Raw genomic sequence first — 478,758 nt, 5'->3', positions numbered from 1 at the left:
TTCGTCTTCTTTTTTCTATACTTTACTTTTCTAACCTGGCCAATGTCAGAAATTAGTGGTAGCTCTAAAAAAACTAAAGAGTGGCTCGCAGTTGCAAGCCCCTTGGTGGGGTTGGGAGGGGGTTTAACATTAAATACAAGCGGGAGAAAATTTTATATGTCTGGCTTTAATGAGTTATAACATTCATAAAAGACATGAACGAATTATATTTGCATTATTTAGCTTATTACATCCAGATCTATTGTTTTTTGCGGATGCCTGCTTGTGAAATAAACACACTATGGTAGTAGCAGTGCAAGCTTCCTTCACAGAAAACAGACACCCACATCAGCAGCATCCACCTCCCCCATGCACAGAATGCGGCTGCCAAAGGACACCGGAGGGGGCAACTCAGGAGGGCGGCCCTGTAGTAGCATTGGGCTTCCCCCCCCTTTAACCTCCCCCCCCCACCTTCCACCAGGGGGGTTGGCCAAGGGAGGAGTCTCCTCTGGGGTTGTGGGCGTGCTGCGTCATGTCCGGTGCGCCAGGCAGGGTGAGGGGTACATAAGAGCCCCTCACCATGTGTTCTACCTCTTGATGCATCGGACGGGCCGCGGACGCCTTGGGGCTGGACACGCTGTCTGTCTGCCTCGCAGTTGTTGCTTGCCATCCTACTCGCCGCAGAGGCGCTCGCTGTTTGCTGGTGAGTGTGCCCTTCCCCAGCGGGATCACGCTCGCGGGGGTCCCTGCCCCGGGCTTAACTTTAGATAGGCTTATATGGTAGTTGCGGCCCGGGGTCGGGTGTGGTGTTGAGAGGGCGGGTAACCTTGCGAGCCTGCCTTCACCGGGCGGCCCGCTCCCGGTTACTCCTTGCGGGGGGGCAAACAGCTCCCGACGGCAGCAAGAGCATGCAGGCTTTAAGGGAGGCATTCAGGAGGGTCAGTGGCAGTGATCCTCCTGGATCTTAGTGCCGCCTTCGACACAGTTAACCACCATGTCCTTCTCCATCGGTTGGCGGTAGCAGGGCTCACAGGGGCGGCGATCAGGTGGATAGAGTCCTTTCTCACCGGACGCTCGTTCCAGGTATGGGATGGCAATCACCATTCGACCACCCTCCCCCTCATGAGCGGGGTCCCACAGGGGTCGTCTCTAAGCCCCACGCTTTTTAATGCTTATATGGCCCCTCTTGAGGATGTGGTGACCCCCTTCGGGATTAAAATAGTAAGTTATGCAGATGATACACAGCTAGTTGTCTCTCTATCCCAACTGGACGACCACCCGGACAATCTGGCAAACTGCCTCACGGAAATACACAGTTGGATGTGTGAATCATCACTTAAATTAAACGGGTCAAAGACCGAAGTCATGCTCATGGGAAAGCAATGGGCGACTATCCCCCCATCGGTCTGGCCAGACGTGTTTGGGGAAATTCCTACCCCGAAACAAGAAATTAAGACCTTAGGAGTCTGGCTGGAACCCGAGCTTACGATGAAAACGCAAGCCTCCAAAACAGCAGGTACCTGTTTCGGGCTTATGCGGACTACCCGGAGGATTCTTCCCCTACTCCCGCCCGCATCTAGAAAACTCCTAGTCCAAGGTTTAATATTGGCACGGTTGGACTACAGTAACATGGTATACCTGGGAGCTCCAGAGGCCACCTTGGCTAAACTTCAACGCACACAGAATGCGGCGGCCCGACTACTTATGAACCTTCCCTCCAGAGTATCAGCCAAACCTGCTATTAAGGCCCTGCATTGGCTGCCAGTGCGCCAAAGGGTGGAATTCAAAGCCATGTGCACTGCACACAAATTGATGAATGGAGTTGGTCCTACGATCCTTAATGACCTGGTGACTCCTTATAAGGCCCCCAGATCCCTTCGGTCTGAGAATGAGCGTCTGGCCAACATCCCCAAATACAGGAAGACACGGACGGGAGGCCGACGCTTCTCAGTGAAGGCATCTGCCGGATGGAACTCCCTCCCCCGTACCCTTAGACTGGAACCCAGTTATCTGATCTTCAGAAAAAAACTGAAAACGCTCTTGTTCCCAAAATAAAGTCCCTTCCTTCTTTTCTCCTCTCCTCTGGACAATACATTCAATATAGCGCGGGGATGCCTTCGGGTCACCAGGCGCTTTACAAATCGCTAAATAAATAAAAAATAAATACATTTGGTAGCGACACCCTCCCTAGCTTGGGGGCACCAGTTTTCAGTGAGAGGTGGTCGGGCCAGGCCAGTGCGCTACCCATGCATAGTGTCCCCAAGCCATAGGGGCAGGCGCCGCTTCAGTGAATGCGACCGGGTAGAGGGCTACCAAAATGCCCGTTGACACCGAATGAATGGTTTGGTGGGAAGGTCTCACCTCCGTAACCCAGCGCCATGTGGGTCGAGTCGTGCTCCGAACGCGGTGCAGTGCCCCCGCATGTCGCCTCATGGAGCTGCGGGGGCCAGTGTGCGGGGAGTCAGGGGCGAGGTGGGGTTCTAGTCAAGTTGCCAACGCCGGCTGGAAGGTCTCCAATGATGATCCTAGGGGTCGCGCGCCCTCCCATCCCCCTCTTGGGTGTGCCGCGTTGGTGCGGTGCCCACGCACGGGGGCAGTGTGCTGGTCCATCGGCATGTGGAGCTCCGGGGTTGTTTCACACTTGGAGGTGTGGGTTTTGCATGTGCACCCCCCTCCTCACGGTCAGATCTCGAGTGGTGGCCACGCAGAGCGGCCTGGTCATTCCTATTGTGTTGGTGGGGGGGGACGGCGTACAGCGTAACCCCAGCCCAACACCCCCTCCCCGGGGGTTACGATGGCAGCCGTGAGGTTGCACGTTTAAAGGGACAGCAGGCGGAGCTCGGAAGGGGGCTGTTGTCGCTGCGCGGTGCTCCTCTTGCCTTCTCCACTGCGCCGCCCCCCCCACCCTTTCTGGTTTCGGTACGCTGGAGTGGTGGTGGTGTCAGAACAGGGAGCGGGTTCCTAGGGGATAGACCGCACAAGGGGGTCGGCATCGGCTACATGCAGAGAGCCAGCGCAGTTTTGCCCTGGGGGTGTGGCCCTCTGCACTCAGTGAGGTGAGTAAGTGTCCCGGTGAGGCAGCGCAGTTCGACAGGTGTGTAAATTGTCACTTCGTTATCTGGAGCCTCTGGGTTTAGGCTTTCCCACCCCCAGGGGATCCTTCGGGCGCGGCGGGAAGGAGTATTGCAAATGCGGGGGTCTAGGTGCCGATGCTGCACTGGTTGTGGACTCCCGTCTTGCCAGGGCCTTACGGAGAGCCGCAGTAATAATAGGTGAAGGATTTGGATGACACTGGCTCGCTTTCAGCTATTGTTACATCATAGCTGACAAACCAGGAGTGCGGATTTGTTGTATGCACACAGTGAGAGGCAATGACAGAAACAGCAGGATAGAAGTCGGTCTGCACCATAGTTTGCATACCTGATTGCCATGTTATGCCCCCAACTCCTTTGAGCTTCTCTTGGCTTGTTCCGAGTGCACTGCGGGCTCGCTTGACCCAGGCACCGGGGCCCCGTCGCCTGGGGGCCCTGCAGTGGGGGGCCGCCCCTCTTCAGCCCCACGTTTGCGGACCTGATGCCATCCATGGCACAGGTGCCGAGGGAGAGGCTTTAATTGGTGGGTGTGGCCTTTGGGGGAGTGGGGGGACATTGGGCCCCTGATTCAGCCCAACTCTGTGTGCGGTGGACGGCTGCATGCGCCGGGAGGTGCTCCTGGGGCAACCGAGGTGGCACGGTGGCCTAGTGAGGAGGTCCTTGACCCTCATGTGGCATATTTAGCTCCCCTTCCTACAGTGCTTTTGATGGGTGTGCCCCGTGGGCTCTGTGTCGTCACAGCTTGCCCTGTCTCCACCAGTGCGTCGAGTGCATGGAGCCTCTGTGACAAGGAGTCTCCCCGCACGAAGGGGGCCGCGGCGTGCCTCCTCTCCCTTGGTTGCCATTTTTGGCGTATGGGCTAGGAGCTATGGACTTGGGCTAGGAGCTGTGGACTTGGCCTCGAGAAAGCCGGGATCAAATCTCATGTGTCTCAACAACCGGTGATCTTGGGCTAGTCAGCGGGTTGCGGCCTGCCACCCTGAGATGTATACATGCCCAGAGCTTGTGTCCAGTATTTCCTGTCAGTTATAAAGGGGTTGCCCTGTAAACTCAAGGACCTGGGACCTTAGAAAAGTACAAAAGGGAAAGTGGTCCGAGTTGACAATCTTATGTATACACAAGTATTTACTTTGTACCAAAAAACACCACATATAATTCAATGGAATATAACTGATGCAATATTCTTAGTCAAATTGCATTTATTATCCACAAGAATTCATTCATTGAAATCTCAAACAAGGAATTCATCATATTATAATTGATGATCAATCATTCAATGTAATTGTAGATTCATTACATTCGAATAGTGCTCTCAGTGAAATGGGGAAAGGAAGTGAAAAGGGTTTGTGAGGGACTGGGTAAAGGTGGTGTGACATTAAAACATCACAGTAAAATCAAATACGCCTTTACAATCAAGGTAGTATTAATGTTCCCAAATACATCACACATAGGTAAGAAAATATTCATTGCTTTAGATTCTATGGTGTGTCAGGTTGGCGAAGTCTACGTTTCGACCCCTTGTGTGCTGAAGGGTTAGTGTTTTAAGGTGGGCCAACTGCACCCTTGCGGCACCTTGGCTAGCATTTCAGGACATGCCAATTGCCTGCTGAGTTCAACCTCACTGATGTATTCGCGGGGCAATCATGATTGGCTGTACTGCAGTTCTGCAGATTAAGTGATGTATTTATAACACTAAAACAGTAGTCCCCTGCAAGGCAAGAACTAGGTACATGTCTTGTACACTATTGGTGCTCATGCAAGCACCCTGAATCCCATGTGGTGTTCATGCAACGCACCCAGATTCCCAGGTTGCTGGTCGAGCATGCTGGGCACCTTCAAGCTGGTGTCCTGCTAGGAAAACGAAATGCCAGTTAGATGATAGAACTAGTTACTAGGATGTGGATATGCTGGACTAATAATAATGTTGTAACGAGGCGATGCGGAGCGCTAACGAGGAGTGGTGGACTCCCGGCAATGACCCTGTTGTGCCTCCTTCTTTGCAGACGGACCCCTGGGAGACAGGACTTGAAGATCAAGAGGAAAGACCCGGCGCCTTTAAGTGGGCGTTCTCAGAGGAGGAGGAGACCACTCCCCCTACATACGTAGCAACCACCGGACTGGATAAACACCCGGAAGCAGGATACAGGGAGTGTGACATCACCCCGGAGGAGGAAGAACAGGCGAGGAGCGGAGTAGGAGAGCGTTTTGAAAGGAGTGGAGGAGGAGAGTACCGAGAACGGAAAGAAAACCCCGAAGAACATCCCGGAGGAGAAGACGAGAGATACGGAGTGCCGGGAGGCCAACGACCCCTCGAGCCGCCGTGCCACTCTGCCAGGGGAGGAGCGTGGCTGACCCAGGTACGGCAGCGTATGGCAGTGTGGGCGGGCCGGAAGAGTGTGTGAAAAGTGTACATAGACCCGCGTTTGTCTCCCGCGTCTTCCCCCCCTCCTTTTGTGTCCTTTACCCCGCGTTTAACCCTCACCTCGTGTCTACCCCTTCACCAAGTCACTGCAGGAAGCATATTGCACGTTAGATTCACGGGTGCAAACTCCCCTCCTCACCTCACACGGCCCCACAAGTGCAACCCCTCCCTGAGGTCATTGAACTAACGGCGTCCTTCTGTTGGCTTCCTTTGCATGGGCTCCGGAGCGGTGTGCTGCTTCCGTGATCATCCCTTCATTCCAAGTGAGGAAGACCCGAAGACCAGGGAGAAGACACCCGAGCTGCAAAGACGGATCCCAGCCAATTCGCCAGGGAGAGACTTACTTTTAGGACACGGAGAACATTAATACTGAATACCAAACGTGTCATACCAATAAAACCCTCATTACCCGCAAGACCTGGTGTCCTTCTCCTGCCTGGTTTGCAACCTGTCACTGTAGTAGGTCCTGATCCTCTTCCTCAATCCAGACCTGAGCAACCTGCCCAGTCTACAAATGTGATAGGGGATTGTGGGGTAAATGTAAAACTGTCGTTTCCCCAAGGCAAGTGGAATCACATATGTGGCACTCTGAGCGATGGAAACAGTGGCGGTGTTGAGCAAAGTGTAAGGGGGGGCCACAGAGTGCGGGCATCCGTCGACCCGGAACGATAAAAAGGGGTACAGCAAAAGCTGCCGTCCCCCGCACCGCCGTGAATAAGCGTGCTTGCTTTCGATTCTCACGCCATGCTGTCTGGGTTTTCAGCAAAGGAACATCGCCTCTCACGCACTTCTGTAAGCCTAATAGTGTTAAGCACAGATCTACCAAGTAGGAAACGTGATTGCAAGGTAACACACACAGGGCGCAGGGAGACAAGGTGGCCTACGGATTTGAGGTAGTAAAGGATGGTTAAGTCAGGCTTCTGAAGTGTTCCATGTAACTGGTTCACGTGGGGGGCTCACTTCTCTCCGGTTGGATGAGGTCCCACATGGACAGAGCCCGGGACCGCGAGTCTACACTGATGCGCTGCGTCCTGATTGATGGTCGTTGGGGCGTTCCAGCTGGGCGACCACATGGGTCCGACCTCACCAGCAGCGCCGTGGATAGGTCATGCCCACTCATCCCCAAGGAGCACGCACACCGGTAGTTTTCATACACATTCAGTGCGCAAATTTTACATGAGTTGAGGCAAGATCAGCAACGTGGCTGGGCACGTCGCCATTGAGGGATATTTGCACACGTTCGCAGGCCTCCCTTACCATGCCGTGCGGTCCAAACGGGTGTGGAGGGGGGCCAGGCGATAGCTTGCAGCGTTGAGCCTGGACCTTTGGCGACGGTGACACATGCCTCTGGTCACACTGCCCCTGGGACGCGTCGTATTCTTGCAACTGCAGGCCCCGCTGAAGCTAGGGGAAGTGGCTGGGTGAATCAGCCAACTGGATTGCAGGACTGCCCCCTCCTTAGTGCACTGAACTTCAAAGTGCAGTTTCAGCATACGATGGAGGGAGCCCATTTTGTTAATTACATAATAGGAAGGAAGCACCTTCCTTCGTGGTAGTCGTGTTTCTAAAGCTAGCAGTGCATACGAGTTAAGGTCTCTGACTCCTACTTTGATTGTCATGTGTTCAAACCCTAGTGCTTCAAGGCTGTCATTCTGAAGTGTAATTATCAATGATGTGAGCAAATGTCAGGCATGGTGCGAACCCTTCAACGCCCACAAAAGGCGCAAAGCGCCTTGGCGCGGAAGTGCGGTAATAACGAGATCATTTACTCAGAGGTGTGCTGCCCACTTTTCGCCGTCGGAGGGATAAAGCTCTAAGTTAGCCTCGCTGGCAATGTCGCAGCGTTTAATTTGGGCCGGCAGCAAAGGAGAGCGGTGCTTTACATGGGGACGCTGTTGCGTAACTTGTGATAAATTTATTATGGGTGTTGTCCAGTGTCAAGCGCGTACGCGCGGTCGCACGTTGCTGCCCGCTGTGGCCATCAGAGAGATGGTGGGGTCTGTGTTTGCCTCGCTGGTATTTTTCGCAGAGCTTGGGTTTGAGCTGGTGGTTTCTGGATCTGGGCATCGGACGCCGGCCTTGGTGGTCGCTGCTACATGGAGGCGCTATTTGTGTGTTTTGTTGTGTGGTTAAAGATGAGTACAGCAGTTGTTTGTTGTTCAATGTGCATTGGAGACAACTAGTCCCTGCTCCAGAATCGTTCTTCGCGTCTGGCGGTAGGCTCAAGCATCCTGATAAGCGGGGCAAATCACTTTTGGTATCTCGAGCAGTCTGAGTTGTCGCTCTCATAGGAGTAGCGCGGTTGATAGTTGTGTGGGTAACAAAGAAGCAGTGACTAAGCCAAGGGATGGGCTTGTCATAGGTGGAGTGCTAGAAAATGTCAGGCACAGTGTGGATGTCACTCACAGATGCACTGGAATTATGCTCCATGAAATAGACCCGGTTCTCCTTACGGACAAAGAGTAGGTATGAGCACATAAAGGTAATCAGTATTTCGGCCCATTTAGCTATTAGCTGCCCAGTTGTGTGAGCATATAACCCACAGGTAATTTTGGAGAGGGAGGCTGCTGAGTTGCTCAAGCATTGTCTGCCTTGTTTCAGGGCCAGTGTTTGTTACTTTTCAAGGTTGAGGCTCAATTTATTAGTTACGTTTGGGTGCTTGGATAGGTGGCCAATAGACATATAGCACGGCGATAAAACAGTAGTTTTGTACAATGGTGGAATGGGAGGTAATTTACGAGAAACGCATTATAGACCTGGGCGTCTTCGCTACAGGCTAACTGTGCAGGCACGGTGCTCTGGTTGTGTGCCGGGTTTCACCAGTTTGGGCCTTGGAGCACCAGGGTTGTTGACTGATGCATCGTGGGGCACGCAGTTTACAGGTACCGAGCTGCATGGTGCCGGTGAGAATTGCCAGGTTAAGAATAGATGCAGCTTCCTCCATGATTTTCCAGTTCATTGGAAGAAGGCAGTTCACTTAAAGCACCATGGTTAAATAAAATAGATTGCCCAGTGTGGGGCAGATGCCGGCACAAGCCATTTTTGTCTCCTATGCGAGGATTGTGCACCGCCACTCCATTTTTAAAACGGCTGCTGCTTTCTGGTTTTGGCACCTGGCAGGTGCGCGGGTGACCTGTCTGGCTGTTGTGGAAGTACGGAGGGCGTGGAGGGCCTCCGGTGGTCTCCACGACTCCCGGGTAAACTGCTTTTAGAGGTTTTGTTTGGCTACGGCTTGGTTTTACACACATTTAGCTGCTTCATGGGGCGGTACTAGGTTTCAGTTGATTTTGCGGTTCAACTTGCTTTCAAGTGAATTGAGCCATTTTATTTAATGGTCAGCACACTAAGAGTGTTCCGAAGCATTCTCAATACGCTATGCAACAAAGCTTAAATTAGGGCTTAAATTACCTTATACAACTAAACAAGCATTGTCTAAGCCAATGGTAGTGACGTATTGCAGGTATAGTGTGCTTGTGCAGCATATAGCTGGATGCAATGACAGAAGCTTCGATATACCAGCTGGCGGCACACTAAGCTCATACAAAAAATGCCAGGTATGGTGCCACTGAAGGTGTACTACAGCGAAACAGCCACACCCACCCCGCCCGCCATCTGGGAGTAAATCGTCCCGCCCAGAGTTGGCACAGGGCTGAGTCATGTGATGCAGTGGAGCTTTCCTGAATGAGGGTGATTAGTTCTTTGCACAAGTTCACAGGCCAAAAGGGCCTTTGGTTTTATCAGACACTAGCTGATCCAGGCTAACGTAAAGGACTATTGTGATATAGATGGGGCCCTTCTATCATCAGTAGGGATGGTTCACTTTCATCTAGAGTGGCAGGAGGCTCTAGACAGGAGAAGTCGCGGGTAAGACGATAGCTGTTTTGTTGGGGGGCTCTGGCAGCGACGGTGGCCGTCTCCAGAGCTGTGGCGGACTTACAGGGCGATCTGGATGCATATGGGTACAGAAGGGTACCTCTGCGTGGCACCATAGGGGGTGCCAGAGCCTAACCCCAGGAGCCTCCTGGGAGGTTCCTGGAACCTGTGTCAGCGCACCGTTAGTCCTTCGGGCGGTTGTGGGCCTGAGCAACCGGGGGCTTGCCTAGCTACGCTCCGCCCTGAAAGGGGCATGAGTATAAGGGATCTAATGGTCATGTGATCGAAGAAGGGGTTCACCAGAAGGGCAGTACACAGTTGGTTTGCCACAGTGCTGCTTGGCTCATCAGGGTGGCAGGTGGCGAGAATAAACCTGCAGCAGTTTTTCCCAAGTTAAAACTTGTGTGATGTGTATTTATTTGCAGGTTGCATGCTAAGAGAGGGGGTGGGGGCGTTGCCATGATGGTACTATAGGCACAGACAGAAGCACGTCTGTAACAACAGCATTAGAAACTTCAGAAAACATACAGGGCAGTCAGCAGTAGTACACGTTTCACTCACCCTGTGAGCTGAGTGCACGTTTCCCTTACTCACGAGTGCGAGCCTCACTCACACACAGAACATGCATAGGGCGGACTGAGGCAATGCAGGCTGTCGCTACGCAGCCTGGGTTATGCAAAAGGGAGGATTTCTATGCAGGCTCTCACCACATAGTGCAAATATCTGACTCAACAGAGCAGTAGAGATGCAAACCGTATTTACAGCCAGACCGAGGCCTCTTCACCCACAAAGCAGATAACTGAATTCTTCAACACAAACACACATATCTCTGTTTGCCCTTAGAACACATCAATGAACCGTGAAAATGCAAACAGCAGCAAAAGTCCAAAGGTGAAGAAATGTTTTAGTTTATGGTGGATTACAGTGCCCAGCAGACAACTCTTGCAAACAGTAGGTCATTCACCCTGCTCCCCCCGCCCAGAAAGACGTAGCTTGAAACCTCTCACCCAGGGCCTTCAGTGCGGCCACTGAAGACTGGAGGGAGACCTTCCAGAACTGTAGAACTGAGCTACAGCGGCAGCTTCTCGAGGACACTGACCTCATCTCCCCGGGGAGTGAGAGCAGGCCGCGAGGTCTGACGCATGCAATAGAAACCACCAGACCACACCCTCCTCCGACCACGGCCCGAGAAACAGAGAAAGGACACCTGCTGGGGTGTTGCATCCAGCGTGGGGGCGCCATTGACGAGTGGTGTCAGTTAAAAATGGGGCAGCCATTGAAGATGACCCATGGAAATATAGATTATTTTTGTATTTATTAACAAACCTCGGAGGACTGCTAGCTGTGAAAGAACACCAGTGAGGACTAGCAGCCCATAAGGGATGAAAGGAGTACACTGCTGACTGACGTCCTCATGTAGAGAAAGAGATTTTAGTGATTATTGATGCTAACGTTGGGTGTGGGAAAGCCATCTTGGGGGGGTCGCCCCCAAAAGAACTTCCCCAAGTAAGACAGACAGCATCTGAGTGGACTGACTGGGGATACCAGGCAAAGTAAACAAAAATAAAACAAGCATTTGCAATGCAATAGGTCTCGCATTACGAAAGTTTGAGCTATTGGTATTGTAAATGACAAAATTTTTATTTATGTGTTGGTTTTGAAAATTGCGAAATTAATAGCTTTTTCATTTACAATGCCAATAGTTTTAACTTTTGCAAACGTGATACCTATAGCATTTGTAATGCAATATGTGTTGTATTTACATGACTTAGATGTATTAACATTACAAATAACAATGGCTTTTATTTTTTTTAATAATCAGGCCTACCAAGTGTCACGCATCAGGCGTGATGCTAACACATTTCAGTGTGGTGGTCCCCCATCACTGCACTGAAATGCATTGTCACGCATTATGCCACTGATCGGCACTCTGCTGGCAGCGCTGAAACTGGCTGCCTACGGCCAGCCTGGAGATAGCGCGCATGCCTGTGCCTCTGACATCTGTGTGCCATGTGCCCAGGCCGTAGCAGACTTCACTTGCGGCTGCCAACAGGTTCAGAAACAGTTTAAGATCGTGGTGCACGCAGCTTGCTCTGCTACAATGTTACAATCTCTGCCCTGCTGCCACCCTGCAATGAAATTCCAGCCCGCTGTCACACACACTGAGTCACTGACTCTGACTGGACAATACTAGACCCCTGGGCGGGGCCTGCCGTCAGAGTCGTTGCCCCAATGCTGCGTTTCAGGCTGTGGCACTGTGGGGGAGTGTGACCTGCGGTCGCAGGTTCCTCTAAGTGAGTCTGAGAGAGTCAGAGTGCGCTACCGCCTGCGCAGCCAGAGGCAATAATTTATTATAGTATATAAATGAACCCGGCGTTGGTCTTGGACCGGCTCCGGCGGGACGGCACATCATCGACGACCACCTGCGGTGACTCTAATCTTTCACTCAACCTGGTCAGCATGAACATCATGGCCACGTCGCATCAACATAAGAGGCATCATGATCGGGCGCTCAATCGCCCGCCGGACCCCCCGCGCTCAGAGAGACAGTGCTTCCTGCAGACTGGACTGGCGCCGACTCACTCACACAACTTGCTGCCCACCGCTATCAGGTAAACTGAAATAATTACCCTTCCTTACATCAGCGAGCAGCTATCTACTTAAATCATCTAGACTATAGGTCACGATTTTTAGTTGAGGGGGACTTTTGCCCACAGGGTGGCGTTACTTAACCCGACTTGCTTCACTGCAGTGCTGCCTTGCCCCTTACCCATTGTATATTATCCTTATGCACCTGTCACAGCTAGCTGCAATTACTTTATAAACAGCTGTTCTGCGGGGTCACACACCATCCCGTCCAGCCGTAAGAAACACAAAAGGGGGGAGAAAAAGAAGTGACTGCCACTTGCAAAGCGAGCACAGCCCCAGTATACACTCATGACTACATTGCCACAGTGTCGGCCTTAAGCAGATATCTGTGTTGTATTCCTTTCTGGCATTTACTTGCCTTCTATTTGATCGGGTAGGTGGAGGCGCAAATGACAGCTCGAATGCCGCATGGAGTTGTAAAATAACGACTTAACTGCAAAACAAAAGCAACAGTTTGGTGGGACTCTGTACTGGTCGGTTAAGTCAGTTGAGCAGATCAATTTTGGGGGCCCTCTGTAGCACGAGCAACTCTGGTACTGCTTCTCTATTTACACATGCCTACTAAACTGTTAATTTGAACATTCTGGTACCTTTTCCGACAAACGAGGCCCCAGTAAGTGCTGCTGTCGCCCGCCCGGCGCTTGCTGAGTAAAATTGCAGCAAGACTGATGCCTGTCTTTGACCTCCTGACCTCGCCACACAAGTACATGTTACTTCCATTTGATTACTGGTGCTTTGCAGCAGTTTTAAAATCTTCTTTGGCCTTATCATTGCTCAAATTCGTGTAATTTCTGATATTTGTTATGTGTCCCTCGTCTTTATTGCTTGATTTTGATCGTGAGAAAGTGTCACTCATAGTTGTTGAAATGTCACTCCTAAATAGACCAAAATTATGAAAATGTCACACATGGATATCTGAAACCTTGGCCGCTATGAATAATTAATACTTAAATAAAAGTTATTGTAATTTATAATGGCAATAGCTTAAAGTTTTGTAAATAACTTTTGGGAAGATTATGTTCAGTGTATTTTATTGTGATGAAAATCCAAGAACAGAAGTGAAATATTAACATCTTTTTGTGACATTTGTAATAAAGCTTGAAACATTGAGAGAACATTTTAGAACCAGTTGTTGTTGAATGGTTGCACAGAGTGATGCTTTGGCGTTCAGTGGTGCTAAGTGGTGCTGTGGCGTTCAGTGGTGCTGAGTGATGCTGTGGCCATCAGTGGTGCTGAGTGATGCTGTGGCCTTCAGTGGTGCTGAGTGATGCTGTGGCCTTCAGTGGTGCTGAGTGATGCTGTGGCGTTGAGTGGCGCTGTGGCGTTGAGTGGTGCCGTGGCGTTGAGTGGTGCCGTGGCGTTGAGTGGTGCCGTGGCGTTGAGTGGTGCCGTGGCGTTGAGTGGTGCTGTGGCGTTGTGGTGCCGTGGCGTTGAGTGGTGCGTGGCGTTGAGTGGTGCCGTGGCGTTGAGTGGTGCCGTGGCGTTGAGTGGTGCCGTGGCGTTGAGTGGTGCCGTGGCGTTGAGTGGTGCCGTGGCATTGAGTGATGCCGTGGCGTTGAGTAATGCTGTGACGTTGAGTAATGCTGTGCCGTTGAGTGATGCCGTGGCATTGAGGGATGCCGTGCGCTGAGTGATGCTGTGGCGTTGAGGGATGCTGTGGCGTTGAGGGATGCTGTGGCGTTGAGTGGTGCTGTGGCGTTGAGTGGTGCTGTGGCGTTGAGTGGTGCTGTGGCGTTGAGGGGTGCTGTGGCGTTGAGGGGTGCTGTGGTGTTGAGGGGTGCTGTGGTGTTGAGGGGTGCTGTTGCATTCAGTGGTGCTGAGTGATTCTGTGGCGCTGAGTGATGCTGTAGCGTTACATGCTGTTGAATTTCTTGAATGGTTGCACAGAGTGATGCTGTGGCGTTCAGTGGTGCTAAGTGGTGCTGTGGCGTTCAGTGGTGCTGAGTGATGCTGTGGCCATCAGTGGTGCTGAGTGATGCTGTGGCCTTCAGTGGTGCTGAGTGATGCTGTGGCCTTCAGTGGTGCTGAGTGATGCTGTGGCCTTCAGTGGTGCTGAGTGATGCTGTGGCGTTGAGTGATGCTGTGGCGTTGAGTGGTGCTGTGGCGTTGAGTGGCGCTGTGGCGTTGAGTGGTGCTGTGGCGTTGAGTGGTGCCGTGGCGTTGAGTGGTGCCGTGGCGTTGAGTGGTGCCGTGGCGTTGAGTGGGGCTGTGGTGTTGTGGTGCCGTGGCGTTGAGTGGTGCCGTGGCGTTGAGTGGTGCCATGGCGTTGAGTGGTGCGTGGCGTTGAGTGGTGCCGTGGCGTTGAGTGGTGCCGTGGCGTTGAGTGGTGCCGTGGCATTGAGTGATGCCGTGGCGTTGAGTGATGCCGTGGCATTGAGGGATGCTGTGCGCTGAGTGATGCTGTGGCGTTGAGTGATGCTGTGGCGTTGAGGGATGCTGTGGCGTTGAGGGATGCTGTGGCGTTGAGTGGTGCTGTGGCGTTGAGTGGTGCTGTGGCGTTGAGTGGTGCTGTGGCGTTGAGGGGTGCTGTGGTGTTGAGGGGTGCTGTGGTGTTGAGGGGTGCTGTGGTGTTGAGGGGTGCTGTTGCATTCAGTGGTGCTGAGTGATTCTGTGGCGCTGAGTGATGCTGTAGCGTTACATGCTGTTGAATTTCTGGAACTATTTATCAGTTAACAAACATTACCAAAAATACAGCCTGAAGAGCGTCTTTGGAAAGAGTCGTTTAGATGTGCAGTGTTAAGAAAAAGCATTTCAGATCGGGAGAGCATTTCTCGCCCATTATGCGTCTGCTTGCAACATGTTTCTAAACAAGCAGCTGTAACTTTCGGTGCTGAGTAGGTGATGTAGTGACTGTGATGTGTGACCTCTGTTGTGTTCGGCAGCTGTAGAGAGATCAGCCAGGATGCCAGTCAGAGTGGGTGAATATGTTATACCTTTTAGAATAAAGAAATATCATTTTATACATCTGCAAGGAATAATTCATATTTGTAATGCGCGGAGATATCACCCCTTATGCTAAGGCGGTGGGGGCAGTCAGGAAAATTACATGAGCTATTGCCCAGAGTCACATGGTGCTGAGCTGCCGCTGGGGATCGGACCGTGCTCCAGAGTAAGCCAGCTGCTCTGGCCGCTACGCCACACCTCTCCTTAAGGAAGGCCACTTCCTCCACGCGTGCTTCGCATTGGTTCTGCTCTCTTAAATCTGTAGGACAGGTCCGCCTGTCCAGCGACCTTGCATCCAATAACACATTTGCTGGATGTCAGCTTCGGGTCACTGAAAACAGAGCTGTCCTTAGGGTCAGATGTCATTTAAAATCAATTAACTGTGTACGGCACGGACACGGCCAGTTTTCCCGGCCCGCACCCTCAACTGAATGCACACTTAGAAGACACCACAGGCAGGCACGTAACTCTGGATGAGGGGGGTGTACGCAGGGAGCGCGTGACAGCCGGCGGGACCAGAGGGTGGAGGGGCGATGCTGTCCCATGCGCTCCCGGCCTCTGCTCGCATCTCTGCCTGCCGCCTGCCGGGCTCGAAGACGAGGTCTCAGCCGTGATAGCGGAGCGTACGTGAGTTACTGTGCGGCACATCGCTAACAATAAGATTCACTTTTAGGAACTCGTATGCAATTCGCCCCCCAGGGGGTGTTATCTGAGTCCAGGGACGCAGCAGTGCTGGAAGGGGGAGCGGGGAGTTGTGTGCTTGTGTGTTGCCAGGCTGCTGCTGCGGGGGGGGGGTGGAGCGGGGATGTCGTGCTTTCAGCGGGTGGTAGAGTCCAGTAGGTGCAGGTGCCATTCAAGTTTGATGTACAACACTGTGAGTGCTCCCTTTGTCCCCGCATGCTCAGCGGCCCGGATTGCCCCGGCTCCAGATGCGTGCTCCCTTTGTCTGTCCTCAAGATGGGTGCTAACTTCCTTCGCTCGGAGGGTCTGTCCCTGGAGTTTGGACGGTGCTCTCCAGTGCCACAGCTGTTCTGACCCTGGGCGCTCCTCGGGGACGGTGAAGCTATTTCAGGGGAGGTACTCCCACACGTGTCTCACTCCGCAGCTCAAAGTTACTTCCAGCAACTTCCGTCAACACTCACAAAAGCCATCTGTCTGCGGGTGTCTCTGCTCCAGATACCAAGCACTGTGGGGGGGAGGTCGGCGGCAGTGAAGGTGCCTGCGAGAGGCTCATGTGGCGTCGCAAAAGTGAAAGCATGGGGGTGCATGTGTGTATGCAGTGTGTGTGTGCGTGTGTATGCAGTGTGTGTGTGCCTGTGTATGCGTGTGGCTGTGCGCATGCATGAGTGTGGATGTGTGAGTGTGTTTGCGCATGGGAATATGAGGCACGAGAGGGGCACGGCGCCGTGCGCGCCCACGAGGTGAAATCTGCGCTTGTGCCCCTCTCGTGTCTACATTCCCAAATACGGGCAACAATAGGTCTCTCGATGCTCGACCTAAAAACTATTGGCAGTATAACCACCCATAGAAGATAAGGGACGAAAAAGACAGAGAGATTCAGTGATAGGGGAAGGAGAAGAGGAGAGCAGAGATACAGATAGAATGAGGGTGATGCAAGGGGGGGGAGATGGAAGGGGGAATCTAGTGGGTGAGAAATTGACTGACAGCTACACAAAAGGAGAGATAATGACACATTCTGAAAGAGGATGCCACGAATCGGGAAGCAAAATGGAAAGCAAGAGCAGTAGAAACAGAAAGAGGTACCGGTAGGGCGAGGTTCGAACAATTGTCTGAAAACCGACATGGGTAGATAATATTTCTTTTAAATACAGTTGGGGAAATCTATTCCTTATGTAGTAAACACCTATCTTCTCTAAGGATGAGGTCTCATATTGGGATCCTTTTCTTTTTTCTAGCACTGTCTCTCTTTTCAACGTTTCTCCTTTCCTCTTAGTCTTTGTTTCTTTCTAAGCTGTGCATTTTTATACACTTTTGATCATGCCTACTTGTTATTTTCGTTTTCTTTTTCTCTGCAGCTTTCTCTCTCTCTCGGCCTTTTTCACTTTGTAACCTTGGTTTCTTGTTGTTTGCCCTTCTATTGTTGCATATTTTTTGTTCTCTTGCTTAAGTTGTGCTTATGTCCGCGCAGAACCCCATGTGAAATGATCATGTATATTGGCGCGCCAACAGACACTAGGTAAAGTTTAGCAAGTTTATATAAGAGATTAACTAGCAAAATACAAGAAATATGCAGTCATAAGGTTTAGTAACAAGGCATACATATCATTAATATAAAGCACTTAATAAAGATCTATAAGAGCTGTGGTAGAGATTCGCCTTCTAGAGGTTCAGGGGTACAGTGAGAAGCAAGTCCTTTTGGTGGACTTAAGACAATGGCTTTCATACAATTCCACACACTTCTCAGATTTTGCACAAATGAGGAACAAGCAAGAAGAAACATTTCACTACAGAACACACTCAAGGATTCTCTCACAGTAGTAGAACATTGAGTTTAGTCGGTCTCACAATTTATTCAAGCATGCAAATAAATACAATGTAAAACTTTTTTTGGGGGGGAGGGGGGAGTATTATATAGTGCAAACTTGACCCGAAGGTATCAGAGCACTTTACCTGAGTACCAGTTGCATTACAGATGGACACATTCATTTTGGTAGGCAGGGGGAGATTAAGTGATTTGCCCAGAATCACAGGATGATTTGTGTCCCGGACGAGACTCGAACCCAGCTTCGAGGTCAACAGCCCTAGCTGCTGGGCTACATCCTCTCACCCTGGGATAGCTAGGAAATCCTAGGTTAAGAATAGTGTGTGAGAGGGGGCGTGGCCAGCAACATGGCCGACTAGACGTGCCTGCATAGAGCTCCGGCCGAGCCTGCACATTATCCGGCGTATAATATCCCCCAAGACCCAGAAAAGCCATCCAACAGTACGGAACTGGACCCCGCCTACCTGATACGAGCTGCGGTGGTCCTGAAACGGAGTCTGCCTCGTCTGGCTCCGGTGTATAGAGCGGACTCCTCTGCCCCCCGGAGACCGAGATGGTGGCCTAGGCGCCTGGAGGGAGCGGCGTGCGCCGAGAGCCGGCGGTCCGGCGGACTCTTCTCGCGGGCTGCTGGAGGCTTGACGGGGTGGACACCAGCCGGGCGGAAGGTCACGCGCCGTCTCCGCCGGACAACGGGAGCGGGACAGAGGGGACAGCAGTCCACCTACCCAAGATGGCGGCCGCCAGGGCGATAATGTGCTGACTAAGGAGAGATCCCCGCATTGATCCCATCGCCGTGCAGCAGCTGAGACCGGGTGCGGAGACAAAGCGGCGGCGAGCCTGATACGGAGGTGAGAGATCCGCCTTCGCCTGGCACCAGACCCGGGGATCGACCACAGTAGCGGCGCCCGCCTTTACCAATATGGCGGCCGCGCGCTGAAAGACGAAGGCGGGACGGCTATCAAGCCGCGGAAGACCACTGAGGCCGGCCTGGAGGGAGAAGGCCTGCTTGTGCTGCCCCGGAGGCCCTGTGGCCCATCCCGGTTCGGGAATGTCTGGATGACACCGCGACCCCCTTGCTGCCAACACTGCACCTCTTGAGCCTTCAACACAGAGGTGGTGAGACTCCCGGGGGGGGCTGCACACGAGGCCCGAGCTGAGGAGTAACCCCCTGGCTTCCCATGACTAGAGAGTGGAGGCGGCGAGGCCCCCTTCGGTGTTCACCCCAGCCCCAGTGAGGAGAGACAGTGGGCCCCGCATCCCGGAGGTGAGCCTAGATTGGCCTGGCATCGGGGGAGAGGGTGTGCACCGGAGGTGCCGCACCAGCGTGGAGGCCGCACATTAAGCCACGCCGAAGGGACAGGCGATAGCGCCACACAGGAACTCGGGGGCCCACTGGGAGTGAGTGGATCGGGCACCGAAGTCCTGAAACCGGCACCCCCTGGGGGAAAATGACGCGGCTGACCGACCCCTCGGCCCACCCAACCACAGCGCCCTGCTGCCGGTGCCTAGGCCCTGAGACCTGGGCTAGGGGGAGAGAAGGCTCCTCCAGCGGCGCGATAAGGGGACCACTGCCCGGCTTCTGCACCCGGGACGGGATGTGTGCATGGTCACAGGGTCTCTAGGGAGGCTGCCCACGGAAACTGACCGGTTGGGGCGCCCTGTGGCTCTGCCTCTGCCTCAGACACACGTCCGACCACAGGGGTGGCACAGCGGAACGGGGACCTGGCCCAGCGGCGTCCGGCCCCCAGAAGACGCAGGTATGGGCAAGAGGGAGACAATACCCAAAACTGCGAGCAAGGGCCCGATGGACACTTTCGCAGCACCGCGACCTACGGTAGACCCACAACCCACTCACTCTGGCGCACGCACTGACACGAACATGCTATTGGAGGCCATACAGGCGTCGAGAACGGACATCCAAGCCTCACGAGCGGCCCTGGAAACCAAGATAGGGGAGGTAGGGTCCGAGGTGACACTGCTGCGCCAGGACTTTCGAAACTTGACGGACAGGGTCACGGTGGCTGAGTCGAGGTTGACGGACAATGAGAAGTCGGTCTCTGAACTTAAGAAGGACATGGCGGAGCTCCAGGCCTCCCACCGCCAACTCCTATGGAAGGTGGACGAAGCTGAAAATAGGTCAAGGCGGAACAACCTACGCTTTGTGGGCTTTAGAGAAGGGATTGAGGAAAGGAGCATGACCACCTTCCTCCTGGACTGGCTCAAAAAAACCTTCCCGACGGCACGATTCTCCTCGTGCTTTATCATAGAGAGGGCGCACAGGGCGCTACTGGCCAAGCCACCGGAGGGCGCGAGACCACGACCGGTCATAGCGCGATTCCTAAACTTTGCAGATCGGGATCTGATCTTACGAGAAGCCAGGGCTATGGGCGAGATCCGCTTCGAAAATACCACCATCATGATTTTCCCGGACTACAGCCAGGAGGTCTCGAAACAGCGCCGCTCCTTCGACACCGTGAAAGCAAAACTGAGATCCCTCAGCATTCAGTATATGCTCCTCTTCCCGGCCAAGCTCAAGGTCATCTATCAGGGCAAAGCCATCTTCTTCCCACACCCGGACGACGCGTGGCAGTGGCTTGAAGAGCGCCCTATCCTGACCAGTAGAGAGGCGGCGAGCCGGGCGGCGCTCGACCGGGAACTACGGGACCGACCGGTGTGGGAGAGGCCGAAGCCACAGCGTCGAAGACTGAGGAGGACCCAGAACAAGACGCAGGGGACCCCATACAGGACGAGGAACTTCCAGAACGGGAGACGGGGCAGATCGGCGTCACCAGCTACCGATTCAGTGGCGGGCTCGAGAATGGGTGGCCTGAGAAATGGAATCCGCTCAGAAGAAGAAGATGCGGAGGAATCGGAAGGCCGAGCATCCGGGGAGGAGGAGGAAGACACAAGGAGTGACTCGCTACACCCTCTGGCTAAGGAAATCCAGCAACTGGAACAAGACTCTACAGGCCGTGAGGGTCAAGTGGACACACAAGACTCACATTCGTGAACTGTGGTGTACTGGGAATGGGAAAAGATGGCGGCTCGGCGATGCGGAGCAAGCAAGTTGGCACACCCCCACTACTACTGTTCTCTGTGTTCTTAACACTGGTTACTGTTGATTGAGGGTGGGATTTGTGGGAGGGCGACAGGCCTTCTCCCACGGACAGTTGAGACCCGGATGGGGATGCAACTGGAAGGGGAGGGAGGTGGGGTGGGGGGTGCGGGAAGGGGTTTGGTTACAGTTTACCTCACGTTGGGGTGTTGGGACGTTGGGAAGGGAGGGAGACAGATATGCATGCAGCAGCAAGTTCAGGAAAGTGTACCCTTGCTACCATCCCGGCCCCGGGGCCCGGTACTAGATAGTCCTCAGGTGAAACAATGGCGAATACACTAGCTACACCACACTGTGAAGGCGCTGGGGTTAAGGCGCTAACCTGGAACGTGAACGGACTGGGTTCCAAAATTAAGAGGAGCCTGGTTACTGCATATATTAAGCGAGTGGCACCTGACATCATTTTCCTTCAGGAAACACATTTGAGGGGGAACCGATGTGCTTTTTTAGCGCGCGGGCAGTACATAGTTCTGGCACACGCGGGATACACCATGGACTCACGGGGCACGGCAATCCTAGTTAGGAAAACAGCACCTTTCACAGTCACACGTACATGGTTGGACCCACAGGGCTCGTTTACCGGGGTGCAGGGGACATGGAGGAGGCGCAGGTACACTCTGCTGTCGGTGTATGCTCCACCCAAATTACAAACACGAACAATGCAGGAGATCACGACCATTCTACTAGACACGGCGGACACGATACAGATTGTGGGGGGGGATTTCAATGACGTGATGTGCACGAAGCGCGATAGATCTGGGAACCCTCACACAGTGGCTGCGGAGACGGCTTTGGCGCGCAGAATGGACACGATCGGTCTCACCGACGTTTGGCGGTGGCTACATCCTACCCACGTAGCTTATTCTTTTTACTCTGGGGCCCATAAGGTCTTCTCTAGGCTGGATTACATCTTCACATCGAGACAGGAACTTTCGGCGGGAGACGAGGCAGACTATAGGGCGAGGGGTATTTCGGATCATTCCCCGCTGTTCGTACATATAGGTCGGGGAAGGGGAAGAGGTCAGGCACACTGGCATATGTCGCCATGGGATTTACAGACACCTGAAATTCTAGGGGGCATAAGAGCGGATATCAGAGTTTTTATGGCGGAAAACGAGGGATCGGTCCAGTCCGGGGTGACATTATGGGAAGCCATGAAAACGGTGTTGAGGGACCGCTTCCAATCCAGGGTGGGGGAGGCCAGAAGGAAACGCACGGAAGCCATAGCGAGGGAGGAGGCAAACATCTTGACCCGAGAGGCTGAATATCACAGAACGAAGGAGGAGGCAGACCTCAGGATACTGCTAGACACTCAAAGGCTCTATAGAGAGCTAAGCACAGACGAGGCACGTACACAGGCGCTGGCTACCCTACATCGCTTGTACGATGTCGGCGACAAATCTGGTAAACTCATGGCATGGCTGAGCAGGCGCGAGCGAGCTGCCAGGTGGGTGGATTGGGTTGAGCTCCCTAGTAAGGCGCGGGCATCCACTGACGGCACTATAGCAGAGGCCTTTGCGACCTATTTCGAAGACTTCTACAGGGCGAGGGACCTAGGGGACAGCGAGGTGGTGCAGTCGTTCCTGGACAGCGTGGAAGTTCCGCAGTTGACCCCTGAGGATAGTGAGGCTTTGGAAGCCGACCTGTCCCTAGGTGAAATTGCAGAGGCGATGGCTGCCCTGAAACCGGGGAAGGCTCCGGGACCAAATGGTTTCCCGGCAGAGTTCTTCAAACGAACGGGGGACCTCCTTTCGCGTCACGTGAAATCGCTATATGCGGGTGCGTTCGCCTCCGGAGACCTCCCGCCGGACCTGGCCCTAGCTACCATAATCCCGATTCACAAGGAAGGCAAGCCCCGTGGAGACTGTTCCTCCTATCGCCCAATCTCGCTGCTAAATACTGAGACTAAAATCCTGGCCACGATTCTTGCACGGCGCTTACGACAGGTAATATCGGGCCTGGTCCACCCAGACCAGTCCGGGTTCCTGCCGGACAGGGCCACCAAACTCAACCTGCGACGCACCCACAACTGGCTCCAAGAAGTCTGCGACAGGAGTGAGCCACATTGGTTCCTCTCCTTGGACGCAGAGAAAGCGTTCGATGCGGTCCACTGGCCTTTCCTAATGGGAACCCTTGAAAGGTTTGGGTTTGGGCCCAAGTTCCGGCGCTGGGTGAAACTTCTGTACTCGAAACCTAGGGCTAGAGTGCGAATAAATGGGCGAATGTCGAGAGAGTTCGCGATAGAGCGAGGGACGCGACAGGGGTGTCCGCTGTCCCCACTCCTTTTTACCCTCACGATTGAGATCCTTGCGATCCGTATCCGGCTAAACCGAGATGTGACTGGCTTCCACTGGGGGGAATCGGCCACTGACCAGGAGAAGATCTCCCTATACGCCGATGATGTGCTGCTGTACGTGACCGACCCGGCTAAGACGATACCGGCCTTATTCAGGGAACTAGGCGACTTTGGGGCGGTAGCCGGCCATGCTATAAACTGGTATAAGTCGGTCCTCTACGACCCACAAGGTGCCCCGCGAGGGGGGGAACTGCCTGCACAGCTCATCCACACCACGGCAGGCTTCCGGTACTTGGGGGTCTTTATCACCCGAGATAAGCAGCGCTCCTACACGGACAATGTCGACAGAGTTTTGGTGGCAGCAAAGGCGGAGATGGATAGGTGGAGGCCGCTCCCGCTCACCATTTTGGGCAGGGCTGCTCTGTACAAAATGATCCTACTCCCTAAGTTTTTATACGCCCTGCAAAATGAGTATTATCCCCTTCCGGCTCTGACATTGCAGAAAATCCATGCCGATCTCCGCTCTTTCCTGTGGCTGGGGAAGCAGTCCCGGGTGGCACTCACGACTTTGCAGCGCCACCAATATAGTGGGGGTCTCTCCTTGCCTAATTTGGAGGCCTATTACTGGGCGGAACACCTCACCCCGATCAACGATTGGATACACGCCCCGGCTGACCACCCCACCTATGCACTGGAGAGATCTAAATGGGGCAATAAGACGATGCTCCACTTCTTGTATGGGGGGAGGGGGGGCCGCCAGCTTCTCCCTGCGACTAAGATTACCCTGACGGCGTGGCGCAGAGCGTCGGTTAGAATGGGCTGGCATGAAAGGCTCACCCGCCAAACACCCCTATGGTCATGTAGGTGGCTGACTGAACTGAACAAGCTGCGTGGGTTTCAAAGGTGGGACGACATTGGCATCTCCACAGTTGGGGATGTCATAGCACAGGGGGAACTTAAAACCTTCCAGGCACTGCAGCAGGAATTTGGACTCCAGAAAACCCAATACTACAAATACATACAGCTGCGGCATGCATGGGGGGCTCAAAACATATCTCTCACCGACATTCCCCAGTTTGCACCACTTGAGGGCCGCCTACTGCAAGAACAGGTACAGAGGGGGGCGGTATCCATGACCTACAAAACACTGACAAATAACATGTTGGGTGATCTACAGGCCCTCAGGGAGAGATGGGAGGCAGATGTGGGCACGCTGGAGGACCTGGACTGGGAACTCATACTCATGCACCCCCGAGAAGTGGCCATAAAATCGAGGCTTCGCCTCATTCAGTTTAAGGTCCTTCATCGGGCATACTTTGACAGAGAGAGGCTTTTTCGGATGGGGAGGGTTCACAACACCACCTGTCTACGATGCCAGCACCAAACAGGCGACTTCTTCCACATCATCTGGGGTTGCACAGTGATACAGGAATATTGGGACGAGGTTTTCAATGAACTGAGTGCGGTACTGGAGGTAGAGATACCTAAGGACCCCAAACTGGCGCTCTTGGGAATGTCCACGGAGGTGGATATCACGCGATACTTACTCATTTTTCTGCTGCTGGCCCTGGTGGTCGCAAAAAGAGACATTGCAAGAATGTGGGGGGCGCCTGGGAAACCAAATCTCGAGGAATGGAGAAGAGGTCTGGATATGTATATGGCAGCTGAACGAGTTACATATAAAGCTAGAGGGTGCCCCCGAAAATTTAGAAAAATATGGGCCAAGTGGAGGCACTACCATGGATTGGAGTAGGAGGGTGGGACCGGTGGGGGGAGTGGGCGGGTGGTAGGATGAATCACAGGGATGGTGCGTATGTTGCTGATTCCAGTATTTGTACCCTTGGAGGTTACGGGCCATGGGGATGGCTTATACTCAATGCCACACAACTTAGAGGATCGAGAGAGCCATGAGGGTCGGGGGGGGGGGAGTGGTTGAGAAGGGTTCATGCTGCTGGGGGGGGGGGGGGGGAGGACGGGAAGGGGGGCTTCGAGGAGAGGTCTCTCAGTTACTGCCTTTACTTATAGTTGATGGGGGGGGGGAGTTCGGGGTGAAAATGAAGAATAAGTTCGTCAAGATGAATGCAATGTAACTGACTATTTCAAAAGTTGCGTAAGGGCGGGTAGAGCGGAATGTTGACGCTCCCCCGCGATGTCTTGTTCCTAGTACTTATGTTTCGCCTGATGCAACAATAAAAAGAATTTGTAAAAAAAAAAAAAAGAATAGTGTGTGAGAAGTCTCTGGTAATGCACTCAGTTTATTAGTGTGAAGCTCGAAATTCTTTAAATAGAGAAGGGAATCAACAATAATAATCTCACGTGGTGAATTACGTCAGTGGTTCAAGATGGAGGACAGTGTAAACACAGCCTTGTGTTAGCATGAGCTAGGTTTCTAATGGAGTTAAAGAAAATCAGGTCTCACAACCCCACCGGCAATGATTTCCGAATCATCGCTCTATCACTTTAATACATTATGGGGGCGTGGCTTGACTGCCGAGGGGAATGGCGGCGTGAGCTCGGAGCTCCACGCCCGGTCCCGCTCTTATCCTGTTTATAGAGCGGCAGCCCACACGAAACTAGGCTCGCAATAGTGCCATAAGGAACGGGACTGAGACGACACAATCGGACACTGCAGAAAATACTCCGTAACTCGCAGTGGCGACGGGGTGAGAACTGAAAGATCTTCGGCCGGAGGAACCCAAAATGGCGTCTGAGAGGTGATCGGGCCTCGGAGGAGGGGTCCTGTGCGGGCAAGTGGAGCTCCGTAGAGGCCTATGAGGAGGGGCGCTAATCGTCGCAAGCTGAGCAAGGACGAGCGGAGCCGGGGTGCGAGCGAATACAGCGTCCCACCCGGTGCCAAGCCTGAGGATATGCGAAGGTGCCGGCAGCTGGCGGCGGACGAGGGGCCGGAGTGAGAGGAGGCGAGGCCTGCGGAGGGCCGGGAATCGAAGCCCGACAATAGCTGGCAAGGACGGAGCAGTGCCCTGGGCGGGCAGACACAAGGTACCGATCGGTCTCAAGGGAGCGCGCTGCCGCAGGACCTGAATGCGGAGAAAGGGGCAGTGGCATAGCGCAGAGACTGCTAGCGCTGGATGGGGAGGAGCGCCGGCTGCGGAACAGAAAGGGCGCCACCGTTGCAGCCTGGAGAGTGCCTGACCTGGACCAGGACCTGACGAGATAGTAGGGTGCTCGGCGGTGCGGAGGACCGGGGCGCAGCCAGCTAAAGCTCCCCTATTGTATGGGGACCGGCTGAGATCTCGGTCACACAGCGCAACTTGGTGAGGGAATCCCGGGCCCCCTGAGACACATCTAGGCTCCTAGGGGACACGAAATACCCACGGCCGGAGCGCAGGAGGGCCGAGAAGGGCGTATTGGGGGACCCGGATCGGCAGGAGTGAGAGTGGAAAGGCTGGGCGCTCCCCCACTGTGCCATTCTTGTGTAATCTGATATGCAAGTGGGCTTCCCTGCACAGCGCCTGGCCATATCACCAAGAGCAGGGGAAGGGCACGGTTTGGTGGCCGACCCAACGCAACATTGCTAAGGCCCTCTGAACACAGGAAGGGGTTAAAACCGCTAGCCCACTGAGCCCAGGACAACAGTTAGATCCGAGAGGCTTGCAAGAGCCCGCAGCCCCGAGATACAACAAGCCACTGGGCCAGCACAGACGACGGACTTCTGAGACAACCGGAGAGTGGCTGTCGCGGACGATTGGACCGCCCCTCCCCCTCGACAGGCTCGGAATTGGGAATACGGGTGTGCCACAAGGGGTCCACGAGACTTGTGAGGCGGTCCGCAACATGGGGAAACTCAAGGGGAAGACGGAGGGCACCTCGACAGCGGAGACGCAAGATCCTGTTGTGGCGGGACCAGCGGACCTCCAGCAGTTGCAGGACCGTATCCTTGACGCCATAACAGCCACAAAAGATGCCCTGCAACAGGACATTGCGTAGGTGGCGTCCGGGCTTGGACTACTCCGAGCAGACCATGCCAAGTTGGCGGATAGAGTCAAACAGAACGAAGCAGCGCTGCAGGAACTGACCCCCGAACACTCAGTCCTGAAGGGGAAGATGGATGATGCCATTGCCCGGATACAAACGTTGGAGAAGAGGGCCGAGGACGCCGAAAACAGGAGTTGACGCAATAATATCCGCTTGATCAGCCTTCCAGAAAAAATTGAAGGGAGTGATATGATAGGCTACCTGGACTCCTGGCTCAAGACGACTGTGGCCCCAGAGGGCCTGTCCCCTTTCTTCACGCTTGAGCGAGCACACCGGGGTCCTGCCAGGCCTCCCAAACCGGGCCTGCCGCCTAGACCGGTCATAGCACGACTACTCCACTATAAAGACAGGGACTTGCTGCTGCAGAAAGCTCGAACGGATCGCCCATACCACATCGACAATAGTAGGGTCACCATATTCCCGGACTACAACTACGAAACACAGCGATTGAGGTCCTCCTTCCTGTCGGTGAAACGTGTGCTCAGAGATGAGGATATAAAGTACTCTCTGCTTTTCCCGGCCAGACTGCGAGTCGAATTAGATGGCAAGGCTCATTTCTTCCTTACCCCGGAGGACGCCTGGACGTGGATAGAAACTTATAAAGCAGGAAGCGACGGCACGCGTCAACAGGAAAAGGAGTTGATGAGAGCGACGCAGGTGCGGAAATCACAAAGACTCCGCGGGAAGGGACGGGGCACCCGAACACCGTCGGCCTCACAAACAGTGGAAGAACGAAAGGCAGCGCTGCAAGCAGTGGTAGAACTGTCGGGTGCCAGCCCGCCACTATCGAAGCGAGGCACGGACTCAGAGGGGAATAACACGGGGTCAGAGGCGGACATATCAGAGACACAGGGCGCCGAGGGCCCGAAGGTGACACCGAACTCAGCAGACGAAGTGCTGGATGCCTGACACGTGAGAATTCAAATCTACCCCATAACATTGATTGTCTAACTCTGGTGGGGGCAGTGTAAGGTGACCTGTGGTCGAGAACGCGATAACCGCATATCATTTCTCAGGGATCCTAGAGGGGCGGGTTACAGTTGGCGCAGCCGCCCGTTGGTCGAGAGCCTACCCCTAACAGCCCTTAAGGCTACTGCAGCGACGACTGTAGGATAGACTCACCCACGCACACAAAGCCCTACACAACCAAGGCCCAGGATACCTCAACAGCCGCCTCAACTTCTACGCTCCCAAACGCCAGCTTCGATCGACCGGCCACGCCCTCGCCGCCGTCCACTGCATCCGAAGAGCCACCACAGGGGGACGGTCCTTCTCCTACCTCGCCGCCAAGACATGGAACTCCCTACCGACCCACCTCCGCCTGACCCAGGACCACCTCGCCTTCAGGAAGCAACTCAAGACCTGGCTGTTCGAGCAGTAGCGGACCCCCCCTCCCCTAGCGCCTTGAGACCCTCTAGGTGAGTAGTGCGCTATATAAATGCTGTGATTGATTGATTGATAGACTGGAAATAAGTTGAATGGAGGGAGTTTGGACGGGGGCTGGTGGGTTGCTATTGGGTCCTGTTCTGGGGAGGAAAGGGAGGGTGACGTTTGGGGAGTTTCCTTTGAAATGGATGTTTAAGTTCGTTGTTGGGAGGGGGGGTGGGGCGGGGTACAAGGGGAATTGTTGGGGAGGTTACACCACTGAAGCTAGACCGACAGTCAGTCTGATTAGTACTGTGGAGGCATGGGATTATGGTTGACTTTGATAACTTGAAATGTGTGACCTGGAATGTGAGGGGGCTCCAAACGATGGTGAGAAGGCATAAAGTTCACTCTTATTTAATTCGTAGAGGGGTCCAAATTGCTTTTCTCCAGGAAAAACACTTAACGGCGGCAGAAGGGCTTGCTCTGCAACGCAGATGGCGAGGTCAAGTGTTTAGTACTGCTTATTCCGCATACGCTAGAGGGACGTTGATCTGGATCAGAGCCGGAGTTCCCTTCCAGATGACCAGACAAGTGATCGACCCTGAGGGTAGATTTGTGGCTGTGGCGGGCAGGCTACGGGGCCAGGACGTCACCCTATGCAGCATATATGCACCCAACACGGAACAGATGGTATTCTTGGGGAAACTTTCGGGGACACTGGCACATCTACTAGCGGGACCAATTGTGGTTGGTGGGGATTTTAATTCAGTAACGGATGTATCGTTAGACAGGTCCCACCCTCCGCTCAGTGACTCCCCGGTTCATAGGTTGGCTAAGGGCAGGTTGGAATGGCAGGCACAATGGAATCTGGTGGATGCATGGCGATCACGACACCCAGCTGACCGGGATTACTCATACTTCTCAAGAGTGCACGAGCTACATGTCCGATTGGACGCGGTGCTGTGTTCCCCTTTGATAATGCCATTAGTGGTGCGGACTGAATATCTTGCCAGGACAATTTCAGACCATAACCCCCTACTGATCACCCTAAACTGGATGCCCGAGATTCCGTGTGTTCCCACGTGGAAATTACGACCCGACACCATGGATGACCCGCTGTTTCAAGCGATGCTTGAAGACGGGATTAGGCAGTATTTCGAAATAAATGTTGGTACTGCCACGACTAGGGCAGCAGAATGGGACGCCTTCAAGGTTGTCACCAGGGGGCTCTGTATTGGGAAGCAGGTGGGGGTACGCAAAGTTCTCCTGGGGGATCTTGAGGCAGCGGAGGGAAACCTCCGAAAAATTGAAATAGCGAGGCCGGGACACCCTGAGCTCCAAGGGAAACTCACTGCAGCTCGCGAGGCAGTTGCAGTGGAGGTAGAGCGACTCCGCTGCTTTGACTTCAAGGCTTACTCGGACAGAACGCATGCGGAGGGGGACAAGGCGGGCACACTGCTGGCATGGCTGGCCAACCCCGAGAGACGACATTCACTTTTTTGGCTCTGGAGGATGATGAGGGAGCTATGATGTACACACAGACTGAAATATTACAGGGTTTCACAAGGTAATATGAAGAGCTCTACAAAAGTAAGATAGCGGAGGGAAACCCAGCATTGGATGCCTTCATGGCTGAGCTGGATCTACCGCAACTAGATCCCGACCACAAAGAAGGTCTAGGTAAGGATATAGACCTAGCGGAGATTCGAGGGGCTATAAAACACATCGCACGTAACAAAACTCCGGGACTGGACGGGTTGCCGGTGGAATTTTATAGTAAATATGTAGACCTATTAGCACCAAGGCTCCTGGGGGTATACAAAGAGGCCAAGGAGGTGGGCTGTTTACCCCAATGGATGAGGGAGGCACTGGTGATACCGCTCTTGAAACCAGGGAGAGTAGGTAGCGACAAGTCCTCCTATAGGCCATTGTCCATGCTAACCACGGACTATAAGATCCTTAGCAGCATATTAGCGGCCCGATTGCTACCGTACATGACCTCGTTGGTCCATGACGACCAGTCGGGGTTTATACCCAAGCGTAACACCACTTTGAATATTCGAAGACTCATACGCCTCATGACCGTCGACGACTCTGAGGCACAAGTACCCCTGATCCTCTCCGTAGACATAGAAAAGGCTTTTGATAGCCTGGAGTGGGATTACCTGTACAAGGTTTTGCGACGGTTCGGATTGGGTGAGGAATATATAAAATGGACGAGAGTCTTATATACCTCTGCGACGGCAAGGGTACGGGTGGGGAGGCTGATATCGCCTCAGTACCCGGTGATGCGTGGGACTAGACAGGGGTGCTCACTGTCCCCCCTCTTGTTTGCCCTTGCAATGGAACCCTTAGCTTGTGAGATCAGAACGGGAAGGCATTACAAAGGGTTAGTTGACAGGGAAGGGAGACACTTGATATCCTTATATGCAGATGACTTATTGTTGTTCCTGGAAAATGCGGAGGTGGCTCTGACCGGAGCAGAAAAATTGCTGCATAGATTCGGGGAGATCTCGGGCCTAAAAGTCAACTGGTCCAAAACGTGCATGTTTCCTGTCCGACGTGGAGAGCCCAGACCGGAAGGTCACCGGCTGATCAAATGGGAACCCACCTGCTTCAAATACCTCGGTGTACATATATATCATATTCCGGCAGACATGCTGGAAGGCAATGTGGGTCGATGTATGCGAGCATTGAGGGGCAACATGGCCTTTTGGGCGACTCTACCTCTATCATTGATGGGCCGTATTTCCCTGTTAAAAATGGTGGCCCTACCTAGACTTTTATATTATTTCCGCACGCTACCTGTGTGGATACCTTGCTCCATTTTTAAGGCGCTGAAATCGCAGGTCTCCTCCTTTCTCTGGGGGGCGGGGAGATGCAGGGTTGCCCAGAACACGCTCATTAGACCAAAAGACGTGGGAGGACTTGCAGTCCCGAATTTCGAACTTTACTATCTGGCAGCACAATTGCAGCAGTTTACTCAGGAGGTGGCGAGAGTTTTCAGAGGCCCAGAACTGGAGAGAGAGAGAGAGGTACACCGCGGCACATCTTGGCTTATATAACACTGCAGCAGAAGCTACACTTATGTGATCTAACCATTGAGGAGCGAACCTTCCGACTTTGCTGGAACAGATCTCAACGCCTAGCAGGAGTGCAACACCCGTATGCACCCGAAATTCCACTGGGCATGCTGACGGCGTTGCCGCACGGAGGGGACTGGTCCCGACTGCGGACGTGGGAGGAGGCGGGACTACAAGTTGTGGGAGATCTCTATGAGGACGGGACCCTGCTGCCCTACCAAGTGCTCCAGGAAAGATTTGATCTGCCTAGGGGGGACTTCTTGTTACATGCCGCGATTACCAGGGCGATACAAGCACACTGGCGGGAGGGACTGATGGAACCTACGACATCATTGGCCTGTCAGTATACCATGATGGCAGCGGGCACTCATAAGGCAGTCACATGCCTGTATGGCAGAATGCTGAGTGAAAACTTGCCCCCGTTGACTGTGTTGAAAACTAAGTGGGAAGAGGACATAGGTAAATAGATCCCGGAGACAGCCTGGGCACAGATAGTGAGACGTGCCCATAAGAGTACTAGAAACGCCCGCTTCCAGCTAGTGCAATTTTTCATATTGCATAGGGCGTACTTGACCCCGGGGCAAGTCCGGAAATATCTTGGAGTACAGGAAGCAGCGTGCCCACGATGTTTTAGGGAGGCAGTAGAATTAGATCACATGCTTTGGACTTGCCCGAGGCTGGGAGATTATTGGAGGGCAATAGGAGATGTTTTGAACGAGACGACAGGGAGACAAATACAATTTGATATGGCTGTCGGGGTTCTGCACTGGTTCCCACATGCCCCCAAGCACAGGAATACCAGTAAATTCATTGACATGGGCCTTATATTGGCCAAGCGAGAGATTACTCGACATTGGAAGGCAAGGGCTGGTCCATCGTATAAACGCTGGATGAGTGAATTCCTGAAATGGGCCACCTGTGAAAGCACCCTTAGATTTCAGATGGCATGCAGACGGCGAGATGACAGAGCATTAAACGCAGCGTCAGCATGGGAGGTAATGGTACAGGCCCTGAGGGATCTCGAAGTACAGGATGAGGAGGAGGAGCTAGACGATGACAGGGAGCCCGAACTGCAAGCCCAGGACACACTACACTCCATAACGTCTGCTGCTCCTGTTTCATAACACCAGACATAGAATGCGATATTCTGCGAAGTGGTGGGACTGTGGGTGGGGGGAGGGAGAATAGACCACACTAGGGATAATAGGAGACAGCGCTGAGCACACCGGGACCCCTAGTGAACACTGTAGGGTGCACCCCTAGTCCATAACACATAACACCATCAGACTACTGAGGGACTCCCTGGCATGACACAGTATAGTGTCACCTGACAGGGAGAGAGGTAGATATTGACAGGAGTGATTGTCAGATGAACGATCTGCAGGATTATGATCGGGGAGGAACTACAGGAGATATAAGTGTGCGTTGAGTAAATTCGATTGTTCCTTTTAGCTGCTTATTTGATTGGGATTTGTGGGGGGAGGAGGGCCTTGGGTTTGAGGGGTTGTTTTACGAAAAGAGGAAAAGAATAAAAAAGGAGAAAAGCAGACTCGAGGTGCTCCTACTAGATGGATGTTTTGATCTAATATTGAACAGCCTCTTCTTTGTTCCGATATACGCCGCCCGACCTCCGGGATGTGGGCAATAGGGCTGTGTAAAGATTGAAGCAGATGGCTAATGCAATACACACACTAGATAGGGGAGAGAGTAATGTTGTAACATTGGATATATATAATGCCTGCAATAAAAACACTTTAAAAAAAAAAAGAAAAAAATCACTTTAATACATTATATCGTTCCTCAACTTTGTGTTCTTCTTAGATTATCCCAGATCCATCAGTGCATCCTGGAGATCACTTTGCATCTCTTCAACTTTTATAACAAGTCTCTTTCCTTTTCTTCCTCTCGTTACTGACAGCTTCTTGAGCCTGTAGTCCATTTTAATGCTAGATGACATTGTTTGCAAAAAGTTAGGAAAATAAGTGCATGTACAATGCTAATTGCTACAACCAAAAGAGCAGCTAGACGCAGTTTTAAAGTGCCTCCACTAACCCTACCAAGCCATTCCCCTATATTAGCAACACCGCTCCCAACAGACTCCAACACGGAACCTATTCCTTCCCATGCCCCTGAATCTTCCAGCTCAGTTAGTTCATGCGTTATGTTTGTAATGTTAGTAATGTAGCTGTCAAGCTGCTTATCCATGCACGATTTGTAAGAGCAGCATTCCCAAGCATAAATGACTTTGCAAACTCCGCTCTTCTTTGCAAGGAGCAAGTCCAGTGCTAGGCAATGTCGGGCTTTTCGGTCAGCTCTGCCAGTAACAGCGCTCGTAATTCCGCCTTCGACCTCCAAGGAGAGCCCCGCTCGCCAACTAATGTCAGCTGGAGAAGGCAGCGTCGGAGTAGTATAAAGGGAGGAGTCCTCAAGGGAAACGTACTTCGCATCCCATGCCCCCACATGCCTTTGTACATTTTTGCGCTTCGGATCACTTACCTGCCATCTCCTTGATCCCTCATCGTGGTGATGAAACATTCCGGCTTTGGGAGGGAGGGCGAGGTGGGGGGGGTTAAAGCAGGCCAAAAAGCTTGAGTGTGAAAAAGGCCGCTTTATTAGGAACAGGTGCACATCACAAATAATAAACCTTGGCAGAGCCTTCCAAAACTAATCCTCACTAAATAAATAAATAAACCTAAACCCCGCCCCCCACCCCCTCCCCTAAAATTGTATGGCCCACCCCCCACCCATACAATACATCAATTAAAACATTACAACAACATTATAAAACATTACATCATCATATAAACATAACGTCATCATTATAAAACATGTCGTCATCATTATAAAATATACGTCATCATTATAAACTTACATCATCAACAAACCCAATAACATTATGAATACCAGGCCCACCATAAACCAATCACCTGCCTGACCCTTCACCCCTGTCAAACCCCCACAAAACGTCTAAACGGTCAACCAATGACCAACTCATTGTTCCCTGACGATAAACCAACCTGACCATTAATCACAAAAACTGACACAAACAGCCCTGAAACAACTAGACCTCGCACCGCACCTGTTCCAAGCGACAATTACAAAAAATTAAATCCCCTGCACACCTGCTCCAAAGAAAAAAGGCCAAACAGATAAAGAGAAAAAAGGGAAAAAGGAAGAATTGTATACAAAAGGAAGAGGGGGACAACGATATAAAGAGACGGCAAAAAAGAAAAAAAAATGTGCACTAAAGAAAAATTAATTGGGAGGGAGGGAGGGAGGGGGAAACACTTTTAACTATCTAACCTCCCAGCCACCAGGTCACCAAACCTAAAATGGTGGCTGGGAGGCGGAGTCAGGGACCTAAATAACCATGCTACCAAAGGCTACCAAAAAATAGCCCAAAACAATCTAGAATGTTCTGGGATTCAACCCCTCCCCCCCACGCAGCCCTCCCAAAACGCCCAGGGGCAGGGGGACCTACCTGCGGTCGGCAGCCCCCCCCAATCACCCCTTGGGAGGGAGGGCGAGGTGTGGGGGGGTTAAAGCAGACCAAAAAGCTTGAGTGTGAAAAAGGCCGCTTTATTAGGAACAGGTGCACATCACAAATAATAAACCTTGGCAAAGCCTTCCAAAACTAATCCTCACTAAATAAATAAATAAACCTAAACCCCGCCCCCCACCCCCTCCCCTAAAATTTTATGACCCCTCCCCCACCCATACAATACATCAATTAAAACATTACAACAACATTATAAAACATTACATCATCATATAAACATAACGTCATCATTATAAAACATGTCGTCATCATTATAAAACATACATCATCATTATAAACTTACGTCATCAACAAACCCAATAACATTATGAATACCAGGCCCACCATAAACCAATCACCTGCCTGACCCTTCACCCCTGTCAAACCCCCACAAAACGTCTAAACGGTCAACCACCATTCAACCAATCCTCAGGCCAATGTTCCGCACACCATTTACCATTCCAGTACAGTCCAAAACCCTCACTGCCTGCAGCATCAGAAAACATTTGCACATCCCATTGGAAATCAACCTCTCTCACCAAAGGCACACCATTAAAGGAAGTGAGAAAAAATTCCCACATACGCAAATCTTCTTTGACACCCGCTGACAATCGTACACGATGGTGAGGCAAATGCTGACCTGCCAAAGCCCTGCCTAATCTGCGACAAAAAGTCCTCCCTGCTCTTACCACTCTGCACGCAAAATTGAGGTGTCCCAGTAGCACTTGAATTTCTTTCACAAACACCTTCCGTTTTGTCAACATAACACCCAACAACTCCAACATCTTCACTTTTTTGTCATCTGGTAAGCGAGCTTCCATTGCTACTGAATCGATTTCAATCCCCAGAAATGACAAGGTAGTGGCAGGGCCCATTGTTTTCTCAGGAGCCAAGGGGACCCCCAAATCATCCATGAGCCCTTGAAAAGTGTCCAGAGCTGTCTGGCACTCCGTGGAGCCCGAAGATCCAACAAAGAAGAAATCATCTAAATAGTGCGTTACCAGTGAATGACCAGACTGGTGTGTAAAATGCCACTGTAAAAAAGTGTTAAACATTCAAAAAGGGCACAGGATATAGAGCAACCCATCGGCAATGCTTTGTCCACGTACCATTTCCCATCAAAATGGATACCCAGAAGACTCCAATCATCTGGATGGACTGGAAGCAGCCGGATAGCAGACTTAATGTCACACTTAGCCATCTCAGCAGCTGCGCCCGCGGTCACAACAAGTGACATGGCCACGTCAACTGAGGAATATGAAACCGAAGCAGCATCCGTATCAATAAAATCATTTACAGATGACTCCTCCGGCCATGACAAATGTTGAATAAGTCTGAATTGCCCCAGCTCTTTCTTGGGGACCACTCCAATAGGTGAAATAATCAAGTTACGGATCGGCCAGTCATGAAAAGGGCCTGCCATCCTTCCTTCATGTACCTCCTTATTCAATTTTTCTTGCACCACTGCACTATGTTCAGACGCTGACTTCAAATTGTCAGCCCAACGTCTCTGCCTTGGTCCCGAATAGCCCAAATGAAAACCAAATTGAAACCCTCCAGCAATGTCTGTTTGACACCTACATCCTCAAACTCCTGAAGGGCAAGCTGTAACTGCGCCAGCTTAACTGGCGTATGAGCCCTTGGGCCCAGTACCCTGTGCACCTCTACCACCCCGACCCCCTTGAAACTGTCGGGACGTCCCAGAACCTCCCGCACCTGACTGCTGCCCTTGCTGGCCACCTGCTGGCTTGTGATCCCAACATTTAACCAAGGGGTGTCGCTTACCACAGCCGGAACATTCATGCCTATATCTGCAATATTTTCTACTACACGTCACCTTATTAAATTCCCAGCAGGTGCCAGTACCAGACTGTGTATTGGACGTGCTCCCCACCCCACCACGGGTGGGCTTGCCTTGAAAGGGCCGATAAATCAAGGGTAGACCGCTGGCTGTAAAAATCGTCTTACCCCCTGAGGCAGCCCCCATCGTATGCTGCCCCAAATCTGTATCCAGCTCCCCCCATTTTGCCTCCGAATCCCATGCCATCCTAGCCCTAAACTCCTCATCATACTGGGTCCAAGCATATCCCCCTCCAGCTATTTGTGTCTTCCGAATGACATCCATGTATTTAAAAATAGATACGCTGCGCTCTGGAAACTTTTCACAGTAAACACTTGCATATATAAGAAATGCTGCAGTCCAGTTTTCAATAGTCAAAGGAACTCTTGGACGCTTTGCAAGCTCATATTCTTCCTCTTTAGAACCCTCTTTAGTTCGTACCTCACGATGAAGGAGTTTCAGTATTTCCATATACTCACCCTTCCAAATGCGCTCCTTTGTGGACAACATTAAATGAGCGCCCAAAGGTTTGGTAACACCCATGTAGGGCAATTTTTTAATCCTCAACTCATTACTGTCAAGGGGCTCCTTAACTCCTCCAGCAGCCTCAGTATTCGTACTACTTTCTACCTTTCCCCCTGCAGACCCAAGACCTTCATCCGTGCCCATAGCAGTGTCCCTCACATACCTCCCTTTAAACAACCTCCCTTCACCAACCCCAGGAACCCCCACCACCTCCGTCCCTACAGACACCATCGTAGGTTTGGCCTGTGTCACTGGATTCTCACCTGGTAACAAAGAAACATCTCGTACAGATTCCATTCGTGTTGCTGAAACATCAAGTGTATGTCGCCCTCGAGAAACCCTGAGTGGCGGGCCGCGCTCTCGACTCTCCTGAACTGGCCTGAAAAACACTACGAGATACATTAGAGGGCTCCCCCCCATCCACCTCACGCAATTCACCTTCTTCAGGAGTATCTTCATCATAATCCAAAACCACTGCCTCCATATCAGGAGGGAAAGCAACACTCCGGGTCTTACCCAACCCTTTATCAACAACATTACTCTTAAGGTGATGAGAAGATCCTCCAGGTGGTGGAGCAGACTGTACTCGCCTGTACCTCCCCGTGCGTTGACTCTGGAGCTCCATAGCCGATGGTAAGGTAGACCACCTAGACCTGCTATTCGGAGGGGCCAGCGAGATCGCGCTAGACCTACATGTGCTGACCGTGACGGGCTCCCTCGGTGGAACAGAAAGGGCCGCGCTAGGCGCTCTCCTCACTTCACCTCGGCGAAGCTGGGATGGGCCACGCCCTACCGAGTCTGGACCGCCATACCTATCCCTCTCCTGTAAAGAAAAAGTTTGGACTAGTGTGCTGGGTTCCCTAACAACAACACCTGCCCCAAGCTCTGGCCGCTGGAATACCACAGTACTCACTGACCTCCCCTGCAACCTATCAAGTGACAAACCCTTACCAAAATTTCTCAGTGGCACCTCCCTCACAGGAGAAGCACCTACCACATCCTCCTCATCACTCCAATCCAATCTAGTATCGGAAACTGCCGCAGAATCACCTCTATGCAATAAACCCTCCGGCATTGCCTGTTTCTCTACCTCCCTGTGTGCGCCAACATGGCCCGCAGGCCCATGACCAAAACTGTCGAAACCAGAGTGATGTGCTTCCAAATGCGGGCCACCTGTACCCTCCGACCAATGAGGAACAGCCCTAGAAGACCCATGTAATGAAAAACTAACTGCCTGCCCCAAACCCCTACCATATTGAGGAAGTGGACCAGGCATCACATCATCAAAAGCAACCTCATTCAAATTCTGCCAATCTCCCACAGATCTAGTAGTCACTGGCCCTCCCATCCCTACCCTACCCTCACCTTGAAGAGAAAAACATGACTTGCTGGCAGCCCTTGTATCCAAAAATTCACCATCCCCACCCCCACTAGTGTGCAATTCTAAATCTTGAAAACCACCAAACTGGCCCACAACGCTGCCATGAGAGGGAAAAACATCAGGAACCAATTGATGTGCACCACCATGAACACCCCGCAAAGTACTCTGGGTTGCTATTAATGACCCACCAGCCCCAAATGACGTGCCCTCAGTATCCAGAATAACTCCAGGAGTAAAACCCCCTTCACCCATTTGAGCCCACTCCCCTTCGCCCCTAGAACTCCCCACCACAGATAATGCAACTGCCTGGGAAGCAGGGGTAGAGAACAACAAAGGACTACCCACATTACCTTGCTCATCATAAAGCGCAATCCTGGCATCATTATCGAAATACACTTGACCTCCTTGAAAATCAAACTCTCCATGCCCCCCTGCCCCACCTGCCCCTTGAATGACAGTGCCGCTCGCTCCCATGAGCTGTGTTTCAGCTACCAATTGCCTCACAGGATTCAATAAAGGCTCAGCTGGCTGCAAAAACCCTCGACCTCCACCCTGTCCATCACCCAGCTGCAGAGAACCTCTCCGCGCACCACGGTTTATAACGCCTGAAACCGGCCTTCTTGCTCCCTCTCCGCCCCCCCTGTTTGGCCACAGGCTTCGACAGAAGCGCTTCCACATGCCTCGCCTGCGCGCGAGACGCTAACCCCGCCTGCTCCTCAACCGGCACTTCAGCCGGCCCCCCCACTGCCGCAGAAACACACAGAGGAACGCCGGGCAGCACCAAAGCCTCCCCACCCCCCGCGACAGCGCGCTCTGACTCAGGAGGGACCGGCTTCCTAGTGCGAGACCGGCCCCTCTCACTCACCTCACCCGCCCGACGTCTTTTCGGGGAAGAGCACGCTGCAACCACCGCCGCTACACCGGCAGAAGCCTGACGCTGGGGATGCGCCGGCCCCCCGCCGACCAACAAATCAAGTCGTCCAGCCTCCAATAACAGGCGCATTGCCTCGAGGACACGAAAGTCTTCCATAATAAAGCGAAGGATAAAACGCTAATCTGAAGACAAAATTACACTAAATGCCACAATATTAATACAAAGAAAAAACTTTTAACTATCTAACCTCCCAGCCACCAGGTCACCAAACCTAAAATGGTGGCTGGGAGGCGGAGTCAGGGACCTAAATAACCATGCTACCAAAGGCTACCAAAAAATAGCCCAAAACAATCTAGAATGTTCTGGGCTTCAACCCCTCCCCCCCCAGGCAGCCCTCCCAAAACGCCCAGGGGGGGGGACCTCCCTGCGGTCGGCAACCCCCCCCCCCCAAGCCCCCCTTCTTCTTCAGTCTCCTTCAGTTAGTTTCTAGTTCCGGGTGTTGGATACTCTTCCGGGGCTCCAAGTATTCTCGAAGCTCTTTTGCAGACTGGCAACATTGTTTCCTTTGGTGCTTTCTTCGCTGTGCCGCTTAACTTCTCGTTTCCCAACAGTCTGTTTCTGTAAAATAGGAGGAGAAAGACTTCTAAAGAATCGTTGTTTTGTCGCTTTGGGAATTTGCTTTTCTTTTTCCACTGCACTCTCCTACTTATCTAATGGCTCTGCTCCTTGTTTGTTGAGGAATTTCCAGTTCTCTCCTAGTTGCGTCAAGTCTCTTCTTGCTAAAAGAAATATAAAGAAAGAGACAGTATCAGAAACACCTCAAGTTCACATTATTTTCATAGTTTGACCCTGCACTTGCTGTATGTTTTTATCCTTACTTTTCTGCTCATAAGGGAAATTAGTTTTTTGGTTTTTCCCATGTTCAGGTGAAATAGATAAAGAAATCCTAAGGGTCTTTTGATCACCAACAGCGATTCCTGATTAGGTTGGTATGCTTCATATGTCATCCTTGTTTTAGTTAAACTCCAGCAGTCCATATATATATAATAAGCTTATATTTATTTTCTAGATACTTTGTATGTCCTACTTTCTATTTGCGAATGTTCTCTGCGAATAAATAGCACTGCATTCAGCAGGTATAATATCACGGTAGTTGATACATTTATACATACAGCAAGCTGCTAGTATAAAAGACGGTACTTACCTTTGTATCTTTTCCATTAGGCGCATTGGTGATACCCTACGGACGATACAGTGGATTCTACCCCTTCTTCCTTTCCTTGTTTTGTCTCCCCTTTTTTCACCACCTTCCCTCTTTTGCTTTGACTTTGTTGGGTGAAAGAGGTGGTTGAGGGAAGCTGGGACCTAGCATTGATTCCTTACATTTCTTTTTTTTTTGTCCTCGTATTGCGAAGTTTTATGTGTTCGGAGTTTCAGGTGTCTACCTCTAGTTTTTATTGTTCTTTTCCGTTTCTGCCCCTTGGTCTCTCTTGTCTGGGGAGTTTATCATCTTCCCGATTATTTTTTAGAGGAGTACCCTTAAACCGTCACATACTTTAAACTTCGGTTTCGAAACGGGGGGGGAGCTAGCCATTATGGCTACTCAACAAGTACCATACTTGTTCACCAGAAGTTGTTTCGCATTAATCATAGGACTGATGTTTCTACTCTGTGTTGGGATTTAGATGGTTTTCAAAGCTTTCCCAGTACTTAAATCTCTTACAGTTATTTCCCTTTCTATCTAATTTATTTGTTCTTACAGCCGAGTTCATCTACTCTCCATGTGTTGGTGGGGAGGATCCAACCCATTTAATGCAAATCTCCCTTCTTGCAAGTACAATTAGCACAAAGAGTAAGTTTTCTTGACATTTGTTTAAACCCCCTCCATCAACTGTACCTTCGATCCCAAAAAGAGTAAGAGTAGTACTTACAGTTATTTCTTTGTTCATGATTATGCTCAAGGTCTTACCAACTTCATTCCAAAATTCCTTTAGTATGGGGCAGTTTCTAAACATGTGGATATCGTCTGCCTTTTCTTCCCCACACTTTGGGCATTTCTTTGTTCCTGCATTTTTAAATTTGGACAGCTTTTTTGGCGTCCAATATGCTCGATGTATGGTATATAGATGATTTATTTTGGGTGCCGTAGATTTAAGAGTCAACCAACATTTCCCCACTGACTTTTCCCAAATTAAATCCAAGTCTGCTGTCAATAGGTCTTTCCCCCAGATTTGACCTTCGATATTTATGTTTCTATCTCCAGCAGTTATTAACGCCCAGTACCACTTTGCCACTTCTTTTAATATCGGTGTGACCCTTACCATTTCTTTTTCTAGTTTTTCATTTTCTTTGCTATATGTTGGTATCGTTTTAGACCAACTTAAGATTTGATAGTATTTAAATTTGGAAATTGAACTCTTAGTCATCTTTTGAAGTTCTGACCATGTTTTCAACGTTGAACCGTTCAGTAACTGTCCCCAGTAGTTGATGTTTGCAAGTTTTAAAGGAGTTGCCAGTGTGTCTTTTAGGCATTCTGGAGTACCTGGCGAAGACCAAATAGGGGCCATTTTGCTATAATACGGGATGTTTAAAATTCCTCTAATTTGTGTCCACATTTTTGCTGCCTCCCTTAAGATCTTCAATTTAATTTTTTTAAAGTACTTGGGGTGTCCAAATTTAAATAAGAAATGGTCAACTGACTCTGTTGTTACTTGTAGATGTCTTGGATAGTTTTGGTGACTTTTTAGTAGCACTCAGATGTTTTTGAAGTGAAACGCCCTATGATACTCCACCAGATCTGGGCTAGCAAGTCCTCCATCTTGCTTCCCCCTTCAAAGTTTTTTCAATGAGATCCTTGTGCCTGTCGAGGCCCAAATGAAACTTGTAATTTCACTTTGTGGTTTTTTTCAACAATGATTTTCCGAATTCCAGGGGATTGGCGTTAAACAGAAATGTGTATTTTGGTACAATTGACATCTTGATAATGTTGGATCTTCCTATCAAGCTTAGTGGTAAGGTGGACCATACCTTAAGCAGTTTTCTCACCTCTCCTGCTACCTTGTTTATGTTGCGTTGCGGGATTTTATTTAGATCATGATTCACTAAGATTCCTAGATATCTTATTTCTTTCTTAATGTTTGGGCTTTTAAACTGGGTGTTCCAGGTCATTATTTCCGTTTTTGTGTGGTTTACCAAATAGCCCGAGACCTTCCCAAACGCACTAATGGTTTCTTCAATCATGTCCTTAGCTTTGGGGTAATTGTCCGTGAAAATCATTAGATCGTCCGCATATAGTGCAATCTTCTTCTCCAATGTTTGATACTTAAATGGAGTGATTTCTTTAGCTTTCCTTAAATTATTTGCAAGCGGTTCAATGTATAAATTAAAGAGCAGAGGCGAAAGGGGGCACCCCTGCCTCGTTCCTCTGCCTATCTTCACATCATCCGTGAGGCTGCCGTTGATAAAAATTTTGGATCTTGGTGTCTTATATATTTGTTTTACAACATGCATGAAAGGCTGACCAATGTTGTTTATAATCATGACTTTCTCTAGAAAGGCCCAGTTCACTCTGTCGAATGCCTTTGCGGCATCGACAGTAAGTATGGTAAGAGGGGCTTTCTTTTGCGTGGCTATGTCTATTGCGGTCAGAAGCTCTTGTGTGACTTCATGCAATTGCCTCCCCTTGATGAAGCCTTTTTGATCCGAGTTTATAAGTTGCGGCAATATTTTTCCTAACCGTGCTGCCATGATTTTAGTGAAGATTTTATAGTCCGAATTTAACAGCGATATTGGACGATAGGATTCGCATCTGGCAGGGTCCTTTCCAGGTTTTAAAATTATGGTGATTATCGCGTCGTTCCAGGAATCTGGTATACTGCTTTCTTGCTTAAGAATCAGGTTTGCCAGGTCCGTGATGTGTGGGAGCAAGGTATCTCTTAGTTCCATATAAAACTCGTTTGGTAAAGCGTCAGGTCCTGCTGCCTTTCCTTTCTTCAGACTCTTAATGGCCTCCTCTACTTCACTTGTTAGAATCTCCTTATTTAATTCTCTCTTGTCTTCTTCCGTTAATGCTGAGGATGGAACATCTTCAAGATAGGAGTTAATCAGTGTTTCTTGCGGGTTAGTATCTTCCGTGTACAGTCCTTCAAAAAAATTTCTAAATTCTTGCTTAGTTGTGTCTTCGTCCGTACTTTGGACTATTTGGCCTTCCTGGTGTATACTCCTTACTTTATTTCTGGCTAGGTCTGTTTTAAGTTTCCACGCCAACCACTTTCCACATCCCTCCCCATATTCATGCTTTGCTAACTTGCTTGACTCCCATTTTTTCCGCACTCTTTATTCCAGGATGTCTTCTAGTTTTTCTCTCTTGTGCTGTCTTTCTTGCAGTAGTTCTTCTTTTCTACTCGTTTTTTGTTCCCTTAATATTAAAGTATCTAGAGTATTAATATTAGTTTCCTGGTCTGTAATTTCTCGCTTTAGTTTCTTGTTTTTATAGACCCCTAGACTCAGTAACTTCCCCCTTATCACGGCTTTATATGCGTCCCAAGGTATCTGTTTTGTGGTGCTCGTTTTGTTGAGTTCAAAAAAGTTTGATGTCTCTTTTTGTAATTCCTTTATCATTTGTTGATCTTGTAATATTGCCCTTTCCACTGTGAATCTTCTTATTGCTCCTGTTGTTTTGACCTGTAAGATTAGTTGCACAGCCGAGTGGTCTGATATATGAGCTGGAAGATGTGCTACACTTTTTACACTTTCAGATAATTCTCGATCGATAAGAAAATAATCGATCCTCGACCTATGTCCCAATTTTTTATTGTGTAGAGTGAAAGGTTGCTTGATTTCTCCTTTATCTCTCCAGATATCAATCAACTCAAGATCTCTTTTGTAGAAGCCAATCCACTCTCTCATTTTTGGCAGATTTGCCTGTCTTCCGGGCGGTGACCTATCTAATCTGGGATCCATTACTAAATTAAAATCGCCTCCCAGAATTATAGATGAGGTGGCTAATAATAGCTGTGAATAAAGTTTTCGTACGGGGTTTGCATCATCTAGATTTGGGCCGTAATATCCTGCAATCGTAAGCGGGTTATTTTCGATCTTTATTTTAACGATCGCCCATCTTCCCTTATTATCCACTTCTACTGAGTCTATGACAGCTTTTAAGGATTTTTTTTATGATTATTGCAATTCCTTTGATGTTGCATTGTTGTGTAGTACAGACATATGTATCTATCCAGCCTAGGGTCTTTGTTATTTGAGCCCATTCTTCTTTCAGGAGATGTTTCTTGCAGTATTATTATTTCGCTTTCTGATGTTTTAATGTATTCTAAGATTTTGTTCCTCCTACTCTTCGTCCTCAGTCCATTTACATTCCAAGAGAGTATTCTGATGTCTCTACTTATGCTCCCCATTTTTCCACTTCTGCCTGTAATTTATGTCATTGTTTGAGAAGTGTAACTCCGTTTTATTTCTTCTTCTGCTCCAGCGTATGAGGATTTATTTTTTTTCCCCTAGTTTGCGCCCCACCCTTTTTCTTTTTTGTGATGTTTTTGTATTTTATTTTTTCTATTTGTGTATTACCCTCCCCGGGGAAGCCTCCATCTTCTTTTCCTTCGGTTATCTTCATAACCCGTTGTGTCTCCCTACCCCGTGATTCTTGACTAGTGCATAAGAAACATTTTTTGTAGCCATACACCATTGTACTTTTCATTTTTAGCCAATATTATGCATTCAAAGGATTTTCAAAGGATTTCTCATTAGCTCAGTGGTTCTTCTGATCTTCTCTGATCTCGCATAGATTCAATGAATGTTCTAACCTCTTCTGGATCTTTCATGTTTCTCATTTTATTCCGCCACATTATCCTGAGAGATGGTGGAAATTTCATTTGTACCGTGGCACCTAGCTGTTGAAGCTCTGACATCAAGTTTCCTAGCTCCCATTGTCTGGTTTGGGAGGCCTTCGACATATCAGATCTTATTCTGAAGGTCCAGTTATCTTTATTAAAGTTGCCTTTTTTCAGAGCCTCTCCCAAAATTTTATCTTTTAGCAGATAAGTTTTGAAATTAACGAGTATCTTCCGCGGAGTTTTTCTCTCTTTGTTTTTCCCAAATGGGTCTCTGTGTGCTCTCTGTATATCTTCTTGTAGTAGTGCCTCGTCTGCCCAAGGGAAATATTCTGCCAGTAGTGCTACCACAAATTTCTTCAGGTCTGATCCCTCTTGATTTTCCGGAACATTCAAAATCCTGATATTGTTCTTTCTTGCTTGATTTTCCAGTGACTCCATCTTTTCATTCATTGTTTTACTTTCTTGTCGCAGGGAATTTATTTCTTTCCGATTCTTTTCCACCCTTTTGTCCAGGGCGGCCACTTCACTTTCTATCACCGTCACTCTGTCGCCCAAAGCGTTTAATTTATTGTCCAACTTTTCACAGGCTTCCTGAATTTTATCTTGTTTGGGCTCAGAGATAGAGAATTTTTCCTTCATTTCTGTCCATATTTTTTCTAGAAGCTCCTCTGTTTGATTTTTCTGAGATTCTTTTTGTCCCCCTTGTGATCTTTCCTCATGATCTGTGGTCTCCTGCGTTATTTCTACGGTGTTTTCTTTTTCTCCCCCCTCCGCCATAAGTACTTCTTGGGGCTTAATTACTTCTTCCAGCTTGGTTCTTTTGTTAACCTTCCAGATGTCCTCCAAACACTTTGTCTCGCCCTTGCTTTTGTTCTTACTTTTGTTCCCTTTTTTGTACTGTCTGGGGCCACTTTTTCAGATTCCAGCAATGTCTGTGGACTCTCCAAAAGAGATGGTGGTTTTACTGTTTTGGGGGAGAGACTATCTTCTTCCACACTCAAAAGTGAAAGGCCGTGTGTAAGAGGTTGAGCCTGCTTATAGGCCTGAGATCCCTGTTGCTGTTGTATTTTGAAGTAGGATCTTAGTGAAGGTGTCACTTTTATCTTAGTTTTGGTTTGAAACGAGGAAGCAATTTTCCCCTTGAGAGTGGACAACCCACCTTCAAGAGCTGTCTTGGTGTTCTCCCTTGCCTGTTTTCTGTGCTTCTTTTTTTTTTATCTCCCTTGGAGATATGCCTTTAGGGTACTGCTCTTGCTTCAGGAAATTTCTGTTTCGTAGGCTATAGGTGGATATGACCTGTGTCCCTTGTAATTTTAAGGACTGCCCTCCCTGGGCTTTTGCTCCTGCTAAATCTGATTGAGGGGGGGTTTCATCCGTTTCGCAGTAGTCCCTTTTACCACCCTCCTTTGTTATGCTTAACAGGTCACTCATAAGCTGTTTGTCCGTGCTATGTCTTAGTTTATTAATGTTTTGGGAGACGATTGTAGCCGTTAGGCATGTGGACACAAATAATGAATAGTTGTCTCTCTTTAATCTATATTTTTCAATGTCAGTATCTGCGGTCAACCACTCTTTGAATCCCGATGTAGAGACTAGGGCTTCTGTTTCATTACACAATTCTATCTCCTTATTGCTTTGACTGCTGCCGCTTTGTAGGATAGTCTCCCCCTCCTTTTCGTTTAATCTACCCTCAAGTCTTCCAGGCGTATTGCCTCGAGGTCACGAAAGTCTTCCATAATAAAGCGAAGGATAAAACGCTAAGCTGAAGACAAAATTACACTAAATGCCACAATATTAATACAAAGAAAAAACTTTTAACTATCTAACCTCCCAGCCACCAGGTCACCAAACCTAAAATGGTGGCTGGGAGGCGGAGTCAGGGACCTAAATAACCATGCTACCAAAGGCTACCAAAAAATAGCCAAAACAATCTAGAATGTTCTGGGCTTCAACCCCTCCCCCCCCCCAGGCAGCCCTCCCAAAACGCCCGGGGGGGGGACCTCCCTGCGGTCGGCATCCCCCCCCCAAGCCCCCCTTCTTCTTCAGTCTCCTTCAGTTACTTTCTAGTTCCGGGTTGTTGGATACTCTTCCGGGGCTCCAAGTATTCTCGAAGCTCTTTTGCAGACTGGCAACATTGTTTCCTTTGGTGCTTTCTTCGCTGTGCCGCTTAACTTCTCGTTTCCCAACAGTCTGTTTCTGTAAAATAGGAGGAGAAAGACTTCTAAAGAATTGTTGTTTTGTCGCTTTGGGAATTTGCTTTTCTTTTTCCACTGCACTCTCATACTTATCTAATGGCTCTGCTCCTTGTTTGTTGAGGAATTTCCAGTTCTCTCCTAGTTGCGTCAAGTCTCTTCTTGCTAAAAGAAATATAAAGAAAGAGACAGTATCAGAAACACCTCAAGTTCACATTATTTTCATAGTTTGACCCTGCACTTGCTGTATGTTTTTATCCTTACTTTTCTGCTCATAAGGGAAATGATTTTTTTGGTTTTTCCCATGTTCAGGTGAAATAGATAAAGAAATCCTAAGGGTCTTTTGATCACCAACAGCGATTCCTGATTAGGTTGGTATGCTTCATATGTCATCCTTGTTTTGGTTAAACTCCAGCAGTCCATATATATATAATAAGTTTATATTTATTTTCTAGATACTTTGTGTGTCCTACTTTCTATTTGCGAATGTTCTCTGCGAATAAATAGCACTGCATTCAGCAGGTATAATATCACGGTAGTTGATACATTTATACATACAGCAAGCTGCTAGTATAAAAGACGGTACTTACCTTTGTATCTTTTCCATTAGGCGCATTGGTGATACCCTACGGACGATACAGTGGATTCTACCCCTTCTTCCTTTCCTTGTTTTGTCTCCCCTTTTTTCACCACCTTCCCTCTTTTGCTTTGACTTTGTTGGGTGAAAGAGGTGGTTGAGGGAAGCTGGGACCTAGCATTGATTCCTTACATTTCACCCCTGCAGAAAATCCAGCTGAGCATCACAGGCAATTTTGCATAATCATAGCTCTCATAGCAAGCAACAATTTATTTATGACGAGTAAGGCTCCTTCTGTGTAAGTAGCAAGCGGATCTAGTAAGGTTGATAGCCTTCTAATCTTAACGTCATTAAATACAATTCCTATTGGAGGTACAAGTGATCCAAATATGTCACTAAGGATTTCCTTAAAACTACGCTTACTTCACTTAATATGGCGGTAAATCTAGTTCATTATTACGATAGATCCTAGGGCTGCATAACAACTACCTTCCCAGTTATGTGGTAACTGGAAATAAGCTGATTTACCACATACATAATAGATGCCTTTAATACCTCTAATTCGGAAAAGGTTCTGCCCGTAGCTAAATTATGCTCATATGTGCTCCATCCCACCTTCTAGAGCATCTCATTTCCATCTTACCTTCTAATTTTACTTAGGGATCCTTTCTTAGCAATCTCAATGCTCCATCTTGGGGGTGGTTTCTTCAAAGTCTCTTTGCCTTTCCAAGTGATGCATTCTGCACCTGTTTTCCTTTACCCTTTTTCTTTGTCCATTCTCATCCTGTCATTCAATTAATCTACAAATACCCTTTCATCTCTACTAATTCAACAGGCTACCTCATGCATGCTTTGGTTAGTAGTGCTCATGTTAGTTACAGGAGTAAAATATGTCATCATATACTCACTCTGATCCCTTGACTTAAAGGTCTTGCAAGATTGAATAACATGTTTAGTAGCCAACAAATACATTTTTGTGTCATTCACAATTCAGCATCTTCTAGTGGTTTTTCCTAATCAGAATAAAACAGTTTAATAGAATTTTGCTGGTAAGAGATTAGAAAAACGACATGAAAATGAGTAAGAATGGGTAAATTAAAATATGCGGCTTTAGGAGTTAGTGGATGTTGACTTCGCTTCTTCCTCTTCATATCTTACCCTTTTGGTCCGGGAATCATGTATCCAGTTCAGCAGGCTCCAACACTTGTCAGAATCACCTGATAAGGGCCTTTCCAGCGCTCCTCCAAACAGAACTCGTGAACGTGTTTCTTAATGGGAACCCAGTCTCTGGGATTAAAGCCATGTCCTGGGGAGTCTCAGATGCTGGAGTAGCAGCATCAACCTGATGGGCGATAGAATGCACCACATAAGCTTACCCTAGCAGTACTCAAGAACCAGGTCATCTGTGATATTCATGAGAGCAGCTGGAGGAACAGAAGGAATGTGCATGGCTCTCCCCATCAACACCTCATGAGGTGATAATTCTGTTTGCTTACAAGTGGTACTTCGAATACTCACCAGCACTAAGGGAAGTGTATCAGGTAATTTAAGTGACATGGAGGCACAGGCCTTGGCCAATTTAGCTTTGATTACCCTGTTCGATCTCTTCACAATGCCTAAAGCTTAGGGTCTCTAGCTACAATGGAATTTCTGGTCGATCCCTAGCACTATACACAAGAACTGCATCACCTCACTTCTAAAGTGAGTTCCGTGATCTGATTCAAGATGAACTTGAATCCCGAATTGCTGTATCAACTCCCACAGCATTAGTTTTGCTACTGTCACATCTCTGGGTGGGATATGCCTCTACCCATCGTGGGAACTAATATACATTGATGAAGATATTCCTCAATTGATCACATAGAGGCATCTCCACAAAATCAAGTTGGAGACAGTTGAAGGGACCATTATATTTTCCAATGTGGCTCATGGTCACTGCAACCCCATTGTCCACATTTTGTTTCTGACAATTAGCACACCGTTGACACAAACATTCGACTATTGATCAAAAGTGAAGATTATTACAATACTTCTTAAAAGTAGACACCATTCTGTCTCTACCCACATGCTTGGGGCCATGCATGCGCCATACATTAGAAGGTAATATAGATTCTGGGAGAACTGGGTCCCTATCAATGGACACCCAAATGTTCCTGCTTCTTCTACGCAAACAATCTCCTCCCATTTACTCTTCTCTACGTCGGTATGTTGCAATTCTCTTAGCTCATTGAAGGTATGTACATTATTCAGTAGCATTTTGGAAATCATCTCCCCCTCTCTATTACATGGCTTGTCTATGTGAAAGGTGCTGGACTCAACAGCACAATATTGGGCAATTTCATCTGCGTAAAGATTTCATCTGGTGGCCAAATCACTGCCACTCTTATGTGCGACACACTTCACTACTACAATTTCCTTTTTTTAAAAATATATATTTGTATTCATACCTGGTACAATTCAATACACAAATCAATACAATAGGAATTCATATGCTTAAACAATCAATTATGCACACATTTAAGCAATGTAAAATCAGCAAAAATACATATTATAAGAATAACTGGCTTTATGTACTTAAATCATGGGGATAATGCATATATATATACAATAGAGCAAGCTAGAGAGAAGACTCCCTCCAGTCCTTAAGGGAGGACCAGATGTTTAGTCCCAGCTTCCTCACCCTCCTACCTCTCCGAGTATACAGACAGAATTCGATGTTATGAATTCCCAGGAGTCTAGATAACCACAACTGGAAGGTAGGTGTCAGGCTATCCTTCCATCCTGCCGCAAGGAAAATACTTAGCTCATTGAAGGCATGTACAGTATTCAGTAGCATTTTGGAAATCATCTCTCCCTCTCTATTACATGGCTTGTCTATGTGAAAGGTGCTGGACTCAACAGCCCAATATCGGGCAATTTCATCTGCGTAAAGACTGCCTCTGGTGACAAAATCACTGCAACTCTTATGTGCGGCACACTTCACTGCTGCAATTTTCTTTGGCAACTGTAAAGGATCGATCAAATTGGAGACATACTTCTTATTTCAGATTGGAGAACCAGCAGAGGTAATTAAACCTCGCTGAAACCACAGCTGCCCAACATTGTGCACACTGGATTCATACTGGATGTCAGAGTAAATGTTAACTAGTGAACCTTCCAAGGTTCAAAAGGTTCTAGTAAGGGCAACTAATTCAGCTAGGTGTGCAGAAGTTACATGGCACTGTTAGGATGCTTCCACCACCCCACTTAGTGTGTGCCTTGCCTAGGCAATTCTAAAAATGTTGTGCCAGTCGCTCAAACAGGACCTATCAACAAAAAGGGACTGGTCAGATGCAGAAAAGGGTACATGCAGTGTGTTGGATCTCGGTTGTGTGCAAAACTGGGTGACACTCACACAGTCATGGTCAAAATAGCCCACTGGGGTTGGCAATAGAGAAGCAGGGTTTAGTGCATTACACCTTCTGATGCAATATTTTCGACTGCCAGTATGATTCTCTCATAGCAGTTTAAGCTGCTGTTTGTCAAATGTTGCATGTGGGTGATGAGAATCTCAATCAAGTGGGGAACCATAACAATCAATGAATACCCAGTCACTATCCCCAAAGTTTGCTGAATGCTAAGGCTCACCGCTGCAACCACTTTGAGACAACCAGGTAACGCAACTGCTACCAGATCAAGAGTAATTGAGACGTATTCGATGGGACGCCTAGTCTCCCCATGGGCTTATTTTAAAACAGACAATCAATACCCATCTCTTTCATGACAAAAGAGTACAAATTCTTTAGTGTAGTCTGGCATTTCCAGCGCGGGTGCGCTGCAAAGTAAATATTTGAGCTCCTGGATGGCTTACATGATTTCTTCATCCTCTGGCACAGGGTCACTGACATCAGTGTGCGTCTAACTCAGTAAAGGCTTTGCCACAAAAGAAAAGTTTAGGATCTACTGTCCACAGTAGCCAACCATGCCCAAGAACATTTGCCTTTCTTCTTGGGTGGTGGGACGTTTCATTTTAAGGACTGTCTCAATGAGTTCATAGGACATTCACATCACTCCCTTTTCTATCTGGTGCCCTATATACATGACTTCCTTCTGACAGTGCTGTAATTTCTTGGGTGAATCCTTATGACCATTCTCAACCAGGTGGTTGAGCAGAGAAATTGTGTCTCGTTTACAAGCTTCCTTGGCCATCATTGCAATCAAAAGATCATTGATGTATTGAATCAGGGTCGAACTGCATTGTTGCTGCAAAGATTCCAGGTTCTTTTTGAGTATCTGATTGATGTATGAGGGACTCTTAGTATACCCTTGGGGAGTGCAACAGCACACAAGAGTCTTCTGTTGGGAGAGAAACGCAAAGAGAAACTGTCTCTCTTCTGTAGTCTTGTGTGTGTTAGAGATAGCGGGACCCCTCTGGTTCCTGATGGACTCTGTAGATTAATAAAGTAACTGATTGAGTGTGGTTAAGACCCTTTATGATGTAGTACATACACTCTGAATAATAAAGATTTGTAATACCGAGCTCCGTGTGTGGCAGATTCATTTACATGTACTCGGGCTGGGACGACGCTACAACTTGCGACAAGATAGGGGATCACGTAACCCGAAGAACCGAGAGGGCTCTCCTGAGAGATTGCCATGGTCCACCAAACAGCTTATGTATTCCATTTGTGGCTCAGTCAAAGTAAAGAAGCAATGGTTGGCACACGATGAGTCAAAGAGCCACTCCAGCCAGTGCAAGGCCTGTAAAGAAAGTACAGGCCTTACAGAAAGTTTGTCATCGGCTAGAAATTTGGCGGTAAAGTCGAGAAAAGATACTGTACCACAGTCTAATAAAGAGCCGTCATTCACACAGTATGACAAAACCAAAGGCAGTGAGAACCAGGTACAGAGAAGCGCTAAAGGCAGTGATAGTCAAGTACAAGGAATTACTAAAAGCGGATACATTTCTGACACAAAGAAACGTTAATGGCAGTAGAAACCAGGTGCAATGCAAAGAGTTGAAAGTAGTGAAGATACAAAGCCACTACTCACCGCCAAAGGAGAAGACAGCACCTCACAACCAGAGAGCGGGCTCGATGACCTAAATGCTTTAAATTGTTAGTTCTTGACGATGGTACAGGTCCAAGTGGGCAGCAGACGCTGCAGGAGTGGGCTCCGCTTTTGACTGTGAAAAGTTCCACAGGTTATGATTCTGCAGCATTCCTAAAACCACCGTTCCCTTGGATACTGCCAAAAAAGATGAATATTGGTGACAGATCGATTGCCTGGATCGAATCCTTTGATTTTTATTTATTTATTTATTTTTGGAGTTTTATATAATGCTGGCAAAGCCACTACTCACCGCCAAAGGAGAAGACAGCACCTCACAACCAGAGAGCGGGCTCGATGACCTAAATGCTTTAAATTGTTAGTTCTTGACGATGGTACAGGTCCAAGTGGGCAGCAGACGCTGCAGGAGTGGGCTCCGCTTTTGACTGTGAAAAGTTCCACAGGTTATGATTCTGCAGCATTCCTAAAACCACCGTTCCCTTGGATACTGCCAAAAAAGATGAATATTGGTGACAGATCGATTGCCTGGATCGAATCCTTTGATTTTTATTTATTTATTTATTTTTGGAGTTTTATATAATGCTGGCAAACCCAAGGGTATCAGAGCGCTTTACAAAGGTACATGTTTATAACAGTGAACACATATAATGAATACAGCTGAATTGAAACAAGCAAAGTATGTGCACGTAAATACAGCAGAAATGACATATAACCAGTACAACTGAAATAAAGCAAGACAAAATGTGAGCACGAAGGAACAGTGGAAGGGAATAAGACTTGTGAGCAGTGGATGCCCTGCTAGTTGATAAGTTGCTTGATGAGGAGATCCTGTAGCTGCATCTTGAAGCTTAAGAAAGAGGGATTTGTCCTGAAATATACTGGAATGGAGTTCCAGAATTTAGGGGCAATGCTCAAAAACTAGCGGGTCAAAGTTTTTAGTTTGTGGGCTTTAGGTGGAATGAGTAGCAGGGTGTTTGAGCTTCTTAGTTTTTTTTGTCTGGCCTACCTTTTTGAGTTTGGAAGCAAGGTTAACTGGTTTCCCTAGTGTGGAGGGCTTTGTGAGTTAGACAAGCAGTTCTGAATCCACAGCGAGCTTCAATTGGTAGCCAGTGCAGATCTTTCAGGGCAGAGGAGATGTGGTCGTATTTTTTTGATTCCAGTGACCATCTGGCTGCCGTATTGAGAGTGGATCTAAGGAGTACAAGATGTGCTTTTGCCTTGCCTGTGAGGGTGATGTTCTTGTGGTCTATCTGTATAGCACCAGTGCTCGCGTGACCAATTTATGGTCATTCATCAGCAGGTAGGGTTTAATTTTGTTGAGAAGTTTCAGTTTGTAGAAGGCATGTTTCACACTGTTTCCTGATATGATCTTTCATAATCAGTTTGGGGTCCAGAGTGATTCCTAGCAATTTAATGGATTCAGCTAGGGTTATATTGCAGTTAAGAGGGTGTATGGAGTTTATCTATTCTTGAATCGGGAGGGTACTGCTCTGTCTTTGAAATGAGAAGAATTTCTGTCATGTCTTGGTTGAGTTCTAGGTTGTTTCGGGATAGGCATTGTTGTACTTCTTTGAGGGTGGTATTTAGCCAGCGTATGTTTTCTAATGAGGAGTGTCATCTGCGCATAGGTAGAAGGCGATATTTGCTTAGTTGAAAATGACAGTGAGGGGCTCCATGTAGGTATTAAACAGAGTAAGCAAGAGAACACAGCCTTGAAGGATAAGCCGGGTAATTGCAGTTGTCAGAATTCATATTGCTTATTTTTAGGTCAAGTCTAGGAAGCGCATGCGCTGTCAATTGATATGCTGTTTTCACAGCCCACCTCCAGCTTCTGACTAGCTTTTGTCAGTGTGATTCAACAGTTTTGCTTCCAATTGGTAAATGCTTCCTGCTTGTCCCGCCTTTTTTCTCAATTGTTGTCTGCCATGGACCGCCCCCAGGACTTGTCCTCTTCCACTTGTGCTATTTTACTTTAGGCTCAGGAACTTTTATTTGTATTTTAACTACGTATGAGAATGCTTGCTCCCTCTCCTCAGGCTGCAGGTGCCTCCTCACTCCTGCTTGTTTGGTTTGTCTTGGCTCGTTTATCAGCGCGGCGCCTGCTTCATAAATGCTGCGCTCATGTTTAGGGCGCCATTTACATTTTCCAAACAAAAGCGTGGGTTTGTGTGTAAACAAACTTTCTTTTGTTTTATCAGCATGCAGCGCTTTATGTTTTTCATGACATATTGGGATTCCAGCCAGATGGCGAAAGCGCTGTACCGGAACCTACTTGTGCGATACAGCTAAAGGCATTTTTTTATAGGAGCGGTCGCCCCCCACTGTCCTGCTCTCCACACAAGTTTGTGCCTGGAATTGTGTTTTGTATTGCTGTTGTGCCCAGCTGTAGCTGAGGTACTAGAGGGCTTGTGTTTCCCAAAGTCATGTGACTGGGAACAACACGAAACCTAATCTGAACTTGTGACAGACTTTGGAGTGCTTACTGAGAAAAATGGAAAAAGGCAGGCAGCAGAACTCCACATATCGGAAGGGGAAATGAAAGGGCACCAATATTTTCTATGCGGGAATCCCTGGCTAAGCCTTTAATTCACTTTCATGTTGCACCATGACTCCAAGGGGCATTTTCACAAGAACATGTGCTAAACATCACCAAAAAATGCTAACACAACTTTACACATCATAGCCTATCGCGGGAAAATAACCTGTGTCAACGTGAATTCACAACAAGGTGGTACCATGCGATGGTCTGCCGAAACCGCCGCCAATGAACGCGATACAACCACCTCGACTGAGATAAAAACACAAACCACAACACCAAAAAATGTGTGATGAGCCCATTTGCGATGAGGAAAGCAGGGATAAGCACCTCCAGGCCTGCGACACACACAGAAGTGAAAAGCACACTGCCGGAAAGGGAGAAGGGTGAGCCAATTCAGAACTGAAGGGACATCTCACACACAATGCAGCACACACACATAGGAAGCAGAGCACCCCAACATCGAACACAATGTGGTACAAACACCAACATTTGGTCAAAAAAACACACATGTGCACCCACCTGTGGCTGGTATACGGCCGTACGCATCTGGCAAAGAACGAAACAGAGACATGAGAATGCACAAGCACAAACCCACATTCCTGGTGGAGTAGCAATGCACGAATGGCAGGGAGCCAGAGAGTCCGTGACACACACATTGGCATACAAATCAAGAAACAACACAGTTGGAGACAAGTGAAAGTGCGGAAACTTTATCAACAAGTGCCTGTCCGTATGGCCAAGAGAAGTGCCACAATATGCAGAATAATGCAGCAGCATGCCTTAAAGAGGAACATAGGAAAGTGCCCATGTCCACCTCGGGGGAGTCCATCACCAACATAAGGTAGTAACAACCCGCGTTGGTTGTCCGTGCCAGGATCATGAGTCCAGGCCAATGCAGCCATGTCCACTGTCGTCTTGGGACATCTGACCAGATTCCCAACCTGCAACCAGGCGTCGGGACACATGCAATGGGTCACATCCAGTTGTGGCTGCAGGTACCTTGTCACTCGTCCAGGAATGCGAGTGCAGCAGCGTAGGCCAACAGCTTCAATGAGCGATCGTCGTCCAACACATCTGACATGTTGTCGACATAATCCATCAGCTGCCCCTTACAGATGTGCTGACTCCAACCACTCGACCCAATGTGCACCAAAGCCCAATCGGTAGTGGCTCAATGTGCTCACTGCATACGACGACTTGTGCAATTTCCCAGGCCCAGTTTCCAGCCTGCATGACAAACATCCATGCATGCCATAAACCGGCATCACAGTGACACTCCTGGTCGTGGGCCAACAGGGGGCGCATACACACGTCGAAATCCAGGTCATCTACCAGTACGTTGGAGAAGAAGACATCCATGGACCACTCGAATATGCACAAGCGACAATGCAACACGGGCTGAACGCAGGTGGCGTCTGCAAGACGGAAGCTCAGCCGGTAACTGATCCACAGCACTACCAATGGCAGTGCCTCCAGTACATGCAGCAGGCGTGCACGGTACAGGTCCACATAACTGGAGTCGAGCATGTGTCCGGGATGGTCTGCCTTTGCGTCAGTGGTTCTGCTTGAAGTGGCACTGGCTTGCCCTGCGCCAGACTTGTGGATGTAAGGGCCCAGCTTGGTGCAATAAGCAGTGTCTGTGTGCAAGGGGTGCAAGCCTGGGGTGGGAGTATGTGTGAAGGCCATTTCCCGCACGCAAACTATGACCAAGGACTTCTGCGTGTGGGATGTGTATACTTTGGTCTCACGTCGGGCAGTGTGTAGTGTGGGAGTCGCAAGCAAATGCTATCGTATCTGTCAGGGGGTGCTGGCCACATGCAAGTTCCTGCTCGGAGCTGAAGATGTGCTACCGCCTGATAGTTCAGACAAAAGACCTTTCATCCCTACAGTAACTTCACCATCTGCATGCAAACAGGAGATGTACAGAGACTTGTCGTGGGTGTGGTGGGACGTCTGCAACCCTGGGAATCATGGATGATATGGCCAGCACATGGCACATGAGCGACTTCACTGTGTTTTACATTGCCACACAGCTGCTTCTCCTTCTCACAAGCCCCCACACTTGTGTGCGCTGCGCTGTTGCATCACGTGCACTCCTAAGGCACACCATTGTAATGCCTGTCCACGCATGTCCAGCGGCATGCCAACAACACCGTGATGCTGGCCTTTGAAGGTGTGCGGCCACATGAGTGTAGGCCAATGGTCCGGAGAGGGCGGACACAGGTGTACAGCCCATGGCTGGCTGTGATTGCGTTGACAATGAGGCCAGGCGACTGACTCATGCATCTGCAGGAGTGATACACATGACACTTGGCATGCATGTGCCAAGACCCCTAGCGGTCTTGCGCTCCTACATGTCCCCGTACTTGCGTGCCTGCCCCCTGGTGCATGCTACATTTGAACATGCACTACTGTGGCCCTGGGGGCTACTACACCCCAACACAGAGACACACTTACCACACTTCCTGCCCAAGGCCAGGTCCGAGCCACGCCTTGCTCCCCTTGCCGAATCAGCACACCCCTGCCATGAACTGACGTACGCCGGACAGCACATGCCGCTTGTGCATGCAGGGGGTATATGCGCAGCTACATGTCCAGGGTCACTGCTAACGCTGAGGTGACATGGTAACGTCCACTGAAGACAGCACACCGTGATGTTGAAGGGCTCGTGCCCATCATGCTGACACAATGACCACACGGACACACTTGCTCAGATGGTGTGAATGGCTACGGGCACGTGCGCACTGCCACATTTATTAACAGGCACACATACTGAGTGACACCTGTGTTGGATGTGTGAGGGGTGTGTGCACACCAGCCGGCAAGGGCTGCCTGGTGCAGTCAGAACTCCACAACAGTGTACATCGTAAAGGACACAACAATTTAACCATAAAGGCCCCATGACTTGTGAGGCACAGAGTTAGTGGCCCTGGATGCACAGCATCCTGCACGGGCCCACCGCCACGGGTCGCTGACTTGCGGGGCACTGGGGAAGGGTCACGAGTGCAGAGCATGTTTCCGTAGATGACAAAGGGGATTGTCGAGGAGTGTCTCGGTGGACAGTGGAAGGTGTACCCCCAGGGCATGATGCGGAGTGCAGGACCATGCTGAAACAGTCACTATGGTGGAGATGAATGGAACACACACATGTCGGACACCAAGTCCGGACAAGCCAGAAGAAGATGCAGGAAACCACCAGGCCATGGACTCAGACCCCACCAAGGTCCAACCAGATAGTGCCCATGACTCATTGCGCACAGAGGTAGTGGCACCAGTGTGTTAGAAGATGCTGCCTGCGATAAGGACTGTCCAATCGTGTGGACGCCTCCACATCTTACCAAAGACACAGTTCCACATGTGTGACCTACTGTACCGCAGTGTAGGCCTGAGGCAGCGGCCAGCACGGGGCATTCACCGAGTGTTGTCGGCTTGGGTTGGAGGGCCCCAATGGTCTGAGTAGGTCAGGTTCAGTGGCACCATGGGACCCAGACTTGCGGTAAACAGGGTAGATGGCACCAGGTCAGTTGTTGATAGTGTTCGATCACCTCCGTGACTCTGATCAGGCTTTCGTCCGGACTGAGCCACATCTTCCTCTTACTCCTCTCCGTGCATTCACTGGTGTGGACTCTGCCATTCATGATTTGCGACTAAGTGCTGGATGTGGGACCTACTGGTCCACAGGGTAGGCCTGAGCTCTCATCCACGTGTCGCCGGATTGCGTTGAACAGGGTTAGTGGCACCATGTGTGGCCGGCTTGCGTTGAACAGGGTTAGAGGCACCACGTGTCGCAGGCCTGTCATATGGAATTATGCCTCACTGAAGGGAGTCTGGTGCTGTGGCCGCTGCCACGGATTTGGGGACACTGACATTCAGGACTCAGGACACAGTTCCACATGTGGGGCCTACTGGGCCGGAGAGGATGCCGGTGGAGTATTTCAATGAAAAGGAGTAATGTGGGCCAGCATCGTGGGGGGCTGTGAAGACTGCAGACTGCAGAGGTCACGGAACTGGTGCTTGGAGTTGCACCAGCACGTGGTGGGCCCTCTTGGACACACACTGGTTTAGGCAGGTGAGCGGAACCTCGTTGGTGCGCTGGGGCAGGCATGACAGGTCTGGGGACCAGCGGCGTAGGGTGCAGCAGGCCCCGCCGCGCTCGGCCCAGGACTCGTGGTGGGCTGAGAGGCGCCGCCCTGGCAGACGCATTGTCCATTCCGAATGAGAACCACGACCAGTGCGCAGGCTTTTTATTATTCACACCCCTGCGCAGGACTGGCGTACGCAAGTCCAACCCACTACGCACGTGCATGCAGGGGGAGACATAACATGCAATATTTCCGTGTTCTCCCCCTCAGCCTGTGGGGACATGGTAGCGTCCAGTGGCTACGACACTCCATGCATCAGCAGTTGATCACCACATGGCCATTTCCGTGAATTGCACTCTGTGGCCTGTCCGGCACCTCCACACCACACCTGGCATTGGGTAGGTTCACATTCCTTAGTCACTTGCCGCTCTCGCACATGCCTGCTCCATGCCTCTCCTCACATCCTACTATTGCATGGTCATTGTCTCTGTGGCATCTGTGGGTCTTCAGGTGTGCTCTTGGCTGGGCTCCCTTTTATGCTGCAGGTAGTCATCCTGCTTAACACAAGCAAAAGGCAGGTGTTAATTCCCTGGTGCTATCGCAGCTTATCGCATGTTTATGTGGTGCTTTGCAGATCTGGCAGTTGTTGTGAAAGTGGTGTTTTGGTTTCTTCGTGTGTTTTTGCAAGGGAATGCCTACTCTGCATCTCATTAGGGTTAGTTGGTGGTGTCTACCGTGGAGGTAAATTTTGGGGCAGTTATCGCGGGAATACAGGCGATGTCTGCAGTTTGCCCCAGCTTGTGAATGGGGTGTTAAACCTATCTCCACTTTTGATGCTTTAAGGTGGGGATAATTTGGAGATGAGCCCTTGTGAATATCCCCCCTAGTCCCATAAAAGACTCCAGTTGGGATACTCTTTTCATTCTATGCCACAATCAACACAAAGACAGCGTGAAACTGAGAATGTGAGAGGCATACGGTTTCAAGCACAAAAACACGAAGACATGACTTTTCGCTTGCAAAGCCTATATCGAAGCACCCTCCAGCGGCATTTAGTGCTGTTTGTTTACACGCAGTAAACCTTTACCTTGAGGCAACAAGTAAAGGAGATAAAAGAAGCAAGTTTGGTACATGTAGGTTATGCAAAAACCTTTCAACACAGCACAACATAATACCACACCAGGCTTAATAAAAAATACTGATACTGATAATAACTACAGGCGGGCGAACTGCCACGTATGTTGATGGCTGTACCCCTAGTCAATCTCTTTGTGCACACCAGAGCCTTGGCCCTGCTGGGCTTGGCTCTCACACCCCCTATTCACAGGTGCAGGTCGTTGCTGCAGTAGTGGTCTATGTCAGCAAGAGGGTCTTTTGTTCAGCATACAGATCAGTTTTTCAGACGTACATCTCCATTGCTTTTTTTTTTCATTGCTCGTAGATTACCTGGTAGGTTATTGTTTCTTAGGTTAAATCTCTGATGCCTGTACTTAAGCATACCACAATACCATAAACATATACCGAGCACCACAAGGGTATTTCTTTCTTTTAGTCCTAATTCGGAATCCCATGCTTTCACAGAACATTTTGAACTTAAAACACGTTTACAGTGAAAGGACGGTTACCCTGAATGGAATGCTTGCTGTATGAATTGATAATAATGTTTTGCGCAGGAAGAACACTATCCGCCTGATTCATCAAGCTAAATTGCACTCGCAAAGGGCAAGATTCTCAGAATCTTGCCTTTTGCGAGTGCAATTTTTGCATTTGGGATTCATCATCCCAAATGCAAAATTCGTTATTTAAGAATTCGCACATTTGCGAAGAATCGAATTTAAGGAATCTCTATTTGAGATTCCTTAAATGCAATTCATGAAGCATTTTAAAATTGCGAAATTGCAATTTTGGGCCGCTATTTACCGAGAGGTCAGACCTCTCGGTAAATAGCAAAAACTTAGAAAAATGCATTTAAATGCATTTTTCTAAGTTGCATGTTACACACACACATGTCCTTTGGACATGTGTGTGCGCAACACCAATGTAGATTACATTTCAGGGGTGCTACAGGGTGTCCTTTGGACACCCCTGCACCCTTGAAATCGCATCCTTATTTGCGATTATTTAATTGCTAATCGCAAATAAGGAATCACTCCCCATGCATTCCTATGGGCCCGTAGGCCCATAGGAATGCATGGGGAGTTATTCCTTATTAGCGATTAGCAATTAGCTAATCGCAAATAAGGAACATGTAGGAATCGCAATATTTATTGCAATTCCTACATGAATCCCGTTTTGCAAGTCCTTAATAGCGATTCGTTATGAATCGCTATTAGGGGCTCGCAAAACGGGAGAATGATGAATCAGGCTGTTAGTCCCCTGAAAGGAAGCCTAGGGCGGCAACAACTTGCATAATAACAAGTAATCAGATACAAAGAACATAAGCGATGAAACCGGCCCAGGGGTCATCTATTCTAGTTCTCAGTTTATCAAAAATGGGAGTTTGAAGCTTTGTGCACGGAAAATGTTAGCTTTTATTGAAAACAAGAACGTGGATGTTTTTGCCCACATTCCCAACCTCATCTCCCACAGGGTCTCTTATAGTGTATTTTCTCTGAGGTTGGACATTTCTAAGTCCTGATTGTCGTGGGTTCAGGAGATTGATGTTTTCTACGTGTCTATTGTGAGAGGACACATCTTTTGAGAGTGTTGCCTAGGAAGGGGAGACTGGAGACAGGTCTGAAGTTATTGAGGTTGTTTGGGTCTGCTCCTGTGTTTTTTAAGCTGTGACGTGGCTTGACCAAGCTTTAGACAGTCTAACATCACAGAGGGATCAGGGAGCTGTTTAGAATCTTAGTCCAGATGAGAGATAAGTTGTGATTGAGTTTTTTCGCCAAAGATGCTGAGAGGGGTCCACCAGGTGGAAGGGCAGTTTGGACGGGGCCAGCAGAGCTGAAATATAAACCTCTGAGATTGTGTTAAATATCTTCCAGTTTCTAGTAGTTTTGAGGGGCCCTTGGGTTCGAATACCCCAATTTTCATCCTATGGAGAGATTGTTGATAGGGAGGCAATGGAGAGAGAGAGGTGATTGTTATCTGTCTTTTTGGGAGGAAGGTTCTCATTGGCTGACTTGTTATAGTCCATATAGGTATCATAACATAGGCCCCGGTAATCTCATTACCAGCCACCTATATTCTCTCCCTACATTACACTTGTCACGGTTTACAGGGACTGACCTTTTACCTAGATATTACCCTGCAGTCAGAACGTGGGTTTTCCCTAGTTCGAAGTCTCATACATTATGCAGGACGATTCTTGGAAGCACAGCAGGACTACCAGCTCCTGTATAAAATCTATATACAAAGTTCGGGCTCAACGTCCTCCTTAGGCTGACACAGTAATACAGCAAGGTAGGACCCCTGGGGAGACCTATGGGTATATATACATCACATCTTCTTAAGACAGTTAGAGGAGACCGAAACTTCCCAGCCAACACACTGCCCAGAGACTAGCAGTGGTCTAACATCCCTCGCGGGGTGTCCAACCTGAGACCTGGACGGGGTCCCATAGTCTCTCACTTCAGGTAATGGGGTAATGGGGTTGACTAAATCCTAGAGGGATTCTTGGCATAACACCTACATACATGCTAGGTAGACTTACCTACCTCTAGTTAGGGAAGCATCGTAGGAGTACGCATCTTTTATCATGTGTTTTATATTCTTATTCATATGTATTCATGACTATAGTAAGATGGTAGAGCTATACCATCCATTTACCTTTATCGTACTACTAATCATTTATATCTTATACTGCCTAACGGTTGTTGCAGCTCCTCTATTCTACACCAGAATAACAACTGTTCAATAAATTCTTTTTCAAAACTCCCAGCCTGTTTATTCTGTGTATTCACTGAGACAGACTAAATAAGCACAAGTGACTGAGTGAAAAGTAGTATATTGTTTCCACGGTCCTGAGGGATCAGGTTTGTCATGTTCGATGGTTGCCAAGAACGATTCTCTCCTTGGTAAGAGGAGATTCTAGTGGCACTGTGAGCTAGTTGGTACAAGAAGGCCAACATACCCGGGGGAGGTGATCAGAGTTCTTCTGACACCAATCCTGCAGTGTATGTTGTCTAAATGTGCAGATCCTGTATATTTTCTATAGGAACTAGACAGACTGGTTGTGATCTTCACAGGAGCATTCAATCTTCATGATTTTATCATTGAAGAAGTTGACGAAATTGTCACAACGTTCTTTGGAGGGCTAAGGGTTTTTTTATGGTGGCTTGTAGGTTTATTGTTTGATAATATTGACGAGTTCTTTGGGGTGATTTTTGGCCTTGTCTATAGCGTTGCGGAAGAAGGTGGGTTTTTCTTTCGTGGTGTGTTTTTTGTAATTTTAGCATTCCATCCTGAGTTGATAAAGGTAAGCTAATGGATGGACTAGTTCTCCAGGAGTCTTTCAGCCACTCTGAGCTATATTCTTTAAGTGTTTAACTCTTTATTGAACGAGGAGTTCGAGTGTGTATTTCTCTCTCCTATCAATTTTAGAGTGGTTCTTTGGGTCCAGTTTAGAGGACATTGTTGAGTTGTAGTGGGTGGTGAGTTTGGTTGTTGAGAGGTTGTCTGATGAGGGGGAAAGAAGTGATCCAATTCTGACTTCTAGGTCCTCTAGGATAATTTGTCTTATGTTTCTCTCCTGTCAAAGAGTGTGTTGTGGTCTAATTGGGGGGTGAAAGACTTTGTTGATATGAAACAGAATGAGGTGATGGTCCGACCAGTTTATAGGGAGAATGTTGTCAATAGATTGTGTTTCTTCCTGAGCTATGATAGCATCCAGATTCGAGCCTTTGTTGTGGGTTTAACCTTTGCAGTGCTTGTGGAGGTCCTTACAGAGAAAGAGGTAAATCAAGGATTAGATTAGAGTATTGCTTTCCTCATTCCAGTGAAGTTTGAGGTCACCTAGGATGATGTTTTTGCCGCATGAAAATGAGCAGTGCATTATCAGATCTGCAAGATGTTCACCAAAGGAGAGTACATTACCCTGTGGGTGGTATAGTAGGTGACAGATCTTATTAGTCTTGTCTTTCATCCTTATTGTGGTACTGAGATATTCAAATGAGTTGTTGTTGAAGGTGTCTGTTACCCCTACATTAATGTTGTTCTTGTGAATAATGGTGATGCCTCCCCCGTTGCGGTCCTACCTGTCTTTGTTGATGATTGAAAAACCTGGTGGGACCAGTGTGTCCATGATTGACTGTGAGGATTCATTAAGCAATGTTTCTGTGATGAATGCAATGTCAATGTCATGGTTCAAGATGGCTTCTGCTAATTCTTATGCATGCTTGGTTGCAGACATGCAGTTAATGAGCATGCATTTGTTTGTATGCTGTTTTAGGAATTTAAGGGGCGGAAGTCAGGGGGATATTGTTGAGGCGGGCTTGAGGTCTGGTTGTGTCCGATTGTTTGTGATTTCTCTCTAGAACCATGATGAATCTTAGAGGAGGGGTTGATTTTGGCAAACTCCAAGTTGTAAGATTTGGATAGCTCCGCTGCTTTAATCCGAGACATCAAGGCTTCTTCCAGTGCATCATTGATATACCGTAAGAAGTAAATGACAACAAGATCATTAAATATCTAAATAATTTTGGCAGGTGAAGTAGTAAAAGAAGTGATAAAGAAAATACCACACAGCGAGGAATCATTGCATCGCCAAATCAAAGAGATGTTGAACACCAAGTTCAATCCAATGCCAAATGTCGACTATGAAAGGGACGTGTGCGGTCAAGAAAGACTGAAAGCTTTTGAAACAATGGATGAGTTTGTAGAAAGACTTGGTTCACTCATCGACATTGTTCCATGGACTAGGAAGACGTGAGACAATGAAAGTGCAACTTCACATAAATGATGAGTTCCGTCCTGTTGCTCAGTGATATCACCAAATTGCGTTTCAATTACATGAGACTGTTGAGAAAGAACTTGAGACACTATTAAAGCATAACATCATTGAGTGATCCACTGATCTGGTGCTATGGGTACCACCCATAGTGGTCTTGCCAAAGAAGGATAGTGGAGGAGCGGTACATATCTTCGTTGATATGTGCCAAGCTAACAAGGCAATTAAAAGGGAGCGACATCCAGGTCCACCAATTGCTTCCATGATAACGCAGCTGTATGGAGCCAAAAGGGTATCACCAACTCAAACTGGAAGAAAATTGCAGGTACATCACTACCTTTTCCACTCATGTTGGTTTATTTAGATATAAAAGACTTTGTTTCGGAGTGTCATTAGTTGCAGAACTCTTTCAGGATGTCATTTGTCGCATTGTCACAAATGCTTTCAATTACAGTAATGACATATTGAATTTTGGGGACACATGAAAGGAACATGATAAAGCTCTTACACAAGTTGGGGGACGTGGCTAGCCAGGCAGCGAAATGGCCGCTATCTAAGCGGGCTCCGCCGGCTTAGCCAATAATCCTATAATTATCCTGATCAAGCTGAGACTTCGAGACCACAACTTGGCGGATTTGTGCACCGGACCCCAGGCGGCGCCTGCGGACCGGGTTTGGTGTGTTGCGGGGCTGTCAGCGCTGCCCTGGCACAGTACGCGGCGATAGCCGGGGGCGACGCACTGCTGTGGCCGGGACTGATGCAACGATTCCTGGACGCCGCTCGAAATTGAGACCGAGGCTGCGGGGCACTGCTGTGGATGTGGTGAGGCTTCGTGGTGGTCGATACACGGACCATCCTCAGGTTGGCAGGACCCCAGCGGGGATGCGGCGGCCCTCCGGTGCTGAGATAACACGGGATACTCTCGAGGAGCCTGCTTGGGGCTGCGGTGAGTGGGAGGCCTCTGCTCGCCCACGGCGCCATTTTGTTGGCGGGTTATGGGGCGGCCGGTGCCGTGAGACCCTAGCGTGATCCTATTACTTGGAGCAGACTGTGATCACAGAGCGAGCGAACCCCGTTACTCCTGCTTAGCCGCTACCTCACCCCCACTGCCCTCCTTGCTGCTGCCGAGATTCTGCCGGACCATCTGCCATTTGCTGCCCTGTGTGCCCCGGGAGATAGTGGAGGTTTGTGGCCCACTGTGTGGATCTGCCAGTCGGGGCGAGAGGGGTGAGGGCCCCGGCGCCGGCTGCTGCGTGGAGGGAGTGCCGGCCAGAGGTGAGGGGTGCCTGAGGCTGCAGCCCTGTTGGCGGCTTGGGGAACCAGGATAAAGTGTGCCCTTGCGTGGCGCTGCGCCCCCTCCCGCTGTGGAACCTGGCACTGTTATTTGTCTTGCCAGATCCTGGTGCGAATGTGATTCATGCATGGCCCACATTGAAAGGAGAATCCTATTGAGGGTCCAACGCGGGGCTGCTGGAGGGCCCTGACGGGCGAGTGCCATTGCCCACGCTCTGCAGGGAGTGCTTTGTGCTGTCGACCTGGTCATTGGAAAGGGGTACATAAGATTCAAGACCTTGCATCCATTTACTGTAGTGAGCACCTGGGCCTGACTGCATTCAACTGCACACGAGCAGGGCCTGGTCCCGGGCGGTTGTGGGGGCTGGGTTCTGTGAGGCCCCTCCCGCGCCCCGCGGAGCCCTACATAATGTTGCAGCGGCTGCGACATCGGTATGGAGAAAGTACTGGCTGCTATATGTGCAAAGTCTGACGATTTAGAGGCGCGGTCCCGGCGTAGTAACATCCGAATTACAGGCGTTCCGGAGACGACAGCCATCACGAAGATGGAGGTGTTTGTAACAGAACTCCTGCATGAACTTTTCGATCCTCACCTGTCCTCAGTGTTTGTGGTGGAGCGAGCTCACCGTGCCCTGGGCCAAAAACCACCGGTGGGTGGCCCGCCTCGACCAATACTGGCTAAACTCCTAAATTACCAGGACAGTAAATGGTGTTAAAACTGGCAAGAGAAAAGGGCCGTATCTCGCACAAAGGTAATATCATCTCCTTTCACCCCGATTTTACACCGACGGTGAAGGCGGCACGGCGAGAGTTTCTACCGGCCAAGCGTCTCTTGCTGGAAGCTGAGATTCCATATGCACTATTATATCCTGCCAAACTGAAGGTCTCTCAAGATTGTACTGCGCATTTTTTCACAGACACAAAATCTGCCCTTAAATTTGCTAAGCACATATGTGGCCCTAAGGGAAAGAACAAGGGGGCGACAGCGAGCGAAGCTGAAGGCAACCTAAGTGACAATGATTGACCCCACTGTATATCATATGTGCTCTGATGCCTGTATGCTTTGGGTACTGTTTCCGAGTCTCTCAGTTGATGCTTGACAATTTGTACTACATGCTCTGGTGTTGCCACTAACCGAAGTGCTCTAAAAATTGGTCCATCACATGTTTTTCTGATATTATTCCTTTTCACTGTATTTTTGGTGTACTCTGGTTGCTATGTGGCTTTGATGTCGAGGTTTGCAATGGCCTCAGCCACCCTGTGCGAACGGGGGTGTATGCGTGTGCTCCCACGCCTCCGAGGGATTGTCCCCACTGTTCAGTTGTTCCCACTGTTTAAGTGGATCGGGGGGGGGGGGGATTTGTCACAACCTAATTGGCGGGGTTGAGGCGGGATGGGGGGAGGATCGGGTAGTTGGGACTATTTTTATGTTCGAGCTGGCAGGGATTCATATGACTACACAGGTATATGGAGGTGGTATCCATATTAAGGTGGTACGCTACCATGCTACAGCCTTGGCGCGCAGTTAGGGGCTGACTCTAATTTATGTAGGATCCTCACTTGGAACATGCATGGTATGAATGATTGCCGGAAGGTATGCCTGATTCATGCTTATTTGGCACGGCATCACATAGACGTATGTTTTTTACAAGAAACCCACTTAAATGCCACGCCATCATCACGCTTGAAACATACTAGATGGACAGGGGTTCATTCTGCAATATACTCTAATTACGCACGTGGGGTAGCCATACTCATCCGTAGAGGCCTTGACTGGAGGGAGTGTGGAACTGAACTAGACCCCGGAGGCAGATTTGTTATACTTCGGGGTTTGCTGGGTGGGAAACCTGTTATTATGGTAGCACTGTACGGTCCAAATGTAGACTCCCTGGATTTTTTCCGTGAGATTTGGGCTAAGATAGCTTCTATTGACTGCTCTACTGTTATTTGGGGTGGAGAATTCAACGTGGTACTACAAGACACGCTGGACAGGAGGGGGGCGCCTAGGCCATTGCATCCTGCTGCAACTCAGGCCCTTCATGACCTAATGAATGAAGGGCAGCTGCTGGACATATGGAGGATACGACACCCGGATTTACGGGGGGGGACGTGTATTTCCAGTTACCATGCTGCCTGGTCCAGGCTTGGCTTTTGGCTTGTATCCCCTGAAGTAGCTAGTTGGACTGTTGAGGTAAAACACCTTGCTCGCTCTCTCTCCGATCATGCCCCTAGTTTATTGACCCTTGCCCTCCCAGATACACCACCCAGGGCATTCAACTGGAGACTACCGCAACATGCCTTGTTAGACGAAACGTTCAAGGAAGGCATCCGTCTGATATCACAGATTATTTTGAATTAAACACTGGTTCGGTGACTACGATCGCATCTTTGTGGGAGGCCTTCAAGGTTGTGGTCAGGGGCAAATGTATATCAAGACAAGCTGGGGTGTTGAATGCGATTAGAAGCACCCTGACAGACATAGAGAGGCAAATTAGAGAACTTGAGCAGCAATTCTGCACAGATAGCAGCCCCCATGCGGCGGCAGAGTTGAAAACTAAACTCTTGGACTTTGCTGAGGAGGCACAACGTGAACTGAAGTTCTTGGGCAAATATGCTGAAGCCAGACTCTATGGTGAAGGGGATAGGCCAGGGCGCACACTAGCCACTATGGTCCGAAAGCTAAATTCCTCCCTATACATACACACAATCAATACCCCAGAGGGAGCACCAGTGGTCGGTCAGGTAAAGGTACTTGGTGCATTCCGCACATTCTATTCTAACCTTTACACTGCTACACATACAGAATGTACGGAGGGAATGCAGACCTTTCTTGACTCCGTTGCACTCGTATGGTTCAACGACTCACATTGTAAATACATGGGGCCTTATTTATGAAGGCCTTGCGCCACCGGTGCGTCATTTTTTCCCATGTTAAAAGTGGCGCACCGGCGGCGCAAGGCCTTCATAAATAAGGCCCATGGACCTCTCTTTCACAGTCGAGGACATCAAGGTAGTCATTAAAAGTCTTCTCCTCAATAAAGCCCCGGGACCTGATGGTCTCACGACAGCATTTTATAAGACTTACACTGACGAACTGGCTCCACATCTCCATGCGGTATACGAGGAGGCCCTCGAAACAGAAGTCCTCCCAGCATCTATGAGAGAGGCGCTGATTATGGCCTTGCTCAAACCAGGTAAAGACGAAGCTGAACTAGACTCGTATCGTCCTTTGTCACTCATTAACGTGGACGTTAAAATCTATGTGAAATTGCTGGCAAACCGCCTCAAGCCCCTCCTGCCAATGGTGGCGCTGCGTGACCAATCTGGGTTCATAACTGGTCGCTCGACGTCCCACAATCTCAGGACACTATTTTCAATCTTACATTATTTGCACCCCTCGGTAAAAGCTGCTGCGATTTTTCTGGATGCCACAAAGGCATTCGATTCCCTTGAATGGCCTTATTTTTTCCGCATTCTATTGCGGATGGGATTTAGTACCCTATTCATAATGTGCATAAAATTACTATACACTGCCCCACTGGCCAGAGTGCGGATTAACGGCTTGACTTCCGATGCATTTTATAACGCGCGGCACTAGGCAGGGGTGTCCTTTGTCACCTCTCCTGTTTGCTATTGCTATGGAGCCCCTTGCTGCCCGCGTTCGTCAGCACCACACCGCCAGAAGGATAGGATTTAGCTTGCGCAGTTTACTGATGTCAATGTACGCGGACGATGTAACGCTGTATATCGTAAATCCCTCTGAGAACCTTGATCCAGTGCTACGAGAATTTATTAAATTCGGGGGCCTCTCAGGCATCTCCATAAACTGGATGAAATCCGTTATTTTCCCACTTACAGATGGCACACCCGAGGTTCATTCGGAATTCCCACTACGGGGGGCAGCAGACGAAGTCAAATATTTAGGCGTTTGGGTGTATCGCAACCTGCAGGACATCTGGTCTATGAACTTTGGGAGGGCCATTAATGGCTTGAGGGAAAGGTAGCGATATGGTCCAAGCTCCCACTGTCCGTTGCTGGTAAGGTGGCGCTGTCGAAAATTATTATATTGCCAAAATTCTTATATCTTTTTGCGAACATACCGATCCCGCTTACACAACAATTTTTCAAATGTCTCAGGTCCCACTTGCTCTCTCTCATTTGGGCGGGCAGCCAGGCGCGCGTCTCATATGATCTCCTGACTTTGCCGCTGCGCCAGGGAGGACTGGGGGCCCCGGATATGCACCTATACGCGCTATGCGCCCAAGCCCAATTCTTGCATTTCTGGATATACCAAAACCCCTACCAACCACATGTTGCGGTGGAGATGGACGCTGTGGCTCCACTGCCATTATCAGTGGCACTTTTCAAAAAGGCGCCATGTCCAGGTGCGGATGTAGATACTACCCACACGCTGAGATGGGCCTGGAGAGCCCTGCAGCAACGAGCACACCTGCAGCTTTTGTACGCACCTGCAATCCAACTTTGTCACAATCCAATGTTACCATGCTTGGAGTTGGGAGGTAAAGTCCCTGAACATGATGGTACCCAATTACTGACATTTGCGGATTTGTACCCAGATGGTACGTTCCGGCCCCCCCCCACTGGGGCAGATGGGAATGAGGCCTCCTTTATGGAGAAATTTACTTACCACAAACTCCGTTCGGCGTGTCAGGCTTTTGGAGATGGCTTCCCTGAGGCCCCCCCAACACTCCAGGCCTCGCAGACGCTACTAGCGCGAGCGACACCGAAGAAGTTGGTGACTAGATTAAATATGACCATGCAGGACCAGGCCCCAATTGTAATGCCGAGATCCCTGGCACTGTGGAATGCTGAATTAGACCCCCCACTGGATGAGGAAAAATGGTCTTTTTGCTGCAAACAGCTCCTGGACCTCTCCCGAATTATAAACTTCGCCTCATTCATTTTAAATTTTTACACAGATATTACAGAAAGCCTGTTAGTCTGCACCGAATGGGACTGAGGGAAAATGCTAAATCCTGGAGGTGTGGGTTTGAGCAGGCTGGGTTCCTTCATATGGCTTGGGACTGTCCGGAGCTTGCCGAGTTCTGGTCGAACGTCTTCGATGCCATTAATCACATTATTGATAGACATGACGACACTATGCCGCACAGAGGACTGTTGGGGTTGGTTAAGGACACAGTGCCACGGAGAAGAAAACTCCATGCCCTTCTGCTTTTATATGCTCGCAGACAGGTTGCTGTTAAATGGGGCAGGCAGGCAGTGCACCCACCTTTAAGGCATGGCTTGAGGATGTGAGTTATGGACACACATAGTTGGGTACCTTCTGGGAGCTGATGCCTGTGGCTTCCATGCCTAGAGATATTTGGGAGCCCTTCCTGAAGTGGGCTAGGTTGAGAGCGCAATCTCCCCATCCCGAACCATAAGAGAAAAGTTCTAGAGACTCCCTGAACTATCTATGGGAGGTTAGGTGGACAGGGGATTCCCGGCTGGATGTTCTGAATTGTGGGAACATCCACTTGATACAGTTGGTATAGTAATGACGCCCCAATGTGATGATCCAGGGCTCCTGATTGTAGAGATGAATACATGGTCTCTGAACACTATATGTATCCTTTGTATAAGTTAGCGCCCTACCTAATGTTTTTACGCAATCTTCGTCAATCAATATGTTGCCACTCTCTAATAACCTGAGAACGGATAATCCGATGCTATTGTACTTTTTTTTCCCTGCCTTGCTCGCACTTTTGTGTGTTTTGAAAAGGTTGTCTGTAAAATGAACTGTGTTATTACTTGCTACATTGGATATTATATGTTTGATTGTATGACATGTCAATCCAAATGCCAATAAACAGATTTAAAAAAAAAAAAAAGCTCTTACACAAGTCAATCAATCAATCATGAATTTTGTAGAGCGCGCTACTCACCCGCTAGGGTCTCAAGGCGCTGGGGGGAGGGGGAGTTGCTACTGCTCGTACAGCCAGGTCTTGAGTTGTTTCCTGAAGGAGAGATGATCCTGGGTCAGCCGTAGGTGGGCGGGGAAGGAGTTCCATGTCTTGGCTGCCAGGTATGAGAAGGATCTTCCTCCGGCGGTGGATCTGCAAATACGTGGGACGGTGGCGAGGGCGAGGCTGACGGATCGGAGCTGGCGAGTGGGTGTGTAGAATGCGAGGCGGCTGTTGAGGTACTTGGGGCCCATGTCGTGGAGAGCCTTGTGTGCGTGGGTGAGGAGTCTGAACGTGATCCTCTTGTTGATGGGGAGCCAGTGCAGGTCTTTCAGATGGGCAGAGATGTGGCTGTGACGGGGGATATCCAGGATGAGTCGTGCAGAAGCGTTCTGTACGCGCTGGAGTCTTTTCTGGAGTTTGGCTGTGGTTCCGGCGTAGAGGGTGTTCCCGTAGTCCAGTCTGCTGGTGACGAGGGCCTGGGTGACCGTCTTCCTGGTTTCTGTGGGGATCCACTGGAAGATCTTACGGAGCATGCGCAGGGTGTTAAAGCAGGATGATGAGACGGCGTTGACTTGCTTGGACATCGTGAGGGAGGAGTCAAGGATGAAGCCCAGGTTGCGAGCATGGTCTGTTGGCTTGGGGGTGGTGCCCAGGGCAGGGGCCACCAGGAGTCATCCCAGGCAGAGGGAGAAGGTCCCAGGATGAGGACTTCCGTCTTGTCTGAGTTCAGTTTCAGACGGCTGAGCTTCATCCATTCCGCGAAGTCTTTCATTCCTTCCTGGAGGCTGGCTCTGGCGGTGGTGGGGTCGTTGGTGAGGGAGAGGATCATCTGGGTATCGTCAGCGTAGGAGATGATGTTTAGGTTGTGTTGACGTGCGATGGCTGCGAGGGGGCTCATGTAGACGTTGAAGAGGGTGGGGCTGAGCGAGGATCCTTGCGGAACGCCGCAGATGACTTCGGTGGCCGCGGAACGGAACGGGGGGATCTCTGGGTTCTTCCGGCGAGGAACGAGATGATCCACTCTAAGGCCGTTCCTTGGATTCCGGTGTTGCTGAGGCGTTGTATCAGGGTGCGGTGACATACGGTGTCGAAGGATGCTGAGAGGTCCAGGAGGATGAGTGCCGCTGTTTCCCCGTTGTCGAGCAGGGACCTGATGTCATCAGTAGCCGCGATGAGGGCGGTCTCGGTGCTGTGGTTTGCTCGGAAACCGGACTGCGAGGGGTCGAGGGATCCATTTGTCTCAAGGAAGGCGGAGAGTTGTTTGTTGACGGTCTTCTCGATTACTTTGGCAGGAAAAGGGAGGAGTGAGATGGGGCGGAAGTTCTTAAGGTCCGTGGGGTACGCGGTGGGTTTCTTCAAGAGGACGCTGAGCTCGGCATGTTTCCAGCTCTCCGTGAAGGTGGCAGATGTGAAGGAGCTGTTAATGATGTCCCAGAGTTGGGGTGTGATGATGGAGTCTGCTTTGTTGAAGATGTGGTGTGGACAGGGGTCGGTGGGGGAGCCGGAGTGGATGGTGTTCATCGTGTGTGTGGTGTCTTCGGTGCTGACCGGGGTCCAATTGCGGAGGGTGGTGGTGGGGGGTGCTGGTTCGGTGGTTGGGTGCATCATCTGTGCGCCGAAGCTGTTGTGTATGTCGGCGATCTTGCGGTGAAAGAACGAGGCGAGTGAGTCGCAGAGGTCTTGCGAGGGTGTGATGTCGTAGTTGCAGGCGCTGGGGTTGGAGAGCTCTTTGACGATGTTGAAGAGTTCCTTGCTGTTGTGAGTGTTGTGGTCCAGACGTTCTTTGAATGTTGTCCTTTTGGTGGTGCGGATCAGCTGGTGGTGTTTGCGGGTGGCGTTCTTGAGGGCTGTCATGTTCTCCGTTGTCTGGTCGTGGCGCCAGGCTTTCTCGAGGGTGCGGCAGGTTTTCTTGGAGTTTTTGAGGTCGTTGGTGAACCATGAGGTTTTCTTGCTGCCGGGTCTGCTGGGAGGGTTCTTCAGAGGCGCAAGGTCATCTGCGCAGTTAGTGAGCCACTGTGTGAGGTTGCGGGCTGCTTCGTTGGGGTCCCTCGTGTTGGTGGGAGGGTTCTAACTGAGGGAGGTGGTGAGTTGGTCGGCGGAGATCTTGCTCCAGCTTCTGCGGGGAACCTGTTGCGGGTGGTGGTGGGTCGTGGTTCTCCTGAAGTTGAAGTGGACGCAGCTGTGATCTGTCCAGTGTAGTCCGGTGCAGTGGCTGAAGGAGATGTGCTTGCTGGAGGAGAAGATGGGGTCTAGCATGTGACTGGCGTAGTGGGTGGGGGTGTTCACCAGCTGCTTGAGTCCGAGGTTGGCGAGGTTGTCCAGGAGGGCGACGGTGTTGCTGTCATTGTTGTTCTCCAGGTGGAAGTTGAGGTCTCCTAGGAGGATGTAGTCTAAGGAGGTAAGGACGTGCTGGCTGATGAAGTCTGCGATGGCTTCGCTGAATTGTGTGCGTGGTCCCGGGGGTCTGTAGACGAGAGTGCCTCTGAGGGTGGTCTTGGGGTCGGTGTGTATCTGAAAGTGGAGGTGCTCGGCGGCAGTGAGGGTGTCGTCAGAGTTGGTCGTGATTCGGGTGGTGTTTTTGTGGACGATGGCGATGCCTTCTCCGGTTTGGTTGATGCGGTCCCTCCGGGTGATCTTGTAGCTCTCCGGGATGGCTATGGCGATTTCGGGGGCTGAGGAGGCGTTCATCCAGGTTTCTGTGAGGAAGGCGACATCTGGTGATGTTGTGTCGAGGAGGTTCCAGAGTTCGACGGCGTGTCTGTGGACGGAGCGGGTTTTGAGCAGGATGCACTTGAGGTGATTGTTGCTGGTGCCTGGCCTTGTGGGTGCGGTGTAGGTCCGGAGGCAGGTGAATTTGCAAGCTTGGCAGGTGAAGGGCCTGTGGGTGCGTTTCGGGTAGGCACGGTAGCAGGCGGGGTTCCGGCCGGCGTTGACTGCGTTGAGGGTGGCGGCGGCGTAAGTTCGTCGCGAGGGCTGGCATCATCGGGGGCCAGGGGTCCTGGCACTGGGTGCGGTCCAGCGCGTGGTCTGCATAGGAGTGCTGACGGGAGGGAGGAGCAGCTGGGTGGTGGGAGCGGGGCAGCGAATGGGAATGCAGGGGAGTCCGGGGGGCGGGGCCGCAGGGAGCAGCGGCGGGAAAAAACGAGCGGCAGGAGGCAGCGGAGACGAGGGAGAGCAGGCAGCAGCTGCGTGGGGGCGACCTAACCTGAAGTCAGGGTCAGAGGTCGCTCCCTGCGCTGCTGCGAGGCCTCCTTAAGAGCGCTGACGGGAGGGAGGAGCAGCTGGGTGGCGGGAGCGGGGCGGCGAATGGGGATGCAGGGTGGTCCGGGGGCGGAGCCGCAGGGAGCAGCGGCGGGAAAAAATGAGCGGCAGGAGGCAGCGGAGACCAGGGAGAGCAGGTGGCATTGGCGTGGGGGCGACCTAACCTGAAGTCAAGTGTTTTGCATGCTTGCTGATGTAGGTCTCAGTTTAAATGCAGCAAAGTGTGAGTTTAATAAAACAAAACTCAAATTCTTTGGTCATATCTTTTCTGATGGCGGAATGACTCCAGATCCAAATAAAGTATAGGCTTTGCCATCTACTTCTCCACCACAAGATATAACTATACTGCAATCATTCCTCGGAACGGCCAGTTACTGTTCAAGATATAAGTGACTTTGCCACTAAAAGTGCCCAATTGAGAGACTTAATGAAACAAAATGTTCCATTTCAATGGTCACTTGAATGTGAAAAAAGCTTCAAGAATGAAATGAATGAAAATTAAACTTATATAGTGCGTAACTACCCTGAGGCCTCGCAGCGCTTTAACTAGAACCATTAAGGCGGCAGGGCAGGGCGCTAAGGTCTTGTAAACAAATGCGTTTTTAATAGCTTTCTAAAAGCTGTCAGGTTGTTATTTTCTCTCAAGACCAACGGAAGAGCGTTCCACAATCTTGCAGCATTGTGCGAAAAAGAGCGACCACCCCAGCGGGATTTTTTTACTTTTGTGGTGGTGGCCACTGGAGCGGAGAGCTCTAGAAGGGAAGTATGGAGTGACCAAAGGGAGCATGATGGATGGACCTGACTTACGAAGAGCCTTCTGAACCAGGCACATAGATTTAAATTGTATCCTGGACGCTACCGGGAGCCAATGCAACTTCTTCAGGGCAGGTTTGGCCGACTGCCAGCGAGGAAACTGAAAAAGTAGTCTGGCCGCACAATTTTGAGTAACCTGGAGTTTGGTAATTGTAGCAAGGGGTCTCCAAGGTAAAGTGCATTGCCGTAATCCAGGCGTGAGAGAATCAGGGCCTGGACCATGACTCTCCTCGCCTGGAACGGTAATAGAGGGAGAACCTTCCGGAGCATTCTCATAAGTCCGAAGCACGTGGCAGAAGTCTTAGAAGCCTGGACAGTGAAGTCAAGTGAACTGTCTAGCCAAACTCCCAGGCTCTTTATCTGGGGTTTGGGGGGAGGAGGGGGAACTAGACAGGAAGGCCAGATGGGGGTCAGGATGGTAGGTGAGGGATTACCCAGAAACATGACTTCCGTCTTTTCCCCGTTTAATCTGAGACAGGAAAGTTCCATCCATCTGGCGACAGCCTCAAGGCATGGGCTCAGAGTGCTAGACGACCCCTCAGCATTGCTCAAAGATACCACAAGCTGAGTGTCGTCTGCATAGGTGACAATACGGACGCCAAATGGATGGACAATCTGTGCAAGGGGCCTCATATAGACATTAAAAAGTGTGGGGCTCAGGGCAGAGCCCTGAGGCACCCCACAGCTGAGTGGCTGTTTGGCGGAGGTAGCTTCCCCTTCAAAAACTTGGAAGAAGCGTTCCTCTAGGAAGGAGGTGAGCCATAACAGTGCCGAGCCCGACGCTCCCATGCCACTAAGACGGTGTAATAAGATGGCATGGTTAACCGTGTCGAACGCGGCGCTGAGATCAAGTAATATGATGGCCGCTTTTCCTCCCTGGTCCAAAACTGTTCTGGCCTCCTCAGTCACTGCTAATAGAGCTGTCTCTGTCCCATGTTGAGGACGGAATCCAGTTTGAGAGGCACATAACAAATCATTGGATTTAAGATGTTCCACTAGGATGTTCTTAATGTGCTTCTCCAGCAGCTTACTCATCCATGGCAACAGAGAGATGGGACGAAAATTAGCTAAATTATTCTGATCTAAATGAGGTTTTTTTAGTAAGGCCCTAACCATTGCACATTTCCAGGACTTTGGGACGGTGCTTGAGATGATAGAGGAATTTAAAACGTCCAAAATGGCTGGGCGAATTAACTCAATAGCCGAGGTATGGACTTGTGGCCGTGCAGGGTCCTTGGGGGAGCCTGAGGTGACTTTAGAGATTATTTTGTCGAGCAAGACTGGGTCTATAAGGGGAAATTTTTCTAAAATACAGGAAGGGGGTGTATTGGGGCTTGCTACTATCTCGGCTTCAAGGGTGGTCAGATCAGAAATAAAAGAGGAGTAAATGGTCTGAATTTTTTGATAAAAGACGGTTGCTAGGTTATTGCAGCGAGCAAGTGCCCCATCTAGTGGTATTTGCTCCGGGGGGGAGGTGATCAAAGACTTCGCTATCCGAAAGATTTCCTTAGGGGCATTGGCGGCTAAAGTAATTTTTGATTCATAAAACTGGGCTTGAGTTGCTTTAATTTCAGTTTTATAGAGTCTGATGGCGGCTCTATAATCTGCCTTTTTTCCCTGTGTCCGATCTTGTCTCCAGATCCTTTCTAATTTGCGGCATGATAATTTCATATCCCTCAGTCGGGGGGTGTACCAGGGAGCTACTTTTTGCCTTTTTATACAGTGAAGAGCTTCCTTCGGAAGAGCTAAATCAAGAGAGTTGTCAATCCAATTATCAAACTTGGCACTAGCTATATCGGGGTTAGAGGACCTCGGAAACTCGCATGCCGCAAGCATGGATTCCCACTTAATGGAGGGAAGTTTTGACCACTTCCTACCCAGGTGTCTTTTAGGTTCTTGTACAGGGGGGGAGCTCCCAGTGACCCAGTTAATGGGTAACAAGTGGTGATCCGTCCAGGGTAGAGGAATAGGGGGTTCAGTTTTTAGGGCATCAAGATTACTGAACACGTGGTCCAAGAGGTGACCTTTAACGTGTGTCGAGAGGAACCCCTTTTGAATCAGGTCAATTGCTCGAAGGCTCAGCCGAAGGCTGTTGGCTGCGGAGTCAAGTTGATCATCTAAATGAAGGTTTAGGTCACCCAAGACGGTGAAGTTAGCCGATGTAATTGCTAAGTTAGCAGCTAGCTAAGTCTGCTAAGTTTGAGGTAAATTGACCTGACGATCCGGGTGGTCGGTAGATCAAAAGACCCGTGAAGGAATCTGAAGAACATCAAACATGCAAATAAAAATGCCATTAAAATGGCATAATTTGACCCAAAAGTACAAATGTAGATTGTTGGTGATGCCAGCCAAATGTGGTTAGGTGCCATACTTGTACAGCACAATGGACATCCTAATGCACAAAGATACATTGTGGCTTATGCTAAGAGGAATTTGTCACAGACGGAACGTGCTTATTCACAATCTAAAAAAAGAAGGCCTCGATGTGGTGTGGGCTTGTGAGCATTTTCATATGTTCCTGCATGGAAAGCACTTCACGGTTGTCACTGACCACAAAGCTTTATTCACCATCTTCGGCAATCCTAAAGCCAAAATGCCTTCTAGCATTCAGAGGTGGGGGTTGCAATTACTGGAGTATGATTATATGATTGTGCATTGTCCAGGAAAAGATAAAAACCCTGCTGACTACTTCTCACGCGTACCAATACCGTGCCATGGCACTACTACTAAAGTGGCTGATGCTTATGTTAACTTCATCATGAAATCCAGTACCTCTGCTGCCTAATCAGTGGAACAAATCATTGTTGCCATGAGCACCGATAGAGATTTGCTAATACTCAGTAATTTTTACACACCAATCACCACGAAAACATACTTGACCTCTTCATAATGACCTTGAATACCTGAAATTCAAAAATGTGCAGGAAGAACTTTCAGTTACCTCAGAAGGCATTATCTTACGAGGGTCGAGAATTGTCATACCTGAGAGTCTGAGACAACAAGTAATTGAACTGGCACATGATGGACATCATGGAGTTGTTGCTACTAAACGAGCACTACGGGGCTGGGTGTGGTTCCCTCATCTTGATGAAAGAGTTGAAAGCGAATTAAGGGCATGTCATTTGTGCAATCGTTTGTCATCCAAAACAAACTTGCAACTGTTAAGCATGTCTGGTCTTAAAAAGCATGCATGGGAGAAGATTGTAATTGATTTCTTTGGACTCCTTGACAATGAACATCACCTACTAGTAATTGTCAATGAATAATCCAGTTTTCCCGTTGTGGAAGATCTGTCATCAACTACTCATGAGAGTCATTGTAAGATTGGAAAGTATTTTACCAACATTGGGTATTCCTTCAATTTTGAAATCCAACAATAGCCCGCCATTTAATAGTCGAGAATTTAAAGATTTTCCCACTCTCCTAAATGTCACTCATCAGAAAAGCTCACCTGTCTAGCCCTCAGGCGAATGGCATTGTAGAGCGATTTATGAGCACACGCAAGAAGACCGTTCAGCATGCCGCACTGGAAAAGCGTGAAATCAAATCAGTTCTTCACTCTATTCTTACTGTATACAGGTCAACTCCCCATTCTACTACAGGGGAAAGCCCTGCAACCTTAATATTTGGGAGATCCATGGGAACCAAATTGCCACATTGGACCTCTGAAAGATCTTCTGACTTTAATAAACTTTGCACTACTGATTCCTCCCACAAACGGAAAATGAATACCTATGTGGATAGACGTCGCTCTGCTCGGAGTACTGTGTTCAAAAGAGGAGACCAAGTCTTTGTCATGCAGAAATGGAAACGCAAGTCAGATGCTCCTTTTGATGCTGACCCACTGAGGTTTGTCACTAATAAAGGACACCTGGTGACTGCTCATTGTCCTGGAAAACCGTCACAAAAGATTCTTCTTATTTCAAACACCTGCCTCGAGGTTCATTAACTATAGACATTCAGATGAGACCCTTCCATCTGGGGGCCAGGAGAGCCCAAAGACTGCACCTGTGTCTGTGTCATCCCTGCCTGCCACAGATGCCTCTCCTTTATTTCCTGAAGCAACGAGATCTGGAAGATTGATTCAAGAAGCTCGATGACTCATTCAAGAGTTATGAGGTATATGTGTATTGTCTTTGGTACTTTTTATTTAACAAGGGGGGAGATGTAGTGTTGTGTGTATTCGAGATAGCGGGACCACTCAGGTCCCTGATGGACTCTGTAGAATAGTGACGTAAGTGATTGGGTTAAGAAATTTCAGGACGTAGTACTTTCAGTTAATGGCTGCACTTTGAATGAAAAGACGCATAATAGTGAGCTCTGTGAGTGGCATGATCATTTACATGTACCCAGGCTGGGGAAGGCGCTACTTCTTCGTGTAATAGAACCATGAATAAGGCTTCACAGAGGACAATGACTGTAAACCACTCGGCCTCTGGGGAAATTTGGAAGAAGTTCACAGCAGGATTTAATACCGCAAGATACCATTGAATGACAATTTGGTTAATTTTTTAGAGACCCTGAACTATCCTTCACTCTTTGTTTGCCTTTTGTAAGGTCAGGATTGGGTTTAGGGAATTCTGTGGCATGGCAAACTTTGGGACCTACAAGGCTGATATAGGGGATCTATGTATTTAGGGAATCTCTTTCTGCACCGTAAGATTTGCATCTTGGGTATCAATAACAACGTGGTCGTAATTATATTGACATGCCTGCTTCCAGTGACCGACTCTGTTACAAATGTGGCAAGCAGTAACCTTCTTTAGTGCACTTATCATAGTTCCTAGTACATTACCTCAACCTCTCCCTACTCCCAGGGTATTCCCTTCATATGTCATGGAAACTCCTTGCATTGTCATCCTGCCATTGGGGTTCACTTCAGAACATTGAAGAGGAACTTTAAGTCCCTTTTGTCCCTCCACTCTGTGCTAACTAGCGGCTATCATGTACCTTTCTTTAAGCCCCTTTTGCTTGGCTCCCAGAATGTTACTACAATAATTTGTGTAAGCTGGTTCTCATGAATTGGTTTACTCTGCCAACATAAGACACCTTGGATAATCTGGTTACTGATTTTCAGTCCCTGCAGAAATGAGGCAAGAAACCTTCCCATGTTGCTCCAAGTGGATTGTTCATTTCGCTATGTTCCCTGTACACTTATATTAACCTCTCCAAATAAGCGTGCACAGACTCTTAAGGCACTTGAGAAGTTTGGAAAATCTTGTGCCAATTCATTTCTATCTGGGGAACATTTGTCTTTAAATGTTTTTATCATATTTAGTTTTGACTATGGGCATAAGTGAATTTGTCCCTGCCACTCTTGTGTTGGCCAATCAACTGCTCTCTTACATTCTGCTCACCACTCCTTTTGGACTGCCACCTCAAATAATACGTCCAAGTCTTCCCACAGGAACTTTGAAATGAGCACAATATGTTCCATCTGTTTATACCACTTAGCAGTTTTGTTTTCAAGTTAGGGAAGGGAGATTATGAACTGTCAAATATCTACACTTGACCACAGAAGATGTAAGTATGCTCCTCTCTGTACTTCTCTTAAGGAATACGCCTTCACAATCCCTCCCGTGGCTCCCTCCCCAACTTCCTTAGCAACCTTTTTTTTTTACCTTAACTCCTCTTTCCTCGACCCCAGCTCTCAGTCTTGCTCCATTCCTTAATGTTCTCAATAAATTCCCTTACGAGTCTTTAGTTCTCTTTTAGCTCATTCTCACCTACTGTCATCCTAACATTGTTCTCCAACTTCTTTCTCTGTATTATGTCAATTCCACGCTCGTCCATCAGCTTTTCTATTCTCATATGCACATCCTTCCACTCTTGCTGCTTCCTTGTTCATGTAGAGCAGCTCGCTCTCATAGTAATGTCCTAGGAAATCCATTCCCACATTTCCTTTAATGATTTCTGTGAATTCATTTTTTAGCTGGACAGCGTTAATTTGCTGTGGGGTCTGCCCTAAGCTTGGCAGATTTACTGGTAAGGCTGAAATGGTTGTCTGACCTTTTGCCACAGTACTTGTCAAAATCTCTCTTTGCAAGGGTCCTGGTGCCACTACTCCGGGTCTCATTGCAGGGTCCTGAGGTACAGTTGGGATAGGTTGACTTGAAAGAGCACTCGACTGGGGAAGCACTTTTTGTACCCGACAAAGACGGTGCACTTGTTGCTATAGACACGGGGATCCAGACAGGGGAAGAGACAGCGGTCTCTGTATAGCTTGGAGGTGCACGAGCTTTTGAGACTGTCCCAGAATCGGTTACTGTCAGGGCTTTGGCACTTGGTGCAGTGGGTGCTGCATCATATCTCATGCTGAGGAGCTTGTCTATGAAGGCATCCTCCTTCTTACTCTGCTTATGTCTTCTTTTTAGATTTCGCCTTTTCGGTCTCTTTGCTTTCTATCAAGGGGTAGACTTCCCCCCTCCATTTTACCTATATTTCCTCATCTTTCAGGCTTCTCTATGCCTGATCTCTATTGAGGATTTTTAATTCTCATGTTTTTCTTTTCTTCTCATTCACTATTTGCTATCAAAGATTTACGCTTTAAATTCTCTGGGTCTTGAAGGAGGTTTTAAGTCATACATTCTCCTCATCACATTTTCTATTCTATGAATATGGAAAATCCTGTTCAATGGGAATCATAATTCCCCATCTTTGGATGTGTATTCATGTTATTTGCTCAGCCATATGCACGTGTGTAACCCTTTCTTGGCCACCATTTTCCTAGCTGGTGTGCCTTCCGTAGGAAACGTCTGTTCTTTATTTACATCCGTCTCTTTTTTCGACAAGGGATTTCCCATTTTTGTGAATTCTCAAATCATTACCCATTGCAACCTTCCACACTCTCTACCCTGCTGGGTTCATGATCTGTCCACCAATACCAGCACGTCTCTGTCAAAGGTCAGCCTAACACAGTGCAGCTACGGCGTTTGCCAGCCAATTCCTGTGCCACACCCTGATGATGCAATGCTTGAATACGGTCAGGCTTCCTGAACCACTTCTTACCATAATTCTTTATTTGCCTGCTCCAACTAAGCAAACGTTTCTACCATAGAAATCAATCAATCAATCAGGGGTTTGTAGAGCGCTCTACTCACCTGTGAGGGTCTCAAAGTGCTGCAGGAGGGAGGTTTTGGACAGCTCCGAGGTCAACCGAAGAGCCAGGCCTTAAGGTATTTACTGAAGGTTTGCAGAGTAGGGCTCCATCTGATGCTGAGGGGGAGTTCGTTCCAGGTCTTGGCCGTGATGTAGGAGAAAGATCTGCCTCCCGTTCTGGCTCTGTGGATGTGGGGGATTTCAGCCAAGGCTAGGTCAGCAGTGGATGTTTCTCTTGGGGGCGTGGATAGAGATTCTTTGGTTGAGGTATTGGGGCCCGATGTTGTTGAGGGCTTTGTAGGCGTGTGTGAGCAGCCTGACGGTCACTCTTTTTTTGACATGGAGCCAGTTGCGGTCTTGGAGGTGCTGGGTTATGTGGTTGTGTTGTGGGATGCTGAGGACGTGTCTGGCTGCAGCTTTCTGGATGGTATGGAGTTTGTGAAGGAGAGATTTGTTGATTCTGGCATAGAGGGTGTTTCCGTAGTCCAGTCTGCTGTTGATGAACACATAGCTGACGGTCTTCCTGGATTCCGGCGGATCATTTAAAGGTTTTGTGGATTATGCAGAGGTGTTGAAACATGTGGTGGATGCGGCATTGATCTGTCGGTCCATGGTGAGAGAGGAATTGAGTATGATACCGAGGTTGCGAGCATGGTCCGTGGGGGTGGGAGAGTTTGCGAGGGCGGGGGGGCACCAGGTGTCATCCTGATAGGTTTCAGTTTTCGATGCCCCGCCCACTGTATATATTACGCTTATGAGTTAGCATGATGTGTCTAACCAATATGCAGTTACAGCTTAAAATTCATGTGCTGCAACCCACTGAGCTATTTTTGTGATATGCAAGCTTCAACTTCTAAAGAGAGAGAGGCTTGTCTATGGCAGACAGACTTCTGATGCTGACATTTGCTCTGCAGCTCCAATGTCTCTTGGTACAGTTTTCCCCCCTCCCTTATGAGCAGAAAATCCATGTTTCAACATTTCTTGCCTTGAGTTAGTTTTGCAGAAATGTTTCCATGCCCTGGAGAAGCAGAGCCTCGGCTCTGTGACCTTGAGGGGTGATAACAGTGTTGCCTTCGCAGGTGCAGATGCCGCATGTATGAGTTCATTGTTCACCATTTTTGCTAGTTCTGTAATTTTCCAGGCTGGGCGTGTCTTTACCCTGCCATGTTATGTTATAATGTATTGTCATGATAGGATGAGTCAGTCCTCTCGGTGCACTCCCTGGGGTGTAGACCTGACGGGGCCCATCTGCAGATGAATATTATGTCCTAATACATATATTTCTAATTCTTCTCCACTGCCTGGCTGGCTTATTATATGAGAATGATAGATGAGTGAGGTAAGTCGCTCAGGTGGATTTGAGCCACGCTTATCAATCCTACAGGGTCGGGGTGGATCTGAGGATGGGGACTTCCATTTTCTCTGAAATGAGCTTCAGTCAGCAGCTGCTCATCCAGGATGCAACGTCCTGCATTCCTTCCTGGCAATAGTGCGTGGTGATGTCTGGTTCCTTGGTGAGGGAGAGGATGAGCAGGGTGTCATCGGCGTAGGATACTATGCTGGGTCCATGCTTTCTGACGATGGGGCCATGTTGATATTGAAGAGCGTGGGGATGATGGAGGATCCTTGGGGTACTCTGCATCTCATCTCTGTGGGTTCGGCGAGGAAAGGTGGGATTCTTATTCTTTGAGTTCTTCCCTAGAGGAAGGAGCGGATCCAGTCCAAGGCAGTTCCCTAAATGCCGGCATCATAGAGTCTGACAGCCAGTGTCAGGTGGGAGACAGTGTCGAAGGCTTCTGAGAGGTTAGTAGGATGAGGGCTGAGGTGTGGCCTCAATCGAGGAATGCACGGATGTCATCTGTGGCGGCTAGGAGGGCAGTCTCGGTGCTGTTGGTTGCTGTGGAATCTGGATTGAAATGGGTCAAGGATGTTGTTGGATTCTATGAAGTGCAGAGAAAAAGAGAGACGGGCGTTTTCAATAAAAGGTGTTATTTATTGAGCAGTCTCTTTCCTCATACAAGAGAAATGAATTGCTACAATTGAAATACTTGTAGTAAAGTAAAGTGCATATAGTAAAAGCAGGATTATGAAATAATACTGTAAAAGCATGGATATGGTTTCTTAGCCATATGATACTTTAAAATGGATAAAATAGATACATACATATATACATTGACTAATCGTACTCAACTGGTGCTTCTAACTACGCCTACCCCGGTGTACCTGACCTAAGCCTAATACGTGGGAAGGAGTAAGTAAGTAGCAGTTTAAGTTAAGTTTGTTTTGCCAAGAATCTGACTCAAGAATTCTCTGTAAGGGTTTAGTCAGTTCAGTACCTGGGTATTAGAAGGCAGGAGGGCTGGTATCTCTCTCTTAGGACTCGGTATCCCAGTCACCCGCAAGGGTAAGCTGGAAACGCCGGAGGCTGGATTTCTCGGCAAGAGAAAAGACAGCGTCTTTCTCAACGCATCAAAAGGGAGGGGCAGCGTCCGTGGGCTCTCGCATCAGCTGGGCTCTTCAGAAGTGGATAGCTGCTCTGCTCCAGGATTAAAACTGTGTGTTTGCTTAAGGCAACGTTGGTATATTTATACCTGAGAGGTGCTGGGTTTGACGTAAGGATGGACATAAGACGTCAATAAAGATGTCACTAAGAACTGGTCGTTCTTGCAGTGCTTTACAGGAGTTCTCGGACGAAATCAAAACAATAGCAGCGGGGATTTCCCAGGTTGCTGGAGGCTTGGATTTGTTTAAGAACTCGGTGTGCTTTCTAGGGGGCTGGAGGAATAGCGCTTGCTTAATGTGACAGCATGCGCTATGACTGAATTATGAAAAGGGTTTCTATGCCGTTGTAGGGATATTATTGATTTATAACCGGACCAGGGCAAAGAATATGAATATTGATTCAGGTACCTAGACAAACACACTACACCCACTCCACGAATTCATGTCCATAATTACTAAACTAAGCAATAGTAAACATATCTAATAGTGCATGTGTATACCGATCCACCCCAAAATACATTTTTTGCATTTGAAATGGCATATGCGAAATACACGAAAAATGAGTATAGGTACAGTATTTCAAGCAGAGTAATCATTCATAAAATAGGATGCATATATCAGCGGAATGATTTTGCGAAATTACACATGAAATGGCTCTTAATACAGAAAAGAAGGTTCAAGACCACTTCATCACATATAAATACAGTTATTTGTAAATATGCTAGAGGCTGAGGTAATGTTTTTGTCTCTAGAGTTCCTAAAATTAGAAGCTCTGTTCTCTAAGAAGAGTTCTACTTTAAGCAGAGGATGAGTGCCAAAAAAAAATATATATTTTGGAATCGGAAAGAAAATAATTTCGTTTTTCAGGGGAAGAAAAAACAGTTCCAAATATTTCCAGTAGCTTTTGTTTTTCAAAGCTGAAGGCCAAATTCAGAGTTCAGGGAACGCTGAGTGCTCGTTTGCTTAAAAGTTATTCTTTTTGTTCGGGGGAAAACATCATTTCAGACAGACTTTCAAAAAAGCAGTTTACCGCCTCAGGTGAAAGTTCGACCAAGTTGGGGAATGTCGCTACCATGCAGTCTTGAGCATGATTGCTTTCAATGATGTTTTGATCAGCATTGCTTACAGAAGGTCGTACCTGGTTGATGCTGCTCTCATCTTGTACTTCACTACCCTTTAATCGCAGTGGTGAAGTTTCCACGAATGCCGTCATCAGGATAGGTAACCGCTGGGGACAACACGATGCATGAGCCGTTACTGGACCTAGCAAAGTATCTTTATCCAATGGTACTTCTGATTGTAGTGTGAGACAGATGTCTAACACGCATTCTTCTCTGCACAGCATACATCTTAACACAGGTAAGATACAATTCTGCCAGATGGGTCTGAATGAAAGAAACCAGGTCATATTTAGATCTCTTAGCTGGGCTAATCCAAGGACTTTAGTTATGCGGTCCCGATAGCGTATAGCTAGGATCGTTTCTTCCATTGTTGCAGGAGTCTTGTCTGTGACATTGCTTGCCATAGCGAAGCAGGAGTATCAAAAATAAAATGCCTGCTACGAGTCCCAACAGGAGTGGAAGGCCGCCAAAGATCGAATGGACAAAATTAGGAAAAATGCCCAGGACTGCTTTGAAGGGTGTCAACAGTCCCGAAAAAAGTGTCTTAAATACACTTGGGATACCATTCATATCAGAAATGTTTAAGATTTGGTTTAGCATTTCTGCGAAGTGTAGGGGGCAATTTGTTGATAATAATGCATGTATCTCTGTCGTTGTCCTTGCAACTTGGAGATCATACGTTTCTTTCGATGATGTCAAGGGCACAGGCGTCTGTAGAAGAAAAGACTTTATTCTTCTTAAAGTATCAATTTGAATAGAAGAAAGTAAAGTCCACATTTGTAAAGCGCACAATCACCCGTAAGGGTCTCTAGGCGCTGGGGGCCGTCGGGAAGATTAAGCGAGCTATTGCCCAGAGTCACATGGTGCTGGGCTAACCTGCCGCCGGAGCCGGGGATCGAACCGTGGTCCCCAGATTCCAGCGTCAGTCGCCCTGACCGCGGCGCCACACCTCTTCCTCAAGAAGAGATTTTCAAACTGGGCCAAATTCTTCCCTCCCTGTCTGGGGTGTCGTTCGGATACAATACTTGCATACAACAAGTGACCATAGACGAAACGCTTACGAGATAAGCTTTTCCTGGCACCAAGCCACAACATCTGTGGTCCACAATTAGAATGTAGCTCCTGTTAGAAAGCCGTCTAAAGAATAGCTCTATTCGAGTTGCAGGTGTGCCATGCTGGTGACATGAAAGGTTATTTGAAGACCCCTCACAGGCCCCATGCAAATTTATACCCTGACACAGAAGTATACCACTTAGTGATTTTTCACAATTATTACCACTAAGAAATACATTCTGTCCTTTTTCACTATAACATGTGTGTGTGTAAGGTAATTTCCATGATGACTTAATGTATCCTTTACCCAACCTTTCATACTGGCCTGCCTGTATATACTTTTGGTATTATCGAAATTGGAAAGTTGTTATCGGGATAGTTATGATTCCGTGTATTATCCATTCAATGACAGGTCGTTCTGACATTGTCAATGGTAATCTCTCAAGTTTTTCAATGCTCAGAATTGTATATCCTGCTCCTTTTTGTGCCAAGCTGATTTGTGTATCAGTAAGGTTAAAGATAGAGAATAATGACGTTGTGTTGATTAAACGCCAAGGCACGTAGCCTGAACGCAGATTTTGTAGCACCAGCCAAGCTGTACAATAGAACGCAATTGGGACTGACCATGTTGTAACATTAGTAAGTCCTGCTCTATTATATCGATTGCAGATGATACAATACTGTCCAGTGAATATATTCTGGAAGACAGAGTCACTAACCCGTTGTCCACAACAGAAAGTGATTTTTCCAAATGAATACGGTCAATTTCCCGTATTTTCTCTGCTGTTTCAGTTTGAGTTTCTTTCCAAGCTTCGTTATAAGCTGCATATATAGAGGCCGCTATGAAACGTTTTTGACGCTGTTTGCGCGGTCCCATTATGAAATCACACAAGTCAGCACCTTCTTTAAGTAAAGTCAAGTGTTGCTTAATTTCTGCCAGTGTGGATGTCTGTAGCCATTCGAGGTAGAGTTTTCCTACACTGTATGTTGTTACTATCCCTGGATGTTGTCTCTGGGAGTATCTAGGGTCTGGCTGGTCAATTTGAACCCCTGTATTTTGTTCAGGAATCTATTTTGACAGTTATTTGTGTCTGTGGGCCAGATCAACCATTTTTTCCAATCAGGATGTGTTCTGTTTTGGTTTAAAATATGGGATACGTCTATCTCAACATCTGTAGTGCTATTACTGTCAGGTGTTGGCTTCGGAATAGACGGTTTGTTTAAGTCTTTAATTTTGGCTAGGCCAAAACAGGATGTTTGTTGAATTGTGTCATTCAAAAATATAATTTGTTCTGGGATCATGCAGGCTCTGAATAATGATTCTATACCTTGGACCTGCCAATCTCTGGTACCCCAGATGGTTTTCGTTTCAATGTTTTTGTTCCAAAAATCAAAACCAAATGTATTCATTTTTTCAAAAAATTATTCTGAATAGATTAATTTTGTATTTGTCAGCATGGTTTTCATTCCTGTTTTATTTAACAGTTTGAAATAAAATGGTTCTGCTTCACTTGTGTTAAACCCTGAGAAGTATGGGAATTCCTCATAAAATGTTTTTGAACTACCTTTTGGTGGAGTTGCACAATGTTCCCAAAGATTATAATTTAAAACATTTCTAGGTTGAGCAGATTTATGCAAATAATGGTTAGCATAGTGGTTGTAGCAATACATCTGTTCATAATTTGATGAACCCTGTAAATAATCATGTTCTGTAAATTTTGCTGACATAACTAAGTCTGACATCATATCATTAATACTTTCAAAGTCCCAATCATCAGAGAATGTGCTCGGTTTTACAAAGTCACTTAATGAAACGTTAAATTGATGAGGATACTTCAAGAGCTCGGCCGGGCCATATATTTCGTAATCTGTTTTGTCCCATGCTACCCCACCGGGTATTGTATTGGCTGTGCAGTTTACTGAAGAAAGTTCTCTTTTCTCGATGTGTGAAGACTTGTGTGGCTTCAGGACCAAGTTGATATTCTGACTTGCTGTGTCCAATGTAATATATTTTCCCTCAATGAAATGTCCCAAGCATAGTACCATGATGAGCCAAAGCAGGAGAAAAAATACACCTAGCACCACCCAAAATTCAATCCATGGAGAAATCAGATAGGTTTCTTGTAGTTGATGAAAGAGTTCTTTAGCTTTGTCTTTAAAAGTTTTTGTTGTTGTTGGCTGTTCCTCAGGTTCGCTCGGATCCTCAGAAAAGTCATCGAAATTGATGAAGTAGCCTGATGCAGATCTGTCAATTGTTGGAATTGCTTCTGCATTTTTCTTTGTTTCATTAGCATAGTCTGTGGCTACATCGTTGTAGACAGGTGTTTCTTGACGAATTGTTGCAATTTGGGTTTTAAGAGGTGTAAGTTCCATGGCATTGTTACATAGTCCTTGTTGAATCACTGTAGGTTTATCAAATGTGATTAGTCTCTCAGTTTGAACCTCTTGATTTGTAGCAAACTTTGGTGTTCTGCTATTTCTTGGGAGTCCACTTGGCCTACTACTTATTATTGGCCACATGATTGTGGTTTAACCAGGTCGATGGATACAACTCGGTTCTCCTTTTTACCAGCAAGGGGCGGTAGTACAACTGATCTTGTTCCGTTGATAGCTAAGACAGGTACTGCTTTTCTGTAAGAAGGCCCAAATTCCTTCTTCACCGCAATTTTCTCTCTGACCAGATCCCCAATCTTTGGAATCCAGACAGGCCTTGCTGGGACAGGCGGTTTCTCTTCAGTGGCTGTTGGCTGTTGTTTCAACTTTATGTTGCTCAGGTCTTTTCTTGTTTCATTTAAGTCCTGTAAAATAGCCAAACGATCTTTGATATCAAAGCATTTTCCTTCTACCACTGAAGTTTGACTATCGAGATCCTGGATATGCATTCTCGTCCCGAACAATAGTTCGTACGGACTGAAACCTTTTAGAGAATTTCTTGGCAGATTGTTAAGACTACGTTGGACACTTATTAAATGTTTGACCCACCCAACCCCCGAACCTAATACCTTTGCCGTTATAGATTGCTTTATGTCTTGTTTTTTTCTTTCCACGATCCCGTTTCCCTCAGGATGGAAGGGACAAGAATACCGCAATGCAATGCCCATGCTGGTCATGGCCTCCTTATAAGCTCGAGAGCTAAAAGCAGGACCCTGGTCAGAGTGTAGCATGCCAATTGCGTATGTGCCGATAAAGACTCGCAAATCTTTTATAACAGTTCTGGCGTCAGCCGAGCGCTGGGGCCACATCCAAATGAATCTCGTGCAGGAGTCCACTGCGACCATGATATATTTATAGTTGCCATCCCTTTGTAAGGGACCGCAGTGGTCCAGGTAAACACACGCTAATGGTTTATCTGAGATTAGCAGGGGCGTCTGTGCTGGTCATTTCACTGTTGATACCTTCATTCTTTGGCATATTTCGCATTCTAGAACATAGTTCCTAGTTTGTCTTCTCATGTGTGGCCACCAGTATCTCTGTTTTAATAATGATACTGTGGCCGAAACACCAGCGTGTGCAGAAGCTAGCCCTTCGTGTGCCGCTATAATTAGTCCTAACCTATGTTCCATGTTTGGAATTGCCCTATCCCCCACTCCAGGGATTCGAGCAAATGGAACGTTATTCGCACCAGTTATGTATGAGTACTTTACTGGAAAGCCTTTCGGGAGTGTTTTTATCGCTGACAGCTTGCAATATCTCGCTGTCTATTTTTGTTTTTGACCGGGTGATGGCAGCTACTGAAGCCGTTTGCACAGCTGCCTTCGCGGCCTCATCAGCCAATGAATTCCCTGCAACGTGAACGCCATCACGTTGATGACTCAGTGTATGTATCACGTGAGTCTTTTGTAGTTCCTTTTGTAAAAGAACTACTTGTTCCCAAAGCGTTTTATGCTTGATTGTGCCACCCTTTGCATCTTTGAAACCATTTAGAACCCAATTCTGCAAGTATTCATTATAAGACTGAACGCAATAATATGAATCGCACACTATGAGTGTGGGGAATTCGCGATCAGTATTTTCAAGCGCCATCTTAAATGCTAGTAGTTCAGCTCGCTGAGCTGTACAATCTCCTAGAGATTGTGTTTTAGTGACCAGTGGTCTAAATTTTCCTTCGTGCCAACGACCTTTAACAATCGCGCACGCAGCACTGTAAGCTTGTTTACCCCCAACTGCGGGCTGTGCTGATCCGTCCGTATATATTATACAGCCGTAGTGTTCAAGAGGCAAGATTTCGGTCGGCAGAGGACATTCAAATTCATATTGGAGAAATTCTTGTGTTTTTAAATTAGGATCAAATTCGTAGACCACGTCTGTTGCAGCAAGAGAATTAACCCATTGTATCCATCTCGGATGTAGTGCTTTAGCATTTGGAATGCTTGCCTTTGTTACCGCTTCTAGAGCTGGTACTGGTGTAACGATGATTATTCGTTTACCTTGTGCTAGGGCTCTTTCCTTTGCTACCGCAGTCTGAACCGCGGTTAGAATTTTTTCAATTTAGCTAAATTTCATTTCAGCTTTTGTGTACAAATGTGATTTGTATGCTATTGGTACCGTTTCTCCCTCATTAGAGGTTAGGTATGGGAATCCGCATCTTCCTGGGATGACTCGGATCACAAGGTTGCGTGTGTTATCGCGTGTTTGCAATTTTGTTTTAGCTAACATGTCTGTTTGCAATGATCAAACAATTTCTGTGTGTTTTTGAGTCCAATTGATTATTTTAAAATCTGGTTTTATTAGTTCATAGAGAGGTTTAACCCTCTCTGCATAATTTAGAATGTAAGTTCTTCCGAAATTCAGGAAACCTAGAATTGATTGTAAGTTTTTCAGCGTTCTTGGTGCTTGGATTACAGCACATTTCTCTAAGAAATTGTCTGCCAGGCTTTTGCCTTCACTTGATAATTCATATCCTAAAAACAGGACAGTTAGATGGGCAATTCGTGACTTTTTAAAGTTGAATTTGTAACCCTCTGCTGCGAACCCAAGTATTATGGTGTTCACTCTTTTCAAGTGAGTATCCAAGTCATCATCTGTTAGATAGATGTCATCGACATAAAATAATGCCTCATCATCATACATTTGTAGTAACTCTGTCACTCTTGCTGAGAATAGTCCTGGGCTGTTCTTGAACCCCTGTGGGAGTCGACAGAATTTTTTCTGCGAGCCTATTATTGAGAAAGCGGTCAAATACCTGCTTTCAGGTGCTATGTTTTGATAAAAGAATCCATTAGAGATGTCTAATGTTGTTTTGTATTTTTTGCGCACGATGTTATTCATCAGTGCTGCACTGTGTGAGTTTTGTACTGCAAAAGTTTTGCAACATGAGTTTAGGTGTCTGTAGTCCAAAACTAGACGATATGACTCGTCTGGCTTGGAGACAGGAAACAAAGGATTGTTCATTTGTGAGGTGCAAGTTTCAATCACCCCCTGGTATTCAAATTGATCTAAGATCTCCCTGATCTGTTTTTTAGCTTCTTGCTTAATTGGGTACTGCCTCTGTGCAGTTGGTAGATTTTTTAACTGGATTTTGTGAGGAGGAGAGTCCTCATCCCACCCAACATGGTTTTTATATAATGCAGGAGCTTGGGCTACTGCCCACTTTCTTGCAAGTGTATATTTTTTATGAATTGGAATATGATTTGAGAAGGCAGGCATAATCATTTCTTCGCCATGAGGGCACTCCCTGACAAACTCCGGTGGCCAGTCTTTTTCAGCTAAAAGGATGTCATAGCCTTTGGAGAGGTTATCCCAAAATAGACCCCTTATTTTCCTAGTCTTATCTCCCTCTATACGTAATGTTATTTCATATATTTTATGAGGTTTGCTAACTCTGGTATCTGCAGTTTCCACATGAATGTATTCATTCGTGTCCACTGTCTCCAGATGATTAATCAGGATCTTGCGAGCTATGCTCACTTCTGCTGCGCTGTCTAGCATTGTCTGAGCCACTCTCCGTGTTTCAGCTGTGTCCTCAGGATCCTCGGCATGTTTGATTACTTTAATACTGGCTACCTTCTTTTTTGGAAATTGTAATTTTTTACTTTGATGAGCAGGTTCCTTGTCTTTGGACTTGGCGTGCTCTTCCCTGTGTTCTGACCGTCCTCTTCTTTCCGATTTCTGCGAGGAAGTCTGAAAAGATCGAGAGGGACGTGTATCAATATCTTGATATCTATCAGGTTTCTTTAGATTATCCCTATTTCTAAGGTTATATCTTTTCTCAGAGGGCTCCCTCTGGGGAGACTTGTGTCCTTGGTCCGGAGATCTTTCTCTCCGCTGAGGAGGCCTTCCTCTGGACTGGAATCTTTTTTCTTTGGGAGTGGATTGTTTATTTCCATCCCAGCTCTTTTTTGGAGTGTTTAGATTATTTTAATAAATATCTTTTCAGGATTTTCAGTTAGTTGGGGTTTTACTGGTTTCCCACCAAACTATCTCTTCCTAGTTCTTCATGGGATTTTTCTATGATTCTGGCAAGTTCAAATGGTTGTTCTGCTATATCTGTTTCTTTCAGTTTCTGGTGGATCGCCACAGATGCTGCTTCTCCTTTAATGTTAGATAATAATAAAGCTGAGACCTGCTTGAAGTCTTTCAGTAATTTCATACCCAGAGTTAAAGCATGTTCTGGACCGTATTCATTTTGAATTTGTCTTAGCTTATCGGGTATTACCGCCATGGACGGAACACCATGTGTTTTTGTGTAAATGGAAGCAAAGACTGTGCCCCAAGTGTCACAGTCCTCCACATGTGGTGCGATCCCCATTGGAAGACAGATAGTCAGAATTCTGTGTTTCTCAACAGGGGTAGTATCCGGAAATACTGCCTCTATCTGAGTGATTTTTTTGTGCTAACCAGAATGGAATTTGTTCCCGTTTTATGGGTACTTCACCCAGACATGACTGTATGTTCTGTGGTGTAATTTTATTTGTGTTCCCCTGATGAGAGGTCAGCTGTGGAATGTTAATAGCTGGTTGAACTGTTGAAGTCCGCATTACATATTGGACTAATTGTCTATGTATTTTAATCAGTTGTTTTAGCTGTGCTAAAAGTTCTGGTATTGACATTTTTTCGATGTCTGGATGTGGTGTGTAGCTGGCTAGAACCGGCCACGTTGCTCCTGGTCTACCTAGTGGACCGAGCCTGGTAATGTGATTATTATGTTTTAGGGCGCCTTTAAACCAGAGCAGGTGCTCTTGGTATTTTAATGGGATTTCCACCTCCTCGAAAGGAGTGTAGTCATCCGGAGGTTCCTCTATTTTGTAATAGTGGAACTCACGTGTGACAGCGTTTGCTGCTGGAAAGTTTATCCATGAATAGAATACCTCTGTCTGCCGATATTCATGTGCCTCAATTACGAATATGACTGTACCACCTCTCGATGTTATTCCATTTTCTATAAGTTTAAGAGATATAGTTTTTCTTATGTTGACCGGGATGAGTATTGCATCCGGGTCTGTCTGTAGGAGACTATTGTCATCCTCTAGGAGACGAGCTGCTATTCTAGCTGTCTTCCTTTCTTCTTCACTTTCTGTCATTTTACTGACAGGAAGGTTTTGTTTGCAGATCAAGTTTCAAGGAAACAAAGATTAGGTGCACAATATTTTGGAACACTGTATCCTTCAACGTTGAATAAACCAAAAACTATACATAGAAATCTCTTCCTACTAAGTTCCGGCGGATTTTTTAACCTTTGACCCACTCCAGACGTCTTTGGAGTATTTACGGGAGAAAGGGTCTGTGTGAAAAAGCACGACTGAGTTACTCTAATGTCTTGCGTTAGATTTATCACCTTACCAAACGTTTGGGCGCCATGTAGTGTAGTTCCTATAGTCCCAATAGGCTCTGCGCATTGGAATAATATCTTCAGTAGTGTAGACGTAGGACAGAGGTTAACTAGGTCTTCTACTGACTATATTAGACTTACGTTTTTTGCCAGCTAGCTCAGAGTTCACTAGAAACTTTCTCGAATAAGCGAGGAGGAGTTTAACCTCCCTGGATAGACAAGAAGGGATTTAGTTTCTGACAACCATAAAACATGACAACTTTGCTCTCCCTGAATAAGAGTATATCTCTAGAGTCGTGTGAAAACAAAAGGCAGTTATTTCACTAAGTCAATAAGTGCTTACTTAGTTTCACCAGATTGCAGAGAAAAAGAGAGACGGGCGTTTTCAATAAAAGGTGTTATTTATTGAGCAGTCTCTTTCCTCATACAAGAGAAATGAATTGCTACAATTGCAATACTTGTAGCAAAGTAAAGTGCATATAGTAAAAGCAGGATTATGAAATAATACTGTAAAAGCATGGATATGGTTTCTTAGCCATATGATACTTTAAAATTGATAAAATAGATACATACATATATACATTGACTAATCGTACTCAACTGGTGCTTCTAACTACGCCTACCCCGGTGTACCTGACCTAAGCCTAATACGTGGGAAGGAGTAAGTAAGTAGCAGTTTAAGTTAAGTTTGTTTTGCCAAGAATCTGCGCAGAAAGGAGTTTCCACCAAGACGCTGACTCTTAAACTTCGGGGTCTGCATCAACAGCTGAGCAGAAGAGTGCAGATGTCTCCCTGGTGTATAAAAGGCGAATCTCTTTTAAAAATAGATGGGACCTAGACCATAAAGAGCCCGGTGTCTTTGTCTTGGTTGACAAAGTTGTTTTAGAGTGTCATGATCTTGTGGCGGAAGAAGGAGCATTGTTTGTTGCAAAGGTCCTGGGAGGGAAGGATGTCGGAGGTTTCACTGTGGGTTCTGGTGAATTCTTGTATGATGGTGAAGTGTTCCTTGGAGTTGTGAGAGTTGGAGAGGATTCTGTCCTGAATAAAGTTTCCCTTCGTAGATCTGATGAGTTGGTGGTGTGCTGTCATGGCGGCCCAGTTGGCGGTGCGTGCTTCCGGGGTTTTGCTGTTCCTCCATGCTTTCTCCAGTCATCGGCACGACCGCTTGGATTCTTGGAGATCTGCAGTGAACCAGGTGGCTTTCGTGTTGTGTCATCTGTTAGAGTTCCGGAAGGGGGCGAGCGTGTTGGCGCAGTCGGCGATCCATTGGTGGAGGTCATTGGCTGCAGAGTTGGCATCAGTCCTGGTGGGAGGGGAGTGTGGCTGAGGAAGGAGGTGAGATGCGTGGGAGGCGTGGCGTTGGCCTGTGTGCTGTGGGTTTGGGGAAGGAGAAGTGGAAGCAGTGGTGGTTCGTACAGAGCGGATGTGTGGTGTGACTGAAGCAAATGTTGATTCATCCGGCGAAGATGGGGTCGAAGGTGTGTCCTGCCATGTGGGTGGGGGTAGTGATGAGTTGCTTCAGTCAGATGTTGGCGGGGTTTTCTAAGTGGGCGGTGGTGCTGGGGTCGCTGAGGTTGTCAAGGTGGAAATTCAGGTCTCTGTGCAGTACGTAGTCCGTGGAGGCGAGGGCAAGGGGCGCGATGTGGTCTTCGATGGTGTTAGTGAATGGGGAGAGGGGTCTGGCAGGTCTGTAGGCGAGAGTTCAATGTAGAGTTGTTCTGGGATAGGGCTGGATCCAGAAGTGGATGTGTTCCATGGGGGTCAGGCGTTGTTCAAGATGGAGGTAGTTAGTTTGAGGTAGCTTTTTTGGACGATGGCAAGGCCTCCTCCCTGGTGGTTGGGACTGTCTTTCCTCAGGATCTTGCACCCGTCAGGGATGGCGGTTGCAATGTCGAGAGCAGAGCTGGTGTTGGACCAGGTCTCTGTGAGGAAGGTGACGTCGGCGAGAGGGTGTTAAGTAGGTCCCAGATTTCTAATGCATGTCTGTGCACGGAGCATATGTTGAGGAGGATGCAACTCAGGGGTTTGGGTGCATTGTCATCTGGTGGGTTGGCGGTATCTGTCTGGGTCCGTAGGTGAGCGAAGATCCGGTTGCAGTGTTAGCAGGAGAACGCGCCTTGGGAGTTGCTTGGTGTCGAAAGCTGGCAGTTGTTGTTGCGCCCAGGGTTGAAAGCATGGACAGTGCTGTAGTCATAGCAGCGGAGGTCACAGGGTCCCTGGTGCTGGTCGAGGTCCGGTCGCGGACGGGCTTGTCTTTAGCATGCCAGCGGTGCGCTTGTTGCGCATGGCCGCGCAGCGAACTCCATTAAGTAGGAGTTAGGAAAGGGACATCAGCTGGGAGACAGAAGCGGGAACACAGGGAAGGGCCCACGGGGGCAGCAGCAGCGAGAAAAAAGGCAGAAACAGAGACAAACAGTGAAAAGAAAACAGAGGACAGCAGTAAAAAGCATATAAAAGGCAAAAAGCAGTGAAAAGAGTAAAAGAAAGGCAAAAAGATAGAAAAAGCAAATTAGGCAGAAGACACAGGCAGAAAAGTAGAAAAGAGAGCATACAGAGAAAAGGCTGGTAGAGCGGACCAGCAGGAGAGCAAGGCTCTCCCAATGGACCACCAGGGATGAGGTGCAGGTGGGAGCCTGGGGGCAGAGGCTCAACAACTGAGCTGCGCGAGGGGAGAGTAGTTTCCTTAACCAGGAGGTCAGAGGTCTTGCTCACCCTGTTGCGCAGCGGCTGCTATTAGGTAGGGGTCGGAGAGGGAGAGCAGGTGGGAGGGGTGGCGGGGGCGGCGGGGGCGGCGGGGGCAGCAGCAACAGTAAAAATGGCAGAAATGGAGGCAAACAGGGAAAGGAAAACAGAGGAAAGCAGTAAAAGGTGTAAAAAAGGCAAAAAGCAGTGAAAAGTGTAAAAATAGGCAAATAGATAGAAACAGCAAATTAGCCAGAAGACACAGAAAGAGAAGTAGAAAAGAGAGCAGACAGAGAAAAGGCTGACAGAAGGGACCAGCAGAAGAGCAAGGTTCTCGCACTGGACCACCAGGGATGAGGTGCAGGCAGGAGCTTGCAGTGAAGGAGGGCCTCGAGCACCTACCTGGAACCAGAAAGATGCTCTGGACAGAGGCTCAACGACTGAGCTGCGTGAGGGGAGAGCAGTTTCCCTGACCAGGAGTATTAATACTACCTTCTTTCACACCATGGTAGACTTTTGATCAGCGGAGGTCACCAGGCTCATTGAGCTCACTCCTATGCACCAAGGAATGAACAGCCACATAGTTCAATTAGTAAGTCTACATGATAGAAAAAGTTACATCCTGGTCTTGGTGTAAATTATAGTGCCTCACAGTACACTTCACCTAGAAGACACATTCAGCAATTCAAAACTGTAACTTGAGGTACCTCTCTTTAGCTCTTATATCAGTTCTATATCAACTCATACATTTGTCAACTTCAAAACCCAAAGAATATAATCAAAAACACAATGACAATCGCTCCCCTAAATCCAACAGCTAAAGCCACATAATTATTCTCAAAATGCATCCACTGCATTCCGCCACAATGCGCCCACTACAACTCCCACCACGCACTGCTTTGGGGTTAATTCATGTTTGCATGCAAATTCCTATTGTGACTCACATCGTCCTCCTTGTGCCATCTCATCTCCTGGAACCAGAATCGGGTTGCGACAATTGGGTCAATTGAATCTCAGGGAAAACCCGCTTGAACCATGAAGGTGCAGTAGTCTGTTCTATGACCAATTGGTTTTGTTAGCTACTGGTTGGATCAAATCAGAACCATCACCTCTGGCATCAGATCTGTCAGCACGTATCTGTGTGAAATGATCACGTATATTGGTGCGCCAGCGGTGTAGTCCTGAGAAAGACTTTGGTGCTCCCTGATTGGACCCGTCTCTAATACATTACAACCAAGTCAATATTGGACCATTTTCAATAAGAATGACTGACACTAGGTAGAGTTTAGTACGTTTATATAAGAAAAGATTGGAAATATGCAGGTAATATGCCATCATAAGGTTTAGCAGCAAGGTATACAAATCATTAATACAAATAATTTAATAAAGATCTGTATGAGGTCCAGCATAGATTCACCTTCTAAAGGTGGGGAATAAAGTTTCCGAGGTACAGTGAGAAGCACATCCTTTTATAGGACTTTAGACAATGGCTTTCATACAATTCTACACAACTGCACTGTTCTCAGCATTTGCACCAATGAGAAACAAGCAAGAAGAAACATTTTACTACAGAATGCACTCAAGGATTCTCTCACAGTAGTAGTACATTGAGTTTAGTCGTTCTCAAAGTTAATTCAAGCATGCAAATACAGGGGAGAACCTTGAACCCAAAGCAGCACTGGCAATTTCATCGGTCCAGCCACGACCCTGGGTAAATCGATACATTGTACAATATTAGCTGGGAAGTCCTTGGTCAAGAACAAAGTCTCTGGGAATGCTCTCAGTTTATTAGTGTGAAGCTCATACTTCTTTTTTTAGAGCAGGGAAACAATAATAGTAATTTTCACATTTTTTATTACGGCAGTTGTAGATGGAGGCATAGTGTAAACACAGTCTTATTTTAGCATAAGCTAGGTTTCTAAATATCCGTCCACAAACGCCAAAGTTATTAGACATAGAATTTTCAAAAATCCCATAGAGAAAAAATCCTAACTATATATACCTACTGGCGACCGCCAGTAGGTTATATATATATATATATATATATATATATATATAACACAGAGGGAACGATACACACACACACACACACACACACACACACACACACACACACACACACACACACACACACACACACACACACACACACACACACACACACACACACACACACACACACACACACACACACACACACACACACACACACACACACACACACACACACACACACACACACACACACACACACACACACACACACACACACACACACACACACACACACACACACACACACACACACACACACACACACACACACACACACACACACACACACACACACACACACACACACACACACACACACACACACACACACACACACACACACACACACACACACACACACACACACACACACACACACACACACACACACACATCTAGCTCTGTAACTAGAGACTAGTGGAAATCTGAAATTCCAGTGAAATTTTAAACTCACCAAGGAAACAATTGAAACGTTTTCCATACAAAGTCCTGTCATATTTACAGATATGAAGTCATATGTTTTTATGTCCTGAAGAAGGTGTCCAGTATCACTAAGCACCGAAACGCCGCGTCGACTGTTTTTAACTTTGACGGTTTAAAATATTCATTGCATCACCACCGATTGTGGTTGTTTTAATTTGTTTATTGATACTATCGATTTGATTTTAGATTGTAACCCAGTTGGGAGGTACAAATAAATTCAGAGATCTTTTTTATAAAATTTGGTTTGTTTGATACATTTACACACAGATCATTATTGAGTTTTTAGTTCAAGTGTCCACTTTGCCTTCAAAATGTTTCCATTTCAGTTTGGTAAATAAGTTTGACTTTATTGCAAGCCATACCTCTAGGTATGTAAAACCTTTACAACGCATTACACTGGGGAGCGTTCTAGGATAGGGAATAGTTTTAATTTACTATCCAACACCTTCCCTAGTGTCCACGGGGACTGGAGTTGGAATAGTAAATTGAACTATTCACTATCCAGCACCCCCAAGTGTAATGCGTTGTAAAGGTTTGCGTTGTAATACTTGCGTTGTAACAGCATGCGTGGTAAAAGCATGCGTTGTAACGTCATACATCCGTTCTCAGCTGACATGACTCCTGAAGTTGTCTTACATCAATATTTAATATCAGCAAAGCAAAACTGTTACAAACTAAAGTTCTTAAGTTTGGAACAGAAGTCAACAACACTGATGATGGCTTTGAAGATAGTGAAGTGGAAGACAATCCTATGAACCGACAAGCTTATGCTGTGCACAGGCACTGTCTTTTCCGAATCATGCTTTCAGAATTGCATCACAGCAAACAGAAAACTCAGCTACACATGATAACCCTAGTGAATCGAATCCACTAGTCACTAAACAGGGACCCAACACTTTTTTCCACTTATCTATGGTTTAGCCAGCACATGGGCCAAAGGGATTGATGTAAGAACAAGGTACCTAGTATGTCAGTCTCAAAGGGCAAACATGTTCATGTTTTTATCTGCAGCTAGTTTCTTCCCAGAGGAAGTTTTCAGCCATGTATCTGATCTAAACAGTGAGGTGAATGTATTTGCCGTGGATTTGTATGCCCCCCTGAACTGCATATGCGCATACATTTGAAAATATTAATGTACTAATCCCAGCAGCAACATAACCACCAGCTTTCAGTTAAGTTTGCACTCTTTGCAAAAGCAAATGAATGTTTAAAGCCACTCCTGAGTGTTGGCTACGGGTCCACACTCAGTGAGATTAGAGATATAATGGTCAACATTGATGAAACTGTATTGATTCATGGTAATGAAATTAATATTTTACTTGTGAGAATGTACAATGACAGAATTAATTTTTGTCAATCTAACAAAAAGAATGAGCTACTTAGGGTGTTCTCAGCAGGAACCACCCTTTACAACGAAACTTTTACCACGCAATGCTGTTACAACGCAAGTATTACAACGAAAACCTTTACAACGCATTACACTGGGGAGCGTTCTAGGATAGGGAATAGTTTTAATTTACTATCCAACACCTTCCCTAGTGTCCACGGGGACTGGAGTTGGAATAGTAAATTGAACTATTCACTATCCAGCACCCCCAAGTGTAATGCGTTGTAAAGGTTTGCGTTGTAATACTTGCGTTGTAACAGCATGCGTGGTAAAAGCATGCGTTGTAACGTCATACATCCGTTCTCAGCTGACATGACTCCTGAAGTTCTTGCTGCCAAAATAAGATCACAGGATGCAGTAAAATTAGCAGGAACCATTTGTAGAAATGTCCTGAAAGATTTAGATTTTGGACTTAATGACAGATATTGTGGTGCCCCAGACCTCCGCAAATCATGATAGTCAACAAGAATGCCTGACGTTGTCTTACATCAATATTTAATATCAGCAAAGCAAAACTGTTACAAACTAAAGTTCTTAAGTTTGGAACAGAAGTCAACAACACTGATGATGGCTTTGAAGATAGTGAAGTGGAAGACAATCCTATGAACCGACAAGCTTATGCTGTGCACAGGCACTGTCTTTTCCGAATCATGTTTTCAGAATTGCATCACAGCAAACAGAAAACTCAGCTACACATGATGACTGCCCACACAATCCATGACAAGTGCAAAAGTAGAGAGCTAATCACATCAAAGAATAGGATTGGTGTATCAACAAGTTATAATGACATAGTATGGAGCAGAAACTCGTTAGCAACTCATGCTGTAAAATCTTGTGAATCCGACAGCACACCACTTTCAAGTCACTTTACCAGGAATGGATTTAGAAATTGCAGCTCTTGATAATTTTGATTTTGAAGACACCTCTTCTTTGGACCATCCAGCTCACATAATACTGCTGTGGCGCTTTGTCAAGACTGCACCAATGAAGAGGCTGCTGGAAAACAAGCTATGTCAGCTGTAGGCATAAACAAACAAAGTTACAAACTTATAACCCAACTGCCTTGACAACATGTGCAAAATCACTACAATTGATTTTCAGTATTGAGTGGAACACATCATGTTAGTTCATTAACAAGGTATGCTCATCATATCTGAGGCTATAGAAACATTGCTCTGGAATGCTTTCAGGAACAAGAATGACAAATTTTGTTTTGCATACCTTATCTCAGAAGTGAACAAGACACAGGGCGCAGTTCAATCAAAAGACATAATGCAAAGCCAGGCAATGTTCAATAAACTGAGTTCAAAATCAGAAAACCTAACAACCAAGTTTGTAAAGTTTGTCAAAGAATGTGAAGAAAAATCTGAACTTTATAAGTACTGGTGAAATGTTTTTCACATGATAGCTCTAGTGAAAAACGTGGTACATGCTGATCAGGAAGGTGATTGGGAGCTGCACGTGAAGAATGTAGAGTCACTGATTACTGTGTTTTGCGAAGTTGATTGCATAAACTACCTGAGATATGGGTCCTGATATTTGGAAAGAGTGAAGCGGCTAGAGGTGGAAAAACCATACATTTAACCCCTTGGCTGCGGGGCAAATTCCCCTGCAGTGCCTGGGGGCGGGGGGCACGCACAGCGCCCCGGTGCTCATGACAAGGTCACCTCGTCATGTGCCACAGTGCTTGTGTGCTCATGACGAGCTGAGCTCGTCATGACCACACCCGTTTCCATGGAACGCTCAGCACAGCAGGGGAATTGGCCAGAGTGCGAGCGTTCCAACTGTCATGACAAGCTCAGCTCGTCATGAGCACCCAAGCACCGTGGCCCATGACGAGCTGACTTCATCATGAGCACTCAAGGGGTTAAACGAAATTCATCTAAAGACATTTTGTGGTGAAAGACAGAGAGGGAAGCTTCAATGCTGTGGCTTCAGTTAGAAAACTGGAACAGACGATCCAGAGATCACAAATAAGCTCCAAGGAAATACTTGGTCATACACGTCAAAGTGAATATGTTACTCAATGGAAGCTAGTATACCATGAAGTCCTTTCTATTTGCAATGTTTTCCAAAAGATGACAAATTCAAAATTAATGGGCCATCGTGAAAGAGTTATTCACCACGAACTTGTGGGAAAGAGAGGGGGTCATTTTAATAAACATGTTGACAGCCTTCTCATTTCACACAGCAGCAAAGAAATCCCTTTGAAATGACTGAGCCTGTGCGTCTACACAACTCTCTGACCTAACAATATGTGGATAACAATATAAAGACATGTCTATTAGATGTCCTGGAACATGGTTTGAAACTATAAGCAGAACTGAAGCAGGAGAGATTTGTATTGAAAGAGAAAAGGCTGTTTGACAAAATCACTAAAGCTAAACTTCCATGCTTCAATTGCCACAGTAAGAGTTTCGTCCACCCAGCTACTACAAAACAGGCTAAAAAAAAACAACTGTTGCAAGCACATAGACATAGAGAGATGGATGTACCAAAAGAAAGGGGTGAATTTATCAAGGACACTCTGTCACATGATCTTCTTCCAACAAACACATTATTTGATGGAGATGCTGCAACCAAACCAGTGAAGCACAAACTCGTACAATAGCTAATAAAATCTTTCACCACAAGAATTTCAATTGAAAAATGTGTCCTCATTGAAAACTGCTGTTGTTGTGGACTATATGTCACAATTGCGAATGGTCAAGATTTCATCCATGCAAAACTTCAGAGAGGTAGTTCAGACTGTTCTACAGATATCAAAGTCAATGTGCACCTTGTAAGAACTGCATATTGTCTTTGACAGTTATCTTGAACTATCTGCCAAAGAATGTGAGCGAGTCAGACGAATGTCCACAAGTGGTACAATTAACTTTATTTGGATCAAGAATTCAACACTCCTGGTCATCAACATAAAACAAGATGAACTTGGAGATGTTAACTCGCTAAAACATTGCTGATGCTTCAGTGAATACTGAATTTCCAATTATTGCAAGTGGAATGATTATCAATGAGGAGTTGGTGCTTACAGAGATATTCAAAAGATACAGACCATATTGTTCAAGAACTTAACAGCATAATGGAGGAAGCTGACATTCGTATTGTGCCACATGTTAAGTGGGCTGTTTGATACGGTTCCAATTGAGTTACTGTACTGTCAAATGACACAGATGTTATTGTTGTATACTTAGATTTCTTGCAATTATCATAAATCAAGGATTGTCAGAGTTATGGATACGTTATGAAACAGGCGAGAAAAGACACTTAATCCTGATTCATATTTTGTACAAGAAACTTCACTGAGAGGCCCAGTGTTCTTATCAAGGCACATGTTCTTATGGGTGATGAAACTATGAGAAAAATTGGAACAAAGCTTGGAGCTTTAACTGATGAATCTGGGAAGTGTCTAAAAGGACACTTCCCAGATCCTGTTCTATGTCGAGTGCTTCACGGCGCCTTCATTGGCTACCCGTTCCTAAGAGGATCGAATTCAAGGCACTCTGTCTGGCCTTCAAAATTCTAAAACTCTCATCTCCTGAGATTTTGTCCAATGTGTTGGTCCCCTATGTACCTGCATGCCAGCTATGCTCCTCTGAGCAATTTCTGGCTAAGGTCCCCCTGGTGAAACGCCTTAGAGCGTGGGGGCGGTCCTTTCGCTGTCTTGCTGCGAAATTGTGGAACTCTCTCCCAGTCCAGATTCGCCGCTTAGACTGCCTATTACCCTTCCGTAGGGCCATCAAAACTCTCCTGTTTCCTACGGTCTAGCCCCTTGCTCTCTACTGACACTGCTATTAGCGGTGGGACGCCCCTTCACTGGGGCAGCTGCACGCTATACAAGTTTACCTTACTGTACCATTTACTGAGACAGAAGAAGAATGTGGCTTTAAAGACATAGAAAAATAACTTGTACGTGTGTGGAAAACTAGTTCTGACTGTCACACATTTGACAATCTTCAATGAACTCAAAATATCAGTCCTGCTAAGTGACCTTCCACCGACATCATAATTTGTGTGTGGACACTTTAAAAGATTGTTCTACTTGATCAAAAGATGTGTAAATGTTTTGACTTATGCATATGTAGAGAAGGATCTGTGTGAATTTGGTTGAAAAGTTATTGATAGGGTGCTAAAACCTATGACATTTCTGAAGCCACTACCCACAGAACATACACGTTCTACAAAAAGATGTCCCTGTCCCAGTGAAAACAATACAGATGGACACAACACAGGTTTTATAAAAAAATAAGTATTTTTTATATAGACTTATATAGACTTAACGCAAGACCCAAACAACAAAAATCCACAATAAGTATTAAGAAAATGACTTTAAGATGGAAGAAATAACTCAGTTCACTTTAGATGGTAAATGCAACACGTTTCTCACAAAGTACCTTTGGATGCGCCTCCCAGAATAAACAAAAGGTTTGCAGGGAGAACGATGCATCGGTTCCTTGCTTCGGGGGAGGTGATGCGTCTGTTCCTCAGTGCTTGTGCAAAGTAGGCGATGCGTCTGTTCCTTACCGGAGAGGAGGTGATGCGACGATCTCGTGGTACATCTCGGTTGTGATGTGACAAGATGGCGCCTTGATGCGATGCGACGATGTGAAGACAATGCGTGCACGCCTGAAGGCGAACTCTGTAACTTTGGAGCCGCAACAGGCCCTGCGACATGCTTCTCCGGTGATGCAGCGGCGACCCTTGCCGTGGCGAGACGCTTCTCCGGGAATGCGACGACAAACAGCTGCGACGGAGACACGCTTCTCCCGTAATGCGACGGCTACCCTAGTGGTGGTGACGCGCTTCTCCGATGATGCGATGGCAACAGCTGCAGATGCAACACGCTTCTTCTCCTTGAGTCTCGGTTCCAGCTCCCAACAACATGCAGGCCTCTGCAGACAAAATTCCCAGCAAGGAAATTCAGGGAGAAGCTGGTGGTGAAGTCTTGTATCCCTGAAACTTCAGCAGGAGGCAAGCACAGTTCAAGCCCTTGAAGATTCTTCTTGATGAAAGTTGAAAATAAACGTCTTTCTCATTTCCTTGGCAATAAAAAACCCACTGCAGGCCAAACCAAGCAATTGCACACTGGCACAGGGGTAGTAAAAAACTCCTGCAGATTCTCTGCTACTTCTCCTTGGCAAAAGGTCTGTCTTGATGTCCAGAAGTGATCTAAAGTTCTGGGGTCTGGGTCCCCCTTTTTATACACACAAATCCTTTGTCTTTGAAGGCAGGGAGTGTCTGTACCTAGTCCAAACCAGTTCTGGGTGCATTCTGCCAGTGCACAACTTCATCCTTTTTCAGTGTGGGCCAGGGTCATCAGACGCACCACAGGAGGTGGAGCCAGCATTGTGGAAGGCAGGCACAGCCCTATTGAGGCCCTGGTGCTACTCCTCCCACCACTCCCAATGCAGATAGGTCTATTCAACCTTGTGCTGACTCACCCTGTCTCCTGGAGCCACCCCAGCCCCTGTCACTCATAAACCAGACATGGAATATACAACCTAGCAGAGGCAGGCTTGGATGGTTAGGCAAGAAAATACCTACTTTCTAAAAGTGGTATTTTCAAACACAGAATGTTAAACCCAACTTTACTAAAAGATGTATTTTATCATTCTGAGTTCAGGCATACTAAATTCGTTTTTCTACCATGTTCCCTGGGTCAGTTAAGATTATAAGATGTTATAATCAAACTGCCCATTCTGGCCTATGGGGACAGGTAGCCTTGCAATAGTGAAAAACTAAATTTGCTGTAATTCACTATCAGGACATGCTACACACATAAGAGCATGATCTACCTTTCACATACAATGCACCCTGTCCTGGGGCCTACCTCAGGGGTGGCTAACATGTAGAAAAAGAAAGGTTTAGGACTGGTGAGTGGGTGCACTTACCAAGTCGACATGGCAGTACTAGAATGCACACAGGCTCTGCAATGGCAGGCCTGAGACAAACTTTACAAGCTGCTTCTGTGTTTGGCACAATCAGTGCCGCAGGCCCTTTTGTATCGCTTTGTTAGCCCTAAGTGTGGCAGGGTATGCTCAGACGTGAGTCCCTTGTTCACTTGGCCACTGGATTCAAGATAGCCTGGCTGATTAGGATTATGAATCCGAAACCGGTCCCAGGATGCTTGTTTCCGGTCCAGGGAAGACATGGCTTGGCAGTTCGGGCTGGACTGTTCCCATAAGGCACAGGGTCAGACTGATTTGCATATAGCCATGTCTGAACTGGGGTGGCTGAGTGAACTAAAGAATGGTGATGGATTAAACCCAGATCAGTTGACTGGGGGTGAGTGTTTGATTTGTTCAAACGCTCCGTCCATCATCCCCTTTTGTATCGCTTTGTTCGCCCTAAGTGTGGCAGGGTATGCTCAGACGTGAGTCCCTTGTTCACTTGGCCACTGGATTCAAGATAGCCTGGCTGATGAGGATTATGGATCCGAAACCGGTTCCAGGATGCTTGTTTCCGGTCCAGGGAAGACATGGCTTGGCAGTTCGGTCTGGACTGTTCCCATAAGGCACAGGGTCAGACTGATTTGTATATAGCCATGTCTGAACTGGGGTGGCTGAGTGAACTAAAGAATGGTGATGGATTAAACCCAGATCAGTTGACTGGGGTGAGTGTTTGATTTGTTCAAACGCTCCGTCCATCATCCCCTTTTGTATCGCTTTGCAGGCCCATTAGCAGCATTTGATCTACAGGCCCTGGGCACACATGGTGCACTGTACTAGGGTATGACAAATAAAATCAAATGACCCAATCATAGAGTCACTAATATATTACAACAATTTATAATAGGGAGCACTTGCACTGTGGCACTGAATTGAAGTGGCACAGTGCCCAAAGCATCTAAAACCAGCAATTGGCGTCACAGATGTAGAAACTGTTTCTCTGCTCACATACAGCAACAAAGTCCTCATAAATAGTCCAAGAGCCCTCTGCCATGTATCAGGGAGGCTACAGTATTCTTTTGAACCCCAGAGAGTCCCTCTCTGTTTTTAAGGTCGAGCGACCTATCTCAATGCGCATGCGCATTGAGCGGGAGCGAGATATAAAGGGGCTTAAACAGAGGTTTAACTAGCTGGCGATTTTGTGCTGTGCCCGTGCGCTTTTAGGTCAATGCGCAAGCGCATTGACCTAAAATGTGCGTGCACAGCATCAAATCGCCAGCCATCTGCCATTTGTTCCCCAGCAGCTCCGCCCCACAAGCTTCCCCCAGCGTGCGCTCTGGCTCAGCCGAGCCGCACTCCTCCCACACCTCTCACACACAAGTGAAGCTTCACTTCAAAGGCCCCAGCATTTCTCCTCCCCCCTCCCCACAGCAATGCCGGCCGTACTTTCACTTTGACGGCCGCAGGCCGTCTCTCGTGTTTCTCCTCCCCCCTCCCAGTGTTTTTTTTTTTAAACTTGTTTCTTTTGCTTTCAGCACTCAGCTTCCTCGCAAACAGCATTTAACCCATACCTTTTAGTTAAAAAACTATTGTTACTGGTTTCCCTGGCCTCCTTAGTGCCGGTCCGCCAGCTCCCATGTCTGTCTCTGCTTCTACCTCATCCTGCGCTGCCCCGGAAGATTCTGCTTCACCTTCCGCGTCCGCGACCCGAGCCTGCTCCGCCTCCGTGGTTGCTCTCTCCCTCCTTATGCTGCTGCCCTCTCAAGCACTGCCCCTTGTGCGCTTTATGCTGCTTCCTCCTTTCCCCATATGACCTCTTTCTTGTCTGCTGCTTCTGCCCTCCAATATTCTCTCAGACACACTCCATGCTGCTCCTTCTTTCCCCGCACCACTATTTCCGTGACCCGAGCCTGCTCCACCTCCGTGGTCGCTCTCTCCCTCCTTATGCTCCTGCCCTCTCAAGCACTGCCTCTTGTGCGCTCTATGCTGCTTCCTCCTTTCCCCACATGATCTCTTTCTTGTCTGCTGCTTCTGCCCTCCAATATTCCCTCACACACACTCCATACTGCTCCTTCTTTCCCCGCACCACTATTTTTTTCTGCCCACACTGGCTTTTTTTTTTTAGATAATGGTTATTCCTCTGCCTTCAGCCTAGAGCTCACCTGTAACTCCGCCCGGCCCACTCCCTATTCCTCCCTGCCTCCAGTTCCCTCAACCTGCTCATCCACACCCCTCGCAGCTCTTTAAAAAAAAAAATGTCTTCTTCAATATTTTGGAGAGTCTCGCAGATGCTATTTGCTACCGGGTTGGTTCGCTTTAGAAAAGACAGGAATTGGTTCAAATATAAATGTATTTTTCTTATTTACCGCTCCATATAAGGCCAATAAGTCCTGCAGCGATTGCTCTCAGCACTCCTATCCCCTGCAGCACATGTTCTTGTTATTTTTTAAAAAGTTTGTTTCTACCCTCAAAGACAGCGCATTAGCTCAACTATGACAGGTTGATTGGGTTAGAAAACGAGGTTTGAACCGCAAGCGTTCTTTCATTGGCTAACACCTTTACAGCGATGGCATGACCACTGGCTCCTTTTCTGAGACGCAAACAGTATCGCTGGGCTAAAAATGTGATGTTTTTGGCAAGCCCAACGTGTACTAAAAAAAAAAGCGAAAACATTCAGAAGCTTTGTTAAAAAGAAACTCGAAACGGGCAAGGCATGCACAAAGATGACAGTGGGTTAAACAAGCATTGGCATAGCCAATAGGTCTCGCCTTTGGGACCTTATAGGTGTTTTATGAAAGCTATTGCATTTGCCAATGTTTTTAAGCTGTGTTGAAGAGCAGCATGGCTGCTGTGGAGCATGTTCAAAGTTATAATGAAAAAGTGTTATAAGCATTTTTCTTGCTCTACATATACCAAAAAGACATTATGGACAACTGAACGACCCTACTAAACAAGCATTGGCATAGCCAATATGTCTCGCCTTTAGGACCTTATAAGTATTTAGTTTCGCAGCACAATATCCTTGGTGCAACAACATCAGCTGTTGCATGGCTAAACCTTGTACCTTATAAGTGTTTAGCCATGCAACAGGTGATTTTGTTGCACCAAGGATTTTGTGCTGCATAGCTAAATACTTATAAGGTCCCAAAAGCGAGACCTATTGGCTATGCCAATGCTTGTCTGTAAAGCAGCTTATGCGTACACGCAAGGAGTGGCCCCTTTGACTTCGGTAGACAAGCTGCCTGTCATCACCCCCAGATTTCATGAGTTTAGACTTTAATATCAATGAAGACCAGGCAAGAAACGTAAATAAAATCAATTTCACTTCCTCGCAGGCCGGTTTCTTAAGCGCTCTGCGCTGTAAATTAAATAAGCTCAGCTGGTACAGTAAAAGTGGACAGCGCTGTCATTTAAATAAATATATTAGTAATAATATAAAAGTGAGCTGCATGCTGTGATGCCGTGGATGGAATAGGGGAAGATGATTAGAGAAAATAGTGCTTACAAGACTAAATGACACGTACCTTGTAAAGGGACCAGTAGCCATGAGAGGTTACAAATGAAGACAAGGCGGTACTAAGGCCGGACTAACAAGCCTATTAACCAATCAAAAGCCTGCATTTACAAAGGAAAACAGCACAAGTTAATGACAAATATGGGCGGAGAGTGGGAGGGGCTTCTCTTCCATACTGCACTACAGCAGCTTGCCAGAGCAGCTTGCCACAGCAGCGCATGTGCGCTGACTCAGGCTTGACCTAAAAATGAAAATATCTGGACGACAATTTTTTTACTGATGTATATTAGGGGGCGGGCATTATGGAGAATACGTCAATAAAAGTTCAGATGTTGCGGATTGCAGTCTGTTGTCTGCTGTTGATACTTGGGAGTAAGTTAGGAGATTACAGGAAGGAGTGCCAGAAGTAGAATAGTAAGAATGGGTCAGAGCAGGTTGTGACAAACAAAATGTGGATGATATTTGGGTTTAAACAGATGAAAGACCTGTATTTCCAGACAGCCTGTTGCCACCCATGGCCAGACAAGATTCTTCTTTTCATTGAAACTAACCTTAATTTTTTATATTTTTTGAAAGCCGTTTTATAATGGAGGAGCAGAAATGTGTCAGAGTGGAAAGAGACAACACTAATCAGAAAGGAAAAGAACAGTTAGGAAAAGTTACTACTTCCTCTAATTCAAATATTAGCCATGACATGCTGTCTCGTTCATACATCGCTTCAGTCTTCTGTTTTTTCCTTCCTTTCTAAGTCACTTTTTTATCAGTTAAAGAACAATGAATCGAAGGATCTATATAGTAGTTATTGAAAATGTCAGCATCAAAAATAAACAAAAACTTCACATTTATTAGACGTTTGAATTGTGAATTTATAGTTTTGTCTGAAAGCATGTGTTATTCAAACATAGAAAACTGTCTTGACAGTCTTGGTTGCTTATTTTGGTAGAAACATTTCAAACTGCTCACATGCAGAAGTTATCTTAATTTCACCTGCTGAAAAAAGAATTAAGCTGCACAATGTGTGAGAAAAGTGATGATGATCTTGTTAAATACTGTTAAACATATACAAAAATATGTCTGCACCTACTTTAGACACTGAAAATATTATTTGGCATCTTTTTACTTGCTCTTTTCATAATCCGCTGGGATTTTAATATCAAACATGAGTCCTCCATAAATATAATGTTTGACCATAGAGGCAACTGGAAACTACCATTTTCAATCTTCGAAACGTAAGTTCAGTTAACTACTGGTTCATTGTCTCCGACAACCAGACATCGCAGTGGACTCTAGTATATTGGTTGATTACACTGTAACAAATCTGCCTTACCTGGGCAAGGTGATCAAGAAGTGTGTGGCCATCCAACAAAAGAAGGTATTACATACCTACCTGGATTTAATAGGGCCTGCAGCATACACAGGGAGCAACTCTCAAAATGTTAGATGACATTCAATATTCGTTAGACAATGGTGCGCTTGCTTCCTCGTCTTTCTGGATTTGTTGGCGGGCTGCCACCTACATGATCATCATAGGCCCCCTCAGACTCTGGGAGTATGCAGGTGCATTAGGAGTGATGATCTGAAATGCTTCTCATCCTTCCTGAAGAATTGTAAGCAACTAGTAGGGCTAGCGGGCTTTAGCTAAGATCTTCCCCCGTCACGTGTTGTGTTTCCCAGGAGTGGGTGTTGGAACTTTTGTTGGTCATTTGTATATGGAGCCTCTTTGAATCGTGAAAGAGGATGCAGGCACGGGCATCCACCAATGTGCTGATGACAATCAGCTATTTAAAGATGAAATGTCTCCGGAGTACATGACATAATAACACTGGAAAATGTCTTTTGAACCTACACATTGGATGCCTTCTAATCTCCTCCACGTTAATCCAGGGAAAGCATAATTTATCTTGATGCAGTAACCCTAAAACACAAAATTCAAGAAAGACGAGGTTGAAGGGCTGAGTTACAATGGATTCACCCCTTCCCAAACAAAGTGAAATCACGAGGCATGTGCCTTGACTACAGGTCTGCTCACATAGATCATGTACCAATTAAAAAGAGGACTTTGTTGCAGGCTGTGAAGAAGCTCAGACCATTTCTTCCTCAAAATGGATTCTGGCTTGTTGTACAGAGTGAAATGTCAGCCAGTATTGACTCGGGGAATCCATTTTAGTGGGCTTCCAGAAGCCTCTCTAATCCCAATCAAAGCTGTCCTCGACGGATAGGAAAGGCTTCTCTCTGACATGAGAAAATATAAAAAATATTGTCCCTGTTGTAGTGGATCTCCACTGGCTCCACCTTGAAGCAAGAACATTTTCAAATTGGTCTGCAAGATCACTGAAGTAATTGGTCGAGAGCTACCCCCAGTATCCAAGATCCTCATTAACATTTTCTGGTTCCAACTAGAACTTAATGAGCATTAATAACCTGAGTTTGTGGAAAAAAATAAAAATCGTAAAACAGATTTTGAAACCTTTCCTGGAGCAGCACTTCTCTTATTGAACTCTCTCCCATGGACTGGAAATGTACAGACCTTTGCTCTATTGAGAAAAAAGCTAAAAACAGTGCTGTTCTAACTGAACTGCGACTGAACTTCATTCGCCAGTCAGCATAAGCTTCAAAGAAAAGGTTTGTTTCCTCTTAAATCTCTCTCCCAACCTCTCTCACTCCACTTTCTCTCTCATCTGACCTCTCCCTCCATGTTGCTGGACTATCCTCTTGCACTGTTTTCATTCTTCCTCATAAGCATTTTCTGCCTTACAACTAATGTACCCATACTATTGTCGGTCTGTATCCTCTGATGTCTACAGCTTTGCGGCTTTAACTTTTTTGTGAGGGGTTTACGTATCTATTTTTAGCAAATTGCTTCTCTGTTCTTTGTTAAAGGTCTCTAGTACATGAATTTGAGTCAACTAAGTCACCCCAACAAAATGTACTTCACCAGTGTTTCGAAACTCTCAATCATCTAGTTAGTACAATAGTTAACACGATTCACCCAGGCAACAGCTTTCCACCCAGGAAACCTGTATGAAAGTATATTTAAGAAATTATATAGCATAAACCTAGTTGTAGCATTGTGCAATGTAAAGAAAAGGTGCCTTATCTGAGATCAGATCGAGGAGTGGGTGAGGACTGGAAGGAAGGACGGGAAAGTTCACTTTAAACATTTGCCCTGTGGGTAACCTGAGTTATCTTAGCAATGGCTGTTTAAGTGATCTATGAAGGAACTGCTTTAAGGTCAGGAGTGAAAGGGCATGCCTACTCTGTGGCACGATGCCGCTTTACTCCAGTTGCTGGATGCATCATTTAAGAAGGCTGAGCATGGAAGATCTACTCACCTAAGCAATTATCGTCCTGTAGATGTTGACGCAGATCCTAACCTGGCAATGCATCGGAGTGAAAAGCACAGAGCACGAAATCACACAACCAATCAAAATATGGCGCCACATTACATGACCCAAACAAATGTTGCTCTTAGAAGTCAACTCATTCACCTACCGTTGACCAAGACGCCAGCTTGAAAACAAGTGTGTGTCCCTACCAGATATAACAATAAACCTATCCCATTAGAATGCACCTTTAGTCACCCCAGAAACTGACCAAACTGCAGTGTTTTTCACCTGCCCAACAGCCACCCTCACTGAGCCAGGTCATTGAACCTTTCAGGAGAAAGTCACAAAAGTAATGATGAGAATGCTTGCAAATATCTCAGCAATTGGCAGTCACTGGTGGCTGCGTTCCTGTCAACCGTTTTTCTCCCACCATGTCACACCAGGCAGAGGCCAACTATATGCAGAACAGCCTTGTTCCTGCTCAAATAAGAACAGTCAAGCAGGAACTGCCAAGCCAGGTCCCCTCAGAACAGTAACACCAACAACGCAAGACTGGTTTTGCCCTACTTAGGCCTTGGCAGTGAGGGGTAGCCTGAGTCCTGTGACTCGCTGAGTACAGGACCCACATCCGGGCGTATCCATCACATTTAGGGACTAATAGTGAGAAGAATTAAAAAGGTGATGAATGTAGTGCTTGCAAAAAGTGTCAGTCATTGGCAGTCACTGGGGGCTGCATTTCAGTCAATTGTTTATTCCAGATGGGCTGAGGTTAATTCAAGCATTCCTGCCCACCTTGTTTGTAGCATTAAATCGCATGCAACACCCTTTTGTCGGATTAACCTTAGATCCAGGATCATCTACCAACAACTTTCAAATCACACCCAAACGTGTAATTGGAGTCTTCTATTTGTGGTTAGCTCCAACTATGCTAAAACATCCCCTAAGCAAATTACACCCTACCCATAAACAGGGATGTGGGAGAAAAGAGTAGCAATGATCCAGTTGAATACTGATGCAAAGTGTTCCCATCTTAAACAGGAAATGAACCTGGTTGTGGAGAGCACTGTTCCTGGTGAATGATTGATTCTATATTAATACATACAAATAGAATGTGTGTTATCAATATAAAGACAAAATAAACAAAAACGTCAGATAATGTCTAATTCATTGATATGTGTATATTTCCAAGCATAAGACAATCAATTAAATGCTTATTGTTCATCATTAACAATACACAGTTATAATGCGAATAGCGGTTTTGAAACAACACAAACTTTTCAAGAACATGAATACATAATCCTTTTGAAGGTGATTGCGTATCTTCCCACTGATAACAAAATCTTGTATTAAGCCCTATGCATTTCGGGACTCTGGGGTCCCTTCCTCAGGGGCATCTGAAAAAGAACAGATACAAACAATGCTATTTATGTGAATATTGAAAGTAGGGATGTCACTCGCCAACAATGAAATTGTAACTATAATTTAGTAACCAAATCTGATGTGCAAACAAGCTCAGAACAGAAACTGGTGCACTAGATAAAGAGGTATAAAAGACCGCCAGATATAAAGCCCTGGTGTGAAGAAGTGCCCATGAGTCTCATAAAAACGACTGTGATATGTGCGTTGAAAAAGTGATGGAAAGAAAATGGCAGATAGACTGTACATTAAAGAGCTCACCTTGACCAAATAGGAAGATTTAATCAAAAAGAATCACGTGACTGTGCAGGATCGATAAGCTCTATGAGGAAAAGAAATGGCTTAAACAATAATGCTTATAAGAGCGTGAAGGTAATAACAATCGAGGATAAATGTGCTCACCGGGTCGCTCATGCGTGTATTAGGGAGTAGTTAAAGATGCGTTTTCCTCTAAGTGCTTCTGGAAACGGAATAGGAGAATTACGAATCTGAAGTTTAAAAATAGAAAAACGGGGGGGGGGCGTGGCTTGCAGCCGAGCAAGATGGCTGCTGCTTAGGGGAGCTCCGAGGGCACGGTAGACTCCCCCGTTAATCCGCCACATAATCCGGTCACAGATTGTACCCTAAAGACTAACACTGATGTCGGAGTGCAGGAGGAGTCTGGGGACCCAACTCTGGTGCTAATCCGTTGTGCGGTAGTGCAGGTACGGAGCGGAGACTGGAGCGGCCTGGCGGCTCTGCTGCAGCCGGGGAGTCGTTTTGAAGGTGAGCCCGCCGGTTGGACTGAGGCGCGAGATCATCGCGGGACACCACAGCAAGGGGGCAGAGGAGGCTGTGCCGCCGGCGGAGGCTTGTCCCTACTTTAGCCCGCTGGTGAGCCGGGGTAGTGTGCGCCGCCCCTCCTCCCCTTGGGGCCCGATCTCAGGGACCCCCGGAGCTGCGACACCACCTAACGCGCCCCGCAAAATGGGAAGGGAGGTCCTTGAAGTGCAAGATACAGGGGTGCTGCGTGGCAGACCCCCCTGGCCCTACATCACCAATTACAGACCTTATACCAGCATCCAGTGGCGCAGTGGGAAAACCGACAGGCCGCGAGGGGCAGGCGGTCTCGCGGCAGGCGGCGGCCAGATAGCGCTGAGTCATCCGTGCGAGTGTGAGGGGCAGGGGCCCATCCACGACCGCCCAGACCAAACTGGACAAATTCACCTACGGAAAGGACTTCCCTCCGCTACTTGAACGTAAGGGCCCTGCGGACAAGTACCCCGGAGAGGAATGTACACACAAGGTAACATTGATAGACATAATGGCCGCCCTCACCAGTGTACAATTGACGGTGGGATCGATACCAGCGGATGTCTCCTTCCTACGAGCGGACTTTCAAAAAATGATGCCCAGGGTCACGGAAGCAAGTGACGAAATCTCTGACGAAAGATAATACGGCTCTGATACAAACGGTAAATCGCCTGGAGGCAGAGAACAAACTCATGGCAGTAAAGCTGGACGACCAAGAAGGGCGTTCCCGGCGCAACAATGTCAGAATTACGGGAAATCCTGAAAGCGAAGGGAGCCAAGCCATGGACTTGTTTGTAGAGGACCTCATAAAGTCGAGACTCCAACCCAGGGGACTATCAACCTTTTTCTCAGTTAAGGGGGCCCACAGGGTGCCGGGGGGTAAGCCCAAACTTGGGGCCCCCCTAGACCTGTACTGGCTCGCATCTTCAATTTCAGGGATAGAGACGCTATATTGCAAACAGCAAGGGTGCCTCTGCCACTACATATCCAGAATTCAGTTGTGTAATTCTTCCCAGACTATACAGCGGCGGTCTCTAAGCGCTGCAGGAGTTTCATGGAGGTCAAGAAAGAATTGAGAGCCAGGGAACTGCCATACTTGATGTTATTCCCAGCGTGTCTGTGTGTGGTGGCAGAAGGGAAAACAAACGGTCGGAGAGAAACCAGCGACGAAGTGAGATGGACGGGGACCCCGGGGGACCGTAGCCAGGAGCAAGAGGAAGAACACCTGCACCAGAGTGAAACTGATTTGTGAGACTGAGCGAGAACGTTGGACTCTGCGACTGGATGATGTGCGGGGATGCAGAGATGGACTTACCTGCACAAAGATCTGAACCATAATCTATGCAAAAGCTGTCTTCGGGGTGGGGAAGGACTACGACCGTCCTTGGACCTCTCACCTCCCACATGCAAGTACTTTTTCGGGGTTTGGGACTGAGCACTCTGCAAAGTTGGGGAGGCAGGTAGTTTTGAGTCCGTCTGGCAGGGAGGTAGGGAGGGGGGTTGGTGGATGAGACAGTTTATATGGTGTTGTGCGTTATTGGTTTTTGTTCTTAGCGGCGATTTCAGGCTTATAGTATTCTCACACATTGGCCGATGTATATAGTGCGTCAATAACTCCGTATTTGCTCCCAGGCATTTTACTAGACATGGCAACACAAACCCCAGCTGATCCCGACTCGGAGTCATACCCCAAGACCCAAGTGACCCCCCTGTCCTTGCTCACGTGGAATGTGCACGGCCTGAGAAACAAAATAAAGAGGGGTTTGGTTCTACAAAGTTTGAAGCGCTGTGCCCCGACGGTAGCCCTGCTGCAAGAAACGCACCTCACTGGTACCGCATGTAAAGTGATGGACAGGTGGGGGTATAAAATGATAGTGTACTCAGAGTTCTCTTCGGGTTCCAGAGGAGTTGGCATCCTGGTGAAAAAACAATCCTTGTTAATAGTGCATAAAACATAAACAGGCGATCAAGGCAGATTTGCGGCCATACTGGGTCAGTGGGAGGGACGGTCTGTCAATATATTATCTGTATACATTCCTCTTGCACTACATGCGATAGCGCTCCCAGCCCTTAGCGAATTCTTACTTGACCTGCCGGAAGGGGAACTCCTGATAGGAGGGGACTTCAATGCGACTATAGATGGTAATCTGGACAGATACCCTGAGTTTTCTGGAGGCACTTGGGCTTACTGATGTGTGGAGACAGCACCACCCTATGACATGGCACTACACCTTCCACTCAGGGGTACATAACAGCCTATCTAGAATAGAACACTTCCTGGCCTCAGCGGATATTCTTAGGAACATTGATTGTATAGAAATCAGACCTAGGGGCATCTCCGACCACTCCCCGGTTCTATTGACTTATTCATATCACCACAAGACTCGGAGGTGTATTTACCCCATTTACCCCGGCTATTTGCAGGTCCCAAAGATCAAAAAAGCGGTTGTTATGGCAACAAAACACCACTTCAAAGAAAACAATATGTCGGTCAGCTCGCCTACTACCTTGTGGGAGGCCTATAAAGCTATCATTAGAGGGCAGGTCATAGTTTCTATAGCACTGCACAAGCGGAAGAAGCAGCGGGAACTACATGACATTGAGCTAGAATTGCACGAGGCTGAGACACACCACTCTACTAACCCCACACCACCTCCATCCCAGACGCTGGGCATTAGGCAGCAACAGTACAGAGAATACCTTTGAGAGGCGACCAAGTCGAGGCTCACGGCCACCAAACATAAAATATATGAAACCGGAGACAAGGCAGGAAAGCTTCTGGCATGGCTCGACAAGAGTGAGCGGGGTAATACGGGGATAGCACAGATTCAGACGGAGGAAGGATAGATGACGACGGAAAAACAGACTATAGTACGCACACTTGCACAGCATTTTCAGAGTATATACCTCATCATCCACGATGACAATGGAGGATGTGTTGACTTATATTAAAGACATAACAATGCCTAGGCTCACCCCAGAGGCGGACTTCGCGCTTGAGGCGGACCTTACGGTGGAAGAACTACAAGTCGCGATCCAGTCGTTGCAATCTGGCAAAGCGCTAGGTCCTAATGGTATGCCTATTGAGCTATACAAGAAGATGGCGGGAACTATTTTCCCACACCTACTGCGCATGTACTCTGACAGCCTGGAGGTAGGTGAACTACCGCTTGAACAGCGATTAGCTACCATAGTGGCGATTCCTAAACCGGAATAGCCTGCTGCAGAATGTACCTCGTATCGCCCGATATCGCTGATCAATGCGGAGGGAAAAATCCTCACTAAATTATTGGCGATTAGACTAACACCGCATCTTACGACCCTAATACACCCGGACCAGTCAGGGTTTATGCCGGGCAGACATACGGCACTGAACCTGAGAAGCCTACATGGGGTTATGGCGGGATAACACTCCCAAATATACAACTGTATTACTGGGCGGCGCAATTAAAAGTAATCAACTAGTGGATACATACCCTGCAGGCAGACCCTGCATACAGAACGGACAGGTTTCTATTGGGACCCAGAAATATACTCTCTGCACTTTACAATAAGGGACACACCTCTGCGCTAATAGGGCCCACAAAACACACTGTCACCATATGGCACGCGGCGCAGGCAAAAATGGGCTGGCGGGGGGTTCTAACCCAACTTACTCCTCTCTGGGACACTAAGCGGTTGGGACGACTCAGGAATAGCAAGGGATTTGAGCAATGGGACACCATAGGCATATCCACGGTGGGAGACAAGTGGTCTAGGGGGGAAGTATTCACATTCGAACATCTTCAGCAACAATACGAACTGGCTCCCTCTGAAATATTTCACTACATGCAGATCAAGCACGTACTGACCACGGCCATACCACACGGCACCGAGGTACCTGAGGCTACCCCCGTGAAGGACAGGATACTGACGGACTGCATGCAAAAGCGGGCTACATTATTCACTTACCAAAAGTTAGTTAATAACCTCCCGGACCCCACGGCACCACTCGGGGACAAATGGACCCGTGACTTGGGCGACCTTGATGACACAGAATGGCAGGAGTCGCTGGCCTCGCCTCGAGAGGTGAGCATACCCTCGCGACTCAGACTAGTGCAGCTTAAAATCCTACATTGCACCTACTTCACTAGACATACCCTATGCAAGATGGGAAAAACATCACATCCATATTGCCTCAGAAGTTGTGGGGAGGAAGGTACCTTTTACCATACCATATGGCACTGTCCGAAGATCGCCGACTACTGAAAGAAAATAATGAGAACAGTATCGCAGGCTGAAGGGGTGTCGTTGATACCAGAACCAAAGAGGTTCTTATTAATTATGTGGAAGCTGAATGACGTTTCTCATCCGGCGCAGAACTGGGCCACGCTGGGGATAATGGTTGCTAAACGCAATATAACGCAAAAGTGGGGGACCGCAAAGGTGCCATCTTTGGCTGCATGGTGCAGGGATATGGACATGGCTATGGTGACTGAGAAGACAGTGTTTATTAATCGGGGCTGCCCCCAGAAATGGAGCAAGGTGTGGGGAGCGTGGAATAAGTTCAGGGGAGACATTTGTGAACCACCGCCAGAACATAATGAGGACAGTTCGGAGGAAGAACATTAAAGATAGTAACATGTTCTATTTGAAGGGACTGATTGTAGACTCTGAAGATCTAAATGAGAATCTGAACATAGAGTTTGTACTACTGATATGGGAATATGTAATAATGTGGTATAATATGACTGTAATTCACCGGAAATTTTCGTTTACGCTGATAATGAAAATAATAAAAAAGAATTTAAAAAAAAATAGAAAACCGGAAGAGCGTGTGCAAGCTAACACTCACCTATTATTGTAACACCGATCCGCAACGCAGATCACCGACAGTTCCAGCTCGAGAATTCTGGTAACAGAAGGTTTATGTTAATAAACCGTGGAGAATTAAATAACAAGTAAAGTCTGCAGCCCCTGACAGAGTGAGCTGGGAAGTGAAAGAAAATTCTCATGATAAATATTCCTGAATTTGTCTAGGGGCATGCTCCATAAAGTAGCGCAGAGGGTTAATGTGCCTGTTGAAAAAAACGTGTTCCATGCATATAATGTGGATACCTCAGTGGATTACTGCTTTTGTCACAGAAATCCTTTTGTTACTTGGGGTTCAGCCCCACCTGGGGCTGAGCTGGGGTGGGGTGCTGTGCTTGGAACGTATGTGTTTAAAAGCACCTGCTGCTGAGTTACTTATGTGTCTGTCAGTTTTCAGGCAACAATAAAAATGTCACAGATAACTCTATTGATTAATGTGCCTACTGGAAAGAGACCAAATTTGTCCACTCTCAGTTTTGACTCCCCTTAAAGTAGTGCAAATGGTTAATAAGCCTGCTGCAAAGAAAGTGTACTAGCATATAACAGAACTGTATTTAATGTTTTTAATCACAGGGCACTAGGTTAGTGTCCTTCCATTTCAGCTGCTTTGCAACAGTTTCAAGATCTTCTTGAAGTTTTGCTCAAATTAGTGTAATTTTTTTTAGTGTATCTATTTCTATTGCCTTCATTGCTTGATCTTGCTCACGAGAAAGTGTCACATTAAGTGTCACACATTTGATCTTGAATATTGCTCATAAGTACACTCAAACCATGAAAATGTCACACGTAGCAATCTGAAACGTTGGCAGCTATGACTGACAGTTTAGTACAATGTCACTAGGAGGTAGGGGGAGGGGCGATCGTTTATTCGGGTAGAGTACACAACAAATTGATAATTATCTTGAATACTCAGTGGCACATGCTGATAACAATGCCATTAAAATACAGGGTTTGAAAGTAGGTTTAACACAACAACTATTGTGAATTATTCAGCATACTGACCGAAATATGTGCATTTATTTTAAAAATCGGCAAATAATAAATGTTTAATGTTATTATGTTCAAAACTCAAATCGAAAAGAAAAAAGAAAACTTAGAAATTACGGTTTATCGATTGGAGCTTACTTGGCGTTATAGTTCTGGAATTACACGTGCCGACGTTTTACGATGGCCGCATTGTTTTCAATTAGAGCGCTCGCTCACCCTCAGTGTTGTCCTCCTTCTGTTTCTTTTTCTCTTTTGACAGGTCCCCGCCTATTGGGTGGAGCGAGAGGAGCATGAGCTGCATCCCTGAGGGGGGGAGTACTGAACTTTGCTTCTATCCCGATCTGTGCTTGCCCTGCACCAGCTGATCTTATACTTTTTCTTCACCGAGCCCGTGTACGTCTAACGCAGCCATGGCTCTGGCAAGAGGCAAGAGGGTGTTTGTCGTGGGAGTTGGAATGACAAAGGTACCTTTTCATCCACGCATAGTTACCAGGTTTTCCCTTTGCTAACGTGTGACGTTTACATGTTTTCAGGGTACCAATGTTTGTCACTTAAATGCATAACGTGTGACGCATTGAGTGAGGATCTCAGGTAATGATATATATATCAGAAATTACCACCTTTATCCGGTTTTTAGGTGGCAATTTGGATACGATTGTAATGTTTCTTAAGTGTTTATTGCAGGTCATTAACTTACATTGTTTTTAACATGCTTTCCGCTTTTGGCAGTTTCGATACTAAAATGTACTTCCAGCTGTAAATTCTAGCACTGACCTAGTTAATGATTTTGGACCAGTAATGTGAATGACACATCCTGTCCAAAATAAACATGCACACCCTCAGCAAATGACTGCCCATCATGATGGGCCCTGACATTTGCAAATGTACAGCATTCCCCATGGAACTTTCAATTGCTCAGAGTACCTTAGGTTCCACATGTTTACAACAACAAGTTAAGGAAGTAAAGGAGCCTTGTTTTGTCTCTAGATGTGGGCAGGCCTAGGATTTGAATTAGAACTGAAAAAAACGACCTCTTTTGATTGAAGTGCCAAAACCGGAGGAGAGTGCATCATTGGCAGTGGCACACATCCTCACATACTATCCTTGGATGAAGAATTATCGACAGGTATCCCTTTCATCACCCCAGATTGAGCACCTCCACTAGGAACTGTAAGATTGCCCCCCAACCTCGGCTTCAAACAAGGTTCCAGATTGCAGGACCACAAGAGCGCTTGGACAACGTACCTAAGTGACCAATGTGACATCTCTGGGCTAGATAAGTCTCTGTAAAAATAAATTGACTAAATCGTATGTGTGGCCATACCAGCCCTCTTCCTGTACTTACAGACCCCATCTTTCCAGCTTTTCTTCATGCTTTATGTACTCATCTCCTCCTTTTGTTTCCCACTTTCCTTTCTTCAAACACTCTCTCTCCCTTTCTCCGTCATCCACTGCACTCACTACATGTTTTCACTTATCAGTCTTTTTCACTGTAGTGTTTTCCTCACATTTCTTTCCTTCCTTCCTTCATTTCTTTCTTTCTTTCCTTCCTTTATTTCTTTCCTTCCATTCTCCATCTCTCTGCTTCTTTAGATCTCTTCTTTTCCTCCCTCTTATATTTGCATCTCTCTCCTTCTTTTCTTCCCCACTTATCACATTGCGCCCTTCTCTGTCCTGATTATGTATTTCTTTTTCTTTCCCCTCACCATTTGTCTTTTTTCTCTTTTGTTCCTTCTTCATACTTCTAGCTCACCATACTCTCCCCCTTTATCTCTCCACCTCGATATTCTCTGGGTTGCTTTGTCTTTCCTCGAATTTTACTATTCTCCTTTCTGTCCCTTCCCCTTTTTCTTTCCATGGAATCTTTTATCCTCTCTCTCTCTCTCTCTTCTGTTTGTCTCTCCCTCGCTGCCATCTCCCACCTACTGTCCCCACATTGTCTCTTTCTCCCCAGCAATTCCGCTCTAGTTCGTAACTTTCTGTCTCGCTTTTCTTCTCTGTGGCTGCTCATATTACATGCAAGCGTAAACTCTTTTTAGGTCTCGCCTGGCGGTAGCAGCCCGCATGCGCTGACCTCGCCATGCAAGAGCCTTTTGGAATAAATTCGGATTCCATGTGCACACATAAGGGTGGACAAAATGTGCACACGCATGGACAAGAGATGTGCACGTGCGCACGCATGTTGTCCACACGTATGGACAAGAGATGTGTACGCGTGCGCGCATGGCGGCGTGCTTACACATCCCTTGCGGCTACCAATGCAGTCTCCACACAGCTAAATCATGCCTGCGTAACGCACTGACACCGCCTGCATACGGCACCCATTCCTAACAGCCTGCAGCAGGGTAACACGGTGGCTACCCCTCTACACGCAGCACCCGTCTGCAACTAGCACGCAGCGCACGCGCACACACTTTCAAGCCGGCACTCCATGCGCAGTACACCGTTGCAGCAGGCGCACATGCTGCAAGACTCGTAACCCCCTGACCCCAACCCCTCCCCTTAAACTGAGATCATGCAGTTTAACTCTGGGTGTAGTTTGCGGAGTAGCACTACGCGTAGCTGCACATAGTATACTTTGAACTACGCATAGCACACAAACTGCGTAGTGCGTAGATTATGGCACTGTGTACTTGTCTGCACTGTGCAATAATTACAAATGGAATCTTGCATGATGCCAGTTATGATAAAATAAGTATCTCTATCTTTAAATGCAAAAGCTTCATGAAAGGGTTTCAATGCTTTTGCATTTGACTCTTGAGGGACATCTAGTAACGACTAATGGAACTGCAGCTTGATGTAAGAATAATTTCAATGCTTTTGCATTTGACTCGTGAGGGACATCTAGTAACGACTAGTTGAACTGCAGCTCTTTGTAGAATTATTTTGAAATTGGATACTATAATATTCACTGCCCACCGCTAATCTCGTCACATAATGCTTTGCAGGGCCTTTGGTTGGGATTGTTTTTTTGCCAATAATTGTGCTTGGGGTGGTCCTAAGAGGATGGGACCACCACCAAATTGTTCAACAAGATGTGCTTTTTGTTTATGCACTTTGTGTTCAAGGCATCTGCTTGGTCCTCCCCCTAGGTTAGGGGGGACCCCAAAATCATCACCTCTCTCATTGCCTAATATTTTAATTCAAAAAGTTCACTATTGTGAATTGGTTATGTGATTTTTAGCATGTAAAATTGCTTTATCAAAGCATCTGTGGGTGTTGTTGATTTAGCTGCTACGCTGCGTGATTAAGCACAGTTTTTGTACTGTGCTACATGCAATTTGCGGAGTGCGAATTAGTACAAACTACGTGCGCTCTGTGCCCCCTTACCTCTGAGTCGGACGAGCTGTTCTGATTCACCTCAGACTCGGGACTTCGGCTGAGTCCTCGGAGGTTTTGTTTTTTATTTCTATGCTTTTTTAGTGCCCACTGACCCCAATCTCGGTAAAAAAAAAGTATCCTTAAGTAATTCCCTGAACGTTGTTATAGTCTGGAAATTTACTGGTTCATGCAGTAAATTTCTATAAAGACTGAATATTTTCAACCAGTGGAGAATATAACAAACACATACCTCCATTCTTGAAGCTTGCAGCTCAACCAGTCACAAAGGGGGCAATTGGATTTCTTGCATCACAAGCCGAACTGCACTATACTTCAGCATGCTCAACATTCGTAAAGCCAAACATAAAAATAGCAAGCAGAAGCGTGTTGTGTTTGTGCATCATCAGGACAGTTGACATTTGTGAATCACAGGAAACAAAACGTTTTATAAGCAAAACATTTCACTTGTTAGAAAGGAAACAAAATATATTCCTTCCTTAAACCTCATTCATTGCATGCTCACCACAGTTATGAGTGTGCTTTGTGGGAACGTGTCCTAGGATTCGACAGAGTAAGATGAGCAGCAGCAAATGTCAACAAGAGGGCCCATAAGGGGTTTATGTTTTCATTCAATCCCTGCCTGAGTAAATAGTTTCACCCAAGGGATTGATCATTTGAACAAATCAGTCTATTGAAGCACTGGAGGTACAGTAATCTGCTCAGGATCCCATATAGCTAAAAAGCAGTCCAAACATCCTCATGGACAGTACCACATAAATTAACCGCACCATTAATACGACCTTATCTTCATAAGTCTCTTTAGGTTCGCACGTACTGACATATACCTCATGTTTCTGTAAAAACTCCTTACAGGCACAGTAATATCTTTTGCAGTTCTCATGCAAACTCCACAAGATTCTTGCTAGCTCAGCCCATCCCCTCTGTGTCTCCTGTTGGAAGACTCTTCCTGACCCGAGAAGCTAAGATACACAGCACACTTGCGTGCCACACGCTTCAGTTGGTACAGAAAGGAGAGAAACTGAACATTCACTAAAATGTACACTCAAATCACCACCCACAAGTCCAGTTCCTCAACACACAACTTACAGTACCTCACAAAGTACCCTACACCACTCATCCCCCAACCAAAATCTTTTTCAAACATACCCATTATTTGATAAATCAGGACCCGCACATGTGACATTTCTTCTTTTAATTTTCACAAGCTCTTAGATATATTCTTGTAGTCTCAAATGCTTGGACCACATCTGGGGCCTCTTTCTAGTGCAGTCTGTCTAATGTGGAAAAGTAAATTTTGCCATGTTCTGTGTCCCTACGTGTCATCCATCATATGTTATGTGTGCATGATTAATATGCATATGTATTCCCTATGTTCGATTCAAGACGCAATTATAGTTGTGTCCACCTCTAGTATGTCAGTTTCCAGTCCTCGTGAATACTACGAATATCAGGCCTATGTAAAGCTACGTTGCCACGTCTCTCAGTGTGCACGTTATTCCATTATAAAGTCCCCGTTTCTAGGCCTCAAAAGGGCCTGGACACCAGATTCAGCTCCTGTCTCCTGAAGCCTCGCTGAGGAGCGATACAGCCCCCACCTGTATCCTCGACCCTTCACTTACTTCCTGCCTCGCAGTGCCCGGTTCAGCCTGGCTCTGCCTCTGAGTCTGCCAAGAGTATGTTATAGTTTCAGTTATCAGTTCAGTCCTCCTTCTCTGCATTCCTAAGCTACTGAACTGCATCAATAGTTTCCGTCATTGTCTAGCCTTTCCGGCTCCATGTAAGAGAAATACTGTATTTAATGGTCATTTCGTATTCTTCATCACGCACTACATGTAGAATAATGCATGGTCCAGTCTTAGAATCAAGTTAGCCTTTCCCCTCCTGACTTCTAGTTTATATCAACATGTTCTCTAAACATCAGATACTAGATACTGCTAAGGTACATGTCCCCCTGACCCTCTGCAGCCGTGACGGAACCATACCGTGCACGTGCAGATATTTCTGCTTCAAGTATCCCTCAGGCCCACGGAGGAGACGGAGGAGGCGGTCCAGCATCCAGACGAGGCGGTGGAGGAATGCGGCGAGTCCCGACCAGAGCCCAAGCCAAGAGTCCAAGGTCCGAGGTATCCGGAGGTCCACCCGTAACTTAAGTCCGAAGTTCGTTGTCCGTCGTCGAAGCAGTCCAGTCCAGTCCGGGGCCTTCCGTTCTTGCTGCCCGGTGAGTGCCATTACTGGGGTAGTATCTAGACAGGGTCAATCTAATTGACTCTGGTCCGTGGGTTGGTGGTACCCAGACACACAAACGAAGTGTCCACTTCGGTGGATACGGGTCCTGACGTGTCTCTTTATGAGACCGGTAAGTTTCGTACTGTTTCAGCAGTGCATCTAGTTTCTGTTCTAGTCAGTTCTGTTCTCGAGAAAATTCATATAAAGTCATATATTCTGTGTTCCGTATTCCAGGTAGTATTCTGTTCGAACTGTTATTCATAATGTTTTTCATGTATTTTAATGTCGTGGTATGAATGGGGAATAAGTATCGTGTTCATTGTGTATTGTATTGTGTCCAGATTATAGTTCAGTCATGCCGCTGTTTTCAAAGTTACGTCAGTTAAAAACTAGAAAGGGTTTGTTAGAGGAAGCAGTTCCTGTCCCGCCTAGGGACAGTCCAGGTCATTTTATGTATCAGAAGCATGGCATAAGCGCCATACTGTATCTAGATTTATGGGTAGAGTATACAAAACAGTTAGAAGAAAAGTATAGATGGCCCGTATCGGGTACATGGGATGCCGAGTGCATCATGCGAGTAGAAGAGGCATTATGGAAAAAGAAAGCCAGACAATCACAGAAAGATGCCATCGATCTATGGCGTAAAGAAGCTCATAAAAGAACCGAAAAAGAAATCAGAAAGTCAGAATTAAGTAGAGAATCCTCGGAACGAGCACAAGAAAAAGAACTAATCGAGATAGGTGAACATGTCAAAGCCGAACAGTCAGACAGACAGAGGAATGCCCTCATTAAGGGTATGTATCCTCTTCTTGCCGAGGGCTTGCCAAAAGCGACCCCGGAGGCATCCAGTAATTTTCCGCCACCACTAGTTCCGATCAAGTTACGTCACAAACAGACCGCAGCTGATATTTTCATCTCGTCCTATTTGGACGACACAGTCCCAGAATATGCAAATCCTGTTCCCGCTCCACCAGTCCCTGTAAATCAGGCACTTCCCGTTCCTCCAGACACCGGGGCACCCTTTGCAGCACCTGCTACGGTCCCCCCGGTCCAGCCCGCCATACAAGTCCAGCCCGTATTCCAATTTCCCACCCTGCCAGGACGAAAAGCATCAGTTGATGATTCTAGTCTAGGGGCCGCAGGAGGAGGTCCTCCTCAAACCCCGCCGCCACATAAGCGTTCAACGGCAGCCGAATTACATATGCAAGCGTCACAACGTACGCCCAGACTGTCTGTTGCAGAAATAAGAAAATCCCTTGCCGAATGCTGCTATGACCCAGTCCCAGGCGAAGATGATATGGTTTTATATTCATTACGCGTAAGAAATGTGGCCGAGTATCTAGTCACCCTACCAGATATGAAGGAAGATCTAGACAGAATATATCGTTTCATCCGTACAGGGGAAGATCCAGAAAGTATTAGTGATGTCATGTCCCAAAGGAAAGCTGAGACCCGGCTCATGATATTAAAGTTTCTGATTAATTGTCTAATAAGAGAACAAGATTACCCGTCCAAAAATCAGGCCGAAATGAAAGCCCTGATGAAGTGGAGTAATAGTATAGCCGAGGGTAAGCACAAGACTATCGGTGCTATGGAGAGTATGTACAAGAAAATCCGTAAAGGAATAATAAAGTTACACGAACAACGTAAAGCAGCACAAGTAAACGAGAAAGAAAGTAACTCTGATACTGAAGAGTTAGACGACGAGAATTCCGCCAGAATAGCGTATGTAGGACAACCTAGATTTCCAGATCGCCATTTACGCCTAGAACACAAGTCTACGTTCCATCATTCAGTACCAGACCAAGGTTCTCTAGAACAAGTATTTCAAGCTACCGATCACATTCTGAAATCACGAATCGGTTACAGTGAGTTAAGTACTATGCATGAACAAGAACTAGCCCGATCAGCAGTCCGATGGATTACTGATTCTACCACTTTTCCAGACGAAATAGTGGCACAAATGTTTCTGAAAATGCCCCCAGCCGAGCAACGACTGGTGGGTATGTATATGATTCAGCACCTCATTACTCTGTATGAGGGTCAACATTCTGATCCAGGTCCGTTACATGATATCCTGAACGAGTTACTCCAGTATAGATGGAGAGGTCTAGGTACCGATTTAATTAGTGTCATTCTAGAACAGCGCCACAAATATAGAACGTTTCTGAACCCGCATTTTGTTCATGTCTCACCCCCAGAAAGTAAACCATTTTACATAGACAGACAGAATCCGTTACGAGAAGTCCACCCAGTTAGAGGAACGGGTGGCGAAATGCAGCGAGTGTTTGTATACACTCCGATCACAAAGATGGAACTTCTGGAGATGAAGAAATTAATTCCCTGTCAGATAAAGATCCAGCAGGGTTCCATAGAGAATTAAAAGACATGCTCCGTATGGGAGAATACACGTATCCAGATATAATTAAAATGTTAAAGGTTCTGTTGCCCGCAGGGGTGTATGAAAAGCTCAAGGAAAAAGACTGGGAGGTGGGAGAGAAAAAGATCGATTGGGCAGTCCTAGAAGCTGAAGATAAGATACGAGTACCAGGTACCGGTCTCGGAGATAAATGTAAAGAATTACCTGAATTATTGATTCAAGTTTTACCCAGATTATTAACAACTAAAAAGGAAGACTGGGATGCAATCTCAGCCTGTAAACAGAAACAAGACGAAGATATTAGTGATTTTTATTCTAGATTCGAGAAATGTTTTAGCATCAACAGTGGCCTCAAGACAAGTAGTGAGTCATACCCTCACCTTTTTGTTACTAAATTAGTCGAGAATTCAAGCCCACAAATTAAAAATCGAGTTCTGAAAGTCGAAAGTACCTGGCAAGCTAATACCCCGTCCCAGATGTTGCAGATGCTCCAATACCACCAGAATAGAATCAGAGAAGAGCAAGAACATGAAAGAAAACGTATGAAAGACACGAAAATGAAAGTACTAGTTGCACAATCTGTTCCTCAAGACAGTCAGAAGAGGGGTCCGAATCAAGCCAGTCATCCTGCAGCTCCCGTTAAAGGGAATTGCAATTATTGTAAACAGCCAGGTCATTTTATAAACGAGTGTGCGGTTCTGAAACACAACATAGCTACTGGTAAGACTAAAGAAAGACCACGTCCGCCTAGACAAGAACAAGTTTCACAGACTCCTCAGTTACAGAATGCACCACAGACAGTTACAGCACCGCAGCCTATCGCTGCAACACAGCATGTCACACAGCAGATGTACCAGTATGCACAGTCTGAGTATCCAGAGTACCAACAGTATTCATGAAACAGCCTAGAGAGGGAGGTAGGCTTGCCTCTCATCGAGATACCTGTAGATCAAGAAGGTCCCTATGTTCATAGTCAAGTATTAGGGAAAGACAGAAAGTTTTTGATTGATACAGGGGCAAGTAGGACCACAATTAGTCACGCCGAAGTTCCAGGGGCTCCGCTCTCAGGCTCAAGAAATGTTTCCCTTGGATTTTCAGGAAAGCCTATCGTAAATGAGATCTCAAAGCCAGTTTCTCTAGAAGTAGGTCCATTGTCCCGCACTACTGATCTGTTGCTTACTAAGTCATGTCCAGAAAATCTATTAGGCATTAAGACACTGAAAGAGTTAGGTGCAGTTATATGCTGTTCCCCAGAGGGAATACGATTGTTCCTACGTGACTTTAAGGGTCACTATGTATTACGAGATTTTGATTCAAGACTGTCTAATGTTCCACAGCACTTATGGGCGCAAGGTCCAACTGATGTAGGTTACATGCAAATCACACCCTATCGTGTGACTCTCAAGCCAGGTGTAGTGTTACCACGAATCAGACAGTACAGATTGCCACCTGAGGCTGTAGCAGCCTTATCCAAAATTATTGACGAGCTCATTGCTCAAGGAGTGGTTGTGGAAACTGACTCCAATGTATGTAATTCTCCGATCATTCCAGTCATGAAACGTACTGATCCAAATGCACCCCCAGTATATCGATTAGTGATTGACCTACGAGAACTTAATAAGTGTATTATTCCTCAGTACCCAGTTGTCCCAGACATCTCTTCCCTATTAACAGCCATTGATTCCGAAGCCACGTTCTTTACTGTAATCGACCTCAAGAACGCGTTTTTTAGTGTTCCCATTCATCCAGACAGCCAGTTCCTTTTCGGATTTTGTTTAAATGGAAGGAGCTATAAATTCACACGAGCTCCTCAAGGTTTCACAGAAAGTCCTAGTATTTACAGTCAAGCACTCAAGAGACAACTAGACAACATTCACATGCCAACTGACACTGCCCTGCTCCAGTATGTCGATGATCTACTGATCACAGCCCGTTCTGAACGTGCTTGCGAGCAAGCATCCCTTACAGTCTTGTATTTCCTAGCCGAGATGGGGCACAAGGTGTCCCCTTCTAAGCTTCAATTCTGTGTCCAGCAAGTGGTATACTTAGGACACTTACTGTCCAAGAGGGGTAGGCAGTTGACACCAGACCGTATCCAGTTAATAGCGAGTCTTCCTCAGCCCAAGACCCAGAAGGAGGTACGTGCTTTTATTGGCCTTACTTCTTATTGCAGACAATGGATTCCTCAGTATGCATTTCTAGCCAAACCACTGATACAGTTAACGACACAGGAGGCAGCCGTATCGACTGTTCTCCCTTGGACATCTGAACATACACTTAGATTCAATGAGTTAAAGAAAGCTTTATGCCAAGCTCCAGTTCTAGCGACACCGAACTACAGTAAGCCTTTTACACTTTTCGTTACTGAACGCGAAGGTACAGCATTATCTGTTCTCACACAAGATCAAGCAGGACAATACAAGCCATGTGCTTATTTTTCGAGCACACTAGATCCTGTAGCCCAGGCTCTGCCTGTGTGCCTCAAGTCAGTTGCAGCCACAGCACTAGCTATCAGGCAAAGTGATTCCATAGTCTTAGGACATTTCCTGACAGTACAGGTTCCACACTCTGTGGAAGTTCTTTTGAACCGAACACAAACTCAGCACTTGACAATTGCACGTTTAACAGGTTATGAATTGACATTATTCCAGCCACACATAGAAATCAGACGCTGCAACATCCTTAATCCTGCTACACTGTTACCATCAGTTAATTCAAATCCAGCCACACATGACTGTGTGGAAGTAGTTAACATTACGACAAAGCCAAGACAAGATCTGACAGATACTCCGTTACCAGATCCCGACCTGACACTTTATGTGGATGGTTCATGCATGAGAACTAGTACAGGAGAACTAGTCGCCGCGTATGCAGTGACTACTGACACTGAAGTTATTGAAACACACCGTATTGACACCCTGTCCGCTCAAGCAGCAGAGCTAGTTGCTCTGACACAAGCCTGCATACACGCCAAGAACTTGAAAGTTAATGTCTACACGGATTCACGTTACGCATTTGGAGTCGTACACGACTTCGGAGTGCTCTGGCAGGAGAGAGGTTTCATGACTTCTCATGGAACCAAGATTCAGCATGGTCTCCTTATTCAAGCTCTGTTAGATGCCATACACTTACCGACATCTATCGCTATCATGAAATGCAAAGCACATACGAAAGTTACTGACATTATTTCCCAAGGTAATGATCTAGCAGATCGCACAGCCAAGCTTACAGCACAGACTCTAGACATTCCAGTTAATCAGACACATACTCCAGATCCGACTACATGTATGACAGTTAAGGACCCTACTCAAGATGTCATAGACATACAGTTACATGCTACTCCCGAAGAAATTAAGAAATGGTCCGAACAAGGAGGGGTCCAGACAGATCAAGGATGGTTAACGAAGGGTAGAGCCACATGGTTTCTCCCCGACTCTATGGTTCAAGTCATTATTAATACCGCACATAGTCCAGCACATTTAGGAGAAAAAGCTATGTTAGACAGTATCCAGAACATTTGGTTCAACAAGCATTTACGAGCTGCAGCCAAGCAGAAAGTCCGTACCTGTATGATATGTTGTCAGTTTAATCCAGGTAAAAGTGTCCCGGTGGAACAAGGTGGATTCCAGCCCCCTGACCACCCTTTGAAGTCCTCCAGATGGATTATATTCAGATGGAGCGATGTCGAGGTTTCAAGTATGTCCTTGTAGTTGTATGCGCTTTGTCCAGGTGGACAGAAGCATATCCAGTCCCAGATTACACAGCCGCGACCACTGCCAAGCAGTTGGTTCGTGAGTTCTTCCCCCGTTATGGACTCCCTAGAGTCGTATATTCTGATAACGGTCAGCCATTCTCATCTGAACTCATGAAGCACGTTTCCCTGTTGTTAGGGTACCAGTGGAAGTTTCATTGTGTACGCCATCCTGAAGCAGCCGGTCTCGTAGAGAGACATAATCAGACTCTGAAAATCCGTATCGCCAAAGTATGCAAAGAAAAAGGTGTGGACTGACTAGTAGCTCTGCCAGTCGCTTTATTTTATATGCGCATGGTCGCACATTCCAGATCAGGTCTGTCCCCGTATGAGGTCGTATTCGGCCGCCCCCCAAATATGTGGGGTACTCCTAGACCCCGAAGTATTACCGATGTTTCAAGTAATATGCTGACAGATTACCTAGCTTCCTTGATGTCTGCCCTCAACTCATGTCGTTCACAGGTTGCCGCCGCATTTCCAGACAATACCGAGGTGGCACCGCATGAAATCGTTCCAGGATCCATGGTGTTGGTGAGGAATTTTGACAGATCAAGTCCGCTGGAGCCTCGCTGGAAGGAGCCCCGACAGGTCCTCCTCACCACCCGTACAGACGTGAAGTTGGAAGGTCGCAAAGGCTGGGTGCACCTTTCTCATATAAAAAAGTTTTATGGACTGAAACCCGTCTTAAAGAACATTTCCCAGGATTTGAAGGATTGCCAAAGCACCATTTTTAAGGACTGTCCCGCAAAAGACAATGTTACTACACCCCCCCTGTTAGAGAAAACTCCGCAACAGGAGTATAAGTTAAAACTCCGGTCTAGTAAAATAAGTCAGTCAGTTTGATTGTCTAAGTCCTCCCCTAGGTGAAACGGTTAGACTGTTTCTGACATGTATAAAATAGACCCCCATAGTGAGAGAGTCAGTCAAAACTCAATCCGATGTATCGTTTTTCTAAGTTTCATATTATTTCTCAGCATTATGATTTCCTGCACCAGTTATGCATTTTACCTGTATCTTCCAGTTCCTCATGTAAATATGTCTTCTAATGCTACTGTAGAGCACATGTTTAGTGATCTACCTCCCCATGAACTCTCTTACCGCCTCGCTATGCGAAATAATTCCTTTATCCGCATGTTACATTACTCACACCAGACCAGCAATGCCACTAATTGTTGGGTGTGTGGTCGACTCCCCCCTTTCCAGACACCGAAGGGAGTTCTGCCACTTTTTCCTTATCCATTTTCACATAATGGTTCGTGTGGAGCATGGTCCACTTTAACGTCATCCTCAACAGATATGTCTTTTCTTAACAGTACATGTTTCCCAGACAAGCAAGGTCTCCCCCACAGAACAGGTTTAGATCTAGAAAATGAAGTGTATAATTTAGGTAACTATTCTTCGAATTTCATGGTCCTGAATGTTCAGTCTGCTACTACCCCAGACTTACCTGCTATTTCAGTATTACCAGTCAAAGGCGAATTATGTGTCCGAAATTATGGTTCTGTACATGTAGGACATAGTGATTGTACTACTATTGTCAAGTATAGTGACAGTGGGAAATCTATTTTCAAAGCTTCACGTCATTCTTATTTTATTTGTGGTCAAACTGCATATGTTCGTCTGCCCCTCGATTGGGAGGGAACCTGTTACATTGCCTTCCTACTGCCACCAGTTTTCCTAGCCCCATCTGATTATCACAGAAACACACATCTAGTACACATTAGACATAGAAGGGAGTCCCCAATTGTCGATTATACTGAAACTGCTCTAGAACAATATACAGATTTCAATAGAGGTTTCTTCTTCTTTATAGGACCTATCCAGAATAGTAAACTGATCCGTAGGTTAACAAGAACCCTCGAAGCTGTAGTAAATGAGACTGCCTCTGCTCTAGGTAACTTAACCGAAGAGCAATCTGCTATGAGATTTGTCGTTTTACAGAATCGTCTCGTCCTTGACGTCATACTGGCCGATAGGGGCGGGGCCTGTAGAGTCATCGGATCTAGTTGCTGCATTTTCATTCCAAATAACGCGCCGTCTGTTTATTCAGCTATAACCAGACTCCATAAAATTGCCCATCTGATACACCAAGATCCAGGCACCTGGATATGGTCCGGTTGGTTCTGGAATATAATTTCCGCATGGGGATGGAAAATATTGTCCTTCCTAGGTATTGCAGTAGCGATCATATTCAGCTGCTGTCTCTGTATACAATGTGGCCCTGCGATTTGCGGCATTTGTGCTACCTCTTGTATTCCTAATCCCAAGCCCCGTTCTAAATCCCGTTCCAGGATAATTCGAGACGAGCAAATGATACTGTATGAAATGATAGATGGTATCATGAATATTGATGTTTCCTGATGGAAACGTAGTGACAAGGAGGGAATGTGGAAAAGTAAATTTTGCCATGTTCTGTGTCCCTACGTGTCATCCATCATATGTTATGTGTGCATGATTAATATGCATATGTATTCCCTATGTTCGATTCAAGACGCAATTATAGTTGTGTCCACCTCTAGTATGTCAGTTTCCAGTCCTCGTGAATACTACGAATATCAGGCCTATGTAAAGCTACGTTGCCACGTCTCTCAGTGTGCACGTTATTCCATTATAAAGTCCCCGTTTCTAGGCCTCAAAAGGGCCTGGACACCAGATTCAGCTCCTGTCTCCTGAAGCCTCGCTGAGGAGCGATACAGCCCCCACCTGTATCCTCGACCCTTCACTTACTTCCTGCCTCGCAGTGCCCGGTTCAGCCTGGCTCTGCCTCTGAGTCTGCCAAGAGTATGTTATAGTTTCAGTTATCAGTTCAGTCCTCCTTCTCTGCATTCCTAAGCTACTGAACTGCATCAATAGTTTCCGTCATTGTCTAGCCTTTCCGGCTCCATGTAAGAGAAATACTGTATTTAATGGTCATTTCGTATTCTTCATCACGCACTACATGTAGAATAATGCATGGTCCAGTCTTAGAATCAAGTTAGCCTTTCCCCTCCTGACTTCTAGTTTATATCAACATGTTCTCTAAACATCAGATACTAGATACTGCTTAGGTACATGTCGCCCTGACTCTCCAGACTTCAGTCTCTGCTCCTAGCACAGAGTTCATAGCCCCCAGCTTCTCCTAGTGATACGTCATTGCCAGCTTGCGCGCACCACCAGGTTAGAGGTCCCGGCTCCTTAGGTAGCCCCCTCCATGTTTCCGCCCCATTCATGACATATTCTGTTACGTTTGCATCACATGTCTATGTATACGCCCTGTTACACCCACTTTCACCCTTATCTTTCGCGACTGCTACGCGTCACACCCTTTGCTCCACCCACTGCTCCGCCTATCATATGTACTGTAATGCAACTGTTTTACTATATATGCTTGTGTATTGTTATTAAATGCTAGCGCGCTCATCCCAGATCCAGCCCCGGCAGCTGCTGGGCCCTGCCATCCTATTCCTATGCAGGTTGTCCTGTTCCTGTCCTTTATGCTGTAATAAACCTGCGAAACTCCTACTACCTCGAATCTTGACTCTTATTTATTGAGCTATCTGTTATTCATTTATACATTCAAAAATAGGGTATTATTTATTTATTTACCACACTCCCACTAAACTGCCCACCTGTCTATCTGTGCAACACTCGCACTCATTGAAGGCTCTCCCATCATTCACGCTACCGCCCATCAGCAAAGCTTCTCCTACACTGCACTCCTAGCTTTCACAATGTTTCTCTGTCATAGGATTGCTGAAAGGTTTGTATAGTGGGTACATATGCAGCATCCCGAGAGAAAGGGGATATTTGTAACATTCTGGCGAAATAGTATCCAAACCACGATCAGGCCAATCAATCAACGAACTGAAGTCCATACAGTGCATTTATTTCTTGTTTCATTTGCTTTCAATCCAAGCTGTCTCAACCGCCAATTAGCAGCCCCTGCAGCAAAATCATCTGATTAGTTCCAGGCAGAGTTATTTCAGAGCATTCATTTGAGATGTTTCAGTGCGGGAGGGGCACACGATCTCGGCGTCATGGCTACATTCACTTTGCGTGGATTGCGGCATTGTCTTGCACTGGTTTTGATAAAATGTAAATTAAGACGTCTCTAAACGGTCCAGATTCTCACTCCCGATGCTCTTCATAGGCTTTGTAAATTGTGTGTCTGTATCACCAAACTCTGCATTGAGCACGAAAAGAACCAGTGTAATTCAAGGTTCTTTGTCTGATACTTCAAGCCTTTCTTGCGATTTCAGCTGTTTTTCTAGGGGGAACTAAAAGATTATATGTTCGAGTACGATCCTTTTTTGTTTGGAACATTGAAATATTTTAACCAATGCTTGTCCCCGGTTTTAAGTCAAAAGTGGCACTGTTGCGATCAAGAACACACTGCCTACCTCCTTGCGCAGCATTTGTAATATTCCCTTCTTTACAAAACGTGAAGAACCTGGTTGTTCTTTAATCTGTTCTTCCTTGAAGATTCTTTCACATGGTGATGAGCCCTCTGTTTTTCTTATAACCAAGAACCCATGTTTGAGTGAAAGTGCTCCATATAAGAATATCTTTGTTTACTCGTAAGATGTCAAGTGGGGTAGGAAGCTCCAGGAATTTTTGAGATCACAGCACTACTTAGGCTATAGTATTTTACTCGCAATCTTTACTTTTTGTATGCACCTTTGCCTTTGGTAGAGTATTATTTTCCATGGAACTCATTTAATTTCTGCCAGTTTGTTTGGCGTGCTATCTTGCCAGAAGTCTTCCTGTCAGAATGCAATTAGCAATTCTGGATTTTAAAAGTGCGCATTTGATGAACTGCCGTGTGTGCGCTCTCCGAGGCAACACGTGAAATGTAGGTCACATTTACTCCTTATTAAAACATGCATTAGGAAGAACTTGTTTAAATGAAATGCCTTGTGTGCAGTTCATGGTTTTGTAATCAAATCCGGAACCAAAAACTTGTGCTTCCTCCCCAGTTTCCAGTTGAAGTTGCCGTGGAGTAAAGCGAAGCCACATTATTCACGAGTGTGACTGGAAGGAACCCTACTTGCCTGCCCGTGAACACTGAGGCATTTCTGGCAAGGGTGTGCGCAATTTTGGAGGCTAGAAATCCCCCTCCCCCCTTCATGGTAGGGTGACCAAGTGCCCTCAATTTGATCCTAACTACAGTTTTTTCAACATCTGGTCTGTCATTTAAAAAAATGTTTTACATTTAGTAGAAAATACGTTTTTAGGTCGAAGCACGACCTGCATTCAATGCGTAAGCATTGATTGCAGTGTGCTTCGACAACTATTGCTACCCGTTTTTAGGAATGTGGACAGGAGAGGGTGCACGAGCGCAGATCTGCTCAGTTTTGACCTCGTGAGCGCGCTCGGCGCCGTGCCCCTCTCCTGCCTCATTCCCTTGCGCAAACACTCTACACTCACGCATGCGCACATACACAGCCATACACAGGCACACACACACTGCATACACACACGCAAACCCACGCGCACACACACACGCACAGACACATTCGAACAGACACACGCGCGTCCTACCCCCACCCCCCCCACCCCTCCACCTCCACCCCCACCACTTACCGGGCTCTTTCGGCGTGTTCAGTGTCTCATCTACGGCAGCGCTGGTACCAGGGGGCAGGACTTCACTTCCGGGGCTCCCTCCAGCACCTGGGAGCCCCGGGCTGCGGAGAGGCCATCCGTCGGCCGGCTCCACTTCTTCCTCGGCGGCGGCGGCGGGCGGGACTTCCTGCCGGATTGCAGGCCCCGCCCCCGTCTCAGGCAAAAGTGCCTGACTTCCGTTTTTTTTTGCTGTAATGAGTTTCCCCTTGAAAAGTAACACTTTCCACATTCAACATGTCAAAGCTCATCGACCATTATACCACCTTTGTAGTAAATACTTTTAAAATTGGTTAAGTTTGTGTAATAAATTTCATGAAACTTCCGGGTCACGTGACCAAAATAAACACGCATTTACGTAGGAGTCATCCCTACGGGACTTCGTTGCAGCACACGGCGTTTTGCAGAAATGCTTGCTCTTCCGAGGAGATTTAACTCCAAGTAAGTGCCTCTAAATCCAGTTCTCACTCGTGGATCTCGGTTTTTAATAAAATCGAGTGCGCTTATAACCCAGTGCCGTTCTTGGTCCCTCTGGCTTCTGTCAAAAGTTTTACGCTGACAGAGCAAATGCCCCGAGAATTCAGTCCTCATTCGTGGTCCATGTTTAAAATCAAGCGTGCCCATTTTCAGTCCTGACTTAGGGTCCGTTTCGTTCTTGTGTTAAATTGTTATGAAAGGTACAGTAAAGTCAATTTCACGTAAATGTAGGCAGTTTTGTGTAATTATCCAGAAATTTTCCAAATGTGTGCACACTTCTTCCCAAGGCCCTGGCATTCTTTAGAAGATACCTCAATGCTCCATGGGACCCATTGATGGGAAGCCTTTTCTCTGGGCCTTGACGGTGAGAGTGGTTACTGGGCAGTGTCCCTGATAATCACTCTTATTTACCACTTATTTAGAGTTGTGGCGCAGCGGCCAGGGTGCCTGACTCCGGACCACGCGGTTCACGGTTCAATCCCTGGCACTGGCGGCAGGTCAGCTCAACACCATGTGACTGGGTAATAGCTTTATCTTCCCGATGCCCCCCGGCGCCGGGACACCTCTCCGGAGGTAACTGTGCACTTTACAAATGCTGGTATTTCATTTCATTTCACCGGTGTTTATAGGCATCAGTTAACACTGCACGTCCAGAACAAAAGTTATGGCTTTTGTACACATGCTTGTACAGGGTTACTAGAGGGGTGAATCTGAGATTCTGTATGACACCAACCAAGGAAAGCCTTTGTGTACCTCTGGGTACCTGCCAGGCTAGAAAACAGGCGGAGAAGGGCTTTTTATTTGCCTTATGGGGGCAGAATGTTTCCAAGCAGAACCTGTGGTTCCTAACACACGTGCGCACCCGAACACATGTATCGGTTTTGTAATAAAAAGGTAAATTAAAGCACAAATCTTAATAAAAATGTAAATTAAAGCACAAATCTTAATCATTTTAAAATCATAACATGTGGGGATAAATGAACAATGGTGAATGGAACCTGTCATGGAAATCTTGGCACATTTTGCACAGACTGAAAAAACAAACAAATTGTGCAATGCAAAAAAATAACATCACAAACAACGCCCACTTCTGTTATTTCTGTATATTTGCAGTACATTTTTATCATGAAGGGTGCAAAGTGGCATAAGGTTGGATTTTGGGGAATTTTGAGTAACAAGTGTAGTGCAAAATGTATTAAATCACGTGAGTGACTACAGTGTCATTTAAATGTTGCTGCAAAATTTTGCATAGAAATAGGCATTCGCATAATTGTTTGCTTTTTTCAAATCAAGGTCACTTCTTTGTAAGGGATTACAGTAGCTAGGTTACGTTAGATGTATTTTATTTTCTTGTCTGTATTTATTTTTTTGGAAATTGGGTGCTTTTTGAGTGATTCTAAATACCCTTTGCATGACTGCCAGGTAAATAACTGTGTGGGTTGATAGGTAAGGCTAGTAAAAAAGAAAAGAATTTTAGTGAAGAGACTTAAAGAGCAGTAGATATACACAAGGCTGATACTGAAATGTGCATATTTTCATATAAGTGCATTGATTTATCTTCTGCAGGTGTTCATATCACTGAACACTGGCAGGCATTTAAGCATGACTGCATATTTATTTGTTAAATAAATGTAGAAATATACCAGTTTCAGCCCATAATAAATATGGATAAATATATCGATAAATATCGATAAAGTTGCCCAAAAATAAATATGGATAATACAGACAGAAATGTCCCAAAAATAAATAACATAAAACAGAGAGCCCTATTTATCATTCCATCATGCAGCCAGGTGGGCCATTTCCTTATTTGCACAAGGGCCCCTGACATGCTTGCTACACTATGGGGTGGTATCGTCGCCCTAAACAAGGTGGGCAAACGCCACTATGACCTGGTTGCCTGGAGGCTGACGACCATCAGCTGAGGGGTTTCTGATGCAGGGGCAGCTCAGTCTCTATCGTATGAACCCAGCAGTTTCACTACGTCTAAATTAAATGAGAGACCCTTAGATTGCTGCGAACTCCAAATGTTTGAAGAGTCTTGTTGGATTTCCTAAGAGCAATTCCAGTAGTTTATTTATAGATCTCTCGCTGTTGACAAATGGTGTGTTTTAATAAGTGAAAGATCGATGGGTTATGAAGTTAAATGGGTGTGTCCTGAGGTCTTGCCAAAAAACATGATGGTTCTGTAAAAATGATTTCTAATTTTAATAAATATTAAATTGGTCGAGAAGAGGACGCTAGTAATCATAGCTTCATAGGGCTTTTCCCCCGCCATGCCAAAGCTGCTTTCCTGTGACTTTAATCATAGGTACCTCTTATGCATAGTGATTCTCAAAAGAGGCCATGCCGAATTCTAGGCCTGCGTGCTGTATTTCGTGCCAGTGTGGTGCTGGGCCACAGCTGATGATAGGCATCCACTCACGTGACACATTGTTTGCTCTCGGGTTACTTGGCACCATGGCCTGTGGCATCACTGATTAATTTCTGTAGGGCCCTCTGTAAGGTAGGCCTTGGCTGCACATCAGGTGTGCATGGACACGGAGCCCTATGCATTCAATGAGCATTGCAGCCTTCCGATTTCAGTGCATATTCAATTATATGAGCCGTGCAGTGCTCTAGGTCTGTGAGGGTGTCTGTTAGCAACAGCTAACCACTCACAAACAATGTTTATATACCAATTGCAAATTTAAAAAAAATTAATGCAAAGCATTGTCATTTACAATGCCAGTAACTCAAACTTTAATGCTGCGAGACCTATTGCATTGCAAATGCTTGTTAGAGAAGGTCGACGGGACAAAGAGGGAGACACGTCCCAATGTGTTTTAGAGTAGAATTACGTAGCAGTCCCAAACAGACTTCAATTTACTTAACACAGATAATACTATGTTTCAACTTAGGATTTAATTTCCTTTAGTGCCACAATATCTGTGCTTTCAATATTGATCAATGCCATCAGTTAAGTCATTCTTCAATCCTGGGTCGTACAAATTGTAGTCCTACTTCTATGTTGTTGGAATGACTCATAGTTTCGGTCACCCTATCTCATGGCCACCTGGGTTTTTGCCTGTGGGCATTGGGCAGTTAGGAATATTACTTGGTAGCTCGGAGCACCACTTCTTTTGGTACCTCAAAAGTACCTGTCCTGGGCAGTTGAAAAAAATTCTTCCTGAAAAATAGTCGGCTGCTAAAATAGAACATTAGCCACCAATGTGCTCATTTTGAGCAGCGTGAGGGGATCCTTCTTAGTGACTGTGCTTAATTTGTGTGGCTAGGTTTTTGCAGAAGTTACACTGCTGCAGCTCACTGGCAGAAACTATTCCTAGCTAGGAACCTACTCTCTTTTGACATTGGTGAGGTTCAATGTTGGCCTAGCCAGGAGTTTTGTTGTGTTTAAAAGCACAACCCTTACTAGACAAAGCTCTGCTGTGGAGCCTGGAATGCACCCTTCATAGCCTGAATCACCCCCGCTTTGAGCCGTTCCTGCCTAGGCAGCGGAGTTCCTACTTGGCAAATTTTCAACATGCTGCATAGCTTACAGACATTGGCAAGGCCAATAACTCTGGCTATTCACTTATAAGGTCCCAAAGGCGAGACCTATTGTCTATGCCAATGCTTGTTGGACAGTGTTACTAATTTGAGCTGCTTATTTAGGCTCCTTTAGTCCAAAAACATAACTAATTTGGCACTATAATAAAACGAATTTGTAAATAAAGAATGGTTGTGAGATAGGAACATTTGCTAATTTTTTACTTCGATACCAAAACAAAAAAACACAACCAAAAACATTGCGTCGAGAAAGAACATAGCTGGTTCAGATCAAGAATAATGTTGGCCAAACCTGTCTTTTTATTTTTATGCAGATTTTTAGCAACAGTTGCTATTCAATCCACTATAGCTCTATAATCAAAGCAGTGCTGTATTGTGGTGCAGAACGCCTGAATGCGTCTTAATAATCTGCACTGTGAGGGTGAGGGTCTCTGGGATAGTTAGTCTCGAATGCTTTGTCTTCCTGGTGACAGTGACCATAATTTCCATAGTTTTTAGGTAGACTCAGAGAGCAAATACCCTCATGAGACTTTCCACGCATTTCTAGTGCATGGGTGCTGCCCTGCGGTTTCATGGGTTACAGTACATGTTGACATTCAGCCTGCTTGGAAGAAGATTTCTCTATCACTAGGCATGAAAGAGACGAAGAAGCCTGCTAAAAAGGCAGCCACACGAGCTCAACAAGTTATTGGTGTATTCATGGGAACTACACCTCTCATCGACGCTGGCTTTGTTTGCGCCAGTAATAAATATACACCGCCCTGAAATCCTCTAGCAGAAAAGGCATACTGAAGATTTGGTTGCATGACTAATGCATTTCAATAAATAGATGTGCGAAGAAGCACTAAAGTGCCTTCGTTTAACCCTTGATGCGTGGCAATTAGCAGGGCTGCCCTCGTGGAATATTATGAGAGTGCTTTCACTGGTTTACTGCTTAGCTGTTCTCATAGAGCGCTTTCATGTGTTATTTTGGAGCAAATGTAAAAGATGACAAGTAGCTCTTTTTCAAACTTAGATGTGCTTTTTTGATGCCCCTGTCTTTACAGCGGGGAAAACAAAATTTACTAGTGGTAAACAACAAGTGAGAAACATGGTTATGCTAATTATCTACTCTTCACGTGGGGCATTTTGTCATTGCTGAAATGTGAAGGTTTTCACGGCCATGTATCAACATCATTAGTGTATATAAGATGACATACACAGACATGCAGTATATCACTTACACATGTTTTACCTTTGACCAAAAAAGTAGGGAACATCTTTAAAAGAGAAAGGAAGATAGCCCCAGTAATGGTGTGCTCACTTCATGCAATGATGTTGCCTTCAGTCATAATTAAACTGTGGGAACCATAGGTTCGGGGACCTTAGCAAGAAATGAAAGACAGACACATTTGAAGGAGGCTCAACAGGACGTTGCTTGAATTGAATTGAAACAAATGAAAAGCCATTAGTCATGGACACCACTTGTAAATTGCACAAAGATATTTGCTGTAAGCACATCACAGAATAAAGCACTTAAACAAGTTCCTATTTACTCCACCCTCCTCTGTGGCAGGCACAGAATGCCTGCCACCCAGTCACCAGACACCCAGTCTTCAGGGAGCCACATGATGTACCATACCGGCCTGGGGCACCGTATCCTGAAAATAATAAAACCAAACACAACAACAGAGGTAGCACTTGTGTACTATATCTCCCTTGTTAACTCGTTTAGCCAAAGAATTGAAACTCGCACAGCACAGACCGGTTACTGCATACAATAGTGAATTGCTGAATGACATTTACTAAATTTGGTATAGCTGGTTTTGTATCGTACTAAATCTTTACACAAAGCTTTGCGCTCACTTTTTGCATTCTTGGCGATTTTTGTTTTAGTTTTAAAGTCGAAGTACAATCTCTTTGTCAAAATTACGCTTGATAGAAAGTTGACAAGTCACACTTACATTCCCCCCAACTTCTTGAAAGCATAAAGCACTGAATACAGTTAGCTCAGTCAGTCCCCCCTCAGCCATCCCTGTACCCATCTACTACTGTACAATGCAGAGAATAACATATTTAACAGGAAAAAGAAGCCTAGATTATCTTATTCCCACCGCTGTCAAAATATTAGGGAGCCTGGGTAGGTGGGTGTTGGTGCAGCCCAGCCACCGCCATCAGGCTACAAAGAGTTCACCGTTGAGGAAGTCCCCCAGGTCCGCCTTGATATTGAATCCTCTTGCTGGATGCTGGACAATGATGTCACGTGAACCCAGTCTCTCCCACACCACAAGAAAATGCAGGAAGAGAGATGGGCTGAAGTTGTCTCACTATATCGGATACAAAAATATCGTTTACAAAAATATTATCCTAATGAGTGCATGTTTTCTATTCTTAACCCCAATGTGGCAATATGTTTGTAAAGAATATTTGGGACAATATTTATGACAGATGATATTCTGGAGACAGTATTCTAGTACAAGACCTCCTCTTCATGATGAGTGACTAAAGGCGTCCCTTTGTTCACTGTGGGGTGCACCAGATCAAGAGGCCTATCAAGCATTGTTAGTCCTACTCATCCACCTATATTTGGCTTTTCAAGTTACTTGTCAAAAGGTTTCAAACAAATGCACCGCTAACAGAGGATGTAGCCTTGTGGCTAGAGCGGTCGACCTCGAAGTTGGGGAACCGGGTTTGAGTCTCGGCATCAACGCTCAACATCCTATGATTCGGGGCAAATCACTTAATCTCCCTGTGCCTAACAAAAATGAATGTGTCCATCTGTAACAAAATTTGTGCTCATTTAAAGCGCTCTGATACCCAATACCTTTGGGTCTAGTTCGCGCTATATAAAACTCTCTAAAAAAAAAAAAAAAACACAAGAAGTGTTATTAATATTTCAAGACCGTTGTGAAAATATGAGGTTTAGGAAGTTTTAGGATTAAATTCATTAGCTGTATTTTCAAAACTTGGGATTTCACTCATTTGTATATTTAAATATGATGTTATTTGTATTTGTAAAGTACCCATCTCACACGTGAGGGTACCCTGGCTCTAAAAAAGAGCAGGGTTTGGTGTCCAGACTGAAGCATTATCTTAAGATACACTTTTTCAGTTTAGTACTAGTAAGCAGTCCTAATGTGGCGGTGGGGTGAGGGGGGTTCGTTCCAGGGTTTAAGAGCCAGGTAAGAGAAGGCGCAGCTCTCTGTATAGTAGCGTGGGACTATTGCAAGCATGAGACTAGTAGAGCTGAGGTGTCTGGTGGGTGTGTGAAAGTTGATTCGATTGTTTAGGTAGTTGGGGCCTAAGTTGTCTAGTACCTTGAATGTGCGTGAGTAATTTGACCAGAGCGCACTTGTCGGTGGGAAGCCACTGGATGCCTCTGTGGTAAGAGGTGATATGGGTGCATGAAGGAAGTTGCATGGGACTGGCTGCCGTGTTCTGGATGATGTGGTGCCTCTTCGTGAGTTGGGTACAGATATTGATGTAAAGTACCTTGTCGTGATGTAGAATGCATTTCCATAGTCTAGCTTGCTGGTGAGGCGTGCATCTGTGAAATACACATAATATTTGGAACATGGGCAACATGCCTTTCTGTGTAGGTCTTAATAACAGACCGACAAGGCAAACAAGTGTTTACTGAGTACATCAGAAGTAATAGGACACCTGCTTTTGTACAATAGTGACCTCTGATCATAACTGCAATACAATTTTGACATTTTCCTATTTTGAGTTTCCAAAGCGACAAAAGAAAACCATATTGGTATCTGCATTCATTCATCTAGCAGATACCATATTTTTGTCCAGGTATGTATTCAGTAGAGTCCAACAATATAAGTCTGCATGTAGGAATATTCTGAAAATAAAAAATATTATTTCTTATAGAAATTAAAATTTTAAACAAACCATAATTTCTACATATACATAGTTTAAAAATTATACTATGTTCCATTTAAAAAGCACATTAGACCGATTGAAATCCCCTTACATATATCATACAATTTGAGACTATGTGTATAGGGTAACATAATTCATTAAACCACCTATCTTTTTTACACAAATCAATAATTGTAATGTTCTAAAATGGCCCGGAGTCAGTTGTTCAAAGCCAACAAAATTCTATGGTGTTACAAAAATAAAAATGCAGGAGATTATTAAAAGAACCTCTTTAGTAAAAAAAGAAAGTACCTCGAGATCGATCTGTCTAAACACTTCATTGAAAATAAAGTGACCTGTGCGTTGTTACGTGTTCTACTTACATACTTCCTCAAAATTGAACGGCAAATCCTTTTCTTCTCACTTAAAACAGAAAATCATCTAAAAGAAGACTTATTAAGGTATACTTAATGTTTAGATCACAAAAGCAGTAGCTGTTATTCTCCAGGATTCTTTTCTTAAAACCATGAATTCTCCAACTAGGATCGATTCCTATACGGAATTGGAGAATTGTATTCCAAAATCGTTTGTCTGCGACATGCTACAGATATGGAAAGCCCTCAGCCTTGCCCAAATGGCTAACAAAATTGTCAACCGAGCTCTTCCTTGTGAGGGACTACCTACCCCAGCCTTACCTCATCTCAAATGTCTCCTTTTGCCTTATTAAGGTATGTAGCCATAAATCTTGAAAAATATCTGTTCTCAGTTGGATATTTTTGGCTATGTCAACAATAAGTTGCAATAATTTGTCAGAGCATTAGATAATATCCTGCAGCATCAGAGAGGAGAGTTTTGTTTGGCGCTACATAAAAACCCGATTTGGCCAAAATCTAAGCCCAAATCGAGCCATATTGCATGAATCATTGAGTTCCTTGCCTGACAGATGAGAGCCTTTAACAAAGATTTTCCTGTGACTCCCAGTCTATACACTGGTCCTTTGCAACAAGCTCGGGTCTATTAACTTGCCTGTTGCAGCCTTTTTTAAGGGTTCAACAAAGAGACCCATTAAACGATAGTCAAATCATTTTAAAGGTGTTGGCTGAGGAGAGAGCATATGCACTTTACCAGTGATTAGCAGTGGTAAAAGTCCCAGAGTTTTAAAGCCAACAAAAAGAAGATCAGGACAACAGGCAGAGGAAGGCAACATGTTGGAGGATAACCCTGCAGAAAGGGCCAGGTCTAACACTATCCACACCTAACTTTTAGATTTTTGAATATTTGGAGTAAGTTGAGCAGATTGGCAACGAGCTACTGCCCACATGCCTGTGATTGAGTATATAAGCGTGAGACTTTTTCTAGCAAAAGGAAGATCTCTGTCCACAAAGACCTTCCTGGTGCTTCGTAAATGTGGAGCTGCAGGGTGCCCAGTTTCTCAAAGCTAGGACAAAGCCTGATGATCTACTGAAGCTGTCCTTGTATGCTCTGCTGCTGAGCTTGTTTGTGTAAAATCCCCTAGCCAGCTCACAGAGTTTCAGGTGTGTACACAGCACGAATACACTTTTTATACACCCACCACAGTCCAGCGACGGTCTATCCAAGATCCGTCAGATTGGGTAAATGAATGGAAAGGCATTTATTTTTATGTTAATTCTCTTAGCTGCTACCTGACTTGGTACAAACATAACATATTTTCTTCTGGCCCAATACATCAGTAGAGGCAGTTTGAGAGGCTAGCACAACAAAGGAGCCTGGGAAATGCCACAGAGGCTTCTCTGGATTATCAGTGTTCGTGAGACACATGTAAAGTGCACCTCTCTATGAAAAGACATCATTACATATTCGTCATTTAGATCAAGGAGAAAATATGTTTTTTAGAAGTCTGTCAGCAGTCTTGTTTTGAACAGTTTTTGTGGTTCAAAAACTACATTATCCTAATGATGAGGCAGTGCCACTAGTGCTTATTCTGGTTCAACCTTGGCACAAGTCCCCTGTGGAAAAGGTATGAGCCCTAGCCATTCATTTCCCGGAAGGCATAGTCTAGCTTGCTTTGCTTGTCTGCCTGTTTCCTGCCTACTCCTGGCACAGGCACCTAACGTGGTGTCAAGGTTTACTGTTACTTGCAGGCACTGTCCTCATCTTTCAGTATAAAAGTATGGTTTGAATATTGCTTGCACATTTCTTCTGCCATGCCTTCTGAGAGGCTCAAGAGACATCTACCACTCTTGCTATAACAATAGTTTCTAACGTGACTCCCGAGTCTCCCCTCTACTGCTCTGTGTTGAGCCACCTGTAATCTGTTATGAGTTTTTAATGTGACACATTGTTTGCAAATTGATAGGCCTTTTGACCTTTTAGGTTCTGGGGCTGTCTGCTCTCTTCAATTGTGACTTTACTACAAGGAAAGTCTCAGTGGAGTACTGGATGGGGATGGTTAGCTATCATCTTTGTAAATATGGGTGAAGTATTTATAGCTGCAAACCTAGGAGTCCTTGGTTTATTTAATAATTTTACCAGATCTACATTTCCTTGCTCAGAAGGCCATGTAACAAATTTGTAAGCACTCTACATTAGTTTTTTTGCTGCTCACCAAAAGAGGTGTAACCATTAAAGTCCTTGAATCCAGTATATAAAAATAGGTTTGATTTATTGAAGCTTAGTTCCAGGTTAAGTTAATAATAAAGAGATATGTAGATGTAATTGTAACCTCACCAGGAGCAGTTCTCCTGTCGCTCAGCCTGCCTGCCATCAACTGCCATTCCACACACAAGCCAGGCACCAAACATTCTATGATGTTGATGCAGAGCTCACCCAGAAATATCACCAACCCAGGGTCCAGGTCACTCCGGTGGGGCCCATAACACCGAAGTACAACACACCTAGTCTCACACACACACTTTACCCCAGACCCTTGCATATATATATATATACACAACATGGGTTGAGTGTATTCTTTCCTATGACAGGATACCTCTAAGCACAGATTTTTAACACCAACATTTGTTTTCATCAATAATCCTACTAAACTAATCTATGCATCAATGTACCCCACCAATTAGGTCGATGGACCAATTAGTTGAGCAAGTTGATGGTGATTGTCAAGACCAGCTTAACCTCACTACAGCAATACATTGATTTGCATAATTAATTGACTCTAAAGAATCACAAACACCTGAAATCATTTAAAAGATTTTATGTAATTTATTTGCATAAAAGAAAATTAGTATTTATTCTGTCATTATTAATTCTCAGTGAGCATTGCTATTTATTCAGGCAATAAATCAAATAAAACTGTTTAATAAAAATCATGGAGAGAAAATTCAGGTTCACATTAATTGCATTATTCTCTAAATAAAACATCAAACCTTGGTCAATGCAACTGAAAGTGAAATTCTGCATGAAAAGATCAGAGAAACCATACTTAAAACATGCATTTAATTCTAAAGATTTCTACACTAAAACCTGCCTACCCAGCATCTCTAAAACCCCAACTATACTTACTAACCCAAGCCTCCTCGGATGCAGTCTCTCACCCAGGCTTAGTGTCCCGCAACAAATCTCCAACCTACAGGGGTTTATCAGTGAGCAGTCTGGCATAGTTTCAGGCTCCCAGCATCTCTGCAAACAGCTGCAGTGCAAAGAACATCTCCCTCTGCAATCAGCTCCAATGACATTAAAACCCAATTTTGCTCTGATATTTATACTGTATTTGCTGGCCCTCTACCCTCAAATGTTTCAAGCCTTGTCGTTTTCCTTTCTCTGATTGGTCATGACATTGCAATTATTAGCTTTCGGGATGTTCGTTAATCGACAATGTATTTGTTAATTTTCAGGATGTCCATGAATAACTTGCTGATTAAAAAGCTGACAGATACAAATTCGACTGTCCATGCATTTCTTAACTCCCAGGATGTCCGTGTACATCTTTGTTTGCAAACTGGTAGATACACGTTCAACAGTTCCTGTTTTCCTCATCAGGCCTTTTTAAATGTTCTTTTTCAGTGAGTCGGCTGTTTCCATGTTGTCATTTTTGAAAGGCACTATGCTTTTGTCCTTGGCAGACATTCAACTGTTCTCGTGGTGATCACTTTGGCCCGCAGCCACTTCACCAGCATTCATATCAAGTGGCCTCGAATCATAGTTAGCTGAGGTTGCAAAATGTTTTCAGTGAAGACAGAGCATAGACGAGCTTTCTCTCAGCAAAATGATGTAAGCCTTTCTACTGCGCAGAACCGGGGAAAGCGAAGCCATTTTGGAATTGGCAACCCACCAAAACTACGATAAACAGAAAAAGAAAATGTAAATACACAGAATATATGAGTTTTCTGTCCCCACAACCACCAATGCTAATATTTACCCTTTAAAACTGTTACCTAGCAGAAAAGCATCACACTCACTGCAAGCCATTAAAAATAAAGCAGAAAAGCAACATGGAAATGCACAATGCACATTACAACACAGACATGCATTGTTACACCACTTAAATGCAGAAACTAGATTAAACATGCGTTTTACATCACCAATTAACCCCTTCAGTGCTGCGTGAATTTCGCTGCAGTGCTGAAGGGTTTAAAAGCGTATTGGCTCATGACGGAAATGTTCCGTCATCAGCACCGGAGCACCGACGCTGATGACGGAACCGTTCCGTCATGAGCATGGAAGGGGTTAATATGTTATTCAAACCTGTTAGTGCAAAGCATTTCCCACATGTAATGTGTGTTTTTATTAATACACAGCAATCAAAATTAATATATTACTTTGTTATGGGGGTGATTGATCTGAATGAGGTACACACAAAATCTTCTGTATCTCGCTCCATCAATGTCATCAGGCATTCTACCACTTACACTAGCTAAGCAACAGGGAAGTCTAAGCAAGGGAAATGAAAGACATAAGCCAGATGTAACTTATCCCCCTTCCTTAGAAAAACAACAAACTGAAGTTAATAAAATAAACATACACATCAATAATCACAATGCAATATGAAAGAAACACATTGCATTGCATTCTCAAATATACGACAAATGGATTCTCAATTATAACAATATAATGACAATTGCGATCTCAAATATAACAACAAATGCATTCTCCAATATAACGACCCCATCCCCCTCCCTGGGGAAAATTAAATTAAACCTTGCTGCCCCACATTGGCATATCACTACATGTTCCTATAATCCACAACCTGGACACACAGGTCCCTAAACTTCTTAAATTGAGTTGGAGAACACTGCTCCTATAACCTCTACATTCCTCTAATCAAGAACTGGGACACACAGGTCCAAAAAGAATTAGAGCACACAGCTCCCACAACTTCCACATCCAATAATAAATACAATATGAACTCCTCTAAAACATTAGAGCACTTGCGTGGTTCATATTAACAAAATTGAGCAACCTACGGCTCTTAACAACATTAAACTTGAAAAGAATGGAGCGCCTCAAAAATAAGCACCGAAGTGGCTCCCCCAAAAGTACACATCCAATATGGAGCGCCTCAAACATGAGTACCGATAAGTCCAAACACAGGAACAACTGATCTACAATTAAACCTCAAACACGCCTAGTAGTATTTAATACTACTGCAATTAATCATCAGAGTTAAATAAAGTTGAGCACCTCAACATAAGTTGAGCACGTGAGTAGCTCAATCCATTCAAAGTAAACTAACTCAACACATTGCTTAATTCCAAAACAGATTAAGATACCTAAATCATCAAGGAATAACAATACCATACATCAGTAACAAGTAGAAATACATAAAAGTAGCATACACATCCCCAAAATTGTGAATTATGTAATAAACAATAGGATGGAAAAGTTGGTCAATATAAATAGTAAAGCATATTACACAGTTTTAAAAATAAGAAATTAAAACAACAAAAGTAGTCCCTATCGTCTGAATGTTGAAATTCCAACAGTGCGATCTCTCACCCGAGCTCATCATCAAAGGCCATATCTGGCAAAGTCCTCACAGTCCTCCGAAAGCTTTTAACTATTCCCAATAATTTTCCAAACTCAGAAGAAGCGTGCGCGTCGCTGTAAAGTAAACTAGACAGGCTTTGAATCTAATATCCCTGGGTCATTGTGCACCCGATCTCTAACAAGGCTGCACGTAAGCAACACAACGCCGGAGGGGGGGGGGGGCTCCAGGAGCTCAACGTCGTTCCACAACCGCCTCTTCATAGAGAAGACGTCATAGCCTCTGGAGAAGCATCAATGTACCGATGACAATGACATAGGTGAGGCTGTACGCTCTCCGTGTGTGCGCGCAGCAGGCAGCTCGTGCAGAGTTTTAAAATGGAAAGCATCAGTTCAACGGCCAGCATGCGAGAAATTGTCAGAGGTGAGCAAATCTTTAGAAAGAAAAACGTGCCAATGTAAAACAAATAAAAACGCTCACCGCATAAGTACAGATTCATTTTGAATAATCCTTCCGCCCCCACACAGATGTTCATGCTATGTTTGTACAATGTAATAGCTTTAAATTTACAATTATTATGCTCACACCGGTTCCCTGCAGGTAAATAGATGATCGTGTGACTTTAAAAACTACGTGGTGCTTACAAAATAATATCCAGTAGGTGGCAGCAAACAACCAAATAATCTGATAGGTTTCCTCCTTTTGTTCCGTCTCTTTGACGTAGATCAGAAATATGGTAGGTATTTCTCCTTCGTGTTAGAATTTTCTTCCCTCGTTCCGTTTTTTAAAGCATATCCTCACATATCAAGTGTGCGCTACTTCTCCTAAATTGTAACAGGCTCAGTGAGTGAATAAATAACTTGGGCTGCATGCAGTAAATGACTTGGGCTGTATGTAGTTCTCCTTAAATCCTATTTTCACAGAAGTTAAATAAAAGGCTTCACAGCAGCTGTTTGTGCACTAGGACTCGACAACCAGCGTGAGAGCAGGCAATTAACTAAGTTTACTCTTTGTCAGAGACAGGGCACAGCTGTCATCATAATTGTAACCCCACCAGGAGCAGTTCTCCTGTCGCTCAGCCTGCCTGCCATCAACTGCCATTCCACACACAAGCCAGGCACCAAACATTCTATGATGTCATCAGGCATTCTACCACTGACACTAGCTAAGCAAAAGGGAAGTCTAAGCAAGGGAAATGAAAGACATAAGCCAGATGTAACATAAGGCCTAGTCCCTTTTGCTTAAAAGGTGTACACCCAATAATACTCATTTTAAGCTGGCTACCACTACCAGTAATAGACCATGACACAATTCTACTAATTTGAGTGTCTACTGGCTTTCCCACAAAATCTATGTAGTATGTCACGACTTGGTCTCCTAGTTCACCCATAATGTATATAGTGTGCATGACCGTGCATGGTTACATGAGGGGTAGGGTACTACTGAGTGGGGTTGACCCAGTTGAATGTAGCCACTAAATTATGATATATTCTAGAATGCTTGATCCGTGTCTGCTCTACTGATTCCCCCTCCCTCAATATTGTTTGTTAAACCAAGTACACCTGTCTGATTCGAATCGAGATCCAGGAGTAAGGAGCAAGAAGGATCTTTTGTTGCTCACTGCGCCTGGACTAGGCCAGTTCAGGCAGGTCATACTGAGGCCTAACAAGGGCTAACACTTGAACAATGAAGTGGCCAATGACATGGCCAAGGCTGCAACCTTACACAGAAAGATGGGCTACCGTCCCAACCCCACATCCTCTGTTAAATTCTTCTAAAGGGAGAGAACCCAGTGGAAGCACCTCATTATCTAGAGAGCTATCTGCAAGCCAATGCAAATTCTGAAAGTGGCGGTTCATCTGTGGCTCATAGCCGTGGAGATTTGATACACTTGCTCTTTATTAGGATTCCCCTGTAAGTTATGTGGCTAAGTTTAATTTGACCAGACTATGGGTTTGTGGTGCCTTTGCTATAATAGAATATATACTGAGCGTTTTGACTTCACCTTGATCAACTAACTTTTATCAAGGAGCTGTACACAACTGTGTAGAGTAAGACGAGGACCTAAGGCCGAATTCTTGAAAGTCTTCTTTTAAATGGTATGGAAAATACTAAATAGGAGAAGGAAATGGTTTGCCCTGTCTGTAATTGTGCTTGCGTGATCCTGCATGCCCAAGCCCAGTATTGCCAGTATTTTGGCGTGAGGACGTTGGTTGACCCCACATGCTGAGACCAGAGACCTGCAACAACACATATCCGCCGTAATTTTTAGATTGAGCACCCCGAGGAGCATGTGCTTCGCTCTGTATGTACTGTTGCTGTGGGACACTATCACAGGGGCACTTCTGCCAGTGTGAGGCTTGTGCACCTTCATTCTTCATTGGCATTGTATTTAGCACTTTTGTAGTGGTGAGGATGGCAGCATGAGGCCTCCGTGCTTGCATTCTGATTTGCCATTGTGGTAACTCTTTCTTCATCAATGTCTGTGTTCTGCATTTGCTGTTAATGAACCTTTTAATGAGCAGATTTTTTAGCTGAAAGTTCTGGAGTCGGCTGCATGCCTGTGCTATCCACTGACTTAACACTTCATCATTTGACATCCTCCCCCCCCCCCCCACTCCTTCTGGCAGCCTTGAACAGAGAGACCACTGCTGCCCTTGATTTTTAGGCAACGGGTCAGGCACAGGGCCCTTGCGGTCATTTGAAAGACGACTATCGAAAACTGAATCCCATGACAAACTCTGCCGACAAGCATAATAAAGCACAGTCTCGCCTTGGTTACATTTTTGGGATTACGCGCACAATTATATTCTCTACTAAGTACGCATGGGCATAAAACCTAGAAAAGTTGAAGAGTAACATAGACACACATTGAGAAGAATTGTTGATGCATACATCTTTATGCAACTAAAAGTCATATACAATTGGGACAGGGTAGGTATGGGTCTTGTGGCCAGGTACCTACCAAATACAAATGATGAAAGTGATTATTGTAATTGTTGGGGTGATGATGAATTAGTGGGTTTTGCTCTGGTACAAAAACCTACATGGATGAGTGTCAGAAGCTTCATTTTCGATATTGCTGTAGTGACAGTCTCACAATTTTTTGTTCCCTGTCATCTTGGAATTAACTCACCTCTTCTTACCATTCTTATTTTGTTTCCCTAATCCGTTTTCCTTTTGTTCATTCTTTGTCACCTGACCTGTTGTCATACTGTGTTGGTTTCTGTTTCCTATCTCCTGCCCCAGTGTGGTAAGTTTCCAGCTATGGTGGAAGGAAGACTATTTGGTCAGGATGTTGGGACCAAAGAGCCATTCACAATGATGAGAGTTGAGGGGAAGGTCGGCCTTCCCTTTATGTCATCACTTCATCCATCGGTAGTGTGGCCGGCTGAGCCACCAAAAAGACTTTGCCATTCAGTTGATGTAAATGTAAATGTAAATGTATTTGAGCTTGTAAAGCGCACTGCTACCCGTCCGTAGGTTTCCTGGCGCTGTATAACTCTGGGGAACCCGTCCTGGCTCTTCCTGTGGGATGGTCCCTGCTTGGAGTCCCCAAGGTGGAGCCAGGATGGTCCCTGCTTGGAGTCCCCAAGGTGGAGCCAGGCATCCCCGGAATTGATGGGGCCATTGTGGAGATTAGGCAAGCTAATGCCCAGAGTTGCCGAGTGGAACCCCTGATTAGAGTAAGCACCGAAGCGAGAATTATCGAGTCCGCTGACCCAAGTCCACGACCCTGCCGCGTCGGCAATTGAACCCTGGTCCCGGGCCGACTTCTGCTCCCGGGTCTGCCGCCTCTAACCAGTGAGCCACACTACTCCACTGCTTTAATTGATAGTAATTAATTACTTTTACTTGGCTTTTTTTTATAATACATTCATTAACACTTAACTTTGAAAGTGCACAAATATGCTAATGTTACATAAAAATGGACTTTCCCCTGTTACCCATTACAGACGTGTGTCCTCCTTACCTGTCCCCAGGTGAGAAAGAAATAACGCTGAACCCATATCATGAGGGCCGCCACCTGGGACAATGAGAATATTAAAGGTATCCTATTGGGAAACCTCATTATCTTTTTTAGGTCTGGGCTTTGACAGTGCAGTGGAAATCTGGCCTGTTGCATTCTTCGTCCAGTGTCATTTAGCCATTTGCTTGAGACTTTGGGCCATATGTATCATTCAAAATTGCGATCGCAAAAGCTGAAATTTGCAGAACTTGGTATGTATTAAAGAAAAACTGCTTCGCAAAATAAGGAATCGCAAAATTTGTGATTCGTTATTTTGCAAATGCATTTAAGGAATCACAAATTGCGATTCCTTAAATGGAATGTATGAGGCACCCAAGTTGTACGAATATGGCATAAGGAATCGCGAATTACCACCTACTACAGGTTGAATGTAATTAGCGATTTCTTTCAAAAATTCACATTTTTGCATTTTTCAAAGTGGCATGTGGCACACACACATGCCCTTAAGGCATGTATGTGCACCACATGTGCACCCATGCTCATTTCAGGGGTGCAACAGGGTGTCCTTTTGACACCCTGGCACCCTTGAAATTGCATTCTCAATTTGGGATTCTCTAATTGAGAATCGCAAATTGAGAATGTCTTCCCATTCATTCCTATGGGCTTCTAGGCCCATAGGAATGAATGGGGAGGTATTCCTTAATTGCGAATCGCAATTTGCAATTTGCATTTAGGGAATATGTAGGATTCACAAAATTATTTGCAAATCCTACATTCATAGCGTTTTACGATTCTCAAATAGCGATTCGCAAAAGATTGCTATTTGAGAAACGCAAAACCAAAGTTTCATACATATGGCCCTTTTGTTCTTCATGTATTTGCTCAACCTATCTCTCACATAATGCTATTTATTGGCAGTTTGAATGTATCCTTCCACCACCATGCCAAGTCATGTATTGATCTGTATGATGAACTGCTTTACAGCTATAGTCCTCTGTCTGCTCTGGCTGGCCTCACCCGTGGTCTCTTTCTGTTGCAGTAACTCTGTAAACATTCGCTCATTAAACTCAGACCTTTTAATTTTGCCAATACGTTTTCGAGATTTTACTTAGCCATACCTTTATTAGTACCCCAATTCCAAATATGTGATATAACCTTTAGCCTTTGGTATTTTTCCAATCCAACCATCCGATTTTTGGGTGACTCAACTCAAAAAAAAATTCAAAAATATCTTTATTCGGTTTTCAATATGAAAGCCACAAAAGTACAAATTTACACGGTAAAACACCATTAAAAATAAACAAGAGCATTAAAAATTCATGATATGTTAAAAATAAGGTCTCTTATTCTGTTCAGTACATTTGCTGGAGTCCGTATTAAGACAAGTTCTCAGATTACTCACAGATTCATACGGTGTTTAAGGCACATTCTAAGATAGTGTGCCACAGATTTTGAGACTAGGGGATTCTCCAAGAACTGCAGTGCCAGAAATGCTGGACGACATCTTCTGACCTTCATTACTTTTAAAATTGGTAATATCCATCTCTTACGGAATGGCGAATAAAAAGTACAAAAGAAAAGAACGTGGATTGTGGACTGAGGAGAGTTAAAGTCGCAAGGGCACGCTGTTTTATTATGTGTCCAGTTGTTCTGGGTGGGAAATGAAACCATGATATGGAAAAGATTGAACCTGAAACGGGTGAGCAATAACTTTTCAAATTGAGTCAGGTCTTGCTGCAGATATGGTTGTATAGATGGAACAGTTTGTATGATGAGGCAGTGTTGTACTGATGGTTTGCCTATTTCTGTCATCAGCCTTAGTTGGGTTAAGTGAGACAGACATATCTTTTTTAGCTCTTTTTTAGCTATGTCTGTTACTGACTGTGGGTCATTGAAGAACCTCAGGAGGCCAATATCTGCAAGGAAGGTTTTTACATAGTGTAACCACTTTATCTTTTCCATGTGCTCTAGGTTCATGCAGTCCTCAATGATTGCTCTAGTGAGTGTGCATTCGTCCGTAGCCCAAATTCTACGCCATAGCATTATGGGTTGGATCTTGATAAGGTCGGAGATATGTTCCACTCCAAGTTCTAGGTGGCATCCGAAGGTGGTCGTGCTCTTTGGAACTGCTAGTAGAAATTTGAGGAAGGTGTTTTCAATTCTTTGAATTTGTTCAGCATTTGCAATTCCCCAAACTCCTGCTCCGAATATGGCCGTGCTAATGCATTTTGCATTATAAATCTTTAACACTTCTACCAGGGGTTTTTTCCCTAGGCGCAGAGAGAAGGCTTTTAGAGCCCGCACTGTTCGTATAAGCGATAGCTTGCGGGAATTGATTGCGTCTTTCCATTTGAACTCCTCGTCGATGATGATACCAAGATATGGATAGGTTTTTGTTGTTTCAAGCGGTAAATTGTCCACAAAGATTGTTTTCACCCTTTTCCCCTTACTGCCAGCATGCATCACAAAGGTTTTCTTTATGTTAACTTTAAGGTTAAGATTAGTCATGAAAGAGCAATAGTTGTTTAAAGCTCTTTGTAGCTGAATCGGAGTTCGAGCGAGGATCACCGCATCATCGGCGTATAACAATGCCGGGATTGGTCGCCGGCCTGCTGTTGGAAAGTCTTTTGTTCCCTGTAACATTGCTGCCTCTAGACATTGGTGACTCAACTCATAAACTAGGGCAAAAGTCAGACATTTCCACTGACAATTTATCATTCTGTAGGGCACTGCTGCAAGACAATGAAAACAAAGCAAAGCGAAGTCCAATCTAGAATCCTTTTTATTAAATAACTGCTGGTTATTATATATTTCGTTCATTACTAGTGTTTTAGTGCATCAAATAAACGTACTTTATTTTAATTTATGTTTCAGGATGTAACAATGCTTCATATGTTAGTTTTGTTTAGAACATATTATAAGAAATGTCACATGTCTACCTTTGAATGACCAGTAAGGTGACACCTTATCAGTGGGACTGCTACAAAAAAATCTGTAAAATTCTACAAGAACATTAATGTATGAAGGGGAAGTTTCTCAACTATAAATGAAGTGTACCCTATGGCAGCAGCAGGGCCCCATGCAGAAGGCATCATTGTTGCACCTAGAATGCATACTGTCATAATATGTGTCACGCAGCTGCTTGGCAGAAGTACAATTGGGCTGCTGTTGGACTGTGCCTTAATTTTGATGGTAGAGTTTTTGTTTTGGAAACTTACCCGTACTGGGGAATGCTATGATGACTGAACTTTAATACTACTCTGCTTCCTCATCTGCAAATCATGGAACCCATTTAGAAAAGCCCTGGAGCTGTAACCTGCATCTGTTCGGGACCCCATTTACCATAAATGATCCTCTTCTCTATCCTGGAGGTACGGCAAACCCACTTTGCCTGTTTGCATCCTGGCCCGGTGACTCTAGATGCCATGAGTGCTGCAGTAGATTGCAACCTGAAGTGGGCCAGGACTCCAGAGAGTGGTCGCTTGAGGGGTTAATGTTTGTACCTGCATTGAGGTGAGATGGCATGGGGTCCCTGGCTGAACGGCTCGCTCTAGGTCACTTTGAGTGGTGGTGCCTGGAAGTGGGGGCTGAGAGGTGCGGGTGCCATGGTTGGCGCCTATGGAACACAACATAGACTATGAGTTTACATTTGGATGCTATGGACAATGACACATACAAGGATATTGCTCCCCTCATCCTCAAGCTTTCTTTGGGTGATGTTTGTGCCCTTCGCCTCTTGGGCAAGATCGCTATGGGCTACGAGAGGCCTTGGTGACGCATCGCTCCCCCTTCTCTCCCACTCTATCGTTTGCAGTGCCAGTTCCAATCTCTGCCTTCGCTGTATAAGGGGCCTGAGACAAGGTGCAGTCTAAGGAACATTCCACGGTCCGCCGCCTGAATAGGCAAGGTGGCCGCTGAATTGGCATGCCGGCAGACTAGGCAATGTTGGTACCACTATACTGGAAAGCAAAAGGAATAACTTAATCTGGACAACAACAATTTTTCATTTGGTGCATGCTGCTCTACAAAATCAGCACAAAAAATTTTAGCAAACCCTAGTCTATTCTGATAGTGCAAGCACTGATGTACAGGATATAGATTTGAAGGCATCCTGTTGGACATAAAAAAACAAGACAAATTGATGGCAAAAAAGACACTCTCACAACCAGGGTTGATAAAATGAAAGAACGGCTTGATAAGTTTACAGAATGCCTTGACATACCTGCGAGATACATTTTGGATATTGAATATGGCAGTCAGGAGATGGGGATGAAGGCAACAACAGGTGGAAAAGATTCTGGAAGTATTGTAAGCCAAGAATGAAGATTTAGAGGCAAGTTCAAGACTAAACAATCTTTGCATTTTGAGCGTTTCTGATTCCACCAACACAGGGCTAATTGACACAGTTTTTGAAAAGCTATTCAAAGACCTTTTTGTTGAGGGTGCATTCTCCCTGATATTTATTGTGGTGAGTGCCACTTGCTCTTTGGCGTCTTCCCCACCCTTGGAGGAGCTGGCCAAGCCCATCTTAGCAAGAATTCTGAATGATTGGGACTGAGATCTGGTGCTCTGATTGACTAGAGACTAGAAAGGCCTGGGCCTGAGGAATCCAGCTTTTAACTGTAGCCAGATTTTTCAATAGCTGTCCAGGAGATGCATAAGGCCTTTCTACTGGTGAAAATAAAACTGCTCCAAAGCATAACTTTAAAAATGCACTACTCTTTTTACCCCACCAAATTGGGAAAACAGTGACAAAAAGCTTCTTCTTCATTGACCCTCAACGTGCCTTGAAATATCTCAAATCGGAGACCTTGATGCCTTCTTCCCAGGGACTGATAACTAGGACTGGTGTTCCTTCCAATGCACTTGGATGAAAATCACTGATACTGTTATCCAGCTAAGACTAACTGTTTAAATACCTTTGAACCTTTGTTTGTTAGAGTTGCATTATGAAGGTTTGCAATTTTGCAGTAGAAGGCACTTGGAGAGTGGCTGGGTGGGGATTTCCTTTTTATTTTTCCTCCTTGGTGGAAGTACTACGAGGGTTGCTATGTGTAAATCGACAGACTTGCGGATTGAGGTGCTTAGTTAGGTCCATAAATAGCACTGACAAAGATATTTCTATTTTGCTATAGTATTCCACAATAATTGAACTTCTAGTAGCTGGAATGGTGGTTAGGCGAATGCTATTTCACCAATAGCAGCTTTTGAGCTCTGCAGGCATGATGTGCTTCTAGTTGCCTTTAAGTTTTTATCAACTGTTAAAGTTTGGTGGGAATGTATTCAGATGGTAAGCTTCACTGAAGAGGGATTTGGTGTGGGATGACGTTATTAAGGGGGGAATGTTTGCTTTCTGCTGACTGAACTGATACATTAATGAGATCCTTAAATTGCCCTTGTGTGCTCCAGTTTGATGCTGTAGGGGAAAGCATTGCAGGCTCTCGTCTGCAATGAAAGATTGTTAGTGATCTCCACAACCCTAGGATAAGTAGATACATCCTTGCATATCTTAGTCGGCAAGCCATAGATGTAGCCTACCTACAAGAAACTCTCCTTGCAAGCATATAAGATCAGTTGTTTGCCAGAAGTTGGGGTCCCCATAGATATTTCACTTTGTATAATTCCCACTCTAGAGGGATTGCAGGTATAAATAGGCATAGTGTGCCCTTCGGTTTTCTGCGATCCGATGTAGATATTATACTTCAGGGTTCCATAAATAAAGAGCATGTAGCGATGATTAACTCCTATGGGCCCAATACAAACTCTTCTACATTCTTTGACATAGTAATTTCCCACTATATTGTGGGGTGGAGATTTAAATGTAATTTTGGATGCACATCTGTACAGATCTACCAAATCTAACAAGCTCCCCCTTCACCCATGCTCGCTCTCCAGAATATTATAATGAATCATTATCACAATGCTTGTTGATGTCTGTCAGCTTAAATATCCAACAACTAAATATTACTCATTGTTTAGGATGACCTCGTTGTTTACTAGCTAGTAACAAAAGAAGCATGTGCCCCTGCAGTTGATATTTTGCCGTGACTGTCAGACCATTCCTCCGTGACATTAGTGTTGCTATTGATTTTGCAGACCGCCTTGGCTATTCCCCTCCAATATTCTATTAGATCCTATCTTTAAGGAAGAACCAAGGCAAGGCACTGAAGATTCCAGAAGCTCATCTTTGTGGGAGGCCTTCTGTATAAGGGGGATTTACAACTCTAAACAACCAGGTATATTAAAGTCACTTTATCTCAATTTGGGGCACTAGAGAGAACTTAAGGCTCGGGAAGGGGAATACACTAAAACTCGTGAGAGCACATTCATAAAACATTAGTAGAATTAAGGAGCTAAGTGGGATATGAAGTACATGGCAAGTATGCAACGGCAGAACAGTATGGGGAGGGAGAACTTCCCAGTCACAAATTGGCCAGGCTATTGCATTCTAACTGGGTTTTGAGGGATATTCTTTGAAATGGTTCATGCAGATGGAATTTCTGTTACAGCCACATCCAAGATTTGGATGTGTTTACTCATTATTATATTGGCCTTCACAAAGCCAAGGCCAATATATTGAAGAATGCTGTAGATGATTATAGCTCTAGAGATAATCAGGCGTGGTTTGTGGCTTATGAAAGAAGAGATTAAGAATAGTTGGAAAATCCATACCCAGTGGAAAAGCCACGGTGTGCATTGCTGAAGAAGTGTGCAGAAGCATTAGTCTCATAATAACAATCTGTATATGAAAAAGCCTGTGAAAACCTGTGAAAGTGGAGCTCTCCCTTTGACAACGTGCTATGCAAACAAATGATGGACAGAATGCTAAATAAATCATACATTCACCCCCCAGTCAAGAGATATGGGTTAAAGCCATCGTTCTTTTGCTCACCACCATTCCACCCTAGTTTAGACCCAGCCATATGCAAATCAGTCTTGACCCTGTGTTTCATGGGAACAGTGCAGACCGAACTGCTAAGCCAGGTCCTCCCTGGACCGGAAACAAGCATCCTGGGATCGGTTTCTGGATATTACCCTTCATCAGCCAGGCTAGCTTGAATCCAGTGGCACAATGTGCAAGGGACCCACATCTGGGCATACCTATCCCACTTAGGGTGAAAAGTGCTATGCAAACAAATGTTGGACGGAATGCTGAATAAATCCAACATTCACCCCAGTCAAGAGATCTGAGTTAAATCCATCATTCTTTTGCTCACCATGCCACCCTAGTTTTGACCCACCCATATGCAAATCAATCTTGACTCTGTGCCTCATGGGAACAGTGCAGACCGAACTGCCAAGCCAGGTCCTCCCTGGACCAGAAACCAGCATCCTGGGACCGGTTTCTGGGTATTACCCTTCATCAGCCAGACTAGCTTGAATCCAGAGGCACAGTGAGCAAGGGACCCACGCCTGGGCATACCCATCCCACTTAGGGTGAAAAGTGCTACGCAAACAAATGATTGACAACGGGCCTCGAGTAGGTCGCTTCGTTATTAAATGTTGACACCTAAATATTGGCCCAAATATTGCAACTTTTCTACAACCCTATATGTGATGCCTGGTGCTCCCTGTGCAATTGGGTTTCTTACCAGGGCACCCAACAACTGCAACATGTAAACCCTTAGATATCTTCCGGAGTCGTATTACTAAAACTACAGAAAGCATGGAGGAGGGGGCTGGTGGGGTGAATCGCTTTACTTTATGCTAATGTATCCAGCAGAAGAATAAACAGTGAAATGTTCTTGCCTTTCCAGTTAACTACGAAACCATATGCCCCATGTCTCCCCTCTTGTTTGCAATTGCGGTGGGACCCCTAGATAGTGTTTACTATACACATAGAGGGCTTTGGATTGACTACTCTAATTATTTGATACTATTGTGCGCAGATGACAAAATTACTTTCCATTAGGGTAGTGTGAGGAACCTGTATCTTGTTGATGGTACTTAGTACTAGTATCCAAAAAGGTAGAAAAGGTATTGCAGTGAAGGGCTCCCCTACTATCTCTGGCTGGCATGCTAGTGATTACAAAAATAGTTTTCTTACCAAGATTATTGCATCGGTTTGGAAATATAGCCATCATGCTACTAAAATCGTTTTTCAAATACATTTTCTCGATTCTTGTAGGATTTATATATGTATCAGGAAGCAACCCCACGCCACTGTTTGAATATAAGGGCACTTCCCTACTCTAGTGGTGGGTTCTCCGTCCCGAGCTTAGAAAACTACTACTGGATGTCACAGCCCAAGTATGTGTGTAACTGATTTCACTGATCCCCTCGCATAAAATTGAGAAGGACATTGTGGTACTGTTTTCTTGGTCTACAGTGTTGGCTAAGGTCCTCCTGTACTCATGTGCACAATTCAATATGGTGGCATGCATGATTTGTGCTTGGCATAAACAGGCTGCAGTGGTAGGTCAATGTGTGGTTTACCCCTCTGGAGTAACCCTTAGTTAACAATCAAATCCATGGCTGGAAGTTACATAAGAACGAAATGTGCAGAAGCCATTAACTTTATAAAAAATTATCAGTACTCTCCACAAAACGGGCGAGGTTATGACATTGGATCAATTTAAGGATCTGGGGGGAATGTCATCCCTGGATATAGTCTTATATTTCTGCCTTCCCTATTAACTGTGTGAGAGGTATCCAACATTCCCGTCACAATCGCTATCATTTGCAGCATTGACACAGCTTATTACTTGTAACGATTACTTGGGCATCATGTCCAAACGATATAGAATTGTGCTTTCAAATCTTTTTAGAACCACAGCCCAATTTTATAACAAACTTTTGTGACCCACCTAGCTTTGAAGGACATGAGGAGGAGCGTTTTCTGTTTTAATGTAATAACAGTAATTGTTTATAAAAGTCACGACGTTGACCACGCCCTTTGATATCTGACTGTGTCCAAGATGTTGATCTTCCCATAAAACTGGCAGATGATAAACAGAACGAGAACGTTTTTCAGAGAGAGGTGTTGGCCTGTGGCGTCCATTCACTAAAATCACTGGGCCTCTGAAAAATCTTAGTGTTGAAACCAGTGATTTTAGAAAATCTGATAGTAGCGCGGAGGTCACGAAGTGCCATGTTTAACATGGATTAGAACTCAAAGAGAAGGTCCTATGTTCACATGGTATAGTCTGCAAAGTCGTTAAGTCTGACTGAGATTATTTAAGTGTAGAGGTAACTTGCGAGCTTAAAGTTTTTTCCTCGGGTTATTTTCTTAGGGCACATAGATGACGAGGACAATGGAGTGGAGTGGGAGGGTTCAACTTTAGTTGGAAGGATGCATTATTGGTTCCTTTATTCCATGTGAGGCCTTGCAGCCAGAGTAAAACCTGGCACCGGCCTCACACAAAAGCCATATTATGTAATTATCTTTTATTTTTTGCTAATATTAAGTTCCAACGACCAGTAGAGGCTCCCTGGTAAGCTCCTAACCATCAATAGCAATGATTTATGTACTCCAATTTAAAAACAAGTAAAGGTGATTTAGAGTGGTGCAGTGATGAAGGTCACAACAGAACCCTCACCTACCAACCACCTGGAACATGAGCCACCTTTACCAACTCTATGACCAACTTTGTTGCTCTTCTCCCCATCAATTCCAAAGCCTACATTCTCCTCAGTAACCTAAACTTTTACCCGGAAGACCGAAACTATCTATGCTCCACAGCACTCCTTGAGCAACATTGGACTTACCCAGCTCATCTGAGAACCAAAACACACTGCAGGACACACACTGGACCACGTCTTCACCACAAGCAATAGCATCAAATACAACTCCACCATAATGCTCACATGGACTAAACACTCCCAAATCAGCACACCTCAAGTCAACACCCCACTAAGGTTCAGCATTCCAAGCCACATCCTAGGTAAAATCACAGAAGCAGATTTGCTCAGCTCACACAGCATGGATCAACCTCAACAAGGAGATCAACAACTGGATCAAGAACTGCGCAGACTTCCTCACACCCATTAAATCTAACAAGCATAGTAGTTCAAATAAGTAGGCCAGCTGGTACACAGAAGACGTTAGAGAAACCAAACAACACTGTAAACAGCTGGAAAAGAAATGGAGAGCCAGCCATGACACCCCCGACAGAACTACCTACAAGGCTCCACTCGGACACTATCACCAGCAAATAAGAGAAGCCAAGAAAAAAATACTAGTGGACAGCATCGAAGGAACCTCCAACGGCTGCAAGGAGATCTTCTCAATCATCAAGAATTTCACCTCTCCCTCAACCACTGCCAACTTCGCTTCCTCCCAACAACAGTGAGAACATATCCAACTTATTCCACAGCAAAATCGCAAAAATCTACAGCAACTTCACACCCGACCCAACCCCAGAGTTCTCATCGCTAACCTACCCATCACCAACCAGGATGGCCACCGGCCAAAGATCTAACCTCACCAGAAACTACACAGTGGCAATTATGCAGAACATCCACTAAGGGGCCGAAACAGAAGCATGCCACCACATCTACAACCCGTGAACATCACCAATCCGCACCACCCTGATCCACATCATCAACACCTCTATCACATCCGCCACTTTCCTGGATAATTAGAAACTTGCAGAAATCCACACCCTTCTCAGGAAGCCTGCCCAAATGAACTGAGAAACGTCTGACCCGTCTTCCTGCTCCACTATACAGCCAAAGTGATTGAGAAGGCCATTAACAGGCAACTCAGAACTCACTTTAAACTTCACCATCTTCTAGACAACACTCACTCTGTATTCAACAATAGACAACCTAGACCAAGGAAGTGCAGCAACCCTCATCGAGACCCTCATCGCGGTCTTCGTCACTGTCTCCCACAACACATTCATCAGAAGACTCCACAAGATTGGCATACAAGGATCCGTTCACCAAATCATCTGATCACAAGATATCACTATCATCTCCTAGACCTATGACAACCCAACTGACAGACAATACAGCCACCAGCAGAAACAACTTCACCAACTGCATGACCATGGTAGCAGACTGTATGCGAATCAACTGACTGGAGCTCAGCTTCGACAAAGTGGTAGTACACACATTCTGCAGCAAATCCTCAACAAGGGACTCTAACTGGTGGCAGTCCAAGCTAGGACAAACACCACCAAGAAATCTAGAAATCATACTAGATGACAAGCTCAGGATGGCTGCTCAAATCAATGCAGTGTGCACCTCCTGCTTCCACATTCTACATGTGCTGCAAAAGATCTTCAAATGGTTGCCTCAGAACACCAGACAGACTGTCAGTCAAGCACTCATCAACAGCAGGTTGGACTATCGACATTCTTTATGCCGGAATTTCCAAACAACTTCTACAGAGACACCAGACCATCCAGCACACCGCTGCAAAACCCGTACTGGAACTCCCTTGCTGCACCACCATTACACTACACCTTAGGTCACTTCACTGGCTTCCCATTCACAACCGTAGCCAAGTAGAGCTTCTCACGCAACATATAAAGCCATATGCAACACAGGACGAGAGAACCTGAACAGTAGCATACACTTTCCCCAAACCACCAGACTCCTGTGCTCTACCTAACTCTCACTCGCACGCACTCCCCACATCTGCAAAAACAAAACTGGAGGTCACTCATTCTAATACATGGCACCCAAGACATAGAATGACCTTCCTCAACACATCATAGCCTTCTCCTCACTTCTTGAGTTCTGCAAGACACTGAGGATCTGACTCTTTGTATAACCACCTTGGGGACCACACACCTACTCAACTGCTCAAGCGCCTGGACCATCTCAAATGATCAGTGTGCTATACAGATTATAACATAACACATCTGTGAACTGTTTGAATGTTCTTTCCACTGGAGAGGTAATCCTTCAGGTACATTGAGCCAATTAGTTGTCGATTTTTGCATTCTTGCATGCACTTACATGTGCGTTGAGTGACTGCTTACATTTGTTTCAGCCTGTTTGTGCATGTGATTTTTTTGCATAGGTATAATGTTTGTCTCTCATTGTAGTTTCAGATACTTAAATACAGAGATCCATGTGTGTGTGTCTTACCATCAATTGTGGATTTTACAGCTCCCTTATTTAAACAAGGTTGCACTTATTAAGTTCAGAGACTCACTTGAATAAGGGATGTGGCAGTCTGGCAGCCCGGGAAACATGATGAGATGAGAATAAACACATTGATTGGTATAGTGCACAGTCACAGGCTGGCTTTGTTTATATAAATATATTTTCTTCTGTTGAGGTTGAAACTAGGTTGTCTAGCTTTTGTCCTATTTGGAAATAGTATTTGCACCTTTATTTTGTTAGTCATTAAACAGTGAGCAAATTTAAATAATGCAGCCAGCATTATATCAGATGACAAGATGTAATCCAGGCGGGGTGGTCTAGTGAGATCCCTTTTCATAGATATGACTGTGCAAGGTTTAGCCACCAGGAGCACCCACAAATGAGCAAGTGCCATTGCTTGCACTTAGTACAGGGTGCCATTCAGTTCATCAATTCAAATGTGTTTGACATGACACCCTTGGGAGGTAGTCATCTACACTTTTTCCCTGAACCTGTCCTGTTGTATTTGTTGGGTTTAGGAGTGAGTGCACTTTACCACAGCTAACCAGTGCCTGTGATATCTCCCTTAAACATGGTAAAATTGGCCCATATCTACTTGCCACATTTAATTTACTTGAAATACCCTAGTAGATGGTACTACATCTACCCGAGGGCTGTACAGTAAATGCAACCAGTGGGCCTGCGGAACTCATTGTGCCATCCACTAAAGTAAAACTTTAAAACATTACTCTGGACTGCCACACCAGCCTGTAGGGCAGTTTGGGAGTGCAATTTCGACCTGGCAAAATATGTATTTTGCCAGGCCCAAATCTTACTTTTTAATAATAAGTCACCCCTAATGTAGACCTTAAAAGCTCCTAGGGGCAGTGTGCATGGTATTTAAAAAGTAGGACATGTGTTTTTAAGTTTTACCTGCCCTGGCAGTGAAAAAACCCTAAACTTGTTTCTTCAATGTTGTAAGGCTATGTCTCCCAAAGGCGAACACTGAATTACCTTATTACATTTAATGAAATGCTAATTTCTAATTTGAAGCAGATCGAGAAATACATCTTAGACTGTTTAAAATCCTCTTTAATTTTATGTCACAAATCTGAAAATAGCACTTTTAAAAAGTTGGCTTTTTTTTTATCCCAAACCAACTGTGCCTTTCTGCCAGTAGCTAGGGTCACATTACTGTGGCTGTCTCTCCTCTGATGGGTTGTTGATTCCTTGCGGACAAGGGGTCTTGGGTGTGGACAGAATGGGTCATCACTGGGGGAGAAGTTGTACCCAGCACTGATTACATTTCAAAGGGCTTTGCCTGCAGCATGCACACAAAGGAAGCTGACACCAGGCTTGCCCTTACTTTTGTCACACCAGACAGTTAGGAGCCAAACACATTAAGGACCGAGGTAATGGAAATGACTAATTTGGGATAGGGTTAGGGGTGCCTCCCTCCCCACAGAAAATGGCACTGGGGCACTCTCAGACCCCAAATCATAAAACTACTGTACCTGTGGAAGATTCAGAAACTGGGCTACCCTTCTGCCCTGCTGCTTGAAATGTTGCTTTGCTGTCCCAAGAACGAATATTGGACTTGTTTGCCTTGATCCCAGGTACCCAGAGTGACTGTAAGGGTCAGTGGACTGGCATTTTGTTTCAGCTACAATGACAAAAAGAGCTTTCAGAGACTGGCCCTGCAGCTATCTCGCTGACCAGCACCAACTGAGCCTGCCTCGACTTGTTGCCGGCCTCTGCTGGAGTGAGTCCTGACCCCCCAGAGGTGTCCTTTAGATCCTGGACTCATGGCTTGAGTCAGAATGTACTTCTTCCAGCACAACCGAAGCTTTCACTGGAACAAACTCACTGCAATGCAACTTGACGCAGAATCTCTCATTGCAGTGCCTTGCAGTACCTGACTGGCGGATTAACCGGAACTGACGCAGCATGGTGCAGTCCAGTGCAGTACTTCCCATCTCAAAACCAAGGTCACAAATGTACAACACCCAGTGGGCGATCTCTGTCCTTAACCCGACCCGTCTTCCATCGTGGTTGGGCTGAACTTGTGACTTTGTCCCGGTCCAACTCAACTAGATAACCTTTCTGCTTCTTGGCTCTTTTTTCACTGTTGACTTCAAAAATCAGTTTCTGCAGTTCTACTGATTGGATTTCTGTCATCGTGGAATCATTTTATGTATTAAGGCTGACTCTACGTATCTAAAATTGGTTTGTGGATTTTTCTTGTATTATGTTTTTACTTGATTAGTGTTTGTGTACTGCATAATTACCTTAACATTGCCTCTAAATTAAGCCTCACTGTTTTGTGCCAAGCTACCAGAGAATTAAGCACAAGTTAAATTAGTGATTTTCGTGGATCATCCTGACCAGGATTGTGGGTGTTGCCTGAATGGGGCTTCCATCCCTCTCAACTAACTACTCACTTTTTTACAAAAGGGATTCAAAATGATTATATAGCATGCTCATGTCCCTATCATTTGTTGGATACTGACATATGTTGCTAGGTTCATTGATGCATGCCCTGTGTGGGACCACTGACCCATGTTACTATGCTCATGTATGGAGCCACTGATGTCCCTTATTAGGCTGACTGATATAGGCACTATACAGGCCTGTTACTAGGACCACTGATACATGGGCTGTTTGGGGTAATTCACCTATTTTCCAATTGTCTGGGTCCCTTTCAAATCTATCTTTTATCTGTCTTGAGAAATAGTCAGCACTAAGGTCAAACAATAATCTTGTTGAAGTTCATGGAAGAAATATAGGATATCTATGCCTTTGTCTGTCCAGGGTTCATCCGCTAATTCTGTGGATACTATTGGCACCTTGCTGCAAAACAAATCCTTATCTGACGCCCTTACAATTCATACATTTCAGAAGCTTACATTCTACTTTCATGTCCTTTGAAGGCCACCAACTCTTGTCCTCTTTCTAAGCATTTTATGGGTACGTGTCATCTCCAAATGAGCTACGTAACTTTCAATGAGCAATTTTCAGCTTATTGAATGGGGAACCAGTGTGTCAACAGGGAACCAGTGTGTTCATCCTGATCTCCTGATTAAAATTCCACTTTTTATAGACCATTCTGGAGAATCCACTACATTTGTCTCTGCAAACATATTTCATCCTATTCTCTAAATCCACCCTAAACACAAAGCACTACGGGTCAAAATTCAAATCTTGCTCCTTTGTCTCATCATATTCATGAAAAAAGATAACTTCAACAATAAGTCTGCCTTTTGCTTTATAGATCCTGCAATATACTCCTCTATAAAACTGTCCGCTAGCAGTTTGAAACATCAGTCTGGCTAACTTTTCTGTGTACTTGGATGAGTATACATTTGTTCTAATACAAATATCAGTGGCATAATCATCAGGCATAGTGGTAGAGGGTGTGATTTGGACCCACATGCAGGCTAGCATTTCTTGACAACACCTGGTACTACCTTTTCTGCAGTCCCAATGTAGGCACGACTAAGGCCATAGTGTTTTTTCCATTATTCTCTGTTTGAGTCAGACCATCCCCTACGCTATGGTCACAGGCATAACAGTTATTGTATGAGCACTCATGCTCCAAATGACTTTAGGCTGGTGTCTCTTCTGAATTTTGATAACTTACTCTTTTTGTTTTTAGCCCAGTTGCATTTTCTTCCGTTTTAAGCAGATGCGGAGAGGCTCTGCAAGAGAAGCAAAACTTGAGGTCAACTTTACTGCAAATTTGCACAGCCCCGGTAATGTTAGTACATGATCTTGATTGGAAGGCTTGGGCGCTTCCTGCATGGCCTTTAGTGAACCTTGTCTTTAATTATTTTTACTCCAGTTCCGTGCCCCAAATATTCAACCTTAGAGTCACAGATGTCACATTTATCTTTGTGCATCTTTAACCCCTTTTGTGAATCCACTTCCAATGCACTATCCAATCTATAAATATGTTCCTTCCCGCTCTCCACAAACACCAAAATGTATGAAATGCTAATATCATATTTTCCCTTGAAAAATCCATGCACCAAATGCTGAACCACAACTGCTGCTTATTCCAACCTGAATGCTATCCTTTGGAATTGGTAGCCACAATTCTGGATAACGCAGGCTATGAGATGACCGACTCCCTTAGCCAGTAGCACCTTGTGATAGGCAGCTTTAAACCCAATCCCTAATCATGGCTATCAATTTTCAGGAGACCGTGCCCAACCATACATATGGTACTGATCAATCCCCAGGAATTGATTCAAACATGCAGCTCTTTTTTTTATTCAGTACCACCACATTGGGGGAAAGCCATTAACGGCCATAAACATCAGCCAATCTTTTGCATTTTTTTCAATCATGCCAGTCAATTTTTTATCAGACATAGTCACATTCACTAGTTTGTGCATTTTGGAACTGGTACTTTCTGGATGGCCGAGGCGATACCCTACCCAGGCAGAACCTACCACTCCCATCAGGGCCGCGTGATTACACTGACTGTATAATCTGCACTCACCCTTGGGTAGCTTGGCACTGAGCAGTCAGGCTTATCACAGGGACAATGTGTAAAGCATTGACACACCACTCCCGCACAATAAATACATTGCGTGTCACAAAAGAGACTTCACACTTGGTATACATAAATAAAGTTTATATTCAACACACACAATAATTAACACAACATGAACATCATGTATTTCTGGGCATAAATCGCACTTGGAAATATTACTAGCAGTACTAAGCCCAACTGTGTAAAAATGACATCAGTAGTATGCACACTTGGGAAAGATCCTACTTTACCCTCCAGCACCCTTATGCGGTGCAAAGCGTTGTCAAACCTAGGCCCACCCTGGTAATCATTATAATTCAATACCACACTATTGGTAGGGTGCACCCCAGATCACAACGATATTAAAAATATGTACATACAAAGAATTACAACATTTTTAAGCAGCACTGTGGGCAGAGGCCGCATGGGTAAAACCAATGTCAAACATAGCATTCTGTTACCAAGGTATCACCTCCGTTCAGTGGAATCTATCCTGGCCAATCTGCAGGCACACACACAAAGTCACACTCACACTCTTCACCGATACGCGGTGTAGCTAATACAAGGGAGTTTCATATGGAACACACTTGTACACATACACACACAGCACCATAATGCTGTGAAAAATGATATCCGGCAGGTAAATGGATAGCACACTGCAGACCCCCTGGCCCAAGCCTCCCTCCAGCTCACCCCGGCTTGCCTACGCTCAGGGGTTGAGATAACCAGCCCAACCCCCACTGGATGCTAGGCAGATCGTGGCCGAAGTCACACTTAGTCAGAGTCCCCGGGAAGAAGTTGGGGGGTAGGTAGCAGGACTAATTAGGAGGCAGGCATCAAATGGGGGGGGGAATGCCACCACTCTGAAAGTTCACCCACAGAATGTAGAGTAGAAGCAGGCGTGATAGTCACTCAAAAGGGTCCCACAATATGTCTTCCAGCACCAGTCCAGTTCTGCAAAGCACAGAGTCCCCGGGAAGAAGGTGATGAGTAGGTAGCAGAACTAATTAGGAGGCAGTCGTCAAATGGGTGTTTGGCCACCACTTGCGAGGTTCACCTACAGTATGTGAAGTAGAAGCAGGCTGAGTTCAATAGTCGGTCACTCAAAAGGGTTCCACAATGTGCCTTCCAGCATCAGCCCAATTTTGCAAAGCAATGGGGCTGGGGGGGATCATGCAGTCTCTTGACCCGCTTCTGATCACTCTCAGAAGTGTTCCTTCAGCCCAGTCCATCACTCTCACTACGCAGGCCTGATCTGGGCAATACTGTCTGGCAGCACAATGTCGTCCGGGGCTGGGGGAGGAGAGGGCAGTTGGTCCATCGCACTGAGGGCCCAAAAGGAACAATCAATGAATGGGGAATGAAGCAGGCGATTCTGTCAGAGGAAAGAGGCAGACAGTGATCAGAGTAGCAACCAGTCAGTCTGGGCACAATGTCTGGTGCGCGATGATTCAAGTCGCACCAGACAATTCCAGTCTCACACAACAAAGAGTTGCAAAGTCAGTACCTCCCTGGAAATGAGGCACAATGCCTGGTGCGCATTAATACTGATTACACCAGGTAAATTTAATCACACACACAGGAGCAAGTTTAGCAATGCAACACGAGGTAGAATGAGGCACTACTACGGTTACGCATTCACCTCTGAGGGTCGCAACCTGTAAATCGGACACTGCACACAATGAGCATGCAGTAGGCGTGTCACACGAGAGAGATGTTGTACGATCGACGAAGTAGGCCATCCTGGATGCCGCAACCGGTGAAGCGCTCACCACCAGCAAGATGCTTATGCGTGTTGCGGTCACTACAATTCATGGGCCCCATTCCTTAGATGCATGCAATACTTTTGGGGCTTCGCACTAGGCTATCTGGATTCCAGGCACTATTATTAGTTCCATGCTCATGTCGCGCTGCAGTTGGGATCCAGGAGATGATGTGGGCACTTAAGAGGGCACTGCCCTGCAAATGTCACAGGTAGAAAGTGGGCGCCCCTCGCAGGAGGTCTTTGTTGTCCCTGAGATCTCCACAAGAGGACAGGGGGGCAAGCCAACAAGCCCTTGGAGAGCACACTTTAGTGTGCCAAACAGCAGCAGGTAGTCAGCCCAGGCCAACCACTATTCAGGAAGTGTGCATGGTCCATTCCAATGGTAGTAATCCTCCTTGTGCACTGAACATTGGTCTGGCAGTGTGCACTACGCAATTCCAGGTTCTCCATTCCCACCTCCCCACAGGTGTATCTCTACCCAGTAGGGCACCATTAGTTAAACGGTAGTGTGCCTTTGAAGTTGGGGGTGGTACAGAGGGGTGGTACAGAGGGTTTCCCTTTAAACCACAGATGCCATCCCTAAATTTCAGGCCTGTCTGCTATGGGGCTATGGAATGCTGATCTTAATCTTTAGTGAGGCCATGATCTGGCTCCCAGAGGCCAAGTGTCAAAACCTCTTCCTCCAATCTGTCCAGCGAGATCTTTAAATGGCAGGGGTCTATCGTTGCAGTTGCATGCCCAATGTTTAAAGCTGTGTCTCGGGAATGTGCAGATGGGCTCCCCTAGCCTTGAGTGTGGGTTGGAGTTGAACTAAAAGGCACACAAAGAGTTCTAGAGCAGAGAAATACCCACTTTCTAGAAGTGGCATTTCTAAGCTTGTAATTAAAAATCCTTCTTTACCGCAGGAGAGAGTTTGTCATTGGGAATCCAATGATAGGAAACATTATGAGGCTGCTCCAGTGTAAGCCACCATTGCAGCTTGAAGTAATTTCAACCATTCCCCCATGTTAACCTATGGGAAGAGCAAACCTCAAGTAGTGAAACAAACATGGGTATTCTTCACTACTTGGGCAGGGAACAACCGTGAGTACCTGCCGTGGCTTTCACATGCCAAGGGCGCCCCCCCCTTTTAGGCTTACCCTAGGGGTGCTCTTGTGGTAGTGAAAGGTACCCTCAGGATGGGCCAGTGATTTTGAAAATCCAACCTGTGCATAAGTGCAATGGCACATACACAGGCCTGCAATGGCAGGCATGAGACACATGTCTAGAATGAATATGTGACGTTATTCTGCAAAACTTTTTTCCCCGCATACCATGACTCTGCATTTATAACAACGCAGGTGCAATTACTCCGCAATACCATCCCTCCGCAATCTTTTACCCCGCATATAACTTTACCACGCATGCCTTTACAACGCAAAAGCATGTGTGGTGAAGTTATAAACTTAGTAAAAGTACTTCCCATATATATATATATTATATATACGCACAAACACACACCGTCTGGTGGATTGTCTGCGTGGATAGCTTCCCATGTGAGCTGTTACCCCGCTTCCCTGAATACCTACTCCCCATATATCCAAACAGTACTCCTCACCTATCCATCTAAACTGAAACTAGCAATCATTAACATCTATTCCCGCCCTGTACAATTTGTCCAGGAATCTAAAACCTTAACGGAACTAAACCTCCTCATCCCGAGGGTGCCATCTAGCTCAGTCTTGATAGTTGGTGGAGATTTAAACTGCCACTTTGAACCCCTCATAGGTACAGCTGAGGCCATCACTAATGAGGAGGACTTGCAGTGGGCTATACCAGACCCCCAAACGAATCCACCAAAAGCCTGGTCACCTTTGATCCTACAAATTAACGCCATTGCACTAACCCACTCGCTGAGGGCCTGCAACGGCCGCACTCCAGATAGACAGAGTAGGCCGGCATTTAATAGAATCGGCCAGGCCTCCCAAATAGATTGCATTCTGGTTGAGTGTAAGTCCTGGCACCGGGTGAAGGACTTTGAGGTTATTACACGGACGGATAGTGACCACAACACCCTGTCTATATCCTTTGGGATTCCAGATTCTGGTATAGCTCCCCCCACTGGGACCCCAATAGATGATAGATTAACTCTGACCAACGACAGGAGAAGGTTAAAATGGGGGGTAATGAAACATTCCCCGGAGAAACTGTTAGAGCTCTGGAATTACTGCAGGAATTAACTATGCTTGGGGCTGATGGAACTAACCCTCTCCATCTACATTCGGTTGCATCACTTCACAATTAGCTTATTGATAACTTAGCTGATATTTTAAATCCGATTAGCCGAACAAAGAGAACCAATGATCGACTGTACTATTGGTATAATGATAAATGCCGTAAAGCCAAGACAGACGCTGCTGGAGGCTATCAAAGGGGACGAAAAGTCACTGGTAACAGTAGACGGGCTGACTATAAAGAAGTTGTTTTAAGTGCAAAATTAGCCTGGGAAGAAAACAAATGGCTAAATATTACATCCGCCCTATTGACTCGGGATATGAAAACATTCTGGTCAATCATTAGGATGGGGTCTAAGGAGGGTACCCCTGCTTGTGAAACTAATCTCCCTGCTGAAGTTTGGACCGAGCACTTCTCAGCTCTGTACTCAAATGATCCTGAAAAGGATCTCCAAATAGACCCCAGGGGTACATTCTTCTTGGGTAATGCATGTGCAGAAGCTCATTTGACACCACTGAGCACACAGGTAAATGCTAGTTACGAAGAGATCACGCTTCAAGAGGTCACTTCAGCAATAGAAAGATTACCAGCCGGAAAGGCACCAGGGTTGGACAAACTCCCTGGAGACAATTCCGGGACGAACCCTCAATTTGGGGCCCTAATATTTTAGTTCTGTTCAATGCCATCATGAACGGTATGCCCATCCCTAATACCTGGGCTGGGGCAGAAATTGTTCCAATCTTTGAAAAGGGTTCTCCATTATACCCAGCAAACTACAGACCGATCAGTTTGATCGACGTCACACAAAAACTGTTTGCTCTGGTATTATTGGACCGAATCCAGGGTTGGTTGGAAGAAAATGACATCATCAGCCCCTATCAAGCAGGATTCAGGAAAAATACCTCCACACTCGACCAAGTGTTTAGATTTCAACTAATCACGTGGAAGACCGTATCAATGGAGGGTGGCATCCTCTACTTGATATTTGTGGACCTGAAAACTGCCTTTGATCTTGTTCCTAGACCCAAACTGTGGGGGTTTTTAAGAGATATGGGGATCCCTCCATATTTACTCGACATCCTGATCAAGTTGCATGATAACAACTATGCCAAAGTTAGATGTGGAAGGGCAGGAGGTTTAACTAGCAGGTTCCCAGTTGGCAGAGGTGTAAGACAGGGCTGTGTGCTCGCACCGACCCTGTTTTGCCTCTTTGTCAACGCATTAATTCCACTTCTGGCTGAGTTACCAAATAATGATGCCCCAAAGTTAGCAAACACCAAGGTGGCAGCATTGATGTTTGCTGACGATACCCTCCTTTTGTCAAAAACATCGATGGGCATCCAGATGTTGCTGGATAGCTTTGCCTCATTTTGTAGCACAAGGGGCTTGACGATTAATACTACAAAAAACAAATTCATGATCGTCAACCCTCCTAAGTCAACACGTCCTAACCCACAACTGAATGGTTTATGTCTGGAAAGGGTGTCTGTTTTCGAATACCTTGGCGTAACCCTTTCAGAAGTTATGCAGTGGGCGCCCCAAATAGCCAAGGCCAAGCTTAAGCTATCACAGATTGCCGGGAGTATAGCCAAATTAGCTAGGGAATCACCCTTTAAACCCATTGGTCCTGCGCTAGGTACAGGGCTCAAGCGCGTGGAGCCACTCTCTATGGGGCAGAACTATGGGGGCATTTTTCGTCTTCTACCCTAGCTGTAGTTGAGAACAGATTTTTAAGACAAACAACGGGTCTACCAATGGGTACCCCGTTAATTCCCCTACGACTAGATCTGGGTATTTCGCCAATTGAAGATGAGATTGCCCTAAAACCACTAACTTTCTGGCGAAGACTTTAGGCTACTCCTGAATTAGCAGCATATCCGGTAGAGACCAAAGAGCTTTTATCCTATCCGGGTTTGTTGAAAAGGGTCCCCTGGTTTGCTCACGTGAAACACGAGTGCGAAATGCTTGGCCAACCTTCTTTGTGGAGCACTCCAGGCACAACTAGTACTTTAGTCCCCCGAGCTTTACTACCTAAGACCTATCGTACCCTAAAGCTCGAAGCCATGCAGACAAATCCTAAACTGGGTTCCCTTACGACACATTTTCTTACAGTAAAGGACAACTATGAGCTAGAAATCTTTTTGGACGATATCCTGCTTCAGGTGGCAAAAAAATTGTATCTACAGTTTAGATATAGCACCTTGCCAGTACGTGCGGTCACCAACAAATGGGCTGGGCAGAAAGAGGGGGGTTGCCCTGTATGCATTACACAAGATGAAACAGAAATGCATATTTTATTATTTTGCCCTGGTTACCAACAGGCGAGACGGTACTGGCTTGTACAGCTCTGCCGCAATTTGGGCTCTGACCACTCTAGGAAGGCTTTTCGCGTCTTAAAATATGACACATCTAAACCCATTGTGTTTGCCGTTTCACGATATCTAAACACAATTTGGCGAAGGAGATGGGCTTTTATCCAAAAGGGAAAAAACATAAAATGTGTATCAGTAGAACATTTGTATATCTGATTTCTAGAGTGCCGCTCAAGATACTGGTTTTTAGTCCTACATCACTTTGTATATAGATTTACCTTTGATGAACTGGATTTTATTGTAAATAGTGTACATTTTCTTTTAAGTTATTTTTATAAACATGGCTGCTATTTCTCTAGATACTTGCCGATTGTAACACATCAACTGATATAATCCATCGCCGCTGGTTTAATCCTTTGCCTCCTTTTCTCCCCTTCAAACTGTTATGCAAATTCTCTGTACAGGATTCAAAATTAGAATCTGCTTTATCTGTGGAGTGTCTTTTAATCTTGCATCTATTGATTCATAATGTATGCTGTTTTATCACTTTGTTCACTTTTTATGGTCCTAGTGACCGAAATAAAAGTTTTTGAAACAATATACATATATATACATATTAATGCTTATGTATATATATTTATTATTTATATATATTTTTTACAAATATATATTATATATATATATATATATATATATATATATATATATATATATATATATATATATATATACATATATTTTTTTTTAATTACCCTTCTCATCCTAAAAACGAATCCCACCCTGGTCCCTTACAGTACCCCAGCACCCCAAAAATACCCCTGTTCCCCAAAACCCATACCTATCCCTGAACCCTTAAATGAACCCTGTACCCCAAAACCCAAACCTAGCCCTGAACCCTAAAAATACCCCTGTACCCCAAAAGCCAAACCTACCCCCTGAACCCTAAAAATACCCCTGTACCCCAAAAGCCAAACCTATCCCTGAACCCTAAAATACCCCTGTACCCCAAAACCCAAACCTAGCCCTGAACCCTAAAAATACCCCTGTACCCCAAAACCCAAACCTAGCCCTGAACCCTAAAATATCCCTGTACCCCAAAACCCAAACCTAGCCCTGAACCCTAAAAATACCCCTGTACCCCAAAACCCAAACCTAGCCCTGAACCCTAAAAATACCCATGTACCCCAAAACCCAAACCTAGCCCTGAACCCTAAAAATACCCCTGTACTCCTAAACCCAAACCTAGCCCTGAACCCTAAAAATACCCCTGTACCCCAAAACCCAAACCTAGCCCTGAACCCTAAAAATACCCCTGTACCCCAAATCCCAAACCTAGCCCGAACCCTAAAAATACCCCTGTACCCCAAAACCCAAACCTAGTCCTGAACCCTAAAAATACCCCTGTACTGCAAAACCTAGCCCTGAACCCTAAAAATACCCCTGTACCCCATAACCCAAAACCGACCCTGAACCCTAATAAAAAACCCTACACCCCAAAACCTAAACCTACCCCCTTAACCCTAAAAATACCCAAGCACCTCAAAACCAACCCTATAATCTAAAAGTACCATACTCTAAAAATACACCGTGCAACCCATAACCCAAACCCACCCTTAAAATACCCCTGAACCCCTAAAACCTATATCCCAACACCCCCAAACTAAAACCATATACTTACCTTAAACTTAAATATTAAAAACATATACTTTTACCATTCATGCTTTTACAACGAATTTCGTTGTAAAAGCATGCGTGATAAAAGCCTATAAGATGTAATGGCATGCGTTATAAAAGTATTGCGGAGTAATGGTACTTTCGTTGTGATGGTATGCGGAGTGAAGGTATGCGGAAAGAAAATTGTGTAGTAAAGGTGTTTTACCGTTTAGAACACCATATAAACAGCACTTCCTAACATGTGTAGGAAGGGCACACACACTTTCACACTGCATTTACAGTGGGATAGTGCCAAGAACCCTAAGGTAACAAACAGAGAATCAGCAACACCTCTGTGGTGTCCCCTGAGAAGAGCCTACCACCTAGGTAGGGAAAAGCCCATATGGGGGTTCTTCACTTACTTGGGCATGAAACACCCATGTGTACCTGGCCTGCCTTTCACCTACCACCTGCTCCACCCCTCCGGGCTTACCCCAGGGGTGCTTTAGTGGTAGTGGAAGGCCTACTCAGGGTTTGATAATAAGTGAGAAATGCCAAGCAGAACACAAGCGCAATGCGCACCTACAGGCGTGTAATGGCAGGCCTGCTACATATTTGACAGGCTATTCTGGTGGGTGGCACAATCAGTACTGTGTCCTACTACTAGCCAGCGCAGTACCCACCCTGGATATGTGGTGTACCGTTTTACAAGGCACTCCTAGGTAAAGCACCTAAACCAATCAAGTACACCCCATTTCCTACCATGTGTAGGAAGGGTGCACACACTTTCACACTGCATTACAGTGGAAATGTGCCCAGAGTCCTGCGGCCACAAAAAACGAGTAGGCAAAAAAGCAAGAGGGAAAAAAAAGCTACATGTTTTAGGGAAATCTCCTGAGAAGGGCCATGTCTAACAGTGCAGTAATTGGTTAGACACTCTCTCTCAATCTGATGACATTTTCAAAATCCAACTGTTCTCCATTCTTGTCTTGAAACACTTGTGTGCTTGGCTAACGATGACTCCTCATTCCTTGCACACATGACTCCATTTTCTTTAATCACCATCACTCCTTTCGTACATGTACACTCTTCATACCACTAATGAATCCAGCATAAAATATCCTGTCCCTTCTGCATTACTAATTAACCAGCCTGAAATATCCTGTTTCTTGTGCAACACATTTACCTTTTCATGGACATTCTTTCATTTAAATTCAATCCGTTCTTCAAAAAGTGTTGAAACCTATTTAGTTTGCTCCATATTATCCTGTATGTGCATCCACATTAATGCATTCTCTATATCTGTAGACACTGTTATTCTCTGGGATAAGTCTTCTCCCCTGAATCATCAAACAATTTCATCTATCATTATTCCTTCAATGGGATCCTTGCGTTCCTTGTGCCCACCAGCATTTCCGCTCATTCACTACCACTTTCTGTTTTATATTTGTCATTTTTCCCGTACAGAGTACATTAATTTTTAGGAGTGTAAAACAACCCCTTCCTGTTAATACCGTCTCATTGTGGATCCCACAAACAGAATCTATTGATATTTTGGTCAGTTCATTGCATTTCTCTTCGGTTTGAAATTGTGTTGTCAATCTCAACAATCTTTAGAATGGAAGGGTTTTTGTTAGTCAGTAGTGCCTATTAGATATTGAAAACTCTTACTACCTGTTGATCTTGCATTAGTCATTTATTTCACACAATACTGCCAGTAGTTTGAGTGCTGCTGTGTACAACTCTGGTATGTCCACCACAGACTAATCCCTTAAAACAGCCTTCTGATAACGACACTCTTTTGTGCTGTGAAGCGCTTTTCAGTCCCTTCACAGCTTCAGCATGCCCCTCATACTCTTCTTCTTACAGTAATGCAGAAATGGGTAAGTGTTCAAAATGCTTTGTCCCCCAATACCTAAACATGACCAATGTACACCTTTTCTTTGTGGGTCTGGATCGGTCACTGGCCTTAAGGTATGTATTAAAACCCCTAAACCAATTGTTCCATTGGCGTTTCCTCCCGTGTTTGTAAAAGGACTGGTGTGGCATCATTGTTTTCCTGTTTAGTGAAATAACAGTTTCCAACATTATTTGTAAGTATGAGGGTAAACATGAAAATAGTTATTAGTTGGATGAAAAACACTGATGTACTGACTGATTCTGTGATAAATAGGCCATTACTGTGTCCTCTAATTTCCTGCTTTTCACTCCACTCCATCTCAATTGTGACTTCCTTCATTGTCACTTAACACATCGCTTGGATAAAAACAGCACTACAATAGTTTTCTATTCCGTAAATATCTCAGTGAAGCAATTCTTTTATTTATGTTGTATTCAGTTATTTGTGAGAATGAATCACACACTCACTGCAAGATATTGACATTTTATTCACAAAACAACAAAAGGGGGAGAGAAGAGAGTTGTATGACCTTGTAACATGTTCTTCCATATAGTTCTATCCAAACACAGAATGTACTCATCTTGGTGAATTTGTTTGGGACAGAGTTTAGTCACCATCATTGATCCTTCAAGTTCTAGGGTGGATCTATTCTTGGTCTGAGAAAACCATCAAAACTTGAACTTCTGTAATACATTGTTCTAGCAAGATACATGAAAATATTTTTCTGGTTTAGAACACCACACTCATGATGAATGCTAAAGGAGTCATCTGGTATCCTGCTTTTACTTGGGTTTATCGTCATAGGGTTAGTTAGACAGCAGTTAATTCAGGGTTCCAAAAATCCACTTGCTATGGCAAGCCATATTTAATCAGGATGAGCTATTTTTAGGGCCTACATGCCCGTTCTGCTTGGTCATAACGTTAATGAGCAATAAAGATGCATTTAAATCTTATCATGTCACCTTTGCTTGGCTTTCAGAGACAGAGGGCTAATAACAGTTTTGTCTTTCTACATTTACTTTTCGTTCTGTGACTGAAGTTGAAGGATTTTGTAAAGTGAACCATGCCACAATAGTGCAGTGCAATGCATGTTAAATGAAGGGCTGTAAGATTTCAGGCTTTTTTTCTAACACAAATAGTGAATAGTGAATTATTCAAACATTTCAAATATATTTCACTAGTTATGAAGACAGATTTGTGTAATTCTATGATGAAAAAAAGATTTTTATAGAATCAAAACAAATCAGAACATTTTACTTGGTGATGTGCATATTTTAAATATTTTTGTTAACCTAATTTCCAAACATTTTTCATGAACTATATAGTTTTAGCAGTAAAATTACATGTTAGTGGGAATGTTTTGGGGCCATTGCAATGGACAATGTGCTCTCTGTAAATGATAGTGCACTACCACATAATGCTTTAGTAATATATTTATGAAAAGGGAGTTTTTAAACTGGGAAATATTCCTGCTCCTGCCCAGAGAACAATACTATTAGTGAACTAAAAGTCAAGCCAGGTATCATGTGTACCCTACGTGTGGCCTTGATTCTTATTATACATGGAGCAAACATTTAGTCTAATAAATACAGAGTTTTTTTGTGTACATCAGAAATTGTGACCTTCCATATTTGAAGGTGCTCTCTTATGTGATAATGAAGAAAAAGGCAGCTCCATAAGACAAAATATTTACCTAGGATCACACAATTTGAGACTAGTTCATGGGTCAAGTACATTACAGTTAGGTTGAGTAGATTATTCAAGTTACTAGACCTGCAGGTCTATCACATTTTTATGATTTTTTGCTCCCTGGTTAATTGTAGCAAGGGGTAGGGGATACATTCCTCCTATTAAGACGAGATGTAGCTCGATGACTACACTGGAGGCTGAATTGTAGGTGATTACAATAGTTTTAATCAGAGTAGCTATGAGCCCAATAGCACACCAGGTTGCGAGCTCCCAACTGTCAACAGCTAAGGAACTCAGAACCAGGAATGCTGTGACTCACTCTGTAATATAATCACCAACATGCCAATGCTGCCAACACTATTTAACCAACAACTTGGTTGCCTCACTTTCGATTAAAACATAAAGCGAGGGGGTCTCGTTTCCTTGAATCAATCTAGATTTTTTATTTTCTTTTTTACTTCATAGGATTATTTGTTCATCTTTTTGCGAAAAACATTTGTTCAATTTCAAATATAATACATAACATACAAAATATATTTTTTTGAAAACATTTTCATATCTTAAAACACTCCCTTTCTCTCATTCATACAACAACTTGTGTGTGAACCGCTTTCATACACTTTCATACACTCCAATAGACACCACAATATTTACAATGGATCAACAAAGTTTTTGGAAAAATCATGCACTGTGATTACAATGCTACCATAGATATATAATTCATATGTTTTTTAGTTCATTTATACAGAATCATATTAAATCCTAATCTTATGGCATAATAAACATCCGGTCTACGCGTTTCGAACTCTATTTATTCTCGAGTTCTCATCAGGACCAAACTGTAAGATAAAGAAGGGAAACCTTAATTAGGACTGGGTTCGCTACCATATCAGAAACCACCATGTAGCTCAACAACCACCATAAGCAGCTTACCTCATTTGTGTGTCACCATTAATTGTGAAATATATATGAGAGACGACGCTGGACAACCTGAATGACATCAAAAGACACTCCTTTAGTTCCACTACCAACCGTATATCATGTCACAAATTATTAAGCCTGACTTGTTTTGAATCACTCACCGCTATCACTTGGTTTCAATGTACCACCCTGTAAGTGAATGATATATGTTGTTAATTTATTTATCTTTCCTTAAGGCTCTATTTACTATTGCCAGGTTTGAGTGTGTTCTCTTACCTATTTGCATTTCTTTAGGGGCTTCCCAATTCTTTAATGTAATAGATATCTTGGCAAGGTCCCTGTAGGGGCAACCAAAATTATTGCGTGTTTGTTATTTATTCGAAACACTTTTTTGTAAGGCAACTCGAGTGATCGGCGTGTGTTTACCTTTTAAAGGAGACGCCATGACTGGGAGCCGACTTGAAGACCTGTAACGATAAAACATTGCGCCTTTGTTTTTTGCTCTGTACTATATTGCGCGTCTGTGTCCTCGTTTAGTAATCATGCGGCCGGGTTTATTAACTTCAAGTTTACCTTATTCTTCTTGTTTTGAATTTACACGCCGGCTCCTTGGGATCTGTGTGCACACTGACCGTCGTCCGATTAGGTGCGCATGCGCTCTGGCAATATATTTTAGTTCCGGGAAGCGTTACTCAGGAAACCAATGTTGATGTGATTCAAGCGCCCGCGCCATGTTGGAAGGTGGTGGCGCTCATGTTAATCAGTAGTTTTAGCTATTTCTTTTTAGTTGTTATCTTTGCCTCGTTACGAAATCATTGTGACTTTGGATTTTTTCGCTGTGCATAGGCTAGTTTTGGAAATGTTGTCCTTAAAATGAATTCTTTAGATTTTTTGTTTTTCGTCGTCATAATTACAATTTATACATTTCAGAAAGTTCGTTCAATCCTTCCATCGCAGAATTGAATCTAACAATCATCATTGCTTCATAGCGGGATAGTTTTGCATCCAAGTCTCCGCCTCTCTTGTCATTCTCCACCTTAGTGATGACAGTCCAACGTAAATCAGTTTCAGTGTGATTTTTTAGCTGCCAATGTTGAACTAAGGGAGCATTGGGTACCTTCCTTTTGATTCTTGATCGATGTTGTTGAATTCGAGTTCTAATTTCCTGATTAGTTTTACCTACATATAGTAGGTCGCATGGACATGTTATTCCATAGATAACATACCGTGACTTACAGTTGGTAAATTTTTCGTGTCTCCATGAAATTGTTCTATATTGAAAAACAATTCCCTCATCTGTAGTTGAGCAACAATTGCAGCTCCCACATTTGTGGTGTCCCTGGATTGGCGGAAATCCCAACACTCACTCTGGACATTGAAAAACGAGCTCTTAATGCAGTGTGAGAAACAATATATGCACAAAGTAGGTCATCAAAGAACAACAAAATTATGAAGCAATGCGAGGAACAATACTTGTAAATAAACAAGGATAAACAAGGGCATTACACATCTTCCCCTTCTAATACAATTAAAACAAATATTGAAAAATTGATTTAAACCAAGAAAGAAGACCTTCTGCACCTTTCCAAGGGGCACTGAATATATTCAGAAACCTTTTAAAAACATTGAACCTTGAGAAACACTCCCACTGTGAGTAACCCCTTCGTCCTGAGCAACTTCATCATCAGTGGTAAAAGAAGAGGCACTACTACAATTGATTAACTCATCAGATACATTAGTATGCATTGCTTCATATGAATCCCTAACTGAAAACAGAACAAGTATCATCTATATTCATTCCATCAGGTAAACAAACACTATCCTGACTTGCACTCGCTCTTCCTTTGACAAATCATATACATCAGCCTGAGTAGACACACGGGCATCCATATGGGCATCCATCCATGAAGATGTACTTTTGTTCTTTGAAGTGCCTCCCCTGACCAAGACAAAAGTGCCGACACCTATGGTGGAATAAGGACTGTTATTAGAAACTCAAAGATTCCTTTTAAAAAATGCATCACATCCAGATTGTTAGCTAAAGCTATTTGTACCCCATCTTGTAGCACTGTGTTGACCCTTTCCACTAGTCCTGTGGTTTGTGGGCTGTGAAGAGGAACTATATAATGTTGAATCTCATTCTTTCTTAAAAACAACTCCATCTTTTCAGAAATAAGCTGAACACCGTTATCTGACACCATCTCTATGGGTGTGCCCTCAAAAACAAACATATTGCTTTGGAAGTCAATCACTACATCAAAGGTAGTGGCCCTAATAAAATTTCAGTAAACCCAGCATGAGAAACAATCAATTGATACAAACATGTAACGTTCTTCAAAGGAAGGGAAAGGAAGACTCTAGACAAATCAACTGCTACCTTTTCTTAAGGGTTCTCAGGCAACTCTACCGGACAGAAAGAGATATTGGAGGTACACCAACGCTTACTATATAGCAAGCACTTTTTACAATAGGCTAAAAAATCCTCAATTTGAATGGTCATCAAAATGTCTACCTTACAGTTTTTTAGTTGCATCAGAACCTGTATATGCACTGGGTGCTCTGGGTGCTCACTTAATCAAATTCAATCAAATTAATTCTCCAATAAGTAGGTGGAAAAAATTATCTTGCCCCCAGCAGATTTCCAGGTTAAATTAACAATTCAGAATAAATCTGAACAAAACTATGTAATTATCCCTTCAACTTATTCGATCAGATCAGACCATACCATACCTCCACAACATACTTCCAGGCCTCAACTAAGAACTTCTAACTCTTCAACTCTTCAAAGCATCCATTCATTCACCATCATTGACAGTTCCTTCGGAAACTTTAGCACTGTTCCCACCACCCATTAAGCATTTATCATAAGTAATCTGTTCTCATACATTATCCAGTAGGGGTAATGTGGACAAACATTATCCACTTATATTTACTCTTACAGACCCAAATCTAACCTCAAATGTGTACTCATGCAATTTAGCAAAAGTCTTCTTACTGTAGCCACAGCGTTGACAGACCTGTTGTCCCCAATTTATACATGAGTGATTTCTGATCAGTGCAAAGTATAGAATGAGTTTCCTAAACATACGTTTTAAACTTTTCTACCCCCATGAGCATGCCAGGGCCTTTGTCTTGATGGTATTGTATTGCTTCTCCGCGTCCCTCAAAGTATGAGAAGCAAAAGCAATTATGTTTTTCAGATCCATTGACGTGGCACAGTTCCTACTCAACTTTCATCAACTGTGATGATGCATGTATGCTTTCAAGCAGGCACTTTGAGAGCAACATGACACCTTCGCTAAAGGAAACTTTATTGTCTAGCTACCAAGCTACATAATAACACTTCCATAAGCAGTGGTGTTGCCATCCATGTCTTGTGCATACTATATTACTAATTGCTATCTTTTACATGGGTTTGTTTTTATCAAAATCACTATATTATTGATGTTCGAACAGACTCTGACTGCTTTAGATCTGGGGAAGTCCAATTAAAACCATTATAAATGTATTTCACACTCAGGGGGGCAGTGGGAGCGGTGGTGCCAGACAAAGCTATATAAGATAATCCTGTACAGGTTCAACACAACCCTTAGGCCCTGATTACAAGTGGGCTAATTTCACCCTCAGCAATAACTGGTGGAATTCCACAAACTCAAAAACAAGTGTTTCGGGGCTTAATATTTTCAGGTCCCGGAGCTCCTTGATTCCAGTCCTTGAGACACTAGACCTCACTTTGTTGTTGCAGAGGATGTGGGCATCTTCACAGCATGGTCCGACTGGACCCTTGCAGCAGCCCAAGGACGCAGATGCATCCCTCCCCCGCACAGGAAGGAGCCCTCTCTGATGCCTCCCAGTATTCTAAATCCAACTCCCTTCTTCCTGGCAGTCCTCCAAGTGCTCCGAGTATGTAGAAAATGTCTGCAGTTTTAGGCCCATGGTCTTTTCCTGCCTGCTGGATGTTTGGACAGAACTGTACATCATTGTGGGCTGAGATGTTTGATCCTGGATACAGCTAACACCCCCTTCTTCCTAAGTTCTTTCAGGGTGAGGTCACAACAACAATAAATCAGGATCCGGCAAAGCTAGACAATGGAGAGTGGTCTGGTATGGGCCAAGGGCCTGCAATCAGTAAACCATCTCGATAATATACACCTCTGGGAAGAGTGAATCCTAATGATTTGTCATAGAAACCACTTGATAAAAGCTGCACATGTCTTGTTAGTTTCTTGTAGAGGGAACATGGCCTACAAGTTATAACCGTGGTGAAGCAGGGGAAGAAATAAACCTATCTAGATTTACATTGGCTGATGTTATCTTGAGAGATCCTAGGTTTTGAGGATTGTTAATTGCTATGATTTTGTGCTGTCAGTATAATGGTGCCCGATTACAAAGGTGTCCTTGATAGAATAAAGAGAAGTGTATTCTCAAATGTGATGCTTTTTCTGCTGAGTTGTATGTATGTTCCTGGAACAATGTGCTATGGCTGCCCCTTTATTAGGGCTGTAAGGCTGGTGCAGACCACTCAGATAGAATAATCTAGTTAGTCAGCTTCTATAACATAAGCCCCATGGAAAAGCGAGTCTTCACCTCCTGAAAGGCTATTTAGGTCGAAAGGTTTTAAAATCCTAGAACTCTGTAGCCTTATGTCACTTAGCAAAGACCATTCTTGAACTGCTTCAGTCTGTCCAGGTCCATATCCACATGCTATTCAGTAACTATGTAATACAAAAAACCCACTCTTACCTGATTAAATCCTCACTTTGTGGCTCTGGTACATAAAGGATGAAGATTTGGCCACTTAAACACTTCTGAAACCGACTAAATGTGGTCAATACTGGAAAAAGAAAACAAGGGTGTCATACATATAGCCTACAGGAAACTGTTCTGTAGCTTTGCAGATATTAAAGTTGTAAACCAGCTGGCATTTTGCACAAGGTGATGGGCATCCCATGTTCTTATAATCCCAAAAGCGAGTGACAAAAGCTATCATCCATGTATCTACTGTTTGTCTAAGGATTAAGTTATAACCTCCTAGTCCCATGTTCAACTTTGTGTACTTTGTATTCTCATGAACTTGGTTAACTAATATGTTTAGCCATAGTAGGGGATAGCGATTTTTGACTGCTGTAGCATTAATTTTTCTGGAGTTCTATTACGATCAAAGGTCCGTCTCAATCTTTTTATGAAGATTGACGCACGGACGGTAGATGTTGAAAATAGGGTCAGAAATTTCTTGAAGTTGCAAGCAATTTGTTTTTTCTGTTTCCGGTTTTCTTACCCAGTAATCACACTTGGTGTCCCACAGTGACTGTCAGAAAACTAATAGGAGCAAAGGGATTTCTTGCGGTTGCTGATTACATTAATTCTTTAGCCTGCAAACAAGCAATGCTCTTAAAATATTGGTTTACAGTTTTAATTTAGGAGAGAATCCTTGAAAGCCTGTGCTTATAGTGAGATTGTAAAATATAGCCAGAATATGTGTTAAAAATATGAACATGATCTTTCTTGTCACAATCCACGAGCCGTGACCAGCACCTAGAAAACATGGTTCTCCTTAAAATCTGCTATTTATGCAATGTAATGGTCAACTGGGTGTTCAAAACATCCATGAATTTGAAAAGGGCCCTTAAGTTAAATGTTACAGTCAAAGAAATAGTGACTTTGGAATTTGAATTTCTGCCAATTGGTCGATATATCATTGCAAATAATTAAAGTCTTGCTATGTGTTTTTTTGTGTAGTTTGAAAAACCTGGGAGGCGCGATGACTTTGACTACCCTGAAATGGCAAAAGAAGCAGGTAATGACTTTCAGAAAGCCTGGATGCCCAAAATGACTTGTATCATTGTCTTTTTTCATACATACACTTGGCAGACCTGTACCACATGCACTGTTTTCAATCATACATTATAGTGAATTTTGAAGCAAAATGTAGAACTACTGAAAGTATACACGGATGGATTGCCCTGAGCAAGTCATGTTCATGTTATTGAAGTTGTATAGCGCACCTTAGGCTCACTGATAGCCATGTGATAGCACATTGTTGGGGGCTGGTAAAAGATAACTAGAAGGAGGAGAGTAGATCCAATCTTGGAACAGCTGCATTGGAGGCTAGCATTGACCAGGCCATTAAGTCTGGAGTTGGGTTGCCAGCCTTTTTGTTTTCAGTCCCAAAAAAATAAAATAAAAAAAAGACAGAGAGGGTACTCACACCTTAAAATTCATACAGTCGAACAAAATTCATTGAAAGTTCCATAGAAGTAGCATATATAGCAACATAAAAGTTGAGTAGATGAAAATAAATCAAGAAGCGGATTGGGTGAGACAGAGAGCTCGGCATTTTTAATTTCATGTGATACAAATTACCAAATGTGTAAATACTTAAGACACAGAAGTAGGGGTTTGAAAATTGGGATTAAACAGTAGGTTACCAGCAAATGACTGACCCATAATTTGCACTTTAGTGCAAAACCATTGTTTCACTAAAGTGTCATGTGAGAAAAGAGATGATTGAGGATTGTGCCAAAGTGTTGTTTAAATCGTGAGATTTGAGATTAATAATTTCTTTGACATAAGATCCCAGATATGTTCATGTATGGAATGCATTGTAAATCAGTTTTTTGTTTTTGTTTTATAATTAGGATTGATTGAAGAATCCAGTATTGCATAGCAAACCTCAATAGAAGGGCCTTAAAGGCCAAGGGACATTAATCAATTCCCATAACTTTGGACAATCGTGCTGAAAAGGATGCCCATTAATACAATTTCAAAGATGGTAGAGCTCAGGCCCCCTTTAAAATGGGCATGTAGCTGGGTGAAAGCATAATGTACTCTGTTATGGCTCCAAACATACCGCAACTAGGACAGTTCTATATTCTGAAACAATTAATTCGGTATCAAAACTGGCAGTGCATGAGAGAAACATAAGAATTTAGGGATGATTGTCATTTTAATCACAATTCACCGTCCCTGAATACTTAAGGAAATTCTGTTCCATTTGGACAGACTGTTTAACATTTTATGAATGAGCTGGTCGTAGTTCAAATGCAATGTACCCGCCTAGTTTGATAGACTGAGTAGTCAACTTCTATGTAACGGGTTTTATTTTGTCAAATGCTCATTTTATTTCTCAGTGGTTTTTACAAAACATTGCAGTGGGAGCTGTCAAATACTGCACATTGCAAACACAAGGAGATGATGGACGGAGTGCTGAAACTTTTCAAACACTCACCCCCAGTCACAGATCTGGGTTGAATCCATCATCGTTCTTTAGCTCACTTCGCCACCCCAGTTCAGACACAGCCATATGCAAATCAGTCTTGACACTGTGCCTTATGGGAACAGTCTAGAACCAACTGCCAAACCATTTCCTCCCTGGACAGGAAACAAGCATCCTATGACCGGTTTCGGGTTAACACCCCTCATCAGCCAGGTTAGCTTGAATCCAGTGGCACAGTGAGCCCACGTCTGGGACTGGAAGCAGGGCCAGACTGGTCATGCCAGGTACCGGGCAATCCCCCGGTAGGCTGGATGGGGGTGGGGGCCGGTTCTGTTGTTTTGGCCGATTTGGACCGACCGTGAGTCAAGGTCGATCAAAATCGGCCCCAACAACAGAACATAGTGCTCACATTAAGCACAATCAGCCGCCTGTCTGACTGAGGCATGGTGTGAGCACAGCGAACAATTTTCTCATGCTGCTTGATGAGTCATGCTGGGGCTCCGACGCGTGTTCGCCGATTTCAGTTCAATTTCCGTCTTACTCATCATAATTTATGAAATACCTACACCACCTGGCCTGTCACCTGACCGCTGACCATGATGATGTTGTGGACGCGCGCAGCGCGCAGATGTCACCGCCTCTGCGCCGTCTACGTGCCACTTTTTTTTACGGTGGGGTCTACTAGTGATGCTCATGCGCATTAGGAAATAGTGCACGTTACTCAGTCTCTGAGGCGAGGTCGAGGCATCAGGGAAAGAGGGCAGCACCCCGTAATTTAATTGCTTTGCCAGTGTCTGCTGCCCGCAGGCAGGTGAGTGCTATTTGTACATAATTTGTTCCTGGCCCTGGCCGCCGTGGCCTGTGGCCAGATCTGATTTATGGGTGGTGGTGGCACTGTCTGGGCCTGGCACGGGGGGCGTCGCAACCAGGCCTGGGCCAGAATCAAAAGCAATTGCACAAGGAGCCTAAGGAATGTGCAAGGGCCTAGGCCCTGGCCCGGTTCCACAGTGGCTTTTGTTTGTTGTTGTGTGACTGTCACTTGTCTGTGCGAATGTGAGTAGGGAGCAAGGTGGTGGCTGGGCTGGCCTCTGGCTGTATTCTAGACCAGGCTCTGAGTGACGACTCCTCGGAGCGGGTATATCCCATACCCAGCCTGATCCTCCTCTAACCTCCGCTCCATTTACATGGACTACAAAACAAAGACAACTGCCTTCCTACTGTGTGTGCTCTCTGATTACCGATATTAAGTGTGACTGTGATACACAAAGTAATTTCAGCTCCGTTTTGGACACAGGCAGCAGAAACACATATTTTCATATTGTGTGCGTCCAGCAGAGCGGAGAGCGCATCCCGTGGCGTTTGTCTTTTAAAACTGCAGCAACGTTCAGCTCACGAGTCGAGGCAGGCGAAAGACCCTGAAGACGGGACCACCGGATGAAGAGACCGGACTCAGCTCCTACAGATATTTCATAAACATGCACCAGTAGATTTGTCCAGATAGGCTCGTCGCGGCGTGTGTGGGCCCCACGTGATTGCTAGGCACACCTTGTTTGCACCGTTACACTATGGGTTAACTACGAGCATCTCTGCAATCAGCTGTGTCCAGGGTCTTGGGACAGCCTGTGGAAAGGTTGGAATGAAACTTAAAACTGCTCACTCTCCCCATCCACCCACTGACCCGAAGAAAAGGACTGACCACTGTATCTCCAATGTCTGACCATCCCAGCTGTGGATAGTGTTAACCAGAGAGTTATCACTGCTATCCCAAGCTCCTTCAGTGAGGGACATACATCAGACACCCATGAACTCTGGGTGTTGCTACCTCCTCGGTCGAGTACTAGTGCCCACTGGCCAATCTGGAGGCAGTGAGGTCTTCCCCCGCTTCCTTCGGAGGCCATGGGATGAGACCCTATTATCTCACCAAGCAGGACGGTGTCTGTTATCACTTCTTGTTGGAATTGTGCATGAAGCTGGTCCGCAGAGGCTCCGGGTGGACATCCAGAGACTGCCCTGTGGCAGTTTCAGAGCGTGCAGTCAGCCAGCTACAACCCCGGATAGTGAAGCTCTCGACAGTGGAGATGGTCGTTTACAGATCCAGAAGTTGCAGGTAATCTGGGATGGCTCCGTATAGTTCTGCTGGCCAGTTATGGCTCCAGCAGTGGGGACACAGGATAGTTGCAGCATCAGCTAGAGCAGAGGGTCATCAATCCCTCCATTAAATTCAGCAGATCAATTATACTTCAAATATCTCCGACTGGAGTGCATGCTTGTGCATGCAGCAGACAGCGGGCCTGGATAGTGAAAATGGTGCTGCCCATAGACATTGCTGCAGCAGCTCGGGTGCTGTGATGTGTGGAATGCTTCTGTGTGGAATATTAATGAGGCTCCAGATGGGGCAGACCATGGCAACTTTAGAGAGTCGAGGCCATGAAGGGGCAAGAGTATTAACTCTGGTTTCCGCAGATAGAGCAGGCATTAGTAACTCCATCAGTGCAAATGTTGGCAGCTTGGAGAACACGGGTAGTGCAGATGGCGACACATCAAAAACTACATCCAGTGTGGGATTGGTGGAGAAGGATGCTCCCACATCCTGGCTTCTCCCATTAACCCCTCGCATTTACCAGATACCCCTGGTGCAATGGAATATGGCGGACAGATGGGGTGCCTGCCAACTGTCATGTGTATATGTGACAGTTTAGGGTTGCTTTGTGGCGCAATAATTGGCTTTGTACACAAAATAAAACACAGCTAGATCTGTTACTCTTTCTAAATTATATTTATTTTTAGATTATAAACTAAATGAATATATACCCTGAGGACTGCGGCGCTGAAACCCGCGGCACAGCCGGTCCGAGACCAAAAACGTAACAGCCCTCTCTACCTTGTACATAGCTGGGAATTGAGACGCTTTGTGCGGGTGTGCACGTCTACAGGAGACCAGCAAGTACCGGCAGTGGGGGCAGGCACCGGGACTCGGAGTCCCAGCGAGTCCCAGCAAGCAGCGGAGCCGTGAGCAGGAGCGGCAGCCCCTCCCCCTTATCACCAGGGGTATATAACCACATCCGGCCTCCCGCGACGTGGGACACATGCAGGCCGGCGCTGGGCTAAGCCCGGGCAAAGGGCGGGATGTCATGGGCCGAAAGGGACCGGACTGGGCCACCCCATTTGGCGCCTGCAATAAGGTACACGGACTCTCGGAAGCCAGGTAACGTGTTAAACTTACAAAGTTTCGCTGACAAACACACTACTGTTAGAATATCGTCCTACTGATCGCTATTAAGCAACCAACCGACACCACTGTTAAAAATGGGTAAACGGAAGGGGGTAGTTGGAACATTAGATGACTTTTTTACAAGGGCGGAATCAGTGATTATATACGAGATACAGGCAACCGAGAGACAATTGTCTTTAGACTTTAGACCTTGTCCCGCTCCAACCACGTTTGTCACCTGGGGGTACTTTGGACTTAATTTCTTCGGGTTGTCTAAGATCTTCCTCTGTTCCTCTAAGCCCTGATATAGTAGTTACAAATATACCGCCACCATCCTCTTCTATTAACCAGGACCTAAGCGCCCCTGCTAACAATACACGAGGGACTTTGAGCAAGACAGCCAGAGGGCGGACATTGGTTGCTACAGCACTTGGAGGAAAGAAAAACGCATTAAAACCAAATCAGTTAAAGCCCAGGCAAAAAATGATAGACAAGAAAATAAAAATAATCCCTTGGATTCACCTAATGATCGCACCACTCTTATACTCATTCACTCACAATCACCTCTGTAGTCTTCAGAACCAAAAAAAAATATATATATATAATGGTTATCAATACAAGCACCCCCTAAGTATAAAAATACCTGAAATTGCCATTTATCAAGATGTGTAAATTTTATTTATAATTCAATATCAATAAAAGCATTAAAAACAATGAATACGATAACACATGACACATAAAAATGCATACAATCATAAAAAAGAAAAGAGACTAAAAAAACTGTGTTGTTCAGCGTAACACATCCGGTGTGTCAATTCATAGGAATCCTTTCATAAAGGTCAGAGTCCTAATATTCCATCCTGACAAATTGTTCCATGAATTTGACTTGAAAAAAGTTGTGTCGATGCGTTTCGGTGTTTTGCTCTATATGCACCACCTTTGTCAAGACTAATCTTTACGTAATGTCTCTTTCTCAATCAATAAATCGATTAAAATAGATCATGAAGCTTGTATAGTGCCGGTAGCCGGTCGCTATGTAATTGTCTTATCTTAGGCCTGCCAACGTCTGTATATGACTTAGCACGAACACACCCAAGAATCAGGCACACTTATGCTGTTGTAGGAATCGGTAGATACGTTCCTTTATTTGATGTATAAGGCTCAGGGCCGCTGAATTTTGACAATCTGAGGTTAATCTCCAGGTGTCTCTTGTATTTGAGACTTGTTATTTTCAAGCGTTTTTCTAGATGATTTCGCACCATTTTATCTGGTGGTCGCTTCTTCTATACACAAGCTCCCCAGTTACGGAGGATCCTGCAGACTCGATCGGGTGGAGGATTGGGTGGCTCCTGTTCTGTCCATAGTAAAAGTTTTACATAAGTGTGCCTGATTCTTGGGTGTGTTCGTGCTAAGTCATATACAGAAGTTGGCAGGCTTAAGATAAGACAATTACATAGCAACCGGCAACCGGCACTATACAAGCTTCATGATCTATTTTAATCGATCTATTGATTGAGAAAGAGACATTACGTAAAGATTAGTCTTGACAAAGGTGGTGCATATAGAGCAAAACACTGAAACGCGTCGACGCAACTTTTTTCAAGTCAAATTCATGTAACAATTTGTCAGGATGGAATATTAGGACTATGACCTTTATGAAAGGATTCCTATGAATTGACACACCGGATGTGTTACGCTGAACAACACCTTTTTTAGTCTCTTTTCTGTTTTATGATTGTATGCATTTTTACGTGTCATGTATTATCGTATTCATTGTTTTTAATGCTTTTATTGATATCGAATTATAAATAAAATTTACACATCTTGATAAATGGCAATTTCAGGTCTGTTTATACTTAGGGGGTGCTTGTATTGATAACCATTATATATATATATATATATATATATATATATATATATATATATATATATATATATATATTTTTTTTTTTTATTTTGGGTTCTGAAGACTACAGAGGTGATTGTGAGTGAATGAGTATAAGAGTGGTGCGATCATTAGGTGAATCCAAGGGATTATTTTTATTTTCTTGACAATTGTTGGTACCCTGTCCCTTGGATAGTTGGGCCATTCCCCTCCTTCTTACAAAACATGATAGACACCAACACAGGCATCCTTTGCAGTAGAGATGGTAGCAGTGGCATCGGAATAATTGAAGCCCGGATGACCAACTCTATCTCCACCCAGACTGAAGATCCTTTGGGTAATGGCCCTAATACAACCGATATGGGCATTGAAATTTTAGATACTTTGATGGAAGGATTTGATTCCAGACTGGATGATGGACTGGAGATTTTTGTTAAGAAAGTTGATGTCTTATGGGAGAAAATGTTTAAGAAAAATACCTCGGTAGCGAATACAATCAGGGGTGGGGGCGGGGAAATTGCTTTGCAACCAGCACCAAATGGTCAAATGAATGGTCAAACTAATTGTAATGGTGACTCGCAATCTCAAAGCACAGTTGATTCCATGGCGCCCCCCCAAGCTGCCCTTAGTAAACTATGTAGGATTAGGGGAGCTCCCCCAGCAAAAAGCGATGGTCATATTAATAGAAGCAGCGGGCTGACGATAAGGAAGGATGGTATGGGTACTTACTAGGGGGGCAACAATCTGAGCAGTCCGCCTAAGCAGGGCATAAGGCCAGATAATGACACCAACACTGTGAATATAGATCCTAGTAAGCCCGGTTCCAACTTTAACTCGGATGTAATACACCTCCCACCAGCCTCTGCCCCATATGTGCTTGTCCTAACTGGCGTCCCTGCGCTTAGGGAGGGACAGAAAGAGTCCTGGTCTGATCTGCAAAACAAGTCGGTAGACTGGCTTCATAAACGTAAAAAGTTTGATCCGTATAGGATGGAAGAAATATTCATGGCCAGGAGAGTAGGGTGGGTTGGACCATCAAAAAAATCTATAGAAGGGGACTGTATTGTTTTAAATTTTAGAAAGCCCCAATTGGTCCGTCGCCTTCTATCCATCACAGATGAATTGTTTAACCCCCCGACCAATATCAGTACTCTCCCTCTGGGCTATTTCTACAAGCCATCCCTATTTCCAAATAGAAGCATTGAAACAGTCATGCCCCTATCCAATGGTTATCACGCCCTGTCCAGCCTGGATACACAAGATTGACCATTAGACATGGCATCTAACATAGAAGTGAATGATAGGCCAATCATAAATATCCCAATTAGATCTAACCGCCCCATAGAGAGGTCAAACTCACCAAAAAGGGGCAATGATGCTAGACTGAGTGTATTGAGCTGGAATGTGGCATGTCTACGCACAAAACTTGACAACATATACTGGATAAATATGATTAGGGAATATGACATTGTCATGTTCCAGGAAACCTGGGCCACAGAATAATTATACATCGAGGGGTTTCATTGTTTCAGTGTGCTATCCCAAGTACCTAGGATGGGGAGACCATCGGGAGGACTGTTTATGGGGATTAACGTGGCTGCTGGTGGAAGTTTTAAGGTAATCCCATCCGACAGTTTAGATTATCAAGTAGTACTGTACAAAAGATGGATTTGTTTCCATTTGATACATTTTTATAACAATGATTTTCAGTCAGTTGCAAATAAGAGTTTTATAAAGCTCTTCGATTTTATCTCAGATTTGGATAACCAGTCCAACAATGGGTATCTCTTGGGTATTTTACTGGGGGGGATTTTAATGCCAAAATTCTCGATATACATTCTGAAAAAGGATTGGCCTATTATAGTCAATCGATAAGCAGAGGTAGAGAACTGAACCGGTTCATAAGATCCCATAATTTGTCCAACCTCGGGTTTCTCATTGATGAGAAACTCACAATGAGACAGCAGGCGGTAAAGGTGGCATCCATCTGTTTCGCCACCTTAAGATGGCTACAGAAGATCCTGTGGATGTTGCCCCTTGCCACGCGAAGAACGGTAGTCCAGGCGCTGGTTGTTTCCCACCTGGACTATGGCAATGTCCTATATCTGGGATCCGACCAAACAACCATAAAAAGACTTCAGGTTGTACAGAACGCTGCTGCCCGCCTTCTCTGCAATGTCCCTAGAAGATCTTCTGCTTCTGCAGCACTTCGTGACCTGCATTGGTTAGAAATTCCTAACAGAATTAAATTCAAAGCTTTGTGTCACGTTTTTAAAATCAAACACGGCTCAGCTCCTAAATACCTTCAGAAGTTTATCCAGGCTTATAAGCCCAGTCGAACTTTAAGATCAGCACTTCATGGTGACTTTTCCATCCCCAGATTTAGACTGGCTAAAGTGGGAGGCCGTTCCTTTTTGTCATTTAGGCCCAAAATTCTGGAATACTCTTCCTGTCTCTTTAAAGACAGAAACCAATCTTTTTCATTTCCGCAAGGGACTTAAAACTTGACTCTTCCAGCAGTAACGTATAGCTTCGTAAAAAAATCAGCTCGCCAGTCTTTCTTCTTTAGTCTATCCCTGAGCGCTGGGAAACCCACTGCGGGTAGCTGTGCGCTTTAGAAGTTTAAATAAAATTAAAAAAAATAAAAATGTTATGGACCTGGTCACTGGGTCAACTATGAATAATCATCCAACCTATAGGGGAAGTGGTCGCAGTTCTATTATAGATTTCATTTTTGTATGCCTTCTGATAGAAAAACAGCTGGCATCTGCTGAGGTCGTACCCTCTGACTTCGGAGATCATAATCCCATTAGGGTATCAATACACACTGCCCATAGGCCGACTTTTAAGACTGAATGTGGGGCCACAAACCTAATAGTTTCAACCGATAATCTAAGATTGTGTTGGAGGGGGGTCGATAACTCTGAAATTTTCAGGAAATTGGCAGGTGACAAAATGTCTCTTATTGTTTCTATCTTTCATTAGAACTACCACCAGCACAGATAGTTGGGGATTTTGGGAAGATCTGTCAGACGATTAAAATCCTCCTCTCCAAACCCTGTCCCGAAGTGGAACCTAACCCCAGATGGTTCAACCATGAATGCTCAAAAGCAAACCGGGATTTACGTAGGGTTCTTTCAGTCATTCCGAGGTGTATAACAGAAGTTAAACTGGCCAGAACTAATTATACTAAGGTAATTAATGACAGGAAGAAGGATCTCCTGATTGAACGTTGGGATAAATTCTCTGAGGCTGCTAGCCAGAAAAAGGGCAACATTTTTTGGGCGGCAGTCAGGGAGGTCCGTTCTATGGGCGAGTCCTCGACACCTATTAGCTGTAATATCGCTAGTGATGCATGGGTCGAACATTTTTCGGGTATCTATACCCCTCCACCCCCATGTGAGGTAACTTTCACCCCAGGCAGCCCGGTATCCATAGAAATAAGTATTTCAGAAGTTGTGGGAGCCATTAACCAGAGTCCAGGCAACAAGGTGCCGGGCCCAGACGGGTTCCCCATCGATTTAATTAAGTGGAATCCGGCTTTCTGGGCCCCTTTGCTTCTGAATGTTTTTAATAATTTAACTCTGACAAAAATACCCGAGACCTATGCAATAGCTCGCTTAATCTTCCCGACGGCCCCCCAGCGCCTAGAGACCTTACGGGTGATTGTGCGCTTTACAAATGTGGACTTTACTTTACTTTACCTGGGCTAGAAGTATCATAGTCCCGGTTTTTAAGAAGGGAGATAGATCTCTTCTGTGCAATTACAGACCCATCTCCCCCCTTAAAATTTTAGGAAGAGTCCTGTATAACAAAATTGTGGGATGGACAGAAGAATATGCTATTTTGAACCCATGCCAGCTGGGGTTCAGGGGTAGGGTGGGAACTATCGAACAATGCCTCAATTTAAACTTAATTGTCGGGAAATATACCATTGCAAGCAGGACCCCTATCTATATGGCTTTTATGGATTTGTCCACAGCTTTTGATCTAGTGAGTAGTTAATAGCTGTGGGCTATCCTTTTGGCAGGTGGGTTGGATGAAACATTGGTTAATTTTTTAGCATACCTACACAGAGACCTCCAGGCTCAAGTAAGGATTGGGATGGGAGGAGAGGTTTCGGGGACCATTGATATCGGCAGGGGTGTCGGACAAGGATGCGTGTTGCCCCCCCTGCTTTTTATCATATACATCAATGGTCTGAATACCTCTCTGAAAATGGCTACTCAAGATGTTCCATATGTTAATAAAGAGCCCATTCCCGTACTTCTTTACGCAGATGACGCGGTTCTCATAGGCCGCACTCCAAATTATTTGCGTCTTCTTGTTCAAAATTTTATTAATTATATGAAAGAGCTAGACCTTCGGGTAAATTTGAAAAAATCTTTCCTGATGAGCAGTGGCCCAGGGAAGCGCGAAATAGGTTCGATTACAATAGATGGTCAAAAACTGACTTTGGTTAGATCATTTGTCTACTTAGGGTTGGCCTTTGCTACGAACGGCTCCTGGAGTGAGCATTTAGCTCACGCCAGGAGCAAGTTCTCAAAGGCCACCAACTCAATCTTAAGTTTACCCCGCCCTAAGATCACGGGTGCTCTTTTAGCAGTACAGGAAATATACAAACTTCAATGCACCCCGGTGGCCACATATGGCGCCGAGATTTGGGGAACTGTCAATTGCTCAGCAATCCAGCAAGAAGAAAACAGGTTCTTCAGGAAACTACTGAGCACCCCAATCTCAACCCCCCAATATATATGTCACAAGGAGCTCAATATCAATTTCATAACTGATTTTATTCGGGCGCGACCGGCACTCATGTGGGTATCAGTGTGGAAGAATGAAGCGGCACTTTTGACACAGCAGATTATTAAGGATTGTTTACTTTGCGATAAAGGCTTAGAAATCCCATGGCTAAGCGGTGTCCTCGCCAGTTTGCTTAGCATAAACAAATAAAGTGTCTTCCTGGATCCCATTTCATCAGAATCAGATCCTAAAAAGGAACTGCAGAACGCTCTGTACTCCCTATATAACAACGAGCGGGAAGTGGTGGAATCCAGGAAAACATTTGTGCAAAATGATATGGCTATAGAACAGCATTGCTATCCGCTTCGCATATATTTGACTTTACTGATGAGCCACTGGGAAAGGAGCCTTTTGTTACGACTAAGAGCAGGCACAATCCGATTTGCACTCTGTTTCCCACTGGGCTATAGCCCAAATTTTAATCAAAATTTGTGCCCTTGTGACGGGAGGAGTGAGCAAACCACTACGCACTTTATATTCTTCTGTAAATACTATCTTAAATACTCTAAACAGTTATTTTATCCATATTTTAATAAGAGAAGACCAACTACCTTGGAGGCAGCATATCGTTGTATACTAGACTTAGACAATGTTGAATTGATTTTCCGCACTGGCACTTTTCTCAAAAGTGCAATAAGGGCGCGTAGGTCTATGATGGTTCCTTGATCATATATACAATCTGCAAACTGTTTTAATTAATTGTACATATTAATATGATGGTCGTCCTTGCACTAGCCACTTTGGATATTTGTATATGAAATGTTTATCTTTCTATTAATTATTGTGATGTATTTATAGTTTTGTGCTTTTATGGTTACGATTGTATCCGAATAAAGTTGAACTGAACTGAATATATACATCATGATGGAGAATAATCATGGTCATACCGCCTGCCGTAAAAAGGAGGACTGTTCGTAAGTATTGAGCAAAGACATCTAGCATTATCTATGTCATCCTAACTTACTACTACCAGAACATAATTGCTGAATATACATTCTTCCAAGAGTAAGAAGTATTTACCAAACAATGTGTTTGCTCAAGTCCAGCATACCTTTTGTCTGCATAGTGAGAGCAGTAGATGTCTCAGGATATCCTGCTCAGAGCTTCTCTTCTCTCTGCTCTTGGCCACAAAGCAGCTGTGTCCGCACGGTAATGGAAGGTGTTTGCTCCGAATGGTATGATGATCTCAGAAGCCTTCATTGGATGCATCTTCGGCAAAGTAGTATCCAGTGAGACACGCACAGAGCACCACTGAGATTCCATTGGCTGGAAAGAAGGACGTATGTATGGAATATCATAGCAAAGAAACTGAGCAAACTGTTAAGGGCTGCAAAACACGCCAGGATGTGTTCGATCAGAAGTGCAAAGAGGACACTGGAGTTCCTTTGGCTGCTACATATAATGGAAGCTTGGAAACTAAAAGATAATTAGCCTCAAACTATACGCGAATGTAACCAATAGAATGGAGAAGGTTATCTTGAAATACTATTTTCTAGGAAACATTATATGAGTGTACCTGGTAGAACTGTAATGGAAAATTGGCACTATTATGTAGAAAACATACACAAATGAATCCAAAAGAAATAAAGAAGGAACATGGAAAAGAACAATTAGTTTCATTAATAGGCAAAGAGCTGTAAGGCCATCCGGGTGCAAGCTGAATGGAGGATAGATAAACACGCTACTTGCCAAGGCCATACCTCAACAAAGTGTACCTGATGCATAAAACATTGCTAAACCGTCTGCAGCCAAAACATTACTTCCAAAACGCGTGTATGTGCAAAAAAGCAAGTGGACCTGTAGAGCAGGGGGCGACTCCTAATTTAGCCCTGATGCATTTGCGAATTTATGCATCATGAAAACTGGATGACGCGCACTGAGAAATGTTTGAATCTGCAAAATTATCTTCAAAGGGGTAAACAACATAGAAAAACATAACAGGTTGCGCTAGCTCGAGGCTACGGATAGGGCGGAAAATGACAGCTCCGAAGCTCCAGACCGTACATGTATGGCACGTGTGACTGCCGAGGGCAGTGGCAGTGAAGATGGCAGTGGCTTCACCTAGAGGGAGGTGCCTGCACTGCAATCCCAACACTCCCAACCCTAGTATCTTCAATAAATGTTAAAGAAGCTCCTGCCTGTTCAGATTGTGGTTGTACACATGGCTTTAAGAGGGATGAAAAAACTGGGGGGTGGGGGGGGGTCTTAAGAAAGGTGCGTGGCAAATGTAATTAAGGGCAGGGCTTAAAACATGTAAACTAAAAATCTGTGCTTAGCATACTATGCCCCCTGACTGATATTTCGCTGCTTCGATCATTGTATCCAGATGTATAATACAAGTACAATTACACCTACAAGTCAAGACTATTGGCTTTGTCAATGTTTGTTAGTTGCTTAAGATAAATAAGCAATGACTATGGCTTCGTAGTATATAATATTGAAAATTATGCTTCAGTTCTGGCATGATGAGACTGTGAAAGAACTATAGCGAGTTTCTCTGAAGTTACATCAAAGGCAGTGAAGGGTGGGACTGCTGCAGAGTTAAGATTTTTTATCACCCTGAGGGTCAGGGCAAAAATGGCTGTGGTGGCTCAGCAATCCCTTTATCCGTGGATGTGTACCTTGTAAAAGTGCTGGATGCTATCAATCATAGTGAAGTTAGACAGTGGCTGCAGTGAGCAGACCGACTGCCACATTCTGTATGCTGTAGTGGGTGTAAGGAAAATGTGATTGGCACAATAACAATCCCATTGATGAAAAGGGGTGGCTGAAAGCCCCTCTAATATATGTGTATTAAAATCAAAAGGTCTTGCCTAACGCCACACATAAAAACAAACACAAGACTGAAAAGAAGGGAGCACATTGACTCTTTAGATCTCGGCTCAATGTTTACCTTCACAATTTCAAACTGCGCCTTGTTTGCGTCCTGCACACTATCCACTTCCCCTGGCCATGTGCCCATTGAATGACACTCTATATCTGGACTGCACTTTTGTATTGGAGCTCTGTAGTCCTCAATTTTAGAAATGTGCTTACCTTTATATGTTAGCCAAAGTCTGAATTAGGGGATTTCTTCTGCAACCTGCATATTTTAACTGTTGTGCAGTTCTTTTTGTTTAGCATATAAATTACTGTGCACTAGTCCGTGCTATGTCTTTTTCACCACGGTAAAAAGTTCAGGTTACTCTTTGTACCACAGAACAACCTGAATGCTAATAAGTCATTTGTAATTGTGTGACTTATTTCAACAGAGCTTTATAAATGATACCAGCAGAATGTCGCTTGGGGTGTACTTTAAGAATGAACAGACACATGATTGTCTGTCCCGAGAGTGCAGTGAGTGTTGTCTTTGCTGCGACCACCTTGCTGTAGACCCTGACATGTTGCAGGACATGACCCTGTCTGGTCTGACACAAACAAAACACAGTGCCGCCACCCCAGTAACTGAGCCGAGGGGCACTTGGAAAGCATTATAGAAGATAATTGAGCACTTGCTCCTGGAGAAGAAAAAGCTGTGTGGAGCAGCCCCTGTATAGTAACTCAGGAGGATCTATGGCACAGGTGCACTCCTAAGAGGTAGCATTAGATGTCAATATTTAGTAAGAAGGATCTTTGAAAGAGGGTCAAAAGCAGAGAGCAAAAGATGGGTGCCTCAAATTCAAAGGCGGTTGTACCGAGGACTATTTAGTGCTCAGATGAAACACTGCACCATATCGTCTGGGACTGTGTGTGGTGCCCATTACAGAGGACACATGTGAACATTCACTTGTCACAAAAGAATTTGTTAGGAGGTGACTGCTTGTGTGCAAAATGCTGAAGCCAATGGCAGTAGGGCGAGCAGCAGCCATCATAATGTCAGGATGTCCATTACCAGTAGAATATACAGCTGAATTTGCTCAAAGTTAGTGCATTCACTTGTTGCCACACTGAGGAAGAGAAATGTAAACCTGACGTATCTTCTGCTTGGATGTGCAAGGACCCTTTTGCTGAGGTTGCTCCTTATGCTAACTTATGACCAAAGATTTAGTATTGAACAGGCTAATATGTGGGCGCTTAGCCTTTCAATCTGACAGCCTTTTTTTCATTTCACTTACTCCCTTCAGCCCTTTCAGTGGTGTATTCCTGCTCTTAGTGTATCATCACGTACTATCAAAGTTACTGTGTGCGTGTGCCTCATTGTAATGATCATTGATGAAAGTCCATGGCAGCAAATTACTAGAAAGATTGTTTTCTTTTGTTGCACCCACTTACTTGTGTGGCCTGAGGTTATCCAGTGTTGTTTAACCTGCTAGCAGTTCTGTGATCCCACAGTCGGTTTTCTTTTGAGACTTGGGGAACCTTCATTCAGTGGAAAAACTGCAGATGACCATTCTTAACATACTTAAAAGTGATTGGGGGGGCATTCTTCCTGCCAATAGGAATACGCGTTTCTTTGACCTTACGTGGGTTAGGAAAAACAAAATACTTGGTACTTACCTTCACCTGTACTTGACAATGCTAATGGCTATGAGGAAGCTGAAAAGAGTCTGGCGGTATAATTCTTGCAAAGCTGAAGTGCAATGCCAGAAAAACACATTTTAAACCAAATATCAGAGGTGGGTACAACTTGGGGCAAGTAAGTGCCCACTGTATATGGTTTACCAGCCATGTGAGACGTATCTTTGGTTAGTTATTTAGTGATCCTCTTATGATTAGAATGGGTAATCAGAACATTCAGTAATGCCTTCAGCTTTCCTGGAATCCAGTTCAAGACTAGAATGTAAGGTGCCGAAATCCCAGTATGAGGAATGTGTCAAAATTCCATGGAAATAGCATTTCCCTTCACTACGACCCTTTTCTTTGCATCTGTAGCACTCATTGTCAAGACTACCACCATGTGCACTTCTTCACTTCAGGATTCCGAGCCTACTGTGGGATCACCACATTGTTGGCATATTCCCTTCCTCGCACTCTTCCATAAATTGTGCCCTGTCCCACATTTACCTTAACCCATGCTGTAGACTGAATGAACCGAAATGTACAGCAATGTGATGAAGAGCAAAATTAATGGCCATGATTTAATTTATGTTATTTTGTGTTTTATGTTGATTTGTATAGCACACTAATCGCCCACAATGGTATCCATGCTTCGGAGAAGGGTTTGAAATATGGTGCAAAGGCACTGCAGTGGTGAGGATGAAATCCCTTACACACTTAATGTGGTTGGGTAGTTTAAGAGTTTACAATATGCTAGTGAACTCATGGTCCACACTCACCTTCACTGTAGAAGTTTAGCGCACAAAGAACTGTGAATTCTATTCTACAACCTTTTTTTCCCCAGTGGTTGATGGGGTGCCAACGTTGGATGGAAGGTTTATTGCAAGACTATCATCGAGTTTAAGGTCAACTGTAAGCAGCGAAGGCATGGAAGGTGATAGAAATGGATGAGATTGTAAATTTTGGGTTTACACCATCAATATACGTTAAAAGTAAATCTGAAATCTTAGCGTAACAAACAAAAGGTTGTGTTGTTGAAGGACTAAACTCTGATGAGTATCCTCAGTATCTAGAGGGACAAACTCTGATGAGTATCTTTAGCATCAGGAGGCGTGGACAGTGAAAGGATGGATTAAAAAAGAACATGCTTTGTGCTTGTGATAAATAAGTAAAGGGATGTGTTGAGGAAGCCAGGGATATGGGAAAGTGCTAGAGGAAAGGTCCTGGTGTAAAAGACAAGGTGAAGACTTCAGGTGTTAATATGGTGATAGGATTAATGACAATTCAGATTTGGAAGGAGAGATGATATGGTGTGGGTGCTTTTTCAAAACAGTCAATTTTGGCGCTCATGGTGAGGGATCTGGAACAAATAATCAGCTCCTAATTTCTGCCAGTTTGTAATCAGTGAAGCTTTGAGATCTTTTTTGTTTCCCTAACTCTTCTGCTCCTCTTTTTGTACCTTTGTTTCACTTTTTTCTATTTTTATGTATGATGTGGGGGTGTCGGTAGGTTAGAGTGTGAGGGATCGATGGTTGTGGCTTGATGGAGATGGCTGCTGGAGCTACTGGCCTGCCTGAGGAACATGTATTTTATCCGTCTGCAGGCGTTGAATAAAGACACTGCTTCAAACAACCTAGTTTGTCTGTACTACTTCCATTGTGGTCTTTACCTTTTTTGCTAAGGTGGGTATTACATGTTTATTGAAAAAGAATAAATAAGTTGAACGTAAGACCACATTTTGAAATTGAGATACAAAATGTTAAAAACTTGTCTAAATATTCTGTTTAATTTTCTGGGCTTCACATTCCTCTCATTGCCTAACATTTATGTGGTTTTCAGGTTTCCTTACATTTTACTTTTGTCTACAGGTCGGAAGGCTTTAGCAGATGCTGGAATTTCATACTCTGAGGTGGAACAGGCCTGTGTGGGCTACGTATATGGTATGACTTACTTACTCTTTCCTTATGTCCCACTTGTCTGTTCATGCATACATATGAATGCTAGCATTTATAGTACTTGACTCTCGCTGTTACTTTTTTACTATGTCATAAAAGTGTAGGTGAGAGTACATTTCTGGCCAAAGAGCGCTTGTTGGGATTACAGTAGGCTGGCATAGTCACATTTAAAACAAAACTTGTATGCTCTCTGTGTGGGGGATAGGAAGGTCAAAGTTCACAAAAGCTTTTAAAAAGTAATTTCTGGAACATGGTGGAGTAGAAAAACACCATGGGGGTAGAGGGTCAGCTTTCATAATGACCCCAGGAAATCAGCCAATGTTGGTATACTGCACCCACCTTTGAAGTTTCTTCACTTTGCTGGACTGCACCAGACTAGTAAAAAGCTTTGCTCGCCCACAGAAAGGGATGAAATAGATTAACTTATAACTTCATTCCAAAAATGTTTTCCAATATTCCTTTAAAACTGAACCTGCCATTGTAAGAAGTGCAGTGCCACACTGACCTTCTTTGCAGTAAATAAAATTTCCATCAAATAATAGATTATGAGCATTGTGTACCAATGATTATACAGCATTATCTCTTCCTTAATAAATAAATAAATAAATATATATATATATATGTATATATATATATATATATATATATATATATATACATACATACATACATATGTATATATATATATATATATATATATATATATATATTGTGAAAATCCTTCAAACCTCCACATGCAGCGGTGACAGCAGCGGCGAGAGAAGAGACAGACCCCACGTAGTCCAGGCAAGATGTTATTTATTCCAAGTGCCTTCCAAAATGTAACGTTTCGAGTACTGACGTACTCTTGTTCACACACCACATTTCAAACATTGGAAAGTTCTTTTATCTGCATGGTGAAAGCCCACCCATTGGGCCACACCTCCCACACGTGAATCACATGGTTGTGCCTGATGTCAGATAGCAGAAAATTTAAAGGCATAGTGCATCTATTTACAGTGACTATATACATTGGTTGCATCCAAAGAAAACACACATTAATTTCTACTGCATGCTTGAATAAATATTACTGGTAATCCAGATTGGTTACTGTTTGCAAATAAATTACAAACATTTTGGTGAATGGTAAAATAACTGCTTGAATGCACTGTTGTTGTTATACATAACAAGTAAGAAATATTTATCATATGCGTAAATGCATAACATACCTCGTATTGCCAGAACACCCAATCTGGACCATAGACCAAAAGACAAGCGTAAAAAATATTGTAAAGATGCAAATCATAGTCATATCAAACTCAGTTGCTAAATGGCCAGGCACAACTTTTACGTGAAAGAACTGATTTTTATAAGTACATATGTGTATAGGTGTCACCAAAAGAGTAGCACCTTAGTGTAAAAAACACATTCTCAAGTTTTAGTCCTCTGTCATTGTATTAAAAAAATGTATACAATTATGCATTTTGTATATTCAAAATATTATTGCAGAACTATTTACAAGACAATTATGTTTGTGAGAGAAAAGTGCTGTGACAAATTTACAGTGACAAAGAAAATCACCACAAAAAAAAACATTTTCCAAATATAGTTAAAAGACTGCCCTGCTCAGAAACCTGGACAGCCAGCTCTGGGTTAAGAGACGGGACTACAGCTTTACCTACAACAGGTATTTGCTGTCAAGAAAAATGTGTATGTACATATTACAAAGATTGCAGTGTGTCGTATTGGAAAGTCTATTGTTGGAACTTCAGTTTGCTGTAAAACATATAGTTTGTGCAGAATATATACAAAGAATTTGATGCTCTTACAGAAAATTGTGCATGTCCTCTGTCGCATTCAACCCATTGGGTTGTTTGCTGTCGAGTTTGATGATATACTGCGTTTCTAAACGGCGTAATAGTTTTTCACGATCACCACCACGTCTCAATGGAGCAACAGCATCAATGACAAAATATTTAAGGCATGACAGATCCCTGTTGTGCCTGCTGTTGAAGTGGCGTGCTACCGGATAAGCCCCATCGTGATTGACTATAGCACGAAGGTGCTGCAGTATTCGGACATGAACCTGTGCGCCGGTGCTGCCTACATAGCGCAGGCCGCAGGTGCAAGTTAGGACGTACACCGCAAACTCCGTACGGCAGTTGTAATTGCCGTGAATTAAAGATTCAGAAAAAGGAGTGCGGTAATGAGTGGTATTCTGACCGAACTTGCACGCTCGACATGAGGCGCATTTGTGAAAGCCTTTACCTCCAAACCAATTGGTGATCTTCGGCAATTCAGGGCTGGATTGTACTAGCTTGCTACGCATGCTGTATGCTCGCCTGAATGTGACCACCGGTTTGTCTGGGGTCCTATCACGTAAGACTCCATCCATTTTTACAATTGCCCAGTGTTTGTTGATTATGGATTTTATCTTACGATGCTGTCTGCTATACGTGGTTATCAGTCTAGTAACATTGGGTGTGCTATTGTTTGCAGGGGGTTTGGGCACAAATAAAGAGTCCCTAGATCTTTCTTTGCTCTTTTGCAATGCTGTGGCTAGACAGGTTTTACTGTAGCCCCTGGCCTCTAATCTCTCAAGCATTGCCGTTGCCCCCTCCTCAAACTTTTCCTGAGTGTTACATATTCGCTTAAGGCGCAGTAATTCGCCCAGCGGAATGCTCATGATGACATGCTTGGGATGGCCACTGCTGGCATGTAGAATACTGTTGCCAGCAGTGGACTTTCTATGTAGGGAAGTGATGATCTTGTTGCCCATGATGTTGATAGAGACATCAAGAAAATCAGCCGAAGTTTCGCTGATGTTAGAGGTGAAGAACAAATTAAATTGATTCACATTAAGTGCATTCACAAAATTTTTAGCACTTGCGATGTCCCCCTCCCATACACAAAAAATATCATCAATAAAGCGCATCCAATGTTTGACACGTTCAAATCCATAAATGCCTGGTAATTCCTGCTCCTCCCACAGCCCGACGTGCAAACACGCGTAGCTGGGGGAGAAGCAGGACCCCTTAGCCACACCACGTATCTGTTTCCAAATTTCCTTTCCAAACAAAAAATAATTGTTGTCCAGACACCATTGTACCAAGTTACAAATCATTTTGTTGTGGCTGTAGTACATACAAGATTTGCGCCCCAAAAAATGTCTTATACCTTCAATACCTTTCTTGTGTTCGATGCAGGTGTATAAGGACTCAATGTCCAGAGTGATGATGCACCAGTTCTTTTGCCATACTATGGCCTCTACTTTGGATAGGAAATCACCTGTATCTTTGATATAACTGGGTAAGGATTGGACATGCTCTTTTAAATAAAAATCAATATATCGTGAAATGTTTTCGCCCATACTCTTGATGGCGGAAATAATGGGCCTCCCAGGTGTTGGATTCTGCATTTTGTGCACCTTGGGGATTAGATACATATGTGGTATCACTGGATGTTCAATTAATAAAAATGCACATTCTGTAGAAGAGATCAGATTTTCTCTTTTGTAGGACAAAAGCAATTTTTTGATGCTGTCCTTTGCATGTTTATATTGGATACCATTGCTCCGTGTATAACAATCAGCATTGTCCAATTAGCGCTTTGCTTCTGTAATGTATTGTTCTTTTTGCCACAAAACAATATTACCTCCTTTATCAGAGGGACTCACAATGATTTCTTGATTTTTGGACAATTTAGCCATTAAGTTGTTGTATTCCTTGGTTTGGAAACTGGACATGTCTTTGTTGGAATGAATTTGTCTGTTGAGTTTTTTTAAATCCTCAATGATGCATTCGTGATAGATATCCACCGCATCTTTGGGCATGACGGGGACAAATTTGCTCTTAGGTTTAAAAGGACTTTCACCAGCTCCCTTTTGGGGAACATCAATTTCACGTAATTCTGTTTGGGTGTCAGCAACATCCATCTCCGTATTAGGTGCCGCACTAGCACTGTTGAGGTTGCATAACGTGATGAGGGTTCTTGCATCATGGGCTGGAACTAAGGAAGGGCTGGTATTTTTTTCAGCCCTCCTGTGTAGATCATCTGACTTGGTTTTGATTGCATGAAATTTGCGTAGTTTCAACTTTCTGATGTAAAGATAAACTTCAGCCCTGGTGCTGGTGTAATCAAATGAGCTCTCAGGACAAAAGTTCAGACCCAATTTCAGAATTTGTTCTTCAGCTGCGGTAAGTGTCACATCCGATAGGTTGACAATTGTACTAGCATCAATCACTAGTTGTTGTTTTTCTTTCTGTACCATTTCTTTTTTGGTGGTTGCGACTCTTTTGGCGCGCTTGCGTCTTGCCCTCCGCCTTGCGTTTTTCCTTTTGCTGCATTGTGTGACCGCGTCCGCGGGCCTTGAGCTTGCAGCTGGGCCTCGACCAAAAAATCCATCTCCTCTCCTAGATCGAGTATGGCGTGTGAAGAGTTGTCCTCCGCCTAACTTGACAGGGACCCGCAGGCGCTGGATGAGCTGGCAAGTGAAGCGGTATCTGTGGATATTGTTTCTTGCATATTCAATGTTGTAGCTGAAACTTGTTGGGTCTGCAGTGTTTGTGGCTGTGAGCCTGATTTTTGTATTTGCCGCTGCTTTTTGGCTTGATCGTACTTGCGTGCAAATGTGTAAATTTGTCCAGTCTCATAATCGTTGAGATCTCTTGCAAACTTGTTTATTTTGCGCACCTTAATTTTGTCTTCATGTTTGTTCAATCGCTCACTGATATCTTTAAGTCCTTTAGCAATCATTGCCTGTGAAGCAACATCCATGAAAGCATCCAAATCCTTGTTAATCTGTGCTATTTCATCCAGGAGCACAGCACGGTCAATAACTGCGTATTTTATTAGGAGCTTTACTATGTTCATTGATGCTACCAAATTGAGTTCCCCCCATTCTCTTAACATGTTGGGGTTAGGGTCCAAAAAACTTGGTGCCAGCATAATGCGTAAGCCTCTTGGCACTCGCCCCACTTCTTCATACTTGGACAGAGATTTGTGCTCCCACCACTTTGTAATCTCTGCACGAGACTTTTTTTCCAGTAATTTCAACATTTTTGTAACATCTTGATTGGCTGTAGTAGCGGCGCTAGTTGGTGCTGGCTTACTGCTGCTGCCTAATCCTCGTGGCACTTTCGCAAACAAAGCGGCGGCTGCCGCCTCCCGCTCCGTTTCCGAGCTAGCCGCCATGGCTGCGAGCAGAGCAGTCCGGTAGTGTGGTAATGGAAGTTTTATGCGCACGGCAGATAAATTTAATGGAATAAGGGCCACTGCTTCGTGCACTTCGCGTTTACACGCCGCCTTTGGACACAACGCTGCCTCCTCACCTGACGTTGATGAATGAAAACGGTGCACGCCCAGTTCGTCAGCGCGATGACCAGTCAGCAAACTAGCCTCTCTCGGTGAAAAACACTTGTGCACTCCGTAAATATCTTTGTCAGGGAATTCTCCGCCGCTTTACTCCTCAAGGAATTCGCGTCCACGTTTGGTTGTTTAAGCAGAGAATCACTTGTCGAGGAGGGGGTACCACCAGCGGAGACAGCCAGCTTCCGCGTAATATTGTGAAAATCCTTCAAACCTCCACATGCAGCGGTGACAGCAGCTGCGAGAGAAGAGACAGACCCCACGTAGTCCAGGCAAGATGTTATTTATTCCAAGTGCCTTCCAAAATGTAACGTTTCGAGTACTGACGTACTCTTGTTCACACACCACATTTCAAACATTGGAAAGTTCTTTTATCTGCATGGTGAAAGCCCACCCATTGGGCCACACCTCCCACACGTGAATCACATGGTTGTGCCTGATGTCAGATAGCAGAAAATTTAAAGGCATAGTGCATCTATTTACAGTGACTATATACATTGGTTGCATCCAAAGAAAACACACATTAATTTCTACTGCATGCTTGAATAAATATTACTGGTAATCCAGATTGGTTACTGTTTGCAAATAAATGACAAACATTTTGGTGAATGGTAAAATAACTGCTTGAATGCACTGTTGTTGTTATACATAACAAGTAATATATATATATATATATCTTGATAAAGAATTGCCATGCAAGGAGACGTTTGAGCACGAAGCCTCGCACAGCACTTATTTAGGTATCAGTAGGACTACATACCCCAGAATGCCATCGGGCATGGAGAAGTCCCATCTGGGCGGGGCAGGATATGAAAGTCCACACAGCTGTCCGAACTTTGCGCTGCAGCCAGTGAACAAGGGCTCAATGCCCGAAACATGTTTGGCGAAACTGATGGTGGGGTTGAATGCATCGTGTCTGTTGCCCACATTAAATGAAGGTCGTGTTATCATCTTAGTGACGTCTCCTTGCATGGCAATTCTTTTTAAAGATATGGAACTGCGGCATGCCACGCCGCGGAGACGCCCTGCCACACACTTCGTGGACCCGTGGTGCCTGACATTGGGGCGCCTGGAGGAGCTGATAAATTGCCGAACTTTTGTGGGGTGCTCTACTCAGCAGACACTGGTCCATTTCCTCACCTTGGAACCCACTTGGGATTTTATTTTGAGCACGAAGCCTCGCACAGCACTTATTTAGGTATCAGTAGGACTACTTCCCCAGAATGCCATCGGGCATGGAGAAGTCCCATCTGGGCGGGGCAGGATATGAAAGTCCACACAGCTGTCGGAACTTTGCGCTGCAGCCAGTGAACAAGGGCTCAATGCCCGAAACATGTTTGGCGAAACTGATGGTGGGGTTGAATGCATCGTGTCTGTTGCCCACATTAAATGAAGGTCGTGTTATCATCTTAGTGACGTCTCCTTGCATGGCAATTCTTTTTCAAGATATGGAACTGCGGCATGCCACGCCGCGGAGACGCCCTGCCACACACTTCGTGGACCCGTGGTGCCTGACATTGGGGCGCCTGGAGGAGCTGATAAATTGCCGAACTTTTGTGGGGTGCTCTACTCAGCAGACACTGGCCCATTTCCTCACCTTGGAACCCACTTGGGATTTTATTTTGAGCACGAAGCCTCGCACAGCACTTATTTAGGTATCAGTAGGACTACATACCCCAGAATGCCATCGGGCATGGAGAAGTCCCATCTGGGCGGGGCAGGATATGAAAGTCCACACAGCTGTCGGAAATTTGCGCTGCAGCCAGTGAACAAGGGCGCAATGCCCGAAACATGTTTGGCGAAACTGATGGTGGGGTTGAATGCATCGTGTCTGTTGCCCACATTAAATGAAGGTCGTGTTATCATCTTAGTGACGTCTCCTTGCATGGCAATTCTTTTTCAAGATATGGAACTGCGGCGTGCCACGCCGCGGAGACGCCCTGCCACACACTTCGTGGACCCGTGGTGCCTGACATTGGGGCGCCTGGAGGAGCTGATAAATTGCCGAACTTTTGTGAGGTACTCTACTCAGCAGACACTGGTCCATTTCCTCACCTTGGAACCCACTTGGGATTTTATTTTGAGCACGGAGCCTCGCACAGCACTTATTTAGGTATCAGTAGGACTACATACCCCAGAATGCCATCGGGCATGGAGAAGTCCCATCTGGGCGGGGCAGGATATGAAAGTCCACACAGCTGTCGGAACTTTGCGCTGCAGCCAGTGAACAAGGGCTCAATGCCCGAAACATGTTTGGCGAAACTGATGGTGGGGTTGAATGCATCGTGTCTGTTGCCCACATTAAATGAAGGTGGTGTTATCATCTTAGTGACGTCTCCTTGCATGGCAATTCTTTTTCAAGATATGGAACTGCGGCGTGCCACGCCGCGGAGACGCCCTGCCACACACTTCGTGGACCCGTGGTGCCTGACATTGGGGCGCCTGGAGGAGCTGATCAATTGCCGAACTTTTGTGGGGTGCTCTACTCAGCAGACACTGGTCCATTTCCTCACCTTGGAACCCACTTGGGATTTTATTTTGAGCACGAAGCCTCGCACAGCACTTATTTAGGTATCAGTAGGACTACATACCCCAGAATGCCATCGGGCATGGAGAAGTCCCATCTGGGCGGGGCAGGATATGAAAGTCCACACAGCTGTCGGAACTTTGCGCTGCAGCCAGTGAACAAGGGCTCAATGCCCGAAACATGTTTGGCGAAACTGATGGTGGGGTTGAATGCATCGTGTCTGTTGCCCACATTAAATGAAGGTCGTGTTATCATCTTAGTGACGTCTCCTTGCATGGCAATTCTTTTTCAAGATATGGAACTGCGGCATGCCACGCCGCGGAGACGCCCTGCCACACACTTCGTAGACCCGTGGTGCCTGACATTGGGGCGCCTGGAGGAGCTGATCAATTGCCGAACTTTTGTGGGGTGCTCTACTCAGCAGACACTGGTCCATTTCCTCACCTTGGAACCCACTTGGGATTTTATTTTGAGCACGAAGCCTCGCACAGCACTTATTTAGGTATCAGTAGGACTACATACCCCAGAATGCCATCGGGCATGGAGAAGTCCCATCTGGGCGGGGCAGGATATGAAAGTCCACACAGCTGTCGGAACTTTGCGCTGCAGCCAGTGAACAAGGGCTCAATGCCCGAAACATGTTTGGCGAAACTGATGGTGGGGTTGAATGCATCGTGTCTGTTGCCCACATTAAATGAAGGTCGTGTTATCATCTTAGTGACGTCTCCTTGCATGGCAATTCTTTTTCAAGATATGGAACTTCGGCATGCCACGCCGCGGAGACGCCCTGCCACACACTTCGTGGACCCGTGGTGCCTGACATTGGGGCGCCTGGAGGAGCTGATGAATTGCCGAACTTTTGTCGGCTGCTCTACTCAGCAGGCCCTGGTCCATTTCCTCACCTTGGAACCCACTTGGGATTTTATTTTGAGCACGAAGCCTCGCACAGCACTTATTTAGGTATTAGTAGGACTACATACCCCAGAATGCCATCGGGCATGGAGAAGTCCCATCTGGGCGGGGCAGGATATGAAAGTCCACACAGCTGTCGGAACTTTGCGCTGCAGCCAGTGAACAAGGGCTCAATGCCCGAAACATGTTTGGCGAAACTGTTGGTGGGGTTGAATGCATCGTGTCTGTTGCCCACATTAAATGAAGGTCGTGTTATCATCTTAGTGACGTCTCCTTGCATGGCAATTCTTTTTCAAGATATGGAACTGCGGCGTGCCACGCCGCGGAGACGCCCTGCCACACACTTCGTGGACCCGTGGTGCCTGACATTGGGGCGCCTGGAGGAGCTGATAAATTGCCGAACTTTTGTGGGGTGCTCTACTCAGCAGACACTGGTCCATTTCCTCACCTTGGAACCCACTTGGGATTTTATTTTGAGCACGAAGCCTCGCACAGCACTTATTTAGGTATCAGTAGGACTACATACCCCAGAATGCCATAGGGAATGGAGAAGTCCCATCTGGGCGGGGCAGGATATGAAAGTCCACACAGCTGTCGGAACTTTGCGCTGCAGCCAGTGAACAAGGGCTCAATGCTCGAAACATGTTTGGCGAAACTGATGGTGGGGTTGAATGCATCGTGTCTGTTGCCCACATTAAATGAAGGTTGTGTTATCATCTTAGTGACGTCTCCTTGCATGGCAATTCTTTTTCAAGATATGGAACTGCGGCGTGCCACGCCGCGGAGACGCCCTGCCACACACTTCGTGGACCCGTGGTGCCTGACATTGGGGCGCCTGGAGGAGCTGATAAATTGCCGAACTTTTGTGGGGTGCTCTACTCAGCAGACACTGGTCCATTTCCTCACCTTGGAACCCACTTGGGATTTTATTTTGAGCACGAAGCCTCGCACAGCACTTATTTAGGTATCAGTAGGACTACATACCCCAGAATGCCATCGGGCATGGAGAAGTCCCATCTGGGCGGGGCAGGATATGAAAGTCCACACAGCTGTCGGAATTTTGCGCTGCAGCCAGTGAACAAGGGCTCCATGCCCGAAACATGTTTGGCGAAACTGATGGTGGGGTTGAATGCATCGTGTCTGTTGCCCACATTAAATGAAGGTCGTGTTATCATCTTAGTGACGTCTCCTTGCATGGCAATTCTTTTTCAAGATATGGAACTGCGGCGTGCCACGCCGCGGAGACGCCCTGCCACACACTTCGTGGACCCGTGGTGCCTGACATTGGGGCGCCTGGAGGAGCTGATAAATTGCCCAACTTTTGTGGGGTGCTCTACTCAGCAGACACTGGTCCATTTCCTCACCTTGGAACCCACTTGGGATTTTATTTTGAGCACGAAGCCTCGCACAGCACTTATTTAGGTATCAGTAGGACTACATACCCCAGAATGCCATCGGGCATGGAGAAGTCCCATCTGGGCGGGGCAGGATATGAAAGTCCACACAGCTGTCGGAACTTTGTGCTGCAGCCAGTGAACAAGGGCTCAATGCCCGAAACATGTTTGGCGAAACTGATGATGGGGTTGAATGCATCGTGTCTGTTGCCCACATTAAATGAAGGTCGTGTTATCATCTTAGTGACGTCTCCTTGCATGGCAATTCTTTTTCAAGATGTGGAACTGCGGCGTGCCAAGCCGCGGAGACGCCCTGCCACACACTTCGTGGACCAGTGGTGCCTGACATTGGGGCGCCTGGAGGAGCTGATAAATTGCCGAACTTTTGTGGGGTGCTCTACTCAGCAGACACTGGTCCATTTCCTCACCTTGGAACCCACTTGGGATTTTATTTTGAACACGAAGCCTCGCACAGCACTTATTTAGGTATCAGTAGGACTACATACCTCACAATGCCATCGGGCATGGAGAAGTCCCATCTGGGCGGGGCAGGATATGAAAGTCCACACAGCTGTCGGAACTTTGCGCTGCAGCCAGTGAACAAGGGCTCAATGCCCGAAACATTTTTGCCAAAACTGATGGTGGGGTTGAATGCATCGTGTCTGTTGCCCACATTAAATGAAGGTCGTGTTATCATCTTAGTGACGTCTCCTTGCATAGCAATTCTTTTTCAAGATATGGAACTGCGGCGTGCCACGCCGCGGAGTCGCCCTGCCACACACTTCGTGGACCCGTGGTGCCTGACATTGGGGCGCCTGGAGGAGCTGATGAATTGCCGAACTTTTGTGGGCTGCTCTACTCAGCAGACACTGGTCCATTTCCTCACCTTGGAACCCACTTGGGATTTTATTTTGAGCACGAAGCCTCGCACAGCACTTATTTAGGTATCAGTAGGACTACATACCCCAGAATGCCATCGGGCATGGAGAAGTCCCATCTGGGCGGGGCAGGATATGAAAGTCCACACAGCTGTCGGAACTTTGCGCTGCAGCCAGTGAACAAGGGCTCAATGCCCGAAACATGTTTGGCGAAACTGATGGTGGGGTTGAATGCATCGTGTCTGTTGCCCACATTAAATGAAGGTCGTGTTATCATCTTAGTGACGTCTCCTTGCATGGCAATTCTTTTTCAAGATATGGAACTGCGGCGTGTCACGCCGCGGAGACGCCCTGCCACACACTTCGTGGACCCGTGGTGCCTGACATTGGGGCGCCTGGAGGAGCTGATAAATTGCCGAACTTTTGTGGGGTGCTCTACTCAGCAGGCACTGGTCCATTTCCTCACCTTGGAACCCACTTGGAATTTTATTTTGAGCACGAAGCCTCGCACAGCACTTATTTAGGTATCAGTAGGACTACATACCCCAGAATGCCATCGGGCATGGAGAAGTCCCATCTGGGCGGGGCAGGATATGAAAGTCCACACAGCTGTCGGAACTTTGCGCTGCAGCCAGTGAACAAGGGCTCAATGCCCGAAACATGTTTGGCGAAACTGATGGTGGGGTTGAATGCATCGTGTCTGTTGCCCACATTAAATGAAGGATGAAGGTCGTGTTATCATCTTAGTGACGTCTCCTTGCATGGCAATTCTTTTTCAAGATATATATACCAAAACATGATTGTAACTGAGTGTGTTTCAGTATTGATATATGATACTATATTGCAATTGTATGAAAGAACTGAGCATCCTTAGCTACCTGACTTTATATTCTAATTTCCTCTATGGCACTTCAGTCAGTGTTAGTTTTACCATTTAAATGTCTAAGTCAGTGATGTTGTATCTTCCAAAAGTTAGCTGTAACATAAGATGGCTAAGACGTTGGAATGTTCCATCTCCTTTTCAGTTTGTCCTTTATAAACATAAAATACTCAGTCCCATAAACTAGGCAGTCCTATCAGGTTTGTGCATCCATAGGAATTTTATTATTTTTGATTTCAGCTTCTTAAATTATTAACTTGACAAGTCTGTCATAGTTGACTACTTAAGAAACCATATTGGGAAAGAACAGCAAATTTGATGTAATTTATTCTGCCTATAAGTGATATTTGAAGGTTACTAATCCGATTCCGTTATAGTTAATTTTTCTTGTCAAAATGTAAGATATATGCTAATTCTGTTAACTCAGCTCTCCATTGTGCCAATTATAGAATTGGCTTAACTAGCTCTTTAATGGAACTTCTAATTTCTGTACGAGACTGCAGACACTAGGAGAATGTCTCCTAGTCTCTGTAGGTTAGTTTATAAGCAATATTTGGATTTTATGTTTAATAGCTGAATAACCAAACCAATTTTCATTTTTATTTTTTAGCATCATAACTATCGTAGATTAACACTCAAGCTTTTGACGGTAGACAAGAAAATTATAAAATGTAAGGAAAGCTACCATCTATCTGATATAAGTCTTTTTACATCTGTACTCATCTGTAGCTTTACAACCAGATGCTCTTGTTTATGGTATAACATAAGGGGCTTAGCAGTAACCATTTGAACAGACACTGTTTCTGACTGCTCCCATTCGCTATTAAAGTGGTCTTAGTTGTTTTATATGGTTTTACAAAAACCTCCCACTTTTCTAGTGAGAAAGTTAATTCTCTGCTTGAAAACCCTTTTTTCATTCAGTGAATTAATTTCTTGTTTACCAGTGACCTAATAAATAACTCTAGAAATCTTCTAAGCTCATATTGTTGCATACATTTTATAGTTTTTAAGGAATTCTTGACCAAGAAGAGCCTGATGTCTGTCTGGCCCGCGGAACTTAATTCCCTCAAAAATGTACCAAGTCAAAAACTGCTGTTAAATCTTGCAATACTCTCTGTACACAAACTATTGTTTCTCCCAGGTTTGTGAAATATGCAAATGTTTGCAGGTCACCAAGAGCCTGGTACATCCCCATCTTTCAGTGTACCAATTGTTTTTACCATTTTAACCATTATTTCTGCCTTCTTATGGCATATCTTCTGTTAACCATTTAATGTGTTTCTTCTAAAGTAGATATCCCCTTTGCCATGTCCCCTTTCTGCTGAAACCTCTTTATACCCTACAGCAGTGTTTCCCAAACTGTGGTCCGCGGACCCCCAGGGGTCCCTGACACATTCCCAGGGGGTCCACAGGCAGCAGTTTTAAAAGCACTGCAAAGTATCTTGTTTAATTAGCAGTTTTCAAAGAACAATAAAAGTGTCAAGATAACGTCTGTGATTAATGTCCCTGCTGGAGAGAGATGACAGTTTTGTTCAGTAGCAGCTTTGACTTATCTAATGTAGCACAGAGGGTTAATATGCCTACTGCAAAGAACTTGCACCATGTATTTTAAAAAACAGTATTTTTTATGCATAGGTCAGTGGTTTACTGCTTTTGTCAGAGAGGTTCTTTTGTTAAAGTGCAGTTCATCAGTGACAATCGTAATCTAGCACAGTGACCTACAAACTGTCATCAAACAGCTGCTTGCAAACTTCAAGGTACAAGTTTGTGACTTTATGTTTTTTCCCGGTCTTTCATTATACTGATGCTGCTAAAAAGGTCTATTTGGGTGGAAATACATTTCTATTGTTAAAGTCAATGCTAACCATTGTGTTATTTTCTGAATCCTGAATTTGTGCTTCTCCAGACCAAGCACTCTTTCAAAATTCCTACCAGTACGAATGACATGTAAGTTCTACACCTTGTAGTCCCCTGTGCCTTAAGTAACATTTTCTATACACTGATTTACACGTATGATTCACTGTCTCTATATGTGTGTGATGTATATTGCTCTGACATCCTACACTGGTATTAGAGATGCTATAAGAAATTAAATACATGTGTCAGAGGGGCTATGGAGAGATGAGAAGCACTGTTGGAGGGTGATAGTGGGGGAATCATTGAAGAACCCCTAGAAAGATGTTCTTATTCTGGTGCATAGTCAGGTCTTTATTTACTATTCTTTAAAGGCTTATACAATTCAATATATAATGATATGATGTGTTGTAGACTGCACCATTGTTTCCTACATTTCTTAGGGGGAGAGCCTCCCAAAGGCCCTTTGTAGTGGTCAGGCTCACTCACTGCACTTGGTATGCACCCTATGGGGACTGGTCTGAAATCATTTGCAAAGGCTGCTTTGGGTTTTCCAGTCCGGCCCTGGCAGGAGAAGGAGCCTCGTACTGCGAAATAAAACCAACCATTGAAAAGTTAGTCACCGAGATGCAGCACCAACCTTCCCATTAACCTTTCTCGTTTTCTTGCAAATTCTTTCAATATAAAATATAACAGAAGTGGCAGAGAGTGTCGTTAGCCTCCTTGGCTTAACAACACACTCCGCCACTTCAGAAACGCAGGGCTGCACCATATGTACAAGAATATGGTGCATCCCTGCGTTTCCCCTGCGCTGGCGCTACATTTAACAGGGGAAGATAGTTTATGAACAGGAAGGTCCCCCCTTAAAGCAGCACACATGGAAGTTACAAAACTTCTTTTTTTTTTAAAGATTGTTGATGTGCAGGAAGGGTCACCTTCCTGAACATAAATAATCCAAGGCGTTTCGCAAAAACGAGGAGAAATGAAGCATTTCACCTTGTTTTGCCAAGTTAAGACCAGGTTTTCCCTGGCCTTATTTTTGGCGCTGCCTCCCATTGACGCTGTCCTTGTAAATAGGGGGCAGCGTCAAAACCAATGGGTGTTGCAGGGGAAACGCCCACCGCAACACCCACTGCCCACCCTTTTCACGCTAAGCATTGGGTGAAAGGGGGTCTTATTTGTTAAGGCACTGTTAAGCCACGTTACGTGGCTTAACGTTGACTTGTAAATAAGGGGAATCCCCTATCGTCACGGGAACGTCTCAAAAAGTGATGTTCCCATGGTGATAGGGGCTTGCTTGTAAATGTGCCCCTAAAATCATTAGTAATTTGAGTATGTGTTTTGTGTGCACACGTGTGTTAATTTTTTTTAAAATACTGGTTTAATGTTTGAAATTAAAATCCTACAAATTGCTTGGGGGTCCCCGGCTTCCAGTGGTGACTCAATGGGGGTCCTTAGGAGTCAAAAGTTTGGGAACCACTGCCCTACAGCATTATATATTGTGTTACCTCCTCTCTAGCTATCTATTTCAGTGTGTTACTCCAAATGCAATATCTGTTCAAAATAATCCTGAGTGATCTGCTGAACACCTCACCTCAATCTGACACCTGCAAGAGAGGATCAGTTCTTGACCAAGAATAATCTGATGTGTGACTGTGTCTGTCTGGCCCGCGGAACTTAATTCCATCATAAATGTACCAATTCAAAAACTGCTGTTAAATCTTGCAATATTCTCTGTACATTTATCATATATTGCTTAGTATCCTCTTTAGATAACTTATCCTTATGCTATTGAGGAGGCATAATAAATTCACATTATAAATGGGCTTGCATAAGTACCTGGTTCCTTATGAACGATAAATAAGTTATTATGGGAATTTGATTCTGCTTGTGGTCTGAAAATCTACTGACAGTTACCAAACTTCTCTGATTTCGGGTCTTATTCCCCTTCCTGTGCAAATTTTGATTCAGGTGCAAACTGCTGTTTACTCCTGAATCAGAATTATAACTCAGTTCAGTTCACAAACTTTATTCGGATAGACAATGTATCCATAAAAGTGCGACAGTATTTAAAAATAACAATAAGAATTAACACTATGTAGTAGCAGAAATACAGTTGTATGGAGAGAGAATCACGAAAATGTTAGGTGGCAAGTTAAAACAATACAGTCATCATGAATGAATCACTAATGTATAAAACCAAATCATTCGATAATTGGGAATTATAACTCGACTACAAACTATGCACTTGAAAATGTTTTCCCACATGATATGCAGCAGGTATCACCTGCTAGATTCTTTCTGGGATACATCCTTTTAACACACAAAATATCGCTTTACGTTCTCTGAGAGGTCCAACTTCTAAAATTGCCAGTCTCATTTATCACGCTCCTTTGTCTTTCACAGTCGTTTGGCTTACTAATATAATGTATGGCTTGCAAAATCATCTCTGAGAAATGTCTCTACTTCTTCTAGTTTGACTAGAAGCCAGCATACTATTGTTGGGTGACCCAAAAACAATTTTTAGAAAGTTGCCTAGGTCTGCCTTTCCCACCTTCCCTCTATAGTAATGCAGTTCATATGCCTATTGTCACCCGAACCCCCTTAACCCGTTCCGTGCTCCCGTCGGCCATACCTGGCTGGTGCTGCGAACAACCGTTGGCAGACGCAGCCCCGCCCGTTTCTTCGAACGTTCCGCACTGGCACGGAATGTTCGAAGCAGCTATGTGGTTAAAGTGCTTTGGGATGTAAAAAACAAAATTAGACAGGATATCCCTGAAGAAGTTGAGCTCTTCTGTCCCGTGCAATCCAACTGTCTACCACTCATCCCTGCTCCCACAATTCACAGGGATTCCAGCCTAGTCATCTAACACTCTCTGAGAAATTGTTTCAGGCAGTTGGATACATTGTTTCCATATGTTCCCCATTTATTTAATGAGCTGACTACACTTCACTCTTCCTGGCTATTGTTAGTACTCCCTTTAAAAGAATAGCAATAGCTTTCCTTCCAGGAAAACTGTCAACATATGGGATCTAGAAAGGGCTCTGTAGCATAATTGCAAACTGGGTCTGAGTTAAAGCATGTCTCTCCTTAGGCCCCTGTACATGGATTAGGCACACACAAATCCAGTCTCAGTGGTCATAAAAGGAAAATAGCCAGCCCAATTATGACTAATATTTTAACTTATCGAGGCAGTTTGTTTGAGATTTGATTTTCACATTGATTTTACTTTCCACTGTGTCGGCCCACCCCCTCCCCTGCCCAAAACTATGTTCTTTGCTCTCACATTTGCAACAGATCGAGCTAGCACATGCTAACAGTGGCTTTGTGCGAGGTTCTTGTGATGACAGGTAAGTGTAGTAGTTGCTGCAGGCTATGCCTTGGTCTCCTGCCATCCTTGCTGCTATGAAGACCCAGAGTAGATGGATGAGCCCGCCTACTGCTATTGCTCTGCCTCTCTTGGGTTATTGGAGACCCGGGTGAGGTGGCAGAACACAGAGGAGGAGCACTTCCCCTGGTGATATCACAACAGTAGGATACAACTTTTATTTCTCACTGTTCTTACCTCGCAACAATAAATAACCTGATTTCAATCCGGTTATTCATGCTAATTCTTCTAGTGGAAGCCATGTAAAATACATTATTTCTATTAAGGGGAAGAACTGGTGGTAATCTACAGAATAGAAGATGGATTTCTTCATGGAAAAAATTGTGAAAACTGTCAAGTACAAATGTGGAGAAGCACAGTGGTCTGGCATAAACCTTAGGATAAGCTAGAAGATTTCCCCAGAAGCCTCAGACACAGCAATAGTAATCTGTGTGAGTGCAGTTTATGGTGGAAAGATGTACGATGAATAGAGATGGCAGTGGGAGGTTTTGGGGAATTGCAGGGGCGGCTCCTCCGTTTTGGCAGAAGAACGTCACCCCCTTGCCAGCAGATGCAAACCTGGAAAAAAAAATGATAATAAAACTGGTTTATTATCATTTTCTTTTTCTTCATGGAGCCATCTTGGGGGTGTGGCCATCTATCGTCATGACTCATGGAGGAAAAGTGGTTGGCACTGCTACAATTGTGCATGTCTGTTTGGGCCGGCTGTCTTAGGACAGCCAAACCGACATGCGCACCCAGATGTCTCCAACCCGAGCTGAGTTGCTGGGTTGGAGATAGCAAGCACAGGCTCCCAGTGTCTCTGGGCGACCAAATCCAAGGCACTCAGGTCAATCCCAGCACTTCACGCTGCCCTCAGCATGAGGGCAACATCTTTATTGGCCATAAAGAGTCTGGGAGCCTCAGCCTGTGCTGCATTGGAGCCATAAGAATGGTGAGGCGACAGGTTAGTTATTTTTCTGTATTGTTATTATCTATTATCCACCTCCCCCCCCCATGCGCTGCCCACCATCCTGCGCTGCCCCCAGGCTGCTGCTGCACCACTTTTCTCTGACACCGGCCGCTACTGTTGAAATGTGTGCACTTTTTCAAAGGTTAACTCGATAGCTAACTGAATGTTGACAGATCGTGGAATAGTTGTTGTGTTTTTGAAGATCTAAAATAGGTGTTTATAATGAGGAGATAAAGAAGTAGAAAGAGTTTCGAAGTGGAGAGCTTTGGTGTGAAGATCTTAATTAAAGGCGAGCATTCTCTGTCCGAGGTTGGTATTTGAGCCAAAGAGTGGGTTTTGAGCCAGAGAAAGTCATACCAGTGGGCCCTATTCTTAAATATTTTGCTGTGATTTACTCTTATGGTACAGGAAGTCTGGAGATCAGATTGACCTATGATATTCAAATGTTAGAAAACATGTTGTGAGGCCTTCTTGGGCCCACTGTGGTTCTTCATTTTAGTTTTAAATTTGACATGTTTTAGCAGAATATGTTTTAGCAACTTTATTTTTACATGTTTGCTTGAACAATATTATGCTGAGAAGACGTTGTACATGTTTGTTTTAGGAAGCCTTTCTCGTTTTGTAATCAGTACACACTGTTCAAGGTTAGGAACACAGAACAAGATATCCTAGTGATTCCATTGCCTGTTGGGAGACAGCTGCTAACATCTAGACGGATCATTGCATCAAAGCTGTACCTCTAACACAGGGGCTTTTATTATATAAACTTCACACAGGCCTTCCGAGCTCATAGGAGCACTTCAATCACAATTGTCCTGGAACAAACACTGTGTTCCACATTCAGCTCTGCTGACACTGATCTTTTATTCTGTAGCAAAGGATTGCCAATTCCGCTTTAGGCTTATTTCCCTGGCCAAGTTATCCAGGTATGGGGGCTCATGCTAACCTAAGAGATTGGGCAGAAGGTGCACCAACTATGCTCTCAAAGTAGTGAAGTAGTGAGAGGTAGAAATATATACAAATCAGACTGCCATAGTTGGACTGTTTATTCTTTTCACCATGTTCACAATGCTGGTCACATTGCTTTGTTTTATCTGGCTAATAATCACAGCTCATTCTTTTTAGGATTGTTTCAATAAATGTATTGATAACTTTAGTTGTATCATTCTTGTGTAGTTACCATGGCATGCATAAGTAAACAACGAAAGAAATAAGTTCTGTTTCCACAAATCCCTTGTGGAGCACAGTATCATGTTCGATGTTGCCAAAATCACCTGCCACACCAGGAAGGTCAGGGGTTCGGGTGAGGCACTGTGAGATAGCTGGAAATTGAGCCGACAGTCTCTGATGGTGTAGATGGATTCAGTCCCTACATTCTGATGTTCTGTTTTTCTTAATACGTAGTCCTACCTTTTTTCGTGGAACAGTATAAGAAGGAGTAGTACAAGAATAAATCACACTTACAGCAAAAACAGCAATGTATCTCCCTCAATACCATTTAATCATGCACTTCCGATAATTAAGGACGAAAAGTATTTGATGGGAACTCTACTTTCTTCAAAAGTGATGGACTTGGTATATCGGCGTTAAGATTTGCAGTCTGGCAGGTAATCTGCTGGTGAAAGGTATTAAAATCTGTGGGGGATTTGAGTAAATACACCATGGATACGGGGAGGAATTAGAAAGTAGTACATAGTTGGCCATTTTCACAGAAGGAACATAAGGATGCAGGGGAAAGGTAACTAGTCAGTTGTTGTGACCCCCTGTAGGTAGAGCGAGTTCAGATTTGCCAGTTCAGCAAAAATGTGGTGTGTTGTGTTTGTAATGGTGGGGGTAAGAACTGTGAGCTGTGGGAAGGTTGTAGGGGTTGAAAGGATGCTGAATGATTGCCAGATTGATTGATCAATAGTCAGCCATCACATCTGTTGATCCTGGAGTGTGGATGAGAGCCTTAAAGTCATAATGCAGTTATAGATCTAGAACTTAAACTGCTGTCCCACTTTTTAAAATGATGTTTTTTCTCTCTGTATGTAGGTGACTCAACATGTGGCCAGCGTGCGGTGTACCACAGCCTAGGAACAACTGGGATCCCTATTGTTAATGTCAACAACAACTGCTCTACTGGATCCACTGCCTTGTTTATGTCCAGGCAGCTCATTTCAGGAGGTAAGTCACATTCACATTCACTGTGTTTCATATTTATTTTATAGAATTGGCCTTTCGGATACCTGCTCTTTAGGAATAACTAGTCAGTGCTAATTAATCCACAGACATGAACTGTGGTGTTCTAGTTAGTAGACAGAGAATGATGTGCAAAGTCCAATCCACACATTATTTAATAAGCATCAACAAAGTCAATAGGCATGGCCATTTTCAAAGTGGCAGTGCTTCCTTTCTACTTGTTGATGTTGTGTGACTAGGTAAGTGGGTGAATGTGAGACTGAGTCTCCAGTTAGAGGGATGAGTGCTCACATGGATGAATGGATGGATGAGTGAGTGAGTGAATGTGAGTGGATAACAATGTGCATGCACGTCTGAAAGGTTGGATAATCGGCTCATAGCTGGATGAGTGAATGAAAACTGCCACAAATTGTGATCCAATTATAGCATCACACCGGAGATGGGCACGGTCACAAAGCAAAACATTTACTGTATAACATGGATAAATACCATGTTAAGAAGGAGCCTTTGTGTAAGCACCTAAACTAGATGACGTTTTAAAGTAGTTACTGGGATGTAAAGTGTTATTATTTAATGTAATACAATATTCACACACCCTTCCATAAGCTGAAAGAACTAACAAAATAAATATAGACCAGTGTCTGAGCTAAACTTCAGTAACAGCTGTTTTGAATTGCGAATTTGAGGAATGCATATAATAAACAGGTCTACTCAATGAAACTGAAAACAATGGAGATAATAGCCTGGGTTCTTTAAGCCTCTGACACACCAGAATTAATCAGAAATGGAAGAAGACCAGTCAATGTCACTATAATAAGGACTTGATTGCTTGTTGCAGTTGAGTAATTAGTGTAGTAAGCATCTCATTACTTAGAAACACGCTGTGATGGGCTGTTAATGCTAAAGTCAACAAACGATTCCCTTGGGAGAAAATCTTAAGACACCAACACTCTTAAATCACATACACCCCCAAAAGTGCTCATTCAACCAGGGTGGACCACCCCCAAAATACCAAGTTACATGAACTAAGGGACCAAATCAGTGCAAAGATGTATAGCTAATTTATTTTTTACCAATTCTTACAGTTTATTCAAATAATTCTTTACATATGTTACCCAATTAAAACTCATACATTCCCAAAACAGATTTTCTGTTCAAATATTTCATTAAAATTTAAAAACATATAATCACAATGATCAATACAGTTAAAAACCACAGTAGCAAGTGGGACAAAAAATCAACAAGAAAAATGATTTCAAATCACGAAGACATCACAATAGTCAAACCGACAGATAAATAACGTCTAAATGCACACAACTAAAAACAGTAAATCCCTGTTAGATATCAATCTTAGAGTGTTGCATTTGTCATTAATACGTGATGTATTCCAACACAAGGCATCAACGTGTTTCAGTGGGTCCAACGTAATATATCCCCACCTTCTTCAGGAAAGAAACATTTCTTATCCCTCATATTAATAATTCCCCAAGTAAAAAGTACTCCCAGAATCAGGTGTTCTGTAACAAATGTTCACTACCAGGCATGTAAAACTTAAAAGTACATTTCCAACTTGTTCAGTATACTGCATCCTGCTCTCTGGACTGCCCAGGACATATAGGGGTGACTTCTATATATTAACAAGCATTGGCATAGCCAATAGATCTAGCCTTTGGCACCTTGTAAATGTTTAGCCATGCAGCACATTATCACCCACTAGGCACATTATGGATCTGATGCCCGCCAGGATCTTAGGGCAGGATTGAAATCTATTCTAGAGCAGGATTTGGAGAGATTGCAGATAGGGGAAGAAGTAAAGGTAGATAGGGGAAGGAGTAAAGGCCTTGCTTCTGAGGCAGACTCGATCTGGATCTAGTAGACTCTGTGAAGTCCGAGTCGGCCACGGATGTAAGTGCAAACCAGAGATCTAGTCCAGTCTGGGCATTTGATGTATGTTGTAAGGGACTGGTGCGAGATTGGGATCCACTGCTGGCTGGGGATCAAGTGAATGTGAGAATCCCATGCAGACTGCAAATAATATGCAGCGGAAATAATCCAGCGCATGGTGAAAGCCTAGTGGGGCCGCAAGAGGCTACGGATCCAATGGATAGTGAGATCTTGTGCAGCCTGGCCGGCCCACATACACGCATGTAGATCCCGAGTGTCTAGAGCAGCACGGGATGCAGTACAAGCGTTGCACCAGGTGATCCGGGGATGACTGGTAATGTAGACCTGACAAGGTATACAATGCACCCGGGGATCTAGTGCCGCGTGGGATCTAGTGCCAGCTGCAGTCAGATGCAATGCCTGCAGTGCTTGCAGTCCAGCCGGGAGGTTCAGAGCACGCTTGGGGGCAATAAGTACAGGCAGAGAATCTCCTCTGGGTGAGCAGTTTTTACAGGGCATGGAACTAGTGCAGAGAGGAGAGCTAACCAAGGGTGGGGAGCTCGGGCAGGATGGGATCTACTGCAAGCTAAGGAGCCAATAAAGGGTGGGGAGCTAGGGCAAGCTGGGATCTGGTGCAGGCTAAGGAGCCAATGAAGGGTGGGGAGCTAGGACCGGCTGAGATCTGGTGCAAGCTAAGTACTCTGTACAGCCTATGAAACTAACTGCAGGCAGGACGTGGAGTTCGTGCCGAACAACAGATCACGGAGCATCTGCAGGGTATGAAGCGCATGCAGGCCGGTGTGTGTCCTAGTGTCAGTGCAGGTTGGGGCAACTAGGGGTATGACGTTTCTACAAACCAGTGTGTATGATGGAGGCGGTTATTACCTGCGGAGGGGGACCACTGGCTCGGCTGTCGTGCAAGCCAGTTTTTTGGGGGGCGGGCAGGGGGTAGTGCAGGCCGCGGTGCAACTACAGACCAGAGCTCGAGTGGGCCAGTGTACGGGAGGCTGGGAGCTCGAGCTTCGTGGGAAGTAACTTCAGACCTGGTGAAGTCTGTAGAACTACCGCAGTCTGGGAGCTGGTGAGAGCTACGGAGCTGCCCACGCGTAGACGGACGTCAGACACCGCAGCCCGTGCCCCCTCCTCATCCCGTGAAACCCCGTAACCTCTTACCTTGGTTTGCCAGATCTCTAGGTTGGGTGTGGGGGAGGGCAGCAGGTGCTGCAAGGCTATCAGGGCCGCGGGGTCCGTCTTCACCGCTCCGGGCATCTCTATCTTGCTGGAGGTTATGGCGTGCAGCGCTGCAGTTGGGCGTGCAGCGTAGTGCTGTGGTAAAGAGTACTGTGGGACACAATATAGGGGTGCGCTGGGAGATGTGGCACTCACTGGAAGTGTGGTCTTTGGAGAAGTTGTGGCGTGGGATGCAGTCGTACCCAGTGTATCCCTGAGGCGTGCAGTGAACTGGTGGGCGCTGGGGTAGTTGATCGTGCGTTCATGCTCATGTGCAGTGAACGAGTACAGTGAGATGGGGGCACATGTCACCCCTTTCTGAGCAGGGCTTGAAGCTCAGTACGTGCATTGGACAGGGTACAGTGAGGCCTCCGTGCTGCAATTATATTCCCACGCAGGCCAGCTTGAGAGGCGTGTATGTTGGAGCAGTCTAAAGACCCGCGTTGGTTACTGCCGACATTCAAGCAGTCTAAAGACACACGCTGGTTCCTGCAGACATTCAAGCTTTGGTCAACAGTATGTCTTAAACAATGGCTACCCGGGGCAGAGCCCATGACAGTCAGCCACTGGCAGGGGCAATGCTCGCGAGAGAAGCGGGGGCGAGTGAGCGCTGCAAACACGCTAATTAAAATACAGATGGTGACGTGCTTGTAACCGCAAGCCGTAGGCCATGGGCAGATACATTTCCTGGCAAAGGTGGGACATGCACCCGCCTTCGCCTAATTGCGTGCTGTCTTCGCATGCATAGACCAATAGAAAAAAACTTTTTTTTTTAAAAACACACGCACGAGCATGTGAAAAGTCCAGAGTGATTCCAAGAAGTTGTTTTCCTAGAGGAAAGTTTGGGTCTGGAAATAGGTTTACTTTGCCATGGTGACAAGGCTGTTTAAACTGCTCACACAGGCTGCAATGGCATTCCTGAAAATTGTAAAGGGCTAATTAAGTGGATGAGAAAGCAAAAGAGACACAATTGATGGACGGAATGCAGAACAAATCAGACATTCACCCCCAGTCAAGAGATCTGGGTTAACAACTTGCGTCTTCATGACGAGCTCAGCTCGTCATGAGGCACGGTGGCGCTGTGCTCATGACGAGCTGAGCTCATCATGACCGCCACGGTGCTCCCACGCAGGGATAATTCCCCTGCTGTGCTGAGTGTTCTAAGAAACGGGTGTGGTCATGACGAGCTGAGCTCGTCTTGAGCACAGCGCCACCGTACAGTATGACGAGCTGAGCTCGTCACTCAAACTGCGGCCCCGCGCACGCCCTCCTCCCCCCAGAACCGCGGGGGAATTAGCCCCGCAGCGAAGGAGTTAAATCCATCATTCATTTGCTCACCATGCCACCCCAGTTTAGACCTGGCCATATGCAAATCAGCCTTGACCCTGTGCCTCATGGGAACAGTCCAGTCCGAACTGCCAAGCCAGTTCCTCCCTGGACTGGAAACAAGCATCCTAGGACCGGTTTCGGGGTTTCACCCCTCGTCAGCCAGGATAGCTTGACTCCATTGGCATGGAGAGCACGGGACCCATGTCTGGGCATACCCGTCCCACTCGGGATGACATATGTAAAAAGTACAATTGATGAACAAAATGTAGCATAGTAGCATTTCATATATAGGCCTTGGGCACAGGTAACATCACTTTACTAGGGACTTGCAAGTAAACTAAATAAGCCAATTGGATTTAAGCCAATTTTACCATGTTTTAAGGAGAGAGCACATGTACTTTAGCACTGGGTAGCAGTGGTAAAGTGTGTAGACTCCTAAAGCCAGCAAAAATGAAGTCGGCAAAACAGGAGGATTGAAGGCAAAAAGTTATTGGGAAAACCATGCTAAGGATGCCAGATCTAAAGCATGTCCTTCCACACCCTCGCTGGAAGTGGGGAGAACTACCCAGCCAGCTGGGAGTTCTCATACCTAGGGCGGAAATTTCTGGCATAACCATCAGCATTGGCATAGTCTGTTCTAGGATGGTGTTCCACCATAAAGTCCATACCCTGGAGGTGGACCACCTCAACAGTTTGGGATTCTCACTCCTCATCCGCATTAGCCACCTAAGGTGTCTGTGGACTGTCTAAACCCAGAAGTGCGCACCAAACATGTATGGTCTCACCTTCTTCAATTCCCAGATCACTCCAGAGGCTTCCCTTTCTATTGCAGTTCATCTTGGTTCCTTGGAAAGTAGTCTCTCACTGATGAAGGCTAGGGGTTGATCCAGGCCCTCAGCATTTTGCTGCAAGAGCACAGCTCTGCACAATTTATTCTCTGGAGAAGTCGGGGACCTTGAGCATGGGTGCTGTGCACATGGCTTTCTTCAGGGTGTCAAAAGTGTTCGGCACGCCTTTGTCCCGATCACCTGTCTGGGTTGTTTCATAACAGTCCACTCTGTTAAGGGAGCAGCAATGGTGCCATACCCTCTGACAAATCTCCTGTGTCTGTGAGGCCCAGGAAGGTGGTCGCCTCTGTCTGGGTCTTGAGGAAGTTCCCAAGCCAGAATGGTTTGGATCTTGGCTTGGAAAAGCTGCACCTTGCCTCCTCCCTCTTGGCGTCCCAAGTAGACCACTGAACCCTGCCCAATCTGGCAGTTACTGCCCTTGATAGTCAGGCCTGCTCTCAGCAGAACCTGAACATTTTCCTGAGTTGGTAGAAGTGGTCCTTTCTAATAGAACTGAACACCGCAATATCATCTAGATAGGTGCCACTAAAGTTATACAATCCAGCCAGGACCTGGTTGACCAACCTCTGGAAGGTGGCAGGGGCATTCTTTAAACCGAGGGGCATTCACCGAAACTGTAAGTGTCTTTCTGGGGTATAGAATGCAGACCTCTCTTTGGCCCCATCAGTCAAGGCAATCTGCCAGTACCCAGACATTATACCAAACATGCTGAGGAACTTGCCAGCCCCCATTCGATTTGTGAGCTCATCGGCTCTGGGGATGGGGTGTGAGCCAGTCTTGGTTATAGCTTTGAGCCCCAGATAGACCATGCAGAACCTAAGTTCTAGGGTGGTACCTGAAAGAGCAACTTTGGGAACCAACACCACTGGGTTGGAGCAAGGGTTGTGTGAAGGCTCAATAAATCTAGCTCCAGCATTTTTGAGACGTCCTCATTTATGCTGACTCTAACCTTATCAGATAGCCTGTAGATTTTACTCTTCCCAGACATACTATCTCCGGTATCAATATCATGGATACACCATCTAGTGAGTCCTGCACTAAAGGAGAAAAGAGTGGCAAACTGCTTCTGGAACTGGCAGCAGTCCCTCTGTTAGACTAGGGTCAGGGTAGGGAAGAGGCTGATACCCTCCACTGACCCCCTCCTGCTCCTTGGATGAAAGGAGTTCAAGAGAAGTTCACTCTCCTCCTTCACTCTTCTGTCCATGACCTGGAGTGTGGTTACTTCGGACATCTCAAGGTTTGAGGCAATTGAAATGCAAATCCCATTAAGGGTTAATGGGAGTCTTGAAGTCCACTGGGTAGGAGATCTCACACTTTCATTCCTTCACCTCATAGACACCAGACCAGCAGTCTTGTAGGGACCTGGGTGGGCTCCACAGGCTCCATCACACTTTGAGGCCAGGCATAAACTCGACCAGAGTGGCCTTCCAGTTGTACCACCATGTCATGACCTCCTGTCTGGCTTCTATATTTTCTTCGATTCAGAAAAGGGGGTGGTGATGAAAAGAGTGCCTGAATTAAGCAGACCACTCTTACCCAGTCCAAAGATCAGGGCTTGATCCATCACCGTTTTTTAGCTCACTGCACCATCCCAGCTCAGAACTTGGCTATATGCAAATACTGGGAAGGAAACAAGCTTCCGGGGACCGGTTTCTGCCATTTCAGGCGTCGTCGGCCCGGCTTGCTTGAATCCTGATGGTGCAATGAGCAAGGGACTCACATCTGAGTATACCCTTCCACGCTTATGGTGGACAAAACGATTCAGAAAAGGGGGTGGTGATGAACAGAGTGCCTGAATTAAGCAGACCACTCTTACCCAGTCCAAAGATCAGGGCTTGATCCATCACCGTTTTTTAGCTCACTGCACCATCCCAGCTCAGAACTTGGCTATATGCAAATTAGTCTGTTCCTGTCCCAGTGCATGATGGGAACAGGGCAAACCAAACTACCAAGCCAATTCTTATACTGGGAAGGAAACAAGCTTCCGGGGACCGGTTTCTGCCATTTCAGGCGTCGTCGGCCCGGCTTGCTTGAATCCTGATGGTGCAATGAGCAAGGGACTCACATCTGAGTATACCCTTCCACGCTTATGGTGGACAAAACGATTCAGAAAAGGGGGTGGTGATGAACAGAGTGCCTGAATTAAGCAGACCACTCTTACCCAGTCCAAAGATCAGGGCTTGATCCATCACCGTTTTTTAGCTCACTGCACCATCCCAGCTCAGAACTTGGCTATATGCAAATTAGTCTGTTCCTGTCCCAGTGCATGATGGGAACAGGGCAAACCAAACTACCAAGCCAATTCTTATACTGGGAAGGAAACAAGCTTCCGGGGACCGGTTTCTGCCATTTCAGGCGTCGTCGGCCCGGCTTGCTTGAATCCTTATGGTGCAATGAGCAAGGGACTCACATCTGAGTATACCCTTCCACGCTTATGGTGGACAAAACGATTCAGAAAAGGGGGTGGTGATGAACAGAGTGCCTGAATTAAGCAGACCACTCTTACCCAGTCCAAAGATCAGGGCTTGATCCATCACCGTTTTTTAGCTCACTGCACCATCCCAGCTCAGAACTTGGCTATATGCAACTTAGTCTGTTCCTGTCCCAGTGCATGATGGGAACAGGGCAAACCAAACTACCAAGCCAATTCTTATACTGGGAAGGAAACAAGCTTCCGGGGACCGGTTTCTGCCATTTCAGGCGTCGTCGGCCCGGCTTGCTTGAATCCTGATGGTGCAATGAGCAAGGGACTCACATCTGAGTATACCCTTCCACGCTTATGGTGGACAAAACGATTCAGAAAAGGGGGTGGTGATGAACAGAGTGCCTGAATTAAGCAGACCACTCTTACCCAGTCCAAAGATCAGGGCTTGATCCATCACCGTTTTTTAGCTCACTGCACCATCCCAGCTCAGAACTTGGCTATATGCAACTTAGTCTGTTCCTGTCCCAGTGCATGATGGGAACAGGGCAAACCAAACTACCAAGCCAATTCTTATACTGGGAAGGAAACAAGCTTCCGGGGACCGGTTTCTGCCATTTCAGGCATCGTCGGCCCGGCTTGCTTGAATCCTGATGGTGCAATGAGCAAGGGACTCACATCTGAGTATACCCTTCCACGCTTATGGTGGACAAAACGATTCAGAAAAGGGGGTGGTGATGAACAGAGTGCCTGAATTAAGCAGACCACTCTTACCCAGTCCAAAGATCAGGGCTTGATCCATCACCGTTTTTTAGCTCACTGCACCATCCCAGCTCAGAACTTGGCTATATGCAAATTAGTCTGTTCCTGTCCCAGTGCATGATGGGAACAGGGCAAACCAAACTACCAAGCCAATTCTTATACTGGGAAGGAAACAAGCTTCCGGGGACCGGTTTTATAGGTGTGGCAGGGTATACTCAGACATGAGTCCCTTTCTCACTGCTCCATCAGGATTCAAGCAAGCCGGGCCGAAGAGGCTGAAATGCCAGAAACCGGTCCCCGGTAGCTTGTCTCCTTTCTGGTGAAGAATTGGCTTGGTAGTTTGGTCTGCCCTGTTCCCATGATGCACTGGCCCAGGGACAGACTAATTTGCATATAGCCAGGTTCTGAGCTGGGATGGGGCAGTGAGATAAATAACGGTGATGGATCAAGCCCTGATCTTTGGACTGGGTAAGAGTGGTCTGCTTAATTCAGACACTCTGTTCATCACCACCCCCTTTTCTGAATCGTTTTTGGCCACTATAGGTGTGGCAGGGTATACTCAGACATGAGTCCCTTTCTCACTGCTCCATCAGGATTCAAGCAAGCCGGGCCGAAGAGGCTGAAATGCCAGAAACCGGTCCCCGGTAGCTTGTCTCCTTTCTGGTGAAGAATTGGCTTGGTAGTTTGGTCTGCCCTGTTCCCATGATGCACTGGGCCAGGGACAGACTAATTTGCATATAGCCAGGTTCTGAGCTGGGATGGGGCAGTGAGATAAATAACGGTGATGGATCAAGCCCTGATCTTTGGACTGGGTAAGAGTGGTCTGCTTAATTCAGACACTCTGTTCATCACCACCCCCTTTTCTGAATCGTTTTTGGCCACTATAGGTGTGGCAGGGTATACTCAGACATGAGTCCCTTTCTCACTGCTCCATCAGGATTCAAGCAAGCCGGGCCGAAGAGGCTGAGATGCCAGAAACCGGTCCCCGGTATCTTGTCTCCTTTCTGGTGAAGAATTGGCTCGGTAGTTTGGTCTGCCCTGTTCCCATGATGCACTGGGCCAGGGACAGACTAATTTGCATATAGCCAGGTTCTGAGCTGGGATGGGGCAGTGAGATAAATAACGGTGATGGATCAAGCCCTGATCTTTGGACTGGGTAAGAGTGGTCTGCTTAATTCAGACACTCTGTTCATCACCACCCCCTTTTCTGAATCGTTTTTGGCCACTATAGGTGTGGCAGGGTATACTCAGACATGAGTCCCTTTCTCACTGCTCCATCAGGATTCAAGCAAGCCGGGCCGAAGAGGCTGAAATGCCAGAAACCGGTCCCCGGTAGCTTGTCTCCTTTCTGGTGGAGAATTGGCTTGGTAGTTTGGTCTGCCCTGTTCCCATGATGCACTGGGCCAGGGACAGACTAATTTGCATATAGCCAGGTTCTGAGCTGGGATGGGGCAGTGAGATAAATAACGGTGATGGATCAAGCCCTGATCTTTGGACTGGGTAAGAGTGGTCTGCTTAATTCAGACACTCTGTTCATCACCACCCCCTTTTCTGAATCGTTCTATATTTTCTTGGACTTCTCCTGGAAGCACTTGATCTAGATTTGGATTTCCAGCATGTAGCTGGAGGACTTTCCTGGGAGCTTGCTTCCAACCCTCCTTAACCAGACAGAGTGGTCCTGGAACAGGGTGCCTATACAGAAGCTCAATAGGGCTGAATACAATCCTCTTCAGTGGTACCTCACTGTATGAAGAACAACAGGCATGAAAAGAGGACATCTAACTTCTGCATGACATGCCCATGAGCATGCCCTTTGCGGTCTTTTGAACATCTTAATAACCCCATTAGTTTGGTGATGGTAAAGTGTGAAGAACTTGTAGGTTACCCCACACTCCTTCCACAAAGACCTCTTGTACACAGACATGAAGTAGTTACCACGGTCCTATACTACTATTACTTGGGGACCACCACATGGGTAAATCTCCCCCTCAGTGCCCCGGCCACCACGGGCACAGTCTCAGCCCTCAGAGGTTTAGCTTCTGAGTACCGGGTGGTATCGTCCACCAAGATCAGGATGAGCTTGTTGCCAAGAGCTGTCTTGGTGTCCAGAGGCTCAACAATGTTGATTCCCACCCATTCAGAGGGAATGCCAATGATAGGGGATGGCTGCAGGGGAGCCTTGCACTTCCCACCTAGCTTGCCACTGGCCTGGAAGATAGGGGATGACCTGCAGAATGAATCTGAAGCCATCCCCATCTGGGGCCAATTAAAGAAAGTGACATGCCTCTCAAAGGTCTTGTCCTGCCCCAGATGACTTTCATGGGGAACATAATGAGCTAGCTCCAGTAGGAAGGCCCTGTAGCACTAGGGGATCACCAATACATGAGTTGCACCAGGTGCAGAAACCTTAGGCTAACTATACATGGGACCATTCTCCCAATAGATCAGGTGATCACCAGAGGTGTGGCCAGATTTCTGGATCCCGGCCTGCTGCATTAGGCCCTCAAGAGTAGGACACTACATCTGTGTCTTTCAGAACGCCTCCCTAGAGGAACCCCCTTCCTTCTGCTTTCTGGCAGGTACCAGGGCCATTCTTCCTGGATCCAGGTACCCCTGACTTCTCTGTCGGGCCATGGACTGTGTGGTCAGGCACACCCAGCTAGGCAACCCTAACATTTCCAGGTGTGACCTGAACTCCTCTTCCTTCCAGATGATGTACTCTAGCAGGTAATCCACAGGCATGGATGGACTCACAGCTACTGTCAAGGAACATGAGACCACCTTTCCTCCCCACTCAAAGGGAATCCGTTTCACTGAATAGTGACTCTTATGATTGTCAGCCACAATAACCTGGTGGAATGCATAAAGGACTACCTGCTCTGAGGTCACCAGATGACATGTGACAGTTGTCATGTTATCTCCAGAGCCTACACTCTCTGCCCATTGTTGGGGATCCTCTGCCTGTATTTCGTAGTATTACTAGGGATGTGAGTTCTTAGAACCATCTCTTCATCACCAAAGGGCACATGGATAACCTCTGCACTATTCCCCATACATACTATCTGGGGCAATCTCCTCCCTAAGCGCCACACTGGCCAGGCCTGTTCTCTGCCCACCAGTGGAAGTCGGTACCCGCTTTGGACTCTTGGCATCCCCCTTGTAGTGCCCAACCTGTTGGCACTCCTGGCACTTGGAGGGTGCCTGCCCTGAGTACTTCCTCACAAGGAACCACACCTTCTTCTGTTCAGGTGGGATTGGGTGTCCTGACTTTTGCAACTAGTTTAGGGTTTATTTATAAAACTCCTTGTTTTCATGTGTGTCTCCCCCTCCTTCTTTTGGTGGGGACCCCGCCCACCCTTATGGCGATCCCCACCAGGTACCTTCTTGTGGACACTGGTGCTGAGCCAGTCGTACACCTTGTTTAGCAAAGTCCCTGAGGGTCAGAGCGCTTACTATCAATAAGGTATTGGAGCAGATCTGTAAATACAAAGACTGAGCATGTGCTGTCTTGCAATTAAGTTATACAGCCCTTGGTAATACTCCACTTCACTGCCCTTGACCCCACCATACAGTGCCTGTCAAAAGGAACCCACACAATCAACCCAGGACTGATGAGTCCGCTTCTGGCTGTCCCTAAACTTCCTGTGCTTTTCAGCGGTGAGGTCATATTTTCTAACAAGGCTTTCCTTCATGGGAGGATAGTCTTTTTTGTTCCACTTTAAAGTGGGTTATTTGCAGTCTAAACTTCCTCTCTGCCTTGCTATCTGCCAGCTCTTCCGGGGACAGGCCTCGAGAACACATACTCTGGCATGGAGTTCCAACTCAGGAGTCCAGTCATCCTGCTCTGCTGAATACTGCATCTCAGGGCTAGTATCCACCCCCTACTCTGGCTCCTCTACATTACTATTCTCATTCTGGTCCTCTGTTGTGACTGACAACTGGGGGGCCTTTATGCATGTCCTCAGAATTTTTGGGGGTGCTGCCTTCCTGGTGCTCCTTTTGGCAGGAAGCCCCTTCTCCTTGCAAATTCCCTTGTGCCCAGCCACAGTGTAGCTCTCAAGATTGAGGAGCTCAAATGCCATCTATGCAGGTGAAACCACAAGCACAAACGGGCAGGTAGAGTAAGGGTGAATTCGGGCAAAACTAAAAGACAAATCAAAGAGGATTAGAAAATCGATTTGGTCTCTTCAGAAATTGATACTGACATAGAATAGGCCTTATAATGTTAGTAGGTATTCATAGTGTAGTTTTGCAGTGCCTAATGAAAGTCTGTGGTACCCACTTTGTGTTGCACATTATTGGCAAAAATTTCTCTATCGTAGAGTTTTGCTCTATTTAGGCCTAAAGGGTCCAGCAAGGTACCAATGTAGTGGTACACATGCATCCTGAGTGTAGATTACCAGTCCCTAACATCATATCTAGACCAACCGTTGTCACTTTAAGAATTTTCCTACTTTCCTGGCTCAGCTCATAATCATAGTTCCAGGCCTTTGACCACCCTCCAGGGCCAAGCTAATTAGTCTACTGTCCAGCAAGAGGATCAAAAGCCTCTGCACACAATAGACCTATTAACAGTGCTTGACCAAGTTCATGGGAAAGGAAGGGGTGGGAGGAGATTTGCATCTGTTAATTAACTTGTTACACTGCACCTGGGCTTGGAAAGCCCAGGCCCACAGAAACAAAGATGGAGTACCAGACCTTCACATCAGACCTAGGGACTCTCTTTTGAAGTTTTGGTGACAAGAGATCAGACAGTGGTTTTAGCTAGGGGCGGAGCTGTGGCTCTCAAGGAAGCTCTTTGCGAAGGCAACTTGAAGTCGTATATTAGATTGACCTAGAATGCTGTGCAGGGAGGTTGGAAAAAGGTTGTAATGATGAATTGGCACCCTAGGATTAGCCAGGGGTGCCTTGCTTCTTGGACTTTCCACCCCCTCTTATAAAACCCTACACAAGGGAGCGATGAGAAGACACTGAACTTGGGACTGAAGGCAGTGAAAGTATGCCCATCTGTTAGGAGAAGCCACCTGATGTCCCTGCAAAGATAGATTTTGACTCCAACAGACTTCCAGTAATAAGATAGATCTCTTCCGGGACATTGGCGCTGACCCCCATATACCACCTGAGCAACAGTTGAGGGAATGGACCCGCTGGGAGACCCCGGATAGCTCCTCTCGAACTTATGTTGACTGGCCTTAAAACTGCTGCTGACACACTTGTGGGCATGGGGCAGGAGCAGTGTGGCTGGGAGGGTGTATTGCTTATATATTTATTTATTTAGTTATAGGTTTTATATAGTGCTAGCTAGACCCAAGGGTATCAGAGCTCTTTACATGATCGAAGAACACCGTATAATCAGGTAGCTTACCGGAAGATGCAAGACATACTAGATCAATAGAAACAAACAATAATAAACAAAGAAAATCGTTAGGCAATGAGCATGGATTAAACGTAATGGCAATAAGAGCAGAGTAAGATCAAGGGAAAGAAACACCTACAAAACAGCAGAAACAAAATAACAACTGACTATAACAGAGCACAGAGTACTATAAAGAGAGATAATTAACAATGTTCAGAATGCTTAGGTGTAAAAGTATTTGTTTCAGGTCATATTTGAAGCGATAGGAGGGGTTACATCGTAGCTCTCTAGGTAAAGAGTTTGATATGCTGGGTGCATATGGAGCTTTAAATCCTGTGCATGCTACTGCCTTTAATACTACACTTTCATGACTGCCCTGCAGTATAGAACAGTTCTTACCTACTTTATGTACCTTCACCCAAAACACAAACGAACACCTAGGTGTCATTTTATTCCACCCAGACGTTTCTAGACAGATTGCACTGCATTCTGCTGCTGGTCTCTGCAAAGAAACCTTGGCTCATGGCTGCTACTACCCTTTACCCTAGATCGCCAACACGCTGCCCGGCCCTTCTCAAGGGACTCTGGCACACACCCATATTAGCAATGTATTGCTTGCAGGCTTTGTAGGGGCTTGGGAAGAGACCACACAAGTAGAAGAGAGCCTCTGGAGTGCAAGTAGAAGACCGGTTTAGTGAAGGGTGTCATAAAACCAAGTTCCCTGCTTAAAGTTCCCTTTAGAGGACAGGAGGTCTGGAAAAAAATGCTCCTAGTGGAGCGAGCTGGCCACACATTATTTAATGGGCACACTGTGCCTTTCTCCAATATGGTGCATCTTTAAGCAGGTGCCCCATCCGCAAACTGGGACTGCTACCATCAATGTACTGCCCCCATGGCAGCCACCCAATGTGGCGCTGCCATGAGAGCAGCACATTCAGTGAAAGACAGAGCAGCTGTTTGCAAGCTGATCCTTGTTTCATAATGTAGACAGCAGAATCTCGCCCTTTAATTAAGTGACAGATTTCCTTTGTAGACTGGTGCAATGAGTGACTACAGCTGCCTGCAGGGGGTGACTGGGGTGCCCATGGGCCCCCTTTCCCACTTACCCCCCACATAGGGCTGCCTTAAGGGAACCCACTGATCAGTGCCCTCCTCCTATTGCGAGTAATAGAAGAGGGGAAGTGCTGTACAATCAGGAGGCTGTATGCTGAGCTTATTGTGCATAGAGGGGATGATTTAGTTAAATTTGAAACCAAATGGATGGACACATTAGGGATTCCCAAGGGCGTGTATGGAAAATCACTGCAACTAGGTCAGGAGGCTCTGTGCTCGTCGGCTCTACAAGCCCAACACTATAAGACTCTATACAGACTTTACTATACGCCAGCCAGAATTGCCCAGTGGGGATGCACACAGGGGATTACTTGTCCGAGATGTGATAGCACGGAAGGAGACATAAAACATATGTTTGCTGAGTGCCCGAATCTTCTCCCCCTCCTAAAAGACATGGAAGTTTTTTTTTTGACAGATCTTTGAACTTTAAGGTAAAATTAACAGCGGATATAATCCTTTTAGGAGAAGAGACTGGCACTTTGCAACCACAATTTGTATACTTTGTATTTGTGGCCATGGCGGTGCTACGCCTATGTATAGCTACCTTTGGCGGGATAAACTACCACCAACCATGCAACAATGGTTGGCAAGGTTGTTGCATATACATAATATGGAAAAGGCTATATATGCGAGAAAGGGGAAGAAGGGTAGGTCATTAGGCTTACAGATATGGAGCCCGATCGTAGAATGGAAAAATAGGATGGTTAGAGTTTAGACTGAGCAGGAAATGTAAATGTAAATGTAAATGTAAATGTATTTCGATTTATATAGCGCACGAATCACCCAGGGGTCTCAAGGCGCTTGCTTAGGGAACCCGTCCTGGTATTCCCCTGTGAGATACCCCGGCAGGGTATCCACAAGGTGAAAGCCAGGCATCCCGCCGCGAGGGGCCGTAGTGGAGATTAAGCAAGCTATTGCCCAGAGTCGCAGAGTGTGACCCCGTGAGTCGAGTAGGCACCGGAGCGAGAATTGTCGAGTCCGTGGAATTTTGAGCCCGAGACCCGCCGAGGCGGGGAATCGAACCCTGGTCCACGGCCGATCTCAGCTTCCGGGTCTGCCGCCTCTAACCACTGAGCCACGCTTCTCCACCTCAATCTTGGGCTTGCTGGGTCATCAATGCTCCTTTACCTGTTAGGCCAACCTGGTTAAATTTCCAGGTAAGGCTTTGCATATTTGGTTAGATTGGTCTTATTATTTTTATTAAGTTGGTATGATATATCTTGTGGTACTGTCTTCTCTTTAGTTCACGGATTAGCCAAAATGTAAGCAATTTGTAAATGCTGAGTTTTATAACGGCCAAAAATCCTGCCCTATACGTATAGGTAACCATATGTAACTAGACTGATCATAGGCTTGTTCTTGACATATACCTGTGTATTTGACTTACGCTCTTAATTGAAATGTCCTGTGCGGGGGAGGGTGGGAAGGGAATAAATGTTGTAAAAACTGTTTAATAAAAACATTTAAAAAAAAAAAAAAAGATCAGTGCCCTCCTCCAACATGTTTTTTTCTCTTCGCTGGCATCTGGAATAAGGCGCGGGCATTAAGGCAAAGTTATTTCCTCATTTGCTTGGACCCACACTCCCATGCAGATAAGGGTATGCCATTTCTACTTCGAGCTAGCGCTACATGTGTGCCAGTGCTATCAGTAATACCGAATAGACTTCACAAGCGTCTGTTGCCCCTTCCATATTACCATAGTGCCCCGGGCGCACACCCCTGTTGCACCCCTCGGGCACCTTGTTTGATGCTGAATCAGGAGAGAAATGAGTCCATGATTGTTGAAATTGGCCCTACAGGTCTGAGATATGAGCTGGTCCCCTTTGACGACCAGGTAGAGAACAAACCTCTTAGCCCTTCACACCAATATCTTCAATTTCCCTCAAGCCACAGGGTCTCGGTTACCATCAGCTGTTATTTTCTCAGGAAGTGGACGTGCGTGGGGTGCCCTTCCAAGGCTCACTCTCGGCTTCAGACCCCATCGCTCTGGGACCAAAGCCAGAAACAGGAAGGGTCTCGGGCAGATTGGTGCCCTTCCAGCTTCCTTGTGCTGGGAGGGGGGTGGTTGCACCAGTCAGCAGTGATGCCCAGGTGCTGCACGGGCGGAAAAGAAACCTGCTGGAGTGTGTCGCAGGCAGGGGAGCCAGCTAGGCAGTGCAGGAGTGGGGTCCCCCCTCTGCCTTTAAAAACACCATTGCCTTTTTAAATGTGTTTGGAGGCTGCAGGGATTGCAGCAGCCCTTGAAGAAGGAAGGCACCCTATGTCTCCTATGACCTTATAATATTTTTTTTATTTGCATTTTTTCCAGGAACAATATTACAATTACGTCATCATCAATTAACATCCCCTGTCTTCCAACCCTCCACCCCCTTCGCCATATGTCTAGTAAAAATAATGCAATCCGTTTGTCAATCCAGCTCAATGCTTCTATCTCCATCATGTCTTGTTTCCTCCTGATCTTTCTATACCCTAAAAGAGCCCTAGCCCTAATAGCCCTCTTACAGTCCCCCATCAAGGCCATGGTATTTTCTCCATTTATTCCAGACTCTTCCAAATTTCTTGGGGCAGCCTCTCGCCTTATATGTGACCCTTCCTGCCGTCATATAGAGGTCCAAACCTCTCCTCCATTCCTCAATCTGTGGCGTCGTGCTCGCCCCCCAGTATTTTGCAACATCTCTCTTAGCCACCACCAAGGCCAGGACCAGGAATATCAGTAGTGGGCGCGCCAAATCTATATCATTAGTTATGCCTAGTAGGACTAGCCTGGGGTCCATGTGCAAAGGGGATTCCAGTACCGCTGCCAATTCTTCCAGTATCCCCTCCCAGTATGTTTGGATCTTTGGGCAGGACCAGATTATATGGAAAAAACCTCCCTCTTCCAGTCAGCATCTGAGGCAGTTCGTATCTCCTATCTTCCCCATTTTGTATAGTCGCACCCTATCAAAGTAAGTTCTATGCAGTACATTAAATTGTATGAGTCTCAGCCGGGACTTAATGGCCACCTCCCTCGGATGCATGAGCACCGTGTCCCAATCTACCAAGTCCATCTCTCCTACATCTCCCTCCCATTTTGCTCTAAGGGTGTCCAGACCATCCGGCATGTTATTCATAATAGTCCTGTATGTGAGTGATACTGCCCTTTCAGGTATGTGTTCTTGTAGTAGCCTACCCTCTAGGGGTGCATATTTGGGAAGGGTACCCTCTGTTATCCCCTCTGCCCGCCAGGCATGACGCAACTGAGCATACTTTAAGTATTGCGTGGGGAGCAGTCCAAATTCTGTCCTCATAGCCTGGAATGATTTTAAGACGCCTCCTACAGTCACGTCCCCTATCGTTGATATACCTATATCGTCCCATTTCTTGAATCCTTTCAGTTTATTCAGTTCCCTCAGCCAGGTACAATGCCATAGTGGCGTTTGTCTAGTAAGCTTTTGCTCCCACCCTATGGCCCTGGTCGCCCTATTCCAAATTATCAGCGCCAGTCTAGTGGCCGGCAATAGCCGACCCTTCCATTGACCCCCATATAAATAGTAGGTATATGGACGGTTACCCATAGCACTCTTTTCCAGGGCATATGTGGGGTGAGTGGCCGAGGCATGGACCCAATCGTTGATCGTTATCAGGTGCTCTGCCCAGTAGTAAGCCTCAACATTGGGGAGAGAAATCCCTTCGCTATATTGGTGTCTCTGCAGGGTCGACAATGCTACTCTAGGCTGTTTACCTAACCACAAAAAGGAGCGGACTTCTGAATTTATATCTAGGAACACCCGTCTTGGGAGAGGGTAGTATTCGTTTTGGAATGCATATAGGAGTTTAGGTAGCGTCACCATTTTGAACATGGCCGCGCGACCCACAAGCGTCAGGGGCAGTAGCCTCCATCTGGTCGCGTCTGCTACAAAGTTGCGCACTACCCGCCTGACATTTCTATCGCACGAGCGTTTCCTGTCCATTATGACAAACACTCCAAGGTATACGAACCCCTCCACTGTCGTCTGTAGCCTGCCCGGGCGGTTCGTCCACTGTTCCCTGCCACTAGGGTCATATATGACCGATTTATGCCAATCAATCTTATATCCCGAGTGCGCTCCATAGCGTTCTAGCTCTGAGAAGAGCACCGGTATCGTTGTCTCCAGATGTGTAACATATAGTAGGACATCGTCCGCTTATAATGATATTTTTTCATCTGCCACCTCTCGGGGGCCTACCTTGAAACCTCTGATCTCCGGGTGTTGTCGAACCACTGCTGCCAGCACTTCTATTGTCAGCGTGAAAAGCAATGGGGACAAAGGGCACCCCTGTCTTGTTCCCCGCTGTACTGGGAAATCCTGTGACAGAACCCCATTTACTTTGACCCTCGCCCTGGGGTCAGTGTATAAAAGTCGTACCCACTGCCTGAATTGCGGGCCAAAACCGAAGCGGACCAGAACACCTTCCAGGAATGGCCAGTGCACAGCGTCAAACGCTTTCTCCGCGTCAAGCGAAAGGAACCAGTGGGGGTCCCGCCGTGTACCCACCTCCTGCAGCCAGTTATGAGTCCTTGATAGATTAAATCTGGTGGCCCTACCCGGCAGGAACCCCGTCTGGTCCAGATGGACCAAGTCCGGGATCACCCTTCGCAGTCTAAGTGCTAGTACAGTTGCCAATAGTTTGACTTTGATGTTTAAAAGAGATATGGGCCGATAAGAGGAGCAATCCTCCGGCGGCTTGCCCTCTTTGACTATTGGGATAATCGTGGCCATGCGCAGGTCTGGATGGAGTTTTCCTGTTTGGGCCGCGTCCTCAAACAGCCCAAGTAGGTGGTGAGCCAGGAGGTCCTTAGTTTTTTTGAAAAACTCTGCCGGAAACCCATTCGGGCCTGGGACTTTCCCCGCACGTAACTTAGCTATGGCCTTCTTAATTTCGTCGAGTGTAAGTGGGGTTTCTAAATCATGTATGTCTGCGTCTGCCAGTCCCGGGAGCTCTATGTGCTCCATATAGGACATAGCCTCCTCTTGCATTCCCAGCTCTCTTCCTGCATAGAATTGTCGGTAATGAGTAGCAAACGCCTCCGCAATCTGGCCATCTGTCACTGCGAGGTTTCCACGGTCGTCTCTAACTTGATCAATCCACCGCGCGTCCCTCTCTTTCCTACTTAGCCAGGCCAGCAATTTGCCTGACTAGTCCCCCACATCGTACAGGCGATGTAACGTTGCCATTGCCTGTGTTTTGGCCTCTCTCGTCACCACGTCTCTGTAATGTCTTTGCACATCAGTCAGTTTCTGAAACGTTGTCAAGTCTCTGCTATCCTGACAATCCCTTTCCAGTGCCAGTTCTGGGTCTCCATCATCCCCAGCTCTCTCTGGGTGTCCCGATGCCTCTCTGCCAGTCTATTCTGGGCTCTATCTCTCATGACCGCCTTAAAGGCCTCCCAGAAGACCACCTTCGACGAGACTGAGCCCAAATTCTCAGCTATGTACACCTTGACATCTGCCCTCAGGCCCTTCAGTACAGTCGGGTCTTGCAGGTCCCAGGCCGCTAATCTCCACTGCCCCTGTCTCTGTTGTGTCTTTCGCCCCACTGTCACTAGGAGCGGCGAGTGGTCCGATATCCCCCTGGCTTTATAGTCTGCTATGTCTTCTCTTGACACCATAAGTCGAGCCATAAAGATATAGTCTAGTCTGGAATAGACCTTATGCGCCCCAGAGAAGAAGGAGTATGTCCTGTCTTCCGGGTGTAGCCATCGCCATATATCCGTCAGCCCTAGCGCTCTAATCATATTACAAAGGGGGGTCTGGGCCTGATCTTTCGATCTTTCTCCCGTTTTATCTAGGGGTGGGAACATCACGTCATTAAAGTCTCCCCCCAGTACCTTTATGGTATCGGATGTGCTAAGAAGGATATCCGTGACCCCACGTAGTGTGATTGCCTGCAATTTTTGGAGGGGCGTATGTTATGACCTTATAATATTGACCCCGGGAGAGACTTTTCATTATTTCGAAACTCTTCCTGAGCCTATGCTTCAGCACATAGGTTTTGGGATTATAAGGACCCCTATTGGTTGGCGATAGGACTGCAGTAGCAGTCTAACGAGAGTAAAGTAAACTCTGGACACGTTATTTAAATCAGTGCTTTAGTGACGATTTTGGTGATTAGCATTGCTGTATTGGACATTAATATGAATTTTAATGTGTTAGTATTACCCCATTGACATTAGTGGTGGAATTTGCTGATGTGGTAACATCCTGGCTAATCCAGTGGACCTGCCTTATTGATAATGACATCCACTTGTATTGTGATGTTCCATCTAGTAAAGGTGGAGGGTTTTTTCATTAAAGCATTAAGGACCCAATATGAGGGTGGGGAGGTACCTGATATGAGGCTGTATCCAAGATAATTATTTTCTACCTGATTGTGCACATTTGTAAAGGAAAAAGCACTGCCTGAACAATAATTTATTGAGTGTTGTTGCTTATCAGCAAGCTAGAGTTTCTAGCCCAAGCCTCCTCCACTGAGTAGGCCTTGGACTACTCTGCTTTGCTATCCTGAAAGAATCAAGTGCTACCTTCGGGTACTTGGTTCCCAGCAAATAAAATGTTGACTTAATGCTTGCAAAGGATTTCCACCCTTCACAACTCCCAAGGCCTAGAACACAACAGAGTATGATTTAAAAAAAATAAAATGACAATGTTTTCTTACGACTGCATGCGCCGCCGCAACACCACATCATTTAAGAACCAGTGTGGGATGCACTGTAGCAGTGGGCAGTATGGACCCTTTTGCGTCTTGATGTTTGCCTTTGAAAGTGCTGAATGAAACTAACTGGGCAAAATGCTGCCACTCACTCATAAATGGCTGCAGTGGGCAACTCGGTGTCCAATTCTGTATGCTGTGGTGGATGGAAGCAAATGTGAATAACACTGTAACAGATCAATGGATGAATAGGGCTGACAGACTGCCCATATATTTAAGTCTGTAAATACGTAAGTATTGTTTTTAAGATGTATTTTGAGAAACACATTTCTTAGCTAACACCAGAACTGAAAAGGAATGAAGAAAGTTAGACAAAAGAAATGGCATCACTTACCAATCACATAGGATTAATATATTGAAGCTTTCTTCCCTCAGTATATTGCATTGAGTGAAGACCTGCTCCGCGTTTACTATAGCGAACCACCCAGATGCAAATAGATGACATATACAAGGGTCTGTCCAACCTGAAAGGCCAAATATGTAAGTGTGTAATGAGCAACCTCGGGTGTGTTTCTGCTGAGTTGGGTCTCATTATCATAGTAAAGCATAAGCCTCTAGCTTGCAATTGGTGCACATCTTAAGACACTTCTTACACAAAGGATGAAGAAATTAAGTACTACAAATGTGATGAAAATGATTAAGCCTGGCCTCTAAACAATTGGGAATGCATTTCAAAATGTTATCTTGTCTACTATTAATAGAGGACTAACTTTCTGGAAATCAGTCTGACCTTGTGTCTGAAATAAATCATTGTAGCCCCCACTGCTAGACCATTTACTTATTGCAAGAGAGCACCCAAACAGTTTCTTCCTTGTGAGCATAATCAGTGAGGTGACAGAAGAAAGAAACTCACACATACAATTTGAAGAATGTCTGTAGTAATTCTCCAATTGATCAACAGTATGCAGAAAGATAAGGTTTTGTAATCATAAAACAAAACATGAATCACCAGGAGAAAAGACACTTCCCCATTAAGGGATCATCCTTACTATTCATAAACATTAGAGAATTACCAGGTGCTGGATCGCCGAACCCTTTCTCAACTAGGAAAAATAAATCTCTTGAACCTTAAAACAAGCAAAGCATGTTTAGAGGCATCAGGGAAGTAGTCCACTGGTCTGGTCCTCCTATTCCATTTCCTATGCTAAGGTGCCCCATTTCCATGACAGGTGCTCCTCTGCCCTGTATAGAGAGCAATGAGCTCGTTTTTGGCTAGCTGATGCCTGCTGCACTCTCAAACAATGAGGGTGAAGAAGAGCTGTGACAGGTCCTCTGTCACCCTGTTTGTAACAATAAACCGGTTTCCAGAAGAAATACTAGCTGCTCTGCTGCGGTGCTCCTTTGCCCACTTCATTTTGCGGTCTACTGAGGCATGAAATCAATTTGGTACAGTTTATACAATTGCAAAGAATACTGAGCCACCTATCAGCTGTCCTTATAGTAACATTAGAATACTTAACCGCATGCGTGCGGGCGGAATTCCGCTCGTACGCGGAGATTTTTAAAAGCGCATGTTACGTGACGAGCTGGGCTCGTCATCAGCGTAGCAGGAGGCTACCTCATGACGAGCCCAGCTCGTCATCAGCGTGGAAGGGGTTAATATAATATTTTATTATAGTTGTTATGTGTACAAAGAATAGTAATTAGTAGCAACCACACTTTGTACTCAGATTCAGAAATGTGTTGCGCTTTTAAGCATTAGCTCCTCAGGTAAAGTTTTGCTACATATAGTGGCTGGCATAAATATATATTTTGTATGGAAGGAGACCTGAGCATCTCTGGGATGGGATTGATAACATTTGTTTTTTAGCAGGAATTAATGTCCAATTCTATTTGCACTAAAGCCATTTTCTTTATTTTAAGGGTTGGTTGACTGTGCTTTGGCTCTTGGCTTTGAGAAGATGGACAGAGGCTCTTTAGGTGTTAAAGTAAGTATATGTTGAAATTACTATGGGTTGCTTGTATGTAAAGTAGCACCACCATGGCCATCACCTATCCCTAGAGCGGTAACTGCAAACACAACAATGATGGACAGAATGTGGATCAATGTCACACATTCACCCCAGTCCAAAGATCTGGGCCCAAATCCATCGTTTTTCCACTCCACACCACCCTGGGTTAGACAATGGCGATATGCAAGTCAGCGCTGACCCTGTGCCCCATGGGAACAGTCCAGTCCGAACTACAAAAGCCATGTCCTTCCCAGAACGGAAACAAGCATCCGAGGACCGGCCCGGTTTCGAGGTAACACCTCTCTTCAGCCCGGCTAGCTTGATTCCAGTGGTGTGGAGTGCCTGGGACTCACGTCTGAGCATCCCCAGTACACTTAGAGCGGTAACTGCAAACGCAACAATGATGGACAGAATGTGGATCAATGTCACACATTCACCCCAGTCCAAAGATCTGGGCCCAAATCTATCGTTTTTCCACTCCACACCACCCTGGGTTAGACAATGGCGATATGCAAGTCAGCGCTGACCCTGTGCCCTATGGGAACAGTCCAGTCCGAACTACAAAAGCCATGTCCTTCCCAGAACGGAAACAAGCATCCGAGGACCGGCCCGGTTTCGAGGTAACACCTCTCTTCAGCCCGGCTAGCTTGATTCCAGTGGTGTGGAGTGCCTGGGACTCACGTCTGAGCATCCCCAGTACACTTAGAGCGGTAACTGCAAACACAACAATGATGGACAGAATGTGGATCAATGTCACACATTCACCCCAGTCCAAAGATCTGGGCCCAAATCCATCGTTTTTCCACTCCACACCACCCTGGGTTAGACAATGGCGATATGCAAGTCAGCGCTGACCCTGTGCCCCATGGGAACAGTCCAGTCCGAACTACAAAAGCCATGTCCTTCCCAGAAAGGAAACAAGCATCCCTAGCCACCCAAAAAGTAAAAAAGGAAGATTTGAATTTTTTTGAAAGAACGGAACGTTTAAAAATAAACACACATCTTGATCTGTCAGTGAAAAAAAAAGATCTGTAGTACTTTGTTATTACTATTACTACTTTTTGCTCTGCTTCTTAAAATATAATATATAGCTGTGTCAGGGCTATTCTCTTAAACATGACATGAGTTTGCCATGACTTGAGCACCTTATCAAAAAAGATAATCCCTTTCTATTTAATCATTCTGCATGAAGCTGAGACTTTGAGGAACGGTGCTCCAATGGAGATGCGGGACAGGATCAATCTCGGTCCCCTTTTAGCCATTGCTGCTTGAAATTATTAGAGTGGTGGAAATGAGAGCGGCTCATTCCAGTTGGTGGACTCCTCATGACTGTTATGGGGATACCAAGGACAATGACGTGACTGTTGTTCTGTGGCAGTGGTGGAACCTGTTTGTCTTTTTAATAAAGAGATACTAGCTTGCTGCAGTCTCTGTGTATGACAGCTGAGCCACCATCTTGCTTGGGCATTGTCCTCACAGTACAGGCTATTCTCCATCTTGTCACCTTCCACCCAGTCAAATCTAAAAGAAGGGGCATATGGTGTAATCAATCCTTGGCAAACAACCTTCATTTCTCATCCATGTTTCCTAAGTCACCTTCATAGAAATTGGACTAACACGTGATTTCCTAACCTGAATACAAAACTCATTATGTTGAAAAACTTGACCTACAGGGGGGGATTCTGGAATGTCATTTATTGCTAGGTAATCCCTTATTGCTTTCTCCACTTTTTCAACTGTTTCATGGCAGTGCAGCATAGTCTGCCTGAGCCTGCAAGTTCTGGATGTCCGGCTCTGGGGTGGAAGCCCCAGATCTAGTACTACCGTGGAATGGTCTGACCGGGTCCGAGGTTCAATCTGTACCAAAATCAACGCCTCCTGAACCTTCCTAGAATCTAGGAAGTAGTCCAGTCTAGCGTACTTTCTATGGGTATTAGAGTAGAATGTGTAATCTCTCGAGTCTGGGTGGTGGTCTCTCCATAGGTCCCTCAACACCATGTATCGCACCCCGCCCCCCAGTGCTAGCAGCCACCGCTGGTGGGTAGATCGGTCTAGGTCAATATGGAAGACTAAGTTTAAATTACCTCCCAAGACCACCCAACTGTCCGAGGTCGCCATCAAGTCCCCAACTGCCTCATGGATAAACTGCTCCTGCCTCTTGTTTGGGGCATGTATGGAACCCAGAATTAAGGATTGAGAACCCATGTGTATTTGATATCCCAAGAGACGGCCCTTAATCTCTGCTATTTTCAGACCCACTATTCCCTGAAAGGTTCGTGAAAATAGGATGGCCACCCTCGTTGTGGAGGAAAATAATTGTTGTGGGAAGGATCGGGACCAAGCAAACCAAAGGATACAGATCCAAGCAAAGGCCCAGCTGCCAGGCAAATTCCTGGGCTCCCCTAGGCTCCAAATCCGCCTCGGGGCAGGCTCAACAGACACCGGTAAGCGTATGGTGACCAGAATTTTAAAGCAAAAAAAGGGATAATTCCCAAAAATAGAAGGACTACAATTTTACTTCAACACAGCGTACAGAAAGACAGCGCTCCTTAGCAGAAATTAAAGAAAAGGCAGATAATACCATTTTTAAAGCCAGTTGCATGCCTGTTAATTAAATTGCTTTCCTATAACAGCTGCTAACTCTCCCTGCTTTGTGAAACATAAAAAGATACCTCCCACCCTTTTCAGCCGACCCTCTCACAAAACCGGGACATGAGCCGAATTTCCTGAAATCTGCTGGGATAGCTGTAGAAAAACTGGGACTGTCCGGGCAAATCCGGGACGCCTGGTCACCCTAGGTAAGCGCCATCTCAATCTGCTTCTTCTCAGTTGCACTGCCGCACGACCCAGGGAGGCCGGAGCCCGCGCTCTCAGGCTTAGAGAGAGCTCCTAACGCGAGGGCCGTGGATGGGCCCCGGGTCGCACCAGACTCCTTTGCGGAGTCCCTGCAGACCTCCTTAGGAGCGATGATCGTGCTCTCTGCGGCCCCGGACAGTTGTGTCCAGTGACCCTCCACCACCACCTCGGGCCAAGTGGTTGCCTCCAGGCGTAGGCCGTGCCCTCTGGTTCTCTAGGCCGCAAATCGGCTACAGCTCTGTCGTCTCTCCAGTGCAAGGGGACTGCCTAGCTATGCAACTGCCACAGGTCAGTGTGACGTTCTTGTTATCTGGCCCGACGTTTTCCCAGATCTTCCAGGGTCTAAGTCCGCTTTAAGTATATGTAATGATGGTGAAAAGCATCCTACTCCGCTCCCATCTTGGCCACGCCCTTTGATGGCGTTTTTGTCAAACTTGTAATTGTACTTGCAGTGGAGCATAGCCGCTTTACCATCTCTTTGATTGGCTGCCTTCTTTCGATGCTTTCTCTGCTCACATTTAGGGAACTACTTTTTCTTTTTGTTTAAGCATTGCATGAGATTGTATAGGTTTTCCATCTGTCTTCCTCATTTGCTTTCCTCTCCTGCTTGCTGTCTCTCCTAATTTGCTGTCGTCCCCCCACCCTCACTTGTGTTCCTCTCTCTTTTCTGTGTGCTTCTGCCCTACACCTTTTGTTCACTTTTGCTTGTGTTCTTTCCCTCTTGCTATTTCTCCCTGTCAGCCTGCCGTTTGCTTCTCGTCGTGGCTACTGTGTTGCTTCACCTTATCCTGTTAATCCATTAATAAACAAAAAACAAAAACACGTGCTCGCCCTATACTGCCAAATAGACATTTCATGTTTCTTATTTAATTTACTGATCCATTTTGTTTTCGAAATATAAAAAAAAAAATAGGCGTCCTTGGGTAGGATGACGCCTACCCTCAGGTGCGCCTACAAGATGACATCATGACGTTTGGTTTTTTTCCAGCCATGCTGCGGAGCAGCCATGATGCTGTACAGAGTAGTGAAAAACACAACAATTGTAAAAGGCCTTTTAGCTGAGAATAATGGCTTTGCCAATGCTTGTTTAACTTCCAGAGCTGCAGCTGGAACCTCTGTCACTATTTTGGCGGCAGGGCTGGAGGGGGCGTATGCAAGGAGACTAGGGGGATAAAAAGAAAGAGACTGAAGAGAGATGGCAGAGAATAGAAAGTGAGGGGCTGAAAAGGAGTGAATAGAGAAGAAGCAAGGGTTCTGGTTTGAGCATTTTTGCCAGTGGTGGGGTGACCTAGCACATTTTGACATCAGCATAAAACTGTGATCAGAAGCCTGACCACGAAGGAAGGATTTCTGAGGCGGCATATGCTGATTGCTATTATCAGGAAGCAGTTCTTCATTTGTAAAATATGAAATGCCAGGACTCTGACCAGGAGACCACTGCACCGTGCACCACCCATCGCCCTTGTCATTGCTGCCAAAACAACTAGTAACCATCTGTCTTGCATGTAAATTCGACACTTCAGAATATTCCAGGTCCCGAAAGCTAAAGGAATGGCTGGGGAGGCAGATATTAGCAATTTCAATGCATATTGTGTTCCTAAACAACTGTTGTTCATCTCATCTCTAAATTAGATGAGCAGCGCCACAATGTGGTAGACTGTTCTTAGTATGGTGTTGACCATTAAGTGCCAGTGCTGAGCACCGGAAAGCACCTGCTCAAATTAGGCACTGCCAGGAAGCATTCTGATTGGTGGTCCATCTCTCAACATTCAATACCAGGTTCTTATATTTTTAAATAATGATCCACTTGTAGTTCCAAATAGATTATAAATTTCCAAGAGAGAGCTAGGGAAAATTATTTTCTTTGACCCACCCGTGACATTGCAAGATAAGTTGCGTTTGTGTGCACTTTTAAAATGCAGTGATCCGTTTCTTTTATGTGGTTGCTAAAATAATTTTTTTGTTTCTTCTAGTTTACAGACCGTACCAATCCGATGGATAAACATCTGGAAGTAATGATGAACAAGTATGGAATTGCTGGTGCTCCCATAGCACCTCAGTTGTTTGGAAATGCAGGGAAGGAGCACATGGAAAAATACGGTACGTTTAATGCACATGATCTCGAAAATGAAAAGGAGTTTATGAAATAAAAAGAGAATATAGTTATTGTTTACTGGAATTCTATTCCAGATACAGCTTTGCACCAACTGGACAAATATTTCTGGGATTTGCTCTTGGTGACTTATCAATCAAGTGTAGATTTTAGCAGAGGAGCTTGATTTTGTGAGATCATCCTTTTAAAAAAATATTTTTTGTACAGTTTTATATAGCACCAAACTCGACCAGAAGGTGTTAGAGTGCTTTACATGAGCACCAGTTACATTACACAAGGGCACATTCATTTATTTTTAGGCACGGGGAGATTAAGTGATTTGCCCTGAATCACAGGATGCTGAGCTGACTCCGAAACTTGAACCTGGTTCCCCATCTCCAAAGTCAGCAGCTCTGCCCATTAGCTCACATCATCTCCTCACCCTAAGGGTCTCATTCACAAAGGTCCATTTCACTCGTGGCAGAGGTCTCGCAATCATGGGATTCAACCCCGAGAGCGGAAACTCCCCAACGACTGCGGGGCCTCCACACTGGTGGCGGGCCCTTTTGGGATTAGGCCCTCAGTGATGATTTTCCCAACAGCAGTGCAGGGTAATTCAAGGACACACCATGTAATCAGATTCCGACTGATGCAATACGAAGGAGTCCAAAGGTTTCTTTCAAGTTCCCTCAGATTGTTGTGAAGCAGGCAAGGCAAAAGGTTCCTATCAGTGAAGATGGAGGACCTTTGTCGTGGCCTGCTGTAAGGCTTTTTTCTCATTTTTGCAGTTGCAGGAACAGCTTAGCAAGGTCAAGGGTGTGAGTGCAGGGCGTGTCTACTACCAGGACAGATGTTACTCTGCTGTCGCAGGCGTTTGGCCTCCTTTGACTCTTCGGAGCAGTTTGATTGAGTAGCGAAGAGTAGCGAAGAGTAGCGAAGAGTAGCTCAAAGGAGAAGTTGTGAAGGTTCAGTCTACGTACAGTGTAATAAAACTATTGCAAATAAAATGGGGATTGACTATCCCGCCAGAATTGTTCTTTTTGTACAAAAAGAAAACTCATTATTAATGATACAAATATATAAGTAAATGAAATGTGAATATTATTACCAAACAAGGACTATTAGAGGTTGAATGACACAACAAAATACAAGGAAATGCATTTGCAAAGTTGGGCACAAACTATATACCTTTTGTGATTTGTAAATTATTGTGAATACGGCGATGTTCATGATTTAAACAGAAAGCAGTGAATCCTAATCCTCCCACCAAATCGGTAGTCTTTAAAACACTGTATGCAATAGTTCATTTGCAAACACCAGACTTCTTTCAACAACAATGTATACAAATGGTGCTTCTTAAATTTCAGGAAAACAAAATTATAATATATTGTAATCAAGTGCCTCAGTGCTCATAGCAACACATGGAACGACTCCTCATGGCCATCAGACAATGGACCTGCACCCACTACCTCTGACCATGCCAGAAACCTCAAAATGATCATTGACAAGCTCACCATGAAATCACAAATAAACCACTTCTCATCCACATGCTTCCTCACTGTTCATGCTACATAAGATCTTCAGGTGGCTACCAATAGACACGAGACGCACTATGACACAGGACCTCATCACCAGCCAACTGGACTATCGCCACGACCTCTACGTAGGAAACACAACACACCCATACAGACCATACAGAACGCCGCAGCCAGACTCCTCCTCAGCCTTCTCCGATGAACCCACATTACACCCCACATCAGGCAACTCCACTGGCTCCCCTTACAGAAGAGATGCTGAGTCAAACTGCTGACCCATACCCTCAATGCTGTACACAACCAAGGACCCCCATATATTATCCACCACCTGAACTTCCACCAACTGTCAAGAAGACTATGCTCCACCTCCTTTTCATTTGCCCAAACTCCCCGCATCTACCAAGCAGAAGTGGAGGACACTCCTTCTCTCACATTGCAGCAGAGACCTGGAACAGCCATCCTACGCACCTCCGGACCATGATCTCACTTCCAGAATTCCAAATGGCCGTCAAGAGCTGGCTGTTCAAATAAGCCTTTGGGACCTGCAATGGCCTGGATGCCTTATCGGGTGATTAGCCATGCTTTATAAATCCTGATTGATTGATTTTCTAGTGAACAGGGGTGGGGGGAACTCAGAGTTTGATTCTATGGAATTCCACAGCGTTAGATAAAAACTCTCTGCAGTGTTGCGCGAGGGGGCTTAATTTGGACTGTTGCGCTGGTCGTGCTGAGTTTTAGTGCCAGGAGATTGTTCTGTGCTGCCAAATCATTGCGAATGGCACCACGCGATGTGTCAGAGGGTACTGCTTCTTTCTGTAGCTTGAGTAGGTATTCTACTCGAGCTGCAGCTTTCTCACTACAAAAGATCGCGACATGCCGCGACCATCTGCATTGAGAAATCTTGCCAGGGGGCATTCTAACACCCGAAAATGACAAAAGGGGACACAGATTCTCACTTAACGTTGCCATCCACGTATGAGAAAAACTCTGCCATGAAGCAGTTAGCTGAGTTTTTCCAGAACGCCACACTCCAAGCGGAACACTGAGTGGGCATAACTGTGCTAACTCCACCAGTTAAGCCACATTTTTCACCCACCCCTACTGTTGAGAACTTATGGAAACTGAAAATATGCTGCTGTCCAAGTGCTGAATTAGGTTTTCCAATGTCTAAAAAATTATTATATTGCGACCTGGGGCTCCAAGCAACTGTAGGTTAACTGCTCCCGTCCAAGTAGAATAGAAGTGGGGGCGGAAGTCTCTTCCACATAGGCAATCAATGAGTAAGCTCTCAAGTAGAAGGGTAAACTTTGAGAGGTCTCCAATTATTTGGCATGCAGGCCAACTTGGTGCTTCCCTTTGGAGGACCTGGGTCAAGAGAACCCAAGATTGGCTCTGGGAGGTTCTTTAATACACAGGCCGATTTGGCTAGGGATGGGCGTGTGCCCATAACACAACAAGGGTGCAAATCAGTGGGCACCTGGGAAGGGCAACTTGTCGGGGTTGCTACAGTGTGAGGCAAAAATCAAAAACAAACGTATGCACAGAGTGTATGCCACCAGAAGTCTCCCTATCTCTCTCACTTGTGCTTTCAAGTTATTGGTGTTTTGGGAACCCGTTTTTTGTTTTCTAGTACTCTGTGTCAGTTCCTCTGGACTCCTGTGCAGTTTTCAAGCTAAAGCTAAAATGCAAGCAAGCCAGGAGCAAGAGGGAAGGCAGTCAGAGTTTAAACCACACATGAGTCTTCCGTGCAGCCTTCAGCAAATGGGTAGCATTATCTGTTTTATACTAGAAAGACATTTGCAATGGCCGAAGGGTATCCTAATGACAAATGCTCCAAAGGTGATCCCTATTATGGACTTAACCTGCACAGGGAGGCCTGTAGAGATCACCTTTGAGTGAATGCTAATACATCTAAAAAACAATTAAATGCTACTGTGGGTTGGTATTTGGATACCATGGGTGAGGTGTGGCTGCCCATTGTGACTGCCTGGTGGGCAGTTGAGTTTAAGGTGCTTAACAAATGATGTGCCTAGGTAGCTACTTGGATGGCTCATTCAGTTTAGGGTCCCCTCAAACTGAGCCATTGAGTAAAAGTAATAACATAACTTCAGAACTGATTTGAATGGCCCAGTAGCAAAAATGGTCAAAAATTTCAGCTCATCTCCCACTTCCCATATTGCACACAGAACAAGAGCATACTCGCCATTCGGAGTTCCTAGTTTGTTTGATTGGTTCGACCAAATAAACTGTTTCTGCATTTCTGTTAGAAGTTATTGTCTGGTGCTCAGTCGAAATATCCAGGCCCTGCAAGAAAATGCAGCACCAGAGGAATTTGGAGTTCTCACCTTCCCTGATCGTCAACAGTCAAACAAATATGTGCGGAACCACTTTAGTGCCAAAATCATTACTTCTTAATTGATGTTCAGTTTTGTTCCTTGGGTAACAGCTGTTTAGTACTAAAAGCCAGTGGGCTTTTTTTAACTTTCACTGAGTTGGAAAAGCTTTTTTTCACATGGACGTCCTGTGCCTTGATGACTAATGCATTGTGCAGAGTTGTGGTCACCACCACAAAGGCCTGCTGGTAATTTGAAGTCTGTTAATTTCTTGGATGGCTTCTTGGATTCCAGCGCTGAGAACCATAGTGTGGTAGGAGCTAGGATGGTACCAACTGAGTTCCAAGAATGCATACACATTAGTCTGTATAGTTTAGAGTCTCCCAGTCTGATTGATTGGATTTTGCCCTTGAGAGATTCTATCTTTTGACTACCCACATAATGTCTCAGATGAAACACACTGAATAAGCTCACAAAGGCACTTGGTTGCCTTTATTGTGAGCCTGACCTTTCACAGTGTCTGCTTTATCTCTTAGAGATGAGCCAGGTGCAATGCCCACTTTACACTGAACACTGCTGTGTTCTCAAGTTAGGCAACACTACAAATATTACTTCTAAATTCTACGTTTCAGTATTGTCCTTTCTCCATAGTTGTACAAGCATAGAACTTCTGAATAAACTTACACCTGATCAATCATGCTCCCCAGTGTGTTCCAGATCTGCTAATTGCACATGTATTATCATGTAACTAAATACAGCTTCAGCTACATCTGTGTCACCTGGCTTCAACCGCCAGTGCCTCACAGCATCATAGATAGGTTATAGACATAAATAATGAACAAGAGTGTTGGTAATTGGAAAACAGTTTAGGTAGCAAAGTTATCTTTCATTGGTTCCAGTCAACTTAACCTCCTTTGGCCCACAGGGTGATCCACGCTTCCTAGTCTCAATAGAATAATCTTTTTAGGTAAGATCTTTTCAATTGCATGCCATTTTCCACACAGGATAAGTGATGGACATCAAGGTAAGCCCTGCTAAGTACATACTTTAAGTTTAGTGGCTCATTTTCAGCTGCTGACATTGTATCTTTCGTTATGAGTTATATAGACTTCCATATTTCAGCCATACACATGGTTGAGCATGTCTTTCTAAGATGGTTAAAGTCAACTCTTGGTCAAATCTGGAGTGTAACAAAAAATCAGGAAGTTAATACCTAATTTCATTGTGTATATCAAGTTGTCATCCAAAGCTGAACTCTTCTCTTAGTAGTCAGCCTCTACTCTAACTTTTACCGGCATTAAGAACATGCCTGCATCAACCTTCATCAAGTTTCAGATAAAAGTATTTTCTGCTAAAGCAAGCTCAGTAACTTGGACACACCCAAAAGTCAGCACCATAAAATCTAGATGGTATAGCTTTTATTTGGGATAGTTCAATGACTGCTTTAATAATAAATCAAAGTTAGCATTGAATTTCACAGTGACTTCTGATACCTGCATCAAAGCCGAGGAACTTTTTGGCCTCTTGCAAATGGCAACCCAGCTTTTCCGCATACAAGCCACTAAATAGTAAAAGTATCTTCCACTCTCTGTCCTCTCTCCCCTTCAATCACAAATTCGCCACAGGTGCTTTCCACAAAGCCTACTTTTATCACCATTATTTTTAAGTGGGAACGCCGTGCTTTTATTGATCCCTGCAAGATGACAACATTGCTGGCATACAGAAAGAGATGGGTGTGTTTTTATTCCCTCTTCTGGTACATTGCCGAGTTTCTGAGAATAGCTCTGCAGAAACGACCTAGGAAACTTCATACATAGATAAAATAGAAAACGGGGCAGTGCAAACTGAAGTCATGCTGCAGAGGCACTAACAGAGTTTTGCTGTCTGCACACTGCCCCAGAGTCATGTCCTTGCTGACACTTCCAGATCACAATAGGTAGAGCTCTATAAAGACTACAGAGTGTGTATCTCAATAAATCAATCAATCAATCAGTGTTTATAAAGTGTGCTACTCACCCATTAGGGTCTCCAGGCGCCTGTGGGGGGTGGGGGAGGGGGGACAGAGGGGTTGAGGGGTGGGGTGGGGGCTCCATTGGGGTAATTCGAAGAGCCAGGTCTTGAGGTCTTTCTTGAATTGGTCCAGTGTCGGGCGTTGCCGGAGGGGAAGCTCGTTCCATGTCTTGGCTGCAAGGTGGAAGAAGGACCTGCTACCCGCTCTGTTCCTTTAGAAGCGTAGGACGGAGGCCAGGAAGAGGCCGGCTGATCTTAGGTTTTGTGGAAGGAGAGACGGTTGTTGGGGTATTGAGGTCTGATTTTGTGTAGGGCCTTGTATGCCTGCATGAGCAGCTTGAAAGTTATCCTTCTTTCGACGGGGAGCCAGTGGAGGCCGCTTAGGTGTTGGGTGATGTGGTTGTGCCTTGGGATATCCATAATTAGTCTGGCTGTGGCGTTCTGAACAGTCTGGGGTTGGCAGAGGAGTTTCTTGTTGATTCCGGTGTAGAGGGCGTTGCCGTTGTCCAATCTGCTAGTGATGATGGCGTGAGTGACCGTTTTCCTGGAGTCGGCAGGTATCCATTTGAATGTTTTATGTAGTATGTGTAGGATGTTGAATCATGCGGAGGAGACTACATTGATCTGCCGATCCATTGTGAGCGATGAGTCCAGTATGATGCCGAGGTTGCATGCATGGTCTGTCGGGGTAGTTAGGTTTCCGAGGGTTGGGGCCACCAGGTGTCGTCCCATGCTGAGGGCGTGGAGCTGAGGAGGAGGACTTCTGTTTTCTCTGAATTGAGTGTGTGGCAGCTGTTCTTCACTCAGGTTCCAGCGGCTTTCATCCATTTTTGCAAGTTGTGCCTGGTGATGTAGGGTTCTTGGGTGAGGGAGAGAATGAGTTCTGGCAACAGCGGTTTTACAACTTTCTCTTCCTTGTTCATCAGTGTGAGAAGTTGGCCTGGTGTATGATGTTCACTATTCTAGTGAGCACCTTGTACCAGTCCAAACAACCCTTATGATGAGTGGTTGTAAGTCAACCTTATAGACAAGCTATCCTAGGGGTAGCATGGACCTAAGCATTCTTAGGCTTAATTCAAGAGGGCATCTGAAGCCAGCTGTTTTACCATATGCAATCCTTTTAATACCAAATGAAAGGACACCACACAAATTATATATTATAAAATATATGTATTTATTACTAGAATAATCCCCTGTACTCTTTATGAGGACAGAAGCACAAGCGTTAAACATATAACATACAAAAGTTGCACAAATAAGATTGATAACGGCCTCACTCTGCGCTCACAGGTAATCGGTCTCACGGGCACCTGCTTTGGTTTGCTCCGGATGTTGCGTAAGTTCCTCCCTCTGTTATCTCAGGAACACAGGAAGATCACCGTGCAGGCGATAGTCGGCTCGAGAATTGATTTTGCTAACGCTCTCTATCTCGGCCTGCCGGAATATCTGCTTCAACGGTTACAGGTGGTCCAGAATTCTGCAGCCCGGGCCATTTTTGGACTATCTCGCCGTGCTAGAGCCTCGGGTCTCTTGGAGGCACTGCACTGGCTGCCTGTCCGGAAACGGATAATTTTTAAGATTCTGACTCTGGCGCACAAAGCCCTGCACGCCTCCGGTGCGAAATATCTTCAAAAAAGATTGTCCTTCTACCATCCAGTCAGGTCACTGAGGTCTGAATCTCTGTTTCTTGTGGTAGTGCCTCGTGTGAAGAGGGCACGCATTGGTGGCCGTTCTTTTAGACTACTGGCACCCCAATTGTGGAATAAGTTGCCAATGGCCCCTTGCAGTATTCCAAACGTGTTGGCCTTTAGGAAGGGGCTCAAAACGTGGCTTTTCACCTCTTAGTTTTTCTCTCTGAGCTCTGACGGTTTCCTTTCTGTTTTTATTTGTTGTGTTGTAGATAGCTTGCAAAACAAAGCGCCGGGACACTCTTTGAGTAGCCGTGCGCTATATAAAATCCCAGTATAACATAACATAACATAACATAACATAACATATGGATAGGCCCTGGTGGCCCCTAAAACCATATACTAAAATAGTGGTATAAGAACCACGTCACGAACAATGGTAAGGCCTAGGGCCTTGAGAATCGCTGGGGCTACACTGGACTAACTGAAGTTAGGACGGGAGCGGCCCACAGGATGCGGGTGCAGTGTCTAAAGCACACGCGTGCACCAATGCAAAGTCAATGGCGCGTAAAAGTTACAAAGTTGCAGATTCAGGAGTCTTCCGACTGGACTAGAACTTAGCCACTTAAAACTAGGACACTAGAGGTGTAAACCACTACAGGAGCACCGAGGTACTCGCGTTACCTCACCCTCAGGAAGCGGGTGCATAGGTTTCAAAGTGCGTCGGGTTTCTTCGTGGAGTTCTATGGAGCCTGGAGGTAAAGATGCTGCAGGTGGCCAGGAGAGAAGAGTCATTTTGGATCCAAGGGTGGATCGAAGATGTAGAGTACCTGAAAGCAGATGGGACAGAGTCTGGGTCACTAGCCAGTGACCAGGATGGAACCAGGAAGGAACCAGGCGATGTCAGGCGCAATCAGGTGGTTGTCGTGAAGCTTGTCTCCGCTGCCACGTAGACCCGGGGGCATCGACGATGACCAGGAGTCGGACACGGACTGTCCCACGAAGGCTCTCGCTGTCGGCGGTGTCGGCTTCCGGATTGGAGTCAACAGGCCTTGGCAAATGCAACCCACGTAGGAATCGAAGATGGCTTCTGGATCAGATCAGCAAGATCTGATGGGCTGCTCCTTTTCAGGGGAGCAAGGGCCAGTCTGGAGCAACCAGACCAGCGGTGTAAATTCGAAGGTTCGTCGTCACAGAGGCCACTAGCCAACAGGCAAGTGACCGGACAGACGCGTCGAGCAGGAAAATGCAAAAGGGCCCCACGCAGCACTCGGTGAGTGTGGAGAGGTAATCTTCGGTGCAAAAGCTGCTCGGGGCTGGGGCTTCTCAGGCCCCAATGCACAGCTTCGAGGGTGCCTCGGGAGCTGCACGGGAAACACTTCGCAGGCTTTCCAAGATGGCCGGTCCCACGTCTCACGTCGCCTCCACGGGTCTCAGCTTTGCTGTGGCTGTGGATCAGGCTGTTGGATGTCTGGGAATCCGGTTCTTGTCGATCTCTGTCGCTCGAGCTCCGGCGGGAGCTCCAACAAAGCAAACCGTTGGGCGCTTGATGGTACCTGCTTGCACAGGGTGGTCACTCCTTGACCACAAGGGAGATTCTTCAGTCTTCTACGTCGAGTAGGATGTCGAAGGGGCCAGAGTTATGTAGCAAAGTTTCAGTCAGGATTATCTAAAGTCTATAGACACAGCTCCTACCTTTATTCCAAATCAAGGGGCTGGATTACCTGCTAAGTCCCTCCTATGGGTGGGACCCAGGAAGGGGGTGGTTACACCCCTTTCCCTTTGTCCAGTTTCGGGCCAGAGCTGGGGCTGGAGTGCCCCAGCACCGGTTTGAACTGGGCTATGCATGGGACACCTTGTGTGCCCCAGGCAGTGTCTAGTTTCACTCATCCCTCCCTGCCTCAATCCACTATCTCCTGTCTGGGGTGTGTTAGCACCTCCCTGTGACAGGAAACCTTTTGTCCAGGCCTCCCCTGCCAAGTTTCGGTCAGCAGCAGGAGGCCAAACTTGTGTCTGTGGCAGCAGCATCCATTTTGTGATGCTGAGGCTCTGGTTAGTTTTAACCGCGTTTAAGTAAATTAACGTGTCTTCTCCCTCTAGAAGAGTGGAATGCTACCCCCGTCGCCAGAACTGGCGAGGGGGTAGTATTCCAAAGTGTATGACACCTTACACGACATGTTTTGATAAATAATTTCTGAATCATGTTTTGATAAAGCCAAACCAAAGTTAGCAATAACCGCGAGGATTATAATGCACTTAAGAGTATATGGTATGGCAAAACCCTGGAACAGCTATAAGGACATGGTTCCGAAAGCTGCAGACAGGCTCAGCTCATGCTAGAGCACCATCTCACATAAAACCCAGCACTCTGCCTTCAGGATTGTTAAGGCCTGCCATAGGAGTGACTTATAGGTGCATATCTAAGCAAGGGGTGATTACACGACCTTACCCCAGCTGAGTGATCAGCCAGTTGTGTCAGTTTGGCTGGCCAGCCAGGGGTGGCAAAAGATATGCTGCAGCCCCTGGTAGGCCTTGGGTGCACCTATGCCCTGGGTACCTATAGTACACTGGACAGGGGCTCATAAGGGGATCCAACCCCAATTGGTGATGTACCTAAAGTACATGGTTGTGAATTTAGAGAGAGAACAGCAGGCTGTGGGTCTGATTAGCAGGCCCACAGCCACATTAAGTCGAAAACCAGTGAAGCAAAAAGCAAAAATTGGGGTGACCATAGGAAAGCAGACCCTACTCTCCTACAATCAGTTTGCACCAGATCTCGTTACATCACCTTTATTGTTTTTCTTCTCCTCGGTTTCCCCTTGGTCCTCCAGTTACTTTCCTGTCATTGACTCTGATGAAACTTTCCTCCAGCCGTGCTTTTATTTGTGCATTACCGTTTAACATTTTATGACTCTCAGTCTTGTCGAAATCTGAAAGTGGTCTCCGCTGTCTTATGATTAAAGATTGTAGATCCTTGATCATGCCTCAAGAATACCTTTGCTAAGCTAAGTTGAATCTTGTTTTAAAAATGTGAGTCAGTCAGTCATTTATGACCATCCTGAGTCTATTTCTAAGGTGGACAGAGCTAGGACAAAAATTGTGTTTTTGTGCTGGGAAAAGGATGAAAGAGACTTGCATGCCTTAGTAAAAGTGAATGTTAGACTATATGTACTTATTAGAACTATACCCTCGATTGAGCCTTACATATTGTTAAATATGTCAAACCGTCACTGGTTTTATTATCCTGCTTTAGGTTTAATCTGTTTCATTATTTGTAATCGTTCCTGAAGACTCCACAAAATACCTGAACCATGTTCCCTGTTAATGTGATTTTGCACTTTATTATGCTTGTGCACATTTTATAAATAATTAAGGTTGGCTTTATTATATAGTTTATTGACTGGGAGGGATTTTAAACAGGTGAGACTGGAATTGCTATACTTACAGATGTTCTCTGATGCTCACATGTGCTTCTATGTTGCTTGCTTTTTATCTGGTGCTGTGAGTCAGAGGAAACCTCTGGCTTTCACATGATGTATTGTTTTTATTGTTTTGTGGTCTTTTGTAGTTTTACTATTTTGAAAAAGGAATAAAAAAGGACTGAAATTAAATGATAGCATGGTCAGAGAAGGAAGGGGAATGGTGAGAGTTATGTAGGCTCTGGTTTTAGACCTGGAAATTAAGTAAAGAGGTTTGTGAGTAGGTACTGGTTTTGTGTTCAGGGGTGGGGTGTCTGAGAGGTATGACCCAAAGAAAGAATATTACTCAAGTCCAGATTGAAATCCCCCAAAACGGTCAGGGGGTAGTTTGGAGAAAGTAACTCTATACTGGTGTCCAGGTCTTCAAAGAAGGAGCCAGTAGCTCCTGGGGGCAGTAGATGGTGATGACATGAATGTTTTATGGGGGCAGTAGTTGTAATGTAGTGGTGCTAAAATGTTGAGGCAGGGATGTTTGATAATGGGGCAGGTAAAGTTGTAGGAAACTTCTTGATAAAGAGGCCACCTCTTCTGCCTCTTAGGCTGCTGGGAGCCATGTGAGGAAAACGTGTCATGGGGGAATGGGAACCAAAGTGGTCTGTGATAAATGTAGTTGTGTCGAATATGCAATGGACATTAAGTAGAAATAAGGATATGAGTAATGGTTCTTTCTGTAATGATATCTTGGTATATTGTTTAGCCAAGTCAGATAAATGACTTGGTTGGTAGTGGGTTAATTCAGTCTGCAGTAGTGCATAATTGTAGGAGTGAATGAATGAGGTGGCATAGGTGTGGTGCTGATGATTGTTGCCACATAACACATTTTAAGACCTGATTTTAGTATATGTGCTTTGGAAATATATAAGTGGAATTTGATATGTTCTCTATATGTGATAAATTGGGTGTGTTTTGACTATGTGTAAATATTGAATGACATTGGAATCTGTAGAAATTGTAATTTTGTATATGGTAGTTGGATGTGCACTTAAACAGTAGTGTTAGAAACTGTCAGAGTGGAACGGGGAAGGGCAAGATGGCGGATGCCTGTGCGTCTGTGTGAGTGGCTCGGGATGCTTCTCGCCGTTACTCGCACCTCCCTTACCTGACGGCGTGTTTCAAGTGCTTCGAGGGATTCCTGACTGCCGGTGGTGCCGGCAATGCTCCTTGACTGGTGTCGATTATACCGCCAGATCCCCCGCAGTGTTTGGCATTTTCCAGGCTCTACGTCCGAGCGTTCTGCAGGCACCATCAGCAGACTGCGGTGGCCTGTTCCCGGCCCGCACAGCGTGGAGGCGGCGCCTGGTCTCCAGCGGACTATCGTGAAGAAACGGACTGGCTGGGACCGAAGACGCGGGCGGCGGCCGCCGCCACAGGGGGAGCACCCGATATGCCGGAGATACATGATAGCAGTATGGGTCTTGATGTTAGCGACTCTGTTACTGCTAACGGAAATGGTATTGCACCTCAGCCTACAATTCAGCTACAAAAGCCACCATCGTCTCCCCAATCTGCTTCAGGAAAATTGAATAAGACCGGAGGAGCTGGAGGAACTCCTAAAATTCCGGGAATGTTTAAAAAAAAGACTCAACCTAAAGGTAGGCAGCAGTCTCTAGATGTTATAAATACCCTCCAGAGTACTAATGTGGATGTGACTGTTGGTATGAATGATAAGGCCCCTGTAACTGAATCGGAATGTGCAACATCATCTGTACAGTCTGGAGATGAGTTGCCAATACCTCTGGCTCCGGAAAAGGCATTAGTGATCCCCCCAGCATCAGTATTATCAAAATAAATGTTAAATCATGGGGGATTACAGTTCATCAATCTGCTAATTTGATACCTGCTTCTGGAGGGCAGACAAATCCAGAAGAATACCTGGGAGGCGCTGGAGGCTCAATTACAACTAAAAAGGGGGGTACAGCTGTAGGTCCTAACGACTTATTTGAAGTAGCTGGCGATGCGGACTCTATTGACTCTGCCGGTAATTTCTACGCCATGTCAGATCTTTCTAACGCTTTGGAGACTGAGAGCTTGGAGGGGGATTGGAGGGATGATAGAAGCTTGACTAGCTTAACGAGTTCATTGCAGCTAGAGGATGATGATATCACACCGTCAAGGAGGGAAGAATGAGGCGCAGAGAAGAGTACTGTGCGTAAAATTACAGCGGACAGTGGTAGGCCTATTCTTCCTCCCAGAGACGAGATGGAGATGTGAATCAAGGATCTCCGATATTGGGCCATTCTGGCGTACCTGCTAAGGATTTGGCAGAGGGATACCATAAGCCTGAAATTACATTAAATACTATTTATCAAGCAATGTTACAGCATCGTGAAGAGACGAAGGCGGAGAACCTGCGAACGCAAGGAGCGGTTCGCAGGCTCCAAAACACGGTCTGATGAGTTGTCAAGACTTGTAATGAAATGGTGTCTAGGGTAGGGGAGGCAGAACGAAGAATCTCTGCAATTGAAGATGAAATGGTACATCATAAAACCCAGATCTCCTCCTTAGTGGCCCTACGTGAAGATATTAACTGGAAACTGATCGATTTAGAGAACAGATCTAGGAGAAACAATTTGCGAGTTTTAGGTATTCCGGAAGGAAGTGGGGGTAGCAATATCCGCCAATTCGTTACGGAACTGTTTACAGAAGCCTTCCCCGAGCTGACCCAGTGGCAGTGGGAAATAGAACTGCAGAGGGCTCACCGATTCCCTTTCCAACAGAAGAACACTAGAGGGACTACAAATGTCAAGCCAAGAGCTATACTAATATGTTTGAATAATTTTCTTTCACGTGAAGCATTATATGATTTAGCCAGGTCTGACCGCAAGCGAAAGGGGATTGAATATTTTGTCCGGCCTGACTATTGTCAGGCTACTGTGCAGCAGAGATGGCAAATTCGTCAGCTCATACCCTTGTTTCAGGCCAAAGGTGCACAGGCATACCTTCTTAATCCCGCCAAACTCAAGATAATACACAAGGAGAAAACGCAGTTTTTTTGATGTCGGAGAGTAGTGCCAAGGAGTTCTTGGCCTCTATCTAGGGAAATGTTAATGCCATCATAGTTATAGATCCTTTTTCTGTGTAGATTTCTTTCGTTGTGTGAGTTTTTCACCTTGTGTCTTTTCTTGCCGTCAAAGGGTTAGGTGCGATCGGCGAGACGCATCCTGCCTCTCCTTCCATCATTAAGATGGACTATTCAGTCCCTTTGCCTTTTTTGGGTGGGAGCTAGGGTGGGTGAGGGTGGGGTGAGGGTGGGGTAAGGGTGGGGATCTGGGTGGGCAGCGAGTGGGGCAAGCAAGAGTAGAGCAGGCTCTTTAAATGTATGCAATAGCTGTAATTTGGTAATTGAATATATTTGCATTGTATTTGTTGAGATTTGTGCTTTGGTTTTAAGAGAAGGTTTCACATATTAAAAACTACTGTCAGGAAATTATCCGGTGCATGATAATGGCTAAACTAAGGGTTTGTTCTTGGAACATTTGTGGGTTGAACGATAAAAAGAAAAGAGGGATAGCGGACCAAATTTTCCAATCTATGAACGTGTAAAGTTGGAGCAACAGGCATTGGCTTAATGATCTAGGCTTGGAAATTGTGCGCTGTACCCGACAAGGCACTACCACAAGAGGTGTGCCAATTTTGAAAAGACGGGGAAGAGGGAGCTGCAAACAGGTAAAAGCTGATTCTTATGGTCGCTGGGTGATAAGTGAAATTCTTATTGAAGGCCTGTCATGGACTATTTGTGCTATCTACGGTCCTAATCTAGACGACCCAGAAATGTTAAATCACCTTAGCACCCGCTCCATTAATACTATGTGGAGATTTTAATATTCATCTCGAGGGGTACTTTGATATAGCTAGTGATCTCTTGTATCCAGGTAAAAAAAAGAAAGTGTACAAAGCTATGAGAGGGTTAGTTAAAGAATTTGGTTTGTCCGATGTAGGTGAGGTCAAAGGTATGGGTGCTCCTGGCTATACTTTTTTTTCAGCTCCCCATCAGAAATTTGTGCGTTTGGATTATTTTTTCATTACCTCCAGATTGCTCAAGAATTCTAGGTTTGACATCTTTCCTAAAATAATTTCGGATCATAATCCTATTATGTTAGAGTTAGAATTAGAACTAAGAGGCAGTCCTTCTAGCCGTCCGTGGACTTTTGAACGCAAACTATTAGCTGATCCACTTTATATTGAACATATGGGGAGGTGGATCACCGAATGTTTTGAGCTTCTGCACATATGGTTTGGGACGCTTTTAAGTCTGGGGTACGCGAGGAGACGCCGTCTTATTCAATTAATAATCAAAGGAAATCCCGTGAGCAATTAGTAGTGTAGTTTAAGAAACTACAGGAACTTGAATCTAGACTTATGACAGCCATTAGGTCTTCTCAAGATACGGAACAAATAATGTTGGATCTGGCCATTCAAAAATCAAGGCTTAATGAGAATTGTGCTAGAAAACTAGTGGCACAGATAGCAGTTCATCGCTCGCAACTTTATGAGGTGGGAGAAAATGCGGGCTGCAAATTAGCCAGAAAGATTCGACAAAAGGAGGCGGTCAACTGCATAGATAGTATTCAGGACGAGGTAGGACAAAGTCATGAAAAATCCGAAGAAATCGTGGAGGTTTTTCGACAATACTACAGTAAATTATATAAGGATGAGGTAATAACCTATTCTTCAGATTGCCTTCTGGACTTTAGTGGTAGTATTGATATATCTAAATTAACGTTACACCAGGTTGCAGATTTAGAGAAAGATATAACATGGGAAGAAACGGAGGCTGCTATTCTTTCTCTTGCATTAGGAAAGGCGGTGGGCCCGGATTGCATCCCGTTAGAATTCTTCAGGATGTTTCGGCATCTTTTGAAGGAAGATTTGATTTTAACTTTTCTAGAAGCACAGAAGGGCATTGCACCTGAATCTTGGCATCACTCAACGATTATGGCCTTTCTGAAAAAAGATAAATCACCTTCCTTGTCCGCCTCTTATAGACCTATATCTTTAATCAATGCTGATAGGAAGATTTATTCAAAGATTTTAGCCTCTTGGATTTCAGGTATAATTCCATCTATCGTCTCTCAATTCCAACATGGATTTATCCCAAATCGCAATACCAATGATCATGTCTGCCGACTTATCGCTCATGTGGACTAGGCTCCGTTACTGAGACGGCAATGGGAATTACCCTGTTGAATGCCGAAAAGGCATTCGACAGGGGAGCCTGGCCGTATCTGTGGGATTTGCTTTATCAGAAGGGTTTTGGCCCACAGATGATTTCTGCTTTAAAGGCTCTTTATGTCTTTCCAACAGCCTCTGTTAAGTTGGCCGGCCAGGAATCCGCTTCCTTTTCTATTTCTCGTGGAACACGGCAAGGTTGTCCGTGTACCCCGTTACTATTTGCCCTATATATTGATGTATTTTTAAATAAGCTAAATTATGCTGAGAATATTAAGCCAGTTCAAGTTTCTCGCATGAACTACAGGGCTTTCGCTTACGCGGATGATATAGTTGTAGTAACCACAGATATTCAGAGGGCAATGCCAACAATAGAGGACTTAGCAACCCAGTTTGGATCCTTTTCAGGGTACAAATTGAACATTTCTAAGACTCAAATATTTTTTGTTGGCCAGGAACCCCCCAGCTCGTATTAGAATTGTGACAGAAGTCACATACTTAGGCATTAAAATTGCATTACCACTTTCTACTATTCCTGATTTAAATATAAACACGGTTCTGAAAAAAGTAAACTCAATGCTGGAGAGAATAGACCATTTCCATTTATCTCTCTATGGTTGTGGCAACGTCTTAAAAATGTCGGTACTACCCAAGTTTTTATATATGTTTCGTGCTATACCGCTTGAGTTCCCTCCCAGCTGCTTTAAGCAGCTATAAAGGATGTCAGCAAGATTTTTATCGGGCTACAAGCGTCAGAGACGGGCATATAAAAACATGATAATGCCTAAAGATCGGGGAGGTTTGGGTATACCGCATTTTCTGTTTTATTATTTGGCGTCCATCCTGCAGTTCATCAATCCATTGGTGATTGGTGATAGGGCATGAATCTTATCGAGCCATTCTCCTTCCATTTATGAATTTGCACTTGGGGAGGAATGTCGAGGCTGCTTACTTAAAGTGATAGAACCCAGTTATTTAAAAAAAGAAAATGTAAGATACTGAAATCAGCCTATGTGGCATGGAGACTAATTAAGCGACAGCTTGGTATTTAAAAAATCACTGCTTATACACCTCTTGCAGCACCAGATATCCTCCCGCCAATTTTTCGTGACTCTGTAATGAATAGATGGCGTATGAATGGAATCCAGTACCTGGGTGATGTTCTGCTTGACGGACGCCTTGTTTCTTTTGCTGAGCTGCAGAATAAATTTAGCCTATTAAAAAGTGATTTTTTTTAAATATTTACAGATTCGCAGTTATATCAATGCTTTAGGTCCCCAGGTGGCATCCCAATTGAGGAGAATTCCCCTCATTGATAGCATGTTTAGGAAGACACCGATAGGACAATACTATAAACTCCTTATTCTTTCATTTTCGGATGATTTAGAGGTATATCAAAGTAAATGGTCAATTAAGTTAGCTAGGAATATAATTAACATGGAAGAATCAATCAGCTTAGCAAATAGAATTTTGATGACAGGAAGGTTGCGTTCACAACATTATATGGCTTTATATGATCTTTATTATACGCCTGGCAAGATATCCAAATGGGGACGACGGTTGGAACCACGTGTAGCAGTTCAAATCAGAGGCCACCGAAGTCATCTGCGGAGTCCCACAAGGATCATCACTCAGTCCCACCCTCTTCAACGTTTACATGAGTCCCCTCGCATCCATCGCGCGACAACACAACCTCAACATCATCTCCTACGCTGACGACACCCAGTTGATCCTTTCCCTCACCACAGACCCTAACACCGCCAAAACCAATCTTCAGGAAGGCATGAAAGAAGTAGCCGAATGGATGAAAAACAGCCGCCTAAAACTTAACTCAGACAAAACGGAAGTTCTCATCCTTGGATCTTCACCCTCTGCCTGGGACGACTCTTGGTGGCCATCGGCTCTGGGCACAGCACCCATACCCACAGACCACGCACGCAACCTGGGCTTCATCCTAGACTCCTCCCTCTCGATGACCAGACAAGTTAACGCCGTCTCATCCTCTTGCTTCAACGTACTCCGTATGCTCAAAAAAATCTTCCGTTGGATCCCCACCGAAACAAGAAAGACGGTCACCCACGCACTGGTCACTAGCCGACTGGACTATGGAAACACCCTCTACGCCGGAACCACAGCCAAATTACAGAAAAAACTCCAACGCATCCAAAATGCATCGGCCAGACTCATATTGGACATCCCTCGCCAAGCTCACATTACCGGCCACCTTAGAGACCTCCACTGGCTACCCGTCAACAAGAGAGTAACGTTCCGTCTCCTCACCCACGCTCACAAGGCCCTCTACAAACTAGGACCCGAATGCCTCAACACACGACTGTCCTTCTACACACCCACCCGCCAACTAAGATCCTCCAGCCAAGCGCTTGCCGCAGTTCCGCGCATCCACAGATCCACCATGGGAGGAAGATCCTTCTCCTACCTGGCAGCCAAGACCTGGAACTCTCTCCCCACTCACCTCCGCCTCACACAGAACCACATTTCCTTCAGAAAGGAACTTAAAACCTGGCTATTCGATAAATAATGCACCCCCTCCCACAAGGGCCTTGAGACCCTATGGGTGAGTAGTGCGCTATACAAATTTCTGAACTTGAACTTGAACCTGCAGCTGATACATTGCATATGTTTTTTTTTCTGTGTCCGAAATTGATTTATTTTCTTGTATTGAACAATTTTTGGGTGTATTATTGGGGACTTCGGTCATTATAACGGGGAAATTGGTATTGATAGGTGTAACTTCAGATACACTTTCCGAATCTAGGAAAAGTTTTTTGTTCATTTGTATGGCGTTAGTGCGCGCTTGCATCACGTATAATTGGATTAGTCCTGTTCCCCCTTCTTTTGAGACATGGCGCGCTCGCCTTTTAGCTATGTATAATTTGGAAGTGGCTATATATAGGACTAAGGGCCGAAAAAAAAGGTCTACTGGAATGAAGATCTGGGCTCTGGTTACGGACTGGATATAAGGGGAAAATGTTTGATCATTCCTTTTTAGGGCTCGGCCTACACTCCACGAAGTGGGTGTGGCTTCAGAGTCCTCTTGAGGCGAGTGCGGCGAGGTGCCCTGGACATTCCAGAGAAGCGCGTGAATTTTCCTCGGAATGTATGGCAGCTGCTTGGCAATTGGCCGGCGCATGGCTGTGTTTTTACAAGCCAGCACGCAATAGGCCATAGGATTTTGAGCTGCTCCTCTTCCTGCATTTTCCGTGCGGAGACGAGCCTGAGAAGTGTATATTTCATCAATTACCAGCGGTCATGGGCCGAGGTAATTGAAGCCAGATGTTTGGCGGCCATTCACATCTATGCATTTACTATTTTTTTTTCACATGTGTGTGCGCGCATGCTGGCTCCCTGCTAAAGCTTGTGGGTCCGTGTTAATGGAAGCCAGATGCCGGGCGCGTGTGCCCCGATGTTTGCTGTGTCCTCCTCTTAAAATATGAAGATATTAAAATCATCACTCTTTCCGGCGCAACTTTCACCTCTTTCCACTGAATACATGCAGACACTGTCTGCGCTTTTCACATTCTGAAATACATATCGTGGGAGTCTTACTTCTGAACATTTATTCAAGGCCAAATTACCAATGCGTGTATCACGCATTTTTTAGGACTCTATTTTGGGGGGGGGGGATGGGTGGAAGCATATCTAGGCCCCTTTGGCAGACCTTACCACTCTGAGCCCCGCCCTGTGCGCATTCCGTGTGGATGTGTGTGCGCAAGTTGACCGGGTGTGTCTTCTCCATTTCATTGTCAGGCTGTACTTTCGATCGAGACATCAATGAATTCTCCCCGCCTCGTTGCTGTATTTCAATACCTAAAATATTGCACAGATAAGGGGCCTGTGTAATAATCTCCGCTTTTCAGCGCCCCTATTATGATCGATCTCTGTGGACCAACTCTGGGCGCTGCGTTTTGGTTAGGACAGGTCACAAAGAACATATGACGCGACTGTGGAATGCATAGAAGTGTGAAAGAGACACTGTACTGGCATAGCTTGAAGGTAACCACCAAAAGCCCTCGCCTCCTATGCAAACAAATAAATAAATAAATAAATAGGAGGAACACAGACAGAGAGTATGCAGGTGAGCAGACTGAGTATGCAGGGTGAGCAGACTGTGAGTATGCAGAGTGTGAGTATGCAGGGTGAGCAGAGTGTGAGTATGCAGGGTGAGCAGAGTGTGAGTATGCAGGGTGAGCAGAGTGTGAGTATGCAGGGTGATCAGTATGAGTATGCAGGGTGATCAGTATGAGTATGCAGGGTGATCAGTATGAGCATGCAGGGTGATCAGTATGAGTATGCAGGGTGAGCAGACTGAGTATGCAGGGTGAGCAGACTGAGTATGCAGGTTGATCCGTATGAGTATGCAGGTGATTAGTATGAGTGTGAGTGTGCAGGGTGATCAGTAGGAGTATGCAGGGTGAGCAGACTGTGTATGCAGGTTGATCCGTATGAGTATGCAGGTGATTAGTATGAGTGTGAGTGTGCAGGGTGATCAGTAGGAGTATGCAGGGTGAGCAGACTGTGTATGCAGGGTGATCAGTATGAGTATGCAGGGTGATCAGTATGAGTATGCAGGGTGATCAGTATGAGTATGCAGGGTGATCAGTATGAGTATGCAGGGTGAGCAGACTGAGTATGCAGGGTGATCAGTAGGAGTATGCAGGGTGAGCAGAGTGTGAGTATACAGGGTGAGCAGAGTGTGAGTATGCAGGGTGAGCAGAGTGTGAGTATGCAAGGTGAGCAGAGTGTGAGTATGCAAGGTGAGCAGACTGAGTATGCAGGGTGAGCATACTGAGTATGCAGGGTGATCAGACTGAGTATGCAGGGTGATCAGACTGAGTATGCAGGGTGAGCAGACTGAGTATGCAGGGTGATCAGTATGAGTATGCAGGGTGATCAGTATGAGTATGCAGGGCGATCAGTATGAGTATGCAGGGTGATCAGTGTGAGTATGCAGGGTGATCAGTGTGAGTATGCAGGGTGATCAGAGTGTGAGTATGCAGGTTGAGCAGAGTGTGAGTATGCAGGGTGAGCAGAGTGTGAGTATGCAGGGTGAGCAGAGTGTGAGTATGCAGGGTGAGCAGACTGAGTATGCAGGGTGAGCAGACTGAGTATGCAGGGTGAGCAGACTGAGTATGCAGGGTGAGCAGACTGAGTATGCAGGGTGATCAGTAGGAGTAGGCAGGGTGAGCAGAGTGTGAGTATGCAGGGTGATCAGAGTGTGAGTATGCAGAGTGTGAGTATGCAGGGTTATCAGTAGGAGTATGCAGGGTGAGCAGACTGAGTATGCAGGGTGAGCAGACTGAGTATGCAGGGTGATCAGTATGAGTATGCCCACAGAGAACAGGCACTGCACCAGTGCAATGGGAGTGACACCCATATAAAACAGGCACTGCACCAATGCTATGATAGTGACACCCATAGGGAACAGGCACTGCACCAATGCTATGATAGTGACACCCATAGGGAACAGGCACTGCAACAGTGCTATATGAATGACACCCATAGAGAACAGGCACTGCACCAATGCTGTGAGAGTGACACCCACAGAGAACAGTGCAAGGGAATGACACCCATAGAGAACATGCACTGCACCAATGCTATGATAGTGACACACATAGGGAACAGGCACTGCACCAATGCTATAGGAATGACACCCATAGAGAACAGGCACTGCACCAATGCTGTGAGAGTGACACCCATAGGGAACAGGCACTGCACCAGTGCAATGGGAATGACACCCATAGAGAACAGGCACTGCACCAATGCTATGATAGTGACACCCATAGGGAACAGTCACTACACCAATGCTATAGGAATGACACCCATAGAGAACAGGCACTGCACCAATGCTATGATAGTGACACCCATAGGGAACAGGCACTGCACCAGTGCAATGGGAAAGAACAGGCAGTGCACCAAGGCTATGGGAGTGCCACCCACAGAGAACAGGCACTGCACCAGTGCAATGGGAATGACACCCATAGAGAACAGGCACTGCACCAATGCTATGATAGTGACACCCATAGGGGACAGGCACTGCACCAGTGCTATAGGAATGACACCCATAGAGAACAGGCACTGCACCAATGCTGTGAGAGTGACACCCACAGAGAACAGGCAGTGCACCAATGCTATGGGAGTGACACCCACAGAGAACAGGCACTGCACTAGGTGGCTCTATGTGAGGGTGGCTCTGTGTGTGTGGGTGGCTCTATGTGAATGACTGTGTGGGTGGCTTTGTATGTGTGTGTGGCTGGCTTTGTGTGTGTGGCTCTGTGTTGGTGTAAATGCAATAGGTCATGCATTTGCGAGCGATTGGCATTGTAAATGACAAAATGCCAATTATTTATGTTTTAAAAACCAAAACATAAATAAAAATAATGTCATGAGCAATGCCAATAGTTCTAACTTTAACAATGCCGAGACCATTGCATTGTAAATGCTTGTTTTCTTTTGTCGTATCTATATGTATTTTCTTGTTTCTGCATTTTATTATGTTATCTTCTCATGTAGTAGCTGCTGTTTTCTGCTCTGCTCTCCTTGCATAAAATGGGATAAAAACCTAATAAAAATATATATATAAAAAAAGAAACTGTCAGAGTGCATGTGTATTTAGTCTCCCACATTGTTCACTGGTTCTTTCCTTTACATTCACTTTAGGTACAAAGCTAGAACATTTTGCTAAAATTGCATGGAAGAATCACAAGCATTCCACTAACAATCCGTGAGTACCAGCTTTGTTTAATATGATCATTTTTATCGACTAATTGTCTTTAGAGTTTGCATGCAAACCTCAATATTTCTTGAGATGCCTGCGTTTTGGGGGCTGTTAAATCTGGCTTTCTAACAAGGAAAATCCTCAGCTTTTTGTTATTTTCATTTGAATGTAACAAGTTACAACAATGTTAAATAATGTAAATTATAGCTATCTTCGCTATAGTAAGCTCACAACGTGCAGCACCTGTCCCTATTACTCACTTTGCTTTTTCACAAATCACCCCTTAGATCTATAAAATATACAAAGTACATGAAGTCCTCCAGATAATTGCTGGCCCTGCATCCTCTTATCCTATGGCGCATGGGAGCATGGATGCGTATCTGATAGGGAACAAGAGGGAGCTGCAGCTATACGTATTATCACATCATTCACTGCCACTCAACAAGCTACCTCTAAACTTAGTACCTAACCCAGCATTGAATCATATGGACACAGAAATTTGCACACATCAGGTACTATACTAATGCTCCAGGCCGTCTCTGCCCAAACCCTCGACATTTTGAACTGCTTCCATGCTGGTGAATAAGAGCACTTCCACATCCTGGTGGGCCCTCAGTAACTGTTTCCTGGATGTGCAACACCAGCCGTCTTTGCTTTTAAATGATTCCAAATTCATTGTTCGAAATCTCACAATTGTGTTACTTTGCATGACGGGACTTACTTTGTGGCCTCCACTCTCGGGCATTGTTTTTGCATTCATGGCCACTCGATAAGGACATTATGATTGTGCCTACATCCTGTGGAGGCCACTGCCCTTTTTAGTGGCAGCCGAAAGATTCTGTTCCCACTCCTGCTGCTTGAAAGCTCAGCTACAACCTCTTTATTTTCAAATGATTCAATGTTGAACATCAGGTTGTCCACTCCTACCTTTTTCTGGAAGCCAAAGGCTTTTATATTGGGCACTTGAACAAAGATTTTCAGAAACTCTAGGAATGTGTGGCGATACCTATAGCACCTAATAAAATCTGGTTTATCAGGCGTGGTAATTATCACCTATTAGACATTTGGCGATTCAAAATGAACATAAGATTGTGGTGGTCTGGACTTCCATACCTGGTATTTAATGAGGCAGTAAACTCCTAATTCATAATTCATAATTTCGAACCCTGAGCTAACAACCTAGCGCTGTGGCTGAAATTATTCAGCCCTCTCTTCATCAAGGACATTGTGGCTCTGCTCAACTCACTGCCTTTCAGAGAGACTCTGTCATTTACATTTTCGCAAGGAACAACTCAGTTATCATCTCTTTTGCAGTTACTGCACTCGTATTCGTTGTGACTTTGAAGAGTTCTTGAAATGTTTCCATTATTTTCTCCTTATCACTTCGGTTTAAGAGCACCTGCCATGTTTTTCCAACAGGTCTTTTCATTGGCTGTGGATCTCATGGTGTTTGACATTCCGCTGTCTCCGTCACACTTTAGAATCAAAATGACTGAAAATGTCGTAGGCTGCGCAATCAGCAGGGAAGGGTGCTGCCATGATCCATAATGCTGTCTCTTTTGTTCAAATGAGCTTCTGTTACAATTCTGGTATTCATTAAAAGCAAAGAAGGCTGCCTTTTACCTCTGGCGCGCCTATTGCACCCTAGCAGCTGGAAGATCTTTAGGTTATCTCCATCATCAATTTAACAAGCCTGGATAAACTCCCTCCTTGATCAGTCATGGCTTCCCTCTTCTCTTACTAGTCTGTTTCTTGTTAAAGCTAGGGCCTAGGTTGTACGCCACTCTGAATTGAAGAGGAGCCTCTCAGCAGAGCCCTATGATTCTATGGCCATATTGTCCATCATCTGGCTCGGATTATTCCCTGCACCCACATTTTCCTGTTGCCTCATCCTGGGTTAATCTACACAGATCTCTGTTTTCTTAGTATTACCAAGTCTGTCTCATTTACTCTCTGTAGTTTGTAAGAGTTGTTTCTATTTTCATGTCATGATTGATTGATAGTGGCTCTAGACAAAACACCGTGAAATGAGGAATTCTCAATGGTAGTATGGTGCTTTCACATGTTTGAGCAAGTTCCAGCCCAGTGGACTTCATATGTAATGCATATTCTTTATTTTTAAGCCCTCTGTGTTTCCAGTATATTTTTTTATACGCAGTCTCCGCAAATGTAAGCTCGAGACGTGAAGAGAAGCCGTGCACCATCTAAAAGGCAGGGATAATTCCTTTTGTTGACCATTACACCACATAAGCAAGGAAGGAAGTGGAGGAGCAATCAGTTTTGACACTCTGAGCAGAAACTACACAATGTTTAAAAGTTCCAGATTTCACCTGCTCTTGCTAGGCCTAAAAAGGCCGCAATTTTGAGTAGGTGTGTGCACCTCAAGCCTCTTTCTATTTTCCAGAAGTGTACAAGCACCAGTCGGGCTAGCCCTAGTTGGTTCATTGCTCACACCCTAGGCGAGACTGGCACCCTGCATTTGCTAGGGTGAGAGACAAAGTGCTTAGTAGGGTGCTGGACTGGCAGCACAACACTGATCGTCTCACCCGCTGTTAACCTTCTGTCCTAACCTCTCCATGGAAGCATGATAGGTTTCTGGGACCTCAGGCATCCTTGCTTTTTCTAGTTTCTGTTTCTTCAGTGGTAGTCTTTGCTTGATGTAACACAATTCCGCGTAGCAGCTATATAAGGGGAAATTGCTTCAGCAAACAATACAAGGAGCGCCATGCTCTACAACAACTTTAAGACACACTGCATTAAACTATGAGGCTGGCATCTGTGTTGGCACCCGCAGAAGGGGAAAACAATATTTATAAAAGTGGAAGAGTGACAAAGCAGTCGTGCAACTTGTCGGTAAGAAACATTCAGGCATATACAGCTGAAACTACTTACCCACTACATGCAGGGAATTCCAATCGCTTGGTGAGGGTATGTGGTGGGAACAGTACTTACCAAAGCATCCCATATAAAGACTAAAGATGTGTTGATGGTTTCAGAAACGAGGAAGTACAGTGTGATATGTTCTTTACCTTCTAGACAGTAGTAGAGTTATGGAAGGTGTATCTCCACCTGCACCTTTTTGGTAGTCCCAGGCACTCCACCTCTAAACTGGCAGCAGTGGAAATAAGCCATTTAAGCTTATCTTGATGCTGTAGATGGAGATGATTTTACTGCCAAGAAGGAAAAAAAACATTGTTAATGTATAACTTAGGCCATGAATACAGGATCATTTTGAAACATTTAACAGTTCAGGAGGTGCAAATGTTCACTGGTGAAAATGTGACACACTTGATATGATTGACTAATATGTTACTACACTGAAAACTTTTGAGAAGAGGTTTAATCAGTGGAGAGATTTGGTGCTAGAAAGGAACTCATTCTTGTAGAGCGTGCAGCAGCCAGGTGAACCTGTAAATAATGCTGAGGTATCCTTGCAGTACTGGCAGCTGTATGCAATTACCAAGACTTGAAAGATAACATAAGGCACCAGCTAATAGAGAAAACAAATAATAAAACGACCCATGGGAAGTTACTGCCTACAAAGGACCCTAACTTAGAAGCAACTTTAAATACAGAGAGCAATATTAACCATTCGGAAATGCATATAAAGGAGATGCCCATTTCTGGGTGAGGGTGAAGATGCAAAGGAATTAAGGCCATTCATAACGTAAACAATAGAGAGCTGGCCAAAATTAACTTAAGTTTAAAAGACAGAATCAACTGGAGTGATTAGGAAGGAAGATGGTTAAGGGAAATATTAAGAGACTTCGTTTTCAGCTGGAAGCAGCGTCCTTCATGGGCACAGATCTGCTTAAAGTGTAGCAAAAGGGACATTTTGCCCAAGCTTGTAAGTTATTGAGCGAAGTGAAAGGGAATAGGGGTAGCATATCTAGAATAAGGGGAAGATGATGTGGAGGTGGCAAAGAAGCGTGTATTATTGGTAAAAGAGCAGCAGGAAGAAAATATAGACTTTGAGGGAGGCGAAGTTGCAGTAATGGTAGGTAGGAGTCACTATTGTTAAATATCCATTAAATGGTCCTGATTTTGCTTTAGTTACGGTTGACTACATGTCCTAGTGTCTGAGGTGAAGTTTGTGGAAAACGCCCACATACATAGTGAGCTATAGTTTCCGCCAGATGATTTTGGCAAGATGAATTCGTTACTGACGGGGGCACTCTACTGGTGTCAGATGAGATGAGGAAATATTTGGAGTCCTGATAAATCGAGTATGTTTCACTTCCCTCTACCGCCATAGGATAAATGAGTCAGTAGAGCGAGTCAATCGGGTGATCAAGAGCCAATTACAATTGCCCCTGATCACTGTGGTGGGTTGGAAGAAGCAAACCACTTAGGCAAATGCTATGGGCTGTAAGAACATCTCTTGAAAGCATGGGTATTTCACATTTTGACTTTCCTAAAGGAATGATGCCCAGGTCCTTGTTGAACAGAGTAGATGTGTTACATGGAAATTAATGAATCAAGTCAAGTCAGGGAAAATTGTTTATGTGAGCAAAACTGTACAAAGGTAAGTACAGAGATGATGAGGATAACACTGACAGGAGTATGCGTGTATGAGACTCTTGAAATCAGGATGTGTCTGCAAGGGCCGTTTATGCTTTCCAATGAATTGTGGTCGAGTTGCTGGACCAGGAGACGGTGTTGTGTCATGGTAAAATGGAAAAAAGACAGTATATTTTTTTGAGCCTAGAAAAAGGTCTATAGTACAGAACACATCGGTTCCTATGGATCTATTCATGTAACAGTTCATAACTAGTGGGAGGCTAGGTAAGTCCTCTCAATATGACAAATCATTATAGATAATTCACTTTCAGCCCTATCAAGACTCAATCAGAAATAATGTATTTCATACATAAAGAAAAAAAATATTTTGCAATTAAGGTGCTCCACAAAGGAAACGAGAAAGTGATATGGCGCAGTGCACATGAGTTGTGAGTGAAGTGATGAAATCATTTAAACAACAAAACATGGAGATCTTGGCTGCAACGCACAATTAAAAGAGAACATTGATATCGGTCCCATCATCTGTCCTCCATGCACAATCAAAATTCTTTTCACACAGTCGAAGGTCATAAGTATTCAACCCAATAGCAAGCAAACAACTTGCAAAGCAGGGTCTTCATCAGGACCTATTAAAGAATGCACCCTCCTTAAGGTGGAAAGGTTTAGCAATAACACAGAGGATTACTGGAAGCAATGTGCCTCCACTTCAGACTTCAGCAAAATCTGGTGTCTGCATATCCCCAAGAACTCTGGTGCTCAACTGCTCTGAGTGTGAAAGTCTGGTTTTGTCAGTGATTAAATGAATGTGGAAATGTGTAACAAGGTACTCTGTGAGAGGAGTAACATTCTAAAAATTTCACTCCATGAGAGCAAGGGTCAAACCTGTTCACCTAAGGGCTCATGAGACCAAGCAAGATGCCTTGAAATCCTTTATTTCAGCTTGTGGGCTGGGATCTGAAAAGTTAACTTTCTTGTATATAATTATCCTAGCAAAATAGCTTGTTCACTTTATTATCTACTTAATTTTTACCCTATACTACTTAGAACTAGTTTACTCTAGGATCGAATTTATATGGAGGTCCTCTTTTGTATGATGTCATGCAGTTCCATTGTGCTCTTCTGTATTCCTTTTTCAAACACTAATGGCCTGAATTAGAGTTTGACGGATGGGTACTCCATTTTAAAAGTGACCGATATCCCATGTACATTTTTACTAGCGCCGTAGGATATAACACAGTGGTGTTAGGCAGACAGGATATCCTGCTTGTTTGTCACGGAGTAATCTGCCAGGCCCTCACATTCTTAGTCCTTACAATTGCCGCTAGTGGTGGAGAACTAGTGATTATATTCTCCAGGTACAAGCAATTTTTGTACCAGACCAGGATCTCATTCAAATTTGTCATTTATTTCCATGTGTCACCTTTGTTGCTGCTTGTTAATTTTTTGTGATTGTTTAAGACCATGGGCATAAATGCTGCTACTTTGATGTCCAGGTGCAAGACCTATTGACGTAGCTCGAAGTTACAAAAGTACTCAGTCTCTCGAACCTCAAATGCCATCTTGCAGCTCTTAAAGGAGTGTAATTGTTGTCCCATTTAAGGGTTTGAGATCATATAGCAAAATCCACCATTTAATTTTTGAAAAAGGTTATGCGCGTGCCATTTTGAAATCTTAATCTTTAGATTTCCAACCCATAATCTCTAGGAAGGGGAGAATGCCCCTTCGAAGTATCATGTCAATAAGCCTTCCTGTTCGAGGCATATGGGCTGCAGATGGTACATTTATGAATAGATCGCCATCTGGTGTTGGGCTCGGATGATTGCACTTTGTTTTTCTTCTGGAGAAGTCTTTGTCGTCATAGGTGACTCCTCCTCTCGGTGTTAGTGCGCATGGGCATCGGCTCCATCCTTAGATTGTTTTTTTCCGCCATCGGGTTCGGATGAGGATCGAAGCGCTCCGGACCGACTTCAACAAAGAAGGTTATAACCGGCGCATATTCCTTTCCAAATCGACGGTATCGTTATCGAACGCGACTTCACTCCATACCGACGCGATTCGAAGGACGACGACTACGAGAAACTCGACGTAGTCCAGCCCGGGGTCCATGGAAAGGACTCCATTCAAAAAATGTCCAACGTGTGGTGCTAAGTTCCCACACAAGGACCTACACGAAGTGTGCAACCTCTGCTTGTCCCCTGAACACGAATCCAGGGACTGTGAGGCCTGTGCAGCGTTCTCGTCAAAGTCGACGATTAGAAACCGTCGAGCCCGAAGACACGAGGTATCGAGAATGCAGTCACAAGCAATCCCGGAGCTGTTCGAGGACCAGCAACCAGAAGAGGAGGAAGAAGAGGCCGACGAGGCGGGGTCAGAAGCGGACGAGTCCGACGTCGAGGAAATCGACGTCCAACAAACCGTGAGTGACGACGTCCCTTTACCGAAAAACAGACCCCGCACGGTGTCGACCCCGCCCTCGAGCCCGGTCAGACAACCGAAAAAAGTTTCCAACGCCCCGCCTTCGAGCCCGGCAACGAAACAGAAACCGAAACACTCGGTCCCCCATCATAGTGGTTCCGGTTCCGATAAACCAACCACATCGACATCGAAGCACCAGGTCAAGGAAAGCTCGAAGTCGAAGCAGTCCATGTCGACACCGAAGCACGCTTCGGCGCCGAAAACACCCTCGACACCGGGGACATCTTCGATACCGAAGAAGTCGGATCCGAACAAAACTTCGGCACCGAAAATACAAATGGACATTTCAAAGAAAAGACACCTTTCGGAACCGAAAACTGCGGTACCGACACAGGAACACGGAACGGATCCTAAACAAAAGACTTTGTTTATTGACCCAAAGACTGGCAAAGTAGTCACAGAGCTACCTAAAAAGAGGAAACATGAACATTTGGACGACAAGGCTCATCCAAAGAAGAGAACAATGGGGACGAATACAACTCCTCCCCCTTCTCCCAAACCTCACACACCATCTTCGCCTATTCCTCACAATAGGCCAGATATTCCTCCCACACGTCCATCTACACCTACAACAGATGGAGAAAGTGACACAGGGGAGGGGGGACACCCTGGGGATGATGAGGACACAATCCCAGAGGAAGCAGACCCATGGGAGGAGTATAATGTGGGATCAGGTAATGATACCGACCTTGAGTCATATCCCTCAAAACCTTCACCTCCTGATGACAATACTGGGTTTGCACAACTCATTACTAGAGCAGCAACATTTCATAAGGTAGACCTACATACAGAACCTCTAGTACAGGACTTCTTATTAGAGACACTACCTACTGCACAAAGAACATCAGGAACACTACCAATGCTAAAAGGCCTTCTCAGTCATACATCAGAGATATTCAAAGACCCAGTGAGGGCTAGGGTATTGAACCCAAGAATTGATAAAAAATATAGGGCAGCTCCAAAAGACCCAATATACATTAAGGGACAAATTCCTCTAGACTCACTAGTGGTCACAAACGCTCGCAAGAGAGCAAACTCTTTATCTACGGGAGAAGCGCCACCTCCTGACAAGGAGTCTAAACTAATAGATGCCTCTGGCAAGAGAGTAGCATCTCAAGCGGCAAACAGTTGGCGCATAGCTAATACGCAAGCACTACTTGCAAGGTATGACAGAGCGCATTATGATGAGTTAGAAACACTCATCAAACATCTCCCTAAAGAACATCAAAAGAGAGCTGATCAACTTATACAAGAAGGGAAGTTAATTACTAACACTTCAATAAAGTGCGCCCTAGACGCGGCAGAAACTGCGGCAAGGTCGACAAATACAAGCATCATGCTAAGGAGACATGCATGGCTCAGAGTGTCAGGATTCAAACAAGAGGTACAAACCTCGTTACTTAATCAACCTTTTGATGGGAAAACACTTTTTGGCACAGGGACAGATGAGGCCCTAGAAAAAATGAAAAAGGATACAGAAACGGCTAAATCAATGGGAGCATTGCAGCAGCCGACACAAAGAGGTTCCTTTCGTAGATCCACCTATAGAGGAGGATCCAAAAGTACAGGTACAAACCAACAGCAAACCTCTTTTACACCTACATCACCCAGAGGTAATTCTAGAGGTGGATACAGGGGTAACAACAACAAGGGTAGAGGTCGCGGAAACAACAACAACCGCAACTCTCCAACCCCAAAACAGTGACTTCATAGAGCTTCCCCCAGACCATATAACACCGGTAGGGGGACGCCTATCACAGTTCCTACCTGTCTGGGAAAACATCACATCAGACAAGTGGGTAAGACAAATTATCCAACATGGTTATTGCCTAGAACTCACAGCTACCCCACCAAACATCCCCCCCAAACAGCGTCCAATGAAACAAGATCACCTGACACTGTTAAAACAGGAAGCAATATCACTGCTAGAAAAGCATGCCATAGAGAAGGTTCCACAGCACCAACAGGGAACAGGAGTATACTCCCTATACTTCCTAATCCCCAAAAAGGACGGGTCTCTAAGGCCAATACTGGACCTAAGACCTCTCAACGCATACATAAATTCGGAACATTTCCACATGGTCACGCTCCAACAAGTACTTCCTTTACTGAAGAAAGGGGACTTTCTTTCTACACTGGATCTAAAAGACGCTTACTTTCATATCCCTATTCACAAAGCCCACAGGAAATACCTCAGGTTTGTGGTAGAAGGACAACATTATCAGTTCAAAGTCCTCCCATTTGGTGTCACGACGGCACCAAGGGTGTTCACAAAATGCCTGGCAGTGGTAGCAGCTCACCTAAGAAGACAACAAATTCATGTCTTCCCATACTTGGACGACTGGCTAATAAAAGCCAGGTCGCAAGAGGAGTGTCTGCAACACACACAAAAGACAATTCAGCTACTACACCAGCTAGGGTTCACGGTGAACTACACAAAGTCACACCTACAACCAAACAAAGTTCAACAATATCTGGGGGCTACCATAGACACAGAAAAAGCCAAGGTGTACCCCAACCCAATAAGAGTCCAAGCAATGCTTACAATCATTCAGAGATTTCAGCCACAACACTCACTAACAGCAAGAGTGTTCATGCAGCTACTAGGCATGATGTCATCCTGCATACTGCTAATACCATATGCAAAACTACAAATGCGTCCGCTACAAGAATGCTTAGCGACACAGTGGAATCAGGCTCAAGGACAGATTACGGATCTGGTGTTGGTAGACGACCGCACACACCGCTCTCTGAAGTGGTGGAACAGAACAAACATTACCAAGGGGCGGTCGTTCCTAGAGCCAATTCCACAGGTGACAATAACAGCAGACGCATCGCTCACCGGATGGGGAGCACATATGGACAAATACACAGTACAAGGAAGGTGGAGTGTGCAGGAAAAAACACTGCACATCAACTATCTAGAACTACTGGCAGTGTTTCTAGCATTGAAAGCCTTTCAGATACATGTTATCCACAAAGCAGTCCTGATCAGAACAGACAACATGACAGCAATGTATTATATTCAAAAACAGGGGGGGACGCACTCTCTCCAATTATCCAGACTAGCACAGGAGATTTGGAGATGGGCCATTCCTCAAAACATCTATCTGTTAGCCGAACACCTACCAGGAGTTCAAAACCAGATAGCAGACATCTTAAGCAGACAGTCGGAACAAATACACGAATGGGAACTGCACCAACAAATACTGCAGCCATTCTTCAAAAGATGGGGACAACCAGAGATAGACCTATTTGCCACTCATCAGAACGCAAAATGCCAAAGCTTCGCGTCCAGGTACCCACATCACCTGTCGCAGGGCAATGCGTTATGGATAAATTGGTCCAACAAATTTGCATACGTTTTTCCCCCTCTCCCACTAATCCCATTAGTGGTCAGGAAACTGCAACAACATTCAATGACCATGATACTAGTAGCACCCACGTGGGCAAGACAGCCGTGGTTCACCACGCTCCTGCAACTCTCACAAGTGCCACATCAAAAGCTACGAATTCTACCCATGCACCTTACACAGAACCATGGAGAGATAATGCACCCAGATCCAACTCAATTGAACTTAGCGATCTGGCTCCTGAAATCCTAGAATTTGGGTACTTAGATCTCCCCCCAAATTGCATGGAAATAATTAAACAAGCGAGACGTCCAACCACCAGAGCATGCTATGCAGCTAAGTGGAAGAGGTTTGCTATACACTGCACTAATAACAATATCAACCCTCTAGACGTATCAACAAGGGAGATTATTTGCTACTTGTTACACTTACAGCAATGTAATCTAGCGTACACATCTATCAGAGTACATCTAGCAGCTATAGCAGCATACCTACAAAACAGGCAGCGCATATCACTGTTCAGAGTACCAGCGATAAAAGCATTCATGGAAGGTCTTAAAAGAGTCATTCCACCAAGATTACCACCTTCCCCAGTCTGGAACCTCAACGTAGTACTCACCAGACTAATGGGGCCACCCTTCGAACCTATGCATAGGTGCGAAATACAATTCCTTACATGGAAGGTGGCATTCCTTATAGCCATTACCTCACTCAGAAGAGTAAGCGAGTTACAGGCATTAACAATACAAGAACCATTCCTACAGATACACCAGAATAAAGTGGTTCTTAGAACAAACCCAAAGTTCTTGCCTAAAGTAATTTCAGCATTCCACATCAATCAGCCAGTGGAATTACCAGTCTTCTTTCCAAAGCCACAGACGGTGGCAGAAAGGGCTCTACATACACTAGATGTTAAAAGAGCCATTTCATACTACATAGAAAGAACACAAGACTTCAGGAAAACTAAACAACTATTTGTAGCATTTTCCCCAACACATAAGGGCAATCCTATCTCTAAAGCAGGCATCGCAAGATGGATTGTAAGATGTATACAAATATGTTACATTAAAGCAAAGAGAACATTAACTGTTCCTCCTAGAGCTCATTCCACAAGAAAACTAGGAGCATCTATGGCATTCTTAGGGAACATTCCCCTAGATGACATATGTAGAGCAGCAACTTGGTCTACACCACATACATTCACAAAGCACTACTGTGTTGATGTACAGGCTGCACAACAAGCCAGAGTGGGCCAAGCTGTATTAAAAACTCTATTTCAGACAGTTGCGACAGACACTGGTGACCACCGCTAGGGAGGTAACTGCTGTACAATCTATTCATAAATGTACCATCTGCAGCCCATATGCCTCGAACGGAATATGCTACTTACCAGTATGCATCTGTTCTTGGCATAGAGGGCTGCAGAGTGGTACATGCCCTCCCTGCCTCCCCGGAAACCTGTGTCTGTCCCAACATTATCTTATTTAGATACATTTACATGGGCATATCTTTATGTACTACACTACACTACTCCATCTAACCCTACTATGGCAAAACAATCTAAGGATGGAGCCGATGCCCATGCGCACTAACACCGAGAGGAGGAGTCACCTATGACGACAAAGACTTCTCCAGAAGAAAAACAAAGTGCAATCATCCGAGCCCAACACCAGATGGCGATCTATTCATAAATGTACCACTCTGCAGCCCTCTATGCCAAGAACAGATGCATACTGGTAAGTAGCATATTCCTTATGGGACAACCTGAGCATTAAATTGGAATGGGTCACACTGTCCTCCATTCCGAGAGCCTACAAGCTAAATTTCTATTCAGTGTGTGTACTGCAACTTTGAAGGTTTGTTCTGTGTTTTATATTTTAAATGGTAGTTTTAATGCTTATTTATATAACTGTTTAGTTACTTTAAACTGCAGCCAAACTTGAATATTAAAAATGTAATCAAATGTATCATAGATAAATTTGAAAATACCCAGTCCAGCTCGAATAAGTGTTTATGGAGCACAGCGTTAGCTGTACACGTGTGAGGTACATCCCCATTGCCACAAATTCAGTTGTACCAACTCATCTAGACACAGCTGTTACAATATAGAGTGCCATGAAGGGATACACACAGGGTTATACCTGGTTCTCTACAAAGATAGTGGAGTAAGCGTAAAGGTACACAGTAGCCACAACTCCATATTTACCACTGTTCATCTGTGCTTCTGATTAATTCTTCTTCATCCACACTGTTGGCATTAATGTTCTATAGTATTATTTCTCATTTCTTATTTGCACTCATGAAATGTGGAACCATTCCCAACTGATCCTGATAAATGCCATGCACTACATCCTACATAAATGTATTTATTGTGGTGGTAATGCTTATCTGCTTCACCTGCATGCTCAGACATTGATAGGTCCTATACCCTCCTCTAGTTTATATTTTTGCACTGCTTACTATTACAATTTATATTTTTTGCAGCTATTCCCAGTTCCAAGATGAATACAGTATGGAACAAGTACTGAATTCACGAAAAATATTTGAGTACCTGACCATGTTACAGTGCTGGTAAGAAACATTGGATCTACAAATCCTAGTTACTTTTGTGTCAAGAGGAAGTATTCATATTCTGAATGTACCATCAAGAAGTACATCAGAACCAGTCTTATTTGTGATGCTTAATCGAAATGTATTCTCTGGTGCAGATTTTTACTCTTTATTTTTTTGCATTTGTTTGAAGTAGTTAAAAGTGAGATGGCAAAATGGTTTCAGATAATATGTGTGCATATTACTGTGGGGAAGTTTTAGATTTGTAGATTGCCAACATAGATGTGTAGTAGTCTCTTTATGCATGAAGCTCTTCTATTTGAAAGTTGCATACAGGTCACTAATGTCAACAATACAAGATAACCTGGATAAGGTTGAGGCCTCCTGGATGATGAAATTAGGGGATTCAGATGTCGACTCAGATAAAGCCCTGCAATTGGCTGGCAACACTACAAAACACTACAAAACTCTGTTTAATTTATATTGTACACCAGCCAAGCTATTTGATTGGGGTAAAAGGGACGACGATAAATGTCCAAGTTGTCGCGAAGGGCCTGCTAATCTGGTGGTTTTATCATTGTGAAAAGCTTAGCAGAATTTTCACTGAGTTTAAGAAGTTCTGGGAGGGGCTGCTAGGTGTTAAGATCAACCTATCCCCTACCCTAATGATAATAGGAACTGATTGTAACTTCGGTCTTAATAAGGAAGAGAAAGCTTTTGTTTTTATATGTGTAGAGGTTCTCTGGATATTGCTAGCGGCAGGATGGAAGGATACTACAGCACCCTCCTTCCAGATGTGGCTAGCTATACTCCTGGAGATTCATAACATCGAATCCTCCCTATGTACCCGGAGAGTCAGGAGGATGAGGAAGTTGGGGCTGAACATCTGGGCCCCCCTCAAGAGTTGGAGGGATTCCCGCCTATAAACTGGCCCACGCTAATTATATTTTGGATGGTAATCAACTCAAGAGGCCAGTTGCTTTTAGGAGGTCTGAAGGCTGGAGGTCTTTTATCTTCTTCCCCCTGAACATGATATTTATGTAGTAATGCTGTGTATATACATGAATTTCCCTGTAATACTGAAAGTCTGATTTTAGCATATATTTTGTTTAATTCTATACTGTTTAAATATTTCTAGAAGGACTTTTAAACTGAATCAATTATAAAATGTATGGATTTTTGATTGCACCAGGTAATTAAATACAAATATTTAAAAAAATAAAAAATGAAAGTTGCTAATAGCTTTAAAACCATAGTAGAACTGTAGGACTTATCTCTGTTTGGCTAAAGTCCCTTAACGTTTTGCTTTCCCCCTAGACCTTTTTCTGACATAGTGTTGCCAACTTAGATACTTTGGACACTTTGCCCCTGCTAACTAGTGTAAAGTGTAAGTGTTCCCTGTATAAAGTAATGGTAATTGGTTGTCCGTGATTGGTATGTTTGCCTTACTAAATGAAGTCCCTAGTAAAGTGCATTATGTGTGCCAGGGCTGGTAATGCAAATGCTATTAGTAGGCCTCCAGCACTATTTGTGCCACTCACACAAGTAGCCTTAAAAAGGGAACTCAGGCCTGCCATTGCAGGGCCTGGGCGCAGTTTATGAAACTGCCATGTTGTTCTGTCAAGTGCACTCACTTGGCAGACCTTACCCTTCCCTTTCTGTGCACCTAAGACACACCTATTGTAGATCTAGGGTCCCCCCGGACAGGGTGTAGTGCATGTGAAAGGTAGGACATGTACTAAGGTGTGTGTCATGTCCTGACAGTGAAATAATCTACATTTCATTTTTCACTGTTGAAAGGCCATCTTGCCCATATCACATATGGGAGGAGGGCTGTGTAATATGTTTTCCAGCCTGTCCTCCCAAAGGCTTAAGATGAAGTTTAGTATGTCTGAACTCACAATGTAATAACACATCTTTTTATATAGGTGGTAGTTGCATTGTGTTTTCAGAAGCCACTCTTTTAGAAGTGGCTGAGTTTTGTGCTCTAACATTTCTGTGTGTCTCTGCCTGGCTGTGAATTGACTGTCTTGGATTTCAAAGAGATAGGATCTGGGGAATGTCTTGACCCAGGGGATGAGGTGAGACGGCAACAGGCTGACCTGCAGCTGGAGTGTAGGGGGAGGAGAAGCCCTTAGAGGTGAAGTGGCCTGGGTTGCTGCTATAAAACAATTGGCTCATCTCCTGCCGATTGATTGAGAATCCAGACCCCCGCTAATCAAAGGAAGAGAGGTGTCACTGGCAGGGAGGCACCCAGAGCTGGTTTGAACAGGGGTCAGTGCCCCCTGAAGCGCAAAGACTTCAAAGCCATTGAGGGGTATAACTAGGAGAGCTGAAGTCCCTGAACTTTGGGAGAATGGCTTGATCAAGTGTGAACAAGACTGGAGCTGCGTCGTAATCAAGAGGACCTTTGTAAAGGAAGAAACAACTGAAGAGACTGATGGATAGGACTGCTCTTGCTGTGTGTTCTGGGGCTGGCCTGCAGTTTGCTGTTTCAACTAAGGAAAGGCTAAAGGGATGTTTTCTGTGTGCTGTGTCCCCCTGCTTTAAGGACTTTGCTGTGTGCTGTGTCCTGAAGTAGCTATCCCCAAGGGCCTGAGGTGAGCTGGCTCCCTGTTAGGAAACACTGCAACACAAAAGTTTCCAAAGAAGACTCTCCGAGATGCTGTGTGCCTGTGCTCAGTCTAGCCTGAGATCTTCGTAAGGCGTGCCCTGTGATCGTGGCACCTGGAGTCCTAGTGTGTCTCAGAGACGCTGTGTGCGTGTGCTCTGTCTAGCCTGAAACCCTCGAAGGAGTCTCCTTGTTATCGTGTGCACCGGAATCCAAGTGAGTCTCAATGCTGTTGTGTGCGGGTGCTTTGTGCCCTGTGAGAACTTCGTGAGGATTTGCCTTGTCATTGTGTGCACCGGAGGCCAAGTGAGTTTTCAACGCCGTTGTGTGCGGGTGCATTGTGCACCACGAGACTTTCGTGAGGATTTGACTTGTTCACGTGTGCACCGGAGTAAAGTGAGTCTCAGCGACGCTGTGCGTATGATCTTCATGCAGCCGGAGACTTGTGTGTGGAGTGCACAGTGATTGTGCACTTTGAGTGAAGGAAGATTCAGTGACGCTGTGTGCGTGTGCTTTGTGGCAGCCTGAGAGCTTCATAAGTGAAGTGGCCCGGACCGGCAGTCCCGGAGGTGCTGAGTTGCAGGTCCGAGCCACCGTTGCCCTTCCACAAGCTGCTTGGAGGCCCAGACGCTGGACGAGGTGAGGAGAGTGGGTCCCGCCACCCAGGTAATGTGTGTCGACTCCTGGGGTGAGGCGCGGGCTCGGAGGGAGACGCTCTCGGCCTCTCTCTTGTGTTGGCAGTGTGAGCTTCTGCTTCGGCTCGTATTGGGGTCCTTATTGCCAAAAGAAGTGGTGATACCGGGGCCGGAGTGCGAAGCGGCACTTTGGAATTACATCGTACTGTGTTTGGGTAAACTGTGAGAAGCTGATTGAAGGTCGGAGACGAGGCGGAGAGACTGCCTAAGGGCCTGTGATCGGGGCCTGAGTGTACTAAGTAGTATTAAATTTCTGAGAATGGAGTACCTGACTCACGTATTACACATTGCAACATTTCTGTATAACGAACTACTTCATTGTGGTATGACGCATTGCCTTGTTCCTGCGTAATGAAAGACCTGATTAGCGTATTGCGCATGGCATTATTCTTGCATAATGAATTACCTGATTGGTGTATAGGCATTGCCTCATTGTTGCAAAACAACATATCTGGTGGTTGGGTTACGCATTGTATTGTTTAGCCTTGCAAAGTGCCTGATTGTTGCGGTATGCATTTGCATTTTCTTAATCTCAGAGTGTCTTATTGGTGCGTTACGCATTACAGTATTTCTACATTGCAAAAGTACCTGATTCTAGCATTTGGAACTGCATGTCATGTGATTAGGAGTACAGGAGAATGTTTAGAAGTGCTCATTGACATCGCCAGAACTTAAAAGGGCTAGCTGGCCTAACAACCGGCCAGGAGAAATATTACACAACCTCATATGATGGTTTTATTTCATGTGATCTTATCCTATATCTTTTTACATAAAGCTTATACTCATTTTATAAAACTTGTGTGGTCTATTTGTAGTGTCATCCTTCGATTATTGTGAGTGTGGTTGCGAATTCTTCACACATGTGTCTTGAAGATAATCCTGGCTGCTCGTGCCAAGCTACCGAGGGGTGAGCGGGGCTATCTAAAAAGGTGACCTTCCCTTCTCTGACGTTGGAATGCGGGTCCATACTTGGCCTAAGGTACCTACCTCAGCCAACCAGGGATACCGGGTCTAACCAGAACCATCAGTGTTTCAATGTCTGGCCAGAATTTCAGAGGGTATTAATACTATAACTTTGGGCCTATATCAGAAAGATTCTTCCAACGCTAGTTGCCTTTCAGCACAAACTATGAAAACATGTTTATCGAGTGTTTATCAACTTCCTATTTGATGAACTTTACATACAGTATAAATCTTTTAATAAACCAGCCGCGAGGATGCCATTAGGTCAGGTACCTTTATTGTGTGTGTTAAAATTTAAGCTGTTTTATATACACTTATATACACTCATAGGAAGAAAGATTGAATAGTGATGTGGGTGGGTAATACAATGTTTTGGGGGAGAAGAGCAGTGCAGAGGATGATAGTGCATGCAGGGGGATAGCTGAAGCGTAGGGCTTGAGAAAGTTAGTGCATTAATGTTAGTTTAGTGGCATATGGATGGCACTGGAGTAGCAATGGTGTCAGGGGAGTGGTTGCACCCCGGTGGGGGTTTTAGTGTAGCACTGTGGGAAGAAGCCTGCTGCTGTTGGGCAGTAGAGCAGTGACACATTGTGTGGCAGTAGGTGATGCTATGGTGGATGATTTCTTGTGGTGATCATTGTGGTGTTGGGCATTGTGGTGGAGATGGATGGTAATTCCATGCAGTGATGTGATTTTGCAGTGGTGGGGAGGAGGGGATGGTTATGGGGTTGAGAAGAGGTAGTAGAGTGATGTGGGGCTTGCTCCCTGTAGTTCCGTGTTTGGGGGCAGAACATTTCAATCAATTAATCAATCAATCACTCAGGGGAATTGTAAGCGCGCTACTCACCCGTGAGGTTCTCAAGGTGCTGAGGGGGGTAAATCAGCTCCATTCAGTCGAAGAGCCAGGTCATGACTGTCTTCCTGAAGATGTTCAGGGAGGGGGCGCTTCTGATGTTGATCGGGTGCTCGTTCCAGGTTTTGGGCGCGATGTAGGAGAAGGCTTTTCCACCTGTGGATGCGTGGGGATTCGGCAGATCGGAGGTTTCTTTTGGGTACGTGGAAGGAGATTCTCTTCTTGAGGTATTGGGGTCTGGTGTTGTGGAGGCATTTGTAGGCGTGGGTGAGTATCTTGAAAGTAAATGGGGAGCCAGTGGAGTTTACGCAGGTGTTGGGTGATGTGTTCGTGTTGATGGATGTCGAGGACGAGTCTGGCTGTTGTGTTATGTATGGTCTGGAGTTTGTGGAGCAGAGACTTTAGACATTTAGGCATTTCCGTAGACCAGTCTGCTGGTTATGAGTGCATGGGTGAAAGCCTTCCTTGATTCGGGGGTATCCGTTTGAAGCTCTTTCGGAGGATGCGGAGGGTCTTGTAGCAGCTGGAGGTGATGGCGTTGACCTGTCGGGTCATGGCAAGGGAGGAGTCTAGTACGATGCTGAAGTTTCGGGCACGGTCCGTGGGGGCGGGAGGGCTGCCGAGGGCGGTGGGCCACCAGGTGTTGTCCCTGCAGAGGGGGAAGGTCCGAGGATGAGGACATCTGTCTCCTCCGAGTTGAGCTTCAGGCAGCTGCTACTCGTCCAGGATGTGACGTCCTTCATTCCTTCTGGAAGTTGAGTCTGGTGGTCACGGGGTCCTTGGTGAGGGAATAGGATTAGCTGGGTGTCGTCTGCATTGGATACTATGCTGAGGTCGTGCTGTCTGACGATGGTGGCGAGGAGGGCCATGTAGATATTGAAGAGTGTGGGGCTGAGCGACGATCCTCGGGGTACTCTGCAGTTGATTTCCAAGGGTTCGGAGAGGAAGGGTGCAAGTCTGATTCTTTGGGTTCTTCCGGTTTGGAAGGAGCGGATCCAGTCGAGGGCGGTTCTCTGTATACCAGCGTCATGGAGTCTGGTGGTGATTTCGCGGTGGGAGACGGTTTGAACGCTGCAGAGAGGTCGCGTAGGATCAGGTTCGCGGTGTGCCCTTGGTCGAGGAGGGTGTGGATATCGTCTGTGGCTGCGAGTAGAGCGGTCTTAATACTGTGGTTGCTGCGGAATTCGGATTGGGAGGGGTTGAGGATGGATTTTTCTTCGATGAATCTTGTTAGCTGGGCATTGACGATCTTCTCGGTGACTTTGGCAACGAAGGGGAGGAGAGAGATGGGTCGGTAGTTCTTGAGGTCTGAGGGGTCTGCTGAGGGCTTCTTCAGCAGGTCTGACTTTTGCCCATTTCCAGTCGTAGGGAAAGGTGCTGGTCTTGAAGGTGGTGTTGATGGTGCGTCGTAGTTCTGGAGCAATGGCGGCTGTGTGGTAGATGTGCAGCAGGTAGGGCTCCATGAGGGCTCCTGAGTGGATGCCTTTCATGGTCAAAGTGGTGACTTCGGTGGTGACTGAGGTTTATGAGGAGATGGTAGGCTGGCTGGCGTCGCTGGAGAAGGAGTTGGTTTCGGAGTCACGTGTCTGATCGTTGAAGTGGTCGTAGAGGCCCTTGATTTTCAGATGGAAGTAGGATCCGAGCTTGTCGCAGAGGTCCTGGGAGGGAGTGATGTCTGTGGTTTCGTTGGGGGGCTTGGTGAATTCTTGGATGACGCTGAAGAGTTCCTTGGAGTTGGCGAGGATCTTGTTTTAGCTGAAGGTCCTTTCGGTGGATCTGATGCATTGGTGGCATTCCGTCATGGCATTCTTGTAGGTGGTGCAATCTTCTGGCATTTTGCTCTTTCTCCAGTTCTTCTCAAGACGTCTGCAGGTGTGTCTGGATTCCTGGAGTTCTGTGGGGAACCAGGTGGCCTTCCTGGGGTGTTGTCTGTCGGAGTTGCGTAGAGGTGCGAGCTTGTCTGCGCAGTTGGAGATCCCTTCTGTGGATTTGTTTGGCTGCAAGGTTGGCGTCGGTCGAGGTGGTGGGGGTGTCGTGGTTGAGGGTGGAGTTGAGCTGCTCCTAAGGGATTTTGCTCCAGTTCCTTCGTGGAGGGCGCAGTGCAGGTTTGGGGGTGGTGGGTTTGTCGATGCTGAAGTGTACGCAGTGGTGGTCCATCCAGGGGAGCTGTGTGGTGTGGCTGAAGTGGATGCTGTTGCCTCCTACGAAGATGGGGTCGACGGTGTGTCTTGCCTTGTGGGTGGGCGTGGTGACGAGCTGTTTCAGTCCGATGTTGGCGAGGTTGTCCAGGAGGGTGGTGGAGTTTGGGTTGCTGGGGTTGTCAAGATAGAAGTTCATCTCCGAAAAGTATGTAGTCCATGGAGGCAATGGCATGGGGTGCGATGAGGTCGGCGATGGTCATGGGGAACGAGGCCAAGGTCTGTGCCGCGAGGTGTGGTTCACAGGCTGGTCTGGATCTGGAAATGAAGGTGTTTGGTGGTGGAGAGGGAGTAATTTGTGCTGGACATGGAGAGTCGGGGGGAGCTTTAGTGTGCGATGGTGAGTCCTCCTCTTGGACGATTGGGGCAGTCTTTCCTCTGGATCTTGTACCCGTCGGAGGCGGAGGAAGCATACCCGTCGGGGATGGCGGTGGCGATGTCGGGGGCGGAGGAAGCGTTTGTACAGGTTTCTGTAAAGAAGGCGATGTCTGGTGAGAGGGTGTCGAGGAGGTCCCAGATCTCAACTGCGTGTCTGTGCAGGGAGCGCACATTCAGGAGGATGCACCTCAGGGTTTCGGAGGTGTTGGCGTTCGGTGCAGAGTTGGTGGCCGTGGGGGTGCTGATGGTGTTGAAGGTCTGGCAGGCAGTGATGGCAGCAGAATGGTTTGTGGATGGTGCTCGGCGTGGACAGCTGACAGTTGTTGGTCCTCGTGCTGGTCGGGTTGCGGATGGGCAAAGATGGGCTTGCCTTAGGCGTGCCTTTGGTGCGCCAGCTGTGCGCCTGCTGCGCGCGGCCGCAATTAACTGTAGTTTTGTAGTACGGTGGTCTGTTATAAATTAATTGTGGTGAGTGGTTGGGCTTTGTGATGGATGTATGATGATGTAGGGTATGGTGTTGGGATGATTTATGTTGCTATAGGATATTGGTGGGGTACTATTAAGGTAAATGGTGCCTGGTTGGTTGTGTTCAGGTGACGGTTTGGTGTTCTGTGTGTGGTTACATGAGTTGGTTGTCAGGTGGTTAGGCTATTGGTATGTTATGTGGTGTTTGTGTGCTGCTTGAGGTAAGGGCAGTTCTGCGGTGGCAGTATGGCGGAATGTGGTGGAAGAATTTCTGTGTGGTGTAGAAGATAATTGTTTGGTGTTTTTTCAGTCCAGTTATAGTGCACCGTTGGCGGAAAGAGTAGTGCTGAGAATAGTAGTGTGATGATAAAGTGTAGAAGTACAGTAGCTTGGAGCTGGTTGTGCGTAAGTTAGATTGTCACTGTTATGGTGAGGGTTGGTAATGCAGTAGTAGGGGAGTACGTTGGGTTAGTGATTAAGAAGTTGTGATGGAGTGGGCAGCAAACTGTGGTGCTGGGATCCTGTGATTGTTGATGGAATGCAGGTTGATGGCTGGGCTAAGGTGGTGGTTTTATGTTGGGCGTGGTGGCACAGTACTGCATGGGGTGTTCTACTTTATTGTTGAAATGATGGTATAACATGTATAGTGGAGTGCAATGTTGAGGGTGGTGGTAGTAATGCTTTCATATGTAATAGTATAGTTGCTCATGTGGAGGTGTGATGTGGGTGTGGAAGTGTCTCTGGGCAAGTTCAAGGTATGTTATGTTAAGTTCTGTTAACCTGAATTTGTAAAGCGCACTGACACCATAAGTTTCCTGGCGCTGAGATTGTGAGAGGTCGGACTTAGAAAATAACCAGGTCTTTAAGGTCTTTCTGAAACTCAATAGAGTGCTGCTGCTCTTGATCGCCAGTGAGAGGGAATTCCACAGCTTTGGTGCCAAGTGAGCAAACCTGCGGCCTCCTAGCTTTTTGAGTTTGATGGTAGGAATGATCAGTAGGTGTAGATAGGCCGAGCGGAGATTGCGAGCTGGGCGATGCTTAGTGATAAGGGTCTTTAGAAAATCCGGCTATTGCAATGAAGAGCTTTGAATATCAGACAGCCTGTCTTAAAAGCAGCCCTTTGTTCAATTGGTAGCCAGTGCAGTTGACGCAGCAAAGGCCTTGCCGATTGCCATTTCGGGGTTTTATGGATTAATCTTTCTGCCTGATTTTGTACGATTTGAAGGCGGTTAAGCAGTGACTTAGGTAGACCTAGGTAGAGGGAGTTGGAGAAGTCAAGCCTGGATAGAACCAGGGAGATCACTACTAGCACCAATGCGGCATGCGAGAGCAGGTGGGAGATCTTACGGATTTTCATAGCTGGAACATGCTGGATGTGATCACTGCCCCTACATGAGTTTTGAGGGAAAGATCGGAGTCAATGACCACCCCTAGGCTTTTAACCTAGCCTGAGGGTGTAGGGGAGGGGCCTAACTCAGTTGGCCAGAACTGGGGGCCCCAGAGTGCTACGCTGTTTCCTGGCAGGATGAGTTCGGGTTTCCCGGGATTAAGTTTGAGTTGATTGTGATTCATCCACTGCTGTATGTGGAGCATCGCTGTTTGGAATTCAGTGGCCGCATCGGGGGAACCTAGAGGGAAGATGATCTCCAGGTCATCGGCATAGTTGCAGGCCGTGATCTTCCACTTAGCGAGTGAATCAGTGGCCGGAGATACAGGTTGAATAATAAGGGCGAGAGTGAAGATCCCTGTGGTACTCCGCATGTGACAGGCGCTCTGGACGTAGTGAATGGGCCTAGGCAGACCGCTTGCACTCTGCCTGAGAGAAATTACTTGATCCACTCGAAGGCAGGACCCTGGATGCCAGCCTGCCTGACACGGTGGAGAAGGATGTTGTGATCCACCGTGTCGAACGCGGCTGACAGATCCAGGAGCACTAGTGCCTGCGGGGCCCCCTTATCGGCATTACCCCTTAGTGCATCTAGCACTGCCAGAATGACGGTCTCGGTGGAATGTGCCGGCCTAAAGCCTGCTTGGTTGGGTTCTAGGAAGCTGGAGCTCTCGATAAACTTTGAAAGACACGTTGTTACGTGAGCCTCAAGAAGCTTAGCTAGATAGGGCAGAAGGGAGATGGGGCGATAGTTGGAGAGGATGGTAGGGTCCGCACCAGGTTTCTTCAGCAGAGGGACCAATATGGCCTCCTTAACGGGGCTGGGGACCGTGCCTGTGCTGAGGGAAGCGTTCAGGAAGGGGAGGATACTGTGTGGTAGGGAAAGAAAAACGTCCCCCTGAGAACAGAAGGAGAGCAACAGTCGTTGGGGGACCCTGATTTAATACGGGTTGTGAGTTCTACAAGGATGCCAGGGCTGATGGCAGGGAAGTGAGTGAAAGATAGGGGGTTGGATAAGGCAGGGTCCGGCAGACTGACTGGGAGTGGAGGGAGAGATGGTATTCTTGATATCCACAATTTTCTCGATAAAGAAGGTGTTCAACGCATTGCCTGTCTCTTGTTTGGGGGCCTGAGCTGGTAGAATTCTATCATCCGAAGAGAGGTCGTTCAGAATTTTAAAAATTTCCTTGGGTTTGCTATGGGCAGAGAGTATTCTTTCTGAGATATGTGTGGTCTTGGCCAGGACAATCGCGCTTTTATATTCTTTGCGGGCTGCAACAAAAAGGCGTCGTCTCCAGTTGCGTTCGAGTTGGCGTAGCTTAAGTTTGAGTGCCTTGAGGTCGCTCGAGAACCATCTGTGCGTGTTGCCATGCCTGGCCCGCACGTATTTGGTAAGGGGAGCGAACCTGTTACTGGCTGTCTGAAGCCAACTAACAATATCCCTCTCCATCAGATCGACATTGGAGTTGGCATCAGTGGTGGGGCAAGTGGCGGCCAGGGAATGTAAGAAACCTTGGGAGTCGTAGGAACTCTATTTGCGGGAAAGCCCGCCTGCCTCTGTGAGGGGTTTTACCCTGCCTCTGATTGTGAAGGTAACATCAATCTGGTGGTGATCCGACCAGATGCAGGGGGAGATGATTGGGCTGGACAGTGTAAGATTGTGTGTCCAGATGTGATCGAGGATGTGACCTTTAGAGTGAGTGGGAATATTAATTTGTTGGGCCAGGTTGAGACTGGTTAATAGTTCAAATAATTCAGTGGCGTGGGGTCCCGCACTGTCGTCCTCAAACCAGTAATTGAAATCTCCAAAGAGTGCGACTCTGGCAGGTCATCAGTCTAGCCATTTGTTCGGCCAGAGAGATGGGATACAAGGGCATAGGGTGGGGCGGTAAATGAGTATGAGCGCAAGGGCGCCCGCATCAGTTTCAAGATTGATAACTAGGTTTTCCACCTCTGGTAGGGCTAGGGAGGCAGTGGCAATGGATTTGAGCCTCTTTTAATGATAGCTGCAAGCCCACCCCCAGTTCGGCTAGATGGACGGTTTACATTGAGAATATAGTAATCAGGGGGGAGAGCGGCAAGGATGTCCGGGTAGGAGTCTACGGTAAGCAAAGTTTCGGTGAGTAGTAATATGTTAGGTTTTTCCGTGGTCAGCAAGATGAATATATCTAGCTGATGTTTCACCATGGAACGCGTGTTAAGGTACAGGACCCGGAGAGACGTATCATTGCTTGGCGCATGGGGCGGAGTGTTGACAGAGGGGGTGGCTGCGTGCTCTCTGATGGCAGGAGAGCTCAGGGTGGTGCGTGAGATGGCTAAGGACGAGATAATCTCGCGTATGCCAGGAGGGAGCAATATAGATGGAGATTGCACCTCTCTAAGAGCTTTGGAGGAATAGGAGAGAGATTGCACAGAGCTCGTGGCCTCTGGGCCCGGTCTGGCGCGGACCCGCTGCGCCCGTCCACTGCGCTCCCGTGGGAAGATCTGCATTTGGCCTGAACGTCCCGCCTCCAGGCTCCGCCCCGTCAAGGCCGATTGGCTGAGGCCTGAGGGAAAGGAGCAGGGGGAGTGTTAGGTAGAGCTTAGGGATCGCGATTCGAGGAGGGTGAGTGAAATAGCAAGTTTTAAAAAACACACAAATTCAGTTTCAATTTGTCCACAAGCGCGCCTTATTAAGTCAAAGCAGCGCGGTATCAGCGAGCAGCGCGCACAATAATCAACAATTGCCGGCTTACTGCGGGGAACAGCCTTTTCAACTAACGTCCCGCCTCCAGGCTCCGCCCCGTCAAGACCGATTGACTGAGGCCTGAGGGAAGGGAGCAGGGGGAGTGTTAGGTAGAGCTCGTTGAATAATTATAAAGGGACAGTCCATAGCTAGATGTCTCATTGTGTGGCCCAAACATGACTGGTCGCACACGTAGCCCGACAGCATGACCTCAACATAATCTACTACGCCGACAACACTCAGCTGATCCTCTCCCTCACCAAGAACCCCATCACAGCCAAAGCCAACCTCCACGAAGGAATAAAGGCCGTCGCCGACTGGATGAAGACCAGCCATCAGAAGCTGAACTCGAACAAGACGGAGGTCCTCATCCTCGGCTCCAACCCTTCAGCCTGGGACGACTCCTGGTGGCCTACGGCACTGGGGGCAGCCCCGACACCCACCGACCACGCACGCAACCTGGGAATCATCCTCGACTCAACACTCTCAATGACCAAGCAAGTCAACTCCGTCTCCTCCTCCTGCTTCAACACCCTCCGCATGCTCCGCAAGATCTACAGATGGATCCCAACAGATACAAGAAAGACAGTCACCCAGGCCCTTGTCAGCAGCAGACTCGACTACGGAAATGCCCTCTACACGGGAGCCCTGACCAAGCTCATCAAACGACTACAACGCATCCAAAATGCCTCAGCACGACTGATCCTCAACGTACCACGCCACAGCCACATCAGCCCCCACCTGAGAAACCTGCACTGGCTCCCCGTCAACAAAAGGAAATCCTTCAAGCTCCTCACCCACGCACACAAGGCACTCCACAAGACTGGCCCAGCCTACCTCAACAGATGGCTCTCCTTCTACATCTCCAACCGCCAGCTACGCTCCGCCGACCTCTCACTCGCCACCGTCTCGCGCATCCGAAGGACAATCACCGGTGGGAGATCCTTCTCCCACCACGCCGCCAAGACATGGAACACCCTCCCACTGAGCCTACGTCAGACCCAAGACCTGCTGACCTTCAGGAGAATACTCAAGACCCGGCTGTTCGATCAGTAGCGCCCCCCCCCCCAGCGCGTTGAGACCCTTGCGGGTATGTGGTGCGCTTTACAAATGATTGATTGATTGATTGACTGGTGTCCTGGAAGAAACTTAGTCTGTTTGGAGGAGACATACATAGTGCAACCTCCAGTATTGATAATCTGAAAGCCATGATGAAATGAGATCAGTAAAAGGCCTAATACCTTTACTGAGAAACAGTTCTTGTATGTGCATCTTTCTGGTCAAACCGGCTATAGGGAGTATTAACTGAATTGTATATCTGCACAAATGAATGGATTAACATTTATAAAGTGCAACTATAACCTCGAAGGAATACTGGTGCTAGCCCCATTTATCCATAACATTTTTTAACTGAGCAGTCGACCACTAAGCTGGGAAGAGTCAGGTCTTCAACCCTTTCTTGAAGGATATCATTTCCTCACATACTCTTAATGAGAGCGATATGAGCCCATAACTTGTGGATCATGAAGAGAAACTTGGAAGTGTAATCTCTTTGGTCAAAGGAAACCATTCCTGTGCCACTAAAGACTGGAGAGATATTGTATCATTGGTAGGAGGGCAGCTTCTTTCTGGACTAATTTTAAAGTTATAACTTTTGTCTGTTTAAAATGTCTCTTTAAAATAATTTTGCAACGGTATCACCACAGAATTATGAATGAGACGTATAGAAAATGACTACCCTAGCCCCCACCTCAAACAAACTAACCACTGTTATATAATTGATTAATTGGCAAGGAGACAGTTTTCTTATGGTGGCACACATTCACTCTCTGTAGTGGCATAACTCCTTACCTTATCGTAGTATATGGCAAGTGCTACCTATGTGAGACAGAACTGCAACCTATAATATACAGCATCTTACACCTATCTACCCTGGAGTAGAAGTATGATTTAGGAGTTTGTTAAGAGGCAATAAGAAGAGAGTGTACTTGTGCACTGACTTTCATCATATCTCATTGGTTTGAATTTCACAACCACCCTGCACTGCAGTGATGTATCAGTATGTATTAGATGAGATACACAGAGCTCCACCAACCTTAGTTACAATCTCTTTTCTGGACATAACACCTTCTGTGGTAGAAGATCCTGTCCTCCAAGAGTGAAGGTCGCTAAATACTTGCCTCCTGTCCAGGAGTGCTCAATTGCTGATGGTTATGTTCACCAATAATACGCAGACATGTCTACGCTGTATTTAAAGTACCAGTGGACACATAAGCTTGTTTGTAGTGATGCTGAAGGCCATTGATTTCTCATGGTGATTTGTTTCCCAACATTACTGTATGTGACTGTTAAATACAGTATGCACAAGAGATTAACGTTCAAAATATTTAAGACTTTACGCTACCTTTCCTCTGATGCGAAGGGGACCATTTTTAAATAGCAGTAAGCATTGTTTTGAATATTTCTGTACGAACTCCCCAATTTATATTTAGGTGACCATTTAATTATTAATTGTTATTTTTCAGGCCTCGTCCATGTTTTTATGGCATCTTTTTCTCTGAAGCTATTCCCAGAATTCACTGGCTGAAAGATTATGTTCAGGTATGCCTATCTTAATCCCTTTAGCAAATTTCATTGGCCACCTAAACCGGCTTCCTGTAGAACAGCATTCAATCTTCAATGCAGTGTACCTCATTTTTAAGTCACTCAGCCCTGCTTTTGTCTTAGCCCGTATTCAAAGATACTCCCAGGCTCAATCTGGGGCCTCACTATCCCTATCTTTAAAGGAAGACAATTGATGGCTCCAGGTTTGCTCTCCAGGTTTACTTCCTGCTACACTGCATTTAGGAAGCTCTTACAGACTACGCTCTTTAGGAGTAATGGCCTGTTGCAAGCTATGTCTCAGTTACCTCAGCGCCATAAAACCACTCGTTGAATGTGCACTTTAGAAATAGTTTTAACTTAACATAACATATCATGTTTGTGCTGCCTAGCCCAAGTGAGGCTTTAATCACAACACTATGGAGAACAATACCTACCTCTATGGCCATGGTGCTTATGGGTTCTCTTGGCGATTAGGTTTGCCATGACACCGAAGTGCTTGTGTCATACATTGAGTGACCAAGAGGACGCGCTATTCTCATCTGAAATTAAAACAACAGAATCACAAGCAAAGTCACACAAGCACAGAAACTATTGTAGAGAAACGCCACTGTCTTGCAGTCAATGCAATGTTAAGATGCCCTGCCATCAATGCAGGAAGATGGAAACGCACTTGTAGACACAAACATTTCACGAGCACCTGCCAGGTGTACAGACATCTTTTGAAAATTCTACGTGACCACCCTTAAAACGAGAGCATAGGCAGGTAAAGTCTGACTCGGCGATCCCCTACAACGACCATTACCTTGTAGCCCAAAGAAAATCAGTTAAAAGTCCTAATCACAAACTTTCATGGCAGCACACAGCAGCATAGCACTAAAAAGCTGTTCTTTTCACAACAACAATGGTAAATAAACTTTGCAGCAGTACCTGCCCTCGCTCAAAGAGCTCCATCCACCAACTGACTGACACTCAAGGCGAAACTGGTGAGCAAACACAGAAAGATGGGCTGAAATAACTAGACATCTTGTCAGAAAGAGCAATGGCTATGGACTGATTGATGTGTCCTAGATTACAGTTCCTTTATGCACCGGAGCTGCAACTTCTGTCATTGATGCCTTGATACCACTTGCTTAGAAGTCACATTTGTTCTATGTCCTGTACCTTACACTAATTAATTTATATCAAAATCACATCTCCTTATAATGACAGCCACCTCACTGCTTTTTTGGCACTGTCCTGTGGACTGTCCTATTTTGATGGCACTGGTGGGATGCTGAACTTTTCTTTACTGTGTTTTCTGTTGCAAATGATTTCCTTTTCTGTAGCCTGAGAAGCCACTTATGTAGTTGTCGACAACTGATTGTACTGTGCATACAGAAATGACTGAGGGGCCTGATTTAGGATATGGTGGACAGGGTAAGAAGTCGGAAACACAACAGTTTACTGCCCGTCAAACCCTCGGTCCGCTCATCTCATTTAGAGACCGGTGGCCCATAAGGTTTCTGTCGACACAGGCCTCATTTTTTCAGTCGATGGAATACTTCCTCTGGCGGCCCGATGGAGTAGAGGGTTTTACAGGAAGGGCATTATACTTTCTGTCCAATTTAGGGGAGACAGTGTTGTGTGGTTCCTACCAATCCGTAGGATCTGCGTGTTTGTTGGACAACATAAACTAAGGGTTTTCATGCCTAGACTGATTCTGGACACACTCGTAGGATATGTTGGCCAAAAGACCAACTAGCTCACAGTTCCACCAACCTCCCCCCCCCCCCCCACCTCATCAGGGAGCAAATAGTTTGTGGCAACCACTGAACATGACAACCCTGACCCCTCAGTGATCGTGGAAACTGTACAGAACCCTTCGCTCAATCACTTGTGCTCACTTATTCCCAGAGAGGTATACCTAGAATATACTGTGGGACGTTTTCGATATATTTATTGAACCAATGTATTATTGTATAAAATACTTGGGTGCTGCAATGATTAATAGACAGAAGAAGATAAAAGTGATTACAAGCACCAAAAGCGTAAATAGCAGATATAGTTCTACCATGGCGCTGAACAGTGTATATATGCAGGCATATGAAACTAGGCCGTAATGGAGCGTACTCCTACTATGTGAACCCTACTCTAAGTGCAGCAAGAGGGTGTGTAGGTGTGGAGCCAAGAATCCCCCCAAGGGATGATCCAACTCCTTTACCTGTTGGGAGAGAGTGATGGACCCCATCTTGGTTACAAACTGGACACCCCTCATGAGATTTCGGACAGCTGCATGGTGAAGTCTTAGTATGCAGGGACCCTCAGTGTTAGCTGAAGTGCCTCCTCTCCTAATCTATCGGGATGCTCAACTTTCATATTAGAAAGCAGCTTGCGATGTGCGTATAGATTAGTTGTGGTTTGGATATGTAGATAGCCCTGTCGCCCCGTGAATGAAGATAGAGATGACATTTGTACATAGTGCGAGAAGAGACTTTGTAAATGATGTTCAGGGCATTGTGATAATGTTGTGTGAAGCTAGATGTGTAAACAAGTTTAGTTTCAGGCAACCCAATCCAACATTGTCGCACATACAAATATGTACAAAAGGTCACTGCTGAAAAATAGGACAATGTAAGAAATAAGCTGCTTCGCTACATGGGCCCATCTTGGAAATGTAACAACAGTATAATGCCTTTTTTTCATGTCCATCACTGCCAAAAACAACCTAGTGGTGAGGCACAGGAAAATAACCAAAAGGACCCCCGCTCTCTGGGAGGGGAATCTCCCAGGCATGGGGGCCATTAGTTTTTTTTAAACCACTATGGGATCTTGTTTGTGAACAACAAATGGCTGACGGTACCATTCGACATATTTTTCCTACATGAACACCAACAACCGTAAGAGTCAATCATGTCAATGTACAGTGAGGCTGTGTCCTTCATCATCCCAATGGTGCAAATTCCGTCTACCAACTCTAAATTGGCCCTTTAGTCTGGATCGCCTCCATGAGGTGTATTAGGTGATAAGTTAATAGCTAATTAACATCAAGAATGGCTTTGACAATGCTGTGGGAGTGACGCTAGTAGCTTTACCAATTCCAGAGCCTTTTTAAATGTGTTGGTATTAGCAAAAGCAATCGTGCGGACCACCCATGTCACAAATATAGAAAACATTGTTTTCTGTGTTTAAATGATGGCTCTCTACAGCAGAGGCAGCGCATCCTAAACTAGAATTTATGTCAGTCTCAAGATGACCCTTGATTTATTATGTGCTTTTCTCTGTAATATTCAGTCTTGTTGCATGAAGGTCTTTAAGAAATTCAGAGGACCTTCCACTAGAGCTCGCCTTATATTCGATGGAAACTTTTGCATCTGGGGTCTAACCATGGAGTTTCATTCTTGGATTAGTTGAATAAATCGGTATCTTCTGCGTTTATCTTGAATTGGGCTTCAGAATACATACATTAAAGGTACTCATGCTGAAAACACCACCTACACAAAATTCACCAAGATGGTGTTCTAATTTAAAGTACCTCTGATTGAGTTTTAGACTCTCATTCTGATGCTCTCACCACAAGGCTATATGAAAATCAAAAGCAACTACAGTAGAACACTGTGAGAGCGATTCATGCTTAGGGTTTCTTCATCGATTTTCAGGCCCATCTCAGACTGCGAAAGGATATATGAAACTTTAGAAAGTTCATTGATCTCATTAATTATCAATATTTTCTCTTTGCTGCTGGAAGTGAAAGATCTCTCTGGGTGCAAACAACTAATTTAATGTGAATAATTTTCTAGCCCAACATCGGATGGAGCAGCGGCTGCTATTTTGGCAAGTGAGGAGTTTGTGAGGAAACACAGACTTGAGCACCAAGCTGTTGAAATTGTTGCACAAGAGATGGTTACCGATCTGTCCAGCACGTTCGATGGATCTAGTGTTATTTCAGCGGTATGTGATTTCTTTTTTCATTTCTTCATTAAGCGTTTATCGGGATAAATAAATTCGATCACAGAAGAATTTTAGATTACTGTGAAAAAATAAGAACATATTTTTTAAATTAATGCCATATTATGACCAATCATAATATAATACTGTTTTAGTTGTTAATATAGTTCCTCTTGTTCTGCTTTATTTGTATAACATAATGATGCAAATTTAAGAATGACCTGCATTGCAATGAGAAATGGGTCTTGTGTCAAGTTTGACAAGTGTGCATACGTGGTTATGCCAAAACAAGCAATTGGTTTAGACTACTTTTATCTTCAGCTATATTATTATGCAGTAGCCAAGTAGTCCTTGTTTCTGCCTGGTATGGTTCCCACTGTTTGAGATGCTAGATTTGTTTGATTGTTTTTTTCTGTCCTATAGGTTGGTTTTGATATGAGCAAAGAAGCTGCTGACAAATGCTATGCAAAAAGCGGCATCAGGCCTGATGATGTGGATGTGATTGAACTTCATGACTGTTTCTCTGCCAATGAACTCATTACCTATGAAGCCTTGGGGCTTTGTCCAATAGGTAATTTTACCAAAAGCCAGACTTTTTCAATAACCTGTATTGTTTGTTTTTTATTTGTTCTATTCCTTTAGAACTCCTCTCTACTTGCTTTGTTCTCTCTTATCTGCTAACAAATTACTTTATAGCCTGGTAAAAGGGTCAATAATGCAAATGACTACTACGTACACATTACTACAGAATGTATAATCTCCAGGTTTCGAAATTTCAAATCGCCTTATTATTGTGAATTCTGGTACTATCTTTTGTTTGTATGCCAAATTATAGTTTTCCAGTGTTGCCCGATTGTTGCAGTGTGATCCAGTGAATTACATATTACAGAAACTAAATGCTATACATTTACTGCATTTACAAGAAATGCATAGTTTTATATGCCAATGAGCCTAGAAATTGGCATCTAGAGAATTAAGCCTCTTTTGCGGGTGCACACTTTTTCCCCTTTCATCCCACACCTGAAATATATTTCCCTTCTCTCACCCCTCCACCCTCAGAAAATTAAGAGGGGGGGGGGGGGTTCCCTTCCCACCGGTGTTCCATCTCCAACCATTTTCAGGATGGAATGAGGTGTGATATTGGTTTGTGAAAGCCCCCAAATTGTGGGCGTTCACAATCTTACAAGACAAACCACAGCTTGCTACCCCGACTTCCATCTCCTTTAATTCAACTTGCTGCTGCATATTTCTCTTCATTCGTCACAGAGAAATGCTAAGTAGTACATTCTTTTGGGAATTCATATTTATTTTTCTTTCTAAATTTAGGTTAATAGCCCTACATTTTGAACATTAGTAAAACCTCCTTCACAAAAAAAGATAAGAGACCAAAATGAGTTCTACAGTCAACAGATAAAGGATCTGTATCTTAAACACTACAAGTTCCCTCATTATACAATCCAATATGCAGCATTCCACTTAACCATGCTGCACAATAATAAGGATGGGAAGGCAGTTGTGAATATGAGAAACATACCTTGAGGGAAGAATTCAGTCTATAGCAAGCTGATCTTTTTTCATTGTATGGATTTGACAAAATTGGATCTAATTTTCGGACAAATACTACCACACAATACAAAACATAATGAGCAGAATTTTGAGTATCTACCTGCCAAAGAAAATTATTTTATTTATTTATAGAGCGCTAACATTCATCCTGAAGGATATCATGGCGCTAGGTAGCGAGAATTCGTCGTACGGCTGCCAGCGGGAGGAGTAGATCTGTCAGTTATTAGGTCTTGGGAAACAGATAAGTTTTACGTTTTTTTCCTAAAAGCTAAATAGTCTGCCATAAGGCGTAGGTCTTGGGGTAGTTCGTTCCACTAATTTGCTGCCAGATATGAGAATGAACGTCCTCCTACTCTCACTTTCCTTATACGCTTTGTCCTGGCCTGCGCTTGATGGAGTGACCGTAGACACCTCGTGGGAATGTAGAATTCAATTGTATTCTGTAAAATTCTCGATCCACCATAGTGCAGTGCCTTATGTGCACCACTGAGTAGCTTGAACACTGCTCTTTGTCGCATGGGTAGCCAGTGGAGATGTTTCATGCAGATCGATGCGGAGATCAGTCTGCTTTTATTGCACACCAGTTTGGCTGCAGCGTTTTGTAGCACCTGCAGGCGTGCAAAGAGGTAATCTGCCATGCCTACGAACAGAGTGTTACCATGATCTAGCTTGCTGATGAGCAAGGCCTGTGTAACTGTTCCTCTATACTCCAGTGGGATCCAGGGAAAGAGTCTTCTTAGCCATTTCAGAGTTGCAAAGCCCCTTCCACACAGGGCCCTCACATGGTGCTTCATGGAAAGGGTATTATTAACGAGGATGCTAACTTTTTTTGCACATTGCTTGGGTGATGGGGCATCTCCCAAGGTTTGTGGCCACCAGGTGGCATCCTTAATCAGGTTGACTCCTACATAGAGCAGGATTTCTGATTTCCCTGTGTTTAATTTCAGGCAATGTTCTGATATCCATTGTGCCATCTCTGAGAGGCTGTTGTTCAGTTTTTCTTTGATGTCATCATGCCTTTCCTCGAGTGCTACCATCAAATGTGTATCATCCGCATATGAGCAAATGCTGAGGCCCCATTTTTTACTAATTTTCGCCAAAGATGACACCTATGCGTTAAAAAGTGTAGGGCTCACGGATGCTCCCTGCGGCACGCCTCAGCCGATGGCGCTGGGTTTAGAAAAGTAATGGCCCAGATGTACCGTTTGTGTTCTGTTACTCAGAAACGAGCTGAGCCACTGTAGGGCTTTGGCATGGATTCCTTTTTCATGCATGATTTCCAGCCATCGATTGTGCGAGACCATGTCGAACGCGGTCGACCGGTCCAATAATATCAGGGCTACAGCTCCCCCCTGATCGGTCAGAGATCTGATGTTATCTAGAACGGTCAGAAGCGTTGCCTCCTTGCTGTTGGCAGCCCTGAAGCCGGTTTGTGAGGGGTCTAATAGATCATTGGACTCTAAATAGTTGGATAGTTGTCTGTTTACTAACCTCTCCTAAACTTTGGAGAGGTATGGAAGTTGAGAAATCAGCCGATAGTTTTCAGGGTTGTGCACATCTGTTCCTGCTTTCTTCAGCAGGGTGGTCACAACCACCTGCTTCCAGGCCTCAGGAAAGGCAGCAGAGTTAAGAGAGTGGTTGAGTAGCTGAGTGACATAAGAACATAATACTGCATAATACCGGGCAAATATAAAATGAGGGCAGGGGTCTAAGGGAGATCCTGATTTCACTTCCCCCATCGCTTTTAGGACCTCGTCCTCTGTAAGATGGGAGACATTACCCAAGCTAGATGGGGCATCTGGGTGAGGAGTCGGGTGTTCCCAGTTAGTTAAATCTGCCGTGGTGTTTGGGCTGAAGGAAGAATAGATTTTGCTGATTTTATCCAAGAAAAATCGACAGATTGTTTTTTTGCAGGCTTCTTCTGAGGGGGCAGTGTTTGGGACATATTTGCAGGTTTTCTAAGTTTCCTAACTATTTTATCCAGCTCTTTTGCGGAGTTACAGTTCTCCTTAATTTGTTGCGCAAAGTATTTCTAGACTTTCTAATGGCATTGTTATAGGTCCTAAGCTCAGACTTGTACCTTAATCTGTCAAATTCTTGCTTGGACAGCCTCCATTGGTGTCCTGTCATTTTACGCTTTCTTTTAAGTGCCCTGAGGTCGGGAGTGTTTTATTTTTTTGTCGGCTTAGGTTTTAGCTTGGGGGCACATAGGTCCAACACTTTTGAGATGTCTGTTTCGAGGTTAACTGCTCCCATGTTTACAGGGAGAGCACTCAGAGACGTCATGTTATCGAGCCCAAAGTCCGACAGACTATAATACAGGCTACAATCTTATCAAGATTGGTTTATGGCAATTTCCTTTACTTGGGTGCTAATAAATCCTGTATTCAGCGCCTCCAGAGAATACAAAATGCAGCAGCCCGCACCCTATTGACGCTGCCGAAAACAAGTTCTGTGTCTAGGTCACTAGCAAAACGACACTGGTTACCAGTGGAAAAAAGAATTCATTTCAAGACCTTATGCGTCGCCCATAAAATCCAAACTCGACAAGCCCCTCCCCCCCCCCCCCCCCCCGGTTTTATCTGACCTGCTAACACAGTATGTTCCAAGACTCTGCCTGCGGTCAGCGGACCAAGCTTTGGCATGTACCTCCAGAGTTCTGAGAGCCAGAGCTGGGGGCGTTCTTTTAAAGTTCGGGCGGCAAGACTGTGACATTCCCTCCCAATCAGAGGACTATCAGAGGACTTAGAGATCATCTATCTTTCTGGAAAGCCATAAAGACCTGGCTCTTCCCAGCGTAATTCTCTTCTCCCCACCTGGTTGTTACACTGTACAGGTAATGCCGAGATTGGGCTGGGACACTCCCGTTGCTGGGGCAGCTATGCGCGGTATAAATCTGTTTAATAATAATCGGGAATGAAGTGGGACTGAAAGTAGTCCTGGGTAACTAGCCTCCAGGCTCTGTTGGCAACCTGCGGGGGTTTGCCGGGTTTCACTGATTTTACCGGCAGACTGAATGAGAAGGATATAAGTGAATGATCTGTCCAGGATAGAGGTTTTATCTTCTGGATAAGTGTGGATTCAATGTTAGAAAATAATAAATCTAATGTGTGCCCTGCAATATGTGTGGGCCCTGTGATCTACTGCTTAAGTTGGAGGATTTGCATGTCACTTTCCAAGTGTGTTGCTGCAGGGTTGTTTGCCTTCTCAAAGTGGATGTTAAAGTCCCCTATTACTAGGTAGTTCTTATATTTAAAACAGACAGGGAGAAGTTGGGTGAGTTATCTAGTGCTGAGTTCGGCTTGATGTCCAGAGGGATTATAGATCACTGCTCCCGCGAGTATCGTATGGCATCTTTGGATAGCTGAAATGGTAGTATTTCATGCTCTCCCAATTGTGCCACATGGACATGCAGGCAGATCAGATAATCTTTAAACAGGATAGCTATCCCTCCTCCCTTTCGTCCATGTATGTCTTGTTTGAGTATTTTGTAATTTGCCGGTAGGGCATTAGAATGTCAGGGGAGTTGTTTTTGTCCAACCAGGTTTCAGTTATGAAGGCCAGGTCAGGGTTCCTCTCATTGGGAGTGTCCCAGATTTCGAGGGAATGTTTTGGTACCGACCTGGCAAATAAAATAAATGTATGTCAGTTTACACAAGTCCACTTCTTTATAGGACCAGTCTGATGGTGTTATGCTGCTCCATCGGCAGCCTAGACAGGAAAACGGGCCCTCCGTGTGCCCTGGATAGGCTTTTGTACAGAGTGTATTGCCAATCGCTACATATTGAGAGATAGCTAAGAGTGTGTTGATCTTGTGTAGCGATGAACAGTGCTTAGGGCTGGTTTGCAGGAAGCTGGGGTCCTGGCCCCTGGTCCCGGCAGGGTGCAGCCGGGCGCAGACGGGCTTGCCTTAGGCGCTCCAGCGGCACGCCTGTTGCGCGCATACACTGGCACATCAGTTTGATATAGGGCAGTGCACAGGAATGTTGCTCCGCCCTCTCCAAGACCACAAATGCCCCATGAATGGCCCCGCTGCTTCCTGAAACGCCCTCCACTCAAGCGGCACTCAGCCGCAGTGGACCATGGCGAGGAAAGGCAGCAGATGACCATTGACAATGTGCAGTACAAACAATCAAATAACTTGAGGGTTTGAAGTAAAAGATATTGTGCATAGTGCAAGGTTAAAATGAAGTGCCAAACGCAATATAAAACAGTTAAACAATTAAAAACGATTGTTTTTAAAAGAGATGCCGGTAAGACTGGTTATGGGTTCAGCGGGTTTCAGGGATTCTGTCCCGCCCAGTTTTAAAACTAAATGCAACGAGTAGCCAGAAACGTTACCAGAATTTTGCTGTTTAGCTCAAGTATAGGAATTTGGATAATATCTAGGGTATATGAAAACATATTTCCACTTCTAAGCCCCACAAGTGTCTGCCAGAGTAATTCTGTCCAAAGGCATTGCTGTTGCTTACCTTCATTTCCCAAAAAGAAACCCTGGGTATCCCAGAATTTGTTTTGTGCCTTTTTATCAGTATTCATTATTAACTAGCAGATTGCATGATTTGATACCTTTAGTATAACTGAGGTAAACAGCTTGACGTAGAAGTGCTGGCAGGAAAGTGTTTTTTCTTTTAATTTAATCAGTTCAAAGCTTGACTTACAATATAGGGTCTCCAGCTCCACACCAAATTATCCTTCTCTGTATTGGATCTTTGCCATCATTTTAGAATGGGGCATGAATCAAGGACATCTCAATAAACATCATCATTTTAGTCGTTTATTTCAGTCAATCATGAGATTTTTGGATCTCTTCAAAAACCTTTATTTTTTATTCAGATTAGTAAAATCAGATAAATCTGGTTACAGATATATCAAGACAATCATGATTAAAGTAAAAAAAGAAATTACAGCATGTTCCATAAAATAATTCAACCCTATTCTTTTCTAAGCAGTTCCTAACCTACCAGAACCCATAGTCATTTTGGAAAAGAGCAAGATTCAAAGAAGCCTTTATAGAATACAATTAAGTTGAGCTTTCCATTAAGAGTAGTTCTAGAAACTCTCGGAGTCTCTTCTTTCTAGTCAGCATCAGCAAACAGTCGCAGTAACAACTGTTCAAAGTTAAACTAAGAAAATGGTCACAGCATTAGCCATAATAGTTAAGGGAATAGTCACCACAAAGTGGTAGGCAACAGAAATTACCATCAGCAATGACTTCACAGCGAAATTGCGGAGACGCCTTTTTGAAAGAACTCACCCTGCACCAAAATACAGACGAGAACAACTGCAACTACAGAGTTGAACAAGTCCAGCAGCAACTATTTTCCATTTAAAAACATTTGGGCACCTCCAGAACACATTGTTTTCTTCAATGATGAACTGTCCAATAGCTACGTGGTCCTGAAGAGAACTCTCCATAATTTAGTGAGTCCGAAACACGTAGACCAGTTCTTCGTTCAGCCCTAGGAATTTCGTTCAAGCTTAAAACTGTTTGAAATATTCAAATATTTATCCCAAGGCTGTTTGTTTGTAAATAATTCAAGTAAAATTATGTTCTTTTTGAATTAGAAACTGAGAGTGTGTGGTAAGGGTGTGTGATGAATGGATGAATGTATGAAGAGAATATGAATGATTGAAGAATAGATGTAATTTAGAATGTACTATTTGATTTGTTGTTGTTTTAAGGTGCAAATGTTAATCAAAATGTAAAAAGTGTAAAAAATGTGAAAAATTTTGATATGGAAAAAACTAAATAAATGAAGAAGATTTGTTTCGGGCAGAAAGAGAAGTCGATACCACAAATTGTTTTAGTCAATGTGGGTTTTAAAATTGGATTTTGAGTAAGAGTAGCAGTACTGGCAATTGTTTTGTTGCGTTTCACAGCGAATAAGGCACAAGGAGTACTTTAGTGCTAAAGGAAAGGGATGTTTGCAGAAGAATGGCCTGGAATGGACTGCATTACATCTAACTAGGAACACATATTATTATAAATAACAAAAATATACGTAACAATCCATGCTGGTGTTAAGTCATCTAGAGCCAATGAGGAAAACTCGCCCTTTGGTCTGCAGCTTCTTCCTTCGTTCCCTTGGCAAGCATACTGAGCCTTTAGGCTCATTTCAGTTTCACTTTCTATGTGCTCAGGGGGCTATCTCAGCCCCGAGCACATAGAAAGACGGGAGAGGTATCATTGGAAAGGGGAGAATCTCCCTAGTGGATCCCTGCTTGGATATTGCGCCAGGAGGGCGATCCCCAAGCAGGGATTCACCCACTAGACACCAGGGAGGCCTGGGCGGCCCCTTGGGCCTTTGCTCCCCCCAAATATTTTCGGGCCGATACAGTCCTTCTGCCCCCCTCCAACCCCCTGGGGAGGAGATGGGGGCATTAGCCTCCAATCCGCTCTCCCGGGGGGGGGGGTGGAGGGGGGATATTGTATTGATTTGTATTGATGTAGAGAAATTACAGTCTTTCTGCTGGCAGAGAGCCCACTAGAAGCTGGGGATTTTTTTTTATTTGAATTAGGGGTGGGGGCTGTCCAAGATGGGCAGGCCAGTGCCCCCACCCACCCAAAAAAGCAACGGTCTTACTGCCCCCCAAGTCAGCCAATCCTGGATTCCTCTGGGTGTCTAGTTTTAAAAAATGAATAGGTTTGCTAGGTTTCCCTAGGTGCCAGCAGAGCTAGGGTTCAAAATCTACAGCTAGGCACTTTGCTAAGAGAGGGTCAGTTTTCAATGTAAATATGTGGTGTGTCCAAGTTGCGTTTTGGGTCATTTCCTGTCGCGGGCACTAGGCCGACCCACACAAGTGAGGTATTATTTTTATCGGAAGACTTTGGGGAATGAGGGGTGGGTGGAATTTTGTGTATCCACGCATATTCCAGAACTTTCCATCACAGAAATTTGAGTTGTTTTTTTTACAAAGTTTGAGGTTTGCAAGGGATTCTGGGTAACAGAACCTAGAGACAGCCACACAAGTCACCCCATCATGGATTCCCCTAGGTGTCTAATTTTCAAGAATGTATAGGTTTACTAGGTTTCTCTGGGCGCCGGCAGAGCTAGGGTTCAAGATCTACAGCTAGGCAGTTTGCAAAAAAAGGGTCAGTTTTCACTGTGGTGTGTCCATGTTGCATTTTGCGCGGTTTCATGTCGCGGGCACTAGGCCTACCCGCACACGTGAGGTATCATTTTCATGGGAAGAATTACGGGAACATAGATTTGTAGAGCAACTATTACCTATTGACTTCCGATGTGTTTCTGCCTTCCAAATGTAAGACATTGTGTAACAAGCATTTGCAATGCAATAGGTCTCGCAGCATTAAAGTTTGAGTTACTGGCATTGTAAATGACAATGCTTTGCATAAATATTTGTGGGTGTCCGTGTGTGCATGGCAGTGGTGGTGTCGATGTGTGCATGCCACTGGTGGTGTCTATGTGTGCATGGCAGTGGTGGTGTCTGTGTGTGAATGGCAGTGGTGGTGTCTGTTTGTGCATGGAAGTGGTGGTGTCCGTGTGTGCATGGCAGTGGTGGTGTCCGTGTGTGCATGGCAGTGGTGGTGTCCGTGTGTGCATGGCAGTGGTGGTGTCTGTGTGTGTGTGTATGGCAGTGGTGGTGTCTGTGTGTGTGTATGGCAGTGGTGGTGTCCGTGTGTGAATGACAGTGGTGGTTTCCCTGTGCGTATGGCAGTGGTATGTCCGTGTGTGCATGGCAGTGGTGGTTTCCGTGTGTGCATGGCAGTGGTGGTTTCCGTGTGTGCATGGCAGTGGTGGTTTCCGTGTGTGCATGGCAGTGGTGGTGTCCGTGTGTGCATGGCAGTGGTGGTGTCCGTGTGTGCATGGCAGTGGTGGTGTCTGTGCGTGCATGGCAGTGGTGGTGTCTGTGTGTGCATGGCAGTGGTGATTTCTGTGTGTGCATGGCAGTGGTGATTTCTGTGTGTGCATGCCAGTGGTGGTGTCCGTGTGTGCATGGCAGTGGTGGTGTCCGTGTCTGCATGGCAGTGGTGGTTTCCGTGTGTGCATGGCAGTGGTGGTTTCCGTGTGTGCATGGCAGTGGTGGTTTCCGTGTGTGCATGGCAGTGGTGGTTTCCGTGTGTGCATGGCAGTGGGGGTTTCCGTGTGTGCATGGCAGTGGTGGTGTCCGTGTGTGCATGGCAGTGGTGGTGTCCGTGTGTGCATGGCAGTGGTGGTGTCTGTGTGTGCATGGCAGTGGTGGTGTCTGTGTGTGCATGGCAGTGGTGATTTCTGTGTGTGCATGCCAGTGGTGGTGTCTGTGTGTGCATGGCAGTGGTGGTGTCCGTGTCTGCATGGCAGTGGTGGTGTCTGTGTGTGCATGGCAGTGGTGGTGTCCGTGTGTGCATGCCAGTGGTGGTGTCTGTGTGTGCATGCCAGTGGTGGTGTCTGTGTGTGCATGCCAGTGGTGGTGTCTGTGTGTGCATGCCAGTGGTGGTGTCTGTGTGTGCATGCCAGTGGTGGTGTCTGTGTGTGCATGCCAGTGGTGGTGTCTGTGTGTGCATGCCAGTGGTGGTGTCTGTGTGTGCATGCCAGTGGTGGTGTCTGTGTCTGCATGGCAGTGGTGTCACCAATAACGCTGCCAATCCCACACCACCCCCACCGTCCATTTATTATAGTCGAATGGAGGGTATTCTTTTTATCACTTTCCCATTTTGTGACATATTTTTTATTTGAAACGGTGAAATGTATGAGATGTCTGTATGTATTTATTTGTTTAATTGTTTAATGGCTCAAGAATCCGAAATAAACAGATTTGGATATTACCACATCACAAGGGACAGCAACATCCAAAGAAAAGTCCATTGTTGAACAATCCTAAAGAAGTCTATTTACCGAAATAACACAAGGATCATGATGAATAATTAGACCATGCATTCATAAAAGAATAATTTGACACCCTGGAAAATAAGACGGGTAATTGAAGCTCAACAAAATTTTTTTTTTAAATCTTTCATCGGAGGCCACTAATGAACCTTTGAGGCTGGTAGTATTTATACGCAAAGAGCATCTCGTTGCACGCGCCAGGACTCTTACCTCTGCAGCTGACGCCGTCAGGATGCATGCCTTGGCCGTATGACGGGGACACATCCTTGGGTCCAAGCACCTGCCCACTCTCCTCGTGGTTTGGCAGAACGGCGGGGCACAGGTCTGCAGCTTCAGGAAGGAGTTCTGTCAACAAAAGCTGAACATCGAGGCTAAGACAGAGAAGAGCAGGTGCGTGCACAGAGGTGTGTCAGCTCCCTTTGCCGGTTTCGTCTGTGTCTAGTGGCCGCTCCTAAAGGGATTCTCACAACCAGATGAAATGTTCAGCATTCCATGTGGGCGCTGGGATTCTGCCGTTATGAAACTCCTCATTTAAATAGATTCGTGACACGCGTTAGTGGTGATTCCGTCAGCAGCACCCAAAGGCTCTTATTGACCAATCGGCCCCTGGCGGGAGGGGGAAGTACAAAAGGCGGGGGAAGGGCGCCCACGGAACTGTTGTGGTGACGCGGTGGCATTCAACGCGCATTTCATTCAGTAAGCAGGCTTAGCGTGTAGCGGTACTCCCCGCCCACCATTCATAACCAGATCTTAGAAGGTAGCGAAAGCAACCAGCCGCCCGGCCGGCCAGCCAATTGCATCGCGGCCCGGCCGGAAGTCCCGCCTCCTCGAGCACCCGAGAAAGGAGAGGAAAAGTCTTCCCGCGGCCCGGGGCTCCCTTGAGCTGCGGAGTGCCCCGGAGCCGCCTGCGCAGAGGAGTAGCTTTTGTCCCGCGGCCCCGGAGAAGAGCTGCAGAGCCGAGGAGTCACACCGGGAGCAAAGAGAAGTGCTGCGGAAAGAGCCCCGAGGAGCGGGAGCTCTCGTGTAGCCCCCGCCAGCAGAGCCCGGTGCCGGTGAGTGTTGTCAGGTGGGGGGGAGAGCTGCGGCGGGGGCGGGGGAGGGGGGGGAGGTGTCTCTGTATGTATGCGGCGGCCGGGGGCGCTTCTGTGTATGCGGCACGGGGGGGCGGCGGGGGGGAAATGTCTCTGTATGTGTGCGTGCATGTGTGTAGGTGCGCTCCTGCGTGTGTGCGGCGGGGGGGGTGCGCGCGTGTGTCTGTGTGTGTGGCTCTTCCTGCCTCCGTGTGCATGTGTGTGTCTGTGGCAGGGGACATGCACGGCGCCGGGCTGGGCGTGCGCGCTCACGAGGTAGAATCTCCAGGAGGAGAAGCTCGTGACAGTCTGCAGTCCTCATTCCCCCGAAAGTGACAACATTAGTTGTCTCCCTAGACAGCAAAGCTTCGCTTTGCTTTCGTCTAGGCGAGACCTAAAAAGGAATCACTTTGAAAAATGTCCTATAATTCAGATGCTAGTATGGGTACCCACAATTTCGGAGATGTGCAAAAAGCGACCGTTTCTAAGCTCTATATTTTGTTCCCATTTTAGAAATACATATCTGTCTTTCATACCGATTTTTCACTGTTTATATTTTCCCAAATGTATTTTTATATACCAGGTAAACATTAAAAAACATTGCATGACGCTGCCCAGTTATTGGCTCTAGGTTCGTCGGGTTCTTGGTGAACCTACAAGTCCTATATATCGCCGCCATCAGAAGGGTCCAGTGGATGTAACAGTATATTGCTTTAACATTTGTGTCATACTTAGAAGAAGTTACAGGTGAAAACGTTGCCACAAATGGCTGTTTTTTTCAACTCATTTTCAAGTTTTCTAATTTTAACTGTTAGTTTCTATGAATAAAACTTTGAAGGATCTACACAAATGACTCCTTTCTGAATTCAGAATGTGTCTACTTTATATACATGTATAGCTTCCCAGTATCCATTATTGCTTTCATGTCCATTTCTACCATTAACTAGAAGGGTATGAAAGCACAACAAAATAGCAAAAATAGGCTATGTCCCAGTAAAATGCCAAAACTGTGTAAAAAAATTTTGGTTTTCCAACAAAAGTCAGTCTGTCCCTGAAAGCTGGGAGGATGGTGATTTCAGCACCGCAACCCCTCTGTTGATACCATTTACAGAAAAAAAACAAGACGCTTTCATCTTCAACTTTTTTTCAATGTTTCCCAAAAAACCAAAATGTGGCTGTATGTTGGCCAATTTCTTGGTCCCCTCTAAGGTAATCAACAACCCCTGGGTACCTTTAAAATCCCCATGATATTGGAAGAAAAGGACTCCGATTTGGCTTGGATACCTTATGTGGTTAAAACGTTAAATGGGCCTAAGCGCGAACTACCTAAAATAGCCAAAAAAAAGCTTAGCATAGGGGAGGGGGGGAAGACCCAGCAGCGAAGGGGTTAATACAAAACAATCAGGCTACACGTAAATTTTGCACATTGAAGAAAGGCACATTTTCCTACATTTCATTCTATTACCCATTTTCAGGTTTATATCTAGAATAAAATATGCCATTTATTTAAGCTAAATTCTCCTGCTCTATCACTAGACATCCATGAAATGGAAATATAACTCCAAAAAAGCGGAATGCTACGGACAGAAAATAAATAAAAGTATTAGGCAAAATCCAAACAGTCTGTGGTGTGTAATCAGAATCCGTGTAAAGAGACTCCTTTAGTCTACGGAGCATCTTTGAGCAATTTATAATGACAGACTGAGTAGTGAAAAGTGAGTAGCACTTCTAACTCTACCGAAAGTGGTATTTGCCATCACTGAAAATAAATATCTAGTATTTGCATTGGCTCGAAACGAGTTATCATTTACTTAAAAAACACAACACCTCAAGCTTTGTTTTGAAAACATTCTCTTCAAGAAATTACAACGACCCTTGAATCTTGAAAGGGTGACTTTACGTTAAAGTTTCTGCCAGAATTAATTGTGAAAAAAGTAGATGCCCCGAAGAAGGCTGAAAACCTTTACCTAGTAGCCACAACAGTTTTGAGCTACTACTTAATTTCAGAAATCGAGGGTAAAAAACAAGCTCCAAGTGCAAGCCTTTACCTTGAAAACACAACTAATGTATGAACATAGTCCATAATTGAATACACACGAGACTTTAAATATCTCATGAACCACTTTTGCAGGCCACGGGTGGAAGGTTGCGAAAAAGGACAACACCCTGCATTCTAAACAATAAATGTGAAAGTGCAATCTCTGGATGCTCCAATCAAGGAGTGTAGGCCTCTGGACGTCAACTCACCCAAAATGCCTGGGGTAGCACAAGTGACATCACACACCCTTTGACCTTCACTTTCAGTCACACCCACATGCTTACACATTCACACACATTGTCACTTACTCACGCTCTCACGTAAACACACTCCCCTACAAGCATGCACATAAAATACATTTAAAAGTACTTTTGACTTACCTTAGCTGTCAGGGAAGGTCATAATCCAGCAAACAGTACTTCATGTTTTATTACACTAATAACTTGGGGAGAAGAGTTGGCCTAATGGCTAGGGTGGTCGACCTCGAATATTGGGAACTGTGTTCGAGTCTCGGCAATGACGCTGAACATCCTGTGAATCTGGGCAAATCACTTAATCTCCCCGTGCCTAACAAAAAAAAATGAAGGTGTCCTCCTGTAACGCAACTGGTGCTATGTAAAGCGCTCTGATACCCAATACCTTCGGGTCAAGTTCGCGCTATATAAAACTCTGTAAAGAAAAAAAAAGTGAGCAATATAATCGTATTCACTATTTGTGCAATAAAAAAAATTGGCAGAAATAAGAGTGGAGTCACAACCGACATCTATAAAGACGAGCTACCACTGTGTTCCTGGCACAGATTTCACCACCTATGAGACCAGGGGTCGCAAAAACAGTGCCTGGGGTCATACGGGTCAAGCCAGGAGTTGCAGCTGCGACTCCTACATGATGTCAGTATGTAAGCCCCTTACTGTTTTTTTCATCTATTAATAATTGTTATATCCTACGGCACAGCAATACCGTTCCCAAACAGATGCAACAAGATATAGAGGTTTGTTGGAGGTCAATTGTTTCTACCTTGTCAAATTTTAACAACCTATACATTTGACTGCTATCGATTAATTTGCATAAAACATATTTTTTAAAAAATGTGTTGTTGCCAGCCTTTTTGATCGATCAGATGGCTGCTAATGAGGATTTTGATCTCTGTTTATTCTGTATTCATTAGGAAGCATAGAGGAATGTATCTTGTGTTTGACCCTTCTCTTAATCTCTACACATGTTTACTTGGTGTGTTTTGCATTTGGAATATGCCAATGTTTTGTAGTGCTTTGTGGAAGGGTTAATTTTTCTGAGAGATAAACGTATGAGCCCATCTGTAGAATGGGGAGAGACCGAAATATGTGGGGTGCATAAAGAGGTTCTAGAAGTTCTGGGAAGACCATAGCCATTTCATATGTCCGGGTATGTAGTCAGATGGCAAAGTAGGAGAACTCTTAAATATTATCCACAAATGCCTGGAGTATGGCACCTTAGCTGTGGACTTGCCCAGGGAATACCAGTAGCAGCTCTGACATCCGCCTGGAATACCCCACTGCAGCTTTGCGCTGAAACTTTCAATTCGGTGCTCCATTTATCAATGTTCACCTTAAGAACCTATATTTATTAATGCACTTGTTTGATATGTATAATATCACCTCAGTTTTTCACCGGTTATTATTAATAATCTTATTATTATGGAGAAAGAGGGATAAGTGCAGTCTGCAACTAAGTGCAAGCTATTTACCATAATGATTTGTGTGCTTCTAGCCCTTTCTTGTTTATTACACAGCACATCACCCATTTACTTTATGTAGGTAAAGGGAGATTCAGGGACGACCTGGCCTAGCAGTTTGCGCTGGAATGTTCACATTCCAGCCATCAAGAATGAATTACATTATGGCTGGGTTCAAACTAAGGTGGCTTGGTGTGCAAAATAAATATGAATTGGGAATGCGGCGTGAGTAATTACCAGTGCTGAGAATAATTCAAGCATACCATCCATCCCTTTTTAGTATACTTTAGTGCGATTGATAAAGTACATGAAGGGTGTAGTGCTGTCCAGTGTGTGTATGCTATATGCTTGTGCTGGGTGTATATGTGCTTGTGAAGTTTCTGGGTTCTGTTTTAAGAGATCCAGGTTTGAATGGAGAAACATGAAGAGAGTAGGTGGAGAAATCCCTCCCAGACAGATAGGTGTATTGCTGCATTCATGTAAGCTGGGTGGGACACACTGGAGGAAAGGAGAGGCCGGCTCTCCAGTACACTTGAAAGGGTGCTCTTTGATTCAAGGAGAGGTCACAAGCAGGGGCCTGAGTACTCAGCAAGGTGATGTAGCTGATAAGAGAATCATAAAGAGTAGGGGTGAGGCCCTGGAGTAACCTTTGATACATATATCACTGTGGCTAACATCCAGTTGGAAACCTCTAGTCACTCCCATGGCCAGTATTGTGGCACAATCTGATTTGGAGTTGTAAACCCGCATTGCACGGAAGTGAATCGAAGCCGACTAAACTGGTAATTCCTAAACCGCGTTTAGACGAACAAGTCGACGCATATCTACTGAAATCCCGATTCTGGTTAATTACTAGACCGCCTGACCATGGCCAATACGGCAACTCTTGCTCCTATCCTGAGCAAACCGGGGTAGCCCCTCACCCCCCCCCCCCCCTCGGCAATAGAGGCTTTCAACCAATAGGCATTAATATAATGTCCTGATGATGGTCCCCATGATTCTGTAGTGGGACCGAAACGCCGTCGACCTCTTCACGCACCTATGCAAAAAACTTGAATCATATGCTACATATTTGTGAAGGAGTCCGTTTAAAATTTCTGTGCATTTTTAATATTCCAGAAAACTGCAGCTTTTGCCTTAAAAGCCCTGTTTTGTCTTGTGTTTCCCTCACTGTATTGATCTGTACGTGTCTGGGTACAGGCTTGTGCCCCACTACGTTGATCTGTTGAAGGGATCCTTTTCCGTGCATTTTTTGATAGAAGTAAAGACTGAGACCTCTGTCTGGCTGGACATGTCATTTTGAATATAGAATCGATTGTTTCTATATTTATTGTTCTAAGTATATTACTCTTTGCATGGGACCACTGTTGTTTTGAAATAATATACTCCCCGAGGTCCTATGCTCATTTACTTGGGGTCTCCTTGTTGAATTTAATATAATATATATCTGAGAATAATTCAAGCATACCATCCATCCCCTTTTACGTCTCGCACTGCGAATCGTTCGCGAAGCGATCGTCGCTGCGAGACTCTATTGTGATCATTTCTGCTTTCAAGGAGCCAAGGGAGACAGGAGACAAGTGATATGCACGCGCGCGTAAACGGATCAGGTCGCGAGCACTTCCTGTCCCCCATGGCTCCTTGAAAGCCGACACACAATCACACACACACATACAGAAACCCCTCCCCTCCCCCCGCCGCCGCGCATACGCACACACATCCCCCCACCACCCCTCGCGCATACACACACGCACACACACACATAGAGAACGCCCCCACCCCCTTCGCCGCACACACGCACACACACACACACACATAGAGAACGCCCCCACCCACCCGCCGCGCACACGCACACAGCCAGAGGGGCTCTCCCTCGGGCATGGGAGCCCCGCGTCATCGCTGCTCCTCTGGCCAGGCACTCCGTGGTCGCGGGCTTCACAAGACGCAAGTCCCGCCCCACAATAGGTTTCGTTTTGGTCAGTGCGCGCGCATGTCTTGTTTTTGTTTGTTTATTTAATAGATGTGTAAAAAAAATTTAAAATGTTGAAGTAGCTCTTACTGCAGAAAAGATTGGAAACCCCAGATGTATAACCTTGTGTGATTTAATCTTATGCTCTTGGAAAGCACTTAAAGCAAGTTCGCGCAATATAAAAAAACGGCAAAATAAGAATCACGGGGCCGCTATTGATATAGCCAGTGTTGCCATTCGGATGGGGGTAGTCCCGCATTGTTTACCCCAGGGAGAACTACATTTTTGTGCACAGCTGCCAGATTATTGTGAGACTTCCCTCCTGTGATAGTTGAGGTGTCGAATGCTGAATTACTGATGTCCTTGGCTGTTAGGTCAGGGGGTGAGAGGGTCTCCTTCCCTTTGCGTGTCACTGGCCGAGTGACCTAAAAAGTCTCTGGTTCGAACTAAGGCGGAGAAGTGTCACACTTGAAACTTTCCTAGATCATTAAAACGAATACCGTTGATTTGCAGGGAAATACACTCCTAACATTCAGACACAGTTGGATGATTCAGCTGTGGAATGTGCTACATCATCATTTTGTTAGAATATGTGGGAAGAAGACTGTCATCGATTAAGGGTGCGTCTACAAGGACAACAGCTGCCAAAGAGAGGCTGGCGTTAACCAGGGAATTTCTTCTCGCTGGGTTCCGATAAGGGGCTAATTATGGATGGTAGTGGTATCCGCCTCTCACGCAAGGTCGCCAATCATACCCCTCGTGCGCCACTCACCTCCAAGCCCCTCCTGCCGCTCAAGCCGCTGTACAGCCACAGCAAGCCGGCCCCTCCCGGTGGTGGGCGCGGCTCGCGCCAGCCAGCTCCTCCTGCTGTCAAAGTGCGACTGGCAACCTAGCAAGGGCCCTGACCGGCTCCATTCAGAAGGGTCCCAGTACCACACCCCGCAACTAATCAGCTCCCTCCTTAGGGGGAGGAGTCACAGCCAGGCAACATCAACCGTGCACGGAACCAGGAAAAACAAACAGCCAGAGGACGATGAAATAGAAGAAAGACAAATAATTCAACTTCCGGTAAAGTGTAATAGGGTTGCCGCCTTAGAAAGGAGGTGTTCTCCCAATGCGCAAAAATGCATTGGGAGCATAACGAAATATAAGTGAGGAGTCAAACACAACAACTGCGTATGTCTCATGCTTGATATCAACGTGACTGGTACGTCATTTTATGATATGAGTATGTTATGTCGCTATGGTGTACAGTAATAAATAGGAGCTAGCTACATTATAACGCTCATGTTGTTACCCAGGGTAAGTGAACTAGCCACCCTAGTTCCTCACTCTCTATTGTAATTTATACTATGTCGCTATGGTGGCCATTGTTTGAAAAGGAAAAATCAGGACAGGGCAGACATAGAAATGATTAGAGGCTGACAATGATATAGAACGAGATTATCATGCCATGTGAGGGACCGGGTGGCACTCCTCATCCCTCACCATGTTATGGGCATTCGCATGACCACAGTGGCGGTGGACGCTGGCTGGCAGGAACGCGGGTAGAGCACTAGGCACAGCGACATATACTACGAAACCACACCATTAGTTTTCGTGTGGGCAATGGCCTCGAGCGACCATTTGCCCCTATATGTAATTCCTCAGACCGCGCCCAGCCCTCAGAGCAGTGGTCGGAGTGGGGAAAAAAAAGTAGGGGAACTGTGGGCAGAGAATCAGGGGGGGTATAAACAGAGGATTGGATCAGTGGGCGGCGTCAGAGGTGTGGCTAGAAATAGCAAAACATACCAATTTTTTGTACGTTTGACATTTCACTGACCAGTTACAGCTTATAACGTTATTTAAATCAAACAATTGATAAACATGTTTATTTGAGGTTTAATATATAAGTTGTTAACATTTAATTCATTTACAATGTGGGACATGTTTCCAATCACAGAATATTACAAATACGCTTATAAGTGGAATCATAAGCCATTTGTTTCCTAGTATTCTTATTTAACGTAACCAGGTTCGGGTCTGGCAGGAGGCTCAAGCATCCTTTGTTTCTGGGCAAATCACTTAATCTCCTTTTGCCTGCAAAAGCAACATTTTGCAATGCAATAGGCCTCACATTACTGAAAGTTTGAGCTTTTGGTGTTGCATTATTATTTGCAACGCCAATAGGTCAAACTTTCAGTAATGCGAGACCTATTGCATTGCAAATGCTTGTTAGTATACTTTAGTGCGATTGATAAAGTACATGAAGGGTGTAGTGCATGGCCAGTATTGTGGCACAATCTGATTTGGAGCTGTGACACTCTGCTTTTTAGAGGAAGAGAGAACAGACGAGTGGGCACTTCAAAAGGAAACAAACCCCAACATAATCTTCAAAGACTCAGACTCTAAATTACATTTGGTGTTTGGAAGTGGATTATAAGAAGGGGTGCTTAAGACTCCAAAAATTGTCCACTATCAAGCATCTAGTTGAGTTTTGCGAGGAAGATACGCTCTGCAAGAATTTTGCTTGTGACCAGAACTGGGGCCAAGGCCTCCTGGTCCCCAGCTGGGTAAGGGGACATCACCCAGGGAATCTAAGACCACCTGCCCGGGAGACTGGAACAATGGTGCCTTCCTGGTCGCCAGGACCTCTATGCCCTGTGAGGAAGAGGAGATCATTGGAGGGAGCTAGGTCCAGAGGGGAATCCTGGGGAGTGGATTCCCTTGGAAAGGTGTGAGTAGATGCCTGCTGCTCCATTCGCATCGTTGCCTGTTTGCAAGGAAAGTACGGAACCACCTCATTCCAGAAGAGGGGCACCGTGAAGTGGGCTGTGATCGTTACTGCACCAAAAGAATCATCGCCCATGGAAGTGTTAAGTTGGCAACCCTGAACGCCATGTGGGGGTGCCATGAAGAGTACTGCTGTGCCAAGTGGGCTGTAGCCAGTGTGAGGTTGAGGGACAGTGACTGAGGTGCCACTGGGACCAAGCAAGAAGTGTGTGCTGGTCAGTATTGTCATCGGAGAAGAGAGGCCACTGTGCTGACCCTAGCAGACCTGGGCCCTGACTGAGGACCACCTCCAGGATTGTCGCACCCCCCACTACCGATGGGAAGAACTTGCAGGAGCTACGACAACCTCCGGCCATTTCCGGAGTGCATGTGGGGGAACTCTTGGACAGCCGAGCACTGACTGGCTGGGACACCTTAGACAGACAGCCACTGCAGTTCCAGCACCCACCGAGGCAGCACACTCAGGGACTCCCATTGCTCATATCCTGCTTGTGCGGATAAGATATATTTTGGACCAGACTGCCCCGGTGGAACCTGCTTGCTGGTTAGTGCTGCGGCACTAGAATTTTTTTTACTTTAATTCTGATTTGAAATGGGACTCCTGAGACTAAGACTGCTATTGGGGATTAACCTGAATGTCAACATAATCATCAACCAACTTTATTTCGGGTCACAGAACCACAAAAGTAGACTGAAAAAAACCTACTAAAATAATATATAAGCATAATGACTTTAGTTCACAGTTCATAGCAATACAAATAAGTAATTTAAAATCATGACATATATCCATTGGCAAAAAAGAATCCAATGGGATACCTCCATTCTAGGACAATTAACAGAGAGACAAAAACCTCAGAGAATGTCTAGAAGGTGGGCTGAAAAAGGATCTGCTGTGCCATCAGTAAAGTCTAAGCTATTGGCAAGTTGACAGTAACTCGAAGCACTAGCTAACACAAGTAAGCTTAAAGTGCATAGTGAAATAAAGGACATGAGAAAAAATAAATAAGTGCTCTTTAGATAGTAGATTTTCTCCAACAGTCCTTGCTCTGATATGCCAAATTGAGCGTAAATAATGGAGATCGAATATACTATGCTACTCCTGTTGTCTGACTGGCAGACTCTTAGTGCATTGTGTTGGTCTACAAGCCCAATAGGCCAGCAGCAGGGGGCTGTCCAACGAGCACGCTGTTTGCATAAGCGCTGCAAAAAAACAATAAATGTTCCTCATTTTCTACAGCATGGCAGCCCATGGGACCTAAGTTGGTAGAGTTCTAATTTTTGTTCCATGTGTTAAGCGAAGGATGAAATTGGCTGAATCCTTAACCTCAATTCGATAAAAAGGGTTCTTGAAAGTGGGATATATATTGTGAGCCACATTTGAAAGATGGGTAAGAATCTGTAAGACTTCCCGAGGATGCTGCCGAGATTCTTGTGCTAACAACAAAATCCCAAAAGTAAACTTTGACAGTTTCTCTGGCGCTTTCTGGAATTTATGCAGGATGCAGCCAATATTCAATCAATCCTAGCCTGGTAAGCCTGGTTTTTACATGGGCTACCCAGGGGATCGTAAGTGCCAGATGATTAGCCAGTATCTTGTTGAGGTAATATTTATATGGGTACAGTTTCTTTGTCATCCAGAGCCTGACCTAATGAAGGGTAGGTTTTAGACCAGCTATAATTAAAATAAATGTGAGAGATATAAGTGAAACTTTAATGGGAGCAATGGGGCTCTTTTCAGGAGTCTCAGCAAGGATTAATAAAATAATTTTCACTTCACTAGTGAGTCAAGGTTACAGCAGCCCCACAAATCAGCCCCACATATGGCTTTCCCACACACTTCAGCCATATATAGCTCCAAAGCTGGATATGAAGAGGCCCTGTTGGCGAAATAGAGTGTCACCTGTAGTGAATGGGGAATAACCACTACCGCTAACTTGAGGGAGGTGGACTCAGGGACGCGCCTATGAAACACTGGAGGGCTGACTTTGGCGGACTGTGTGTATTGTTTGTGAATGTCATATTTTATTTTGTATTTGTATATAAATACTCCTTTTTAGGTCTCGCAGATCCAGCGCGCATGCGCTGTCAGTGAGACATTTAGTAACTGGCTTTTGGAAGTGCTTCCAAAGCGGTGACCAGCTTACTCTCATGCGCACAAGCACGCGCGATCTCTTTCACTATCGCGCGGGCACAACTCCCGTTCGCATTAGTATCTTAAAAGCGTCGCCCACTTTTGTTGCTACATTTCCTCCGTGAGCTCTGCCCGCTTTAGGTGTTGCAAGGCGACAGAAGTGTGACTGGTGAACATCCTTGAACGATGCCTGTCCCTTTCTCAGTCTTGCCGCCCTTGTGAATCCCTCGGCAGTCCGGCTCAGTGAAACTCAGTGCTAGCCTGCCTCGTGAATCTCTGGCGTGTCAATATATCCCAGTGAATCCACGGACAGGCTTAGTTCAGTCAGTAACTGTAGGGGTCTGTCCCAGTGAATCTTTCAGATTTTTCCAAGGAAAAAAAACTGAACGATTTTGCCGGAGACTCACTAATGGGTTAATCCCATTGAATGTGTACGCAAGCCTTCTCCCGGGATAACTGAGTGACGTCTCGCTGAATCCCCACTCTGCCCAGTGAATAATCAAACCCACTGGAACGGGACTTTGCACCAGTCCTGGCAATAAGGCCTTAGGAGTCTTTATCGTGTGGGCTTACGGATCCGGCAGACTGTCTTGCACAACTCCCTATGCACAAGTATGACGGAATAAAGGTTTCAGGTTGTTGTGGCTCCACTTTCAACCAATAGGATTTTTTTCATTCTAAGACGGCAATCTGATTATTGACCGCTTGTTCGGTCACCAGCAACGCGCGCTATAACTAATGCTCCACTCTAAGACATAATGGTAAAACTCCCATTGAACTAATGCACGGAGCTGTTTAGGTGTGGTGGGGAACTTCGCAGCTCAACCGCATGTAAAGTTCCCCAAATGTGAACCACCAGCCATACGGCACCCCAATCCCCCAGCAAAATAATAGCTAAAAACAATTGCTTTAATATTTTACATTCTGCACAAAGAAAACATTTAATGGAGCCGGTCCATTTTGTCCTATGTTTCAACTTGCACAATAGACAAATGGTAAGAATGCATTCAAGGTTTTATTGACACCTACATCGCCAGTGTTATATAGACCAGCATCCTCTCTGAGGTCTTTTTTTTAAATTGATAATTCGTGGAGAATCATCGTCGACTCCCGATTTCCGCCCATGGTGTGTCCCCGCCCTTTCCGTGACACTCCCCTGGCGGCCTGCATTTTTCCAGTCCGCTCACAAGCTGTAACTCATAGCTGCAGGTTGCCGCAATTTCATTAATATTTTAGAAAACGTGAATATTGAGTGGCAGGGGGCGCTTATTCCCCATATGCTGCGCTACCCCCGCCATGCTGGCTGACTCCTTTCTCTTCATTATTATCAATTAGCTTTTGGCTCCCCAAGCCGGGCCCCAGTATCCAAGATACTCGCAAAGGAGTCAGTAATGTGTGCAAAGCGAAGCATGCCTTATGGGAGATGAACACAGACACACAACTCAATGCAAAAAAAACCAAATAATGAAGGAAGCGGGCAAGAACAGGCTGTGCCTTCAGATCGGGGCCTCCGGGGCACGGATCTGTCCACAGGGGTTTGGTTGCCATGTGTGACCGGCTCTGGTGGCAAGTGACAGTGCACCTGTGTCTCTCCCTCTGGCCGCAGGAGACACATTCAACCACACACACACACAACCACACACACACACAACCACACACACAACCACAACCACACACACAACCACACACTACCAGACACACAACCACACACACAACCACATACAACCACCCAACCACACCCACACAACCACACCCACAACCACACACACTTCCACAACCACACATGCAACCACAACCACTGACACAACCATAACCACACACACAACCACCCAACCACACACTCATACCCACAACCACACCCACACCCACAACCACACACCCACACACACACACACACACACACACCCACACACACACCCACACACACAACCACACACACACAACCACACACAACCACACACAACCACAACCACACACACAACCCCACACAACCACACACACACACACCCACACAACCACAACCACAACCACACACAACCACAACCACACCCACAACCACACACAACCACAACCACACACACACAACCACACACAACCACAACCACCCAACCACACCCACAACCACACCCACAACCAAACCCACAACCACACCTACAGCCAAACCCACAACCACACCTACAGCCACACACACAACCACACACACACAGACACACACACACAACCACACGCACACACCCACACACACAACCACACACAACCACACATACAACCACACACAAGCACACAACCACACACAAACAACCACACATACAACCACACACAAGCACACAACCACACACAAACAACTACACCCACAACCACACACACTACCACAACTACACACGCAACCACAACCACAACCACACATACAACCACACACACCCACCCAAACACACACCCACACACCCACAACCACACACACACCCACACAGAACCACACCCACCCACACACAACCACACACACAACCACACACACACCAACACACACACACAACCACACACAACCACAACCACACACACAACCACACACACAACCACCCACACACACCCACACACAACCACACACACACCAACACACACACAAACACAACACACACACAGCCACACACACACAACCACACACACAACCACACACACACAACCACACACACAACCATCCAACCACAACCACACCCACAACCACACCCATAACCACACACAACCACACCCACACACAACCACACCCACACACAACCACACACGCACAACCACAACCACACACACACACAACCACACATACACACAACCACACATACACACAACCACACACACACACACAACCACACACACACAACCACACACACACACACACAACCACACACACACACAACCACACACACAAACACACCCACACAACCACACCCTCAACCCTACCCACAACCACACACACAACCACACACACAACCACAACACCACACACACAACCACACAACCACACACACAACCACACACACACACAACCACACACAACCACACAAACAACCACATCCACAACCCCACCCACAACCACCCACAACCACACACACACAACACACACACAACACACACACAACCACATACACACACAACCACACACAACCACATACACACACAACCACACACAACCACACACACAACCACACACACAACCACTCACACAACCGCACACACAACCACAAACGCACACATAACCAACCACACAACCACACATACACAACTGCACACACACAACCACAACCACACACAACCACAACCACACATACAACCACACACACAGAACCACATACACACACAACCACACAGACAACCACACACACAACCACAACCACTCGCACAACCACATACACAACCACAACCGCACACATAACCACACACACAACCACACATACACAACCGCACACACACAACCACAACCACACACACAACCACAACCACACACATAACCACACACACAACCACACATACACAACCACACTCACAACCACACACACATAGCCACACATACAACCACAACCACACACAACCACACCAACAAAACCCACCCCCAACCACACACACAACCACACACACACAACCACACACACAGCCACACACACAACCACACACACAACCACACACACAGCCACACACACAACCACACACACAACCACACACACAACCACACACACAACCACACAAAGAACCACACACACAACCACACACAACCACAACCGCACACATAACCACACACACAACCACACACACAACCACACACACAACCACACACCACAACCACACATACAACCACACGCAACCACCCAACCACACACACACATCCACAGCCACACCCACAACCACCACAACCACCACACCACAACCACACAACCACAACACACACAAGCACACACACAAGCACACACACAACCACAACGAAACACACAACCACACACACAAGCACACACAACCACACATACCACACAAACACCCAACCACAAACTCACAACCACACCCACAACCACACACAACCACACACATAACCACACACAACCACAACCACACACACACAACCACACACACAACCACACACACACAACCACACACACACAACCACACACACACAACCACACACACACAACCACACACACACAACCTCACACACAACCACACACAACCACACACACAACCACCCAACCACACACACACAACCACACTCAACCACAACTACACACACACAACCACACACACAACCACACACACACAACCACATACACGCAACCACACACACACACAACCTCACACACACCACACACAACCACACACACACAACCACACACAACCACACACACACTCAACCACACACTCAACCACACACACACAACCACACACGCACAACCACAACGACACAACCACAGATACAACCACACACACACAACCACACACACAACCACCCAACCGCACAGACAACCACACCCACACACTCAACCACACACACAACCACACACACAACCACACACACACAACCCCACACCCACACACAACCACACACACACACACAACCACACACACACAACCACACACACACAACCACACACACACAACCACACACACACTACACACAACCACAAACACAACAAAACACACACACACAACCACACACACACAACCACACACAACCACACACACAACCACACACACAACCACACGCACACAACCACACACACACAACCACACACCCACAACCACACACACAACCACACACACACACATCCACACACACAACCACACCAAACCACACATACACACACACACACCCACACACAACCACACCAAGAATTGGCATAGCCAATAGGTCTCGCCTTTGTGACCTTACAAGTGTTTAGCCACGCAACAGTTGATGTGGTTGCACCAAGGATATTGTGCTGCATAACTAAATACTTAGAAGGTCCCAAAAGCGAGACCTATTGGCTATGCCAATGCTTGTTAATAAAAGCAAGGAAATGACTGGATAATTATTTATTGATGCTGCTTGCCCGTATTTTAAATTGTGAGGCTGTGTTTACCCTGTGTCTTCCTCTCCCTCAAGAAGCCTTGGATCTGCTCGACCTGCGCTACCACTGAAAGTTAAGTGCTGAGGTGGTACCAGTAGCTCAGGACCCATAGTAGGTCGGCCCCTGGACCCAGGAGTAAAGGAGCCACAGCCCAACCTGCTCAAACACTAGGTTTGCTCATAAACACCATAGCATTAGGGTTTTTTTCTTTAGAGTAGTGTTCTTGTAATGTGTGTCATGTTTAGCCTGTACTGTTGTATTGTGCATTTGTTCCTTTGCCTGTGCACTCGTCCATGTATCTTAATAGCAGTTCACATGTTCACATGTTTTATAGGAAAGGCAGGAGAGCTTATCGATAGAGGAGACAACACATATGGCGGGAGATGGGTCATCAATCCCAGCGGCGGCCTGATTTCAAAAGGGCATCCACTAGGTGCCACGGGTAAGGACTCATGCAGTTTCTAACTTATTTAGCTGATCTTTCTGGCAGGATATTGCTTTATTTCGAGCATGCATTCCATTAAATATTAACTTCTAAGTATTAACTTGTTAAAATGCTTTTCATCTGCTGAAATGTCTGTAATTGTAGTGTGCCCCAACTTACATCAAAACACTTTCTGTTCAATAGACGTCTCTGTCAAAAGAATCAACCAACAAAATTATGTGGTGTCTGAAATTACATTATTTTATTTCTTGTAGTATAGTCACTGCCTGTGGGTGTGATTTTGGGTTTGAAATTCGTGTTAATCATAAATTATACTGGACCATAACTTTTCAAAAGTGTTGGTGCCTTTCAGTACTGAGTTCTTTAAAGAAAAATAAATTATGACTTACTTGCATGAAACCGACTGCAGTGTGGAAAACTGTCAGAGAAATACACAATGTTGTTAGTCATCAAACTTCAAAGAAGTCAGTGTGATATCATGGATGGTTGAAATGGCACATGCACTCTGTAGTTCTGCCATTTGTCTCAAACTGCTGGAAGTAGATGCTTCACAAATAAGTACAACTCCGCTACAATTCCTGGTCCTGCAGAGTACTCAATCCACTACTCCGTATTGATTGCTATGTCCATTTTTAAGAAAATCTAGCACTATTTATTTTACATGGTCATACATAATTTTATAATATTGATTATGTGTTTAGCTTAATGTTGTAGGTCACCCTCATAACCTAGAAACAGGCCTCTTGTGTTTGTCTAGTAGAGTCTTTAATCACAATATGAGGGGGGACAAGGAGCAGTTCAAGCTCCAGCACCCATGCTCCTCAGTAGAGATATAAACATAACAAAAGAGGGTGGCAAAGTTCAGTAGTACCTAAGAGTTGATCACCCTATTGCAATCTCAAAATCCAACCCAAATCGACAGGACTTTGAGTGCCTTAGATCAAGGCACTCAAGGCAGAAGACCACGTAGATACTGCGTTATCGATCAGTCCGACGCAGAGGATAACGTTCGACCTACCCCTTTCCCTGCCTTCCTGAAAGTACTTCCAGTTGTCGATTTGGATAGAATTAGGAGATCACGATAGGGTGATCAACTCTTAGGTACTTTGACCTTTTGCCTCACCACTATAGATTGTTATACATAACCCTGTTTTAACGTTCCAAACCCTGCCCAAGTAAGGGCAGGGGATCTAATTTCTTTGGTCCTGAAGAACAACCACGTTCGCTCCTGGTCCAATAAGGCATGAAAAATATCAACCTAAGCTTCTAAACACCACACACCAGACTGTCACACTTCTCTTCCAGGGGATACTCATTAATAGTCATAAGCACTGAATTATCTCCGCCCATGAGCGGGAACCCGGAACACATAACAATATACATATATATGTGTAAATATATCAAAAAGTACATAGTACTAAACTAATTATACACATATAAATGTATAATAACCATAATATGCAGCCTAACATACATACATAGGCTAATAAAGCCAATATTACACACGTTCTGAAGCATGAAAATATGCTGTATATAATGCAATAAACAGGCATGAGCCCAAAATGCATTTCATAACCATGAAAAACTTTTATTTTCATCAAAGAACCTGTTGTAAACAGTTATTAGCCTAAAAGGCTGTGTTAGACCTGTCTGGATTTTTTGCGTAGTCCCTCCTCATTATTATTTATTTTGTCCCCTTTTTGCCCCTCATACCCTTAATAATTTTTGTGTCTACTACTTTTTATAGGTGTTGGTCAAGGGGATAGGTGTTTTTTTTCCCCTCATAATCTTTTACCTCAGGCCCAGAGGCCTGTTCTGACAGGGAAAGTTGGAACCACAAAATGGTGGCTACCAACTGCCCTAACTGCCAAGCCCAGGACTTACCCATAGACCAGTATAGGGCATTCCAGAACCTTCTGGTCCATTCTGGACCACTGAGAGGCAGCCTATATAAGGCGGAATGCGGGGCAGCCATTTTGTCTACCTGTGGAAGTCAGCTGGAGGACAGGCTGTAGCTAAGGGTGGGAAAAGGTTAGACATAGGGTTGACCTCCTGGACTGGGAAGCTGCCTTATCGATCCACCCCACTACTCCCCTCTTGGTTACTTGTCCTGGCCCCGCTGTTGAGGGTTACTGGAGACCCTGGGTGCCTAGCTTGCCCCTTGTCTAAATAATATAGGGGAAGTCTTCAGGAGAAGGAGACTGCAGTGCTGCGGTGCGCAGTCCTCTGCCCAGCAGAGAGAGAGGCTCTTTTTGAGCAGTGTTCAGTAGAGGTAGGGGTAGGGGTAAATCCTTGTGGCCCCCCTCGTGCAGTGGACATCTGTATCCTGCCACTGGCTGCCTGGACTTTCTTTAGTGGCAGAACCTTTCCCCCCCCCCCCCCCAGAGTTCATCACTTACTGGCTGGGGCGAAATCTAGTGGTGGAGAGGAGCCATCCTTAAAAGAGGCGGAAGCAGGGTAAGGCTGAGTAAAGTGACCCCCAAGCCTGCGCTGGTAGAATAGCGCTGGATTAGCGCTGAGGTCGCTGGAACTGTGAGGAGAGGTAGCGAGGCCGTCGCTGGACGCAGGCGCCGTCCTGTGGGGAATTCCCTGGTCCCAGTGTATGAGAAGAGTGAGGGCGTAGTGTTCATGCCAGGCGCCAGCGCGCTCATTCCCCACTGAACTGGGGACTGCCTTGTAGGAGGGGCCGAGAACTGAGCAGGCCCGGTGCGGAGTCGCTTTACCCCCGCGCATGCGCGGAAGAGGCCGTGTGTGGAAGTCGACGACGTCCGCGTCTGAGGAGAGCCGAGAGGAGGAGGCGGTTTGGACGAGTGGCTGGGACCGATTCGAGCGCCGAGGGACAGATCCTTGACGGTGAGGAGCAGCCCTGTTGCGAGGCTGCATCACCGTGTCAGCGCTTCGGTTCTGCCTCTGGGAAGGTCTCCGCTCCTCTGTGAGGGGGCGGGGAGGCCGAACAGGAGAGGAGAAGCGTCTTGAGGCCCAGAGGGTGAGCGGAGGATCCGCCTGCTGGCCACCCTCGCAAGTAAGCAGGGAGGAGTGAGGGGTGGCGAGGGAGAGCTGGTTAGGCCTCCTGATCGTCTGGTTTCCTCCCCACACTGGGTGAAACTAAGAGAGAGGAGGAGGGTGGAGAGCCTGGAAAACGAGGGGCTTAACTGTTAAAAAACTGACTATCTCAAGAAGCCTGGTTACCTGAGGGGTGCAAAGAATATAAAAGTCCCAATCAACTCCTGGCTCTTGACAATTAATGACAGCTTGCCCCCTCTGATGGAGTAGAGTTTCTGAGAAGCAAAGTAAAAGCACATTTCATAGTTAACTGTCCTAGGAAATTAGAAGGGTTACCTACCAGACATGGTTATGGTGCATGTTTAACTATTGGAATTAATTAATGACTTGCATAGCAGTTTAAAAGTATTATTGCTATTACTGAGACCAGTTGTAGAGTATAGGTCATATTTAGAAACTTTGCCTAATTAAATGCTAGAAACTCTAGTAATGTAAAGTTGATGATTTAAGCTAGCACTTTGTCAGAGACTGTATTAATTTCCTGATTAATAAGTATTGTGCTTTCATCTCCAAAAGGAAATCTGCATAAGATGTCAATTTAGTAACTGTGAAAGACTAAGAATATTTACAAGTTGAATGTATTGAGTTGTAATTCCGTTTCCACAGACAAACAAGTGTTATAATTTCTCCTGAACTAAGTGTAAATTTTCCTGTGTGAATACTGAGAGCTAAACCAAAGAGAATCTTATTTTTATAAAACAACTCATATTTTCCTAACAAGTCGGTGTAGTGTCCTTTTTAAGTGCTATTGCGTGGGTTTACTGCTGGGTGGTCTGCAACCTTCACACTGTGCCTCTAGAATTGCATGTCTTACCCCTAGGCCAGGCTACCCTAGGTGACCTGGCATCTCAGGTTCTAACATTTGGTGCCTAGCGGTGGGATACTGACTTGGTTGCAGCTACTCATTAGTAATTCAACGCAATACACTGACCTACACCAGGAGTTTTCTCCTTGCGGCCCTCCTAATTTGAATTTTGTTTTTTCTAAATTTATTTCTGGTGGTGGGTGGAGGTTAACCTCAGGTCACTTCTTGGTTTTCTCCTGTGTGTTGATTTTATTCCATAGTGAAAGATGGAATTGAATTTTAAAGAGCTAGAAGCCAATACTGTGGCCCAACTCAGAGAATGGTGTCAGCAACAAGGGGTATTCTTTAATAAAGGTGCCAAGAAAGGCGAGTTGCTGACAAGCATAAGGGCATGGGTGGAAGCTCATTTAAGGGAGGAACCAGAAACTGAAGAGAGTGACGGGGACACTGTCCTTGAGACTGCAATGTTGAACCAAGCTGGAAGGGGGAATCTGCTGACAGGTCCCAGGATACCTTCGAGGGCGAGCAGCAGCGTCTCAGACAGGGGTTTAACTGACGCCGAGCTAGAAGATAGGAGGGAGGAGAGGAGGATGAAGTTGGAATTAGCTAGGATGGAGATGGAAAGGGAGGAAAGGAGGTTAGCCCATGAGCGAACCATCAAAGAGATGGACCTACAAGCCTTAATACAAAGGCCTCCCAATCCAGATAATGGTGGCAGCGAAAATAAAGTGAACACCAGGGAACCCAGACCCTATTTACCCAAAGATGTCATCGCTAGTTACACCCCAGGAGATGACATTGCCAAATGGCTGGCCGCCTACGAAGTTTCTTTAAGGGCTCATGGGATCTTAGAAACTCACTGGGGAGGTGGGCTGTATAAATACATGCCCCCTGCTGGCAGAGACACCTTGTTGGCTCTGGAGCAGGATGAGCAAACCCACTACCCTACCATGAAGGTGGCACTGGTGAAGAAGTTTGGACTTACCCCTGAAAGGTACAGACAGAAATTTAGGGGAAGTCACAAACTGAGTACCCAGAATTGGGTAGACTTTTTAGACTACGCCAAGAAAGCTTTGGAGGGTTGGGTCAAGGGCAGCGAGGTGAAAGATTATGAGGGGCTGTACAATCTATTTTTGAAAGAACACCTCCTCGAGAAATGTTTTCCCGAGTTGCGCCAACACCTGGTGGCAGCAAGCTGACCGATCCCCGGAAGCTTGCAGAGGAGGCGGACACTTTGGCAAGTACCCGGGTGTCCTCAAAGAGGACTGGAGGGGATTCTCAAAAAGCCGGACAGGGCGCCCCCCAGAAGAAGGAGGGGGGAGATAAAAAGAAGGAGTTCTCCAAAGGTCCCCAAAATAATTTCCCAAGGTAAGGGAGCAGGTTTCACCCCTAGGGCAAACCCGCCCAGAAACCCTAATCCTGGCCAAAGCCAGCAGCCAAGGGTTCTCCACTGTTTTGAATGTGGTGGTGTTGGACATTATAAGGGGGATGCCAGATGCCCAAAGAGACCACCCCCTCCCACCGGAGGAAAGTCACCGGGAGTAGCTAGTGTAGCGCTCGGGGAGGAGTTGCCTTTAGATAAGGGGGGTGAGTGGGCGGGTGTCACCTTAGTGTCCCTGGGAGAGCGGGAGATGGTTCCAAAGATCCAGGTGCCCCCAAATACTACAAAGTATGGGCAATGGGTTACCATCAATGGCCAAAGAGGGGAGGCTCTGAGAGATACAGGAGCCAGTATGACTATGGTGAGAAGTCAACTGGTGTCTCCAGAGCAGGTTGTTCCAAATGTACTCCACCCCGCCGCGATGGCTGACGGCAGAATGGGCCACTATCCAGTGGCTGAGGTTCCCTTTGAGTGGGAGGGGGTTGCAGGTTCACTTCGAGTTGCCGTAAGCCCTGCTGTGCCAGTTGATTGTGTGTTGGGGAATGACATGGAGCACAACACTTCGAGAGAGGTGGAATACCGGACGCATTCTGCGATGCTGGGTACACCTGACTTGGCCTGTGTAAGCACACGGTCTGTGACTGCCCGGAGAGGGAGTTCGCCTGGGTTGGAGCCTGGAACAATGGCCCAACCCGCTGCCAAAAAGGGACAGACTCGGAGACAGGGACAGCCTGCTTCGGCTTCCACGCCCCATGTGACAGATCGGCCACCTGCGGTGGTAGGCCAGGAGTCCATGGAGGGGGGAGTAGACTCTCTGGAGGATTTACCCATCCCTGCTGAATGGCATGTGGAGGGAGGACCTACCAGAGAGGAATTCTGTAAGGGGCAGAGGGAGTGCCCTACCCTTGAGGGACTGAGGCGTCAGGCTGAAGCCCAGGCAGCAGGAGACGCTACGGGACACCACCATATTTACTGGGAGGATGGACTCCTCTACAGTGAACCCAAGGTACCTCTACCTGGCTCATCAAGGGCCTTGGTGGTCCCGCAGCAATACCGAGCCTTTCTGCTGGAATTGGCTCATGCGATACCACTGGCAGGACACTTAGGCCAGGACAAGACCTTTGCACGGCTTGTCCTCCACTTCTACTGGCCTCAGATGAAAGTGGCGTCCAACACATACTGTAGGACATGTGTATCCTGCCAGGCCAGTGGGAAAACAGGGGTGAAGCTAAAGGCTCCCTTGGAACCACTTCCAGTCGTTAGCACCCCCTTTGAAAGGGTGGGCATCGACATTGTAGGGCCATTGGATCCACCAACAACAGCTGGTCACAGGTTTATCCTGGTTCTGGTGGATCATGCCACACGGTACCCAGAGGCCATCCCTCTGAGGACTGTTACTGCACCTGTGGTGGCTAGGGCCCTGATGGGAATCTTTACCCGTGTAGGATTCCCCAAGGAGGTTGTGTCCGACAGGGGGACTAACTTCCTGTCAGCTTACATGCGGACAATGTGGAAGGAGTGTGGAGTGACCTACCGGTTCACCACTCCTTATCACCCCCAGTCCAATGGACTGGTTGAGAGGTTTAATAAGACCCTGAAGGGCATGATAAGAAGTCTGCCGGAGAGCTTACGGAGGAAGTGGGACGTCCTCCTGCCTTGCTTGCTGTTCTCTTACAGAGAGGTGCCGCAGAAGGGAGTGGGCTTCAGCCCTTTTGAATTGTTGTATGGGCACCCTGTGCGTGGGCCTCTCAGCCTGGTGAAGGATGGATGGGAGAAGTCTCCCAGAAAACCTCCTCAGGATGTGGTGAGCTACATGCTGGCCTTCAGAAGCCAGATGGCCAAGTTGTGGAAGCAGGCTTCTGACAACTTGGAGGCCAGTCAGGCAGTCATGAAGGAATGGTACGACCAAAATGCTCACCCGGTGGAGTTGGAGCCTGGCCAGACAGTATGGGTGATGGAACCTGGAGAGCTAAGTGCCCTTCAAGATCGTTGGACAGGCCCATTTGAGGTGTTGGAGAAGAAGGGTAAGGCCACTTACTTGGTGGATCTTAAGACCCCGCGACAGCCCCTACGGGTGCTGCATGCCAATCGCCTCAAACCCCACCATGAGAGGCCAGAGGTCATCCTGATGTTGGTGACTGATGGTGCTGAGGAAGCAGAAAGCGAGCCTCTCCCGGATCTCTTTTCATCCCAAGAGAAGGATGGGTCGGTGGAGGGAGTGATTCTCTCCCCATCCCTAACTCCTGAGCAACGAGAGGATTGCCGCCAGGTATTGGAGCAGTACTCTTCGCTGTTCTCCCTTGTCCCGGGAAGAACCCACCTGTGTACCCATGATGTGGACACAGGAGACAGCCCCCCAGTGAAGTCCAAGACCTACAGGCTGTCGGACAAGGTGAAGGCTAGCATCCATGGCGAGGTTGCCAAGATGCTGGAGCTAGGAGTGATAGAACCTTCCAACAGCCCTTGGTCCAGTCCGGTGGTGCTAGTCCCAAAAGCCGCCCCACCGGGCACCACACCAGAACTGAGGTTCTGTGTGGATTACCGAGGACTGAACTCAGTTACAAAGACTGATGCTCATCCAATCCCTAGGGCGGATGAGTTAATTGACCGGCTAGGAGCTGCCCAATATCTGAGTACCTTTGACCTCACTTCAGGGTACTGGCAGATCTCCTTGACAGATGGAGCAAAGGAAAGGTCAGCCTTCTCCACGCCTGAGGGACACTTCCAGTTCTGTGTGATGCCCTTTGGGCTCAAGAACGCCCCTGCCACATTTCAGCGACTGGTGAACCAGGTCCTCTCTGGAATGGAGAGTTTCTCTGCTGCCTACCTGGATGACATTGCTGTCTTCAGTAGCAGTTGGGAGGACCATTTGCAACATTTGCAAGCAGTTCTCCAGGCCCTGAAAAAGGCTGGATTGACAATCAAGGCCAGCAAATGCCAGATTGGGCAGGGGTCGGTTGTGTACCTTGGACACTTGGTGGGTAGGGGGTCAGTGCAGCCCCTACAGGCGAAGATTGAGGCAATCATGGCCTGGGAACCCCCCAAGACACAGACTGAGGTCCGAGCTTTCCTGGGCCTCACAGGTTACTACCGTCGCTTTGTGAAGGGGTATGGCACTATTGTAGCGCCCCTCACAGAGCTCACCTCCAGGAAACAACCTCGACGGGTAGTTTGGACAAAGGCTTGTCAGCAAGCCTTTGAAAAGTTGAAGCAGGCCATGTGTGTAGCACCGGTCCTGAAGGCTCCCGATTTCTCCAAGGAGTTCATTGTCCAAACAGATGCATCAGAACATGGCATTGGGGCAGTGTTATCGCAACTAAATGAAGAGGGCCTGGATCAGCCTGTAGTCTTCTTATCCAGGAGACTGCTTCCCCGGGAACAGAAGTGGAGTGCAATTGAGAGGGAAGCTTTTGCGGTGGTGTGGGCTCTGAAGAAGCTGCGGCCATACCTCTTTGGCTCGCACTTCCTGGTTCAGACTGACCACCGCCCCCTTCGTTGGCTGATGCAAATGAAGGGGGAAAATCCCAAGCTGTTGAGGTGGTCCATCTCCCTACAGGGAATGGACTTCCGGGTGGAACATCGGCCTGGAGTGGACCACGCCAATGCAGACGGTCTCTCCAGGTATTTCCGCCTTAGTGATGAGGACTCCCAAGGGGTTGGGTAGTTCTCCCCACTTTCAGCTGGGGGGGGACGCGTGTTAGACCTGTCTGGATTTTTTGCGTAGTCCCTCCTCATTATTATTTATTTTGTCCCCTTTTTGCCCCTCATACCCTTAATAATTTTTGTGTCTACTACTTTTTATAGGTGTTGGTCAAGGGGATAGGTGTTTTTTTTCCCCTCATAATCTTTTACCTCAGGCCCAGAGGCCTGTTCTGACAGGGAAAGTTGGAACCACAAAATGGTGGCTACCAACTGCCCTAACTGCCAAGCCCAGGACTTACCCATAGACCAGTATAGGGCATTCCAGAACCTTCTGGTCCATTCTGGACCACTGAGGGGCAGCCTATATAAGGCGGAATGCGGGGCAGCCATTTTGTCTACCTATGGAAGTCAGCTGGAGGACAGGCTGTAGCTAAGGGTGGGAAAAGGTTAGACATAGGGTTGACCTCCTGGACTGGGAAGCTGCCTTATCGATCCACCCCACTACTCCCCTCTTGGTTACTTGTCCTGGCCCCGCTGTTGAGGGTTACTGGAGACCCTGGGCGCCTAGCTTGCCCCTTGTCTAAATAATATAGGGGAAGTCTTCAGGAGAAGGAGACTGCAGTGCTGCGGTGCGCAGTCCTCTGCCCAGCAGAGAGAGAGGCTCTTTTTGAGCAGTGTTCAGTAGAGGTAGGGGTAAATCCTTGTGGCCCCCCTCGTGCAGTGGACATCTGTATCCTGCCACTGGCTGCCTGGACTTTCTTTAGTGGCAGAACCTTTCCCCCCCCCCCCCCAGAGTTCATCACTTACTGGCTGGGGCGAAATCTAGTGGTGGAGAGGAGCCATCCTTAAAAGAGGCGGAAGCAGGGTAAGGCTGAGTAAAGTGACCCCCAAGCCTGCGCTGGTAGAATAGCGCTGGATTAGCGCTGAGGTCGCTGGAACTGTGAGGAGAGGTAGCGAGGCCGTCGCTGGACGCAGGCGCCGTCCTGTGGGGAATTCCCTGGTCCCAGTGTATGAGAAGAGTGAGGGCGTAGTGTTCATGCCAGGCGCCAGCGCGCTCATTCCCCACTGAACTGGGGACTGCCTTGTAGGAGGGGCCGAGAACTGAGCAGGCCCGGTGCGGAGTCGCTTTACCCCCGCGCATGCGCGGAAGAGGCCGTGTGTGGAAGTCGACGACGTCCGCGTCTGAGGAGAGCCGAGAGGAGGAGGCGGTTTGGACGAGTGGCTGGGACCGATTCGAGCGCCGAGGGACAGATCCTTGACGGTGAGGAGCAGCCCTGTTGCGAGGCTGCATCACCGTGTCAGCGCTTCGGTTCTGCCTCTGGGAAGGTCTCCGCTCCTCTGTGAGGGGGCGGGGAGGCCGAACAGGAGAGGAGAAGCGTCTTGAGGCCCAGAGGGTGAGCGGAGGATCCGCCTGCTGGCCACCCTCGCAAGTAAGCAGGGAGGAGTGAGGGGTGGCGAGGGAGAGCTGGTTAGGCCTCCTGATCGTCTGGTTTCCTCCCCACACTGGGTGAAACTAAGAGAGAGGAGGAGGGTGGAGAGCCTGGAAAACGAGGGGCTTAACTGTTAAAAAACTGACTATCTCAAGAAGCCTGGTTACCTGAGGGGTGCAAAGAATATAAAAGTCCCAATCAACTCCTGGCTCTTGACAATTAATGACAGCTTGCCCCCTCTGATGGAGTAGAGTTTCTGAGAAGCAAAGTAAAAGCACATTTCATAGTTAACTGTCCTAGGAAATTAGAAGGGTTTCCTACCAGACATGGTTATGGTGCATGTTTAACTATTGGAATTAATTAATGACTTGCATAGCCGTTTAAAAGTATTATTGCTATTACTGAGACCAGTTGTAGAGTATAGGTCATATTTAGAAACTTTGCCTAATTAAATGCTAGAAACTCTAGTAATGTAAAGTTGATGATTTAAGCTAGCACTTTGTCAGAGACTGTATTAATTTCCTGATTAATAAGTATTGTGCTTTCATCTCCAAAAGGAAATCTGCATAAGATGTCAATTTAGTAACTGTGAAAGACTAAGAATATTTACAAGTTGAATGTATTGAGTTGTAATTCCGTTTCCACAGACAAACAAGTGTTATAATTTCTCCTGAACTAAGTGTAAATTTTCCTGTGTGAATACTGAGAGCTAAACCAAAGAGAATCTTATTTTTATAAAACAACTCATATTTTCCTAACAAGTCGGTGTAGTGTCCTTTTTAAGTGCTATTGCGTGGGTTTACTGCTGGGTGGTCTGCAACCTTCACACTGTGCCTCTAGAATTGCATGTCTTACCCCTAGGCCAGACTACCCTAGGTGACCTGGCATCTCAGGTTCTAACAGGCTGCATATGAAAAATTGTCCGTGTACAGAAAATCAGACTGGCACCCTGCCTTTAAGGCCCCAGAGAATCTGCACACTTTGCCTTTAAGGCCTCTAGGAGAACTCTGTTCCCATCATGCACCACAGGTGACAGTTAGGTCAGTTCTTTTTTCCGGCTTGTTCTGTGAGGAACCTGGAACTTGAGCTCTGCTCATTTGTAGTATTTTTCTGTCAGAAGTTGGTTTTTCTTACCTTTTTTTGACAAAAGAGTATTTTGGTGGTGTTTTATATCTTGTTCTGACTAACTGTTGGTGATTTTTTAGTCAGAATGCCACCTTTATTTTACAAATGTCCTTCCTGTGGGAAGAAGATGTCAAAAACGGATCCACACTCTGTTTGTGTGGTGTGTCTTCCAGCTTCTCATAAGGTGGAAGATTGTTATCACTGCCTCAACCTTTCTAGTAGAACTTTAAGGGAAAGGGAGAAAATGAGGTTGCTGGGCCTTCTGGAGAGAGAAAACCGTGGTGAGAAGAGTTCCAAGGGCTTATTATCATCTGCTAAGCCATCTTCTTATCCTAAACGTCGAAGATCAGCGTCTCCAGAAGGTAGAACTAAGAAAAATCGACTCCAGGGAACGTCGCCGTCAAAAAAGGTGCGGTCGACGTCGAGATCCAGATTCGCCGTCGACGTCGAAGAGGGCTCCGTCGACGTCAAGAACTTCGCCGGTGAGGCAAGGTTCAGCGTCGAGACAGTCGCCGTCAAAATCATTCTCGACGTCGAGACATCTGGTGTCGATTGCTGTAAAGACGACGTCGGGGGCGCCACGGTCGACGTCGAAGACTCGTGAGTCGACGTCGAGGGAAGAGAGGCGTCCGACGTCGAAGGTTGTGTCGACGTCGAAGGAAGGTGTGTCGACGTCGAAGGAAGGTGTGTCGACGTCGAAGGAAGGTGTGTCGACGTCGAAGGATGGTGTGTCGACGTCGAAGGATGGTGTGTCGACGTCGAGGAAAGTGTCGACGTCGAAGGATAGACCGAGGTCGAGAGAGAGACTTACGACGTCGTCGAAGAAGAGATCGACGTCGAGAGATAGGACGGCGTCGAAAGAGTCGACGTCGAGACCTAAAAAGAGAAGTTCAAGGTCTCCATCGCGACATAAGTCGATGTCGAAGTTTGCTTCGGGCTCGAAGCATAGAGTGTCTAGGTCTCCCCCACCTGAACATGGGTCGGCGTCGAGACTATCCAGACCGGCCTCTCGGACCTCAATTCGGTCTTTGTCGAGGTCAGACATCAGTCCAGAACATACGTCTGCTCCACGAGACCAGCAAGATGACAGGTCTGCGGTGGGGCAAGAGGTTGTGCACCAGGACTCGTCTGTGGTGGCTCATTCGGGCTCAACCTCAGGGCAGGTGTCGGATGACAGACAATTGGTCCCCAGACAACGGACTCCATCTGGCTCATTGGTTTCTGAGCACAGTGTAGTTTCCAGAGCCTCTAAGTCTTCTACTGGACTGAATATTGTGCAGGTGTCACCTGAGGCTTCACCTGAGCGTGTAGGGCGGCCTATTAACTTGTCTCCGAGGTGGCTGGAAAGCCTGAGACATTGGAAGATGCGTCCAGATGCAGGACTGATGGGGATGAGGGCTCCGGTCCCTCAGACGGAGCTGCATAGAAGATCACGCTCGAGGTCCTTAGTGAGAGAGAAATCACGTTCAAGGGAACGAAGGAGGCAGCGATCGGCAACTCCTCAGAGGCGGAGTAGAACTCCTTCACCATCTTCTACGTCGTCTAAGTCTTCTTTAAGATCTTCATATAGAGACTATTCTCCCACAATCTCATCTACTCCTCCGTCCAGAGTGTCTCCAGTGGATGATTTGGGCACATTTAATGATGTGTTGTGTCGTGGGGCGAATAAGTTCAAGATCAAGATGGCAGTTCCTCAAATAGCAACGTCAGTCATCTTTGAAACCCTGCATCACAAGACGACTGGTAGACCTCTTCTGCCGTTAGTGCCCGGTTTGATAGAACCAGCAATGAGAACATTCTTAACTCCGGCCACGGTGGGTTCTGGTCCTTCTAGGATTGCTAAGAAGTACAGGGCTCCAGCAGAAGATCCTTTATTTTTGCGTTCTGACCCGCCTCCAGATTCACTTATTGTGGCGGCAGTCAGAAAAGCACATTCTGCGGCATCTACCTCTTCTGCTCCACCTGAAAAGGATAGTAAGAGTATGGATTCCTTGGGGAGAAGAATGTGCAACACCTCAGGTTCGGTCATGAGAGTGGCCAGTGCGTCAGCCTTATTGGGCCGCTATGATCGTCTGCTCTGGGACTCAGTAGCTCGTTTTGCAGAAAAACTTCCTAAGGAGGATCAGAAGGACTTCCTAGAAATAGTGGAAGAAGGAGGATTGGTGGCTAACCAGAGTATAAGTGCGGCTGCTGATGCGGCGGATCTGTCAGCTCATGGCTATGCACATGGTGTTTGTGCTAGACGTACTGCTTGGCTTCGCCTTACGGGACTGAAGCCAGAGGCTCAGAGGAAAATGGTGAATTTACCTTTTAATGGTTCGACTCTGTTTGGATCTCATGCTGACGACGAAATGTCTAAGATGAAAGTGAAGTTGGACACTCTGAAGGCAGTCGGCCTTGAAAAGAAAAAATAATTTAGACGTCGGGGTAATTTTCGTCCCTTTGACAAAAGATCTTTTCAGCAGAGGGGCCAACAGACGAATTGGTCCTCGCAAAATCAAGGCCAGAATCAACAGAGGTCGCAATACCAACAGCGACGACCTGGACGAGGCAGAGGCAATGGAAACAGGCAGCAATCCTCTGCTACCAAGCAGCCTCAAAAACAATGAACGGATGCTTCCTCCACAACCGTGTGCCACTCCGGTTGGAGGAAGTATTGTGTGGTATCTGGACGAGTGGAAACAGATCACAAAGGACAGATGGGTGCTGAGTATTATTCAGAGCGGGTACCTTTTGAGATTCAAGAAGCCACCTCCTGTCAGGCATCCTCTAAAGATGGTTCAGTGGAATATAAAGCGCTTGCAACAGGAAGCGAATGTCCTTCTGAAGAAGAACGCCATAGAACCAGTACCATCTCATCAGAGATGTCAAGGCCTGTACTCTCGTTTTTTTCTCGTGCAGAAAAAAGGTCCAGCTACGGAGTTCAGACCCATTCTGGATCTGAGACGATTGAACAAATTCATTCGGAAGGAGAAATTTCGAATGCTGGCTCTTCATCAGATCTTCCCTCAATTACACCAAGGGGATTGGATGTGCTCCATCGATCTGAAAGATGCCTACTTTCATATTCCGGTATCGAGAAAGCATCGCAAGTTCCTCAGGTTCCAAGTTGGGGCTCATCATTACCAGTACTCAGTACTCCCTTTTGGCCTGAGATCAGCTCCCAGAACATTTTCAAAATGTATGGCGGTAGTTGCGGCTTGGCTTCGAAAGAGACGGATTTTCATATATCCGTACTTAGACGACTGGCTTCTGAAGAGTTCATCCCCATCGCTACTAGAAGAGCATCTAGTGACATGCCTCCAACTAATGTTCAAGTTGGGTCTGCAAGTCAACTACAAGAAGTCCATAATGAATCCCACCCAGAAGATCCACTACCTGGGTGCACAACTGGACACAGAAAACGAAAACGTGTGTCCTTCGGAGGAGAGATGGTCATCTATCAAGGCGAAGTGCGCGCTTCTCCTCCAGTATGCACGTCCGACAGTTCGGCAAGTATCCTCTCTCCTGGGGTCCATGGCATCGTGCATATTCATCGTGCCAAACGCACGTTTGCAGATGCGTCCTCTGCAGCAGTGTCTGGAAGATCAGTGGAAACAGAGGACAGGATGCTGGGAGGATCGAATTCATCTTCAACAGTCTGCAAAAGATTCCATCCGGTGGTGGATGAAGAAGACACACTTGATGAAGGGAGTTCCTTTTCATCAGGACCCACCAACGCAGACTCTGATCACAGACGCCTCTCTCCAAGGTTGGGGGGCTCATATGGGTCCTCTGCAGGTACAAGGGCTATGGTCAGACTTCGAGAAAGGATATCACATCAATCTACTCGAACTCAGAGCGGTCCATCTTGCTCTCAAGTCTCTGGCTCCATCTCTACAGACTCGGCCCCTCCTGGTGCAAACAGACAATACAACTACCATGTATTACTTAAACAAGCAGGGGGGTACCAGATCCAGGACTCTGTCCATAGAAGCCCAGACCATCTGGCATTGGATACTTGCACGAGACCTGTCCATAACAGCAGTTCACCTACCAGGGAGTCTCAACTCACAGGCGGACGGCCTCAGCAGAGACTTTGTCGAAGCGCACGACTGGGTTCTCAACGAAGACGTCGTGCACAGCATTTTCCAGGCTTGGGGAACACCAGACATCGATCTGTTCGCAGACGCGGCAAACACAAAATGCCCCGTCTTCGCGTCCAGGTTCTCCCAGAAAGGGTCGCAAGGGAATGCCCTTTTGATAGACTGGTGTCAAAATTTGCTGTACGCCTTTCCACCGACACCGTTGATACCAGCAGTGATCAACCGGATGTACAAGACCAACTCCAGAATGATACTGATTTGCCCGGAGTGGCCACGGCAGTGGTGGTTCCCAGATCTCCTCAGTTGTCAATCAGGCCACACAGGAGATTGCCTTGTCGCCCGGATCTTCTGTCCAAACAGGAGGGGCGAGTGTTTCATCCCAATCTGCCCTCCCTGCGCTTGGCAGCATGGCTCCTGAAGTCATCCAGTACGGGCATTTACAGCTGAATCCGGAGTGTATGAACATTCTTAAGGAGGCAAAGCGGCCTTCTACAAGACAATCCTACGGATTTAAGTGGAAACGCTTTTACCTTTGGTGTCAGAGTAAGGGTCTTGACCCTATTCATGGTCAAGAACAGGTGATCTTGCCTTATCTTCTGTACCTTGCTGAGTCTGGTTTGCAGTTTAGTTCTATTAAAGTCCATCTTGCTGCAATAACTGCTTATAGAAAATCGCCAACACAGATATCGTTTTTTCGAATGCCTGTGGTGAAGGATTTTCTAGAGGGGTTAAGGAAGGTGTTTCCTCCAGTCAGGTCTCCTTCTCCACCTTGGGAGCTTAATGTGGTATTGACTAAGTTGATGGGTCCACCATTTGAGCCCATACATAAAGCTTCTTTGCAACACTTATCTTGGAAAGTAGCATTCCTGGTAGCCATCACTTCTGCTCGTAGAGTGAGCGAAATTCAGGCTCTGTGTTGCAAGGAACCGTACACAGTTTTTCATGGAAACAGAGTGGTGCTTAGGACTCATCCTGCTTTTCTACCAAAGGTGGTGTCGGATTTTCATGTTAACCAATCCATAACATTGCCTACTTTCTTTCCAAACCCTTCGAGTCCGGCTGAGCGGACTTTGCATTCATTGGATCTAAAGAGGGTTTTGAAATTTTATCTAGATAAAACAAAGTCTTTGAGACACACGGACCGTTTGTTTGTGAACTATGGTCCTACGAATACTGGTTTGGCAGCATCCAAGAGATCCATTTCTAGATGGATAGTTTCATGTATCTTACTGGCTTATCAGCTAGCCCACAAGTCTTTATCAGGTAGACCTAGGGCTCATTCTACGAGAGGGAAAGCTGCTACCACAGCTCTTCTTAGGAATGTGGCTATGTCAGAGATATGTAAAGCAGCTACTTGGCGTTCAGTGCATACGTTTACTGCTTGGATTCTGATGCGCAGACTGATGCACAAGTGGGACTAGCATCCCTCAGAAATGTGTTTGCTGTTTCTAGTTAAACACTGTATTTTTAAAGGAGCAGCTATGCATTTATCTGTTCGCCCGCTTCTAGTGGGTATGAGCTTGCTACTCTATTCAGTTCTTATGACTATTAATGAGTATCCCCTGGAAGAGAAGGATTAGTTACTTACCTGTAATCCTAGTTCTCTTCCAGGGGTATACTCATTAAAGTCATAAGCACCCTCCCGCCTCCCCGGGCGAATAGTAGCATTGAAGTGTTTTTCAATATGTATTATGAAGTTTTTTAAGTGCAGATTCCTGCTAAAAGTTTACTGTACCGTACAAAAGAACTGACCTAACTGTCACCTGTGGTGCATGATGGGAACAGAGTTCTCCTAGAGGCCTTAAAGGCAAAGTGTGCAGATTCTCTGGGCCCTAAAGGCAGGGTGCCAGTCTGATTTTCTGTACACAGACAATTTTTCATATGCAGCCTTTTAGGCTAATAACTGTTTACAACAGGTTCTTTGATGAAAATAAAAGTTTTTCATGGTTTTGAAATGCATTTTGGGCTCATGCCTGTTTATTGCATTATATACAGCATATTTTCATGCTTCAGAACGTGTGTAATATTGGCTTTATTAGCCTATGTATATATGTTAGGCTGCATATTATGGTTATTATACATGTATATGTGTATAATTAGTTTAGTACTATGTACTTTTTGATATATTTACACATATATATGTATATTGTTATGTGTTCCGGGTTCCCGCTCATGGGCGGAGATAATTCAGTGCTTATGACTTTAATGAGTATACCCCTGGAAGAGAACTAGGATTACAGGTAAGTAACTAATCCTTCATGACCTTGCTCTGACAATCTACCCTTAACTGATTTTAATCCTGCCAAGGGGTGCCCTGATTAAATATACACCTGGGTGCCACTTAGGTAGTTTTAAGACCGCTCTTTTTCTCACTATATTCATATCCATAATTCACACACACCTGCACGCATCATCATGGCTAAAACAAAAAAAAATCTTCACCAAAGAGCCCTCTCGCGGGGCCCATAGGGCATTGCAGTGCCTGCCGCACGAGGAGTAAAAGCCTAATGATGAAGCATGACACCCACATGGGTATGTGAGGTCAACACTTCCTAACACAGGAAGATCCCCTCACTTTACATACCCCAAAGTTTCACTTTCCATTTAGGAACAGCCACCCTTTTTTTTACTTTTAGGCTCACTGAGAAATTATCTCAATCCATGCATTCTATATTGAAAAAGAGCTAGACACTTGCTGTTCTTTGAGGAAAAAGGCCTGCATGATGGGTCAATGCTTTGATGAATGAGCACCTAAACAGCTACAGAACAAAATCAAGAAATGCACACAGTCCAGGCCACTACACTTTAACAACTTCAACCTCCTCTCTGTCCCTAAAATGAGTTTCAAGTGCAGATTACACAGGTGCTTCTCAGTGTCTGTACCTTGCTTGTGGAACAACTGCCTCTATGCTTATTTAAATCCAACAACCCCTGGCATTATTCAGGAAGCAACTGGAAGCCTTTTCCTTTCAACCAACAGTATTTAAAGATCCTAAGGGAAAAACATTGACCATAATAATGCAGTTCAAGTTTACATTGTCAACCAGAGGCGCAGCCATAGAGAATTCCAAGACAGATCACAACTTAGAAGTGGTAAAGAGCATTAAAAGAATGGGTCGGAGATCGGGTTAAGGCATCATTGTTATATTGGGGTAGAGTTTCCATTTCCATTGTTGTTTATTCCAGACATTTACTACATAGGGCATTTGGGAGGGATGTGAAGTCCAGAGGATTTAATGACAGCTCTCTGATCATCAGAATGGATATTTGTTATACAAATGAGCTGTTTTAAAGGGGCCCATATTATTTCAAAGTGTTGAAATCTATAGCCATCCATCACCAACAACACCTTTGTTGAACCTGGCCTCGTGGCGTGGTTCCCCCCGTTCCTCAGCACCCCGCTAGCGTAGCTTGCACCCAGAGTTCCCTGGTCGTCCTGCTCCCTGTACGCCCAGACCCCGTAACCGACGACCAGCCCCGCTTATCCCGTCCCACTCCCGGCTCCGAGCGCCTAGAACCTGCATGCCCCACAAGGCCCGGCAGCCATTTTCCCTTCCCGAGATCCGGGACTGCCTGGGCCTAGCGTGACCCCGGCCCCAGCGAAACCCGGGCCAGTCCCGGCTGGGGGGGTAAAAGGCTCCCTGAGTGAGATAAGCCAGGGAGTTTCGGTGGCACCTCCGGCCTCCCCTGAGAGACTGGTTTCTGTCACACCTTTGGCCTCCCCCTGTGGGCCAGTTTCGATTGCACCTCTGGCCTCCCCGAGGGCTGGCTCCAGACCGGCTGGGCGTCTGGGAATTCCCGGGCGCATCCTCAAAGGATCAAAAAGCCAACCGCCGGACCTCGCCAACGACCAGCCCCCAAGGCCTGAGACCTCCGCCTGCGAGGGTCCGGACATCAAAGCGCCCATGGACTATATCAAGGGCCGCCCCACAACTAGCGGGCAGTTGTATCTTGGACCTGAAAGCCCTGCTGATCTGATCGCGGCTGATCCTAAGAAGAACTCAACCTTGCAACGCTGAGCCCTGCTGACGCTGTCGCGGCTCCTTCTTTGCAACACGGAACTGAACCACCTGAGCCCTGCTGACGCTGTCGCGGCTCGACCTTGCAAAGACCTCTGAGCCCTGCTGACGCTGTCGCGGCTCGAGCTTGAACTCGTAACCATCTGAGCCCTGCTGACGCTGTTGCGGCTCCTCAAGAACTTCATGCGATGGATGTGATTCACGTAGGTCACTAGGTGGGGAGCCATCGGTAGAAAGCTTTTCCCGATGTGAAGAAAACCCCCGCCACCGACCCATGAAGTGAAACGAATCCTGCTTTCACATTTACACACCTGGAATTACCAGGGTGTTCCGATTTACACACCTGGAATTACCAGGGTGTTCCGGTAATAATAACCGTGAGTTGGTTACTTTTTGGCACAACACTGAGGTTAGGGTGCGCCTTAGCGTGCGTACACCGCCCAGTGGATGCATTTTCCTTGTTGGTCCTGAAGAAAGCTCGGCCAAAGTGGCCTAAATGAGCAGAAACATGTCGACCATTCGATACATTTAATGGGACAATCTGACTCAAATTTACAGTCATACCCTGTCCATTAAACATTTTTTAGAGGCGTGCTTACGCTAACCCTTTATTAAAGTTTGGTTCGGGTTACAGTTCGCACTTTTTAATAATTTTTCACAATCACATTTCACACTGTTTTTATCTTACAAACCAGCTCCACTGCAATTGCAGGTGTTGTAGCACACCGGGTAGGCATTCGGCCCGCCCGGTGAAAGAAACCCAATGATGAAGCATGTCACCCAATAGACGGGTGAGTGAGGGTTTTATAAAGAACTTTGTGTGTTCCCACACTGCACCCCACTTCCCCTCTCTCACAATTCTTTTTATTTTTTATTATTGATTAGTCACTCCTATGTTGTTAGACATCCTCAAGAACGTCTCCATCTGAGCCCTGCTGACGCTGTCGCGGCTCCTCGAGAACTTCTCCGATCGAGCCCCGCTGACCTCGTCGCGGCTCGAGGAGTACTCTGGTCCGGCTGGACCATCGACGCTACCATCACGCCCTGAGCCGACTCGACGTGAGTGAAGCAGCCAGTACGACCACCATCCCCGTATCCCCCGGCTCGAGGATTGAGAGCTGTGCGCAGGGTACGCCTCGTACTGGCCCAAAGGCCAAAGACTGTCCCGCTTCCCTCTTCCCGAATTCTCAAAGACTTTGTGATCCCTCGATCCTTTGTACATAAGAGTGCTACTTCCTTTTTACTGTTTATAAAGGACTTGTTGTTGAAAACCCACGGTGTGGTGTCCGGTCGTAAGTGTGGTGTGAGCTCAGTGTGTACGATACTAGACTCGAAGTCCTCCCCGGTGGGGACCTCACGATAAGCCTCTGCAGTATCTGTGGGAGAGGGGGGTCCTGGGGTGGTCGGGTGAGCACGACCTCCAAGATCGCCCCTTCTAACAACCTTCATGGCACAGAGGCGCCAGACATTTGACAACCACAGACCTTTATTCAGGAAAGAATGCTTCCATTTCGGGTGATTGTCAGTTGAGCTGCCAATAAAAAATGAGAAATCAATGTGCAGGTGTTTCACAAGAGAAGGTACAAGCACTCAGGCATTTACACTAATTACATTTTAACTGATTCTAACCCATTAAAATGGTTAGGCTGTTCTGTTTTCAGTGTTTGCTTTTTGTCTGGATTTCAGTGGTGTTTTTCCAGTGATTTCCAAACCTTTTAGCAGGAGTGTTTATTAGCTGCATATCCCCCGAAATACACAAAGAATATGTTTTTCCAGTGTTCACAAACCTTTTTTTGCATTGATTCTTATAAAGACCATATTTTATTTAAAGGAGATGTAATGCAGGGTATGTAGCAACTGCCCGTTGGCAGCGTGTCTATTGGGTTTATATTTGACTGTTTTATGCATTGAAAGCCTATGTATTGCACTTCCACTTACTCTCCAATCTAATTACCCTCTCTCACATCTCATTACCTCTCACACTTTTTACAGGACTATGAATGTATTACAAAAGTATGAGTGAGTGCTGTTAAAAATTGGGTTGACGGCTGGGGAGAAAGGTGAAAACCCTACTAAAGCAATAACCGCAGTACTTGCCAGGGTGAACCCAAAAAATCACACAATTAACCTATGTTTAATTCTCTGGTCGCTTGGCACACCGTGAAGGCAGAGTCAAAAGTAAAGGCAGAGCGCGATAGTGCACAGGTTGGATACTCGAGGTGGAGTAGGCCTGGTCTCGGCTTACCCTTGAACTTAGAATAAATTCTGAAGAAGAGTTCCAGGGATGGTAGAGTTCATCGGGTCAAGACAGCAGTCTGCGTTGTCGCTGTGGAGACAACTTGGAGTCACTCTGGTAGTCTTGGTTTCAAGCAGCAATGCAGGTCTCTAACAACAGTGCATCCTCTGGGGAGAACGACAACCCTCTGGTGACAGCAGGGCTATCCTCTGGTAGCAGTATGGCAGTACTCTGCAGAACAAGATGGGCCTCAAGCAGCAGGGCAGTCCTCTGGGGATCCAGGCAGTCCTTCTGATGTCTTTCAAAGGTCCAGAACTGTACTAAACCGTTCGTTAGAGGGTTCAATATGTACATCTGGTGCCAGCCTTTGAAGTGGGAAAATCTTTTAGGCTACCCCACCATATGTTTCTGGAAAGTTCTTCCCTTCCCCTGCCCAGGCTCCAAGAAGTTTGGAGTGACAAGACTAGCATCAAGTTCCTTTGTGTGTGTGTGTGTATGTGTGTGTGTGCTGGAGACTGCCCTTTGAAATTTAATTGGGGTAGAGAACAGCTCCAACTCGACCATCCTAGCAGGATGGCCCATCTGCCATCTCATAGTCCCCCTTTGTCTCGCTATCTGGGAGGAACACACAAAGGCCAAGCTAAGCTATTCACAGTCATGTGACACAAGAATCTGGCAGCAGCCACTATATGGTTAGGGTAGCAATATCCCATCTTTCATAAAGTGGCATTTTGAAAAGTGTGACCTAAAATCCGACTTTACCATTAAAGTGGTTTTTAATTAAAATTAATTTTGGTCCAAACGTGACATTCCTACCTGCTCTCAATCAAATATTAGCATATTAAATATTATCCAAAGGGAGAAAAAGGCCTTACAGTAGTGAAAAACAAATTTAGTCCTTTTTCACTACCGGGACATGTAAGGCTTAATAGTACAAGTCCTTTGTTTTGAATACAATGCAACCTGCACACTGGGCTTTTTAGGGCCTACTTTTTGGGTGACTTACTTGTTTTAAAAAGAAATGTTTAGGTCTGCCAAAAGGTTTATTTTGCCGGGTGGAATTGGAAGTTTTAAAACTGCACATACAGGCTGCATTGTCAGGTCTGAGACATGTTTTAAAGTGCTAACTAAGTGTTTGGCACAATAAGTGCTGCAAGCTCACTCGTTTAAATTACAGTCCATGGGTACATGTAGAACCAAATACTAGACACTTACAAGTACATTAAATATGCCAATCAGGTGCAAGCCAGTTTTACCAGTTATAGGGAGTGAGCACTTGCACTTTAGCACTGGTTAGCAGTAGTAAAGTGCCCAGAGTCCTAATGCCAACATAAACGAAATTCTAAAAACAGGACAGGTGAATGCCACCAAGGATGACAGGTCTAACAGGAATATATTCCAATTTTTGAATAAACACATTTATAGATACAGTTGTGTTTCATTCATCCAATCCTTACTGAATATTATGACACTGTAGAGGAATTAAACTTTGCCAGCAGCACAGTACCATGATAAAACTTTAACATTTTAAATCTCACCAGATTATTTGTAGCCATGCATTCTAAGGTACCTGAAACTTGATGCTTTAAGCATGCTCACCACTGCTTTCTGCACTCTTTGCTTGACTACATTCAGGCGATGCTGCTGTATTGAGTGCATTCTTAAATGACAAATGTTCCCGTGCCAATTGCCTTACTTAAAGTCTGTCTTGACCATTTAACAGACAAAATGTATATTGGGACTTGAAATTTATTTTGCTGTAAACATTGCAACCATGGACTCAAAAACCCTTGCTGTAAAGTGCAGATGGGTAAACAGCTAGGCTTAGCTGAAGGTTTTACACCTAACAAGGGACATCTTGCAGCTATGAATTTTGTGAGCGTATGAGAAGACTTGTGTCAAGTTTTCACCACTATCCCATGTTCATTGTGATAGAACTCTTTTTACAGGTGCCTATCGCTAAACATTGCATTGAATGCTTAAAACCTGGGGTGTTTGGCATATGATCTGCTATCAATACTGACTTGTAAAACAAGGGGGCTGTGTAAAAAATGTTTTTTCCATTCTGTGTCTGTGTGTAAATGCAATAGTACATATTGAGCACGATTCTTATGTGCCAACTGTTTCACCAATCAGTGAAAGAATTAAAGCCTGCCAAAAGATCAAATGAGATTTTAATATTTCCAAATTCTCTACAGTGTATAAAATATTTAGATCCGACCCAAAACTTGCTTCCAACCCCTGCCTCTTCAATCCAAACATACAAAACTGGAGGGAACCTCAAGGAAAAAGAAACAATAGTGACATTACTAAATAGCAATTCTTAAGCAGAATAACCTTAGGCTGGTCTTTCTGGATTCCACTTTGTATAATAAAGTTACATTATGTTGTGCCCTGAGAGAAGAAATACAAATATCTAATTCACTCTAACTTTTCTTTCTTCGAAGGATATTTTAGTTTGTGGTTGTGCAGGTGTTTATCAGTGTTTATATGTTTACACTGATGAGGGGTGTTTCCCTTTCAGTGGGGTCTTATCAGTTATTATAGGTTAAAAACGAAAACAAAATAGAGCAAAATGGTTAACATGTTAATTGATAACCCAACAGTTGTAATATGAATAATGCTCGATAGGCTCATCTTCCAAATCACAGTGGCAAGTCCAGCACATATGATAATGAATACATATACCTCTCCCTCAAACCCCTCCAGCATAGGATGATAACAATTCTACCTATAACTTACTCCTGCCTGCCCCAGTGGTCCTGTTTATCTTTCGTTCTCTCTCCCAGCCCTAAGAACTGTACAGTTATACAGTGTTTGCTATACAAAATGTATAAATTAATATATTGTAGGCAACAAGATGTGTTTAATATCAGTATGAAATGCTCAAAAAAATCTAATATGTGTATAGCTGTTAACTAAAATAAAGCCAGTAAACTGGAATTGCAACATAGGGAACATATGTAGGAAGTCAGAGCTGGTAAAGAAAACTAAACTAGAAAACTAAACTGAGAAGCAGAGCAATGGATTTGTATACCATTCTTTCTTCTTCACTGTTTTTAGGACCTTCTTCGTTTGATTTAGGAGTGAGCTTGTTATATGGTTCTTACAAATTAAGTTGGACTGTGTATCTGGACAACATAAATGTCAGGATATGGAAACTAGTTTTGCACATATCATCTGGAAATTTTGGCCTCATTCCTAGCTAGATAACAGTGCCCCATCTGAACCCCTAAACTTACCAGGGTACCAAATGGTATCAGCAACCTCGAACATGACACTTTATTCCCCAAGGAAATTTTGGAAACAGATCTATTCTTTCGTTGTGACTTATGTATGCCCATGGTAAACACAAGAAAGATACAAATATGGCTTTTTAAACATTTGTTAAAACAATCGTATTTATAGATAGAAAGAATGTGCTGCAATAATTAGGCAGAAGAAACAAATCATTGAAACCAGCATTACAAGAATGGTGAAAGAAATAAACAGTTTAACAATTATAGCATTACTACATGAATATACTTGATCCATTGGGGCAGCCTAGCCCCCTATCCCTGGGTATGTTTTGCCTGAAAGCTGATCTGATGTAGAGCAGATTATTAAAAATCCTTGGCAGTATAAATGTCACAGTCAGCAGGGTTGAATCTCATTCACAGTGCACCCCGTTCCAGGACAATCTGAGCAGAGGTGCTCATCGGCCGAATGTTATGCACTGGCCGCTTATATAATAAAAGCACTGTTCCAATTGCACTGTGTGAATAGGTGCAGAACTGATGTGATGGTCTGTCTGGAGTGTTGAAGCTGTCTCCAACCAGACAACCAAATACAAGGGTATCACGTTCCATGTGCATAGCCTTAGACAGAGTGTGCAAACAACATGATAATAAGGCTTACTAAGACGTATTAGAGGAGCATCCAAGCACATTATCGTGTAAACGTCACCATAAGAAAAAGATGCCAAGCTAAAAACGTGTAACATGAAAAAGTCACCATAAGAAAAAGATGTCAAGCTAAAAATGTTAAACTAAAGTGAAAGACTCACAGCGCGTCCTGTTGCACATCACAACAAACTTACACCCCAATTATGTAGCTACTATTTTGTAAACAACTTTTTATTAAACCTCAATCAAAAACAGCATTGTACAATTTAAACTCTAGCTGGCAATGCTTAATTGCAATGCTGAATGTCAAAATCAATGAGAAAAAGTAAATGGTTAACATTAAGTCAACAAGAGTATTTGCGCAACAACTAAACAACATTATCAACTATCTTGCAACCACAGCCCCTGCACATCCCAGGAGAGTAGAGAGATGGTATGCATAAAGTCAACAATAGGACAATGTCACTTCTTGGCAGGAAAACTGCTCACGTGTAACATGCTGTGATTACCCACTACACTTTGTAATATAGGCATAAAACTGAACAAAGCCAGATATGTTTACCAGGAAATCTCACATAGATCCTAGCCAACCATCAAAATAATAAAGGAGGTCATTTTGTCCGTCGACATTTCAGCCAGTTTGATTGGAGTTGCCAGTAAAAGCTGAGATGTCAAAGAGCTCAAAGAAGAATGAATTGTATGATGTGTTTTGCACAAAGGCACCCAGCAGAAACACCTATGAGTCCACAGGAAGGAAAACACTGTGATATGTTTACCATAGGACAGAGCCTCTTTCCAGAGCACCTATGTGACTGTGCACATGTCCTGCAAATATGCGCCATATCCCCAATCCGCCCATGGTCTCTCTAACAACTAAAATTCAGCTTGAACAAGGCAGAATTCCTCTTGTTTGCCAACAACAAATGATAAGTTCAAGCCCGACTATCTGAAACAAACCTAGACTCTCCCCCAGCTGACATCCAAAGCAAATTGCTAGTTTTTTTTAAATACAAATTTTATTGGGTACATATACAATACAAGGAAGCATATTTGGCAGTATTTGTATACATAACTAGCCCCTTAGGAAAGTTCTGTGTCAGACACAACAGTAAGGACACTTTCATAGACGATAGGAGTTTTGCTTGGGCAATGTCCCCCAAACATTGGAAGGTTACATAGGTACTCAACTTATTATTACGTGAGATGGTAGACCTTGAAAGATATTACTGTAACCGGTCAGATACGAAATGTCATGCAAGTTAGCAAATACGAATGAGAGGAGCAAAAAGGACAGGCATACCAGAGTGACTAAACCACATTCCATTGTGGGCAAGTGCTGTACAATAATAATAAAAACGTGTCACAGGGTGGAAAAGATGTCTGAAGGACTCCAGTAAGAGGTCTCAGTTCATCGCTCTGGGTCTTTTCTGTAATCCATCTTGCTCTTCCCTGCGGAGAGTGCCACTCTCTGCTAGGCCCCAGTGTTCTACCTCCTCTTTCCATGTCAAACCCCTAGGTGGGACATCCGATTTCTACCTCCTGGTGATGCTACGTTTGGCCAGAATAGGTGCCAGATCTGCAAATCTAGCCTGGACTCATTGACCCGTTTTCCAGGGGCAAAGGCCTAGAAGGCAACCCTCAGCCATGTACTATGTTGTACCTCCAACTGCCTCCTTCAGGGATGCTGTGACCTGGCTCCAGTAATTAAACAGGGCAGGGCAGGGCCAGAGCATATGTAGTAAATCGGCATCTTGTTCGGGGCACCTGGGACATGCCGTTATGGTGTTGGGGAAAATGGAGTGTATCCTATGTGGTGTTAGGCAAGCATGCTGTGTTCGCATGCAAAGCAAATAGCTAGTATTCACCCGAATACCAAACTCTCCTTCAAAGAACGCATTGCCAAAACAGCCCTAAGCAGCTGGGTAACAGCTCTCCTTCCTGAAGAAAGTGAATCCTTTCGTCCTTGATAATAGACTTTAGAAAAAGCATTGGCTAGCTTACAACTAGAAAGGGTCTCTTCCCTCCGCCACTGCCCCCTTAGAGCACATTAGCTCCTTACATGATGAAGTATGTTTCATGAAAGGCCTAAAGAAGCTCATCCACAGCACACCAACCCTGAAGGGGCTACATTGTCTCCCTGTCCAAGCTGCATCATTTTCAAGAAGACCTGCATTATGTACAATGTCATCAGAAATGTCACCTCTGCCTACCTTAGCTGCAATAATAACAACATCAGAAAGTCACTGCTACACTAGTAGCCAACATATTGCCAGGCTAGATATCAAAAATTGTGAAAGAGAGAATGCCAGACTACTCAGTTACTCAGTCTATGCTCTAAGGAGCTGGAATAATATCCACGTCCATGTCCCCAACCTTCCCAAAGTTCTGGAAAAATCTGGATTCCCCTCGAAATTATAGAAACCGCCATGCTGGAATACAGTAATCCATTATAAACAAATCCTATCACTGGGGTCAAGCCATACTTAGCAGTGGTTTACTCTGTAACTATATTTGCTGCAGATAAGTACTTCCCATACATATGTTCTCACCTAATGCATGCAAAACCTGCCCTTGCAAGCACTGGCCTTCATATTGTAATTCAATCATCAATGTAAGATAGTGTATAAATTGACTTCCGCTGCGTATCATTGAACATCCCGATTACCAAGCCCTTCCCTCATCTGTGACAACTCAAGCTTCTAACTAATAAGCATTTTCATATTAGTTTGTGTCAGGAACAAAAAATTCAGATGTCTGAATGCGAATAAGAATTAAAATAGGGATTTTCTATCCGATCAGTCCATTCACAAAGAACTTCTGAATTAAACGCCTTGATTTACTAGGGCGCATAGTTAGAGTCAGCAACTTAAGATATTGAGGATCAGTGTATTTTTTTGTCACGGGGATCTAGTGTGGCACTAGCAAGATAACTCTTATAATCATGTTTTGTTGTTACCAAGGCATATATTGTACCCTTCCACCTAGGAAAAGAAAACTTCAAAACAGTAAGCTGAACAATGTTTTTCTTCATGGAAGTGTTAAGTATACGCCATATACCTTAGAACTATGAGTTTCAGCACATTTGCAACAAGGATCTTCTCAGAGACTTAACTCTCCAGTGTTTTTAAGTCTCTTCTTTTGGTGATAACCAACATTCTCAGTACGTAAAGATCTAATTCTAGCCAAGCAACATTTGGAAATTATGTAAATAGAGTGGATCATGCATGGAATTTTTCTTAAATGTTAGGTTCTCTCTGAAATCCCATTCCTTCCATTAATTAGGTAATTACCTTAACCACTGTACTACAACTTGCCATTTCATGGAAACTCATTTTTTTCCATTCCCATGACAATTGTGGAGCAATTTTACATTGATTCCTTTAGGTGTCGTCTTTTTTCGTTTCTGGAAACGATTTGACTACATAAGAAGTTTAGCTGTTGGTTATGACAAAATGTATTACCCTGTGAATTTTGTGTCAGATTTTGCACTTTTTGACATTCATCACTGACATTAACGAGTGTTTGTTAAATATATATATATAGGTGTTGAAGATTATCTGAAAGCAGCTCTGTAGCTGTTGCTGAAATTCGTTGGTTTATAATACATTTATAATTACCATTCACCTAGCAACTGTGTGTTGAATGGGCAGGAAACTGTAAAGGTGCTTTATCTGTTTAACTAGCTTTATTCATTTAAAACTTTCTGCAGTTAGAAAACATTCTGCAGGCATGACAATGGGCTTTTATTTGGGGCGATCCGAAAGTAGCTTGTAGTGTTTGAAGGCCCACATGATGCTTTTGGTTTGCTATAGCAATTAGTACTCAACAGATTTACAGTAACTGTGGCATAAAATAGATCTTTACTCAGATAGGTTCTTTCTTTGGCTTGATGTAAATCTGCTCAGCAGGTAACAAGAACATTTTTGCAGAGCTTACGAGTCCAGAAGTGTTCATGAACACGTACTGAAGTACTTGCAGGCAAAGGAATCAAGGGCAAACAATTTGAGAAGACCGCGTCTTGCTCCCAGTGCCCAGTGTGTTTGGTTGAAGGTTGAATGCAGAATTTGGCATTTGCCAAAGGCCATTTGCCCTCAAGGGTTGGATACTGGATCATTCTTTCTTCCTTAGTTTGGTTTGTCTGGGAAAGGGCAACACTCTCAAGTAGCCATGAAGCTCCACTGTGGCCAAAGCGAGGAGCAAAGTGTGTGTCGAAAGGAGCCCTAACAGCCAGAAAAACTTCCAATACGAGTTATGACACCAGGTCAAAATCTGATAGTAGACGCTTGAGTAGGCAGGTGTAAGGTGGCTAGTGGTACTGACAGAAGAGTACTGATTGTATGATTAAAAGTTAAATAGACAAAGTAAGACTTGAAGAGAAAAAAACGTTGAAATACTTTATCAACCGAGACGACTTTTGTGACTGGGGTGCCACGACCACTGACTCTAGAGACACCATGTTCTATTGCCCTAGTTCCTGCATAACTGACGCGAGGATGCATTCCTGTGGACCGTACATAGATAAAACCCAATAGCTCCTGTGGAAATGGCGCGGCCGTCTTCCAGAGCGAATGCATGACATATGAAGAGGTTTCTGTGGACAGAGCCTGATGAGAGGGTATGACTGAAGGTAACATTTTGTACCCCTTTCGTGCATAGGCAAAAGCGGTCTACAATGGGTTATGGCCCACAGCTGCAGCATATGACCGTTGGTCACACCCTAGATAAAAACAAAATCAAATGTCACAAAAGTGGCATAGGTGGTCAAAATGTTTTAATCTCTCCACGTGTTAATTTCCAAAGTACCCTTCGCCTACAATCACTAGATTTCTTACATTGTGCCACAACCAAAAACATGTTGGATACCATCTTTTACTCTGATCATTAGATAGTTGCCCAAGATAATAGAGGACTGTGATCTTCCTAGAGTCCTTCTAAAGTTACTGAGAAGCCATCGTTTAGGTAGCTGTGGCGGACGGAACACATATGTGCCCCTCTGCATGTCAGCGGTACAAAAGGGGGTGGTGATGGACAAAGCATCTGAATCAATCAAACACTCACACCCAGTCAACAGATCTGGGTTTAATCCATCACGGTTCTTTAGCCCACTCTGCCACCCCAGTTCAGACGGATGTATGACGGTACAACGCGTGCTTTTACAATGCGTACCATTACCACGCAGGTTTTACAACGCAAGTCGTTACAACGACTTGTGTTGGGGGGCGCTGGATAGTGGAATAGTTTAATTTACTATTCCAACTCCAGTCCCCGTGGATAGTAGGGAAGGTGTTGGATAGTAAATTAAACTATTCCCTATCCTACAGCACCCTCCAGCGCAAGTCGTTGTAACGACTTGCGTTGTAAAACCTGCGTGGTAATGGTACCGCGTTGTAAAAGTTTCGTTGTAAAGGATTTACGGTACAAAAGGGGGCGGTGATGGACGAAGCATCTGAACCAATCAAACACTCACACCCAGTCAACAGATCAGACAAGGCCATATGCAAATCAGTCTGACCCTGTGCCTCATGGGAACAGTCCACCCCGAACTGCCAAGCCATGCCTTCCCTGGACTGGAATCAAGCTTCCTAGGACCGGTTTCTGGCATTACAGCTGTCTTCAGCCAGGCTTGCTTGAATCCAGTGGCAAAGTGAGCAAGGGACTCAACGTCTGAGCATACCCTGCCAACTTATGGCGAACAAAGCAGTACAAAAGGGGGTGGTGATGGACGAAGCATCTGAACCAATCAAACACTCACACCCAGGCAACAGATCTGGGTATAATCCATCACCGTTCTTTAGCCCACTCTGCCACCCCAGTTCAGACATGGCCATATGCAAATCAGTCTGACCCTGTGCCTCATGGGAACAGTCCAGCCCGAACTGCCAAGCCATGCCTTCCCTGGACCGGAATCAAGCTTCCTAGGACCGGTTTCTGGCATTACAGCCGTCTTCAGCCAGGCTTGCTTGAATCCAGTGGCAAAGTGAGCAAGGAACTCAACGTCTGAGCATACCCTGCCAACTTATGGCGAACAAAGCGGTACAAAAGGGGGTGGTGATGGACGAAGCATCTGAACCAATCAAACACTCACACCCAGTCAACAGATCTGGGTTTAATCCATCACCGTTCTTTAGCCCACTCTGCCACCCCAGTTCAGACATGGCCATATGCAAATCAGCTCTGACCCTGTGCCTCATGGGAACAGTCCAGCCCGAACTGCCAAGCCATGCATTCCCTGGACCGGAATCAAGCTTCCTAGGACCGGTTTCTGGCATTACAGCCGTCTTCAGCCATGCTTGCTTGAATCCAGTGGCAAAGTGAGCAAGGGACTCAAAGTCTGAGCATACTCTGCCAACTTATGGCACATATATTGAGGGAAGTTTTCTCCACCATCCCCCAACCTGCCCTTTCTTTATTAAATTCATCACTCACCCAAGGCCGCGTCCCCAAATCATTTAAGGACGCTACAGTGGTCCCTCTGATCAAGAAGGTCGGTGCCGATTCGGTTGATCCATCTAACTATCGCCCCATCTCCCTGCTCCCATTCTTAGCCAAGGTCTTGGAGGCACATGTTGCTAAATCCATGTCCACCTTCATAGAAGAGTCCGGACACTTGGATCCCCACCAAGCCGGCTTCCGTCCAGGTCATTCAACTGAGATGGTTATCTTGGCAGTGCTGGATGAGCTCCGCAGGGAGGCTGATATTGGAACCCCTCAGGCCTTAGTCCTCCTAGATCTGTCTGCCGCGTTCGACACGGTGGACCATAAGATCTTGGTCGACCGCGTCGGACGGGCAGGTCTGCAGGGCAGGGCCTTGAGTTGGGTTACCTCATTTCTGGAAGATCGTTCACAGGCGGTTCGCCTGGCTAATTTCACAGCTTCTGAGTTAAGTTCCACATGTGGGGTCCCTCAGGGTTCTTCCCTGTCTCCACATCTGTTTAACATCTACCTACTCCCCCTGATCAAAGCCTTAAAACAGAGGAAAGTAAAAACATTCAACTACGCAGATGATCTGCAGCTCTCCTTTATAATAGATAATTCCACCGAATCTATTACCAACTTCCAGGACACCATGGTGTTCATCCATCATTGGATGGATCATAACCAATTGAAGCTAAACCCTGGAAAGACGGAGGTACTGCTGATAGGAGACAGCCGCATCTCCTGGGGCCCTCATTATTGGCCGGCCGAACTGGGGCCTTTCCCTAAACCCTCCTCTTCCGTAAAAAGCTTAGGGGTGACTATCGACGGAGACCTGTCCCTTAACACCCAGGTGGGAGCAGTTGTTTCTAAATGTTTCTTCCAACTACGTAAAATCCAGAAGATTCATCACCTGCTCACCCAGGCAGCACTGATACAAGCTGTGATCGGCCTAGTCCTGTCGCATTTAGACTATGCTAATTCAATCTATCTAGGCCTTCCCTCTTATCAGATCAAGAGACTCCAGCTTGTGCAGAACCAGGCGGCACGACTGATATATCAACAGCCTAAGTGGCAATCGGCCAGACCCCTGATAAAAAAGCTCCACTGGCTTCCACTTCTCCAACGTGCCATCTTCAAAACCGCCTGTCTCACTTTTAAGTCCCTAAACTGTCACAGTCCAATGTTTATTAACAGCTTGATCGTGAGATACACTCCCTCCCGTGACCTTCGCTCTAAACATCAAAACCTGTTGGTCAGCACAAAGTTCAAACGCAAACGGCACGGCGGAAGCCGTTTTGGCTACCTGGCGCCACAACTTTGGAACTCACTCCCATGGGAGATCCGTTCCTGTCCCCATCTGCTCCAATTCAGAAAGCAGCTAAAGACATGGCTGTTTACACAGGCACATGACTAATTCACTCCCACTGCTATAATTTCAGTACAGACTACTCAGTACAGTCTCAACAGCGCCATGAAACCTTGGTCAAAGTGCGCTTTATAAATTGGTTATAACATAACATAACATAACATAACATAACAAAGCGGTACAAAAGGGGGTGGTGATGGACGAAGCATCTGAACCAATTAAACACTCACACCCAGTCAACAGATCTGGGTTTAATCCATCACCGTTCTTTAGCCCACTCGCCTCCCCAGTTCAGACATGGCCATATGCAAATCAGTCTGACTCTGTGCCTCATGGGAACAGTCCAGCCCGAACTGCCAAGCCATGCCTTCCCTGGACCGGAATCAAGCTTCCTAGGACTGGTTTCTGGCATTACAGCCGTCTTCAGCCAGGCTTGCTTGAATCCATTGGCAAAGTGAGCAAGGGACTCAACGTTTGAGCATACCCTGCCAACTTATGGCAAACAAAGTGGTACAAAAGGGGGTGGTGATGGATGAAGCATCTGAACCAATCAAACACTCACACCCAGTCAACAGATCTGGGTTTAATCCATAACCGTTCTTTAGCCCACTCTGCCACCCCAGTTCAGACATGGCCATATGCAAATCAGTCTGACCCTGTGCCCCATGGGAACAGTCCAGTCCGAACTGCCAAGCCATGCCTTCCCTGGACCGGAATCAAGTTTCCTAGGACCGGTTTCTGGCATTACGGCCGTCTTCAGCCAGGCTTGCTTGAATCCAGTGGCAAAGTGAGCAAGGGACTCAATGTCTGAGCATACCCTGCCAACTTATGGCGCACAAAGCGATACAAAAGGGGGCGGTGATGGACGAAGCATCTGAACCAATCAAACACTCACACCCAGTCAACAGATCTGGGTTTAATCCATCACCGTTCTTTAGCCCACTCTGCCACCCCAGTTCAGACAAGGCCATATGCAAATCAGTCTGACCCTGTGCCTCATGGGAACAGTCCAGCCCGAACTGCCAAGCCATGCCTTCCCTGGACTGGAATCAAGCTTCCTAGGACCGGTTTCTGGCATTACAGCCGTCTTCAGCCAGGCTTGCTTGAATACAGTGGCAAAGTGAGCAAGGGACTCAACGTCTGAGCATACCCTGCCAACTTATGGCGAATAAAGCAATACAAAAGGGGGTGGTGATGGACGAAGCATCTGAACTAATCAAACACTCACACCCAGGCAACAGATCTGGGTATAATCCATCACCGTTCTTTAGCCCACTCTGCCACCCCATTTCAGACATGGCCATATGCAAATCAGTCTGACCCTGTGCCTCATGGGAACAGTCCAGCCCGAACTGCCTCTGCATGTCAAGCTGCCCTGCTCCCTGAGAACTCCTGGTGCGCCTCCCTGTCTTGTCATTGCGCGACTGTTGAATTACAATGACAGAGATGCTGCGCTAAGGGGGGCCCTGGAGATGGACGGTCTATAGTTCCAGGGAATGTCTCTCTCGTTTACCCGGACTTCACGCCTATGGTGCAGGAGGCCGGGTGCAAGTTTCAAGACATCAAGTGAACTTTGAGAAACGAGAATATTTGCTACGCCTTGTTGTATCCGGCACGCCTGCCTGTACAGTTTGGCAGTAAAACCTTTGTTTTCGACAAACCGGCAGAGGCAGCAGAACATTGGAAGCACCATAAGTCGGGCAAACCCGCTTTTCCAGGAAAATAGATGCGCGCAGGTACTGTGGATATGTGATTAATGGTTGAGCGCGCCTCGCTCCTTCGAGGTAACATTGACTTTGGCGCGGATTCAGCCACATCCAACAAATGGGCCACCGAGATGCCTTTTCTTCTTGTTTCCTTGTTTTTTTTACTTGTGATGCACTTATTTGCTTTTCACATGCATGCAGCTACTTATAATTGATGATGTATCATTCTTACAATTCGTAGCTCGCTCTGGTAGTTGCTGACCCACTAGGAGATCTCCTACGACTCGCACTTGGTGCTGGGTTTCTTTCTTCGATTTGTTTGTTCAGTTAAATTGATATGTATTGGGATTCACCGGATATAGGTTGGGTGGATATCCGATGTGGGTGGGAGGCGGGTGGGTGGGAGTTCCGGTTGACTCTTTTTGTTTTGTTGTTTTTGTGCACAGGTCATGGGCAGTACTGATAACTTGCTATCCAAACATAAACATACTGTTACATTGATACACATAGAATTACGCCTGTATTGGTGGGGGAGGGCAGCCTGGAGGGTTTGAATTGCGGCGCATGACATGGAATGTCAGAGGACTATCTTGTAAACATCTTTATTCGATTCACTGAATCATCAAAGTAGCAAAAATTCATCATCAATAATATCAATAACATTAAAATATAAATAAAATAAGAACAATGTATATAAAATATAGTATCAGTAATGCAATACTAATAAAGTACAATCTTAAAAATCCTCAGCATAAAGTACTTTTTCCATTAATTCCAAGTTCCAGCAACCTATGGTGAATATTTACCACAAAGTAACTCATAATTCCTAGGACCAACACCAATCCTAGACAAAAAACTTTATAGAAGATACAAAATCTAAGAAAATCCAGCTATACAACTTTTCTCACATGAGTAAGCAGATGTAGTTAAAAATGGGTGACATCTCTTGTACAAGACCACAGGTCATGTATTATCTTATTCCCTCTTGCTTCAGAACTTTAAGCCTCGTTTTAGTCTGATAAAATTGGTCGCTAATAGAAATCTACTCAACCCAAATACGAACAACCTAGAGGTATCTGTTCTGAGAATACGTAACATTTCAACGTACTGACTGATGCCCAAGTTCCTGCCCAAAGGGCAAATCCATTTTCTCCTTAGGATTTGATAACAAGTACAGAAAAATAGAACATGAGCTAGGTCTTCTTGTCTACCCATAGCACACTCGGTGCAGAACGAATCATTGCCCTCTTCAGGATTTTTTCCCCACCTGGACGTGAATTTCTTAATTTGCAATGTACCGTATCTAAATTTTAGGTACAGCACTTTAGCTAGGAGGGGCTCCAAAGAGGGACTTATTTTAAAACTAAAAAACTGATTAGTAAGGGATCCATGGTCGGGGCATACTGCAATATTTTGGTCAATAAAACTCCAAAAGATAGTTTTGCACTCCAGTTTTGAGTCAGGGGAGAGCTGTTCAGGATGCTCCCAATATCCATTCAGGCCCAGTCGCAAAAGCCACGTGCGGATATGGGTCAACCAAGGAAATGTGACAAAGGCATCAAAACTAATCAATTCACTTATCGTCTTTCTATATATCAACAATTCTTCAGTTGTCCATACTCTAATCCAATAGGAAAGAGACATCCATATTGCCCTATGCTCAATCCGTTTAAGGCCCAGATCCATCATTAGTGGTATCACTGGAGTATTTTGTGGGAGGGCAGTGAATCTCCTCATGATTTTGTTTTCTGCTACAGATAGTGGGGCAAGAGTCCCACCTCCCCATAACTCTGAGCCGTATAGGGCAGCCGGTTGAGCCCTAGCTTTGTAGACTAGTAAAGCAGGGGTTACATCCTTTGATGAAGTTGATAAAAGTTTTTTTACAATTGGGCCAGCATATTGATTAAGAACAGCTTTAGATGTCATGATCTGTGGGTTCCACGAAGTTTAGAGTTTATGGTCACCCCCAGGTAAACAAAGTTTGCCACCCTTTCCAAGCTAACTCCTCTTGACAGCATTTTATTATTGAAACACCTGTGTGGTCTGAAAGTCATATATTTAGTTTTGGTTGGATTGATTTCAAGACCCTTCTGTTTACAATATCCATCCAATGCATCTAAAAGATTTTGCAATCCCCTTGGGGTTTGCGATAGCAGGATGTATCGTCGGCAAAAGTTAAAGCACAGACGTGTTCACCTCCCACTTTCGGAGAGTCATGGTTAGCTTTTTTAAGTGCTGTAGTAATATAATTGACGTACAGGAGGAAGAGGGTTGGCGCCAGGACACAGCCCTGGCGCACACCCCTTTTTATGGGTTTTTTCTCTGTCAATTCACTCCCCTTCCCCCAGCGCACTTTTGCGTATGTGTTCTCATGTAATCTAATCCACTGTAGTACAATATTGCTTGACCCCCATATGCAAAAGACTAGTCCAAAGACAGTCCCTAGGAATAAAATCAAAAACAGCCTTCAAATCAATGAAGGCCACAAACAAATTCCCACGGCGCAGCCTTGTATACTTCCAGACAATAATTACTAGTCTCAGTACCTGATCTATCGTACTAGTTTTCTTTCTAAAACCTGCTTGGCAGGAGGAGAGAACATTCTTATCCACAATCCAATCGTTCAGCCTATCTAGAATATGTTTATCATAAACTTTTTGTAAAATATCTAGAAGACTGATTGGTCTATAGTTTGCGGGCTCTTTCTTAGAACCTTTCTTGTAGATTGGAACAATCTCTGCTCCTTTCCATGAGGCAGGGACAGGCTGGCCGTTAGCTATACTATTACAGAGATGATTTATATAAGGCACCCATACGTCTGGCTCATGTTTGAATATGTCCCCCGGGATCTTATCGGGGCCTGGTGCCTTGGATGATTTTATAGCATCGATTGCCCTTCTGGTTTCTGACAAGGAAAACTGGAGAGTAGGTACATGGCTTAATGACAAAAATCTTTTAACCGTAGCTACAGAGTCTTCATCAACAGTAGCCGGGGGTGCATAAAGATGAGCAAAATGGTTATACCAAGTTTTAGGATCTAGATGATGATCTTGCACCGGGTTTTCTGCCTTTGAGCCATTCACTAAAATTTTCCAACACAAAATTGATCATTCCTTTTAGAAGCTAATAGCAGCTCAGCCCAACAGTCATCTTCCCATTTCCTACGTGCAATTTTCTGGGCACTAGTGAAAATAACCCTTGCTTCTCTGATTAATATGGTGTTTTTAGAGTCAAGAGCTTTACACAGATTTTCTTGGCAAGGGAACAACTAGAATCAAACCAAAGATTAGTACAACCATCCTTGGTTTTTGGTTTATTAGTTCCAGAAGGTGGTGTGGTTAGATGGGGCCTAATAGTATCGATCAACATCTGATGGGTTTGAGTTATTGTAGGACCATTTAATGACCCAACTAGATACTGTATTACAAAATCAGCAAAAGTATTATATACAAAAGTTAAAAAATCAGTATTGCCCAGAATAACCGGCCATTTCAGAGCCCTCCTATTATTAGCAAGTTGAGGCTGAATTGTAACTGCAACCATGGCGGGTCCTGGTGGGAAAAGGTTCCTGGTAAGACTCCCTAAAAGTTCCAAACATAGAGGAAAGTGATCGCTGTCTTTCCTAGCGCGATCTACAATAAATCCCTCAACATAATCCCAATGACCAATGCCTATCATGATGTAATGAATTCTAGAGGAGGATAACCCACTCGAGAAAGTATGTGAGCGCTGGATATCAAGCTGGCTTCTGCCATTACACACTCTCAGTCCCTTTTCGATACTAAAATTAAACAGCTGTAAAGCAGAACCAGTAGGTCTCATCGTCTCCAGTGTATCCAGTAAGGGAATGCCCATTACAAGGTCTTGTTCCTCAATGGCCGAGCTCACTCCCTGTAGGGGCTCGTAACAGCAATTAAAATCACCGCCAATTAAGACTATGTCTTTTATAGCGACAGTATCAAGTACCTCCTCTAATCGAGTAATAATTGCTGACTCTTTTGATGGGTCTCTCGGTCTTACATAGACATTAAACATATACATACAGTGCTTGTTTAAGATGGTCAATTTGAGTCCCAGAATATCATCAGAACCTGTGGATAATATATCTACAGAGACATTTATTTCATTCTTTATCCAGACTAATAGCCCACCTGAGGGTCTCCCTCTAGCTGATTGACGTGCTTCAATGCTAAAGGTCCTATAGCCATTTTTAAATAATGATTCTGTTGCCCAAGATTCCTGGAAGAAACAGATATCAAACATGGCAATATATGTTTGCCCGTCCGGATCATGCATTTTTCTTGCAAGTCCCGTTCTGTTCCAAGATATAATTTTAAGTGTGCGATGGAATAGAGATTGTGAGGGGGCTTGAGGCGTATTTTGAGTTAATGCAGCTTCCCTAACTAAATCTCTTGCAGGATCAATATCCGGTGTAAAGATTACAACATCCCCATGATCATTTGGAACTAGTTGGTTATTTTCATTTAGAGGGATTGTACCGGAGGAGGGAGCTTTGGGCTGATCAATTTGTTGCTGATACCAATTAACTTGTGCGGGTGAACAAACTTCTTCTTTCGGGTTAAAATGTCTGTCTACAGATTGGGATAGTCAATCTATTGCCTCTAGGTCACTACAAGGTTGTATATTTTCATATTGGAAATTGTCTACATATCCCTCGGTTCTGCACTGTCTAATACAAATGTTTGATTTGAAAAGGAGGTGAGATCTTAGACTCATGATAATTACATTTTCAGGAATTTCTTTGGACCAAAAGGACACTTTTATATCATCTAAATTCCCTCTATCTTGGGGGATCATTTCCACATTTTCTATGTCATATCTAATAATAAACCATCATTGCCTTACCTTTTTTAAACCAATGGGTAACTTTGTTAACAAGGGAGTCCTTATCTTCTCTTGTATGCGATGTTGGTCTCGGTACATTGGTTAAGAAAATACTACACACATTTTGCTTTTCATCCCTTCTACTGTAACTACTATGGTAATTCATGGTATTCCACTCATTTACCCCAGGGAAATTTCTCACATTATCTCCCCTGGACCCGAAAGTTGGTAAATATCGGTTGTCAAAGGACCTGGTGGCATCTCTTTTTTTACTCTCGTTAGGGGGAAGCCTAGATGATAATGTTCTATCAAGATACTGGCGGGATTCACGGGAACTCGTACTCTCTCTCAACCCACCCTTTTCCAATGGAATTTGATAGCATTTTGTGATAACAGTGGTTTTCCTTTATGTGTAATATCCATAAATTGTTCCTTGCTAGTTGTATTTATTAGTTTTGATCCCCATTTACTGGTGATGGGGGAGGGGTCCGGTTCTTTCCCCTTTTAATAGATATACACCAGGGTTAACCATTGAAATAGTATCTGGGATAAGAGGGGGGGCGAGTTGAAAGTGCCTCAATCATTCTCTGTATAACCCGGACCTCCTCTTGAACTATATTAAGTTTTTCAAAGAGGGCCTTCACCATTTTTTGAGTAGGCCCTAAAGCATCCTTTAAAAGTTCCTCTGTTACAGGCAAATCACTCATACAGGTTACAACAGTATCTTTCAAACATTCCCCCTCAGGTTCTTCATCATTAAGCTCTAGCGGCGAAAATCTATTTGAGCACTCGACAGTTATTACCTTATTACCCAACTAATTATGTCGAACCCTTTCCATGCCATCTTTACCTACTACAGCAGGAGAGGGAGTGGTACCTGTGCTCTGGACTGGCTTTTGTGGAACAATATTTGGGGGTGTTTGAGTTAAGTCTACTCCATTGGTTTGGTGCACTATGACTGTAGGGGTTACCGGCCTCATGATAACACTCTAATCTTTCCTTTCATAATATGAGGAGATTTTACCTTTATTGTTCATCTTGTTCACACTCCCTACCGACAACATGGATTCAACCTCCTCTATCAATTCATCAATCGCATCTAGAGTGCAGTTCTCAGCTGCAGTTTTTAGTGTTTTATTTTGTTTTGTTAGCTTTGCTATTTTTTTTCTTTTCTGAAGCCAACTCAGCAGCTTTCCTTTTCCCCATTTCCTTTTGTTAAATGGGTTGCAGATAGGTAAATTACACCCACTTTACCAGCTTAGGGACAACAGATAAGTTCTTCACATAAAGCCTAAGGTATGAGGATTTAAGTTTAAAAACATCAAGCAGAAATAAGTTTTACATAATAGATAAAAAAGAAAAACCCAAAAAGTGAATCAATGATGTTCCAATATTAAAAATAAATGTCCCAAGAAGTTTTCTATTTCATAATAAAAGAATGTCCTTCCCAGTAGAATAGCTTCAGCGTAATCAGTCTTACCACTGTTTAAGTCAGTTCACCACGCTGGGAAGAGAAGCGACAATGTCAAGAGATGTGGCCCAGCCCGGCCTTTTACGGGCGCTGACGGGCCCGCCCTTGGCCCGCGCGCGTCCCGCGCTGCGTGGGCCCGGCTGGGGGTTTAAGCGCCTCCTGGCGCTGGGCGGTGACGTGGTCTTCCTGTGCCGGTGGGGACGAGTGGGAAATGTCGTCCCTTCCCCTCTGGCGCTTCACCGACGGTTTGTTGAAAGATTTAATACGATACAAAAACAACTATACCAAATTTAGTAAATGTCATTCAGCAATTCACTATTGGATGCAGTAATCGGTCTGTGCTGTGCGAGTTTCAATTCTTTGGTTAAACGAGTTAACAAGGGAGATATAGTACGCAAGTTCTACCTCTGTTGTTGTGTTTGGTTTTATTATTTTCAGGATACGGTGCCCCAGGACGGTATGGTACACCATGTGCCTCCCTGAAGACTGGGTGTCAGGCTTTAGCAAATATGCTTTTCGGCTGCTCACACTGCTCGATACATCAAACCTATGAAGGCTAAATAAATAGGTTTGTATGCATATTCTTTGTTTGCGTTCTGTGCCTGCCACAGAGGAGGGTGGAGTAAATAAGAACTTGTTGAAGTGCTTTATGCTGTGTTGTGCTTACAGCAAATCTTTGTGAAATTTACAAGTGGTGTCCATGACTAATGGCTTTGCATTTGTTTCAATTCAATTAAAGCAACGTTCTTTTGAGCCTCCTTCCAATGTGTCTGTCTTTCATTTCTTGCTGGGGTCCCCGAGCCTATGGTTCCCGCAGTTTAATTATGGTTGAAGGCAACAACATTGCATGACGTGAACACACCATCAATGGGGCTATCTGCGTTTCTCTTTCAAAGTTGTTCCCTACTGTAAGTGATATCCTGCACGCCTGTGTATGTCATCTTATATACACTAATGGTTTTGATGCATAACTGTTGAAACATTCACATTTCCGTGATGACAAAATGCCCCACGTGAGGAATAAATATTTAGCATTACCATGTTTCTCACCTGTTGTTTACCACTTGTAGATTTTGTTTTCCCCGCTGTAAAGACAGGGGAATTAAAAGGGTAAATTTAGGTTTGGAAAATGACTATTCGTTTTCTTTTACATTTGCTCCAAAATAACACATGAAAGCTCTCTATGGCAACAGCTAAGCAGTAAACCTGTGAAAGCACTCTCACAATGGCGAGGTGATAGTAACGTTACTATTAAAACGGGTAAACTAGTTGAAAACTGCGCCTCGTTAAGGCCGTTATCCCTCCTAAACCAGGATTACAAAATATTAGCTAAAGTACTGGCCACGAGCATTTCGCTTATAATCGGGCAGATTATATCCCCCTTTCAGTCAGGTTTTATGCCGAAAAGGTCCACATCAGTAAATCTACGCACGTTATTCGTAATTATTAACCAGATTAACCCTGAACTCCCTGCCGCGGCGATTTTATTAGATGCTGAAAAAGCGTTTGATTCCTTAGAGTGAGATTTCTTGCATGCTTTGTTGAGTAAACTTGGTTTCCCTCAAACCTTTCAGTTGCTGGTCCGTCTTCTTTACACTAGCCCAGTTGCACAACTATGTATAAATGAGGTACAGTCTAGTAAATTTGCACTGTCGAGGGGCACTGGGCAGGGATGGCAGTTATCACCATTATGTTTTATTATCACAATGGATCAGCTGGTGTGGCATCTGCATTAACGGCACTTGCAGGGGGGGATAAGGTTTCATCAGGGCCCCGTACTAGCGTCACTATATGCGGACGACATCCTTTTGTTCGTCTATGAGCCAGCTCTAAATCTTCCACCTATCATGAGAGAGGTGGTGCGCTTGGCGTCTTTTCTGGGCTGGTCATCAATTGGAAGAAATCGGAAATATTTCCTTTGACGGATGCCACCAATTCTTTCACGCTGGAGTTCCCAAATACCTCGGGGTAACTATACATTGCGTGGCTTCGGAAGAAGGGCGGCTAAATTATGGTCAGGCCATAGATCAACTTTTCAGACAGATAGAACGCTGGATTGCATTGCTTTTATCGATGGCGGGGTGCATTCCATTAAGTAAGATGGTTGTGCTGCCTAGGTTTTTGATTCTTTTTTTTTAACATTTCCATTCCCCTCACGTTAACCTTTTTAAAAACCCTTTGAGGGATACTGACTCGATTGATATGGGCAGGAAGACAGGCGTGAGTAGGCTGCAAGACACTCATTCAACCCTTCGAGAGGGGGGATTTTGGGGTACCTGATTTTTACCTGTACTATTTAGTAATGCAGGCAAATTAACGCCTACTTTTGGTATCACCTGGACGCGCGCATTACATTTCTAAAGCTTGAGCAAATGCAAGCCCGTCCTTACACACTTTCCACTTTCCATCCCTGCGGGCTTAGGAGAACTCCTGCTGAAATCCATACCTTACAAACCACAAGTTGGGCCTGGGAGCGCTTGCGCAGGTACCTTGTGGCTGAGCATCTGTACTCTCCACACTTAACAATTTTAAATAATCCCTGGAGAGCACCCACAACTGAAGTATTGACACAGCGGGTACTTAGACGCTGTCAAGTGCACAATATAGGCAGCATATTCAATATTGGTCAATTACGCACGGTGGCTGATATAATGACGGATCGGGATGTCAGTATGCTTGATCACTTTCTGGTGCACAGAATACAGACTGCGCTGGCTACTGCCCTTCGCCCCGAGACTGGTGAAAGCGTGGACTTCCCCCCATTAACTACGACTATTGCTGCGGCAGGCGCTGCGCATTTAGTCTCTTGACTTTACCGACCGGCACAAGTGCTGCGACCGATGATGGGTGGTGTCGCTCGCCCAGCCTGGGAGAGGGATTTAGCACACCCTACGACTGACCAGATGTGGGCATATTGTTATGAATAGACACGTCTAGTGTCCAATAATTAAAAAAATAAACTCCTGCATTTTAAGTACTAATATAGAATTTATGTTACCCCATTGTTACTTGCAAAGAAGGACTGTTCGAAACCAGACCAATGTCAGAGGTGCGCGTCGGCGCAGACTGATTTTCTCCATTTGGCGTGGAACTGCCTTGCGGTGCTGGCCTACTGGGAGGCGGTGATTGGTCATATTGAACAGATGGTTGAGACTGAGCTTTCACACACACCCTTGCTCGCCCTACTGGGATGTGTGCTTCCATTAAGTCCGGTGATACGGCGCTTTAGTGCCATTGCTTTAGTACTGGCTAAAAGACAGGTCTCGCTGAATTGGAGAGGCACTGCACCGCCCTTGGTGAGGGCATGGCTCAGAGATATGATATATTGTAATATGACTAGTGATGTATATGCGTGCCTGGTCCGGCTTGCCCCCTGCCCCCTACCCCAAAAACGTCTGTCAGCCACTCCGCTCCTATCTATCTGAAAGAAACAGGTTAGTGTTCGATTCCTTACCTTAGAATATCCCCAGGCGTCAGACTGGATCCGGAAAGTTTTGCGTACCAGTACCCCTACGCGTCGGTCGGTGTCGTCTGCAGCTCCGCCTCCGTTGTCTGCGTCGTGGTCGCCGGGATGACGTCGTCGGAGTACTTAGACGCCGCCCTTGCACGCTGACGTCAGTTCTTCTTTTTTCCGCGCCAGCAAGCGCAGATCCGGGAAGAACAGTACTCCTAGTCAATTTTTGACTAACTTTTTCGATCTCTTTTGGATCTTCTCTAGTCGATACTCCACTCCGGTGCCGATTGGGATGCCCGGGTTCAAACCCTGCGATGACTGTAACCGCATGATGTTGGTGACCGACCTCCACCGTTGGTGCCTTTACTGCCTCGGGCCGACCAAGATGACAAGTCGTGCCCCGACTGCCAGGCATTGACGTCGAAGGCTAGGCGGGAGCGGTCCCGTAAGCGCCTCGACATCCGGCAGCCGGTCCCGCGCCGCTCGAGGTCCCGGTCCAGAAGGAGGTCGAGGGACCGGTCGCGGGGCCACAGTCATCACAGTTTAGCGAGTCGACACCACTCGTCAGGCTCCAAGTCCTCAGGTAAGTCGAGGCACAAGAAGTCAAAAAAGCGACATCGCTCTTCTGACTTCCCCGACGCTCGCGCGAAGCGACCGTGGGTTCGGGCGACACCGCCAACGTGGCTCCACCGGAGCCGCAAGCACCGCGTCCAGCTCCACACCCGCAGGTCCCTGGGCTACACGCGACGCCGGAGGAGATCAGCGCCTTCCTCGCGGCCATGAGGTCGCGCTTCCCTCTGTCGGGTCCTGTCGAGGCGCCTTCGGGCCCCGCGGATCCATCTGGGAGCCCAAGCAGGCCGGCGGCTCTGGCCCCGGCACTGTCGGGTGCTTCCGCCCCGGCGCCGTCGACGACTCCGGTCCTGACGCCGCAGGGTTCCTCAGGATCCAGGCCAGGATCCGTGACGACACCGGTCGACCTTACGACCCCTCCGCCGGCACAGTCACCCCCGACGCATTCCCGACTGCCCCTCAGGATCGGGAATCCAAAAGGTACGATCAGTTCGGCAAGAAACTGTTCTCCTCACTGAGTTTGGGGTTGTGGTCTGTCAACACCACCTGCCTTTTGGGCCGTTACTCCCACTCTCTGTGGGATACGGTTGCGGAAGTGCTGCCGCAGTGCCCAGCGGAGGTCCAGGCAAAGCTTACCCAAGCCCTTGCAGAGGGAAGGGATGCAGCACGCTATTCCATTCGGTGTGGACTGCATACCACGGACTCTCTAGGCAGGGCGATTGCAACGACGGTGGCGGGTCGCCGCCACGCCTGGCTGAGGTCCGCTAACTTTTCAGGCGATATCCAAGCCTCCCTTATGTACATGCCCTTTGATGGCCGTCAAGGCGGACAGTGCGCTGGAGCGTTTCAAGGACTCCAGGGCTACGGCCAAGTCCTTGGGCCTGGCCAACGCCAGCAAACTTCCGCCTTTTGTCCCTTTCGTGGCCAAGGAAGGGGCGCCCCTCACATCCAGCTAGCCACAGGCCGCAGAACCAACCTCAACGCGGTCGCGGCATCTGCCTCAAAATACTCCTAGTCTGAATTTTCAGGCCCATTCGACACCAGTGGGTGGCAGGGTTTACCATCACCTCCTTCACTGGCGCTCCCATCACATCGGACAGATGGGTGCTGCAAATCGTCCGAAGGGGCTACTCCCTCCCCTTCGAGGCGACCCCTCCAGCCATGCCAGCACAGTACCACCGCATGTTGGTAGATCACTTGCGACTTCTCCAGGAGGAAGTTATGGCCCTCTTGGCCAAGGAGACGGTCAAGCGCGTTCCTGGGCCAGAAGTAGGACGTGGTTGCTATTCCCACTTCTTTCTGGTACCCAAGAAGGGCAAAGGTGGCCTACTCCCTATCTTGGACCTACGGAGCATCAACGGCTTCCTCCGGAAGGAGAAGTTCAAGATGCTGACTTTGGCTCAGGTCCTAGCTGCCCTGGACTCAGAAGACTGGATGGTAGCATTGGACTTGCAGGATGCATATTTACACATCCCCGTCCTGCCAGCCCACCGGCGTTACCTGCGGTTCACGGTAGGCCACGAGCACTTTCAGTTTACCGTGCTCCCCTTCGACCTTACCAGCACCCCACGGGTGTTCACGAAAGTGATGGTGGTGGTCGCAGCTCATCTGCGCAGATTTGGGGTTTCAGTCTTCCCCTATCTAGACGATTGGTTGTTGAAGGCGGGCTCGCCCAGACAGTCGTCTCCCACCTCCAGACTACGGCCGACCTCCTGCACTCACTCGCTGGGGTTCTCCATCAACATGCCGTGCTCCTCTCAAAAGTTCCTTTTCATCGGGGCGGTTCTGGACTCAGCGCAGTTTCGGGGTTATCCCCCTGAACAGCGGGTTCGGGATATTCAGGCTCTAATTCCGATCTTTCAGCCTTTATCCCGAGTCTCGGTCAGGTTGACTCTGCGGCTCCTGGGGCTGATAGCCTCCTGCATCCTTCTGTTGCATCACGCCAAGTGGCGGATGCGGGCTCTGCAGTGGGACCTGAAGTTTCAGTGGGCACAGCATCAGGGCAATCTGTCCGACCACGTCCTGATCTCGGAGGGCACTGCGAGTGAGTTGCAGTTGTGGCTCACGAACCGCGATTGGGTCAGCGGCAGATCTCTCTCCCAACCCCAAACGGAGCACATAGCGGTGAAGGATGCGTCCCTCCTGGGATGGGGGGAACCACATGGGAGACCAGGAGATCAGAGGCCTCTGGTCTCCGGCGGAGTCCCGGCTCAATTTACCTTCTGGAGCTGCGGGCCATCCGACTTGCACTGAAGGCATTCCTTCTCTCTGTCCGGGAAAGTGTAGTGCAGGTGGTCACGGACAACACCACCGCCATGTGGTACTGCAACAAACAGGGCGGGGTGGGGTCGTGGACCCTTTGTCAGAAGGCTCTGCGCCTCTGGCAATGGCTGGAACACCAGGGCGTCACCCTGTGCATGATGGATCACGAATGGCGTCTGAACTTGGATGTGGCGCAAGGTCTCTTTCGGCAGTGGGGAGAGCCTTGGTTAGATCTATTCGCCACTGAAGAGAACGCACAATGTCATCAGTTCTGCGGGTTGGAATTTCCAAGGTGGCACTCGCTCGGCGACTTTTTTTGTCGCAAGTGGAGCTGCGGTCTGTTGTATGCCTTTCCGCCTATATCACTTCTGCCCAGAGTGCTGAAGAAGATCAGACGAGACCGGGCCCAAGTCATCCTTGTGGCTCCGGACTGGGCATGTAGACACTGGTATCCCGTGCTACTCAGCATGTCAGTCGATCCCCTGATTCGTTTGCCTCTTCAGGAGAACCTTCTCTCGCAGCAACAGGGGACTGTCCTCCACCCGAACCTGTCCATTCTCCACCTACATGCGTGGATATGGTGCGGCAGAAGTTGAGGCCATTTGACTTGCCTCCTGAAGTTTGCGATGTGATTCTGGCAGCCAGGCGTCCCTCCACAAAAACGGTATACGCCTGCAGGTGGAACAAATTTGTGGCATGGTGCACAGCAAAGGCTGTGGATCCACTCTCTGCCCCCCTTTCAGAGGTTCTCCTCTTCTTTCTTTCTCTTGCCTAGCAAAGCTCTGCTCTGGGCACTATCAAGGGCTACCTCTCGGCCATTTCAGCCTTCTTAAGGCTTCCTGATCAGCCTTCTCTTTTCAAGTCCCATGTTGTAAATAGATTCCCTTTGTGATGCCTCAGTGGGACTTGAATCTTGTTCTAACTTATCTGATGTGCGCTCCTTTTGAGCCACTACATAACTTTCCTCTTCGTCTTCTGACTATTAAAACTGCATTACTGGTTGCCATCACCTCTGCCAGGAGAGTGAGTGAGCTCCAGGCTCTATCTTCTAAACCTCCTTTCCTCTCTTCCATCCAGATAAGGTTGGTCTAAGGACTCGTCCTTCTTTCATGCCCAAAGTGGTCACAGCCTTTCTTATCGGACAGTCCATCACCTTGCCCACCTTCTATCCGCCTCCACATCCCTCGAAAGAGGAAGAGAGGCTCCACCGTCTGGACCCAAAACGTGCACTCTCATTCTATCTGGACCGCACACGCCAGTTCCGGGTGGACGACCAGCTCTTTGTTGGTTACGTGGGCGCAAAGAAGGGACGGGCGGTGCACAAGCGGACCATCTCTCGGTGGGTCGTCTTGTGCATCAAGGTTTGCTACTCTTTGGCGAGAAAGGAGCCTCCTGTTGGGCTGCGCGCCCATTCCACTCGGGCCACGGCGGCTACTACTGCCCTGGGTCGGGGAGTCCCCTTGCAGGACATCTGCCAGGCAGCTACATGGGCCCGCTGCACACGTTTGCTAGGCATTACTGCCTGGACAGCCAAGTCCGGAGAGATGGCCTTTACGGCAGTTCCGTTCTCCAGAACTTTCTGGTGTGATCTTGGTTCGCAGACCCACCACCGGGGTTGGTATTGCTGGGGTATCTATTCTAAGGTAAGGAATCTAACACTAACCTGTTTCTTTCAGATGCACAAGTTACTTACTTTCGGTAATGATATATCTGTAATAAACAGTAGTTAGTGTTAGATTCCTTACCCCCCCACCCATCCTCCCTGTTCTGCGAACCGATATCTAGGGTTAAGGTCATCCCTTTACAGGGCCCTAGTTTCATGGCATCAGTGTCGGTCTCTGTCATGGCTCTTCGTTCCTGGCGCGGAAAGCTATGTACAAGAACTGACATCAGCGTGCGAGGGCGGCATCTAAGTACTCCGATGTCATCCCGGCTACCACAACGCCGACGACGGACGCGGAGCCGCAGACGACGCCTACCGACGCGCAGGGGTACTGCTACGCAAAACTTTCCAGATCCAGTCTGACGCCTGGGGATATTCTAAGGTAAGGAATCTAACACTAGCTACTGTTTCTTACAGATATATCGTTACCGAAGGTAAGTAACTTGTGTGTTATGACAACCGGAACTCATCGATTGAAGTATTACGTAGAATGAAGTGACTGGATCGGCCAACCGGTCCTGTGGATCGGGATTGTTGCAATGTCTGTATTACATGTACCTGTGTTGTTGCCATTATATTTAATGATTATGGAACTATTAACGCTCTGTGTGGATAACTTTCTTGACACCTTTTACTTTGTGCTTCATGTAATCCGCATTATGAGAACAAAAGCGCATCTTTCTTCTTTTTTCTGTATAATTAGTCAAAAAATGTTGTTATAAACAAGTTTAAGTTTTTATTTTTTTAACTTGCACCCTTTCACTTCTCCCCTTAACCTTCCAGCCACTGTCTGTTTGTCGTCCATAAGGTAGACCTTTATTTTATTTTATATTTTTATTTCAGCCCCTGTCACCTGCTAGTTAATGTGCTAGTAGTACAGGCCCTTCTCAGAACTAAATTATGGCATACTAGTACTACAAAGCAGTTTAAAGTGTTAAAACAAAGTTCCTAACGTGTAGGCATTGGATGTGAGGTTATCTCTCTTGCTGACCAATCAAGGATTCTAAAGCAGAGACTGTCACACGTCGAAGCTGGGCCTGAATATCGCTGTCTGCAGGTAAACTTCAATGAGTTTCTCAGTCCTGGGAATAAGAGCTGCTGTAGCCCTCCTTGCAGAAGAGGACGGCTTTGGACACCTCGGTACATATAGACCACAATTCAAAAGGCAACAGCTTCAAGTAGCCCTAGTGAGCAAAACTGGACTTCACACTAATAATTACGTTTTACTGTTGTAAAGACAGTTCTAAAAATAAGAGTAACATTGTCATTCTATTTTTGTTTGAATCTCTCTGAAAAATAAGATGTATATAGTACAACAATAACAGAAGTCCAGTACCAGTGGATAATAACGAATCTAGCATTAAATCCTTCCATACATTTCAGCCTCAGGGCTCTTGCAACATAAGCAAATTAAGGGTGTGTTAAGGACAAGTATCATGCCAGACATTGCAGTTATATGCTAGGTGCCACCATAAATGAAAATATTAAAGGAAGAGAAAATGAGAGGGAGAAGAAGAAACAAAAATGAACAAACAGTCAGTAGAAATACAACATAATTATCTACAAACGGAGTACAGGCCTGCGTGGATATCTTGCCATAGCCGTGTGTAGGTCTGTCATGTGACGTGTGGCGGGTGTATCCCAGCTCTGGTGGGGAGCCTGTGTGGCGTTGAATTCTCAAGCACCGGTTAAGATTCAAGGAAACAGCTGCAGTGCCCTAAGACTAGGAGGGTTAAAGCATGTGACCTCTATGCAGGTGAAGTATTGAAGGGGTTTGGTGTCAGTTCTAGTTAGGGTATGCGGGATTTGCTCCATGGCTAGAATGTGCCATAGTCGGGTGAGCCACTGTGCTCGCGTGGGCGGAGTTAGTTGCTTCCAGGACACTGCAATCAACTGTAGCTAATAAGCATCCATTCAGACTAAGTCATCACTTTAAGGATTGAAGGACGTATACTTCGGACTACCATATGATAAGAATTGGGGAGGGGATATACCACTGTGGCTTTAAAATGGCAAAGTACCACCTCCAGAAAATCGTAATTGAAGTGCGTGACCATGAAATATGATAAAAATCTCCCCAAGCATTGCAGCATCTCCAACAAAGGTCGGAGGACCCTGTATAGATGGTGGACATGCATTATGGTGTGTAATACCACTAAAACATGAGTTTTCACCTCTGAAGATCCTCTAAGATGACACGACGAAGGGAAGGGTAGTTTGCCCTCGTCCATCTGGCAAGCCTAGGTATGAGGTATTAGCCGGGGTACTTATTCTTTAGCGGGCGCCACTGAAAAGGGGCCAGAGCCTGAAGCTGGGGTACGTCACCTGCTGATATTGTGAGATTGTGCTTGATTTTGACATTTACTTTAGAGCCTAATATGGTTGCAAACTTCATAAGGCAAAAGACCACCTCTGAGAGTGAGGTGGTTGGTTGCGAGAGGTTTATTTGAACCCCAAAAGTATGCAAAAGTATGTACAGCTTCGATGTGCCAGATGTTAATGGCCAGGGGTAAACTGCTAAAGCAAATAAGAGGAGTTACAGTGGGCACCCCTGCCTCATACCCTTACGAATTGTGATTGGGTTCATATTCTATTCATTGGCCTGAATGGTTGCCACCGGGGCTACATAAGAGGCCATGATTCTCTAGAAATCATCTTTGGCCCATCCCTATTTTAACCAAGCCTGTGTGTAGAAAAGCCAAATGTGGGAAAGAACCTTTACAACGCAACCATTACATCGCACTACACTTACAACTCAGGCATTACATCGCAACAATCTTTACAACACATGACACTACAACGCAGGCATTATAACGCATATCATTACAACGCATGACACTACATTGCATGTCACTACAACGCAGGCATTACAGCGCATACCATTACAACGCATACCATTGGATTTAGAATAATAATTTTTAACCCTTAGGCTATCCAACACCTACCTTACTGTTGCACCCCCTGGAGTCAGAATAGTAATTTTTACCCCTACACTATCCAACACTTACCCGACTGTAGCACCCCCTGGAGTTAGAATAGTGATTTTTACCCCTATCCTATCCAATACTTACCTTAAATGCAATGTAATGGTATGCGTTGTAATGGTATGCGTTGTAAAGGTAGTATAAAATGTAATGGAATGCGTTGTAAAGGTAGTTTTTTAAAATACGATGTAGTGTCATGCGATGTAATGGAATGCATTGTAGTGGATGTTGCGATGTAAAAACTGTGTTGCAAGTGCATGCATTGTAAATGTATGTGTTGTAACGTCATACATTCGCCAACTTTACACGGTAAAAGGCCTTTTCTGTGTCCAGCGAAAGAAGGCACACCGGCAAATGGTAGTGATGCGCTTTTTCTAATAAACGCGATATCCGGTGAACATTATCTGCTCCCTGTCAGTTATGGCTGAAGCCGACCTGACCTGGATCTATCAGAGACAATAGATAGCGCACAAACCTAGTGGCCAAGATCTTTGCATCCTTATTTAACAAGGCAATGGGATGATATGAGGAGCAGAGAGAAGAGTTCTTGCCCAGCTTTGGGATAAGCTATATCTCTGTGGCAGCCATGGAGGGGGTGAGGCCAGTTTTGTGTGCAAAGGAGTCAAACAGGCATTTCAGGTGGTCACCCAGCTCAGACAGGAAAAATCTTTAGAAACTATTGGGTATGCCATCCGGCACAGAATTGTCTTGTGACGCTGTAGCACTCAAAGCACCAGGCGAAACTCTTTCATTGAGATAGTGGCGCCCAACAGCTCTTCATGTTGGGACTGTATGGGCTCCCAGTCACACTGTGCCATATATGCCACTATCAACACAGCAAGATCTCCTCGCTGTCATACAGGGCTTGATAATAGTTATAGAATTCTCTCCTCTTATCACGCTTTGCAGTTGCCTATCCCTTTGTCGACGTCTTGAGTTTGGCGATATGTTCTTTTGCATGTGCTTGGTGCAGCCTACATGCCAGGAGTGTACCTACTGTGTTGCCCCCCTCATAATATCATTATTTTAGCGCTAGAAGGGAGAGTTCCGCCTTGTTAGTCTGATGTGCTCACAGAAGCCCCATAGCACTGGCAACTGTCGTTTGTAGCGTCAAGTGGGTGTCACCTTTTCTTGGGTCTCTAATGTCCTTATCTTCCACTAAGCACGCCTCCCTGTTACTGGCTACTGACAATGTAACCCCCGAATGGTGGACTTAAACTCATCCCACCGCACAGGCAAGGAAACGTCCCTCTCAGTGTTATGGGTAAAGTAGTCCACGATACCCTTGCGTATCTCCTCTACATCGACCGGGCCACGGAGCAGACTTGGTTGCAGATGCCACCATGGGGCGGCCCTGGTACGTAGCAGTGTGGTGTATCACGTCAGTCCTACATGTGTTTTTAGTCAGAGAGGGAGATATAAGATATTTCAGCAGTGTGAAGATTGTGAAGAACGGAATGTGTCACAAAAATGTAATCAATCCAAAAGTAAGAGGTATGTACGTGTGAATAAAAGGAGGCTTGTATGATAGAAGCATGGTAAAACCTTGCATGCCTCTACCACACAGCCTAAACAACGAATGCGTCTTAACCACGCATTCCTTTACCACGCATGCCTCTACCACGCAATTTCGTGGTATAGGCAGGAATGGTAAAGGGGTATGTGTGGCTAAGGTCACCAGTACCCTGCCCCCCCCACCGTAGCCATGGCTGCCCCCCACCCCCGTGCTGTTCCTAAAACCCTGCCCCTTTACTAACACTATCCCTATCCTCCATGTACCCATTCTGCCTGCCCTAAGGTCTAAAGCCCTGCCCCTTTACTTACACTACCCCACCCCGCGCTGTCCCTAAACTACCCTAACCCCTTCCACTGCCCTGAAACCTACCCCGGCCCACAGCCCTAAAATCTACCCTGACTACATATCCCCCCCCCACTGCCCTAAAGACTAAAACCCTGCCCCTTTACTTTCACTACCGCGTGCTGTCCCTTAAACTACCCCAACCCCTTCCACTGCCCTGAAACCTACCCCGACCCCCAGCCCTAAAAACTACCCGACTAACCATCTCCTCCCACTGCACTAAAGCCTAAAACCATGACCATTTACTTACACTACCCCAACCCCCACACCCCCATGCACGGTCCCTTAAACTACCCCAACCTCTTGCACTGCCATGAAACCTACCTGACCCCAGCCCTAAAAAGTACTCCTACTACCTATTCCCCACCCACTGCCCTAAAGCCTAAAACCCTGCTCCTTTGCTTCCACTACCCCAACCCCTCCCACTGCCCTGAAACCTACCCCGACCCCCGCCCCACTCACCTATCCGTGGAGTCTTCCTGTTTACGTCTAGCCAGCAACTGCACCATGCACTGCATTAACCACACATATGCGTGGTTTAGGCATATACATGGTTAAAGCAAGCGTGGTTGTGCTTGTGTAGTCAGAACACCCCTGGTTAAGACAGCAGTGTTCCGACTGTTCCCCTAAAAGGAGTAATCCCTAGCATCTGGATGAACATAACACCTGGCCTCAACAAGGCCCAGGCTCGTTATCTCTCTTTTTAGTTGCGTGGACATGACCCATATGCCCTGGTATGAGACAAAGCTTCTATTAATAACAAGGTCCCAGACTAGATTGAGGTTCTCCCCGCTATTATATTCCCTGCAGCTCTTTGCAGTTGTTCCCGGATGACACGGTGAAGGTAGGAGTCTTGTAACGCATTGGGGACATATTTTTAGTAATGTGAGATGGTGTTGCCACTTGGTCAAGTGCAGGGTCAGGAACCGGTCCTCCTTATCCCTCACTACCTCTGTGATGGTGGGACCATAGCAGGAGTTACAGAGTATCCCCACCCCCAGTGTTTTAGAGTCAGTGTAGGCCCAATGGCATATAGGGTATTGTGGGGGTGCCATCCTATGTCGGTCTATGCCACGAAGGTGTCTCATGCAAAATGACAATGTGGGGGTCATAGAGGCGGATGTAATCCCAAACTTGGTTGCGCTTGATGGAGGAGTTAAGGCTATGGACCTTCAGGCAAAGCAATTTTAAATCCTCTGCCAAGAAAGGGAGGTTGGGTGGTAACAGTCAACCCAAGTATGGCTACGAATGGCTCCTGAAGTGTACTCACCCCACCCGAGTAGTGCTCAAGGGAGTGAAATATCCAGGGTAACCCACCCACAATCATCACAGTTTACACAGTAGCACTGATACTTGTAGAGGAAGAACATCATAACAAACCAAATAACAGTTGCAGACCAACAGGGCCCAAATTGTGCATCCACTTCCCGCTAAGACTGGGACCGAGGTGCCTGCATCTCGCCAGAACAGTCACCCTCATGGGGTGCGTGATGCATAGGGGTGCCGCCAATGGAGAGGTAGTTTCCCCAACCCCCATTCACCAACGCCATCTCAAGTTCCTGATATTGACCAGATGTCTGTCGCAAGGTCGTAGGTGAGAGGTCCTGAAATAATTGGATAGTGTGACCCCTAAAGACCAGACCCGCTTTCTTCCTACCGGCATGTAGAATTGTCTCCTGGTCTGTGAAGTAAGGTACACGTGCCACGATGTCTGGCAGCATGTCTGGTTGGTTCAGTGCAGAGGCTACCCGGTGTGCTCTATCCAAGGGAGGGGTGCATTGGCGTCTCCCCGAATTGCCTGGAGGAGGGCCATCGTGAAAGCCATGATGTTGGTGCCTTCCTGCCCTTTCGGCACCCCCTGAATACGGATGTTCCATTGTCTGCGAGTTTCCAGGTTTTCTTGCTTGGCCTGGAGGTCCTTGTGTTTTTTCTCTTTCAGTGCTGTGATGCGCTGCCAGAGCAGCTCCTGGTCTACTGACCAGGCATCAACCGTGCTCTCTAAATCATCCACCAACTCCCCTATGTCTGATATTTCCTTCTTGATGTCTCCAATTCATGCCTTAAAGTCTGCTCTGAGCGATCCAATCTATGACTTAATTTCTTGTAGAGAAGTGTGGCTCAATGGTTAGAGCGGCAGACCCTGATGCAGAGGTCTAGCCCGGGACCAGGGTTCAATTCCCTGCCTCGGCGGGTCTTGGGCTCAAAAATTCCACGGACCTGATAATTCTCGCCTCAGTGCCTATTCCAATCATGGAGTCCCACTCTGCAACTCTGGGCAATAGCTTGCTTAATCTCCACAACGGCCCCCACAACGCTAAGGATGCCTGGCCTCCACCTTGGGGGTGCCCAGGAGTGGACACCTCACAGGGAAAGCCAGGATGGGTTCCACAGCGGTATTCGTACAAGCGCCTTGAGACCCTTGCGGGTGAGTAGTGCGCTATACAAGTATCAATTTACATTTACATTTGTAGGAAGTGATTCATAATAGTCCTGTGTTATGGGACCCATGGTAGGGAAACGCCGTAGAAAGCGCCTTGTAGTGGCATGTCCCCTGGGTCTGGTCGCGACTCTGCCCCCTACTATAGAATCAATGGAGAGGCTGCACCACAGATAGGGCCCGTCAATCTAGGGGGAGAGCGAGTGCCTCCGAGCCAGGGCCAACAAAGCGAAGCAAGAGTAGTCGTTCTGATCATCAAGCGTGTGGAGTTAGACACGCTCCCCAGCGGCACATGTAGCATCTCTCCCACGTGTAGTGCTTCACTCCAGCCAGGAGCACGATACAAGGACTGCACAGGGAGTCCTGTGAATGGAATGAGGCCGTCTTGTGGGTGAAGCGCAGGCAGTTGTTAAAGGCGCACCCATCGAGAACCCAGCACTCACTGCTATAATCCTCTAGTCTTATCAGGTGGGGTGATGCAAAGAGAGACCTCAAGAGATCCAATACGTCACATCGCAGGGGCACCCGCTCATTATATCGCGCAGTCTCAGCATGCCACCACACCTTTGGTGATCATGCGGGCGAGATGCAGCCCCTCGTGCTACAGACCAGGGCACTAGGTCAATTCCCCAGTCAGGCCCACTGGACTCCCAACAGGTAGAAACCCTCAGGCAGCACATCCCCTAGGGGGGCCACAACTAAGTAAGGGAAAATCTCTCAGCCCCCGGGGACAGCCAGGCTATAGGGTCCAGTGATGCAAGATGCGTCTGCGCTACGGGTTGCCTGTGGCAGTATTGCCGGGTCTCGTGCCCAGTCCCCATCCTATTGTGTGGACCCAGGAGGCAGCGGCAGGGCAAATCCCCCTGGCCGATTGCCAGTACTCGATCTAGCATTGCTCCCACTGTGCCGCTGCAGCGACAGACCTCTCCACGCAGCAGCTTCATAAGGGCAGAACCGCTCCCTGGCAGTGCCGTGGCCACCTCCACTCACCTGCTTCAGCTCGACGGGCAGCCCACAGAGTAATCGCTGGGGTAGTCAGCCCACTCTAGTCATTGCTGCAGAAGCGCCCGCCACTCTGGTTCATGCACCCCCTCACAGTATGCCTTCGCTGCGTCTGCACTTCTTGGCCAGGGCTTAATGACCTTGCAGGAATGCCAACAGCGCTGCGGTACACCCCCAGCTCTCAGGTTGGCAGAATCAGCAAGGCTAGTCGGCAACTAAGGGCCTGCACTTTCTGGTCGGGCCAGTTAGGTATGACTCTGCAAACCGCTTTCATCATGGGGGGAGAGTAGTACCAATCACTTACCCTTACTGGTCAGTGGTCGGGCCAGCTCCGGTGCGTTGGATGTCGATTGAATTCTCAAAAGGTCCCGGAGAGGCTAAAACTCTCATCCTGCTCCATTGCGAGTCAGGCCATGCTTATACAACTATCATTCTTAAGGTGCAAAGTAAGTCAAAACTAACAGTAACAGGAAGGAGGTTCTATATGTACAATTCCATTGAATATACACACAGGCAAAATTGACTAAAGAACAGTAAAATTACAAAAAACTAAATGTATTCACCTGACCTTGGATGCATGCATGCATGTATGCAAAGGCAAGTAACGTCTCTTGCCTCAAGAGAGTGCTGCTCTAGACAGAAGATACATTGAAACTTGTCGTTTTGCAACTGTGGCAATAGTAGGTAGGCAATCTAGTGTTCAGAGTCCTGGAATTCTGCATGATATTCCCAAACAATTAAATATCTCTGTGTCTGCAGGATCCCAGAACACATTTTTAAATATAAACACTGAAAAATTATGAAACCTTGCTGATCAGGAAACAATGCTGCGGGCACAATATTTTTCTGCATGTATATATATGTTGTTTGTCCCAGTCAGCCAAATAAGCCGGTATGGTACTTTGGACTATTTTAATGAGACAGGACACGGAGAGTCAGAAAATGGGTTCACCTCAGTGTGGGCGCTACTGGAAGAGACTGACAAACAGATTTCTTTTCCCCCTACTAGGACCATTTTTTCAAGTGGTGCTCTCCCATTCCTTCTCCTTGGCTCCTAAAAGATCCAGGTCATACCTCTTCCACCTTTCTGTTCGACCTACGCTTGCAAGTGGGGCTACCAATCTTGTACGAAGACAACATCAATATGTTTACCAACACATGTTCTTAGGGGCTCAAAGTTTTTCAGAGCATTCTGGTTAGGTGTCTGAGTATTCTTCAATGACTATCTTAACATCAAGAGTTTCTTACTCTTCCAAACTGTTTACTTTTAAATCCTTGCCTTTGAGGCCACATTCCACTTTGTCGAGCTGCAAAACATGGCGCAGACTCAGACTGCGATTGACATCTCCAGAGCCACAAGAACCTTCGGCTGAGAGAATAGCACCCTTTCTAGCATCTGAGGATGTCCCACAAGTACCCCATCTATCAGATGTGACACAGTGCACCCCAGAAGCATCTCACTTAGTTCAAAGAGTAAGCTCCATTGCGTTGGGTAGATCTTATGGGTGAAAAACCAACATTCTGAGGAAGTAAAGCAATAAGAGACCAAGGTCACACCAGTGTATGGACCATCACTAAAGATCAAAAGATGAGGAAAGATCCAGGAACATTCTCCCTGGGAAAGGGCACCCACAGGATAGTGTTACCAGAACTTACAAGTCTAGAAAATAACAAACAAAAAGACGTCAAAAATAAATGAATCTGCATTGAATTGTTAGACACGTTCTTAATGGCCATGTATACGGTTTCGGACTCTGATCGGAGTGATTGTTCTCCCTAGTCATCAGGTTCTTTTTCCTCGTGTCTCCCCTGTTGATGAGTTCAAAGATTTTCCTAACAGGAGTAGGGGTGAGATGGGGTAGAAAATTGAATATCAAAACCAAAAGTCTGGCTATTCAAACATGGTATTTTGTGACTATTTTCAAAATACTATCCATGGCCTATTGTGCTTTTTCTTTCAGGGCATCCTGCACTCCCGATGGCAACCCTGCCAAGTTTCCCAGGTCCATTTGTGATGTGCTGCTCCAGGCCAGGATTTTTTTCTTTGAATTTTGGGACTTTAAATCTTGTTCATTGCATTTTAAAACAGGACTAGAAGTCCTAGAATTAATAGGAAAACCCTGGCCTGGAGAAACACATCACAAATGGACCTGGGAAACTTGGGAACTATGTGATACCTTCGTAACAGCCTTTTAAGTTAATGAGAGTACGTCACAAAAAAGTTTCAGCTTTTGGATTCTGATCCGAAATTCTTAAGGGAATATCCTACAGCAGATTCTTAAAGGGCCAGCTGCCAGTAACATGTCATACCTGTCTGATCACTTCTAGACCTCTGCCTGAAAAGGATCGAATAGACGAGTTACTTTCGGAAAGACGGTATGACACGTCATCTGTAATCATGAGGTCAGCCAGTGTCGTCTCAAAGTTAAAAGAAAGGAATTTGTGAAGGTTACGAATACCACGTTATGATCAAGTCAGCAGACAATGTGATCAGTGGGGCAAAGGCTACACTTTCCATGTGTTTCTCTTGTGCAATCCTTTATCTTCCTGCTGTCGTCCAGTTCAGTCACACACACTGTTGCTGAGATCAGTGTTTTCTGTGCTTGACTCGACAGGTCTGGCGCAGTGCTCGGAGCTCTGCTGGCAGCTCAGAGGGGAAGCCGGGAAGAGGCAGGTTCCTGGTGCGAAGATCGCTCTACAGCACAACATAGGCCTCGGCGGAGCTGTGGTCGTAACCCTCTACAAAATGGGCTTTCCCGAAGCAGCAAGCGGGTGAGTTTTAATGATTTGTTTTATCCGTCCTTTTCTTTGTACTTGTCTGTTTATTTTACTCCAGAGTTCGGTGCATTATAAAACCCAGAATACTACATGGCAAAGTGTGCATATTAACAAGGAGAGCTTTGCAACCGCTTCAGTGAAATGTGACTAAAGAAGAAACCGGATTGTAATCGTGTATTACAGTATAGACCATATCTGGTCGTTTGTAAACGAGCGAACGCCGCTCCCCTGGCCTTTGTCCAGCTGTGTAGTGCGGATACGCTCTCACATGCTGCTGTGCCCTCGTCGCCATCCCTCAATATTAAGGTTTCGGCGACAGATCTGGTCGGTTATAGGGATCCGACGTGTTGCTCTTCACACATGATAACAAAAAAAGACATGGTGCTGCAGTTCGAGTTCTTTTTCCACTTAAGTCGATTCCTCACTATGTATGTTACCCGTATTTTGTTTCCGAGCCAGGGTTCAAAATATGAATCAGATTTGACCTTACCAGTCTACTTACCCCACTGAAGGGCAGATTTACAAGCCCCTTGCTCCACTTGTGCGTCATTTTTTACATGGGAAAAATGACGCAAAAGTGGCGCAAGGGGCTTGTAAATCTGCCCCTGATTGTTGGACATATCTCCCACACCTAAGCAGTTTTGTGGCGCCTTAAATAGCAAGTATTACCCAACAGTCTTAATGAGCTAGTAGTAGTACCCAAATAACAGGCGCCACCTAACTGGATAGTATAATAATTAGTGTGACACATTCTGAAGGATGAAATCCTGAGTCGCCCGTCCGAAATTTAAAACTGTGATACGTAATTTACTTATATATATTATAGTGCTGTGTTAAAAGCAGGAGCTCGATTAGGCGAAAAAAACTCTTAAATGATTTAGTGCTTGTTTCTCCTGTCTTTTGGAGTATTGAGTTTCTTAAATGGACTTAGGCCTTAGCCACGGGTACAATGAACTCATTATTCTCAATGATTCTTTGTGTCTGAAGCTAATTCCGTCCGCTCTGTTTTTCAATTCACACAGATAGCTTTTTTCCCCATTGTGAAAGGAGCGCTAAGAGCAAAGATAAAATGCTGATGTTAATCACATCCACGATTGACAATAGTGATATCTGTGATAGTGCTGTCCATACTGCATTTTTTATTCCACACCTTATTGTTCTGAGGTTTCACATTATTGTTTGATAGAAAAATGACTTAGCTATGCCATCGAAACGTGTAAAACTATACTTGTCTTTTTCTATGAAAATTAGCGAGTGTTTTACATGAGTGAGAGATTTCAAGTTTTATCTTTGTGGAAACGCCAAAAAATGCCTTCTTATTGATTAAAACTAGAACGCTATTACAGCACTTAATATTGTATATCCTTTGTACTGCCGGTCTTATTTTTGCTCCGCATTTTATGACTTTGTAAAATGCTTGCTCATCCTAACAAAGATGATCTCAAGATTAGGAATAGACGCCAAAAAAATGGCCGCCTATAGTATGCATTTAAAAAAAAAATACAATGCAAACATTTTTGTGGTGAAACACATAATGCTAAGTGACCTGTTTTCTAGCCTGGAAATAATTTGGAATGGCAGTACAAGTTTTGTAAGCCATATATATATATATATATATATATATCTGTATATCGGAAGACTATATAACATATATTTAGTAGATAGTTATATAAAAATCTAATTTTTGAGTTAAGAGATGATGTAGTAGTTCACTAAACTGACTCCCACATGGCACTATCCAGAGCAATTCAAAGGATCTCAAAATGGTCCTCGTGTTTTTCAGGGTGAGCAGTCCACCTGCTTTCGCTCATCAGTTTAAAGGTTTCATTCTCTAAAACTAGGAACGAGTGGAGCAATATGTAACCGCCTCTCGTGCTGAGAAATAAAGCACATTGTCCACTTAATGTCACTGGAAACTACACTACGAGAATTTATGCCACAGTGTCCCCTACCAAAGAATTCTGTTTAACGATTAGTGTTATAATGCAGTGTGTCTACTTAGGTTTACTGTATGAAGGGCAACTGTGCACCTAAGGAATACATAAAGTAAGTCACATCTCTTTAAAAGCTTTTTCCTCTTTCACACTCGTTGACACTCAAGCTTATATACCTATAGACATTGTTTTTATCAGTGAATTGTTTACTAAATTGACTTCGAAAAGTGTCTGTTGCTTTTTTTTAATGCTTTTTGCAAAACATGTAAGTTTGACGTTTTATGTAACTTTGTTTCTTATCTTACCCCAGTATCATTTCACTGGGACACAAACCAAAATTATTGTATTTTTTTTACGGAAATAGGTAATCAAAAAGCTCTATATTTCAAGGCGCGCCAGTGATTCCTCAATTTCTCCAGTCCTCTTGTCGTCCCATGTGCATATCTGATGCAAGCCTTCTGTCTCTGTTTTAAACTTGTTAGTGTAATATGGAGTTGTCATTTGTTTCATTTACATTTTTCATTCCGTAAAACTGTTAATTAGTGAAAGGACTACTATAGATGTGTAGAAAAGAACTAGCATTAATATTTTGCTGCATTTCGATTTGGCCTTTAAAAATAGGGTTCTACTGTGATATTGCGTATATAATGTGAGTTTTTTCCTTAGTTGTGTAAGGCTGATAGAAAAATAAAAGTGAAGCATGATCAGCATAATCCTCGCCTCATAGTCCTTAAAGAGTTGAAACTTTCCGTTATGATTGCTTGGAAGTTTTTCATTACGTTTGTCACTATGGCGGATCTCTTGCAACTCCACATGTGCTACCTGAGAACCGAGCTGCTCTGTGTGCAGATGAGGACAAAACAAGTCGACACTAATCCACTTTGAACCTAAAGACCATGCAGAGTTCGCAGGCAATGTGATCAGCCCTCTAAATAATAAAAGGCCACCTGGGTGATTGTCAGTATTCTGACGATAATAAGGATAATGTTTCTCTTCCATTTAAAACAAAATCTAGTATTCAGAGGTAAAACAATCTTGTAGTTATTTTGCTTGAGTGATGAGAAGTCAAACATTTTTAAAGTTTCTAATGATTGAACGTCTTTCTACAAACTGAAAAATTATAGTATCCATATTCACAACCTCCTTATATGGAGAAAGCACATGTGAAAAATACCTACTGGTCGCCATCTGACGTTGTGTTTGTTTAAAACAGCACCCACCACAGTGAGCAGTAGGATAATTGTGGGCTTTGCGTTGAACATAAGGCAATCTTTCTTTCAGAGTACACTTTCAACAGTACATATCAATAAATAAATTGGGAATTTGGTCTAATCTACTCGGTTTTCTCCCTTAAAAGTCCATCATAGACTGTTCTTAAAGACCGCTTTTATGTTTCTTTTGTTCCTGCTTGTGCGACGGGCTAGCTGTGCTAAAGCTCTTGGTTAATCCCATCTGATAATCTCCTGAGCAAGGTTTGGAACTTAATGGTTGTTTTGGTGATCTAAAACAGTAGAGGCTGTTCTGGATTGAGTTTTTAGTTGTGTGTAGGTTTTCTTGACGCCATCAATGGAAGGCACCAGGATGTGAAGCCTACTGTTGTGTCGCTTCTTCAAGAACTAGCAGCAAGCAGATTGGAGGTATGCATCGGTTCTTTATTTGGAAATGAACCATGCCGCCTCAGTGTCCCCTCATCCTCTTCCCTCGACTGCTCTCTTTTCTGTGCCCCTTTTTCACATGTCTTCACCTGTTATCCCCACTTGTTTCTCACAAGGTTAGTGTCCTTCTGCACTCTCCATCACACCCACCTGAGTATTAATGTTCATGGGAGAGGAGTTGGCCTAACAACATGGGCGGCTAGTCTTAAGGGGCGAAGTGGGTGTTGCCCCCCTAACAAGAAACGAGAAAACACTGACTTCCTAATGAAAGGCTTCATAGTGCTTTGTTTCAGGCAGTAAGGAGCCTGAAATCGTTTTTTTGTTACCAGCTGGATAAGTAAACTGAACCCAGCTGCGCATGTGCCGGCTGCCGGGCGAGAAAATACTCGCCCTGGAGGCACAAAGCAGTGTTGTGTCGTCAGGGTGATGGGCGCGGCATTTTTCAGTGCCATTGTATTTGCTTGATTATGGGCGTTAATGCCTGCGACCTTGGGCGGGATCCACGTAACGCCAGAGACCAAGGAGGCGGCACTGATTAGGTGTCAGCAAACATGCGAGCCCCTCCCCAACCCCATGCTTGGTATGCTTTTGTTTTAGAGGACGTGCTGGAGGGGCCCGTAGTGTATTTGGCAGTTGATACACCGGAGGGAAGAAGATGTAACAGGTGAAGCAAGGTACAGTTTTTGCTCGATTCTCCATGGCTTTACAGCTTGGGAACATTTTCCTGTGTATTTAGAAGTTCCCTTTCAATGCAGAGAAACACCAGGAACGCTGTTTATGTTACTGTTCCGTGCCTGTTCTTGGCCCTGTGTTCACCAGCTCTTGCACGCCCAGGAAGCCGCATGTGGAAGCAAGAACACTTCGGCGGGCAGCTTTGAAAGCAAAATGCTGCATTGAATGGTTGCCTTTCTGTTTCATCGCTTCTTGCAGAGGCTTATCGGTGTTTGAGCACCAAGTCAGCATTTGGAGGGAGTGGCTGTGTAGTGTGTACCGATTTATACAGTGCAGGGATTGAAATATTTTCTGCTAGTAATAAGAGCGTTGGATTATGATGATGTTCGGGGTTGATTCATTTTTGGGTGGTTTATCTCAATTTGGGAGTTTCTGGCTGTACATGGACGCTGGGTTTAAGTTTCTTTAACACGAGGAAGTAATACCTGTCTGAAACTGCGTGTAGCTTCCATGCACTCAAGTTAAAAAATAACCAGATTGTACTTGAAACTGCAGCTGCGTCATCACGAAATAGATGCCTCTTCCTTTCCAGGAAAATTCCCAGTCCTGCTGTCTCCCACCAAGCTCTTAACAAACAGGGAGAGCATAGCCAAGCACTTGACCAGGCACTGAAAATGAAAATGCTCAAGTGTAGGTTAGTTAGGCTGTATCTACTATTGAGCAGACATGTATGTTCCAAAATACTGTTTTGAGGAAGCTCTAGCCAGACATCTGTGACCTCCAATGTGATGTCATTTTGCAAAGGAAGGGCATGGTCACTTTCTCACACTTGAGACAACGAACATGTACCCTTCTACCCTGTCTGATCTCCCATATCCTGTGTCCAGTTCAGGTAGAAAAGCTGCTGCCCTATCAACAGCCTCTCATTGTTGATCTATCTGCAGGAAATCCTCCAACACAATGCATATTATTGGATGCCTTGTATCGTCCTAGTTTCTGAAACTCTGCCACAACTATGGGATATGTGGTGTGTGTCTATGACCACCTGATCAGCTCACCTTTGACATCTTGGAATCGCCATGTCCCAACACAGAGGACAAATTGGCCAAGGGGCAGGACTCGACATAGCTGCCCTCTTTTAGAGTAGAGTCTCTAGGGCTAAGGAATTACCTGCTGTTGCTGTGCGTTGAAGGATAAGCGGCAGGCAGCCATGAACGCAGAGTACTGGCACAAGCTAAACCCTCAGGAGCAGATGCTTTTAACCTCCTGTGGTTACCTGCTATCTGTGAGTAGACCCTGTATCAAAATTAGAATGCTGCAGCCCAAGTCAACAAAGAGACCCTTCAACTTATGATTTTTTTCCTGTACTTCTCTTTGTACCCCATGAAACCACCCTGGTACCTTTATCCATGCAGAAGCTTTGACTGCAAAGTGAGGATTAAAAAAAAATTTGACTTAGATCCTCCTGTGTGCATCTTCCATCACTGACGCTCCTCTGCAGTGTTCACCTGTGAAGGTTACAACATGAATAGCAGCTCTTGTAATTTGGATTACCAGCCACCTCTGAAGGGCACGCTTATAGCTGCTGAATATAAACCCCTTAGACAAGATGCTGTGGACTTAGACCCATTATTGCGAGGGTGGTAGGCTGTTTCAATCGCCACTTCGCGACTGGGACCTTTCTCACCAGCATCAGATATTAGAATTGATGCTACTACACCCATTCACATCAGTCCCCAAATTCAGGTGGACTGCTTCGAAAATTAACAGCTTCTAGTGTGCCCTGCCAGTTAAATCCCAAACCTCCTTTAGTACTGGGAAATACATTCACCAACAGACGCATAAGTAGCACTGAGCTACGAACGATTACATCTGCACTCTACTTGCCCACCAACCTGATACATTAAGATGATTAGGAAAGGTGAAGTCCGATGTTCTTCCCTGCTCTAGAGCATAAGCACAGACATCACTGATCTGTTCTAAGTAATCTGAATGGTTACATTCATGGAGTATCATGTTAGCAAACTAATACGTTTTACAGAAGCATCAACCATTTTTTAAATGAAAGTCCTGCCAGAGCAATCTAATGCACCCAGATTATAGAAAATGTTAGCTGTTCTGGGTTTCAGAACCTACGTCTTTCTTCTTAAGCCAGTTTTCACTCCGTGGTTTTGTGCCACCCGAAAAGCAAAGACCAAGTAAAAGTTCTTGACATTGTAGTGAGCTTTCCTAGTGCCTCCTAGCTTCTTGGTCCACCGATTATAAAGCTTTACCTGTCTGAAAGGGTGCCCAGCACCTCTGTGTGCTGCAAAGTCTGAAGAGCTGGATGAACACTGTGTAATATAATTGTTATAGTGGATGGTCACCCAAAGTGTAACATAGCTTTGAAACTAATAGGCTGTGAGTGACTCCCTGTGTGACCTGCTAGTAATCTGAATGGAAACAATCAGGTCTTTGCCTTTGTCTGTACTTTGTCATTTTCACTTACTTGTTGACTGAGCTATAGTGAATTACAAATGTTTGCTGCCAACTATGAGAGAGTGTATACTTTTACTGTGCTAGTCTCCCAATCAAAGTTAACGCTTATGTAGATACTCAACCAGCTTCTGTCTTTGCCTCTGCCGTGTCACAGGAGGCTGTGCAAGTAATGCACAATTGACATGAGACATCCTTGATTCTAGTGTCTCTTATGCCACAATTCTTCAAAGGTTCGAGTTTTCTCATATACTTTATTGCAGCATCAAACCTCTCTGGTTCCAACTGTGAACTGGATAAGTCTCCAGGTACACCTGTTTGCGCTTTTTTGGCTTATAATAAAGTGAAGTCCAACACAAATCTCTCACTAGACATGCCTTCTAGTTTGATCTTGCAGGACTTGAAAGCTGTTACATTTTACCCAAGATTCCCTGTCAAATGAGCACTTCTGGACTCATTTGCAGTAGTACGTATTTGCAAAAATACTACTGTTGCATTTATTATATAAGAACAAATGATCTCAAACCTAACAAATAACTCTGCATGATAGTAGCACGCTATTAGCTCTCGGGGCAAAACTGTATTCCTCAGAAACTGAGTAAGCAATCCAATACTGCAAACAAAAGTTCCTGGGGGTTCATTCAAACTACACATTACAAATTCAGGTAGCTTTAGGAAAAGTGTTGCCTGCTTCGCATTTATTCACAAATCAAGATAGCAGTTAAAATTGTATGGAGAGTAATCTTGTATTTAATTTACAATAATTTAATTTTTACGTAGAAGGAGCACTAGTACAAACAAGCATTTACAATGCAATAGGTCTCGCAGCATTAACGTTTGAGTTACTGGCATTGTAAATGACAATGCTTTGCATTAATTTTTTTTTAAATGTGCAATTGGTATATAAACATTGTTTGTGAATGGTTAGCTGATGTGGTGGTGTCCCTGAGTGATGTGGTGGTGTCCCTGAGTGACGTGGTGGTGTCCCCGAGTGACGTGGTGGTGTCCCCGAGTGACGTGGTGGTGTCCCCGAGTGACGTGGTGGTGTCCCTGAGTGAAGTGGTGGTGTCCCTGACTGACGTGGTGGTACCCCTGAGTGGTGTCCCTGAGTGATGTGGTGGTGTTTCTGAGTGATGTGGTGGTGTCCCTGAGTGATGTGGTGGTGTCCCTGAGTGATGTGGTGGTGTCCCTGAGTGATGCGGTGGTGTCCCTGAGTGACGTGGTGGTGTCCCTGAGTGACGTGGTGGTACCCCTGAGTGGTGTCTGTGAGTGATGTGGTGGTGTCCCCGAGTGACGTGGTGGTGTCCCTGAGTGACGTAGTGGTGTCCCTGAGTGACGTGGTGGTACCCCTGAGTGGTGTCTCTGAGTGATGTGGTGGTGTCCCTGAGTGATGCGGTGGTGTTCCTGAGTGATGTGGTGTGTGAGGGTGAGAGGGTTGTGAGGGTGAGGGGTGTGAGGCGTAAGGGCGAGTGAGGGTGTGTGAGGGTGAGTGAGCGTGGGTAAGGGGGTGTGAGGGTGACGGGGTGAGTGTGAGGGTGAGGTGGGAGAGACATGCGCTGTGTTAACCTAGCCAATACATCGCCGTAAAGAGTGCCCACCCCACACTTAAATGTAAGTAAAAGTTCTAGGCATCGAGTGAAAAATTGGTCTTGCTTTTTTTTTTAATTTCATTTTTACTGGTAGCATATTTGCTTTGGTTAAATGCGGACCCAGGGGCTATTTTAAGATGTTCTTATATGCATATGAGTCGTTTGAATGTGGTGCAGCATAGTTAGTACATTATATGATCATCGTTGGTAGCCATGGGATAAGCATGTGGCCATCCAAAGGGTAATGCTGTCAGATTTCCTTTACCCTAATGATAATGAAGTGCGATGCCCTTTTAGCAAAATAAGAGGTGAAATAACTAGATGGTAGTTGTCCTCACTAATGTCTGAAAGTACTAATGCATGCATGACATGGCAAACAAAACCTATTCTGTGGTATGAATACATTAATCTTTCTTGTTTTAGCTCTCGACCATGACCTATTGGCTTTGCAAATGATTCTTTTAAATGTGAGTGGGTTTAGGGGTTAATGGGGAACACTGTTCTGGCAAGGCTTACATACAATACCCAAATGCAGTTTGGGATATACATGTGGATAGTATATGAAGTATTTCCATTGTCCTCAATAGGTGATTTATGCCAATCATGGCCATACACACCGCATGCTTCCAAAAAAGATGCCATTCCAGTCCTGCTGTTGTCCTTGAAGTACTGTGACTACTGTGGTCCATTTTATGGCAACCAGGGATTACTAAAAGATTGTGGTGTGTGGACGAAGCTACTGTAATAGGTTTGCCAGGGAGTTCTGTCTAAGTAAATTCCAAGCCCACACACAAGATAGTTGAAATATTTTTTCAAAAACACTATGACGCACACTGCATTGACCATGTTATAGCACTTTTTTGTTAACTTTAAGCCATGCTGTACATGCAGCGCCGCTGTGTAACAAGTCTAAAATACACTAACAAAACCGACAGATTCCGCAGACGTGAACACCAATTGGCTTTGGCAGTGCTTGTTTCTTAAAGAAAATGGGACTGGATATAAATAAGAAAAGTTTCTTTTTTCGACTTGTTTAAGAGTTACAATAGTCCTCTGAACCACTACCTACTCCCCAACAAACTTTTACATTCACAATTGCAAATATGTAAACACCCCAACTCAGGAATCTGTAACTTTTCAAAGATGTGCAGCTGGATTTCGGTTGAAAAGCATTGATACATTTTATAAGGAATCACTATTTAGAATGGATGCCATAAACACGCCTCTTCTGATCACTGATTTGTTATGTTTTCCTGAGTCCATTTTGCAATATAAACAACCTCTTACCGAATCACAATAAAAAAAGCCATTTAGTAGTCACAAACTGTCATTTTGCGAATCCCAAACTTTGGAACCCCAAAATGACTTTGCACATCAAACCCAAATATCTCTGTTTATTATGTAGCTGCCTAGCTTACGCTGTGTGTAACTGAATATTACAATAACGACCTGCATATTTACAGTGCTTTCAGTCTCAGGCTGAGGATTTCGTAGCGCTACAAATAGATGACACTATACCCCTCTGCACCAACCAGGATCAGTTGTATGACTGTCTCGTCCTATATACAGACATCGGCAGTGACAGCATTAACCCAATGATCTCTCGTGGAATAAAATCACGCATTTCCCACAGATTTCTTCAACTTGCATTTATATTTAATTTATGAAGCTGAAAGGCTGACATGATAGTTGTAGCATATTTTGTCCTTTTGAGACACATTCCTGACCAGTCCCCGTTGCACTCAGTTTCCCTTCTTGTTTTAAGCAGTGAATACTTTTGGGTGGGGGGGGAGGAGGGGCACTGAGGCCCCCTGGTCACTGCTGCCCGAGCACACAACAGCTGAAGAGCTGTGTGCGTCGTCGAAGCTGCAGCTGCCCGGGCCAGGGATGCGAGGGTTGGGGGCTTGAGTCCTTTTGGCCCAGTGGCCGTTTTGCACTTTAGGAACACGTTCACCCCACAACATACCTTGAGCCAGGAGAACGGCCATCAGCATTCCCGCCAAGGCCACTTTCCGCAAAACCTGCGTGTGCTTTCCCTCGTCCATTCCCGCGCTTCCCTTCTTGTTCGTCTGCCAAGGAAAACAGATAGCGTCAGAGTGGTGCCGGGACCAGGTGTGGGGAGGCCCGAGTCCTGTGCAAGCCCGCTGGGTACGTCAGGTCTCTTCACTTGTCTGCCTGCGTCTGAACTGCACATGGGATGAGTTCAGGAGAGATTCCCACCACCCTTCACCCTCCTGTCCCCCACACACACGTCACTGTTTCCACATGGAGTGCCGGGCACAGCCCTGCCAGTCCCTAGCCAGCCCCTCTGCCAGTCCCTCTGCCAGTCCCGCTACGTTGCGAAATTCTGTTCTGGACGATTGATCTAGACACAGCTTCTTAAAAATAATTCCTCGGGCAAAAACCTGATTAACAAGGAAGTAGCGAAAAGCGACAAAAAAACTAAACTTACCAGCCGCACGGCTGTTTACAGACAAGGAAGTAGCGAAAACTAAACTTACCAGCCGCGCGGCTGTCTAACTAAAATGGAGACTGACTCACGCGCGCTACCAAATCCTATGCGCGCGTGGCCAGCTCTTGTCACTCCCTCTCCCATTGACAATGCTGCGCGCGTGCACAGCTTTTGTCTCCCTTTGTTGGCTGAAACGATCACTATAGTTCTCTGGCTAGAACGCGCTTCGCGCGCTTGTAGCCGAGACCTAAAAAGGGAAATGGTGCAGTGCATCTGAGGAGTGATGCATAACAAGCCGCTTATTATATACAAATAAATACATCAAAGAAACTTGGTTGCCAGTGGTTACAACTTTTAATGGTAAAATCGGTGCATTCCGTTTAACAACCCACTCAGAACGACATCTAGTGTCAGATGGCAGTCCAAGATGTAGTAGATCATCTATCTTATTAGCTTTGATGTGTAAGAAATGCTCTCATTACTGTCCAGCAGCTCTCTATGAAACTAGGACACTTGGGATTTGAGCTCCGACCTGCAATTCCCAGTTATTATAATTTCGGCATATGAACTAAACTAAGGTGCCCTGGCGCCAGGTAATGCAGAAGGACAGTTAATCAATTTAACCCCTTAAGACCATACAAGCTAAGCTAGCAGGCAGATTTATACGTTAGAGAGCGAAACTTGTTGCCGAAGTCTGGGCATTCCCAATAGCCAATGCCTTGAATTCAGAGCAGAAAGGCAGAAGACGAACAACTTGGATCCTGCTCTACAAATATGACCTGTACCATGCAAGAGGTAGGCCCTGAATACCCGACTTAGCCAACCTTGACAACAGAAAGTCATGAGATATCATGTCGAGTGGTGCAGACAAATTGAGTAACATCAAGACGCCCGACGTCTGTTGTCTGCTGACAGGGAGAGTTCATCAGGGATGGAGACTAGGACGGTTGCTGTCCCAAGGGCAGGACAGAAGCCTGATTGTGCCAGGTCTAGAATCTTGTGCTGTTCCACGATGTCTGTTGACACGCTTCTTCAAAGTTGTTACTGGGCAAGGCAGCAAAGGTATAGTAGGGGGAATTGATTTGGATAGATAGATGGATTGGCATTGGCCTTTTTTAATAAAAGCATGCTCCAACTGGTATAGATACTTTACAAAGAAGTTTGGGTGGGGGCTGCCTTGCAGCAGTTTACATTACGCCCTTGAAAAAAACCGAAGGGTAAGTTCTACTCTTTTGTTAGTGTCAATAGGGAACAGAAACGTGGGATAAAAGAAGTAGTTTCCGCTGGGCTCACCACTATGTCTGCTTGGCTCTGAGACGCAGTGAGCCTGAAGGCGGGGAGTAGACTTCTACTGTATGGACGACAGAGCTGTAACTCATGCTCGCAGCCCGTGGCAGATCCTGAAGAGGCAAGGATGAGAAACTGGTTTTAGAGGAAAGTTTACCCAAAAGAACATTGCTAACGTGGGTGTGTGCCATAGTCCCTTGAGATGGCTGGGCAGCGCGTTGGCGATCTAGAGTAAAGGGTAGTAGCAGCCAGGAGCCAAGGTTTCTTTGCAGAGACCAGCAGCAGAATGCAGTGCAATCTGTCTAGAAACTTCTGGCTGGAATAAAATGCCACCTAGGTGTTCGTTTGTGTTCTGGGTGAAGGTACATGAAGTAGGTAAGAACTGTTCTATACTGGAGTGCAGTCAAGAAAGTGTAGTATTAAAGTCAGTAGCATGCACAGGATTTATAGTTCCATATGCACCCAGCATATTGAACTCTTTACCTAGAGAACTACGATGCAACCCCTCCTTCTCTCGCTTCAAAAGGGACCTGAAACTCCTCCTCCTCAACAAATACTTTAACACCTAAGCATTCTGAACATTGTTAATTATCTCTCTTTATAGTACTGTGCGCTCTGTTATAGTCAGTTATTTTGTTTCTGCTGTTTAGTAGGTGTTTCTTTCCCTTGATCTTACTCTTTTCTTATTGCCATTATGTTTAATTCATGCTCATTGCCTAACGATTTACTTTGTTTATTATTGTGTGTTTCTATTGATCTAGTATGCCTTGCATCTTCTGGTAAATTACCTGATTATACGTTGTTCTTTGATCATGTAAAGCGCTCTGATACCCTCGGGTCTAGCTAGCGCTATATAAAACCTATAAATAAATAATAAAGTGTTCCTGCCGTGTCATAAAAATATGCTGGTTTTAACTCATAGGGGCCGAGATTTGACAACACGGGTTGTGCGTCTCAGAAGCTACGCAAACCCGTCGTGTTGCTGTAGGAGTTACTTTCCAACGCAAATCGTGTGGTCGAGCACTTGCTCTCTACCTTGTATGTGCAGTAAATGACGTCAACTCATAATACTGTAATATCACATTACTTCAAGAACATGATAGTGAATGGTTTCTAAAAGCCTGCAGTCAAGGTAACGTTATCACTGGTCCGATATTTAAGTGGACTAATGTATCCAGCGTACAGTTCGGTGTGCATCCAGAGGGCCCCCTCCTCTTCACTCTCCTACCTTATGCAGCTGACCCTTGAGGGTGAGGGAGGCTCCCTTTGCCCCCTTGGCACCAATATGGGGATCCAGGGTTCAGACTTCTCTAGATGCCGCTGCCCTCAGGCAGTATGTGCCATTCTGTGCAGCCCGAACATGTCCTCTGGGATGAACTTTCCAATGTACTGGCACTGACCCACAAGGATTGCACACAAGTGGCGCACTAGTTTACCAGTATCTGGAACTCCCTTCCATGTCACTCAGAACCCAGCCTGATCTGCTCGCCTTCAAGAAGCTACATAAGCTAACCTCTCCAGGCAATCCCCCACTCTTCCTGTTGAGCCCTTTGTGCTGCTTTCGCCCTTATCAAGAAATATCTCCTTTCGTTATAGTTCACTGGGTATTTGTAAAGCATATCTATTACTCTTAAGCTAAAGTAGCGCTATAGGAAATCACAGATCAATAGATGGAATGGTATAAGAGAAAATCAAGAATGATCATTTTCCCGCGAATGCCAATTTCCAGTCCCTTGCCATCGCGCTTTCACAGTGCGTGCTCCTGGGTTGTTCTCAGGAGGGAGACATTGCAAACCTTTCAAAATACCCACATCAAGAAAGAGAAGATCAGACTCCCTATTTTTTTTTTTTTTAGCATTACTTTGCTCTAATTTGGACCTCGTCAGTCTTGTTTCAAGGCCACTTGAGATGTGTAAAAATTTGGAGGGACTCGGCAGGGAAGGACAGGGCCCACACAGAAGCTTTCAAAGTCCTCACAATGCCCGACAGGATAGTGGTCAATCGAAGAGCATGTATAAAAAGCTGCTTGGAGAAAATATCCATTTGCAGTGTTCTCCCCTGATTAAGCAACTGGTTTTAAAATAATTCTAAGGGTTAATGCACTTTTATAAAAAATTTACTCTTTAGAAAAATTTGAAAAAGTGACAGGGACCCGTTAGTGAACGTTGCCTGCTTTGTAAAGAGTCCAGATGATTACATTCTGTTTTTTTCTGCTTTTTTTTCTCAATCATTGTTTAGTTTTTTTTTACCTAAACAGACCTGGTGGCTTTTTATGGCCAACTCTACTTAGCGTGCTGGGACATTTAACACCAAACTTGTAATGCGGGAAGTAAAACTAAAAGTTCCAGAATGCCAAGTACTGCTGGCAGAAAAAGCAAAGACTTACTTGTGGCGACCCACATCCCAGGAGGCGTCATTGTAGATGTTCTTTTGTCCTCGAAATGTAAAACTCAATTGCATGCAATGGTAGCTGCAAAGCAGTTTTATCCTACTTTTTGGTAAGAGAACGTCATCTCGAGTTTTAAATAAGCTTTTCGTTTTTAATCAGTGCTTATTTCATTATATCTTGGTTTCTGTAAACCTTTATTGTTGCGGGAGCTGATGGGCCTCTGGCAATACAAAAAGTAGTCTAAAAGCATATAATGTTCTTTTGTTTTCAAAAGCACACACTGCGGGAGTAGTACCAGGAACTGAAGCTAACTTGTTTTTCTGTGTATGTACTCCTTGTGAAAGAGCAGAGAGTCTCACTACCAGTGATGTTAATCAATGGTTGAAGTGGGCTGACCCTCTGAGCCCATTCTGTATGCTGTAGTAGGTGGAAGGGAAATGCGAATCACTCAACAGACCAGTGACTGAAAAGTGCTGATTGAAGGCCTTAATAGAAAGCATCCTTATATGATTTGAGAAAAATCAGGTCTTGGCCACCGACAGACCTAAAAATACAACTAACAGCACATGCACAGGTAGAACTGGAGAAGCAGGTGCACTCCATTACTAAAGCATGTACTTGCTCATTTTGTTAAGGGACTGATTGTTCAAATCTTCTCCTTTCCTTTCAGATCCAGGCACATCCAAGCTGTTCCCGTCAGTGCCGCGGTTGAAGTCCATGATTTTAAAGCGAACCTTGTCTTCAAGGAAATTGAAAAGAAGCTGCACGAGGTACATATATATATTATTTTCAGCCCACCTAACTGCTGTTTATCTTCGAGCTATTTATTGACATTGAGCATTGACAATCATTTGAAATGCAAATAGATAGTACCCTATAAACCGTGCACTCTGGTTAATGCAATATTGACCGGCTTCAGTTATGTTTCAGTGTGAAATATTGTCTGGGTCACTCGAGCACTCCTCCTTCAGCCACCCAGAGATGGTGGAGTCTCTGGCCTTAATTAAGAGTTGCGTGTAGTATTCCGACCCAAGTTTTAACCCCTGTTTACTCATGGGTTGGAATAATGACTTTGAAGGTAATTAACACATCCAATATCTATTGGATGCATTAAAAAAACTCAACCCATGTTAAATTTCGGCAGTTCAAACCTACTAAACTTTAACAGGGGAAAACATATGGTATTTACTATATGGTGTGTATTTGTGTGTGTGTTAACACCAGAATCCGCTAATTATTCCCTGTGGTATAGTTATTTTTCAGGGGCGATAAATAACACATGAACTCCTAACCAGGCTCTTTGCATGTCAAGCCCATGATAAGCTCAGTCTTCAATAAATTCAGGAACAGTGAGTGGTATCAGAAGGGTGGTTGCATGAGTGCATGAGACATGCGAGAGAGCTGAAGAGCACTTCACTTGTTAGCCAGGCAAGCACGTCCGCTGTTGATGACTAACCATCTTTTACACATCGATGCCTTTACCATCTTCTAACTAATGTGCATCAAAATTACATTTGTGGATCTTCAGCGCCCTAGCTTTAGGAAAAGCAAACATTGGCAAAGGCAATAGGTTTGGCTTCAATATGCTAACAACTGCAGGCAGCATTTGTGCATGCCTAAGTTTGCACACATTGGCTTGTGAAATCAGACCTGTTGGCTTTGCCAATGCTTTCTGGTTTTCACTTTGCACATCTGTGTGCACTCTGCAGTCGCAGCTTCAAGTCTCCATAGTTCTGGCAGGAGCTTTCATAGCTCTGCGAGCAATGACCTGTACTATTTAGTTGTCTTTGAACACCTTTTGTGAGCTCTTTGTATTGAAATGTGCGAACAACAAATGCTCCCGGAAGCCAAAGTGCGAAGAAACAATGGGTTATCATAATCGGTGTTTGTTCTTGCCATCTAGGTTCCGTTTCTGGCAACTAAGTAATGAAGAAATGGTCTTGGTGGCTGTTGAGGGTTTAGTAACTGGCATTTTCAGGTTTTCAATACTGCTAGAATACTGAAGAACTATGAATAAAATAGATATAATTGAATTGTGATTTTGTAAATCCTTGTGATTTAGGAAAAATAACAAAGAGGCAGTCGCAGGTGATGTAGTGTAGTTCCTATTATCCCCAAAGGCTCTGCGCATTGGAATAATATCTTCAATAGTATAGACGTAGGACAGAGGTTAACTAGGTCTTCTACTGTCGATATTAGACTTAAAGTTTAATGTTTGCCAGCTAGCTCAGAGTTCACTAGAAACTTTCTCGAATAGACAAGGAGGAGTTTAACCTCCCTGGATAGACAAGAAGGGATTTAGTTTCTGACAACCATAGAACATGACAACTTTGCTCTCCCCTAATCAAGAGTGTATCTCTAGAGTCGTGTGAAAACAAAAGACAACTTATTTTACTCAGTCAGTTCAGTGCATTCTTAGTTTCACCAGATTGTAGAGAAAAGGAAGAGACGGGCGTGTTCAATAAAAAGATGTTATTTATTGATCAGTCTCTTTTCTCATACAAGAGAAATGAATCGCTATTATTGCAATACTTATAGTTAAGAAAAGTGCATACAGTAATAACAGAATTATAAAATAATACTGTAAAAGCATTGATATGGTTTCTTAGCCATATGATACTTAAAATGGATAAAATAGATACATACATATATACATTGACTAATCGTACTCAACTGGTGCTTCTAACTACGCCTACCCCAATGTACCTGACCTAAGCCTAATACGTGGGCGGGAGTAGATAAGTAGCAGTTTAAGTTAAGTTTATTTTGCCAAGAGTCTGCTTCAAGAATTCTCTACAAAGGGTTATTCAGTTCAGTACCTGGGATTTAGAAGGCTGGAGGGTTGGTATCTCTATCTCAGAGCTTGATATTCCAGCTGCCTGCGAGGGCGGCTTGGAAGCGCCGGAGCTGGATTTCTCGGCAGGAGAAAAGGCAGCGTCTCTCTCTCAGCGCGTCAGAAAGGAGGGGCAGCGTCTGTGGGCTTCGCTGTCAGCTGGGCTCCTCGGCAAGTCTCGCTGCTCCAATCTTGTCACCACCTTGTGTGTTTGCTTAAGGCAATGTCGGTATTATTTATACCTGAAAGGTGCCGAGATTGACGTAAGGATGGACATAAATACGTCAATAAGGATGTCATACGAACTGATCGTTCGCACATTCTTTACTGAAGTTCTCGGTTAAATCAAAACAATGGCTGTGGGGATTTCCCAGGTCGTGGTAGGTTTGATTTGTTTTGAGAACACCGTATGCCTATTAGGGGGCTGGAGAAATAGTGCTTGCCTAATGAGATGGCATGCGCTATGACCTAATCAGATAACGGGCTTCTGTGCCGTTGTTTGGCTAATCAGATAACGGGTTTCTGTGCAGTTGAATGGCTGCTAGTTAATTATTAACCAGACAAGGGTCAGAAATAGGGAGATCGATACAGTACCCATAGTAAATACATCACAGTGAGTAGAGTCCTCTGTAGGCTACTGTCAGCGGAACTACATCCTTTGCACATTATTCCCTAGACCACGACTTAAGGAGTGGGCAATACTCTAGCAATGAGCACATAATAATAATAATAATAATAATAAATGAGCGTGTAAAGCGCTTGGTTACACTAGCTAGTGTGTCCCCGCGCTGCAGGCTACTCAGACCTCTCTGTAGCGGCAAATCTCCGTGTGATGTGTGCCCTATATCTGAAAGAGCCATGTTTTTAGTTTTTCCCGGAAGGAGTTTTCTGGTGGTTCCGTTCGGAGAGCTTGGGGGAGGGTGTTCCAGTGCTTAGCGGCTATATAGCGAAAAGACCTGCGACCCATTCTTGCTCTTTTGATTCCTGGAATTTTAACCTGCCCCGTCCCCCGTGACTGCAGGGTCCTAAAAGGAATGCAAGATGACATTAAACTATGTAGATAGCTAGGTCCCTTACCCTGCAGGATACGCTGACTGACGCACAGGGCCTTAACCGCATCAATGAGGCGGCTTTTCCCGCTGTACGCGGCAATTTTAAAATTACCGCGTTACATGACGAGCTCAGCTCGTCATGAGCGCACGGCAGGTTACGCTCATGACGAGCTGAGCTCGCCATCAGCCTGGAAGGGGTTAAAGAGGATTCTTTCCCTCACCGGGAGCCAGTGCAAGGCCGCTAGGGCATTCCTGGAAGAGGATCTCCTGGGGAGCATTAGAACAAGGCGAGCCGCCGCGTCTATCCTACCTCTTTAGCGGGATCTGAAACATAGTGAAAGTGAAGAAGAGCCAGCACTTGTTCTGACTGCTTGAAGTAGTGTAAGCAGTAGCCACGCAGGACATTTAAATAGCCACAGGCCTTTCTCCTAATTCTGCATATAGACGGTCTTTTCCACTACAGTTCTAATCAGGCAATGAATTTTCAGTAATTAGGCTGACTTTCCTTCTATTTTGAAAATGTTCTTGTACATTTCCAAAGTATGTCTACTGTCCTGAGCTCAGCTGCACTATTTCTCATTAAAAAAAACTGTCAAACATTCATTTGCATTAGCGTCCTATGCTGTGCACCGCTGGTCTGACAGTGCCGTCAACAGTCAAAAAGCACAGTGTGCTTTTGCTTATGCAGTCTGTTCTACCGGTGCCTCTGGGCATCTCCAAGAAGACCCCTTGGCAGCCTCAAACTTGCGTTTCTACTGTTTGTCTTGATTGAGGCATTTATTTCAGCTGCCTGTAACGGGTACAATATTTATATAATCAGAGCACACAATTGGGACAAACAATGGGATGTGGATATATATTACACCCCTAAATCAACCATATTCATGACCATGAGGACATATATCTAATACACTAAGGAATCTGTTATCTGTCCCTCCACTTGGACACTTTGAAGCATTGCAAACTGTTTCTTTACAATAGCGGCTTGTATTGAATCTAAAATAGCCTATCCATGTGCATGCCTCTGCTGTCTCTCGAGTGCTGTAGAGTGCAATTAGTTTGATTTCTATATCCTGCACAGGACATGTTTTAGTGGCTTTTCCCTGTCACCAGAATTTTAAATGAGGAGCCTGCAGATTATTTCTCCCAACCCGACTGATGTGAACGTGTGTGCTCTATCTCTCACTTTTTCCCGCTAATGTGCTAGTAAGGGCTGCAGCCCAAGACCAGATGAGGGCAGCATATCAGTCATTCATACACAACACCAAAGCATTTCACACGTAGGCTACATTGTAATACAATATCCTTTCAGCCACACACTCCCTCCTGTTAGCATGCACTCTGTTAGATAGTGCTCTTTGGGGTCTCATAATGGGTATTAAGTGCTATAGTCATGCAAGTACACTCCGTAGTACATTACAATAAGGCATGGGAACCAAAAGGCCCATATGGGATACTCTCCAAGTTTGGAAAGGTCTTAGGGGGGCTTAAGTAGTTGATCACGTGAAACTGAAATTGAGCCAGCAACTTGTAACAGCTGAAACAGGGAGGCGTCTGGCAACTAAAGGCAGATGGCCCTGTTTTTTTTATAAAAAGGCAGCATAGTTTTCACAAAAATGAGAGCATGGTCAGCGGATCTGAATGAATGTTCGGTCTTTGTGCCTTATAAGTTAGATCATGTGGTGATAATAAATGTAGTTTGCTTAGTTGCCAGCAACACTTTTAATGCCTCGTGGGCGTGTAAGCAAGTTAAGCATATGCCGTTTGATTCCAATGGAGCACTTAGTTAGAAACAGAGAGCCTAATTAAGATTTGGGTGATAATGAAAAAAACCTTTGATTCTGTAGGAAGCGCTAATTTTGAAGGATATGTCACTGGTGAAATTTCCTTTCACTGTACTCTCCACCAATGAATTCTCCTCCGCAGTTAGCGGAAATTTGCAGTTTTCTATTGGTACCAAGCTTTAAATCGCTTTTCCAGAATTTTGAGGTAAATGCTTCTGATAGATGAGTTCACATTGGAGAGAAAGGAAGAGATGGTCAGTGAATCCCTTCGGCAGCCATCCTTTTCAAGTGAAATAAGTGGAAAAATAGCAAGGACTTTCAAAAGCTGAAGAAATGACAAGCAGCATCAAAACCGGAAGACTGTAATCTTGAAGGACAAATGCCTGAAGTCACTGAAGGTTATCATTTGTCATGCCTTCAAGGTCCCTGGACATTTTGACGATTTATGTTTCTGATTGATGGAATAAGTGAATGTATTGGAATAGATGCATCTTGAAGATACTGCATCAGGGCTTTCTGATGAGGACTTGCGTGGAGTATTGCGTGGGGCTCCACTTCTTCAGAAGGACATATAAAACCATGTTCAGATGGGCCATCCTGTTTCTTTCCTTTAGTGACACACGGCCTTGCAGGCGATATAGCATCCCGATTCATGCTCACTCTCCACTGTTTTCAGCTTATTTTAAGGTGTGATATTGAGCAAAGTTGAAGCACAACCTTGGAAAGTTCTGAATCCTACAGTACAACTTCAAGTTTGTACATGCATGGACGTCTCTAGAGGCAACAGAAATGCGACTGCTTTTACCCGTGAATGGTTTTGGGCTGGATGACTGAGGAGGTGGATTTCAGGATTTAGGGAGCAGGCATCTTACATGGGTCAGAGCCTCTTACCGCTGCACCTTGTGCACGACGAGAAGCACAACACTAGCGCTAATAAACCCCTTCCTCTATTCTTCGATGCTGTCAGATTTGTCTTGCAGAGTTTATCGGAAGGTCTGCAACCCAAGCGCTATAGCAAGATGGCTGTTGTAGCACTGTTCAAGGAATACAACTGATTCTAGAAACTTGCTTCTAGTTCAGGCGTTTGTACCTTGCGGCGTTCCGCACTAACCCACCTAAGGTGCAGTTTTAAACTCTTTGCCGACCGTCCTTTCTTACATGGTGATGTAATGTGCACTATTTAATAGGCCTGGGCGGTGAACTTTGTTCCGTTCGCAAAGTTTGTGGAGTTTTCTGCACTCCGCGGAGCTTGCAGAAAACTCCGCTTCGCGATGTGCAGTGGAGTTTTATCCCCGCTCGCGAATGGTAAGTTCACAATCGCGAACGGTAAGTTCACGAGCGACAGAAATACCAGCACAAATTGAAGTTCGCACTGCACTTTGCCACTCGTGGAACTTCGCGGAGGTTTTTTGTAACTTCACGGTATTCCACGTAGCAAAACTCTGCAAACTACGCTCAGGCTTACTATTTAACTACACCTACATACGTCTGCCACAGGTTTTTGCATATACCCCTGCCATAATTGTGTTCTTCTTTTATTTCAAAAGGTGGTGCTCAATGTGGTTTACGACTTCATTATATTAATCCAGTGATTGATTCGGGAAAGGCAATATTGTATGTTAAAATCATGGGGTGATTTGGGATAGGCAATAGTATGTTAAAATCATGGTGGTGAAGTAAAAAGGAAGATCTGTGTGTAGATCTCCGGAGTCAGCCTGTGCACGCGACTACCGTATTTTCTAGTTAGTTTCATAAGTTGCCTGGTGAACTGTCTGAACTTTGTTCTCTTCGCATTGTCACATGTTAACTTTATCTGTGCCATAGTTGAAAAAACGAACTTTCTACTTGTAAGTCACAACCAGTGGAGAAACACGAGGTCAATTATGTGATATGAGCGCGAGGACAGGTTTATCTTGAGTAATTCTGTGGAGAGTGACTGCAGGCATGAATGAAATTCCCATCTGCTGTGCCCGCTAAGTTTAAACTTTTCACAATTTATGTAAAAACAAGTAGATTTCAGTGTAGAAACCGGGTCATTTGTGAAACACCTGCTTAGAAGGAAGTTATATTTGTGCTTGGTGCCCTTTCGTAGTGCTGGGCCTGGCTTCCCTTGCAGAATGGAGGAGGTGCTGCTCGATGTCATGGTGAATTGTAACTTTACATTAGAACTGATGTCCTCATTGTTGCTTCCTGCAGGAAACATCATGTCTACCATTGCTAGCAGCCTCTCTCCTTTATTTTCCAAAAGCCATGTCAAGAAAGCTGTTAATATTATTTTTTTTTTATCAATTATGCACCGATTCCAACAAGCAAATATTCTGTTGTTTTCAATAGTGCCCTCATCATTGTCACTTATTTTATTCGTCGCTACTGTTTACTACAGTAGTTTGTTTCTTATAGATTCCTTTTGAGCCGACAGTGCGCAGTTGTGTGGGAGTTTGCAGCACTGCTTTACGCAGAGGAATAAAAGGAAAAATATCATGAAAATTCTAGATTATTATCATTTTATTTTTCCTGCTGCAGCACTTCAGTGCTCTCAGAGCAGGGGGAGGAGTGGTGGGCACTATGTAAGTGAGCATGAATGTTGGGCTGGCCAAACATTCATGCACACTTTGCTTGTTCTACATGCGGACGCTATTGAACATGCCCAGCCTTAATTACAGCCTTCATGGAGAAAATGTCCAGCCTTCCATTCTCTGGCTGAGCGCTGATCCACGGCGCTCAGACCAATCACACCGCTGCAATGCAGTGTTGCGATTGGCTAGTAGGAGGCTGGGAGCCAGGTGCTTCCTGCTTCCTTTGCAGAGAAGAAGCCAGGAAGAGGACGCAGGAGAAGTAGCAGCCGGCCGGCTAGCAGGCCAGCTGAAGGTAAGTGTTTTTTTTTTTTTTTTTTAAATCCCCACTCTTCCCCCCTCCCTGCTGCTGCTTACCGGGAGCAGCCGCGCCTGAGAACCACTATGGTATGCAAGACTTGCCAGCATCTCAAATCACCGTAATAATAAGAATAAACTAAAAGAAGTATTCTCAAGGAGTGAAATTATTTGGCAAGTGCTTCCCACTACTGTTGCCATTATAGTTCTATGTTTCCGTGGAGGAGAATATGATTGCCAATGTCTAATCTTAGATGAAGTTGCCTCAACCTTCCAAGAGAACTCTACAAAGTGTTTGTATTAAAGTTTTGAGTGGGCCAGAGTTTTGGGTATAGGGTGCAAGGTCAGAGGGAGTCTGTTGATACCCAGTATTGTGCTAAATGTCTAGAGTTGTGCTCGAGGTTTACAATACAGTACCCAGGAACTCTGATTTAGGCGCTGCTAATTAAAGATATGACTGCTTAATTAGCTGAGCCGAATCCATTGCTGGGGTCATGCTGGGTGTTAGAATTACCCAGGTTTCACCGAGCGCTTCATAAAAGGGCAGCCACATGTGCCATGCTCACCCTGATCAATGGAAAACAGTAGTTAGTCAGATTCTCAGCGGAGCCATCATCAGATATAATCATTGGGTAATTATTTCTGTTTCAGGAAGGAGAGCAGTATGTTAAGAAGATTGGTGGTATCTTCGCCTTCAAAGTAAAAGATGGCCCTGGTGGGAAAGAGGCACTCTGGGTTGTGGATGTGAAAAATGGCAAAGGTTCGGTGGCTGTCAATTCAGGTGAGTGTGCTTGTTTCTTTACTGAGAGGTCATGCCATGGGCTACCTCACTGTGTCTTTAAGTTTCCTTCAGTGCTTCTTATTTGTCTTTTGAACCTGACTCTACTACAAACTCTTGGGAGATACATTTCCCATTTACTTGTTTCACCATTATTTTGTTTATTCATGTAAGGACTATACCTTAAAGAGCATATGATATATGTCTCTTACTTATCAAGCTCTGAAGAAGTCCCAAGGGGGGTGAAACGCGTCGGCAGTCTTGTCCATAGCGTTCTGTGTTTTTAAAGAAATTTTATATGAAATAAAAGGGTAAAAGGAATTGTTCTCTACAATCAAAACGTAGACTAGAGCTCTTTCATTTGGGAAGATATAATTTCACATTTTTATGTTGGACTTTGGACATTAATTGCCTTTACTAATAACATACTTGTTGTTTTGAGTGCAGGGCCATCTTTGCTTGCTTCTTCTTTGTATACACAGCAATGTACTGTTTCATGTCAGTCACTGTTTTTGTCAGAAGGAAAGAATGTGTAAAGAGAAAGGGGATGGATGAGCTGTTTGATTCGGCATTAAGGATGCTTAATTCTTCATGTTCAACTCCGGTAAGCTTCAAAAGGAATTGATGGACTATGTGCAACAGGTTGGTGGTTCAATTTAAGTAGAACGCCTGCTACAACTCTGAAGCATATCTCCCAATTCAGTCATGACCACTCTTGCCATCTCCTTCAGTAAAGGGACTAAATGGATATGGACATAAATGTTGAACTTCATTCACTCCTTTTACAGATGGACCATCCAAAGCTGAGGTCTGTTAATGGGACACCATGATTAAGTTGACACTACCATTGGTCACTGCATTCTTAAAGGACTTCTCTCTCTCCCCACTAAGCTCCCTCACAGATGGCAAAACTAGGCCATGGTGGAGTCTGTTAAGTCGCACTGATTTTTAGCACCAGGAGTTTGCCTCGCACTGTAAAATCAGCACGAATGGCACTACTGATTGCGCCAGAGGGTGCTGCGGCTTTCTACCGCTCAAGTAGACATTCTTCTCAAGTGGCAACTTCCTCAACACGAGCTGCATATTTCTCAACGCGAGCGGTCGCGACCTGCTACGACCACCCACATAGAGCAATCTTGTCAGAAGGAGGTCTAGCGCCCAATTTTTTTCTCACAAGCACTCGGCAACTTAAAGTTGGCGAGATGTACGAGAGAAAAAACTCTGGTCCGCGTTACTTCCCACAGTTTTTCGGATCACCCAACGGAGTGGGCAAAACTTCATGAACTCCGCAGGTGGAGCTGAATTTTACCCCACCCCTACTTAAACCCGTAAACTCAGACATTAGTTCTCCTAAACTTTTTGGAGTATTTTCCCCCAAAGTGTTTAGATTTTTGCGATTTTTCTCTTTTCTTGCATATTAGCTTACAAGAACCTATATGAAAGATGCTGGGCTGGGAGCAAAGGTAAACTGCAAGTCCTCAACAGCTTCAGATGGTTAGAGGCTTTGATCACAACAGGGGCTGTGCAAAATTGACTTAATTTGCTTTCGCGCATGTCAGAACCATGTTCCGAGGGCCATGGGGCAAGCAGGAACTATGGGGCCCAAACGTGGGGGATGAGGCATTTTACTCCTGATGTCGAGGGGCCCAGCCTACTATGGATCCGGAGCAACTGGGTCATGTACACCTTCAGCACTTGGCTCTCAGTGTTGCTCAGGTCGAGCAGTCCAAGACTTCTCGGGAGTGCGGAGAGGAGGTAGATACAGGCTGGTAATCACAGGCTCACGTCTCAAAATACACGCAGCTGCAATAAATGATTGTCCAGTCAAAAACTAGCTTTTATGAAAAAAAAAGTCACTACCAGAAAGGGAAATATGACATGCACAAACAATTTCCACAGTCCTCTGAGGTCAGGGCTCTAGTGTTTCGTATGAGGTTCCATGTGTTCCACTCTCTCCAAGTAGCTATTCCCCATTCTCTGTAGGCGCCATTAAAGGTGAAGCACACTTGCTCAGGTCTGTATAAAAGTCAGAAGTGTTCAAGGGGCGAAGAGTTGTCTGCCTAGCAAGTTCCCCTGCTGCCAACTGGCCTGAAATCCGCCTTACCCGCACCTGCAGGATCAGATCGATTACAGTCCCTGTGTGTGCCTCCTTCGAGGGTACTGGAGCTGCCGTGGCTGGCTTCGCTAAATTCTTTGCACATGGCCCAAAGCTGCCTGCACCCAGCATACCACAAGTGTCTCACCCTCAGTCCTGCATCCACAGCGACTGGAGGTTCTCCTTGACTCCTCCAAACTCTATAAGTTCTTTGATCCCTCGATTGGTTGGTTGGTGGGGGGGATGCGACAGTCCTGATGCAGGCCCTTAGGCGCCACCACTGTGGCCTCTCCCCTCTGGTGATGATTCCGATCAGGTCACAGTTCTAGCTTGGTTCCAGTAGCCCCCTCTGGCATACAGGGTCTCTGTCCTTCTACTACAGATGGGTTCCGACCAGATCAGCTCAGCCGATTTCTTCACTGCAACCCCTCCTGGCACTCTGCACAGCATTCTCTGCAAAGGCACCTCTTACTGTACAGAGTCTCCAGTTTTCCACATCGCTACAGCTCCTTCAGTATGGCAATCTCTTCATGGCGGCCCCTGCTGGCGTATGGGGTCACCAGTTTCTCACTGCATACGGGTGATGACCTGTTCGTCGCAGCAATGATCACAGCTTACTTCATGGTGGCATACGAGGATCATCGTCTTTCCCTGCTCAAGTGCAACGACCCAATCAGTGCAGCCTGACCCTCACATCTTGCTTAGGGAATCCACTCAACAGGATACCCCACTGCTGTCCTTCCCCTCACAGGGCACACTGGTCTTTGCAAGCAGGGAGGCGCTGGTGCTCTAGAGGCAGTGGTCTTGGATTCCCTAGGTGATGTCCCCTCTCCCATCTGGAAGAGTAGCAGGTCTTAGCCCCCAGTCCTGGTAACAGGCAGTAATCTTGCAGAGCTTCTGCTCCTCATACAGCCCGACCAGCTGCTTGACAGTTGACAATTTTTTTGTCTCAATTTCCCCTTCTTATAGTACATTCCCAGACACCAAAATGTGATTACGGAAATGCCCTATTTATGGAGCTGGCTGACTATCTCATCACCCGTTTGCAGGTGATACAAAACGCGGCTGCGAAAATCATCTGCAACAAAGATAGATAAAGCTCTGCCTCTGACTGCCTAAAAACCTTGCACTGGATGCCCATAGGAAAGAGCAACATTTAAGCTTCTCTGCCATGATTATAGGGTCTTTTATGAGTTTAGTCCTGTGATTCTCCTATCCAAGGTTGCCCTAGCAACCTAGCCTTGGCCAACCAAACGTATAAGGAAAGTTGGAGCCGGAGGCCGCTCTTTTACTTAACAGACTGCAGCCCAATGGAATCCTCTTCTCTTGGATATTCGCTTTACTGATGACTATATACGATTCAGGAAAAAAGGTAGGAAATGGCTTTTTCCAGATAACTGGACCTCGATCTATTAATCTGATCTTTCCCCTGTGTATTGGCTGATTTATTGTATGGCAGTCTCAGCACTGTGATATCCCTCTGGGATGAGTGTATGCGCTCCACAAATACCATAAAATATATATGTTTAGAGTCTGTGTCTTTGATTTTAATGTTGTGGGTCTGCTTTCTTTTGAAGTGCCTACTCTTGTGCTCCCTCTTCCTCCAGAAAGCAGTCTGACGCAGGAGGAGCGACTCGAGAGCTAATGGCCCCATAACACATGTCAGGGGAGTGACTAAGCTTCACACCTGGTTATCAACTACAGTGATGTGTATTACAGGGTCAGCCCAGGGCCTTAGCCCTACCCTATGTGATTCTCTTTTTAGCTCCATCTCCTGTCTGAGATGTACCCTGGCCCCTTCCTTATGACCTCTCCCTGAATCAAAGAGCACCTTTTGAATTATGCTGGGTGAGCCTGGCTCCCTCTCCAGTTTGCCCTACCCAGCTTACAGTATTACAGCAATACACAGATCTGTCTGAGAGTCTTCTTCTACCTCCTCCTCGTGTTTCACCATGCAGCCCTGGGTCACGCAAAATGGAAACCATAGTCAGCCATGAACTGAACTAGTCACAGGCACACATACAGCCAGCTCATGTGTACAGCAAACACGCACTGTACTACATCCTTAATGTATTCTACCACTCACAGGCACACATACACCCAGCACCTGCATATAAATTAACTATAATTCATGATAAATACATTTTTACCATGCATTACAGCGAATGAAGTCAATTTTGGTAAATATTTACCATGAACTGGGCTGTGCAAAATTACATGAACCAAGCCAGCGTAATTTAAAATTCACCACCACCTGAGTTGTATTTGATCTAATGACTTACATAGGAAAGCGTCTCCCATGAATTGCCAGACCACTGACCAGACCACTTGCTCATCTGTTCTCTTAGATGTATATAGTAACAACGGGTGCCCTATTCAGATCTCCCCTTTCCATTTCTAAGAATAATTCTCTAAATCAGGCTGTAACATCAGGCGCAAATAAATATCTTGCAAAAAGAGATGATTTTGTAACTGTTTTGAAAATATTTTTTTCTCCTGTGTGGAATGCCACAATATATACCATACACGCACTGCACAGCCCTACATCCTTCATCTCTCACAGGCACACATATACCCAGCACATGCATATAACATACACACACTCCACAGTACTTCACTAGCCTGTATTGTACCATTCACAGGCACCTATACACCAAGCACATATACATCACACACGCACTGCACAGCACTACACACCAAGTGGATGTAGGCTAAGGGTGAGTTAAGCACACAGCAGCAGAACGTTAAAAGTGATTGAGCCTGTAGACCTAAAATGACCTGTTCACTTTTACTGATTACTACTCCGTATGATCACTATACGGTATGCTACCACCACCGTGCCTGTGCTGCTTAGCTCCTGGTGAAGCGATACCAAAGGCAGCAACCTTTAACGGCTGGGAGTAGGGCTTTGGGCTCCCCCTCCCTGTCAAACAAGACTGCAGTAGGTGAGACAGGCCTATGTCCTGGTGCACATGCATGTTCCGTATTTGCCAATGCCGACAAACATTAGGGATCCAGAAAACAGTACAGTTGGGGCACTCTGGGTAGGAGTGCACATCCATTACCATGCAGAGGACTTTCCAGTCACTATAACCTCATTATGGAAAATGCTGATACATCATTTTGGGCTGTACTTTAGCATGAAATGCATCCATTTAAACAAGCCCACCACCAATAAAATATGTTTTTCCTTTGTGGTTGTTGTACATTTTTACCGTGAATTGTGCGGTGTGTGCTTATTTTTTTACATGAGCTGTGCAAAATTACCAGAAATTACATAATTTAGTATAAGAAACATAACACAAAATTCTCAAAAATACGCGAAATAAGTGAGTTTCATTTAATTTTGCCCAATCCTAATCACTACCACCTGAGTTATATTTGACCCTAAGACTTGCAAAGAAAATCTTCTCCCACTGATTGCCAGACCAATAACACACCACTTCTAGATGTATATAATAACAGGTATCCTATTCAGATCTACCCTTTTATATACTTTGAAAAAAGTCTCTAAATCTGGCTGTAACATCAGGCGCAAATTAATATTTTGCATGGGGAGATGATTTTGTGAAATTTTGGCAAATACTTTTGGTTTTTTTCCCCTGTGTGAAATGTCACATAGGGATCTAGACACTTACGTCCAGAAACAAAATTTATTTTTACTTCAAAATGCGTTATGCTGAGATTTTTGATTGGTAATTAATCGGCACCACCCCAATGGCCTATGTCTAAGCTAAGGTGTTTCTTGTAGAATCATGAACGTCCTTTGGATACGCTCTCACTCCTCCAGAGAGTGGTACGAGTTTCCACCCCTAGCTACTGAGTACTTTAATTCCATCCTGTCTCTCATGGAACCTACATTATGTGCTCATGATCCCCCTACATTTTACACTGCTTAAATGCAAACCTCATGCCATCTGTATTCTCTGTCTCTTTAATGCTTTCTTCTTGAAGGTGAAGTTCCTACTTTACAAAAACCGCAAAATCTGCATCTGAATGCTCGGGCCAATTACCGGTCAATCACCAATCCATGATTCCCATTCATTGGCAAGCTCTTTGAACAGTGCACACCTCTCCAACTGCACGCTGACCTTGCGTCCATTCACCTTGTTTGGGCCCATCAGTCTGGTTTCTGCTGCTGGCTTTTCACTGTGACTGCACTTTCATGTCACCTGGTACTGTTGGCAGCCTTTGATACAGCTGACCATGAGCCACCTCCACAACTCGTGTCAGACTCTTTTCTTTTCTTTCTCCTTTCTGTTGGGACTCATTTTATCCAGCAAGGAAACCTTGGGCTCTGGGTCCTGGCCAAACCTCATGGGTTATAGGCCCACATGCATCAAGCATTTTTGGAGTCGCAAACGGTGCGATTCCTTAAAATCGGCCGTTTGCGAATGCAAAAGTGCTGTTTGGGATGCATCATGCTATTTGCAAATTCTAAAATTGCGATAGCACATAAGAAATCACAATTGTGCTATTTCTAAAATGCTATGCATCATTTCTTAAAAATGTGCGATTTTACAAATTGGAAGTGCAAATTACCACGAAGTTCAACCTCGTGGTAATTTGCGAAATTGTTCAAATATGCACAAAAATGCATTTTTTAAACTGTTAAGTTAGGACATGTGTGTATGTAACTTATACTGAAAAGTACATTTCATGGGTGCAGGGGGGGGGTCATTTGCACCTCACTCTCCACCCTTGAAATGCATTGATGAATTTCGATTTCAAATTGCGAATTCGCAATTCCCATTCATTCCTATGGGCATTTTGGCCCATAGGAATGAATGGGAATTGAGAATTCGCAATTGAAAATTTGCATTTTTTATGCAATTCGGTAAAAATAGCGATTTTTACCGAATTGCAAAAAAAAGCACAAATATTCATGCATAGGCTTTTGCGATTTCTAAATTGCGAATCGTTATTTTTCGCAATTTAGAACTCGCAAAAGCCGATATTGATGCATGTGGGCCTTAGTGTCTACTGGGGGAGCAGTCCTTGGGCCAGTCTTGATTAACATTTATATGGAGTACCTGGGGCTTCTAAGGGTGGACTTCTGTTTCCACCTGTATGAGCTCGCATTCAACTCCAATAAAGTATTCTCTCATCAACATTTAGCTCTACAAGAATGTCCCAGCACTATGAAAGGCCGGATGTCTGGCTCCTTTCTGAAACTAAATCCTTCTTTATAACTTTCTGTTAATGTCATCCTCTAGCTGTTTCTTGGCTTTCCTCCTATTCTATATGGGTATCTATCCTTTTCTCTTTTCTACTGTTTGGAAACCCTGCTTTTCTCTGTAGACTTTATCTGAACTTCCATTCCCATTACAATAGGTTAGTGTCTGCTTGCCCTTTATACCTGCATCTCCTGAAAAGGAATACACCTTTCCATCCTGCCACTGACTTTGGAGCAGTGGTCTAGAAGATCTGCGGGGGTATACACTTCTACAAGGTCGCACTGCTTTCTCGCCCTCTCCTTTCCGAGCTGTCTTACAGTTCACAGCACTCGTAAGCTTGATCACATCTCGCCTTTTCTTTTGGAGCCAGCTTCCTTGTTACCTTTGTATTTCTTTTACGGACTGCGGCATAAATTGCAAGTATATGGCTGGCAAAGTTGAAACCACTTTTGGACGCGGAGATACAAGAAGTCACAGCATTCTATGTTTGGGTATCCCTAATTGCCCAAAAGCAGTGTGTCCATGCACACGGTTTCATTTGCAAATCAGTGGCTTTGAAATTCCTTTACATTAGATGGGTTAGCACCGGTATGATTCACCTTTCAAACAACATGGAAATCTATTTATTCCGTCTAGCCTTCTGTGGCTACCAGTTGTGTAAAGTGGAATTTCTCTGAACATAATTTTTAGTGGGCTGATGTTCTTGTAGCCTGGTGTTCATGGTGTGGGAACCCCGGACCAGGTTTTACCGACAGGAAGTTCCAGCCAGTAATATTGTCTTGAGAAAGGGTTGCATTGCACCTCAGTCCTGTTCTTCAGCTCCCACCTGGCCCTTAGACAAACATAAGGGGGGGGCATGTAATGCTCTTCCCTCTACCCACAGCCAACATTTCCCCTTCCCTCCCCTCCGCCCCCCCCCCCTGCTTCCTCACCCTTACTTCTAAGACACTTACCATCTGCTCAACATAGGTGGTACATGTCTGCATTACTGGATGGATTTCTGCATAGAATTCCAAATTTCGTGAATAAGGATAATGCAGAGTCTGCAAATGTATTCCTCATTCCAAGGGGTCTAACTGACAATTGCAGCAATTCAATTCCTTGTGGAAATTGCCACCTGTATTGGAAATTCCAGCTGCCCACAATCTCTATACAAAGTTCCTCACAACCTGAAACCATGCCCTACGTCTATGTTTAGTGTACCCTGGTGTCTGTTTCTGTGTTTACAGTATCTCATTACCTTTTCTCTGCAGGCTTTTATTTACTGGAAATTGTTTTCATCAACACAAAGGTAGCATGTTCTCTTAATGTGGCTTTTCATATGAAATATCTGTATAGATGCTGTTGTAGGTTGCAATTCGACCGTATAAATAAATAAGCAAGAGTACACACATAAAACAGCTGTAAACTGTCATTACGACTGAAATCCAACTTTTTTCTGAGTTCCATTTGCCTATTTGATCAGCCTCCTAGTTATGGTAGCACCTCTAGCAAAACAAGAAAATTGACAATTGTGGCGATCTTGCAAACTGTTAATTTTTTTAAGCAAGTATTTCTTTCATATTTCAGTTCACAGGAAGGTCTTTGGATAAAGTCAAGTTCAGAGAAGTTGTTTTCTTCATACATTCAGTTCTTCTTGCTGCTGCAGTCATTAGCATGATCATTCCATTTGGCACTGCCATAAGCAAATTTTGGAGCCCTATGCCTTGACTGGAGAAAATAAATGACCTGATTCTTTTGAAGCATTAATAAAATGCATTGATCAGAGACCATTCTGGTATTTAGTGTTGAAGTGGTGCAAGTATGCAGCTCAGCACAAGGAGAGGAGTTTGCTTTGGGAATCTTCCATGGTAGTTGATGTTGTAATAAACATTGTTGTCTCAGATTTTTACTGACTGACACATAGATAAGATAGGTTCTCCCAGTGGACTATGCCATGAACCTTTCCTTTATTGTCCAACCATTGTGCAAGAGTTTATTCTGCAAGATAAGAGAATAGGTTTTGCTGTTGAAGCCTTCAAAAGTAACCTTTAGTGATATTTCCATAAACTCCTCTAAACCACCACTAAATACGTGTAATCACTAAACATGTTCGTCGAAGGACAGCCTCACCAATGTAAAAGTCTAATTTCCTTTGATGCTGACACAGATTGCAAGATATGAATAAATACTGACCTAATTAAACCCAGATACATCTACAGTGGCGTCTGTCTTAATCTTTCCAATTCTGCAGTTTTAATGGGAAAATGGATTTCACAAAAACGCATTTTCCAAACATGAAGGACCAGCTATCTCTGAGGTGAGCTGAGCATGACTGAATCATCTGAATAGTGGCAGCCACTTTTATCAACTTCCTGAATTCGAGATGGTAAAGGATAATCCTTATCCATGCTGGCAGCGAGAACTAAAGTTTGATTGTCTGTTGCACCTGCTAGGTTCAATAAATGCAGAAACATTTGAGGTAAAGTCTGTGACAGACGGCTCGTATTCAGAACATCTGTCAGGAAGCGCAGAGCGAGTACTTACGGATAATACACTGTCTCTTGAATGCTTATTTTCTCTTTCTTGCCTTCGCTGTATGACGGTGGGATAATGTAAAACTATTTAAGAACCGTATTTAAAATGAGCACCCGCTCTGCAGCTCGTGGCTTCTATTATAGCCCATGATGCTAATGTTGCAGGGGGTGTTCCATAAAGATTTCCCAAAAGTGAAGGGAAAATAGTATCGTTATCCTTGTTGCAAATTATCCAAAAGCAAACTCCCGCCATGGGGCAGAGTTTGAGTAGGATATTGGAAAATAAGCCTGGCTATCCTTTATCCGTAATCTCTATCTTGCATGTGGCATTGGCAAACAATCTCTAGGTGATAAGGCCCTAGGTTCCAAGTGGTGATATCTCTGTAGTCTCCGGTGTTTGTGGATAGATACCCCTGTGCCTTATAAACCAAAGTACAAATCACTTGCTCATACAACTCTAGCACTTTAGCCTTTGTACTCTCCCCGGGGACCGATGAATACCATTGAGCAACTATGAGCAAAAATTCAAGGTAATGAGGCCAACATGAATAATTTTGTGGCGACTCTTGAAATTTACAAAGACAAGATATGAACTTTATTGATGCCGCAGTTGGAGTTTTAATGTTAATGGTCCAATCAAATGCAATAATACCTTCCAGAAAGCAACGTAGAGAGGAAGTAGATAATCCCATGGCTCATTTGTGCTAATCACTTCTAGGAAAGTTTCCCGAAAAGTAAATTGTTTTTAGTTGCCTGTTTTTCTCTGCCCATTTGAAATTGAAGTAATTTGAGCGAGTGATTAGAGAATGGCAATTTCATTCCTGCTCTTGTAGCTAAAAGACTGAGTTATTCAGTAATAGATGTAATGTACAAGAACACCATAACCTGAATACTGACTGAACTGCTTTCATAGGTTTTCCACGTTAAATTATTTCTGAATATTTATGAATATAGAAGTGACATTAAAAAAAATCAAGTGACCCAAATGGTATGCCGAAAAGCAACCTCCTTGTGCCCTCTACTTTTTTAATTATCCCAGTATAGCAAAAATACTGTGCTGTAGATAACACTGGCACTATGTGTGTGTGTGTGTGTGTGTGTGTGTGTATATATATATATATATATATATATAGAGAGAGAGAGAGAGAGATATATACACATACTGAAAAAACAAAAGGTTAAAGTAACGTTAAAGTGCGGTGTGATAAAAAATCTGGTTTTGTTTAAATAAAAAGAAACTTAGAAATTCACACAAATAAACAAAGGTTAAAGTAGACCTAAAAAAATCTTAAAAGTATTACTAGACCCACAGGTCTAGTGACTAGAATTATCAACTCGAGCTAACAATACACTCCACCCGCAATTCATTCTCGTTCCTACCCAAGAAGCAGCGTGCAGCTTCTTTTCAACTGCTCCAAAAGGATTTAAAATGAGCATTTGCAATGCAATAGGTCTCGCATTTCCAAGAGTTTTAGCTATTGGCATTGTAAATGACCATGCCTTTTATTCATGTGTTGTTTTTAAAACGCATATATAAAAGGCATTGCCATTTACAAGGTCAATAGCCTAACCTCTCGCAAATGCGAGACCTATTGCATTGTAAATGCTTTTTTTTTTGTAAAAGCGCTCATGTCCCAGTGCCAATTTAATAGCGGCCGGGCACCTTTCTTTAGACGCGGCTCGTGTAAAGAAAGGGTTGCAGCAGTCCTTAATGTGAAAGCGCGGCTAGGGCGCTTGTACACAAAAAAGTTACGAAATGGAACTAAAAACATGCGGGCGCGTTCAGCAAAGCAAATAAACCTAAACGTGCTCGGAGGCTGTAATTAAAACGTTCAGAGTAACAACACATGTAACGGGGGTGTCCTCATGGGAGGCTACAAAATGAGACCAAGCGGTACGAAGGAGGGACTGCTAAGCCTACTGACCAATAAAAAGCCACAGTTTACAAAGGACAAGGACCCAAGCCAATGAAAAATATGGGCGGAGCTTCAAGTTCATACCTGAATACAGCACGCCTCGTAGATCAGCGAATGCGCTGCTCAGGCTCGACCTAAAAAAACACAACATGAATATCAGCCCTGAGGTGGCTTCATTTTCCACTGTAAATCATTGTATTGAACGAGCTGAGCAGCCCCGGGCGTGGGTGTGACCAGAACTACCATAGAATGCCATGCATCAAAGGTAGCCCTAAGGATGCCATGGAGGGCACCTTTCTGTTTTCCTTTTGTTTGCTCATGCACGTGTGACTGTATAACTTGCAGGTGCAGGCTAGCATTTGTGTGCATGTTTCCACCTATGCATATGCGCCTTTGAGAGTAGATCTGCGTGTGTGACTTGACGTTTAGTGCACATTTGTGAGTCTGTGCTTGATGTGTGCCCTTGTGTTGAAGTGACGTAATAACTGTGCATGCATGTATTGTGTGTACGCTGATCTATCTGGCCTTGGATGTTAAAGTGAGGGAATAACTGTGTGCCTGTGTACGTGTTTGCATGTGCATGCCTATTCTTTTTAATAATTGCCTGTGTTTGTATACAGTGCCTCCGTAAATGTTAGGGTCTTTGTGCTCCTGTGCTGTTTGTGTATGTGAGCATACGTGCTTCTGTCTTCTATGAGTGTGTGTGGTTGTGTTTATCTGCTCTTGTACTGTGGTTTTGCGAGTAGGCATACTTCTGTCTAGAGCTATCGTCATCACAAGTCACTTCTTTTAAAATTAGAGAGAGGAGGACTGTGTGTATTTTTGATAAGTTAATGAGCCTAACTTATGGCTCCCAGCCCACGCTGCATTCCTTTGCTCACCCCACCCCACCCACTTTTCTCCCAGCATCTCAATTAACCGTTGTAAAACAGCCCGAAGAATACCTTTAATTGCTCGGGCCTCCCCCTGCCTCTCACACCATTGAGTGAAGGGTCAGCGCCATAAGGGAGCCCATCTGAGCCGAAAACCCTGCATGCAGAAACCACCCACTCTAAACACATCCCGCGCCTTCACACCCCTGGTAAAGATCACCACTATGAGGACATTTTAGGAATCCTCAGTTATCAATTGCACTTGAATGAATGAATGAACTGAGTTTTATCATGCGCAAACTTTGCCCAATGGGCGTCAAGGCGCCTAATTCAAATAATACAGCTTCGCAAATCAAACCAGCAATCTCTCATTGGTAGGCTTTGATAAAATACCACGTCTTAAGGGCCTTTTTAAACAGATCAATTGAGGATAGCGATTTAACCTCAATTGGAAGAGAATTCCAAAGCTTAGGAGCGGCAGCAGAAAAGGCTCTCGCTCCCCATCTGGCTAGCCTTGTACGGGGCACTACCAGTTGAAGTAACCCAGCAGATCGAAGAGATCTGGTTGGGATATAGCAGGTAAGCAGAGACCCAAGTGCGTCGTCCGTGCCAGCCGCAAGAGCTCTGTATGTGAGACATAGAATCTTAAAGAAGACTCTATGCTGAACAGGGAGCCAATGAAGATCTCTCCTAGCAGTCGTGGCTGACGATGCCAAGGGAAGGGCCAGAACAAAGCGTGCTGCAGCATTCTGCACGATTTGCAGTCGGTGGATAAGGCCCTTGTTGGCCTCCACATACAGGGAGTTGCAATAATCGAGCCTGGATCCAACAAGAGCGACTGCAATCTGCTTACGAGCCTGGATAGAAAGATAGTTACGGATCCTATTTAGGATCCTAATAACACCCCAACAAGTGGCCACGGTCCTATTTACTTGGAGCGTCATAGAGAGTGAGGTGTCAAAAACCACGCCGAGATTTCTGGCTGATTGGGAGGGAGTGGGGCAGATGCCAAGAGATGAAGGCCACCAATCGCTCGACCAAACATCTTGGTCTTTCCCAAAGACCAAGACCTCTGTCTTGTCGCCATTTAGCTTTAGGGAATTGATGATCATCCAATCTGCCACATGCTGCATGCATGATCTAAAGCTAATGGCAGATGTATGGACAGATGAATGAGCCAGTGACACCATGATCTGGGTGTCATCGGCGTAGGACACCACCTCCATCCCCTGCGATCTTACTAGTCTAGCAAGGGGGGCCACATAGATGTTAAACAGGGTCGGACTAAGGGCCGACCCCTGTGGCACCCCACATTGCAATGACTTGGCAGGGGAGAGGAAATTTCCAAGCTTTACTCTCTGTTCTCTACAAAGGAGAAAGGAGTTCAGAAGATTCAAGGCCGGCCCAGTAACCCCTGCCTCCCTAAGCCGAGATGTTAAAATGGCGGGAGATAGGGTATCGAACGCGGCTGTGAGATCTAATAGGACGAGTACTGTAGTTTGGCCACTATCCACTTTGCGTCGTATGTTATCTACTACAACAGTGAGTGCGGATTCGGTACTGTGATGTTTTCTGAATCCGTGCTGTGTGTTATCAAGATACTCACTGGTCTCAAGAAAAGTGGAGAGGTAAGAGTTGAGGTGTGCCTCCAATATTTTTGCAGGGGCCGGGAGCAGAGAGATTGGCCTGAAGTAGAGAGATTGGCCTGAAGTTTTTAAGAAGGCCAGGATCCAAAGATGGTTTCTTGAGGAGAGGCTTCACAATAGCCTTCTTCCACACTGGTGGAAAGGAACCCTGGACGATAGCCCTATTCATAACTTCCAACATGGGCGGAAGAATGAAGAGGTGTGGCGCCGCGGCCAGGGCGACTGACACTGGAATCTGGGGACCACGGTTCGATCCCCGGCTCCGGCGGCAGGTTAGCCCAGCACCATGTGACTCTGGGCAATAGCTCGCTTAATCTTCCCGACGGCCCCCCAGCGCCTAGAGACCCTTACGGGTGATTGTGCGCTTTACAAATGTGGACTTTAATGCTGTTTCTGCACTCCTTCAGTATTTTTAGTGGTAAAGGATCCATTGGGGAGGAAGATTTAGTCCTATCAAGTAGGAATACACTTAAATACACTTCACACCAAGGAGAGGGAAGACACTTGTTCATTGCTGCTCTCCTACTCTACCCCTCTCCAGTACTTCTCCAGGTCTCACATCTGACTGCTGCAGATTGTATTTCCACACATGCTGGTATCTTTGATATGGGGATTGGATGTGGCCTAGCAGCTGGAGCTGCTGGCTTTGTAACTTCAGAACCAGATTTGAATCCTCTTTAGGAAGTCCATGTAGACCTTTTAAATCAATGAAGAAACATGGCTCGCTGTACAGTGCTAAAAGGACGATCAGCAGCTTCAGGTGAAAAACTGTAAGCAGGAAAGTAAACCCCCCGAGGTAGTAAAAAGAAAATGGATAAACACCTGCAAGGAGCATATGAACACCGCCAAAGCATTTTATAACAGCCCAAACTTGGTGATGAAGTACTATTTAATGACTCTTTCGTGCTGTCCATCATCAAGAACAGCAGTGGACCACCGTTGGCTTGCATCACTCTTGTATGAGTGTGTGCGTTTAGTATGTGTCTTGGATGAGTGTATTTGTGTCTGTGTGTGCTCTTGTGCCGCATGTGTGCTTACATGTGAATGTTGTGGGTGTTTGTGTATACTTTTGTTGGTGCTGCCTCCATACAGTAGCGGGAAAAGTGGGCATCCATGCTATGCACTGGTCTTTGCAGTTCCCATCCACCACTAGCAGTACAACTGCATGGCAATCATGAATTATTAAGCACGTTTCACGTCTTCCAAAGGGAAGGGTTGTCCTTCCTTCGATTGACACACTACCCTATTCCCAACGGTGTTCCCTGGTGTGCAAGTGCACTGCTAAGACATCATCTCTTTAGAACAACACGCATAATAATATATGGCAAGCAGTGGATCCTCTATTCTTAACTGTCTTTGAGGGTCTTACTACAACGCGTGTCTTAGGAATCTGCATTCACCTGCACTCGTTTTAGTGATTCAAACAGCTGTTTCAAATCGCACCTCCTTCAGCGCCAACCATTGTCAAGGTACCTGTTATAAAATGAGAAATAACCTTTCCTACAGCTCTTCGCAGGGAGGCGGAGGACCGCGTTTGAACCACAGCATTTCCTCCTATTAATAATTTTCATTGGCTGTGGTCGGGTTCACTGTAACCCAACACATGCCTGCCTCCTAGTTACAGCTGCCGCTTAAATATGTGGCATAATACAATTGGAAAGTTGATGGAAAACGATATTATTATTAAGGCCGAGAAGGAGAGTGAGTTGCACCAGTTTACCTGTTGCTGTGCGTGGCCTGCTGCCCGTGGGGTGGCCACTTATTTAGTGGGGCACCATTGGAAAATGGCACTCCTACTGTGCCCAGCCAGTTCGCTGCAACCACAAATCTGTACTCCGATTTGGAAGGCGCTGGCAAAGTCAGTTTAAACCCTTCTTGGGCTGTGTATCCCGCTGCGACTCATTGTAATCAGCCAATGAGAAGTGTGTAAACATGCCTATATACTACAGGAGACCACAATCTAGCTGCCATCTGATTGGCTGATTGCACCCAAGCCTCAGCAGTCCGAACGCACGTTGCAATCAGCAATCAACACCTTTTCTTTCCCACATTTTTAGTTTTCTCAAATATTTTACCCTGCTGCCCCCTAAAGCCTCATACTGGCACTGCACTAGCTGCAGTAAGGACTCAGTTTAGCACAGTGGCAGAGCACACTCACCACTCTGGTCAAGGAAGCCTGAAAACTGGCTCATCCTGAAGGAAAATTTCTTGCCATAGCGAGTGGGCAAATAATTTTTTGAGGCCTGTTAAAGTAACGTTAAATTTGGGTGAATATGTCAGCGACAACATTAACGTTTTGAACTAAAAAAAACACAAAAATTCACCAATTATATTTAGCAGAGCTAACTATAGCTTGCACCTCCGCCATGCACTGTTTATGATTTCACATATTACATTACTCATGACATGTTCTATGACATAATGTATGACATCATTGATGACATCTCAAATGACATCATGAGCTAGAATTGCTCCCGGCCGGAGAGAGCAGATATTTGATCTGCTCCTTCCGGACTGGAGCAAAATTTGCTCTCAGCTGGTGGAGCATTTTTAAAGCTTCTGCATGCTAGGAGCAGATTTAGTGTTTGCTCCAGTTTGGTGAGATTTTGAAAATGCTCATGCCAGGTGGGAGCAAACGCACGTTTCCCTGCCCGTGTGGGCAGGGAAACTGCTGCGTCCCCAGGGTTGGCTCCCCGGGTTACAGCCTATGGGATGGATGGGATTCCCAGTGCTCTTGAAAGTCTTGTGGAAGGGGAGGGGGGGGGGGGGGTGAGCCCCCTCACCTTTTTATGGAACTGTTGGCCCCAGTTGTGGACTCCCGTATGCCTATAATGGCTCAATGACGGAGGCAGTGCGCCCCCTCTGCTTATAAAATACGGCCTTGGGATGGGTTTCATGGGGCCTATAATGGCTCGGGAATGGGAGGGAGCTGTGTGCCCCTCTCACCTTATTAAATGCGGCCCGGGGGTGAGCTCCCCAGGGCCTATAATTTACCAATGTGGGCCCAGGCCACCATTTATGATAGATAGAGATATATATATATTAAGAGCTTTATGAGTCCATGCACCTCATTTGAATCTGCGATCTTACATGAGACCGTCCTTTGGGCCTAGTCTGTTTCTCTATGCAGAGGATACCCAAATAATTGTAAAACTAACCGGTGACCTCAACGGACGAGGAGGATCAACCAGTGCTTCATTTTGAGCTTCTACCACATGGTGGCACTGTGTGATTGTTTTATAGCAAAGTTAATTAGTGAAGCATTTAACTATTTAATATAGCTTAAAAACGTGAGAAAACTGGGAAGGACTTAAATCTACTGTTTACAGTGATATGTGGGTAGGACGGCGCAACCGACCTTTGTGAAATACTTTGGACAGTGGCACCTAATTCTTTAAAAATTTAGCACTGGGCTCAACTATATGATTGCTCCTCTAAGCTCCAATATTGGATGACAAACCATCTAAAGCGCAACAGTGGCAAGACTGAAATCCTATGCACATTAAACATTAAACCTTCACAGTTTTGGGAACACCGTTTTGCCCCCCCCCCCTCCTCCATCTTGAACACTGTGTCCACCCCTGTGGCAGCTGTGACAGATCTCGGTGTAAAGGTTACTTATTTAGTCCAATCAGATTTCTTCAGCTGTGAATTGCTGTGTTTTCCAGTTATAATCAATAAAACCGGTTCTGTACCTTTTTCCATTCCCTTATAAGGTTCAAATATGGAATGCTTTTTTGTCCACGGCTTGGATTACAGTAACTCAGTTTATCTTGACCTACCAGCATTTTTTATTCAAAGTTGTAACTGATACAAAACTAGACTGCGAGACTGGACCATATCTCACCGGCAGGAGCCTGGCTTCTTTGGTTTCCAGTGAAAGAGTGAATTTTTAATTCAATGTGGTTGGTGCACAAATATTATTTTTACTCCTGGTCGGTGCCGCTGCCAAGGTTTGGCGATATTATCCTGACTGCTGTCTTAAGGTTTAAAAACAACTTCCCTTCGGAGCTGGCGTTCCTTCTGCGATGGCCCCCTCTCCTTCTTTGCTCTTGCAGCGTCTGTGCTCTTCTGCTGGCCCTTCCTCCCCCACCATGGCTCCACTGGGCTGCATGCTGCTTGGCCTCCCGTCCCACGCCTTGGGTCTAATTGTCCAACATCTCTGATTTAATTTGTTGGTTCTGGAATGTCCGCGGCCTAAATGACCATCGCAATCTCCGGTCCCATGGCTGATTTAATTTGTTGGTCCTGGAATGTCCGCGGCCTAAATGACCATCGCATGGTCCGTTTGACACATGCCCACCTGCAACGCCACAATGTCGACATTTGCCTCCTACAGGAGACTCACCTACTCCCTGATTCGACCTCCAGACTCGGCGCAAGATACTGGGGGAGTCCCACTCCTCCACGTACTCTTCCTACTCTAGGGGTGTCTCCATCCTGCTGCGCAACGTCCTCTCCTGGCACACCACCCGTGTCAAAGTCGACCCTGACGGTCGGTATGTGATTCTCCACGGGATGCTGCTCGCTCAACCTGTCACCATTGCTTCGGTATATGGCCCCAAAACAGACAACCCTGAGTTCTTCTATACTGTTTGGCAGCTGATCTCCTCCTGTGGCCCCGCGGCGGTAATACGGGGTGGCGATTTCAACGTCACCCTATCCGCAGATTCGGACAGGTCGGGCTCTTACCGGTCTCACCCGCGCGCGGCCGCTGCCTTGTCTTCCATCTTGTCGGACAACTCGCTAGTTGATGTTTGGCGTCACCTCCAGCCCGATGCCCGGGAGGGCATGTACATCTCGGGTGCTAGGGGCTGGTGGTCGCGCATTGACCTCTGGCTTGTTTCGCCGGATGTCCTCTTTTGGACTCTGGACGCCACTCACATGGCGCGCACACTTTCCGACCACGCTCCGGTCCGCCTACTTCTGCGCCCTCCGGACTCCCAGTGCCGCGCATTCACCTGGCGCCTTCCTTCCAACGCCCTCCGGGATACTGTCTTTTGTGATGAGATTCAAACCGCCATAGTTAATTATTTTGAGCTTAATGTTGGCTCTGTGGATTCGGCCTCCATGCTATGGGAGGTATTCAAGGTATTCATTCGGGGTGAGTGCATATCCAAGCAGGCCGGTGTCCTCAGAGCCATTCGTTCCACACTTACCAGGCTTGAAGGGGAGATCCCGGACCTTGACGCCTCCATTGCAAACGGCGCTGGCCCCAACGCGTTATCGCTTCTGCGTCAAAAGCACTCTGAATTCTGCGAGGAGGCTGGCCGCGAGCTATCCTTTCTGGGTAAGGAGGGTCATGCCCGCCGCTTCGGGGAGGGGGACTCTCACGCCCACCGCGTGCCTCTTCTTACATCACTGCCCTCGTTGACGGTGGACCGGATCGCACCACCTCTTCCGAAGAGATAAAGTCCCGTTTCCTTGACTTTTATTCCCGGCTATCTTCAGCTGGCAACCCCCCCTCCCCCTCGTCGGGGGACTTTGATCAATACTTTGAGTCCATTGCTTTGGTCTGGCTGGCGGACCACCACAGCAAATTTCTTGATGAATCTTTTTCAAGAGAGGAAATACTGACTGCGATCAACGGTCTGCCGTGTGACAAGGCGCCCGGCCTGGACGGCCTCACGGCCGCCTTCTATAAGCAGTTCGCCCCCATTCTGGTTCCACGTCTTGCTGCCATGTATAAGGAGTCCTTTGATACTGGCACGCTCCCACCGTCGCTCCGTGAGGCCTCGCTAACGTTGCTCCTCAAACCGGACAAACCTGCAGACTGGTGTGATTCCTACCGCCCCCTCTCCCTCATTAATATAGACAATAAAATTTTCGCTAAACTCATCGCCTCCCGTCTGCTTCTTTTAATGCCAACCATCGCCCTCCCCGACCAATCTGGCTTCATCCCGTGTAGGGCAACCTCCCATAATCTTCGTACCATCTTTTCGGTTCTGCATCAAATTAACCCCGACCTTCCGGCCGTGCCGCGTTGCTCGATGCCACCAAAGCGTTTGACACGCTGGAGTGGCCTTTCCTCTTTTATGTCCTCTCTCGTATGGGATTTAGCGTTCACTGTTTGAGGAATATTAAATTGCTTTACACTGACCCACTCGCTCGATTACGCATTAATGGCCAAATCACTGACCCTATCCCCATTTTGCGTGGCACGCGGCAGGGATGCCCTCTGTCACCCATGCTTTTTGCCATCGCTATGGAGCCCCTGGCCGCCCGCCTTCTACAACACCACACCCAAAGGGGCATCAGTTTCTCGTCCCGCTCCCTCTTGGTCTCCATGTATGCAGATGATGTCACCCTCTACATTCGTCATCCTCAGGAAAATCTCAGCCCCCTGGTACGTGCAGTTATTCGGTTCGGAGGGCTTTCGGGGGTCCAGATTAATTGGAATAAATCCGTACTTTTCCCCCTAACGGATGCCACTCTTCCGTTTGTGCCTGACTATCCCTTTGAGTGGGCTACAGATCCTACCCGCTATCTCGGCATCTGGTTGAGGAGGGACCCGGACGACCTCTGGAGGTCCAATTTTGGCCGTGCTGTGGACTGGCTGGAGTCTAAGATTCCTCAGTGGACTCGGCTGCCCCTCTCTCTCGCTGGCCGCCTTGCCGTCGCAAAGATGGTGGTCCTCCCTAAATTCCTTTATCTTTTCTCTAACATACCCATCCCCCTGACTGCTGCTGATTTTTTCCACAGGTTGCGCTCTCTTATGGTGTCCTTAATCTGGGCGGGGCGACAGCCCAGGGTCGCTTATGAAATCCTGACCCTGCCGATGGCCGCTGGTGGTCTTGGTGCGCCTGATCTCCGACTGTACGCCCTCTGCGCTCAGGCCAGCTTCCTGCACTTCTGGCTGCATCCCACCCCCCACCAGCCTCACGTCGCGGTGGAGTCTGATGTCGCCACCCCCTGGCCCCTCACTACTATGTTGTTCGCCCCTGCGGTGTGCCCTCGCTCGGAGGTTAACACGGTGGAGACGCTGCGATGGGCGTGGTCCTCTCTGCGCAGACTGGCTGCACTCACTCTTCTATCAGCGGGCACTATGCCCATTACTAACCACCCGGACTTCCCCCGCTCCAGTCATCCTGTATGTCTCGGCACGCAGCGTCGGGGGGCCTCGAGACTGTGGCTGATCTATACCCGATGATTCTTTCTATCCACTCCTGGAATCGCCATCCTTGATGGACACGCTTCTGTATTACCAGCTGCGCGCCACATGCCGGAAATTGCACCCGTCCTTTCCGCAGCCTCCGCCCACTTTTCCCGCTCTGGATTTGTTCTACACTTCCACTTCTCCGCGTAAGCTCGTTACTAGATTGTATGCCTCTGCCCTGTTGTCCTCCTCGGCCTCCACGACGCGGACACGCGAGGCGTGGAGTGCCGACCTGGGTCTGGATATTTCGGACGCCGATTGGCTCTACTGTTGTAATCAAACTATTAAACTTTCCCCAAATTTCCGGCTGCGATTGATCCACTTCAAGTTTTACACAGGTTCTATCGCACTCCATGACATCTTCACCGCTTAGGGCTCATACCTGATGATTCCTGCGTTCGGTGTTCCGCCCCTTCCCTGGATTTCGCTCACTTGGCATGGCTTTGCCCCCGGGTGCAGGTGTTCTTGCTGGAGGTCTGTTCCGCGATCTCCGAGATTGCTGGCGCTGCCATATCTCCGGACCCCCTTCTCTGTCTACTCGGTTTTGTCAAGCCCTGTCCAGATGCGTCGCGCAGGCTGATTTCGATGCTCCTGGTGTTGGCTAGACGCCGGGTGGCCATGTGTTGGGGCCGCCGGCCTGCCCCCTTGGTGTCGGCCTGGTTGGAGGATGCGTCCTGCTGCCAAACATTGCTATCGGAATTTTGGGATCTGCTACCGGCTAGGTCGCGCCCGGTCGATATCTGGTGTCCCCTGGTCGATTACCTCCAATCCCGCTCCTCCCCTAGCGTGCCTGCGTCCCCTGTCCCTCCTGCTGCCCCTGCGCCCGCGGTTGCCGCCGCTTTGTTCAATGTGTAGGTGTCACTGGTCATGGCTTTTCACATAGGTCCGCTCTCATCCTGTCCTATTGAGAGCCGAGTGGGCTTCAGTTGCTGCCCTATTCCTCCTCTGATCCTGCCGCTGCCTCCCCCTCGCTCCCCGCCGGCCTCGGCCCGTGGCGGCCGCCGGTGCTGACCATTAGCGGTCCCCTGCTTGGCATTTCCCCAGGCTTCCCCCTCCCCGCCTCACCAAGCCTACAAGCCTTTTCTTCTCCATATTCACCCCTGGAAGAGTCTGTATTGAATATGTCGCCTCCTTGATAAAGGTTTATTGCTCTATGCCACTGGCACTGTATTGCTGAAAACTGACCTTTATGTACTCGTATTGATATGTATTTTGCCACTCTGCACTGAACCCTTACATGATGCTTTCTTATTTGATTGTATTGTTGTTCTGCACTTGCATCAACAAAAATGTTTTTTAAAAAAAAGGTTTAAAAACAACTTTCTTCTGGAGATTCCTAAGTTTTGTCTCAAGACTATGGGTGGTAGGTCCTTTTCTTCCGCAGCAGAAATAAAATGGAATCTCATGCCCCTGTAATTATGCCAGAATCTCACCTTCTGAAATTCAGAAAACTGTTGCAAACCTAGCTGTTTCCATCCCCTCAATGACTTTGGTCGCTTGCTTTGTAGTCTGTTTTGAAACGTTACGATGTTGATTTAGTTTGGTTTTCTTAGCACCAAGATACCCTAGTTAAAGGTGTATGCTGCATTTTACAAACACAACATCTAAACTAAACTGAAAATTGTCAGATACTTGTAATGTAATTGTTGACCTCTCATTGTTTTTGTTTGTTACATTGTTTACAAAACTGTCACTACCAGAAACAGCTGCTGCTGAGACCAGCTTCACCTCATAAACCTACTTTCTCATCACAGGATATTTTGTAGTCCATCGGTGTTAGTTTAATTTGCTTATATCAAAACGCAAACGAAATATAATTGGTCCGCCGATTGCCGACAAGTTTGGCTGTGCCAAATCATGTGTCCGATTAAATTAGGAGAAATCATGTCGTGCAGCATACGGCATGTTGCAAGAATCTTTTGTATAAACATAGAGTTTACTGCATGTGCACTTACATATTTACACCCTTCCTTTACCAGCACAGCAAACGTAACGCGATACTACTGTGTGAAAAAGGAATCTCTCTTTAAGTCAGGAAAAACCACAACATTGTTACCTGTTTTCTGTCCTGAAGACCTATTTTCAATTGTATCACCAATAAATACAGCGTGGTGAGTTGCAGGGCAAAATGTCCAACATTAGAGAGCTAAATGTACAAGCTAGAGTGAGTTCTTTTTCCTCATGTAAACTATGGTCTTACTGCTTTCACGTTCACATTTAGCTATTATTAGATGGCATGTTGTTTTATTTCTCATTGCTGTGTAAGTACTGGGGATTCCGCATCACCCACCGACCAATGTGCCCACAACGTTTCTGGCTGCCTTTGTAAACATTTTGTTCCATGCAACACCTTTTAGTATTCACTTGCAGTAATCCCCAAGCTTTCCTGAATGTTCTGCTCTGGGCTTTTAGTAAGCCCTAGAAATAGTGCAGTGCAAGAGGAGAGCCTTGACTACAGAAATAGGCTGGCTTATTAACTGTGAAAAGACGATTCGCAATAATTCCCATTTTCCCATTTTGTGTTTTGTTACAGATAAGAAACCTGATTGCACGATCACTATGGCCGACCCAGATCTGCTAGATTTAATGACTGGCAAGATGAATCCACAGACAGTAAGTGAAGATGAGAAATAGCCCAGCCAATCTGCTGCTTCTGTGTATCTTTGTCTTTGGAGCCTCTCAAATCATTTGTATTCACAGATAATGAATTGAGTTTTTCCATGCCAACGTTAAAATTTGAAACGTTTGTTTTCCTAATGTACTTAAACACCTCTGCTGGCAATCACCACTCACCATTGATGGACAAGCAGAGGCCAAAGGTCTCTCTGCATCCATTAGACCTACATGTCTTCCCTATAGTGCTACTTAATTGTCTTTTGTGGTTTGCCACGTGCCATTGCTTATTTGACAATATGCGTGTATGAATATCTGCATAAGAGTCTTGATACAAGTGGGATATCACCATTTTGAAAATCTACATCAGAGCCTTGATACAAGTAGGATATCACCATTTTGTGATATGCTGTTTTACCAATAAATTCTTCTTTCTGATGGATACGTCTAACCGGAGATTCTATGTCAGGATTAGGCATTTCCTTTCTTTTATTTCACAGCGGCGAAATAAAAGAAGTAAAATGCCTAATCATCGCCTCTGAGTTCTTAATAGAATTGAAACTTTCGGTTACGAAAGCTAGGACATTTTTCATTCCTCATCTTATGAATATTTCCATAAGCATCAGACTAGTTCCGTACAGTCAAAATCAGTACTCCTGCGGCACAGTTAGATAGTGTTTGCAGCTGCACACCGACATTTTCACTCCTGAAGTAACCAGTAGAGCTGCATATAAGCGCTACTCGGGCGCACTGGTGTCAGTTCCTTTCTTTCTGTGCCTTTAGACATGGATTCTGAGCTGTACTTCTTTTGTCTATGACAAACTTCTTCACAAAATGTTTTCTTTTTATTAGTGTACGGGAGAAATATGTCACCTCCCCAAATTAAGCTTTTTAGGGACTGTTACTAATCCTCCCACCTCTCCCCACTTGAGGTATGTCTGTGGTGTTCGGAACACAGTTCCAGGGCCTGCGAACATCTTGCGCATATGAACCCAAAAGCCATATGGGACCGCAAACCAAAACTGTGTTGCCAAACATCAGGCAACTCCACGCTGTGACCGATATGAGCCAAAAGGAAGGTCCCATTCCTATTCTCAAAGGTATTCCAGTGGCAGATCCTAGTTTAGTTCAAAGTCTTCTGATAAGTCAATGAAAACACAAAAACACAAAGTCCAATCAGGAATGGAACTCCAGAGAGGGTGAAAGTGTTCCCATTCGGTCTTGCTCTAACACTCCAGACGACCAAATTCCGAACCTAGTTCCAATGCAATCCAAATTTTTGAGTCTGACATTATCGCACAAGATCAAGGCCTTTAGGGAGGCCATGCTGCTCTTAATATACACACTTTTGGCTCCCTCTGGCACACCTTCGGGCACCAAGAGTCCACAGTGGCCGCCGGTAGGGGTTCTGCCCTCTTCGGCAGGCATGCCTTTTGCACCGCTTCGGGTTCTCCACCCACTTCTGTTCAGAGTTCGGTTTGGGTGTTGGTTCTTATGACATTCACACTGCGCTGACTGCGTCACTGGTGGACCCATAGTGGTTTCCAACTCCGAGCCCCTCTTGTCTCAAATGAGGCTTTTTTCCAATTCCACAGCAGTGCAGAAATTAGGAAATTCTTCTGACACATTGCCTTTACCATGCTGCAGAGCTCGTACATAACACCAACACTTTGCGTCTGAATCAGACAATTATTCATTAACTGTGATGAAGGGGACAAATCTGTCCCACAGTATGAGGAGGACAATTCATATGAGGAACTTCAAGATGCCAGTGGCCTAGACACCTCCCCAGACTCTGCAGTTTTGTCTCCTCCTGGTCCTGCCACAGAGGAGAGTGTTTCTTTTTGCCATTGTTACGCAAAGGGCTGCGGACTACTTGACCTGCAGCCCCCTACCATGGAAGTGAAGGCCATTATCCTTACTGAATATCCCGTAACCTGGCCATGCTCCCGCTGAACCTCTCCTGTCATTTAACAAAGCCCTTACATATACTCTTAGGCATTTGGTCAAAACCATGTTCTGGGATGCCATTCGATAGGCATGTAAATCATTGTAATAGACCAGCGCTGTGCGACCTGACTTCCTAACACGACAACCAACGCCGGAGAGTTTGGTGTAGGCATACATCAGCAGACTAAACTTGAATGTTTTCCATACAACCCCTCTTGATTGCAAATCTAAATGCTTGGAGAACTTTGACAAGCTCATGTTCTCTCCTCTGCCAGCCTTACCCCTATGTTCTGTCATTGCCGACTGTCTCCTGAGACACTACACCCATGCTTTGTGAGATATGGTGGGCCAAATCCTGCCAGCAGCTCCAGATGTCCTTCAAGCATCTTTAGTCCAAACCATCCAGGATGATCAGGATGCAGCATAATTCAATATTCAGTCCAGCATGGACACCTGCAATCAGCATGGGTGTGGGGCTTCGATGCCACACCGGGATGAGGTCTATGGGCTTCTGAGGGTATTTCCGGGCATATTTGACTGACATGCTATTACACGGCTCTTGTCTGTTTTGTGAGAAAGCGGGCCTGGAAGGATTTAAAGTCTCACCACAGCTTGTTCTTTAGGCCTACCTTCCTCTACCAGGCACATTCCTCAACAGTTCCGCCCCTTTTGGGGATGCACCAGGGTTTTTTTAATATCACCAGACTCCCTGCAGACAGCGCTGGGCCAGGTTTTGTCTTCCCTTGATCATAAATACTAAATAGTTGGAAGCGTTGAACCTGCAGGACGCTTATTTTCATATTCCCATACTACAGGTCCACAGGCGTTCTCTGTAATTTACAGTGGGCCAGGAGCATTTTCTATTATGTGGTGCTCTCTTTTGGCCTTACCTGTGCTCCTAGGTTGTTAACGAAAGTGATGGCGAGGGTCTTGGCACATGTTCGGAGGTCAGATTTACCAGTCTTCCCATACCTTGACAACAAACTGTTGAAGACACACTGGCCCCAGGCAATCATATACCATCTCCGGAGGATAGCGAACCACCTAACATCGTTGGTATTTACTAGCAACATGCCAGAGTCACACCTGACTCCTTCGCAGATTCTACTGTTCAAAGCCATCCTGGATACTGTGAATCCCGAATCAGAGAGTCCAGGATATTTGGTCTATGGTCCTGATGTTTTAGCCTCTGTACTGGAGGATGCTGTTTGGGCTGCTGGGACTATTGCATCCTGCTAGTCAAGCCTATGACTTGCAACAGGCAGGCACAGATTTGGTGTGTTTACACAGTAGCACAGAGTAGCAAGGGGGAGGGGAATGCACTAGTTATTTCATCCCCCTGCCAGCACCCCCCTCCCTGCTGTTTTACGCAAAAGCAGTGGTGGCACAAGGGCTACCTACGCTACTGTGTTTACACTTCACAGCATCAGCCGACAGAGGAAAAAGAACAATGACTGTTCAAACTGATGATGCTGAAGGTGGAAATCTGGACAAATATTAAGGTCAGTGCTGTTCATGATTCTTACTTTATCTTTATCTTATTTTACCACAGAACTCCGGACTAAAGTATGAGCAGCTACGAAGGGGCTTTACGTGGACATTAGTTATGTTTAGTAGGGGTGGTGCTTTCACATAGCTTTTTGAGTTAACCTCCAGCGCGACTTTAAATAACATCAAGCTGTTTTCCAACACGTAACAACTGAAGCTTGTATTTTCTTCTTTGGTGTTTCACAAGGGGTTCCTTTAGTACATGGGTACAAGACAGTGGCAAAGTCAACAGCTCTCACATCAGCGAAACCTATTGGCTTTGCCAGTGCTCGATTATACACGCCCCTTGAATCAACACTAGTGGATGCCCACATTTGGTGTTAAGTTTTCTCTATGGCTGTAAGCAGATAGTTGCCAATAATATATGATGAACTTTGTCTTGCATTATTTCCTGCTTCCATAGTGTAATTTCTCTGTGATGTATTCACTCTGACCCTTTCAGTTTGCAGTTATCTTCTTGGTTGACTTTTATCAACTACTTCACTATATTCTCATCATATTTACCACATTTGCCGAGCCTTATTTGTTTATGATCGTAGTTAAAGAGGTTTAGCCAAATGGGTGTGTTGCATTTTTTTATTATCCATCTGTCGGCAGATCGATCCCCACTAATGTTTTATCCTCTTCCTATATTACATTCTGTCATTTGAATACATAGAGATCATTTTATACCATGAAGCTACTTTGCTGTGTTGGCATACCATGGCCCACATTACAGAGTACGCATTAATCCCAAGACAAAGGCACTGCAGATGTTGGGGTGGATCAGAATTGACTAGAATAAGCTGACTCGGAGGTCTCACAAGATTTCGTAATAGAGGCTTGTTATGGCCAACATCACCAGGATCCTTTCAACCCTTGTCTGGTCCAAAATAAAGGTAACATCTGCTCAACGCAGGATAATGAATCCCAAACAGGACACAGACCGATGATGCCAGTACCAATGAAGCAGATCATCTGAGACCTGTAAGGAAATCATTTGTTCTTGTGAAAGCTCTCCATGTCTCGCCCATCGAGAATTTGGTTTCTCCATTGGAGACAGGGAGGGCATTAGTGGCTGGTACTGCTGCTCTGTCCAACTATTGCTCCATTTTGTGCCCCAGCTTCTCACACTCCAGGTCTGTCACCTTCTATATCTAAATATTTAGGCGATGGTTGTTGCTGTCTTCCTGAAAGGCAAGGTGTCATTCATGTGCAAATGATGGCCCTGCCCCTAGTGGTCTCTCACTGAGGCAAGCCATTGTGATCTGCTAGCAATGTGTGCACCCACTGTACTGAATTGAGTGCCTCATTTCCCTGTTGTCCAAAGAAAGTCCTATAGGAGTACGAAATGCCCCGCTTTAGTTGAGCAGACCAGCGGATATTCAGCACCATTTCTAGGTTCATGGACATAGGCCTTTTCATGAGGCGTGAAGCAGGGCTAACGTCCTTTAACTTGAAAAAGCGTGGGCCGGGCAAAGTAATTGACCAACTGATCGCCACATAAAGGCGCACCATCTAGTATACATAGCTACTTAAAGGCGCACCATCCAGAAAATAAACATCTGAATCGCAGCATAGCTTTTGGTTGGCCAGTGCCTTTTAGTCCTTCATGGAAGAGCATTCTTCTTGAAACCACATCACTTCTGACTTGTTCTGTTGCAGTTCAAGTAATGATGGCCTCCGTGATTGTGCTTAACTGCCTGCATTACAGACATTTTATGTCCTATATTTCTACCTATTTTTCCCACACTTTTGATACTTACAACTTTTGCTTACTTTAAACATCATGTGCTCAATTGAAGCAAGTTTTGAAACAGCTGCTCTTCAATCATGTGTTTAACGCCACGGGTTTCAGTTCCTCATCTTAAACTTTATGACCGAATCCAACATGGTGAACCTGCATCTAGAGTCTTCCTTAAGGTCATTTATTTGTAAGACCGTCATGCCCCCGTCACTGCCCCCTCCTGAGGGACCGATACAGATCCCTCCTAAAGAACTACAGGAGAGCTATTCTCTCAGTCAAACTGGAATACTTCTCTAGTAAAATCTTAGTAGCGTCTAATAAATCCAAGGAGATTTTCTCCATCGTTCACAATTTGGCCGCCTCTGACAGAGTTAATCCCAACCCTGTCCCTTCCCAAGCCCTTTGCCTTTCCTTGAACGATTTCTTTCTTGAGAAGATTGCTAACATCAAACGGAATATCCCCTCGCCATCTTCTCCTCTTCCCTCCCCTTCCCCCCTGTCCTCTTCCCTGAATCATTTTTCTCCTATCTCGAAGGAATCCTTCCTGGCCCTGCTTAGGAAGGTTAAGTCAGGTTCCCCTGCAGACTGTGCACCGGCTTGTATCTTAAGGGAGCTACTCTGGTTGCCCCGATCCCCCTTCATCCCTTCTAAATGCATCCATCTCTCAGGGTATTGTTCCGTCCTCCTTTAACCCCTTCACTGCGGCGGCTATTCCGCCGCAGTGCTAAGGGGGCGGGGCGGCCGCATGCTGGTGACGGAACCGCTCCGTCACTAGCGTCGGTTGAGCTATGCTGGTGATGGAGCGGTTCCGTCATGGCCCGCCCCGCTCAATAGAACCCTCAGCGCAGGCGCGGAATTCGCGCCGCGCATGAGCGTTCTATTGAGCGGGGCGGGCCATGACGGAACCGCTCCGTCATCAGCACAGCGCACCCGCAGCTGATGACGGAGCGGTTCCGTCATCAGCGTGCAAGGGGTTAAATCGGTCACAGTTATTCCTATTTTAAAAAAACCCGGCTCTGACCCTACTTTCCCTGCCAATTTTAGGCCCATTTCCCTGCTCCCTTACCTTGGCAAGATCCTAGAGTCACATCACCTCCTGCCTGTCGGCCTATATTGAGGACAACCATCTTTTGGCTTCTCATCAAGCAGGTTTTCGTCCGGTCCACTCGACCGAATCTGTGTTTCTCTCGGTCTTGGATGAGCTGAAGAGCAAGGCGGATTCCAACGCTCCTCAAGCCTTGGTGCTTCTTGATTTGTCCGCTGACTTTGACACGGTCGACCACTCCATCCTTCTTGACCGTGTCAGGGCAGCGGGCATTCAGGGCACCGCTCTTTCTTTGCTCGCCTCTTTTCTCCAAGGCCGGACACAAGCTGTCCGTCTTTCTGGCTTTTCTGCCCCCTTCACGTTTGGTGTCCTGTGGGGTTCCCCAAGGCTCTTCCCTTTCCCCCCTTCTTTTCAATCTCTATATCTATCCCCTTATTATTTCTCTGCTCAATATGGAAGTCTCCGTATACAATTACGCTGACGACCTTCAGCTCGTTTTTGATCTTTCCCTTTTTTCTAACCCCCTTCTCAAATTTCCAACTACGCTTATTTTCATTTCTGAGTGGATGAATCAAAACCACCTCAAGCTTAACCCGGACAAAATGGAGTTGGTCCTGACGGGTGGTTCCACTAGCCCTTGGACTTCTGCCTTTTGGCCTCCCATTCTTGGTTCCCTCTGCTTCAGTGAGAACCCTGGAAATCAAAATCAGTCAGGACCTCTCCTTGCGCCCTCAGGTTAGTTTGGTTGTTTCATCCTGCTTTTTGTCCCTCGGGATTATTCGAAAGATTTCCCGCTTTTTTCCCTCGACGCTCTCAAAATCATTGTTCTGGCTATGATACTCTCACGCTTGGACTACGGTAACTGCTTGTACGTGGGCATTCCTGCCTACGAGCTGCGACGCCTCCAGATCATTCAAAATCAGGCCGCCCATTTTATCTACCGGCTCCCCAAGTCTCACCACATTACTCCTTTACTCAAGTCCCTCCATTGGCTCCCCGTCGTGCAGCGCACCCTCTTCAAGATGGGATGCATAGTCTTCATGGCCCGCGCTTGTACTGCTCCCATCTTCATCAATTCCATGATCACTCACTACCTCCCCTGCCGCAATCTCCGTTCCTCCAGCCAGGCACTTCTCAGTGTTCCCCGGTTTCGTAAGACCAGAGTAGGTGGCACTAGGTTTTCCACTCTGGCCCCCCGCTTCTGGAACAGCCTCCCGCTCACCATCAGGTCCATTACTGACTATTTACACTTTCGCAAGGCGCTCAAAACCCATCTTTTTGCTTAAGCCTTCTCCACTCAGTAACCTTCTGCTGCCCCCCCATCCGCCACCGCTTGGCCACAGTGCGCTCTATAAATACTTTCAACTTTCATATATTTCTTTCTTGTTCTACATTTACAAGTTCAGTTAAGCGGGTGCTTAGTTTTTATAGCTCTCTATTGAATTTTTCTTTGTTTTTACTTTAATTTCATGCATAAATATTAGGCACATCATACTTTATTTATCCTCCATTTAGGGCAGTTTAGAAGCAATTTAATTCAATTAATCAGGATCTCAAGGCGCCGGGAGTGGGGAGGCGGGGGTGCAGCTACTGCTCGAACAGCCAAGTCTTGAGAAGTCTCCTGAAGGTCAACAGGTCCTGGGTGTTCCATGTCTATGCACACCATTCTCCGCGGATCTGCTGTAGACACCCGATATATAACGTGCTTCAATGTTTGTCACTAAGGTCCATAGACAGGTGAATGCATATCAAAAGCTGCTCTTTTGCTGCTCTGTAATGCACTCCCTACAATCTGTGTATTACATACCAAGTAAAGGGACTTGTTTTTTTCCCTCCAATCTACCACACACCAGTTTCTTTCCCTCCTCTCTTTTTTTTATTTTTATTTCTTGATATAATATTTATGCACTTTGTGTCTTTTTCACTACCTACTCCCTATCCATTTTTACAGGTTTTTTTTGCACTTCTAGCACTTGTATACTATGCTTCTTCCCTGCTGGCTGTGAAAAGGTTGAATTCAAATGTTTTATTTTCAAAATGTATTTTGTCTGGGTTGCTGTTTTCTATCAACTCCTACAATGTATAACCTTTTTCATAATTTTCGCCTTATTAACGTAATGTGAACGAGAGTTGTGCAAAGTTTGAAGGTTTTCCTCCACAGCTTCTTTAGTTTTTTTTTTTTTTTTTTTTTGGCAATCTTTTTGCGTACTCATTAAAAACTGCCTTCTTTAAAAAAGACATCTGAGCCCGCTGTATCACTTTCTTGTGAGGAAAAACATTCAGCTAAATAGATTTTGTAAAATAATTATTTTACAAACACCTTGTCTCTTGGCAAAATTAAAAAACTCAACCCATCTTTTAAACTGCAAAGTTTGCAAATGTACCCTCTTGTAATGGAAACGTTTAAAATTTGTGATTAGTGTGGCACAGATATGCAATTGCTCTTTCTTGTTTCATGGTAGTGCACAATATTGTGGTGGTTTTTTTCCAGGTTGTCTCACATTTTTTTATTTATTTATGTTTCCGTAGGCTTTCTTCCAGGGTAAATTGAAGATTACTGGAAACATGGGAATGGCAATGAAGTTGCAGAGTCTGCAGCTCCAGCCAGTAAAAGCCAAGCTATGAAGAGCCCTCGTTGATAAGATTACGCTTTGCATCGGGGAGAAACCCAGGTCTTGGTGTCGGCCCTCTCACTGGAATTAGCTGCTCACGGTTCTCTAGAATGAGGACAATTTCCCCCAAAGTTCCTGAGCTTCATGTAGCCTGGAAAATCTTAGCATTGCCTTACTGTGCTGCATAGAACTCCCATTGCACTCTTTACAATTAATGTACTAATTGAAACTTGTCTGTAAGTCAGAACCAGTCTTAGAATTGCCATTAAAAATCAAGTCCAATCTTAATCTGCTCATGATGAATTATCAGTAGAAACCATGAACTATGATATCCCTGTGGGAGAAAACATGGTCCATAGTGTGCTTCACTTTGATTTTCAGAATAAAGTGTTCTCTAAAGAAAAGCATGTATGCACTTTCCATGAACTGGCTTGTCTGGGCCTCATTCCCTGGTTAAAGGGTCAAGAGCATTTTGTTCTGTGGTGGGCAAATTTTTCTTTGGCTCCTGCCAGCCCTCTATGATGAATCTTTTTAATTTTCCATTTCTGAAGCATAGTTTTGAAGGTGTGTGACATTTTCTTTGTACTATGAAAATGGAGAAAATCAGGTGGAAAAATGTATATTTTACCTTCTTTCATGAGACAAAAAAATTGGTACAACGGTTTTGCAATGATTAGTTTCTAAGCAGTTCACCTTAATTTGTGGAGGTGGATTTGCCATTATTGACAAGGAACTGAGGTATTGTAACAAGGCAATTGTAAGAAAGACTGATATCCTATTTAACCAGGAAATTAAACACCGATTTAGAAGTAAATGAGACACTGGTGTTTTTTTAAATACTGCAGTACATCGGTGCTGTACACTAATTTTGCATTTCTTTGTATCTTGGAATTTATGGTGAATGTTAATTTGAGAATAAAATATTCCTTCTCCTATATTGTGTTTGAATTTCACTTTAATAATTAAAAGCGTTTGCCTCAACCTGAATTTCACACAACTCTGTGTTGCAGTTCTTTCTCCTGGAGATCTTGCAACCTGTTTGAAGCTGGATTCTTCATTTCTGATGTACCATGTGGGGCCCCCTGCCTTGATAATCACTTAGTTGTGTTTTATCTGAGACTTTATGCATGTACCATGAGACCTAACATTACCCCACCACTGCACCCTAAAATCCCCCTTTGGCATGTACTAGTCCACCCCTTAAATCACCTTAAAAATATAGCAGCGACATTGTTGCTGATGTTTGTGTTGTATTATAGCATTTTTATAGTGCTTTCCTACCTCCTGTCGACGCCCCAGAGTACATGCAGGTGAATTGGCCCTGGATCTATAGCCAGATCTGTCCTAAATGGGTGCGCTACTATTTTTAAATCTTCTAAGTTCCTTTGTGCTGTTGTGTTTGGTGAATGGTGGCACTAACCTGCAAATCTAAGGATGGTAACCCGATTTTAACCGCCATTTGATGCTGGTGGACAGACATATGTTTTCCTCAGAGCAAAGAGCGGAGCTAGCCTTGGCCTTCAATCTTTTGGTTTTTGGACTCTGGAGGCCTTGCTCCACTTTTTGTTCCTGATTCTATGTTTAACACCAATAATTCGAGAAAGTATGTGTTGTACCAATCATTTCCTTTGGAATAATACATATAATACTGAACATCCTTCCAAGACTGCATGGCAGGGCAAAACATCGTTTACAACAGCGTCCAAGCAACCAATGCCTCTACAACGAAAGTCTTATACAACTAATTTTTTTTACAATAAATATGCCTTTACCAGAAAAATAGAAGTGTTTTGCAGGTAATTAGAATGAGAAGAAAAAAATAAATATATATATATATATATATTACCTACTGGCGGTCGCCAGTAGGTATATATAGTTAGGATTTTTTTGAATAGGCATTTCTGAAAATTCTATGTTGAATAACTTTGGCGTTGATTGACGGAATTGGCTGAAATTTTCAGGAAAATGGCACATTTTGTTTCTGAGCGTCCCCTGAAAGTTTGGGGGGGTTTCGTCAAGCGGGGGCCAAGATAAAAGGGGGGTCCCAAAACGTGTTTTTAACATTGAGTTTTCCATAGGGCGGTTGGACTCGCTTTTAGCTCGAACGGCTGAATGGATTTCCACAAAACTTGGCAAAATTGTAGGGACTGGTAGCCCGATGTGCCTTTGCTATGTCTCAAGATATATGCTCCAGTGGTTTTTACGAAAATTAACTTTGAAAAATATATATTGGGCTACATTGGGCTATATATATGTTAGAGCCCAAATGTAGCCCAATGTAGCCCAAAGATGGCCACCAGAGACAAAAAAAAACAAATGTAGCCCAAATATCAGCCAGATGTAGCCCAACTATAGCCCAGTGACAGAATGTCCCAGAGTCTAAAGAACAACTAGAGCGCTAACAGTCTTTCTTATGACAAAAGTATGGCACACCTGAAGTCATCTTGATTGGAATAAAGTGTTAACACTTAAAACATTTAATTTGCAAAGGAACAAAATGAGGGGTTTCATTTTGCCATAGAAATGTGTTATATATATATATATATATATATATATATATATATATATATATTACCTACTGGCGGTCGCCAGTAGGTATATATAGTTAGGATTTTTTTGAATAGGGATTTCTGAAAATTCTATGTTGAATAACTTTGGCGTTGATGGACGCAATTGGCTGAAATTTTCAGGAAAATGGCACATTTTGTTTCTGAGCGTCCCCTGAAAGTTTGGGGGGGTTTCGTCAAGCGGGGGCCGAGAAAAAAGGGGGGTCCCAAAACGTGTTTTTAACATTGAGTTTTCCATAGGGCGGTTGGACTCACTTTTAGCTCGAACGGCTGAATGGATTTCTATGAAACTTGGCAAAATTGTAGAAACTGTTTGCCCGATGTGCCTTTGCTAGGTCTCAAGATATGTGCTCCTGTGGATTTTGAGAAATTAACGTTCAAAAAAAATATATATATCTGTGACAGCGTCCCGGTTAGCGCCCCGGTTCGCGTACCAGACGCGTAACGGAACTTCGGGAGGAGAAGCGGATTGGCTCTCCGGTGACTCAACATTCTAAACAGTCCGGAGCGGCCGCCATCTTGTCTCTCGGTAGGATCGAGAGACAAGAGGTGGAAATAAACGAAGGGGGAAATGAATGAAAGGGGCAAGGTAGACCCCTCCTGACCCCCTAGGATTGATGTGGGGGCTATTAAAGGGCCCTGCTGGGCAAAAAAATAAAATACATTTTTTTTCGATTTTTCGCGGTGGAAGCGCTACCCAGTACGCGAACCGGGTAGCTCACCGGTAGCGTAACCTGAGTCCGCCATCTTGTGTTTCGGGCGAATTTAGTCACAAGATGGAGGATAAACAATGTTGGGAATGGGTATAAGGGGGCACGGGAGACATATCCTGACACCCTAGGTTTTCTGAGGGTGGCTGAGGAGGCCCATATATGTAAAAAAAAAAATTCACATTTTCGCACGGTTAGCGCCCGGTCCGCGCACCTGGTAGCGTTCCGGAAAGCGTAACAAGGGAAAAACCAAGGGAAATAGTAAAATAATATTTTAGAGTGCTTTGAGGTAGGGTAGCTCTGAATAGAGCTGTTGTGTTGTGTGGGTGATGTAAGTACCAACATGTAGGTACCAATGAAGAGTCTAAAATTCAATGTACACCGTCTCCTCTGTAGATATTTTGTATGTTCTAATATGGGTTATTTAAATGTAAATGTGTGGAAAAGCACTTCATGCTTTAAAGCAATTGTATTTTTGAACTGATTGTTCTTTCCCCTTAGTCCTCCTCTTTGGTTTTTTTTCCCCACACTCTTCTTCAGCATGATAGTTGATAAATTCGTTCCCTCAAAAAATTTGTATACATAAAAAAATTATATTAAATACATATAAAATATATTTTTCCTTTAACACCTTAGGAGCTAGTAAACAAACCTCCCCAGTGCTGCGCTGTCCATTATCCAGTGCTGAACTGGACGTCCAGCGGTCGCACGCAGCACTGGGGAGGTAGTGCCCGTGACGACCGTTGGCCGACGGCAGCACCTAAAGGGTTAAAAGAAGAATACATTTTACAGCTTTTGATATTTGCTATTAAAAAACCATTGAAATTCACTGAAAAAACCATAGGTTATAGACCATATATAGTTAGGAATTAGCATTTACAAAACCTTGAAAATTCACTGAAAAAACCATAGGTTATAGACCATATATAGTTAGGAATTAGCATTTACAAAACCTTATTTTACTCACACAAAACCATTGAAATTCGCATATATAGTTAGTTGCACTAACTATATATCGCGCACCCGCAATCCACTGCTGATCATGTCACATATTACATCATTCATGACATGGTCAGGGACATCACTGATGACATCACTGATGACATCTCAAATGACATCACTGATGACAACATCCAGTGACTGTATGTTTCTGTAAAGTTAAAATATGTCTTACATATTGAAGAATGAGTGGATGTATAAGTGTCTGGATGAAGGATTTAGTAGGTGCATGACTGACTGTATGAGTGAGTGATTAAATGTGTCTCACTGAGTGCATGGGTTAGTGACTAAACTGTCTTAATTTGTGCATCATTATGTCTGTTCTGTAAACTGCTGCATGTGTTGATCAGTAGCTATATGAGTAACTATATGGGTTATTGATTGGTTGCCCAAGTATTTGTATGGGAGACTGAGTGTGTGTGTGTGGGTGGCTGGGAGGTGTATGACTCTGTGCATAGATGTGTGAGCAGTTGATTCACTAGATGTATGGGTTCAAAAGTGCATGTGGAAACAGCTGTATGGGCGGTTGACTGTGTGCATGAGTGTATTGGTGAGTGAATGGATATCTGAGTGCTACATGTCAAAGTAAGTACATATGTAAAACACAGTACATGTGAGAGTTGACATATATAAATAACTGTGCATAAGAGCCAGTGAATGTGTGAGTGGCTGTATGGATCATTGTGAACTTGTATCAGGGATTGTATAAGAGAGTAAATATGTGTTAGTGTATGTTTGAATAAGTAAGGTGTGTATAACTGTATAGTTGAGGAAATGGAGGTGTGATTGATTCTTTGCATGACTGACTAGGTGTGTGAGTAACTCCATGGATGAGTGACAGTCTGTGAGTGTCTGTTTACACTGAGAGTATCTAAGGTTATATTAGAGTCTGAAGAGGTTCATCGTATTATCACATGAATGATGTCATCAGTGATGTGATCAGTAATGTCAAATGAGATGTCATCAGTGATGTCATCAGTGATGTCATTTGAGATGTCATCAGTGATGTCATCAGTGATGGCATTTGAGATGTCATCAGTGATGTCATTTGAGATGTCATCAGTGATGTCACTGACCATGTCATGAATGATGTAATATGTGACATGATCAGCAGTGGATTGCGGGTGCGCGATATATAGTTAGTGCAACTAACTATATATGCGAATTTCAATGGTTTTGTGTGAGTAAAATAAGGTTTTGTAAATGCTAATTCCTAACTATATATGGTCTATAACCTATGGTTTTTTCAGTGAATATATATATATATATTACCTACTGGCGGTCGCCAGTAGGTAGTTATAGTTAGGACCTAGTTTCCATAGGAAATCTGCAACATTCTATTGAGAATAACTTTGGCGTCCGTGGACGAATCTTTGCGAATTTCTCAAAGAAGATGGCCTGCTCCGCTCCTTCCCTGAAAGTTTGGGGGGGATTCGTCAAGTGGGGGCTGAGATAAAAGGGGGGTCCCAAAACGTGTTTTCCCCATGTTATTTTCCATAGGACATTTAGACACGGCTACAGCTCGAACGGCTGAATGGATTTATAAGAAATTTGGTAGAAAGGTTGAGTCCGGCTCGCAGATTACGCTTTTCTTTGAATGGTGTAAATCTGTTCAGTAGTTGCTGAGAAAATTAACTTTGAAAAAATATATATTGGGCTACATTGGGCTATATATATGTTAGAGCCCAAAGGTAGCCCAATGTAGCCCAATGTAGCCTACCAGAGACAAAAGAGCCCAAATGTAGCCCAAATATCAGCCAGATGTAGCCCAACTATAGCCCAATGACAGTAGTTAGGACCTAGTTTCCATAGGAAATCCGCAACATTCTATTGAGAATAACTTTGGCGCCGGTGGACGAATCTTTGCGAATTTGTCAAAGAAGATGGCCTGCTCCGCTCCGCTCCTTCCCTGAAAGTTTGGGGGGGATTCGTCAAGTGGGGGCTGAGATAAAACGGGGTCCCAAAACATGTTTTCTCCATGTTATTTTCCATAGGACGTTTAGACACGGCTACAGCTCGAACGGCTGAATGGATTTATAAGAAATTTGGTAGAAAGGTAGATTCCGGCTCGCAGATTACGCTTTTCTTTGAATGGTGTAAATATGTTCAGTAGTTGCTGAGAAAATTAACTTTGAAAAAATTTATATTGGGCTATATATATGTTAGAGCCCAAAGGTAGCCCAATGTAGCCCAAAGATGGCCACCAGAGACAAAAAAAAACAAATGTAGCCCAAATATCAGCCAGATGTAGCCCAACTATAGCCCAATCACAGAATGTCCCAGACTGTTCTAAAGAACAACTAGAGCGCTAACAGTCTTACTTATGAAAAAAGGATGGCACACCTGAAGTCATCTTGATTGGAATAAAGTGTTAACACTTAAAACATTTAATTTGCAAAGGAACAAAATTAGGGGGTTCATTTTGCCATAGAAATTATGATTAGTGCTGAAGAAAGAAAAATTAGGGCACATTTTGAGTGACTTCTCAAATCCTCTTATATTTCATTAAAAAAATTCTGATATGCAGTCTCCCAAGATGGCCACCAGAGACAAAAGAGCCCAAATGTAGCCCAAATATCAGCCACATGTAGCCCAACTATAGCCCAATGACAGAATGTCCCAGAGTGTTCTAAAGAACAACTAGAACGCTAACAGTCTTACTTATGACAAAAGTATGGCACACCTGAAGTCATCTTGATTGGAATAAAGTGATAACACTTAATACATTTAATTTGAAAAGGAACAAAATGAGGGGTTTCATTTTGCCATAGAAATTATATATATATATATATATATATATATATATCACTGAAAACACCATAGGTTTTAAACACGTTATAGTTAGGAAGTACCATTTAAAAAACCTATGAAATTCACAGAAAAAACCATAGGTTTTACACACGTTATAGTTAGGAAATAGCATTTACAAAACCTATGAAATTCACTGAAAAAAACATAGGTTAGACACCAGTTATAGTTAGCTGGAAATTTTACTCGCATAAAACCAATGAAATTCCCACGTTATAGTTAGTTGGACTCACTATAACTTGCGCGTGCAATGCACTGCTGATGACGTCACATATTACATCACTCATGACATGGTCAGTGACATCAGTCATGACATCACTGATGACACCATCCTTGTGACAGAGTGACAGACCTCTTTTCACTGTAATGTAACCCTTGAAACACATATTCAAAAATAGAAACTAAAATGTTCAAAAAAATGGAGATACCCATACCAGTTACAACAACCAATTCAATAATTCCACCATCTATATACACATCCACTCATTGATCAACAGTTCTATATAGTCACTCGTACATATACTCACTCATGATATGTAGTGATACACCTATACATCCTGTTACACACCGACAGTCATCCAAAAGATACTCTCACACATATTCACACATGCAAATAAACTATTGAACATCCATTTATTTGCATATACAGCTATACACACACAACCACCTTACTTCTATGGAAACTTACACATACTTACTCTCTTAAACAATCACTTATAGAAACACATACTTATCTAAACAGGAACTCTTACAATCTCTTTCTCTCACATATACTCACTTATATACATCAATATTCACATATATTAGATTAAAACATATGTAGTTACTGATAGACACTAGTGAGACAGTCATTCACTCACTAAGACACACATATACACACTCTTCCACCCATACAGTCCTGCACATATGCTGTCTTCAAAACACATACAAAGAGAGAGTCAGTCATTCATGCATCTATATGTTAAGTAATACCCCCACCAAACCATACAAACACTCATACTGATACTAACAAAAACATCTAATAACCCATATACATACACATGTAGCGACTCACCAACCCATGCCACCACTTATACACAAAGTGAAACACTAATACATATATTTAAATATTTAAATATTACTCTCTAATATATGTATTCACTAAGATACACTTAATACACCAGTTAACCAATCAAATTGTTTTTTAAAACATCCAAGTAATCACTTATTTAAACATTTATTCTTCCAGCAACTTTTACATATACATATATAACACATATTTTGTTTTTTAAAAAGACACACATTCACTGGATAGTGTCATCAGTGATGTCATGACTGATGTCACTGACCATGTCATGAGTGATGTAATATGTGACGTCATCAGCAGTGCATTGCACGCGCAAGTTATAGTGAGTCCAACTAACTATAACGTGGGAATTTCATTGGTTTTATGCGAGTAAAATTTCCAGCTAACTATAACTGGTGTCAAACCTATGTTTTTTTCAGTGAATTTCATAGGTTTTGTAAATGCTATTTCCTAACTATAACGTGTGTAAAACCTATGGTTTTTTCAGTGAATATATATATATATATATATATATATATATATATATATATATATATATATATATATATATATATAATTACTGGAAAAAACACAGGTTTCAGGCACGTTATAGTTAGAAATTAGCATTTAAAAAACCTTAGAAATTTACTTAAAAAAACCATAGGTTTCAGGGACTTTATAGTTAGATGGATATTTCACTCGCACAAAACCATAGAAATTCCCCTGTTATAGTTAGTGCAGCTAACTATAACTCGTGCCCCCGCAATGCACTGCTGATGACGTCACATATTACATCACTCATGACCTGGTCAGTGACCTCACTGATGACATCTCAAATGACATCACTGATGACATCATCCTGTGACTGTGTTTCTGTAAAGTTTAAATATGTTTAATATATATAGGGAAAGGCGTATTGAAGAATGAGTAGGTGTATATGTGTCTGAATGGATGATTTAGTAGGTGCGTGACTGACTATAAGTGAGTGATTAAACGTATCTTACTGAATGCATGGGTTAGTGACTAAACTGTGTGAATGTCTGTATCCGTCTGTCTGTTGGTGTGTAACCGGCTGCATGGGTTTGCGAATAGCTGTATGAGTGTCTATATGGGTTATTGATTTGGTTGTCTGAGTATCTGTATGGGTGCCTGAGTGTGTGTGGGTGGGGTGTTTGTGACTGTGCATAGATGTGCGAGTGGGTGATTCACTGGGTGCATGATTTCAAGAGTGCATCTGTAATGGACTGTATGGGTGGATGAGTGTGTGTATGGGTGTGTTAGTGAGTGAATGTATATCTATCTCCGTGGTACATATGTGAGTAACTACATGTGTGAAAAGCAATATATATGTATGTTGGAGTACATAAATGGCTATAAGTGAGAGTGTCTGATTGTGAGAGTGGCTATATGGATGAGTGTGTGATTGTATCAGTGATTGTATAAGAGCATAAGAATGTGCTAGTATTTGTATGAGTAATTGAGCTGGTGTGTGTATAACTGTATTGGTGAGTAAATGGCAGTGTGATTAATTATTTGCATGACTGACTAGGTGTGTGAGTACCTCTATGGATGAGTGGTGGTGTGTGAGTGTCTATATAGGTGTATGATTGCATATGTTAGTCCTGTACTGAGTGACCATAAGTATGAGTGACTGTACGAGTGAGTGAGTGATGTGTGTGTAAACCTAAGAATCAGTGTGTGTGTGTATGTAGTTATTGGTGTTGGAGTGTCTATGGTTTTGAGAATGGTCTGTCATTTAGAGTGGGTGTATCAAAGGTTATATTAGGGTGTGAGAAAATGCATCAAATTATCACATGGATGATGTCATCCGTGAGGTCACTGACCATGTCATGAGTGATGTAATATGTGACGTCATCAGCAGTGCATTACGGGGGCGGGAGTTATAGTTAGCTGAACTAACTATAACTGGGAATTTCTATGTTTTTTTCAGTGAATTGAGTGAAATGTCCATCTAACTAGAACGCCCCCGAAACCTATTGTTTTTTCAGTGAATTTCTAAGGTTTTTCAAATGCTAGTTTCTAGCTATGCCTTCAGAGGTAGGACATGTGAAGAAAGAAGAAAAAACGCACAGAAAGAAGCAACAGAAGTCCACAAAGACGAAGAAAAGTGCAGGAAGAAGCAAGACGTGCAGAAAGAGGCATTGTTGCAAAATCCTCCTGTGCCCACAACTTTTTCAGACTGGTACTGGTGGTAACTGACTCTGACTAACTAGGCCTAGAGCCAGTGCTATGCTAAAAGACACTTAGAATACAGTGAAAACACCTACATACACTAGGTAACACTATGCGTTGGGGTACCCCTGTGATTAGCATGACCTCCTCTGTTAGGTCCTAGTACATAATAGGGCAGGGGGATTAGAATTACCTTTTAAAACGCGCTACGGGGCGCGTTTGCACAGTGGTGAAGGGAGGGGGAAGCCTGAGGTGACGTGTGCAAACACTTCCTGTGGCCGTTTTAAGTTGGGAGATTAAGTCCCCTTGAATCCTGACAGTCCCTGGGGTCCAACTAGCCAACCAGGTACCCCCAGTAAGCGCCACAGATCTGCGTTGCAGAGAGGTGTAGAAAGGGGCGTGGCCTAGCCCACCTTTGCAACGCAGTGCAGTGGCGCTTACCCTCAGGAGTGAAAGGTAATTAATTTCCCAACTTTAAACGCGCCACTGGGCGTTTTGCACACATGTCACCTCAGGCCCGCCCCCTCCCTTCACCACTGTGCAAACGCGCCCGTGGCGCATTTTAAGTTGAGGGATAAAGTCCCTTCAATCCTGACAGTCCCTGGGGTCCAACTAGCCAACCAGGTACCTCCAGTAAGTGCCATAGAGCTGCGTTGCAGAGGTGTAAAAAGTGGCGTGGCCTGGCCCACCTCTCTGCAACGCAGTGCAGTGGCGCTTACTGGAGGTACCTGGTGGGGTTGTTGGCCCCCAGGGACCCTCAGGATTGAAAGGGAATTAATTCCCCAACTTTAAACGCGCCACAGGGCGTTTTGCACACGTCACCTCAGGCAGGCCCCCTCCTTCATCACTGTGCAAACGCGCCCCGTGACGCGTTTTAAGTTGAGGGATAAAGTCCCCTTCAATCCTGGGGGCCAACTAGCCTACCAGGTACCTCCAGTAAGCGGCACAGAGCTACGTTGCAGAGAGGTGTAAAAAGGGGCGTTGCCTGGACCACCTCTCTGCAACGCAGCGCAGTGGCTCTTACTGGAAGCACCTGGTGGACTAGTTGGCCCCCAGTGGCCCTTGGATGGAAAGGGAATTAATTCCCCAACTTTAAACGCGCCACAGGGTGTGTTTCTCCCTTCACCACTGTGCAAACACGCCCGTGGCTTGTTTTAAATTAGGAGATTAAGTCCCCTTGAATCCTGCAGGTCCCTGGGGTCCAACTATCCCACGAGGTACCTCCAGTAAGCGCCACAGAGCTGCGTTGGAGAGAGGTATAAAAAGGGGCGTGGCCTCTGAACACCTCTGCTACGCAGCTACCTGGTGCACACTGGAGGTACTTGGTGGGCTAGTTGGCCCCCAGGGACCCTCAGTATTCAAGGCGAATTAATTCTCCAACTTACAACGCGCCAGGGGGCACGTTTGCACAGTGGTGAAGGGAGGGGCGGGTCCTGAGGTGACGTGTGCAAACACGCCCTGTTGCATGTTTTAGGTTGGGGAATTAATTCATCTTCAATCCTGAGGGTCCCTGGGGGCCAACTAGCCCACCAGCCCTACGCATTTCAAACACTGGGTGTTCTTGTTCACGGGCAGAGAAAAATGCAAGGGCAGCAGTTCGCATGTGAAAGGAACACCTGATATTTCACAAAGTCCCGCCCCAGTGGGCGTGTCCATACTTGCATGATGGTACTTGTGGTTCCCGCACGTTATACCAAATGGTTGCTGCTGCTGTCCCAACTTCATTGCAATCTTACCCAAGTGGGTTGATTAGGGTCAGGAAAGACTGCCACAAGTTGGAGTTTTGCCTAGATCGACATTGAACATCGTAAAAAACAGAAGTAGGCAGCCTTGAGGTATTATGGGAGTTGCAGTCCCGCTAAACTTTGAAAAGACATCGAACCGTGTAACAAAGGCAAACTTTAATTCTGTAACCATTTGGGGGTTGGTCTGTCTAACCGGAGTTAAAGAACAGTACTCACCTTCGCTATACAATTCAATTGTGGTAAAAAACTGTACGAACGATCAAAATGTGACTGCCTCTTTAAAATTTGAATGGAGATAGTGGACATCTGTCCGTTTTCAATGTCTTCAAAGTTACGTTCTAAAGAGCTAAATGGACCCATCGATAGAAAGACAGCAAGTGGCATAAGATTAAGGCTCGCTGAATCGAAACGCGTCATGCCTGTTTGTCATAACATAAAGCATTTTTAAACAAGCACTGTTGGTGTGGCCCGTATTACGCTGCTGGAAGTAGCGCGCCAGTTTCATGTGGAATATATATATATATATATATATATATATATGAACCAACACTTCCCGGCTGTTCCTGGTTTCTAAGTTGCGGCGAGCCTGTGCGGGTGCCGGACACCCTTTAAATCACAATCCAAGTCTCTCCCTTTACGAAGAAAACACACAGGCTGCTTTCTGGATGCTAAAGTGTTCTTTATTTAAGGCACAGAATCTGGTAGCTGCCTACCGACGCGTTTCGCCACTAAGGCTTGGTCACGGTAAAATCCATTTGTGCTAGGTGCTATTTACATACCAAATAGTTTGCATAGAAACAGGACTAGTACTGGTCACTTTGCTAGGAAATTGTGGCAGACATCTTGGGTTGATAAAGGTTCATACATCACACATGTTGCCACGATTTAACACTATGCTGTGCATTTTAAACAATTATACATGAAAGCGAGATGTTATGGATGAAACAGCAAAAATGTACATTGCGTGATAACAATCAACACTAGACCACTGGGGCAAGATATTTCATGTATAATTGTTTAAAATGCACAGCATAGTGTTAAATCGTGGCAACATGTGTGATGTATGAACCTTTATCAATCCACAATTTCCTAGCAAAGTGACCAGTACTAGTCCTGTTTCTATGCAAACTATTTGGTATGTAAATAGCACCTAGCACAAATGGATTTTACCGTGACCAAGCCTTAGTGGCGAAACGCGTCGGTAGGCAGCTACCAGATTCTGTGCCTTAAATAAAGAACACTTTAGCATCCAGAAAGCAGCCTGTGTGTTTTCTTTGTAAAGGGAGAGACTTGGATTGTGATTTAAAGGGTGTCCGGCACCCGCACAGGCTCGCCGCAACTTAGAAACCAGGAACAGCCGGGAAATGTTGGTTTGTTTAGTTTGAATGCTCCCGGTTTCCCGTGGACCAACTCCGCAATACTAATTCGAGGAAAGAAGTAGCTATTCGGTATCAACTGCGGAGTAAGAGACTGATCACTGAACGTTGATGTACAAACGTGCAGCAGACAGGCAGCGGTAAGATCCGGAATCCAAATCCAGGTGAAAGCTGCTACGCGGTAAAACCAAACGCGAGGGCAGCTCCGCCAGGAAAGCCGGCACGCATTTGAAACTCGATTTGTCCACGGTAGCGGAGTGGAGTTGAACGGGAACAATACCGTTCTCCCACGTCTGGATGTGGAACGCGCTGGGCTCAGCGCAATAACCAAAGATAAGGCACGGAAATGGCGGCTCGCTTTGAAGCGAAGAGGAAAGAGGTATCAGACCATCTCTTTTTTACTGAGACTGTAACTGGAACTAACAATGATGATCAACCACAAAATGAACATTCATTACTGAGTAATGAGGTCAAAATACAGCAACTGTTCGAGAAACTGGATAAATTGTATCGTAAAGAAGTAGCGAAATGGTGGGAAGCCGAATCTCTGCAGAAATATCTGGATGTAAAGCGAGTGCCGAGAGGCTTGAGAATATACACTATTCCGACATTCGAGAACCCTGACCTGGAGATGTTGGAAGAGTGGTCATGTAACTCAAAGGAATGTTCCGCTACAATGATGCGAATTCTCATTAAACTTGCAATTAAAGATAGAGCAAAGTTGTTGGAGCAGATTGATGCAACGCTAACAGAGTTGGCGACGTTAACCACGCAGGAGAAAATCCAGGAGTTTATGACTAAACTAGAAGGGTGTTTAAAGAAACTTGAAGATGACATCACCGCCAAAAAACAACAAAAATGTATTAGAGATTTTAAAGATTACCAAACGGGCAGAACTCTGACATTTCACAAAAAATACGATTATCTATTCCAGAAAGCAAATGCTAACCTAAATGAGAGCACTAAAGCGAATGTTACAGTGGAGGGTGACGGCACTGCCCCTGAAGAAAGTGATGCGTCGGATGGAAACCTTTCCGATGCACCAGGCGGTGCAGTGAGAACACCAACTTGTGGAGGAGGCAGAGGACAGATCAATTTCCTCACACAATTCCAAATGCTGAATAAAGCCAAACAAAATCAGCAAGGAGGGCATGAGGAACAGGATTTTCGCAGGGGCCGAGGACGAAACTTTCGAGGCAAAGCCGGAGGATTCAGAGGAACCAAAAAGCAAGGAGAAGAAAGAAAAGACGATTCCAATACACCCGCACCCATGCTGACAAGAGCAAGAAGAGGAATAAAATGACTGTGATCAACTTCTCCAAACGTGAGTTAACCAATATTGAAATTGACTTATTAGCTTTAGGATTGTCCTTTTGTCCTATGCGCAAGATGGACTACGTACAAACGCGCATAGACACATTTTGTTTTATTTGTAAATTAAAACTAAAAAAATGGTTTCAGTTCCATACACCCAACAGGGAAACAGAGCCAAGAGGGGACCCTCTAAGAACTCTGAGTTTGTCCGATATTGATAATTTACAAACTGTAACTGAGTTGGATGAGGCCATTGAACATCACGACGATCCTTTGCTCAATTTAGACAATTTGGAATTGACAGTTGACAAACCTTGTAAAAGTGGTTTTAAACCCAAATCAACATTTGTACCTGTAATCCACTGTGATGCGATAGATGTTTTTGAAAAAAGCGTTACTAGAGATTTTAAAAAAATCGCTATTGCTCTAAAGGTTTAGCTAAGCAAAATCTAACTCCCGAACAGTCTAAAGCACTTGATTCCCTTAAAGGTGATGATTCCATAGTGATCCGCCAGTCGGATAAGGGAGGGAATGTTGTGGTTTGGGAGAAGACAGAATACATAAATGAAGGCTTACGGCAGCTGGATGATGAACAATGTTACTAACTAGCAACCATGGAGGAGCTAACAGCCTCATATGTGAAGTATGATGAGATGCTTTTGCAATGGTATGAGAGCGGTATATTGGAAAAGGGGGAATATTTTGGACTTAGATGTAAGTACCCTAAGACGCCAATTTTATATCTCCTACCCAAACTGCACAAAAACCCCTTGTCACCCCCTGGCAGGCCAATTGTGTCCTCCATGGGGTCACAATTGGAAACAACATCTAAATACATAGATTTTTTTTCTGAGACCGTTTGTAATTGCATTACCAGCTTATCTGAGGGATACCATGCACTTCCTGAATTTGATCAATGACCTAGCTTGGGAACCTGATTATCTACTGATCACCTTAGATGTGACAAGTTTATACACATCTATTAAACATGATTCAGGAATCCAAGCCATAAGACACTATTTGCGAGCCAGATCAATAACCACGTTACTTCATACTGAAATGTTGGTTGATATGACGTACTATTGTCTCACCAACAATTTCTTCTACTTCAATGACCAACTCTACAGACAGACACAAGGGACGGCGATGGGCACCTGCTTCGCTCCCAGCTACGCGAACTTGTTCATGGGCTGGTGGGAGGAGCAGGTGTCCAGCAGCCAAGGTGACCAGAGAGAGCGAGTCATTTTTTGGACTTGCTTCATAGATGACATATTTATGATTTGGAAAGGGGACGAAACAAGTGCTAGAAATTACATCTCGACCCTTAATGACAATGTCTGGAACATCAAATTAACATCTCACATCAGTAAAGAAAAAGTAATATTCCTAGATGTGACAGTGGAAATAAAGAATAACAAACTAGTAACAAAACTCCACAGAAAAGAAACGGCGGGCAATAGTCTCCTCTTTGCCTCCAGTGCCCACCCCTACAGTCTTATTCAAAGTATTCCCTACGGGGAATTACTAAGAGCTAAAAGAAATAGCAGTAATATGGCAGAATTTGAAGCGGAGAAATCAGTGATGATTGATCGGTTCAGTGAAAGAGGGTACTCTAATAAGACAATCAATCAAGCTATCGAAAGAGTCAATAAGATACAGAGAACTGATTTACTGGTACCCAAACAGAGGTTGTTGGAAGAGAAAGATGACAGTGTGAGATGCATCACTACTTACTCGGGGCAAGCCTATAAGGTTCGCCAAATCTTGATCAAAAATTGGCCAATCTTAACCACGGATGCTTTCTTGAGTAAGCATGTGAAAGAGACCCCCCAGATAACCTTTAGAAAGGGGAAATCATTGAAGGATGATTTAAGCAAAAATGCAGTGACATCCAGAAACAATTCTAAAAACTTCAGTTTAGGGGTTTTTGAGTGCTGCATGAAATGTAAAGCCTGCAAAGGCAGTAAAACTGTATTAAAATTAAGGTACCCAACAGCTCTAGAATGTTTACAATCAAAGGGCCCTTTGATTGTAATACTGAATTTTGTGTTTACTGTTTAATTTGTCCCTGTGGAAAATTTTACATTGGCAGCACGAAGCACAGGGCAAAAATCAGGATACTAGAGCACAAGAGAGCAATCAGGAACAACAATGAACAATACCCTGTTGCTCGTCACTTTAAGACGTACCATGATAATGTGGAAAAGTAAATTTTGCCATGTTCTGTGTCCCTACGTGTTCCCCATCTTATGTTATGTGTGCATGATTAATATGCATATGTATTCCCCATGATCGATTAAAGACGCAATTACAGTTGTGTCCAACTCTAGTATGCCAGTTTCCAGTTCTCGTGAAAGCTACGAGTATTGAGCCTATGTAAAGCTACGTTGCCACGTTTCACAGTGTGCACGTTATTTCATTGTAAAGTCCCCGTTTCTAGGCCTCAAAAGGGCCCGAACTCAGATTCAGCTCCTGTCTCCTGAACCCTCTCCGAGGAGCGATACAGCCCCCACCTGTATCCCTGACCTCTCACTTACTTCCTGCCTCACAGTGCCCGGCTCGGCCTGGCTCTGCCTGCCAGTCTGCCAAGAGTATGTTATGATTCTAGTTATCAGTCCAGCCCTCCTTCTCTGCATTCCTAAGCTACTGAATCGCATCAATAGTTTCCGTCATGGTCTAGCCTTTACGTCTCCATGTAAGAGAAATACTGTATTAATGGTCATTTAATATTCTCCAACACGCACTACTTGTAGAATAATGCATGCACCAGTCTTAGTGTCTGTTAGCCTTTACCCTGATAACTTTTGGATTCTATCAACATGTTCTCTAAACATCAGATACCAGATAGTGTTTAGGTACATGTCGCTCTGACTTTCCAGACTTCAGTCTCTCCTTCTAGCGCAGAAGTCATAGCCCCCAGCTTCTCCCTAGTAACACGTCATTGTCAGCTTGCGCGCACCACTAGGTTAGAGGTCCCGGCTCCTTAGGTAGCCCCCTCCATGTTTCCGCCCCGTTTATGACATATTCTGTTACGTTTACATCACATGTCTATGTACACGCCTCTTGTTACACCTACTTTCACCCTTATCTTTCGCGACTGTTACAGGCCCCACCCACTGTTACGCCTATTGTATGTACTGTAATGCAATTGTTTTAGTATATATACCTGTGTATTGTTATTAAAAGCTAGCGCGCTCATTCCAGATCCTGCCCGACAGCTGTCGGGGCCCCCCTGCTAGCTAGCTGCCATCCTATTCCTGTGCAGGTTGTCCTGTTCCTGTCCTTTATGCTGTATTAAACCTGCAAACTCCTACTACCTCGAATCTTGACTCTTATTTATTGAGCTATCTGTTATTGTTATATCCAGTCAAAAATAGAGGTATTATTTATTTATTTACCACATAATGGCGCCCGAACAGGGACTTGCCCTTTCCCCACGCGCCGGTGAAGCCACGCAAGCCCCCTGATCCTCTGCAGCCGTGACGGAACCATACCGTGCACGTGCAGATATTTCTGCTTCAAGTATCCCTCAGGCCCACGGAGGAGACGGAGGTTGCGGTCCAGCATCCAGACGAGGCGGTGGAGGAACGCGGCGAGTCCCGACCAGAGCCCAAGCCGAGAGTCCAAGGTCCGAGGTATCCGGAGGCCCACCCGTAACAGAAGTCCGAAGTTCGTCCGTCCGGCGTCGTAGCAGTCCAGTCCAGTCCGAGGCCTTCCGTTCTTGCTGCCCGGTGAGTACCGTTGCTGGGGTAGTATCTAGACAGGGTCAATTGCATTGTCTCTGGTCCGTGGGTTTGGGTACACAGATCCAACACGAAGTGTCCACTTAGGTGGATGCGGGTCCTGACGTGTCTCTTTATGAGACCGGTAAGTTTCGTACTGTTTTAGCAGTGCATCTAGTTTCTGTTCTAGTCCGTTCTGTTCTCGAGAAATTCATGTATTCTGTTTTCAGTATTCCAGGTAGTATTTTGTCAAAACTGTTATTTTAAATGTCATTCATGTATTTCAATGTCGTGGTATGAAAGTGGTGTAATTATCGTGTTCATTGTGTATTGTATTGTGTCTAGACTACAGGTCAGTCATGCCTTTGTTTTCCAAACTACGTCAGTTAAAAACTAGAAAAGGTCTGTTAGAAGAAGCAGTTCCTGTCCCGCCTAGGGACAGTCCAGGTCATTTTATGTATCAAAAGCATGGCATAAGTGCCATATTATATCTAGATTTATGGGTGGAGTACACCAAACAGTTAGAAGAAAAGTACAGATGGC

General features: G+C 45.5%; 1 protein-coding gene and 1 long non-coding RNA gene across 2 annotated transcripts; one reads left to right on the top strand and one right to left on the bottom strand.

Annotated features, from left to right (window-relative positions):
- Positions 1 to 124,121: 124,121 nt before the first annotated feature.
- On the top strand, positions 124,122 to 460,671 carry SCP2 (sterol carrier protein 2). The gene is made up of 16 exons (XM_078670520.1): positions 124,122 to 124,336; positions 193,707 to 193,764; positions 211,427 to 211,498; positions 231,680 to 231,811; positions 255,363 to 255,427; positions 260,281 to 260,407; positions 283,232 to 283,295; positions 296,123 to 296,209; positions 314,844 to 314,994; positions 315,415 to 315,562; positions 342,501 to 342,608; positions 402,932 to 403,088; positions 418,218 to 418,317; positions 426,738 to 426,867; positions 450,776 to 450,855; positions 459,654 to 460,671. The coding sequence occupies exons 1-16, from the start codon at positions 124,283 to 124,285 to the stop codon at positions 459,747 to 459,749; spliced, it is 1,629 nt and encodes a 542-aa protein (XP_078526646.1). The 5' UTR covers positions 124,122 to 124,282; the 3' UTR covers positions 459,750 to 460,671.
- LOC144807808 (uncharacterized) lies at positions 152,222 to 155,605 on the bottom strand. The gene is made up of 2 exons (XR_013606450.1): positions 154,979 to 155,605; positions 152,222 to 153,319 (listed from the first exon to the last, which is right to left on the bottom strand). It is a non-coding gene; the product is annotated as an uncharacterized LOC144807808 (long non-coding RNA).
- Positions 460,672 to 478,758: the final 18,087 nt, after the last annotated feature.

Source organism: Lissotriton helveticus, chromosome 1_2 (genome assembly GCF_964261635.1).
Source record: "Lissotriton helveticus chromosome 1_2, aLisHel1.1, whole genome shotgun sequence".
Taxonomy (NCBI): domain Eukaryota; kingdom Metazoa; phylum Chordata; class Amphibia; order Caudata; family Salamandridae; genus Lissotriton; species Lissotriton helveticus.
Note: the sequence above shows the minus strand (reverse complement) of the source record. Positions and strands in the feature narration are given on the sequence as shown.

Excerpts from the sequence above, each read along its gene's own strand:
- SCP2 (XM_078670520.1), top strand. The coding sequence starts at position 124,283 with ATGGCTCTGGCAAGAGGCAAGAGGGTGTTTGTCGTGGGAGTTGGAATG. Across the intron at positions 193,765-211,426 it reads TGAAATGGCAAAAGAAGCAG|GTCGGAAGGCTTTAGCAGAT; the intron begins GTAATGACTTTC and ends TTTTGTCTACAG. Across the intron at positions 426,868-450,775 it reads TTCGGTGGCTGTCAATTCAG|ATAAGAAACCTGATTGCACG; the intron begins GTGAGTGTGCTT and ends GTTTTGTTACAG.